General features: G+C 44.5%; 10 protein-coding genes and 1 non-coding gene across 16 annotated transcripts; 6 read left to right on the plus strand and 5 right to left on the minus strand.

The window, feature by feature from the left end:
- Nucleotides 1–87,692: 87,692 nt before the first annotated feature.
- fbrsl1 (fibrosin-like 1) lies at nucleotides 87,693–345,436 on the plus strand. The gene is made up of 20 exons (XM_070903764.1): nucleotides 87,693–88,013; nucleotides 159,389–159,613; nucleotides 197,563–197,664; nucleotides 202,206–202,241; nucleotides 246,841–246,870; nucleotides 259,223–259,252; nucleotides 311,116–311,164; nucleotides 328,994–329,411; nucleotides 330,210–330,469; nucleotides 332,248–332,498; nucleotides 335,992–336,042; nucleotides 336,230–336,325; nucleotides 337,693–337,764; nucleotides 337,931–337,960; nucleotides 338,271–338,342; nucleotides 339,153–339,285; nucleotides 340,031–340,114; nucleotides 341,351–341,434; nucleotides 342,250–342,520; nucleotides 343,929–345,436. Exons 1-20 carry the CDS (start codon nucleotides 87,708–87,710, stop codon nucleotides 345,229–345,231), a joined length of 3,903 nt encoding a protein of 1,300 aa, XP_070759865.1. The 5' UTR covers nucleotides 87,693–87,707; the 3' UTR covers nucleotides 345,232–345,436.
- A 14,365-nt stretch (nucleotides 345,437–359,801) lies between these two features.
- Nucleotides 359,802–367,376, plus strand: chfr (checkpoint with forkhead and ring finger domains, E3 ubiquitin protein ligase). Its single transcript, XM_070904598.1, has 17 exons — nucleotides 359,802–359,907; nucleotides 360,637–360,736; nucleotides 360,987–361,096; nucleotides 361,190–361,249; nucleotides 361,359–361,550; nucleotides 362,316–362,393; nucleotides 362,862–363,036; nucleotides 363,186–363,340; nucleotides 363,504–363,666; nucleotides 364,358–364,557; nucleotides 364,666–364,782; nucleotides 365,109–365,192; nucleotides 365,662–365,732; nucleotides 365,882–365,969; nucleotides 366,113–366,220; nucleotides 366,345–366,417; nucleotides 367,121–367,376. The coding sequence occupies exons 1-17, from the start codon at nucleotides 359,802–359,804 to the stop codon at nucleotides 367,161–367,163; spliced, it is 1,923 nt and encodes a 640-aa protein (XP_070760699.1). The 3' UTR covers nucleotides 367,164–367,376.
- A 26,333-nt stretch (nucleotides 367,377–393,709) lies between these two features.
- Nucleotides 393,710–410,265, plus strand: golga3 (golgin A3). Its single transcript, XM_070904064.1, has 24 exons — nucleotides 393,710–393,750; nucleotides 395,037–395,340; nucleotides 396,875–397,156; nucleotides 398,095–398,207; nucleotides 398,623–399,341; nucleotides 399,575–399,683; nucleotides 400,412–400,718; nucleotides 400,884–401,086; nucleotides 401,176–401,313; nucleotides 401,551–401,712; nucleotides 401,819–402,187; nucleotides 402,709–402,786; nucleotides 403,888–404,151; nucleotides 404,313–404,407; nucleotides 404,735–404,951; nucleotides 405,340–405,483; nucleotides 405,629–405,826; nucleotides 405,962–406,078; nucleotides 406,380–406,519; nucleotides 406,643–406,775; nucleotides 407,049–407,171; nucleotides 407,290–407,454; nucleotides 408,037–408,203; nucleotides 408,338–410,265. The coding sequence occupies exons 2-24, from the start codon at nucleotides 395,169–395,171 to the stop codon at nucleotides 408,528–408,530; spliced, it is 4,608 nt and encodes a 1,535-aa protein (XP_070760165.1). The 5' UTR covers nucleotides 393,710–393,750; nucleotides 395,037–395,168; the 3' UTR covers nucleotides 408,531–410,265.
- A 2,680-nt stretch (nucleotides 410,266–412,945) lies between these two features.
- Nucleotides 412,946–422,757, plus strand: ankle2 (ankyrin repeat and LEM domain containing 2). The gene is made up of 12 exons (XM_070904635.1): nucleotides 412,946–413,447; nucleotides 414,843–415,037; nucleotides 415,573–415,757; nucleotides 416,279–416,467; nucleotides 416,582–416,704; nucleotides 417,120–417,183; nucleotides 417,869–418,044; nucleotides 418,154–418,260; nucleotides 419,220–419,410; nucleotides 419,583–420,450; nucleotides 420,755–420,886; nucleotides 421,744–422,757. Exons 1-12 carry the CDS (start codon nucleotides 412,946–412,948, stop codon nucleotides 421,952–421,954), a joined length of 2,943 nt encoding a protein of 980 aa, XP_070760736.1. The 3' UTR covers nucleotides 421,955–422,757.
- A 1,076-nt stretch (nucleotides 422,758–423,833) lies between these two features.
- pgam5 (PGAM family member 5, serine/threonine protein phosphatase, mitochondrial) lies at nucleotides 423,834–427,717 on the minus strand. Of its 2 annotated transcripts, none has more exons than XM_070904509.1 (6): nucleotides 427,411–427,717; nucleotides 426,730–426,902; nucleotides 426,416–426,541; nucleotides 425,836–425,924; nucleotides 424,822–424,952; nucleotides 423,834–424,389 (listed from the first exon to the last, which is right to left on the minus strand). In XM_070904509.1, exons 1-6 carry the CDS (start codon nucleotides 427,632–427,634, stop codon nucleotides 424,239–424,241), a joined length of 894 nt encoding a protein of 297 aa, XP_070760610.1. In that variant the 5' UTR covers nucleotides 427,635–427,717; the 3' UTR covers nucleotides 423,834–424,238. The 2 variants fall into 2 exon arrangements, with proteins under 2 accessions (XP_070760610.1, XP_070760609.1); XM_070904508.1 differs by having other exon boundaries at nucleotides 424,822–424,955.
- A 1,286-nt stretch (nucleotides 427,718–429,003) lies between these two features.
- zdhhc8b (zinc finger DHHC-type palmitoyltransferase 8b) lies at nucleotides 429,004–482,196 on the plus strand. Of its 2 annotated transcripts, none has more exons than XM_070904585.1 (11): nucleotides 429,004–429,107; nucleotides 472,818–472,939; nucleotides 475,489–475,646; nucleotides 476,278–476,450; nucleotides 476,659–476,761; nucleotides 477,130–477,221; nucleotides 478,251–478,383; nucleotides 478,942–479,047; nucleotides 480,110–480,216; nucleotides 480,415–481,481; nucleotides 482,064–482,196. In XM_070904585.1, the coding sequence occupies exons 1-11, from the start codon at nucleotides 429,004–429,006 to the stop codon at nucleotides 482,194–482,196; spliced, it is 2,298 nt and encodes a 765-aa protein (XP_070760686.1). The 2 variants fall into 2 exon arrangements, with proteins under 2 accessions (XP_070760686.1, XP_070760687.1); XM_070904586.1 differs by lacking the exon at nucleotides 482,064–482,196 and having other exon boundaries at nucleotides 480,415–480,833; nucleotides 480,888–481,711.
- A 3,125-nt stretch (nucleotides 482,197–485,321) lies between these two features.
- On the minus strand, nucleotides 485,322–490,067 carry ranbp1 (RAN binding protein 1). The gene is made up of 6 exons (XM_070904315.1): nucleotides 489,975–490,067; nucleotides 488,311–488,444; nucleotides 487,974–488,131; nucleotides 487,466–487,594; nucleotides 487,152–487,220; nucleotides 485,322–486,570 (listed from the first exon to the last, which is right to left on the minus strand). The coding sequence occupies exons 1-6, from the start codon at nucleotides 489,987–489,989 to the stop codon at nucleotides 486,422–486,424; spliced, it is 654 nt and encodes a 217-aa protein (XP_070760416.1). The 5' UTR covers nucleotides 489,990–490,067; the 3' UTR covers nucleotides 485,322–486,421.
- Nucleotides 486,767–486,895, minus strand: LOC139284789 (small nucleolar RNA SNORA77). The gene has a single exon (XR_011597343.1). It is a non-coding gene; the product is annotated as a small nucleolar RNA SNORA77 (small nucleolar RNA).
- Nucleotides 490,068–490,648: 581 nt separating the features above from the next.
- On the plus strand, nucleotides 490,649–495,302 carry trmt2a (tRNA methyltransferase 2 homolog A). The gene is made up of 12 exons (XM_070904276.1): nucleotides 490,649–490,694; nucleotides 491,197–491,864; nucleotides 492,009–492,117; nucleotides 492,297–492,478; nucleotides 492,747–492,861; nucleotides 492,977–493,092; nucleotides 493,196–493,307; nucleotides 493,498–493,620; nucleotides 493,971–494,046; nucleotides 494,219–494,335; nucleotides 494,424–494,520; nucleotides 494,660–495,302. The coding sequence occupies exons 2-12, from the start codon at nucleotides 491,242–491,244 to the stop codon at nucleotides 494,835–494,837; spliced, it is 1,848 nt and encodes a 615-aa protein (XP_070760377.1). The 5' UTR covers nucleotides 490,649–490,694; nucleotides 491,197–491,241; the 3' UTR covers nucleotides 494,838–495,302.
- Nucleotides 495,298–505,557, minus strand: dgcr8 (DGCR8 microprocessor complex subunit). Its single transcript, XM_070904274.1, has 13 exons — nucleotides 504,816–505,557; nucleotides 503,516–503,678; nucleotides 502,292–502,434; nucleotides 501,619–501,958; nucleotides 501,328–501,525; nucleotides 500,886–500,987; nucleotides 500,443–500,541; nucleotides 499,993–500,075; nucleotides 499,680–499,780; nucleotides 498,984–499,090; nucleotides 498,698–498,825; nucleotides 498,114–498,227; nucleotides 495,298–497,255 (listed from the first exon to the last, which is right to left on the minus strand). The coding sequence occupies exons 1-13, from the start codon at nucleotides 505,491–505,493 to the stop codon at nucleotides 497,172–497,174; spliced, it is 2,340 nt and encodes a 779-aa protein (XP_070760375.1). The 5' UTR covers nucleotides 505,494–505,557; the 3' UTR covers nucleotides 495,298–497,171.
- A 951-nt stretch (nucleotides 505,558–506,508) lies between these two features.
- tango2 (transport and golgi organization 2 homolog (Drosophila)) lies at nucleotides 506,509–524,341 on the minus strand. Of its 4 annotated transcripts, none has more exons than XM_070903994.1 (10): nucleotides 524,276–524,341; nucleotides 523,507–523,579; nucleotides 523,066–523,182; nucleotides 518,455–518,543; nucleotides 516,559–516,678; nucleotides 516,113–516,230; nucleotides 510,286–510,353; nucleotides 509,928–510,078; nucleotides 508,692–508,796; nucleotides 506,509–508,185 (listed from the first exon to the last, which is right to left on the minus strand). In XM_070903994.1, exons 3-10 carry the CDS (start codon nucleotides 523,119–523,121, stop codon nucleotides 508,065–508,067), a joined length of 828 nt encoding a protein of 275 aa, XP_070760095.1. In that variant the 5' UTR covers nucleotides 523,122–523,182; nucleotides 523,507–523,579; nucleotides 524,276–524,341; the 3' UTR covers nucleotides 506,509–508,064. The 4 variants fall into 4 exon arrangements, with proteins under 4 accessions (XP_070760095.1, XP_070760094.1, XP_070760093.1 ...); XM_070903993.1 differs by having other exon boundaries at nucleotides 524,161–524,284; XM_070903992.1 differs by lacking the exon at nucleotides 524,276–524,341 and adding an exon at nucleotides 524,207–524,271.
- Between the last annotated feature and the right edge of the window lie 52,375 nt (nucleotides 524,342–576,716).

Raw genomic sequence — 576,716 nt, forward strand, 5'->3', positions numbered from 1 at the left:
TTTTTAATGTGACTGGAAGTTAACTTGCATGTGGAAAAAAAACAAAACAAAACAGCGTATTGTGTGCCCAAGTGTGTCAGACGCATTGTGTGGAGTGGTTTAAAATAAGTGCAGCGATTTCGGCGATCATCCGAGCGTATTATTACACACGACTCTAAGCTATTGGTAAAATCCTGACACAGAATAATTATATTCATCATGGCCAGTGCCTCCCCGGCTGCTGGTTGCACAAGTTGTCACATCCATGCCACAGTAGTACTTTCGGTCTGTCAAAGGTATCATTAACAAGGATAACTACATTTTTTCTCAAACTAACGCATGGAAATGAACAGACTATCAAAAGCAAATAGTTTTTACATACTGTACTATATTTACTATTACCCATCATGTGGACTAATAGCCTGCCCGTGTGTTGTGTACTAATATAAGCAGACTGTGTGCAGCTTGTTTCGCATTGAAAAAGAGTCGTCTTTCAATGTGTCTTTTTTTTGTTGTTGTTTGAATTGAGACTTGGCACTTCATTTGGATACAAAAGGAATGAACCGTCAGTTTCGTTTCAACTGAAGAGGCATTGTTTCTCCCCTGAGTGTCCTTTGGTTGCTGCTCTCCTCCATTTTGTTAACATCATGACGTGAACACTTAAGATCCAATGTGAGAAAAGGTGTCTGATTTACTATTCATATAGCCGGACCATCGTGGGGTTCACCGTATATAAATGTTACTTCAGGTGGTATAAACAGATGTAATAGAGTGCTGACCTTAAAGTACCAGTCTGCTTAGCCAAGTAAAACACATGACCCACCCCCCCCGCCTCTCTCGTTGTCATAGTGTAAAATGAATAGTCACTCTCTCTTCTCTTGCAAAGTGACCTCAGAAGGTCATAAAAATTTAATATAGATCAGGAGGTTTTTTTGGTGCCATGGTTTACGTGGTGGTGAGCAACAGCATGTGTCGTAATTCTCCCGCTAACGGGATCAGGAGCTAGGACAGGTGGCCAGGGAGTTGCAGGAGTTTTGGGATAAAATGAGGAAGGTGTTAATGCCGTCTGACATATTTTAAATGTCTTTAAAGTAATAAATGTTTTAATCATCAGCGGCAACTGTGTATTATTGACATTACACAGTTGTTGAAGGAGGCAACTAACGATTATTTTCATCAAATGAAAAATAGGGAAATATCATAATTTCCCAAAGCCCAAAGTAACGCCCTCCCGTTTTGTCTGACCAACAGCCCAAAACCCCAAATAAATAAATAAATCTATTATTTATAGTTACTAATTATGTTTCTGTCAATCAACTAATCAATTAATTGACTAATTGTTTCAGCGCTACAATAGGTTTTTACTTTGTTAAATTTCTACCAATTAATTTATAAAGGGAATAATACAACAGCGTTTCTTTTCTGTGGCAGCAGCAATAATCTGTTGCCACTCTTCATCCACATGGCAGCATCCATCACTATCCCTTTCCACAACTCTGTCATAGGCAGGGCAGACAGCCAGTCCACGCGGACCACCACGCTGCTGAATAAACCCCTGCTCATTGATGTGGTGGGGAAATTGTGTTTTTCTAGGCCTTTCGGGAGGCTGGCTATGGAAGCCGCTACTGGATTAGAGGTGGCAGAGGACTGTGTGAGTGAGAAATGGAATCCGATTTCCTGCACTGTTCAGGGCTGACTATCAGGAATATTTCAAGCTAAGAGAAACAATCTATCTCTCCGGTGTGTCTGAGGGAAGGAGCGCCGCGCTTGATTCTTTTTTTCGAGATGAAAACGAGGTGTTCTCTCATGATTTCCTGCCTATCAATGGTATAATTCAAGGTTCAAGCTCTGCTGGCTGAGGGTTAAGGAATCAATTTGTGTAAGGGTTAAGATACTATTTGATTTGGAATCTCAAGGGCATGCTACAGGGCTTTTTCCATCTCCTCTGCACATTACCCAGAGTGCATCAGCGTGTCATTATGTCTCACAAGGATGGGAAAGGGGGAAAAAACCCCGAAAGAGACAAAGAAAGAGGTGGAAACAGAGATGGGAGAGGGATTGCAGGGTCTACAATGGGCTTTGGTAATGGCGGCGGGCTTGCAATTGTAAATCCATTCGCGTTGGAATTCAATCACCACAAAACTCTGAGCTCGTAGAGGAGGATAGAGTGGAGAGAGAATACTTTTCCATCTCCATCTCACTACTACTAGACCATTAAAAGAAAGCGGCTGGTTTTTCTCCCGCCTCCCGCCGCCTCAGCCTCAGGTGTCCAGACGTGAGGGGCTGTCGAGGTCAGAGACGGGAAGATGGGTGGGAGGTGCGTGGGTGATGGAGTGGGTGACCCAGGGCAGGGGTGAAGGCACGGGTTGAGGGGTGGGCGGTTACAGAAAAATCCTGTTACACCTGACTGCTTCCCCCTCCCCCCATCTTGACCTCACCCAACTCCCTGCGTCCTTCATGGCCTCACGCATGGCTGAGCAGTGCACCATGGGAGGCCAGTTTTGTGGCAGGCTCAGGCGTCCTGGTTTCCAAGGACAGATATCACCTCTGTTTCCCAGGTGTCAGCAAAGGAAGAGGGGGTGGGGTGGAGGCACACACAATGAGACGTGCATACAGCCGACATGTGCACATTTATACATACAGGTATATATAGACATCAAGTGTCTGAAAAAGATCTATAATTGTAATTATTGCATTAATAGAATGTACTAATTAATACAGTTTAATTCAAAATGCAGCTTTAGTACATTATCCTTGAGTCATACGATTTGCTAAAAGTGATTGATCGTCGGTGGCATGGCACATATGCACTTAATGATAACTGTGGCAGATTTACCACATAAAAACTATGATAGTTGTTGAAACAATGGGTCTTTGATTTCCCAAAAGCAGTTTCTCATTTCCAGCGGGCAAGTTTACCTAGTCACTTGAATGAAATTTGCTTGCTGCCCCCCCCCCCCCCCCCCCCCCAAGATGAAAAAATAATCCATCTTGTTTGCAGTTGGAGGTTGTCATACTGCAAGTAGCCACTGGGACAAATTGAGAGCAAGGCTGAGTGGTATATACTTCTCTTAATACATCCATGGGAGAAATCCAAAGCTTGATAGACCTGCAGTGCCTAGTTACGGTTGCTAAGCTGTGATTTGACAATCGCTGTTCAGCGGCAGGGTCTAGTGAACTGTCAGTTGGACATCAATTTTCAACAAATTACCTCATGTCTGTTTTGTCATCCTGTCGAGTACCAGAACATTCTTTCGCATGGTGAAAAGTAAGATTACCGAGCTTTGTTTCTACCCTTACCTGTTTACTTTATGCTCCAGGTAGCATTAAACCCAGATAAACACATACTGAATACACACACTCTCACACACAACAGGAAAAGCAGCCCACACACAGCCATCAGTGCTTGTTAAATGGAGAGTTTAGCAGTTGACTGTTAAACACAAACCCAGACACAGATAGTGCATATTGTTTTACTTGGTGCTTGTTTTTATAGCATTTGGGTGAATGAAGTGAGATAGTTACCGGCTTAGCTTTCAGTCTCAGGGTTTGTACGTCTTATCACATCTCAGTCTGTGTGCAATTGGAAGAATGTCTCTCAGTTGCATCAGTACTCTTTGTAGTAAATGTGTGGCTCCCAACACTTGTGGAGACGATGGGAGAAGAAGAATTCAGCACAGCTGATGATAACCACAATGAAAATAATAGTTTTCTCAAAACACAGTTATAATAGAAGGTGCTTTGTAGCCGAGTGGAAAAAGAAATCGAACGTAAAACCAAAGTAAGAGATATAAAAACCAAGGCCAGAAACATAAAAACAAAGCATCAAAGCGAGGTTCGAAAAAGATGAAAGGAAGTCTGCTAAAGGATGTGTATGTCTATAGCTGCAGGGATGTGGCAGAAAATATATCCACCAAACTCGGTTTACTCACATTTCTTATTAAGAATTTACCACCCTTTTCTGTAGGCAGTCATTAATCTTAATTGCTTGAGTGCATGGTTGTTCAACAAAGCTGACTTGGGTTCATATTGCTGGTTGTTTGCCTCACGATGTTAGTTTATACCTCTTTGAAATTTCCACTTCATCCCTGGACGTAAAAAAGGGTTAGGGTTAGACACCAAATCATTGAGCATCAAATCAAATGCATTAACATAACTTTAATTACATTACACACAAAAAAGTTAGGATCTTACGCCCTCGACATGAGAGGCAAGTTATTACATTATGCAGTTACACTGAGTTTCTACACGGTTATAATGGCAAGTTATTTGATATTTATCAAAAACTGTCCTTGAATGTCTGTGATTTGATGCACGGCCTTCAGGGCCTTTCAGTATGCATGGAGCTAAAAACTGGCATTTAATTTTTTGCTTTGCCTTGATTTGCAAAGCCGCTGGCCCCAAACACCGAAATCCATCCTGCTTCATTCTCAAAGAGAGTCTGCCATTTCTGTTGCAGCTAAGCATTTTCTTTCACACCTGAAGAGCCAATGACGGCAGGGTTTTTCAATTTGCTGATGCCGCCGTACTTGTATTGCACTTCTCTGCTGTCAAAATAGTCTATTGATGAATTTTCATGCTTACTAAATGGAATATCAACTGGAGGTGTGCTCAAACTTCAAATCATCTGTCTGTATTTTGAATTTTTTATCTCTATATATATATATATGTATTTTGTTATTCCCAAGGCATGGGGCCAATACCAAGTGTGGTACTTGAGATAATATTATGCCTCCTAATGTCACCACAAATCAATGATATGAAGGACTAGCATTTGCCATAGCATTAAGTCTCTCCAGAGATTAGCAGCATCTTCCTGTCCTCTTGTTCATGGACACTCATCTTCAGTCTCAGCTACTGTTATTATCCTGTCACTGCTTATCTCACTTACATCCCCGCAGTTCCTCAGATAGCACAAAGTGCCTCAGACCCTTTATTAGTTCAGTTAAAATCAAAACGTAGTACATTTCCGCAAAGGTATATTTTTTTCTTTGTGACCCATGCATCAGTGTGTTTTGCTCCAGCTGACACATCAGGATGCAAATTCAAATAAGTTCAAGTTGGAAACGGCACCAAAGCCTTAGTAGCAGCACAGATATGACCAAGATGTAAGGAAAAAATACAACTATCATATGGCACAAAAAACGAAAATAGAAAATCCAGCAGTAAAAAAAATGCATCCGTCAGTGTTCACAAGTAATTGCTTAATAGCCCACTAACGTAAATTGGTGTTGACAAGAGGCAGTTAGCCTACTTGTGGTTTTATGCTACATCATAAACGTCTATATTCTTTGTGCTTCACACATTCTATACCTGGTAATAACGATGTATGCAGAATGTGGCTAAGATAAAAGCATATTCAGCATCTGCCATACATACGCTATACTCGGGCTTAGCCCGGTTAGCCCGGTGAGTCAAGCTCATGTAGTGTCGCTGCTGCCGAATGGCTAACACAAATCAGAGACCAGAGCTGGAGGATCCTCCCATGACATTTAGATCCACTTCATGGGAGCGTTACGGTTTCCCTCTTAGTTACAGCAAAAATTAGTGTCTGTGTTTTCCGACATTCTTCAACCTTAGTCTGGTAATGTCTGTGGACACACTTGCATAACATTCACGACGGTATCACTTGAATGTGTCGATTAGCGGAAACAAAACCGGACTGGAAGGTGAGCCAGTGTCAGTCAGTTTCATCAGGATGGTGGGCAGTTATTTCAGCGCTTAGCACACCCACCGAGTGCACCTGTTTGGCATGACAGCTAACCATTAGCATACTGACAGCGACAACGACGCATTGATTGATTGACACACATACAGACATATCAGTGTTGAATTCAGATGTGCGGTGCTTTGTTTATGTTTTCATATTGGGTTAGGTAATAACAAGTGGGACAGAACATGATAAACGTCTATATAAGAGCTGAAAACAAGTCAAATATTATAATTGCTATTTTAATTGTGGTGAAAACCAGGACGATTTGGTAGTGAATGTTGAAAACCGGGACATTTTTAGTGTTTTACAGATATTTGTCTGGACTCGTGACAATCCCAGACATCTGGTCGCCGTAGTTTAAAAAATCCCAGCCACTTGGAGGGGACTATCACTATCTTCTAAAAGCCCCAAATCTCTCTCCAGAAACTCCTCATCTGCATCATCCACAAGGTGGAGTGGGTCCCTTGTTTCAAGTTCCTCCACTTAAGACTTGCCATGGTCTCTTAAATCCTTTACTTGCTGAGGAGACTGAAGAGAGAACCACGCTCCTTGAGAACTTTTACCAGTGTCCCATCAAATCTACACTGACATGCTGCATAACAGTATGGCACTTAAGACGCACCACTGCAGATAGAAAAGCACGCTTGAGTGTTATCAGAACCGCCCAACAAATCACTGGATCACACCAATTCCAAGGATCTAACCCTCCACAGCAAACGCGTGTCTTTACGTTCTCCTGCAGTGTGGAAGGCAGTGCAGACTCTGATACGGCTTTTCCCTGGCGCCTGTCGCCTTCCTTAACACTTCCACCATCATAACTGTCACCCTCCCTGCACCATACACACTCACTGCATCACCACAGGATGTGTTTGCTGTTAAATGGCTGATTTCACTGTGAGCAAAAAAACTGAATGTGCACAACCTCTGTGACCTCATACCTCATGTTGTAGTATTATTGTACGTTTGTATTCTATTTTACGAAATTGTATTTTTGTAATTATTTATACATTCGCTCGTCTGTTACCCTTGTTTCTTTTTCTGTTTTCTTCACTCATACGACTGACACAGATGGCTGCAAACTTAATCTCTCCAATGAATGCTGATAAAAATGTGTGTGTCAGTTGCATCACCTCTCTCCTTACCTGACTCCTTAGTGCTCCTTCAGTGCTCCCTCCTACCCTCCATCTGACATCTCTGGCAAGACCCTGACAGCTTTTTCTTTCTCTCTCTCTCCTGGGCCACTGGAAATATGCTCAGAGTGCAGCCTCAGGGGTTGAGACAGCTCACCTGGGAAGACTTTGTGTGTGTGTGTGTGCACGCCACAGAAGGAGCCACAGGCTTTCTCTGGTCAGATGTCACCATAGTCAACACACACCTTCTCTCTGGAGACAGCAAGATAAAAAGAGACAGGAAGAGAAAGAGAGAGAGAGAGAGATAGAGAGATAGAAAGGAAAGTGTGATCTGATTTGCCTCGCTCAGATCAGAGGGTCTGTGATCGTCCTCCCACACACACACACAAAAACACCCACACACACACACACACACACACACAAACGGCAAATAGACGCAGACACATAGTTACTCAAACACACCAACAGATACATGAAGCCCGCACAACCAACACCCACACATACAGAAATCACACACAATGATGTATATGACACCTAAACCAGGGTTACGTTTCTCTGCTAACTCAGTTGTTACATTACTGTTGCAATTTTAATTATCATATGTTGATTAAGTTATTAATCTGACTGACTGGGTGAAACATTCTGGTCCGTCATCCATTACTCCCCTGACATGAGTTGGGTCAAGCCATTTTGGCTTCCTGGGATGTCTTTATTGACTAAAGACACATGTTTGCCACACAGACAGAACTTGAATTTGATGTTGAAATTTTGTAGACATTCATGATACATCTCAAGGGTTTTGGGATTTGGTTAGTTCCTTTAGCGCCCCCATGATGTTGACATTTGAGTGAAATGATTAAATCAATTGCCCTATTATATATATAAAAAATGAACACAAGCAGCCACAGTATGAAATGTCAGTATGTAAGTATGATATGTACAGTATGAATAGCATGTTAGCATTATCATTGTGAGCATGTTAGCATTTCGCTCAAGTACAGCCTCACAGAGCCACTCATTTGATCTATAACATTTCTTTTTGGTTTTTGGTAAAAAAAAACAAACCCCAATATCAATTTGGCTTAAAATCATTATTTATATTTAAATTTGAGGCAAAATGTCCTAGTGGTCTGTCAAAAATCCGTCCTCACCGGTATAGCTAAACCAGACACCAAATACACACACATTCTGTTTTGTTTTTTTTCCCCCAACAGCCCCCCTCCCCTCTCTCCCCTCTCCCCAAACCCATCAGCTCAGTGTAAGCCCTTCTCCAGCATGGAGCCTAAGAGTTCAGTGATGCCAAGCTGAGTCCCTTAATAACCCCACAGCTCTCTTGCCTGTTCCCAGTGCCAACCCTGCTGCGAATGACAACTAATATGATGGTGGGCCCCGCCGAGAAATGTGGTCCACTTCCTGTAAGACTGAAAAAGGTGGGACTGGTCAGATGTTGGCTATCAGTCCTACCTGTGGTGAGGAAAGTCACATGGAAAAAGAGACCGTGGAGTGTATTATCTCTGTGGATGATAACAGGGGAGATATGTATAATTTTTCTAGCCCAATGGCACAAAATGACCGTAATATTAAGAGTACACCATTCAAGTACAGAGTACAGAGGACAGAGCTTTGAGTGAGCAACCAGAATCATAGAAAGCTAAAAGCAGAACACTAACATTTTCCTTTTTTTTTTTTTTTGCATTGTGAAACATCTCTGCTATAATGAACAAGCTCATTCATTCATATTTTAAGAGTGTGAGCTTACTGTTTTTGTCAGCTGCACAGTGCACAGCATATGATCTGACATCTGAATATTTCTGCAATAAGAAACTATAACCCGCATCACCGCTTTCCTTTGATTTCTTGGATAGAAGGTAGTGTTCTATAAAAAGACTAAAACTCGAAATCCATGCTAGCGATCCTGATAGGCTGCGGAAGGAATATGCACTTTACTATTTTGTTGAGCCCTTGGAGTAGTGTAGCGGAGAATATACCGTATAGTGTCCTGTGGGTGGTACTAAATACAATGGGTCCTATAAACTTCCAACTTGTCCCCTTGGGAGCATGCATTTTCTCATCAGGTTTCATCAAAATCTGCCTTCTTGATTATGTATTTTGCTTGTGTACAGAGGAAAGGTCAGGGGGTCACCAAAAACATCTCTCTGTTCTAACCGGGCTGTTAGCTTTGGAGCTACCTCGGCCCAAATGATATGACAATGGTGCTACTGAAGGCTGTGGCTCAATGCAGGGTTGGGTGTTTGATCCCTGTCGACACGTTGAAGTGTCATTGAGCAAGACCCTGAACCCTGTACTGCTGACTGTCATCTGAGTGAGTGGGAGTGAAGGGGTGAATGAGAGGAAAATTGTGCATTGGATGAAAGCACACCCCATATACAGTCTATATAAATGCAGTCTATTAGACAAAGGGTCAAAAGGTCTCCAAGATAATCAGTAAATCCTCCTCAAGGAGCCATGGCTGTTCATTTCACAACCAGTAGAATTTTAAACCTTATCAATAAATTAAATCAAAAAATAATCAAATGCAAGATTAAAGACTTTCCACTGCTGGAAAAACATCCAAAAACACCGCAGCATTGATCACTAAGCACCGAAACAGAAATAGGCATGAACTCCAGGTTCATCAATTGAGAAATCATATTAAATAGTCAGCATTGTGAACCTGATATGATGGCAGTTTCTCATTCACCACAGTTTTCTTTTCTACATTATATCCAATGTTGGACTGTCGTGTGGGAGGATTTTACTCATCAGCTTCAAGGTCAGCTTCAGTCTGTAAAACCTGGAATGTAACCTGCTTCAACTTGCCTTTAGAGCAGGGGTCCCCGATACGTCGATCGCGATCTACCGGTCGATCGCAAAGGTAGTGTGGGTAGATCGCATGGCATTAAAAAAAATAGACGTCAGCCTATCATCCATCCTCACTATGAAATTTGTCACTTGATTGACATACAGGGCAGCCAGTCTGACATCTGATCTTTTCTGACACATGGGTCACCACGCATGCGCGTACAAGCGCGCCAAGTGCGGCAAAACTCTAGCAAGCTACCGAGTTTATTAAGTCCAAATACCGTTCCACCTTGACTGATGATCATTTGGAAGTGTGCTACTGTCCGGACTATGCATCCCTGGCTGATTCCATTCAGTGCAAGTCATTGTCAGTAAGGTAATGACAAAAAATGTGTTATATTGTGCAATATGGGCTCATGCAGTTATGCAAGGTATTGGCTGTTGTTGCTAAATCTTGGCTATGGGCAGCTACAATAAACCTTAGGCTCTATACAGTAGGAGTGAGGCCGTGCTGCTGTCCTTCATGTCCTCCTCCCCCTCATCTTCCAGTAAAGCCAATAGGGCTGCATGGTGATGGATAAGGGGGCCGATGAATTCACCTCTCCTCCTCCTCTGAGTCTGATCTGACCCGAGGCTCAGCGCGAACTACCGCATCTCCGCAGCCCAGAGCGCTACAGCCCTCCACGCAGGAGCACGTAGCCCTGTGGCCCAGTACACATGCTCCTGCTGAAGCATCCGGAAACATGGTTGTTTAAATGGAGCTGGTGTGTTTTTTTTGTTTTTTTTTCACAAAACCTTCACTTAACCTGCAGGCAGTCGCTCTGAGATTAAAACTCTGTATTTCCACCCATGCAAAACTTGAGAACCGTGCGCAGTATTTTTCACTGTTTTAAGACCGTGGCAAATGAGCAATGACAGTTGTTTGATTCCCATCACTGAGATAAATGGAAGAGCACTATGCCCCTTGCACCAGCTAGTATCAAAACCGTGAGGTGCTTCAGAAAACACAACTTCAGTTACATTGCGAGCTGCTGTGAGTTCAAAAAAGTTCAATGATTCAAAATATCAAAGTAAATTACAAGAGAATTTGGTCGGCGTTTTGTTTTCTTAAATCAAGTGTCTGCAAAAAGAGGTTTGAGTATACATATAAATCTAAGTAAACAATAAGAACTAATATCTTCTAAAATACTGAGTGCATGCTGTATTTCACATACGTCAGTGATACACCAGTAGGTTTTAGTCCTGAATACTTTGGTATCTTTTCCACCTTTTGTGACTCTGTTTCTATGTGACAGCACATCCGCCCCCGGCCTCCCCTAAGCAGACAGTAACCTGCTCCTTTCTTTGGGGGGGCCACAGCAGTCTCACCGGTTTTATAGGTGTCTTTTAATTAGCCACTAATGAAGACAGAGCGGAAATGGTTCCACTGATCAATTGCGCACATAATTAGATCAGGGATTTTATAGTGAGGAGCAGAAGGGAGGCGGAGAGGAGAGAGAGGACGACCACATGCAAACAGACGTGTACCTATTAGCCATCATGTGCTGCATTTAAGTGCCTCTCTTCCAACTCCGACCGGCAGGTTCAACAATCAGAAATACCACTCGTGTTTTATTGGGAAAGAAATCAGAACTAAATAGATTGTTTTTTGGTGCTGGCCTGGCCTCCATGCTCTTAATACCACCTAAACGTAATGTCTCAGCAAGTCAGCTATCATAGGAAATCCAGATTTTCCCAGTCATACCTTGTTAGGTCATTCATGTGGAACCCAAGTTTTAATGCAATATTTCAGACAGCGCCTGAAGACATGCTCAGCAGTCTGCCCATTGTTGCATGATGATGGGAGAGCTCACACAGCTCACACAGCAGCAGAGAACAGAGAAGTGGCTCACGACTGATACACAGGATGGATAGATGCTGCCCCCTGCTGCCCCTGGCTGATTTCTTTTCTTTTTTTGCCTCCTTCATGTAATAACGTTTGACATCACTTGCCTTTAAAAAACAGTTTATATCAGTGACATTTTCGAGGGCAGAGGGGACACGACTCGCACGCAGTATCAAATATAATTGGCTCAGTTTGATTCATTATGACACTGGTTGTCATCTTCACATGGCCTACCCAACGTTCTCTTTTAGCATTACTTTCACATGAGCGTACTGATGAGGTGAAAATTGGTGTCACCTTAGTTTAGCAAGGTGTGGCAAGGTGTTACTATACCTCAGTTTAAGTGAGTCAGATCTTCTACAGTAGTTATTCTGTTCTCGATCAAGGAAAACACCTGCAGTGGGATCACACCAGCCAGGAGGCAAATTCTAGACTTTCAGCTTTAATTTGATCGTATTGGGTGTAGAATTGTAGCCCTATAAAAAGGCATTTTTGTGCAATTTCAAATGCTACAGTACAGGACCAAATTGATTTAAAGAAATTGTTTAATTGTCCAAATGCTTGCTGACTATGCTGTATTCCCATATCTAAGCAATATCTGAAAATAATCCCAATTGGGGGTTTTTCTTTGTTGGAAGCAGAATTACTGTATCTGTTGGCCTAATAAGGAATAAGCAATAAGCAATACTGCTAGCCGTAGCGATAGCAGGTGCCAGAACAGATCTGCCACCACAGCTCCCAGCATGGAGTGCAGTCTGAGTGCCTTTATACATTTCATAGCACCAGACTGGAACAACATGCTTAACTCACTCCAGATCCATTGCTTCTTCTCATGGCCCCAATACTTTTTTGTTTCTTCAAAGGACTATTGACATGATTTGAATTGGTCTGGCAGTGTTCATTTGTTTTAGGCTACTTAATGTTAGTTTTGCGCAGTATCTAACAGAGTGGGACCGCAGAAGAGTCCTGTCATGTGATGTAGATCGTTTGGTGTTGGTGTGGTATTATCCTTGTTGTTATTTATTTATTTATTTCAGCTTCATTGTCTGTCAACTTAAACGAGGATCCTCTCAAAACAGCTCCTAACATTGAGTGCAGTCAGTGTTGTGTAATCAAACTGCCACTTGGGGTCAGCGTTTCATTAAAAACGGTTGGACTTGTTAAGAGGTCAACAACAAGTGCAATTTAACGTTCTCGGTCAGGTATATTCAGTGTGTATTATTGTAATGGATTCATAATAAAGGGAAGCCGGCCAGCCGAGGTGTTTAGAAAGGCACTGAACCTCTGTTGACTTTAGAGGCTGATTACATATTTGTATCCTAGATTTGTTGAGTCATTCTTCAAGCAAAAACTCCCCTCCATTCGCTGTTTCTAGCTTCTCCAATGTGAGGGTGTGCTTATTTTCTCTGTTTTATGGGATTTTAGATGGTTGGTTGGACAAAACTAGACATTTGAAGGCGTCATCTTAGACTTCAGGAAATTGCTATTGGCATTGTCACTTTACAGACCAAACAATTATCAAAAAAGTAATTGTTAGATTAATTGATAATGAAAATAATGGCTCTAGATTTTCTATGAATTAAGGAAGGTGTGACTTTGGACATACGTGGATAAAGGGTAGCTTCTGCACACTTGATCCGTTCTTTACTTGCATATGAAAAGATCTAAGGATAATATATTACCAATATTGAGTGAACACACAGTAAAATGTTCAGATTCCATTCGTATGACAACCCATTCAGTGCGCACATGGCTGGCCCTTGACCAGCCTTAACTCTGCCGTGCTCATTGCGCTTCGCAAAGCCACATACATTGAGTTGAGCGAAATCACCAGATGTCACGAGTCTTCAGAACAGACCAAACAAACAATATGTTGGCGAGTAAATGATGTCTTCCTTTTCCGTTTGTTCATCTGCGTGAGAGTGTTGCAGGTGACAGACAGCAAGGTTGTGAGTGAAATGTTTTCATTCCCAGCCTCATTAAATTGCCCTGGAAGGATCTGTTGCGCCTTTTTATAACACACCTCCACCCTCCACCGTACACCGCAGCAGCAGAAATGTTTTATTCAGTGTCATGTACAGCGGTGGCAAGATCTGCCTGCATGTCTGATGTTGAATTTGAATACATTTGACACTGCAATCAGAGTGACTTAGGTTTAAATGAGATTACGTTTTGTGACGCCGTGAGTTCCTCTCTGTATTCCATTTACTGTAATAGCAGTTCGTTTAACTCTTCTTTCACAATTGATTTACATGCCAGTGAGGTGCGATGATGTTTCATTTTCCCCTTGGAGAGGGCTAGTCGTATGGCTGGGAACTCATCCTGGTCTGTAGCTGCTGAATTCATCTGCTTTTGCCAATCTTTTGCTGTGCTGTGCATGTGCCAGCACAGGCCTAGATGAACATTTTGGGATGGTGGAAATTCCCTCCTGTGCGTTTTCTGGTCTGGCTGTATACGCGCGCCTGCCAGAAAAAGCCCACTTGCACAGAATCACATTAGTGATCCAAAAACTGGAGGCTCTCAGCAGTGATACGAGGCTGCAGAGGGACCATCTGGCGTTCGGAGGCTTTCCCTTGATATTTTAAATTAGAGGGGTTTAGTTACATTACCATGACACCGCAGTGGACTCTTGCCGCCTGTGACCGCGACGTGTCCTCACATCCACGCTTCATGTTTGGCTCATGTTAGCCCCTGCTAACTCACAGGGACACATAGATAGCATTGGCAACCGCACCAACACAGGGAGAGGCTCACCCACAGCCACAGGATGTTGTCCTTTCCCAGTCAGTGGTGATTTCCTGGAAGCCTAAACGGCTGTGCAGCATCCGTGCAGAGTAACGGGCCTTCATAGGACGCTGGGGAGAGGGAGAGAGGGACATGCTCGACTTGTTCTTCCTGACTACTTTTGCCGCGGTTCAAATGCAATCACGGCCGTGGAGAGATGGCACGGAAACCCAAACAAGCGGCCACTCGTGATTGGCCGGCATGATGAGGTCGGCCGCACAATGCAGTCAGCAGCTGCGGTCCTCGTCGATTTGTGTGCAGTGTGCTGTTTGGGCAGCGTTCAGCAGCAGGGGCGACAGTGGGCGCAGCCAAATCAGTGTCGGGTATGCTGAAAGGAGAGGTGAAGCATGAAACCCAAAACAGCCCCCTGTTTTCAGCAAACACATTTCACATTTGCATTTAAAGTGTTTGGACGAGGCTTTTACTCAAAGAAACTGCCCTAAGTAACTTGATCAACAACATCACAAGCAAACAGTAGCAGGGAGAGCAATAGTCACGGCCACAGTACCCAGACAACAAGCACGTGTCCTGAAATATCCCCAGTGTTCCTCAAATGACTCATTTATACACTTTTGTTAGCATACTACCTTTTCATCGTGCACTCTGCTGTACTCACCAGTATAAACTAACATTCGTATGCCGCAGTGTCAAGTCTCACACCGGAAACCACATTCATCACAGAATCAGGAAGTGGAAAGCAGCTCCCAGCATCCTTCTCTGTCTCGGAGAGGAAGTGGGTCAGACATACACAACAGTATGACCAGAGACTGTCTGTGGCTGCTGCATAGGGACCAGACACGCTGCTCAAACTGTATCTCACTAAGCTGGATAATCGTGTGTTTGGATTTAAACTAGTTTGGATGAAAATAGGTTTTCTAGTCTGAAGTCAGATAGATTATCTGCCTGATCGTGATAAGAAACTGTATTTTTGTTTTTCGCTAATTTAACGAGATACTCCTCAAGGCTATCACTCTAAATCTCCATCAACACGTCATTTTGTCTTTTAGTGGCTCCTAATAGTCTTTTTCTTCTCCAAAAGGCTAATGCAGGAAGAATATTTCAGTTTTTACACCCAACGATGATGATATTAAACTTAATGATAATTAATCGTAATAAATCTATGTAAGGCCTGCCTGATGAAGTTCCCCCGATGATCATTGTCATCCTACCTCCTTATTTGAGCCACATTAAATGGCAAATATAAATAAAGAAATAAATGTAGTTTCAGGCAGAGAACGGTGAGGCGGTTTGCAAGCAGTGACCTTGTGTGATTCAAAAAGAAAAATGGCTCAAAGCCCTCCTGACATTTTGCTTGGTTTTCGCCGTGCACAGGCCATTGTGTTTAAATACATGCGTCCCCCAGTCTGCGTGGGCTATGGCTGAGTCCTTGTGCTTCCCCAAATGAAAATACAGCGTGTGACTTAAAGAACAGGCAAGAGTCGTCCTCATGACTAGACTGCATTTTCAGTCAATACAAAATAGCGAGATTCTCCAAGCTCACTGGCACACAGTCAAACGTTAACTGAGACAGAAATGTGGTTTAATTGGAACCCATGAGATTATTTGTGCCTCCTTTTTGCCTTTTGGAGATGCGTTAGAATAAAAACCTGAAAATCACCACCTTCCGCTGCAGGATTCGCAAACATGCAACACTTCTGTTTCATTGTTTTCTGTTGTATATTTTCACTCGCGTTACATTCATTTAATTCTGTCCCTCCCATAGTGACCGTTCGTTGCTCTTTATTCCTCTCCACGTCTCTGTCGTGGAGCGTAGAGTGAAGTGAACAGCAGCAATTTGAGTTTAAAGGGGCCACAGCAAAGCAGAGCATATAGAGTCATCACGGTAGCAATGAATCTCTGTGCTCCGCTGGCCCTCCCAGACGGGGAGCGGCAGAGTGGAAGGGACAGCTTTTTTTCTCAGCGGCTGGAATTCACCACTGTGCAGTGAGATGCATGGCCTCCCACAATCCACTACAGCTCCATTACTTAGCCAAGAGTTCGCCGGGACACGACGTCTCCGCACAGCATGTAGACACTCTCATTCCAACCCTATAAACCCATGGAGAGGAGTCATCAGCGCACAGAGAGATTTACAATGGTCCGGCCCAGGGCCCCAGACAGTTATAGATCCCTTTACCTTTCAAGAGCAATTTCACCGCAAATAGGATTAAAACTAATGGCGTTTGACACCACCAGGTCCAGCACATTGAATCCATTGGGTTTTATCGCGCTGACATTTCAAAAGGTTGGCCTGTGTGTGCGGCAGGGGGGGCTAAGAGATGCAGAGCTGGGTGACATATAGAGGACCCTCGGGACCCAGGCTTTTATAGCCAGCTCTGGAGATGCCCCCCCCCCCCCCCCCGCCTGTGCCCACGACCCAACCAGCTCCATTACAGCAACTTTTATAGACAGTAAAACCCAAAGACTACAAATCATAACACTCCAGTGCACGTTTCCCACTAGTTTGCGGATGGGAGACGTTGTTGTTTGGTCTTTGTTCCACGGGTCGGGGCCCTTTGGGGTGACCATGCGCTGAATATGTAAGCAGTCCTGTCAGTGGAGTAACACTCATTATCTCAGTTGTGGGCAAAGTAATATTCTTCCTGTGTGATCTGTTTACTTCATGACGGTAAATTAAACCAGGGAATGATTTTCTTCCTCTTTGCCGTTTAATTTCAATTTGTATAAACAAGACTCTTCAAGGTCAGTAAATGAAACCGCCGTGTGTGGAATCTGAATGGAGTTTGTTGCCTCGGGGATCTCGCGCTATTAAAATGTGCTCGTTCAGTAGCATAGTACAGCACTTGACCTGAATAACAATTTTAGCATTGCCTCACTTCATTGCTATGAGTGTATTTTTCTGAACTTGTCTCTTTGTACTGTCTAGTTTGTTTGGTGTTGTTTTTTAACCACAGAACAAGAAGAACAAAACCATCCATACTGATGTTGCATCAGCTATTTAAATACAGTTTATCTTTGCAAATGGCCGCTGTCCTCCCCACTTTTATCCTCTCCTTGTTTATTGAAATAGGGTTCCCCCAAAATGTTCATTCTGTAAGATTTTACATAATAAATCTTTCAAATCTTGAGTGTACGTAGTCACAGATCCCAAACAAGAGGCTGTAAAGGAATGACGAGCACTAGTCACACTCTATAGCAAATTCAGCTGAACAGGGTTTTGTAGTATACAAATGATTTCCTTAATTTGTGGCTGTGTCTGGTGTAAAACATAAATTGCGTGGCAGTCGTCTTTATTAGGGTGTCCAGGCTGAAAAAGAGGCAGAAATCACCAGCTGAGATTGAAAACCTAATTAAATTTACATACAGCTTCAAGGCCTTCCCCTCACTCTGCTTTCGGTGCTCCCATTCAAGCCTGTAAACACCACTTTTCAGAAATCATTACTTTGGCACACTAAACACTTTCCACCCGAGAACAAAGCGAGTCGGAAAAAAACGGGAATACATTAGCAACCGAAATGAGATCATAAGCAGCATTTGCGAGGTGGCTGTGAAATCACAAAGCAAGGATGAAATATCTCTGCCTGTGGAGTGTGCAGAGCTGGCAGAGCTGGCAGTTAGCCGCTGTGAATGATTGAACTAATATTTGGAGTTATTAGTTCTGCTACATTTTCCTTGAGAATGAGCGGTGTAGCAGGTCCAGGATGACATAGTCTATGCTGCTGCTGGGGTCTCTCAACCAGCGAGTGCTTCAGAAAATATAAAAGTGATGAAAATCACTTCAAAACCACTCTTGTGTATTCAAGAGACAATTTTGCTTTTACATTTCAGACCGGGCTCAGTGCAGGGCTGTGGACCCAATGAATATGAAATGTTAGTGGGCTAAGTATTGCTGCAGGTTCAGTGCCCCCAGTATGTCTGCAAATGCAAAAACCCCAAATGCATATCATCATTACAAGCATCCTAATTCCCTTTAACTCACATATCTGGTTTAGTGACAGATGGAAAATTCATTATAAAAGGTTGATACAACCAAATAATTAAAAAACACAAACAAATATATGTTTTTACTTCACTGTACGGGCCCTGCAGATCATTTTGGTTTTATTTGTTTTGGTTTTGAGATATTCTTTGTAGAAATTTCTGCCTCCACCTCAATACTTTGATTATAAATAATATACACCTCGTGGCTGCTGGAGTTGCACGAGTATATTTTTGGATTTCTTTTGCAGATATTTCATTGTCTAAGATCTCACCGCTATAATTTTCGTAATTTCTTCTTGTATTTGTATTCACTCACTGTCTCTTGCCCCCCGCCCCTGGGCCAGGGATCAAAACAGTGTTATTTTATCTCTCAATGAATGTGAATGGAATTCGGTGGTGCTCACAGCATTAAAAAAAAAATCTACAAAAACATCTTCCAAAATCAGCATCACAGTTACTCTGGAAAATCCACACACCTCACTGTCAACAGTTTCCATAGGGACTACTTCTTAGGTAGGAAGTGGTTTCTGTTGACAGTGCGGTCTGTGGATTGTCCAGCGTTACCAGAACCCGGTTTCTGCAAACACATGTTGCTTTTATTTTTTTATAATTCTCATTTTCAGTGCTCTGAGCGCCACAGACCGAACTCCATTCGCCTCCACTGTATTGAGGGGGCTGCTAAAGCATCAGCGATGGATATCGCAAAACCATCTACTATCTGCATGAATCACTACCGTCGGGATTGAGTGTTTTGAATGTGCCCTGAAAGAAAAATCAAGCCACACACACACAAGCCGAGTATAGAAAGTCTATTTGAAATGACATCAAGCCACGAGAGGCTCAACAAGTGTTTCTCAGCATTGGTTGCCACCCAACAATACATCAGTTTACTCTCAATCAGCTGCGGTTTTCACCTCGCTAATGCAAGCGTCTGAATAATGATGTGTAATTGATCCATCGCTCATGTTTTCCTTGAGATATGGCGGTGAAATTGTGAATTACCACAGGAACCAAGTGATTAGTAGGTAGGAGAGGAACGGGCCTCAGGCTGCTATTGCGGAGTGCCTCCTGCAGACTGGCACTGAGGTAGCAGTCGAGGCTTTTAAGCCATTTCGCTATTAGTCGGTAAGTGCCATTAAGAAGCTCTTCTGAGATTTGCTCCCGATTCGGCTGCAAACAAACACAAACGCGCTCGCTTTGCTGGAAACATGTGAGAGCATGTTGCCGTCTCATCACCAGACAAGGCCCGATGGCTCCCTCATGGCTGCACACTGCGGGCTCTTCAGAGATGTGTTGACTTGAAAGAGGACTCCTAATCCCCAAGTAATGACGAGCACTAAACGCAGCCCTCTGCGTCATTATGCTGCAGCTCTGCAAATACCACGCAGCTGTCTAATGGCATCTTGGCAATGGCGACACTTCAGCCAGAGTGAGGATGTACGGGTGCCGGGCAAGCACCGTTTACTACGCTCTCGTATGGAAAAGCTATGGCTGCCACTCTTCCCCCTGTGCACGGGCTCTTTTCCGGTTTCATCTTGCATAGAGGAGCGCTGCTGGTAATTCATGCAGCACGTCTGGGAGAACAAATGTTCTCATTCACTTGCGCCCACAGGGAGCTTTGTTTCAACACTGGTGGTTTCAGATCAGAGGAGGGTGCAGTTGGTGAGACGGACACCAGGTGGCAGTCAAAGTCTTTTCTCTCTCCAGCCCCCCCACCTACATCCCAAACGATGATGTAATCCTTTTCAGACCATTATATCACATGGCACAAACAGGCTCTTTGCTCCTCTCCATGTGGATACTCTTTGATTTCCAGTGATTGCTGATACCATTGTTGCGCTTTATCTCCTGCTCCTACGTGGTTATCTCGCATTCATGAGGAGCCTCACAGTGTCTCTTTAATGAAATCAAAGTCAGAGCCGATTCTGCAGCGCGGCGCCGAGGCAAGCTTTCCCATCTGGCCACATATCCACCGACGCTGCTCTCTCATGGATTTTAAATATGGCTGTGACCTTAACAGTAATAAAAAGCAATTCTCACAGCACTAATCCTCTCCTCCGGTCTCACTAGCTCTTAACCTTTTCTGCCACCGAATAAGTGAACTGAGCTGTGAAGATGTGAATATGCAGCCCCCCCCCCCCCACCACCACCACCCACCACCCCCTGTAAAAATCAGCGCCTAATAATATTGGCTCAGCGGCAGACAGATTACGGCAGGAGGAGAGCATCTGCTGGAGGGAGAAACAATATGACGGCTTCCTCCCCGGGGAGCAGTGGCTGTAAAAGACAATCAGGAAGAGACAGAGGGATGGAAACAACCAGGCTTTCTTGAAGAAACATGTAAGCATCATAACCACAAGTCCCACGGGAGAGTGTCGAGAGTGACGGGAGGGATAATTTTTTTCTCCCCCCCCGCGATTGTCAGCCTGTGTGCTCATTTAATATGTATGCCACTCATTTACCTCACAACACCAATGGAACAATATTGTTTCAGTTCCTGCTAATTTGACATGAAAGAGACAAGAAGTGTAAACAACAGGGAAAAAAAAAAAAAAGGAAAAATAGCAATGTCGCTCCAAGAGTGGATCTAAGCACTTAACTTTTGGATTTTGATTAAAAATCGACCAATCTAACCTGCACTAACGGGACCAAACTCAAGGCAGGAGCATGCCTGAATACTGCTCAATGAGAACATGTTTTCATTTTAATGTTGCTCGTCTGAAAAAAAAAAACTGCAGTAGACAAAAAGGGGGGAGAAATAAGCTATGTTTAGCTGCTTCACTAGAGGTCAAAGGCCAGAAGTGAAGAGAGGTTGCTATTTCTGCTTGGCCTGATGTGGTGGGACGATGGTGTGAGGCTCTAAAACAGGGCAAAATGCCAGCTGGTAATGGAGCATGTGATGTCAGAGCCACAGCTAATGCACTTCACACGCTTTTTTTACTACTATTGTGTGTGTGTGTGTGTGCGCAGAGATAATCTGTTAGAGGAAGTGTCTGTGTGCGTTCCGAGTCGCTCAGAGAGAGCGAAAATACGGGGGAAAATGAGCTGAAAAGCCAAGATGTTCAAGATTGTTTGTGTAACAAAATGACTAAATTGAGCAGACTGAACACTGCAGGTACCGTTTGATCCGCGGCTGTAGAACAGTACATGCTCGACTCGCACCCTGTGTTATTTTGGAGTTTCACATCCTCCTGAAGCCAGGGAAATCCTCTCTCCTTTGTTTCATACTGCAGAAAGACAGATGAAAGCTGTCTGAAGACTGACTGACACCCACTTCCACTTTTTATTTGACCAAATATGAGGATGTTACACCCTGAGATTGACACCATTCTCACTTCTCTTGCCTGCTTCCTGCTTGTTCGAGATTTGACATGAAAACGGTCCAATGCTGTAGCTGACTCACTGTGTGTTGTATGTTTTTTTTTAGGGTTGTCTTTTTTTCTAGCCTCTAACCAAAAAAAAAAAAAAAAAGTGTAAGGGATGGATTAAACAGTGTTTATCAGCTCTGATGTAAGCACAATGGCTTGTTGAGTTAACCAGCCTGCCACGTATAGTGGTAACCCAGCGTTATGCCCGGGCCACGCTGCCTACCTGACTAACATCATTGATGGCCATTATCAAAGGAAAAGTCAATGTAGAAAGGCCGGGCAGACAGCAGCAGTGTGAGGACGCCGCAGTGTGACCCGGCGTTACTTCCAAGGCCGAGAAGCACACCATTAACTGACTACATTAGCTTTTAGGGGTTACAGGTTACGTTCAAAAAAAAAAAGAAGAAAAAGGCCACATTCACAACTAGCGCATCCACTGTGTAGTATTTCCCTGGATGCTCTCAGAGTTTAGGGGCTCTGTCCTGCATTTTGTCGGATTTGGCAAGTTTACGCTCTAGTGACCCCAGCCAGACTCGTTATCCAAGGTGGTGTTACGTTCGCCAAACACGGCTAGTTGTCACACTAAAAGCCCCTTCTCTTGTAAAAGTGTTTGATTTGACATTTTTCCCTCATCATACTAGATGCAATGCCGCTCCTTATTTCCACGTCTTCCAGGTGCATCGTCGACTGGTGAGGCAATATTATGTATGTAGCCATCACGTGCATATTCAAGAAGGGTCAAAGAGACAGGGTTTCTCAACCAACTTAGCTTAATTCGTTAGCTGGCTACTGCTGCTAAAATCGCCCAGCAACAATTGTCATTTCAGACGGTTGCCAGCTAGAAATGGCTAACATTGTTTCAGAAAGTACAAAACACTTCAAGCAGTAAATCCTCCCATCGTTATCGCTGTAAACTGTATGTGCCGCCCAAGTACAGGAAGCAACAGCAACAATTTTCACATTTTATTTGGGCTTACATTTTCAAGGAAGTTAAATCCTAGAAGTAAATGTGAGGGGAAAATGAAGTCTTTGTCTTTGTGTATAATTCTGCAAATTATGAAGCATTTCAAATTCTTGGTATTTCAGAGCCATGAAGAATTCAAGTCCTCACATTTTAAGCTGGCCAATATTTTTAACTCTAATTTGCAGAATCTTAATACGTTTAAATCACAATGTGCTTGAAGTGTAAAAAAAAAAACCCTCCCTCGTTATATCTGTGTCTGTGTATCAATGGCTTTCTCTCTCAGTGGGACTCACCACCCACAAAGGTTAATGAGCTTAAACACAGCTCAGAGTGAGCTCATTAAACAGACCACAGAGACTGGAGAGGGGAGAGGAGAGGGAGGACGGCTGAGGAGGGAATAAGAATAAGTGTGAAGGTGGATTGTTGCTGCCGCTGCGGGCAACTGGGAAGATGTCACTGTGTTGGTGGAATCTACAATCCTTTTAAAAAGGCCATCATTTTCTGTTATAAAGACTAAATTAACTGGCATCTCTCTTTGTGAAAGACATCATTTGAGGAGGAATCATCCATAAGTAGGCAGGTTGGACCATCACATGCAGAGAGTGACTCAGAAGAGCTGGATGCCAGCCTACATTTCTCCTCCAAATCTTCTGGCGCCCCTGTCACTGGAGCAGGAGTGGATGCAGGAAGTGGAGGAGGAAGAAGTAGAGACTCTGTCCCCCTGCGTTAACGCTTACTTTCAAAACCACGAACGTGAAGATGTTAATTGGTTGGACAGAAACAAGGCCAGTTGGTTTGATTCTTAAAATATTCATTAAAAAATATCGACATTTCTCATGCATTTTACAGGGTTTTGATACAGTCAAAGCACAAGAAAGGAAGGGTAGTGTAAACCCATTGGCATGCATTAGCTGAGGTGGACTATCACGTGCTCATGAATCAGGCCTCGTCATTTGTTTTGTCATTAAATGGCACCGTCACAACTTCTGAAAATGCAGAGTGTCCATTCTGCCTGTTGTGTGTCTGTGTGGACTGCCAGAGGTTGTATCAAAGACGGTCTTGCTGCAAGACAACACCGAATTCACATATAACCCTTTTGTATTAAAAACACAAATGGTCTGTCTCATTTTAATGGTCAATATTCAGACCTCAAGGACTTTGAATTTGAGACTTTGACTTGGACATGCCACAAAAGACCTCAAAACGGCTCTAATGGATGCTGTGCTTTTGAATACTGTATGTGCGTGAGAGAGAGAGATCCATTAGCACTATGAATGTGGAACTTGTGGTCGAGGCATATACTGTATTATTAACAGACATGGGTTTCAAGCAATTAGCAGTGAAAGAGTCCGCAACCTATTTTAAACACACGCATACTATAAATCTACGTTGAACCACCTGCAGTGGCGCAAACCACCATCATGAAATACTTATATATATATATATAATACTACCCAATGCACACCTTTTCTATTCCTTACCTCTGTCTCCCAGGCGTTTCTGTGGAAGCCTGCATGGATCGGCGCCAACGATTAGCCGAAAAAGGAGCATGTGTCATCAAGCTGATTCTCCCTGGCTCAAACGAAGGTCCCCAAAATGCCAATTAGCCCAGTGACCCCTTCTGTGAGCTATTAATAAGGAACACGCGCTAATCCTCCTCTATGACCGACCTACATGTGCAGCAGCTTTGACCGTTCGTGTCCGGCAAGTGCACAGGGATAAATACGTTTTGTGGAGACAAACGCGTTGAGCTACCAATCTGATATTCTGTCGACAAGACGGGCTCGCTCATCAGGGGTGTTCTTTTCCACGTCATGCTGAGCTGCAAATGAGATATTCTCTCTGCCTGATACTTTGACAGGATGAAGTTAATTAATAGGATCATTGCTGCTCTAATTTGAATTCATTGATAGCGTGATTCAAGCTGAAAAAGTAGTCTAAAATGCTGGGGAAAGAGAAGACTTTTGTTCATAGACACAACGATTTAAGATGAAATTTGAATTATATTTTGGGGGAGTTTTATGGGATAGTTTTTTTAGTGTCCCATAATGGACTAAATGTTGGATGGAACGCGTATTCATATCTTTTTATTAAATGAGCATTTGCACGTTAGAGCACTGGCGTTACGGAACTGATCCAAACGATATCATATCATCAATAAATAGACCTTCGACAGAACTTTTCACCCTGACCAGAACAAAAATGTGTGGGAAAACAATAACCAACACAAAAAACAAAACAAATGCGCACGCCATGACAGGCAGTGACCTTCCAAGTGGGTGAAATGGCGGTGCAGCAGGTGAAGAATGTCGGAGGCCCGGCGGGTGGCTGTCCGCCAGGGGTCAAAGGGTCGTAGTGTTTACTAGCCGCGGACATGACCTGTGATGTGATGGCAGCTGAGGGGCCTCGCTGACACAACAATAACAGAAGAAAACACTAATGGCATGTGTCAAGCACTTTCCACTCCGTCTGGATGTTCACTGTGGTGAGGAGCTTCCTCACTGTGGGCTTTCAAACAACAAAACAAACGAAACCCGCTCCTTTATTGGCCTCTCAGAGACGAAAACAACACGGAGTACAAAAACAAATGTCTCATCATCCTCATTTTCTTCTGATTTAATAGGAAAACACCTGTTTGTTTTTTTAAGCAGCTGATTAGCTTTTTAAAGTCTAGACTTTTGCCATCCGATTGGACACATAGTGGAGTATAAAACTGTTCCTATAGGGCCAATGTTGGCCATTTTATTGGATATTTAAGATGATACATGCAGCGTGATGCAGTTTGATTTTCTATTTGTTGGGTAACTGATTACAGTACTGCAAGGAATGATTATGAAAAGCCTAAGAAAAATGTTTTTTTTTTACATAAAATGTCAAAAGAAAACTATTGGGTATTGGCACACATTATCAGCTATCACTAGCTTTAGTACCAAACAGACACTGTATCTCTCCTCAGAAGCAATACAGGTCGAACTGTAAAGTCCATAAACACACATGGCACCAGACAACGGGACCTCACACTGCCTAAGGCACAGAACATTTTCCACGGACAGCAGCCTACACTGTTAACAAGAGTTAGTTATCGTAGATCAAACACTTGGTGCAGCCCACAGCACAATGTTCTGGAGACAAACCATCCTGTTAAACTCTTGCTGCTCCTCCATCTTTTATGATCCTCCTGTCTTCTTGTGCAACAGTTCACACAGGTACAACATCGAAATGGCAGCAGAGATGACAGGCAAAAAAAATGGCCAGGTGGAAAACCTTTAACCTGTGAAGTTGAGTGAAACTCTTGCAGGAAGAAAAAAAAACAACCCCTACACATGTATTAGTGATCACTCCAACATGAGCACAAAGAGCTTTTCATGACTTCATATTCCAGGCATGCTCCAGTGGGTGGAAAACAAGCAGGAATCCAACCAGGGTGCAATCAATACCGGAGCTTTAATATGTTAGGGTTTTTGTAGGGTAGTAATCTCTTTATGGATTCATCAGCTGTTGCGGCAAAGACGGATCTCCTGTTGGTCTGCTGTCCACGCTCTGACACACACACACACCGAGTGTGGACGAAGACAAAAAGAAGGAGGAGGAGGAGGAGGAGGAAGAAGAACACGAGGGTGGTTCTATGATTGAACTAAAAGCTGCAGTGCTCCCCAGCTGTAACACAAACATCAGCACTTATTCTGGATTTCAACTCCTAGGTGGTCCGAGGAGAGCCATATATCAAAGTCTCCTCCGGCAGACTTACGATTTCGACAGCGGAGGTATTTCACTCTCAGGCCGAGGCTGGATGTTGACTTTGCAATAGAGGGAGCTGTTAACAACCATCGACACAAGGACCACAGACTCAAGGAATCGCTCCCTGGAAAGCCGCACTTAGCTCCACTCGCCCATTTTTCAAGAGCAGGCTGAATTCTGTCATCTATAAATTTCCCCATAAAGGAGCTGTGTGTGTGTGTGTGTGTGTGTGTGTGTGTGTGTGTGTGTGTGTGCGCGTGCGCTTTGGCATTTGAAACTACAACGCAAAGCATTGCCTTTAACATTCAAGGATAATATATTCATAGGCCTGTTTTACTCTCATGCATAACACAATACAGATCCTTAGGGCTTCCATTAATTAAGACCTGCTGAGCACACATTTACACATACATGATGGCAGGTTCTGTAAACTGCCAGGAGACTACCAGCCATTCATGTACAGTCCAAAGACACTGTATGCTCCTGTTACTGTTAGCGCTGTTAAAGCTACGGGGGGGGAAGGAGAGTTCAAAGTTCTCCGGTCTCTGTGGGGATGAAAGAGGCTGTCATGAAAGGACCTCATCCATAATGAATGCAGGGAGGAGGTGAATCACCGATGCAAGAAAGGTTCCATCTGCAAGCACAAATTTCAACCTTTTTTCTATCGTCATTTTCCACAATCCCGACTGAGCCTGGCCAAAATCTTGTCGACTGCGTTGCTGTAGTCCCGCAGTGCCGGGGTGTGTGCGGCTTTTCATTACAGTTGAATTAGGACGGTATTGGCTGTGCATTAATGCTTGTGTGTGTCAGTGAGCAGCGTGCACGATACCAGTACCGAAAAACAGAAGCCGTCATTCATTTCTATTATTGACACCTGTGCTTTTCCTACAGTGACATGTCAAAATGTCTTCTGTGAAAAGAGGGTTGCATGTCAGGGTTTCCTGCGGTGTATAGCGGAGGCAGGCCGCCCTGCCTGGAATAAAGACTGCCTACGCTAACATGAAAAAAAATGCTACAGTTTTATGAATAAAACGCCATCTTTTAGGGGACAAAAAGGAGCAGAGGCGCTACTTCGCACTGCACACATAATGACAAGACGAGATGTAGAAGGATCTGGCCGACAGTCAAAAATAAACAGAATGTGTAACATGGTGGCTTTTTGTCATTCAGACATAGGAGTCTTTTACATTAATGTTCCTTTATTCAGACAAGCCGGGGCTTTTATAGAAAGAGCCACACTGCTTGTGGTGAGAGAGAGTGAGAAAGAATGTTATAAATGTTGGAATAGCACGGAAGAACATTGTCTTCTGTTCTCTCACAGGCTGCATCGCCGACGGATTTTAAAATGTATTTTGCCGCATTAATGGCCGTCGGGTGAATCCCCTGATACATTCTTCAACCAGTCTCATAATTTAATGTTACTAGTCAGCAAATTCGGCCGCCTGTTTCGCCAACATCCGGCAGCGCGCAAGCGTTGAAGGACAGGGACGTTAAGTTGGGACAGCTGTTTAATTGCTGTTGTAACATGCTGTTTGTAAAGCGTTTGGCCAGGTATTCATTTATTCATCCACGCGCTTATATAGGGAGAATGTTATGGTCAGATTATTACTGTGGTTGCTAAGGGTTTCTTTTACCTCTTCTGCCCCAGTAGCAACATGAAGCGGCGGGGGGGGGGGTTTATAGGCTGATCTGATATGGGAAGATTCACCTCAACAACTTAAAATGGTCTCTTTCATAGCAATAAACTGGTTTTCATTTTCTTTGTGTACATTCATTACAGTGATCATAGATGCTGTCTTGATGTTTAAGCATTCAGTTCAGGTTCGTGCCGCGTTGGAAGTGATACAGACATGTTACTACGTCCAACCTAGTCCTGACCATCCACATGATATTGGATTGCCAAAAAGTGGGAGAGTGTGCTCCTCCAAAGCTTCCTGTGGAATCCACCATGTACGGTTTGACATCGTATCATGTAAATGCACATGATTGCACCCAATTGCACAACTGATTGCACAATTGCACACGGCCAAGACTTCCCACCAGACATAACCAACATCAAAATAACAGTTAATAGATGCTTTTCTCTGTTGCCCACATTCTAATTTTAAGTTGCTTAAAGAATGCTAAAAAAAATCTTCCCTGCTGTGCCCTTTAGAAAAATGAAGAGGAAGTGCAAGACCCACTAGTAGTGTTTATAAGGAATAACATGTTACAGTTGATATGTTAAACATTTATTAAAAGTGAGCGAGGGTGAGGGGTTTGGTCTGCCTGCAGTTTACAGCCCGTTTTCTAATCCAGTGTTTCCACTTACGACTTCAAGGCCTCTGCCAGCCGCGCTCTCCAAGCAGAGGAGTGGAGGTGCATTCGCTACCCTCATTATTTAGCCGCAATTCCCCCAAAAGGTTATTATTAGCCGCAAGAAGGGTGATTATGAAAATATGTTATTGTAGGGCAGGAAAGCCCTTAGGTCCTGTCAGTCAGTAGCAGGCTTGATGCTGCGCTGGCTGGAGCGCTACTCTGGGCCCACAGCTGTGTCTTGTCTGTTGGCAGGTGTGTGTGTGTGTGTGTGTGTGTGTGTGTGTGTGTGTGTGTGTATTCTTAGTACGCGTCAGTGTGTCAACAGTTTCTCTTGATCGTGCTTTTCTTCAGTATTTTATGCATAGCACCCATGCGAAAGAGTGTTGTGTGCATGGCTACACAGCTACATATTGCTCGTGCATGGTGAATACTGCATTGTGGGAATGTGTCTGAGCCCCGGGTTGGAGTATATTTCAGAGAGAGGACCCAGCTGATTGGCTGCTCTACGCGCTGACATCATCGCAGGCTCCGAGGAGCAACAAGCTCGCCAGGATTCGTCTGTGACTCACGCTCCGTCTACAATCTGTAATGTGCCAGTTTACAGCACACAGTCAACAAACACTGGGCTTATATTATATGGCACAATGAAGGAACACATGGAGGAGGCTACAAAGGGCCTGTGTGCCCATCTGCACATTGGACTTTTAGTTATTCAAACATTTCTCTTGTACAGAGCTGCTTAAGAGGCAAAACATATTTCATTGGTTGAGTTGAGCTTCTGTGGGAGGAGACAAAAAAAAAAGATTTTTCAGAGGGATAGGGATTAAAGGATGAGTCTGGCATTATTGTATATATTTCTTATTGACAACAAATCCCATGAAAAGACTAAAGCCACAATGCTTAGATCATCTCTCAATACCAGCAGACTTTCCTGCTCGGTCTGTGGCACTCAGTTCTAACTGAAGACATAAATCTTTGAAAACAGGTTACAGATCTACAGTTTCCGTAGTTTTTAGCAGAGATGTTCCAACGTTTTTTTTTCTCCCTAATCACGATCCGAGTCCTTTTAATATTTGGCGTGTGCTTATATGGGTCCGATTCGATACACATTTTTACCTAAATGTTGATTAAATGTCTGACACATTGAAACAATGCTATCAAAATTTGACCCACCTTATTTTTCACAAGCTACTTGATCCACTTACCGAGGGTCCTGATTCGAAACGTTTACAAGCTTAAATTATTGATATGATGACGGATGAACGTAACTGGGAGAATGTGCCCCCCCCCCCCCCCCCCACCCCGAAGCTGGCGTGACGTGATCAGCTAGAGAAGACGCATCGCTCTGTTGGAGCTTTTGGGACTACAGAAACATGATTCTTTTACCTCACAAACAATCTTTGGCAGAGTGCAGACACCGGCTTGCAGGGAGCACACAAATCCCCGACCACAGCCAAGTTTTTACTTTGGCCTGCCATCAAGTCACTCACAGATTTCACGTTAATTAGTGGCGGCGCTGTCTGTTTTTTTAACTGACGAAAGCGTTGGACAGCTCCGGCTAAAAATGAGACGCTGCTGGCTAAATAGTTTTTGGACCACAGGAGAGATGAAGTAAATCAGGCTTCGGTCCTACTAGTTAGAAGGACCAATCCATTGCCAGGTTTATTCTTCAAATGGTAAAATAGGGAACAAATCAGAAAATAGATTAAATATTAACAAAACTGTCAGCGTTTTGTTCCATCTTAATTTCAATAATCACGTAGTTTGACAAACACACCATTTTGCTGTAAAGTAAATAATGATATCACAGAAAAGCACCCATATAATGGACTTTTTTGTAGCGCTCTCAAGTTAATAGACTTCCACTGTACTAAAGATTGTAGACAAAGCATGCAACATGTATTCATTACCCAATCTTGAATGACTTGGCTACTATGTAGATGCTTGGGTTGTCTGAAATTCTTCTGCACTGTGATTCTCTTTCTTTGGCGATTATAGTTCAACTCAACCAACGATGATTCTTTCTGCCTCAAAAAATAGCTTTGTCTCCGAGAAATCTTTGCTCGAGTGAGAACTCGGCTCTGAAAAACATTTTGAGATGGGGAATTATTATTTTTAACTTTCCATGCTGTTCAGTTTAGCTCCGAATATGTGTTTCCGTTTGTACTCCCCACTGTATGTACTGCACCATCTGTTTGCGTTATATCAGACATCCTGCCGTCTCTCTTGTAAACCTGGGAAGATGGTTGCGTCTGGAAGAAACCAATTTATGTGCAATAATTGCATGATGTGCCTTTCCATCTTCCTTTTTACTCCTGTCATGAAAAACAGACTTACAGCTAAACACCCACGCTCCTTATCGGGAAGTGACGGACTGTTAATTGAGGTATATCTTCATCGCCCCGAAATACAGACATTTGGGTAATTCAGCACTAACATACCCAAGGCCATATCAATTCCACGAAGAAAGTGGTTTTGATGGTGTTTCGGCAAACTAAGATGCAAATGGAAAGACCCAAGATGACACAAAAATCCTCAGATGCTCAAAAATGATTTGTACAGAAGTGTTTTAACTGAATGTCAAGCCTCATAGCTTCTTCTAATTTGCCACATAAGTAATCTGCCGATGTGCCTTCAGTGAGATGATTGAGCGGCTGTAATGATTTGTTAGCATTCCACAGTTAGAAATCAAAGGCTGCAAAGGCTTGTTAAGTAACAGCAGTGAAAACACAGTCAGTGACGCACAATTGGTACTTCAGAGCAATCATTTCATTTTCCTCTCATTTATTGTTGTTTATGTTCATTATTCCTGGTATACATCACAACATGTCAAGCCTGTCTTTCAAGGTCCTGGTGTCAGATGTATGAGTAAATGGTGTTGTCTCACTAAGACAGATTCCTGTACAGTTTATTCTTCTGGCAGACAGATTTCTTATCGCAGACTTGGATGATTACACTCTTATGAACTCCCAACTCTTCTCAGCGAGTGCTCGTTGTTTGTTCACGTCCGGCTGGAATCTTTTCAGTCGTTTCCCTCGCAGCAACACACAACAGAAAAAGGGCTCTTTTGCCACTTATGAAAGGCACGGAGTGGTTACAGATTTGTGTTCTGCGCGGTCAGCTGCATGCGGCCGTCTGGAGGCTGTTGTTGTCGCTGCTGCCGCTGTGGCTGCTGCTTGATAATGAGCCTCTGGCACTGAGCTGCTGTCAGTCTGGCAGACAGACAGGCCTTCACCCTGGTCACTGCCGCCTCATGCCATCTGGGTCCCTGCACTGAGAGGAGAGGACAGGGACATGCCAATGGGAGGACACGGGATAAGGTCATACACACACTGGCCCACTGACTGGCTTACTGTTTGACTGACTGACTGATTGACTTGGTTTCTCGGTTTTCTGCCTCAAGACTGGATTGCACAGGTTTAGTCAGGTCAGGAGTGTTTTGAAAAATGCCAAAATGCATCAGTGAGTGTAAAATCAGACATGTGGCGTCTGAGGGGGTTGCTCCTGACACACAGATCAACAAGACTTAAGAGTCCACAGCCACGTTAGCCGCGGCTCTGCGAGGCTGTACTAAATGCTAACGTGCTGATGTTTGACAGGTAAAATGTTTAACGTGAACGCCGTCTTAGTTTAGTTTCTCAGCATGCTAGCATTTGCTAATTAGCACGAAACCCAACGTATGTAAGACAGTGGCGCTGGACAAAAATGTTAAGGCATCACCAAAGTTATTACAATTGATCCTGTGGGGGACCATGAATGCATGCACCACATATCATGGCAAAACATCCAACAGTTGATGATCGACTGTCCGGCAGACAGACAGACAGACAGACAGACATGAACACATGTTGATCCACAGACCATCCATCCCTTTGTCTTCTGTTGAAACTAAGCCCGGTGGGAGAGCCTGGGTGTTTCTTTCTCAGGACGCGCCTGGTTAACCAATACATTTGGAAAAAATCAAAGATTCCCCACAACCTCTTCATCAAACTTCATCAAAGTAACTTTGTCAAGGTTTGGTCAGTGGGCAGTGCAACGTCTACTGTGTGCTGTAGGAACTTCAGACATGAACTCGCAGAATCAGAGCAGGGACCAATACAGTAAGCCATGTCCCAATGACTAATAAGGCTTTAAACAACTCCATCTGTGATAATCTACTAAATTTCCACTAATGCGAACCATATGGAGCCGTAAATCCAGGCTAAGACACTTATTTTGGACCACGTATTTGCTGACATCACACCCCGGCACCCACACCCCTCCGATCATTACGCAGCCGGTCATGTTAACAGGCCCGTCCATATAGAAATACTGCACCGGCACCAACGAGCTGACCTCAGATCCGTCATTAAACGCCCCCCACCAAAGCCGAAGCCCCCCCACCTCTGCTTAATTATGTATGTGGGCTGAGCAATCAGTCTCCTGTCCCCTGTACGCTACTGTACACTCTATCGTGCTGCTTCCTTGAGCTCGCAAGCTGATTATGGAGCTTTGGCAGTCCAAGCACTTTGAATTATTTAAATCTCTGTTAAGCCTGCCGTACATATATCAATGGAAGAAATGGATTAGGGGTTGACATGTTTTTTCCTCTGGCTTTGCCCCCCACTTGCCTTTTCCTCAGAACCTGACAAACACTCGAATCATAACACAGTGCCTTTCAAGGAAATGGCAATTTTTCTAATTCCCTATTGAAGCGTGTCTCGCAGTGGCTGTTGCTTTTAGCCGTATTGGGGTTGAGATTACGCTGTTGGATTAAGGATTGTTTTTTTTTTGTGTCTCAGAGTGTAGAAAGGTCCGGTGAGAGACGTGGAGAGGGCTTTTGTGCAGCCAGAAGGGCCCACCCTGGAGAAGGGATGGTCCAAGGGAGGCTCTCACGTGGGTGGGCTGTGGAGAGGTGATGGATCCCCCTTTTTCACACAACCCCCCCCCCCGGAGGAAAGAACACAATCAATATCCTGCTGTCTGCCTCCAGTGCCAATAAATGAAAACGGTGGCGTAAAGAGATGAATAAATAAAGGGAGGCACTCTTTTTTTACATTAGGGGCGGGATTGCCCACAAAGCCGAGCAGATACTGCATTAGAAAGACTATAATGGTCTCTCCGTCTCTCAGCGGGGCGCTTGCCGCAAATTTATGTTTGCAGCTAACAGATTTGTTCACAGGGCAGAAAACAAGCAGTATTTATTCAGTGAACTGCAAGCCGGCTCAGATTTGTATAAATGTTTCAATTAAGCCTCGTGAAAATCGATGCCCTTCCTCGCCATTCCTTTTTCGGTCTGCAGGCTCGCCGCAGTTGACAGCTGCAGCTCAGGTGTCAAGAATCGGGTGTTAAATTTGTAAATAGGTGTTTTTCCCGGCCGACTGACGTGAAATTACAGCTGGGGGTAATAGAACAGAGGAGTCTGTCTGTCAGGTGGGGAAGAGAGGCCAGAGGAGAGCGACGTGCCCGTCAGGGTGGATGAGTGACAGGGGATGAGAGAAGCTCTTCAATCCACTCGCAGGCTGCCACGGAAATGAATTCACATCTCCTTCAATTGCACCATTAGTGGGAGAGCGCAGAGAGCAGAGGGAAGGCTTTCTGTGCTTTTCATGCAGTCAAGGGAAACCAGAAGTGGGGCTTGCTGTGTTTTACTTCCTTAAGTGCTTCATAATGAAGATAATACTGTATGTCTACTCTGTTTGTATGACTAGGCTAATCCTATAAGAGAGATGTCCCTCGTGGCGAAGAAAGTCTGGCAATCACTGAATCCACGCGCTTACACTCAGATCTGATTGCCAACAAAGAGACTGTACAGTGTTCTCAGTATTGGCACTCTAGTTTTCACCGCTTATGTGACTGTATATCTTGTCGCCGTCAAATGCTAATGAAGGAAGAGGCGGAGCGCACAGACAGCAGCTGATGGGATTTTCCCGACGTCTCGACGTGCAGATGTTTTTTCGCCCAAGAAATACAAGATGTGTTATTGCCAGCGGTCCACACCCCGACGCCCGCCCACTAACATTCAGAAGCAAACACAGTGCGAACACGCAGAAGTTATTTGGTTTCCGTCGCCTCCATTATAAGTCCCAACTCCAGCACACGAGATGAAGTCATTTCTCTGCCGTCGCTGGCAGACTGCCCAAAGCCACTGACGGCTTTCTGTCCTTTTCTGCCACAGAGCGCTGACAAGTGACAGGTGATCTATGGCTGCTTGAAGGCCGGGATCTAAATCTGAAACGAGCTTAGCCGCGGCTCGCGAAATGAGAATTGATAATCGAATGATGCTGAATGAGGGGGCCTGTCAGTTCATTGTAAGGGAGCTGACGGATTTAGTTAAGGGAGAAGGAAGGCATGGCGGATGAATTTTGGCAGGATAAAGAATTGCTCAGCGCAGAGAGAGAGAGAGAGAAGCTGATCCCCTACAGCTATTTCTGATTTTCTTTGAGTGTTTGCATGTTGGTAGTGTTCTTCTCTAAAGCATTCCTCACTGTCTTCATTGCACTAGTATTGATCTCAGTTTACTGTATTCTGTATAATGAATTGATTCATAACTACAGTTTAATACCAGGGAGATGTGAAAGTGGCTTTTTATATGAAGAAGAAAACATATTCTCCTTTTGTTGGCAAACTCTTGATCTTTGAAAACAAAAACTACGGGTCTAACAGGTTTTTACAGTTTTCTTCAACGAGTAAAAACTACACAATATGTGAAAGACAGATGAACAGACAAATACATGTACTAAATTACTGTTTTAATGCACTTTTATTTACCATCCACCACCCAAAAACACCTCCCCTTCAGAAGTCAATTTGGCTTCACAACCTGTTTTGAGACTATAAATAAATCACAAATCGGTGCCAAAGTGAACACTGCATTCGAATCACCGTCGTTTCATTTGTCATACTGGTGGATGGTTTGTCTTTGGGCGTCTTCCCCTTCTTTTAATTTACTGCTCGTTTGCGATGCTCATGAACATGATTGACGACACCCACTAACCGTCTCACGTTGCATGACGACACTCATGACTCATGACACACTGTGGATATTATGAATTCCAAGTTGATGTGACATGACAGCTCTAAGCCCCACATATATATATATATATTTTTTTTTTCACTTTCCTTGGACCTCGTCTCACGAAGCCCTTTTTAGCGTCACACTAGCTGCGCTGTAGAAAGTTTTGCAGCGGCCAGGGAATTAATTGGAAGCTGTGTGCTCAGCTTTGTGGAATCACATTCGTAAAAAAAAAACTCCGGCTGAGAATGGAAACTCTCTTGAAGTATCACTTGTGATAGTTGTGGGAGGTTTTCTACCAAGTCTGTCAGAGTTCTGACCCCTCGATATCAGTTTACTGGTTCCCAAACTTTTTTTTTTTGGCAGGGAACCGCTGATTGAGGTCAGAAAATTCCCCATGAAAACTGTGTTTACGCTGTGCTTGAAAGTTTACGCTGGTTTACAGGATAATAATGCAATGCTTAGGTTCTCAGCAGAGCAGATATCATGGTCCTTCTTTTAGCTGTTTTAAGGGCTTCTCATGTAGAGGCACGCAAGTGGAGTTTGTGCAGGCCAAAACGCTGCTGGAAGCAGTTATCCATTTCACAATATCAGCCAGATATGATTACATTTAATTTGTTTAGTTTGGGCTTTTAGAGGGTTTATGCATTTTTAAAAGAACCCGGTTCAGTTTGTGCTTCGCTTAAATCAAGGTTTGACTTGAAATTTGATCTGCCATTTGAATTTTTACTTTTTGTGTAAGGAAATGTAAACTACATCATAAAGATACTGCGGCTGTTATACGTTGATGCTTGTTCATTTTCCAAAAGAGGTGAGAACCATTTTTGGCCTTGTGTAAGTTTTAAGCCTCTGGTTGGGCGTTTTCCACGGCAGTGATTGACATCTGAGAGGATACTGTACTGTCAGGATACGCGCTGTCAACTTCCATTATATTTATTTAAATTTTATATATTAGTAGTGTGTGTAGCTAAAATGATGTTTGACTTCAGAATCAGAATCAGAAACTGTTTATTGCCAAGTAACATACATTACAAGGAATTTGCTGTGGTCTGAAGGTGCTATTGTTTTGATAACAAATAAGTAGAATATAAAAGCTAAAATAACAATAAGAATAAAAATAAAAATAAGATAAGATAAATAACAACAGTGCAGTGACCAGAATAAAGTAAAGTAAAGTGTCCAGATAAAGTGTCCAGTAGGGGGTGGGTGCGTTAATGTAACGCAGTGGGGACAGGGGTGATGTACGTTAATATAACGTATAGCTTGTATAGCTTGTGGTAGTGTTCGGGGGGGTGTCAGTGAGAGTTTGACAGGTTGACTGCAGAGGGGAAGAAACTGTTTTTGTGGCGGGAGGTTTTGGTCCTGATGGACCGCAGCCTCCTGCCAGAGGGGAGGGGGTCGAACAGATGGTGTCCGGGGTGGGAGGGGTCGGCAGCGATCTTCCCTGCTCTCCTCAGGGTCCTGGAGGAGTACAGGTCCTGAAGAGATGGGAGGTTGCAGCCGATCACCCTCTCTGCAGAGCGGATGATACGCTGCAGTCTGCGTCTGTCCTTGGTGGAGGCAGCAGCGTACCAGACGGTGATGGAGGAGGTGAGGATGGACTCTATGATGGCAGTGTAGAAGTGAACCAGCATTTTTTGTGGCAGGTTAAACTTCCTCAGCTGCCTCAGGAAGTACATCCTCTGTTGGGCTTTCTTGATGAGGGAGCTGATGTTCAGCTCCCACCGGACGTCCTGGCTGATGATGGAGCCCAGGAAACGGAAGGACTCCACAGTGTCCACTGGAGAGTCACACAGGGTGATGGGGGCGGGTGGGGCTGCGCTCTTCCTAAAGTCAACAACCATCTCCACTGTCTTTGAAGCGTTAAGCTCCAGGTTGTTGCTGTTGCACCAGGTCACCAGGTGGTCAATCTCCCACCTGTAGGCAGACTCATCCTCTCCAAAGATGAGTCCGATGAGGGTGGTGTCGTCCGCGAACTTCAGGAGCTTGACGGACTTGAAATGACTTTAAGATGTGTTTAATATTGCTCAGCTAAAACTACAAAAAAACTCACAGGCCACAGAAAAGCATTGGCAGTGCAGCCGTACAGCTCGCAGCGCTCTTTCAAACAGAGCTGTAGGGCCAAAAAAAACGTCTGAAGTATTATCACTCGTTTTATTGCCGCTTGAAGTGTTACGAGTATGCAGGGTCCTTTCTAAACAAGTATTACAGCTATTTGAATCTTAAGAATGGCACAGCTCCCTAGTGCGATTGTAGCAATTCAAACCCGTGGATTAAAAGCTAAAAAAAAAAAGAAGAAGCAGTAATTGTGCAAAACCTTTTCCTGGAGAGATGAATGTAAAATGATAAACAAAGTCTTTATTAATGTCTGTAAAGCGAGGCCATAGATTTATATTATAGATATAATCTTCATATGAAGTGTTACTCGAGACGGTTATAATGTTCAATACAGTGATGTTCAGCGCCATTATCTTCCTCATCGTTCCCCTTTCCCTGAAGTACCTGCCCTTATCAGTCGGCTGGATATGGTCCTGCAGTGTCGTTAACAGCACCCCTGTGAGCGCCCGATCAATCCACCGGGGCTGGAGGCTCTCCCTGCTAATGGCTAATGAAAGGTGTAATTACAGCAGGTCAGCGGAGGCATTCAGACACAGAGGAGAGAGACAGTGACGAGTTCATTTGGATCATTAGAGCCGAAATGTGTCTGCCTCGTTAGACTGGAAGTCACCCGCATTATCCCGGTGATCTCCCTTTGTTTCTATTAGACGGAGTGGGTGGCGTCTGATGGTGCAGTAGATTGTAGAATTATGAGCGAAGAAAGGTGAGTTGATTTAATTAAAGGGAGCGCAGAGTGGAACAGAATAGAAAAGAGGAGAATTGGAATAGATTGAGGAGTCACGATGATGAGCTTTTCTTTTTTTTCTTTTTTGCAAGATTCTAGTGCATTTGTCTCGTGACACACGGCACATGAAATTCAAGCTTTCACATCACTTTTCTTCAACGAGGGTTGCACTTTCCAGCAATTTTTAAACGCCGCTAATAGCAGGAACACCACGCCTCCGAGGACCCCTGCAAATAGACCTGCAGAAGTATTTTTAGATGGCTATTAATACCTCCAGCTAATTCATTTCAGCTCTCCAGGCACCTAGCATGGCCTCTCAATTATGGATGAGGGGAAAGTCATTGGATTCTCGGCGCTGAGAGGAAGCTGACGGAAGTGACAGGACACTCTCTGCAGACCCATGACAAACAGGCAGACAGCTGAAGGACAGGCAAGAGGATGAGGGGAGGGAGATCTGTGGCGCAGTTAAGAAGTCTGAACTATGTTTATGTAATAATTATTACTGAATAAGTAAGTAACTTTCTCACTTAAGCGTGTTGCTTTTTTAAATGAGTTACTATGTACAGTTGATATAAGGACAGCAAGAGAGACAGTGTGAGACTCACAGTGGACAGTAGGCGTCAACTGAGCCCATTGGTACTTTTCGGGAGAGTTCACTGCTCCAGAAAATAAACAATGCTGTGACAACTGCACACCCGTAGAGTATAATTAAGATAATACAAAAAAAACGATATTAGATTCATTAGATATCACACACTTTTCTTTGATTACACAGAAGAATAGAGAATTAATGATATGGATGAAACGTAGGCTGAGAAAAGTGCCCCCCCCCCCACCCTTTCATCGGGGCTTAACTGTGCCACTGACAAAAAATTTTTTTTTATCAGTATTTTATTCAAAGTCAACTGAAAACCTAGTTAGTTATAGTTTCACAGGCCAACAGAACAGACCGCGTGTCTGGAGGTCCCTGTTCAGTAAAATATCAACGTGCTTACACTATAACTGATTCAAATGACTGTTTACTATCTGCTAGCAAAAGCCGTTGGTCAGCTCCCGCCTGCTATCTAGATGTAGCGTACCGGAAAAATAACACACAATCCTCCCTAAGTATGAAAAGTATCTCTGGCAGCTCGTGCATATTTATTTCTTTTTTTTTACAAGGTAGCAGCCAAGCGTTCATTTTGTGTCTGCAGACATGACTGTAGTCAGGTTGAAACCGCAGATAAAAGCGTACCGGGGGACTCAAGATCATTTGCCTTGAGTACCGTGACTCGCTGCTGGGTGTCATTATATATATATATGCATATCACAATATCATATATACACAACGTCTTTTCCTGATATCATGTAACAACAAAGCGTGTAGCTGGTCGCGTTCTGTCTGCTTTTGATGAATATTTAAGCCTCCAGACTTTACGCAGCAGTTTTATGTTTCTGTAACTTCAAACCAAATCGGGGGGGGGGGGGGGGTTATATTTACTCTATATTCACTTTCATCTCGTCTACTTTATGACGAACACAAAGGCAAAAGAAAAGAGCATGGAAAGCTAACTACAGAATCTCTCCTGGGAAAGAGTCGGCCGCAGATGAACCACGTTCCATTTTTCAGAAAGACTAAATCTCTCTGAACAGTTTCTCAGCTGGGCTCCTCCTGGTTCGCCACCAACATATTCATTACTCTTGTGAGCGACAAGGAGAGCATGCGGGTAAATTGGGTTTAGCTCCTGACCTTTTGGGGTTTGATTAATGGGCCCGCTGTTCTGCAGCTCCATAGCAGTGGTCCGGGGAGCTGTGTTGAAGAGGTGAAGTGACAGGCCAAGAAACCCAGCACAAACCCATACATCCTCCAGTTATTCATCTCGAACTGAAAGGGCCGGACCTAGTCAAGGGCTACCGACCCGATCTGAAGGATTGCCTCTGCCTTTAGAATTCATCAAGCTGGCCAACAAGGCTTCGGTTGTATTTTTATACACCTGTCTCAGCTTGTAATCTATGACAACATGTTTCAGAATGATTATTTCCCTTCCTGATTCAGTTTTTTTTTTTTAGTGGCACAGCAGCAGACCTCAATGGCAGTCCAAGCGTTTTGATGGACATGCAGATTACACATCGTATGCTTGATTGTTGTTTATGGCGGTGTTCCGTTTTTTTTCTTTCTAGGTGTTCGGGGACACGCACACATCACTTTGACTAGCGCAAAAATGTGATTAGCAATGGTGCAATTTCCAAATCGAATTCACCTGACAGCATAAAACAGAAAAAGGCAGCGGGCCTCCTTTAAATAACCCTGCCTGGCTTCAAAATTGTATCTGCCACACATGAGGAATCAAGAGACCAGGAGCCAGATAATCAGGTTTGCTTCCTCTGCCCTCCTATTATGACAAATTAAAGAGGTCTGGAAGCTATTTTTTTTCTCCCAGCAGCGGGTTCTTAGCTTGTTATTAGCTAACAGACTGACAAATTGATTAGTATTGATCGCAGCCAAAGCCTTGCAGCCGCCCGCCTTGTCTGTGGTATTCTACAAGGACCTGCAGGAAAGGTCATAACATATTCAGAGCAGGCTAACGGATTTCATGTGGCTTTGGGGCCAAGGGGGAGAATCTGAGTAAAGATGTCATGGACTATTGGGTAAAGCAGTAAGTGAGAAAAAGAAGCAGTTTAAGCACTACGATAAATGTACCTGAAATTCTATTGATGCATAGATTCCATCAACTTATTGTGTGTACCAACGATTTTGTGTTTAGGTGGTGTTAGCTGTTTTTTCCCTCGGCAATAAGATCGAACAAATAAGAAATAATCTTGATGTTGCGTCCATTTCCTTTTTCCTATGAACAACTCCACTGCTTAGAGAATGCATCATTATGGCAGTATATTTTGTGTCATACATCGAGATGAAACTATCCACCGGACTGTAGCTGCAGAGAGGATGTAGAGAGGACGGACGAGATTATTTGTTAACTGTTGGATTGGATTACATGAAACACACCAAGCGAGGCACAAGAACAAGAATACGTAATGAGGAGCAACCACCTAGTCGGGTATACACGTCTGATTTGCACCCCAGCAAATGTGTGTTAGAGCCTTGTAACCGCACGTTAACATCATGTCTGTGCCTCAAGAGTCAGTGAGTTAACAAAAAACACAACTGCTTTTTGTCTTTAGAGGAAAGACTCGGGTTAGACATGACAAAGTCTTTTCTTCTCTGTCTGTCTTTAACTAAAAGCATTAATACGATCAGTGGTGTCTTGGTAGGTGGGTATGTGTGGGTGTGTGTATGTATATATATGTATATATATATATATACATGTGTATATATGTATATATACACACATACACATGTATATATATATACGTGTATATATATGTACATGTATATATATACGTGTATATATATGTACATGTATATATATACATGTGTATATATATGTACATGTGTATATATGTATATATACACGCATACACATGTGTATATATATATATATATACGTGTATATATGTACACGTATATATATACATATATACACACGTGTATATATGTATATATATACACACATATATATGTATATGTATATGTATATATACATATATATAGAGAGAGAGAGAGAGTATAGCAAGCTATGGCTACAGTAGCTAAAGCTAGACAGACAGAGGCCTGGTTCTTTGGTCCAGCTGTGGTCACTCTGTCTCTGTTTGACTGGTAGAAAGAGCCTTTGAGGCTAATCGAAATCAAATTCCTAACGAAGACAGGAGCGCTGCGCTGTGCCCTCCGAAAACAACAGTAGTCATGGTAAAGACGGTAATAGGAACTGTCTGCGGTGTTGTTACTGTCAGTATGTTTCACCTTGGCATACAGTAAAACCAGTATACAGGCACGCCCTTTAATGCTTTAGTGTCTTCCCTTCATATTTGTAGTTGTGTGTGCCTGATTGGCTAGCCACTAGTGTTTTAACTACACTGATTCATTTCATCCCACTCCATGAAGCTTGGGAAGGGACCTTTGTCGTGAAAGACATGACTGCCTGCGGCCTCCCTCTGTGATATGTGCTTTGATACTTATGTACGGCTGTCGTTAGGTAGGTAAACAGTCTGCCTGCCCAGGTTTCAAACAGCAGTAGATATCACACATATATATCACAACTCCATATGGCTGTTTGTAGAGGGTATCGGCATGCATTGAAGCATGAAGGCATAGGAAGTGTTGCTAGTGCTGTTATTCTGTCGAGTGCCTCTTCAGATTGAATTATTAGACAGTAGATGCACAACAGAAATAGCAGCGCTGGCTTGTTGCAGGTGCAGCTTTCATCGAGCTGATGATGAGGTTCGCTGGGCAGGTTAAAAAAAAATGAGGGAGGCATTTTGGACCAGGTTTTTTTTTCCCTTCTTTTTCTCCCAGGTTGTCATGGTAACAGCAGCAGCAGGGCATTTTAGGACGCCGTCTCTGGCCAGAAAAGCATCTCCGGGACTCGGTGTAATACAAGAGCCCAGAATGGGAATATTGAGACGCATAAACACACAGAAGGAAGCAGGGGGCCACAGAGTGGAGTGGAGGCTAAACTACGTATGAATGGCCATTTTCTGCCATCATTACCATTTACGACCCACAATGCGAGTTTTATGAGTGGGCAATCATAGCGTTTGCTGCACTGTTTGTGTATCGTGTTTTGTGTATGTGTGCAAGACAGAGTCACAGAAAGAGAGGCACAATAATAACAAGAAAAAAATGATTAAATTCAAGATTAGAATTGATACCCAATGCTATATTTGCAGTCATGGAAACCTCAAAAATCTTTTTTTTCCCAATAATAACCAAAAATGCTCTCCTGTTCTTTGGAATAATTCTTATTTATTTATTCTATTAAGTTTCAACTTATTTTGAGAATACACAGCCGGCCAAATACTCAGGCCAGATGGCAATTCTGGGTGAAGTGAGACAGAAAGAGAGAAAAGAGAAAAGAGGATTTTGATTCTCAGCTTATTCCTCAGATGAAGTTTCTGGACTAAAAAGTAGCAGCTGCATGTAGGAACCATTTTTTATTTCTTCTCATATAAGTCAAAACATTATTAGAAAGTTCTAATGTTTCCCTCTGGATCAATATGAGGGCTAATTAGTGTTGAACACACATTTTTGCATTTCAATGCACATTAATCAACATTTCTGTAAATGTGCCAGCTGATTCATCTTCAACTTGCAGTCCTTTCGGCAAGACGTGACGAAACCAGTGAGCGTATGGTTCAAATGTACAGACAGAGGACAACAGGACGCCATAAAGACAGAAACGGCAGCTCAGTTTTCTCAAGACAAGCAATGCAGAGCAACAGGCAACAACAAAACACAGCCATGGTGCTGTAAAAAAGCCTGTCCCTGGTGTTCCAAGTGTTGGGAGTGCAGTTTTGGTGTCAAGGATTTGGTTATTTGTTCTGTGTCACCTGCTGCATTAACCAGGTCAAAAGTGTTTTGGCGTAAAGTGCAAATGTCTGCTTGCATTGTGTTATCACGAGGAGATCCTATTTAAAAGCCTTACAGGCCTCTCTTCATGGCGATGTGTTGGTCAGCTTGACTTTGATTTCATTTCCCACCGTATTGCGCTCCAACTGCAGTATAACACACAGCTGGTTGTGCTGCCAGTGATCGTCAGCCCAACATAAAACTTGTGGACATGGCCATATCCTCACGAGGTGTCAGGAACTGGCCCCTTCTGGTTGTCTCGGCGTTTTGCAGCCAAATTCCATTTGGCCCCAAGTCAAATCTTACCAAGCTTTTTTATTGAAATCAACAACTGTTCTGCTTGGAGCAGAGCAGAAAAGTAGAAAGAGGAAAAGTGATTTGATAGGTCATCATTGTAGCCCGGCCTCCCACACCGATAATGTATTCCTCCTCGTTTGCAGCTGCACTTCTGATCTCTGAATAGCCCAAAACCACACCGCCACCCTTTGTTTGCTCCTGCTACGCACCGCTGATAATGGAAATACAGTGGATCCCAATGTCAGACAATGACCACCAACGGAGGAAGACATCCCAACAGATTTATTTCTAACAGCTCTCACGTAGTATAGACATCTAACAGTCTTTGCTTTTCAGTGCTTAAGAATCATTATCAAGCTTTCAGTAACCACTCTAAAGTTCATGATCATTGATCATCGGCATTAATCATGTTGGAACTCGGTAATTCCCCCTGTAGACTTTAATGCAGCAGGATAAAGAGATAAGTCATTCTACAAATTGTTGTTAAACCCTTAGAGGAGATTATCCTCGTAAATCTGTCACCCATAATGCCATCAGTATTCTAGGCTTGTTCTCAAACCGCATCACAATAGCAAACACAAGTAATCCTAAATCAGAGAGGAAGGACTCTGTTAATCCTTATAATCACGATATTTACTGAGAAATTATAGCATGCTGAAATGGAAGATCTAAAGGATTCTATATCTATAGCATTCTTGTCCGTTGTTGGTGCTGCACAAACGGCACAAGGATGAAACACTGTCAGCAGCCTCTGTGATTTTACTGGGACGTGGGGACAGTTTCCGATTCGCAGCTGAAAGCCTGACTTTCAAATAAAACCCATTTGACTGTAATACCTCAAACAATGAGCTTTTTTTTACAAGCTCACTGAGTCAGTCACTAATTCAGTGCCGGTGGAACAACTCCAGAAAGTGTCATCTGATAACTCCATCAATTCAAACCGTCCAGTGTAGAAAGAGAGCTGTCCGTCTCCGTGCACATTGACTTTACTGTCCACAGCCGTTGAAGCAGAACATCGTAAATTTTGTCTAACGGTAGATTTCCCACTTTTTAAGCTCGCCACATTTGATCCAACAGGCTAAAAGGAGAGAAAAAAAAAACAAACAAACAATAAAAAGTGAGCATGAAACGCTGAGGCAGAGGCAAACGGTTTACAGCGACCCACAGAGGGGCCCCACTCTCAGTGGTGTGGAGCTCGGAAATAGGAGGACGTTCACAATATCAACAGGGGTCACCAGCATGACCGCAGAGAGGAGGAAACCTCTGCAGGGCAGACACGGAGGCTCGCGCACATTTTAACAGCTGCAGCTAGTGTGTGTGTTTGTTTGCGTACTTTAGATCTCAGCATTATACTGGGGTATACGTGTTTACTTCATTATCACCAGAGCCTGCCATCACTATAGAATGTAGAAGATTGATGATTGGAAATGTACACAGCTGGGCCTTTTTCACAGCACACATATTGACTTGTCACAGCGGTAAAAGCACAGGTATAACAATGGCCTAGTTCTATTTCAGTGTCCCAGAGACAGAATTTTGGAAAAAGTATGAAATGATATGGTAATATTATCACAATATGATTCCACTTAACATCAGTTCACAGAGGACAAAGGACGACTGAGCGGTCAGATTTGTACTCGACCAATCAGTGAGCCTTCCAGACGGTAACGCGGTGTGCGGCTCCTAAAGACGTCCAAATCTTAAGACTCAGTGTTCCAGATATAAAATGAAGGATGATTCTGCAACTTTTTCCTAATTAACTAACTAACTAATTACGATGGTATGGTTTTGGATGAAGTGGACACTATATCAACAACATCTGGCGTGTTTTTTTTTTTGTTTGTTTTTTTCCCCCCCAGTTCATGTTGTTAAACGAGTGAGTGAAGAAGAAAACAGTCAAAACAACTTTTGAACATTCTACTTTTTTTTTCTCAAGCTAATTAATCCATGGCGTGGAGGCAAAGAAAAAAAATACTCACACTTGCCAGTTTGGCCGTTTCACATGCAGCTACTCACAAAGCCCATGTGTGTAAAGAAGGATGGCAGAAAGCTAGTAGAGAAAAAAAAACATTCTGTGAAAGTTATGCTTTAAATGATGGGATGAAATACTCCAGGACATCTGCTCATTTTTGACTGCGTGTTGTTATATAAACTCACCTTGTTACCGCTGGCATGTGCTTATAGTTAACTTGCCTGTTTGTTTAGGTCTGAAAGGACAGCGTGGCCTCGCATGATGCTGTGAGCCAAACACTGATGCCTTGCCCCCCCCCCCCCCGAGGTTACAGAGTTGTCACTCAAGTGGACTGATGTAGGGACATTGAGCAACACAATACACTCGGACTGAAAGAGGACGAATAGAAACACAAACATGCTGCTACACTGATGATATGTTTTACGTATTAGACATTTGATACGGGCTGAGCAGAGTCATCCGCCGTCTTCTTTATGGATATGATGTAGTGTGTTTGGTTCCATCTCTGTATCAATACTGTACTGGTTGTCTGTGGCAAAACCCTTCATCTAAATTGATTTTTTTTTAGCGACTATCTGTTGACTATTAGTCTTGGCGATGGCGTTTTTTTTATTGTCATGTCGTCATCTGATTGCTGAGCAAATTGTTGGACAGAACAAACAGGCAATTTTGCTATTTTTTTTTTTATAGATGGGGCAATAAATGCGTCGTTCGCTCCAAATGAAGCGGTTTCAAAATCTCTAATATGCTCAACAGCAAACTTCATGGCAATTTTTAAGACAATATTTTGGTGGGTGGCGCTAGAGGAAAACACTTGAACCCTCAGGGAAGCAGTCATGTTCAGATGTTTTTTTTTTTTTCTTCTTAATTTATACCTTAGATTGTGATATTCAGATTCATCCCCTGGGGATGATAAATATCCACAGTGGATTACATGGCTGACGCCGGTGCTAGACGAGAGGTCAGATGGTCATCGGAAACCATTAGGAATACCACATATATTATGGCAATCTGGCAAACATGTGGCCAGATATCTTGTCTTGGACGCAATTATTGGACGAACATATGGTCTGAACAACCCGATGGACTGACTGTAATTCATTGGCATCCTCAAGCCACGTTCAGAAGGACACCGGCGCTGTATGAAACCATGTAGGCCCCTGCGTTAACACAGCGGGGGGTGCCAGTGCCGATGACTCCAGCAAAACTTCCTGGATCGTATTCCATCATCTCACCTGGACCCGAAAGGTCACGCCCCCACCTGAATGAATGCTGTCTGAGGCTCCACTGGCAGGCTAAACAGTAACATATCTATTTCAAACCTTCAAAGACGACTTGAACTCACACGTGCTGCACCGTAGGCATAGTTGATGTGTCCTTTCGAAAGATGGACGGGCAGACAGTATTCGCACACATAAACATACATAGGCAATCAGAGTGTGTGATGAGCAGGTAGACGTGCCAGCCATCCAGCCAGAGACGAGCAGCCTCACTGTGGATAAATAAGTCACCGTCCCCGGAGACTTTGCAAGGTCACCCGGCTTTAAACTGAGACGAGCTGCTGCTGCTGCTGCTGCTGCTGCTTGGGCCATATCTGGACCAAACACTGCCTACAATACAAGCTGCCAACCAGGCACTGTGTGTGTGTGTGTGTGTGTGTGTGTGTGTGTGTGTGTGTGTTCTTTTTCCACAGCTAAATAAACAAATCTGTAGAGTCAGTTCCCAGACTCATTACCTCCAATCCTATTGGTCTCCGTGGGCCAGCAGCTATTATCTCAGTGGCTCGTTGGTAACATATTTTTTTTATAGCACATGCTGCATGTGCCCAGTTTGAGCAAATAGGGCCACAGAAAGCAGTCGAGGGCATAATCACAAATGATTAATAAACACTGAACCAGCATTTTGCAAGTCATGTTTGGATTCCCGCAAATACCGAGTCAGCGTTGTCCGTGTTTACTGTCGGTTGTGTGCAAGTGAAAGATCGACCGGCCTCCTTACAGCCGCCTCCAGTGGTCTTTTCTTTCATCCACCGTTCTCATAAAAAAAAAAAGTACTACTTATTGACTGAAAAGGAATAGTCAGTGGCATAATGAGGCGTAGCTGATGTGTAATCTCTTTTCACTTCTGCTTCCCCCCCCCCCCACAAACCTCATATACTAACCTCATCTCCAACGCCTGAAAAACTCTGCATCATTTTGGCTCAGTTAACCTTTATTGTTCACTCCGATCAAATTAGCCTTGTAGGCTTCTTTTTTTTTTCTTTTTTTCTTTTTTCTTTCCTTTTTTCTCCCATAATTAGCCCTCATTTCCACACAGGCCAGCGGCTGATCTCGCACCAAACGAAGGCTCGAACAGACACTCGGGGAAGGAAAGTATCAAGGAGAGAGGCGTCACGGCCTCTGGCAATTAGCGAGGACCCTTCTGCTGCTCTGGACGGGAATGTTATGGCAGCCGCCGCCACTTGCCACCACACACAGAGCTATTCACCAGTGAGACACGTCCCTGTGGGCATGTACACCACCAAGACGATCATCTCGGGGCTAATTGTCCTTATTCATCATCAACACAACGGTTGTGGGTCTTCCTCGGGGGATTAGCGGTTGCAACTGAAGTAATACAAAAACATCAGCATCAATTAGTCCCACTCTCCCCTCTCAGATCTGCAGCCTCATCTCTGGCAGTGAAATGGAGCAGGTGATCCAATTTGTGTGTATCTGAGTGTGTGTGTGTGTGTGTGTTAGCGCACATGCTTAAATGTCCACCTGCCTTGCAACAAGGCTCTCTCTCTCTCTCTCTCTCTCTCTCTCTCTCTCTCTCGGCAAGGCCATACTAAGGGGCGCACAGACACCCACATACTATGTCTGGTTTAATCCAAAATGGCACATCGACCCAAATGGCCGTGTTTTTGTTTCCCCGCGGCCCTCTTTGATGTTAATGTCCCTGTGAATTATTTATCTGTGTGTTCTCGTTGCCTTCCCCTCGTGCTCTCCGAAGGAATAAATCAAAAGAGCAAGGCACACACAGAGAGCAGACAGGAGGATTTATCACAGGGAGTATTGTTTACCGCGCTGACCTCCAGGCCCTGCTATATACACATATCTGTGCTTTGCAATCAAACACACAACCGCTTTCTTGGTGATTTCTGTTGTTTTTACCTCTGGCTCTTATCGCCGCGTACATGATCATTCTGAGGACACGGTGTATCTATTGAGTGTGATTATGGATTATGTGGAGAAGATCTACTTTCTTCCGCCTCTCCTATCAATGTAATTTGCTTTACAAATGATATATCGTTGCCACTCAGGGGCTGAGGTGACCATTGGAAACAGTTTTGTCCTTTTACGCGACACCAGCTGACAAAAGACAGACAAAATACCTGAGCGTACAAGCATACTCGCATTCTCCCCATTCAACCTCTTCCGTCAACGAGAGCAACATCATACAAAAGCTGTTTGGGAGGGAAAAAAATGAGAAAGAGCTTTTATCTGCCTTGTACCTGTTGTACACAAATGTAGAAAAGAAGTGAAAATACAAAATACTCTTTTCATGCCCCCTCTGGGCTTAGTGGTTAACAAAGGTATTATATATATATATATATATGTAAGCAGAGAATGTGCCTGCAAGCATGCCATTCACCATCATCTCTAATGGCGATGAAGATGATGACACTGAGTAAAACAATGCATTTTTCCAATCAACAGTTTTATGTCGTCCGAGCATTTAATGTGGCTTGTTCCTACAATAAAACAGTTTGCTTTCGATGTCTGTACATTAATCCATCCTGACACAACGTGCTGTTTTCTTTTTTTTTTTTTGTAAAATACAAGCTTGTTGCTCTTTCTCATTACATTCATAGTGATCACTGACAGCTCACTTGCATCAGCCAAACCCCCCCCCCACACACACACACACATGTTTCGCAGGTTGTATCTTCAAGCTCTGGCACTAGTGATACATTTGGGGAATGACAAAGTGCTGTTACAAAGTTCACTGTCGTGCCCAACCCTCGTCCCTCCTAACCTCGTCCCCTTTCGAAGCCTTAAAAGGAAAACTTCAGTATTTTTGAAAGTGGCTTCTCAGGCCTTCTCATTTCTAGCCAGCAACAGTCAGTTTGCCATCTGACATGACAACTGCGGTTGAAAATTTGATCTATTATATATCATATTTTACGAGTTGGTTGACACTGTCTCCGGCTGACATTTTTAATGTGTCCAACTGACTCGTTTTGAAATAATCTTGTAAAAAGCATCTTAAATTGGCTTTGGGAGTAACACTTGGTTACTACTTTAGGTAGTTGGACATGCTAACCATCGCTGCTTGCATTACTGCAGGTAAATTCACCATTTAATCAACATGTGGAAAAATCCAAAGCTCGATAGGCCTGCCGTGACTAATCCATCATAGGCCTACACATCGTTTCACCAGAGTCACGTTTCTCAAATCTCTACGAGGGGTGTCAGAGCAGCTGCAATTACGAGAAGGTTGCCAGATTGAAAACAAATCATATGTCATATGATCTCTCTGCTTACAAGCAGTAAGCAGAGAGATCCAAAAATATATAGTGATGCTGGTTTCACGCACACTGTCTCTCATCACAGAGCAGCGGTTCAAAATAGTGGAAACTCCACAAAAGTGAGCGTCGAAAGCCAGAAATGTCAGCACCAAAGCTGATATTGATCAGCTGCTCCCTCCCGGATATTTTGCAATCAGTCGGTGTTACAGGGAAAGGGGAAACAGCCATCCTGCCGCGGGCACTGCACGTTATTAAATGACATATCTAGAACAGGACTCTGTGGGGCGGTGAAACTTCCAGGTCCGTGGGTTCTGACGTTACAGATGTGCCAGGCAGGCTTTGCCAGCCGGAGTGGAGGAGAATAGCTGCTCATCATCTCACGTCCTGGCCTCCTTTCCACTGCTCGAGCTCAGACCAGCCAATCCCCACAGTCTAATTGGCCTACTTTAACACTTACCTTCCAGTGGTAGCCACTGTGATGCTGTGTGTACAGTTCAGCTCCTGAGGGGCATTTCTCAATGATGGTAGGTCCCAAAATGACTAGACTAGACATCCACATCCAAACAGTCTGCCCAACTTCTTTCCCTATTGTAGCTCTTCTCTATTATTTATGAATGTATTTGGTATATTGGGTTATATGTCTACCCTCACTGCTGCTTGTTTCTATCGTAAATCATTTCCAGTCTCCAAAAGGTTTTCTGCAGGTTTTTGCATTCCGCCAAAAATCTCATAAGAGGTGAACTCTGTATTTATGAATGAACTTCAGCTGTAGGAGAAACACCGGAAAAAGATGATGCTTCCCTGAGGCGACATGCAGCGTAGCCGTGTGTGTGTGTGTGTGTGTGTGTGTGTGTATCTGCCATACTGCCAGCTGCTGCTGAAGATCAGCTAGATCGCAGTAATTGGTCTGGTCCTTTTTGATATGTGCTCCTTGTATTTTTAGTCGTGTATCAACCTTGTCTCTTTCTTCTTACTGTCCTCAGAGGTGAGCGAATCATCCACTGCTTTGGAGTTGCAGCGAATGGTTTGACATTTACAGACATGCATTGATCACTTTGGTGATCCCGTGACCTTTCACCTAGCGCCGTCGTCAGGTCAACATTTTCATTTGTCCAATACTTTGGCTTACGACCATCAGTCTCGGCCGTACTTAGTGCTAATCAGCAAATGTTAGCGTGCTAACATGCTGAACTAAGATGGTGAACATTATTCATATGAAGAATGCTGGCATGCTGACATTAGCATTTAGCGCAAGGCACCGCTGTGCTAAGGTGGATTTCACCTTAGGGTGGGCTTAGCCTCTCAAACAAGACCACAAGGTTCACTGGGGGACTCTAACAGTGGGAGAGGCAAGCTGTAAGGGGGTCTTGTGGGTTCTCCCACAAATTATGAATCGCAGTAAATATAAACATATGTTAGCTAACCAACGTTAACTTGCGTGCGAACGAGACCTGTCAACATCCCTTTCCCTACTGGAGGCTGATGGGAAAGGGGACAGGCTCCCACCAAACAAGAGGGCTTTGTTCCATTTACTAGGTACCCGGGCAGAATCGAACCAGGGGTGTCACAGTTAGGCCTCTGTGGTGTGCAACTTAACCATTGGGCTATCGGGACGCCCCACTCAAGCCATACTTACGACATATTGACAAGGAGAAAAAAATGCCACCAGCCTTCAAGAGTGAAAAAGATGTGATCCTTATGTAAGACTGCATTCCTCCTACAATTAATATCCACAAGCAAATCCAGCCAATAAATGACGCGAGCGAGCAACATCGGGCACACGGCTAAAATGGCAGTTCTTGAAAGTAGATGTGGTTCATTAGAACATATGGAGAAAGACTTTTCTTTTTCAAACACTTGTTAGGCCTTGGCTCACCCTGGGACACCTTTTGTCCCCATAGAAAGGCACACTAGAGTTAGGTCAAAGACCAGGCCTGGTGCCCGGGGCCAAATTGAATTACTATGATTGCCTAGTCTTTTATAATTAATTTGCAAAGGGCTTAAGGGCCTTAATAGCTGTAAGGAGTACAGGCTTGAAGGACAAACACTAATTAAAAGTTGCCAAGGATCAGGAGTATGCCACAGTGCAGGATGATTTTCCGTTAGAAAGAGCTGATTATAATTCTGCAGTGGGCCTCCGCCGGCTCTGCTGTCACGAGAGAGTTCACACTTCTCTGCGTAGAAAACAGGGTATGTGTTATGAGTCAGGCTTAAAATGCGTATTAATTGTAAGCAAGTCATGATGCCACTGTGCTGCAGATTTTGACCCACAATGCTGGTGTGGAAGGACCTCCAGTTTGGGGCTCGTGTGTGTGTGTGTGATTACCTCATTTGGCAGGATGCTGAGAACAACGTGGCATTTAGCGACACACCAGCTTGCGTTTTACACGAGGCATTTAGCAAACGCTCTCGTGCTGCTGCAACGAAACCCAGCAGTGGAATTAGCATAAACTCCTGGATCACATTGACGCCACGCTAAAAGGCAGGAGCGTTTAAACCAGGAAGGCTCCCGCGAGATCAAACTGTCGCGTCCCCAATGACCAAGCGCGACGGAGAAGAGGAGGGAGAGGTGAAGTTTGGCGTTTGTTTACGTCAAAGTGAATGAGAGGAGACGCAGGTTGCTGCAAGTACATTTCAAAAAGCCAGGAGGATGTAAAGGTTTGGGGCGAGCTGTTGGTCCAGTGAAATGCTCCCATATTTATTCTTCATGTGACTCAGAGTCTCACAGCTCACAGTTATAAAATATAACTTAGCTTACATCTTCACCGCAGGAACAGATTGCCAAGCTAATGAAAAACTCCCACGGCAGTCTAGATTAACTTCTTCCAGGGTTTCGTGGAAGTCAAGTCCTCAATTGCTTTTCTGCCGCTGGCACTCTATCTTTCTTTTCTTCCTCTCTCGATTTCCTCCCCTCGTTCTTTCCTCTGCTTTCACCTGTAGAGTAGCGGCTGCTGTCTCCAAGGGGGAAAAAAAAAAAGAAGCTTATTGAGTCAATTGAAGCAAAGAGGAAATTAACAACTACTGGCTGGCTGGTTTTATTGTTTTGTTTGGAGACAAATGTGGCTATATCCTTGCTGGCGAAGGGGAGGGAGTGCTTTCCCTGGGCTCCCTGTGAATTGCTTTGTGTTTTTATGTGTCCGTTGCTTCCCTTGTTCAGCTTTTTTTCCCCCCTCTATCTCTATTTGCTGAGGTTGCTTTTAGCAACAAACCAGAGATCAGCCCTTCTCCCTCAGACCTTAAAAAAGGTACAATTTGGGATTAATTTGACCCCCACGTGGAACCTGGATGAGATTCAAACGCTTTAGGGGTTGAGACAGAGGTGGGAGACACGTTTTAACAACCACTTTAACCCATCATAACACTGTTCTTGTGTTTGTAAACATCACTCATCATTGCATGCTTGAATTAACATTGTTGTTGTTGTAGCAGAAAGGAACTGGAGTTACAAGTTGTACAAGGTCAATTACCGCAAAGCACACAGAGGGTTTCTTTCAGTGTAGAGGCGTCCCCATTCATTGCATTTGCCTTTGTCCCCTTAACTTACTCTTCCTCATACAGTTTCAATGCTACATCGTGTGTTGTTTATTCTTGCCTGAACAGCTTTGGCTGGTAGAAGCTCACATGCAACTGTGTGTAAGGTCATGGGATACTTGAGTTGGGATTTTGGCCGTTAAACACAATCTTGTCATCTTTGACTTTCCTTAAATTTTTGCAGAATAACAGATTGTTTTTGTTCCCTTAATGTGTGCACACAGATAACCCTGTGATTATGTCATCAAAGTGATCTTATCTAAAAATGTAGACTTTCACGATGGTTATAATTGTGTCCGAGAGGTGCTGATTCAACTATATGGTCCATTTGGAGGCTTTCGTTTTGTGGTGCTTTTGGATTGTATTGCGTTATACTGAGAGGTGTTTCTTTCTCATGCAATCCTGCCCAAAGAAAGTCATTTTGAACAAGATGTCAGCAACTCTGCTCGGACAGGATGAGACTAGTTGCAGTGATGGTGGGAAATCAGGCCTTGAATATAATTCAGTTTGGGCTTTTTATCACGTGTTGCAGCTTCCGCTGTGCTGATATGAAATCAAATTGTGGTGCTTCAGTGCGTTTCTCACAATAGACTCATGCCCCACAGTACAATCTGCAACACTGAGACATTTACCATTTACCAGCCTGCTGTTGACATATTAATCAACATGTTTTTCATCAATATCCCTCATTTGAAGTCCCCTGTCATCACTGTCATCTTAACAAGAAGAGGTGTCAGCCACAGGAAGGCTTATTCACAGCCTAATTGACTGAAGCCAGTTGAGATCATTCGAGGCTAACCGCACTTTCTCACAATGAGGTTTTGATGAGCTCAAATCAATGGTGGGCAGGGGGAGAGCGTTGCATGTAGTGCTCATTAATTCAATCTTCATACATCCCAGATGCTTGAGTCAGAATGAGAGGAACAGGAAGGCTATTGATCTTTCTCTGGCGTTGGGCCAGACAGCGCCGCGAGCCTGCATTTTCAGTATTAAAAAAAAACAAAAAACACAAACACATAATGACCCTCTCTCCAAATGTTCCATCGAAGCGGCATAATGCATTTTCGTTATCTGCAGGCTCGGTTGGTTCTAACCACTGGCTACAAGCTAGAAAGTCCACCTCGTACACTGAAATGATTTGCATTACTCAGGGGGAGAAGAAGCATTCGCATTACTGTACAATGGGTTTAGAAATTTGGAAAGGCCATAATTTCGATCTTGTTTGTGCTCTCAAAATAGCATGCAGATGACTTCGCAAGCACGGAGCCAAACTAGGAAGGCATGAATACATCTCCCTGTTGACAGTGCATAGAAGATTTGGTTTTGAAAAAGTCTACATGTTCGCTTTGGCAGAAATTCATGACTTGAAGTTCATTATTTTTTGCTTTAAAATATAGGGCTTCCAGTCGGCTCGACTCATCAGTATTGTCTCACCCATCTGCAACAATAGAGTGTCTTTTCTTCCTGTCCAAAGTGAGCGCATCTTTCTGTTTTACAGCAATCTGGCTACTTGAGGCTTTCTATTCTGGCTCTTCACACATCTGCACAAGGCTACGCCAGCGAGTGGAGCTGTTTAATTTACAGAGGGCCTTAAGATAATATTTACATAAGCAGTGTTGAAAAGAAACGTTGCAAGCCCTCAGGTTATTAATGGTAATTATGCTTCATAAACCCATGCCCTTCCTTTGCCAAACACACTTACGGGCCCTGCGGCTCTTATTTAAGTTTGCGAGCTTGATCACGGGGAAGGGAACCATGTAGATATACAGATTAAGAGTCAGCAACATCCACCCACTTACCGGCTTAAAAGAGGACAGTGTTACTGGGTGTATTCAGGCACATCAAAGCCTGCTTGTGCTATGAATGGAGTGATACATTGTCTGAGCGATGGGATGTGACAGCGCAGACACAGACTGTGGCTGACATGCCTTCCATCCTGGATTACCAGTGAGTCAGGCCGCGCGGAGTTTGCGTCTTGCTGCGCCTTGCTGCGCCTCTGGAAGCGAGCCAAGCTAAAATAACTTGCCCATCCCTGCAACAGACTTCAGCGTATGTTTATTTGCACTGGGAGTCATGACTGGGAGAAGGCTCCTTTCCCCTTTTACAGTTCAGGTTCAGGTTTTTGTACCTAAAAAGGATTTCTTGGAAAGCGTGCAAGTGAGAGCCAGGGCTCCTTTTAAAAAGACGGATAATATCCATCCTCTTGGATTGAACTCCGGGGGGGGGGGGTAAGGGACCTTTATTGTGATGTACATTAAACCTTATTTCTTCTGGAAAGAAAAAAGCCAGTCACCTAGTAAAGGTGCACGTCATGTGAGCAGGACGTCCTTTATGCATATTAGTTTGAATGCTAATACGCAGACGTTCCTAAGGTAATCTTTACCTGGTTCACTTAGTTTAGTGTGCTAGCCTGATAGAAGTAGGAAATGCCATTAGTATACCAAAGTAAAAGATTTGATCTCATGGTGGCTGTACCATATTTCCTGCCTTTCTTCCCAATAGATAGATATTTCATTCAAAACTAAAGATGTCAACCTTCTCGGTAACGCTAGAGGAAATGTCAAGGATCACCAAAGTCACGAGGATCCATCCTGCAGGGACCATAAATGTCTAATGCCATCCCTGGAGCTCTGCCGCTAACGTGGCTAAACATACTAATAGAAAATGTATTTAAAGACTGCAGCATTCATTTTTGTAAACACACCAGATTTGAAAAGAAAGATAATGCAATTAAATGAATAAAGAAAACTATACAGTTAAGAATGAATGTGTAGGTGTATCTGCGTGTGTGTGTGTGTGTGTGTGTCTGCTTACATGCAGCTGGTATTGATCGACACCCTGTTAAAGAACGGCACATGTGGAGGTAGCCTTTCCCTTGATAGCGAGCCATGAGTCGCTAGCAGCACTGCTACTGTAGATCTTTCTATGCTGTGAGTGTAAAGCCTTGAATTGAGAGCTGATGAATAGGCAGGGAAGGCTCTTATCAGGGGCAGCTGCGAGAGTCATTTATCAGCGGAGAATAATGGAAGCGAAAGGAGATGAGTGGAGCAGTCGGCCTATTGCTCTACAGCATAATAGGCCTACATATTCTCAGTGTCCTGGAATAACTCTGTATCTCCATCTTTGTCACTGCTGGCATTGTGCAATACTTGCAGAGAGATATACTTTACACGTTGCGGTTGCTGACGGAGCGGTGAACATGTTGTAAATTCTTGAAAAGTCACAGACACTATCAGAATCACAGTCAGGTCATCTTAGTCGTGAATTACAGTATATGTAACGATGTAAGCAAAATACAGCCATGCCTTGTCTACGCAGGTCGCTGCCGCAGACATTTCAGGCATTAATGGTGTTTAAAGCCACTTGAAGCTAATATAAGCATCCACTGGCTTTCATCAAGCAGTTTCTAGTTGTTAAACTGTTTCATTATATATGTATGTGTATGTATAGATGCAGGTAAGAAGGATTATCTTCCTATATAAGCCATTCAATTTAAGGCAATGAGATGGTGGCTATACAATGTTGTTTTTGTGTACTTAAACTAAGCATGACAGCCATCTTAATCATAATGTGTTGCTTTTATGTAGCCGAGAATGTGATAAAAGCATGCAGAAATACACACACACACTTTTCAAACCAAAGCTACGCCCTCGCATACAGTACAGGGCTGCACAACACCACAGATATGTCCTCCTATGAACTCTACCCTGAACTGTATTATTCCTGCAGAGCAAAAGAACACTAGATCCCAAAGCTTCTTATCAGCGGACTTGCTGCCAGTCATGAGTTATTGCCTAAGTCGAGAACGGACACTATTGCTGCAAAAATAATGGACACAGTCCAGTTCATATTTGATGGATTACGGCTTCAGACTTATAATGACGTCTGTCTGTGTGAGAGTTCAATCGTTGGCTCGTAATTTGAAGTGTATCGCTTACAACTCGCGATGCACTGAACCCAACGGGAGAAAGAGACGCCAGAGGCTTATGTCTTTGTTTAGTCTTACTTTGATTAGTTCATCAGATGCTGTGTAGCTGCGCTACGCAATTTTCCACATAGGAGGCTCCAAAAGACAGCAAAAATAACGCTTGAATTCTGACTGCATCTGTGCAAAGAAATCCTTTAAGGGCATCAACCAGGCTGCTTTGTGATGCGTCACGGTTACTAAAGAGATCACAGAGCGTTTCCAGAAAGTAAAATGGAAATGTCCTCACTTGAGGTTGTTTGAACTTGAAACCATGCATTCCTACTTCATTTGTAAAGAGGCCCGTTAAACCTGCAGTTTCAGTTTTTGCCCTGGTGCAGCTTAACACTAAAGAACATTTTGTTGTGTACGTGGACCTGCAAGTGGGACTATTAGACTTGTATTTTCCCCTAGTTTGCTTCAAAACTCCATACTGCCATATGATTTAGTGGAGCGAGCCCACCAAGGCAGTCTATCCAAACACCATTAATCAAGTTCCTATGCACTAGCAAGTGCTCACTTAGGTCTTTTTCTGTAGGAGGCAAAGAGGGCTGGGGAGCTGGTCCTTTTGTAAGGAGAACACACGACTGTCAACTGCGGTCTGCAAATGAACACAACCACTTGAACATCATCCAGTACTCACCAAGGCAGACACACACACACACCAAACACCAAAACCTACACATACGCTCACGCAATGCATTGACATAATGGCTGCTGGCTGGTGGTGCTGCTGCTGCTGCTGCTGTCGGGGGGCCTGCTGCTGCTTCATTGTTGCAGCCTCAGCAGCTTGTGCACGGGGGGCCCCTCTTGCAGGAACAGCCCGTCAGAAGGGGGCAGCTTTCAGAGAGGCGGCGGCGACAGGCAGAGATCTCGGTCGCCCCCTCACAGCCGGAGCAGCCAATGTCTCCACTCTGCTGGAGCAGGAGTCATTTGCAGTGAGCTGTTTGCATAGCAGGGAGACAAGGAGCAGCCCTGTCCCCGCTGAAACTGTGTCCTCTTATAGATATATCTGGAGGCCTGCGCTCCACTATGTCACTGAACGAGAGCGATGCTTTGCAGGGAATGTATGAATGTATGAAAGACGTATCTAGAGCTGCAACAGTTAGTCGGTGAATCGCTTAGTCGAAAATTCCAACATTTGCTGGCTCCAGCTTCTTTAATCTAAGGATCTGCTGCTTTTTTTTGGACAAAAGAAGCAATTTGAAGATGTCAGTTTGGGCTCTGGGGAACTTGTGATGAGAATGTTTCTTATTTTTTTGAGTATCAACTGGTTGATCAATCAGTCAGTCAATTATGCAAGCAGCTCTGTCGACACAGGATCACAGGCAGAAAGCTGTCTCAGCCGGTGACTTGTTGGCGACTCAATATTCAACATGCATCATTTATTATTATATTTTAATCTCTTATCCTGATTTACTGAGCCTGTAATACAGATGTAAACCGGCTCCTGCTGTTTGTCATTCTTCAGCTGTCTGCAGATGTCAGACATGATGTACACAGATATACACAGGGGTGATACTATACATTTTTTTTTAATACGATACGAGTTTCAAATGCTACGATATTCAGCAAAGAGGCATCAACAACTTGAATTTCAGTCATTTCAACACAGGATTACCAATTTCAGAAACGCTCCGCTACTTGGACAAACAGTGGGATTGATTGCTGTCTTACCTTGAACCGGTGGGTTGATTTGATTTTCATCTCGCTGTGTTCCCTGGTGCCCATGATGTGGTAGCTTGGTGCAGTGGCCCGCGCGCGTGGGGGGGGGGGGGGGGGGGGGGGGTTGTGTGAACCCGGCAGCTTCCCTGAGAGGTTGCTGCGTGTTATTAATGGGGCTAACATAGTTGTTGATAGTCAGTAGATACCTGTGAACAGAAAGCCGGGCTCTTGTTAAACCACAACGTGTCCCATTTTCTATAAATGCATAAGACGTGAGGTGTGAGTGTGGAGGCTTTGGAGTTGTAATGTAACGTAAGTGATCATTACTTTTCTGATGAGTTATCCGTCATGTAGTTCTTTTTTCAATGAGTAAACACTCTGACCAGTATTCACCAACTGAGTTAGAAAGTTAGGAGGGCGTTAGAAACCAGAATTAGCCAGCTTCAGCTAAAAACATGAAAGCCAATTTTGGGCCTGTGTTTTTGTGAAGAAGTGCCCCTTTTTTTTTTTTTTCTTACAAGAATACACAGTTTGTTATCTCGGGATGACAAGATAATTAATATCTGATCACAAGGGAAGAGCTTGTTATCTTGAGATAACAAGATAATGTGTTGAATCGGTGTCATCCTTTAAATCACAAAACATGTCTTTAAAAAAAAAGAAGCCTTTTATTAATTCTAGTATTTATCTTCATTGTCGGGGACTTTATTCCGTTTTCTGTATTGTTTGAAACGTTTTAATCCTGGTTCAACAATGTAAGGCACTTTGTAACTTTGTTTTGAAAAGTGCTGTATCAATATAAGTTTATTATTGTTATACAACAGGGCTGTGACGGCTCTTGGCTTCAGCAGCTTTGAAAGGTTTCTTGTCAAACAATGAATCAAAGCAGAAGTAATAAAGGCAGTGAAGACAGTTGGACCTGAAAAAGTCATCACTTGTGTGTAACTTGTTCGATTGTGTTTATTTGTTAGTCCCCATTTATTCACGACACTCTCTGAAAGAACTGACAGATGGCTGTTTAAAAGCCAAAACACAACTGCAGGAGTGTCTGTGAATAATGCCTGCAGCACTCAGGTTAAGTATTCTTCTGTAGCTTGTTGTCTCTCGGAGGAGATCGGCACAGAATATTTAGTGTTATGCTTTCTACAGTCCTGCGTTTCAGTCAGTCTTCCTGTTTAGTTATTTATCTGAGAAAGAAAAATGCTCCGACATCTGTACAGACATTCAATACAACCATGTGGGGAGCGGAGGGGGGGGGGGGGGGGGCGGGGGGTTGTTGTCTGGATGTTGTTGAGGAAAGAGCTATCGTTGGAACCGGACTGGAGGAATCGAACCGACAACCTTCCGATTGGGAATCTGCTTGGGAAATAAATTGGCGAGATCTGTGTTGAAGTGACTCAACTGAATTAGGCTCACTGAACCATGAATTAGTAGCAGCTCATGAACACTACACAAGACAAACAAGTGGCTGCATCCATTTACAACACAGCTCAATAGGCGGTAACAGTTCCAGAGGCTGGGTAGTGTCCAGTGTTGGAAAGGCTTTTCTACATTCATCACACTGGAAGCTTCAGTTGCAGCTGCAGTTACTGTTTCTCATTAAAACCACCTGCTAACAACATTGGCTTCTAAACGTCACATTCAAAACCCACTTTTTCATAACGATGAGAAAAATACCTTTCTACCTTTCAAGGCGCTTCGTAATAAAGCGCTTTACAAATAACATTACAAGAGACGATCAATAAAACGGGAGAATAGAAGTAAAGGCAGAGAGGCAAACCGAGAAGATGTAATAAAAAGGAAAAGCGGTACAGAGAAGGTATTCGAAAGCGTCACAGTGCATTAAGGTGATAAAAAAAAATGATTGCAATGTAGCTACATTGTGTGTCAGACCATGAAGCAGCATGTTAAGCTTAAAAAAAAAAAAAAAAAAATAGATCAGAAGCGGTTTTAAAATTAGCCGTGAGGCCAGGAAAGGGAAGCTGAAACCTTTCTGCTATTTTTCATGCGTTTGATCCAGTTAGATATTCACTGAGCGTGTCTCACAACATGTAGCTGCGGGGAACTTCACCAGTAAGGAACAACGCTGCCATGGACAGTTCAATATTCACGTAGTCAATTTCACTTTTCAAATAGGATGTCAAACATCAAGTCCTGACCTCTGACTTCTGTTTCGGCTCTCCTTCTCATTTGAGCTTCGCAGGAAAGCGCGACGTGCTCGCGCGCCAATCGAGTCCGTGTGTAGTCAGGACGTTGAGTGTAATCGCCATAAAAATAGCGGCATATTTTCGAAACATATTTTTTCGGGATCGCCGTCAAATTTTGTGACGACATTCACGTGAGCTGGCAATTTTCGGTGACCCCCATGACCCTCCCCCCAGCGCCACCAGCAGGCCCAGCATTTGAAATGTATTTGCGACAAAGCTGTGGGAAACTGAAGTTTATGTTTATAAAAGTGAGGCAACTCCGAGAACAGATAAAATTCACAGAGCTGAGACTTATTCCCGTTATGTTGTGCCGGCTCATTCATAAGCCAATCAAGTTTTCTTTTGGATCTTGCTGTTACCGCAAGAGACAAATAAAGATCAGCGCAGTGAGAGAAGAAGAGAAGATCTTAAATTAGGATCGGGCCGAGACAAGAGGAAGGCGTATTTCTCAACGTCCAAAATCTCATCTTGTTGCTGAAGCTCAGTTATGTCTGGGAGAAACAGACCAGACAAAAGAAGAGGTGTTACTTTGACTTTTCCTTTTCTTCTGTGGTATTTCATGCTAACTGTCTATCTGCTGGGAGTGGTTGTCATGGTTTTGCTTACTCACGTTTATTCTGAATTGCTTTTGCGGCGTAGACGTTTTCACCTGCAGTTGTTTGGATTTTTGTGTTCTTGGCTCGCTGCGAGACTCGTTTTATCCACATGTCTCACAATCACTCCAGAATCAGAGAAATACAGTGCCTCAAAACATTTGGTTATATGACAGTTTGCAGCAGTTGCTTTACTGCTTCATGAATTATAACTAAATAGCAGAATCTTATTTAAACTCAACCAGTTAGCTGCCGGACTGCAGTTGCACCTTAAGATTGAAATCACGGTCACCTTGCCTGCACCCCTCCAGCCGTCCATGTGAAGAGGTTTCTAGATGTTATAACCGATACCCCCACCCAACGGGGATATTACATTGGGTAGACGGCTGTTCTACGACCTAATCTTTTAGATCTACACGCAAGACTGTCTCAGCCTGCTTAGGGAGCCTGGTTACGTGCCCGGAATACCACGTCTCTAGGGCCTATATAGTCGACTATGTGCCGACGATCGGATATTAGCAGGAATGTCTGTGTGTGTGGTAGGTGTTTGGATTGGAGATTGGTTGTACCCCAGTAAGACCCTGAAAGATCAATACTGGGGGAGGTCCACAGTGAAGGGTGGCGGACACTCGCCTGGTTTTACACTGGGCCCGCCTCGAAGGCCCAAACCCTAATTTATAATTTAGAGATAAATTTAGGAAATCCCTCCCTGTGTCCCAACTATTCAGAAAACTCAACACCAAACATAACATCAGACAACCGAGCTGAACCTATTCAACATGTCCTTCCATGTCGTACATTGCAATATATAAACACAGCGGCTTTCATCAAAATTCACCAGTCAAGGTCAAATGATTATCTACTGTCAGCATATCTCAAGGAGAGCAGTCTTCTTTACCTGAGGGGGGGGGTTACTTCGATGATCTCAGAGATGGGCGACACAGGAATTTGGTTGGAGTGTACAAAATACAATCCCAGTTTTATTGGAGTTTTATCAAAAAGAGTAAATGGAACACAAAATATTCAAAAAGAAGAAAATACAACAACCAAGTAACAAAGTCTCACAAACAGCCAAGAGCCCCGAGGGACCAAAAAGGCCGTCTCAAAGAGAAGCCAAGCAGAGTTCCTCCGTCCTGAGCCTTTGTTCTGCTCTTCCTTTTATACCCTTTGCCCCCCCTGGTCTTGGGGGTCGGAGATCCATAAAAAGTCTTCCTCTGCACAAACACCTTAGCTATTGGGTGAAAACACACAAGATCACAAAAATACATTTTCCATACGTTAACAAAGCGCGCTTCAACTTCAGCTGCAAGCAACCGTGCGTTTGTGGTTTGTCACTGCAAGCGTAGGGTGTCCGGCAGATGCAGAAACCGCAGGCGTGTGGCTGTACCTTCAATTGCCGTTTTAGCAGTTTCATAAAGGCGTGAAGTCTAGCCCCGTATTGCCGGGGGGGGGGGAGGGGCAGGTCATCTAAAGTACATCTTACTGTTTCTTAGAAGAGAGAGACTGTTAAGCTTAGTTTGAACTGTTGAACTTAATTTGAACTGTTACTTTGAAGAGTGAGTGGGGTGGGGGGGGGGTATGACTCGGACACAACACAGGTGGATTGCTCAACACGCCACCAGTTTTAAAAAGCCACAGAGAGGAAGTGGACTTGAGACAGAGGCAGGATGAAACTCACCACAGTGTCAGAGGAAGAGGGGGGGGGGGGGCCGGGGCCGGGGCGGGCTGGCGTCCTGATGATTGCCTGGAATAATAGATGTGCTAAAACTCGTGCTCTTGAAGCCCTCCCGATTCATCATCTCAATCATCATCATCATTGCTATCATCACCACTCTGCCTCTGACTGAGCTGAGGAAGATTCCTCCCGTCTCCCCGTCTCCCCCAAGCTCTCAGAGTGCCAGGGCTTCAGCTGACTGTCGGGCAGAAGACGACACGTGTCTCCATTGAGCTGGTGGTCGGTGCCCAGCTGAACTGAGGGCCGCGGTGCTACAGATGTTTGCTGTATTAGAGGCTCTCGCTCCTTCCAGCATCCGCCGTTGACTGGAACGCTAAAAGCCACTGGCCCTCCTGTACGACCTCGCATGACCCGAGGTTATGCAAGGTCGTCGTCAAATAACCGCCACGTTCAATATTTCATCACATCGGCAGCGGTTGAGTGTGTTTTAACTCTTTGTGTGCCGACTCTTAAAAGGCTACGTTTTAAATACAGCTTTGGCGGCTCTGTTTCTGATGAATCCAGTGGAGTCGTTGGCGAAATAAGAAATTGGAGGAAAGAAGAGTCGGAACAACAGGAAGATCGGCAGAGAGAAGAAAGAACTACTGACCTCCTCAGTTTCTTCTCCCTCTGTCTCAAAGTCACCTCTCTGCAGTCTCGGCTTGTCTCTGCGAGGGGGCTGCGAATATACAGCAGTGTATGAATAAAAGAGTGGAAGATAAGGACGAAGTCTTTCTCAGACACTCTGAGGGCTTATCTCGAAACTCCAAAACTCTAGCCCACTCGCGCTCAATTTCTCTGCCATTAAAACACCTCATTCGCTTTAGGACTAATATTCTTTGACAGTTCATACATTTTGGGCTGGAGTGATGGCTTCATTGTCCATAAAACCTAATATAGTATTCAAGAAGGATTCACAAGTCACGGTTTAATGTGAAACTTTTTTCTTTTTCTTTTTTTTTTTTTTATCTGCTGGCTCCTTGGAAGGACTTTAAATGTGTTTGTTGAAATTTAAAAAGACAGGTTGAGGAAAGGATAAGAGACGAATAATCTGCATAATATTCTCGTGTTTTGTGTGTGTGTGTGTGTGTGTGTGTGGCCGTGTCTTTCTCTCACAATATTACAGGAGTACAATAGATATGCGTGTGAACACCTACATTCTCCATCCTGTGAGCCATTTACAGGAGACACACTCCCACTCAGACACACACACACACACACACACACACACAAAGAAATGCAGTCATGCATGTGTACACACACTTAGACATTTAGTGGACGTATGAGCAAAAATCTATGTATCACAGGCATATACAGTGGCATACTTAGAGCACCTGTGCACGGACAAATAGCTTTTCCATTATGGTAAATACTCCACATTCCTACCTGTTCCAACAGAAAACACACACAATGCGTCACGCGTCACATGTGCACTCAGCCTTTTGATAAAGATGTATTCCATTTACCACCAGCCAATTAATAATTCATCGGGATATTAAACAGATATATTGCTTTCCCCTGTTTAACCCCTCCAGCCCCCTCCCCAGTCGGAGAAACCCTGTGTGTGTGTTTTGCTGAGGTCATAATTTTCTCTGATTAGCAGAGCTAGCAGCAGGAGCACCTCACCAGGATTTGCACGCAATAATTCCTCTCATTTCTCATTCACGTTGGGAGAGACGGGGTGACAGGACCAGGTGTCGTTGTGGTTTTTAATGGAGATCACTTGACCATGCCTCGCCGTGAGCGCACTTCTCATAACACCAATCACACCGTCCAAAGACTCGAGTGATGAAGTGCTGGTGAGTTGTCGGCATTTTCCCGACTGAAGGTTCATTGATTGAGAGGGAGAGAAGCGGCATGCATTCGCACTGCACGTTTAAGCACAGTTAAGAGCCGGTTGGTCAGCCGGCCGGGCTGCATTTTAATGGATCTCGGGCTGAGGTTTTATACAGCTCATACACAATGGGCCCAGTGTGGCTGTAATACGCCCACAGTGTGCTATTTTTCAGCACCAGCGGTGCTCAGCACTGTGTACATTGGGACACTGTATTGCAAGATTAGGTACCCTCAGATATGAGGGTATTTTGGTCTGCAGTCATGCCTGCTGCATTTGTACATATTATGCTGTGCTCCCATTGTGGCCACACTGGGATGTTACTCAATCGCAGCAGCAGCAGGCTGCAGGATGTGAAGTAGTTGGACTACGTACAATAAAAACTCCTCTGGGGTCATTTCACTGAGCATTTTTATTAAATGTTAAAATGTTTTAGATGCCGGAGCCACTATTAAATGTATTTCACACTGCAAATGAAGTGGAAGTCAAGCAAGGGAGTGGGAATACGGCAGAGTAATGGTCCATCCTGTTTCGCCGGAGGAATTGAGCTTTTGCTTATTCACTACCGTGTTCACTGGAAGAAGGTGAACCCGAACATGAGACGAAGGCCAGGCAAACTTAAACTCGGCGTCACATGTTTTGGGGACATTCATGGTTCCCAGAGGATGAAGCTTAGTGACTTTGAGGATCCCCTGACTTTTCCTCTAGCGTGGTTGTGGTTCTGAGTAGCCAATCGATCTCCATAAAATGTGATACAGACATCAGTGTTCTCCCCAAGACAAACTGTAATCACATTGTTGACGCTAACACCAAGACGGAGAGCGTCACGGCTGCTAAACATCAGCATGTTAGCATTGCCGTTATGAGCATGTCTGCACCACTCTTAACCCTAACTACAGCCTCACAGAGTCGCCAGCACGGCCGTAGACTCGTGGTCTCGTTAACGTCTTGATGTCTTCAGCAGCACAGTCCCAATAAAACTGCAGTAGGGAACACTTTTGGTCACAACGGGTTGAATTTGTTCTGCCACTAAAAACAAAGCCCCACAGTGTGAACGCGGCATTAGGCAGCGATGGAACAGGACTGCTTTTTGAGCGCAGCTGTAGCCACTTTTGCCAACTTGGAGCAGTTGGATGCTTGATTTAATGACTTTGCTTGACTGAAAATCCAGTAACTCTTTTATGAGAAGCCACAGTATATTATCAATGTGTTGATTGCAAAAGTGTGTACTGACAAATCTCTGCAGCAATCCACTTCACATTTTGTGTGCTGTAGAGCTGCCCAGATGTCTCTACATTGAGCATATCTCATCATTAGGCTGCACATTATGTCAATATGCAGAGAGGGGCTGGTGATAAAAATAAAAATGAATGATGAGTGGAGGGAAGCGATGTTTACTTTATCTCTTCAGCTTCTTTTTAAGCGCAAAATACACAATTTCTTACTTCCTGTTTGACTCGTATGTGTACTCTTTCCATTCTGTATAAGGTTTTATTCTAATGAGGTAGTTACACAGCAACAGCACCTGTAATCTCTTGCTTTCATCGTTGCTACTGTTGCTGACAGCTGAGCTTTTTTTTTTTCAGCTGAAACAAAGCATCTGGTCTCACAGCAATCCACCACACTTACCAGTACAGTATTTACCAGTGTAAAAGGCTGGACAGCGGGCCGGGGCGCCCTGAGAATGGCTCGGGGTGTCATACTCGTTTCTGGCACCCGGGGACCGCGGGGCAGCTGCCAAGGGCTCTGCGTTGGCCTCATTGTAAATATTAAGAGTTCATTCCCTTGGTAAAAGGCAGCTGTAAACCATCTGCACTGCTGTTAATCACAGAGAAATCGCCCCGCCAAGAATCTCCACTTGCCTTATTCAAATTGCAGCACACAAGCTGCACATATTCACAGGTTGCGAGCGCATATGGACACACGCGCAAAGTTTAGATTCACTGCCTTAATGTCTTTGGCAGGCAACAGTAGGCACTTCTCCAACTCTGTGGGGTGTATTTATGGAGATACACACACACACACACACACACACACACACACACAGCACAGAAGTCAGGAGTGGTGTATTTATGATGTGTGATTTAATTAGCTGGCTCTGAAAGCAAGTAGATAATACATGGGGTTGGACTTTGGAGAGAGAGAGTGAGAGAGGCAGAGGGAAGGCAGAGAGACAGAGAGATACTCAGGGGGTGTGGAAGTCCATTGTGTCAGCATTTTATCACAGCTGAGTAGCTGGAGGTTCAAAGGTCAATCCCATTCTGCTTTCAGCCACAGTCACCTTGCCATACTGACAGAGCTATCTAAAGCTACATTGACTGAATCAGACATCAGCCAACACTGCAGAAGCTCTTAAATGGCTAATGGAGCCGCCAGAGCAGCTGGAAATACAAACCAATGGATTTATTGAACATTCAGCATACAGCCCTGCCAGCAAGACAAACTTTACACTGTGGGTTTTCATTTAACTACCTACAATTTAAATACATTTACATATGTCCCGCTGGTGGAAAGCAAGACTTTGACTCGATTTTAACCTTCCAAATAAACAACAACAACAGCATATCAACACATTTCAATAAAAAAAACAAAACATTACACAACGTAAAATGTGTTTGTCATGGCTATCTCAGCGGGTTGGTTGGTTAATGTGTAATATTATTATTACATTATTTTTTAAATAGTACTGATACGTGTGCCCATCTGTACAGATGCAATACTGACAGTTATCGGATCAAGCCAAAAACATTTTGAACAGCATTTACAATGGACTATTTCTCCTACTAATTATAAAAGAAGGCAAGACGGCCTCAGATATCCTCCATGCGAGATATCTGTACCCCCCCCCACCCCCCACCTGTCACTGCCCTGGACCTTCCACTCTGCGAGCACATGACACGCAGCAACATTTCACTCCATATCGCACGGGGAAAAATATCGCCGCGCTTATTCCATAATGGCCCTGCGTGCCTGACGCGTGAATGGCCTTTTCCCTCGGTCGAGGTGCCCGTGCTGTCGTTTACAGTACAGGACGTACTCTGTCCTCCAGTCCCACAGCCCTGCATGAGGAGAAAGCCCAGGAGTTGTCATGGCAGCTGAACTGAGGCAGGAATGCACATTACCATACCAGAGAGAGAGAGAGAGAGAGAGAGGGGGAGGGAAATGTAGTCAAATGATATCATTTCGGTGCAACCAGAGCTGCTTTGAGTTTTTATTGGCCTGAGATTAAATCCCATTAAGGAGCAAATTCAGACTTTTAAGTTAAACGAGAGAGGCAGAGAGAAAATTGACTTGGTGAGAAACACTAGAATTGATAGTTGAATTAATTTGTTCATTTTATTGTAGATTTTTTTGTTTTGTTTAATAGGCAGTTGTTTATGATACCACTTCATCTGATAATGTGAGGCTTTGGCAGCATATGTTTCTGTTCAAATATGCAGCGATTGATGCATACTGAAACAGAATTGAAATGAACCGAATAGAGCGGAAAAAGAGAGCGAAGGAGCGAGGCAGAGAGACGTGTGAGTACACTGAGGAGTCCGTTACGCTGAGGGCTTGTGCAGTGGAGGGCCTGGGCTGTGAATGCAGCGGAATGACAGGCAGGGATTAGTGGGGAGGTGGTGCCATTGAAAAGCAAGCTGATCCAGGGAGCCGAGCTGACACTTGAACACAGCCCGCTGACAAGACCAGCCAGCCCTGCTGCAGTCCTGCAGAGGCTTCTCCCCTCCCTTCAGGGACCAGGGGGTTGGGGGGGTGGGTTGCATTGGTTCATTAGTCGTTCATTGTAGAGACATGATGACGCAATGACACGGGATTAACGGCCTGTGTACGATTTATCAGTTAAAGGTTATGATTCAGAATCCAAATTAGAAAAATGTAAATTTGGGTGCGTTACTCTGTGATCTCAGTGGGGCCATTTTTCATTTTCAACAGGGGGGGACTAATGACATGAGAAGGATGGGCAGCATGGGCATGGGAATCCAAAATAGTCCTCTATCTTCTAACCCAGAAATGTGTCCAAAATAGCAGTTTTGCAATTTCCAAGCATCTTTAAATAGTAAGAATTATAGGCAACAATCTCTAACTTTGCAATTATTCATAATATATTAGAATGGAATTATACAATATACAGGGCATATGAAACTAAATTAGATATGTAATAAAGAGGACTAGGACGGTCATATGAGGTAAAGTACATACATTACAGCTTCTGCATCTAACAAAGATAAAGACAGATAACATCTTGATGTGGTTAATGCATTTCCTGCTGAAACAGGATGTTGCGGTGCCGCTTGCATAGAAGTCAGCTATGATGTATTTTGTTTAGTTTTGGTTTTGTCCAGCAACACAATGAAGTTACAGCCACAAATTTCATTAAATTAGTTGACGTGACAGTCCCCATACGCACCGCAAACTGCAGAGAGGAACCGAATGTTGTACGCAGAAGAGGTGTCTCAAAACTGCGCCATCATCAATCCAAGAACTGAAAGAACTCCGTGTGAGGAGGCAAACCCACTCACCAAACCAAGATGTTGACAAAAAAGCACAGCCTCCGGTGCCTCAGGCGAACGCATCTCCATATCCGTACTTTTCCCATTCGCTGTATATGAACAACACCCTCTTTCCTCAAGTGGCACTCGACGTTGGCGTTGCAGATCAGGGGCTGTCGAGTCATTCAACGTGAGTGTACTTTGTAGGGAGTCTGGAATGAAGGAGGGTAGTTATCTTTTTTTAACTGGCCAGTTTAATATTGTGTATTGTATTATCTATAACCCAACATAATAAGATGTTGTTATAGAGTTAATGGTACATTAACAGTAAAGAAGCAATGCTGTCTTCAGCCCTGCAAGAACTCGTCTCCTGAGACACACACACACACACACATAGACTATTAATTGGACACATTTTGCTGCCATTATGCTATGCTAACTCCTCAGAAAATATATTTTGAGGTTAATATTACACACACATCAGCGAAATTCTTCACTCTACTAATCTCTGCTCTCTTACCCAGTCCACCTCCTTTCAAAGGGGAGCTGCAGTAGGCGGCATGATATGTTGGTAAATGGCGGGTAAGCAAGCTGTTTCAGATCTGTGAGGTCAAGGGCTGGCTGTGCTGATGCCTGTCACACTCAAAGACAGAACAGCTGGATTACTTCGGAGTGCTCGCGCGCAGGCCTAATTGCTTAACTATGTGATCTCGGGGGCCCCGGCTGGCTCATGATGCCGGCAGTATTTTAATCAGATATGCGCCTCTTGAATGCGCGACTCCCCACAAGGCCCACAGAAGCCTCGGCTTTCCGGGAGTCCCTTTTGATTAATAATCCTGACAAGTCAGCCCATTATTAGGAATTAAACCGGCACAACTGTATGTGTCATATTATCTCCACAAGCAGAGGGGACGTGAGACAAAGCCAGTGGCTTTTTTTTTGCGCAGGAGGCTGATTAGGAAGCACAAACACCTCCTCGCCTCCTGCTGCGCTACTCTGGGGATTGGTTTGACACTTTGATCCAAGAGCTTTCTCACACACATACACACACGGGCGTATAAACATGTCACCATGGACGCCTTTGTGAGGGCTGAGGTTTCATGGGGAATCAAAGGGGTGCCTGATTTAAAACACAAATACCAAACCAGAGATGCGGCACTCTCTGTAAGCACCATGTGCACAAAACTTTGCTATATGTATATTTCTGTGTGGATCTGAGTGTATGTACATTATCTACGTGTGTGCTGAAGCTGAAGGCTGCATGCATGCCTGTGTTCTATGCATTTAAAATGCTTGCATCTATCTTAAGCGCACACACACACACACATCGCACTAACCACAGCTGCATAAAACAAGTGCAACATATGGGAAGAAAAGAGCACCTCCAGTGATCCATCTATTCCCATTGGTTTGGTGAGAGGGGGGATTTATTGACTGGCAGAGTAAATTCAAGGCTTACTCACTGTCAACACAACCCAAGAGGCAGTCTGCTGGAAAATCTAGTGCTGTGGTGCCAGGTCGCTTCACATAATTCCCCTGTAGGGCTGCTGTCTGTGATGAGCCGTGCTCAGTGCGGTTGTGCGGCTGCTGAAAGGCCTGTCATTACAGCTGCACCCCCGTGGCGAGGCGGCCAGATCCAATCCAAATGAGATCCCCTCTGACAACGAGCTGCCCCACCTAAACCCTCTCATCAGGCTGGAGGATTTGGTTCACATCTCTGGCTGGATTTGGTTAATGTCTGTAGTGTGTAAGTGGGCATCAAACTAGCTATCAAAACTCCGCTATGTATATCAGCCTGTGCCAATACTGTGCAGGAAGCTGTGCTCTTGACCTTTTATCTGACATCAGCCGAGCTTAGCATAGCTTCTCACAAAAACACGTGCGCATTCCTAGACGTTTTCTGTGCGGATAGAAATGTATGTATTTATTTAACACAGAGGGCAACCATCTGTCACATATAATTCCCCTCTATTACCATTTGTCATGCATACATTTTCATACCATGCAGGCATATTTTCCCATTTTCCCCATTTTCCTTGATGGGATGTTCTGCCATCGTACCATCATGTCTTGCCCGTTTGTGACTGATGGTCAACAGGTTTGTTGTAGCCATGTGACTGCTGTGGGATGAAAATATGCCTGTTTAATGACTGGAGCTGCGTCCCATCTGTTAGCAAAGCGGAGACTCAAACATGGTGTGTTTGCGTGCAGCATTACATAACCCTGTTGCTCATGCGGCATTTCACAGGCCACGGCTCGCTATTCATCACACTGTGCTGCATTTTTGTGTTCCTCTCTCGTCCTATTCTCCCAAATTTTTCAGAGTGAAGTACCCAAGGCTGGAATCCATAGATGAAAAAGCTGATGGATGATGGCACTCCTGATATGTATATATATGTGTGTGTGTGTGTGTGTGTGTGTGTGTGTGTGGAACTCACACCTACTGTAGGATGAGGCCTTCAGGACAGCTGACTCAGACTACTGAGGAGATTTGATTCACGCGGATAAACCTGGTCTCCTCTCTTGTCTCTCTCTCTCTCTCTCTTCCTCTGTCTCTTTCCCCTCACCCACTCTCGCTCTCTTTGAAATCAATCAGGGATGGTCCCTCCACCCCCTACTGATGGATCTATTATTAATGAGGGCCCTTAGCACTAAACTAAATTTAGTGCATAAACTCCACTTGGAGTGCTAGGGAGGGGGATCAATAGGATGGCAGGGGCCACAGCAAGAGTCTCATTTAGCTCTTTGGAAATGCAGGTCGTGGAAAGGCCGACCCTGAGTGCAAATGTGCCTCCTGACTAAAAGAGAGCGCTCGAGAGCGCGAGCAACGTAGAGAGCAAGAGGTTCTGACAATACAAGGCAAATTTCAGCGGGTCATTACTCTCCAATTGTTACCTCGTAGCTAATCTATATATGAGATAGGGCATCATTGATGGGGTGACGTTTCATGTAATTAGGTTTATACAAGCTCCCGGTTATTGCCTATTCAGCATGCCACTTGTGCCGCATGAATCACATCTGATTCGTCAGTCCCCGTGACATTGATACCACTTGTCTCCTGTCAGGGACGTCAGGGCTATGATTACTCCCTTTCAATATCCCTGCGCAGTTCAATATTTAATCATAGAGCCATTTGTATGGAAACAATCAATTACTCATGACATGCGAGTCATGCCTTTACGTCCTCTAGGAACAAGCCAATACGCTACTCTTAAAATAGATGCCTGGCAAAGGAAACAAATGGGATGCAAAGGATGAAACAATAAATTGCTTCATTACAGGAGCAAGGAGCCAGCCCCCAGTGTCTTTGTGATTTACAAACAAAGCAAATGAATATATGGGACAAGTCTTGAGTATCTAAACCTGCATAAATATCAGTGCATGGAAACAAATGACTTTAATTGCACGCTGTTTGTCAGGCACATTCATCCAGAGGTCATACAGCGTCCCATGATTAAAATAGGTCTCAGTTGGAATGGACCCCCCCCCCTCCAGCTGTGGCAGTACAGTTGCAGAGCCTCGCTCAATGTAGGTTAAACAAAGCTGCACAAAAACAGCCCTCACCTAACAACACAAGGGGATCTGAGGTGACAGCTCCCAGGTGTGTAAGTCAGTGAGTGTATAAGGCCAGGGTATTGCAGATAAAGATGTATGCACGTAATATAGCTGCTGCCTGCTCAGCATGTCTAAAATCCCTGGGTAAATAGTGGGTAAATATAGGGTTTGAAAGATGCTTTTTTTTTAAAGAAAATGCTTACACACAATCCTATATAGCCACAGAGCACGCACGTGTCTCTCGAACATGCAGGTATCTGAAATCCACAATCAGACCTCTGGAAATCAAGAGCGCTCATCAAGATTTATGGCACCGGAAGAACAACAAAATGAAAGGAGCAAAATCAATAGAAGAACGAAACAACCACATACAAACAGTCCGACAGACGAATCAACGAGATGTCTATTAGCTAGTCAGGGAGCGGACCCTATAAAAATGTGTTTTTTTGAGGATTTAAATATGCTGCCAGCAGACTGAATACTAGACAGAAGACTGTTCCAAAGCCGAGGTACAAGTACAGCAACAGCTTGATTTTAACCAGGACTCTGGCCTGGCGCTACTTTGGTCTGTCGGGACAGTAGGGAGTTGAAAGCTCACTGGTGTGATCCAGCACCTGGCCGTGTAAAGCCTTGTATGTAGTTAGTAAGAGGTTAAAATGGACTCTGAGAGAAACTGGCAACCGGTCCAGAGAAGCTAAAATCGGGGTGTTATGGGGAAAATTTCTGCACAGTTTGAAGCTGAGCTGCGGCTCCAGCATACGGTGAGGTGTTACATTAGACCAGGCACAATGGTAGTAGTATTTTGGTCGGTATTGCTGAGGGGCAACATTGCTCTGGAGTTTTATAGTAAAACAAAACAGAAATTCACTCAATGTTTGGAAAAAGAAAACAATGCAATGGCTAAGCGTGTGTCGTTACATTCATTTGGGTTAGTTTTGCTTAGGCTTACAAACGCACTGCTGAGCTGCAGTCGACATGTCCCACTTGACGACAAGATCAAGACGAGCATTGTACACTGAATTCCGCACCAGGTATCTGACTTCCACCACTGCGCCACCTGCCTATCCAATGAAAATATGAGCACCCGACCAAAACAAACACAGAGGTGGGAAAAATGCCTGTTTTCTTTTTCTGCGGGCACTCTACTCCAGTTGGCTCCTGCCAATCAAATGTCTCTTCTGTTGATCTCAAAATACAAGACGACAAAGAAGGCCTTGATTGGCAAGAGACTGAGGCCCTTGACCTGAGAATGAAAATCAAAAAGCCACGTAGCGCCTCCTCAACACAGAGCAATGCAAGCTAGTGCACGTCACAACAGGCTCGACCCGATGGGAAAGCGAGTGGGAAGGAGCCGAGCGGGTCCGGCGACATGCCTCCACTTCCTCAGATTCAGACAAGACTCCGCGTGAAGTGACTGAAAGCCAATCTCGCCTCCCGCCCACAGGGCTGGCAGCAATCACGGCGGCAAATGCATCGTTCACCTTAAGCCAGGACCAAAGCGCGGAACGCTGCGAGTCAATCCCGGGAGAGGGAAGCCGGGAACAAATTGCAGGCAGACACAGGGGGACGGCTGATGGAGGTAGAGGAGGACAAGATTCATTTACCCGACAGGGTATAAAACAGACACAACGCAGAGACTGATAGTGACTGAAATATCAAAGCCAGTAGTCTGCTGGGTAGGCTGGGAAGTGGCTGCCGCTGCTGTTTGATCCATCACACAGCCGCTTGTTTTTTTTTTTAACTAAAAGCTTTGGAGAAGCCTCTGGCTGCCAGGGAGAAGTGAAGCAAGGTGGAGAACACACCAGCCTCTCTCTCTCTCTCTCTCTCTCTCTGTCAGATTTCTCTCTGCCTCTCATCTTGTACAAATTGTGAGAACTCCTTCAGGCACAGCGGGAGGAGAAAAGTATGCATTGCTGGGACAGCGTGCGTGAAAAGCATTTGCTCTCTCCACGAACGCGTGTCTACCTGTTTTCGCTCGGATAAAAGTTTGATCTTCGTCTCGCTCGCTGCGTCGCAGACACACGGGGGGGCGGGGGGCTTCTTTTGAGGGGGAGAAAACGCAGAAGAAAGTGGAGAAAACGACTTCTTCTTCTCCGTGGCGGCTCTCTTGAGCTTGGAGGTTGAACTGCGTCTCAGGAGAGAGGAGATCAGCGAGCAGAACCGCCCAGCGCTGTCGGCCTGGTGGCCACCTGGAAAGCCCCCACCAGGTGCGGGGCGCCGCCAGAAACAGAGCCGCGTCCTCAATCCGTTGGACTCCGCTTGTTGACCTCCCCTTTGAGGATTTCTTTGTTTGACGGAACGCGCCACCAGAGAAACGGCGGGTCTTTTCTGTATCTGAAAAGAGAGAAATGAGCCATCCCTCCATGAAACACACTCACTGAAGGCTGACCCGTTATTGATTTTTCTGTCTCAGTCATCTTTAATCACGAAAAACATGTTCGCTAAAGGAAAGAGGCTCTCAACTTTAAGCCTCAAGGAAACTAAAACATGGATGTGGCAACAGGCTGCAATTCCTTACATTTTGTAGATTTTACTGCTGATGCTTTAAATCAGTCCGGTTTAATGAAACCCAGTAGCTCCCTGCAGCTCCGTGGGAAGTCTGCTGGATATCGAGACTGAAATATCAAAAAGCTTCGAGTAAATTTCAGTCCGTAAGTAAACACCGAACACGAGCCCGCTCGCGTAAACACACACCATAACCATAATCGCTTGAGTCGATGAGGTTTTTTTTGCTCGGGTTTTTGGACACATGAGCACTCCCTGGGGAGCCTTAGCTTAGGGAAGCTCATCGGGGCTGCGGCAGAGAGTAACTCTGCTTCTACCGTCTTTCTCTTCCTCCCTTCATCACTTCCTCCCACCGGAGACCGCCGAGAGATTAACTACAGATCAGCTGGGGAGACGGCACCGCAGAGACAGTGGCTCACATAAACAGCAGCAGGGAGAGGCACACTGCTACTCGGATTTAGGGGAACACACACACACACCTAGTTTGATTTTGGCTAACACAAGTTGGACGCCTGGTTCGGTTCAGGGAACGCCGTTTTCAGCATTAGTGTATTAGTATCAGATGTGCCCGCTGCAGTTGACACACTGCTGTGCCACAGTAGCATGGAGGTAGACCACACAGGAACAAAAGGGGATTCTTTCTTCTTGCAGACTTCCTTGAGAGATTCAGGTTCATGAAGACACCGTCATGGCTGTCAGCGGGATATTGTGCGATTATATTGCGCTCCTTGAATATTTGTTTTGTTTCCGTGTAGAGAAGTGCCACAACCGCCTTTTGCTGAAAGGCTCACAGAAGTCGAGGTTCCGATTCCCCCCCGTAAGATCTATCATTCATTCACTCACTCGCCCTCTTCGACCGGAGGTACATTGCCACTTCAGCAGGTTGCCCACCGCTCAGCCGATACATATTTCACTAGCTGTCCGCACCGATCTGGAGCTCAGGCTCCTCAAAATTCGTGTGGAAAATGGATTTAGCGCGGCGCGTAGGAAAAGTTAAACAAGCCCGAAAAAAATGGATGAAAGGTTCCGACCGTACCCTTCCCCGTATTTGCTATCATTACGGAGTGACTTTACTCTGCTCCAGGGCTTTAAATTCACCTCTATTCAAAAATGAGATTCAATCGTTTGAAAAGAAGTGGCATTTACTCTTAGGAGAGCAAAATCAGCTTAGCTTCTGCGGACCGGATCCCCCTGTATTTTAGAGGGATTAAGCGGTGACCTTAAAGTAATGATTTTTAATGGATGGATGCATAGTATTGCAGAAGAAAATCCTTCAGTGTTATACAATCAGGCAAGAGGATAAACACTTTTTTCCACGTTGACTATAATGCGTCAGTGTCAATATACGAAAGAAAGCTTCTTAGCATAAACCCGCTGTTAGAAACTCCCTCCGTCTGCAACGATGAAAATCTCCTGTCACACGTAATCAGAGATATTACATTTCAGGCCTACATAATTAATCAGCAAGTCGGTGAATAACTTATGATCCGAGTCATGAATTATATTTAACCAAGTCATTACTGGGGGTGAACTCAAGAAGCGACTGCTTTCCTCACATGAAAGTAATAGGCCCGGGTTCGCCTCAGCATGTTCTCATTTATAAACCCAATTATCCATATATTCGCTCACAGTGTCTCACAGTTTATGCAAATCTTCTTTTTAATCATCCCCTCTGCTTCATTGTAAACATCTTGTCTGAGTACACAACGCCGTAAAGGCTGCGGCAGCGGAGTGACGCGTGCAGCTGCAGCGCCGCAGTGTCTCGCAGTGTCTGTTTGCCTTGTACATGACGTCCCGTTGTTCCAGTTGCTTGCCCGAGACCCGTGAGCGCGTAGACACGGAGGAACTGCATAGGTGTGTGAAATGCACAAGCTTGTGCAAATGTTGATTTTACAAGCTTATGAAATGCATTCATAGTGATGCAAATGTTTATTTAAGTAACACTTAAGCGTGGCAAATGAATGTGTAATCAAGCTCCTAGTGTTATTAATGCAATATGTCTGTAACAAGCATGCCAGGGGCACCAGTTCTTCCCAGTCACAACTGACTACAAAGTGAACCTGCAAGGTCACACGAGAAACACAAGTATAAAACACCGCCAGTACCTTGTAGAACTACAGAGACACATTGTCACTGTTGGGGTAACTTGTTCGAGAGGTGGCTAAAAATAAACATCTGCTAAGAGGGAAGGTTCACCCACGAGGACACAAACCAGAATCAGAAGCCTGCCTGTAAGAAGGAGCAGCATCTAAAGCATCATGTTCCCTCATTTGCCTGGAGTAGATGCATGCATGAAAAGCTCCAAGTCTCTTAACATGCAAATCCAGTCCGTGTCTATGAGTGTGTTTTATCTCGGGGGCTGCTGTTTGCTAATCAAGAGCCTTGTGAAAGCCAGGGAAGCGTTATAAGAAGCCAAGTATAATACGCCCGCTCACAGCCTGCCTCTCTCTCTTTCTCCCCCACCCCCCTCCATGTGAACACGCACTCATTTTACAGCCTTTTAACTTTCAATCTGCCCGTCGTTGATTTTCCCTTCTTCCCACTCGTTTGTTATTCTGCAAGCCTCTCGGCCGCTGTTTGAATGTATGCGCCGTATTAACACTTGAGATAATGCATATCAGCACTGCTCAAAGGGACAGAACACTGGGGGTTTTTTTTGGCGGGGGTTGTGTTTTTTGTAAAGGCGCAGAGCAGAGCAATCGCATATTGTTGTGCACTCTGTACATCATTATTCTTTGATGCCAGTCGCTGATGCTGTGCGTTCCGTGACTGAGATTTATGCCTTAACTAAAAATCCATCCACCACTTTACAAGGTCCTCGTCAGCGACGTGGAGAAAAGATAACAGGGAAAAATCAATGAGCTGTACTGTTGACGTGCCATTGGTTAAATGTGTCTAACTCATACTCGTAAAGTAATACTCATACTCACCCGGAGTTTTATAGTACATTTGACCTCATATACAACGTGAAGGGGCAGTTAATGTACAGTCGAATTCCTTATTTACTCTGAGAGCAGGTTTATGATAAAAAAAAGTAGTACTTAATGGTCAAACCTGTATAAATGTGAAGCAGCGCTGGTGATAAACAAAATGAGAGATGAACTCTCGTGGTTTCTCATGATGTCCTTTTAGTAAGTGGCTGCAGTTCTCCATCCACACGAACTCCATGAGGATGGACACGGGCTCATCCGGGGAGCTCCCTCCCTCCCTCCCTCATCACTGCCGCCTGAAGTCAGCCTGTTTGCGCTGCCTCCTATGTTTACCCTCTCTGTTAACATTGTGCTCATTATACTGCGTAGCTGCAGATATGCGTGGAAAACAAGCTGAGAGATGTCTCTCTCTCTCTCTCGGTGTCACTCGCTCACTTATCCATGCATCCTAACAAGCAGGGGTCCCGGGTGGGGGAAGCCCTCCCCCCGTGACAGTTTGTCACATTGTGTCAGCGCGTCGAGTGCCACTGAGAAAACATCACCTCCGCTAATGTGGCATTGTGTGACACGGCCTTCGAGGTTGAAAAATCTTGCCACTGAACAGTTACAGTGCGCGTTAACACATGGCTGCGTGTTGGAGAAACCCCGAGCGAGGACTGAAAGGAGGGAGAATGGGCTTTGTGTGTGTGTGGGAGGTTTGGGGAGGTGGTTGTTTGGGGACTTGGCACAAGTGATCGCCGCAGCTTCTGGGGGTTTGGTGGCTCGGGTGCTAATTGCAGCGTGACCGGCGGGAATGCTTTTCTGTCTCTCACAAAGCACCAGAGAAAAGAGTCGCTGCATATGTAAAAAGAAACCACTCGCACCCTGTCGCTCTTCGCCTGTCCTCGAGTTACTCACCAAGTTATATGCATGCAAACTGGAGTCAGACATTAAAAGAAAAAGCTGCGTCAGTTACACAGACGATCCTTAACTTTTGTTTTTGTGAGACTTTGATACTAATCCCTGAGCGAGTTATTTAACCTTTTTTTTTTTTTTTTTGCCTTCCCTCCTCCACTGAGCCACAGGTCAAACCGCGGTCTAATCACTGGCGCGCCCTGTCATGCAAATCATGCAAAATACATTACAAAGTACTTTAAAAATTAATATTTTACATAATCCACTCCATTTTGCTTAAAGGAATGCATTGACCTTTTAGCAAATAAGCCCTTTAATTAACTGAACTTTGTTTGATGAAAAGACTTTGAGTTTCTCGTCTGTGTGCTCAGTCGTTTCAGGAGGGAGCAAAACTACAAAACTGCGTAGTCGAAAAAACAGTTTCAGATTTGAGGCCATGCCCTTATTCGCTTTCGAGGGCGAGAGTTCGATGAGAAGACGGATACCCTCATGTCTCACATCTGTCCGTTAAATCTGAAGCTGGAGCCAGGAGGCGCTTACTTTCATATTTAACAGACACATATGAGTGGGATGTCAATCTCTTCATCTAACTCTCGCCTAGAAATCAAAGGAATACGATTTCCCGAAACGTTGAACTCGTCCTTTCGCGCACAGGTGAAGCTGCTGCCACCCCTCTCAAAGGGAGCCTTCACTAAATCCAATGTATGAGAGGATAATACCGGTGAACTGTAGGTGCTAGTGTGCAGTGAGCACAGTCATCACAGTTACAAACTCAAATGACGTCTTCACTGTATCCTTCCACTGGCCGACGGAAATCGAAGCGTGGTTCCTGGGAAGTATCGACCGCCCTCGGGGGTCTTTTATGAAAAGCTCTGCTGTCACAACATCTGCTGATGCGATTTGGAGAGGCAGCGAGCATTGTTACTTTAGCATCAGAGAGGGCACCAGACATCAAGGATCAATAAAAAACCATTATGGCATTTCGCTCAGCCGAAACAAGAAAAGTGGGAATTCTTGACTGAAGGATCCTCAGAGTGTGTGTGGGGGGGGGGGGGGGGGGGAGAAAAAGGGACGGAGGAAAAGAGAACGCATCACCCAGTGGCTTACAATGATTCAAAGAAACATCGTTTTTTTTTTTTTTTTTATGATGACATTTAACGTGACATTTATCCACATCAATCTCTTAACTCAATTTATTTCACTAAAATAGCAGGTCACATTGCTAATTTCGCCCTGAATGATGCCCGTAATAAAAACCCCACTGCCTGTTCAAGGGCTGCCAATAAATTCAGCTCTCTCACCCACACAGCTCTGGGGCCAATCTTTCTGTTTGATTAAACTTTGCTCCCCAGTGGTATGAAATATCCAAAGGCACTTAGATTTACAGCCTACTCCGTTAAATTATTGACACCTCACCGCCTTTGCTATCACTTTCTTGACTAATCCCCTGTTGTTACCTCACTCATTTAAGTTGGGGACTTCCAATTGACTTCCAGTGATAAACTACTGTGGAGTGATTCATTACTACTAGATGGCAGCGGCTATGCACATGTTTACATTACGCCTGCAATGTCTGATAGGCTCATGCGAGGCCTGCCGGTCTATAAATGATTGTCTGTGTTCGACATGAAATGAACAGCTGTCGTCTTTTGAAGCGAAGATATGGAGCGCTGGCTCTGCGATAGATCTAAATAACGCGAGCTGCACGGATAGCATGCAGGGAGAGAAAACAAGAGAGGCGGGAGAGTGGGAGCGAAGGAAGGGGCAAGAGATGAAAGTAGTGTGTAAGGAGGCTCTCAGGCGGGGAGGACGCGTGAGCGCTATCTGTGGAGTGAGCAGGTTAAATTTTTCATGCGGCGGTTTGCAGGGCCCGGCCCAGGCAATCCTATAGCCGGCCGTGGCTTCCCGAGAGAGAGCTTGTTGCTTCGAGGCCCCCCAGGCGGGTTTCTTGTTGAGTCTGCCTGCAAATTGCCACCAAACCAGTGAATTACTCCATGATATGTCGCAGAGGCAGCCGAAAGCCCTATAGGCATAAAGCCACGGACTTATGTTTTCCCTCACAGTAATTCCTCAGTGACAGCTAGGGCAGCAAATTGAGACGTCTCAGTCAGAATCCAACAACTCCATATTCAAAACAGCTGGCTGCCATTGCTGCTCAGGGTTTCTGATGGATTAAAGACATGAGCGTTCTGCTGCCGGTTTAACAAACAATGGCAAATCATTTCGCGGGAAAACATTGGGATCATTTGTCAGGGGAAACTGCAAATTTGAGACTGTCCTCCCAAGAAGAAGGCGAAGGGGCTCATTGGCATGCTAGCCATCGCAGTCTAGGGTGTCAGCATGCTAACACATGCTAATTAGCACAAAACATCAAGTACAGCTGCGGCATTAGTTTTGCAGGTGTTTGGTCATGAAATGTTGGACAAATTCAAATTTGGACCTGATGGTGGTGCTAGATGAAAAGTCACAGGGAGCACCAAAGTGATTAGAAGTCATCCTGAGGGAAACATGAATGTCTGTACCGACTTTCATGGCAAGCCATCCGACAGTTGTTGAGTAACACGTGCTAACCTCATGGCGGCGCCAGAGAAAAGGTCAGGGATCATCGAAGCCATTATGATTCATCATCTGTGAACCACGAATGTCCGCACAACATTTTGTGTCAATCAATTGAGGCCTGCTGGTGGCACTACCAAAGCCATGAATTTCTGTACTAAATTCAGTGCAAACCCATCAAATCGCTGCTAAGCTATTTCTGTTTGGACCAAAGTGTCGGACTGTCCGACTGACACACACTGACATCGCCATCCCTAGAGCCATAAGCCGTTGGTTTAAGCGAGCTGGTAGGAATTTCCGAATTTCACAGGTGAATATAAATCCGAGTTAAGACCAAGTTGAACCTCGAATCTCCTTCCAACAGAAAACCAAACATACTCTTGCAGCAGTAAAAGTTAACACTTAATGATGTCCGGGGCAGTTTGAGTCAGGAGTGATGGAGGACGGGATGTTCTCATTACGCTGCGGTCTCCTCCTACTACGTCTACATTGGACGAATCCTCAACATTCAATGTCTGAGTGGTGGATGGGCTTATAGCACGTCTGACTTAGACGCAAGAGACTGCACTTTGTGTCCTCTAGCAAACCCACGGCCCTTTTTATCGACCGTAACCATGATCTTTCCGTGCCCTTAACCAAAGTGTTTTAGCCATGTAACCATATTCTTAACCTTACCTGAACCACAGCATGCACAGATATTGTAGAAAGAATTTGAAAAACGTTGGCAAATACTGACGTTCTCGTCTGGCAAAGGGTTGCAAGCCCACCCAGTTGAAGCATTACCATACCTTAAGACAGCTGAGAGATGGCTTCCGCGATTGATGAATGTGGTCCTAATATACTGACTGTGCACAAATTGTGTCGTGAGACCCAGCAGAATGTGTTTCCTTTACAGCAGTGTCGGGATTTGTGTCTTACAGCTGTCAATGTTCTAGTGTGAAATCTAGGATTATTGATTTCTGTGGGGCTGTATTCTTTACAAAGGATACGGTGTGCACTTGAGGAGGGATTTCTTTTTTTATTATTGCTAGCTTCAGATCCCTCACCTCGCAATCCCATGTCTACGCCACACGGTACACTCTCAGAACCATCTCAACGGAAAACAACCCTTTTAAGCAGGAAGCACCTTGACCCCCCCCCCGGCGACATCAAATGACTCCTTATCGTCGTGGCAGAAGCAAAGAAAAACAATTCTGCTGCTTAAGCATCATAAAAGCGTGACAGGCTCCCTCCCTTTAGCTTCCAGCGCAGCCAGAGCTAAGCGTTTCAAAGAGACTAGTGTTTGAATGACTGCGATGTGGGAGCTCAGAGTCTGTAGCTATGGATTAAGCTCACAGCAAATAGTAGCATGGAAGAAACAGAGGTAATCTCTTCCCTCTCCTCCACGGCCCTCTCACCATACCTGTCCCCCCCCCCCTTTTTTTTTTTTTAATCTCCTTACTGAATTAGTTCTTGCAAAGCTGCTCAAACAGAGAGGGGTTTATTCACAGTGGTTACAGAGGTTAAAGTAACGCGAAAACGATACCGTCTCCAGCTTCCGAAAGGTCCATTTGCTCAAAGATTGATGTGCTACTCACCTGGTTATTGTTCTCCAAAGCCACATGCAGGTAGAATACACCCCGCCGGCCGGCCGGCCGTCCTCAAATTTGCTGCTTGGATGAAAAGCACATGAGGGCATTCCTACTTACGGAGCTCCAACTGCAGCCGGTTGCAAGTGTAACATTTGGATAACCTGATGCAGCAGTGTGCATCGTGAAAACTTCCATCTTACTCACTCACCCAGTGCAGTCCCCGGTTTAATCGCCTACAGCGCTCAGGATAATTTACCCCGCGGCGCGCGCTGCATTTGCATGAAAGCAGTTCCGTTTTTTTTGCATTTTGACGCGTTTGCCTTCCGGTTTCGCAGAAGATTCTAGCCCATAAAAGAAATTTCCCAACACCTGAACCGCCGCGCTAATTGCCTAAATATTTCACTCTCGCCGCTTCTTGTGCTGTGAAGATCAATATTGAGCCTGAGGATTCTCCTATGCAATATTTCACACTGGCTGAATATTGTAATTTCTCCTCAGCTCGCTCGCGCGCCTTCACCTTCGTATGAGATCATTACCAGTAAGCCTCAGATATTAACTGTTCATCATCAGTGTTTCTCCCCCCCCAACCCCCACCCCCCCAACCCCTCAGACTCTCACTAATGAGAACTGCAAACAGTCACGACGTAGTTCACAGGCGTCTTTTCTTACTGCAAAGCCAACAGTATGAGCGCGTGGTCGCATCAAACGGTCGCTTTTATTTGTATTGTCGCAACACGCTTTCGAGTGTGCAGGTTGTCTTGACACAGGTGGCCCTGCCGTTCTGCCACAGTGTGTGTGTTCTGCCCTTTAAGTTACACGCGGCTTGACAGGGACGTGTTTATTGTCTGATAAAGTTAAAAAAAATAATAATCTTAGTGGGAATTAAACCGGGCATAAAAGATGGCAGGTTCAAAGCTCGGAGGGAGGGGGCAGGTTTCCAGTTAAGCAAAGCATCATGCAAACACCAACAAGGCATTTACGAAGGAGGCACTGCCGCATCGGACTTCTGCAACTTGCAATTTTTTTTTTACCTGCAATCTATATAGTAGCCAGTACTATTATCAGTTTGAATATTAATTGCTTATATTATCGTGTGGGATTGATGTTACAATGAATATACTGTAATAAAGTGTTATGAGATAAAGAGCAGCAGGGTTAGTGGCTTTTTTTATCATTTACAGTTGATATAATTGCAAAAAAATGCTTACTGTAGTGTACATTATGAATTGAATCTCATGTAGTGGACCCCACACCTTTGCATATGAAGGCCTGAACAAGCGAAGTGTAGGTGGAGCCATGATACAGTCGTGGGCAGTGAAACCTATTACTGGAAATAACTGTCACACAATACAGTGATTACATAACAGCATTGCCCTTCATTTCGGGCCCATAGAAAGGAGATAAATTAGGCTGTGCTTTACTTTTGCAGAGGGCTCCCCCCTGGAACTCCCAGAGGGGACCCCTGGAAGTCCCCACGCTTGGGGGATTGGGGAAACGCACACCAACCTCGCTTCCGGGGTTGAAAAAAGATGGGGCACGCAGGGTGAGCGTGGCAACACACACACACACACACACACACACTTCAAATGTTTACTGCACACTCGACATTCATCTGACAATGCAATGTAACTTTGCACTCAACTCAAGAGAGCAACATGGTCGGAATGGAGAAGTTGTCAAAACCTGATAGATGAGTTGGTGTGTGTGTGTGTGTGTGTGTGTGTGTGTGTGTGTGTGTGCACACAGCCTTGCACTTTCTACCAGTGTCAGTGGGACAGGCATGATGTGGCATCAGCTCTGGCAGACAGACAGACTAAAATAGTGCCTTGTGTGACAAAGTGTGGCCAACAGTGAGTGAGAGAGAGAGAGAGATTATTTTTTTTCTTTTCTTTTAACACGTCCTATGGTGAGTTGTAAGCCAGAGGTGGCGGAAATACGTCAGTTATGTGGGTTCTCTGAAGCTTGACTGTGTCTCTTAATTTCGGATGAAGGGAATGAGAGGGGTGGGGAGGGTGGGGGGGAGAGAAAGAGAGAGAGAGAGTGAGAGAGAGAGAGGAGATTTTAATCACTCCTGTCGCTTTAAGGACACTTATCAAAGCCTTCTTATGCGAATAGAAAATACCAGGAGCCACCGAGCAACTGAGCAGCCCAGGGACCGGACTGGAGTGGATTTATAGGAAACTCAACCTGATCTGAACTGGAATAGACCGCTTCGTCGCCTCATGGAGTTTGCTTGCACGCTGGATGGTTGTCTTATATCGGACGGCTCGGATCATTTAGGGAAATATTGCGCATAAGTAGCCCTCAGACTTGGGATCCTTCATCCCCCCCACCCGAAGCGCAGAGAGGAATACGGTTTAAAAGTCAACGCGGAGCCCTCCGGGGTTATTCGCTCATCCGACAGCCCCGATCCAGACGTCTGCTCGTTCGCCAGGCGTTGCGTTTCGGACGGATAGTATCCCGAGCTCGTCCCCGTCTGACAGCCTCGGATCATGGATCGGGCCGGTGGAAAAAAACAACAACGGGCAGCGACATGATTTCCCTGCGCCGTCTGCGGCATGCGGCGAGGCTCGGCGTTAGCGTCGCTTCTCGTTCTTCCCCGACGCAACAAAAGTTGCAAAGCGAGTGTAATGCGCGGATTTGAACTGTTTCGCCGTTTTGCACCTGCCTGGACGGATACCGCGTCGACACGGCGCAGATTCGTGACAAAATAACGCGTGGATCCGCGTCGCTCCGCTGCCTCTCCGTCGCCCGAGTGGGATACTTGAACATTTGCGTATCGTAATGGAGATCGGGGAGGTTTATACTCAAGGTCATTGAGTGTTATAAGGCTATATTTGCGTTGTTATTTACACACACACACACACACACACACACACAGACACGGCGCTATCTTCACGTTATAGCGCAGCCCTACGCTTCTCGGTCCAGTGTGTGTGTGTGTGTTATTTGTTATTGCGCGGTGCAGCCAGCACCGACTGTGGAGTTCTATTTCCATCTCTTTTTGACACTGCGAGCTTCCCCCGGCGACATGGACGGGAAACTGAAGCAGGCTCGGAGGTGCCGGTCCAAGCGCGAGAGGGTGCGGAGGTTGCGGGAGGCAGGAAGCAGAGACGCCCGCAGCCCCGACCCCAACTCCTCCTGCTCCGACAGGGAGGGACACAGTCCGGGGAGGGACGCCGCCTCCCTGCCCGGTAAAAAGGCGCCGCACCCCGCCTCCGCCGCCGCCAGAGCTCCGCGTCCCCCCCGGCGGAAGAGACGGGAGTCCAGCTCGCAGGAGGAGGATATCATTGATGGATTTGCTATCGCCAGCTTCATCAGCCTGGACCGTCTGGAGGTAAGGAGGGACTGGATCATTACCTGTTTGTTTGTTTGTGTGTGCTGCATTCTTCATCAATGGAGTGGTCCTCAAAGTGGGGGTCCTTGAGCCCCCCCCCCTCCTCTTGCTCTCTCACCAGCAACGTGAGGACTACTCTAATTTGTCTCTACATTGGTGGAGAGGATGCCAATTAGAGACTAGATCAGAGGTTCAGAGCCCCCCCCCTCCCTTTCCCAAGGTGTCCCTGATCAACCCTGGGTTTGAGTGTCATCACACAGGTGGCAGAGTCCAATAGTAAATCATAGGTGGCACAAATGTCTCCCTTGTGTTGTACCTGGTTCACGGAGCGAAACATGTGCGCGTTTGACAACAACAACTACAGCCCACAACTCAGTTTGCAGAATGTTACAAGTTCAAGGCTTTGTGAATGAGATGTTAATCACTGGCAGCATATGGTTTGGGGGGGGGGGAACAGGTGCTGCTGTGTCAGTAATGGCTCTGGCTTGGATTGTTTTATATTGGGAGTTGTCAGGGCACTCTCGACATTTTGCTCTTTGATAAACCGCCCATCGCTCGGTTAATCTGTCACAAGCCATGTGCTGACAACTCTCTCTCTCTCTCTCTCTCTCTGTCATTACCGTGAGCTGCGTCTGATGGCAGAGGAATGATTTCAGGAAGAAAGGAGGTTCTCCTGTGACATCCGCTTATCCCTTTTTTTTTTTTTTTTTTATCTCATTACGTTCCAAATGACAAGTAAAACATTGCTCCCTGTGGGACGTCAGGCTGACTGACAAGGTGGGCAGGCCTGCTTTATGTTTTTGGTTTCCATGGCTCTTTCTGGGAACGGTAGCACTACAGTAGTTGGAATATACATCAATAGCTTTAATATACAAAGCTAACATATTACATGCCCACCGAGGTCTGTATATTTTAAGATGATGACCTCATTTGAAAGCCCGTGGATCATACCACGGCCACCTCATTTCAATGACAACCTCCCATGTAGGCTTAGCCATGGTATTAATCAGCCATGATTGACTCTTGCCTCCCACATACTGCTTAGTCAGGTTGAATTGCAGATTTGCAGCAAAATAACTGCACGAGAAAGAAACCAGTTCCTCGCGCACGGAATGGAAGAGTCACTCGCTTGGAGCTTATCGTCAAATTCAGCAACACCTCCCAGCGATTAACGAGTTGAACCTGTCCGGGTCATCAGTGGTTATTATTGCTATTCCTGTTAGCTGGGCCCGTCGTGGTGCTGAGAGTGGGTGTGAAAGCAGATAGCGGAGGAATAAGAGGAGAGGTGTAAGTGCGCACGAACCTTAACCACGAAGAACTGTTGTTATCCGGTAATTAACATAAGAAGGATAACAGGCGCCACGCACAACTGGAAAATACTATGAAGCTCTACTATGGATTCAAAATATTACGCCTCATAAAATCCTATAAGGATGCCATACAGCAGCATCATAAAGTAGGATAAACTCCCCACTTTAGTGCCACAGTGAGGCCTCAGCAGTGCTGCCCTGAGATAAACTCGTTACATGTTAATAAATGTGCATGAAACGTGTGCGTCTGCGCCTCGATGTTGTACCTGTGAGGGTTTCCGCCCCCCCTTTGTGCTGCCACTTCTGACAGCTGCTGACCGCGAAAGACGTCGAGGATGTCACACCAGCGTCTTCTGCCAGCATGCCGGTGTCTCGGCCGCTGTCAGCCCACAGTCCACAGGTTTCACATCTGTCCCTGCTGCCGTCCTGTTTGTTTGCGTTTCTGAAAAGCTTCCCCATTTGGGTGCTTTACCGCAATAAACATGCTGCCTCTTTTTTCGTTTGAGAGGGAAATTAAGTTGAATAATTATCCTTTTTTTTTTTGTGTTTGTTTTACACATTCCCGAGCAGTAATAGTTTTCTTACTCAAGTGCTAAATCCATGTTGAATGAACACACAGGAGCTTATGTTTCAAGGCTAAGCAAATGAGGCATGATAGGGCTCTATGTGAAATGATACTCACATGCCAGCTACTTGTTGGTAATTGGTCTGATTTGCATGCAAATGGACTGCGCTTATTAAATGATGTTGGTGGATCTGGTACAATTACATGAGGGGATGTGCACAGTTTTTTTTTTTTTTGTTTGTTTTTTTGTGCTTTGCCCCTTGATTTTCCCTGATTATGGAGAATGAAATGAGCATGTTCACTTTATATGTAGCTCATGAACTGTTCACTGTAAGTGACAACAGTCATCGCATTTGCTTTCAGTCAATAAGTTGCATCACTGCGAATGAAAGGCAGCCTTTGAAATGTGTCCCCGCTGGAAACGTCTCATGACTCATGCTTTCACCTACTCACTGTATGCCTGAGTGGAGCTCATGACCTACACTACCTGTGCTAATTGCTCATCAATTATGAGGAGGACACAGCAGCGTTTGGCCAGGGAATAGCTCTGACCTATTGCGTCATGCTCCGATAAGCTCACACACCCTCGGCGGGTGGTGGTGGTGGTGGTGACCTCTTCGAAGTGACTGATGGCCAGCACAGTTGTGTTTATATCAGGGCCTATAACAGCCGGGCTACTACCTCATTAGCATTCTGCCAACATCAATATCCCATCCTCCCTGGGTTCAATGAGCCCACACGGCCAACATACCAATATTTACTCTATCTCGTTCCTTTTAATCTCTATCTAAGCCCTTTGCTGCTCTCCAAAGCACTTCAGGAAAAACATGTTTCATAAAATCCCTGTCACCTTTGGGTTACCGTCAACGTCATTTGATTGTCCTATTTTGGTCTGTAACTTGTGCATAGCTGCTACTCTCTGTTGGTAAGAGCCCGAGGTTGTGGGTTTCTCCCAGAGCACTTTGACTCCAAACACAATCGGTCGGTCGGTGCTGTTGATATTCCAGCTCGGCGCTGATAGGATCAAGCTCCCTTGATGAAGGCTTAGGCCGCACGGTGGTCTCGCTCGCCCCCGTAACCTGTTTCATTGCAGCCGACAGCAATTTGTAGCTGTGGCTGCGTTTGATTACAGTGTGTTTATTCGCTTTGAATCCCCCCCCCCCCCGTTTCTCACAGGAAAGCGGCTTACTTACCTGTGCAAATTGACTGTACAAACACAGCCGTCCTGCGTTGTCACGGGCACCTTATTGTGATTAGAGAAATGCTCGGGGTGATTCAGTCCGGATTCAAAGCTATTGTGGGCTTTTGCAAGTAGAAAAAGGAAAACCTGGTATGTCCAATTTGGGTGGTTTTCTCTCTTGGGATGAAAATTCAGATCATGAGTTACTACTCCTCTTATTCCTTTAGAAACACCACTTAAAAAAAAAAAAAGTAGGAATAAATATTAGAATGATTAATACTCAAGAATTAGTCAAATGCCGCAACGTAAACCTCATGGAAACAGGTTTTCACCTGACAGCAGCACTGTAAAACAATTACCCGCTGTGGCTTAAACCCTCCAGAAGTCTCCCTGTGGGTATCGAACAAGTGAGCAGATAATAAAAATGACACAGTTATCCATCTGTCACAGTATTAATAAGATGTTTGATTTGCTCCATTTGCTCTGTGAGTGACGTCGGAGTGGCAAATCCCCTCTCCGCTAATCCACAATCCTTCTGTTCATCTGCTTTAACATGAATTTACAGATTTGTTTGGGTTTTTCGTTCCGCAGCATGAGTTTCTAAATTCACTCTAATGGGGATTTAGGTTTAGTTGATTTAGTGATATTACAACAGTGTCAAGGGCAGGAAGCTGAAAGGGCCGGTCATTCGGTTGCGCATTTATAGAAGCTCTTGATGAGATCTGTCTCTTTATTTATCCGGGGGAAGTTTTGCTCTTTTCTCCTTGTATTTTTTTTTTTTTATACACACTTTCACTAATCATCCTCTGCTGCTGCCCACTGAGCAGCTGTACCAAAGCAATACAGGGAAATGAAGTCCCTTGCCCCAGGGGAGCTTGACAGTAGTTGTTAGGGAAGCTGTGAGTCGCTGCTTCACTTTCTTCACCCATATTTTCCCAGCTGGTGCATGGATCTAAGCCAGCAACATTCCAGTTGCAAGTACGCATCTTTCTTCGTCAAGTGCTCCTGATGAAGACCTCAAACCGAGCACCCGCTGGAAGGAATTCTATTTTTTCGTTTCCCACTGAACTGAACTTGCACCTCCGCAGCTCGGATCCCATTGCATTCATTACTGGGCATCCCATTGTTAGCGCTCAGATAGCACCATGTGTCGCTTATTAGCAGTCATTAGTATTGCTGACACTCAGGAGCGCTCCTCTGTCAAGTGACAACGCTTCGAGTGAGAACATAGCTTTCCAAAGACAATTAATAAGCACCCTGGTAGCACCTATGCAGAGATGTATTGACACCGTCTGGGTTTGAGCTGAAGTCGACGCTTTCTTGAGATTAACAAGTCAGGCAAGATCTTAAATAGCTTGTAAGTCCCATTTTCCCTCGTGGGCAACTGTGCACTTCTACTTTGCAAATGATTGCCGTTGAGGCAACAGAGTGCAAACTGACACCGACGCTGCTGTAGTACAGTAAGATGCCTGGCTTCCGTGGTGAGGCAGCAGATTTGTTGCAGGGGTTGCAGCGATCTTGCTTCGTGTTTTCCCCTTTCCCCCGACGGTGATAGCGCTGTGCATCATATGCCAGCACTGACAAACAACTCCAGCTTTAATTAACAAGGCAGCCCCCCCGAGGCTCCGCCGCTCATTGGCTGACGCATCCCACGGAGAGAGCTTTCTTGAAGCCAGTGGGACGTCCACGGGCCCCGGCTCTCTCTAACTGTCACACACTGTAGGCGAGAGCGTGGCTGATAAATGCATGGTCACATTCACTAGCCTTCTCTCTCTCTCTCTCTCTCTCTCTCTCATACACACAAACCCAGGATTGAACCTCCGGTGTGCATCTGTCCAAGCCATCAACCAGTGACCTAAATATATCCACCCAAGGAAGGTTGTGATGTGTTGCGGAAGCGTGTCCATGTGGATCCGGAAGCGTGGCAATCACTTTCTCAGCCTCCTCTGTTACTACAAACCCGCACTTGTGTTCAGGTGTGGAGGATTTACGTGACACGCGACAAAAGGCAGCGGGAGAAAAGGCTTCAGTTTGCAGATTTCCAACAAGTCAAACAACAAGAAGGAGCCGGAGGCCAGCTTAGACAGACGGATGTAACACATACTTACAGAATATGTAGGAAGTTGAGGGCTGCAACAAACGATTGTAGTCATTAATGATAAATCAGCTGATTATTTTCTTGATTAATTGATTGATTTTTTGCTACTATTATAGATTATAAACAAGCAAATGCTCATTTTTGAGAAGCTGGTGAAGCAGTGATTTTTTTAAAAGATTACTCAATGAGTTCATTGTCAGAATTGTTGCTGATTAATTTGACGTCGAACGACTGATTGATGAAACAACTAATCATTTCAGCTCTAAGGATGAAAGTTGCTAGTGGCAATACGATACCTAGTTTTGATACTGATGACAAAACAAGCAGCAGTGCAAGAACTTTAAGTTATTAACATTCCGGACAGACACCACAAGTGGACGTAAATGCAAGGAGCTTCATTTTTAAGATTTTGACCTCGTCTATTAGATCAATTTGTCGGGATTAAGCTAAATAACCGAGGCTTCGACACGGATCGACAATCGGTGTCAGTAGCGTAGCAACGCGCCCGTAAAAAGGCAGTGACGGAGACTGCAAGCTAGCAAACACTGATGTTGACCGTGTAGGATTTTAAATATTCAAAGCATTTGCTTTGCCAATGTTTTCTGTGGAAGGGAATGTGTTCAGTGTGTTTGTCGGGCTTTCAGGACTTTGCGTTTTTTGCGAGAAACACTGAATTTCAACTTAAGTTTGTTCAAAAGAAAACTCCACAGTACTTTTAAATGTCCTTCTGCTAAGACGATACCAGTGAAATCACTGCATAGTGCCTAAGAGATGGAGCCTTAGAGTGATGACAGATCTCTGCCAGTACCAAAAAACATATTGAAGTTCTATACCCAGCCTTAGTAGACACCAGGCAGAAAAGAGATGCATCTTTATTTTCATAATTTCTGGGGCTTTCAGCGAGCAGCACAGGTATATATATATTTTTTTTTGAAAGGCAGCGGGATAAATCCACGCTGGCCCTGAAGGGTCCTTTTTGAAGCGCTGTCAGTCGTCTATTTTGAGGCATCACTCCACAGTCTGAATGCACCAGCGGTAGGAAACCTCACAATGAGAGCCTCTTTGTTTCCAGGCACCATGACTCGCGAGGAATCGCTGAGGAAATGTGCAGACAAGAACGACACGTAGCCGACACGTATTAAGTGGCACATGAAAGCACGTGGGCAGCTTGTTGCAGGCATATATATCCATTTCCTGCTTGTCGTCCCGAGCCGTCTTCCATCTTCCTGTCTCAGTGTTTTCACTGCGGTGAATGACAGGATGTAATTATGCTGTGATTAAGATGCTGTCTCCGAGCCTGCAATGGATTAGGAGCTGCACTGTTAGAAGGTTCCCCGGTAATTATCCACTGCTGATTTGCCCCCCCCCCCCTCCTTTTTTTTTTTTTTTTTGCCTTTCATAACCCCTCTCCGGTTCCTCAACTGCTTGATTAATGCATGTTATTAAACAATGTTAACAAAAGAGGTTTCGTTTGAGCAGTTTGAGTAAAAGAATTTATTTGGAGATAACCTCATGGTAATCATATTTGTCATTCAGCTGAGGTATTTTCCAGCCCTGTGATTTTGGTTAATATATAATGGTGTACTTGGCGGCAGAGGCTCTGTCTGAATGACTAGCAGACGAGGGCTGTGAAGGATTTACAATAAAAATAATGAAACCTAAATAGAGAGGGCACTCTTTAAGTGGATCATTAAGTAATGGCTGTTTTCCTTTTCAGCCGTGTCCTTCGCCGACGGAGAGCAAAGAGAGCGCTCTGAAAGCCTGGCTCGCTTCAGCCTTCACATCACTTGAATCCCCTTTTCAACATTTTGTTTGCATGAGAGGGCAGGTCATTTTTTTCCAGCCTCGCAGACTCGTTCAGCACAAAGGTCTGTTGACGGGTCTTACTTGTGGTCGTAGTCATGTGCGCGTGGGGGAAAGTAATAACCACGATTTTTGTTTTTGTAGTGCTCTCCTGGACACCAAGGTGAATGCTTTACAATAAAGTGGCTTGCTTGGCCATGCTGCTCATATATATCTATATATATAAAAAAATCTTTTGCACATGCTTGCAGTTTTAGTGTGTCACTCGCAATCAATTTATAGACATACATGGTTTGAGCCAGAGGTTGTTTTTTTTATCATCAAAATGGCAATGGCGTGCAATGGCGTCTCATTTTTAGAATTCGTCAGCTGTGTGACCATTTGTTTTGTGAGTTAGCCAAACTACAAAATGAGCTGTTGGCAACATGCATCGCGAGCCAGTTCCTGTACGCCCCCCCCCCCCCAGGAGCCTTTTTAGGACGTGAAATGCCAATCCGTTCTTTTTTCCTTTTGATATTTAAAACGTTAGTGAGGATTGCGTGTTCTGGCTGTTCTCGAAGACCAACAGAGTGACGATAAACAAACTTATGTAAGCTGCCTGCGCACGTTGTTTTCCAGCTGCTAGCTAGATTAGCTTAGCAGCCAAAGGGGAGACTGAGAGCTGTCAACGGGATCAGTTCAGATGGTGTCTGATATCTTTTGTACGACTGCATAGCATTATCTGAATATAATGCCACATTTTAATGCAACGATGAAGACAATGAATGTTTAATTGAAGCGTCCCAGCAAGTACAGCAGTTGTTATCACTAAGTGTGAACTACACTAAATTGGTTTTCTGGATACAGATGAACTTTAACGTTGACTGCTGATGAGATATATGTCAGTGGCACAGTTAAGCCCTGATGAAAGGGGGCACTTTCTCACACATGATTTTATAATGTCTCATTTATTTGTATGTATTCTGGGGGGGGAAAAAAGGTACATGTCTAATATACAATGTCCAATATGGATTATTGTATCATTTTAATATTATTTTTTTGTAGCACTCACTGGGTGTACAGTTTAGGTGTAAAGCTTGGATGAAGCAGTGACTCCCTAGAAAAGTACTGATGGGCCCATTTGACCCCCTCCCAACAATCCTGACTCAAACACTGGACATATCTGTTATGCTTACAGTCATTTAATGAAGTCAAAATTCAACACGTTTCCGGGCCTTTGTGTATTGTACGCCAGGTAGAACAAACTACGACACTTTCAGAACTGATTGAACATCTGAAAAAAGCAAATTAGGACGCCACAGGACTTTGAGGTCCTCTACAACTGAGACTAGACTGCAATATTTACCTGTATTCAAGAGTTTAGATGATACCATTTAAGACTGTTGCAGGCCCTGGGATGACTCTGCAACGTGGTAAGGCTGGCACAAATCTGAAGTCATCAAAACACTATGCAGATTACAAATCAGCCTCCAGTCCATGCGGTCCTGTTTTCAAGGAGGGCCTCTTTTTTTTCAAAGGCATGACTCATGCAGTCGTGACATTGCGCGGAGTCTTGCTGCATGTTTTCTTAATAGATCGCGCATGGTGTGAAAGCAATTAGCGTTAACAGTTGTTGACATGCTCTTCTGCTACCGACACTCGCTACCAACACCAGCTCTGAGGGGAATAGTCTTTATAGGCCAAGTGATGCTGACAATAATTGCTCAGCACTCAGCTCCCCGTCTGAAATAAGATACAGTGATAGTGTTAGTCTGCATTTTATTACATCTCATTGTTTGTCGCTCTGTTGATTGTATTCACAGCGTTTAGCCTTCTTCTATGCTGTCTGTGTGTGTTTATGTGTGGGTGCAGGCGAAGCCAAAGAAGAGCTGTTTCAGTTTTTTTTTTTGTGTGATAGCTTTGGCAGCCATATAACAAGCTGTGGCCAAGATAATAGCGCTTAGATAAGAGGGTGGTTATGCAATGTGGAATTTCTCTCTTTCCCCCCGTCGCCACTTCTGTTCCATTCACTGTCTGGATGACATTTGCCTGACAACTCGGGGCTGAGCTGCCACACTCAGTTTTCCTGTTGAAATGAGGCACCTTGTCGGCCATCCACACTGCGCTCGCGGAATCTGAATGGCTTTGTTTGGCAGGTGGAGTGCACGAGGAGGAGCTTGTCACCGCTGACGTACTTTAGGTGAAAGGACGTGCTCTTGCCACTGTTATCAGGCTGATGATTGCCCTTTTGCTCAAATGACTATATCAGCTGGTCATTGTTATCCACTATATGATGGCTGTGGTGCAGTTTGCCCGATCCAGTGTGAGATTCACGGAGTTCACGTTTTAACGAGGATCGACATACTTACACGAAACGTATCCTTGTTCTTTTTTCACGGCAGAAAGAGGCATTTGGGCTGAACATGAATATTAAAGGACAGTTTTCCAAGTGTGTGCATTGAACACATACATTGGAAGAGTTGTGGGTCAGTATAATCTTGCCTTTCAATATGTCCTGGTAAACACATTTAGAAGGTAAAAGTTGATTCATTTTTCCTACAGAGGATGCCAAATTAACAACTGTGTTAGGAAATATCTCATTCTTGGATAAAAAAGTGTAATCAGAGAAGTTAGCTACGACTCCCAAAGTGCGACACCGCTCTGAATCGCGTCTCTGACTGGCTTCTTCTCCATAGCAACGATGGCCCTGACTCATGGGTATCGTAGTATTCATAAAACTGGTGGCCGTAACACAAACCTGTGTGATTATCTGGGAGAGCGCCGCGTTTCTATGCCAATATTAAGATTAAGAATGGGGAAACGTGGGGCATCTCCTGCTTTGCAACTCGATAAATCTACGTGCGATACACCCTATACACAATAGTGCAGTGTTGCATTAAGATGAAGTATAAAAAAAAGACCCCTCCAAGCCTAAACCCTTCTGAATTCTTTATTATGTATTTACTTGGAATGGAAAATGTTGAGTTTTAGCTTGATGTGAATACAGTACGCGCAGTGAGAATTTGCCGAGGAGGCAGAATTTACACATCAGTCTACGTATGCTTCTGTATATCGCCGTTTTTTAACAGGTTCGACTTGTTGCCAACTCAAGACCCTCCGAGTGTCTGTGCAAGTCAATGTTGTGGCTGTGTGCTCAGCCGACTGAGGAGGCAGAATGTGTGTGAAATATAATGGGATGTATAATAAGGCATATGTAACATAGCCACTGCAGTAAAGCCTGCAAGGGCAAGACAAGCTCCGTCGCCCACGGTGAGATCCGGCTGACGGATCTGCCAAAGAAAGGTATCGTGAGAGTTTGTCTCCTCCACTCTCTCTTCCCGTCCATCTCCTCCACTGCTTTTTCTCTTTCCTTATATACTGTACAGACAGCACGCACATCCCCTGAAGACCCCCCCCCCCTTTTCTCTTTTTGGTCCGCAGGTTGTTTACCCATAGATCAAAGGCAGTAAACTGCATCTGCTCCCGTCTTGCAAAAAGGCCACACAGCTCATTTCAGAGAGTCCACTTTGTCAGTGCATCTGAAACGAGCACAGGCACCTTAGAGCCAGCGGGGCTTTACCCAAGGCGTGGAATGAGATCAAAATTACACACTCTCGGAGCCGGAGCACAAGGCCAGTTGTTGAGTCAATAAAGAAAACAGGCGGCGTATGAGAGAGAGCGAGAGAACATAAACAGAACGCTGCCAAGCTACTGTTTGCATTCCACATCTCTTGGCCTCGTAGCATAGCAGCTACTTTAGCTGGGTGTAGTTCAAATACCACGCTATTCATAGCCTCGCTGATAGTATGTTTTGTATGCGTGGCGTGCAAGTTCAACAATAAATAAATAAGTGGTTACAAGCCAGTCACTGTCGCGATGTAGTGTGTTTAATTACATGTTGTGTTGTCTATGAAACTACGATGGGAAACCGTTACAGAAATTGATTCCAGAGAGAGCATTTTGTGCAAGTTATGCAAGAATGTGTTTGGTAATAACAGCAGTAGAAGTATCCTGGACGTGTCTTAGAGTCTGATCTGTTTCTCACCGTTCACTTTTGGATAAACATGTAACACCGCTTGCCTTTGGAATTCCAATATATTCAATATTGACACAGAATATTGGTGATCAGCAGATATACAAAATGTTTTATGTCACGTTAGCTTGGTAGTCTATGTTGTTTTCACTTGGAAGAGCATAGAGAGTGTACGCCGCAAATGTATTCACGTAAGCAATGGCAAAGAATCCTTTTTAAAAGTGACGCAGATGAAGTGAATGAAAGTGAATCAGATTTCTATTGATGGAGGCACTTGAATGATGTCTTTTCTGGGTTTGTGTCTGCAGTAAATGAAAGCACCTTTCTCCGGCATGTTGAAGTTATTTCCTGGGTTTGTTTGAAAAGAAAAGACCGCACTTGATTTCCATAGCTTATTTCTCATTATTCAACTGAAAGGATACATCGGCATGGTGGTCGCATGCCAGGACTGACCCTTAGACTCGAGCCTGTGTTTCCTCCAGGCATGAAAAAAAATCATCTTAGGTCTCTGATAGATTTTTGTGGCCATTGTGTGTTACTCATCAGCCCACAGCACTCGAACAGCACCATATCATCTGCAAACAAAATGTCAGACTTCATCATTATTGAAAACCGCAAGGATACCACACAAAACTTGAACTGTGCTAATTTTTTCTTCTGTTTCTAATACAATTGTTTTGTTTAATATCTTGTGTAGCCTGACACGTCGAGCCATTTATTATTGCTATTATTATTATTAATCGTTCAGCCTCAAGTGTTCTTGCATTTAGAATAACGTTGACTTGAACACTACTTCCTGTACGTACGTAAGCGCCACACAGAGCTACTCTATGTACTAGAGAGAGATGAGATGACTTTGTTGTAATTTGAGTTCTATAAAAAAAAAAATCAGGTCATTTCCCTTTAAAAAAGGCTAATATGAAATTACATCTTTCAATTTTACAGCTTTTGGCTTGCTTCGGAGGCATGCTGGCTATTGTGACACTATGTGATACTAAGTGACATTATGTCAAATCCCAGTTAAGGAGCTACGCCCCCTCCTCACTGCACAAGGGTCGGCTGTGGTCGCAGACTACAGAGGAACATATGCGGTGACCTTTGGTGTTTTACAGCCACACTTCGCTTTCGCTATATGTGGCGAATGGACACCTGATGCCATTCCTTAAACCAAACCATGAAGTATTGTCTGCAACAAGTCACCTGTTGTTTTACAGCGAATGTTAGCTTCTATACGTGTCGGACATATCCAACACAGTTTACAGTGTGTACTCATCTCTACATTGTGATTGGTCATCGTCTTGTCAATGTTGCAGACACTAGCCGTATGGAAAATGTAATGGAAAATGCATGAAGACACATTTTTGCAAATATTAGACATTTGAACTCAACTTTAAGTACGACACCGCTCAACAAGACTGAACCACACGTCACTCTAATGATCACATTTACAAGTTCCACTTCTCAGAGGTTGCAGCGTGTCAGGCAGGTTGCGCCGCGTTGCATATCTTTAGCCCCCCAACACAGAGTCAGATGAGATCCCCAACACTTTGTTATCAGCCGTTAATGGGACACTTTGTGGGAATGAATACCTTCCCTCTCTTCCAGTCGGCCTTCCCCAAGGCTCGCTATCAGTTCTCCAAATGTGCCACTGGTGTGAAGCGAGTATGGGGGGTAGTATTCCAGCTTCCTTCTTAATTGCTTCCTGGCAGCAGAGGTAAGCTTGTTCTCAGTACATAAATCCTCCTATTTTCATTTATCTGCTCCAGGTGTTGATGAAACAATTCCCCCACTGGATAATCATATTTCCCCTTCCCGCCTGCCAAGACGCTGAGAGGGAGATGGAGGCAACCCCCCCCTCCCCCCCCCCCCCTCCCTCCCTCCCTACCCATCACACACACACCGCTAGCTCTCTGTGTGTGAATTGCTCTCCTTGGCGTTTCAATTTGCACAATAATACAAGAGGTGGGAAACGGTTACACACACACACACACACACTGACAGGCTACACCAAAGGGGTGGTGGGCGTCAGTGTGTGGAAGTGAGGGGCGGTGCCACCCAGAGCAGAGCAACCAGTTCGTGCCTTTAATCAAGCCTGTCAATCAATCAATAAGCGAGCGAGTCAGTCAGTCCATCAGTCACGCGGTCAGACACCATTCAGCCAGTCTGCCAGCTAGTTAGTAAATCAGTCCGTTGATGAGAAAGTTATGAAATCGTCGAGTCATTGAGCAACATCATCATATGTTCTCTGAAGAGGAAAATGACAAAGTGTTGCATTTGAAAGTGCTGCTCAGAATGAAAGTCTCCATGACAAAATCTGTTCAAATGACACTGAAGAAGTGCATCATTAGTATCTTGAACACGGCACTCTTGACTTGTGCGTTGCCGTTGCCTCTCCCCCGTCATTTTCGCCTCTCGTGTTGACTGATGTGGCATAAAGCTGCGTTTTATGACATGGCAGAACGAGCCTGTATTTCTAGTAGCTGCCAGTCATTTGGTAGCCCGTGGCGTTGCCTTTAGCTGCAGGCAGGATTGTTAAAACCAAGGGCAGGCTCGGTTGTGCCTGTGCTGTCGTTGAACAGAGATATACCGCGGTGGGTGCATGTGAAGGTACAGCGTGCTCTCCTGCACTATTTATTTATGATAAAAGAAACGTGTCGGTGTGCCGTCATGTGTTGTTATGATTTAAGGGGCGGCAAGAACACGCTGATCTGCTGACCTTTCAGGGAGAAGGGTTGCCATTTTCCTCTGCCTCAGGTTGTCGACAGGAAAAGCAAAGTGCGGGCCGACGCCTCCAAAAGCCGGAAAGGATTCAGGGTCTTGCTCGAGAGCACTCCAGCAGCGCACTGTCCACTTGACATCTTGACATGCCCGGAACTGTCATTAACCACGTCCAGTTTCACTTGTTGGCCTCGCAACCAGATCCATGACGGCAATCTCCAGCAGACAAAAGGGGCAAAGTGAGCTAATGTGTGTTTTTGGGGCCCTTCGGCAAAATAGCAGGCATTGTTTGTAGTAGAAGGCACAATGGTGTTTCTGTTCAAAAGCAGCACAAGTGAAAGCTTGTCAGAGCTGAGGAAAGTGAGGGTGAAAAGACAGAGGGGGAGAGAAAAGCACGTGCTCACAAAAGCAACCTGTTAAAGAGCGCTGGCTCTGGTTATTTAACCTGCAAGGCACTGCTGTCGAGTGAAGAGTGCGGAGTTTGGGCCGTTTTTTCGTCACAATTATTTCCAGTGCGTTTCTTGTTCCCTCTCTTTGTGTCTTTGTTCCAGTTTTGTGTTCTTTTTCCTCTTGTTTGTCGTCTTTTCTTGCTCTTTGAATCTGTCTCCTGTGTTCTTAGCTGCTACGCTGCTCAACACACCAGCTGGCTGTGGGAAGCCCTTAATCTAATTGGATCCTTATGTGGCATTTGAACAGTTTCCACACAACTATGCATTAACAGTGTTTCCCACAGGATTTTGTGAGACTGTGGTGGGTGGACCTCAGACCCTCTGGGGGGGGGGGGGGGTCATCCTCCAAATGTACAAAAATGTTGTACATTTTAAAGTTGAATGCATCAATCACTTGCACTGAGAGCAGACTGAAGAGGCGAGATCTGCGAAGACACTTCTGCTCTGGTAAACAATTTTGTGCTCTAGTAAACAATTTAATCATAAACACATTGGATGTATTGATATGAATGCCCAGAAGAAATGAAGCAAAAGCGGTTACCTGTGTTGAACTGGCTTAACTTGGCTAACGGTAGATCAACGTTAATTATCAACGATAATGTCTGCAGTAACGTTATCTGTTTGCTGCCATACATTGATGATGGTAAAAGTGGAAGCTTGAAGTGTTTTTTTTGAAGTGTGTGAAGTGTTGTTTGAAGTTGGTGTATGAATAGTGGTCAGTCCGAGAAATGCAGTAAAATGTTTAATGTTGAGTTTAATGAGTTGAATGCGATTCCTCTTGCACTGCAGTGCAAACTTCAACCCAGCTCTGTTACTCTTCAGCCCCCGTCAGGTATCAACACATCAACCTGGTCATGTCCAAACATGATACAGCTTGTTCGCTGCCCAATCACATTACTTTCCAAATTGTTGGGAAAGAGCACCGACCACCGCTACTGCTGTCCTGCTTCTGCCATCTGTTTGGTCCAGCCTCAGGCAACAGCCATGGCGACCGTGTTTCTAGTACTGGAGGCTATAATTTGTCTGTTTTAATGCAGTAGTATCTGCAGTACACAGCAGTTCATAGACAGAGTTGAAGGTGTAGTGGAAAAGGTGAAATCTCACCTGAAAAACAGTTCAAATTCAAATTGCCCTCGTCTCAGTTGAAGCTGAAGCGTGACCTCAGAATCAGAATCAGAATCAGAAACTGTTTATTGCCAAGTAACATACATTACAAGGAATTTGCCGTGGTCTGAAGGTGCTATTGTTTTGACAACAAATATGTAGAATATAAAAGGTAAAATAAGAATAAAAATAAAAATAAAGATAAGATAAATAACAAACAGTGCAGTGACCAAAATAAAGTAAAGTGTCCAGATAATATGTTGATGGGAATATTGGTTGGAGTCAGGTTGTTGCCCATATGCATCTCTGTTGTCGGGTATGACCAGTATGACCAAAAGATCTAAAAACATTATCATATGTAGCATAATCTCACACAAATGTCAGCAGGCATTGCTGGATGTCAGTGAGTGAAACAAGACAAACAACGTAGACATTTCTGCAAAACACATCTGCCGTTTGGCTGTTTATTTGGAGCCTCTTTCACCGTACACACTGTACATACTTGGCTTAATCCTTCGTGAAGGCTATACCTGGTAATTAGTAAGAGAGGTAACACTAGCTGGATGACTGATGAGAAGTCCTATTCCCCTTTTCGAAAAGAACAATTTCATCACAACATGAAAACATTGGGCAAAAAGTAACAAGTAGCAGCTTAATGCTTAATCCACCCTAAGACTTGATGATTCTTGTATTCCGCAATACTCAGCTATGAGTGTGCACGTACACCCCAGACTTAGACCTTTTGTGTCTTGCTCTTCGGGTATAAAGTCTCCCAGACTTCACCGTTAAATGACTTCTGCTGTTATAGTTACCGGTTTTGGCCCTCCCGTAAGCATGCAAAGCTGCCTCATTCAAGCCCCAGTTCCAGTTGGTATGAGAAATACAAACAGTTTACTGATTCATCGGGCAGGAATTTAGCATGGCATCACAGTATCTTTTTTTTTTTCTTTTCTGGAAGCTACGTAAAACAAGGAAATACTGATTGCAGCAGTTTGGCAGTTGTAGTAGTCCATATAGTGATTTCAGTTTAGCTTTAGTGGATTAATTGTTAGAATAACCAAAAAACCAAGGCTCTCCTGCGGTGGGAATTCTGCCTGGTTTCTTTACTGCTTGTGTTTGTGGTGGGTCTGAGAGGCAGCCTGTCAAAGTTAATCAGCCTACAACGACCGGCTAAAAGCAGACATCCTGACTGCAGTGTGGTTCACACACGCAGAGAGAGAGAGACACACACACACACACACACACACACACACACAAAGGCAGGCAGATAAACATGCAGCTTCTCACGTACATGTTGATGCTCATGTACTGCATGCACAAAGGAGAAAAAAAAAAAAAAGGAGTTGTGAACAGATTTGTCTTCCGCCGGCAAGTCATTAATGGAGGCTTGGTTAATGGTGTCTCTGACTGAACCTGCAGAGATACAATGCCGCACCACAGTCCTTGAGCTAGAGCTTCAATGGGATTGGATGCCTAAAGACATTTATTCAAACAAGATGAACTGTTGATCCCTCCTCGCTCCCCCCCCCCCCCCCCCCCCCCCCCCCCCCCCCAGTTCCTCTCTGTAGTGCAGTGTTGCTAGCAGAGGAGGGAAAAAAAGAGAAGGAAAAATCTTTTCCTGTTTGGCTCTTATTACTTACAGCACCCACCAGGATGCACTATATTTGATTCTTCTTCTCTGAAACGATAATAAAGCTTTGCCGTAAGTCTGGATCGTGAAAGGAGGGGACATGCCAATGGATAAATCGCTTCTTACAAATTCATCTTCTTCAGCAAAGTCAAGCAATGGGGATTGTGGGAAACGTGGTCTGTTCCTAACAGTACCACTGCTTATTCTACTGTAACGCTCTTTTTAACTATGCCAGTGGCATTACTCTAGGGATGGCAATGAAATATCTCAATAGCTACTGAATGGATTGCCATGACATTTTGGACAGACATGCATGGCTCCCGGAGGACGACGCTCAATGATTTTTAGTCTATCAGTGGCATGTCTTCACAACTATTGGGTGGTTTGTCATGAAATTTGGTACGGATACCTATGGAGCCCCGAGGATGAATCCTAATGACTTAGCTGTACGTTGTGTTATGCGCTAATTGGCATTAGCAATCTTTGCATGTGAACACGCTAAACCAAGATGGTGAACACGGTAAACATCATGTCAGCTAAACATTAGCATGTTAGCGTTGTCATTATGAGCATGTTGCCACGGTAGCATTAGCATTTAGCTCAAAGTACTGCTGTGCCTAAGTGCAGCCTCGCAGAGCTGCTAGCATGGCTGAAGACTCTTAGTCTTGTTCGCACAAAAGGGTAAAAAAGTGCAAGGAAGTCTGGTGGAGCTTTGACCATCACTAGAAGCATGTGCCACACAGTGTCGTCATTAATCACACATTCACCTAGAATTGGCAAAGCGGCACACTGAACACTGTGTGCTCAACTGTCCTTGTGAAATGGCTGAGGAGTGCAAACAATAAATAGCTCTAACCTGAGGCCCAGTGTGTTTGTGTATGTGCATGTAAGGGACCCTCTCCATCAGGTCACCCTTAGATCCATCCCCCACCCCCTGTATGAAACGTCCGCTCGCGTCGCCATTAATCAGTCTGTAATTGGTATGCAGGCCAGGCGGGGGAACACTGGGCCATAACAGTGGATTATGAAAAAAATACCAGCAGAGGAGATATGGTGAGCCAATGTAATATGCTGATGAAGATGGAAAAAATAATGAGAAGCATAGTAACAATAGCTGGGCGTCACTCTGTGGGCAACCAATCTGCCAAGGCTGAATAATTATAGAGTGTTTTGTTCATTATTTGTTATCTGGATTTGAATGTCCAACAAAATATAAACATGAGCTCCATCCTGTGGAGAAGGTGACTTGGATGTTGGACTTTTCTACCAGCACGGCTGCAGCATCACAGCTACAGCTAAAAGAACCATGAACTGTGTAATGGTAGAAATCTCAGTTATATGTTATTGCTAAAAATAGTAATGGGCAGTCTCTAATATCTAAGCTAATTTCACCAAAATCTAATCCGTTAGTGTGACAGGTGACACAGCCTAATTCCAGTTTTCTTGGTGTTTACATGTATATTGTGCAGACATTGGTTTTTAATGAGTCTGCTTGCAGCTGGTTCAAATTGTTTCTATCTGGTAGAATTCAAACTATTGTTGCCAATGGTTTTCAAATCAAGTCACTAGATGGTTGATAAATGTGTCCCAGAAGATAAATTTTAGGCCCCCTTGCTGTTCACTTCATGCTGACGATACCATCTTGAATGCCATCGGCTCCGCTGCAAAACCGCGCCTTCTCCGGGTTACAGTCAGCTTTTGATGACCTTTAGACCTTTTGTTCATTTAAAGCCTGTTCCTAACTCCAAAAAGACAAAATGTATCCACTTCAGCTTTGAGCTCATGTAGAACAAGTTGCTCTAAAGTGAAACATTTGAATTGGGTTGAAATTATAAGATCCATCTACTATCTACACTGGGTTATGGGAATATCCCGTATGCCCACGCTGCAGTCACTACCCTTGAAACACTGGACGTTATTTCAGTGCCACTGGATTCATTACTCATTTGGTTTCATTAATTGCTATCTAAGATACTTAACATCATTAGCTGAGTTGAAAGTGAACAACCAGTACACCAAATCACAGAATGGGATGGCTTTAAGAGGTCTACCTACTGGTATTTGACATGTGTGTGTGTTCTCAGGTCTGTCTTGTATGATAGATCCTGATCTCAAATTAAACGTCCTTCATTTCGATTCATCTTCTGGGGACGATGAACATCGACGTGCATTTTAATGAATGTCTGGCCATTAGTTTTTCAGATATCTGGCTATGGACCAAAGGGTTGGTCATGGGGAAAATTTCTGCTGATGATGTTGCCAGATTAATGATCCGGGGGGGGGGGGGGTTATACAATGAATTAGTTATCACCCTCTGGGTACCACAGACATCCACACCAAACTACACGGCAATCTGGCCGGTAGATGTAAAAATATCTCACTCTTTGCTGAAGTGTTGGTCTGATGGACGATGCCATCCTTAAGCCCCAATGCTAGCATGGTATAAGGACGCCTCGTCAGTATCCTTTACTTGTGATTGATTTGGTCTCATGTGTTTGATTGCATCCTTACTGTGTAATTGGTTGCCATTTTTTGTCAAATGTGACTGGAATTCCCTTTGATTCCCAATATATGATATCATAATACACTCAGGGAGGTCAGCTGTTCCCATTTCCTGAGTGTTTGAAACATCTGATTGCTGTTCCAAATAGGCAAGAACCATTTTCTGTAGAAAACACTGTATGCTTATTATTTGTTATCTTTAACTGTGACAGTTTACACACCACAAATTACACTGGGGAACAATTTGAAAAAAAAATTCTGTTGAGTTAGATTTTTATGCTGATTAAAACTAAAATTGGCATGCTGATTCCAAAATTACAGTCAGTTTTTTTCTAGCACGTCAAGTTTTTTCTCCACAGCTTACCCTCCAGATAAGCAGAACTCCACTGATTAGCTGTAGTAAGACTTGCCAGCTGATTACGATTGGACTCATCTACAGCTACGTGGCAACTTGTTTGTGCAGTCACAATTGAGACAGTGCGGTGAGAGGTGTGTGCAGCTCCCAGTAGGTCAGTACTATCACACACATATCTGATAAGTACAGTATTTTTCATATTTTTTAAGAAAACGGGGATCCTATAGTTCAAAAACTTGACGTGATAGAGAAAAACTGAGATCAGTTTTGGATTCTGCACCCAAAAATTAGTTAAAAACAGCTGTCAGACCTAACTCAACAAAAATTGTGTTCCCCAGTGTTATCAGTTGTCAGGTATCCAAAGCTTCAATCCAGCAAGATTGCTCCATGTGCCAACGAGTGAAATTTCATTTCAGTTGAGCCCCAAGAATCATAACAATAACAATTTGTGTGGCGCCTTTAAAACTGTCAACATAGTGTTTTGCATAGAATGAAATGATAGAAATAAAAGTCCATTAGATTGGATGAAACTTTAATGATCCTTGTGGGGAAATTGGGTCATCACAGCAGCAGAGAACAGGAAAAATATGGAGCACTAAAGATATGTACTGAGTAGTAATTGAGCAAATCATCCATGTTGAGATTAACACCACATAAAAAAGGCAACATCGTCAATGGAATAATTGCACACGCGTTTTTTTTTTTTTATAAAAGCCTGCCTGCGTGTGAAGAATTTCAAAGATGCGTCTTAAGTGTGCTGAGACCAGTCCCCTTGTTGTTATTAAAGGGCTCCTGTGGACTGGTAGCTGTTGGATGGGATGTGGTAAAAGGGTCATATTGCTTTATGCTGTTTCTGTGATCGCCTCCTCAGATATGTGGGAGATGAAGAGCAGCGCTGATAGCACAGAACAGCCCTGTGTAAATCTTTATCATCCCTGAAGGGCAATCTGCTTTACAGCAAAACAGTCATTAACACACGGCAGAGATGTAACAGGTACAATGCACCTCAAGGCGTAAACCCAGGAGCCGGTGTGTGTTACAGCCAGAATCTGTTGGTAAGAGCTGTTGATGTAGACGTTCTTATTTATAAAAAGACAGTGATTTTCTTAAAATACAGAGTTCCTGGTAGACCGTTATTGTGCCAGGGGATTGGTTTGATGATGAGCTGTCTCGATAGTATCGTATATATATTCTGTTGGCCTGTTCCAACTATTTACTGAAGCTTTAAGATGTTTACACAAGTTACACCAGACTCCATGGTTTTTGTGGCTTCACCTTTCTACTAGTTGTAGATGACGTAGACGTCTTTGGCATCTATGTATTGTTGTGGGTTAAATAAAAGATTTGGCAGCACAGCGTGACTAGTAATTACTGGCTATCACTGAGTGGAGTTTGATCGTGTGTTATGGTGTTAATTAGACAGAAAGCAGCTAATTTTAAGTTTGTTCAGTCTGCTCTCACTGAATCATCAGACGCTGAGCATTTTACCCTCAAGTTGTAGCTGTTTGCGGCAGTGGTGGTTCTGGGTAATTTAAGGCTTCGGCTCCGTGTTCAGTCGCGGCTTTGGTGCTCTTTTTCCCCGGGATGTCTTGTGATGACGGCATGATGTCACCGTTTCACCTCTTTCGCGCTCGCGAGTGAGGCCGCACTGCTTTGTTATTGTTGCCGGCGTTGCTTTTGTTTCCCACGGTCCGGAGCGCTGTCGCTAGCGAGCAGTGCTATTTTGGAGAAAGAGCTCATCTGGCTGGCGATCGGATTCCAGACCCATGCTAGTAATGTGGGTTTGTGGTTTTAGTGGTTGAAGTGGTGACTGGCTTGTGTTGAGTTCAAAACGATCTGGGTCAATAATAGTGCCTGCACAGCAATCGTTTTTACTCGGCGTGCTTTGATGCACCGATGCGTCTTAAATCACTCAGGCTGTAAAAGCCATTAAAACGTAACAGGAATCATTTTGGAATCATTCCAAAATATGGTCGAGCACCGTTTCAAAATCACACCTATCTGGTTCCTGCGCTGTAGCCTGAAGCCAGGTGTCAACATGAGAAATGTCTTTTTGTAGAATGAGTTTGTAATTTGACCACATTAAAAACCAACAACACATTTTAGTGTGTTTTCAACCCGGAACACGGTGACTGGGGTACTGGGGTTTGGCCTTTTGGCCTTACTTCACAGGATTTGACTAAGTGCTGTCTCTTTAGCGTTGTTCAAGCTTAGTAAAGTGCGCGAATGCTTTGCTGGCTCAGTATATCTGAAACACTAATAAAGAAGTAATACAGATAACGACAAAACTGAAATGTGCCGGTAGGTTACGACGACCCAGCACACATTTTATACCGTACTTTCTAAGATTCTTCATATTTTTCATCCGTGCTTTTACTTGACAAGTAGCAGATGATATCCTAATCGATCCCGGCTGTGCATCTCTGACCCACTTTTTCCACTCCTTATTTTGCAGGTTATGTACCAATGTAAAGATTAAAAGGCTGAGTAGCAGAATCTGGAGTTTGACTCTCAGCTTCCATCAATATCAACTTCTTTTCATGTCAGCAGTCAAGGAATGTGAACTTTTTTGTAAGGCAGCACTAAGACCCTGCATACTCTTTTGCAACGGACAGAAATGTGTCTGCAGCACTCAGAAAAACTGTCAGGTATCAGAACTTGCCTGGTCGGATTCTCAGTCATTCTTTAATCAAACATTTACTCATTTAACTCGTATTTTGCATTTTGTACTTTTGTATTTAATTTAAACAAAGCTGCTTGTGTTCAGACGTCCTTTAACACCTGAGAACCTTCGCTTCTGTCGGTTAAGTGAAAAGGCAGTTTATATAAAAACCTGTTTATATTAGCAAGGTTTCATACTATCATTTTGATATCGTCCTGAAACTCAGCCTGGTTTTTGAAACTAATATTTCGGGAATAAAGCTGCTTAAAATAGATAAAGCAAGCTGCAAAGATTTAGTGGATTTAACATCCAGGATGATATCCCTCTGCGGATGGATCAGCGTCTCCACTGAGTACTGTGAAACCCTTTTTTGGTGGACACCAGAGGTGAACTCCACCGAGAATCCGACATGATCAAACATTTTCATTTATGAGCCTTTCATTGTCAATTGGGTGTCTTGGTGTTTGTCCGCTAGTTCATTACACAAACCCAGCCCTCTGGGAAATCATCAGAAATCCCTAGAGAGAGCAGGAAGGAAACGTTATCCGAGTCCCACCCAAAGTCATCCTCACTCTGGTTTGTACGACATAAATATTTTCCTATAAATCCCCTATCTGCTGAAGGGGAGCCAGAGACTCTGGTTGAAATCTTAATAAGATGTTTCATTCCTCATCTCTGTCCTTCTCTCTCTCTCTCTCTCTCTCTCTCTCTCTCTCTCTTTCCTCTTTGCCACTTTCTCCCTCTTCCTCCTCTTTCATGCACTCTCCCCCCCCCCCCCCCCCCCACAAACACACACACACTCTCCCATCTTGCATTCTTCCCCCCGAGCGTCCTTGTCAGTGTCAGAGTCAGCTGATGCTATGGAGAAAAGAGGCGAGGTCAATAGTTTGTCTCCCTGCCTTATAAATAATGTGACTCAGAGGCTGACAGAATGAGTTTGGATGGCGGCAGCAGGGATAAAATGGCTGGAATATTTTTCTTCTTCACCACTCCCCACTCCCCCCCCTCACTCCCCAGCTTGACTTGTTTAATCTAGGTGACAAATGCTTGTCTGACCTTGCTGCTGTGTTTCTTTTCTGTTTGTTGTTGTTCAGGAGGAGAGTTTTTCTCCCCTTTTTTTTTCCCCCTGCGTCACTGCTGCCGTTTTTTAGCTGAGCAAGGAAGTGTTTTCTTGTCAAAGAGCCATGTAATCGCATTACCCTCCACATGTGTTTTGGTTTAGAAAGTCGAAGTGTGTGTGTGTGTGTGTGTGTGTGTGCATGTGCTGTGTGGGCTGCAGCCGGAATTTCAATGCATTGGGATTACACAGACGCAGCCATGCACTTTACTTTTGTTTGTTTTTTTACGTGCGTTTGAAGCAGTTAGGGCGTGTGTGCTCATGCTTACGTGTTGCCTCTTTGTGCATACATGCATGAACATGTCTGCAAATGTTTGTGTTTACTGATGCCACGGGGTGCACACGCTCCATTGGGATTTAAGCGTTACAGTCCACCGCTAGCTTGCTACAGCCGCGGCCCAGGAGAGTTCTGCTGTGCTGTAACGGAGCAGCTCGTGGCGGAGGGTGGGGGTGGGGGCCGTGGGTGGAGATTTCCTGTGTTGCCCATGCTGCTCGGGGTGAACGCTGGTGTCAGGCGTTGGGTTACAGCTCAGTGCGGCTGTGTTGTGAACGCAGCTCTGTACGTTTGACGGCAGTGATTCTGCCTTTCGCATTCATCTCAAGAAGTTACACTTAAACACGTCATCAGTGCACCTGTGCGTCATCAATCAACTAATTTTTGTTATCAGTTAATCTGCTGATTTTTTTCTTGATTCACTGAAAAAAAACAATCAGATAGAAACCCAATTTAACTGATATATATCACATCGATAAATTGAGCTCATATACTTCATATTTTTAATCAGGGCCTTCAGTATTTGAATCAGGTAGCTTGTATGATACGGTGTGCCAGATTTAATAAACACTTAGGTGTATGCAAATATGGGACCGGACTTGTTATCAGCAGTTACCCAATATTAAAGGACTCAGACTGGGACTGGGGCCCAAAATTCCCATTATAATTTCCCAGTGCCCATCTTCACATTCCTTGTTTCATCCAGCCAACGATATCCACTTTATAATTACATAAAACAGAGAAAAGCTCTAAATGCAAATCGAAAGCACAGACACATACGTGGTGTACCAATACAAAAATGCGTTCATGCTCAAAGACCTATGAATACATGAACACGAGGATCCTTTAATGCACGCGAATGAATGGATAAACGTGCAAATGCATTTACACGTGCGCGCACACACACACACACACACACACACACACACACACACACACACACACACTATTCAAATTCAATCATTGTCACCAGTGTGAAAAAGACGTCAGTGGCGGTCTCGTTCAACAGCAGCTCTGCGAGGCATATCATCATGTTCAGCCTCTGAACACCATCTCAGGGAAAGCTGCTTTGCTTTTCCGAGGGAAGAGCTCCCTCCCAGAGCCCGAGTTTGGTGTCTGATTGAACGTTTTTTTTTTTTCCTCTCTCCCCTCTCTCTAACATTTTAGCAGCGGGGTTTGAAATGCCACTCCAGCGCCAAATTGACTCTTCAGGGTTCCTCCGCTTTTACTATCTGTCATTCAGCATTAGGCTGAAGGGAGAAAGTCGGGAGCCGGGCTCGCCGCCTGGACCCTGGAAAGTAGAAATAGCTTTAGTGGAGCAAATCTTATGTGTCATTTTCATCTATTCACATGTTACTTAATGAAAATCTTTATTTTTTAAAAGAACATAGTAATGTGGTGCTGGTGGGCACTGCGCCCGATAGTGTCCAGCAGTGGGAGTAGACTGTGGCGCTCACAGTGCCGGTGGCCTCTCCTGCCTGTTGACCTTACAGGAGCGACCTCAGCTAATCCCAGTCATTGCTCCAGTATGGATTCCCATCATGGTTATGGGAATATATATTTTGTGCTTGTAACTGCTGGCTCCTGCTCGGCTAGCACAGTATGTATCACGTTGCACGGTTCACACAGTGCCTCATTTGATTACAGGCGCCGGAAAAAGGGGGTCAGAAGCAGATCTGATGACCGTGCTGTTCAGGAGGGTCTACGGCGGTTTCCAGGACATCCGACAGAGTCTCTTGTTTATGGCTCCCAGCGTAATGAATGGTCCAAAGTGTGATTTAAATGGGCTAGCCCTGATCCATCTAATTGCTCCCCACTCAGTGTAATTACAACTTTATGTGCACTTTGCTTGGGACGTCATACTGGCAGCCGCCACCGGGGCTGCTGTTTTGGCATTTTCCAGTTCATGTTTGATTTCTCCCTGCTGGGATAGCAGTCGGACAAACATATTTCCTTATGCGGTAATTAGACTGTTTTCTGTAAAGGGATACAGATCTGCTTAGTTTGCTTGATTGTCTGCCGCCTGTTCATACCGTTTGTAAATGTGCTTGGTGTGCTGTTCTCTTTATATTGTTCCATTTCCCACCTATGGTGAAAACAATGGGAGCGTGCACATTTATTTTCATATTCTACTCTCTCTTTTTTTCTGCGAGGCTCGCTCGCACAAATGGTCCAAGTCAGATTCGCCAAACTCCCTTAATTGCACAAACGTGTTGCAAATTGCTCGCACGTTGGATCATTAGCATACACCCCCCCCCAATCATTACATAAGGCTAATGATTGTTAATGAATGGTTCAATCAGAAAAAAAAAAAAGAGGAGACCCGGAACAATCAACGTTAATACAGCTGCTAATGACGTGTCATCAGAGCACCGCTGTTCTGTGACAGAAGTAAAGAGGGGAGTAGCTCAACACGAATCTAGATGCAAAAAAAAAAACGCCCTGCCAAAGCAAAGGCAGTCCATTACTTAGATGGGAGGGACGTGAGTCACTGAGATGACCGAGAGAAAATTATACCGCGGGTGACGTTACAGTGTCGGGTACAAGGGAGGATTGTCACCTGCAAACTGACTTCCATAAAGACACCAAGACATGCATTCTTGCATGAGGCCCCAATGTTTTCCATGCAGTTGGTTGAGAGCATTTTATTGTCTAGGCCTTATATTTGACTATTTTACAATTATTTAAAAAAAAAAAAAAAGCAGCAAAATCTCACATTTGAAAAGCTGGAAACTTGTTTGGTTTTTTTGCTATTGCTATTTGATAGTGGGAGTGATTAGTAACTATAAAGGTTAACTGGTGATGAAAATAGTCGTCAGTTAATTATCTGCCGTTCAAATCATTTCAGTGCCACTATTTCCTTCTGTCAAGTGATCTGTGCTGGGAGTTGTATGTGCCTGCTCCCGCCTGTATATTTATAAGCACATGTGCTTTGTGTGTAGCAGCTCGGTGACACTGTGACTGTGTTGTGCGCGTATGTATGTTTATCCGGCTACGGATGAATGCTCCAGCAGGCAGGCTGCGTGCTTGTATTGTCAGCAGCGTCCCCGGAGACTTGCTCCAGGAAAGGCGGGGTGTTAGTAATAGACTGATTTACCTACATACTGCTGCCTAACTTCCCTTGCTGCTCCAGGGAGCTACTACTGCTGCTTGGCTGACTGACTCTGCAGCTGCGCGTGCACACACACACATACACACACACACACACACACACACACACACACACACTCACGCACATGCACACGCACTCCTCAACAAAGCAGGTGTCAAATACAAGTGGCACCTTTGCCAGTCTGTGTCACCCTCTGGAAACAGTAGGCAGGCATTTAGCGTATTCAGAGCAGTGGAGGTGGTGTCAGTTTGCCAAGGAGTTGTAAAAAAAAAAAAAATGCCATGATTAGGATTAATTATTTTACAGCACCACCTGTTAATAGAGTAGTTACAGCGCCTCAGCCAAATGCCAGCTTGTTGGCTTTTGCCTTGCAATAAAGACACAGTATATGCGCTCAAATTGGGCTTTTGAGTCGCTCGCTCTTCCGCCATCCCGCTCTCTGGCGGAGTTGCTTCGCTACATTTGAAGTTCCTGCACTTGGGGTGCTGTTTGTTCTCAGATTAATCTAAGCCCGGTGGCTTTTGAGAAGCCGTCAGATCGTTAGCGACGACTGTGTCGTGTATTCACAGCAGGGTGGATGAAACACGTGTCTCAATTTGTCATCGGGAGCCCGCAGCAGCTCAGTCAAAGCAGCCTTTCAAAGGCTCCGAATCAATCAGTTCGTCTTATCTGATGCCCCTTCACTCAGAAAGTAAGGAAGGACTTGACTGATTTTAAAGCTAGATTAAACTGATCTGTCACCACTAAAACCTTCTGCTTAATACGCGGCGCCCTGTGCATGCAGAAACAGAGAACCGCTCTTACCCTAATATGCGTTTGTTACGCAGTAGATTGGCTGATAGAAACATTAACCCACATTCCGCTCAGTTCTCAGTCTAATTATAAAACGGCACTGAAACAAGTGCGTTAGTCGCCTCCAGCCGTTTGTTTGATCCAATTATGAACTGGCCATTGTATGATGATCCTCAAATAAAATCTACGGATAAATAAGTAATATAATAACGTAGAAAACAGGCTGCAGACCGAAGAGTTTCACATTTTAAAGATTGGTGTCTTACATTGGAACGCTCTGTTCGGAACATGTTAAGAGATGAAACCAGCTCTCTGTCAATAGGTCAACAAGTAAAACCTGCCCAGTCAGAATGGATTAACACTCAGTGAACAGTGCGGTAGGTGCGGCCTGAGGTATTTATCCTGCATTTTCTAGGCTTATCTTCTGAGTGACAGATTAGCTCTGTAACTTCACGACTGGCAGAATCGCAGCTTTCTCAAATGTCAATGACACTTTCCTTGCAGCTGAAAAGGTTGACTGTTTTTGCCCAAGCACGCAGAGCAACAAAGCTCCGGTACGAGTAGCCTACTTGCCAGCTGCCCTGTAGCAGATAATGTGGGTGCACCTAGCGGGCGCTGGGGATCGGAGCTCCGTTCAGCCAACGCAGGCCTCATTTTCTACAGCTTGAATGGAAATTAAAGTCAGCTTCTAGAAAGAGTGTCAGAACTTGGCTGTGTCGGGAGATCATTACAAGCGTTTCTTTTGTTTTTTTTGTTTTGGACTCCGTCACTGGAGCTGAGGTCTCAACGGCTCGTCAAGTCTGAGCGGTTGCATTGAGGAGCTCGGCGGTTCACATAGCGTTATGTCAGTGTGTTTGCCATATTGGAATATAGAGGCTCCTTAAATGGGGAAAAAAAGATGCAATGCGACGTGGAAAAACTCTGTCTCTTGGACTAAATGGCCACTAGAGATTTATGTATTTGATTTACTGTAGGTATTGTGCTTAGTCTATGGCGTGTATGTGGTATCAGTTTTCTTAAGATTTACATGTCTGTTTTTTTTTTGCCTGTTGCCATATTTTAACTCCGCGTCGTGCATTCATTACGCTTGACGCGTGAGGCGATGCAATTCACTCCTGACACGTCTGTTCTATATTCTTAATCCATTTCCTCCACTCGGCTATTTTTCCACACTCGACAGCTCCGCGCTGGACGCCGCCGTCGGAAGACACAAGGAGCTGATTAGCGGCGAGGAGGCAGATTTGCGCTGAAGGCTAAGGGGTGACTCAGAGGCTACGAGCAGAGTCAAACAGAGAGTAGGTGAGAGCTGCATGTAGGAGGAGATGAGTAAATAGAGACCACTAAAGGCCAGGAGAAGAGGACAAAGCCATGATGAGGACAGGATTTTCTTCTTTTTTTTTTGGAATCCGAAAAACACATTCGGCTCTGTAAAGAAAAAGCTGCAACAACAACAACAACAGAAATATAGTGTTTTTACTGCATCAAATTTAATGGCTTGTTTCCCAGTTTTTTTTATTATCTTTCAACACTGCTGCAATTTGTAATGTAATGGATGACAACAAAAAAAAACCCAGCAACCCTGCAATAAGCAGTAAATCAGTGTTGATGATGGTAATGCAGGAATACATTATGTAGATGCATTGCATTATACTTTAAAATACAGTATACCACCCAGCCCGAGGAGCAGGGGAGTCAGCAGCCAAGTCCTGATCTGTGTGTGCAGTGTTAGGGAGCCCTGCTGCTCGGCTGCCTGCCCCGCAGCCCAACATCTGCTGAGCGCAGGAAGCATTTGAAGGATAATTAAAAGGCCTGGCTTCCAACTCATTTCCCGCCTCCCATGGCTAAGCAGCAACATGCTGCTCAACAACAAGAACTGCAATTATTTTGGGAATTAAGACGAGTACGCAGGAATACGAATATCAAGTGGGTGCAACAAGCGGATGCCTTCTTTTTCCAGTAATAACACACGTTTGAGTTTTTCCTTTTCATGCTGGTGGGTCTGATTAGTCACTCGCCTATAGAGGTCAAAGGGAAGGCCGTGTTATTTTATATGACAGCGGGCAACACTGCCCTCTTGTTCGGCTCACTCCAAACACGCAGTTTGACTCGGGCTTGATTTGTGAACCGTGGGGCTTGGTGTTCTGTGAGGCCAGCTGAAGCTCCCGAAAGGCAGTAAAGATGTGCATTCTTTATCCCTCAATAGGTCTTTTCAAAGAGATACTCAGCTAAGCTCTCCATTGCTTTAAGGGGGGTTGTTAGCACGTGCTTTGAGACAGGAGTGAAATATCACGTCACCTGTAATGATCTCTTGAGTTGCCTGGATGACAATAATGAGTGGGTGTGAGTGTGAAGTGTGGGCTCACACTGAGATGTTAATATAGTCTGCTCCGCCGAAGGCTCGCGGCTACGCTTTGTCTTCCAAGCAAACAGTGATAGCAAGAGGAGGCATGAAAATCTGATTTCATTTTTAGAGGGAGGTTATAAAGAGGGATACATATCACTTCCTGCAACACATTTATTGGCTGCTGGCCCTTTTCTGCAGTCGCTCCTTTACGAACACTTTGTCAGTTTGACATGTTTCTTAGTTATTTATTTTTTTATTTTTTTATCTACGTTAGTCACCAGAGACTATTAGCTGTTCTCTCTTAAAACGTAGCATTATCCAGTTGTGCTGTAATCCTCAGTCCAGCTCTGTGAGTGAAGTCCAGCCCAGCCTGCAGCCCTACTGCCTGCCTGCCTGCCTGCCTGCCTGCCTTTGTGGGACACTAGTCATGTGAATAGGGCCCAGAATGGAGAGCCAGCTGTCCTTTTCCTGCCAAGTCATGTGCAAGTCACAAAGCAGCAGCGCCACTTGAAAGAGAAAGCAATAATCAATTTTGCAGAGTTAGCCTCTGAAAGGCTTGTTTTGTTCCCGGGGCCTGACGATTTAGGGCCGAGAGGCCAGCAGTGGCGTTTGTCGTTTTAATGGAATACACTGCGCTCTATTGTCCGGAGCCCCACGCTGCCTAGCATAAAAGTCCATTTTTGAATTTCTGTATAATCACGGCGCATTGGAGAACTCTGCATTTGCAGCCACATTATGTCAATGAAGTGGTGTGTTTACCACCCACTCTTCCAGGTTAAGACACTGGAGAAGAAACTTGCCTGGAACTGAGTGCACTTTGACACTCTCACGGAGCATAGATGTTCAGTGGGGCAGCAGACAGGAACCAAAGCTCTTTTGTTAAGCTGGTATCTGTAAGTATTTATGGCTGCCACAATTGGCTTTTGTTGGCAAACATAGGGGGGGGGTCGCAGTGATTTGCACACTGGCTTTAAAGTCTTTTGTCGGAGCCGGGAGGAGAGCATCACTCAAGCGCTGCTGCTACTGGCTGCAGTGAGTAAGACGGGGTGGAACACAGCTTTTCTATTTCCCTGGGACATTGTTTATAGGCTGAGGATGGAGTCTGGGAGCTCAGAGGGGGCCTGCCTTGCGCTGTACGAGGCTGGTACATACCAAACACAGAGGCATTTGTTTACCTAACCTCCTCCATATCTGTCTGGTAGTCTGTCTTTAGGTAAAAGGCTCCGACGAGAGGTTCCCACTCAGGCGCTCGCTGATATCTTTTCCAGAGTGGGACCACTTAGCTACAGTTTCTGTGTCGCGACACAACAGACAGTACTACAAAACCACATAAAGGCATACACACTGCGCGGCTAAATGACTTGAAGAAAAACATCAAATTGCCATTTTTCTGACCAGTTCTGAGTAGTTTCTATGAGGGCCTGTATTCGCTGTCTACACAGTATTACACAAGGTAAAGATGTGAACGCACTGAGTAGCTTTTTGCAAGATATTACATTAGCGGCCTACTTGACATTACTCAAAAATAATAAGTCTGAAAATATTGCGATATCGGACTGATGACAACTCTGTGCTGAAGCCACAGCCACTTAATCGAAACGTTAGCTTCAGTCTGAAAGCAATGACACGGCGTACCTAAATGTTTGAGGTTGTGACAAATCTGTCCTGCAGCTGCACTGTATGGATTTTGCGTCCGACCGCTACCAAGCAACCTGCCATTTGGCTGTCTGACGTTGAAGTGAGGCGACCACCTGGTTTGATGATGTAGAAAAGGACTCAGCACTTTGTCGCTCGCTCACAGAAACAAAACCTGTTTTGCCAACTGTAATCAATCAACGTGAATGAATTTACCGACGCCGTTTGCAGTTATGGCCGGTGAAATCAACAGCTTAAACTGTCGCTGATCGCTAACACTGTTGTTTGCTGACACTGTTAACTATAGAATACTGAGTTATAATTAAACTCTGTGAAAGCTGTGATATTGTGGAGCTGCAGAAACTACACTGCTAATTATTTTCATTCTTGATTAATCAAGGTGACACCTTTTTTTTGATTACTTCTTCTACGTTTAAACTAACAGTGCAGAAGTCAGAAATATTCAATTTACAACCATCTGAAACAGATGGAAGCATAAATGCTCACAGAAAATGTTCAGCATTTCTGTTTGATAACCGATTGATCATTCATTGTCTGTTGATTGACTAATTTAATGACGACTCGCCGTTTGAGTACTATTTTGTGGACAACTTGAAAGCTTTTTTTTCTTTTAATGACCTTACCATGTCTGTGCTACATGTTGGCCACCCCCCTCCCCCCCACCTTCCCTCTCTGTGTCCGCACGTGGCTGTGAAGTGTTCGTTGACCCGTGACCAACTGCTTCCATTTAATTACTGTGATCGGGCATGCTGGGTGTCTTTGGCTTGATGACACGGCGTTCCCCAGGGAGCATGAGCAGGATCACGTAGGTCTCAGTGAAGGTTGTCCCCCACCCCCCGCTCTTCCACTCCTACAGACATATGGCCTGCCCCCGGGGCCAGCCAGGTCCTGCAAAAAAAAACAAAAAACTACACACACACACACCCACAATGCCAGCCTCCTTTTGCTATGTCATGTACGCCCTTCCCCTCGTTTCACTCCTTCACTCTCTTTTGCCTCAATAACACTTGCAACGGGTTCAATTAGCGCGCGGCTCGACCTCCTCGCCCCTGCCTGCAGTCCCCCAGGAGATAGCTGGGATTGTGCTCGGCTGCCTCAGCCCTGAAGATTTCCTCTTAGTGGGATGGAATGAGAATACACTCAGCAGCCCACAATGGCTCCATTCCAGGATGTGCCATGTACAATAAAGCTCTGCTCTGCTCCGCTCAGTATGATGGGCTCTGAGGAAGCCTCTCCGGAATGTAGTAATTGAGAGAGGGGGTGTAGTGGAAAATGTTGTGATTGCGAAGCATGTTTTTTTTTTTTTTTTTTCCTCCTGTAGTGCATGCTCCTTTTGAAAAATGAATCTGTTGGCCAAGAACAAATGTCGCCTCGCAGACCTTCACTTGTTTCCAGCTTATCTGTGAGAGTGAGGTATGTTCAAAAGCAATTTAATGAAAGCTTGTGACTCTCCACCCCCACCCCCCCTCTCCTCCCTTACCTTCTCTTCCTCTCTGCCGTCCGTTATTGGCAGGCTTTCTTCTTTCATTGAGCAGACTGTTCTGCGGAGTCTCATTTGACATGTAGGCGGACATGTTTCCATTGAATCACACAGCGCAGTTCACTTCCACTGAATTTTTTATTTCCAGTTACTTAAACGTATTTAGTCTTCAGTCACAGCAGAGGCTCCCTACCCTTTCAAACCTGCTGAAGCACTGCGCTGCCTGTGGATTGTCAAAAGCAAGTCTCTAAATCTGCAAATATATATATATATATATATGCCCCATTCCTTTTGACTCTTCTTGCCGACTGCTGATTTAGTGAAATGCATATTTAATGTCGCGTGTTGAATGGGTTAGCCGTCCCTCATCAGGTTCAGAGACTCAGCTGGTCCCAGTGATTCGGCTAATCCCCTACCTGCTGAGTTGACCTTTTTGTAAACCAAAGGCAGCTTTACTCAGGCTGGATCTAAATAATATTTTTTTTACCCTGCCCTTTTCATTTCCACAAACGCCCTTGTTGGGAATATCTCCGTGTGCTTAAAAACACAATGCAGCAAGTTTGCCTTTATAGGATAAGGGCCCAAGGCTGTTATCATATCTATATTTGGGGAAACAGTTTAACATTGCTTGCTTATGCTCGTCGCCTAAGTTTTTGCTTCCTTAAAGGGGCGCCCCCTTTTTGGGTTAATCCAGCAGTGGACAATTTGGTCATTTCGGTGCACCCACACCCTCCTCTGGAAACACACACTTAATAGCTTCAGGCGGTGAACCTGTACGGTCTGACACACAATCCATTACAATAGACTTGCAGAAGGCACTTATAATGTTAAATGTTTGTAGAGACAACCTACACTCTCAAAAATAACCAGTGCTCACTTTTCTGGCACAGTATAAACAAAGCTTTACAAAGGAAGTGTTTGTTGCAGAGCTGTTTTGGATTGGCTGGGGGTTTTTTTTATATCGTGTACATCCTTGCATGTCATATCCTCATCCCCGTTAAAATTGACACTCTTAATTAGTTGCACAAAGCTGCTGTTAGCTCGAGCTTCTGCTCTCTGCATATGTGTGTGTTTTGTTTGATTTCAAGTCGCAGTGAGCGCCGGTTTTGACATCCCTCGACATCCTCAAAAATCCCCTGGCCCGCCGCGTCGAAGAAAGCGAATCTCAGTCAGTCCCATTCGCTGCTCTTTTCATTCAGTCTTGGGTTATACGTGAGACTCCATATGCCTTGAGCACAAAGAATAGCAGTGGTTTGCAAATCTCCGCGTTCGACGCACTCACGGAGCGACCAGGTTCTTTCAATTATGAACGATGGGGTCATCTTGGCGGCGCAGACCGATTTGGTTTGCCTGCAGTTTCTGGAAAGTCTCAGTTATTTGCGGCCTCAGCAGAGATACGATTTCTGTCTCTTTTTGAAATAGTTAACTCAGATGAACTGTTCGAGCACAAAACAGCAGAACAAAGCAGCGGGCTCACCGGGCTGCGGGCAAAATTACAGTCTTCCTCCAGAGCTAAGCGTGTAGGTAAGCATTAAGAGGAATTGTGGGACTCTGCCTGCTTACTGGATGAGTCAGCGTCGAGTGGCCTGGCAACAGGAAATGCTAGTATTCCGTCAGACAGAGCAGCAGAAAGTGTTGCACCAGAACGTTTCCATGTTCCCTCTTTCATCCATCTTTGTCTGTCACACTCAAATATGTGTTGTATCAGTGTAGCGAGACAGAATCCGTCATATGCCATCGATCTGTTGAATGGGACCCGGCGCGCCTCAGCCTGAGCAGTGTAATCATTTGCTGTGACTGACGCTGTCGTGCTGATGGGTTAAACTAAAGAGCTTGAGGATTTAGGCTGCAGCAGTCATATTATGTAATATGAAGGACCTGGCTACCTCAGACGTTTAGCAGATGCCTTCATCCGGCGGGAATTAGAGCAGGTGCAGTCGTGCAGGCTCAGTCTCAGAGTCAAAGCTGTGTGTCACCAACATTATATATTACAGTCTAATATGCAGCTGACATTACGTCATAACAACATTCTCCGATTCAAATTAAGCGCGTGAACATTAAACCATTACGTCAACCCTCGCACATACAATTACCTAACCTGCTATCATTCATATACATTAGCGCCCAAACGATATGTTGATTGGTTGATTAGTTGAACAATAATGGGCAAGTGTTTTTTGATAATCCATCGATCGTGAATAGTGAAGAAATGCAGCGCACAGCTTCTCTCAGCGGGAGGATTTGCTTGTTTTCTTTGTTATGAATCAACTGTAAAATGAATATTTTTTTTGGCTTTTGGACTGTTGGTCGGACAAAATAAGACATTTAAAGAGGTTGCGTGAGCGTTCTTTTACAAATGTCAAATTTCACTGATTAAGTGATAAATCGGAAAAATAATCGGCAGATCAATTGATACTAAAATTCTACTTCTTGAGGGGCAGAAGCTTTTCTTTTACGTGAACACAGCACTAAACAGTCACAAGAAGAAGAAGCTACTAAAGTGTCTGCCTTTTGTGCTGAGTCAACGGGTGTAGGTGTAGTGGTGTTTGTCTTTTTCTGTTTGGAAACTTATCTTATATGAGTCACTCTGACAAAACAAAACAAAACAGCATAACACTTTTTGACAAAGAAGGACAGGGCAAACCAGGGCGGCAGAGAGAAGAGTGCTCAGGGGCTCTTGAGAGGCTAAAATGCTGTCTACACTGAACATGTCGCATGAGGAACTTTGTGTATTGATAAACCATTGGCTAGACGAAGGAGAACTCAGCCAAACGCCAAGTGTCATCGGGGTTTTCACCACCCTCTACAAATACAACACTTGCCCCCATGAATCGGTGCTGCCAGGAAAACAATGGGAAAACGTGTTGAATTGTTTGGGTTGAGCTGGTTTAAAATGGGGCGTCTGCAATGTGGAGTCACAGAGCTGAAGTGTTGCAACGAGGTTTTATCAGACAGACGTCTGAAAAGCGGCGCTGAAATCTGACCGGTGTAAACACTCTGTTGACACAATGAAACAGCATTTTGCCTTTCCAGCAAGGAGGGGGGGTTGTTTACCGGTTGTTTGGACTTTTAACGCCACGTAAATATCTATACAAATCTCAATCTTCCTGGAATCGGGTCCGGTAAACGTGACAGAGAAAAAGAAGACAGCTGTTGGGTGGAAAGTGTGAAGTCATTTATCATGGTTGTGGGTGGCGGAGGGGAAGGGGGGGGGGGGGGTTGGGGGTGAGGAGTCGTCCCCGGGGACTCCTCCTGTGGCGGCTCTGATCTTGTCTCGGAGCGGGCTGGGCTGGGATAATAAAACCTTTACAGCCATTAACTGAGTGAGTCACAGTCGGCTAGTCCTAATGCCTGGCTCGTCTGGAGCTCTGCAAATACAAAGAGACGGTTACACTGCAGCAAATAGGCCTACTCCAGCTCAGCTCCTACAGCTGTCACTCACAGAAATGACTGTGACCTCTCGACCCACCTATGCTGAATTGTTGTATTTGCCAGATTGCTGGCTTTGCCTTTTTTTCCCTTTTTTTTTTGAAAGCTGTTCAGGGCCGTAGGGCTTTGCAGCGCCACCAGTTGAGTTAAATGCTCGGCTGTTACAGGCTTCACATACTGGAAAGAAATGGGCATTTTCAGATAACATCAAGTCAGGAAGGAAAAACTGCTGAAGTTGAAGAAGCGAGTGTGTAATCCATATGATGCGCGTTTTATATATGCCTCGAGGTAATGACGTTTCGTTTTGGTTCAAGGGTTTGACATACTTCCAAGTGAAGGGAGATGTTCCGGTGGAGCGTGACATAGGGAGGAAATATTTGAATTTTGAAAGTTTCGCAAAACTTTGGCACATGTCTAAACTAAGGGGGTACTATCAAAATCAACAGTGCAGCAAGAGCACAATAGATTGCTCTGGGATTGAGTACACAAAAAAAAAATGCACTGTTGCCTCTCGTATCACTCTGAAAGTTCTCAACTGCGACCAGTGTAGCGGCAAATGTACTGGGGTGTAACTGGTCATTAAAGCTGGGCACAATAGCTGTCCAACCCTGTCTCCTAGAACTTTCATTTATATATAGCTAAATTAGCCACATCAGGCCCTCCATAGTTTCATTGATTACATCAATTGTGCAGTAGTACAGCCAAGTGAACAACTTATGGTAAATGTGCTGTATTTTAATGGTTAACAGTGACAGCAGTAGATAGTTATTATACAACATGGAGTCTGTGTAAATAATAGTTGCGATACAACTTAACTCTCCATATCTGTTATGGGTTTTTAGGTGTGGCCAGGATTTAGGATTTTACATAAAGCAACGAGGAAGCGCTAAGCGTATTCATTACGACAAATGCTTCTTTCTCTTGGTGTCACAGAACGTGACTGATACATTTGCAGAAACAACGCTGTGTTTTTACAGTTTCTCGATGCTGCGTGTGATGTTTTTTGACAGTGAAACTAATGAGGTATGACTCTGCCCTCTCTGGCGTGTTGCCTTAAGAAATGCGTGTACAGTGTGTTTTGATAAGATCTTATCTGCCTCAATTTCTTCTCACCCCCATTTCGGGCTGATAATCATCAGCCAGATCGTGCCAGAGAGGCTTTATGTTATGGAGGGTTTCAGTCAGGGGAGACACTTTACTCCTGGCGTTAGCCGTGGACTGTAGGAATTCTGGAAGCCGTGTTGATATTCAGAGGGAAATGATGACTTACCTCAGTATCTAAATACACAACAAAATAGGTCCACCTGCTATCACATCCACAGTCTTTGTTTATGTGCACACAAGAACTGGGCTTCTTGTTCACGTGCCATGGAAGGTATCAGGTTACTGCGAAAAGCCCACAACAACCCCAAAACTAACCGAAGCACTTGAGTCTTTCTGTAATCTGCAGAGAGAGAACAGCCACGGGTCCAGGTCTGCTTAGCATGCCGTTTGAGACGGCTTCCTCCCTGTGCTCTATATTTAACGCCACCACATTAAATTTTAACCGTGAGCCTTGATTGCTTACATTGGGAAAGGCTCTCATCTCCTTTGGCAAAGATGCCCAGGATATCGCGTCCCCTGGTGTGAATAAGATATGATATTGCATTGGATTGTTGAAACTGAGACAAAATGGGGAAAGCGGATTGTGGGCAGCAGTAGGATTGTTCAGGCTTAAGAGTTCAATTCACGAGATGACAAGAGAAATGATTCAGTGGCAAGCTGACGCCTTAATAGACTGAGCATTTAGTGTGTTTCAGCGTTGAATATGAGTGTGAGCTTTGGATGTGTCATCTCCTCTGTTTCCCATCTTTCATCTCAAAGCACCCTTTCAATTATTCCCCTGAATAAAACGCTGCATAAACGGGAAACCGCTCCTCGTGTGAGTTCAGCCGATGTGATTTCTTTCCTCTGCAGAGAGTATTAACCTTGTGCAGATGTAATCACTTGTAATTGCTGTTTGATGAATAACCACACGAACCACACTAGCACCAGAGAGGTTTTAAGCTGCAAACTGCAACCTGGCAAGCATCCGGTCGTTCTCACACTATACAAACAAGCTGCATGCGGCTTCTCCGCTCTTTTGTTTCCTTCATTGAAATGCAACTCTGAGTTGAACATATTTGTTTTTTTTTTTTTGAGGTTTGCTGCAGAGCCCTTTTTTTCTTTTGAGGTCATTTAGTATAGTTGTGACTGTCCCACACTGTGGCCTCACTCACAGCCCAGCTCTGACCATGCCATGTGGCCCATCCAGCAACATTCAAATTCAAAGTTGCCTATAGAATTAACGCCGGCCACGAGACTGCTAATGTTACCTGAATGTTTCGTACGTCCCTCTTCATAAACAAAAAGCGAGGAGAACTACAAGGTTTGAATGTCACCGCTTTCTTTTTGTTGTGTTTGTGTTCACACTAAGCACTGTTGATGAATTTTCCCCTGCCCCGTTTGGCTGAACCTGAAGTGGATTTGGGCTGCCACCAAGACTGCTTAACACTGGGAGCAACCCAGCAACAGCCATTTCTCCCCGCCCCCCCGCCCTCTCGCTGTCTCGGTTTCTGTCTGTTTGTCCTTCTCTCCCAGCGGCTGACAGAAAGCCACAGGAAGCCGCTGTCAGCTGCCTCGGGAGGCAGTGTGAGCGATGCAGGAAGTGACCATCAATCCCTCCTCATTTCCTCCGCTCTGGTCCCTGGCTGCTGGTTTTGGACGGAGCTCTCCCCGAGCTGCACGCCATCAATATGCACTAATGATAGGAATTAGCAAAGAACCACTGGACGCTGACATTAGGCAGATCAACAAGATGCTTGTTCCTCTATTTAATGGTACATGGCAAGCTGCTAGGGCATAGGAGCTGCGCCCTGCACAGATTAGGACCAGATTGAATTAGCTGTGGCCGGACAAGTATGAGAGGAGCCTTTGGTGGTTTGCATGGTACGGGGAATACATGTGGTAAGGCTTAGAGATTTGAATGGCAGAGGAAATGGAACAGAGTTTACAGCGGGTTGAAAAACCCCAAGTGATCTGCAAAACACATTTTTCCATGATCACCTCTTTGTCCTGTCCATAACAAAGGCAGGAAACATCAGAAGATGTCTGGTATGTTACAGCAGCAGAGAGTAGCCCACCTCCAAACAACTTTCAGCTAAAGTACAGCCACAGCAGGTTTAAGCATCTAGCTGGTCCAGAGAAACGTACAAAAACAAAACAAAAAAAAGATCCATAGTGTCCAGCCAGTACGGGACTAGAATATTTTCCTTGTCTGTAGGGGCTGGGTATTGTACGGTACGGCGTGTAAATACAGTTGTAGGCCGCAAAGCCAAAACAACGTGTTGCGCTCAAACGCTCTGTAGAGCTGAGGGGAACCGCAGAGTCGGGTTATAATTCTCCGTGAAGCCCTTTCACATTACACATAGTCATTTGATCCTTTGTTTGTAACGCCTCCCTCTGAGTGTCAGACACTCAGGAAGAGACTGGAAATCTGGACCTACTTCTCCTGTTCATATACTACCTCACTATTTATTCTTTAAATGTTTCAGTGCAATTCATACATATATATATATATATATATATATATATATATATATATACACATACACATACATTGTTATTGTAGATAACTTATAACTTATTTTTCACTTAAATACTGTAAATGTGTATATTTTTATTTCTATTTCTTATTTTTATATTTTGTACATACTTTTAGCTCTAAATTATGCTACTTTCTACTCTTGAATGGGAGCACCGGTACTGTACAACCCCCCCCCCCCCCCCCCCGGGGATCAATAAAGTATTTCTGATTCTGATTCTGAAGATATTGTGATTTTAGCAGCTTTAAACCAGGAAATATCTACGCGACAGTTTTTGTACTCCAAAAAGTATTGATGTTTGATTCCCAGCTGAAGTGTCGCAGGTGGTTAGACGTGATAGAATAGTGGTATAGATAGAGAAATAAGAGTCAGACGGAGGCGATGTAAAATGACAGATTACTTTAAATTCCATTTAGCATATTTAGCTCAAGTCCATAGTCAATACTGAAAAGTGCTTTCTGGATAAAGAGACGTTTCTGCTCCTGGTGCTCATGTCAGCTGTCTGTCATTTAGCAGTGTTGACCCCGCGCTGACCTGTAGCTGCAGAGGATGTTGTAGCCCGAGGCAAAAGACAACTACTGTGAGCAAATTCTCTGGTATTTCTTTTTATTATGTTTGCTGGGGAATTTCAGTGCGAGGGAAAGGCAGATGCCCTCAAGGCAAACAGTAGAGCAGGCAGAATGTAAGAGGGAGAAAACATATACCCACTGGTGAGACGCGGCCAGTTTTCAGCCTTGCAGTTTTACATCATCGTAGTGTATATCGCATTTTCTGCTCATCTCTGTCTCTGTCTGTACATTTCTTTCTAAATACCCCCCCTCCCCCCCCCCCACTAGGTTCTCATACTGGGAAGTTACCAACTCGCTGGCCTCTCCCTCCTGTGATAAATATTGCAGGCTTTTGCCAGTCGAGGCCAGACATTGTCAGGATATTGCTCTGCTTTTAGCACCAGAAGGACTTCCGCTTCCCGGCTCTTTCAACCAGGCGGTGCGAGAGACAAGAGCGTAATTGCCAGGGTGAAATGTGCTGCGCGCCAATTAATGGCATCCTCCTTTTGAAAGAGGAGTGTTGCAGGGGCGGGTGGGGATGACTTTCGGCTGCCATTGTTGTCCCCTGATCGAGGCCTCTTTTGAGAGAGGGAGGCAGAGCTCGTCGAAACATCTTACAGCTGATGCTCCACACTGCGCCGAGAACACCAAGAGCTCCAGGCGCCGGGAGAGACGCACACTCAGTAGTGGTACTCTTAAAAGATACCGCTGGCACATCATTTCTGCTTTCTTCGTTATTAAAATTGGACAAGATATCATTACCCTCAGATGCTCCAATTCAAATCTTTTGACATCCTTTTCTTGTTACGTAACGTGCGATTTAAGAGGGAGCGTCCTTTTGAACCTCCTTTGTCAGTCTCTACCCTCCTGTATCCTGTGCAGCCGTTACATCACACACAGCTTGTTGGGTTGAGTTTACATCTCAGACCTTCAAAGGTGATGCAGCCAAACTTCCTGGCTTTCTCTTGTTCTCGAGAAAGCCTGTCAGTTCTCGGGGCTGCAGGAGCCTCATGAAAGCCTCATGACCCACATCAAACAGCTAGCTGGCCACAGAGAACACATAGGATGCTTTTTATGAATTTGCCGGTTGCCACATGAATGGACAGATTGCATTGTTTGCCATAATCACACCTACAGGCAAGTGATTTCATATTAAAAATCCCCAAACAGCAGGAGGAATATGTGGGGCAAACATGATTTGTTTTCTGTGATATCTAAGAGATGATTGATCTGTGATTCTCTCTCCGCTGTGCTAGGCTCTGTTGTGTTTTATGTAATTCAGACCGGCTTTGATAATTCAGTGAAATACATCAAACATATCTCAAACAGAGGATGCTGTCTGTCATCCCCTGTTAAGCCCATCTTCTGTGAGTCAGTGGGTTATGAATCCAGCAGCAGCTTACTGTGTATCAACAGCACTGAATGCAAACCCCCCCCCCCCCCCCCCCCAAAAGAAACCTAATTTTCTCACCACAAGGGAAACAGCATTGCTTTCTATTGTAGCACCAGGCCTTTCAGTTTGAAACCAAACATTCCTGTTGATGAATGTGGCTGCTGAGAGCGTGGAGCTTTTTTTTTTTCTTTCTTTTTTTTTGTCATAGAAGATCAAGCTTGCCGTGCTTTTCAGTGTGTGGGAAGAAGAGAGGGAGAGGAATGTATGAACCCCACAACTACCTCTAGCCTGCCACGGCCTTTCATTACCCAGCCCTGTGGAGCGAAAGGGGAATTGAAAGGCCTGTTCAGGAAACTCAGCCGACAGAAGGCAGACTACATGTCAAGTGAGCCGCAGCTGTTTTGTAGGGCAGTCGATCTGTTCTTCACGGCTTCATGAATCACTCTGCCTTCCAGCTATGATTTTTAGAGCGGAGTTGTATTTACAATTGAATGGTAATTGTAAATTGTTTAGAGATTAGAGCATGTTGCTCTGAATTACACTAATCCAGTTTGCTGTATAGCGCTCCTCTCCGTCACAGTCTTTAAAAATCACCGTGGACCTAAAGGAGAATAAGGAAGCCGTCAGTATCAAGTTGCTCAGTTTTGATGTCTTACAGTAACGGTGAGTTGTGTCGCAGCAAACGGTGAATGTTCAGAGAGTAGTTTAGCATTTTAGGAAATACACTCATCCACTTCCTCGCCAAGAGTGAGATGAGTGGATCGACGCCACTCTCATATCTGTCTGTTCGGCGTGAAGCTGGAGCCAGGAGGCTGTTAGCGTAGCTTAGCATAAAGACTGGAAACGGGGGAGGGGGTGGATGTTAAGTTAGTGAGCTTTCAAGGTGCTTTGCAGGTGGGTTTTATTTAGCATTGGACAGAGGCAAGCTTGCTGTTTCTTCCTGTTTCCAATCGTTATGCCATGCTAGGCTAACCGTCTCCTGGCCCCAGCTACATATTCAACAGACAGATGTGGAAGTGGTATGACCATCAGCAAGGAAGCAAATAGGAATATTTCCCAAAATGGCTGCTTGACTGGTTCAGTATTTTTGTACATTCTACTAGGTGAGTAAAGTTTGTCTCATTTGCGATCATTTCGCGTGAGATTTTCATGCACACAAGATCAGGCGTATGTCAACCTTATATATTTTTTCATAAGCACTTTTTCACAAAGAGGTCAAAGCCAGCTGGAGCTGGCCCGCGTGGTGCCATTCAACAGTGTGGGATTGTTATGGGAGAGGCAGAGCAGCAGCAGCAGCAGCAGCAGCCTGGCCACGGAGAGGTGTAGTGTCACAGCTGACAGGGATCTAGCTAACTTTAGAAATGCTGTCGCGTGCCTCCGCTGAAGGCAGGCACGGAGAGCCGGAAACACCAGGCTGCCGGAGACGGGGGCATGTTCACCAGCCGAGCTGCAGCAAATCTTCAAAGGGAGGATTTTGTGTGAAGACGTCCGCTACATATGTAGGATGTGGGATGATTTGTTTGACTCTTGCCTTTGCCTTGAGTTTGACTGCGTGGATTCTCGATGTGACACCAGCAACGCCTGCAGTTTGCATCCGTGTTGTGTGCTCGTTACGTTGCTTTTCAAAAGACAGTTTAGTGAGAAATAGTTTTTTGGCTGTATGCCCGCAGGTTTTCAGCAGGGGGTCAGCGTTCCAGGAATATGAGGTGACCATGTCGATATGATGCTCTGAGCCTCAGTAACGTCAAAAGGATTTATTCATTGTGCAAAATGGGAAAAAAGCGAATCGCTCTTCTTAATATTATTTTTCTTGCTTCTTTGTGGCTTAATCACGCAGCCAGGACAATGGAGTCAGTGGGTTGGCCCGTCTTTGTTTACATTTGAACACATCTGCACCGCGTGACAAGTCACGTGGAATGAACTATTAGTAGTTCTGTTTGCACACTGTAATCACGGATGCACAGGCATGACCGATTACTTTCGATACTGAAGGAAAGTACGATGAGGATTGCCCAGCAAGATCTGAAGTTATAAGGAGCGCCTTTTTTCTATGATTTCCAAGTGGATTTATTGATATATATCTACCGAGAGGGAGCGTGATTTTGGAAGCAAATTTGCGTTAATGGGCATCTCTGAAGCCATGTAGAAGACACCAGTAACACAGCTATTTGAGAGATGCCACTCAGTTCCCCGCCATGATTGCCTAATGACAGTTCCCATATAGAAATACGAAAAAGCACCAATTAATCACATTAAGCTACCGTCTGTTTTTTTTTTTGCCAAGACAGGGAGCTGTTATGCCAACTCTGTGCTGGCAGCACCGTAATTCAATTATGTTAAAGCCAAAATGCCGCGCTTTTAAACTTGTGTCAAATAAAGAATCTCAATGTTCTTGTGTGATCCGAACAAAGTCGCCGCGACGCTGATTAGAGGACACTCAGAAAGAGAGCTGCGTGCTTTGTTGATTCCTTTTGTTGTCATTAAAAGCTGCGTTATTGCCTTGCTGCAGGAGGATTTTCATTTCTCTCCTTCTTTTATGGACTAAAATGCCTGTGGCCTATTTTCTGCTAATGTACTCTCGGGTACTGGAGGCCTATTGTGTTTCCTGGAGACAATCTTTTTAGTTACACAGCGTTTTGCTCCGATTATACTGCTTCCACTCTGTCTGTGTGATCTGCTGTCATGGCAATCCACTCTGCTTGATATCAACACAAAGAAAAGACCCACAATGCACCTCAACCTGGAAAGAGAAAAACTCTTAAGGCCTGTCTGCTGTGCCAGGCTTTTCACACCCTGCCAACGTCTGAACCCATCAGTTAACATATTGGCTCCACTTCCCCTATTATGTGCCTGATGTAAACTGCCAGCCGTGTGCTGTTAGCTGTTGAAACATGTAAGAGGCTGGCTGATGGAGGAGATGAGCATCCTAAACAGACTGCATTATTAGGTACACAGCTGGAAGCTCGCAAGCCTCTCATTTGTAGTGCCGCGATGGGAGCATAAACAACGGCGTAATCTCCCCAACTTCAATGATGTAATCAGCGGTAAAAAAAACCAACTGATGATGGCGTGTCCCGAATGAGCCGACCGCAGCCCTGATGCGGCGCGGTTTGTCTCGGCGATGGCACCGCCTGTTGTCGAGCTCACCGTCGGTGTTCGGCGTCGTGTGCTCCCCCCCCCCCCAGCTGTCATTGTGAAGGAAAACATGCTCGCGTTCTGCAACCTTGTGGGGCCACTCTGGCAGAAGATAAATGCTTATATCTGGATTTGTATAGGTTTTGTGTTCAGATGAGGTTTATCGATCTCCACTCGGAAAACCGGTGGATAATGTGTCCATTGGTATGTACAATTTGTAAAGGCCAATGTGTGCTATGTCCTTGATTGTAGGCTACACTTTGTCTGCTTTCACCACTTCCTTGCTGTGTGTGTTGGTAGTCAAATTAACACAGTTAATGAGCAATCATTTTACTGTACTACCCCGTGAAATGAAGCCCTGAGCCTCCGCTGTCTGCGTGTTGTTTGGAGAAGCTTTTGTTGGCTGCCTGTCAGTATTTAGACTACCTGTGATTGGCTGTTTAGGGGCCCACTGAGCTGTGTGGACAAACAGCCGAGTCTCCGATTAATAAGGGGTGAACGGCAGTCTGCAGGCCTATTACTAAGCTCATTAACCTGCCAGCTGCACACACACACACACACACACACACACACACAGGCAGATATACACTGTGCTATAACACTGATAATGTCTTGAAAAGACTGCGATCCCGCATTCAAGCCCCTCAGTACATATGAAATATATAGTTATATATATGACATATGTTGCCGGCAGTCTGTCACGCTACAGATGCCACAGCCTAAATGATTGAGACTTTTTACTGCCCCCATCAGTGCAAAGGCCTATTTCTCATGTAAAATATGAGACGTTTTCTGTGTCAGCCTTCAACAAGATCCTTTTATCCCTTCCTATTTATTGAATATGCCTATTGAAAAAAAAAAGGCTTCCAGCTGTCTATAAAAAGCATCTCATTTCCTATTTTCAGGTCATGTTTTTTCACATCACACTTCAACAGGAATTAAAGGTATCTGTCATCATTTCTGTCTACTAGCTTCTACGTTTTCTGCTCTGACCAGCGGGCATGTGTTTGCTCTTTAGTCCTTGGAAAAAAATCTGCTGGAGCACCAGGACGTGATGTGTTTAAGATTTGTGATTTGCTTGTATTGCTCTCGTTCTTGCCTATATTGAGCAGAGGAGGAGCTTGGTAGACAGAGAGCAGTTGGAAAAAAAAACATATGAAAGTAGCCTGTTACACTGACAAGTGACCTCAGAGATAACCCGTGGGATCAGGTGTTAATGGCGCATTGACCTGCTCCGTAAAATAATGCCAGATGTTGCCACCTAGCACCAAAGCTATCACTAATATGACGAGGAAAGAGAATATTAATAAGGCATAATAAGGTGCTAAGCCTCATGTTAATTGAAGTTTTTATGTCAGTGTAACATGAAAAGAATCTGTTGTCCCAAACAATGGAAGTAGTAAAGGTCGTGGTGGTTCAGAGTTTCAAAAAGGATCAAAAATGATCAAATTAAAAAGCACAAAAACAAACTGTGTAACTGACATCAAACAGCTCAACGGAGCACATGTTTTCTAAAACCAAGTGACAGCACTGAGGATTCAGAAGAACGACTGTTCACTTCATCATATTTTGAAGCACTCTGCTTTACCAAGCCCATGCTGCCTTTTGACGGGCAGAGTACATTAGCGACGCTCGAGTTGTCGAGATGAGGGCTTGCACTTCTTGGTTTGTTTTTTTTTATTCGCCGCAAATCTCGCATACCTCTCATGGCGTATCATTCAGTGGATCTGCAGATATCGCATTACTGCCGCGTGGTTGTGTGAATCCCCTCATTTCATGGCCTTACATGCTCAAACATCACGTAGTCTTCCGAGTATTTGTGCTATTGCTGTTGTTTTTAAATAAGATCCCATTACAGGAAGGGACGATATTTTCATTGTAGGACCAGCTTTAGGGTGTTTCTGGTACTCGGAAATGACATTTCAGTGAAATACGAAAATGATTTGGTGTCACAGAAATGTTTGAATCGCTGTAGAAACTGCAAAGGCATTTATGTGTTAAATATTTATACTGATTGTGTAGAATAACAACGCAATATTTTATTGGATTTTGGAGAACAGAATGTAACACATACAACACACATGAAGGTAAGGATAGGTATGAGCAGATCACTGACCCTAAGGGATGAAAAAAAAAAAAAAGACATTATACAGAGAAATCTTAGAGCTTGGATACAGCACACGGAACAGGGAGTACACAACTAATGCAAAGCAGGAAAACACCCAAGAGAGAGCATTAGACACCCATGGAGAGGGGGGGTGGCTGGGATGCCAGGCCACAGTGCAATGGCCCCTGCGTCCTAGGATGGCTGCGCAATTCTCCATACCACTGGTTTATCAATAGGAGGTCTGGGCTTAGTCCGTCGAAATAAAATGCATATGCTTGCTAACAGGAGAAGCTTGTTCAAAAGTTGTTTTTTTTCTCGACGCTTTCAGCAGAGATTGAGCAGAAACAAGCCCAGGATTCATTTGTATTTGCTTGTAGTGGGAACTTTTCACGGTAACAATAGACTGCTGTGTCAAGGCTGAGACAATGCAGAGAGCTAAATACTTCCTCTTATCTCAGGCGCTTTGATGAGCGCTGCGCGCTGAACTCACAAATACACACACTCTCTGTTTTGACTGTTGTGGGGATGAGTAGATAATATGGCAATTTTCATTTCGGCTCAGACTATTTCTTTATTGCGTGCATGCAGTGAACATTTTCCTCCAAGGCGCCTTTGCGATATCAGAATTATACTCAACTCGGTGAGCTAATGGACATTTGAACCAACACTGCACCAAAGCGTTCTCCATTATCTTGCCCTTTTAGCGACTTCTCACTCTGCATTTTCTGTTCTAATAATTTGAGTCATGCTGCCACACATTTAAGTGACATTACGTTGACATTATTAAACTACTATTTCGACTGTGTCTGGACGGCACTTCATCCAGCACATGCTGTACATTACACGCGAAGCACACTGCCGCATGAAACAGCACGATTACCCAGCTTTCTCTCTGTTAAGTTTCCATGACAGTGGAATGCGCGGGCCCGGGAAGGTCGCACAAGAGATAAGTGCTACTTACCATATTCAGCGTCGTTTGAACTAGGTAATTATATTCAGTCGGAGACATTTCTCCTCCCTTTTCCCCCACAGTTCCTCTCTCTCTCTCTCTCTCTCTCTCTCTCTCTCTCTCTGTTTCTTCACGGCTAGTTTAAGCGCTGGTGTTGAGCTTTAACAAGGCCGCTTTTGTCCCAGATAAAGCTTCTAGACAGCACTCATCAGTGCGGTGTAAGATCCCTGCCTGCCGGAGCACAGAGCGCTGCCCCGGGGGCATCTTATCACTCCGCTGGCAATCACAAATACCCACTGAGATAGATCGGCTTCTCAGTTCTCTCTGCAGGGAGCCCTTCAGCTGAGAAAGATGGCTTCTCTCTCTCTCTCTCTCTCTGCAAACACTTCTGACTGGCAGCTTGGCAGACCGACAAACATGAAAATACAGAGAGAAAGCAAGAGCTATTGACAGACAGATGCCTGCAACCCACACAGAGAAGTGTTGGGCTCTTTCTACACATGCACTAACTGACAGATTGCCAGGCAAGATGGAAATGGAGGCAGACAGAAAGCTGACATATGCATGTAACACACAGGAAGATACGTTTATGCAATTGTGCGCAGACACACACACACACACACACACACATAGCATACCACCCTCCCACACAACAGCACTGTGCGCCCGCATTCCTGCCATATTTTTCTTGGAGCCGAAGAATGGCGAGCTCCACACGTGGATTTTTATACATGGTGTTATTGAATTTAGCGCCGATTCCAAATGGCATCCTCACCTCTTCAGACTGCCAGTCATTTTAACTCACCCGTTGTGCTACCCTGGCCAAATGGCAACAAAAAAAAGGAAAAAAAAAATAAAGATGTTTCAGACAAGTAGCGCATTCATGTGGAGTGATGGAGGGGGGATAAGGGTGGAGCCAGAAAAACTACTGTCAGTTACGGTTGGTTGCAGCAATACGACGAGGAGCGCACTCACGAAGGTCGTTTATTTTTTACTGCAATCATACATTTGAAACAATGTTTTTGACAGCAGTTTTAGTCATTGACAGTATTAGACCGTCCTGACTTGTGGAGATTGAGACATTATTGAAGGTATAGAACTGTTTGGCTTGTCTCAAAGGTCATCCTACATACCTAATAGAGACATCGCCGTCTATTTCATTTGTTGTGAAATAACACGGCGCTGGTGTCATGTAATTACATACACTCCCTCTGTACTGTATGATGAATGTATACCATTTAGTGCTTGGGGGGGGGGGGGGGGGGGCAGATGGTCTGTTATTATGCTGTCAATGATTCAGGCAGAACAGACAAGCCATTTGTCTCCATATTGTAATGAGTCAACGTTTCAAAGCAGCAATTATCTTTTAGACCGCTTGACAAATGACAAGAATAGTGGCATACCAGTGGACGCACATTCACTCACACACACACACACACACACACACACACACACACACACAGCTGGTTTGCTCCAACACAAACATGCGCACACGCATCTCATGACGGAGTCCAGGTCGCATTGACCTTTAACCCCTGCTGTCAGATCATCATTGATTCTCCTCCTGGATCACGCCTCATTACGTTTGGAGCAGCTAGCAAAAGCCCGTGCCTGCTCCCACGAGCCCCCAACTCCCTCTCCCACCCGCCCTTGATATCTGCTATATCTTCAGTCCTGATTGTGCTGCGACTCCGATGGATTACATTTGCACCTGAAATAAACGTGCACCTCCGGTATATTTACAGAAATCAGATTCGACCCTGTGGAGCTTGCAGCCTTCTTGGAATAGTCAAGGAAATCATTCAGAGCTGCCTGATTTCAGGGCACCTTTGCTTAAGTTGGTCCTAAAAACCCTCATTTCTTAAAAAGAAAAAGAAAAAAAAGTGACAGTTCAGTGAGAATATTTTAACTAGTTGCCAATAAAAATTTACTTGTTACTAGAATTTCCAAAAGTTGACAAGCAAAAGGAATCAATTGGAGACACAAATCTTGAATTTTCAAGACAGAGATATTCGCTCTGTGTTTACACTCTCGTTATTTACGTGGCCGAGGGTGTCTCTGACCTTTTTGTGAAGGCAATTCAGCCCTCACAACTTCAGTGAGTCTCGCTTGCATCCACAACTGGGTTTTATGTGCTTTTTTTTTTTTTTTTTACGGTTTTTGCTCGGCCCAAGTACGATCCAGTCATGCAGGATGCCTCTTAAAGTCAGGTTTAACAAGGCTCGCAGAGACGCCCAGCTCCAAGGGTTGCAGTCTGTCCACACGTCAACACGAGGAGGAAATGATAAAAAGCTATTGTGTGTGTGTGTGTGTGTGTGTGTGTGTGTGTGGAACCTCCCCCAGAAAAAAGGAGCTAACATTTAAAGGGAGTAAGTCTGGAGGATGGAGGGGAGTTTGCTTAAAGGACAGTCGGAAAGCCGCAGTGTTTTGACTTGAGGTAAATGTCACAGTAATGTCAACTGCTTCCGATCCATAAAAAGAGGAGAGGAAGGTTAAGTTGTTTTTGTTTGGGGGTTTGCTTGGCATGAACTGTCGGAATGAGTGCGATTATTATTATTATTATTATTCTTTGCAAGCCAAGAAAAATACGTTTTTTGAGACGGGGGAGATCTGTATGAGCTGTGAATTATCAGCAGGATGTAGTTGTGATGAGGAGAGAATTTGTGTTTCTCCTATTAACTTTTCGGAAGGTCAGCCATTCGCGCGTCTTGAGTCAGCAGTGTGCGATCAATACGACATGTTTGCTCTTTTCACCGTTGAGATCCTGGATCAGACGTCTCCTGTACACATAAAGCCCCACGTAAAGATACACCCGCCACTCGTCAGAACAGCGCAGGCTCAAATAGCACCTTAATATAGTCAGTGTTTGTGCTTTTAGCTGCTGGCAGTACTAGGCTAGGGTTTAAACAGGGCCACAGATGATGGGCGTGCGTTGTAGAGTTTACACCGACATGATGAATTAATAATTTGTACATCTGCTTTACAGTTGTGGAAATGTTTGTTAAAGTAACCTGTTGTGTTATTCAAATGTACTTGCCACGAGGTAAAAGAGCATCAGCGTGAGTCTTTATTTTTTTTGTCAGCCGTATTTGCCTGAATGAAAAACAATCTTTTTTTTTTCTAGATATTACGTTACCTATTCACATGTTACATTACATTAAGAGAGCGTTGCGTCATAGGTTGCTTGTAGCCTTAATGTCGCTAGGCTAGTGAGTTTATAGTGTGTCTTTTAGAGTTCATCAGTGTTGCAGGAAGTCCAGTTTAACCTACAGACGTTTCGGATGGCTCACGTGACGTGTTTTACTGCTGCAGTGGAAATAAATAGCTGATGAGGGGAAAAACCAGACAAAAGCTGCTGACGTCGTAAGCGCAGAAAGAGACTGGGGAGCAAATCAGTCAACAATTAGGTTACCTTCCGTGAGTTTGACCAAAAAAAAAAGTGTGGGATTTACACTCCGCTTTAAAGGAAACTTTTAGGAGAGAAGCGGCTACAGGGATTCGAGAGATCCTTGGACTACCAGCATCTCAGGGAAAGTTTCCCCACAGGACCGATGACGCGCTTCTCCTCTTCAAGAAGTCCTATATTTGGAAATGAGTCATATTAACCTGTAAACTTAGGTGGCCAGTCGGGTTTTATCGTATGACGGCAGTTCAGATAATCTCTCAGTATAATATACTGTTCCATTTCTTGGCACTTGCAGCTCCTTGTGTGGCAAAAACCCACCCATTGTGTATTCCAAGCAGTCTCAAGCAAACACGCCAGTGATGTGACCCAGGTCTGCAAATCGAGCAGCGACATATGGAAAAATGACTACTCTGGCTCCAGTGTACCTAATGGTGCTTGGGAGCTTTGGCCTAATCTAGATCCAGCTGTGCAGCATTGATTTGTGGGCTGAATCTCCAGCAATAGGTCTGGCAGGGGTCAGCTATTCGGGTATTTGTGATACGAGTGGCGGATCGCTGTGAATGGATGACTTCCTTGGCTGTGAGAGGGACTCCGGGGATGGGAGGCGGGGTTACATCACTCCAGCAGAATGTAATGGGGATAAAATGAGGTGCTAGTCGGCTGAAAAATGGGGACAGGATTGGCAGCCCCGGTTTTATAAGGCAGTTTGAATATTAAGTCGCCGGACATGAGGGGAATAGACCTCTTAAAAGTCTTTGCCCTGATGTCATTAACCAGGCCGAGGGAGGCCGGGAGAGACTGGATGGATGAGGCTAAGAGGAAATTCCCCAGTGAAGACATACAGCATGTTTCACTTCATTTCATGGTATTTGAACTTAAGTATGTGTCTGTGTGTGATATTACTTTTTTTTTCTTTTTTTTATAGAGGCTGTAAAAAGTTTTGTTGTGTAAAGAGACATAAATCCGGGTCAGCTGAGGCCTGGGCTTGTATTGGCAGGCCCCCCCGGCACATGCTGCGGCTGCCAGCTTTCCCTGTGAAAACGTAAACAGACAGTCACAACTAGCACACAGCGCGCTGATCCACTGCTCTGTGCATAATGCCCCGTGGAAAAACTGAAGCGAGACCTGGCAGCGCGAGCGATTTGGAGGCTAAGGACGCATTTTCCTCCCATATAAAGCGTGGGCGGCGCTTTCATGCAAAGCATCAAAACTTCTGGCAGCCAGCGCTGATGGAGGGAAATGTGTCACTGGATGGGTATCGCACCCCAGTGGCGAAGGAGTTTTTTTTGGGTGGGGGCCATCTCGCGCCGGAAGCTGCCGGGTCTGAGAGCAGAGCTGGACCGCAGAATGCACGCGGATTTTATCTTTGATCTCCTGATTTTTTTGTGAATCTCAGGCATTTCAAACCAAAGTCTTCCTTTGTAACACGGTGCTGTAAACACAATGCAATTATTCTCACCTCTCTCCGCTACGTCTTTCTTTGCCCGGCACCAGGTTCCTGTGGTTGCGCACGCTCCGTTCTCTTCTGTCTACTTATCCCACACTCAGAGCCGTCCAAATGAGAATTCATTTCTTTCAGTTAATTGACTCACAGCGCCTTTCCCTCAGCTCCCTCCGAGTCGTGAGGCAGAGTCAGCTGTCAATTCCAGATTACAGCGTGCTGTTTGTTGGAGAGAGGAGCCCATTGTGTTTATCTGCAGTGACAGCTGGCTGGAGGCAGCGTGGGGGAATAGATCTGTCACTGTGCCTAGTTTGTCTGTGATCTGGCATCTGCCCAGACACTCCACCTTTGGCTGGGCCGACTCGAGTGCACCTCCGCTCTGTCTTCACTCACTGTTTCTTCCCTTCCTCTCCCCTCATCCTCCTCTTTGCTCTCCCCTCTCGGCGCTCTGCAGGATCTCTTGGAGGAACTTTGTTTCGCAGCAGTAGACGGGTGCCATTAGGACCCGCGTTGACTGAGGGCAGCTAGTGTTGGTGGATATTAGCTGGCTTTGCATTCACACATGTTGTTAATTTCACATGTGCTTATTAAGGGTCAGGCGGCGTGGTTCACTCTGACCTGGGCTATGCAGCAGGTGGGCCAGATCTGCCTTCCTGCTTGTGTTTGCCAATTACCGCTGCGTGCCTCCAGCATACAGATTCTCCGGTGTCCCGCTGTGCAGGAGTGCCTTTTCACTGCGATTATTTCATCATGCTAGCAGTTGAGCTGCAGTAGAGAAAGGCAGCGAGATGAATCACAGTCAGCCCTCTGCTCTGATTCCACTCTTAATTTTCACAGAGGGGAGCTCCAGTAATGAATCGCTGCCCCTGCAACAACCCTGCTCCTCTGTCACGCAGGTCTTCATGCCCGATGAGTTGGCAGCTGTTTCGTTTCTGCCGTTTGTGGGGCTTGAGTCAGCGCCCCGTTTCAAAGTGCCACAGGGCAGGAAAGCTAGATCATCTACCGGGGCTGAGCAAGGGTCAACACGGAGGAAATTCCTCTGTTTGTAAACTCAAAGGTTTGTTTGTTTTTAGCTGATTTACTAAGCGCTAGCCGTCTGTTCACACTCTCTTGCGGAGGCGTTTTGGTGTGTGTCTCTTTGCTACTTGTGCGGCGCTGTGTTGACATTTGACCAGAGTGCTCCTGTAATCTGTTTTTCTCCTCTCGCTGCCTGTGAGCAGGAGCTGTATAAACATGTCCTTCCTCCACGGGAGGCGAATGGATCACTCCTCATTACAGGGAAGGCAGGGAGACGAGAGGCGCGCGGCCGCTGCTGCCGTTTGATCCTACTGAGTGGAAGCAGGCCTGACGCAAGGCACACGTGCACGCCACGCATATACGTGCACTTTTCACGCAAACAAAAAAAAAAGGCGCGCACAGCAGCACACCTGGCAGGTGGTGCGGCAACTACAGTGATAACAACCCGAATCCCCAGAGAGGAAACTTGAGCAGCCGGGTTGTATTTCTTCGCCCGTGCGCCACAAACCGCGCCTGCACACCCAGATTCCATTCACCTGTTTCCACCTCGGGTAAATGAAGTTTCCACCGCAGCCTTGCCTCCACTGTCTTGGCCTGCAGACGTCTCTGTCCCGTCTCACCGCACCTGAGAGCACAGCGGGCCGCAGCGCCTGAGTGGGCGGCGTGACAACCCGCCCCCGACACCTTGGCCTCGCGCCGCTGCTCCTGACACCGCGGCAGCTGATGAGGCATCATTCAGACCCACTGGACTCCTCGGACTGGGCCGCCGACACTGTACTTTTACATGCCCCAGTGGATGACTGACAGCCCGGTTCCTACAGGGAGGCAGCTTGTGGAGGAGCAGGGTTTAGACTCAAGTACGGGGTTTCTCCTGATAGCAGGGGGTTGAAGGTGCCTCCTCAACCAATCATCAGCCCATTCAGACAAGCTTACTCTAGTTGGGCATTTTCCTGTGATTCCTGGTTTGCCACAGGCTTCTTGTTCCTCATTACTTCCTCCAACCTATAGCCTCCTCCTACCTCGTTTGTCATTAATCAGTCCACGTACAGTGTTATCGTAATGTCGGGTCTCCGTATCTCGATGACACGTGTCTGCTGGGCTCCGGCGTGAGGTTTTGCATTTGGATAGCGCTTCCTCTTGTTTGGTTTCATGCAAGGAGCACCCTGGAGAGCAGAATATTCTACCAATAAGGAGCGTTTATACATATATTTTGCACATAAAGGGTTCAACTTAAAAACTGTTTTAGTCAGTGTCCGAAAAAAAACAAACCCCTCCAGCCTAAAAATACATTAAAAGAACAAGTCACCATTTCTTATTTGTAACCGCTAGATATCTCTGTAATTTGGAACTTTATACTTTAAAAGTATTCACTTTCCACTTTGCAGTGAAGGAAGAGCCTTTCACATAGATTAAGATAAAACTTTAATGATCCCTATTGGGAAAATGGGTCATTGGAGCAGCAAAATCATTCAAATGACTTGGATCGAGGAAGAAAGGATATAAATGAAAGTCTCACAAATGAGTTGGATTAAACGTAACAGAACTGTGATTTACCACGCGAGGACATGTTGGACGTAGAAGAACGAGGATTAAATGTATGAACGACAACATTGATGCTCTGCTTGTGAAATAGCAGCGGAGCACCCAGGAACTCCGTTAGTCTCCGTTAGATATACACAGATGTGGAATTTGTTTCGCTCACAGATCTGGGGGGGGGGGGGGCGTATGTATAGATACACTGTGTATGGAGTCACACTGTAAAAAGCTATTTAAAAATGCATCAGCTCATCCACGTAGAGGATCTGCAGATTTGCACGTGTGGATTACTAGCTGTTAAAGTAATACTGTCCAGCGGGGGGGGTGGGGGGGACTGACAATGTGCACCATGTGATACTGTCTACTTGATGTAAATTGTAAATGTTTATCTAGGGAATTATAACACACACACACACCTTTTTTTTCATACCAATGCCCTGCCTGGCTTTCACTCTCACAGCATCAGTTTGGAGTGCCACAGGTGAAAACAAAGTGAAAATTGAATGGGGGGGGGGAATCAATAATGCATGAGCCTTGTTGGAAATCTTATTATAATAACACCATCAGCGGTACAAACATTCTGCAGTGTCACTGTTTATTTGTTATTTCTGTGGCTTCAAAAGGACAATTGTGGGTCTGCAGCAGGATCAGTACCACTGCTGTCTTTCTTGCCTCTTTTTTGACTTGACACACCATATTTGAAGCCTACAATCCATCTTCCAGCAGGAAACACACAGTTTGGTTGTATGTGAATATGAAAGATGGAGGTTAACCAGATTAAACCAGTGTTATACCAATATTCCTTTAGAGGGGAAAAAAAACCAACCCATCCTTATAAAATTTGCAGCAGTTGTCTTTCAAGCTGTGTGGGGGAGAAGGAAAAAAAAAAGAAGAATGAATATTTTTCATAGCCGCATTACATAATAAGTGTTTCAAGCTCAGGCTTCTGTAAATGGTCATGAGAAGCGCGTAAGAGGTGTGAGGGTGCATGAGACGCGCTAGTTGCCGGCACTGTAGTGACGCTCGCTCACTCTCTCTTTCTGTCATCTCCAGTAATTATTTACATCCCACGGGAGGGAGTTGTCAGGCAGCTGCATTGCCAGCCTTGACTGCAGGGAGATCGCTCCGTGTTCTCTTTTCTCCTGACACCATTTTCATATCTGTCTCTCTCTACCTTCCTCCCGGCGAAGTGGCTTGATGCCAAGGCCTTAGGTAACACCTAATAGACCCCTCTCTGTCTCTCCCTCTCAGCACTACTCTGTACCTGTTAAACACAGGATTAAAGTGCACTCGGCAGGGTGCAATTATACAGCAAGCACTGTTACATCCAGAGTTAAACACAGGCCCCTCTCCCTCTCTCTCTCTCTCTTTCTCTGCTCACTTGTCTGCTGTAGCCCGCTGCAGCCTGAAGGTAATTGTATTGCTGTCAGCCCTTGGTTGATGAGTTGCCAGCGTAATTGCTTTACGGTTTGACCTCTGGTTTTTCAAACAAGCACCCTGGTTCAAGGATCTGCACTGGGCAGATGAGGGATGAGAGGGCGGCTGGTGTATGCATGTGTTGCTGCTTGTCTGTAAGTGTGTGTGTGTGTGTGTGTGTGTGGTTGGTGGAGGCAGGATAAATATGTTAGTCCTCTAATGCTTCAATGTTGCCCCCATGTCCTCTGTTATCCTTCACCGTATCTTGAAAGTGCAGTTCTCTGCCACAGATTGAGATCAGCATCAGAGTCAGTTGAATTGTTAGGTATATTAAACGCACAGGGTTTCTGCCTTTGTGTGACGCTGGTACAGAGGCACCGTGATAGCACTACATACTAATGGTTCAAGGACAACGGGACGTGACATGCCGCACAGCCACCGTGCCAGACGCTGCGCACATTACACTATATTTATCTCCTGACATGTTATTCTTAACTTAGTGTTTTCATTTTTCCCCAGCTGCTCTTCTGCCAAAATAAACAGGATGAGAAATTACCAGCTTGTAATTTGTCAACCATGAACTCTTGAACATCTAAAGTAAATGACAAAGCAATTTATCATTTTGGAATTGCTTTCTGAACTAAAAAAAAAAAGAAAAGAAAAGGAAAAAAAGAGCTTGCATAGAGTTTTTTTTTTCAACCATCCCTCCAACATAGGGATGAAAGCCCAATCATTTTTTATTTTTTTTTGCAAATTACAAATCGCAAGAGCCAAGGTTTTATTTGTACTGTAACACGCATTATTAATAGTCTTAACAAGCTGTAGGGTGTGACAGAATTATTCGAGCAACCGTTGATATCGCTGGCTGTGACGTCAATTGTTCCCAGCTAATCAAAATGAATATGCCCTCTACCCGCCGGCGTGAGTTCTGTTTGCAATCGTCCAGACTTTTCGTTGAGGAAAGGTGTGTCAAAAAAAAGTCTCTCTCCTCTCAAACAGTCATTCGATTATCGCATGATGTCATTCTTAGACAGGCAGTTAGCAGCTAGCTCGTTAGTGGTCATTAGCGTGCAAATCACCAACAGCTGGTGGATAGTCATTTCCCAGTTAAACTTTGAGGCGCGTCACAGTGGATAATCTTTGAGGTTTACCACGTTAACGCAGCAATGGTGATTTTCTGGCCACTTGGGGGGTGGGGGGGCGAGCTGTAAACACAACACTGACATGTCGTCGGCGAGCAGTCTTTTTCCATTGGCACGTCCGGCAGACACGGAGCAGCGTTAGCATTCGTTTGGGGTCGTGTGTGCGTCCACCCGGTGAATGTAAGTCCAACATTCACTCTCCTTTTAGGTCTGTACTGGTTCCCTGGCTCTTTTAGCTGCTAAATGCGCTACCGTGCTGTTTGTCTGAGTTTTATATATATAAATATATATATATATAAAAATATTGATTGGTGCAGCTTTAAAAGCCCTGAATGTCAGACTGTGTGCAGTCTGCGAAGCTAACATTAGCTCAGGCAGCTGTGGAGCTGTTAGCAGTGTCATTAGGGGGTGGGAAATCATTTGGTTGCGTTGTCAGGCGAGGCCTGCAGTTTGTCTGCGTTATCATAAGTGAACAACAGCTATGTAGCGGCCACTTTTAATGTCGTGATTATACTGGAAAGCTATTGAGTAATAGCAAAGTATACCACTAAAGTTAAATAACCCCGGGAAGACGTGACGAAATCATTTTATCTGATCATTTTCATGTAGAAGCAAGATAATTGCCTGCTTGTTCTTGTTCAACGCTATGCAGGCCACAAGTACAGGCCCGGAGTTTAATTCACACACAATATATGTATTTTAAATTGCAATCACAGGATTGGTCAAATCAGCCCTACTTCATGCCTCCAACTGCTCTTTGATAAAAGACCAACAGCATGCTCAGGAGCATGGCCATTGTCTGCAATTACATCACACACACACACACACACACACACACACACTGAGGTGGCAAGGTTGACCACCTGAGGCAGTCAAGAGGTGGAGGTGGAGATGTGAGAGAAATGTCAGGCTGACAGCTGAAGAAGGGAGAGATAGAAGTGTGTGAGAGTGTTAAGTGGACGGGCATGTGGCTGTGTGTGTGCTTCATTGTATGTGTGTATTGGAGCTCTCTTTCACATTGTATATTGCGTGGGAAAGAATGAGGCCGCTACACTGTCTGTTTGTGGGGGGGGGTATAAGTGGAAGTGAACCACACACACATTTCAAGGAAAAATATGACTTTCAAGCGAAACGGAAAAGCAAGAAAGTAAACTGCTGAGATAATAGAGAAATCACCGTCGTGATATGTGTGTGTGTGTGTGTGTGTGTGTGTGTTTGTGTGTGTGTGTGTGAGTAAGCAAAAAAACAGAAGACAGTGGCATGACGTCAAATAACTGCAAAGCGATAATAAACATGGGGCCATGTGTGTGTGCGTATGCAAACAGCGCGTCAGGCTCACTCATTTAGCAAACAGTGTGAAGGCATCAGTTCAGGGCTGACTCAGTGGTGCGGGAGCCCCCCCCCCGGGGTGGCTTTTAGCACCAACGGGAGCGCTTGTTTTTGTTGCCTCCGACGCGATGCCTCATTCTCCGCGTGGCAGCTCGTTTCCCCCCCTGTCAAACAAAATCGCCGTGATTTCTCTGTAGGTGATAGTCTGAATATTCATAACATTTAACATCCATTCAGATGACAGCTTGTTCCTCCTTTTTCAACAAGAGTTTCTGAGGGATTGATAAATACCTCAGCAGGGGGTGATAAATCACTCAACAGCTCAACGTTTCTCGTAGCTCAGAGTTAAAGGGGCAATAACACAGGTTTCACTGCGTTGTCCATGTCTGTCTTCTACTGACCGGGGGAGATAGTTCCGATTTATCACTGTGTGCGGCAGACAAGCTGGTCTCTTCTTTAAATGACACAGTGGAAACTGTTGTAAATGCAATAGTTTCTTTGGGAGTACAGTAATACATCTATTTCCTCATGGGTTTGTGCTGTATAGGTGATTTCCAGGGAAGGACTTTGAGGTACCAGTATTTATCAGAAGCACACACTGCAGCATCAACCTGTGCTCCCTTCTCTGCTGTCACTCCTGTCAGCGGTGCCCAGTAAAGCACGGATAGCGTAACAGTTAATCCGCAAAGAGCCTTTTCAATCGATCATCGTCCTGATAAAATATCAACTCAGCTTGACACGACAGCAAATTAATACGTGTTAACACATCAAATCTACTTTCTAGTCCTAGTCACAGCCGGCTGCTGTGCCACGCAAGAAGGAAAAACAAACGACATTAACATAGCATTACCTTATGGCGAACTTGTTAACAGTTGCTTATTTACGGAGCAACATAAGCATTCATTTAGAGCCGTAAGTCCAATTATCACTCTTTTCTAGCTCTGTTGTTGGCCTCTACCAACTCCTGCGGGGAATATCTGGCTCTTTAGCTGCTAAATGCTCCGCCATGTTCACCAACTGCAGGTAGTGTACAGTGGGTGAACAGCTGCCTGCTGCAGCAACGCTATGAGAGCGGTGAGAGTGAATGAGAACAGTGAAGTTGCGGGCTGGACAGCCCCCTCAATGAGCTAAAACTCGCTATAAAGCCGCAGCTGCAGATTCAGCTGGTAATTTTCTTAGATTCAAAACTACGACTGACCCCTTTCACACCGTCACATTGTTTTCACGTTGTTTTTTTATAAAGATATGGATTCCAGCCACTATGGCAGGTTGTGCCTGTCGTATGTCAACAATACAAGGCCATTAAAGGGATGTCTCAGCCTCTGCTGCTTTGATTTGAATTTTCTTTTTTTTCTTTTGAGTAGCCCCACTTTATGGAGGTGCAAAAACTAAATTGCTGAAAATGATCCTTTAACACATTCACATGTTCAGATATAGCGGGACGTATACGCAGACTGAGGTCTCATGATTTCCATTACAGGAACTTAAGTGCCCGTACCTGAGACCTTCCACCAAACACAAGAGTTTGCGATTCTTAGACACAAAGTCCGTCTTTGCTTTTGAAATATATGCTAAGACAGGATGGAAAAACCTCGTAACTCGAATTTAAGCAAACTTCATGCTTTTGCTCCTTCAGTCTTGTGTCTCGCGTGTCCTATGTGCATAGGTTGAGGGAGATTCACCGTCATCAGGCCTAGAAGAGAAGCGCATGTGTGGTTGTTATGTTGAAAAAAGGGTATTCGTTTTTGGAGATAGGTGTTACTCTGACTGCAGGGATATCCGAGGTTTCTCCTCCCCTGTCAGTCGTCTCCGGCTGGGATTCCTCTGCTCTGTCAGCCTCCCGCTGTGCGAACCAAGTCGACTCCTCACACCGGTGCCGCTCGCAGCAGGGCGCGCTCAGAAATTCGGCTGACGTCAAAATACCTCTGCCATCTCCTGAGTTAGTCAGCGGTGCGAAGGAGACTTGTTTTTGTAATTTGTGTTTTAATTTGCCTTTGTAGTGAAAAGATGGAGAATGGCTGTCAACGTGTGGCTCAGTAAAAAACATGTTAGTATTCAAGCGCTTGTCGTTTATTGCTCTCGAAGATGCTTGCCATTAACGTCCCTGGTGTGTTTTTAGCAGTTTTACTCATGAAAAACATATTCAACAGTTGGTACAGAAATATGTTGAGCTGATTTGTTGACAGTGCGAGACCAACATTACACATTTCTCAGAGTTTTGTTTGTTATTCTGCTCCACCGATGGGAATAGCTGTTGCCGAGGCAACACTTCCTCTCTCTGGAGGGTGTGAGGAAAGGAGAATTCCGAGGAATGACACCCGGCTGTATTTTGGGCTGCAGTGTGTGGGCTGAGCAGCAGAGAGCAGGGAGCTTCCTGTGACAATGGGTGGGAGGTTCACAGGACATATTGGCCTCTGTAGCCTCTTTCCTGTTTCACAATCTACTTAATAGTCTCTAGAAGAGTCTGTGGGAGGCTGTGATCTCTATCTGGCAGCACATGATCTCTACTTTAAACCTCAGAAATCTGATGTTTGTGCATGTTGCTTTGTTGATGATGTTTGGCAGGCATGGCCAGCAAATGTGTCTGCCTTTTGCATTAGACTCAGCAGTCGCAAAGGGTTAATTCAGTCAGACAGCTCACAAACTGAAGAAAAAATAAATAAATAAAAATAATGTCAGTGCCGAAGTTCGCCTGACACATTGAGAACCCACAGGTGCATGCTGGGATGGCAGTCGGGTGAGAGATGTAGCAGCTGCAGCAGCAAAGTGATCAGCAGTGGAGAGTGAGCAAGCGAGTTTGACAGCTGAAATAAACTGCTCAATTGGTGGTGGCCAACTCAGCCGACACGTCAGCCGATGCAGAGCGGGACACCACTTGAGTCTAGTCTGATGTTATGTTAACACCACAGACCGGTCCCCACGAGTACATTTATTTCCTGCAGAAGTCAAGCAATTAACAAATGTTTCCTCAGAAGAAACTGCAAAGGATCAACAAGTGATTTTATTTTGACTCACCGCTCTAAGTGCCCACCCAAAAACCACTGACAACTGAGTATATTATTCACTAGGATGTGAAATCTCAGATATAAGTTGTTAATATAAGATGCCATGACAAAACATCTCTTCCAAAGATTGAATGCCAACCAATATCAACACAACAATATCACACTAAATGTGTGAGTAGTCACAGTGAGTCGATTCAGTGTTTTATGACTGTGATGTAGTCTTGAAGTGAATATAAGAAAAGTCATGTTTGACTCATAAACTCATATAAGTACAGTGAAAGAAAGATGCATAGGTGCAATATATACTGTGAGCCCGTGGTGATAGTTATAAATAGCACACATATTATCCCTTCAACAAAGACGTCACGTGCTGGATGAACGCAGACTGTCTGTGGGAATGTGAAGGAATCCTGATCTGACTCCACCTGTCTTCCTTTATCTGGCCTCTCGGATCTTTTCTTCCTGTAATGTGGAGTGTGTGTGTGTGTGTGTATCTCTTGTTTCCCCGGGTGTTTGTCAGAGCTGTTAAACAGATTTAAAGCTGGTGTTTACTGTTGTGCTGCACCGCCCTGTTATCGCTGCATTCCCCCCATTCTTCTCCCGTCAGCACCCGCTGGCCAGATGGTGTCACTCCAGAAGCTAATTCAGCCCTCACACATGTGTGCGACACAAACACTCACAAACACACTCATAGCAACATGCATAGTTGAGGATTTACTGAGCTTCACACACGCACACTTGCACATTATACTCTGACTGCAGTATACTTTGCTATACTTGAAATATATATAGTATATAAATATACCACATATACGAGGCACGTAGACAATAGCATACAAAGCTCTTGTTATACTTATATGTAGATACACACACACACACGTCCACAAGATTCATGAACACGCATATATAGTACATGTTTATATACACACATACAAACAAGCAGCAGGTCACACCGCCATAAGAACACTTAAAGGGTCATAAAAGCTGCAGTTTCATTCCACTAGCTTAGAAAAATACAATCAAATGGGTGCAGATCGAGAACAAATTGAGAGTGCTGTTTTATGTCTTGAATTGTGTCAGGTGGAGCAAGTGTTCAGATTATTATTATTACTACTAATATGAGACTAATTATTACGACAGACGAAAGTCCACAGAAAATACCCTGTTGAAGTGTTGATCCTTCACCCACATGGTTCAAATTCAGCATTATGTGCACTGCAAAACAGAGAGAGCAAGCGCAGCAACGAAGTGAACAACAGAGTGTGAGGCAGAGAGAGAAGGAAGTGACACAGGGAGGGAGGGAGGGAGGGAGGGAGGAGGCCTGCTCACAGGTTGGCTCCTGTTAGCTGGACGAGTGCAGCAGCCAGCTGACCTGCCAGGGATTAACACCTCACGTCTCCTGTTCATTCCCCTGCATTCCCATAACACATACCCCCCCCACCCCCCCCCCCACAAAAAAAAAGTATCACAGAGGATTAGGCCCTTTAACCGTGAAGTCAAATGAACAGGAAAAATACACCACATTGATATTAACAAAAGGTGAAAAGGATGCGGTTCATTTAATCCGTGTGCTGGCAAATTATGCAACATTGATCACTGTAGAAATGTGTGCTTTCTCTTGTTCACAGCCTGATAAGCCTCTTGGCACACAATGCGCTCTCTCCTTTCTCTCTCCGAGGCAATAACCCTCTGATTATATGCTTTGAGAGAAACAGGGAGGCCGGGTAAATGAGTGTATGCTCTAAGTTAATCAAAGGTGTGTTTGATGTGGCTGACAGCAGCATTAGATGGAAGGTGTATGCCCTGCTGTCTCTGCGGAGCTTCACATGCTATAAAAGCCAGCGAGCGCTGCATGATTAAATCAATCCAGTTTAAATCATGACAAGTCAGAGTGATTTATCTGACAGGCCCGAGAGCTGCGGTAATGCGTACAGAATCAGCCCAACAGCTGAACAATAAATCTACGCAGCCACACCTCAGCCAGCTTAAAAGCACCTTAACACCACTGAAGTGGCGCGACAAATGAGTCTGCTCTGCTGCTTTTATATCACACGAAAAAAGATGAAAGAGGTGAACTTACTATTTGAATAATAGCCTTTTCACATCAGGCTTACAAGAAAATGCCTCTCATTTCATGAACAGATGCTATTAACTCAAAAATACAGTTCAGCTCAGCGTTCAGATGGTAAAGGCTTGCTGGAAATTAGCTTTTGGCCATAAACTTGAGTTCTAATCAACATGTTGTGTGCATTTAATTCCACATAAAGCAAAAAATATTGTGCATTGTATGTATCCATGTTTGCTAGCTTGCAGTCTTCTTCTTCACTGCCTTTGTTGGCACATTGCTGTTTGTGGGCGCGCTTCCACCACCAACTGTCAGCCGATCAGCGGAATAGCATGAAACCAACGGCAGGATGTGAATCGCTTTGCATGTGTGCCTGTTCATGCTTGTTCATGATACCAACAAAACGGGGACCCCCCCCCCCCTGTTGTAAAACCATTGCTCCACAGGGTACCTTTAACGTGATGATGCTCTGAATCCATCTTACAGTGAGACGGACATTCACACAGAATAACACATAGAAGATCAGCTCAGTTTAGAGCAGACGTTGGGACCCATGACCGTCTTAACATGCCGTTTCTAACCTCGGGAACTAAATCAGGAACTAAAATTCATGTTTACATTTCCACCACATTGTCTAATCTTAATCTAATTCTCACGTTTTTTTTTTTGATTTTTATTAAAACTTTGACATATTTCGGACTCATTCCGAGTCCGGTTGTATCCTACAATTGTAAGACACCAGATTCAGTCCCATTTTTCATCCATATCCAGGCTTTGCTCCTGCAGCACTTGATGCACCTCCCGCAAAACTCACCATGCACAATGTGACTGTTTGGAGATATTTAATTGGCAGTCTTGCTACAGCTTTGCTGAACAGCAGACAGTGGTGAATTTTCAAGGCCCTGTAATCTCTTTGTGGCCGTGTTTAATGTCGAGGGAGGTGTACCCTGCAGAGCTCTTTGTGTCTAAATAATTACTGGCCTCAGAAAGAAGAGAGTGCAGTGGAGAACGCGTGATGATGTGCATTAGACACCACCACCATCTCTCTTTATCTCCCACTCTTTTTACACACCCTGTCTATTTTTCTGCACTCCAGGCTCCTTTTGTAAGACTGGTTTATGCATGCCTCATGGAGACCCCCTTACCCTTTGCAAGCAACTTCAGGGTTGCTGACATTCCTCTGTGCAGAATGCATAAACCTTCCTTTGGGAGCAGAATGTGCTTCCACGGTGGATCTCAAGGCCTGAGCATAACCACGTAAAGCCATGCACTTTATTGTCGCAGGCATGGAAACCTGTGTCGGATTTTATGCACTCATGCCCACACACACACACACACACACACACACACACACACACACTCACACTCACACACTCCAGTCCCCATGCAGCCTGGAACAGCAACAAAGCTCTCCCGTACTGTTGCCAGGGTAACGTGGTCAGGTCAAACCAGTAGAGCGGTCTCTCCTGTTCCAGGCTGAGCCCCCCCACACACACACACACACTCCCTCCACTCACTTGCACTATCTCGGATTCTGCTCCTCTGCCCATCCTCCTCATCCTCTCCTCTGCTTTCCCTGTCATCACTTCCCCCCTGCGGCTCATCGCATCTTAAGCCACTTCCTCTCCACTTTGTGGTCACCGTCACGTTTCTGCCCCAGGCTGAACCATCACTCTGCCCACTAGAAAAGAACTGCAGTTCTCTTAATTTTGGACTGAAAGATGAAAAGAGACACCTGCAAATAGTAAAGAGTGGTTGAAAGTTGTTGGGTTTTTTTGACCATGCTGGTTGCATTGGCATTGAGGGTTAAGAGATAGCGTCATGCATGTCTCATTTAAAAGACCTGATCTTTCACTAAATGTAGACTGAATACACACATGCCATTTTTACTGGCAGCAAAGCATTTACTTTGCAATTATTTGCATCAGCATTCTACTCTTTTCATTTGTAAATGGATGTTTAATAATACAGAATGTGATAAGGCTGCTCCATTATGTGCCGAAATAATTTAGTAACCGTTTTATAAAAGAAAAAGCCCACTTCAGGCCTTTGGCATATGGAAATTATATCACAACTAAGCCACTGCTGGCAGACACACAGTGATGGATTACTCTTCTTCTCCTGCAGCTATTATAGATCTACTGTCGGGAGTCGTGGACTGTGAATAAATGGGAATGACACAGATAGACAACTGAAATCTGTTTATTACTGATAGAACAGGCGCAGACACGAGACGAGCAATGAGAGCAGGTGCAAATGTGCTAAACAAAGTCTAATTGCTCTGTGGCGCTTGAGCTTAGATATTACAATTAACAGCACCAAAATCCTGGCGCGTACAAAACATGTTGGGAAGCATGACACAGATTTTGCACCGAGACCCACATCTGTTTCCTCACCTCAGTAGGCCGTGTTGAATTTTGTCTCTTAAAGTAGTAAGAACTCTGCATGCCACCAGTCTTTTGTCCTGAGACTGTTTAATATTTGGGGGTGGTAACGTGAATGAAAGGTCACATTATTCAAATGGATTTGAACTTGTTGCACTTGTGAGATACTGGGTTGCCTCAGAGATGCCCTTTCGGGGGGGGGGGGGGGGGACATTTTTTTCAACCATGTTGCTGCTTCTTTATTAGACACATATTTCACAAGGAAAAGAAGTGGAAAAAGATATAACAAGCAACACAGGTTTCAAGCCAATTTGGACCAATAAGACAGTATAAAAGTACCCTTTTACAGAATGTTCCTCTGACTGTCTACAAGGAAGGACTACAACGGATCATTTGTGACTTAACCCAATTTGGGATTAGAGGTTTGGCACCATAATTTACTCCGACCCCAACAGGTAGATAGATCTGTCGCGTCTGCGTATCAAGAAGCTTCGATCGCTAGTACCCAGATATTAATTGGCTATATGCACAGAAAAGGGACCAAAAAGATCCCAGTCAGCGTTAGTTGGTAAAAAAAGATATATCAACTGTGCTACGTTTTGTTTGAAAGGTTAAAGTTAAATGTTGCTCACTGAATTGTCATAAGCAATAAATGTATGACAATGGCAGGTGAAGATTTTGTTTTCAGACAACAATAGAAAACAAAATGACAACACATGTTATCTTTATTTTAGATAATGCTAATCTCCTATGATTGCTGTGTGCAAAGGCCTGATCTCGCACACAATCTTCCAAACAAAGTCCTCTTTTCAGATATTAGATGCAATGATAGATGAACGTGTCAAACTGTCAGGTAATCAGTGTAGTCCTCCACGGCGACAATGAACTCTGCATTTCTGCCAGTTGATGCATGTTTCTATCAGTTACCAAGGAGATGGCACATTTCAAATTGCAATCCATCTCCCTGACTTAATGTTTTACTGATGGACATTCACACTGCAGCCTCAGCCCTGCCTAAAAGGGGGGGGAAAAACCCCTGGTCTAGTTCTCAGCATGCTGATACCTGGTCTGGTCCCTCATGAGAAACGAACGCGTTTCCTTGTGAGGTGAGAAGAGCTGCTTTGAGCTGATGTGTGATGACATTAAATCCTCCTGTCGAAAGATGTCGGCCGTCACCTAAATTAGCTGACAGTATCATGGAGCTCTTTCTCTGAACAAAGGATAGACTGTTAAATTCATTATTGTCACTATGGGCAACATTGTCACTATTCTGAGCTTCATACAACGGCCATACGTGGTCTGGAATGCTGTTATTTAAGGATTTTTTTGTTGTCTTAAATTCACTGTTTGCTCTGGTTTTAAACAAGGCCACTTAAATGCAACAGATCTATATTCTGATGGAGTCTTTGGCACAGCATGGAAGTAGCTGTCACAATGAATAAAATCAATCTTCACGCAGCCAGTGAGGTTTTTACCCTGTCTTAAAAAGCGTTCAGGTAATTTTTTCCTCTGAGCTGCAGAGAAGAAAATCTCATAACTAGAAACACTTCATGTGTTTCCAGACTGCTTCTCCAAGGAGGCCTGGGAACTGTACCAGCAAGTAAGAAAAGAAGCAGTTCAGCTAGAAACATGTTCGGGTTAGCCCAAAGTAATTTATGCAAAGACTCATTTTGCCTGGACTTTGCATTTTGTCATATAAACCCTCCATGGCCAGTGTTTGCACTGCCTGACACATGAACACCTTTTGTCGTGGAAGGTGTCATTCATTAGCAGTTATGGGGCTAATGCTCGAGCCATCTGCTAACCTCCCACCCTTGGAGCCAATAATTTGATTATTCATATGGAGCGCAGAGCTGGCTTCAGTCGGTGCCGGGCGCTGCTGGCTGTGAACAGATGTTGCAACGTGAACTAGCTGCCCTTGGCCTTGAACTCCACGCGGCTTCAAGCAGCGGCGTGTCGTCCTCCGCCATTCAGGCACGCAGCGATCTCCACCGACAGGCTTTACCAAGCAGCGGCAAGTCACCGGCTCCACTTGGGCCGAATGAGATCTGGAAATAAGAGGCAGCTGAAGCGGGGATACGTTCAATCACTAGGCACAGGTGCAAGCAGGAAAGCAGGCTGGCAGATGTGGGTTCCACGGGCTGGCAGATGTGCGCGTGCCTCAATTAATGAGACTGTTCAGCATATCATGTTAGCCATGTCCTTTACTTTGCCCACGCTGTCAGTGCATCTAGAGCACTTAGACCTCAGCGCCGTGAGTAATGCCGTGTTCATGTCGCGTCACATAAGATGAGAAGACGGATAGAAGGCAGCAATGGGAAAGATTCCCATGTTCACATTCACATCAGTGGAGAACTCAGTCACATTATAAACAATGACGCGGTGAAGAAGTGTTCTGGCAATTCAGACACACACATTGTGTTTGTCGTGTCATTGGTTGTGCATTGAAACGGATTGCCTTGCTGTCTTCAGAATCAGAATCAGAAATACTTTATTGATCCCCGGGGGGGAAATTATACAGTACCGGTGCTCCCATTCAAGAGTAGAAAGTAGCATACATTTAGACATAAGAGTATGTACAAAAATAAGACAAAAAAATATACACATTTACAATATTTAAGTGAAAAAAGTGAAAAATAAAAAGTATATACAATAACAATGTATATGTATGTGTATATATATATATATGTATGTATTGCACTGTCTTCAGCAAGTCTGCTGTTGATCATGCGTAGTGGGCCTAAAACTCCTACAGCTGATTGTTTGCTAACAAAACACAGTCACAGAGTTTGTGGTGAGCGTTTGATAAAATGCTACGTATGGTCAGAATAGCGCTATAACATTAAGTGGACTGCATTTATATTGGGCTTTTCTACCTTTAACGGACAAAGTGCTTTACAATGTTCCTCCCATTCACCCATCCATTAGCACTGAATCACATTAAAACTACGCACTCACGCCCATGCCGTTAGACATCAGGGTTTGTTTGCTTTTTCAGGGACTTTCATGTTATTCAGTGCCAAGGCGAACGTGTTACTGCTTTCAGGAAAAGATCTCTTTGGATCATTATTCCAACTGGGATTTAGACGTGAGCTAAATTATTGTAACTCCAATATGACAGGAACACTGCATAAGGCCACATGGTGTGTCATAGCACCGGGAATTATGGGCACTTGAGTATACTAACATGCTCTCCGGTACTTAACGTCATGAAATATTAATTTTTTTGTGCACTACACTGACAGGAAATGCCAGACTGGAACACCAGCTCAGTGCATCACAGCAGCTGAAATGAAGCAAACACCAGTCAGTAGTGTTAGTAGCCCATATACGACATGATGCCAACACGTTTGTCTGTCTGTGAAATACTGGTCTGGAGGTGATGCTGGGGGAGGGGGCGAAGGAAAAGCACCGAGGAAAAGATCCCAGGCAGTTACCAACTGTATTGGAATCCCAATAAACAAAAACACCAATTCCATACAGGCCGTAACCGAAGCATGAAAGGAATGATTAGTTAAAGGGGGGAAATTGCTTGGTCATAGTATAAGTGTAGAGCGACTGTATTTTCTCCAGTGTGTGTGTGTGTGTGTGTTAAAGCAGCACTTCATATCATAAGCTCATTATATCTGAGCCATAAAGTGATTACGGGCTCCAGTAAGGCATTGTTCTGCTGTTGACAGGATTAAAAATGACTTTAGAGAGAGAGAGAGAGAGTGAGCGTCGCCGCTCTCTGCTCGAGTGTTTGCTTGCTTTGTGTAAGCCAGCAGTGAAAGGGGCTGCGCGCTTGACTGTTTGCCAGCTGCGGCACACCCTCCCTCCATTCTTTTACACATTTGTCGCTCTTGTCTATCCGTCTAGATATCCGCCTGCTTTGTTCTTGTTCGAAGGCGGCGTGAAGTGTCGTTTGTCGTAGACCTGTCATCACCTGGTGTACAGTTGTCTCAAGGACTTTAAGGAAATCCTTGAGACACTTAAGGCAGTGAATCTCTCTAGTCAGTGTGGCATTGAGTAGTATCTGTGGCGCTGGCTGTGAGTCCTATGGAAAGTAAAAAAAAAAAAAAAAAATGGAGAAGTAATGGCTGCTTCCAACAGGTCATATGGCATCCTCTAACACTGCCTTGGTGATTTTTAATCATTCAATTTCTGTTATTACTGACTTTTAATTAACTCACCCAGGGCTACAGTAGCAGTGTTTCATTTATGTACCCATCGACCACTCCACTGCACACACAGTCTCCTTTTTTTAGTGTCGAGATTTCTCATGGGCTTTCTTCTTCTCCCCTGCAGAAGAAGAGCGGCGTCGTGAAGACACAGGAGAAGAAGGAGCGGTGGAAGGAGAAAAAGGTGGCGAAGCGGCAGAGGAAGGAGGATGAGGAGGTGGAGGAGGAAGAGGAGAATGTCCAGCCGGTGGTGGACCCCCTGGAGAACGGCTTCCTTCATCACGCCCAGCGGGAGCAGGAGAGGATGAACGAGAGGCTGCTGAAGAAGACTTACTCCAAGAAGAACAAAATGGTCAGTGTGGTTACGTACATGTTGAATGGACTGTTGGTTTTGTGGGTATTTTTTTTCTGGTAAATGAAAGAGGTGTCTGGTGCGCTGGCTTTTGCCAATCAGCCGCTTCGGTAACATCGGATCCCACTTCTTCGCCGTGATTGGCCAGTGCTATTATTCCCACAACTCTTCTTTAACAGTCTCTTCTCCAAATACATAGTTTCCATTTACCCGACAGCTGGCCCACATTCCCTTTACAGCAGAAAACGACCCATGGGGAATTTCCAGAGAACAGTTGTGAACGGTGTGATCAGAGCCTGATACCCATGTCAGATGTGACTGAACTTATTCTTGTGTCAGCCCGAGGTTCACTTCAGTCCCCTCTATCAGTGCGCCATCAAACCACATCGCTGGAGAAAATAATTTTCTTTCAAAACTCTGCTCACTACTTCTGTGAGCAGAGAGTTTTAGCCCATTTCAAGCTGTCTTAAATTGATTCTCTTATTGCAGCAGTCATTTTGGAAAGGTTTTTTTCGTTTGTTCAAGTCCAGGCCATTTCCACAAAAGCACCGTAGGCATCACATTGTTGATGGTGGCACTAACTTCCTCTCTTCTCTCTTTCTGCTGCCTAAAGTGACTTCATGTTGTGACTTTTCAATGGCTTCAGCTTACTGTAGTTCAGTTGGTGCCAGTAGTTGTAGCTCTTCTCTTTTTCATTTTGGGTTCTGCATTAGCAGTGATATGTAATATGCCCCTGTGTGAACTTTTCCTCACTATGTGTTTTAAAGTGAAAGCTGAAAGGCAATCACGTTTTGACACTAGGTGGATGGCTGGTGCTTCTCTGTTTGCAGATCAGTTCTTGTTTGCTTGGTGGTGATGGCACCTTGTTTACGTTTTTTAAGCAAGTTTGAATGGAATATCGGCAAAAGTATCGGCACAACAGTGACACTGCGGTACAACAGACCAGCTAATGATGAGGTGAGGCCACACAACTGTAGCCTATGACAGTCGCAGTAGGCTGATACATAAGACTGTACTGCAGGGAATCAGTCAAATAGCATTTGGGCCTCGGTGAAGGGCGGCGTATGTGACTTGTATATACCGAAGTGTTTGTGTTTCATAAACAAATTGTTGGTATGCTGCCTTCAGGTGGGTTTACCCTGCCATCCCATTCTTGTTTTCCTTCATGACTGCAGAAGTGGCTTTCTGTTTGTTTATGCAGACAGAGGACTGCCAATATCCCCGGCTTCAAGCACACTGCTGAGCCCACAGACTCCGAGTCTGTCCCAGAGAGATAGCCCATCTATGTGTTAACAGTTTGTTTAAATGGGCGGATGTTTTTATGCTCCTGTCCGAGGCCAAGATCCACCATAGTGCTGTTGAGGATAAGAGGGGAAATGTAGTCAGGAAGCCAAACTAAATAATGAGGCTATGTAGCCGGGGGCCTCCTCCACAGACAAAAATATCTCTATTAGATAAAGATTTCCTGGGGAAGTTAACATGGCTGAAAATGAGTTTGGCTGTGATATTTAGTTTGCCAAGAGACACTTGGAAATTATGTATTTAGCTGATGCTCTTATCCAGAGTGTAAGTGCAATAGGCTGCGAATCACTGAACCAGATCTACATTCCAGGCCAGATAATAACTCCATAATATCAGCATAATATCAGCTGCTGCTGTCATTGGAAAACCTTGTAGCTCATGCTGTGCTGAATTTCATGTGTTACAGTAGCTTCGTCTGAAGATTTGCTGGTCATGCCTCCCAAGGAGGCTCAGATAGTAGAGAGATGACGGAAGTAGCTCAAAACCCACAGGAAAGCTAACGCATGTCTCTACTCTTCAGCAACAACATATTTCTTTGTGCCTGGACTTTGTAACAGCAAAGTAAAGTCCTGGTCTGGTGTCTTAAGATAAACTTTCCCAAGTGATATTACTGCATATTGAATACATAGCTACATCTTACATCTATTTATTTTTGTGCCTCATTAGTGCAATTTGAAATAATGTCTTGGAGGTACATCAACAAATGCACCTACTTTCAGATTGTGTATCTTATGGCCGAACCACAAATCTGAGTGTATTTTGAGGAAAGCGTGACAAAATGTTTATTTTAGCATTTTATTTCCGGTCCCTTCCTTTTTTTTCTTGTATCAATTTCTTCCTTTTAATCTCAGTGTCTGGCTGAAGCCGTCTACACCGTCTGAGAACAAGCAGCTAAAATATCTTTTAACCTGCCTGGCTTTTAGCTCTTTGCATGCTGAGAACTGAAGCCTGCCTTGAACACACGACTAAAGCTCCCAATTCCCAGCCTACATTGTTATCGTTTCGCGAACTTACAATTACGCTGCGTCCACATGTGGTTGAAACAACAACACTTTCCCAATTCCAGCCGTGATCACGGTGCTCATGAGACTCACGGCCTGATCGTGTTGCGATTCATTATAGATAACACTATGAAATATTAAACGATTGATCCACACCTTTTAAATAAGCATTTCCTCTCTGCTTTAGTTGGTGTCTGTTTCTTAAGACCATGCCAGTCTGCACCCTCTCCTTTTGTATCCCACACCCACCTGCTTCCGTAATATGATTTCCAAATTGTTGCCAAATAGGAATTTTGTGTGCATGTGTGGCAAGCAGAGGCACATTAGAGCGTGACCAAACCGACACCTGCTGAGGGTCTTGCACAGCTTGAGGGGCCAACCTGCCCAATGAAAAACTTGTGGGAGCGCGTGAACAATTATATTATTTTCGCTCTCATTTATCTTTACAAATCCCGACACATTTCCCGGGGTTGTTGTGTTACGGGATGAAGGTGTTTGATAGATTCACTGTTAGCGAAGCCAAGTGTCTCTAGGTCGAGCGCTCGCTCACTCGCTGCTGTTTACAAGCATCTATTTTGGTGTGTTTATGGGCCTCTGTGGCTCTGTCCTGTACATAGCGAGGAATTGTTTTCTAAGAGCGGCTCACAACGATCACAGCAGCAGTAAAAGTTTAACTTCAAAGCTTCAGTTTATTTGACTCTGGAGTGACTCTGGAAGAGCTCGGAGTATAATAGCTAAGAGACAGATGGAGATATCTATTCTTACTTTACCCTCAACCCCTGTGATGTTTTTCATGCACTCTAAGTGTCTCTGATAGATGGAATCCCATGCATATAAAACACATCCGCTTCCAGATGGACAGGGCTTCGATGAGGAGCCCTTTGTGGATTTTATCTGCCACTGAAAACGTCCTTGGCAACAGCGCCAACAGATATCAAAGTCACGTGGTTGCTCAGTATTCACAGTCCTCTTTGCTGGCAAGTTAACTTAACTATACCATTTGCTCCTGCTTACATCCACCAGGGCACACTGTAGATCCTTTTATCCAACAAACACGAAGCAGATGGATGTGCAGGCATTAAAAAAACAACAACTTTTGTAGTAACTGTGGGAAAAGGGCAGCACAGAGCGGCCATCTGGGCTTTAAAACAGGTGTTTACACATTATGACAGATCATATTGATGGAATGCTGATAGGCATGTACACTTTTAGGATGCTCTCCACCACAACGATCAGCTCAGGTGCTCTCGGAGCATTTCCTACTTTGTCCTTCAGGCTGCCCTCCTCTCCTCTCCCGGTGTCCAGCTTAGTTTCCCCCGTCCACATCACTGTCTCTCCAGTCAGAGGAGGTGTCCCTAGTGCATTTCGCACACTGTGATCCGCAGGCAAGGCGATGTGTCGGTCTCCTCGAGGCACCCCGGGGTGCCAGAAGCTCGCCGGAGGCTGGGGGGCAGGAGCTGCGGCGTCAGAGCAGAGTTTGTCACAGTTGCGGTTACGCTGACATAGCTTTTGCTTCAGAGAGTTTCATTCTCTCAAATTCTCATTTTTGTTTGATTATATTGACACTAATCTGATTCCATAGCATTGTGTGTGTGTGTGTGTGTGTGTGTGTGTGTGTGTGTGTGTGTGTGTGTGTGTGTGTGAGACACTGTGTTGTGCACACCAAGGACTCCTCTCCTCTCAGCCACACTCTTGTCAAGAGCCATTCCTCCAGCAGTCACACATGCTGTTACTGATACTGTTTGAATTGGATCCAACAGTTATTTGCATGTGCCAAAAATGAAACAAAACAAAACAAAACACAGTTTCCTTTGATTTTGATTCTTGGCAAGGTGGATCAAGAAACTCACCCCTGAAATTCAAACTCACGAAATTCTTTCAGATGGGTTAATAACCCCTTAAAGGATCAGTCATTATCAGTTGTCAGCTCACCTCCCTGTCTGCTGAAACTCCACTGAAGTTCATAGCAGCAGCAAATTCACAGTAAGCTAGCTGCTTTAAAACCAACACAAGACACACGCATCAGACCAAGAAAATGTGGTAAAAATCACACTTTTGTCATGAACATTGTAGGTAATTACTATATATTATTTTTTTTATTGAGGCTATACACCAGTCTGACCTGCAGTGTTGTTTTTATCTGCCAGTCCCTGCTGTAAGATACCCTGCAAGCACCAACATGGCTTTGACCTTCAATATGCTTCAAATGGGGGCCATGAATAACACATAATGCTGACTCGCTCAAGCAACACACTGATAGCTACACGTACACATCACCATTCCTGTCCATTAGTGCTTTGCTTTCCCCTATGCTGCACACTCCCCACTAACAATGTCATATAGGAAAATACCTTTGGACACTTCGCTCTATTATTCCTACACCCCATGACAACCCCCCTCACTATCTGGCCAGCCTGTGGACGTGAATCGAGCATCCTGTGTGCCCCTGTGATACTGTAGCTGCGTCAGGATTACTTCCCCTTCTTCATATCGAGGTGTGTTTATAAGCAGTAAACCAGCCGGAGTCAGATCAGATTAGCTAGGGCATTAACAGTGCACTGGAGCATAGTTCAGGGGCAGCCTGAGAGCCGCGATAGACGCAAGAGCACTGCTGCCCATCGGCAGCGGGGCAGTGGTAACAGGCGGGTGATCGGGATGACTGATATCGGCGGGCTGGTTGTTATCTGGGGAGCAGCGACCCTGAGCGGTAGCAGCCGGGCTCAGGAGACGCCCGGCAGACGATGTCTCTCCCGGCTAACCCTGCCTCCAGCCCATTTAAACTGGGAAATCAAGGTGAATCCTCCCCACCTGTGTCGTTCTGGGCAAGTTGCCAAGCAGCAATGTAGCACTGTTGACTTATTTTAAGTAAAAAATAAATTGTCCAATTTCTTGTTGTTTTGACCTTTAAAACAGCAGGTGTCAGATTTTGCTGGATATATTGAAACAACTTCGCCACAAAGCCATCGCGTATTTTAGGCTGTAAGGCACAAGATTTTTCATTTACTCTCACTGAAATTTGCTTTGCACATCATAAAGAAATATTCCTTCCGCTGACACCTTTTTTGCTCACTTCACAATCACCTGCTTGTAGTGTTGTGGTTGATCGAGGAACTGGAACGCTTTCTACTGTTGCACTCGCAATGAGATCAGCCCTAAAACGCGGAATCCTTGATGTAATTACGGGGTCGGAAAGCTTGTAAGTGGAAACGTGACAGAAGAGGCCTTTACTCCTGTTACTCCGGTTAACGTTGCAATTTAACAAAGAGCATTATTAGATGAGTGGATAATGAGGTACGCTGCAGAGGTGTCTGCAGGCACATCACATGCCAGAGTGTGTGTGCATGTGCGCGCAGACTAGAAAGGCAGAGATGAGTGGAGGAGCGTGACTCGTAATAGACCTTGACAGATCAATTAGTTAGCTGCTTGTAACGTGAACATGTATGCATGATCACACGGAAGGATAATTATCTTAACCACATCAAAGACAAGTTAGCAGACGAACACACCGGCGCCTGTGCAAGGGCAATATTAAGAGTTTCATTCCAAAAATGAGGTATCTGATTATCTGAAAAGTAATCCACACGCGCACACTGATAAACTGGTTGCTGACATTAGGAATTCACCGGAGATCTCAGTTGCCTTGCCCACCAATTCCAAGTATTAGAGGGAATGTCGTCATCTTGAGAATAGTAAATGTTTTATTTCAAAGTGTGCGTGCTTGAGTTGGAAGTTTGACAGAGGTGACATTGTGCAGCGTATTATTACTAAGCACCGTAAAGCCACAGAAAAGCAACATGGACTGCATAAGGTAGGGTATTATTAAGTATTATGTTCCCTACAAAACTACTAACAACTGTACCAGGAATTTGAACCGGTAACCTTATCCAGACCCTATTTGCAAAACTGTTGTTTTTCTTATGTGGTTCCCAACCATGCCAGTGTGAATCATGACTCAAGTGGAAGGCCGCTTTTTAAATGAAAGACGTCTTATTTTGGATTGAGTTCCTTTTAAATATATAGTAAAACCACAAATTGGGAATGTTTAAAGTTTAAATTAGTAATGTATGACTTCATTAACTTCAACAGCTGACCAAGGAATTACAAGAACCGTTGATAAGTCTCAGTCAGCACAGCGTATACCATAGTATATGACGTCAATGAGAAACTCACATTTCCCCAGTAGAGAATAGTAAAGCCAGCAGAGGTGATATATCGCCAAAGGAAATGTTGCAATAACAACACAGCTCTATTCATTTGTGGCTGACAAACAACAAGAAATGAGATGTGTTGTAAAGCCGCTCGCTCAAGTTGTTGAACACTTAAAAGTTCAAACCGCTGTTTGTGTAATCTAGTTGTAGTTTAGAATTTCTGTTGGAAAAAAATTTCTTGAGAACTAGAAATCAAAGTGAAGTAATCTTAGAGTCACTGGTATTGATCACAGTCAGTTAGACTCTAAAACTGGCGCATGTCAGATCTTTGGTAAAAAGGCCAGTAGCCTTGTATTCTACCTTCCCTGAGATGACTTTCCTATATGAAATAAGTGTCTGGGAGCACGTACCTTTCCCTGTGTGTGTTTTCAACTTTCCTAAATGTCGTCTATTTTTGCTCAGCAGACAGCCTGACCACAGTGGATTTAGTGTGACGAGCCAAACTCGTCCCCATGGGTTTCCACTGGGGCTGGCGGTGTTGACTTTGCCCGGGATGCCAGGGAAGGGCTGGGAAAGGATGAGGGAACAGTCCCACCGGTGTTGAAATTGAGGTGGGGGGAGGGCGTAGAAGGATTTCATGTCCGCCGCTCCAGTCCCAGGGGAGCTCGCTCCCAGTCTGAACTGGCCCCAGATGGTGGGATTTGGAGAGTCTGTAAACTGAGAGGTGGTAGATATTCCTGTTAAGTCATGACTCGTCCGTCAAAATGGATACAGGCTCCTTAGATGGACAGATTGATAGACCAAAAGTTCCCTTTTATCAATCCAAGGCCAAGGTTGGAAATGTGGCTGTGAGAAATGTGACCCGCAGGAGCAGCGTCGACACACCAGAATTCAATGGGAACGCCAGTAAAATGACTTTGTCGGTTAAAGTGCAACCTCCAGGAATATTTAGCCCTCTCAGGATTTCTCCTCACCTCCCCAATCCCCAAGGCTGCAGCCGCAGCCTCCCACCCCCTTTGACAAGGGGAGAGAGAGAGAGATAGGTAGGTAGAAAGACAGAGAGAGACCGAAATAGAAGTGGAAATAAAGGGAAGAGAATGACAAAGAGCGGCCGAGCCCAGACAACCCCTGCGCCCGCTGTGCTTAGCCAGGTGAATATTGCATGGGACAGTGCACAGTGATTAATGTCAGGCCATGTACGGTGCTTGGCCGGGTTGCTGTACTGCACGTCCATATACACACACACATACACACACACACCCCATCACTTTTAACAAGCCACAGTCATTGAGATACAGCAGGGCTACTTCAGAGCAACCACTCTGGGGACAATTAGGTCTGGGAACATTAAATTAGCAGGGATCTAAAGTCATGCTCTGCTGGAGCTGGGGCTATTGCATGCTGGGATTGGACTAGGTAACAGAGGCAGGGAAAAACTCCTCCTGGATATACTGTGTGCTATCTGATATTGCTGTTCGAGGTAAGCGCGTTATTTTTAATTTAGCAGTTACATTGGGGTGCAGAATGTTTTTTCAGTGTGCTCATTAGGTTTTAGACTCAGGAGGCAAGTGTTAGCCATAATAAATATGTCAGGACATTATTTCTCTGTGCTTTGCTAGCTGGCTAGTTGTGATTACTTTCTTTTTTTTTTTATGTAATTTATTAAAGTGGGACCTCCCAGGCTACATCATATTCCGGTTTTGCATCTACCGGAGAATCTGTAGCTATAGCAACAGATGTATTGCCCCTGGTAGATGTTTAACTAGAGCAGACAGCGGGGAGAGACACTTTATTAAACCTCCTGCTTTATGATTTACAGTATCATTGTGGTTTATATTACAGTAATGTTTAGGGAGCAGTTCAGAAATGTGTGCTCCAGGAAATCTCCGGTGTCTGCAGTCATGTTCTTCCTGCAAAAGCTTTCTGCAAAGCACAGGTCACGAGCTGCAAGTCATGGCTTTTATCAAACAGGCCAATCACAGAGCTCTAAACAAGGAAAAGAAGATCACAAACGTGTGTGTGTGTGTGTGTGTGTGCTTTTAAGAAAAAAGTCCTTTCTAAATCTTCTTCTTGCTTGAGGTGCCATAGGAAGCACACTGTCACTTTGAACCTGAACAAACAGACACTGAACACCACAGTTCGGGGAGACAGAGAACAAAGTGTTGGAAATCAGGTCGCTCAGCCCAGATTCTCAGATTGTGGTGCCTTTCATGTCATTTCAGACCAATACAAAGAAGTCAGTGAATATTGACTATAAATACCAATGAGATATCAGATTGCTGGTGTCACCCATCCATGATATGACGAAGGTTTATTCCTGATAAAAAAACAAACAAACTGTCTTTATGTCTCAGTACACCATTTTTGAGATTGTTTTCCCTTGGAACAATTTTTTTTTGATGAACGCACTCGTTTCCTTGTTTACTCAGCCATGGCAGCACTTCCTGTGTACCAGAGAAATCTTCCCTGGAAACGCCAAAGGGGCAACAGGTGTGTTGAATCACTGTTGCAATGGGACATTTACTGAAATGGAAATAAATCAGAAACAATCCTTCCCAGTATTTCACCCAAGCATTAAATAGAAATAGTGAGTCACACATCCTATCCGAGTTTAATGCGTTATTAATGTTTCTGCTGATCAAAAATGTCAGGGAACATAAAAATCTGGATTCCTGTACCGTTTCGGCTTTACAATGACCACTTAAAGTAAACTGAATATCAGAGCAGAATTATAGCCTCCGTACAAAATAATGGTATCAGCTGTCAAAATCACGTATTACTTAAACCCTAGAAGCAGGACTGTAACTCGGCACCGCCAGGGGTCAGGTTTCCTGGCTGCTTCTGAGTCCAGAGGCTGGCAGCCGTCTGGCGCACGGTGCTGTGTTACATGGGAGGCTTTAAGGACGAAGGGATCTGGTGTTTGCTAGGTAGAATGAAAGTGGGTGGCAGTCCTGAGCCTTTGCTGAAAAGAGAAGTCTCCTGTAGTTGTGAGAGGTCCCTTGTTTGGAGGCCCGTGTGTTTTGACAGGACTGAGAGGGGGGTAAGACAACAGAGAGGCCAGGCCTGTCTCCTGATGCGTTCCTTCAGCAGGCTGCTGCACTCCACTTGCATTGTTGTGCGCCGTCATTTACAAACGCCTCATTCTCTCCTTGTCACAGTTGTATCAATTTGTTTTAGTTAGTGCTTCAATTAGCACCTATTTAATTACATTCCATTTAATTGTTGCCTGGCTTGAAGAATGTGTTTTTCGCGTGTGTGTGTGTGTTCCAGTGTGCAGTGCGTCTCACATGCTTCGTTGTGTCTGTGTGTTCTCGTGTGTGTGCGCGGTGCATACACGTGTGTATTTAAGCATGTGGGTTTATTTGTGTGTGCGTGGCTGTGATGAAGCGCTTGCCTACTTGGCGGCATCTGAACGTTCAAGTGTCTAAGTGTCATCTTTGGCACTTTAGCCCATTAGGGTCACTACATTAATGGGATCTGCCGAGGCCCCTGCCCCTGTTTTCATAGCCCTGTGCCTGGAGGGGGGGGGGGGGTTGGCGACTAGCAAAGCTGGACATTAACTCAAATGGATTAAATGGGATTAGTGGTGTCACTGAGACAGATGTGATCTTTGCAGCCATGGCTTTCGTTTTCTTCCTCACTGTGTTCACTTTTGCCGTGATACAACACTGACCCCTGCTGCATTAGAGAGTCATTGCACCCACATGCATGAGGAGGTGGTGGATGATGCTGTGTTAACCCTTTGCCAGATTGCATCGCATCGTCCATTGGGGGTCACTGTTCCCATTTGAAAAAGATGGTGGGAGGCCTCTCCTCTCCTCTTCTGCCATTTTGACTGCCTAATGTAAAGTATGTTAGGGTTTGCAATATTGAGCCCAGGCGGCGGGTGTTTTGCAGGTTCCATCAACATGTTTCCTGCAGCGCCTTGTAATGGATGCTTAATGTGGCTTCAAAATATTGCCATGAAAACAACATCGTCAGAGATAATGAAATGTCGCTGGAACGCCGAGGCTCATGTGTGGGTTGTACATGCCAGCGCCGTCGCTCATATTAGCTCATTAAAACAGCAAGTAGCGCTGCTACACAAGGTCAAATGTATCCATATCAGTCAGAAATCTCTTTGCGTCAAGCACGTCCTATAATTAGCATATCACCAATGTAGGGAGAGTCGCATACGCAGGGTGTATTTAAAATGTTCAGACTCAGAATGAGGCTCTGTGCATTTTAATGGGTTGTGATTTAGGGGATATTGTTCAGACTTATATGCCTTGGAGCGGGCAGCATGTGTTTGGTTCCTTTTTCCTTTTATAAAGGCCATTCACACAGTAGCAATTGAACCAAGGGCTATAATTGTGTTTTCATGTACTATAGATCCTGTCATTAGGCCCCTGGGTCTGCAGGCAGTTATATGATGACAGCTGACAAGGGGGCGCGGCTCCTTTGAGGAAGAAAGGGGGGGGGGGGGTAGTAGCTACACGCACAAAAGCCACAATTACTTCCTGGACGGTCCCCAGAGCTCAGTGGTTGGAGTGTGTATGTAAAATGATGTGGGAGAGGCCATTTGCAAAACAAAGAGGGGGGTGGTGGAGCGGGGTTAGAATGATTGCCTTTGCACAATAGAACATGTACACCCTGAGGCGGTGGGGGGGGGGGGTGGAGGGGTGGGCGGTGAAGTGGCAGACTGGGGGTTGACACGCCCCCTAGCAGTCCCCGAGGAGCTGGATGCAGATGGGGGTGTGGTTCTTGTGGTTGACCCCATGGAGAGAAGAGGGTCAGGGTTCGTCTCCTGGGCCCTGCGGGGAGGAGATGGCCCCAGGGGTGGAGCTCTTTGTACATATGTGTGTGAAGCAGTCAGTATGTTCATCATGACGTCACAGGTTCACATAGCAGGGGAGCACAATTATTATTATACAACTTATAATTACAAAATTCAGATTGTGTAAGAAAGCTAAGTACTTGTGTTGCCTTATGCAATCTGTATAGTAACACAGTTTGTTATTATTGTATGTGTGTAGGTGTGCAGGAGCAGGTGTCAATTATTCAAAAGCTAGATTATTCATTTTGAAATGAAACTTTCAGGACCAAATGACTCAGAATAAGACCCGAATGATTTTCACTTTATTAGATAGAACACAGCGGGAAACATCGGGGGGTAATTGGAAGGCGTGACATGTGATTGAAGTCAAAGGCCAGACTCGAGCTGTGACACTGAGCCGTAGACATAACAACATCATCAATTAGCAGTGCGTCGTTGCAATACTGATTGGATGATATCTGAGCGGCACAGCGAGCTGTGAGCACGTACTGCAGGGTCACAAGGCTGAATTAGCCCGGTCGCTCTCAGTTTAATTAATGAGCCAGTAATGGTAGTATAATTGCTCTTCAAAGCGGAGTCCCCTCTGACACTGGGTTGTAGAGCAGCACTGCACACACCAGTCTCGCCTCGAATGCCCAGGTCGGCTACCACAGGGCTCGTCGTCGCCAGCACCACCCAAACTGCCAACCCCCGACCTCCGCCACCGCCGCAGTCACAGAGGGATACACACGACTCACGCTGGAGCGCATGAAATATTCAGCAGCAATTTCCCCCCACGTTTGAAATAATACCTTGAAATGTTAATGCGCTCCCACTGCTTGTTTTAAGTGGAAGGCATCCCAAGGTGCCTGTGTTTGGACTGCACCAGTGCAGGGAGCTCTGTGCTTAAACTGCTGTCGGCGTGAAAGTAATACGCTACACTGGAGAATTACCACAGCCAGGCACTTGGGTCAAGAGGAGACTGCTATTCTTAGTACTAGTCCCCCCCCCCCCCCCCCAACACTCTTTCTTTCACAAATGCAGATACACGCTATGCATGCACACACATACACACTGTATATAATCTATCTCACATACATACACAAATAAACGCAGACACCGCATACACATCACCCCTGACATTGACTGTGAATCATTAGATTCACAGTGGTTGGCATGTTGACAGTTTCACCAGCGTCCTTGGTTCTAAATGTGTCCATTGTCTGAGGATTACACTAGCCCAGGGTTTACACAGTGACAGGCCATGATCTGATATCCGCTGCCATTAGCCTGGCCTCACCCACTAGGTGCCTCTTCAACCTGATCCTGCCAGAGACATTGCGATGTTATCAGGCCCGGCGATGCCCTCCATCACCCGATACACCTCGTGGATTAGCAAGGGACTTGCCACCGGCTGTTCTGTGGTGAGGAAGCATTGCAGTGTGTCTGCAGAAGCTGACACGGCTCAGTGAAAATATTAATGCTGTGAGCTAAAAAAAAAAAGTTCAGGTAGTGAGATTTGCGTATCAGGCAAATCAAGATTTTTTTAAGTTTTTTTTATTTGTCAGCTAGAAGCACACACAAACATACAGACGCACACCCTTGTTCAGATTTTCTTTACGCTCACAGTCAGATTCAGTGAGCCTTGCAGAGGAAAACACACTTGGCTGCACAGTTCCTCCATGTGCCTGTGCCCTTCAGACCTGACAGCAAGGCATTAAATATTAGTGGCGTTTTACGGCGGGTTTGTAACATGGTTATTCCAGTCAGTGGGCTTGCCTTCCCAGTGTCTGTGCCGACTGCGGGGCTTTGGTTTGACAGCACTGGGGCAAAAAGCTATCTTGAGGGAGGCCAACCTGCCTGCGAGCCTTGGGCAGTGAATACACACACACTCTCACACACACAATGTGGAAATGTTAGCATGAGCGGGCACATAAAATTTCATATATACTGTACATACAGCCACTGTATATTTTAACTCAAATGCTGCGAACATGCAGAAGCACATTTCCACCACACAGGATGTACAGGAGGTGAGCACAACAACAAGAACGTCGGATGCAGTCTAATACAACAGCTTTGCAACAAATACTAAATTTCAGGCAGCAGAGCCAAGTCAATCTAAGATAGGAGAAACATCACCAAGCAGAGATTGCGAAACAGTTGCGAGATGAATTCCAAACGTATAAAATGTATTCTCCAAAGGAACATACTTATGCACTTGCCTATACAAATTTCCATTGTTAATACTTATGATGTGATCATTTTTCTCTCTGCAATGCTTTTGTAAATTCTGCAATATGTTGTCTGACTTCCTGTTCATGTGGAGCCTTTACTTGTACTCACCGTGCACTAAGAACAGCTTATTTCATAGAGCAGTTTCATCAGTCAGATGAGTGACAGTTTGCAGTCTTTAGTAGTAAAGTTATTCCGTGGCCATTTAATTACCAGCCTGGAGACGAGGGAAGCGTCCAGGCCTGGCAGTTCCTGGCATGTTTGTCCAGAGGGCTTTGAAAGCCAAGTGCTGCCACCTTTAGTCTATATCGCAAGTTTTTCAATTAACACCACTATGGAGCAAGAGGAGGCACCATGGGCAGGGGCAGCTGGGGCATTAGTTAGCTATTCAGCGAGGATAGCTTGGACGTCTTGCTACATGACAACCTCGCTGACATGCCTGGCCTTTGGGTGGCGCAGAGGGGTTTGTCGCAGCAAATGACAGTGACCTCCCCAGTGCCCCGCTCCCCCCGCCACCTCCTGGTAGAATTGATTAGGCATAATTGGAGGGAGTCAGAAGCTGAGGCAAATGGTGCTAAATAAATTTGGGTAGTGTTAATTGCAGATTCCACTGTGTCTGTGTGTGGCAGTGTGAGGGGTAGAGAAACACTTAGCCACCGGCTGACAATGGAGGATTAATTGGACTCCTCCAATGAACATAATTAGACTGATTGTTGGGAGAGATAAAGCAAAGGTTTTATGAGTGCAGCAGCACTGTCAGTGCTAAGAATATCATCCCTCTCCCGCCTCCTCCTTTCCAATTCCCCTCTGTGGTGTAGTCAAGTTAATGCTCCTTATTCCTCTTTTAGCTGTAAGGGAGTTGAAATCCCTGCTCACAGGGTAGGAGTGGATCACAGGTTCATGGTTACTGAGCCTTACAGTGATAACATCTCTACAGGGGAACAGTCCAATCTTCTGTTCCAGCTGCAGTGCAGCCCTTGTATCCATGCTCTTTGATTACATCAGATGTTGAGCTTTTATTGGTCATAAATACAAAGAGCAAGATAGTCCGCCGCCTGATGGGGGAGCTACCATACATCTAGATGATGAGAGGAATTCTTGTCAGCCGTCCAGACCATACGAATCCAATTGTTGCTGGGGTTCATTCCTGCTCCAAGTGGAAATGATTTGGGAGCCCCAGAGCATTACTCAGGCTTGGCCAGGACCATTGGCAGCAACAACAGCAGTGACTTGTGGGACTCCAGTATCACTCAGGGCCCCATCACCACCCCAGAAACTCACTGAGCTGGAGCTGGGCTACACAGAGCTCTGACAGAGCCCTCTTGGATGGTGCCCAGGTCTCAAACAGAGAGGAGGCCTCCATAGACTGCTTCAAAGGGGAGGGCGGAGAGAGAAGAACAATACACTTGACAAGATTCATCAGCCGAGGTTAACCACAAACAGCTGCATGCTAGCTGCTACTATAAATTTGACATGAGAAGATAAGATGAAGAACAGCAAATGGAGGAATCAAAGAACTTGTCAGAGGCTTTCAGAGTCTATGACTCGCACTCTGCGAGATCAGATTGACAAGCCAGGAGTTGGATTTCCTGGAAAAATAATAGGTGATGAAAGATGGTCTTAAAACTGAAAGACAGTCATAAATTCTTTTGAAGGTTTGATTAATTGGCCAGCATTCAAAACGTACGTTCCCTGTTTGAAATGAAGTATGTAAAGTAAAGACCCAAGTCAACAAAAAATATGAGGTATGATTATTTTCACATCATGTTTCTCAAAAGGGTGAAGTTGCCTTAGGTTCTTTGACTTTGTATTTTACATGTATTGATCTCAGCCACTGCCATACTTAATGCATTGAATTAGATTGCGTATTTTGTATTCCATTCCTGCCTTTTCCGCTGAACTATCTGTCTATCACAGTTCCACATTCAGTAAATCACCATTGATTAACCCATATTTATTTCTGTCTAATACATTACAGCACTGCTTGAGGTTGATGTCAAATCTGATAAATAGATAAATATTTTTATGGCAATATCCATAATGTGTCTTCTGTTCCATTAAATAATGCCTTCCCTTTTATGACCAAGGGCTATGGCAGCACAGTGAAAACCGACCTTACTTGTTAAAAAAAAATCCTCTGAAATCTTCAAAGAACTGGAAACATCTGCACAAATGTTGTTTCCATGGACACCTGTCATGTTTCTGCCTAGCTCTGAATGGGAAAACAATGTCGGGTTTCTGACCTGAACCAAAGACTAAAAAAGTCAGCAAGCTTTCCTGACTGACAAGCAGGCAGCCTGGGGGGTTGGCTGAGCTGAGCAGGGCTGCTGAGGGCTGAGGGTTGAAGACCTTGACTCCTGCACCCGTGGTGTGATGGAGAGACTTGGCCTTCCAGCAAAAAAGAGACGAAGGCCTCTGCTAAAAGCTGAGGTACCTCAGGGAGACATTTTGATGCATGATGGGCGGAATAAAATAAAGTAAAATGGGATCAACCTTAGCAGCAGCAGTTATTGGTGAATGGGAGGTGGTTGCTGTAGCCCTCTGGCAACGCGCTCAACCTAAGGCAAGCTTTGCCTTCTATCTTCTATGTTTTAGTCTATGGAACTCCCACTGGTGCCCTGAGAGAAAACGGCCTGTTTTAAGATGTTCTGAAGAAATACTAGCACATCGACATATCCGTTTTAACTCAGCTGGGCATAAAATGGGGAAGTGGCTCCCCTTTGAGGAGAACTCACTGACCTTGGCAGGAAGTCTGAAAGAATACAGCCTGATTCTTGGCTTTAGTATTTTCCTTTTGTGGCTTATTTTTAACATGCATGTTGGGTTTTTTTGGTCATTGGCTTTCACTTCATATCTCATAACTGTCTGTTCAAAGACAGTTGTAGAAATAAGGTCAGTTGATCAGCATGTGTATGCCATTAACTCCTACACTTGCCTGCTGTATTTTAATCCATTCTGCTGTTGCTACTTATGAACTCCAGGCTCTGCAATGAATGGTGTTTGGAGAGCACAGTGACAAACTGTTTTCCTCATAGACACTTCATGAACTTAGAGGGACCTACAGCGGTGCATCAGTTACCACTCAGTGCAACTGGGCCCTGTATCCTCAATGATAGATGCCTGCTCCCTTAGTGGCTCTTTCTACCACAGCAGACTACAGAGAGGCACGTAAAAAAAGGGAGAGGTGAACGCCAACTTCACTGGAGAAGGCCATCTCATCGTTTCGTCTCTCAAGTTGTTTTACCTTGGCCACCGGGTGGCTCCCACCTGGCCCCAGTGGGGTTGTGACTGCTGAGGGTTGGCCGAGAAGTCATGGCCACAGATTAACTCTGCTATTTATGGCCCAAGCACGTCTAACTGCAGCCCTAGAGATGGGAAATATTGCTCACTTAGCAGGATTACTGGGTGCCGTAATGCCCCAAAGGCCTGCTTTATGGCAGGCCATAAATGTTCCCAGGGAGAGGCAGCGAGAGTCGGATTGATTAGCGCTCCGGAGGAAAGTCGATCCGTTACCCACGCCCCACTGGGGAACGCTGTGATGGATGCTTCCGGGAGGTGGAGAGAGGCACTGAAAGGGAGGGGAGGGCACTTTGCTCTGCACCACGCCAGTCCTAGACATCCCCATAGTGACACAAGATGGAGGGCCCCCATCGCTTGCAGGGCCGCAGGAGGTTGTCAGGCAGTCACAGAGCTATAGCCCTGCTACGCATCGGCCCTTCACCATCCCACTGGCAGACAAATGGAGAGGCGACCTTGCCACATGCTGTCATTTACCAAAGTCCCCCTTGACACCTTGCGTCCCCCAGACATCAGTCATTTCAAAAAATAGACCCCACCTACACCCCACACCCCCTTCGGGGCAATCATTTGCTGTATTACAAGGTCTGATATACAAGTTACAGCAGGCCCTTTTTACCTTCATTCATGCCACTATCTCTCTGTAAAGAAAAGCATCATTATTGAGCTTGGTTAGGAAGCAGAAAAAGTTCTAGCATCTACTTAAAGTCAAAATGATGGGTATTGAAATTGTGTTCATCTGAAGGCTTTAACTATACTGCAAGTGCATAATACTTTTAAGGATGGATGGTAAATCTCTGATCCTGACAGCGCTGGTGGAGAATATGTCTGTGTAGATTAATCTAAGTCTCATTTCAGACCAGGCACAAAAGAAGGATAAAATTGACCTGTTATGTTACATTTCCCTATTCGTCTATGTGGCATCTTTAGTTCTGGAAGCCATGCTACTGGTCGTTCCTTCTCCATGTTTATATAACATCCCTTTTAAACCAGATGTCTTTGCTTTCTAATTGGTGTAGATTATGATCCCTGATGCTGTGGTCTTTTTTTTTTTTTTTGGGTTTGTCATTTTTTCTTTTTTTTGTTGTCGTGACCTCTTCAATGCTGTGCTATGTATGTGTAGAGGTTGTTAAACCTCTCCAATATACTTTGCAGGCCTGTAGCTAATGCATTTCACAGCTTAGACGATGCTCCACAAAACAGGGAATATGTTTGTAGCTCAGTCCATATTGCTCTTTGTTGTTTAAACTATAAAGCCTTAGTTGTATGTTGCTCATAAAAGGTGAATTTCTGTTCTCACATATTTGCTCATTTGTAAAGAAAAAAAATCCAGATTAATATTTGGCACCATCTATAAATTAAATTTAGTGTTTAGCATCTAACAGCTCAGTTAACACAGCATCCGTAAGAACTTAGTGCCAGAGGCAATAAATACTACAAAAATAACAGCATGAAAGCTAAGTGGTGGGACATAATGTACCAGCTCGCTCTCCCCAGGTAGTACAGATTCTTTTCAACATGGTGCTATTCTCGCTACACCTCTCACCTCATCCTTCTGGCTTCCTGCTGTTCTTCAGTCTCCCTAACATGCCTACACAGTTGGACTGTAGCTGCCCTTATACAGGCCTTTAACTGGCTTAGATATTTTCCAGATGCCTGACTTGGGATATTGGATGCATATGTGTGTGTGTGTGTGTTTTTGATGTATGTGATTTGCAAGTGGTGTATATGCATGACCAAATGTGTAGATTTGCACATGTATGTATTATATGTACTCACAAGTACATGCATAAGGATGCATTATGTGTAAGGATGCTTGTGTTCAAAAGTAGAAATTAGTGTGCCACAGCATCAGCAGCCATTTCTCGTTGTGTTAAGAGTGATGGTGCATGGCACGATGAAAGGGGTCATCAAAATAAACTGCTGATGGAGCTGTGCTGGATTTATGTGTCCTTATCTTCTGTGTGGACTGAGGCAAAAGTGTGTTACGTTATTTAGGAGTCTGGAAGCTCTGGGGAGCTTGCCTTTCCTTCTGATGCTACGTCCCCACGACTTAAATCTGCTGTTGGATTACCACCAGGACCACATCAGCAGGTGTTTTCGCTTTGTTTCACACTGTGCCTGTATGCCAGCTTTTTTCCATGTAAAAATAGTTGAGTCATCTCCTGCCCTGCGCTGGCCAGAAACTAAAATTCACTCACATTTATTACCTGCGCAAGTTAAATTGTGTTTGTTTTTTTAGTGCTATTAAGTTTATCATGTGGGGTCTGTCTTTGTCTCCGTAACTGACATTCAAGCATTTGTTTTTGCCACCGTGCTGGGTAGGAGTCTCTTTTCTTGTTTAACAAGTTAAATCACAAGAGAGATGGAAAAAATGCCTGTCACCAAGATAAAGCTGATTACAATGCGTATCAGATACATGCAGATAATTATGGTCATAACACAAATGGAACAGCAGTCAAGATAACACGAAAGCCTCTCCACCATCAAAAAGCATGCGATGAAGAGATAATGTATGATAGAACAAATACCCAGGAACTGTTTTTTGGTAAAACAAAGCAAGCATGTGATGAATTTACAAAGCATAGCACATACCAGAAATAGCTGGTCAACAAGCACGGAAATCCCCTGAGTGGCTGCTGCCATATCTGAAAGGATCTGGACTACTTGTAGAACCACAACCCTTTATGTAGGGTTCTATGTTTAGATGGTCTCAGGGAAACTAGTGCATTCTTTATTTATGCATTGTGAAAGGTTTACTCTACCTTGTTGTTTATTTTTCTGTTAACTGTTAACTTATCAGTGGTAGTAAAGAAAGCACTCGGCTGGCAGCTGTAAGCCTACAGAAGCCTCTATAAGCTCGGAAAAGCCTCTTTCTCCTAAGCTTACAGGTATGATGTATCCTTCCTCGCACTCTGGAACGCTGTTATGCTGCTGTTAGTGTTATCTTATGGAGTTGACATAGGCTGGCCCCGCGCTGTCACTCATCACGTGCCACACCAGAAAGTCAACCCAGGCCGGATGAGCATGAATTCACAAGAGAGACAAGATGAAAAATTGGTCACAGATATGAACAGACTGTAAAATTAAGAACTCGAAGCAGCATGATGACATTATATGGATGTTTGTCCTGCACCAACTTTGGAGACACTGTAGTTATCCATCACAGCTACTGTCATTATTCTGTGAACCAAAGAGATGCAGCTAAAATTATTTTCAGACATCAGATATGATACCTCTGGAAATTATTTTGGTGCTTGTTTGCGTTGGCATTGAACTTGGCCACCTCCTGCATGATGCCACCTGCATTATCTCACGTAGGGAAACCAGTATAGCCCAGATCAGATAAGGTCAAAGTCCATCAGACGACCAAGCCATGCGGGATCATACCAGACCAGACAAGATCAAACTAGACTTCAACAGACCAGACTTTATTTTTTGAGCCCATTGTTTTTATGGCGTCAGTTGGTCACGCTGGTCACACCAGTTGATGCCTGTCAGATAGATCAACATAGAGGTAAACATGAGACAGTAATCTTATACAGGACTATGATAAAAACATTCTGTCAGTTCAATAATGGGAAAATCATTATCTAATATAACGCATACATTTAACAAACAAACCTTACTGATTCGAAAAACTTTGACTTGACTAGGTAATGAATTATTTGTATAGTTTAGGCTTTGCTATCAAGGCTATATGTTTGAAATTTGTATGCCAGATGACCTTGCCACACCATAACCTTGACCAAACTGATGCCACTAATCATGCGTCACAACAAGAGCTAACTCAAATGATTAACTCTGGGTTTTCCTTGAGCACTACGTTGAGGCTAGCCAATATCTTTGAGAATGCCATTAGCCAATATGCTGCGTATGGTTGTAATATTTTTGGAGAAACAGGCGTAAGCAGAAGCAAATATTATAGTTGCCTGTTGACGTGGTGGAGCAGTGGAAAGCTGCCCCCCTCTGATGTTGCTAGGCACCTGGCTTTACAGAACGTGAATTCACTCTTTTATAGTCAGCGTTCAAACTGCATACAAACATTTTTTGCTTGTGAATGCAGTGGTTTATACCTCGTAATTATTCATTTCAGATTTGCGTTGCATTCTGCCTGCTGGCACCCGTTGCAACTATTCTCCTCAGTGGGCATCAGATGCGTGAGTGCCTCACTTGTGGCTCTTTTTTCTGCTCCTCTTGTCTTTTTATGTCTATTTTTGCCAGAACAGCTTGTAGTTCCAAAGTGTGGAATTAACTTAGGAAATTTATTTAATACTACTGGCATGAAATTAATATTTAATCATACATTTCATACATTAAATCACAGTGCACATGTACTTAATGTACATAAAGCCAAACTAGTCTTTCTTTTATTTTTTTGTAAAAATTCAAATCATCTGACAAGACCAAAACCAACAATATAGTTTAAAGTATGATATATATATACATATATATATATATATAGTGGACACTGACTCCTCTCTTGTGGTCTAAACCAGAGAAGGAGATCTCGACATTTCGCGTCTCACTGCAGTGTTAATGCTGCTAAGCAGGCCTTGATGTGCCATCGATCTGACCCAGACGACCAGGCGTTCACAGCCCTGTAAAAACACACTGGGGATGGAGATGTAGAGCAATGCGCCATGTTGTGTTTGCTTTGTTAGCTCCCTAAGGCCTGGCCTCCCAGCTCCATTTATCAGGAGTGTTTGCACAAGGGGTAATTTGTAATATTCGCTCAGGGCTTTGGAGATAGAGCAGTGGGACAAAGGGTAGGAAGGAGATCAGCAGTTTGTTTTCTTTGGTCCAAACTGTAGTGGAAGTTTTATGTTGGAGCATTATTCCATTTGGTTTGTTTAGGTTCACCCTGTCCAGTTACAAAAAGGCAAGAGCTTATGAATAAAGGTCACATGGGCTCACAAAAAGCTGGTTCATTGGATAGAGATTCATAATGTACCTTTACTGGTTTTAAAAGTAGTTCAAGGATTACTCTACTGAAAGCCTATCTTTTGGCTATCAAATAATAATAATAATAATTGCACCATTCTTCTTTAACATTGTTAAATACAATACTTTCATATAATGCCAACTCCTCATAGCGCCAACGTTCTGCCAGAAGTTGCATATCTAACAATTTATTAGCAAGGCAACAATTGTTTGGGTCAGATGGGTTGGTTATTGGTTTCCATAAAGAAGAAATACATGAAACGACAAAGTCTACACCACTGAAAACTTTTACGTTTAGATCAGGATATATACAGCTGTCCACTCTGCCAGTTAGAAATGTTTGAGATGCTGTATAACAATGGATGGACCTTATTAAGACTGGCCTTGTTTTTCCATTTAGCACTTTACAGTGTGGGATCTGGCCAGATGGTCAGAGTGAAGCCAGACATTTGTCCTTTGAAGAGAGAACATTGCTGTTAAGGGGTTAAGGCAAGGCTAATGCGGACATTGAACTTGGCCTGCAAGATACTGCACAAAGTCACTTCTCTTTGGAATTCAATTTCTTCCAATTGTTTTACATAAATAAATGGTAAATAATCTCACTTATATAGCGCTTTTCAACCTTCACGGTTCCCGAAGCGCTCTACAGCTAAGTCTCATTCACCCATTCACTCGCATATTCACACACCGATGGCAATCGAGCTGCTCCCCCGGGGGAGGGATCAAACCCCCAACCCGCTCTAACCAGCTTTACCTCCCATGCGACAGTGCTAACCACTGCGCCACCATGCCGCCCATAGCATCAGCATTATAAACAGCCTTGCTCCATTGCTTCATTTTGAATTTTTGCTGCCATTCAGTATTTCTTAATGTGACTAAATGGAAAACTTGCCTTGAAAAGATGGATTCCAGTACTTGGTATAGTTGTGGGATTTTTCTAATCAAAATAATGTGTTGTTCATTAGATAATGTCATATTTTGTTTTGGAAATACCCCATCTGCATTCAATAGAAAGCCTCTGTTGTTAAAAGCTGCAGGACCTCAGGTAAACATACACTTACAGTAATCATACCGATGTATCTACAGTGAAAACTCTGGCGTTGTTTTTGCTCAACAGAACACAACTGCAGGCATTTATGTGCCCATATGGTGTCTTGTGCATTTTGATTTCCATGAGATGTCACAATCAAAGTATTTTTGCTCAACAGTGAAATGCAAGGCAGACACGGTCTCTGGCCTTGCAGCTGCTGCAATATAAAGAAATGGAGAAAGAATGAAAGAGAGTGGAGGATAAAAAGCCTTTCCATCCTTGGAAGGTCAAGTAGACAGGCAATTTTACTATATCTCCTATGTTTGTGACAATGGTTCTAGCAGAAATTTACTGAACAGCAGTGTGATAGAAAACACAGAGATGTAACGGTGGAGGGTTTTTATGGGAGTCGTTTTCCTCACACCACTGCTGGCCTATAGATTTATGTGATTTGGCCCCACTGTCTCCCTCCCTTTGATGAAATTCAATAGATAGGTACATATGGTAAAGTGGTTTTAAGCTTTAAGATGATTGTCTCCAAAAGTGGGAGAGTATCTAGAAACAACCAAACAGTTATGACAGTGCATGTGTCTGTGTCATACCTGGGGCAAAGTGTCAATAAAAACAAAAAGTATTCACTTCATGAGTGTCCTGATGCACCTTCAATATATTTAACCCATAAAACAAAACTCATATCCATAGTCATCTGTTAGGTGTGACTAATAAGGTATTAGGCCTGTGACTTGGCCGTGTTGCAGTGTTAAGCAACAATCCAGGTTTGGGGGTGTCTGACTCAGGTTTTGCTTGATTGTTGACAGAGCACAGCACAGGTAAATGTCAAGCAGAATCAGACTTCCCCGACTATTGCTCCATCTGTTCCTTCCACCACTGCTTCGGTATTGATTTAAGGCCAAGTGTGGTCTCTGTAGATAGAGGCCTGGCCAGATGGCAGGTGAGGTTAGCCGTGATTTGAATAAAAGATAAACCTAGTTCTACAGCTCCAGACAGGCCCTGTGGCAGATCAATCACACTCCTGCATCTAAGACTCAGTTGTTCAAACATATTGCAGTAGCCAAATGTATGTGACTGCTGATATATTATAATAGACAATGTATCTACAGGCATTTGTTTTGGTCCAAAAACATTTACATTTACATTCCAGGATCTCCTTTGTTATACCTCTGCTACTGATCTTCTTCCTGTCTTGTGTAAGTAAAACCAGACAAAGGGGCCGACCGTAATGCCAAAACCTTCAATGGAATATTAATTTAATTTAACAGGTGTATACGGCTGTGTCATCAGCGTAGAAGTGAAAATGAGCTGAGAGAAGTTACGGTGTAGCTTTTACTATTACGCATTTATTTGCACAGAAAAGCCAAATCGAAACAAAGCCACTTCACAAAACAGCTTGTGCAGGAGGGGACAGACATCCAGATGAGTCCTCCCCAAAGCACACTCAATTCATAACCAGAAAAGTGACAGTAAATACTGTATGTGTAGTGGTAGAATTATGTTAACGGCTAAGGGTTTCAAGTTCAGATTCTTTTAAGAATTTGTGGACAGTTTAGCTCTGAAGGACTCCTAGAACTGGGTTTTGCTTTTAGATAATTGCTTAGTTGCTGTTTAATGCTACAGTTGGTGCACTGATCTGCAATATTTGCACTCTCGTCTTTTATTCGCCTGGTTATTTTATCCTGCTTCCTGCTACCCCCCTACTTTTGTGTTTTGACTGTTTGAGAGCTCCAGGACCTTTGTGACCCGCTTCAAGAGTGCTGGTCATGCTGGTTGTTTGGGTTGTGGTTGTACCATCTTGTGAACAGATCCTCCTCCACCGTCTTCCGGGCCTCCCTCTAGCTCCTGGCCCGGGCTGAGCTTTTGAAGGCTAGCTGTTGAGATTCAGCAGACAGACACCTCCTCCGGGGAGCTGACATCATTAGAGCGGAGAGCAGATCCCGGCTCCTCTTAGGCTTCAGCGAGGGAAAGAGAGAGTTAAAGAAAGAGAGAGGAAGAGTGGAGGGCGGGTTTAAGCAATGCAAGGTCAAGATCGTGGCACAATTACCCTGGCAGTGCCGTGCCCTGGGAAGCCAAAGCCCCTGACTTCTCACCCTGCCAAGGTCGCCCGGGCCGCTCCTCCAGACAATTAGCCTCCCAGTATCCTCCTGTCTTATCCACATTCACCGCTCACACCCCTTGCTCCTCCTACTCTGCTAGGTAGTTCATATGCTGTGGGCCTGTGGCACTCATTTCCATGCTATAGACATTGTGTTGTCGAGAACTGTAACTCTGCGTGTGTGTTTGTGGCCATTCTTTACTCTTACAATATAGTGTGTTACTGCCATCAAGTGGTGCTGCAAAAGTGGCTCATATGCATACTCTGACCGACACACACACCCACACCAGGCCAAACAAAGCCCTTATACATGAGGAGACAAAAGTGACACGTTGTGCTTTCTTGTGTGCTGGAAGTGGCAGAGTGTCAGTCCGCATACTGTAACGTATGAGTGTGCGCTGCTGGAAGGGCAGCGCGGCGAGCACAAGCGGAGAAAAACAAAACATTGAGACAGCGAGTCGCGAATGTGGGTCATCTTTGGTCTTCTTCGTGCACTTAATATGAAACGGGATCGTCCACGGCAGCATTTTAAGGTAGCCTGTGCTGTGCTAAAGAAGAAGAAGTGGGGGGCAGTTAACATAACTGGTTGTCTCAAGATTTTGGTATCCAAACTGAGGCAACCAGATATCAAAATATCTTTCCATGTTGTGGCTGTTGTCGAACAACACTAAATCTGCAGGACAACTGAGAGCTGAAAAATAAATCATCCAGGGCCATCCAAATGGAACTGCTAGACACAAAACAGATGTATTGTGTAAAAACAGAAAACATACCGGACATTTTTTCCACTCCAGCTGTCGCCAAATATTCTCTTTGGAACAATGTTTTGTTTGTATCCAGAGGAAATAACAAAACCCAAACAAATAATTACATTTTGGAGAACCTATGCAATTACTTGATTAGAAATGTTTGCTTATATTCCAGGAATAGCATCAAGTTATTTAACACATAATTTAATTCTAATAGGACAACATCATTCAGGTGTGACAGCACTTTGTATGACTAACCCAAAGTGGCATCGCTCAATCCCACAACAAGAATTGGCCTACTCATCTGAGATTAAGCCACCATTTAATTAAGCCATGTTAACTTCCTGCGCTTTTAAATGGCACAGATTTACAGTTTGTTTATCCTCTGGACTATTCCATGTGTTCCCAGTCATGGGGGGGGGATATAGGAGGCAGCTTCATCCAAGGGGCCTTGCCAATTAGAATGCACAGTGAATCTGCCTGTAAGCTTATTAAATCACTATTATCCCTATTAACACAATGGACATGATCCTCTTCTACCAGCTGCATCCTCATTTTATGTAGCGTACATTGCGACAAGCAGCGCCTGTCAGATCATCTAATGTGAATATGCTCACACACACACACACACACACACACACACACACACACACACACAAGGCACACGCATAATTGTGCAAGGCTGAAATCCCAGCACATGACAGTATTTTGAGGGATCATATAGATGCAAATGCAGCCATGTAATTGCACAAGCAGTAGATCTGCGCTCTCTAGGCTGGATGCTGTCATGTCAGCGGCTGATTCCATCTGCTTTTCATCGTTTCTTTTTTTTTCTCCCCCCTTTCCAAGACCTGATTTCCATACTAACCCAAAGCTTTAGAATCCTCTCATCCTTCCTTCTCCGCCTCCTCCTCCTCGATATCCTCCACCAGCCTATGTCTTCTGGTCCAAGCGGCAGCGATGGAAATGACAGCAAAGATGCAGGCGTCACAGCCAGACACGCAAATGACAGAGAGGAGGCCCCCTGCATAGTCTCTCTTCTCTCCTCCCATCCCCTCTCCTCTACTGAGGGTTCCAACTCTCCTTGCATCACTTCTTCCATATCTGACATGTACAAACTCCTTTTAAGTGTGCACATTTTAGTTTGGTTAGGGAGAATCCTTCCACCCCTCTCTCTTCCATTGGTCCTCCTTCCTTGCTTCTCCTACATTTTCCCCCTCTGTATTCTAACTCCCTCTCCTGACCTCCCATAATTCTCAGCAGCCTTCATATTTTTGCATGTCAGGTGCACGGGCTGCATGCTTTCTGCATCTGGGCTTATAGGGATTTAAAACATTCCTTATGCAGGCCTGCATATGGAGATAGATAAAAGCCAGTGTGACGGCAGTGTGATGCGCTACCAATCTACCAATTTGCTGCAAGTCAAAAGAGCAACGATCCTTTGCTTTGGGAAAAAGGACTTGGCTAGAAGGGATGGTGAGGAGGAGAACTGTGCCAAGACTTCTTTTTGTGTTCATTACTATGATTGGGGTGATGTTACGTTGCGCTTGCATGTTAAAACCACCGGATTTTCCTTTTGAGTTTGGTAGTCACATCCAGGGAGTGCAACTTATTTTGCAATTTCATCTCATAATATTGCACTTTAATGCATATTGTGTCAATAATATAAAATTGCACATTAAGGAAGGGTTATCTTAGCAACAAACTTAGCAGTATACCCTCAGAAAAATATATTTATCTTTACATGTGATTATTCGCTCACTTGTGGACTACTGTTTTTACTATGTCCATTGTGTGAATATGCTAAAAAAATAAACTACATTAATCATAAAAATGCTACATAATTGTGAAAATGAAAGAAACAAAATCATCAAGTTTTCCTAAAGGTTCAACAGCCTGCAGGCAGTAAGACTGTGTGACTATAAGAGGTGTTTGTAGCGGGTATTAGCTGGTATGCAGTGAGGACACTCAGTGCTATTTAGCACCAGGTGGAATCATTTTGCCCACAAAACTATGCTGCAAAACTAAGTTGACAACAACACCCACTTCAATAGATGTTTTCCACAGCAGATATGTTGACTTTTCACAGCAGGAAGAGCACAGGTGGAACTAATAACATTAATGATGGCTCTCCTCCATTAAGTGCCCCCAGTAAGCCGTTCTTGTAAACCAGCATGCTCAATCCCAGGGCTCAGGAACTGAAACACATACATGGAATGCAGCCATTATTAATGTTATCAATCACGCCTGTGCTTGTTCTTTTACAACATACCAAAACGGCAGGCGTGGCAAAAAGGCCTGCTGTCTGAGATGGGAAGGAGCTCGTCGTAAGTTGGGTGGCTGAACAAACGTAGCTTCGAACCACATAGGAGGGGGGAGACGATAAGTCCTTGTTAAACTAGAAACATCCCCGAGATCCTTTGTCAAGGTCAGATTTCTGACATAAGCAGGAAGCCAAAGACGGCAAGAGACGTTAGCACGTTAGCATGGGATATTTATTAACATGCAGGTTAACGTGCTAACATTTGTGGCAGTTAACATGCAAAGATTGTCAGCATTTGAGCATATACAAACGCACACACAGATATATTATGGATTCGAGTATTTTAGCACATACAGCCTGCATATACATTGTTATATTCCAGCACATACACACAGAGATAAATGCATATGCCAGTCCACATACACACACTTCAACTCCCCTACCGCTCCCTCCCCTCCTTCATCCAACACATAACACTTCCTCCAAAATTCACTGGCAGTGTGTGCTGTGGAGGCATGAGATAACGTCCCAGAAGTTTTTCAAGGGCAGGACGGGTGCTCAGACATCAGAGGGAAGCCGCGTCGAGCCGAAGCTGATTCATTACATGTGTTGCATCTGCCTCCTATTAAAAAGCCCAGAGCACTCTGGCTGTCTCTGCCGGTCTCTCTTTCTCACTCTCTGACTGCAAACTACCTCCTGACTCCTCGCCTAGACCTCATCTCTCTCTCTAAAAAAAAAAAGTTCTCTCTTTCTGTCTCTTTCTTCCAAACTCTCCCTCTCCTCTGATGACATGCCTCAGCTCCTCACTAAGTCGTACAGATTAGCTGTAGCATACAGTACAAAGTTCAATCAATATGAGTTTTGAGAACCATACAAATTTAGGATCAAAGCTGTCCATACATGCAAGCCATGCATGCGTACACCTATGTGGAATATTTCTCAAATTTGACCATTCCAGGCCAGGAAAGTCTCAAATTTAACATGGAGTGTGTAAGTGTAACCTAGAAAGTCATTCAACCAGCATGGAAAACAGCGTTGAGACCATGGTACCATTAGACTGTGGAAGTGGTCATTTTTCACTTTATTGTTTCATAGTGAGCTAATAGTTCACTTAGCACATTGTGTGCCCAATGATCTCTTCTGCAGTTGGCTTTGGTCGGTAGTTTTCTTTTGAGCGTTCCTGGCTTTTGTTGCTCATGTCAACTAGAGCCCAATGGATAGATATATTGGCATGACCAAGAGTATTGGTCAGTTTTATCTTTTATCACAGATATTTTGCTGTTGGCATGTATGTCAGCTCTCGAGCAAAAGGAATTCCATTTAACACAGAGATAACATATCTACCAGAGAGCACTGACTCACTTTTTTTTGTAAAATATCCCGCCCAGTTTCACAATTCTTTAATCACCAAAATAAAGGGATCCATATCACGAATGCATTTATGTTCAAACAAACAAATATCTGAATATCTGAAAACGTCTGGCTCGAACACCACAATACACAATACATTAAACAGAAACTTGGAATAGGTTGGGTCTCTATTGTGATGCTAGTGCTAACTGCTAGTACCACTATAATGATTGAAACCTGTGGTATCAGATCGCCTAAGAAACGGGTGTTTCGGAGAATCAGTGACTTACTTTGTCATTCAAAAACGTTTACACTTGTCAAATTGATTAAGGAAATCAATTTGAAAGGCTTCTTTACATAATTTTTTATTTTTTTGTCCTTGTTCTGCAAAAAGAGACATACAGCACTTTAAAATCACATAAAAGCTCACTCCAACTAACTAAGGAAAAAGTGACTTTCCTTAGAATCCTTAGAAATATGTTTCAGTTGCTGTTGGTCATTGGTCAGTTGCACATTGGCAAGGCAATAGCATATTGTTTAGGAAACACAGCACGATTTCACTCAGACATTCCATTAAACAGCCATTTCCTTACCTGATTGAAGAACACTGTCTGAAGTTGGACCGATTGGAAGTTTCAGACTGTTCTTCATCTAGCATTTTTTTTTTAATCACTTGCTCATTTCCTTTACCCCACAATCTCATCTTCAGTGTTTTAATTATGTCGTGGTGAATGATAGCTAGTTTTAAGGTGTGTGTGTTTGGCGGACTTGTTAAAAGGGGCCTTTTTGCGGAGCGTGCGGCGGCTTCAGCTGATAATTATTTCAGATTACATTAGAGGAAATTAAACATTTCTTAAAGTACGTGTGAGGGTGACAAAGTTATCAAGTGCAGTCGCAGGAGAGAGTGTGAATGTTGCACTTCCAAAAATTACATTTTTGCGACTGCTAATAAGATCATTTTCAAGTGTTAAAAAATAATTAATGATGTTACAGCAGGTGAGTAAAACTGGAGTCTTTAGTGCGTGGATCAGTGGTATACAGAGGTCAATGACAAAAGGAATGGGTAGATACATGAAATGTATCATTTAAGTTTTTCAAATTGGGGCTGATACTAGTGTTTTGTTGGTAGAGCCCTATAAATAGTATGAAATAGCAGTCGCAACCATTCCGTAACGGTCCTAAAACGTTACGTGACCTACATCTGGATTTGCTTATTATTTACAGAGAGCAGTATTTTCTCCTGATATTTAGCCAACTTTTGAGTTCAAGTCGTGAAAATGTGTGTGCGCAGTCAGACATTCTGTCATTTCGAAATCTGTACGGACCACTGATTTGTCCCACCAACAGACTCTTATCAGCTGATAAGAGTGTTTACGCCAGCGTTATCTCTGTCCATTTAAGGGTTAGGGAGTTGAGAGTCATAACTGACAAATCCTTTCCACATGGAACTGTTGCGGAGTCTGTGATTGATGCAGCCTAGCTACAGTTGTTATGGTCACACTGTTGAGCAGTGCGTAACACTTTTGACACTTGCATGTAGGAGGCAAAATTTATCTCACACCTCTCAGACGTATGACAGATACAATCAATAATTTGGCTGCAATGTTGCTACTGTTATGAAAAGTAGCAATAATAATAATGAAAAAGGTGTAGTTCAGTTTCAATGCTTTAGTTCCGTCCTGTGCTTTGTTCTTTTTTGAAAGACTCCAAGTTCATTTATTTGGTGGAAGTATTTTACGATGAGCTATCATTGTAATTACTTCCAACCTGATTAAGTATGAGCACATATATAATCATTACAATTAGAATGGCGGTGATGATGGGGAGTGCCTCACAGCAGTCACTCACTTGGACCTAATAACTAATAACATCAAATTATTTTGACAGTTTCTCCGCAGCATTTATCATTAGTGTTGTAGTTAACATCAGAGGCACTCCTGTCTTTGAGAGGCGTGGATATGGAATGCCGATGCTGCCATGAAGTTGGGTGTAAACAACATTAATTATGAAAGAACGTGGGTTTTGGTCTATGCAAAAGCTGTCATGCATAATCAAGTCAGTTTGAAATTAACATGTATACAATGCATTCAAATGAATGAATTGCATTTTTTTAATTTTTCAATTTTGTTTTGTTTTTTTTTGTCAAGGTGAAAACAAATTTTTAGGGGTTTTGTCTTTTCTTCCACGCCTCCCCCATTATCTTGAAAATACTCTTGGTGACTGAAAGGTCTGCTGAGATAATTACAGCACTGAGAGGTACAGCAGCGCACACTTGAACATGAATGAATAAATCATTCTCTCTCTTTCTCTCCAAAAGGTTTTGCTGACCACTAAGTGCAAATGTGGCATTTCCCGTGGCATGTACCACAACCTGAAGTTGTTTTACTGCGACTTTGAATGCGCCCTCTTTTTTAAAAGCCAAAGTGAACTTTGACTTGCAAATAATCGTGTCGAGCTAAAAAAAAAAACAAAAAAAGAAAAAAGTACAACCTCCAAAGTGAGCACCGTTTGAATTTTTCTTGTTAGCATGCATAAATCTTTTGCAAAATGCACTCACTGCTTTCAACGCTAATAGTGTACACAGAAATCAAAGCTGTGCGTTTCTTGCAGAGCAACAAGAGAGGAGGAAGATCTGCATAATGTTGGCTCCAGCAATGAAGAGCAAAACGCAGATCCACAGCATCGCTCCCTTGCTTTGCTTCCAATAACATCATTAGCATTTTGACATCATCGGCCTAATTGTTGTTGGTAGCTCTGAGAAATGCTTGCCTTGGTGTGGGAGTCGGGAGGGAGAGGAGGGGGCTGGGGTGTTTCCGCTGTAAGGCCTTGTGCTTATCAGTGCAGGGCAGATACTGTTCCTATGGTCCTGGCTGACAGGTGAGTTGTGTATGTCTGTCTGTTGGTTGCGGTTGTCAGTGAACCCCCGGGACAGGTGCTGAGGGATGGGTTCGTATTTGGGAGCAGGTGCACCCCCCCCCCGCTCCCTTCCCTCCTCCTCTTTTGCCTTGTTCCCTCACTCCCCCAGGAGGCATATGGTGAGAGTGATTGGAGAGACCTGGGGCCCGCAGGGAGTGCTCCTCTCCCCAGTTCATCTGTTCCAGACGGGGCCCTGCGGGACACTCAGGCTCTCCTGAGGTCCCTGTTGGCTGGGAATCAGGCCGAGTAAGCGGCTTCACTTTCAGGTTGACTGCTTTGTTACGGTGTTGGGCGGTCGTGGTGGCCACCCCAGTTAGCTTTACACTGTGCCGCATTGTACGCTGCAATTTTGTGCGCAGGACACATGCCGAATGGCTAATAGGTCACGCCCTCTTATTTGTTTGCTCCGTCCCTCATTTGTACGCAAGTGTTGCTTTTAATCTGCCGACTCGCGTCGTGTCCTGGTGTCATTGCTCGGAATAGAAACGCCATCTTGCTGCGATTTCACAGGCTCATATTTGTGAACCAGCTTACAAATGTGATGTAGTTCTGAGTGCACTAGGAGAGAGAGTTATGGGGGCATTTTAGGCCTTGTATAATATGTGTACCTCTTTTATGTGGTCATTTATTATAAGGCGAGCTCTATGAATAATGTATGATTAAAAGGCGTAATGGATACACTGGGACTCGTCAAAATAAAAGCAAAAATCCATTTGCTCTCCCTGTAGTAAATCCACTAGCTTGTCCTTGGGCTAATTTCCAACTTGGGACTTGGTGGGGGAGTGAGTGCATGTCTTGATAGTGATTTCAAGGGAGGGAGGTGTTGGTTGTGCTGTAAAGTGAGAGAGAGGGAGGAGGAGGAAAAGTGAAATGAGACATGGTTAAGGAACAAAGCCAGGAACACCTCTTTCTCTTGATGCCTCCCTCCTTCATCTCACTCTATCCCAGACTCCCTCTTTCTCTCCTTCCTTTTCTGCCGTCTCTGTCTCTCACCATCTCCGAGCTCCTTCCCCCTGCCTCCAAGCAGCTGCCACTTCTGAGCCTGAAGAAAATGAAGGCAGATGAATCAATTTGGCCTGTGGCCCTAAAGTGCACTTGTCTGCACCCCAGCCTGGGCGGGGGGGATAATGAGCCGATAGATTGAGCCGGTGCCGGAGCCCGGCACTGAGCACCGAGATGCCTTTGCCCGCCGCACCACCGGGCCCCCCTCACACACACACACACATGCACACACTGCTGATGCCTCCCTGAGCTGCGGTAGCAGCCTGTCGCTGGGTTAATGGGGGTGAGGGTCCTTTGCGCAGGACACTTTTCAGAGCAAATTAGAGGAAGGATCTGTATCCGTCCTCTTCAGCCCTCCCTTCGCTGTATTGCCCCTCGTCTCCTCCCCACCCTGTGCATGGGAAGCCCGGAAAGCAGATTGGAGAGTGGTAGTGCAGAGCAGAAGAGCATCAAGGCAGATAGAAAGGAAGGGGCGGGCGGGGGCAAGGTCCAAGATCCTAGGGTAATGAGGATTGACACTGGGACAAGGCTGAGGCACAGCTTCCCTGAGTGCTGTTGACAGGTGACGGCAGGCTAGGGAGAGACGAGGCAAAGTGAGAGGAGCCGGAGCAAGGAGAGGAAACGCAAGGTCAGGACTAACAGCTTCTCTTATTCAAGGAGGGAAAAGGTGGGAGACCACGCAGCCATCCGATGACCCCCCAAAACCCCCTGCAAGGTGAAGGAGGGGGGATCAAAGGAGCAGGACAACAAAGCATCGCCCGCCAGCCCCTAGCCTGCTCCCTGCCGACAGGCAACAGATTGAAGGGAAAAGGAAAGTTAGCCAAGCCAAGCATGAACTGATGTGAACCACCACTGTTTCCATCACTGCCTTGACTAGCCCTTTCGAAGCAGGTGGGCTTTGTGACTTCACCCAGGGTTAGACTAGTATAAATGAGCAGACCCAAGTCGGCACTACTCAACTTAGGGGGAAATTAAGATGCTGGAGGGCCCTTTGAAGATAATTAAAGAGCACAGAGCGGCAGCCTCCAGAGAGGGACTGCAGACATGTTCAATACCGAGACTAATGGAGCTAATTTCCAGTACATTATTCATGTAAAACACAGGCCCTTCCTTAGCTATGTTTTTTCTATGTCTCTTCTATCGGTTGTCTGAAGTCAAACTGTCCCCCACACGCGTACAGATCGACCACATTCACTTGATGCGTCACCTGATTAACCATGCCCCAATACCGCATGGGTCAAACTGTCAATGTAAACAAACTTAATCCACAAAGAGAAAAAAATCTAAAAATATAACTCCTTAACAGCCAGGTGGCCAAGAACTGCTCCCTCAGGGCTGCCCAGAATGCATTAAAAAGGCATTACCTCAAGCACAGGAGAAAGGCATTATGACCTTGAACTGTATCACCGCTCGCAACCGATCTCAGCAGAGACCATTACCTCCACCCTCAAGCTCACTAACTTGTCCTTTAACATTAATGAGTACACAAAAAAGAAAAAAAAACAACACATGAAAGCTGTACAGTTGGGAGCTTAGGGCCAATTAAACACCTCCCCAGACAGGAAATTAGTCCCTGCCTTAATCACAGGCAGTCTGGGTTGCCAATCTTTTGTCAGAGTTGGTGAATTTGTGCCGAGATCAATTGCTCTCCTGTCCCGTCGAACAGCGGCTCGGGGAACGGTCCTCGCACGCTGCATCATTAACCTAGGCGGCTAATTAGACGTTGTGCTCTGATCAATAGCCAAGTTGATTGCTGACTGGGTATTGTAGCCGCAGGCCCCAGAGGAGACAGAAACACTTTGGGCGCCTTCAGGAATTTGTCAGCAACACTGATGCTGGGTAAACAAAGTAATCAACAGCTGCACTTGACGGCAATGTGACGCCGACTGTACCTTGACGCTCTGTCTCTGCCTCCGCGCCTGGCTGCCAAGGAGGATTGCTCTCTTTGTGCTCTCCTTGAGCGAAGGAAATCAAAAAGGCCACCATCTATTTTGAGATTCGAGGAGTGATTAGGCTGACAGCTAGTGGAGACAGAGAGAGAGAGCGAGCGAGAGAGGCAGAGGGAGAGGGAGAGGCGGGCAGAGGTGGAAGTCAAACCTGATTAGGCCCACCTGCCGGTTTCTCTTCCTTCCATCTCTGCACCCTGATTGCTTGGCGGCAGCTCCCTCCTCGCCTCTGCCACACTCTACACCCTAACCCCACCCGCGTCCTGTCACTGTTGACCTCAGCGCACTGCTAATGCCCCTTGGCCAATCAGCATGCTTGCCCTGGCGGCGGCAGGGTAATTAAAAGGGAATTGTGTCTACTTGGCATGTGAGCTGGTGGGCACGAGGGTAGACAAACACTCTCCCTGCCGCCTTGCCTCCCCCCCCCACCACCCCTCTCTCTCCCAGCCAGGTGGCAGCGTACAGGACCTGTCAGATTAGCTGATGACCCTTTTAATTCTAGCCCAGCCGGGGGCCATAATTGATATTTACCGGGAAAGGTTAATTGTAGCAGTGATCTGCTTAAATTACAGTGGAGATCAGGAGAACGGGGCCAGCCACCGCCGCGCGCCACCGGGGGAGCTGCTACATGCAAACTGCTAGTCAAATGGATTACACCCTGCGGCCATAGCCACTGTACTCCAAGGTGGGGAAGCAGCGCGGGGCATTATGATTGGCTGGTACTGCACCAGCACAGAGTCTTCCTTGCTGAGCTGCCAACCTCCCATCTGGCTGGGAATTTGGGTGCATGCCAACTGTCTTGATGGCCTGCAATAAAACAAGCCATCCATGTTTGCATTAGGGTTACCAATGATGTGGGTGGCTGAATAGAGATACGGCACTTGTACATTTAAGCTACTGATAGCTCATATTTTGTGCCCGTATTTCGACAGTGTTCAGCAGTGGATCCAAACTTTTTACTGATTCTACCTGTTCAGCAGCATTATATTTTTTACACATAATACAACCTTCTAGCTGTTGTTGCCATACGTGATACTTGAGTGTGTGTTCAGGTCATATTAGGGCTCTAACATTATCCTGTGTGCAAAACATGGTCAGAAACGAAATCCCATCTTACCTGAGTTGGGCAATACTAACCGGTGGAGTCACAGTAGAAAAATAAAATTATTAAACGTCCAGCGATGTCCTGAATCCGCACGGTAGTACACAGGTTTACTAAATAGTTGCTGCTGGCTGGTATGACTAGCACCAGTGGGTCGAGGTTTCGGGTTCCAGGTGTTTTTGCTACAGCCAGTTCTGCTTTGCATTTAGCCAAAGCGCAAACGGACACTGAGCTGTGAGACACCACACCGACTTTGCGTCTCCCTCAGGTTAAGAACGGAAGGACCACGGCCCACTGAAAGGCAGTTGAAGCCATTGTAGTTATGCTGTATTGTTATGCATATCATGCCTAACTTGGGGAGTTGGTTATAGATCCCAGTGAGTGGCAGGAAATAAGATGGCATCTGAAACCTTTTAATTTGTGTCTCCTGGTTCAGACATTGTTGTCCTACTATTGTTTTGTGGTTTGATTTATTGCAGTGAACTTTTTATATAAAATGGATAGTCCTGGTCCTCAGCGGCTGTGTCCTCTAATTTCCCCAATTAACACAGACTTGTTGATGTGTCAGAGATCATTTAAAGATCAATGTACAAACCAAAAAGCGTCACCTCGACAGCTGCTCTCGTTTGAACAAGAATCCAAAGAGAACGTCCTGCCTTTAAAACACTATGTTGGTGGATGGATTAACATTTAATTATTCAATTATAATAATAGCATAGAATGATTCAATTATAGATAATTAGTATTCTGCGCTTTTCTACTGATTAATGATTCATCAGTAGAAAAACAAGTGTATTGGTGTTTTTGCATTAGTACGTAGCCACATTTCTGCTGTCCTTCTCTCATGTACCATTGTGTTCGCCCCCGGGGGTACTGCGTAGCCATAGATTTCGTTTGTTTCAGTAAGGTATGAGATCAACTTATGTAATACACCACTATTGACGTGATTCTCAGTTTTATTAAAGTTTGGTTTGTTAAAGTTGCAACTTGTTGCATGGATTGCCCCAGTGGCTGAATGGTTAAAGCGTGCTATGTGCTGTACCTGCAACATCCTTTGTTGCATGTCACAACCCCCCCCCACCCACAGTTCCTGTCACTCTCAACAGAATAAAGGCAAACCCCCCCCCAAAAAAAAAACATCTTAGTAAAAGAAGAAAAGCATGCTGATTTATAAGCCGCTGTATATTGTGTGAAAAACATTCTCAGATGACATGGATAAAAGAAATGTACTTAGTTTGTTGCATTACATAAAGTAACAGCACCTGAAAGCAACATTTTTTTAATCATTTCCTCCTTTTATCCACATTACCATGCAATGATAGCGTAACAACCATGTTCACTGCTATTGTGAAACACATTTAACTTTAAGTAAGATGGTTTTCAAGAGTGAAAGAAAATGAAAGATGAATACACAAAATCTAAAATCACAAAAAGACTACGGTGTGCTTTGGAAAAGGTACACAGTAATGCAAAGTCCATGTCATTTGTATTAAACAGGCAAAACGACACTCGCATGGCTTTTGATACATAATTTTAATCTTTCTCCTTGCCATTTTCTAAAAGTAATAAGCCACTCTGCAGTGATTTACAGTTATATTAGAGCAGCTTTTAGGATTATACTTTATGCCTCTCAAATGTCTGAAAAGTAACCATAAATCACTGCCTCTCAGGGTGTAGTGCCTAGCTGTGAACATAGTGGTTTGGTTCATGAAGTCATTGCATGATTTGACGATGTCCTCTTTTCCTGTGTTCCCTGAAGATCAAACCTTTGGCACTACGTCCGGTCAAAGTCAGCGAGGACGAGACGGTGCAGGAGCTCAGCCGACCGCACAGGAGCAACTCCAAGGAGCAGCTCAGTGAGGTGAGTCCTTGAAAGAGACCTTTCGCCTTTTCACAGACCTCCTACCGAGAGCCAGGCTATCCACTTTCACAGGCCAAGGCAGGGGGACCCCTGAGGTGGGATATACAGAGTGGGCGGACGACGGCAACATTGAGGCTGAGATCAGAGGGCAACTGGTGCAGTAGCTCTTGCTGTTTCCAGCTATCACCTCATAAATCCCCTGTGCGTTGGGGGAAAAAAGGCCGGGCAGCACATAGACAGGAAATGATTAGGCCGGTCACACAGCATCACCTAGTTGGCCTGGCATTATTTAAAGCATGGCGCGGTTAAATGTAGACATGACCTAACGCGGTTCAGCCAGGTGTGGGCTGACCTCACCGACCCCAGAATGGAACGAGTTAAAGGAACTGTTCCAATTATCGCTGCACCAACATCCATATGCCAGCCCATTTAGAGGATGAGTAGGTGGCAAAGGAAAATGGAGGCCAGGCATTGGTTCAGCATAAGGGATGAAATAATGCAATTTAGATACAGGGGAAGTAATGAGAATTTATGCAAAATCCCAAGCGGCTCATTTTAAATGAATGTAGAAATATGCTTCCTAACTAATGCCTGTCAAGCAGGCCTCCCAAACCTAACTAAATTCAATCAGACTGCTCATTTAGCTGACGAAAGCAGCAGGAGGAGGAGAGAGAGGGGGCGGGGGGGGGGGGGGGGGGGGGGAGAAGAGGAAGGAAAATATGCAGCTTCCTTTCCCAGCAGCGGTAAAATGATGGAAAGAATAAGATTTTAATGAACTTATTAAATACATTGTTTCAAGCTATTCAGCATTCCAATTGAAAATCCAGCCTGATGAAAAAAAAAAATCACCCAGCCTAATTTTTTTCCCATCTTCATCCTCTTTTCTCTAAGACTTGCTGCTCTGTTTCTCTCGTGCACTGTCCCCCCCCCCCCCCCTTCCCCTCGTACTATTTCTCTTGAATTTGTGTAAAAGGCTGTCTTTTAATGAAAAAGTCAGGAGGAAGAGGCGGGCTTGTCAGATAAAAGACCGAAGCCGCTTGACAGCTCTGACAGGGATATACGACAAGCACCAAGAAGGAGGGGGGGGGGGGGGGGGCACAGATGAGGGGGGTGGTAGAGTGAGGGTGGAAGTGGTGGTGGTTGCGGCGGTGGTGGGGTGGGGTGGGGTGGGGGTGGCTCTGTTGAAAATTGCACGCTGTAATCGCCGACGGTGTTAGATGTGGCATGTCTCTCTAATCTGCTGCCAAATAAGTGGTGCACAGACACTCATCGTTGTTGCCACGGCATCCATATCTATCCATCTCCCTCCCTCTGCTTGTCTTTACCTTTCTCTCTCTGTCCGTGTGTCCGTCTGTCTGTCCTTCTCTCTGCTGTATTTAAGGCCTGGACGTGACACACACACACACACACACACACACAGCGAGATTCCTCACCAAACAGCGTGTCACCCGTCTCTCCCCTATATCTCTTTATTTTTTTCAGCCCCATGAAATCTCCGCCACCGCACTGAGAGCACTGCTAATTTTCCTAAAACACGCTCCACCACATCAAAGTGGCTTCCCAGCTTTAAGAGCTCTTAACTAATGATGCCGCGTCTGCAACGAGTGAAATGGATTTCTCTTGTCTTACCGCCAAAGGAAATAGAGACAAATGCGACATGCGGACGCACCCGCCTGCCCGCCTGTAAAAACAGTCATGCATCAATTTGGGAGCAGGGGGTAAAAAAAAAAAAAAAAAAAAATGCAGGGGATGCTGTTTGTTCATTGCCATGGTTGGGTCTTTATCTGTTTATTTTGACTAGGTAATTGTGCCTGCGGTACAGCGGGGCCCCGGCACTAAGCCACACACGGGGATTAGGGAAATATGAGGTGGTGGAGGGGGTGGGTTCCACTGCATCTGTGTCCTGCGGAGGAGAGGGCGGCAGTTGTGGTGCTGTCAGGGTCTCTAACACCCTCCTGCATCCACCCGCATGCACCCAAACCCGCCCAGCTACCTGATCGTCCTGCCGCAGAGGGCACACATGTTCTCATCCCTCTCCTCATCATGCTCCAACAAGCTCTGATTGGCCCGCCCCTTGGCCTCCCTGCAACGACAAAAACCAATAGTCTGGGTTGGGAGAAGATGGACTGGACCCTCCCCTCTTGTCGCCATGTTTTTCTTTTTTCTTTCTTTCTTTTTTGTAAGGAGAGTGGAGGAGGGGGCATGGAAATGGGGAGAGGATTAGGGGGCGGATTTAGCAACATTTCTCTTCTCTGGGGCTGTTTAGTTAACCCTTAAATGCCGCCAGCATCCGCCCCATCCCTCTCGCCACCAACCGCCATAACCAACACACACACACACACACACACACACACACACACACACACACACTCGTCCTCCTCCCTCCCCCACACTCCCTCTCTGGGGCGGGTTCTTAAATCCTTTTGAAGTCCTAAGCGCTGCAGAAATCCATTGAGAGCCATGTATAATGGCTTTTAAGAGAGAGTGTTTAGCTGGATGCCGACCCTATGGCTTATGAACCGCTGGCGTTTTAATGGATCCCCCCTTTCCCTCCCCTCTTTTCATCTCTTCACCGGCACTAAATCCAATGGATTGTCCCTCATTATCATTTAAATAAGCCTCTCTTTCTGCTCAGAATGCTCCAAGTTGAATGAACTCTACATAGTAAGGCTAATTCCAAATGGCCTTGGCCTCCCACCACCTATGCACATAGGCACTCGCACACACAAACACATGCATATACACACATTTTTAAGTGCACTCACAACATGAACACACACAGACAACAGACCACATTCTCATTGGAACACACTTTTGGCCCCTTTGTATCCACAGATTTTGCCTTCTGTGCAGTTCTTCCTCCCCTCTCTCTCTCGCCCTCTCTCTCTGGTCGCGGTAGTGAAGGGAGCAGAGAGGTTGAGCAGAGCGGGAATAGCCTTTTGATTCCCGCAGAGCCTGCTTTCCGGTTCGCGGTGGGACTCCTCCCTAATCGTCACCACAGGAGCCGTCCTGCGAATCAGAGGGGCACACAGGCGTTGATGAGGGCTGAGGCCTAGAGCAGGTGTGGGAGGATGGATGAGGGGTGGAGGGAGGGTGCAAAACAAGGGAGGCAGTGGCGGTGAAGGTGTGGGGGAGGTCGTTTGGATTGAAGGTGGACCTATGGATGAAATTGGTCTAGCAGAAAAGTCCCCTCCAGAGACTGGGGGGGGAGTGCGGTTGAGAGGGGGGGATTGCCAATCTAGACAGAGGAATAAAAGAAGTGAAAAGTGGAAGTGGAGGGAGGGATTTGGAGATTGGTATTCGTGCTGGGCGCAGACAGACAGAGCCCTTTTCTGTCTCCATCCTGCTCTTGTTCAGCGTTCAGTGGACTCCATTAGAAAACACAGGATGAGTTTGATGGGCCAAAACACCTCCCCAAATGCATGAAGAGATATTTATCCTGAGTACAAAAGGGGCCGATATAACATAATGAAGAACGTTTGGTTTGGTTCCAAACTGTGACACCATTTAAAAAAAAAATAATAATAAAATCCCACAAAATAATGAAAACAGTATGTAACGAAGGACAGTGTATAGAGGAAGTCTTCTACAGTAAATGTTTAATGATGAACATGACATAATGTCTTTTTGTCTATAAAGGATAGAAAGCATTTTGGAAACGATATCTTTTTATATGCACTATACTTGCAGATTATATATATACGTTGAAATATCTGCCCAGTTATCCAAACACTCCTGTTGATGCTACTCTTACTCAGTGCAAAGCCAATACTTGGACAATTAAGGTGGAATGAGGAGAGAAGGCAGCACCTTCGGCGGGCAGGCCACCTGAGCTGTTACTCATTCTCAAAACAACAGCTTCTATATCAAGGTGTGCTTTTATCATTTCATCTACTGATGCAAGTGATGGATTCACTCCCATGTGTCTGTCAACGTCAGATGGCACTCCTGAAGGCACAGAAGCAGGTGAATTCCAACAAATAAATGGTGACATTTAATCTTGATCTGCACTGCAACACATTACTTCTCTTTATAAAACCATCAGAAGCATAAATCATTTTTGTCGACAAAAAGTCAGCAGGCAAAGATTAGAACGTCATTAACCATGAAGGATCCTAGGTATCCCAGAGTCTTTTTTTTTAAGTAAAGCATGTACAATTCACACTGCGCTTAAAATACATTTACACAGCCGTAGAGTCACTATTGTGCACCATTTAAATTCAGATTTTACCAAATAATGAAGGTTTTCCACAGTGTCTTTCTACGACAACTGACAACAATTAAGTCTCTCAGCAGGACGCGACTGTTTTTAGAGCCGGTGTCGCTCGGCTACACCCCCCCCCCCCACCCCCACCCCACCCCATGGTGAAGGCCAGAATGTGTGGGAGCAGGAGTGATGTGTGCGGGCGTGGGGTACATGGCGGGGCGGGTAAAAGGTTAACGTGAATATTGATATTAAAGCGGCGCTGCTTCATCATGTCTGTGTCAGCGAGTGAAACGCTCCTTAAAGGTCATCCCTGTTCTCCTCTCTCTCCCTACAGAGTTCCACTCACTCGCTGTCAGGCCGTGGCTACTCGGTAAGTGGCATTTTCATGCTTCATAGCTTTACGGCAGAATTACAATCTCCAACGACCCGCTTTATGGCCCCGGCGCTCGACATTTTAATTATGTTAAATAGAGTAATGGAGAAATCATGATATTAGGAGCATTAATTCTGGCTGACTGACTGATTAAATTGCGGGAAGGTGTCCTGCGCTACCTTGGCAAAAAGAGCCTCGTTTTATTGGCATCGATCAGCGCCGTTCGCCGGTGCTGCAATTTGGCTGTCAGAGTTTTATGTCTTCCTCCGGTGACGGTCACTGTCAGCGGAGGATCCTTTTGCTCGCATATATGACAATATGCCCTAAAAGCCTTTTTAAAGGCCCCCGTATCTATGCAATAAATACAATTTCTCACCACCGCAGAAATGCATGTACATTTACACCTTCAGGCAGGTCTAGAGCAGTTAAACATGTCTTGTGATTTGTTGGAAACAACTGACTGTACATTAATAGGAGTCGGTGACGTGTTTTTTTTGTTGTCATACAATATGTGAGTGTTATTCAAGGTAAATGTGTCTGAGGAATATTTAGTGATGCCATGGAAAACGTCAGCCCAGTCCTTTTAAACGTACACTAGCTCACAAATCACAAATTGTCAGAGCGGGACTATTTTTATCCCTTGAAAGCATCTGTTGCCTTGCCCTAGTGCGTTTTCGAGCCGTGAATTTGTGCTCTTCCCCTCCCATTGTTTCGGTGATGTGTCTAGTCTCCGGGTAATAGAGGCAGCGGTCGTCCTTTATGTCCTTTGCTTAAACGGGAACTCATAAGAGGAACATTCTTTAAAGTGTGCTACTTTTAGCTGATGAGTGGCATATGGCAGTTCTTATTGCAGCTTGGAAGCAATCATCCCGACAAACAAAACAACTATAAATGGTTTGTCGTCGTTAATCTGCCTCAAAGGACTGCCGTTAAAGCGCTGAACAAAGCTTAACTTCAAAAGACCTTGATCTCTGTGCGATCTTCTTCTTTTTTTTTTTTTTTAAATTTCGTTTTAATAGAACATGTCACATTCCTATTCCCCAGTGGCCGTACACTCACAGATGGATGAAAACAAACAAGACCTTCCAAAAAAGCTTGTGGAGCCCTTTGGCTCGAGCTGTCAGTTTGAGTCGGCAGGGAACGAGGCCTTCTCTTTATCTGAAAGGAGGAAGGGGGGATTCAGAGAGAGAGAGGGCAGAAATGGAGGTGGAGAGGGCTTGGAGGTGGTAGTGGTGGTGTAGGGGGCGGAGGCATTGTGCATGCAAAGGAAAGTCCAGTAACGAGGGCAGGAAGTTTTGCGTTGTCTGGCTCCCCTATCTGGCTATCCAGTGGTGCTATCTGCAGCGTTTGTAGCCTCTGGGCACCTCCTGGGTGCTAAGCTCTGACTCTCAATCTGCTCTGCTGCCGGGCCCGCTTGATTTCTGGGGTCTCCTTATCTGTAAATGCTTCAGGCTTTACAGTGTGATGGTTTCGCAGGGGGGGAGGCAGGGAGTGCGGGGTCGGGGGGCTCCAGGGAACTGCCAGGCAGAGGCTGAGTGGGTATGGGAGGAGGAGTAGGAAGGCCAGGGGCAGGATAGAGCACTACGGCTGGAGGAAGAGGAAGAGAGAGGCCATCCACGTGGCTGGAGGGCTGTTTGTGAGGTGAGGAGGGGGGTGTGGGAGGGTCACCGAGGCGAGCGCACAGGCGTAGGCAGCGCCACTGGCCATCAATAGCGCGGACAGGGCTATCTGCTGGTCGGCCCCTGGCACTGATCGCCATCTACTGTTGTGCCTCTCCACAGACACTCAAAAAATCAGGCTGGTGGATGGGGGCTGGTTATCTGTCACGGGGCACTAAGAGTTTCTGACAGTTTGTTTTCCACTGGGAGATAAAGCCTCTTCTTGTTTATGCTTCCATATGTCTCCCTTCTTATGTTGCCTGCCAGGCTTGAATGGCCTCATGTGAATGGTTTACACAAGAATGTAAAGGAAGTTTCTGGGCTTCAGTGCCAAACTCATGAAAAAGGGAAACTGGAGTGTTTTGGACACAGCAAATACCTGTGTTAAAATGATTTGACACCTGGTTTAATTCATCTAACTGTGTGTGTTTTTTTTGTAAATCCAAAATGCTGCACATACAGGTATATTTTCTTCACTTCATTCTTTGTTAAAAGACAGAAACAGGAAAAGCGGCTAACCAATATCATCACTATCATTCAATTCAATTTTATTTATACAGCGCCAAATCACATGGTAGTTCCTTTAAGTTATATCTAGTGGAGTGCAAACACTAGGTTGTAGGTGATATGAGTTTCTTTAGGGTGGTGCAAGTATTTGTTAAAATTAAGCGGCTATTGATTGATAATTTCAATACTTTCACGTTTGGGGATTTTAGTGGCAAATGATTGCTGAAAAATACATGGATGTTCTCTCCCAATTTGCCCGACTGGTCAAGACTAAAAGTCTTAACATTCTCTATATACAGCGCTTAAAGTAGCAAGCTGGTTTCAGGCACATAGCAGAAGAAATAACCTGTAGAATTAGTTGAGTTAGTAGTCATCCATCACACAACAGGTCTTATGTTGATCAATTCCACAATGACCCGCGTCATACCAGACGGTGGTAAGCAGTGACTTTCTGATGTCGCTGATGCTAATTCGGTTGACTTAATTATCATTTTAAAGCCATTACAACACACGTTGCTAGGAACTTGCCTTGGTGAGCTTATGCTGCAGGACTGACAACATTCAACACAGCATACTAATAAAACCCTTTTGTAAATAAAACACAACAACAACAACAAATGTAAAAGACAAGCTAAAAACAAAAGAAACCTCATAGATTGTATTTCCATGCCAATATCCATCCTGTCTCAACAAATGGATTTCACTTGGTAGGGTAACAGCAAACTACCTTAAGTTACTTATTCATATAAACATGATGTGTTTATCCATGTGATGACATTGCCAGACAGGAAATCACCACCACCAACTGCCCCCCCGCCCTCCTTCTTTCCCCATTCAGGGGTTAGGGCTAATCTCTGGACCGTTGAGTCCAGCAGCGATATGTAGCAGCAGGACTGAGACTCGCTATCTCGCTTTCTGCGGAAGACTGGAAATGGAATTGTTTATCAGGCCGACTCTCTCCTGTCTGCTTTGTGCAGGCTTCATTATAGCCTGGGCTATGTTTGGGAGACAATATCTGTACCTTGTTTCCTGCGCTGCTACCTGCTTGTTGTTCCTCTGGAGATGTGCCTGGGCTCTGGCGATTTATCATCCTCTCTGAGGGCCTCCTTGATAAAGAACCCAACATCCCCCTCTGTGGCTGGGAGATATGGGCTGCAAGAGACGGGGGAAAATGTCAAAGAATCTCACTGCAACTATCTGCCCGTCCTGTCACTGCCCCTGGGCTGGATATACTGTATAGAGGAGGAGACGTTTTAGCTAAGCGAAAAAGACAACACACCTCCCTTCCCTTTCAGATGAAGTGATTGAGCTTCAGTCTCCCACCCCCCATCTTTTAAAACCACCTCAAGGCCAAGCTACGGCTCATGTTTTCACGCACGATAAAAGCATAGAGCTTTGTCTGTGACAGTATAATCTGACTAGTCTGCTTTGGGAGGGTTTATCTCTGCGATGTCAGCGAGTAAAACCTTAGCCGGAGTGTTTGGGTTGAGCGAGAGTGCTCGGAGCTCTCAGACACACCCATTCTTCATCTCTCTGCTTGGGTTGTCATAATCATATTTAACGCTAAATGAGTCTACACTCTAAACAGAACAGTCTCAGAGTCATTTGTGCATTCTTAAACAGCCTTGTTTTAATTGATTTGGCATTCACGACCTCCACATTGTGGCAAATACACTCCCCTGTCGGAGTGACGAGGCTTTTTTACAAGATCTTTATCGAATACAAGGATTATGTCACTTAATTATAATAGAAGCCATTAAAGGCTTCACGCTTTATTTAACAAAACGGCACAGATTCACCGGATTAAATGCTAAACACAGCGATTGAAAGGAAATGGAGTGTAAATTATATCTCATAGCAGCAACATTTTTTTTGGTCACTACACCAATGTCGGCACACAGAGCTCGCACAAAAAGCCACGGCTTCTTCTCCTGCAGTATACTGTGAGAGATTTCTTAACAGCCTCTTTGTGAGTACCTCTGTATATCACTGTCTGTCTCGCTCCGTCTCTTGTGCCCTGCTTACTTTTCAGTGGGGTGTGCAGGTGTCTCCGTACCACCGGCTCTGCACATGGTGAAAATTAGTGAAGGAAACCAAGAGCCCAGCAGGAGTGGGCTGGGGCCCTGACATTGTCCTGGCCTTGGGGTGGGGCGCTGCCTGTCAGGGGCCTCTCTATGAGGGCTGTCCGCCTTGAAAAACCTATTTGTTTATCCCCGTGTGCGGTCCGGCTTCAGATCCTGGGCCCTGCTGCTCTCTGCGCACCAGGGACCTGGGCTGTTGCCGCTAGCAACAGATAAAAATTGCTGTTAACCACAGCAGGGCCCACAACACATCAATCAACGGTTCTGCAGATAAAGGCTGCGGGCTTCTGGGGCCCCAGCTGAATGGCACGGTTGAAAATCCTTTTCCAGTGGCTGAGCACACACAGCTCTGGTGGTGGAGGCCCGCTATCATTCAGAGTTGAGGAGGGAAACTTCATTTTCAGCCGTGCAGCTCAGGTTTTGTTCTAATGGAGATGCATTAGAACGGCACCAGCACAAAGGGGACTCTGGGAGAGGTCATTTGAATAAAAAGGCGACACTGTGAATTAGTGTTGACCGGGCCTCAGAAAAACCAGCCCCAGCATAGTTCAGTTGTTCTAAATGAACTCTTAATTGCTTTTGCCACTTGGCTTTGCTCTTAGGGCTGCTTAAAAGCTGGGACGTTCAGCTTCACTGCGTTTCGCACACCCCGTTCGTTAGGACTGAATTAAGATCAACGATTGGAAATGGCTAGAAGCTATACTCCAAAGGCCCAAACTGGCATTAGCACAAACCATTTTTTTCTTCAATGGTTCATTTTAACCTCTTTTCAATGTAGTTCCACCACCCTTAAAGCAAATGTATGGTGATGACTTTGGGGCCTTGTAATGAAAAAGAACAATACTGCAATACTACAGTTAATGTATTCCCAGACGAGACTCTATGCTATCACCCATGTTGGAGTTAGTCCAAATGAAACACATGCTCTCATGGGTAAAAGCATTAGTTTTATCCCCCTAAGCCCAGCCTTGATTATCATCACTCTTAGTTTGTCCTGGATGCACTGTCCCCTAACTCACATTTGCCCCACTTTAAACAAATAGCCCTATAATGTAACACTCAAACAATGCTCTGAGGATTTGTTTACTGCAGGCTTTCTCCCCATTAAGTTTCACGGACACTGTAGACAAATAAAGTGGTAATTCCACTTTATCATATGTTACATATACCACAATCAAGCAGCAATTACATGCTCCTTCCATTTGTAAGAGCTCCCAATGCCGACGTGGATGTTTTAATGAGGGCTGTAATGAACGCTCAGGGTGTTTGGCAAGTCTCCGAGATGTTGCCGGAGCTTTTATGGCTCCCCATTATAACGTACAATTTGCATCAGCAAATTACAATGCTCCATATCATTATCCCGCACCAAGGCCCGATCATAAATTAGAGCTCCAATTACAAACATCTATCTGGGAACGGGGAGTGAATATGATGGCAGCCCACCAGAAGCAGGCAGGAGGGAGAGAGAGCCTCCTGTGGATTGTGGGATGGGACTTCCATAGAGGTGTGATATTCTCATAAACCGCCCTTATGGGGAATTCATGCTTCCAAAAGAAATAGAGCGTTTTGGGGGCAAAGAACGTCTGCTAGTTCTGTTTTGGCAGTTCCATATGTCATATTTCACGGCGCGCTGCACATTGAACTTTTTGGTATTTTAATCGCTTTCCTTCTGCTAAACACAACACCCACTGATTTCGGCAGCTGACTGTTTCACAGTTCTCATTCAAAGCTATGTAAGCCTGTCCATTCAGCTGTGCAGTGGAAGGGCCTCGTCTATTGTGTCTCAATTCAGACCCAGCTATGTCTCTGTCTCTTCCAATCTCCCTCTGCGTGACTCTCTCTCCCTCTCTCATTCAACTTGATTATACACTGGAGGGAACATAATAAATCATAGAGATTTATCATGCTGCAGCTTATTAATTCAGCTCCACAAGTGTAATATTAGTCTGTGTCATTTAAAGAAGCAGGCATTGCAGCATTGCCAATGTCCCCCAAGGAATCCAGAGGAAGCCATTTTAGCTTGGGCAGAACCTAATGAAAAAAAAAAAAAGAAAAAAGAGCATATTTTTGGGAGACGTTTCATTTCCCAACACGCCTTGGTTGTTCTTCACTCTTTCTTCTTCGTAACACACCTTCCTTCCTCCGACTGATATGGAGATTCAGGGCCCGCCTCTCTCCTGAGCGCTAACAGCCGTTGGAGGGGAAACAAACAGCGGCGTACCTGTGATGGCTGTGTTGCCTGTAATCCGCGACCTGTGACCAAATCTCGCATGGAGAGGTAGAACAAAAGGCGTACGTCAACAGATCGCTTCAGGCACCAAGCTGAAACCACCTCTACTGATGAGACAAAAGGCCTGTGGGTCTCCCGCAAACCCACAAGAGCTCCCCGACTCCGCACAAACAAAGCCTGAAATTAAGAGGAGCCAGAGGCAGGCCCATTTCTACAGCAAAGCTAAAATGTTCCTTTTTCATGGCCCCGGTGGATTTCCAGTATGGGACTGTAATAGGGCAGAGAAACGAAACGACGCGTTTGCCATTTTCAATCACAGATTTTGAGAAAGCAGCTTTCTCATCCTTTTTTCTTTTTTTCTTTTCCGCTTCTCAACATTCACACCTCCCACCGCACTTTCTGGGCTAATTTTAAAGGTACTAAAACCCCCTCTTGTAGCCTTTAGAGGGTGTCGGATGATGTTTAATTCATATTTTGTTTTGCATTTTAACCTTGCATATCTGTAGGATCAAACGCATCCATCTGTGCTTTTTGGCTGCAAAGCCAGACCATAGAGGATGACTGCGAGCCCTTGTTTGAGTTTGAGAGGTCATGAGATGAAGCGACTTTATTCCATATTCACAAACACCCCCTGGCAATTATTCCTGCTATCTTTTAATGTTTCTATGAATCTATTAGGGTTAAAGCCCCCCACCTGCCTCTCTAACTCTACCCGCGTGAGTACCTTCTCCAAACCTTTACAAAAAAGTTATACTAAGTAGGTCATGTTCTGCCACTCGTCTTCTAATCACTCAACGAAGAGAACACGATTTCCCTCCATCGGAGCCCCTGAGCCTTGCTCCTGGGATTTCAGTGAGCAACATGCACTCATTTGATTTTCTGGCATGTGTTTTTTTTTTTTCCCTTTCTCTCTCTACACCCCTCTTTTTACTTTCCTTACCTTGTATCTGACAGTACATAAGCAACGCCTACCCTGCCTCCAACACCACACACATATGCCCCCCCCACCCCACCCCATGCTCTTCTCTTGCTGTCTCTCCATCGCTCTCAGTGGAGAAGGTGTCTGACAGTAACAGCAGGTAAGGTATAAGATTACAGGAGAAGCAGGGGCAATTATACCACCAGCTGATGCCGGTGTGTTTATGAGGAGAGTAACTGTTAATGACAGTGTTGTGGTTTCTCCAGAGGCCGGAGCACAGCTTAGGGAAACCTGCTGTTTTTGTCAGCCTAGCTTCCTGCTATGTTGTTGTAGATTACTTTTTTTTTCTGTTGGCCTATCTGATTCTTGTTCTTTCTCTTTCTCTCCCTCCCATGCCTCGCTCACACTGAGAGCTTTCAGTTTGGGCTGCCGGGCCTCTGTGCTGCTCTGCCTATGCTATGTGGTTTTGTCTTTCAGGCAAACAGGCACCAAGCGGGTACAGGTTTCCTGTAATGTGCAAAACTAGCATTTGGGTGCAAAGAAAATATGGCGTCTTGAGGTCATAACAGCTTGGCTTGTTGGTAAACACCTGTGTACACGCACTGATACACACACGCAACTGCAACTGCAGGTCTCTCACCAGGGTTTTTCCTGCCTTGCCACTTCCCCCCTACGTGCCTTCACACACGGCAGGCAGATCGCAGAGATTGGAGAGGAGTTTGTGTTTAGATAAAGAAGCTTAATCATAATTGCATGGGGTTTCCAGTGTCTAGCAGTGGTGCTCTCACAGTGGCACAGTGGTTTCAGCAGTCCTGGGAGATACAGTGGATCACAACATATGTTTTTTATATATATAATATTTTTATGGCAAATTCCATTGACTGCAAAGTGAAAGCAAAACTGAAATGTAAAGAAATGAGTTTGCATATCAAATGCATTTAAGTAAAAAACAAACTGTACATTACAACATAAAGATACCATCTTTGTGTTAATCTAGTGTACCTTTAAATGGGTTGTGCAGCCCTACCTCACATTTGCTATTTGCTATATGTTTGACCATATGCAAAACCTTATGCACTTCTGTCTGTGCCAGATGGTGCGAAGACACTATTTGTCTTTTGTTTCCTCTGAGGCTGCACCTGTTTGGGGTTGAAATCTGCCTGTTTGACTATCTCTTCCCATTGCAATAGTCTTACAGAAGCTGCGGATCAAAGTGTTAATGAGGAACATACACATACATATATTTATTATATATTATATATTATATATTCATGTGATTCACTCCTTTCAGTCCCGTCAGTTTACAGTACAAAACATCCCCTGGACCCCCTACACGTCCAGCTGGAGGTATGTTGTAGATGTCTTGGCTTAGGTGTGAGCCTCTCACTGGCTGTTGGTTGTTTTATGTTTTTGGCCGTTTTCGAAATGAAGGTTATTTTGCTGTTTTACTCAGTAAAAGTCGCTTTAGATAGAAGAGTCAGCTAAATGCCAGGAAACGTAAACGAATGCCAGACTCACCCACCAGTCTTCTGCCCACGACCATCCACACTCCAGACCCCATCCACTGTGCCCTCAGCGTGTGGTTGGCCTTGGCCCCGATCACACCGGGGCACATGGGAGATTAACTGGGCCGGCTTACTCGCTCAGCAGGTTCCCCGACTCCCCTCCACTCATCCCGGCCCAATCTGCCAGCTAGCCTCCTGCTCCACCGAGCCATGGCAGCAGGGCACCACAAGCCCGGCCCGCCTTCATTACGCCTGCCAGATGGGCTGAGAATTAGATTCGAACTCCCACCATGGAGGGAGGGAGTGGAGAGAGATTGAGGAGGGAGGAAGGGAGAGAGGTGGCGGTGGAAAAGGGAGGAGGGAAGAAATTTGTGGGGGGAAGAAAGTAATGGTTTTTGTTTTCATTTATGTTGCAAGTTATTACATTTTAATGTAACACCCCTGGGACCTGGCAGCATTAAATGCCTGTTCCTGAATAATCGACACTAACTGCAAGCAAATGCTACGGAGAAATGAAATTAGCGAGCGCAGCAATTTGGCACAGTGATTATCGGCTCCTTGGAGGCACTTCCTGATGATTTAAGAATGCTAACATTTAAGCAAGTCAGATCTCATTACTCTTCAAGGTTAAATCGAGCTGTGTCGGAGGGGAGGCAGATGCTTGATTGGAAATAGTGCTTTCCTTGTCTCTCCGTGTCTCTCTTCATCTCTCTTTGTTTAAGCCGATGTTTCTCACTTTTGTGGCAGCTTCACTGCAAGAAGAGACTCGGGGGCCGGGATCTGTCAGACCCCGATGACACCTTTGGCCAGCTCTTAATTAGATCAGCAGTACTCGGTTTCCGAGGTATAATTTGGCCTTTGCCAAAGGATCGTCGCTTGTGCCACGAGCACTGCCATGCTAGCGGCCTCAGCCTCGTTCTGAATCTCTGTGTAGCACACATTCCCTTTCACACACTTGCATGGCTGGGCCCTTGGGTGAACAAAAGAAAATAGGGACCTTTTTGAATCCACACCAAAGGGAAAGTTTTTATTACTTTTCAGCCTGAGCCACAAATGTTCTTTTATACTGTATTTTTCTCCGCTCTTCTCACTCGTTCTATGCAGGCAGAAACGATTTTCAAAGCAATTTCTGCCCTGGCATCTTCTGGTCCAGTGTTTACCTCAGCCAGCCATACACATCTGTTCTCCACACAAACTTGATCCAATTAGGTGACACCAGACAATGGCTTACTGCTGCATAAGCCCAGCACATCGCCAGGGGTCCCGAACAATACGGAAGTGTTTTTTCTTCCATTACAGGGCGTCAGATCCTTTTAAAGGTGTTTATCCACCGCCGATGTGTCAGCCCCTGTTTCCGAAAGGGGGCTCAGCTGGGGAAGTGATAGGCGATGAGGATAATGATGCGAGTGGGAGCGGTGTGGCGGATGCAGATGCACTTTACCGTGCTGCGTGTGATAAATCCTTCCCTCCGCTGCACTGCACCCCGCAAAGTTGAGGGACAGATGGGTTGGACTTTTATCTCCGATTTTCGAATGCAGGAAAAATCAAAACATTTTTCACCACGGTGATGAGATTTATTTAAAACAAGGCAGGAGCAACAAAGCTACTTTGGGGAATACGTCTATTAGTTTTTCCAAGCTGTTGTTTTCTCATGCAGGGGGGAAAATCATTGCAAGTCAAATGTAATCATCCCGCCGTTGGGTTATGCTCCGTCTCGAATAATAATAATATTAGGTTGGTCCCTGGCATTGCCTACATCAGGCTTGTAATTTGAATTTCTGAGACACAAGTAAGAAGGCTGATGTTAATCACAACCAATCACTGATGTTATCGTTGTTGTTTTTTTCCTTGTTTATAACATCTTTATCTTTTGGCACATCTTGAAATTTGGCAGCTTGAATTCATTATCTGTAGTGTTTCATGTCGTCAACAAACATGGTGTCTGTAATGTGGGATTCTGCTTCCTCCTACTTACATGCTGTGTGCACCGTACCGCATCTGATGTCTCTACATCACATTTCCTCTTTGTTGTGGCCAAAAGGATTTCGGGATTGTAACAGGGTTACCCCGCGAATGACGAAAAAGCCTCTAAATTGTAACCAGGCATTTCCACATGAAACATTCATGCTTAAGTATGATTAGCAGAGATTAAGGTGGGTTTGTTTTGCCTCTTAGAAGGCCCCGTGACAATTTGGAAATGGATTGAGAGCAGCTTTTGCGAGCACAGCCGCCTTAATCCAGTGCCACGAGTTCTCACCCACCTTTGCCGAATTATTTACATTAAAGTTCTCCTGTCAGCTCGGGAGCCAAGGGCCTTGAGGTGCTGTGTTAAACTGCCGAAACCTCAAAGCATCGGAAGCATGGAAAATATTATGTTAAGTATTTCCAAGACTTCTAATGGAACATGTGTTGCAGTTTTGTTAGTGCCACTTGAGGAGCTATTCTGTAGGTATTAGTAGACAAGAAATAATGTGTTGCGTTAAGTTCAGAGAAACTGTGACTGTTGTAATGGGAGCAGTAGCTTGTACATTTCCTATTTCCAAGACTGGCAGAATAGACGGAGTGCTCAGATCAAATAGTGGTCCATTCTCCCAGTCAGTGATGTGAATCCATCTCCCCATCCAAGGCATTCTGCTATCATGTATCCCATTTCCATATCGTCTCCCTATCATGTATATGAGATGGAGCCCTCCCATGTGCTGGATGATGTGATCCCCAGATAGATTCATTCATACGTAATGATAAAAGATGGGTTTGGACAGGGCTACTTATTTGACAATCATTGAAGTGCCACTGTGATGGATGGTAAGGAGGACCTCCACCCCTCTCCCCTCCCACCCCATAACCATGGCTCCCTCTTCTGATCCCCCTCTTATTCATTTTCCCCGGCCCAGCTCAAGGTCTCGCCTCACTTTAAAAGAGAAATATCAAATTGAATTAAAATTGCTCGGTCACCCAAAACAGAGGCCCGCGCGCCTTAAAAATCACACATCTGTTCCCACAATTCATTGTTGCAAAGTCAATCCCTCTCTCTCTCTCTCTCTCTCTCTCTCTCTCTCTCTCTCTCTGTCTCTCTCTGGGCGCGTGGTAATGTGAATTATTCATGCCAGCGGGGCCACGGCGTGCTTCATCATGTTAAAGTGCCCATGACATTACTGATGGAGCCACCGACGCCCCCGCACTGCTAGCTATGCTAATGCATTTGGAAGGAGGAAAGAAAAGAGTTGGCAGCACCTCTAGGGATCAGGAGGACAAGAACAGATCACCTATTAGAAATTACTACTTGCAAGTCTAAGTCCTAGTCCAATCACAAATGACCACTTACCTTTTTAAAGAAAATATCCTTTGAATGGGCAGCCCAAACATTATTGCTGTTCCAGGGCTCCGAATGACTCGGTCAACCTTCACAGTCAAAGTAATCGGGGTAGGTGGCACCCCCCTGTGACTTAGGCGCAAACCATGACCCCAGTTTGAGTCTGGATGCGTCTAATACTGCCGTAAAATGATTCTAATCATTCTAATTCATTTTCAATCTGATGACAAAATAGCAACAAATATTTGGTTCGGCCATTTGAATGCTAGTTCCAAAACCGTTGCTTTTATTTTTTGTACAAACCACCGACCTTGCTAACACATGTTGTTCCTTCTTTTGGTTACATGTAATGTCAATGGTCTCGAAAGTGACTGATGAGAAAGACTTTGTCAAAGATCTTTTACATTTGTACAAAAACAAACAAACAAACCGAGAGCAGTCGAACAAGTGAATGCGTTTCACTCATTACTTTCCCCGACCACATTTTACCAGCTCACGCTGAGATTCAAAGTTTTTGATTACAACCCCACTTCTCAGCTGGATTACCTTTCTGCTCACTGAGAGAGAGCGTCGCAGTAGCGCCCAGGGGATTACTTTGTGTTAGTGTGCATCTGTGCTGGGAGCCCGTGCTGTATTTATCGGGAGCCTGAAACTCAATAAGCCAGCTCAATTGTAAGTGCAAAGAATTAACTTTGATGGTGATATTGAATGTAGAGCATCAGTTTAGCTTGTGGAAGAATACGCTCGCATTGAATGGCGCCGCAGTGCACATACTGTGGACCCACAGGGAGAGGCCATCATTCAGCTGCGTTTTTTTGTCCTTCAGGTGTTTGTATTCATGGCTAAGAATGGTCTGATTGATAGGGATTTCTAAGCCAGCAGACTATCGCATCTCACATTTCTTCTCCATATCTGCCCACCAGATCCATTCAAATGGAGACCTCTCCCCAAATGTTATTCCTTGATGTTGTAAATCGATCTTGCAATGAGCCAGTGCAGTCTGCCGGAGGTTTTGTGCAAAGAAAAAACGAGCACAGAAAAAGGAGGAAGCCGAGAGAGGTGGTTGCACATTGTATGAAATATTTCCACTGTCAGTTTGTGTTAAACCGGCCTCCGATATGCTCTTTGTGAAGCTTTTCTCACCTTTTCAGAAACCGCCCGCGCGTCTGTAAAGGTGCTGGGCGAGATGAGCACAACTGATACTGTGGTTCCCACACGCTCTGCCTTCTGAAATTTCACAACCAATAGCGGTTACTGACAGAGGAGGCCTGATAAAATCTCACCTGATTAGAAAAAAGAGAGTAAGAGAGGCAGTGAGAAAAAAAGTCAAAACTAGAAGAGATAGCGGGCCTCATCAGATCTCTGAGGTTGTGTCTAGGTTTCAGTTGACACATCTCTTGGCTGGCCCCCGAGTGCACCACGCTCTCCACAAATGAGTGGGTTGAGTCAAGGCTGACGCAGTACAAACCACACTGGCATTGCTTTATCTTCTGATTGCAAATTTGAGACGGAGATTCTTCAAGTATGATTGCAACTTTTTCCCTTTTCAGATTAATTCAGAGAAAACAAGGTCAACACGTTTTGAATCTTATCTAACTATAACCATTTTAGGCCTTTTTGAGGCAGCACACATTTCCATGGTTAGTAATTGAGACTATCACATATGCCACCTTGACAGTTGTGTCCTCCATTTGTCTGCATGGTGGTGGATCATTGCCACTGGGAACCACTAAGGTCCGCCACGTGGGACTTTGGTGAGGAGGGGGTATCTCCAGGGGCCGAAAGATGAGCCTGGCCCCACGTAGGCAGGAGATCTGGCCCCAAAATAGCCAAGTTGCCCGGCTCTTGGGAGCTGCTATGCTGAAACTCAAGAGATGCTATCGCAGCCAGCCAGCCGTACTTGTTGTTGAGAGGAGGAAGAAGGAAGGAAGGCAGAAGATGGCATCATCCTGTTTGTTCTTTTTCTGACTTAGTCTGCCATGATTATTCCCTTTATCTCTGATCATCTCTGATTTAATGTGCTCCATTTCGTTGCTGTCATTCAAGCTGAGGTGATATGATGGAGTGTCTGAGTTATTAACTAACAAACACAGTGATTTGACTTGCTCAACAACATATGTGAGATGTGACCCAGATGCTTTGAATGAAAATTGTTCCCAAACACAGCACTCAACTTGGAAACGTATTTGCATTTCACAATCACTATAATTGGAACCTTTTTTTTTTTTTTTTAGTTTAAGGCTTTCAAATTTCAGTAAATTGACACATGTCACGAAGGGCCCGCCCAACTCCCCTTTCCTCCTCCCATTAGAGATGCTTGTTAGCGGAGCTGCCATAGGCCCTCATTGCTGTGACGGCTCAGTCACAATCTATTACACTGACTAGGAGCCTACGCATCTCATAACTGGCACCAAATATTGGTTTTGCTGATAAATTCTGAAAAAATGCCACATTAATGATGAGGAAAATAAACAAGAGGCTTGTCGGCAGGATGTGGGTGGCTGTCCCATGGGAGAGGAATCTTAGGGATATAGAAATAGTTACAGCATCACCCAACAGGGGTTCCGCCACCTCCCCCTCACAGTCTTTCCTATACTCCCAGTGCCTTGCAGCTATCGAGGCACTTGTATGGCTGTAGTAAGACAGCAAAGTTTTCATTTACGATCTGCGCGGCTCCCACTCCGAAAGCAAGCCTTCAGGGTAATGTTAGGTCTTTTCATAAGTTACAAAGATGTAATTAGACAAATTAGCTCAGCAGACACTCGGGGTTGCGTTTTTTAATGGCTGCGTGTTGCCTAGGTTGGTAATTAGCAGGCAGCCGCTGCTCCAAAATCACACATTGCACCCGAGGCCTTGCATCCGTAACCTGACAACCAGTAGCAACGTGGTAATGAAGGCTTATGTATCCCACTGGCTTGGTTTGTCTCACTTGCCAGCCAGGTTTGATGTCGAAATTCACGCTGAGCCACTGTGCAAATCTCTTGTTTATGCCCATGTATCATTTTCTTCCAGGTTGAGCATGCCATCCTTTCGGCACGGTGATGTATTCAAATCAAACGGATGTGTTTTTGCCTCTGAGGCGCAGACTTTCATTTGAGCCAATCACCTTTATGGCTCAATTCATCAGGGCCTTGGTCTGCGTGTCCAGGTCTCTTGTTGTGAGTAGCACCCGGGGAGCCAATGAGCCATTTCCACACACCCAGCTCCTCTCCCACTTTTAATGACTTGCCGATGGTGATTTTCACCAAGCGGCTGTCTTTTATTGGCTCGGAATAAATTCCCCTTCTCTCCGACACTAGATATTCTCTTTAAATTGGATCGAGGGGGCTGAATGCCAAATCGGAAATGACCTAGCGAAATGCAGATTAACTTGTGAAAGAATTTGTCTATTTACTGTATGTGTCCATATTAAATTTGTGACACAGCGTTTATCACAAATATGACTCAGCTGCAAGCTGCAAGTTACTGTACAATGATGTTCAGTCTTCATATGCAGCAAGAAAAGGATTTTCTTTCAGTTTTCCATTTATTTGTACACAACCTCAAGCACTAAGGCATATTTATACATGTGTATTTTGTAACATTTGTCATTAAAATTAAAAGTAAAATAAAAATAACACGATTAGCTGCTGTACGTGCAGAGCAGCCGTTAGCCCTAACCTCTCACAGTCCCGGTGGCTTTGTACCACATACTGTCTTCCTGTCCTAATTGTGGGGGCAAGTTGGCACAATGTTCTGCCTTCGCCGACGTGGGAAGGAGATGATGGGGAACAACGTGCTGTGAGTGGATAGCAGCACACATCCACAGGAGCTTTGTGGACAAGGGAGATAAGGCTGGAGCCCACAGCATGACAGGGAGACCGGGACTGGGGAATGGAGGACAAGAGACTGCAGCCTTAAGGCCAAAAGACTCAGCAGAGAATAATGAGGGCCAGCTCTCACTGAGGATTCTGCCCAAACTGCCAGAGAGAGGGGGGGGAAAGGAGAGGAGGAGAGGTGGAATAACAACCTTGGAGGGCAAATTAGCTGCCTCGCCACAGTAGCTGACGTAGTAGAATGTGGAAACAAAAGGCACAAATGACAGGGAACGAATTTGAAGGTGGCTTTGATTCCAGGTGCAGGAATCTGACCCCTGTTGGGACAGGCACCAGGACACAAACACCAGATTGGAATGCATGAGCATTGCACTCCGCATTGTTGGTGTTGATGTGGTATGCCGTTTTGTATTTGTGTCAAAACGATAGCATGGTATCGCTGCTTTGTTATAATGTGGCACTCGACAGTACACGAGAAGGTAATTGAGACAGTAGCATGAAATGTACAAAAATGTGTAAAAGAAAAGAAAAACAAATGCAGTGCAATGTCGTGATATCCAGCCATGATACTCAATATCAAATGACAATGTGAAAATGTTTTGGTTTGCTCCCTACATTGCATCGTTTTTGAAAACAACAACAGACAGGCAAAGTTAGCAACTAGCCGGAGCATTTGGCAGCTAAACAGCCAGATATTTCTCTCAGAAGTCGGTAGAGACCAAAAACCGAGCTAAAAGAGAGGGACTATTGGACTTGTATTCACAGGTAAACAACACTGAATGAAATCTGTTGCTTCCAGGAGATGCACTTTGAATAAGGAGCAGTCTCATTTTGATGCAAAGATTTGTACATTAGCAGGAATGGAGCACAACACGGAAGTGAAAAGGGGTGCTCTGTTGATTTAGATGTGAAAGAGCAATACAAATCATTGTGATAAATAATTGTGATCTCGATATTCATCATATAATCATATATAGTATAGTGTATATATATATATATATATATAATCATGATTATCATTTTGGCCCTATTCGTGCAGCCATAATTAAAGGTTTAAAAAGTTGCTGAAAATGCAGTTGAAGAAGAGAAGGCCATAAAATGTCCAATGTGCTTGCATGTTGCCTTTGACTCTTGCAAATACATTCCATAGCTTCTATCTGTCTACGCTAGCAGCATATCTCTCGGGATGGCAATGTCAGTCTATTGGTCCGCCTGTCTGACGGTTGTAGCGATGCCTGACATGGCACGGTCGGGTGGTCGGTTAGGCAACCACTTGCACACCCCTGGTCCATGCTGAAATATCTCAACAACTTTCGGATGGATTGCCATTTCTGTTTGTCCACTTACTTTGGTTTATGACCGGACACCTGCGAAACTGACAACATCAAGCTCATCGAATTAGCACCATCGATAGCATTAGCATTTAGGTGAAAGCATGGCGTGCTTAAGTGCATGTCTGTGGACCCTTAGTCTGGTTAAAAACAGCGTCTGGTTTCCTCAGATAAAACCTTCAGATTCTAGTTTTTTGCTCAGGCAGGGGCTCCCACCGTAGGGGCTACCACTTTTAAGGGCTACCACCGTAGCTCAAAGCACTGCTGGGCCCATGTGCAGTCTCGCAGAGCTGCAGCTATTTTCCAAATTGAAACTATACTCTTATACTGCTTTTCCTTTGTAGGCCTGTTTGTGGGGTTTAGTGTTACATTTCATTTAAACAGACACTTCAGTAAAATGGCTTTGATTTTACATACAGCGCATTGTGCAGTGTCTTACAAACCTATAAGTAGGCATTTACAGAACGAGTTTATACCACGATACAACAGTACAAGTACTAATCACTCACAGGATCAGCTGAAATTAATCAGCCGCCATCTTAAAAGGAAATGGCTGTCATCTCAGAGGGGCCATATGAAGATCCTCTGAGGGCACAATCTCAGTTGAAAAATACTTTTAATTTTGAGCATTACACTTTCTCAGGCGTGGATCGTGGCCCATCCATTATGCGTGATGCCTTTAGATTCCTCTAATGGAATTTTGCAGTTCTCTCTGTCTCCTCTCTCTCTCTCTCATGTCACACACACACACACACACACACACACACACACACACTGAGCTTCTCTGTGCTGGGCCTGCCTATGGCACAAGACGTGTTGGATCATTTGATTGCAGCTAATAAGCGGACATAGCCCAGGGAAAGGCATAAATGAGTTGTGGCCTCCCTGGGCTCCTCCCGCTGCCTGTCTGAAGTGTGAGACGACTTAAGGCTCTCAGCCAGTCAGCAAGGGTCCAGATAAGCATGTTCTTCAAGAGGAGGATGCTGGAATAAGGACATCTTATAGTTCAACTCCAATAATTGTCTCTTTCCAAGTATTATTAAGTATTTTCTGCAGTTTTACTGTAAGACTTTTTTCCCCCCAAAAAAAGATCAAATGGTTTTCTAATTAATTAACCTGCTTTAAAGCTCTTTGCTTGACAGGCCAATTTTCAGTTTCAAGTGTCATTCAGTAGTGTGACTGACTTGATATGGTAAATATGTTTTGCAGGTATGTGCACACAGCATAACATGCGGCCACACGCTGCTGCACACATGCATGCAAACACAGGCACGAGCTGCTAACCACACACCACTGTCCACACCCTCGCACACAGTCACACATGTGCATATATACTAATATAACATGGTCCAACCCACGCCTTCCTTCACACACACACACACACACACACACACACACACACACACACCTATGTATTCTCAGTAAAATGAAAACACTTCCTTGTTGACACGTTGTAGTGCTTTGCGTTCTGATTAGCAAGAGAAGGGAAGTGGTAATGAACTGTGAACACGCTGCTTCCTTCCATTTGGGGACCAGGCATCAGCTCACTCCTCCGCTCCCCTCGCCCAACGGCGTATTACTATTCCGTCCATACACAGCTCCCAATTAACTCTGGCATCTCTCTCTCTCATCCCCCTTTTGTTGATATTCCACGTAAGAATGACTATTTGCTCCATTTTCTCAGCACATCGGCGATGATCATACGCCTGGTTATGGATGAGCTGTGACATTATGACGCCCTCTGCTGTGTGCTGATTTTGCTGTTGTTTTATGTTTGTCTGTAATTTTTACTTTTTATGACTAGTCGTCGTAAGGCTGATATATAGACAGACAGTATATTAGGCTGTTAGGCAGACTGTATTTTTTTCCCCCACATTTATCTCCTCCAAGTAAGGTAATAATTATTTTTTCACAGCATTGTTTGCACCCAAACATCTCTCAGCCCAAAGTTTTTTCTGCTCTTTGTTTTACGGAACATCTTGTTGTTTCAGCTCTGAAAAACAAAAAGTGTGAAATCGCATTTCCCTTCTATCTCGCCAGTAGAATCTGCAATAACAGCCCCGCCCTCGCCTGCCTCGTGGACGCTGGGAGATGCGGTGTGCGACGTGTGTGTGTGTGTGTGTGTGAAAGAGAGTGTGTATCAATCTTTTGTCATTTTTAATACTGCAGTCTTATCGGGAGAAATGACAAGCTCAAATGAGCCGGCGCGGCAATTACCACAGTGCCGAATAAATGTGGGTCTGTGTGTGTGTGTGTGTGAGCATACGTGGGTGGGTGGCTGTGTTGGTTGGTTGGGTGGGGGCTGAAGGGGGCTCTTGGTAGTGGGACCATTTACAGCTTGCTGATGAGAAACCCTGCTGTTCTCCTCATCACCCTTTCCCCCTCGCCTGTCTCCTTCAACACGCCCAAAACACACACACACACACACACACACACACACACACACACCAGGACACCTGTAATTAGGCAGTTAAGTGTCACACAAATACTCACATAATGGCTACGACAATGTACAGTATATGTCTCCAATGGCTCTGGGAGCCTTTGCGACAAATTTAGAACTGCTTTACTCAAGAGAAAGTTATACTTGAAAGTTGTACAGTCGGATGAACTGCGTTTCCATTTACGTTCATCATCATAGTTAAATAGTCGATAAATAAAGTAGCTGGATTGCGAAGTGCACATATTTTTGTGACCAACACACACCAACTGCTCTGTCATCCTGTGCTCGCACCAACACACACACACACACACTCATATTGATCCATCGTCCTCTAAAATGGGACACATCAGCACAGCGAGAAAAGCCTGCGGAAGCCACAAGATGCAGAGGGATGCGGAGGTGTCAAACATGGAAGTGTCAAACAGTGCCCACTCACCACCCCAAACCTTTCCTCATCCTCAGTGTGTGTGTGCGTAGAGAGCTGTGGAGTGTGTACACTGTGTGTGTGTGTGTGTGTGTGTCCGTGGGCGGCTGTCACCTCTAAACAGCAAAGTTTCCAAATGACAGGGCCAGGCGATGACAGTTCAGCTACTGCCACCGGGCAGGTTAGAGAAGGGAGCCTCCCTCCATCTGACAACCCCCCCACCCCCACCCCCACCCTACTTCTCTCTCTCTCTTTCTCTCTCTCTCCCTCCCACTCAGCCCACTCCGTGTTGTGACTGCTTGTGACAGGACTCGCTGGTTTCTTGCTGTTTATTCCATGTGGTTTTCGTGCTACAACATGTCTGCGTTGTGCGTTTTCTCCCAGCATGTTCATACGTCCAACACTGAGCTGTTAGTCTGTGTGTGTGTGTGTGTTTACAGGTATGTTATTGCATGTACATACAAATGTTTCTGTCAAACATATGAATTTACAAAGCACCGGGGTGTTTTGGCAGGCACAAAATATCAACAACAACGGGAATGAGATGAAAAAACAATGGGAGTGAATGAGTTCGTTCAGTGCTTGGTGTGTGCACGTGTGTGTAATCCTCCGAACAGCTGGAGTTTTAGAGCGATGTACACGGTAATTGAAACATAACCACTATGGTAGTGCCGAGAATCAGAAAAGTCTCACCCTGGGCCAAAATATATGCGGAAGCAAAACATTGTTAACACGCCTGTTTGTCTTTCACAAAACAAAGCCAGAGGTTTGTTCCAAAGTCCTGTGTATGTGATTGTTGGGTAATTGATATTGATCATCAACTTGCAGATGTGCCACTAATATGTTGTATAATGTTGGCAGCTCACACTAGCTCACATTATAACGCATCACCTTTTATGGAGGTTTCCTTGCATCCAGTTGGTGTAATCGTGGATCTTTGACCTTTGACCTTTGTTCATTTCTCAGTAATACTGACGAAAAAAGAAATGTTTTAGTCAGAGATGTCCCGAGCTGATCTTGTTTCGCCTTATTTTTATCTCGGCAATATATATCTTGTAAATTCTTTTTTTTTTTCTCATTTAACCTGACATTAATTCAAGCGTTCAGAGTTGTCCACAATGGGGAAACTCCCTGAATCAATAAAGCACTACTACCTGCTCCGTTACCACAATATAAACTGTGCGAATTACCAATTCTTCAGCCTTGAACTTTCACATACAAGTTTGGGATTGTGTTTTGAAATTGCGCCTTGTGGTGGTTTAATTCAGAGACGTGACTTATTGAACTAGTCCCGGGATGTGTCATTTCGCGTTGGAGGAGCAATCCCTCTCCTGTGGATGGGGTTCAGTTTAATTTAACAGCGTGCAACAGCTCATCGATAGTTTGTCCCACAGCACAAAGAGATGAAATTGGCAATGACAGCATATAGAAGCTATTGTAGGTCATATCTTTATAAACAGACCTCACAGAGGAAGAGATGAAGATGGATTTCAACTGGAACACACTCGAGGGAAATACGCTTGTGTTGTGTACAGGCGGCATGTTGAGTGAATTTCAAAGTGCCTGATGACCTCTAAGTTAATCCTTACCAAGGGTGTCCTGGTAGCTCAGGAGACTGATGGACACGGTGTGGATTCGTGACTCCAAACACCACACATTTGAATCCACCTGATTACCTTTTTCACGTGTCACCACTTCTCTCTTGGTCATTTTTCCTCGTGTGTGTGTGTCTAAATTGTGTAGCTGTCTAATAAAGTAGAAACACATTATGAGGAAGTCTGTTTATGGCCTCTTAGCCTTGCATATATGGATGGCTGGATGCAGGCTAGCACGTGGATTTATCTCTTTATCTTATGATCAAACAACAGCAGTTTTATTACCCATGACAATCACAGGCTCTAGCATGCATGTATGATGGGCCATGAATAGCCATATTACCATACATTTACATTTCTGTGTCCAACATATGGCTTTAAATGCTTGTCAGACATAATGTAATTACCTTTTTTTTTATTTGTATATCTTGAGAGAATTCTCCAGAGAGCCCTGCAGAAAGAACCATCACGGGGTTTTTTTTCACAGCCACTGACATCATTGTAATTGTACAGCTTGACGAAGCGGCAGCTCACAAGTCATTATTCATGCAAGTTACTAGATTCAATCACAGAAAGAGGTCATGTAAATGCATTGGATGTACTGTGCCCAAATGTGGCCATAACAGAACATTCATCTGTAGTTAATCGTACTTTTAGTGTCATGATCGTATATTCAGATGGACATTCAGTCAGTGTCAGTTTAGCAAAAGTTACGGGTTGATTTCATCGCGTCAAGAGCTGTCGCATGTGACATAGGTCGAGTAAATGATCTGTTTGAATAAAGATTTAAAGAGAGAAATCATCAAACCACTGAGCTTGCAGTTAAGAGACTACAGCAGCTACAGCAGCAGCAGTGTAGGAATGGCCGCAGGAAAATGTCGTAGTTAAAAGCCAATCTTAGTCGCTGGTGTTTTTCCCATTCGCTCCATGTTGTGTCTGTTTCAGGCCAGTTCGCGGAGTTACAGGTCACGTTGCCCTCCCTCTGACTCCATCCGCTTACTCACACACCGCCAGACACCCATATGCACACATAGGCGTTCTCAGACAAACACAACAGCCCCGCTTCACAGCGGCCAGACAGATGGAAACCATTATTTGAATCTTAACTCGAAAGGAAATCATTTCATATCACAAAAAGCAAATTACCAGTCGTCCAAATATTTAGGGAATGAGATGAATTGAGACCTCCTCCTCCAGTTGGCTTCCAGCACGGAAACTCTAATTTGGGATTTAAACAAAGCTGGAAAAGGAAAATAAACGTGGGGTGGGGGGCAGCAGCCAGGCCCTGCTGTTGACCTCAGTGACACGACAGGCAAGATGGCAGGGGCGATTATGGAAGCGTGTTCTTTGATTTTAGAGTAGGGCTCGCTCTCTGCACAGGATGCCGTGTGTCAAACATGGACCTGGGGCCCCAAAGAAGAGTAAATGTCTCCTTTATGGCACCTTGCAGTGTAAGTGCCAATGCAGTGTTTGCCAGATGGCCTGTGATGGATAGGGAATCAATCCAATACACCTAACACTGGACAGTCCGTCATATTTACCTTCTGTAGCTTTAAGGTGGTTGACGTGCTCAAGAACTAGACTATGTGATATTAAGACTAGTGGGGACATATTCCAACAAGAGTTAGTAGTCACTAGCTTTGAAAACTAAACTATTTAAGAAAAGAATGCGTGCTGGAAAGGAGACCTCATTTCAAACCTCACATTTAATCTTGAAACTTTGACAACTCTGCTAATGTTTGCAATGTTTTTATTTTGTCAAGTTACGAAGACTCGCCAGTGATTTGGACCTCTGGGTAGCCAACCTGTCTTTGACTAATAATGGATTAAAGATATGTATAAAAGTCTCACTCTCAAAACTCTTAGAGCCAAGGAGCCATTAGAGCTACAATTAGTACCCGAGTAGTTGTAGCTGTGGGACCAGTCCCTTTTTCTACCTTTGCAACAGAGGAGCATTTATTTTGCACCTAGTTGTTCCTCCCTCCCCTCCCCTCCATCTCCCACCTTTTGACCCAACTCATCTTTGATTATCCCGGAGAAAAATGGCTTCTTTGACTCCCAGGGAGCGCAAAAACAAGAAACGTCCTTGAGCTATTTGTCTTGCTGCTTTCATCTCGCAACACATCTGCACCAAGCACTGTCAGCCAAAAGCATTCATTCCACCCTTCCCTCCTTCCCTTTACTCCATATCTCCTCCCACTGCAGTGCATCAAAACAGCTGGGTGTATGTTTGTGGTCCATTCATAACTGTGCCAGGGTAATTAAGAGCTTTCTGTGAAATGATAGCTTTGTCAGACTCCTCAGATGTTACCTAACAAGGCAGCCTACAAAGGTGTTAGTGTAGCGCATTCATCATTGTCATCTGGGGCTAATTACCAGCCTATAAATCACTAGTCTGACCTGGACCAGCCACGTCTGAAAGGTACTAGGCTCTGTTAAGGTGGATCAAAACCGCAATCCTTCCTGGATAGTTTGCTCTGTTTAATGTTTTCTTTTTTATCTATGAACAATACACATTTGCTGTGTTGTCATGAATTATTTTGATCTATTCCACAATTTTGTTAATGATTAGCAATGAGCTAATAGCCCATGCATTGCGGGATCCCTGCTTTTTTCATTTTATTCGACCGCAAACTCATTTAAAGCTGAGAGAAGCAGAATGAGATAACATTCTCTGCTGCAGACGGGGCTTAAAGTGTCCTCGCCCTGACTTTTACAATGATAGGAAGGTTAAGTTAGCACTGTGTTAGATTTATGCCGCCTTTCAAGCATCCTTCATTTCCACTTACTTACCAGATCAAGCAATCCCCGGCCAGTCTATAAAATCCCACAGCTTACTTTTCTTTAATTAAATGCCACTCGTAATGCTCCCGGTGCACCCCGTATATCTGCGGCCATAGCTGATGCTTTAAAAAGCAAAGAGCCACCTTTAATGCGGTGCGCCGTCTGCAGCTCGGCTGCACCAGGGGAACAGAGCAACCAGGCATCCATCTTAACAAGGTCACACCGTTTGATTTTTAATATAACGGTCAGTGCTCGGGCCCTGCGTCCCTCCTTTGAAATATTAGCGCTCATTAACGATGTGGAAGCTGCCCCGCCCCTCCCCTCCTCGCAAAAAAAACCATCAGCAATCATTCTGTACATGAGAGTGTGCAGAGTCAGATCTGTGCTTAGACCTGCTCCCACTCACTGCCAGGGGCTGGCCAAAAGCCTGCTTTATAGGCCAGCTTTATGGCATTCATTATGCACACTTAACAGCCACTGTAATTCTCTCAGATGGGTTGGGGAAGTGAGGCGATTAGCTGTTGGGTCTGAACGTGGGTTGCCTGAGACTTTGACCTTTTGTTTTGGACATAAAAGATGATGTCTCTGCCTCATGCAGTGAGATTTCCTATCTGCAGTCTGGTCTGTACATGTTTTTCTCCTTCGTTTGTGCTTTAAGAATGATGTGTAATCAGGAGGAAGTAGGCAGAGATAAGGTCTGGTCTTATTGAAGATGGATGTTGTGAATTGGACCCAGAAAGATCCTGTTGTCCTCGCGCATATACATTTTGAACTCTGACCGTTTTCCTAAGGGCTTGTAAAAGTGTTATTGCATTCTTCTTTTCTCTATTTTCTATTCCATGGGGCTTCCAGCACAAAAGCTGAGTTAAAATGACTGGAAGTTGTTTTCACTTCAGATTGCTGCGTTTCAGAGCTGTAAAAATGAGGCATAGAGAGTCAGGGTCAAAAACATCTCACTCCTACGCAAACAGCTTATTAGACGCAAGCTTTTGTAGAAGGGTTGAACTTTTCTGCGCTTCTTGTTTTCTGCTTCCCACTCATTTAATGTTGTGCAGCAAAAAAAAAGGAGGACAGACATTAACAGCCGTGCTCTTTGATAATCTACTACAGATTGCCTTTGTTGTCCTAATTCAGAACTTCAGATCATGTCTTCAGAGAAAGCACTGAATCATGGCCAACAACACAGATCAGTCTGCTGGATGACGTGTTTTTCTTGCTCGATCACTGCTGGTTTACTGCCCTGCTGCTGGGCTGAATCTTCCACGTGAAGCCCAGCTTACGCAAGCAGTACACCCATAACAAATTACACCAGCACCCCTTCTCAACATGACTTATCCTCCTGTGTAGATGGAGATGCGAGACATTCCATAAGTTATTGTGCCGCGTGCCCTTGGAGCTGGCGGCCTGTTTACGCAACCCATATTCCTCTCTGCCTCCTCCTTGGCTCTATTCCCTAAGAGAGATTTCCAGGTCACAATCCCACCAAACCATAAGAACACATTTCTCCGAGGCCCCCTGTTTGGATGCACAAAGTAACGGCCACTGTCATGGGAAATTTAGGTTGTAAATCTGCGAACGGTGACCTCATAAAGTGCGCTTGACCTCCAGGATGAGGAGGCATAGTGGGCCACGCATCATTAAGCTCACAGACACCATCAGGATTAGGTTTCAACGCTCAAACTGTGTGTAGTCAGAAGCAGTGGCACCTTCGTCACCAAATCGATGACCTGCACCACTGACGGGAGAGATGTGAATTTAATCGTTGAGCACGGTTGTTTTAGAGTCCTGAAAGGGGAAAAAAAAATCTACTACTGGCTCACAGCTGAGATATACAGAGCAAATTAGTAGAGTATGAAAAGTGAGGGTGTGAAGTAGCGGTAAATAACTTCTCAACAATTTGTTTGACATTTCCCCAGTAATAGCAAAACAGAGTATACCAAGTTCTCATAGACACTCATCGCACACTGTTGATGTGAAGACTGACTATCCACTTTGTGACCAGATGGAGTGTAGTAAATGTAAAGACATACACAGCCTGTTACAACATGTTTGCACAAAGCCAGAATATGATTTACTTCTTTGTTAAATCATGACACATGCAAAATAAGTGACAAAAAAAACCCAAAACATTTGTTCCTTTTAGGCTGCGTTTCTCTTAAATGCACAAATTGCAAACAAAACCAAAGAGACAATCAAAGTTTTGTTTTCTCTGAAGTCGCGGCGGTTAAAGTTTGACAAGAAGGGTTAAAGCTGGCCTGAGTCCGCCTTGGCGGTTCTTTTTAAGAGCCCCACTCAACGTCTCTTTTGTGGCTCCAGATGTTTTGTGAAGCTATTTATTTAGCTTGTGAACAGGCCGACAAAAAGCAGCAGGCATAGTGATGGAGAGGCAGAACCACAGTGACATTGTTGCAGGGCCTTACAAAAGATAGCTGTATGCTTAATGTGATTTAGAGCCGGGGTTGGAGCGGGGGACTTTATCGCCTTTGAGAGGGAGGTTACCAAATTGAAATGCAAATCTTAACATTTTGGAATTCATTAGGGTTGACACGGCCCCTTGGAACAACAACAACAACAAAAAATGAAGGCGCATTGTTGAAGGGGGCTGGGGGAGTTCTCATTTCTTGCAAATTCTCTCTCTGAAAGGGAATGGAAAGAAATGAGTCCGACCTTCTGACTTTGTTATTTTACTCCAATGTCGTCCTCCCTTAATTTTTCCTGCGGATGTTGACGTGAAGACAGCTCTCATCCGCAGACCTGCTAGCTGCAAAGTTCCCATATGGAGCAGGTGGATTGTCCCCCGCTGCACTAATGCTGCAGCATATGAGAGCATCTGCCAAGTAGTCAAGTAACACGCTAAACTCCTCTAGGTATGAGAAACAGACGTTGGAATTATGATGACAATATGATCTGTCATAATTATCTAATATAAATGTTGTCTGCCTGCAGACTTTGCTCCTAACTAGAGCTCCGAGTTGCAGTAAAAACTAGGAGGAACTTTAGCTTTTGAGGAATTAAAAAGTTAAGGACTTTGGCGGGGAATCGGATTTCTTTCGAGATGAATGCTGTGACAAAAAGCTTTTTAATGCTTTCTCATTCTTTGACAGTTTCTATCATTCAGTTATTCTGACATTCTCACAAACAACTCTGTGCGCAAGCGTCCAACACACACACACACACACACACACACACACACATCTTTCACTGACGTATGGCAAGTCCTGATCTGTATCTGCCGCACACACTTCCCCAGAGAATTGATTAAAATCAGAGAGAGACAGGCCTTGAACATAGCTGCTTTTGTCTGAACAAACAAAGGCTGCCGGTAATTGGATTCACATTGAGAGAGGTATTTAAAACAGTCTGATAACTAACACAAGCTGTCGGCTTTTGCGGGGGCATTTTTTGACCCACTCACCTTTTATTGGTCTAGCCCTGCTCCAGCAGAGCTCAGTTATGTCGAAGCAGCTCCCATTTAACCTCAGGGAACATTATTACGAGAAATCTGTCTGTCAGAATGGGTTCAGAGGTCTTTCACCTCCCTTTCCGCTACGGGTTCCTCCTTTTGGGGCACTTAAACGCACCATTAACTCACTCCAGTTTGACAACCACAAGTTGAGGATTCGCAGTACACTTTGGATAAAAGTCCACTTTCGATGTATTGATGTTTGGTTAAACGCAACTTAAAGATAAAAAAAAAAAAAAAAAAATGCCCTGCAGGAGACTGCCTTGACCTGTGGGAGTGTAATCCAAGCAGGCCAAATACCACGAGTTACAGATAATTAAACCAGTGAAGGGCTGATTAGAGGCAGCGAGACAAGAAATCAATGAAACATGGCCAGACAAAGTGTGTCTGATTGTTTACATACCTGGGACTGGGAGGGAGAGAGGGGAAGAGAGAGAGAGAGAAATGACTGCCATTTTATGTCTGGTTTGAGGTGAACAAGATAGAGATCAACTCCAAATGGCTGCAGTCAGAGGGCTTGGGGCTCAGGGGACACCACTGCCTCGCAATCCATCGCTCACCCAGACATAGACACTCCATTACTCTGGCTCTGAACCTGGATTAAATCCCATCCCAACCCTGATTGTCTTTCCACCTCTACTCCATCCTGTTGACATTGGCCTCCCCGGGCCGAGGAGGCCGCCCTACCCGATGGGTCTTGCTGAGTCACAGCCCGGCCCGCTGGGTCCTGGAGGATTAGCCCGAGTGAGCCACAAGTCAGCTAAGGGGTAGATGATTGCACCAAATCCTGAGAGATCTCCAGCCGCTCTGAAGTGTATTTGCACAGTTGTCTCAGTGCAGTGATAAAAAATTGCGAAGGCTCATAATCAGCTCAGGTATGTTGGGTAACGTTTTGCTTATATGAGCGTCTTATCTGGGTTCAGCTACACATTATACCCTTGTGTGTTTACATTTTCATGTTGGAGTGTGTGTTCTAGCAGTATTTACCTTTTGTGTTGGTTGTTCAAGGGCAAAGAGAGTTCACCCTTGTCTCTGTTGTACCTTGTACTGTTTCACCTGAGCGATGGCCAGCATTTGAGCTGCATGTAGAAGTGTGCCAAGTTGATATCCAGTATCCGAAGCTCTTAACTGAAGGGATGTTTTTGATTGCGGCATGACAAGGAAGCCACCTAATTATTGTCGTTTGGTCTGCGTAGAAAGGGGAACCGGCAGGGACGGGATGTCCACTTACATAAGAACCGCCTCTGTGATGAGTTCTGTCTCAGTGAGGTTACAGCTGCATTAAGCAGCGTTGCACTTTGAGATCACTTCTGCCCCAACAGGCAGTGAGAGGTTTGGTCATCTCACATTGGAGGACTTGGTGCCGGTTACGGTTGTTGACTAACGCCGATGTAGAACCATGTTCCAGATGGCTGTGCCAGGGAACATCTGGGAATTTCACTTAGGCATTTACGCAATTTGTTATGGGAAGAACATTGAAAATATTAACTCGCCAGATGGAAGGGAATCTTCGTAGGGAAGATTATAATCATTGATGGGCAGATGTAAAGTAACAAAAACAGGAAATGACTTTCATTAAGGTCAACATTGACCATGCCAAATCAATGATGGCGCAGGATTCCTTCTGAGTTCTGCTCAGTAGACGTGTTCATCGCTGCCACTGGTGGACAAAAGCTATATAAACAAGGCTATCCTAATCAATAGTACTGCTGTAATGTGGCGTCTCTCACAAGCACGCTGGTTTCCGATTTCCGATCACGAGTTAAAACAACCGGATCATGTTTATATTTGTCAAAGTTCCAATTGATTAATTAAACTGTAATCGTGACAGCTCGGACTCTCCTGAGGATGAATTCGGAGATGAGAGATTGGATCTGAAATTCCCTCGGGGGGGGTTATAATCAGGCTTTAAATCATGTAATGTGTTCGTGGCTTATCCTCTCAGTACCATGACGCTTTATCGCAAAAAAAGATCGCCAAAGGTATGAAAAAGAAAAAAGCCAGCAACAACTTGTGTCCAGCTCGCCAACAGCTATTTAGGAGTCTGTCTCATGTTTCAAATTACTGCTTTCTTTGGATGGAGAAATACACCGAGTACACTGTATTTATTCAGTGCCGACTGATAAATTGGATTCAACTGTTGCTTCACTCTCTGATTTTCAGATTTCAATTTCTCCTCTACATTGAGATTGAATTGTAACAGAGTATCTAAAGAAATTCCCTTAAGTGAGCTCAAATGTGGGCCTCATTTTGATATAATGCATGTACTGCAGTGTAATGATAGCAAGCATATAATCCAGCGTTCATACACCAGCTATGTACTCACCACACCCTATACTAGACAGAAACACAACATGATAAATATTTATGCTTCTAATTATTCTATGTGCATTATTAATTGCACCAAAATATCCCTCCAAGAGGATCTCATTAGGGTAGGAAATTAGTCAAAGCAAATAACGCTCATAGTTGAAAAAGCATTTTTAAACATCATCCACGTTTCCTCTCTCATTTTGCCAGTGCTGAAGTTCATAAACTGCACTGTGAATGCGTTCATTAGAATTAGTATTTCCTCAAACTGAGTTGACTGGAGAAATTGTGTGTGATTAAATATTAGCTTGAATATAATTAGCATTTATTAGCAAACCCTGCTATGGCAGATAATGAAAATCTTAATGAAATGCTTTGTTGAATTTTGTGTCGGGGGGGGGGGGGGGGGGTTTGATTTTTTTTTTCTGTTTTTTTCTCTTACATTTGCAGTCTTCATGCCGTAGCCCAAAATACAATATATGTACTTTTTTTTTTTTTTTTGACTTATAATGGAGACAGCTGCTGTAATTGTAACATTCTGCCATCGAGCCCCTTCTCTGAGACAGTGTTGGAGTCTGCCTGCTCTGTGCAACAGCCTACAGTGAGTTTAATAGGCTCCTCAGTCTGGTAGAGCTATTACCAAATCCAACACAGACCATTAGGCCGCATGGGCTTAATTGCACATTAATTGGATAATTAGTCCTGCACTTTGTTTTTCTCCCATTTTCTCAAATCTTCTCCCTCGTTTTGGCAAGCGGTCATTCGCTAGATTTCCCTTTTGGTCATTATGTTTTTCAGCGCAGCGAGGACATACTGTAGGTGGTGCAGTCATCCTGTGGCTGGTGGTTTGCAGCGGGGAGGGGTTGCTCCACGTGGGTGGGAGGCCAAGGCTGAGAGGATTGATGGAGCCCTAGGTTGTCCTCCTCCTGTGCTGTCATGTTGACCCACAATACACGCTGTGTTTGTGTCTCCGCCAGCACAGAAACCAGGAAGAGGCATGCATAGTTAAATAGGCAACAACTCTCTAGTGCGCAAGGTGCATTATTTATGAACTTTTTAAAGAGATTTTATTCATCCCTTCCTCGTATTTCTCCCCACCATTATTGCCTGTGCTTTAGGCGTGTGCCTCAGCACTCTCAGATTGCTACCATTAAACCCAGGGAGCCATCTGATGGAGTTATCAAAGTAAATGTTTGGCACATTTGATAGCATTTGAAATATCCTCCTGTAATAAAGCTCTCCGGGGAGAAAGAGGGACAGGCTTTTCATGCAAATAGCCGGTTTTCTGATATCACACAGTGTCGAAATATCCACATTTATCTCAGTGCTGTCAACTAACACACAGAGCACCTACTGATATGGAGGTTGATGTTTGGCTAGATGGGAGACGGTAGAAAAAGTGTTCGCCATATGACATCGGGCCAGGCAGCACTTAATGAAATCATTATCTTAAATTTACAAGCAATGAATCTGCCAGGCTGCAGTGTGAGTTCAGTGCGGTTTTATTGTGCATGTGGTATACACATGGAAGCCAGACAATTAGAGAGAGGGGAAGATGTGAAGAAACATAAAATGATGAATTAGCTTTAGGGAATGTAAAGAGTATGGATGCTTTTGTGTTATTTTCAGACGGCTGGTGTGTTGTATAAGCGCAGACTTCAGGGAACAGGAGGGAAATCAGTGCAGAGAGAAATTTAGTGGTCGGCTGAACCGTTCTGCCTTAATGAGCAAAGCATTGTCGTCCTCTACCAGACCCTGATAGGTCCCCCACTGATTAGATAAGTTAAAGCTCAGTCCTTTATTATTCCCAGAAGAAGCAGCGCTTGCTCTCATGCTTTTGTCTCTGCGCTAATAATAGCCTCAAAGTATGATCATTCCAAAGGGTTAAAATGCTCCTTATAAACATCGGTCTGTTTTCGTTTTGTTTATTATTCATCTCGTCCAATTACCATTCTAAAGGGGGAGTGTTTCTCGCCAGGCGCTGAGGGAATAGGAGATTAAAAGGCAATGAGGAAACATCTGTGTCTCTGCTTTGCCACAAATCTGCATCTCATTCCTACCACTGGCATCCAAACAGACAGCGCCTACAATGCAGGGAAAGAAGTAAAACACCAAGGCGCATCGGGCTAGCGAATAGAGGGAAGGGTTACCATAGAAACACATACCTCACATGGGTTTATGGGCTGCATCCTATCACATGCTATCAATTACCATAAATCTTCTGGCAGCGAGGGCGGTGGTTAAGGTGCGCCTCAGCAGTGAATGACAATGTGTTGATCTCCACATATCTGGAGAGATGCATCCAGGCTCTTTAAATCAAGAGGAAAATGGCATCAGATTTAGCTTGTGACAATAGAAAGACGGAGAGTGCCTCTAATGCGTTTCCTTTCACGAGCCTGTGTGCAAACACATTGAAAATCAGAAGGAGGATGCTGGCCGCCTTTTTCCTGTACATTCATGTCGTCGTGGAAGATGATGAATGATTGCAAAATCAAAACTTAGCGGAAAGCATAATGCGCCGCGGAGCTATACGTTTATGCCTGATAATCTTTGACTGGGTGTCATCATGCTTGTTCCATTCACTCGTCGTACAGCTGTCTGCACATAAAAAAAAATAAATAAAAAAAAGCCAGCAGTGAGAATTGTGTCAGAGCACAGCGGTACATCAGTGCAATTTCCACAAATGGCATCTTTTCCCAGGCTTCCATCCTCTCGACCTCTGGTGCCAGAGCGACGACGCTGAGAGCATTATCAGATGTGTTTGAGCAGCTCCCATCAGCACGACCCCGGTGGGCGGTGCAGATATCGAGTGACCTTTTCTGCATGGCTCCCTGATATTAACGCAATCTCCCCGCCTTATTACCGTTGGAACGTTTCACAGAGTATTAGACTTAATAAATGACTTTTTCCTCGGCTTCCATCTCTCTCTCCCCCGTCTCCCTCCGCCATCTTTCTCCCCCGATTCCTCTCCTGCCCTGCTCCCCTCGTCTTCCCTGCTCCTGTGCCGATAACCCGACCTCCCCAGGGGCCCGGCCTCCATAATCGCGTCAGTTCACGGCCCTCTTATTCCAGCAGAATTGCTTAATTGGTATGTGTTCTACATAACTGTTGGAGTATTAGACTCACAAATGAAGGTTAGAACCTCAGTGCTTGTAATCGACTGAAAGAAATTGATTTGTGCTCAGCTGCCCTTCTGGGACGAGACTTTATGGTTCTCTGAAGAAATGAAGCTTTTATAATTGTGTGTTCTCCACCCCCACCCCCCCCCCCACCCCTCTCTCTCCTCTCTTGGCCTCTCTCTCTTTTTCTCATTTCCTCCCTGCTAACTGCTTTGTTGACATTCATCAAAAGGCAAGACGCTGGCAATTTAAAGGTGATGTGTCTGGTCTTCCGTGTTGCAGTGCACCGGGCACACACTACATCAGTGTCCCGGCTGTAACGCAGATGTAGAGTGCTGAACAGTGACTATGTGTGTCTTTTTTCCTAAATCTAATCACAGCTTAGGTGCTCTGTCAATGGAAATCTGATTGCATTATGTGTGATCGTGTAGAAGGCGTGTGCGGCGTCGCATTAACCAAACCTGACCAACGAGCGCAAATTGTCTTATGATTGATCTTCTCGGATTGTGTGGCGCTTAAAGACTTCGCATCAACGGCTGAATGTGTGTGATTAACAAGGGCCTTGTCACAGCTTTGTGGTGGAGCAACTAAAATGGTCAGCGGGGGGGAAACGAAGGAATGCAGCTCTATCCTGGTTTTAAGGAAGACAGGGGGACACACGCAGTAAACATTGTACTCATTTCCGTCATACAGTTACATCAAAAGAAAAGGCCTGCATTGTTTTTCTTTGTTTGTCGATCAGGCAACACCTAGTGTTTTTATTGCATTTTATAAGCTTGTGTTACCGCTCTATAACTGCATATAATACGTCACCAGCATAATAGTTCACTTGGCTGAGAGTGACAGGAAGTACACTGAATTAAAGGGTTAGGCAATAACACGGATTTAACGTGACAAAATCATTCCCTTACATCAGCCCCGGATGAAATCAAACGGACTTAACGCAGTTTATCCTGCAGGACTGTGTTGCTGCCACTGTCGGGCGAGTGTCTTAGGCATGATAACTCCCTCTGACTTCGGTGACCGTAGATTATTCATGCCTGCTTTCCAGGTGGGCAGCCTCAGATGTGCTCGTTGCAGAGGTTTGCTCAACGCAAAATCACATTTCACGCTTGCGCTAATGTCACCCAGTGAGCGAAGAGGAGTGAGAGCTGGCAGGTGGTGTTTACAAATGAGAACACCCCGAACCGCAAGCCGCCCTGACACCAGATGCTGATTTGATTATGGGGCGACGTGTAAGAGAGCGTATGAATGTATGGAGCAGGGGAGGTGCTACACTCCAAGTCGATTAAGTGAAACAGAGAGAGAGTGTCGCATGTATTTATTTATATTTTTGTCCAAATGTGCCACCTTTGAGACTGACGAGGCTTTTCACTGCTTGGGAGTGGTTTCAGGGGTGTGTTTGCTCACTGTGGAGTTATATTTGCAAGTTGAGACCATGTTTGTTGTCGATTCTTCTTGGGGCACATCCCTCCATGTGTTTTAGGTGCGATTGCACATTCGCTTCGAGTGCTATCTGTTTGTGTTGAGATAAGTTTAGCAGAAAATTAGCACATTCACTCCTTCAGTACTTTGATGTGTCTTTCTGCCGCTCAGTGAATTATAACTTACACTTTCTTGAATCCTGACACCATGTTACTATTACGGCATATTAGTGTTTAGAGCTGTAGTTCTTTGAAATCATTCTTAACTTTTAGAGAACACTATTATCACTATTATCACGAAAGCGATAATAGTGTTGCTTGTGTCGAAAACAGATTCGTTGTATGTGAAGCACCTGATGGAAACGCCTTGTAACGTACTGTCTCACAGACTCACTCATTCATGCTTAGCAGGCTAGCAGATTCTCCAGGAGTGGGAGTTGTTCAGTCTTTGTCAGACGATTTCTACACCCGCTAACCTGCAAACATGCATTTGCCGCTTAAATGAAATGTCACTTAAACTACGAGGATTCATTTCTTAGCATGGCAACCCTACATCTCCGATCATATATCTGAAGGTGCAGCAGAAAAGTGGGTTGTAAACCTGGATGACCCCTCTCACAACCAAGTCATCTCTATACGTGAACCTCCCTCATTCTTCAATCCGTGGTAATTACCGGCAGATTCGGATTGAGCTTTGACAGCCTGTAGCAGCAGTGCCATGCTAACCCAACATCCTAATCAACTCTGTGTGATTTAACGGTGCATCCTAAGCATTAGTATTCCAGAGCTGGATTCCTCTTGGATCCAGGCTGGGATTATCCAAGCTCTTAACATCTTAGCTAAGCTGGTTAACACCTGTTTTTATTGACATCCGAACACCATCCCAGGCGCCTCGTCTTCCGCGGTTTTAAAAGATATCCTCTTGCTCTCTCCAGTAGGCTAGTCACTCCTCTTCATCTAGGCTGCAGCCCACGTAAACGACTGTTTTTCCCACCACAAGTATTGATAGAGGGTCAGCAGCTTCACAGCTCCTTCATTCTCACTAATTCTTGTTGCAAACCCATTTGTAATATGGCTTCGTTAGTGGTAAGTCGAGATACTTTGACGCAGATATAAATCACTTGTTTACAGCTAGACCTACTGAACTGAGCGATGTAATTTCTTTTTGCCAGTTCCGAGTCTCGACATGAGCTGCAATTTCAAGAATGCTTTACATTCTTGCTCACATGTTTCAGAGTAATTTGCCAGGGAAAAAAGAACACAGACTGTCTTTATCTGTTTATTAGGCCTAATATTTCCATTGGGGCCCACATTTACCCCAGTGTAACTGATGTAATATTCTATAAAAACCATTTAGGTTAGCAGTGGCTGTGTAGATTCAGAGAAATCCTCTGACTTCATTGTGTGTCTGTTTCAAAAAAGTCTCACCAGGTTCAGTGGGGGGAAACTTTTGAAGAATGTCCCAGGATTTGTCTAAATCATGAGGTATGGATCCTCTTAAGCGTCGCTGGCATTAGAGCTGAGCCCTATCAATGATTCCATTAACCTAAATTCCAAACCAGGCTTCACAACATGACCATATTAACCCCTCGGATTTCACCAAGCTCTTGATCCCTCGGTATTTAGATAGATGGGAATGAATGGTCACACATTTGTCTGGCTACCGGCTATGTTTCCTGCCCCAGACAGGGAATTATCTGTAATATGACCCGATGTTTATCTTTGGCCTTTATGTGTCCACATGTTTTCTGGTTATTCTTTCCTGCCCTATAACTACAACACAAGCTGATTAGGAAATGGCAGCAGTGATGTGAGATGATAAGGTATTTAGAGTGGACAAGGACAGAATCCCAATCCGCTGATTTTTACCTTTCCTCAATGAACAATAATCATTCCAGGCTAACAGCGCTGGGGCCAGCCGAGAAGAGAAAGAAACGAGTGTCTGCCTTCATTAGGACAAAGGGAGGGTGAGCGGGAGAGCGTCTGACAAGCCAGTAACGCCTCATTGTCCCTGATCTCAAGTTTCATAAATTTCCACGGCTCTCGTTAAAGGACGTGTCGCTGCTGTCACCAGGCGCTAACTCGTTATCTCCTCAACGCCGTAAAACGCTGTAATTAACATTCAACAACTGTAACCGATCCAGCATTCTTCCTCTCTAGCCGCTAATTGCCACACTATTGTGCTTGCTCATAAGTGGGCCTTTTGTGCGTGTATTTGTGGGTACACATTTCTGTGGTTCATTTTGATGGTAAATAGAGGTGCGAAAGCAGTTCCTCCGAGCTCACAGGTTAAGAGCGTTCTCTCAGTTTCCTTTGCGGGAGTCGCTGAGTTTTTGCATCAGTCAAAGACTCACCGAAACAGTATTTTTCAGAATATCTTTGCAGGCATTTTAAGTGGACATTTTAAATGCCGTCTATCCGAGGGCTGGTAAATTAAAGCTTTGTCGGCGGATGCTTTTAGTAGACTCCTCATGGGTAACGCAACCTGTGTTTTTACCGTTGAAGAGCGTATTGGAGGCCCATTTGTCGAAATCACAATTACTGTAATTACAAATTTCAAGGCAATGCCTGCCTGCGGTAGTGAGGACACAGAGTGTGGTATTATTTAGGGAGCTGCACCATTCTCCTTTCAGCCATGCATGTGCGCCCCTCCCTCTTAAATCATATCCTCCAACACAACCTCCAGTTGGGAATGTGTAGCTGTTATGCTGCCATCAACATACAATGACACACGGAGAGCGCTCGCTACTCTGAGGGATATTTTCTTTCAGAGTTTCCTGTAGATGCCCAGCGGTGTCAACTCCATTTTAGTAGGAAATGTTTTTGTTTTCCCCTTAGCTGCTCCTGCATGACCTCACCGGAGCAGTAACCATCACAACAAGGCCTTATGAATAATTAGTCTGGGTCAACTGATACTCTCTGGCTCCACACACCACTGTCATCCACTCGGCCAGCGCCAGCCAAAAGCCAATGAACTGTGTGCAATTCTGCTCAATTTAATCAGTTTAAGTTGATGCAGCTCTCGTTATTCGAAGGTAAACGGCTAGGTGTAAGTTGATACGAGGGCTGCCCTTGAGGCCAAGTGCGGAACAGGAGAAGGGCCGTTAAATTAGCAGTATCACAGGGACCCCGTTCGGAGACTCCTACGGTGGTCTGTCACAGATATGCAATCACCTGGTGCTTTATCTGCGCGCCGCTGGCCCGGCATTTCATTCTCTAGGGATTAGAGGGAATGCCAGGGTAGGGTTTCCGAGAGCCAAGACGGCCCCGGGAGGACAAACAAAACCAAACGGTTGCATAGTGTTTCTTGTCCTGGTTTCGTGTTCGGGTCAGAGGAGTTGTGGTGCAGGTGTCTGGGGATTCAGGTGTGTGTCTCCGGCGTGGGCTGGGAGCTTTATTGTCCGACACATGATGAACATGTCTATTGTCTCTCAGATTTTTTTTCCTGAAGGAGCTTTTTTTTTTTTTTTTTTTTTTAATGTGTCTTTGTAAGATGTTGTGCCACCACAAGCGCCTACGACAGCATCAATGCTCCTTGACAAATGATTCAGTTTGGTTGAGACTTGGTTCATTTTCATAATATTTATACTCAAACCGTTTAGCGACCCCTCGTGCCCTCTATGGGAGCGTCTGCATTCATTATGTTTCACCGCTCATTTATCAGGTTTCTCTGCTGTGTGTGTCAGAAGCTAGAAAACTAAACTCGAGTGTTTATTTGACAGGACTAAGCTTCAGTTTGTGTTGGGTTGTGGCTTAACCCCCTATATATAGATAACCTGCTCTTTTAGCAACTCACAGCCCCCTTTGTGGTTTTACATGTATGCACAATAAGAACATAGGCTGTGGTTTTTCTCACATTCTCCCAACAGCTCACCACCAACGAAACTGCTGTAGCTGCAGAGTTTGAACTCTCACTGCCTCTCCTCCTTCCTGTTATAGTTCTGTAGAAATTAACACTGTCTCAAAAAATCTGAATTATTCACCAGAGAGTTGATATCAAGAACGTGGAACAACTTTTAAAAAATATGTCTCGCACATGTTGGTTTTGTTGGCACTCCTTTTGCAGACTCTGGAACACTGAATATATTTTTGACCAAATAATAAATTATAATTATTAAGCTCCACGCCTCTGTTCATTAGAAGCCTTCTTTTTAGGTTGTTATAAGTGTAATATCCTTAGGCCCAATATATTATCTATGTCAGCTGATGTGTGGTGAAGACACAAAGACGGCCCTTCAACTAAAGTGCTAAAATGTGTGCTTAATTCATTTTCATGCTCACATTGCCTCTAATTCGACCTGCAACATCAACAAGACTATCTGCAGTCTCCACACTTTCTTGATTGGACAAAGATCTGGAAAGAATTTGACTCTGACTGTGATGAATTTTATAGATGGGAAAGATGCTGGCAGGCTAGCAAAAAAGCTCCTTTTTACGAGCACCACGAACAAAGGAGAATTTATTCTCCTCAGGGGTTTGCAGAAGAGAAGATGGGAAGCATAAATGAAGGAGAGTGTCATCATATGGCTTTTTTAGAATGAGATTGTTAAAGATAGATCTAATTTTAATTTGAGCTAATGCGAGGAACACTATCCGCCATTGACCAAGGGTGTCTTATGACTGACTTGACGTGCTTCGCTCAACAGTCTTGTGCTTTTACTCTGCAGTTTCAGTTCAGTGACCAGGCCAAGTGCAGAGACAGGGTAATTTTAAAAGCTCCTGCACTCGCTGTTTAGTTCATGAACTTCAGCACCCCACCTCCTTCCTTTCCTTCAGCTCCTGGAAGCACAACTATATTAGTATCTCCCAGAGAGTGTCAAGCAAGTCTGCTGCTTCTGTTTACAGGCTATTCAATCACTCTAAGTACTAGTGGCACGCTGATTTTCTTGGAAACACATTTGCCACAATCCCCCCTGGCTCCTTACATGCAAGGTATTTATCATATAAAAATTTGGAACTATCTGACTCGCCTATTTTACTAGGCTTGTCCTAGAGCTGGGGCTGGTAAAACATTGTAATATATGTTCTGCTGTCAAAATTGAACATAAAAATATCCCAGAATACCGTGAGATTTACGCTCTGTCATAGGGAAGTGGTTACTTTTATAACACCATCGCACTGGAGATAACATCTCCCAGCTTCCAAGTCGTCTCACGGTAAAAATGGGTCATTTGATTTTATTTGGTTTTTTTGTTTTTTTTTAGTTCTCAGTGACACACACAGAAAACAGTTGTATACTGTATACTGCAACAATCGAGGTGAAAAAAGTGTTTGCAGAGTCCATTTATTTTTAGCCTGTTTAGCATATGTAGCTGCTGGACTGCAGTGTGTCACCTCATATCACACCTTTTGTGTGTGTGTGTAGAATATCTGTGAGTGTGTGTGTGTGTGTGTGTGTGTGTGTGTGTAGTGACCTCAAACCTGGCAACAGCCCCTGCTAACAGCTGGTTTTCTGCCAGTTTTTCTGCAAGGCTATGAGAAAATTAGCTGAGCTGTGCGGTGGCTTGTAGCACCCTAACATAGCGTTAAGCTCGGTGACCAGGCGCACTCAAGATTGATGACTGCTGTCTCTCCCGCTGCACTTTGCATCTTTAGCACGAGGTCCTTGTCGTCAAGGTCATGTGTCACGGGTCACATTCAGAAACTGACATACATGTAGCCTTTTGTTCGATCCCATAGGTTAAACAGAGGCTAAGTAATAGTGCTATGTAGGTTATGGTAAGGGGATGTAGTGCAACCACATAGAGCTGTAACTTTACCTCTACAGTGTCTGTCACCGCTGTGTCATAACAGCTAGAACAGTGTAAGCGATCTCTGAACTGTAATAAAAGGTCGACCTGTGAGACGTAAATAAACAGCATGCAGGGGGTGCCGAGTGTCAGCATGCCTTTAATCGTGTCTGCTCCATCTTCATCTCTTTCAGGCTTTGCTCTTTTCTCTTTGTCAGCCTCCCTCTGACCCGTCTGTTTACCCGGCATCCCCCTCGTTCGTCCATCATCCATGTTTAAACTGCAGACAGGATTAACTTGGCCAAAGACTCAATGCACATGCACGGTCACCCCATGCTCTGTTTGCTGTTTCCAGGCCGCAGATCGACAAGCAGCTCTGTTAGGCTTCCCTCACTTGCTTGTTCTCTGTCTCTCTGGGCTCCCCCAGGCCTCCTCCTCCTCCTCCCTCGTCCTCATTTCGCCTGAATTAATTGAGTTCTCATTTTTGTGAGAAAGCTCACGAGAGAGCTGTGTGAGGAGAGAGAGAGAGAGAGAGAGAGAGAGAGAGAGAGAATGGGAGAGACAGAGAGAGAGAGATCAGTGGCAGAAGCCTAGGGGGCATAGCTCTCCCAGAGGTAGGCAGCCACCAGTTTCCTGGGGGACGGTGAGGCCCCTCTGCAATGACTTATATCTTTATCCTCTCAACAGTCACCCCTCAGCATTTCAGATAAGACCCATAGGTTGGTGGTCAGGGTCAAGCAGATGTGCTTCTTCACCCCCCCCCCCCCCCCCCCCCCCAGCCCAAGGGAGGCTGTCACCTAATTTAAGCTCTTTGTGTCTGTAAAGCTAAGAAGTGGAAACACTGACGATGTATTCGTATAATAATAATCGAAGTATTGGTAAAATAAAGAGAAGTAAGACACAGACATATAAACGCACGGACAGTTTCTTTCACTATGATGCTGGCCAGCGAGCTCAGCAACAACCAAACTCAGACAACACAAAAAACAACCAAGCAGATTCCGCTTAAGTGAAAGTAAAACTGTGGAAAGCACCATGCTCTCAGCACGGCTCTCAGTGGTCATGACATGTGACGCTCTAAATATGTTTATCGTATATTGTTACCAGGTAAACGACCAACAGGCAGGACATGATATTGCATTTAGCCTCAGTTTAACTCGTTACAAATGCTACATGTGGAAATGGTAGGCATGGTGTGCACCCGCGGACTCCACCTCGGCCTGAACCCTTTCAATTATGAACCATTACAACTTCTCCCCTTGCAATATTAATGCACGGGCAGATCACTCCTTCAGATGTCTTAGGTTGCTGTAAGTTGAGATAAACACTTGCCGAGTTGTAACAGCCAATCGCCCGCCTCTATTCCTCAATGTCACTGCCTTAGCGCTCAATAATTTAAAGCTTGGCGGTAATGAGCTCCCCGTAGGCCCTGTCCCCAAGGAGCCTCCCCACTGTGCCTCCACTGTAATGTAGTTATATCTCATGTCAGCTTTCAAATCAATTACATTTCTATCTGATGGCTATGTAATTGCGCCTGATTGAGTTTTTGGCACGCCAGCCAAGTGTGTGGTTCCCAAACTCAAGCCAGTCAAAACAGGAAGCTTCATCAAATGAAACCGTATTTCTATCCTGATTGAGGCTGCTTGCATGATAAGCACAACTATAATTATGATAATAATAACAAAAGCAATCTGTGTTTTCTCAGCTTTGTTGTTTGTTTGGGGGTTTTTTTCCCCCCTTTCTCTCCAGATGAAATTTTGCCCCAAGGACTACGAATAACATTTGCTTTACTCAAGACGCAAAGGCTGATTTGATTGTTTGTAGCACGTGCAATTTAGGAGATGCATACCATAATGCTTTTTGTATACATTTAAGTGTCTCAGTTTGTTTTAGTGCAGGACTACACTTTGTGACTAGAGCCATAAAGATCTTTACATAGATACTTAGATTTTGTCAGATGTCGGACATAAAGTGTCCCACCGCTACCAGAAGTCATACTGTCTTTTGGCAAAATGCCTAGAAATAAACAAGCTAACCTCTTACCTGCAGCAACTAGCTGACAGCTAAGGTCAGAGCAATAGTGTTGTATGTGTCCGATCTTTCACAGCAGAATTGTATTTACACAGGATTGGATGGATGGATGGATGGATATATGAATGGATGTACAGATGGTTGGATGGAAGGATGAATGTACACATGGATGGATGGACGGATGGATAGATGGATCAACAGAATGCATGCCTGGATGGACAGAGGGAATACTCTAATGGAGAGGTATTGAGATAGATGAGGGGGAGGATGCTGTGGTTAGGTGCATCAGCAACTAAATAGAGATGAATTGTGGCTGCTGTCAGCAGCTCTAAGTATAACAGACATAGTAAAGCAGCCTGGCTCATCCATAATCAGCAGACAGAAGAGAACTTCTCTGGAAATAAAGCACTGAGAGCATCTACCAATCTGTCTTTCCATCCTCACTTCATCATCCCTTTTCTTTTTATATCCCCTTACTCTTGGTGTTCCTGCCCTTTAAATCTTTTCACTTGTGTTATTCTCTCCTCATTTCTCTTCTTAAGGTCCTCTGTCCTTCTCTCTCTCTCTCTCTCTCCCCCCCCCCCCAACACTGTCTTTTGTGTTAACAGCCTTCCTTTTTCTTTTTTTTTTTTTGCAGTGGGAGAGCCACTGGGTGCACATCTACAATCTTGCCTTTCATTTCATGGCTTCTGGAAATGGATGTTTTACTGCCTTCATTAAGGCATGCAGCAGTCAGCACCGTGTTTTCCCTCTGAAGTTTAGCTCCATGAACCTCGCCATTAGAAGACATTATGGCCCCAGATTTCAGGGCACAGTGGAACACTGTATAATTTGATTAGTGTTATTAATCAAGTGGAATAGCGCTCCTTTCACCCCCATCTCCCTCCCCTCCTCCTTTTTGCCATTTCACTCCTGCTTTCAAACCCTTCAGACATTCCCTTCCCTCTTCCTCCTCCCCTCATCCCTGCACCTCTCCATCGCCTGCAACACACATGCAGTGAAAGTGACACAAGGCCGTACGCCTTCCCTTTTAAAAACAATGATTTACCACTTGTTTTTTTTTCGCCCCCTCCACAACCCCCACACCCCGCTACAACCCAGCCCCCCCCCCTTTAGCCCAGGACATAAATCAATTGAGATGAAAGTTCCATAATTGTGCTTGCTGGGAGGGATTTGAGCAAAATTGCGCTATGAATTTTTTAAAGGGAATTTTTACTAGCTGTTCAGCGAGACTTGGGAGGCGAAGGAAGGTGAGGCCATGAGGATTTATGGGCCTGGATTCTTCATTACTGAAGTAATTTTCCTGCAAATGATAGCGCAGCACCCTGGAGGGGGGAGCGCTGCCCGTCTGGGAGAGTACAAACCTGCTTAATCTCTCGTGGAGAGAGAGCAGCTCAGAGCACTAATATCATCTGTAAGCGACTGAGGCTCCATTTGTTCACATCTAAACCACAGCTAGTGTATTTGTGATTCATGGTAATTGATTGCTCACATTCGTTCCAAGAGTAGCCATACAAGTTGATTTCATTATGAAGGACAGTTATGTTAGAACTGCCAGGAAACGTGCTCCGGGTCGTTTTCATGATACACTGTTTTCACAAGATCTGTACATTTAAAGTTTTCAGTATCATTTGTCAAATTGCAAAGGTTGATAGGTACACCAGCAGCACATGTGCTCTGCAGTAGCTGAGGGATTAATTGGGCCAGACATTCACACACTAGACTTTCTCCTTTTTCTGTCTATTTGTAGTGCGCGTGTCCATCCTCGTGCTGATTTAGATCTGCTTTGCCAAGCTGTCATATTGTTTCTTCAGCGAGGGTCTCCACCTTTCTCTCTACCTTTTGGTCTTTCCTCCTTCCTCATTTTAACCTTCCTCAGTCCAATATGGCTGACGTTCTGTCTCCATCTCTTTAGGTGCAGCCAGCAGCAGTGGCCCTCCTCAAGGTTAGTGCGTCCACGATGCCAGGTCTCATTCTTTATCCTGCCTGCCGTCCACTCAATTTTACAGCTCAGTAGCTTGAGAAGCAGAGGGGGTAAATCTGCTGCAAGAGGGAGGAAGAGAGAGAGGGGAGGTGGAAGGGAGAAACAAAATTATTGTGCACCCTGTCGCCAATTGAAGTGGATCTCATTCCAGGCACACTAATAACTCAAGACAATTAGTCACTTCTCACTAGGCCAGACCTGAGACTCACTTGAGGGCCAAAAAGAGGCAGGGAGTTGCAGACCCACTAGCATGGCTAAGCACTGCAGTTACAGGAGTGAATCAGTGGAGAGAGAGAGAGAGAGAGAGAGGATGAAATGGCTCTGAGTTCTGCTGGAACGGGTCCTTGGGGCCTTTTGTATAACACTGAGATAGAAATAGGAGTATGGACTAATGCACTGATATAAAGATCTGTACAAAATTCTGCACCTTTTTATGAAATCTTTTATGTTCATGTGTTAGATCAATGTTGCCAGATTCTAATGCTAAAAATCACATTTTCACCAACTATGAAAAAAATGTCTATATTCATCTTGATCTACTGGTAAATAATGTGTCATGCGTGGCCTTATTTCAAACATTCATCAAGATAAACAAAGACGGCAATGTGAGTGGTTTGTTAAGTTCCACCTATTAGGCGGTCTAAGGTAGTTTGCAGCCAAAGACGAGCCCCGAAGCTCCGGCCACCACATGCTCCCGAACAAAAGTGAAGCATGACTAAGGTGGGTGGTGCGTGGAAGATCAGCGAGTGGAAAGAGAGAAAAGTTTGTCCTGGGCCCTCAGCAGAGACGCAGCGTGACCAATTGAGGTGAAGGGGATGAATGAGGCCATTCACTGGGCCTAATGAAAGAGTTCCTGCTGGGCCCTGAATGAGGGTGGGCCCATCTGCACCACATAGGCGTGCACAAACCAGTGACCTCGAAAATTACCCAGGAAGCACTTTGGGACAGTCACCCCAGCAACAGGCTGGGGTGCGCATAGTAACCAGGCGCTTCAATCAGTGCCTGGCAGCTTCTTAAACAGAGCAAAGTTTTTCTCTGTATTGAAAGAACTCCGTGTGAAATCAACTTCGAGGGACATCCCCCCGTTTAAAGGGGAGGGGGGGGGGCGGGGGGCTGCCAATGATTGTCCATGTGAAAACGTCCAGGAGCTCTCACCATCTCTGAGAGGTGTGGGATGCTGCCCCCAGGACTTTTCCTCTCAAGACACAAAGACCTGTTTGTCTTAGCTACATATGTATATGTGCTGCCGGAGTGTATAGGCAGCGCTGTATGTAGGTTAATTAGGTTCAGGGGATAGTGGCAGGTTTAGGAGGCTGTGAAATAGATCCAATTACAAAGATCCCAGATAAGGAGCGAGATTCTTTCAACACCCCTGAGGACTGGACATTAAGTTTACAAGCATTTTCAAGGATCTGGTTCATTGGATTTTATCTGTGTTATTTGGTTTAATATATTCAGTCTTGATGAGCCAGAGGCATGCAGGTCATTGAAGTTCCATACCCGTCTCCGTTTCCTCACGGAACTTTTGACAGCGTGAAATGACAATCCGCCCCTGCACGCATCTCCCACGTCAAAAAGTAATGAGATTGTGCTGCTGGAAATATCACTACAAAGCATCAGGCCTGCACTCGGGTCTGACTGCACCTTCAAACAGCGCTGCCTGCCAGCTCGCCTGCCTCGCCTGCCTGCTGAAAAAGAAACGAACAAAAACAATCAGAATCAGAGACAGAGAAACGGCAAGGGAAGCTCCCCACGCTGAGACAAACGAACACGCCAGGGTCTTTCATCCTGAGAGTGATTAGCCATCCGAAACGTTTTAAAACCCCGCTTTGAGTGTGTTCCTCAAACGAAAGAGTTCCATTGAGGAGTGGTAGTGAGATGTTTCTCGCTGGGAAGCGCCAGTGATCTAGTCTCTAATTGTGGCGTCCCTGACAAGGCTGGTGTGGCTGGGAGCTTTTTAAGCGGGGCTTTTTGCTACACTCTTGTTCCCTTCCTGTCAGATCCACCACCAAAGGCACCAGGGAACAAAAAGGCCCCTCAGATTCTGTTCTTACATCCATCTGCCTATTGCTTTGTGCATAAATACAGGCTTAATTTAACACTCTAATAGGCCCTGATGCTGGCCTAGTGTGACCAAGACTACAATAGGTGCTGTAAATGCAGTGTTTGGTTACAGATACGTGATGTTATCTAATGTCGTTTTCTGTCTGTGTAATTGCTGTCTTCATCGCTCTCATGTTCTTTTCATATTTCATTGATCGAAGTCTCCCAGCTTCAGAGAAGATGCAAAGATTCTGACACATTGGCAATAGTGTTACCCTTCTTCTGCAGTATAGCAGGAACAAAGTCATGTTCAAGGTCTTTGAGCAGCATTCAGTACAGCTGGTAGGAGCTTTCAGAATTTTGGCACGGAAAACTTTTCGGATCCTCTACTGTTCAGAAGCCAGGTTGTCGAAGGTTTGAGGAATCGAAGAGAGGCAGTTTGAAGAATCAAAGAATCAGCGGTGGGAGAAGGAAGGGGAGGAGTTGGAGGGGTAGAGAGTAGAGGGAAGGGAAGGAGTGAAACCCGAGCTCATAAAAATCAGTATTATAACAACATTAATTGATGCTGCTGAGTGCCATATGTGACGCCATATGGAAAAGCTGCCCCAGAGGCCTGCTATAATAGACAGCCCGCAGCGGTGCACACAACTTGGCACATTTACAAACAAGGGACGTCCCATTAATATCAGCCACGCAGACCGAGCAGGAGACAGTGGGAGAGGGAGTGAGAGGGTGTCGGAGGGAAGGAGGGGGGGTGAGAAAATTACCTCATGTTTTGTTTGTTTGCCATCTTTAGTCCTCTTTTTTCTTTCTTTCTTTCTTTTTTTTGCTATTTATCCGCTTGCCTCATACTATAATTTCGACCAAATTAAGAGATTTACTCGAGATGCATATCGGTATGCATTTACAACCTCTACTCCCACGGTTCCTTAATTACAGTAATAAATGGCCCCTCCTTTCTGGGTTGATCAGACCGCCCTCTGTCCGCCCAACTGTCACTCCCACCACAGATGCCCAGTGGTCCTTTCATCGCACACACTGACACACACTTCAGCAGGTGAGGTGATTCATGGCACCTTGACAAAGGCGGCGTGAACGAGCTCTGTTTAACCTCTTCTATGCCTAATCACAGGGCAGCTGTTATTTACTGCTGCTGTCCACAGTTTGCACTGCTTGGTTGCCCGCTGTCCCTCCCCTACACTGCATCATGTCTTATGACATAGGCCGTCGATGTGGGCAAGAAATGATTCACTGGAAACGTCTTCATGGGTGGTATATATTATATTAATTGTATGTTCATTTATAATTGGATTAATGAAGTGAATCATTTATAGCTTGTAAGTAGTTTTAAGATCACAGCTCTTAAAATCAAAATGGGCACAATGGTTAAGTAAGAATTCGGTATTTTATGATCCCCAAGTTATGCAGCTAATGATTACTTTTTTATATTTTCCACAAAATAAATTGTCCAAAAATGTCCATCACGATCTCTTAAACCTAAAATGACGTCTTTATGTTTTGTTTTTCCGCCCCGCCAACAGTCCAAAACCAAAAGAGATTCGACGTCCCCGCCTGGCCTGGATGTACACGTGTCCGTTTTGTGCGAGGCTCTTCTGACTCTTCTGACGTGCCCAGAGCGGGGGGGGGGGCGGGGGGCGGGCGAGAGATCCTCATGAAACGGAGTTGTCAGACATTCTGTTGAGTTTCATAGAATGTGAGGCGAAACAAGAATAGCGTACAGCTGTTTCCTCCCTGACACAGAGGGAGGCAGATGAAGAGCAAAAGAGAGAAAAGAGCGAAAGAGGGAGGGAGGACGAGAGAGAGAGAGAGAGAGAGAGAGAGCTCCGCTCTGTGATGTGCACTGATGTAGCTGCAGCTCTAGGTCAAACGCTGCCAGTGTTTTGTGTTCATCTTCGTCTCGTCTCCCCAGTGCTCCTCTAAATTATTCACAGCCTGAAGATGTGGCTGCCTCCTCCCTTCCTCTCTCCTCCTTCACTCCACACTGCTCTCTGTCTCTCTTCCTCTGTTTCCCATCCCTTCCTTTTCCTTTTTTTTTTTCTCATGTGACGGCTTGTTTCAGAGGCAATGAACAGAAGTTTCTCCTTGCAAGCTGGTTAATCCCCCCCCCACACACACACACACACCACCCCCATCCCATCCCCCATCCACTCATCTACCATCTACCACCCACCTTTCATCGCTGACTCCATCTCTCACACTCCTTCTTTCATCCCCGCTCGTCCCTCGCTTGCTTCTCCTGGCTGCCAGACGAGAGCCGTCCGCTTCTTTTTTAAGGGAGAGGCTGCCAGCTGTTAGCATCAACTCCTCGGTAGCTCCTGCTCTCCCCCCTGCGCCTCTCTACCTCCCTCGCTCTCTCTCATTTCATAAGATCCACGACGTAGCGGTTGGGCTGAGTGTTTTTTCCCCTCTGTTTCTTTTTTTTTCTCCTCTCTCAACTCTTTAATGATTTCCACTGACTTTGTGCTCATTTTATCTAGCCGAGTTGAGAGATAAACCCTGAGTGCGCACCAAATCCTCAGGCCAGTCGAAGGCACTGATTAAAGATGTGCCTGTCAGTCATTTCACCTTTAACAGACTGCCAGTCCTGTGCTGCTAGAAACCAAGGACTTTATCAGCCATCAGAGATTTGGTCATACTGTTTTTACTGAGGTATCTATCCCTTTATTGTTTGTGGGAGCATCAGACTATTGCAGGCAATGTTGCAAATCAGCGAGCGGGCAGAGGAAGTGCTTTTATTTTATCAGAAATGGGCATTCCTGGCTGTTTTGTTTTTTTATCCGTAAGTTGTTTCACAATTATACATTGATAGAGTGATATAAAATGACATTTACAGTAATGGAGTCCACCCCCGAGGTGCGGCGTAGCCAAACACACATGCAGTACCTCTGTGTCTGAATGTGAGGACTTGTAAGCCACCTGCACCTCCCTTGTAACAGATTATTATAGTCATGTTAATAGGAAGATGCGAGTAATAAATCCTGTTTGGACAGCAGGGGTGGGAGGATGAGGTGTGCCCCTCATGGACACCTGAGGAGAGAGCAGTTGAATCCAGTTCCAGCCATTTCCACAGGACACTCATTTGTAATTCTGTACCCTGCCTACAATAACGTTTGATCATTTCCAAGGGGGAGAGGAGCTGAAGCTTTCTACACCCCCCCCCAAACCCCCTACCCGCCCTCTCGCAATTGCTGTCACCCAGTATGAATGCCCCCTCTGGCCCGATGACAAGTCTAGCGTGAAACGCTTGGCTGCCCCCTGAAATTAGCAGTAGAGCCCCCCGGCGGCACATGCTTCTCATGACCAGCACACAGTGGGCCACAGCCAGATTCTTTTCATTATGGCTGTGGCCTGCCAGCCCCCTTACTCTACCTCCTTCTGCCTCTCCCTCCACCCCACCCTCCTCCTCCTCCTCCTTCCCCCTGTGCATCGGCCAGAGCTCAGTAAACAGCATCTGTAGTGCTCATCACATTACTGTTTTAGGGAAGAGAGGGAAGGAGGGAGCCAAGCTCTCTGTGGGTGTCGCTGTTATTTCTGTGTATCGGAGCGTGTTCATGTGTGCATACAGTATGAGATTTGGTGTGAATTCGTATAGTATGTATATACTGAACATGTTTCTGTGTGTTGGCTTGACAGGAGGAGAGAGAGAGAGAGAGCGAGAGAGCTAGTAGTAGCAGTACGGAGAGAGAGTGAGAGAGAGAGAGAGAGTGAGAGAGGAGGAGAGTAGCAGTACAGAGCGATGCCTGGAGGCTCAATCTGTTCCTCACTGAGCTACATCAGTGTTAGAGACGGCGGCTTGGGCCGCGGGGAAGCCTCCACTCGCTCCATCAAACTGTCAGGCAGCCAGCGGAGCTGCACAGGGAGACTCTCAGCTGCCCCCGGGGCCAGTTCAAGTCAACATCCCATTTCCTTGCCTCCTCGCCTAATTTCTCCTACGCCCGACTTAAATTTCCAATGCCCAGTGTCTGCCGCTGCAGCTCAGCAGCACCGGGCCCGGGGCCATGTCAAAACACTGGGAGGTGCTGAGGGTTGTACATGCTCGTGTGTGTGTGTGTGTGTGTGTGTGTGCATTCACCTCTGAAGGCGAGATAGCGAGCTAGTTACAGTCACCCGGTCAGCAGTGACAAGAAGAAGCCGAGGGGAGCCCTATGAAAGACGAGGTGCGAAAAAAAAACATAAATCAGTGTGTGTGCGTGAGTGTGTGTGTGGGGGGGGGGGGGGGTTCTCTCATTCTCTCATTCTCTCTTACCTATGTTCCCATTTTTCTTCCACGACTATATTCATAACACAGTTGTGTACTCCCTGTCCCTTCAGGTTTCTGGCAGTTTTCTTCCCTCTCTCTGAGCTGAATAAATGCTCCCCGTCCTCTCGTACATCTGCCATTACTGTCTGCTTTTCCTCGGCAGACTACTCCAAGGATCACACCAGCAGCCCAGCCGGCTCTGTCACTCCCCCAGCGAGTGCTGAAAGCAAAGGTTGAGGGATTTCTCGTTGGAAAGGACAAGGCAGTCCTCTAATTCAGTGAAGAAGGGGGACAGCTCTTCAAGTTTACCCCCACCACTATCACCATCAATCTGTCCGTGCATCCCCTCCCCTTCTTCCTCCTCGACCTCACCACATACTTTGCATGGAAGTGAAACGGAGCGCTGCCAGGTCTCTGTGCTGTTTACATGGACTCTGGGTAATGTTAAAGTCTGCTTAGTTTGGCCCCAGGTCAGGACTATATCTTTCCTCACCACGGCTTGATTTACATGGCCCCCGCTGACTTTCTTTAAGTGTGTCAGGGCTGAACCAGAGGCCTTTGTGTGTGTCTGGCTAATGCAAAGAGCATTTCTCTGGGCTTGTCTTCTTCAGTCCTCCTTCACTCTCATTCTCTCTCTCTCTCTCTCTCTCTCTCCTCTTTCAATGGGCCTCTGTGAAAGGAGCTTTTGCTGAAGCCGTCTCTCTGTTTGCACAGCCAACTCCAAGGTCCCAAGCTCAAATATGGTTTTACGTGAGAGCCTGTCTAGGCGTCTTCTGCTGGTCGATATCATTTCTACCCGGCAGAGCTTTTTCTCTCAATCTCATTCCCTCTGGAGCCTACATCTTCACCGGGATCAATACTTTCCTAATCCAGAGCTCCTAGGCTGACCCAGGGTAATCAGCTGACTTCCCATGCTGCCTGCTGGGGAGGTCAAGGGTCAAATGGCTGTATAGATTTGATCCTGCGATCAAATCACTTTGCTAGGTGGTGCTTTCAGACGCAGCTAGTGGGGTCAAGAGCAATCACTTGTTTTTCCTCTCGCTCCGTGGTTGAGAGAGTTAAATGCAGTGGTGCTACGTGAGCCATGTAAACCCTAATATTGATACAGCACCAAGTTCCCAAAGCTGGTTTTAGTTTTTGCCCTGTTTAGGTGCACAGTAGCCATGAAATTGTTATCTGAAGCATCCAAAGATGTTTATGTCTTTATACGACTATTTTCTACTTTAACATCATTTCAGCTTTGTAGTGACTCGCAGCTTTCTGAGTTTGCTTCGGCGAGGATGAGAACATAAGAGCATGCATCAAAACAAACGTCCTGCTGATGAATCATGAAAGCTTGAGTTTGAAGTAAGGCTTCACCACAAGGCCAAAGAGACCTTCAGATATCCCGCTGACGTTTCCGGCCTGGCAGGAGGTCCCCCAGCAGACCGGAGGCTCTGCTTCCACGCCCCATCAGAGTGGCCACGGCGCCGACGTCCCCCACACCTCATCCCAGCATCTGCAGGAGGGAAATTGCGGGTGGAAATTGGTGTTGTTCCACCAGTATCCAACACTGCTTTGGTCCTCGACTATCTAAATGGACCATTACCCCCTCTGTGTGCTCTCACTCTAGGAGATGTGGGTTTGTCAGCGCTCTCTCCCTTACAATCAGGGGGTATCTCAGTACATGTCCCTGGAGGGATGTCTTCTAAATTGAAGCCATTTCTCTCGTCAGTATGAAGACGTCTACGTTTTTTGCATTGATGTCTTGTCACCTTATTCACTTGGACGGGGGGAACAAGTGTCAGGTTTTTCTTTTTCTTCTCGCTTATCCAGTTTTTGATTTAACACATTCAATCACTGGTACAAAGCAATGTAAATATTTTCAGGGATCAAGATGTAGTAGCCTCATCCCAAACGGATCAAGTCAGTGTCAAAGTCGGTGCAGCATTGTTTTAGAGTGCCATGAATGGAAAACAGCTGGAGACTTGTGAACAGTGTGAAATCAACTGGCAACACTTGTCATAATGACTTTGATAAAACAGAAGATTTTGTCACAAATTGTTGTTATACGTTTTATTTATTACTTGATGTATTTTGAATAGGAACCGACAGTGACACTTAAATGCCAGCAGCACAGGCAGCTCTTGTTTTGCCTATTTTTTTTTCTTGATTTCTTGCAGCAAGTACAGGGTTGCGATCAGTATTCAGGCAGACAGTCGTTGACGCTGTGCCAGCATTTGCGTAGCCGGGCAAGTTCCCCCTCTGTTCCTCTCTCTATCTCTGAGGCAGAATTCATGGCAGACTGTCCTCCGAGTGTGACAAGTGGAACTGTGTGATTAATTTGGCCAGTCATTTTAATGTGCTCCGGGATGCGCGACGCTTATTGTCTTCCCCTTGCACGTCTATCGGAATCTGCCAGAGAAAATGTCCAGGAGAGTCGAGACATCCATCCCTCCCTCCCTCCCTCCCTCTGTTTTTTCCCTCTTGCTCCTCTCTCCTCATCCCTGCCTCATTTCAGGGCTGAGCTACAGGGTCGTCATGGGGGCCAGCCCAGGTCGAGGCCTGGCTCCAGCCAGGGCCGCTGGCGGAATAAATCTCCTGTCTCTGAAGTGTTGAAAGCTGTGTAAATGTCAAACGCATCCGTCTGATGTGCTGGCGGAGGGGAGGGAGGGTTGGAGAGAAGGTGGGATGCTGGGAGGGAGGGTTGTGGATGAGCCATCCGCTGAAGCTGGTCCCCCGTTACCCTTCGTAGCTGGCGGTTGCCAGGTGCAGATGTTGCTGCTTGCTCCCTGCCTCTGAAGAGCCAGCCAGGTTTTTTTTTTTCTGTTTTTTTTCTGGGTTTTTTTTTTGTTTTTTTTTGGTTTGTTTGGTTTGTGAACATCTATGAGAGACACAAACCACTAGGGGCTTGGCTCCTGTCAGGCAGCTTAGTGAGCTGCATATCTCTCCGATTTTAACAATGTCCCCTCTGACCACCAGACGTGCTGTTTAGGGAGGTTTCTGTTTGGGGTTTGTGGATTTGCATTTTCATCATTTGGTTTTCTTGTATTGCCTTGCTGGAAATGTTTTACCCAGTGTAGATATTCAAAGAACCATAGGGTGCTAAATGACGTGATCCTCTTCTCACACCCACGCATTCACAAATGTGAGCTTCAATCTTGTACTTTTATAGGTTCATTGTATTCTTTTCTTTGACTCGACCATTTGCAATAGCCCAACAGGGCAATCACGTACAGTACTTAAAAAAACTGCTCTAACACTACCTCCATCCATCCATCCCTTCATTTCTATAGCATCCCCCCTGCCTGTTCTTACTGTTGTTTTGTTCCCCCTTTCCACCTGCCTCTCTCTCCCCTGCTGTGTTGTGTCTCTCTCTGCCTCTGTCTGAGCCGTAGCTAGTATTCCTCTTTACGCTCTGCTGCAGTGCATGCTTCTTGTAAAAGGATAAGCACCACGCTGTGCTCTTTTGATATTATTTTTCCTCCTCGCCAGCTCCAGCCTTGTGAGGCCTCATCTCTAGTGTCATGGCTACCGCTGCAACAACAAGGCCAAGCATGCACCCAGGGAATAGACAGAGCCAGTTGCTCATCTCCGTCACCTAGGGTTTAAACTCGTCCCCGGTAATAGAGGAACTCGCAACCGCTGTGAGATGGAAGTCATCTGTTCAGCTGCATGCTAAGAATACATTTACACCGGTTTCCTGGGGGTAGGGGTAGTTGGAGATTGGATCAATTTTGCTTCTTTTTTTTTGTCATTCGTAGATGGATCAAGATGGAGAGAAACATTGTTTTGAATGTGTCTCCGTTCAGATAAAATGCCAGAGTGGTGAGGGAACAAATGGGTGGTGATTACAGGTTGTGGTGTGCCCCCAACAGAAATGGCTGACAATTAATTTGTCCCCAATCCGTAGTCTGAATGTGGAATTGACTGACAGGAAGCCTAAGCCACTTTCTCTTTTTAATGCCCTGCACTATGTAATGAAGGTCTCTTGACAAGCAAAAGCCCAGAAATGAGGGTTTGCAAACGTTCCCCAAGTGAAAAGAGGGTGACACTAAAGACTTTTATTTTCTCATTTTATTATTAGTGGTCATTACCTATTTCAGTTTAGGTTTCCCTTCATTTCAGAGCAAGTAATCAAAATTGTTTCATTAATGTTGAACAAAGAAAACACATTAAAATGTTCTTCTATGGCATTTGCAATATTTATCTAATATAAGCAGCCACACTGTCCACCACACTTACACAAGCACACTACTTGAATGATAATAATTGTCAGGCCATGTTCTCAGGGACATATTCTTACAGCGTTGTGATGCATTCTTCCTTTGCTTTCACACGCATTTGCTTGATGGCCAGTGACAGGCTCTGGAATGACGAACAACAATCACTTCAACGAGTAGAAAGCCCCACACTGAACCTATCCTTTGACTGTATTTAACCTCCAACAACAACAGGAGCTCAGGCATTTCTTGGAGTTCTAATTCTGCAGATAGAGATGCAAACACAACAATGAATAAGGGGTTGAGCCACAATGTTTTTCACTTAAAGCTTCTTCCAGCAAGGACTCCTGCTGTATCCCTTGTCTTTGCAGAGTAGAATGAATCACGGGGCACGGAAGCCCCCCCCCCCCACACACACACAGACACACACACACACACACACTCTCCTCTCCTGAGAGATCTTGGCCACTGAGCCCTCGCACTGATTACTCTCGTTACTTAATTATACATTTGGACCCACCACACTCGCAACAAAGGGCCGCTGTGCCTCCATTGACCCAGCTCCCTCCTCATTGTGCCCGGCTCTGAAAGGGAGTCAAACAAAATAAAGAGGGTCCACTTAAATATGTTGCCACAGGGACTTAATTGACAGATTGATGGCAGTTTTTCACTGGGGGCCCTCTCCTTCTCTATGTGGCTCTTCGCTTGAATTGCTCCTCATGCGTCCCGCTGTGAGGTCCAGTGGGACTGGCCTGCAGCTCGACCACTCCTGTTTCCACAACTTCACTCTCTATTGTCTTGGGGGAGAGAGTTCCCCGCCAAGAGCATTTAGCAACAAATGAATGTGAGAAACCAAAGCAAGGATCTTGTGGGTTGGATTTAAGCTGAGGAATGTGGTTATGTTTACCATAAAAATGATTTAAATTATCAAACTGTCAGGATGGGGTGTGAATTATATGTACTGAATAAACCATTTGGGGGGAAAAAATCAAGCCAGGGTTATTGGCTTTACTTTAACTTCACATATTCTTTACTAAAGGTGAATACAATTTCCAGTATTACTCTGAGTCGAATCTTTTTTCTCTTTTTTTTTTTATTATTCACTTAAAAGAGTTTTCTGCCTGTGAACGCATCAGGCCGCGGACCTCTTCTCAAGATATTTGAGCCTGATCACTTCCCATTTTAAAGGGGAAATTACTTGAAATGAAATGTGAAGTGTAAAAGAAAAACCCATTTCACGTCTTGACTGAACGGAAGGTGATTTGGCCTTTGGCCGTGCTAGACAAGGCATGTTTCAACCTCTCTTGTTATTTATTTCCTTTATCCCCGTAGAAGCCTGACATACAAATTAAAGAGTGGTTTGTCACAAGGCGAATTTGAAATACCACACTTAATAGGCACTGTGTTTGAGTATTCAGAGAGCCTAAGCTCTCTGTGTCCTTGAGATACTATCGTCCAATTTTAAAGCGCTCTTAAAAGGCTAAATGACAAGCTGCAGCTGAATGCAAAGTCATTGAACAGGCTCTTTATAATAGAACCCAGTGTATAGTATTATTCATTTTTTCATCTTTTGTAAATTTACAGAATTGAATTTGCAACAGAAACACCAGCATTTCGTCTTTTGAAACAACTCTTTCAAACTACCACGCTCTCCTTTCCCTATTCATCCTCTGCCGTTTGCACTGAAAACAGTCAGCGAATGAGAGGTTGCACACAAAAATAACATCTGCACTGATTATGGGCTACTGGGGGGGAGCCAAATGAATAATTCCTTATATTTTCTGTGTCTGTCTCTTTTCTGTTACAGTGTGACAGCGAGAGTGACATTGACGACAAGGTAAGACTGCTTTTCCTGTGTTTATTCACCCACCACATGAAGTGGCTGAGAGTTGTGAATAACAAATTTCTCTCTCTCAGCTAAAGGAGGCAGACAGTCGTGGCGTTGTTAGCAAAAACAGACGAGGGGTAAAAGACACTCTGCCGGCCCAACCACTGTTGAAAGGAAGTGTTTTCAGTGTTAGTTTTGTGTTTTGCAGTATAAAAAGATATGGCATCTATTATTTTTGGAGCATATTATGCCTGAATATGTCTTAGATACGCCTTCTAGCCTAGATCATAGCGGATGCTACACACAATAAGCTTTGTAAGTGTGTGCATTTCATCTTATCACATATATCACCTCTATCTGCTTGCTTTTCTAATGCACTGGATGGCAATATCATAGATCCGCTGTGTGCCTGTTATGTAATCATTTCAGCTTGACATTTGAGAGTTTTACAGTGTTGCTCGGGTGAAGCAATGGAGAAGCGAGAGAGTCTTTGAGGTTTAAAAACATGGAAAACGAAAGCTGGAGCTAGCCTCGTCAGCAGCTTGGTATGCTTAAAGAATTGCGTACTAGTTGAGCGGTGATGTCATCCAGTTTTACCCATTCGACAGATGTAGTCTATCAGTTTCACTTCTGTGTATTTGTTTATCCCAGACTTGGAAGTGGTTGTCTGATGGCAGCCACCTGGTTACAAGATGAATCGCCTTCGGGGGAACCTCACACATTCTAATTCCTTCACAGTTTAGCAATTACTCCCTGGTAAATGAATGAGATAGCACGCCTAATCTCCTGTAAGCTTAGCTCCCAGTTCTGTGGAAATGTCTGCAGCTCTCCCTATAAATAATACATTGATAGCAGGCCCAATTTGCATTAACTGTAGCCTGGCAAGTCAATAGGCTTTTATCTCTTCATTGAAGCGAGAAGGAACCGAGGGCGCTAGCTAGTTGACACGACAGAGAGACGTAGCAGGCCTGTCAGTCTCCATACGGCTCCCTGGCATCACTGTGGGGGGTAGAGAGGGAAGTAAAGTAGGAGGGAAGCTCTCAGAGTGTTTCCTTTTCAGGGTTTTGTTTTCCTTCCTGCTCTATCAGTTACTTGAGACTTGTAACAGTTCTATATAGTGTCACACATTTTGACATTTAATATATAAAAGTTTGATTCGACGATACTAAACAACACCACACAAAGAAAGAGGAGAGAAAAAAAACAAGCAATGCCTCGGCGGTTTTGTCGAAACTCAGCGGCGGCGTTGGTTCGGTGTCAGCCTCCGTCTGTTCAGTAAAACAGCTCCATATTTGGCATTTGGCACCAGTTATGTCAGCCAGTTTAGGTGGACTGGGATACAGTTCAAGGCATGGTGGACTATTAGACATGGCTGCCAAGTTTTCAGCTGTCTGATTGTTGAATTTTGCACCAATTATTACACAGTCCGCTGTCAAGTGCCAGACTGCATCTTGGCCTGCTCAGGCTTTTCCGTTCTCATACACCTGTCATCAGTGTGTCATGAAGTGGTGCTTTAGCTCGTGAAACACAATTTTTTAAATGTATTACTGGTTCAATACTGAATGCAATCTATGACAAATACTACTATAATTTTACTAATGTCCCTTTTATTACAAGTTACTATGCACTCACACTGAGAAACATACACAGTGGACCGATTGTGAAAAACACTATTTGTTATTCTACGATACCTACACCATTAACGTGACTCCTATAGGCTAAATAAAAAATCGTTAGCAAGAAAGTTGTAACCAAGGCTGCAGTAATCAGTTATGATGTGTAAAACGATGTATTTTCGCTCCGAGATCCTTTACATGCTTTTTTCTGTGTCTCTTCCAGCTTTGGTTTCAGTTCTTGGTTTTCATTCTCACTTCTGAAGTTCTAACTCTTGGTCTTTTTTTTGGCCTGGTGCTTAAAGGAGAGGTAGAAGTAAGAAGAAGTAACGAAATACAGGTCTGTAACGGATCTCAAACAGGACTTGCTTTCATAATATGTGTAACATTGCTAACAAAGAGAAGAAATATATATATATATATATATATTCCTAAATATATTGCTGCTAGCTAACATTAGCATGTGATGGACCGGCCATGTTGGAACACAAGAATCTTACATACACACACGGACAATGAGTGTACAATCAGAGCAGACTTCAACCCATCCTCTAACTCCTAACGACCTTCCGTTCTGAAAGGCAAGAGCAAAGCAGGAAATATTTCAAACTTTCCATTGCACAGAGCAATAAGGACCTGCGCCACGGCCAACACAGTCACACACAGTGTGAACGCCCTATTTGAAAGCCTATTATCGAAGTAAGAATAAAAACCCAAAGGTAAGCATCGATATTTTCCATTTTTCTAAAGATGGTAACGTTCTATTCCCAGCAGAGGAGGTACTGAACAAAGAAAAGCTTTCATTTGTGGCCAACAGGAAATGTAAACAACAGAATAATTCCATAACAAGTTTCACTGTTGTGGACACTTTGGAAATGCTCTGTTGATGTAAATGCATTTGCCAGGAGTGCAAGAGGAAAAGAACATCTGGATAAAGGCTAACGCAGGGCTGACCTTTTCATTTCCTCAGAAACACATATTATCATAATCAAGTTGATGAGAGTTGCGAATCATCCGTAGCAAATTGCTGAGGAAAGATGAAGACCGGGGGTGTGGGGGGGGGGGGGAACTCTGACAGGCCATCGCCAAAAGCAGGGGAAAAAAACGATGGTGCAAAATTGGGTACCATGAGGAGAAAGACAAACACTGTCATTTGTAATTGCCCGCACTCAGGATAACTCGACAGCGATAATTTTCTGCAACGTTTTGCTGAAACAGGTGCCAGCTCCTCCCGTATCTTTCCAACGAAAACAAAGACTCCTTTCACATCAGATTACCAGCCACCTGAACACCCGCATTGTCAGGATTTCACAGATTAACTTAATTAGAATATTGCTTCCAGGTGTGCCCCCGGGGTGCAATCAGTTGCGCCGTATTTGACTAAAACTGACGAGTTGCTGCCACAGCAGAGCCAGTCGAGATTGCTGCACCTCTGTGACGCTCTCGCCTGCATCAAAGCAGCGCTCGAGCCGGCGTGCGGTGACGTGCTCCCAGAACTTGCATTCTTCGGAGATTGCCAGGTCACCTCCAGTTCAGTGTGAGGCTGCTGTGAGGGGGGGGATCTTTATGTGTGATTGGCCCTGCCTTGAGGAAACAAGCAATCAGAATGCGGGTATTGTCGTTCTCATCGCTGCCATTTCTTCTTGGGAGGCCTGACGTCTGATGTCCGAGATTTGACAATGACGAGTATTCAGTGTTCGTTTTAAGCAGAATAACAGCCTTGACCTTGAATTGCCTGGCTTATGTGTGCGCCCTGGAGGAAAACCCACATGATTAAGGATTCCTTATGGAGAATTATGCTTTCGCCGTTTCTTTACTGTTACTAAAGCAACACTCGCCATCGCTAGATGCTCATGAAGGAACTAACCACATGTTGGGCAAATCGCTTGGCAATACAGGGACTGTGTGTGTTTGAGGTCATGCTATGGAACTGGGTTCTTCGTTCATTCTGTATTTTTGATCCAAATACTTTGAGCCACTTAATGTCTCAGTGTGACTGATTAAAGTGTACTTACATGCCCCGGAACACGTGTTAGCTGTTTAATGCTTCGCAAAAAACGTGTCGAATGAGCGGTTGTGCTTGTGTTACTGTGATAACAAGGACAGTATTCAACATCACTGTGAATGAGATGCGTTATTTAAGCAATTTGGTGCCGTGCGTCATGTTTAACTCGCTTTGTTTGTTTTTAAAATCCGTTTCATAACAGCAGGTATTATTCAAAGTGTCCTTTCAGCTTTTCAGCTAAATGCTGAAAATCCGCTCTCGCCCCTCCCCTCCCCTCCCCTCCCCTGCACCTGTAATCTATCAGCCAGCCAATCCTGTCAACCTCTGACATGTCTGAGATACTCCAAGTCAAGACGGTCATTTTCTGTCACTGGAGAGGCAGAGAAAGAAATAGAGTGGGATTTATCCCTTCTCAGTTTGTTCATGCACTCTGCTGAAGTGTCATCCTATCTCCGTTAGGCCCCACTTTGCCATCCTCGCCGGCTCCTCCAATTTCCTATGTATTCTTTCCCCTGTGCAAATAATACAGTGGCTGTCTGTCTGTGTGCAAATCGTTAGCATGAGCCGCTTACATTCTGTGCGGCCCTTAACACAGTGGCCCCCGTGTCAGGTGCGTTACCGCCGCCGCCGCCGCCGCATCACCATAGCCACAGTGGAGGACACCCAGGTCGGCTAATTCTATTTGGTCCTATTTGCCGAGCAGTCACTCAGCAGAAAGTGTGTCTGTCTCCGGGGGAGTCTCCGAGGACCATTACCACATCCTGTCTATGAGCTCTTTTATGGCTCCGGTGTACTCATCTGCCAGGGCAGCGCGCAGGCTCTGATTGACACATTAATTCCTCCTCTACCCCCTTATCTTCCTGCTGTGCGCAGAATGAATGCCATATCACCGCGTCGAAGCGTCTCTACCGGCTTATCAGTAATGGCTCGTCAGCTAATGGTATCCTCCCAGCTGATGTATTGGGGGGGTACGCCCTGTGAAGCTAGCAGTGCAACGAAAAACAAGCGTGCTGTGGGGATTTCAAACATATCCGTTAACACTCACCTCACCTCTCCGCTTCTTTCACTGGTATTTCCTCCTTTTTGCTTGTTCTCTATCAGTTTCTAGCTCTTCCCCTCTGCTGCCATCTTTTGAAGAGGAAAAAGGCAATGGTAATATATATTCATATAGGTATGTTCCCCCCTCCCAAGCCCCCCGCTGCTTTGCAAGATCCAGATTGGTCTCCAAGAGTCATCATATTCAATAACAAACAGGCCACCCACCATGCCGCTGACAACCTTAACGTTTTTGTTTTTTTTATGGAGGGGAAAAATGGACCGGCTTAATGTTTCGACACAAGTGATCATCCGTCCTCATCTCTTTAATGAAATTAGATCAAGTGCACCTGGGAAAGAGCTGAGAAAGCAGAATGCCTCGCCACCTCCTTTAATCTAAAACCAATTTGCCAGTAATATTCCTTCCCCCCCCAGCTTGGGATTCGCCGGCCCTGATTCAAAATGGAGGAGGAACGAGATGAGACCAGAGCTGACTGGTTGCGTTCAGCTCCCCACAGGCACTGTGAAATTAGAACTGACACCGGCAACACAGGCCTTAATATGGAGATGTCATTTTTCTCCTCTCGCTTTTGTCTTTCGCTCTCCCTCCCTCATTCGCTCCCTTTTTTTTTTCTCTTACTCAGTTCCTTCCTCTGTTCACTACGGTTCTCACTTCCTGGCGAAGCCTGAAAGTGAAACAAAACAGAAAAGGGGGTGGGGGGGGGGGGGGGGGCATAAGAAGAAACATCATACAACTATTCCAACCTAATTTCTGTAATGTTTGGATGGAAGGCCTCCAGCAAGTGTAAGGGTTAAGGTTAGGATGAGAGTTATGCCGTCATCAACTTTCTAGGAGAAAATAATGCTTCTAGCTTTGTAGAACGGCCAGAAATAAACATCTCATGATGTTCCTCACATCTCGCTATTACCATGAACCTGGAAACATTTATCTCTTTAATTTCTATTGAGCTGTTTGCAACATGCTTTTCTCCACATCATGTATGCTCTGCAGGCTAATGTTTTTGTTTTTTTGTTGTTTTTTTTTTTTCTTTTCTTTTTCGTGGTTGTCAAGCGATACATCTGTTGTGCATTTAGTGCACAAGTATGTGGTGATCAAGGAGCACATTTGGATTTGTCTCTGAAGTGAAGAAGGGCGCCCTTAGTCTTAGCCGTATGTGATGTGTGTGTGTGTGTGTGTGTGTGTGTTTGGAAGTGAGTGTAAGGGCACCCTCAGCGGTGAAAACCAGCCCCAGTGCATGTTGGGAAGAAGAGGAGTGATGACAGAGAGAAACTTGGAGCTTCTGCGGGGCCAGCCAGCAGACACGGCCAACTGACATCAGCAAAGACGGCTTGTCACTAGCAATGCATGTCATACAGCAGCGCAGGGACAGTCAACATGGCTGTGGCGTCATTGATGTGGCACCCAATAGCCCGGTCCAAATTCTTCCTTAAAGGTTAGCGCTGATGTTGGCATTGCAGATGAAAATAGAAGGGTTGTGGCAAGCAAAACCACGCCAACCACTCCGAACAGGGGAGGTGTGAAAACACAGCAAGGCATCAAGACTGTAATCTTCCTTCACTCGCTGCCTCTTCTCAGTGAGGCTGTTTGTGTTGGCAGAGAGCGTTAATAGAACAAATCCCTTTTGTTCTGTTAAAATCATAACACACACCCTACCCCTCTGTCTGTGACACGCCGGTGCTCTGCTAACTCTTCGAGAAAATCCTGTCACCACTCAGCCATGTTCAACAGCCTTGTGATCATTGTTATTGAGGGGAGTTATTGTTGCCTCGATGAACATCAGGTTTTGGTATGTGTTTTTCCTCCACCTCAGCCTGATCCATTTTTAGAGGTGGTTTTCCTCAAACACTGTGTTCCCACCTGAGAGCCCCGGCTCTGTAATACGAGAGTTTTCAGCAGCGGCCAGGTGAAACGCTCGATTGCACAATTTTCTGCTCGAGATCTCGTCAGTTCAATGATACAGTGATAGAGAAAGCCTGGCACGCCGTATCAGACAAGACAAGTGGTGAAGTATTACACCAGCTGTGGTGCCACATTACATCTGACTGGTACTGTGTGTGTATCTGTGGAACATTGTTAGCACAGTGGAAAAGAATTGCACATCGCATTATTTTCAGACAACAAATTTGTTTGATGGCCCAGCTGTTAACAAATGATTTTCAGCTGCTTTCTATAAAACTGCCATTTGCCAATATTTCCTCTTTTTTTTCTTTTTTTAAATAAAATGACTGCGTTATGCTAAGATGGCCGCAGCCCTTATTGGTTGCACAACTTCATCTACCTTTGAAAATAATTTGATTGCAAAACATAATATGAACATAAATTAATGTAATTAACCTGAAGTCACTTTGTGTGTAATATGTTTTGAATGATGCACTCTTATGGCAGGTAATGCACGTCCACTTAAAGCCCAGGGAGTAATCTCGATGCAGTTGCTGGGCACAAACTTAAACAGGCAATAGACTGACTAACCTTGCGTTCAGTGTGTCCACTTTGCTCCGAAGCAGCGTGGCACAGAATTCATTGTTTTTCAAGCCTGGCCTGTGTTTGAATAACAATCCAAGCACTATATACATTTTTCCACATGAGTAATAAAAGCAAAATTGACTCCATATTGGGTGCAGATGTTCGGTGGAAAGAGAAAAAAGGCACAAATGTTTTTGTGTACGTGGATGTAAGATTTGAGTGTTTCTGATCGTGCATAAACATAACGTCTAAGTGGGTTTTTATTCAATAAACATGGTTGGACTGTAATTGCTTACACATTTGTTCTGGCTGGAAATGCAAGACAGACTTTGTGTGCGTTTAGAGCTGGCGCACCAAGACTCATGTCTGTCCCAGCCTTGGCTTGTCTGCACGAGACTTTCTAATGCAAGAGGACTTGCTTTTCCTCCACAACAAATGGCATATGCAATCAGGGATGAATATAGAATTCCCTGTTGTTATTAGGAATCAGTGCCATCGGGGATAATGTTTCCCTAAAGAAGCACTGCTTCCTCTTAGGCCAGGAATACATCAGTTAATGGAGCTTAGGTCTACTGTGGCTGTGAAAAGAATGTTTAGAGAGCCTCAATTCCCTTCTCAGACAAAGAGGCCAGCTAGCAAAGTAGTGCGTTGGTCATATTTTTTTTGTTGAAAATCAACACACATTAATCACAAAGTCATTGTTATTTCTTGAGGTATTTTGTCTCCTTTTACCAAATATTTCCTGCCGAAGCCAAGATTCACGACCTTGTGTCTTTGTGGGGAGGATCGTCTGCAGCCCTCATAATGGTGATGATGGACAGTAAAGGAAGTGAGCGCTGAGCCTGAGCCTCTCTCCCACCCACTGAGAGAAACATATTCCGTCTTTCTTTTGCTAACCACTTGAGCATCTCCAAGTCAATCTAAACACTCAGATGCCTGTGGACGGGCTGGCGACTGCCAGACCTCAAGCCCTGCAGGCCCTCGCGTCACTCAGGCTCTGGAGGGAACTTTCCGTGGGCGAATGTGTGTGTGATGTGGAAAGCCGAGAACCCCGGAGAGCCCGCTGAGATCAGGCCCAAACACACACAGGGGCCAGCTGCCTTCAATTAAGCCAGAAACCCCAGCCACTGCAGTCCCTTATGCACAAAACCAGCCTGCTTTGATCTGCGCCAGTCAGGGGAGAAGGTACAGGGCTTGAAAGATTACAGGGGGGGAAAAAAATTGTATCAAAGGGTGCTCCATAAAAGTTAACGGGGGGGATTTTTAGGCTCAGGGGGCAGCGGGAAGCAGGTATTAACGATGGCTGTCACTCATGTTCATTTGCCAGTTATTTTCCCTTTGCCATTTCAGTGAGCTTTAATTAGTGGACACACCTGGTCTCTCTCTCCGAAGTTAACTGCAGAACTCTCCCTGCCCCTTTGGTTTTTATGTGCACTGAAGATCAATTCTGAGTCACGCAGGGCGCAACTGAAGCCGATATGCTTGTCACTTTGGGCAAAGAGCTTCAGCAGCTCCTGGATATGTATGAGCTTTAGAGCCACAGACAGAGACCAGCATTAAAACTGTCCCCCTGCCAAGCACCACAGACGCAGGCGGCATGGGCATCCATTAAATTAATTTGACTTCATTAGTGCAGACCTGCTAGGCCTGGGGTGCCCATAGAGATGCCAGGGGGTGGGAGGTAGGGGGTTGGTGGTTGAGTGGCATCAGCCGCTGTGCTCTGAGGAGAGCGAACACATGGCACTGACAGGCGGAATATGGCCCCAGTTCTTACACCGGGACGGCTGCCAAACAAAGGCAACATGCGTCACCGGCTTTAGGGGAGCTCAATCAACACCCGGTCGGAGCATTAACGCCATGCGCGCTGCGCCACATCAGCGAGGGGGCTGCGGGTCGCCGGGCAGCCTGCAAGTCATGCGTGTGCACACAGTGTATGTGGCAGCGTGATATGATACAGAGACACTGCCAACGGGTTGACCTACTGCCATCACCTTTGTGTCTGCTGCCAGAAACGCTCATGTTATTAGGTTACAATGCTCACATTTATCTCCGGCGAGTGACTTTTAGCAATGATATATGACACAGCAATTTTGAAGCAAGTCATATTTGCTGGCATGAGAAGCGATTGTTCCACACTTGACTTATTTACAGTCCGACAGTGTGTATTATGTTGGTGCTCCGCTGGTGGAAGTGAAATCAATTAAATCACAGGCAGGACTGAAAGCCTGCAGACAGGGAAGCAGCTCGTTGTTTTGATCTGGTTCCAATGAGCACATTTGTAGACAAAAAGTCGTGCCATTTCATCGTGCACTGTAGGTGACTTCTTTGTATGATTGAGAGTGAAATATATTTCTTGTTGAGCTAGTGGAGCACATATTGAAAATAGATATCTGCTTTTGAGTTGAAAGTTGATCTTGATCTGTGTTGTTGTTTCTGGATCTTAAAATCTTCTCAGCCCAGTTGCATCCAGCCACCGAAATGAATACCCCCTCCAGCAGGGGAGGTTCCGATTGAGCGGCTTGGCGGCTTTCTGGCTATCCTTTCCTTTTTAGCCGTTCACTTTCTGCTAACGTGAACTCCGCCACTTTGTTTAGCGAGGTCGCACGCTTTGCTTAACAGCGTTTCTTACCTGCGACCTCCCTGTCCCAAGCCCCCCTCTGTAACCTCGAGGCCACCGCTGCCAGCGTCTGGAGCTCGCGCGGCTCTGCTGGGAATGGTGCACCTGATAAATACAGAAGTGTGGAAATAAATAAATAATGGGAGGCATTAAGTCCGGATTGGACTGGAAGGTAGCCTGAGGGTGGTAAGTGTTATGTCTGACAGCAGCGAACACTTTGATCAGAGGGCCCCTTCTGAAGATCGCTTCCACATCTGCACAGGGGGAACGAGCTGTAAACTGCCAAGAAGCATTTTAATGACAGTTGGATTATAAAATGAAAGAGGGCTCCAGATGGCAGGCAGTGCAGCGGCTGCGGTTCAGGGGGAGGCTGTTTAAACTGCTTTTTTATTGATAAAATATGGGGTGAAAAATTGCGCAGAGCTTATTAGCCGTCCCGCTGTGATGTTGCTCAGCTGGCCAAGCTGTTCACCGTGGCCCCCGTCCAAACATGCCTCCATAAATTTTTAGCAGTACCTTTAAATCTGTAAGATCCCTGCTTGTTAAGTTCACCCTGGCTCCCCAAAATCCCCCACACCGTATTTGTCCTTTGAAAGACTTGCTTGTGTTCTTCTTTTCTTTTTTTTTTCTGACCAGCTGGATGATGAAAGCGATGTTAGTAGCTCAACATAGACCGAGGAGGTTGGAGGGGGGGTTCCCACATAGCATGCTCATTATCGTCCGCCAAGAACCAGAGTTTAGCCCTTAAACAACTTAATTCCTGCATGATTTCATTAGCTTTACTCTCCTAGTGATCAAAATGCGGGCCGGCCTTATGAATTCAATACACTGCGGTTGTGCTTTCCACCTAGATCCACAGGGTACTGTTCAAGGCAGTAATAGTCATCTGGGCATTGACATTTAGTAACTGGCTGCGATAGCGGCCAGAAGGGAGAAACAGTTGGACTTGGGTGTGTGAACCGACTACTAAGTTAAAGCCTAAACTGCATGAATAGTAATATGCATCAGAATACGCTGTAATAGAAGAAGTGGAAAGACAAGGGTTTGAGGCTTTATAAATGCACATGTTGAATGTGAGTCATGCATAATAATCACATCTTCATGGGATTTGTAGGGATATTGCTCGAATCAGATTGTTAGCTTTTGAATAAGTGTCCACCAGTTAATGTGACCTCACACTGGACTGCTCTCATGCACATCTTTGGTATGGGGCTTCAAATTGAATTTGCTTGAAACGTGAATAGGCCTGATTCAAAAACTGGGGGGAAATAATCACGGCCGCAATAATCAGGGATCAGTGAAAGCCGTCATGACATCAAAACCCTTACATGTCACATGTTCGCGTTCCTCTGCTTTCAGCCGGGGTGTGTTGTTAGCCATGCTCTCACTGCTAATTTGAAATCCATTTAAGCTGATAGGGTGGTTGACTAAAACGCGAAGAAAAATGGCAGCCCCAATTTATGTTCCATAACTACCACTTCAAGGCCAACCCGCCACGCCCCCATTCCACCCCAGCACATCAAAGACAATTACTGTCGACATCACATCAACTTACAACTGTTTGTTTGCTTGTATGTCTCGTTACGTGACTTAAAACTGCCGTCTCCCACCCAGGGAAAAGTCCCCTCCCATCTGCCCACCCTTATTGGGACACACACACACACACACACACACACACACACACACACACCCTTCCAACACAGACAAGAGAAGGGACAGGCAGCCGACAGCCTAATGGACTAATTTGTAATTGCGAATGAGAAAAAGCTGAGTTGTTGGACGTGTTATAATTTGACAGAGAGTGGCAGCTCTGAGCTGGACAATGACGCCTCAACCACAATTCACCCCCCCCCCCCACACACACACACACACACACACACATCTCTCCTCCTTCCTCTCCTTCAAATGCTTTCTTTCTTCCCCTCCGTGGAGAATAGTCAGAAAGGAAGGTTATGGGAGAGATGCTTTCGGCACATTCTGCTGCTCAAAGCTCCTGGCTCTGTCATATTCCTTTTCTTTCTACCCAGCCCCCCCTCACATCCCCACCTCCCCTCAGTCTCTACCTTCACGTGGATCCCATAGGATAGAATAAGGAGAGTATCTCAGAGCATTCAGATGCGTTTGAAGTGCAGGACAGATGGGAGGCTCGAGGGACTGTAAAAAATGAATCGAGGCTAGTAATAGGAGAGATGTTTTGAATCCTCTCCCCCATAAGTTATTTATCAGGGGCCCTTAGTGGTGGAGGAAGACTTCAGAGTGCTCCCTTAATGTAGCATCTGATGACTAGCAGGGGGGCTGTTCCAGGAAGTACTGCTGTAAAACAGGAGGGGAACATTAGCAGGGAAGTCTCTCAGGGCCCGGACAAAGGAGAGGAACAACACGCAGGGCGGTTCTTTCCCAGCATGCAACACGGGACAGAGAAGAGAGGTGTACATGAAAATGTCCCGGAGCCCCCCACCAGCCAGTGATATCACACGAGGCACAGAGCAAGACGCTCTGTATTACGATTCCCACCACGTTAGGCACGTTTGAGTAGACAAGGTACTTCAAACAGTTGTGAAAATGAATAACACAAAGCAGAACCAAATGAGCAGACGGCAGTGACTGCTGGTTACTAGCAGTCATTCACATTATGATATTCATTATGACTCTTTCCACAACGTTTTTTTTTTTAATGATCTGCTTTATTATAAAATGTGTGTTGGACAGAGCAACAACCTGAGCAGTAAGCCAGTTAACTCAGCGGATATTCGACAGAGAGAGAGAGCACTCAGTTGGGCCAAAAGTCATTTCTCTCTCTAGACGCACAGACATCACCCTTGACCTTCTGGAGGATGAACTTAAAAACAATGATGAAAGCTGCTGATAGAAATTTGTTTTCGCTGATTTGACTGTTTTCATTAAATCTTTCAAAGAACAGCAACTGCTAAGAATACAAACACTGAAGTGATTTGTTTCCAATTCTCCAATGTCACCCAGTATTGTTTTTTTCCCACCATACTGCATCACAAGGATAATATCAGAAATGAGTGTCAGTAACTAGCTGATTTTAATGACCGGTAAGAAATACACGGGCCTCACCACCTTGAAACAGCGTACATGCGCAATCACAAACCCCAGTAATGGGCCGAGCCGACCGGGGGAAGTCTCTGATCACAGGAGACTAATGGCCTCTGAACTGATCACTGAGGCTAATAAAGACCAGCTAACGACGTAGCCGCTTCGTTTGTGCTAATTGCTCTCCCTGGACCTCCGCCGTGGCCCGTGTCTCCCGAGCATCTGTCACCAGGCATATTCCCCGACACAGCTCAGACCCTGGCCTCGGCCTCAAAGCCGGGCACACCGCCAGAAACAATTGTCCTCTGGTGTCCTTTTACTACTGAAAAAAAACATTGTCTCGGTATATTGTTTGTTTTGGCAGATTTACATCTGGGTAGATGATGTAGATAATGTGCAGATGAAGAGCTCATACCCAGATAGTCTAAACTTAATTAGACAACAGTGTTACACGGTCCATACCTAATCATTATTAAAGTCTATATTGACTTCATTGGTAACCTCTGGAGACCATGCATTGTTTTATGATTTCACCCGCAGGCATGTGCGCTCATCTTAAGCACATCAGTGCTCTGTGTTCTGCCAAATCAATATGAATGTCAATAAAAAAAACATGCAAGAATTACTTGGTCAGTGAATGCAGTGAGAATATGGAGTCACAAGGAAGAATACCACTAGTAACATTTAAATTTGATCAAATGTGTGATTCTTCTTCTGAAGTAGCTGAAAGTGAGAATTTGTAAAAGCTGTATCCAGAATCCAGAAACTTGTGAGAGCAGCAAATACCAACCTATGGCAGGGAAATATATCAGTAGAGCTAGAATTATTGGAATGTCATACATACACTGTACTAGTTTGAATCCTGCACCAGTACTGATAGTGTGTAAGGACTAAGACTTTGTGGTGCAGTCTTAGTCTTACTGAAATGGAACACTAAAGTCCATCTGAATTCACCTGATTTGAAAAATCACATCATCAAGTCTTTACGTGTTTAATCATTGCCGTTCGTCTGACAACGTCTACAACATGATGAAATGATGTACTTTTGGCAAATAGGTTTCTGTGCTGTTATGTCAGCGAGGCTGATTTAAAGTGAGACAAAGAGAGCGAGAGAGACAGTGGTTGGCGAGAGGCTGCTCTGTGCACCCGGGCGCTGCAATTTGCACAGGTATCAGGACTGTGGAGCACGTGTGAATGATTGACATCTTGTGGTCCAGTTTCATCTGAAAAGGTCCCATTGTTCAGTTTCTGTTCGTTAAGCGAGTAAAACAGTTTGAAAAACCAGCCACGCGAATCACACAAACAGCTGCTAGTACTTTCTGAAATTCTTTGGATAAACCAAGTCTATCGGAAGTATTTTTTTCTCTGAATGGCCATTAATCATCAACATACAGTTTGCTGTGTACAATAAAGGTATGGCCCCATTCATACAGTAGACAGGCCATGGGTTATACATCTTTTGAAGCAAGAAAAGCAAGCTTTGAATTTGATTTACACTTATGGAACAACTAGGCATCTAGCAAGAAAATATGCTGAATGAAGGTCAGGGATTTTAAGAAAAACAAATGTTCCCTTTTTAGAAAATGTAATAGGCCCAGTGGGGCCCAAAGTAGCAACTTTGCGACTGCGTTACTTAAAATCATGGTCAATGCTGAAAATATGGTTAAGAGTCATTGTAACAAATTGAAGTCAAGCTGAACACGGTCACTGTTCTGAGCAAAGTACAAACCATTACACGGACATCCTTCATATCTGCAGTGTCTGACACTAAAACACGGTATCGGTTTGTGTATGTAGATATTTTCCACCCCACACCTTTGTAAATGACATTAGTTCACAATTGCTTCTAGGCAGCTGCAACCTTCATATGCAGTCCCGGCAATATTGAGATCAGCTGCATTTTATACGGAGGCAAGGTAGTGCACCTATATTTTTTCATCGTGCAGAACTTGTGATGCAGATGCAGCAGTGGCCATTTTGAAGCACTGGTGCATGGTGCCGCATTACAATGGGCCACAATTTGCATATCATTTCATGTTGGGGATATTAGATTAATGGCTTTTGACTGGTGTGATGAATACTAATTTAGCCTTAAATCATGTCACCGTTTAGACATCACCAGCCTGCCCAACAGGCAGCAGAGAAGCTAAGCAGCCAGACATTTTATAAGGTCAGCTAACTTCCCTAGCCAAGCTCTTCCTGTTCCTCATTCGTTCTAGCCAGTTATGGCACTTGTTGTAAATGTTTGCTATTCCAGGGACTGTTGGCTTCACTGTTAAGGATATATGAGCCCACCACAGGGGTTAATGCCGTCTCCATTTACCCTAGCAGACAGTAAAATCTGCTAATAGAGTCAGGCCCGCAGTGATGGCAAAGCTGGGTCTGATGAAAATCATAAATGTTGTGCTGCCCCAACCCCTCCCCCCAGTGGCCCCAGTTTGACTCCCACCTTGTTGGTCCCTGGTGTACGCAGCTTTTGTGGCGGCAAGGCGTAATGATGTTAATGTTGTGCGAAAAGGCTACAGAGATAGGTAGGAGAGCAGAGCATCATGTAGTGTTTTAATGTCATCAGAGACTGTTTTGACTCACCCCCCCCACCCCCCCCCCCCAAAAAAAAAAAGGTTGTGCAGTAAAACAACATGACCTGGTGGTCACTCTGCATTTACCCTGACTTTAGCATTTCTCTTATTTTTTAGGTTTCAATTAGACTGGAAACCAAAGTGAACTGAAAATGGTAGCTAGTCTGTTGCCATCAAGGTTCATTTGATATGGGTGTATGAAGGTCAGGATATCGATATTTTTGTAAAGTGTAATATTTTGCCATCCCTTGGAGACTAAATCAAAAAACAAGAATAATACATTAAAATCAATGCCAGAATCCATTTAAAATGTTAAATGTTTTCCATAGACAGTGTAGAATTTTCAAATACATAAGGACAGTTTATTATCTGTCATCAGGTGGATGATGTGGCAATTCGGTATTCAATAAAAGGTGAATGGTATCCAAATCAGCAAATCAATACAACAGCATAACCTTGTTTTCCAGAAACACGTCCAGTAGAGTTGTCTTTTTGGTGTCATTTCCAACATTGATACTCAACTATTTCTGGACATTTCAAAGATTAAGAAACAGAGAATTAACCAATTCTCCACACTGAAATGTTGTCAGGGACGCGGCTCGGTTCAAGGCCAGCAGCTCATCAGTATAACATCATTAGAGAATGCAGAAGTCTACCCCCATAATTATGGGAAAATATTTAGAATCAAGGATTGTTTTACTGGTTGTCCCTAATGAGCACTTAGACCGATGTATGTTCACGTTGGTTTGTCAATAAAAAAGCCATTATGAGCTAGTATAAGACGCTGCTGTTGAGCTATAACCATACTATATTGGTTCACGTTGTATGGCTCTCAGTGGTGCTATAAAGCTCGACTGTGGATTCAAATATATAGTGATAATTTCATTATTTTATCCCATTGCATTAGCCATCATATCCATGAATTTCTTAATGTTATGCTAAACCCCCTTCTTTTATCGGTATGTGGAGATTTTTTCACATACAAGAGTGTGTGTGTGTGTGTGTGTGTGTGTCACTTTATACATTCTCCTGAGACTAGATGGCTAGCCAGGAGTATGGAGGGAGGAGGTGGGAGGGTGTCCAGAGGGAGCTGTTTGATTGATGTGTTTTGGGGGTAGAGGAAGGTGTGTGTGTGTGTGTCGGGGGGGGGTCGTTTTGAGGATGAGGAGGGGATGGGAGCTTGATGGGACTCCGCGGCAGGAGGGAGGCAGGGCTCTTAAGTGGGGGAGGAGGGGATGGGAGCTTTAACAAGCCCTAGATTGTTAGTGACAGGCAGATACTTCAACACTTAAAGTAGAAGGTTTGATTTAATCACAGAGCTGTCATTTGTTATTTGTCTGGCTTGCTCCACCAGGGCCACGGCTGATCAACTGCCTGGTCCCAAGAGAGCCCTTTTTCCCCCTGTAATGTCTAAATCCCCTGCACAAATTACAGGCCTGCACCACCTCCCATCCCCACCCCTCCACTCCCCTCCCCACTTCATTCCTGCCATGTTAAGAGACGAAGGCCAGAATGGGGGGTTCGCAAAGAGAGGGAGGCGGATTGGCAGGACGTGAGCAGGGGAGGGAGACAGGTACTGGTAAAGAGAGAGGGAGATGGAATGGCCTGAGGGCCACTAAAGATCATTAATAGGACTGTCAGGGAGGTTGCCAGTTGGTTAGTGTCTTATAAATAAGAAATGAGCTCCTCCCTCCTCGCCCATTCTAGTTCATTAATAATGCCTGCTGTGGCTATTTTGTTGCATCGTACTTTGAAGGGAGGAGAGGCAGAGAGATGGAGCACGATGGAGAGGAATTCAGGGATACAGGGCCTCTCTTCTCTGCTCTCTTTGGTAATCCAATAGGACGGCCTTCCAAAATAGCATTGAGTCCCCAATACCACAGAACAGAGACAATTAATTCCACAACCGGTGAGAACGATCTAACGGGGGGGAGGAATTTGGGAGGGAGGAGGGGAAGGGAGGGGATGAGCTAGACGTATCCAAAGGCTCCATCTATTCAATATCCCTGTGACTATTAAAGCATGTTCTTTGCAGCCAACGTTCTTTCTTAATTTTTGGTGGGGAAATATACATTTCACCAGTTTCCAGCTCACCGTTCTCTCGGGATCTGGCATGAGAGGAAAAGAAATCACCAGATGCACGGGGATGAGAGAGGGGATTGGTTGTTAAAGAGAGAGAGAGGAAGCAGGTTCAGAAGGGTCACCCTCCAGGTAAAAGCATTGCCTTTTAATTAGGGTGAAAGGATATGATTCTTTTATGAAGGCCAGGGGTCTGGGCACTGTTGAGGCTGATAGTAGTCAATGCCGCTCATTAGCCCTCCCTCCCGATCTCCGCTCTCGACATGACTCCGTCTGAGAAGGCATAGATAAAAGGCTCAGCCAGGCCACAAATGACTTTTGGGTTTCTGCTCCATATACTCACTACTAGTCTCTTTTCTTTCACTCCTCTCACTCTCTATCTCCCTGTGTGTATATCTTTCTTTTCTTGGTCACCAAAGCCCCTCTGCTTGTCATGGATTGCGCTCCATCTCTCCAAGGTGAGCTACCTTGGGGGAAGTTGGGTCCACCGCACAAGTTATGTTTCATTCATTGGTTGTTTAATTATGAGGAGAGCTACAGTGTTTCTCCATTGGCTCTTTCATTTCGACTTATATAAGTGAGAAAACTACTGTTTTCAAAGTATCCTGAAAAGTACACTGGTTCTCCCCAAGATGGCACTATAATAGGTCAAAACAAGGTGACGTATGTGTTACAGACTGCTCTTGAACGTCATTTGCATGAGAAGATTTTCTTTCATCTCGTCTTTCTTGCCTCTTCTCTTGTGCCTTGGGTTTTTTGGTGGGTCCTGGGTGCTTCGTTTTTGACACCCTACCTCTTCTCCCTCAATGCAAAGAGTTGCTCTAAGCGCTCCTAGTTGTTTCTAGACATCAAACACAGCCACGAGAGTGAGATGGGAAAGAGAGAGAAAGCATGACAGGGAGAACAGCAGGAGGAGAAAAGCAGCCAGAGAGCCATGATGTATGATTTTATTCATCCCTCCTTCCTGTTCCTGATTAGGGGCCTTTAAACTGTGATCGATCGGCCCTCAGACCAGCCTCAAATCAAAGGCAGATACTGTATGTGCTGAGTGAGAGGGAAACACATGGAGGCATTAGAGGCCTGTGGCTCTGAGGTGCACAGCAAGAGGTTGATTCACTTTGTGCAGGCCAGCTAAGGAAAAGGACGCCGCGGAGGGGGACGCGGGGTGATGAAAGACCATGGCATACGCTTAGATGCTGACGGGTAGAAATGCATGTCTGTACTCCCTGTCCTCCCTCAGCTCCTCCTGTCCGGTGTGTGTGTGTGTTGGCAGAGTGGTCATGGGCAGGTGGGATTTCCGGCCTTGACCCGAACAACAAGAAGGAGGCTCTGCACGACCACCAAACCCAGATGCTTAAACTCCCCATCCTTCAGTTCCCCACATTTTCCTTCACCTCATCCAGTCCCGCTGCATCTTCTCCAACACCTCCCCTCCTCACAGTCTCCATCCACTTGAGATGAGCCCCAGTCTTTAAGAGATGAACACACTGCAAACAATTTATGATGCCTTTCTAAGGAAGTCAGATCTTTCCTCAGTACCTTGGGGACCGTTTTGCTTTTCTCCCCCTCTCTCTTTTGCGGCGCTGCCAAAAGAACATTCTGATATGTAATCTCTGGCTGGAGGAATGGCAGACAGACAGACACATGTGCACAGTGCACATTTGTTTTCCTGCTCTTGACCTATGATCGACTGTAGAGCTGCGGAGAGAGAGCGAGAGAAAGGCTGCCTTACAACAGATGGTTCTCCTTAAGGAGCTGAGATGAAACTCTTTGTGTTACAAGTGCTCTTTGGTCTTTTTTGAGACTCCAATCGGTTCAGGCTCCCCGGATGGGCTTCGTTCCAATGTGCTGAGGCCAAATGAGTGCATAGGCATGCACACACACACACATACACACACACACACACACACACACACGTGGGTATCTTATAAATGGTCTCACCTGTCTTCTCGCTCTGAGTTATTGAACAAACAAAGTTCCAGTCAAGGCTAATCAATTGTACTCGGTTGTTGAATCAGACTGTAATTATTGGTCTTGTCATTTGACATTTTAGATGGCTATATTGGAACGATGAATGTTCCTTTTGCTCAATATAATTCAATATAACAGAGATTAGAGGGATACAAAAGTCCAAAATGCATAAGATCATTTGTGTTGCTCCAAATAATGACAAATGTTTTATTCTAATTATGTGTAATAGGACACATATGATCATAATTTCATCATATGCACTCAGGTTATGCAGGGCAATGTAAGTAACCCTCTTTGCCCATTGAAAGTAGTATATGTTCAATGATTTAGAGCTGGACTACTGAGAAATCCATTGTTTTCACGGTGGCTCTAATGAATGATCACTGCACATGTCTCTCCCAGCAGCTTGTTAAGACTGATATCTGGAGCCTCCAACAGATTGATGTTGAATCTGAATAGGAAATGGAGTGCGTCTAGCAGCCGAGGCCTGTCTCAGAAGAGGGGGGGGGGGGAGAGAGAGGAGCGATTGCATCCCCAGCAGAGTGATGGCATCACTTCTAAAAAGCGCACACGCTCGTGACAAGTAAACTGAAATCATCATTGATGTTATTTATTTTCAAATGTTCCTCGCTTGACAGGCGACATCTTGTTCGGCACGCATCCCATGGGAGGCCGCGGTGCTCAGCGCTTCTCGGCTCCATCACGCGCAGACAGCCGTTCGGTGCTGACACCAAAGCAGTGCGACTCGCTAGAGACTTGCTCTGGAATTTGTCACAATCCTGCACCACACGCCGGAAAACACAAATGCACTCAGCTCCTTGTTTACACACATCCAGATCTGTCGCAACGCTTGTCTCCCACCTCAGCATCTGCCACCACACCAGAAAACAGGAGATTGTTTGCCCAAAAAAAAAAAAAAAAAGAAAAGAAAGAAAGTCCATTAAAGATCAGATTTTTTTTTTTTTTGTGCTAGATAAATGTCAACAAAAGTTTAATCTGTGGAAAGGGAGTGTGCTGCAAATGCCAAACCACCGAACTCCTGTCTCTGTCTGATGTAGACATGACACGCGGAATTCAGGAGTATATTAACGTGTCCAACAAAACCAAAAAATCTTAAAATCTTAATTTTTCCAAAAGCCAAATCAAATCTTTGTGAATTGTTCCTATTGTGCGGTATTTGGCTAAATGAAAGATTTATCCAAATATTGACCAATGATAATCACTACATATTACGTTAAGCTCCATTTTGTTACCCTATTTTTCCAGAGGTAGTGCACAGTTTTCTTTGCCAGTTTTCCACTGTAGTCCATCACAGACATCATAGTAGCAGTTCAACTACACAATCCCATGCTACTAACAACAAAAGCCTGCCAGCCCTGCCTATCTCAGCACAGTCAGGCCCAGTGTGTGTGTGTGTGTGTGTGTGTGTGCTCGCACATTTGTGTGTCTTTGGTAGCCTGGCCCATCCATTCATGTGTACATGGCCTCATTATCAGTCAGTAGCTGTCTGAGCTCAGGGGAGGCAGTGCAGATGAAGAAGCGAGCATGGCGGTGGGCAGGTAAACCAGCCATGAGCCAACACCAGAGCCCAGATCCCCCCCGGCACAGCTCTGCTAAAGGAGTCCATTTGTCAAATGTGCCTCCACCGAGGCCCGCCAGGGAGTACATTATTGGCCGGGGCCCCTGCAGGGATTGGTCCTCTGACTCCCAGCCACACTCACTCACCAGGCTGGCCGCCCAAGGTGCTTCCTACAGTCAGCAATGACCAGCCCCCAGCCTGCACTCATTCGATTGGCTCATTAATAAAACAGCCCCCACCCGAGAACAGGGGACATGCTCCAATGCTCTGGACATTGCTCTCTCCAGCTAATGGGCCAGCGGGGAGAGGCCTTTGTCTGCACCCGACTCCCTCACATCCTTCAACATGTCAGACAAGACAATGCAAGGAAGGATGGAGGGCTTTGACTGTGTAAAGCCCAGATCATGTTGTATGTGAGCCCAGGCTGGAGCTCAGTATTCACCGTAGACCTCAATGTGTCTTCAGTCTGGGCAAGTGCCTAAGCTTTGCTCCATCAATCCCACTTAGCCTCACTTGGCCGAACATCCTCAATTGTGTCTCCTCTCGAAATTATTATGGACTGGCTTGCATGTGTCACCACCATAAAACTATCGACGCATTTTGCAGCGATTCCCACCGCCAACCACCAACTGTTGTACCCCCTCCTACTTTGTTTGACCTAGACGGTGAAGTTTTTCTCTTTCTCTCCACTCTTCCTGTTTTGCGTGTTGAGCTCAGATAGGAGCTGCTGTGATTCACAGCTGGGCTCCTGGGGGAGAAACGAGAGTTTTGTTTGTGTTGTTGTAGGACGTAAATCTAACAAGAGAGGTGGAGATCGAGCACTGAGGCTTATGGATCCCTCAGGGGGTCTTACCGAGCCCCTCGCTAAATAAATCTGAATCGAAAATACATATGAAGCTGTAAACCGTTTGCATAAAGGAGCACTTGTTCTCCTCGAGGAGAGTATCAGATTTACTGGCTCCACAGTCTGTCTACTGGATTCCACCCTCAGCACATTAACACAGGGAAGACATGCGAGAGAGAGAGAGAGAGAGACACACAGTTAGTGTACATAAAGTTCATTGACTGAAATGTTTTCGTCATGTATCAAGTCAGAGCCCAGGAGCTTAGCTTTGACATCCATCTTTGAACCTCTGCATGAGCTGGTGGTCTTTATTTTCTGGAACTCAATAGCTAGCTTTCCCTTACAGCTCTAAATTGAAATCTCCAGGGGACCTAAACCTGGGGCTGTTTAGAGAGCAATTTAGTTACCGCTATTACCATAGATATTTACTTCCTGTTTGGCGGAGAGAGAGAGAGACAGCAAGTGGAAAGTGCAAAATTGGTGCCATGATATCGCCAGACACAAGTCATGGGGAGACGTGGCTCTCCTCAATTATTAGCTTAAGGAAACAGTCTGGAGATTTATGAAAATCCCCAGGTGACTTAGAACAGCTCTAGTCACTTCCATATGTGACCCCGAGGGTGAGTGGTTGACAGGGCCCTTCCAGGCCGATTAGGCTCCCAGGTCCTAGCTGAGAGGCCTGCCTTGTTGGCAGCTGGGGGCCAGGGGAGCATAGCCTCTTGAGCTCAATTGGTAAAGATCACAGATGTAGAGGCCCAATGAGGGCAGCCAGTTGCTGGGTCGCCGCAGTCAGTGAGGCCCTCCTCCTTGACACTGGGTTTACTGTTACCCTCGGTCCCTTGAAGAGGAAATAACAGAGGCGCCAATTAAAGCTTTAAGACATTAAATAAAAACCCTCTGTTGTTGCCTTTAAAACATCCCAGTTAATGCTTGTTTGCCTTTACGATGGAACCCCAGTCAGCTGCCATTGCTCTGCTTTCTATTAAAGCAGCGAGTGGTTTTGTGTTGAGTTTTTTTTTTCTCTCCCCCTTCTACAATCTTTCCCCTGCTTTCCAGCTCGTGGCTTGATTGCTATATAAACAACCTTTTTTATTGCTGAAATACATACTGTTAGAGGGGAGGAAGTCCATATTTTGTAGACTTTTGAGGTAGTAAACAGCTTACTTCTGTGAACATCTGCAGGCTATAAAAAAAGTACACTGTACTGTTGAAGTGATTTTGCCAATCAGAATACATTTGCGAATAGAGGTCTCATGATGAGCCATGAGACATCCTGATGTTTGACGGTTTTGTTTAATGAATCAAGCCATTTCAGGAATCCCAGGAATTTAAAAGCTTTTTCTCAAATTAAACGGGCTTTCAGGCAGAGTATAGTAAAGAGCTTTAAGTTGGGGGGGGGGAGTAGATCCCAGCTGGCACTTAAATACTCCAACACCAAGTCCAGCTGAAGATTTTGTACTTTTAATGCAGTTACAGTGGTTGGATTTCTTTATTTAATTTGTTAAAAGTGATTTTAATGATCTATTTTTTATTGGACCAAAGATTTTTTTTTTTTTCTTGAGCTGCTCAGTAAGATGCTTTTGTATTTTTCTCCCCTTCTGTGTACGTCACTTCACTCTAATGCAGAGCAGCATGCAGGCACTTAGTTTGGGGATTTCTGTGTTATTGAATTTAGATAACCTGTTAAGTGGAAAGTCTTACTGGACAGAGCAGTGTTATCGTGTTCCGCCTATGTGCGAGGGAAAGGAAATAATAAGCTCAAATAAATTGCACTCATTTCGTGTTTGAACACCAAACACGGTGGAATTCTTTGAGATTGAAAATGCTGGGCTTTAATGCGTCCAGCCACTTTTCAGTGCATGAAACGAAGCTCGGGCAAGCAGGAAGTTATGATCGACACCCCCGCAGCGTGTCTACAAAGGCGCAATGGAACAAAGGAACAAAAGACCAATATGAAACTGATGTCAAAGGCTCTCGGCTTCTGTCTCTGGAGCTGTATTCGTGTAATTAGCGAGGAAGGCCCTTGCCCTTGCACCAGTCTTCTATCAACCCCCCCCCCCCCATCCCCGCTGGGGTCTGGCATGAGGAGGGCCAGGGCAGCTCACTTGGGGGGAATGGAAGACGTGGTCGTGCGGGGTATGTCCCGGGGGAGGACAGGGTTAGAAGCCATGGCAGGCCTGTGTCCAGATGAACGAGGGAGCTGTGATGCAAAGAGGCTTTTCTGGCATCATGACTGAGCTCCCCGAGCTAAAGTGCCTAATCCATATTACATGCACAAAGGCCCTGCAGATTAGCAGACATCTTCATCAAAATGAATTAAAACTTATCAATTTGGGGGAGTCTAGAGAGAAAATGGGCTTTTACCCAGAACTGCTGAGAAGACGTTTCCGTCTAAGGTTCTTTATAGGTTAAGATATTCAGGTTGAGAACCTTAACCTCTGATGTGGAAGCCATTAGTTTGGAGGGCAAGGGTCTTCTGGCTAAGAATATGGGATTTAGGGTACCGACACACACAATTATGGGCTAAAATGGAAACCATCTGACCGGTGTTAATGTTTTATTTGTGGTGGCTCTTCTGAGGTTTGATAACCAGGCTAGCAGCAGAGTGTGTTTCTCGACTCGTTACTTCCCGAAGTCCTCACATACAAACTCAACACTGAGTAATAACATGGCCACAGTTGGACTGTACCTTATGTAATAAGGAGATGTGATTGAATAAAGACGATTTTTCTGTCGATGTGCTGTAAACGGTTGAAATCTAATTTCAGTAATTGCATTGGTCTCTTCATCATTAATTTGTCATTAGCCTCCTCATGCTTCCAGTATAAAGGTGGTATTCTCCAGCGAAATGCCAAACAAGAGCACAACAAGGTTAGTGTATGAAGAGTGGCATGATGAAAAGAGGGATTCACAAGCTTGATTTGTTGGTTGATTGGAGTGAAAAACATTCATGTGTGTGTCGCGTCAGACACTTGTTGTTTGTGAAATGGCCGCAGTAGTCCAGCCCAGCCTCTTCGAAGTTTTGCCGTTGGTTCCGTCGTCGGCTCCTGGTTTGACGGTGTTGGGATCCTTAGTTCACCTGACTGCAATAAGCTGCCATGCGGTTTATTTACCTTTTAGTTTTCCACGTAGACTGGAGTTTTGAGCAGCTATGAAGTCTGCCTCCAGTTCAGTAAAAAGATCAGTGTAAACAGCTGGCCTCTTATTCCATAATCAAATTAGACATCTACCGTTGGAAATTTTATTTTGGATGATAATGTGATATTGCTAACTGAATTGAAACTCATTCACTTGCTGTTGATTTGTATTTTGCAAGGGGGACTTTTTTTGATAATTTTCCTATTTGATGGAGGCTCGTTTCCTGCCCTAACTTAAGTTAATATTAGATTACTCAGCGTCTCTTTGCGTTGTCTATGCCACATTCAGAAACCAGACAGCTTCACGGATTCCATCATGAGGAAGTCATTGAAACAGTATTATTGGGCAACAGTCCATACACACTATAATAAGTTGGAAACAACATTTTGTAATCAGTTTATAAGACTTGTTAACTTTATCAACCGTCCTTGTCTTTGAGCTCCTGTATTAGAAACACTCCTCTGGAAAATGGGCCAAGGTCACAGCTATCCAGAGAAAGCTGCAGCATGTCTTTTTTTTTTTGAGGAAGGAATAGGCTATACACACAGAAAGAAGAGCATGATGTTCTTGTTCCACATCCCCTATGAGACAAAACTGTGAATCAATAAAACTGCACAGGGCATAGTTAATCTACCCTCCACCATCTTAGCCTCTATTTTGAACATGAGGGAAGCCGGCAGCCATTTTGTTTTCCTGTTTTCCTGAATGGCTCCTGTGAAAAGCAGCCGCCTGTGCATGGAGTTAATTAAGCCATAGTTTTAGAGCCATAATTGATTAAATCATAGAGTCAAAATAGAAATTGCGGGGCCCCAGCAGCTGTGTCTTACTGAATTAAAACCAGTGGCATCCTCTGCTGGTGAAAGGATATGTTAATAAGGCCTTGAATGCAATCAGATTTTGTTGTTTTTGTCTTTTTTTTAAGCCTGTGTGCTTCTTTTTTCCCTAACACTTTTCCTCAAGGGGTCTTATTATACACTTCTGTAACACTAGAGAGTTAGTGTGCAGCGCAGTGGGAAGCCAAAAGACCCTCCCCCAGCTCCCTTAAATCTGTCAAAGCATCTGCCTCATCCACCCTGGCAAATCCTTTGACGTGTGAGGCTAAAGAGCAGGCCTTGTATCATTCATGAATGCTGGTGGATTTCCATATCTGACACTACGCTGACTTACTGCTGGGAGCACTTGTGCCCACATTCAATCCTCCACCGAGAAATGCGGCGGCATATGGTGACCGTGGAGACGTCGCATGTGCACAACTGTGCTCCAACATGCGCAATCATGCACAACCATAGCCAATCATACGCACACACATCCTCATTTTCACATGAGGACATTCACAAAGTTGCACGCACGCGGTCAAAACCGAAATTGGAATTTGCAGGAAACGTATACAGGAATTTATACAATATGCACTGTATATATCGTCTGGGGTTTCCTTCAGCACTCTTGCTCCCACTCTCGCTGCTCTTTTCCCTGGCTGACCCCATCTCTGCAGTGCCATAGTACAGGGAGGTAATGATGAGAAATGGAGTTATAATGCCAGTTGTTAAACCTCGGGCCGCACAACAAATGTGCTACAGAGACCCTGCATTTGTCTCTGAATGGATTAGGTCTTTGCTGTGGTAACCCTATATTTAATCTCACTCCAGTCTCTGCCGGCAACTCTGTGTTTCTCAGCGTTCTGTCATTTTCTCCTCTTTATGTCTTTAACCATCGTTGCACCTGAACTACTGCAGAGTCTGTGTTTGCTCTCAATTATCTGTTGTCTTCTAATGCGAGAGGGATGGAGAGTAAAATACTTATCTTTGAGAGTGCGTGTTATCTGTGCGACTTGGCCGTGAATGTCAGACGTGCATTAAAAAACAGCTTGTCTGGCTGTGCGGGTTGTTCCTAGCCAGCACCTGGACGCCATTACTCACCTTGCGCTGCCTTATCTCCTTTTAAGAGTGCTCTGTTGGCTCAGACATTATCCATTTTCCCCAACTGCTCCTTGTCTACTTATTAGTAATTGGTTGCGCGTTGCCATGTGGTCAAGAGCTTGGTAATATTCCGTAATGGGAGGTCAGACAATGTAGTCAAACCTTTTTCTTTCTTTTCTTTTTCCAGCGTTGCCTTCAAAGTTTTAATATTTTATTTAACAGCAACAGCCTTTGACCACCTGATCAGGCGGTAATGGTGGTTCCCCCCCATAGTGCCCCAGATGATATGGTTATTATTCTCAGAGAGCAAGAGAAGTCATAGCATGTTAATAAACTGGTACCAGACTGTATTAAATTATCAATGTGCATGAAAAATTCATCTCCAAACGTCTTTCACACTTTCTGAGTCGGAGCAGAATTCACTTTTATCTCGTTAAAGGAATGGAAATCGTATTACAAGGGAAAATAACACTACTTGTTTTTAATTTTCCGTTTCACATCCCAAGCTGCGGGTTAGACCTGAGATAGCTCTGATTATTGCGAAGACTTTCAGTGCTCACGCATAATTTGGTGGGGTTTGGTTGTGCTGCATGTCGGCTCTATAACTCTGGAGCAAGTGACACGGCTGTCCTCTCAGAATGCAACGCTGCAGTGGAGCATATCAGAGGTTGTTATTGCAGGCTCCCTGCTAAGTGCCCATAAATTACTTGCTAATCTCACTTCTCCAATTTCCATCTTTTTTTCTTAGTGTAAATTATACCCTGGTGGAGACAAATCAGCAACAAGACCACACAAGGCTGTGCCTCCTGTTTTCATGTTTTCTAGACAAGAGCAGCAAAGTGTAGTTTTTGCTTCTGTCAATCTTCCAAACAGCTCAGGAGGATGGAAAATGAAAGCTGTGGGTCCATAAACAGTCGTGCATCAAATCCAGGATCTAGTTTGCACATTTTCTCCTGCCAACACTGTGAAGAAGATAAAGAATGTCAAGGTGACATGTGCATGCTTTTGGAAGGAGAATAAAGACTGCAATGTCCTTGCTGATTCTATCAGTGGGAGCCATTCTTTACCTTGTTCATTGAAAGAGGAGGGAGTGGGGGGAGGAAGGCCATGAGAGGGTGGGGGTGTAGGAGAATAAAAGCCAGAGAGCATAACATCCCTCCTAGAAACGCAAGTCCAACGCAACACTGTTATCAGCTCCCAACTGCTTTTCCTTGCTGATCGATCGGTGGTGTTGGGCAATGCAAATGGCTGCAGCTAGCCCTGGGTATTCTACCATCAATGGAGAGTAATTATCTTCGGCAACAACCAATATTGGATTGTTAAGCCTCAGGATAAGGTAGCCGGCGGAGCCTTCAAACAGTCACTCACCTCTGTGGGCTTGAAGGCTGATGGATGGATCAGCTGGGACTAGCTGCTAGAGGGGCTCCCGAGGCAAACTAGCAGAGTTACCAGCTCTCATCTCCCTCTGCCCTAGCAGCGCAGCCCTTTGAATCCCAGAGAAAATTCATTTTTAATGTGCCTGGCGGAGGGCGCTTTTTGTTCTACATCGCCGCGATCAATCAGGACGACTTTTCATGTCGAACAGGAACCTCCAGAAACATTTGCCACGAGGGCTTGATGAGCACAACTTTCAAGGCGGTTAGAAACGAGCTGCCTGACGAGTCCTTTTCATGCAGTAGATTCAGAAATATGATTTTGCAGATAAGTGAAAATACATTGCCAGTACCGGGATTCATTTCTACATGTAATCCTATGGTGTATTTTGCTTCTGTATCTTATTCAGTCGCTTGTACATCTCTAGAGCTCCTCTATTACTGTAAAGTCCTTTACTTTTAGTTGGGTCTCCTGAGAGTCCTTCAAAGAGTCTGACTTCCTCTGGCCTCTGTTCTCAGTAGCACTACTTGTATTCTGGAGTACGCCGGTGCTCCAAATGGATGACCTAGAAATGTTGTCCATATTGAAAGATGGGAGTCATTGAATAAGGTGCTCATTCTCACATCGTTGGTCTATGCTACTCGAGCCCCCGTAATGAATAAATCATGGATTCTGCAAGGCACTCTCCAGAAAGAAATTACAATGTACAGCTGCAGAAATAAAATGGAATAAAACATGACTGTGTTCCATTTTGGTGGTGACAGCCTATGTTGTGCCTCTCCACCATCATTACTAGTAATAGCGAGGATTCAAAGTAGACATTGCTGGGATTCAAACTTACAGTGTAGTTTTCTAACTCAAGTTAGAGTAACAGTGTGCTGCTGTTTAACAGAACAATAAAAACTAGAAATTATTCGAGAACTCGAATTTGCTGAGCCTATCGGTGTCGTATCTCGTGAGGCATTTGTCAATTCAGCGAATGTCCCATACTTCATCCCTTCATGCATCCCTTCAAAACATAAACATAGATACTGTAAATAAGAGGTCAATCATTTTAACTACATTAAAAGCCTTCAGGCTTTGGTGTGTTTCACTTTACAGGTGTGTATTTGCTCTTTGTCTCAATTTTTCAAAAACAGGGTGATGAAGTGTTAGCAGCAAAATACCACCCTCCAAGAAATATTTGGCTAATAGCTTCGTATTAAATTTGCTCATTGTGGTCGATATGAACACTTCCTGTTAACATCCGATCTGGAATCAACATATTTCTGCCTACACTCCTGGCGTCTCTCTTTACAGCTTTTACTGTACACGCACCTATTTTAGGAAGCTGTTAAGGAGGGGGGGGTATTGTATGCCAGATGCTATTTCCACAAGGCAGATATTTGGACCAGGCCTCTAGATCTACTCAGTCAGCGCTGGCTTACCTGAGATTAACTGTGCTTCTGGCTGAGGCTGGCAGCATTAGTGGCCGACCGCTGAATGGACGTGAAGCCGAAAAGCTGGCTGTTAAAGTGCTGAAGGACAGAAAATGCACCCAACCTTTCTCCCAGAGGTGATGTAGTGGTTAGACCCCTGCCTTGGGAACTATATGTGGCCTTGCTAGCTTAAAACTGAATCCTACTAGAGCTTCTCTCATGTGTCCATTTAAACTGTCTCAAGAGCACTCTTCGCTTCTTGTGATTTTTCTCCATCAAGGGTGTCTTCCACCAGTGAATCATTCATCATCATGTATTGGTGACTGCTTTGTAGTTAACAGGAAATAACCTGAAAATAAGAAACGTTTGGGACCATTAAAAGGCATATAATCTCTTTTGATTGCTAAAAAAAAATTGTTGGATTTTTCCTGTAAAGGAAAAGACTGCATGCTGTCTTTAGGAAATAACAACAGTGCAATAAAAACCAATGGTTGCTCCAGTTTTTCTTTACCAAATGGAAGAGAGATGGGGGGAAAGCAGATAAAATACGACCCTTAGGGGTGATGATGCCTCTGTGGCTTTAACATCTATTGTTTCCCTTCCCAGTGTCTATGAGGCCAGTTTCCCAGGATGCCCTGCTGGTCCAACATCTGCTTTTCTGTTCCATACGTCGTCCTGGAATGTTTCCCAGGTTTAGCATCATTTACTGTATGCTCTCCCTTTTTTGGTGGCTGGGTCTTTTCAGCTGCTTTTTTGTACGCTGTTATTTTCTAGGATAAACAAAATCGCAGCCAATCATTCGATTGACCGAAGTCCAATTTAGTGGCGTGTAACTTTTCCCTGTCGAATTCCAAATCCTGCTGTGCTTTTTGACTCTGACCTGTGTGTACGCAGGGGTTGGTGGATTGATATGTTTGCGTGTGTGTAATGCCCTATGTTTTTAAGGGAAGTCTTTAGGCTTGGGGATGACCCTTAATCACAGTCAGCTGGGACATAATTACAAGTCTGGCATTCCTGACACTAACCCGCAGAGTAGGCCACAACTCTTATTATTGTTGCATGCGAGCCCAACCTACAGGCAAAGTGTATGGATGCCCAGTTCGGGGTGGGCATCACAGTGCATCATTTATCCATCCGCAATAGTATTCATCATTCTTTATGAAAAGGATTTGTTTCACATAACAGAGCTGCCATTCTCTCAGGGGTATCTGTGGAGTATAACACAGCATGGCAGAAAGTAAACACCAATCTTCTACTTGTCTCCAGAAAACTCCACAGGGAGGTGGAGTTGCAAAGGAGCCCCTTACTCTGCCTTGGCATTTTTGCAGCATAAGCCTCTTTCAACCTGACTTCAATCATGGCTAAGTTAAGCAGGTCATGAGAGTGAACAGGATAACCACAGGGCTAACTTTATGGGAGACGTCAAAGCTCTATCCTCCTCCTCTTTAGCCTCTGAGAGTTCTCCTCTAAAGTACATTTTAAGAATAACATCTTCACTGTGGAAAAGGAGCAGATGGGTAGCCTTGCTCGGTCAGGACTGATGCCAATCCATACTCCCCAGGCTACTGAGAGTTTTAGGGAATCCTTGCAGACTGGAGGGGTCAATAGGGGGGAATTTTAGATTCCCCCCCCCCACACACTTTAAGTCTCTGTATGCATGGTCGAAGCGTGTAAATGACTATATCCAGTTGGTGATCATCTCCTTGAATTATCGTTCTAAAAATGAATGTTTCAAACATTTTTCTTTTATTTTTGAAAGATCCTCCCCTGATACGCTGAGTTTGATTTGAATTTACTACCAATGAGATTATGGATTTGGCCCATGAGTAGGATCAGTCAAAACTATTGCACAATACATTTTTTTCTGAGAGGTTTGATGACATCGCCTCGATCAGGCAATGGAAAAAAACATGGCCAGCTCCATTATTGAACATCCAGTAGTATACCACATGCATACATGCAGCAGGCATACATGCAGTGTGCAATGTGTTTACATGCTGAAGTAATTTATAGTCTATATAAAATGAGAATATATATATATATATATATATATATATATATATATATAAAGAGTATAACAAATCCGGTTCAACACGGGGGGGAAAAAATAAAAAACAATTAAAGACAACAAAAGGGTCGAAATAGATGAAGAAAATCCTGGGAATCGTGTTAACAAATCAGATCAAGCCCTCGTACATTGATTGCTCTGGTCTCGTCCTGTCCTCGTTTTCAACAGCTGCTGCCACACACACACACACACACACGCACCCTGGCTGACGCGCAGAGCAGCCCAGCCTCTCTCTCTGTTGCGCACGGAGAGCAGGTCGGAGCGGAGCGGAGCGGAGCGCACTGCGTTTTTCGGGGACTTCTCGTCGTACTAAACGCGCCGGGATCTTGTGGATAACCGTCGAACGGTACCTGTAACGCACGACCAGGCACCCCGCCACGGCCCTTGGATATGTACTCCGTCGCGTTTTCTGCCTGAGATCGACAAATACTTTGGGGGAATCTATTGTGGACGATCTGTCATCGGCGCTCTCGCCGTCCAGACTTGGAATCCAATGAGCGGCGCTCCGGCTCGACAAAGATCCGCCGTGTTCTCTCGAGGAGCAAGAATAATTGCCTGCAGAACTTTAGCGAAGTAAAAGAAACTGAATTTTGATCCCGTTTCCTGAAGGACTCGCCGCTTTTTCCTTTCGAGAGACGGAGGAAGAATCCCTTCAGTGAAGATTTATTGTTCCGGCAGGTTATTCTGTGTTGAGAGTTTTCTCATCGTCTACCCGTTGAACAATATATATATATATTTTTATTTTTTTTTTCCCCCCCAAATTGGATTTAACCGCAATAAGGCTCGCTTAAACATCCTCATGAACGCGTGTTCTTATTTGCTCCAGTCTGGGTGATTTGGATATCCTCCGCCACCGACCTCGGCGCATTTGGACTCGGTAAGATTTCATGAAATTCCACCGATGCTTTTGTTGCTGTCGTTTAGCTTTTTCAGGGGAAAGATTCACCAACGACGATTTGGAAGAAATAAAAAGAAAATAATAATAATAATAATAATAATAATAATAATATGCACAGCATCCGTCGAAATGAACCGCTGTTATGTTTGAATGAGCTGTTCATTGTTAGGATTTTTCCCCCCCTCCTGCAGCCCGTCTCCGCCGGTGGCAGGCGCGTTTTCCCCTCCACCGAGGCGTGTTGTGGGGCGAAGATGTAGTGGAGCTTTGGATAACATCCGAACTTACTTTACCCGTTTTTTATTTTATTTTTGTTATTTCAAAATAGCCTTTTTTTCTTTTCTTTTCTTTTTTTTTCGGTCACGTTTGCAGGGGTCGCTGTAATTCTGTGTGGACTTCTTCCACACTGAAGCAGATTAAGTTAAAGAATAGATATAGATATTTTCTGAAAATATGACCAACCTTTTGTTCTGTACTGTGGGGGTTTAATGATGTTACATGAGAAGAAATGGCTGGTGCATTTTTATTTACAATTGTTTTATTTACCACAGCATCACTGGCTGTGTACGGTCCTTTTTTTTTTTTTTTTTTTAGACTCAAATCCTTTGCTGTTGTGTAGGTCGGCGTCTTGTTATTGCGGGCTGTTATCACGCACTCTTAGATCCACCACGCAGGACATTAACACAATACGAGTCTGTCCCGTGTCTGACTTATACAACCACGGGAGGAGCTGTTTAATTAGGTTTTCGCCCCCCCCCCTCATCGCGCCCAAGAATCTCAGCCATCAAGGTCAGGCTGGATCACATGTCGCCTCTTAATATTAGTTCACAACACTCCGGCCCCTCTATGACACGAGTCTGTCCTGCTCCCGCAGAAATCAAAGTGTGTTATTGTTTATGAGTCCGTGCCTTTAAGAAGAATTCACTATAACATTCCCATAATAATCCTGTGGGGGCTTAGACCCGCTTCCCAATTGTGAGCTTCTAGTGATTTGCCCTACTTTAGGCTCTCCCAGGGTATTACTATAATATTTCCACAGGGACCCGCTAGTGTGCTGTTCGATAGTGACACTGTCCTCCGTCGATCCGGGCTGTATTTTAGTCTCTTTCAGTATCACTTGAATATTCCCACAGTGGTAAATAGCATGCCTGTGACTACTATAAATATATGACACTGTGGCATTTCCTGTCTCTTCTGATATCACTCCTCTGTGGCATTTGCATTGAGTTGTGTGAAAACTCATCTGTTTTACACTTTTTAAAGCGCCCTTGCCGGTTGAAGGTGCTGGTTCTGTTTGAAAATCCGTCCGCATTGGAATAGCAAACTGTTATTACACCGTATGTTTTGGTATATATGATAGAATATTGCGTATTTGTCATAGTCTCTTGCTCCATTGACAAAATTGTGTTTTTTTGGGGGGGGGTAACGACTTATAACGTCAATCATTTGTTGAATATGTTATATTTAGGTTATGAATTGTTAGGTTGAAATGTGAATCGCCACTGAGACAGACGGAGGTCGCTTTTCTCCAACAGTGGCTTATATTTGTGTTGGAAATGTGACAGAATCATTTTTTGAATTATTCCTAGTTTCTATTTGCTAAATGTCCCCAACCTTTTCCCCTGATAAGACACACGGAGACATGTGCCTTTGTACCCATTGTTGTGCCTGCCAATCACTGTCTTCTGCTGTGATGCAGGTGTTGGAGATGTAATTTTGCTCTCATCAGGGCTGGTGCGAAAACCACCAGTGCAACTGATGCGGCCAATGATGAAGTCTCAATAAAATATTCCCAGTCCATTATCTCTACTTATTGCCAGTTAGTTCTGCATGTCTTTGGGCTGTAGAGTATATGACATTGTAATACCAATCACTTTCCAACCTGATACTTCCGCCACCTACATATTAAAATATGTATCTTTCTCCGCTCCCCCAGCACCTATCTGTAATCTACTGCAGATGGGGCTCTGGAATTAGCTTGCAAAAACCTCTCTTATTCCTATCTTCAAAGGCCCATTTATCTCTAGCGGAAAGCTGATAAGAGACAGGCCTGCTTGGCAAATGTGATAAGAGGGTGAAAAATCCTCCAGCTATTTGTAATGTAGGAGTTCAGGCAGATCACAGCTGGGGAAGACATGACAAACCCAGCATCATGAGACTAATGCCTTGTGCCCCCTGAAGCCTGGATACGAGATAGAAGAAGAAATGGAGATTTATTCTGGATCTGTGCATGAACTCAGAAGTGAAAAATGAGCTAAAGAGACGTTCAAGAAAATAGCCCAAGCGTTTGGACGCAAAACACCATGTTCTCAGTCGTGACGACAGCGCCTAAAACCTCAGAGCGCTATCAGTCTGTATTTTAAAAGTAATGCTTCAGCCTGCTGAACTGTTTCGAACGGAGCGTTGTCTTGCTTTGAATATGCAGCAATTGTTGAAATAACAGGAGAGAAGAAAAGTCTGTTAAATGTGTTGTTGATGTATTTAGGGTTAAAGCTGTGCTTAGGGAGGAACGTGTTCTGAAAGTATTGTAAATCCCAACTGGAACCTGTCTAAAATGTGGAGCTAATCCAAATTGGCTTATACTCTGAGACTTAAGCTGCCCTCTGTGAGAAACTCCAAGAAATATGGAAGTGAGTTGTGCTGTGCAAAACAACGTACCTCTCACTCTGCAGGCTAGTTAAGGCCAGCAGTAGTAGAACAGGACTCAGACAGTGTTTTCCCATCTTGGCCTGGTGTTCCCTCCTGATTTACTGGACAGAGGGCAGGTTCATAGCTGGTCCTTGACTCTAGCGGCTCCAATGCATTAAAACTGATGAATGTTTCCCCGGTGCTGAATGTGATTTCTGTAGATCCACTGACGCAGCGTAACCCATGGTGCATGTTACATCTAGCATTAATCTGTTGGTGCAAATTCAGCGTTCACATTAAAACTAAAAGGATACTTGAACCGTATTTGTTATAATATATGTGGCCTTTCACAAAATTCACTGTCAGACAAGCAAGTAGTTCTTATGGGCCACAGGAGAGGTGGATTGTTCTGAGGACATGTCATTACTGTGTAACAGATGACACATAGCATGTGATGTTATTCATACTTCAAGGACACTCCCTGAGCTCCACCACTTGTGGGTCCACAGTGGGAGATGGAGAATTTATGCTTGTCCCTGTGGCACTTGGATCTACATCTTAATCCTGACAAGGGACTTGCCATAAAACACTCGCTCTACACCAAAAGCAGAGGGAGTCTTAACAGGGGAGGAAGCTGCTGTGGAGCGAGGCATTTGGCAGGCATGTCTTTTAATGCACACTGCAGAGATGTCTCTGTTTTTAACATTTAAGTTATAAATAACGCAAAGGGCCGCACAAGGCCGGTGGCTGTAAAGGGACAGGGAGGTGTTGTCAAAACAAAATAAAAAAAATTCTCTCCCCTTTTTATTGCATGGCAGTTCCTTGAGAGCCGGCTGTGTTATTAACTGCGCCGTACAGCGGGGGATTTATGTGCAGGTCCAAATGGAAGTGACCAGTGACCTTTCCCGTGGCGTTAGCCAGCTCTCAAACTGCCAGACAATGGACTGCTTCGACAATGAGCCGCGGCTCTTTGTCCCTCATCTCTTCCTATGTGATGTTATTTCCTAAATGTGGGCATCTGCTCACTGAGAGACCTGGGGCATGTGTCTCTGCTCGTGCTTTTTCTCCTCTCTTTTTTAATTTTTTTTTCTCTCTCTCTCAGCTCGAAATGTCAACTGTGCGCTGCACAAAGCAGCCATCCAAGGTCTTTTGAATACCCCCAGGTACTACTGAAGTCACAGGTCAGCCAGTCACTCAGTCAGTGGGTAATGTGTGTTTCATGCTCTTGGCTGAATGTGGTGAGCTCTTTGCAGCGGCTGCTGAGCAACACAGTGCCTGAGAGGCTGGGTGGAAGTGGAGCGGGTCACAACACTAGGCCACGGCGCTGTTACAGGCATTCTCCTGTGATGTTGTTATTGTTGTTTCCTCTGTCCCCGCTGACAAAGAAGTCCCCCTTCACTTCAAACAGCTGCTAAATCCCATACATATTTCAAAAGAGCTCTCCCTTTAATCCCCCCAGTCCTTCTGCAATTAGCCATTGACAGCAGTGCCTAGTGCAGTTCATGATCTAATAAAAGAAGGGGAGACAAACTAGAGGTCCTTTGATTCTCAGCTACTGAGCATCTCCCGCTATCAGCCTGCTCATTGGGACCCATCTCAAGGAGAGGAGGAGACACTCGAGTGAATTCCCCCTCTTTTGAAGCTGCCGACCTAGGTCAACCTGTAATTCTGGCAGCTGGCCAGTTCCTCGCCTTCCCTCTGTCTCCCCTCTACATTTCCAAACAGTGCTTCCCCGAGAGCAGGTCGTGTCTTTTGTTACCTTTATGAGGCGTAATTAAATGTGCACGGCGTGGCACAGTGTTTGAGCAGGAACCCCAGGCGTGCCATTAGCCAGATGTGGCTGCTCAATCCTTAATGATAGAGGAACAGAGGCGGAGGAGACGAGCCCAGGAGTCCTTCATCACGCCATCCCGAGGTGTCGTGTGGGCCTAATTGCCCCATCGTTTTGTGCACCATACGAGCCCCCATGACACCTAGCTTCATGCATTCATTATGTAGTCTCCCAGTGCTACTTCAGGCTGTGGCGTTCATGTATAACCGGAGGTGGGTGGTACACTGCAGCTAGGCTTTTAGCCAGCAAGTATGATTCATGAGGGGAGTTCTTAGCACCTTTGTTTTGAACATCGCACGCAAGAAGTGGGGTGATGTACTTTTGTACAGTGCATTAACAGTTTACAGTGTCTGACTGGAGAGGGTTTCATCATTATGTACTGTCACCATGTGAGACCGTGAGAGGGATGAAAGGCAAATCTTTATATGCAGCTGCTGTTAAACATCACCAAAGTTGCATGTCAGTATTTGCATTGAGTTTTGGTTAGATCAAGTGTTTTGCACATTCAGTAGAGGCTGTTGAGTTCTGTCAGTCCGTGTTCTAATAGTTGAGAATTGATGTACAAGTCCTTGGAAGAGGGGCCAACCAGGAGAAAGAAGAAGCCACTTTTCTAGAAAACAGCCTGCCTGTCTGTCTCTGCCTGGGGGCTTTGGAAGTGCTAAGGGATCAGACTGACAAACGCTGAATGATCGGCTCACATTCACACGGCGTTTCCTTCCAGCCTTGACTGGGATCTTACTATTGAGAGTTCTCATATTTCCTCCTAAGCCCTTTCACTCGCAGTGTATTAAAGTCCCCCCCCCCCCCCCCCCATCCCACTCCACTCCTCTCCCCATCTTTTAATCCAGCCCGCGTGTTTTTCCCCCTTAGTAAGCAGATTTGAGTCGGGAGCTTTAATTAGATGCGTCTTCTCCAGGATTCGGATGTGTCGGGTGGTCCGTGCACAGCCTGGGGAGCGTTGGGTGGAAATGGGCCTACATGCCAAACATACGGCACCCTCGCTGGAAAGCAGGCCCCTTCGTTAGTGAGGAACTGACGAGCTGCCGCTCACATTTGGGTAATTAACACCGCCACAGATTGTGGAACAGCTGTGCAATTTAGCACTGTGGCAACACCAGCGAGTCAAGAGAGACTCTGCAAACAGAGGACGGCTATGAAGTAGATTCATAGAGCACCTCACTCAGGCCTCATCCAAGCTCTCTCCAGTGGCCAAACATAATGCATATCCTCAGCTACTTGGCAGAATGGCATGTCAAATTATTAAAATCACATTGTTTAAGATAATTTTAGATGATGAATACAACAGAAAACTATCATTACAGTTTGGATGCTTACAGGCCGTGTGTGCCATAGAAGACACTTTTTTTTTTTTTTTTTGGGTCAGTCTGCCGTCAGTATGTTTCAACACCTTTCTTAAAGTCATGGCCGCGCAGATCCAGCATGGCTGCATCTAAGTTCTGTTTCCACGGACAATTTACTGCAAGGTTTTGGGGCTAGTCGTCAGCCTTGTCTACAGTTGCGGAGAATAGATGGACCATGTGTAAAAAGCCTCTGCACTTTCTCTCCATGTAATTAAAGTTGCTTTTCATCTTTCTTTTCTTGGCTGCCCCCACAGAACCAAATTATATGTGAGAAGTAATTAAAGCATCCTGGTCTCCTTTTTGTTTCTTTTTGATTATAGTTAATGCGTACCATTCCGTCCTCGACTTTTATTCGCCTTGTTTTTTTATCCCCGCTGATCCGCAACATCTGGTTTTGGGTTTAACCATCGAGGAGTGGTGAGAGTGTGGGGGGAAAAATGCTGGTACACATGCAGTTTAAGCAGAGTATTTCTCTTTTGGCTTCTACCTGATTATTACTGAAAAAAACACAAACATCCTGGGATATTTGGCTTTCTGTCAGGTTGTGAACGTTTTACAATGACGAAGATAGTCATTTGCAGAGTAATGACGGCAACTTGCCCGTGTATGATTAAGTTCACATTTGTGTTACGTTGGATAAAGTCAGATTTCCCAACAGTAGGGGGGGGGGGGTTTTATGGCAAGAGCAAAGTAGCAATATGGAGCTGTGTAGCTAAGTGTGAGTCTTGTAGGGTTGAGCCCTGTTGCCTCTCCTCTCTCTGGCCTTTCAAGTGTCAGTGACAGTGACATGCCCAGGGCTGTCAGCAGGCTGTGTCCTGGCTCCGTGCTCCGTCAGAGAGTGAATGGAGAGAGCCCAGGGAACTTGTTAAATTTCTGCTAAGCTAGGCTATGCTGACTTTGACAAGAGACATTTCCTTCCAATCTCCTCAGGTCCTCTGCCGCCATCATCAACCACAACTCGGTGAGTGAACAGGGCAACGGAGACGATGCGACGATAATAATGTGAAAAATGTCTATCTGCAGTAATGCCAGGTGAAGGCAAACGGACAGGCAGGCAGCCAGCCTGCGCAATGTATTCTGGGAGGCTGGGCCGAGCCCCAGCGGGGCTGTCATTTATTTATCTATCTGTAGTGTCTTGAGAGGTGAGGAGAGGAGCGATGGCAGAGGCTTCGCTCTACCAGAGGGGGCTGGCCGGCTCTTGAGGGATAGGAAATATAATTGGGCTGCTCTCACTCTTGGCTATGGCACCAATCAGACATTTCTCCCTCCCTCCCTCCCTCTCTCACCCACCCCTGTTGCTTGCAGACATAGCTGAGGAGATGAGGCAGTGCTGGCCTTTCAGGCCCTGAGCAGGGACGACCCCAAACAAGACTTGTCACTTGTGCTTACAGTGGCATTTATTTGATCGGAGGAGGTTTTTCTTCCTTCCCTCCCCCCAGCCCTTTCCTGTGCATTCTGACACTGCCTCTCTCTTTGGCCTGAGCTGTAATGCTGGAAACCTGAATGTAGCTTGGCTGGGGCTACCCGTGACTACTGCTGTGCGAGGCAAATGACTTTGCTGTGAGGGACAGGCCACCTGTTAGTGACAGGGTGGGGGCTGAGCTGACAGAACAAGTGTAACTGTCAGAAGAAGCAGGTTGAAGTCGCTCCCAGCAGGAGGGGGAGGGAGAGGGGAGAAGTGTTTCCACTGGCCCATCAACACCACATAGGCCCACACATGCCCCCTGCATTCTCCTACTGTGACCCAGAACTGTGGAAGCATTGTTACGCTAGCACAAACTAATAAAGTCGAATTTGCCTGGACAGCCAGTGGGAGAACTGAAAGATTCCCAGCTTGCCTAGTTTTTGTGAACGCGCAAGTGTGCATCTGTGTGCGCGTGTGCACGTGTTTCTGTGATGTGGAGCAGGGGGTGTCACGGTGGTCGATAGTGTAGGTAGAGCGCTGAAGCCTGTTAGCACATCTGTTTCAGCTCCTCTAATTGCGTATGGAGGTATTGATCTACGGTGGGTGCAAGGGCACTGTACCAGAAGTTCTTGCCTCCCCACACTGGCATCCCGCCAGGGTCCTGTCAACCTTGGATGTGGGTGATGGACTGGGTGGGGATCTTAGCGTTCAGAGAGCCGTTACAGGAGTGCAGCAAAGCATACTAGGTCTCCAATTACACGTTGGTGGGTGGCACGGGGTCGGATGCCACACAGGTTCACAAGGCCAGCTGGACAGCCCCTGGTGCGATGCACCCGAGCACGTTTAAAAAACATTAACAGCAGAAACAGTAAAAGGGGGCTGGTAAAATATGCTAGTCTCCACCAGCCGATGGTCCTCCAGCAGTGGCTGTGGATCCTTCACTGACTGCACAGTGTGTTACGGAGTAATAAGAACAGCATGAATAAGGCATGACTTGAGCTAACACCCCTCACCCTTCATCATCTTACCGTGCCCAGCCTCACAGCTTTTAACACTTGACACTCAACTAAGTCCTTAATTGTACTGAAGGAAAACATGTAAGGGAAAGCTGCTCTGAGGGTTTCTCCTGTGGAGCCCACATGATGGTTCACCTGGGTTCTCCTGGCTATAATGTTCACCTTTTTCATTTGGGACTCTGTTTACATTGGCCTCTACTATCCAACCACACACATCTTTACCACTGACAGACATGAAATGCAAACACCCTTTTTTCCTTCTCTGCTGGATGAATAGCATACAGTATAAAGGCCCTGGAGCCTGGACCAACTAATCCAAGGATTCTCTCAAATGTTAGAAAAGGCTGCTTGAGCAAACAAGCTGCTGCCTTGACTTCATTTGTTTGCATATCTCTTATTCAAATACAGACAGGAGCCACCTGAGTGAGGCTGAGTGTTTCTGGACGTGCAGATGTTGAAATGAAGGTAAAGGGAGCAGAGGTTGCCGTAGAATAACTATAGAAAAACCAAGCCCAAATGTTTGAAATGACACAGCTAATCAAACCACTTATCAGCATGGCGCAGTGAGTGAGTGGCTGGAGCGGGCCCCCTTTTCAAAATGCAGACAACTCAACCTTTAAGAGGCAGCAAGAGTGTAATTGTCAGGTTTGTTTTATTGACAGGAAACTGGTTTGTTGAGGCGATCCAGTGCTACGGTAATGAGCTGTTTAACCTTGCTCCACTGCAAAAAAAAAATCAATCCAATGCATTATGTACACACACTCCAATAACGTCACCAGAGCCAACGTACTGGAAGTGAAAAACAGTGGCCTCTGCATGTGACTTGGCGTCCTTTTTCTCTCATTTAGTCTGCTCATACGCAGAGACTCCCAAGGAAAACAAAGCTTTTAACCAGCGCTAAGATATTCACTGTTGCCATCATGTACAAGCCCAGAAAGGGGTATTAGTGCTCCAGGGAATATTCTTTGCCTGTTGTTTTTTCTTTCCACTTGAATAATTTAAGCAGCTGCATGTAAGACAAAGTTGCATTCACTTGCTTCATTATATTTTAATCCAGAGCAAATGATGCTCCGCATACACTTGGCATGGCCAACAACATTTAATAGACCTCTCCGCAGTGATTGCTCGTAAATCTAGCAATGCAAACACATCAGATATACCCTCCTCACCCTGCCCTCCTCTGCTGTCCAGGGATTTGTCTTCAGATGGATGCCAGATCAAATTCCTCCACAGGTGTTATGTTATTATCAGAGATAACAGCCGGCGGGTTTACACAGAGTTCACCAGGAGCCATAAAAGAAGCTAAACTCACAGAACAGACCATTACAGCACATCAGGATGTTATTATTGTGCAGTTACTGGAAATGTAGGTTCAATAATGATCTGATGAACTAGCCTTAAGTTTAATAAAACTGACTTCTCGTAAAGTATCAATAGGCTGTCATCAGTCCGTACATGACACTATTGGCCACAGTTAACATAAGTCTATGCAATTCATAATTATTTCCCGTACAGCTGCAGTAGTGACTGATGGCTGTAATTGAAAGCCACTAGTAACATGGCCATTGTCAAGGTCAGGTCACAGTGTGGTGTGCTAGAATGATGTTACACAGTAAGTGTGAAGTCTAAAGCCATAAGCTCTCTCACAAGGTCTCTGCAGTTGTCGCGTTGGCGTTAAACTAGCTTGTGCTGGACTCCCAGGAGGCACACGGTTAGCTCATCACCCCCCTCCCATACAGAGCAAAGCTCTTGGCAGGTCCCGCTGATATGTCATCAGGGTTATATATACTCCCACCCACCCCGCATTAAGTCACACATCTGGACTGTCAGTGACAGAAGAGCTCAGGCCATTTCACGTAGCGCAGAGTCAAAACCCTGTCGTGTATTCGGAGAAATTAAAGTGTCAATGAAGAGACAACATCAAAGTCTAAAGAATGCCTTGCGGTGGCGAAGTAGTGGGCGGACTGTGGCCTGCTGGGGTCCGCGTTCTATATTAAATTCCTCCTGTAACCTCAGAACCCAACATGCTCAATCTGCTAACGGAACAGACCTCAGCAGCTGCTTGTATACAGCAAATAAAAAAACTAAAAAAAACTCCTCTTTTCTTCCAATAGCAATCTCACCTCTCTGTGTTTGGTAATGAAATGAAAGTCTGTCCATTGTAAACAGTACCTTATGCTGGAAACAGTGGCCACCACGGCCAGTCTCCCCCTTTTATAAGGGCAGCTGAGCGGTGAAGGCATTTCTAAAGGTGACTGCCTGGGCGTTGGGTGTCCTGTCCAACCCTGCAGTGAGGCCTCAGGGAGAAGCTTGGGTTACAGCCGGTAGAAACCTGAGGCCCGATGTCTGCATCAAAAGTAAATTCCACTTAACATGCCACATCCTTTTCCAACATGACCTGGGGGGCTTTGGAGGTCTGAGACTGCTTTATATAGTGCATACCATGTTTGTTTGTGCTAGCAGGGTGGATAGTGTGCCTTGAAGTGGCAAGGGGATGATGGTGTGAGACCGATGGGACATTTGGCAACGGATGCCAATCTTCCCTGCCCCATTTCCAGTTTTCCACTTCCCCACCTGCCACCCGATGTCCTCCCCAACTCCCCCTTAAATTCCAATGCAAGGCAAGTGGCTGTATCGATCCTGAGAGCCTGATCGACTTTCATGGTTGCATCAGACGCGGAGATAGACGTGCCGAGGTGAATCCCTGAATTCCCTTCGCCTCATTTCAGCTGCTGCTGTAGTTTAGAAGAGATGCGGTTACTAAACCAGCATCAACAACTTCACACTCCCCATCCGCACTGACAAACTGTGCACTCAGCAGAGAGCCAAGCTGAAAGGTCAGGGATCACGGGCATCTAGTGCGTGCATGGTGTAGGGTTAAGGAGGCGGAGAGATACAGAATAACTGGTGTGGAGGCTGGTGTGTGGAGCCCCTATAGTTTCCCTAACCCCCCCCCCTCCTCTTGTCAGCCTTTAACTCCCGCTGGTATTAGAACAATATTTATTTGTGTTAGAGGGGAGGTGATTCACATTACTCAAAATCACTGGCATAGTACGGGTGAGATCTGTCTCTTGCTGTGCATTTTTTCCTCTCATTAAAGGTGTCCGTGCCCAGAGGAGCAAACCAATGCCTACCACACATTTCCATGTAGTGCCAGCTCTGCCTTTTCTTCTCTTTGTGCGCTGTCTTTCGCTGCAGAAAGAAATTCGCTGTGTGTGGGTTGAGGCAAGGGAAAGGGTCACAGCTCTTTTTATCGCTGCATTATTTAAGATCCTGTCGAGTTTGTTTTTTTTTTCTTCCCCCCCAGCCCCCACCCCTCTTAGCAAATTCATCCAAGTCAAAAAGCGCAGTACAATCTGAAGAGAGAGGAAGAAAGGAAGAATGTAAGTTGTGTAGCCTGAGGTGGGCTATGACTCACCTAGACATTGTTCAGATGGAGTGAAAAGAAAACAAGTTCAATAGGAGTTTCTATTGAGCTGTGCTTAAAGCCACCTTTCTCTTAACAAGCTGCAGTGAGAGGTGGTTTGCCTACCAAGCTTGCCTGCAGCTCTCTGCAGGGCGATTATGTCACGGCGGGCCAGTCAGAATGATGTGTATCTCTCTGTTAGAAGGCAGCTCTACTGCAGCAAAGGCTCTGACTAGGAATATTATTATTATCTCCTCCAGGATCCTCTCCACAGCAACAACGGTGCCGCATTGTGAGAGCTCTGGAGAAAGCTGTTTTTGAAATAATCCGCCTGTCTGTTATCCTGCCTCTCAGACAATAACATCCATTTTTTTTTTACTTTCCACCACCCACACTGACAATGGGGTAAAGGCTTTATGACAAAGGGATGATGCGGATGTGGGGACAGTGCGTTTCCGTGACCCGTCCTATCATACCTCCTCGCAGCGGTCCCCGAGGGAGGCAGGCTTTGGTTGTGGCTGTTGACCAGCCAATCAAGGAGAAGTGAGCCGTGTCTTAAAGGGCTATCTGCCATCTCAGCTGCCGAGAAGCCTGGAGAGCCACGAGAAGCCACCGGTGCTCTGATCTATATCAGGGCCAGAGAGAAATGACAAACAGCCCCCTGATTCCACCGGGAGATTACTTGCGGTTCTTATCGGTGCTGGCGCACATTTTGACATTAAAAAGGAAAGGAGGCCACGCCCTTTCCATAGTCAGCTGTGCTGTGCCGAACAGAGCTACTGCAATCTCCTGCTTTTGTTTTTTCCGTCTCCCATTGCCTTTATCTCTCGGCCTTTCTCTCTCTTTCCCCATTTCCATGGACTCAAGCAGGACTTAATCAAAGTACAATGGCTGTGCCACACTGACCCTTATCTCACCCTTAAAGAGATACTACTAACTCCCTCTCCTGGTGCCCCCACCCCCCATTCCCCTAAGCCTGACAAGGGAGGAGAGCCACACATGCTTTTAAACCACTGAGCTCAGATCTGGTATTGCATTAATTGAGTTAAATGGATTGCGATGGTCGAGATGATTTGTCTGTCGGCTTTTATTGCTGCAATTTAGGCTGTGCCTCATTGCATTATGCCACTTAATGAGAGCCCTTCGCAGCCGTTTTGTCTCTGCTGGTATTAACATGCACAGGTTCACTTCACAGGAGAAAGTGGGAATGTGCTAGCCCTAATTTCCTGCAAAATTTAGTTGATAATCAACTGAAAGCACTTCCTCTGACTGTGTCATCTACGCTTTATAAATTGGATTTCTTCACCTTTTTTTTTTTTCCGTACCTGTTTCTCGTGTCCTTTTTGTTACTCTGTAATCTGTGGGGTTGAAATTGTGATTTGTGACCCCCCCCCCCCCCTCCTACCAGCCCACCTCTATCCTTCATTCCGGGCCCTTGCAGGGAGTTTGAGCAGGTCTGGATCCTCTCCGGTGAAATATGCCTTGTCCTTTTTCCTTCATTTCTCCTTATCTGGTTAGTGCTGGCTGTGGGCCTGCTGAGGCGTTGATTTGTGACCCTCTCTGTCTGTGGCGGCGAGAGGCTTTAATGCAATGCATGCCTCTGCCCTTCTCCCTACTGATGAAACAGGCCCCTGCATTCCCCTGATAGACTGCTAATTTGTATACTAAACTGACAGGCAGCCGTGATAAGGGCTAGCAACTGCTGCGCAGCCAAAGGGAGGGAGGGAAGGGAAGGGAAGGGAAGGGAGGAGTGGTGGTGTGGGGTGCGGTAAGCGAGACGAAGGGTAATATTTTACACAAAGCTCAAGCCCCCCTGCTCCTCTCTCGGCATTCATTTCCCTGCGTCTGTTGCTAGGGGGAGAGGGAGCAGGAGTTGTCAGCCCTGGCGTACACACACACACACACACACACACACACACACGCACATACACATGCATGCGTTGGTGGCTATGAAAATGGCACTCGGGGCTAAGTATAAAGAGGTTTGTGTGTGTTTTGTGTGTGTGTGCAAGGGGAGACCACTCCATTCTACACAGTCACTATGGAATTCATTATCATCTTAATGATGCTCCAGTTGAGGCGAGTATCTGTTGGTTGACAGTTGCGTGGGAGGTTTCTTCTCTCTCTCTCCTCCGTTCATGCTGTACATCCCATCACACTCGCTGGGGGTTTGCAAGTCTTGCTGGCCCACACCTGTTCTGACAAGCAGGCGGTGGCGGCGACGGTGGGGGCGGGAATTGGAGGTAAGGTAGATGGTGCCTGTTCCCTGCCCTGGGAATGTGTAGCACTGCTGCGGCTTATAATAAACGACCGCTCGGGAGGTCATTAAGTTTCTGGAACGGTGCGAGGACAAATGCAGGGGAGATAATTAATTTGGTGTCTCCCGTTGCAGCCTGGGAGCTGTAGGCCCGCTGTGCATGGCTAATGCGGCATTTATTGTTAAAGTAGCTTTAGCCGACGTCTGGGTTGAAAGGGTGACAGTAGTCGAGGGCCCTGAGTGGGTGCTGATGGAAGTGTTTATCAAAGCACTGAGCTACTCCCACGTGAACAGAGAAAATGGGTTTGACTGACAGGTGTTTTCACTATATTAGTACTGATAAGCTTCTTCTACGTCAGTGTTCAAGACCATTGTGTGACCTGTGTTTTTATACACGGCAAACAAACATATTGAATCAATTCCAATCAGGACATCACATTAGAACCATTCAAGGGTTTCCTTAAGACAACCATTGTAGCACTGGTCAGTTCAACAATAATTACGCACTAAAGCGAACGGCGTCCTCCTCGCCACATTGGAGCTGGATGAGAGTAGCTCTGTGTCCATGGACAGACCGGTTCGGCCAGGGTAGTTGAGAGCCTGATCATCCATGCCAGGATATGTGCCCTCTTGCCAGTTTCCTGTCTTTTCTTTCTTACACTCTCGTTTTTTTTTTACTCTTATACAGGACCGTCAAGTGTCTTCGCCTACGCCAAGACATTTGGACCCCCCCCATCAAGCATGCACAACAATGTGTTGTGTTTATCTCCTATGCTCTATTAGCCATGATTACACAGTAGGACAACATGCTTGTAGCTTTAGCTAAACTGCTGGCTGTTAAGTTGCTTGTCATCTGCCTGTATGTGCCGTTTTTGATTGAACCGATCGTCTTTTGTACTGCCCATTAAAGTGGTTTTGATATTGAGCTGCCAATCCTTTTACAAGAGTTTCCTTGCCAAGTGAGGGAAATGTCATTTTGAAAACGTGTTGGCTCGTATTTGGTTTGTGGTATATGAGTGCTGAGATTTTGCCGCCTTATCACTTGTCCTACAACAGTCTGTCAAGAACATAGCATGTGCAAAATGACTCAGAACTAAATTGTAATTATAGTCTTTGCAGGCATGAGCCCACAACAAAGCCCACTGACAGGTTTCTTTGTTTTCACCGTACAGCTGTTGTGATAGCGCTGCCAGCCTGTGTAAAAATTATATCTCTACCAGGGAGGGAAGGGCTTTAGCTGCTTTGCTGGGATGGGGGGGGGGGTGACTGTATTGGGAATTTTGTTTTATTTATTTACCCTTACCTCTGGCCGCAAGATTTCTTCCTGTTTGGAGATAATTTGCTCAGCTCCATGGAATGCGGGGCATGCAGTAGGAGCTCTCAGATCAAAGGTAGATGGACGGCCTGGGGATCGTTTGATATAAAGCAGGGGGGTTTGGTGGGTGGGGGGTTGTTGGGAGAGAAATTGGTCTCTCAGCAGTCTTTACTAAATGAGGTTAATTGAATCTGGGTAATTGCTGACCTTCCTGTCTCGGTGAAATCACAGCCTTAACTGATCAATGCCTTTCATAAATTTATGCCTGAAGGTCATTCAGTTGATTATACCGCCCTCCCTTGCTGCCTGCATCGCCTCGCTCAGTTGGCCCATTGTGCTTAAATCAAGCGGGGGGGGGGAAGCGGTTTTACACTTTCAAAAAAAAAAAAGTGCAATTAAGCTTGTCTCAGATTTTCTAAATTAATTAGCTTGCTGTGTTGTTAAGTAAAAGCAATGAGGACATGGAAAATTTACAGAGACTTTTCCCCCCTTGCTTCTTTGCCGTGACAGCAAATGCATTTCGCCTCGCAGTAAATGTCTCACTTATTGCCAGAGAGGGTTTCTGCCTCTCTGCTCTCCCTCTGCGGCTCTGCTATTATCTGGAGATTTATGCAGCCAATAAGTCATTGGTGTTCAGGGAAGTTGGGGACTTTTTAAAACAAACAGCAGTGTAATTTGTAATTTGGCATTCCCTAAATCTGGGAATTATGGTTCTGCATGTGGCTCTTTAGGGAGTTAGCACTCTGATGGTGGGTTTACTGGCCCAGCTCCCTCCCTGGCCTCCTCCTTTTTCTTTCTCCCCCTCATTCCTTTTACGCCTGCCGAGGAAACGGAAGGATTTCACAGCTGCTGAGAGCTGGGCCCCGGCTGGGCCCTATGACCTCCTTCTTGCTTTTTTCCCCCTCCCTTAGTCTCACTCCCTTTTTTCTCCCTCTCTCCAGCAGTCTCTTTCCTCAGGGAGCTCTTGTGTGGCTCAGAGGAAGCTGAATCATAAAGCATGGCTAATGAATAGAATAGGGAAGGAAAGCTGAGGCCTGCTGACGGCCCTCCAGAGAGGAGGCCAGGCCCCTGAAGCCCCAGGCTCAGATAGCAGACGGCCCCCTCAAAGGTCAGGCTTCCTGCGGCCCGCTCCAAGGGCTTTTGGCTCTCAGGCAATATGGCTTGCATTTACCCCATTATTTTTTTTAAATGGTTAAATTTCCCTGTTTCCTTTGGAAAACCTGGCCTTTGCTCCTCTTTTTTTTTTTTTTTCTTTGTCTGTCTCTTTTTCTCTATATATATTTTCCCTCTGTCTCGTCTTTCCCTGTCTGTTTTTAATGGCAGCCAGGGTTGCCTCAACAAAGAGAGTGTGAAGAATTTGTTATACATGACCTCTGCACACCACAACCGCAGGCAGCTCAGACTGCCAGCAGCATAGCCCCGTGAAAAAATGTCAACTTGACCAGCGAAGCCCAGAAAGTTCTACAAAAACAACAGCTAGCCAAATCAGGGCTCTGCTTTGACATGCCTTTTTAAGAAGTGCTTTTGTAAGCCGGCCTTGTAATTGTAGATTGTACAGCTGACTCATGCAGACTTGGCAGGTGCAAAACACAGCATTAAAACCTAAATATTGGTTGTTGATGTTACTTGGAATACGCTTGGAATATAAAACAGCTCACTGCACACTCAAAATGGCCAGAATAGGAATAAGGAGAACTAGGTCGTCTTGGCACATGGTAAACACAGCATTTTCTGTTCTCTTTCTCAGGAACGTTATGTCTGCCTCGCTCTCTGGATAACCACTCTGGTCATAACAATTGTTTTAACTGTTATAGTGAGTTATGGCATGACCTACCCTGTCTTTTTTGCTTTTGTGACCCCGTGCCACACTGAGCAAGTCCCTGAGCCAGCTCCCGTGTCCATTTGACAAGCTTCATTTCATTCTGAGCCCATATTTTTCTTCCAGGGCCTCCGGGGCCGCGATTCAAGGCTGAGGTTGTGCTGCTGCAGTGCTGAGGCTTGGTACTGGAGCGTTTAATGTCGTCCAAAGCTAACAAAGAGCCTGTGTTGCAGCCTGGCGCCCTGGTTCTGGGAGACTGAAAGAGGGCAATGCACAACACTCTGTCTTTTCCTTTATAGTCTTGTGCAGCGTCTACTGTAAGAGGAAACAGGAAACATCTCCTTTCAGCTGAGTGTTCACCCTCCAAGACAAAACTAAAGAGGTGTAATTGACCTCTTCTTACATTTGCAGCAGGTTATTGAACTACCTTAAACACACACACACACACACACACACAGGTTGACCAGCCTTTCTATGAATAGTTTATAGTAGTTCATTTAACTCCTTGCTAACATGGTTGCAGCATATCATCAGAAGCTGACTTGTTATTTCTCACCATTGTTGATTTACCTTGCAGCGTAGTTGCTGTAGAATTTGACTTGACCTATCGCTCCATTATTATCAGCAGATCATTTGGGGTTTGTTTTCATGTTTTTAGTAGACACGAGTGTTTACGTCTGCTTTGTTGTCTGTGGTTATGGTTTCTACCTGTGTCTTGTATGGCTGCCGTACGAATAAAGCAGATTGTGTGAGAGAATCCGTGCTTTCCCTCGCCACTATTGTGGTTAGCGCTGAGACGAGACATCAAGCACAGACAGGCAAACACTGTGGAGAACAGTAACACAGTGGCAGCGAAGGAGAAATTGGGAGGTCTTGGAAAGAAGAGGACGTCCTCAAAACACTTGTGAAGAACTAACACGGATGCCAAGGACAGCCATCTGTGTTTACAAAATCATTTGCTTTCTCTTTTTGTCTCTGTCTCTCTTGCACTCACTCTGATTCACTGTTCATTCTTTACATATGCTCCCTTTGTGCCGCATAAAATACAAGCATGGCAGTTAAGGACACTTGGGCCCTTTGGTACGAACATATGTTCAGCTCTTGCAGCTTTTTACCAGTGTGCAGAACTCAGACGAGAGGATCTAAAGCAAAGGGAAATCGTGACTTTAAACAAAACCCCTATATGGGCTGATATTACAGGCTGAGGAGGACTTCCATTGTTAATATTATCTTCCAAGCATGCAGACGTTTCGCTTTGGTATTTTGCACAATACCAGGTTTTGTGTGGATTTACTGCTTTTCAGTCGTAGTGTTTAAAATGCTCCCATCTGGCCTGTGAACATGTGTTTTTGTGAAAATGTATGATGTGTTTTGATTTGGGTGGTGCTTGCCAGAATCTACATATCCATCTAAAGCGGAGAGGAAAATACCTTGCAGTGTTTAGTCTAGGAGTCTCCACTATCACCTCCATAGTGACATGCCTTTCTCCCTCAAGTGACTCAGCCTCCATTTGACTAGTCCACCAGGTTTCCACTGCTTAGCGTCAGACTCCTCAGCCAAATCAGTAACAACAGTTTTTGACCCAATAAGCGCTCATGCTGTTGACGGACCATCTGTTTACTTCCAGTATGGGCTGATATCGCCTTTGATATTGAATTAGTGAAATAAGGATATTGCTTTTAGAGCAGAACCACATTCTGTGCACGAGATATGGTATTCCATTCAAAGTACTGCAGAACAAAATGTGATTTCTGAGCGGCGGCGTGTATGCAGGAGCCTTTGTGCTCTAATGCTGCATAGCCACCTTACTGACTTCCTCCGTCTTTGACAGCATTTCTTTTGAGGGTTTTCAAGTGGCACAACAGTGCCACCTAATGTTACCTCAACGGGAGAAAGCCAGACAGGGACCATCAGGTACAGAGGGAGCTCTTCACGTTGGCTGTCTTTTGATTGACTGTATGAGGCTGTGTGAGGCAGCTGGACTTGTGGCCACATTTGTGTCTGAATAAGCCTTTTACCGCGCAGACAAAATGTGTGCCTGTGCTTGCATTAGTTTTGATTATATTAGTCCCGATTTTTTTTAAACAGCGTTGACCAAAGTTTGCCACTGATTCAGCTCATCGGACAAATCCACTAAAGGTCTGCCTTCTTGTTTTTCCAGGTGTCTGATGTAGGATCGGAGAAGCTCTTTTCCCCTACCACACCCAAAGGTAAGACCCCGCTCTGTTTTCTGTCCTCCTCTGCCTCATTCATACTCTTGACAACAACTGGGTTTCGTGATTTAGTCCAAATCTCCTCCACTCTAATCCTGCCGCTTCCATTCAGATTTAAATGTCAGCAGACATTAACAAGGTCTGGTGACTACATATGCATACATTTTTGCCTGGGTGCGGAGTGGCGTTTCTTGGACGACCCCGCCAAAGGCTTAGTCCTCCTACATATTGGTTCATTAGAGGGGATTTAGAGCCTCTCTGCCACATGCTCCCACAAATGGGAACTTCCCTCAGGCAATACAAGCTCTCTGACAGCAGGCCTGGACTATAATGGATGCCAAAGGAAAGAGAGAGAGAAAGAGCTTTGTCAGCCCCCCAGACAACACAAACTGTGTGTGTGTGTGTGTGTGTGTGTGTGTGTGTGTGTGCGCGTTCACATATGCACATACCGTATGTGGATTATAAGGCCTTTGCTTTTGTATGTTCATGCACGATTTCACGTGATTGTGTGCTTTCGTGTGTCCGAGTCCAACCACATACGTGTGTTGGTGTATACCATATGGGCATAGAATATGGGCTGCACCTGTACATTCACCAAATGCAGTGATGCCTGCCACGTCAGAGCAGAGAGAAAAGTGTCAAGTTGTTGATGCGGGGAGGCGGGGAAGGGGAGGCGCGATCAGCCTACTAGTGACAGATAGCAGCATGCAGACCACGTCCCCCGAGGGCAGGAACCAGGAAGCAGGGCCATTAACACAAGCAGAGGGAGAAGGAGGTGGAAGTGCAGAATAGTGTAAACTATGGCCATATGAGGAGGGTTTGCAGGACAGGCTGGATGAGTGGATCAGCTTGCCTCAACTGGACTGTAAAAAATGTCATCATAATAGACACCATGTTAGTGTAAACTGGGATGTCACATAGATTGTAAAAATATAGCACTTAGGGTCAAACTAACTATACATAGATTATATATTAGCACGGCAGGGGTAGAGATCATTGTCCTTTTCATTTGTTCCACTTTTACCCGCAAAGGAATGGCGCAGAGATTTATAGCATTGGGTGTAAATCTACCTCCCGCCTTTTGATCATCACAAATTAGAGGCGTTTGTTAACTTCTGTTTTATTCACCTCCGCATCAGAACGCCCACTGCGAACGCTAGATTCCCTCTCCACAACATATGAATGTGTTGCTTGGTTTAGCACAGTAGCTTTGACTGCTGAGTGGAAAAGCATGGCTGACGAGGAGGAGAGAAACCAGGCCTGCCGGCTGTGTGATGTAGATGACCTGTGACCAGCGTCTGCCTCGTGAAACCAGCGTTCACAGTGACAATGACTTCCAGACTTGCATGGTTTAGAAAACAACTAGACCGCGTCCGAGTCCATCTATTCTCAACCAGGCCGCTGGACCACTGCTGTTGTCAGCTGTCAGGGTGTTGACTTATTTTCCCAGCATGCCTGTACAGAGCATGGCTGCACATAAACACACTCTGCTGTGGGGAACTGCTAGTGTAGGCACATGCACAGACATAGCTGTTGTCTTTTACACACATCCACAAACTCAAACACCCCTTCCATGTCAGCTGGCAAACAAAGGCCTCTGTGGATCTTGCTAATGTGGGCACACAGGGCTGAGGATTAAGACCGTGGAATTACATCCAGATAATCCAATCAGGGTCTCTTCTGATTGTCACACAGATCAACCAGATCCTGTTTGGAAGAAACAGTAATGTAGAAGAAGGCCACCAGATTAGAATTAGGGGTTAGAAAGGGTGAGGCAGCAAAGAAATCTGCAGTTTGATGAAGTGATTTGGTGACAATGAGGGAGAAGTTATCACGCTACGATTGCAGAGCTGCCACCAGCCAGCTCTCTTTTCCCATTCTAATGTTGTTGTTTGTGCTGTAATGGATTCTAGGACAGTGTTTGTTTTTGGCCTAGACTGGTTTTTCTGTGTGTGTATAATGTGTGTGTGTGTGTGTAATACAGTGCAGCCCACAGGCTGTTTTCCTCTGGTTTAGAATGCGGCGTATGTGTCCCATTACCGGTCTCGCACACAGTCCTGTGGGACCAATGAAAAGCCTGCTTTCCTCTGATCACCAGGCCTGTCGAGCTGTTGGCTGGGAGACACCCAGACAGATGCACGCACACACACACACACACACACACACACACACACATTATGGCATACATAAATATATAACGCTGCAACGATGTTTGGCTTGTACATTTCTCTAGGTAATGAGTGTTCTTCCTTGCTTTTCGACATTTTGCTCCTCTCTGAACTTTATTTTGGTGAGCAGTTACGGGTACAAACAGTTGAGGTTGAGTCCAAATTGCACACAGGCCCACAGTCTGTCATGTTAATGAAACGGTTCAGGATTAATAGAGGAGAGGAAAGAGCAACATTGTAATCAGCAAAGGCAGATCGTGTAATTATGCACACATGAACATGGTTTCGGGCACAACCCAGACACCCTTACCTTCTTTCTCTCATATTTACTTTTTGTCATCTCTACATGCAAGATAACAGTACTGATAATAGCTCAAGCCAATAGTGTCTGTAATACCACAGCACACACTGCGCAGTTCTCTTTGGATGTTGTTACCCAAGAGCTAGCACAAGTTCTGCTGAACGTCTGTCTGTGTTGGTGGTTATGAGGTAGGAAGGTGCAGCAAAGGGCAAGCATTATCTAACAGTTATTGGTTTTTGTTTATTTCCTGTCTTAAACCTCCTGCAAATTATTGATTTCCTGGAGGATGGCGTGTTTAAGTAAAAGCGCTATGAAGACTTGTGCTCCACTCAGGGCTACTCTTATTGAATTGCAGGTCAGAGTTGACTGTTGTCACTTGCTTGAAGGCGAATGAGAAGCTAAATGTAGCTGCTGAGCAAGTACGGGGCACCTCCACAGAGCACAGATAAACACTTCACTGGTAGGCCTTCTCATAACGTTTCACAATGCTGCGCCTATGGAAGTGGTGGGGAGTTATCACCTAGCTGTCACTGGCTAGAAATATCTGAAAAGAACACTTAGGAATCTGCAGTGACTGTGTTAAATTTGTGTAAACGTCTTTTACTGCCCCCATGTGCTCTCTGAGGTCCTGTTGTCCTAGCAAGGTGCTACCTGGCGTAAGGGTAAACCCGTGTGGTGTGCGGTCCACCGGACAAACCTGGGGCATCTTGGGATAGCAGGAGAAAGATTGGTAGAAAACCCATTTCTGAAGTGGATTTGTGCCCTTGTAATCCTGATTAATTTTGACCCGTTGTGCTCATTTTAAACAGAGCATTACAGTAAGCGTGAACACAGCAAGCTCCGGGGCGAAACCAGGAGCTTAGCGGCTTTTGGAGGCTTAGCTGCAGATGGCATTTTAAGCCGGACTTAATAAATTGTTTCCATTAAACTTACCGGCCCACACATACTGGATTAGACCAGTGGAACAAAGGAAGGAGAGAGCGTGCAGACGAAGAAGAGGGGGGGGGGGGGGGGGGGAGCATACACACACAACTCCCATCATGCACATCTGACTCTGTTAACATCTCTCTGAGGCCACATGAAAGGTGAAGACAGGGTTACTGTGGTGTTCAGGGAGATGGAAGCTTTTTGGACGTGAATGCAAAATCCACTCACTTTAGATCTCTTGCTCGTCAGGGATGTCGGACCAATTTGCTTAATTGACACAGAAGTAAACAAACAAAAAAGATGCATAAACCATTTAGCTTGGCAGTGGATTTAGGGCTTATCCTCTAACTGTTTATATATAAACACATTACCAATGCTGTAGCTTAAGGATTTAGGATCTGCCCATACCCTTGTTTTTTTTATATAGAGCCCTTTTACTCATATATCAATCTGCTATTGTGGGAAATCAATTCCTTATGGTAGAACCCCACCTCTTCCCTCTTCTACCCTTAGCCCGCCTCCGCCGTACCTCCTTCCCCCATCGGCTCATGGCTTGCTCCCTAAGCTCTCATTATGTGCTACACAATCCAGGGTCCCCGTGTCGAATCGCTAATCAACCACCCTGTCTGCAGGCCCGCTCTCTCAATAGGTGCTGAGTGGCCTTTGTTCCGCCACTGCTGTTTGCTGCATGTCAATAAAAGAGCTATGGCCTCCTCCTCCTCCTCCTCCTCCTCCTCCTCCTCTTCCGTTACATGGGCCAGCCATAGCTACAGGCCCGCTCCTGCAGTGCAGGCTTCATGAAAATGAAACACAGTCTCACCTTCTGGATTCTGAATGCTTAGAGAAGGGAGGAAGGATGGTGATTGGAGAGGGAGCGGCAAGGTCAGGGGCGGGGGGGATTGAGGGCAGCTCAGGCATAGCAAAGTAGATGAGAGAGCATGTTTGTATTCGGCTGGGCAGCTCTCCTCTGGCCAGGTCAGTGTAATGTATCACTAACCTCGGCGGCCGGCCCGACTGTTTGCAGCCTCTCACCCATTAAATAATGAATGGAGGTTGACCCTCTGACCAACAAATCAGCTTTCCGCCGCCGTTGAATCAGGATAAAGTGGAGGTAGATGGAGAGTGTGACTGGCTGGCTGGCTGGCTGGCTAGATGACTGGAGGGCTGACATGTTGTTGGAAAAACACAAGGGCTGCAGAGGCTTCACGCAGCCAGATTAGCAAGCGCAGGAATTGGAAGCAGCCATCACTGCTGTGGAATCTAAGCCTGGTGAAGCTCACCTCCAGTGCCCACTGTGATTTGTTTGACAGAGTCCAGGCAGCTTGCAGGACATGCTTTCCTTATCAAGAGGACCAATGTTCCTGTATTGACATAGCACTTATGGTCGAGCCCTGGTGTTTTGGGGTTTGGGCGCTCGTATGTGACAGTCGCACTATGTGCAAAAGGGAGCTGGAGGTTGGTAGTTTTGGATGCATAAAAGAAACCCACCCCTCTTGCTTCTAACACCACCTCACTTGTTACAGAGCTTGAACAGCAGCTTGTGTGTTCCCCTGATTTAATTTAAATATTAAAAAGGTACACACTCCTCGCAGAACACAGAAGGCAGACTGGTTAGCTAACACTCTCGGTTCAGGGAGAGAAAATACTTTGGTGAGAGAAATTGGAGAAAACCAAGGAATAGGGCTTGTTTCTTTATTAATCTTTGGGTTATTACTGTTCACAGACATAGGACAGCTTATGAGCTGGATGATTTGTTTTAGGAGAAAGGGGCTGATATTAATGCTCCCTTTATTGATAGTGCTAATGCTGTTTGTGCAGCCATCCCTGTCGGAGAGATGAAAATAAATAGGGGGAGCTCGGCGGAGATAAGACACGTGTTTAATTATTAATTGAGCCATTACTGACAGAGATTGCCTTTTTTGATTTAAAGCAGGAAGGTCTGCTTCAGGGACAGAAAAAGCAATTACAGAATTCCCAGCTTGCACCGCTGCTGCCCATCGTTTCACCATGCGCTGCGAGAGAGGATTGAAAGGAGACAAAACACTCCCGCACACGCATACACTCACACACATGCTGCTACATAGCGGCGTTCCATAAATTATTTTAATTCTTCTTCAATATTTATAGCGTTTTAAATTACGATTACATCATCATGTATTATTTATGTTAGAGCGGCAGCCAGTCAAAGGGACCAAGCCACATTACCCACAATCCCTCTACGGCCTGGCACCTAGAAAAGCTAACTAAAGGGAATTGTTTGGTTTTGTGTGATTCAGGAAGTGATGTCAAAATGTACCGGCCCTTACAAGCCGCCTGTTTTCAAAGACGCTCCTGATTTTCTATGCACAGCAATTAGCTGGCTTGTAAAATCATTGCTGATATGTCATGCTATCCCCGTGTGCACTCTGTGGCCCCTTTAGAGCACTATTATGTCCATTAGAAAAGTGTCTGCTCTGTGCAAGGAGCCCGGTGGGCATGAAATATTAACTGAGCCCCTGGTGAGAGTATTGGGTCACTGCTGGTTGTGCTTCAATGTTGAAACAGAAACTCTGCCCGATAGTCAATACATTTTCTGTTAGCCATTACATGTCAGCACGTTTGACACCTGTCAGTCAGTCCTATCAGTCCCTGTCATCTGTGTCAGCGAGCCCGCGGGTGGTGATCAGCTATTGTGACAGAAAATGGGAGTCACATTGAAGGCTGCATGATTAGGATCCATTGTGTGGCTCTGTGTTCATTGACTGAATATAGATTCAGCTTTAGCTGTGGAGAGGGAGCAATTACAAAATCACTAAAGGCCACGAGGGAGGATAAGTTGTCAGGGGCATTACCAGCATTTTGGCTGCTGCACTTTCACGATACATCTTCAGTTTATAATGTCAGGGGTGTCATCTCTGAGCTGTACTTCCCATCCCACTGTTAAGAGCAGGTTGGCATATGCAGAGGGCTTCATGGTGTATAAGATAAAGTCAAAGTGAATATATTGAATCACTTCAACACTGGGCAGCCTTAAAGTCACCTCCTATACACAACAGAGGCCAGTGCTCCCCTGAGGCTTTTCAATGATGTCTCTTCGGTTCAGGTTAAATGATAAAATGCCAGTTTACTGCCATCCTGGCCTTTCCACGCACACGATTCCCATCCCCCTGCTACACCTCAGCTGCCGCACAATCAGCAGCGTTGCACACCATGCTAGAAAGAAATGTGAACGGTAGGCCTCCGTGTGAACATGTGAATTCTTACTGTGGCTCTGACCCATAGGTGACACCTCAGCTGACATTTTTATTTGTGCAGTCATCAAATGCAAGCACACAGCAGGGAGACGGACTGTCAGTGCTGAAACCAGGTAACAGGATTACTGTCATCGAGAGAAAAGGTTAAGATATCATTTGATGTGATGAGTTTTTTGGCTAAGCTCAGTGGGAAAAGCTTCGCAGAGGTAATTCAATAAATGACTATTACAAGCAAAGAAATCCCATTGACTACAAACCTGCATGCTGAACCCAGCCCCTCTCAGCAGCAGTCTTACTGTGGTTCACTTCACTAACTGCTTCATTATAATACAAGGTAGCCATGTGCAGGAAGCTGATGCTTCACCAGTGAGTGAGGAAATCAGAGGCTCCCTGACAAGGGAGAAGCCTTTTGGTAGATAAACTGCAGCCCCTGCAGTAAGCTGACCAACTTGTAAAACACAGGGTGACGGCCGTCAGGGAACAGGGAAGGGCCATTGGCTTAAATGGATGCTGGCTCCTTGTTTTTCTTTTTTCTTTTTTTTTTAGAGGGGATAAAGGGAAGAATTCAGAAAGGATAACTCTAGAGAGCAGTCGCTCTCATCACATCTTCTGTCTAATCTTAATCCTCCTCCTCCTTCTCCAATGGAGACGCAGCCAGCTGCAGCGTGGAAGGCATTTTCATTGTTTACTTGGGAGAATACATGACCAGCGTCTTATCACTACTGTCAGGCCTGAAATGTAAAGCGTGTCGCCTGTGATCACTTGCAGGTTTTGTTTTTTTTGTTTTTTTTTAATCCTTTATTCCAAGCTCCAGTCATTCTGCCAGAGAGAGTGGGCTTCCCCCCCCCCGCCCTGCATTTGTTTGAAGATCCCAGTTCCCGCTATGTGCGTTTTAAGCTCATCTGTGTTCAGCGGTTCAGAGCCAATGTTGTTTGCAGATGAGGCTGTAACGCTCATTGACAAAGCCAGATGGTAGGCGATTGTGGCCAAACACGATGCTTGGATAATGTACAATCGCTGGCAAGGGGACAGTCGTCAGCCTAGATGGATATTACAAACATGCTTGTAATGGATTGGACATTTTGGGAAGCAGTTCACACAGGCTTATATAAATGGGAAAACCATTGCCAGGAACAGGACGGATGTGAAATGCTTCAGATTCCATGACGGACAAGGACATTCAGCATTAGAAGAATGTGCCAGAGAGGATCCTGGGGAGAAAGGACAGGAACCCAGGAAACAAGATCCCAGATCAAACCGAGATGTCAGCCTGCCATATGAAGTATTTGCAAAGTATTTCCAGATGGGTGGTCCTCCTCTACTGTTTGTTCAGTATTTCTGAGCTCCATACCTTTCCAGTGGTAGCACATTAGGATCCGTGTTTCTGTCAGTGACTTATCAGAGCCACTCTGTCTAGAAGCAATACCACAGGTTTGGACTAGTACAGTATGTTTGACAGAGGGCTGGGTTTGGAGATGTTTGCGATAGAGCCCAGCTATTAGCGTTGAACTCAAAGCAAAGCAGTAACCCGACACGCACTGCTGAGAAAGGGCTTGTGTTCGGTGTATTTCACTGGGCATGGGTGCCATTAATCGTCCCAGTGTTTGTTAACAGACAGGCGGTAATTCGCTGAGACACAGGGGCCTGCATTTTGGCCATTTCAGGGAAGGTTTAAAAAAAAAAAAAAAAGAACATGCACAGTGTGGTCTCCTCCGATATTCAAGCGGTCATCTGTTTGGCTGTTGTTTTTGGCTACCGGTGAATTCCCTGTGCTGGGCCCTGGTGGTGGGGCTCCTAATGGCCTCTGACTGACTGTAATACCCCTTTCAGCAGAGCATGAGCTCCAAACTCCCTGGCTGTTGGGTTAGTGCTGCTGTGTTGCGGGGTGAGCAGCAGGACTGGGATTTCACCACCGTTTGCTTTGGGAAGGAGCGAGAGAAATTGCTCCAATGCCACACGACCCGTGGAGAAGTGTGAGCAGAGCACTATCAGAAGTATCGACTGGGGTTGGACTGATAAATCGGCCTTTCTGATGTTTGACTTTTGTTTAGGATTATGTTTTTATATCAGTGCATTATTATTGCTACTAGAAATGGGGTCCGTTTAAGTGTTCCGAAATATGTCGTAGTGAATACTTTATTGACACAACAACCAAGTCATCTTCAGGCTCAGTCCAAAACTATCAACACTGATAGCAGCCTTCGAAAGACCACATCTGCTGAAGCCTAACAGTAACAAATGACATCAAAATTGAGGCTCCCTGTGTTTTTGGAAAAGATCTATATTTGGCTATCGCTGTCACTAATGATACAGATATTGACTCATCAATTGTTAAGTGTGGAGCAAGTGCTGAAGTGGCCCGAGCTCTTTATCAGCCGCGACACACTGTATTAGTGTGCTGGGTTGGCGTAGCACTGACCTAATCCTGGTAGCAGGTGCTACTGGAGCCGAGGTGGAGTGGACATGTTTTTCAGGGAGGATGAGCCATCTGGGTCTTGATACTTTATGGTGCTTAAAACACACTCTCAAGTGTGACACTCCCAGCACTTACCTTTTAGCTGCACACAATAATCTAAGCGCTGGCTGCTAAAGGAAGAGAGGAGGCTTTGAGGAGAATTTACAGGGTTTGATGTGGTGTGGAGCCTCCGCTTCGACACGGATTCATGAAACAGTCAGACACAGTTGGCGGTCTGATTTTGATTCCTCTTAACTCTTTCAGTGTTGTTTTGTCATCTGCAGTCTGAAATATGTCGAGCAGAAAGAAAAGTGTGTTTGTTTTGTTTTGTTTTCTGTTTTTTTTTTGCCTCCGTGCCAACCTGCCTTGCTTGACACTTTTCTGGGCCCTTGTGTTGTTTTGGGTTTTTTTTTTTTTTCCTGGTGTAGTCTGTTTCATCTCACCAGCGATTTGGCTCGTTTCGGAGTCCAATTTCGCTCCTGTTTCACCGTGCACCCCCCCCCCCCCCCCTCTCCTCACAGACATACACACATTCACACATTTCCCCAAACTGACACGCCGCCTTCACACTCCAAACAAATCAATTCTTCTTGCCGCACTTGGAACGTCACAGTGAAATATGGCAGCTCATAGCAGCCCTGAAAACTCGCAGGCTGTTGTCAATGTACCTTGTCCACTGCAGCTCAAAGAGGCCAGACCCAGATTCTCCTACCTCTGTGTGTGTGTGTGTGTGTGTGTGTGTGCGTGTGTGTGTGTGTGTGTGTGTGTGTGTGGCTAGGGCTTAGAGGAGATGGAGGTAGACGGCGGTGGGTTTAGTTTAGCAGCCAGGTCAGAATCCGGGCCTTGTCCCCATTAGTTTACCTGACCCAGCTCCCTGCCCTCTGCCCTCTCTCAGCTCTCCTCTGCCTTATTAACTGACCTCTCTCCCCCTCTTCCCCCCCCACTGTGTCATCACTGTATCCCTCTTTCTCTGTCATGCTCTCTCTCTCTCTCTCTCTAATCAAGAATGATGAATGGGGTGCAAGGAAGGACAAGCAAATGTTTGCGAACCATATACACTCTCCAGTTGTCACTCCTTTCCTGCGTTGGGGGAGAACATGGTGGTCGGGAGAGGGAGGGGAGTGATTTTGAGGAGGCTTTCGTGTGTGTTTGTCTAACTAAGCTCTGTATGAAAGCTATTTCAAACATCTCCACCTCAGTCCTCTAAGTGTGTCGTCAGCCTTGATGCCCCCCCAAAAGAAAACTCCGAGTAGTGCAAGAGTTTTATTAAAGTCTGACTGCTGCAGAAAAGATGCTTGTAGCTCATAAGAACGCTGCTTTTTTGGCGTGTAGCCATCAGCAGGGGAAAATGCCAGCTCTAGTCTAGTCTTCAGCAGCTGCTGGGTCTCCATCTGTAAGCCTAATTACCCAGCACCACCCCAGGAGCAGCTCAGCAGCAGGATCTTCCTATAGAAGAGGCATTGATTACATCAGTGTGTCTATACCGGACAGTGTGTTTCCCTGGGGGCCTGTAGATATGTGAAACTTAAGCGCGAGCACTTTAATGCCCACTGGGGTGCTATCTTTAGACCGATAGTCCACTAAGATCCTACCCTAGTGCATCCACCCTCCCTGTGAGGGACATTTCACATGTACTCTAGATCATTCAGAGACACTGCAATTTGTAGCAGAGTATATGAAATGATAAATAATAAACTAAAAATAGATTTTTACTGGCCAAACAAATGTCTTTGATAAGCGTGCATGTACAGTGAATATCGCTAAAATGATTCGTTGATAAATAAACTGATTGAACGGATAAAAACATAATAAGCCATTCATAATTGAAGTCATTTATCAAGCAGCAATGCAAACATTCACTGGTTGTAGCCTCTCAAATGTGAGGATTTGCTGTTTTATATAATTGTAAATCATATATCTTTAATGAGTTTCGAGAAAAGACCTCTTGGGCTCTGTTAAATTATTTTTCACTTTTTTATAAATATATGATGTAAAAATATAGAATCAACAAACGAATCAATAATAATAATGATAATTGTTACTGATAGTGAATATTTTCTATTTTCTTTATTGACTGAGTGGTCTACATGAAACTGAATAGGTATATTTGGGAGTGCATGTGAAATGTATTGTTGGCTGAAGTTTGGTAAAGGTAGTTAAACTTGGTCTTTGCTGCGGTTGGCAATCATAGATTGTTTTTAGTTTATTTATTTCATAAAATGTTGTTTTCTCATTTATTTGCTCGGCCCTATGCACTGACATTCCTGTGGCATGCCGTAATGTACAATGGGACCTTTTGAGTGACCCCGAGCTTTGATCAGCATAGTGAAGATCAGCAGCCCTGGCCTGTAATAACAGGATGCTTCAACATGAAGAAGAAACGCGGTGGTTGATTGACGAACCAGCTTCCCGGCGGTTGTTGATCAAGAGATATTTGTTTTTAGCCGTTGCCACGTATAGAATGGAGAAGCTGGCTGCCTCAGCGTTCTTGGCTGTCAGGGGGGTATTATTTGACATTATGAAAATGGCTGCTGTATTTGCGTGAAGCAGGTGAGAAGCTCAGGCGACGTCTAAACACACAGCTTGTGATATACATACCGACAAACCCCTGTGCAAAACACTTAGGGAAATATGATATGTCTGCAAAGATGTTTGTGTCCCCCCCCCCCTCCTTTCATGGCACTAAATAACAACGGCTGCATTTGTCAAAACAGTGAATGAGGTATGGCAAACGGTTAGGAGCTGTCAGCTTCCAATTGTTGCTTTTGCTTTTTGAGTGGGGAATGAAAATGGAGACGGAGGAGGAGGAAAAGAAAAAACATGCAGGCTCTTTCAGCCCACTGTCATGCCACTTAGGATTTGTTGAAGGATTTCACCCAGCCATTTCCCTTCCATTGAGAAGTAATCAGTACGGCACTGAAAGATAATATTATATCCACTTAGAGGCATGTGGGCTTCATGCATGTTCATACATGAAATGAGGCTGGAAAGCAGTTGCCTCTGTTTACATTGCTGAGCACTCACTCCCTCCATTTCTGCATGGACTTGACGCTTCCTGGCAAAAGCTCCCTGTCTTTGTGTCTCTTACATCTCATTCTTTCTCTCCTCTCTCTTCCTTGCCTACCTCCGTCCCTTCCATTATCCGTGGATTGTGAGCCAGTTGGTGGGCTAATAGAGGATGCTTTCCTGTGGGGCACCAAAGTGATGCTGTTCAGACGTTACGCGAGCTTAAGTAAAGCTGACACGCTGCTCAAGAACTACAGCCCACACTGAGCTCCACAGCAGCCCGTGGAGAGACTCTGGAAAGGTCTTAAAGGTATGGGAGACGCAGGGAGGCTGCCACTGTCCTCCCACCGCTGTGCTGTGATGTGGGAAGCAGGAGTTAAGTCCTTTATTAGAAGTGGCAGGCGTTGTCTCCAGTCACCTCGATAATTGCAGCACCACGTCCACTGCCGTAATCAATGGAGACAGCTGCTGCTGCGGCGTTCAAGTCCATCAGGCAGGCGTGTCATGCTAATTAATGAAATGATAAGGCTAGTGCTTGCAGCATTGCACAAATAACTCCTGAAGGCTCCCCTTCTTTTCAACACAAAATTCATCCTTAAAGTTCAGATTGCCCCTCCCTATCCCTGCCTTTTGGCTGTCTGTCTGCAGCTGCCTCAGGGTAAGAATGGTCACCAGGGTCTGTGATGGGTCAGGGACAGTGAAAGGGGTCAAATTCCAGGCTGGCAGGGTGGGCCGTGTCACAGCAGCCATTAGACTTGAGCTTTCCTGTTGAAAGTTCCAAGATGTCCACCCTTTTATTTCGGAGCGCCCAGTGGCACTGACCTTAGATGACCCGGCTGTGTTCATAAGAAGCTGAGACCGGTGGCAGCCCCAGAGCACATGAGCTCTGCTAGAAACAGCTCTGCAGGGGGGATGGGCCCTGATGGAGACTCAGGGAACAACAGGGAAGTGTGAGTGTGGAGGCGACTTGCTTCTCTGCAGCACATCATAGCCAGGGGTTAATCCTGGTTTAACATTGCTTTTGGAGCGCCACTGTATATGACATGACAAGGATTTGGACAGTCGTAATTTAGACCTCTGTCTCCCCTCCCCCCCCCCCCCCCCCCCCCCCTTTCCTTTCCGAATTTGAAGAAGTGCTCCACGTCATTTGCCTCCCATCCACAACATTGGCATATGTGCCATGAGAGGTGAATGGCATATGCGTCCTGCACCATATGGCTGTTGTTTGAATTAGGATCTGATATGCGCAGAAAAAACGGATTCATCCCGCAGCTTGAGCTGCCAGCTCTCTGAAATGAACATTAGGTTCTCAATTTATGCCTGGGCTTTGACTGTAAACGTGTTACAGCTTAACACCCATCCCCATTCTGCTGCCATCCACTCCTTTTGTCAGCTGCAGCGAAGAGACAGAGAAATAATTGAAACGTGCCAGCTGTCCCCACTCTTTTGCTATCTTGGCCAGCTTTCTCTTCGTCCACTCCCCCATTAACATCTCTGAGTGATTTGCAAAAACGTCGCCTTGGCTCCCCTCGTTACCAGCTTGGAGATGCTCGAGGCAGATTAAATAGTGTGAGGGAAAGCAAGCCATTGCAAATTTCTCCTATGATTTTATTATTAGCACAATGATTCAACACCGCTCAGCCCTTCTGTTCCTCTCATACAAAATCATTTTGTTGAAATCACCCCACCTTTTTTTTATGACTGAATACCTCACGGCAATGAAGTGTTGATTGGCACGACTGCGGTTTCCTGCCTTCTGCCAGTATCTGTTATAGCCATCTTCCACAGTCACTCACTCGTGAGCTAAGCCTTGGCTCTGTGCAGATTGCTTGTCTAGAGAGGTACAAAAACCAAATCATTGTGAGCTCAACCGTCAAGAGCAGTAGAATATTCTGTCAGCCAGAGCCAGCGGGAGATGGATCAAGGCAGCGCGCATTCTCACATACCTTCTGCATCCTCCAACGTCTTTCGGCAGATATGCCGCTTTATTTAAATATCTGTCTGTTCATGTCCTTATTTTATCAGTGCCCTGACTGTTTATGCTTTGGCAAAGCCATGAAGGGAGGGAACCGCAGTGTTTGCCTTGTAAATGAGAACACCCAGTGGCCTTAAGCTTCTCTTAGCCCCCGACCCCCCTTGTCACAGGGAGAATTTGCATTCCCTCGTATCAAATCTGAAAAGGTTTTTTGCATACAGGTTCTATTTCCCTGGCTGTTGTATATACTAGCTTCGCGTCCGCAGTGAGCAGGTAATTTATGTAACACACTTATTTGCATTCACAGCATTAGTGTGCTGAGGGTTTTAGTTGGAGGCCGAATGAGAATATTCTCCAGGGCTCTCGTCTCATTCATGAGGTTGTTGGGTCCATTTGCAGGTAGCCAGGTGTGTGTTTGAAATTAAGTGGTTAAAAAAAGCTTCAACGTGAAGGCGTTTTAAAGGCTACAGTTTTGCAACTCAAAATATTTGAGAGCATAAGTGTGCAGTGCTGTCCTTCAGGGCTTCTGCATTGTGCTCTTGACATGGCATGTGGCAACAGACCATGCTTTAGAGGGACATCCCGGTCACAGCGAGGAGCCACGTTATCCTTTATCGACGTCTCGATGCCATCCTAGTCCAGCTCAGGGCCAAGCCATTCACGACTGGTCCAAGTCATTCCAAGCTGGGCCATCTGGCTGCGTAAAGGCCACATAGGACCAGATCGGCGCCAGCTCTCCAGATGTTCCACAGGGACAAACAGGGTCACAAGTGAAGGATATCGGAGGCAGGAACAGCTGTGTAGCGACACTGTGTTCCCCCCAGACTCCCCGCTGGACACATCAGTCATGACCAGCGAAATCCCAGCGGCCTGTTGTCCGTCTGCTACCTCAGTCCCTGTGTTCCTCCTCTCTCCACCCCTCCAACCACCAACCCCATATCACTGCAAACACAGGCTCGTGCGCACAGGGCAAGGCCCAAGTCCCCTGAGTAAGCAGGGCCACAGGAACAACTATAAAAAGATCAATACTGGGATGAGATGTCATCTGGTGAGCAGACCTGCCAACACCCCCCTAGGGAATGTCCTTGTCCCCCCGGTGCACTAACCCAGCTAACGGGAGAGGTGCCTGACTCACTCACACCATCTGCTCAGGTTTGTGGGGCAGGGCTTCAGGACAGCACATTTTTTGTACCGACACTCTGTATGGCATTTGTTTCACACGCCTGCCCGTGGCTTGCCCACTGTTTTCCTCAGTATGTGATTGCAGGGAAAGTGTGTTCCATGTCCCGAGGAAAAGAAGAACAAAACAATGCAGAATCTGGCAGTTTGTTGAAATGCTTGAAACTCCAGTTGACAGTTGTGCGGCTTTGCGGCGAGGGGACAGTGTTTGTTGAAAAAACAGCAATGATTTCGCTACATATAGCCCCCAGGTGACATGTGTCAGAGAGGCATTCCCGTCATCTCGTTAACACTGCGCGTTAGTTCACACTCAAAATGGCTGAAACACTTGGAAAGAAACCCAGTGAAAAAGGGTTAGGGTTAGTACACAGTAACGGTGTTTTCTGACATCAGTTGTTCGCTGCTCTTGACAACCTGTTTGCTGCTGTAGAAGCTAGAACTTGCAGTTTAAAGGGCTACGTCACACAATAACTTTGTTTATACTTCTATAACAGGAACACATGCTAGCATGCATATTGCCATCAGTTCTGAAGCCAAGAAGTATTTGAATGTATTGCTTTCTCCAACAAATTTGGTTAGATTTTTCTATCTTTGTGCTGCCCGTCTCTAAGATGAGGACGCTGGGGCTGTAGTGTGTGTGTGTGTGTGTGTGTGTGTGTGTGTGTGTGTGTGTGTGTAATATGCCCACACACTAAAAACTTTTTTTGTGTCCACCTTCTGTTGTATGCCTCCCCTGCATGTGTGTGTCTGAGCGTGAGGGTCTTAGCTTGCAGAGTGATTTTAATGAGGGATGGGTCGGTCTGAGCTGATACCTCCCTGCCTCCATTAGAGCCCATTAGAATCATCATTAAGATAACCCGGCGCTCGCTGTGGCCCTGGCTTCCCAGCATTAGCATTAGAAACCCCACTCTATCTCCTAGTGGTCGTAGTGAGACTTCCTTCAGTATCACTCGCCTCGCATTGTGTCTGGGAGAACAGGTTGCCACGGCAACATCACCCAACGGCGACATTTCGACTGTGGATATTTGCTTCTTTGCCTGTTTGCCTGTCTGCGCCTTCAGTCTTCCTCTCTTTCTCTTTCGCTCGCAGGAACGAGAGCCTGACAGTTTAATCCAAATCCCAGACCCCTATAAATCGGGAGGTCTATATACGCCCGGACCCCGGAATTCATTAGAAAATCGTGACACCTTAGCCAGCCCCAGTTCTCCCATAAAACGCAGGGAGCGAGGGAGGGGGAGTTCAACAAATAAAAAAATAAAAGCTCTGCCCTGCCTTTTTATTGGTCTTTTTATGGGTGTTAGGATCCTTGAAAGATTAAGCAGGCTGTTAATAGGGACTGGATATTCCATTAGTGGGCTGCATGTCGAGTTCTCACTGGCTTGACAGCAGCTCCCGGCTCTTCTCATTTTTTGTTACCGTCGAGAGTGCCCGTGGAGCTTTTTTAATTGAGGCGCTAGTAAGCCTTCTGACTGAAGTACTGCTGCATCTTAGCTGTAGATTAGAGCCGCTTAGAGAGCCTCATCTCCACCAGGCTGTCTTCTCTCTCCCTGTCTCTATCTCCCTCTGTCCGTGCGTGAACGCCTTCTTTCTCTGATGTTTCTATGCACGTGACGCTTCTGTGCTTAAAACCTATTCCACCGCTGGCGGCTCTAATGAGTTCAGAAGCCATAGTACAGTTTTAGCTGTTGTGGTTGTAACACTACCATCTCCTCGAACGCCATTCCTTTGTGGCCCATTTTGTTTTTCTTTTTAACTCGGAGAGAAGTTGGAGATCGCCAAATGTCATGTTCTTTTTCATTAAGTGCTTTGAGATTCTTTGCATGTGAAAGGTGTGGAGATGCTGCATTTTCACTTTCACTTTCATTCTCCAGCCTCAACAGCATATAATTACAGTCATTAAATTGCAACAGCCTAAGTATGAAAAGTCGTTGTTCAGTGGAATGCTGATTATAAAAGCGTCTTGTCTGTTGAAAAGACCTCTGATGAATGGTAGAGACAAAGTGGTGGAGTTCAGAGTGCTTTGCTGTGGTTTCCGAAATCCCCTGAAAGATCAGGAAGGGAGGATAGAAAGGCGCAGTGGCAGAGAGGCCAAGATAAGGGGCCACGATCTCCCTTCACAGCACAATTGAAACATAATTATTTCATGCCAGATTGTGTGCTCAGCAAAGCCCTGAATAGGGGCCGACATTTAACTTTAATTAGCTGTGATTTATTCATACTGACTGGATTGCGGGATGAAATTGGATCATCTGATTATATTCAAGCATGAAAATGACCTGATTAAACACTTAATGGAACCTAGGGAGAGGGAAACGAGAGGAACCTTGGGCAGAAGACATTGGGACAGCATTATAAAGGAGGAAAGGCAGCCGTGTTTTACTTATCTTTGATCATTCTTACTCCTCTGGATACACACAGTAGCAAACAGCTATCCCTGTATGGCTATTATCTGATTTAGACAGCAGGTGTTTTTGAATCAGACCAGGAAATGGCTCGACATATGAGATGGCCAATACATGATTTACACCATTACACGAACTACAAATGCTCCTCTCACATTTTGCTGGTTCTTGTCTTCTCAGGTGTGCCGACGAATGAGAGTCCCGAGTCCAAGACTTGTAGCTCAGCCAAAGTATCAGGGCTCCAGCGCAGCCAGGAGCAGAGCAACAGCGAGGTGCCCTTCACGCCTCCTGTGCCCAGCCCCACCCCGGCATCGGCGCCTACGGGCTCCCCTGCCCCCGCTGCAGCGGCGGCCCCCCTTGAGCCCCCTAGGACGTGCCTCCCCACCCCGCCTCCTCTCAGCGTCAAGAAGGAGCAGCAACCTCCGCCCCCTGTCCCCACCCCTCCCCTGTTGAGGGCACCACCCCACCCCCAGCCCCACCCTCCTCAACCACACTCGCACCAGGAGCCCCGTGTTCTTCCGCCCCCACAGCACCACGCGCGGCCAGTAATCAACCACCTGGTGCATCACCCGCTGTACAACAGCCTCCACGACATCAGGTAGGTTGTTACCTGGGCACGTTCGGTTCCAGGTGCATGGAAATACAAGACAGGAGCATTTGTGCTTAATTAAAAATGCCCGCAGAAGAATTAGCGGCGTAAACCAGCCAACAAATAAAACACGCACTCGTGCCTTATGTGCACTCATGTCTGAGTACTGAGGTATGTCTGTGTAAGACCATTAGAAACGGTGTATCCAGGAAGCTGTGTTCACTTTCACTGTTTCACCTTTTGTACCTAATCAGGGCGTTGTTACACTACAGCCACTTTTCTTTCTGCCAGTCTAGTGGAGACAGCAATCAAATAAACTGCAGCAATTTCCAAATGAATATAACGTATTGCAATGCGACAAGATACTGCACAATTCTTCATTCCGCACAATATTGACTGTTTCCATGCGGATATTGATCTTCCGCCGCACAAACTTGCAATAACCAGCTGTCAGATTTACTGGTTTTCATTGTGCAACACTTGGGTACATGTAGCACATTCGACTATTTCCCGTTTCACCTCATCTTCTCAGAGTCTGCCCTCACCTTTCTTTCATTTCAGTGTAAGACGTTTTATTGGAAAATCATTCTCATGTTGTCAAAACAAAGCGCCATGTTATCAGTACAGCAGTTATCAGTAAATATCCCATGTTAAACAGGCTGCACACGGTAGTAGTATCACACTGTTGCATTCTGACTCAACACTGTATACATGAATAAAAGTACGTTTTTATTTGCATTATTAAATTATCATTCTTTTAACAGAGAATTGTATTTTTTTTCCCTTTGTCTCCCATTAAATCATCAGCCACAGCAGCAGCCCAGTGGGTCTTCCCAAACAGCACTTGCCCCCATCCCCTCACCACCACCTCAGTGGGCTCCCATCCTCGGCCCCCGCCTTGCCTCTGTCCATAGCTAATCTCTCTACCTCGCACTATTCCTCCCTACGGAGCCCGGCCCATCGCCATCCGGCCATGTTTGCAACCCCAGCCACACTGCCGCCACCACCGACCTTACCAACCAACAGTTTAGTGGTGCCTGGGCACCCCGCCGGCACCCCCTACCCAGGTAAAGCCGCGCACCTCACGTGCTCGATGGTAGCTTCAGCGCAGCTTGTCCTTTAATTAGTTAGTACATTCGTTTTTTGATTGAATTCATTAGTAGTGAGTTAACACATATAATCATAACACATTCAGCTGCGTCTTAGAATATTGATGTGTAATGGTATACATATACACTCTGAACACGGGCTCTCTAACATTTTGGTTTGTGACGTGGCTATTTTATATTGCCCGCACAGCTTGGCTGTATTTATGTTAGAAAAATAATTACATATTTATCTAATGTTAATATCACAAAAGATGTGTTATATGGTGTTGAAACTAGTCAAGTGTTCATATATGATTTGCTGATCTGGTAAGTGCTCACTTATTACTTTTTTACTTATTCATACTTACTGATAGTAAGTACAGTACATTTTATATCTCTAATGATGCATGTGGTAATCATTGCTAAATCTAAGTGGGTTTATTTCCTCCTTTACTGGTGTCACACATGGAACAGAAAAAGCCGTCACACTGACGCACTTTATTGTTAAAGGAAAACACAGTTTGGTAAACAAGGGCTTTGTCTAGTCATGAAAAGAATGCTTCCAATATTCTTTCCAGTGCCCAGTTTTTTAAACTGCACTCAAGTGCCTATGCTGAGTGAATACTAAATGATCATTTTGCATCAATCTCAAAAGTATTGTATGTAGCACATGAGATACTAAAGCTAGTAACAAGACAGTAAGCCAGTTAAAGAGCTTTTTTTCTAAAAAAAAAAAAAAAAAAAAGTCTGCGTATGCCTTTATTGTTCTGGCTGTAACTATCAAGAATGCAGTCCAGTAAGTGCAGCAGCTACAGATACCTCAAATAAACTCATCAATAATTTGAAAAAATGTTCCACCCTTGTGCAGCACAGAATGGAAATAAATCCGTATATGTATATGTATAAAGCAACAGTATGCTGCCTTTAATGTTAGCTCTTATTTTCACTGGTGGAGAACATCATGCATCAATTTCTGAGATGGACTGTATTTATAGTAGCTCAGAAATGTTCAAAGGGCGATGAGGTCACTGTACGAGGGCTGTGGCTGCGTCACTGGAAAATGTCAGGAAACGACTGGACGGCCATCACAGCTGGAGACATCTTCAGCGTACAGAACGGCAGCACTTAAAACAGCCAAGTGTTGAGAAAACGGTGCACTCCGTCAGCAAAGTGATGCAGCCTCAACAGAATAATGTTTTCTCTTGCCGACAATATGTGATTTGTAACAATTTGATAACATGTTCAACGATTTCATCAAGACAAGCAATTTCATGCTGCAATAGAAGGAAACAAATGTCTCCAGCGATGATGAGTGTCTCCAAAATATGTAATAAATATGCCAGTTGTGCATTGACTTTTTAATAGAGGGCGAGAGTGTGTGTGTGTGTTTTCTGCTGGGATGACTCTTGGTTCTCTCTTGTCTTTAGATACGAGTCTGTTGATATCATTCAACCAACCAATCATGTATTGCCAGCCTCATTCGGGGATTCTGATTGGCACATTGTCACAGGCAACTCTCTTACCACCACCAATGAGTCCCCACGTAGAAAACCCTCACAGCATGAGCTGGAGAAACAGAGAATGCCAGGTGACTATTTCTTTCTTCTCCCCTACCCTTGTTGTGAAGACTGACTGGGCGTCCGTGCCTTTTTTTCTTGTGTCCCCCCCTTCCCTCTCCCCCCATCCCCTTTTTTTTTTTTTTTTGTTTGGTTTTTTTTTTTTTTTTTTTTGGTTTTCCTCGCTCTCCTTTCTTGCAGAGCATGACCTCCTGAGGCAGGAGCTGAACAACCGCTTCCTGGTTCAGAGTTCAGAGCGGGGCCGGGGGCCGTCCGCCTCACCGCTGGCCCCCGTGTCACACCTGAGGGCTGAGTTTCACCAACACCAGCACATGCACCAGCACCAACACACCCACCAGCACACCTTCACGCCCTTCCCCGCCAGTCTGCCCCCGGCCGCCATCCTCACCCCGCCCACCGCACCCCCCATGGTGCGTACCCAAGCCAGAAATGTGAGGATAAGTAAAAGAAAGCTCCCGTAACTTCCCACCCACCCACCTGTCACCCCTCCCAATCTCCTCTTCAATCAATTCCTCCCTTTTTTTTCTTTATCCCAAAATTCACCAAATACGTCCCATAGCTGTAGGGACCCCTCCCTTCAAAAAGAGATGACACTGATTCAGTTTGAATTTTGCTCTTTGATTTCTGCATACTGTCCTGCTGCTGAAGTCTGAGAGCTGGTGAGAAGCTGGGAGCATCACATCTGTTCCACTGTAATAAGGACAAATGCTGATTTGCAGATATGGTCCACTGGCTGCCACCTCCCTTTACACACACACACACACACTAGCATGTCTAGTTCGACCAGATACATGCTGATTGCTGCTCAGGTTGGTCAAACCGGAGCAAGCACATACATACAGTCATGCTCTGCAACTTCTTCATCCATAGTGGAATTATTTCTAAAACTGTACATCCACGATACGCATCACAGTCACAGGATTTTCTGACTCACGGCATATCAGCCGAACAGGCCAGCGTTACCAAATTTCATTCAAACTTTTCACCTTCTTCTTGACTTAGACGTAGATTTTGCTGTCCAGTGTTTGCCGAGGATCAAAAAAGTGGGGATTGCCTGAGGGCAGGCGTTGTCAATTGTTTGCATATGGATGTGTTTTAAATGTTTTCATTTGTCTGTTCGCAAAGAGCAACAAAGGCGCTGTCAAACAGTTCTGTGTGTGTGTGTGTGTGTGTGTGCCTGTGTGTGAGTTTGTGAATGCATTCCTGCAGACTTGTATATTATTTGTGTTCCAAAGCTGTGTGTGTGTGTGTGTGTGTGTGTGCGCACATCTCAACACCAGCCATACTTCCCAATGACAAATTCAAAGCCTTGCAGTCGGTCAAATGACTTCATTGCAGATTAAGGGGGGATGACATCACTGCAAAACTGTTTTGATTATGTTTGTAATTGCTTCCGTGCTTTGACTGCCATCAAGTCTGGCGGGGGGGGGGGGGGTCAAACAATGGCAGCTCTCAGATTAGCACAGCGGAAAAAAGGTTATGACTATTCATCCATCATTTCAAACGCACAGCAATCTGTGACAGTCGATTCAGACATTTGTAGCTTTTTGGCATTAGTCTAATAGATCTGATCCATCATGTCATGACCTCTGATTAAGAGCCTGTGGTCCCATTAAGGCCCCCGCGCCAAGATTATCCCCGTCCTGTACATTAGAAATCAAAGCTGTGGTATTTATGGCACAGTCTCAGATAAGAATGAGAGGCCGCTTAGATGGTTCTTCAGCCAGCGCACATGCCGTTATCTGGTCTGCTGTTCATTCCTGACATGGTAGGAATTATATGCAGTACACAGTCCTCCCTTTGAAGATGAAAGAGGCGATTTTCCTCATCTCACTAATGCTGGCATTATGTAGCCCATGATGTACACACACCCCCCCTCCTCCCTCCTCCCTCCTCCATCTCTGGTTGCGTTGTTACGATGGGATTTAAGACTGCGATTAATGTCTTTTTTTTCCCCTTTTAATTGAAACTGTGTTGTTACTTAACTCGTGCCTTTTCCCCTCCCTTCCTCCCCCCAGTAACAATGCTGTTTTTCTTCTCTGTGGCGCTTGCTTAGAGGGGCAGGAGTAATGATGATGTTGTGGTTGTTTTTACTGTATTGTCATGAAAAGGCAAACCAAGTATGGCCTCGCTGTGCATCTCTCTCTCTCTCTCTCTCTCTGTCTTTCATTTCCTCTTGCTCTCTAGACGCCCCATGTCATTTCAACTATGTAACAGTCCTTGGCTAATGGCTGTAATTAATGAAATTATGAAGCCTCTATTTTTGTTTATTGTTCAACGCCCTCAAGCAGCTGGCTTGCCAAATGGCAGCACTGAGTATCTTTCCTACCCCGCCCCCTTGCCCATGCCATGTCTTTGGACAAGGAATATCCTTAATTGTTATAAGATGACATGTTAAGCGTTAATTAGCCAAAGCTGTTTACTATAAAACTGTGACAGCCACCATAAATTACAAGGGCAAGTTTTTTTGTTTTTTTTTTTACAAGGCCATAAAGCGGCCAAAATCCCTCTCCCAGTGTCAGACATTAAACAGCCTTCAGAAATGCAGAGGAGCTGTTTAATGAGCTCGGAAGCTGGCTCGGCGTTTCCTCTCACTAGGCTGTCTGTCTTTGATTTGGGCCCATTATCGCCCACAAACAAGGCCGCCAACACCGTCGCTGCCGCTGCGGCCATTTTGTGTGCAGATGTGAATGGCCCTGCTTCACCAGAGCGACCCGAGCCCTGCGTCTCCTCCAGCAGCTTAGCCAGCCCTACACCAGCCTCCACCCCCCGACCCCCAACCGCCCGTGTCGCTGCACACGCGCACACAGAAACACTGATTCATACCCACTCATTTTCCTGTTTTATGTAAACCCAAACGTCTGCGCCTGCCAAGAGAGCTTTGTGAAAACACTCGCAAAAAGTACCTGCAAATGGTTTGTGTATTTGCGGAATAGGAATAAGTTACTGTCACTTGTAATTAGCCTGTTTCAAAATAGAGAGCCAGTATTGGCTTGCGAACAGACATACAAAGTCCCCATTCATACATGGGGCAACATTCTCCGCTCTCTCCCTCCCTCCGCTCCTTCTCAGCTTACTGACTAGATTCCCATGTGTTCAGGACATGATGAGAAACATTTACGGCGACGCAGTTTTTATACAGCAAATTCCAACTGAGATTATTCTGGTAGACATAAGCTCTGTCACAGAAAAGGTTTCCTCACATAAATTTCAGCGTGTCAAGGTTATATTAGTTTCATGCTGAGATGTCCTGAGTTAGCTCCTAACCATTGCAAATGTCATCTACTCGATTCAGTTTCAATCATAAAAGACACACAAGAGGCTCCATATATTATTTCCATGATTTTTACGCACAGAGAATTGGCCTGTTTTTTAACTAAATCTCTTTTGAAGAACACCCAAAACGAGCTATACGTCTCCATGTACTCCCCTATACCATCCGGGCTTGTTGTAAAAAAAAAAAAAAAAAAAAAAAGCCATAGCTGTCGAAAGCAATTAGATTCACATTTCTGCAAATTTTCCAGTGAATAGAAACAACTGGTCTGGTTTTAAAATGGTCTGATTCCCAAGCTGGGCCTCCACGCCCAACGTCTGTATGCTCAATTGGAAAATCATGCAGGCTGTCTTCATCTTGGCAGTCTGCTAAAGCGGTCGTATTGTTAGTAATTTAACTGCCTATCTGACCATGCAGTTTAAGTAAACCCATGACCGCTGCAAGCCAGCTGCTTTACTCCAGGGCTTGTTATTCTGGATCAAAACCCTGCTTATTACCAGTTACAGATGTTGATCATGTGTTTTGTTTTTGTGATGTAAAAATAATGAGACGTTATTATTAAAGGAGGCTTTTGCATGAAGGATTTTCTGCAAAGTAGATCATTTTGTGGACTTTTGTTTCCTAATCCTTGTCCCTCTTATCTCTTCCAGTTCGACAAATACACCCCCAAACTGGACAATCCATTCATCAGACATTCAAACGTGAGTTTCTTCTTGTCATTCTAATTTGTATTTATTTGCATTTGGCAAATCAAATATTTGACATATTTGAATGTTGCCGTGAGAGCATTTATTGTGACTGTGGTTTGGTGGGTGCATATGCTTGAGTACTGTATGTTTCTCTGTATGATTGTGTTTTGTGTCTCCGATCCTCCTCTTTTCTCCCCAGTTCTTCCCCTCCTATCCTCCCACCATGCCAGGCATGCCCCCGCTGCTCCCACACTCAGGACCCTTCAGCTCGCTGCAAGGAGCCTTTCAGCCCAAGGTCAGCCCCACACCCCTACCCTCAACCCACAATCTGCAAACAGGCAGAGGATTTAAGGAGCTCAAAAGAAATCACGCAAGCTTGGACACAATTGAAACAAAAGCTCACTAATAGCACACAAAAGGCATACAAATTTTTCTAAAATAAGCGTTTTTTGTTCTTCATAAAATGACAGTCAAACTATTTAAATGCCTTACTGTGAAAATAAAGAGTAAGACTTTGCATGGGTCATAAAAGAAATATCTTATAGAAGAAACACTTGCAGTACTACAGTACTGTAGATCTTTTACCACACAGGATTCCCTTCTGCTGTCAGTCTTGGGTGAGAAAAGCAGCAGAGCGCTGTACACTGAAGATGTACTAAACTTCACCCCATCCCATTAGAATCCATGAATCCATCTATAATACTCTGTCACCCTTGACTGGACCTGAACCAGGGTCAGAGCTGCGTGCTGACCTGAGCAGGGCCAGGCCAGGCCAAAGATAGGAAATGTGTCTGTCTGCTTAGGAGAGCAAACGATGCAGGGGCGGTGGGGATGCAAGGGATGGGAAGGGGTAGGAGGGTGGGAGCCTGTCTGGCAGATGCCCAGCGGCTGTGACCCGGTGTAAGCCACCAATCAAAGCTGGCCTAAATCCTCTGGCCCTATTCCCAGGGGGCTCTGTCATGGAGGGGCCCTTTTGTCGCAGGGCCCTCCAGATGGTTCAAGGAGCGGTCTTATGTGTCCAAAGCCCCTGCTAAGTATTCTTGGCGAGGAGCTTCGGGGAGAGGAGGGAGGCGTGTTTGTTTGTGGGGGCTGGTGACCCAGGTCACCCTGCAGGATCTTCCTATCCCTGATGTAGGGATGGATTAATAAGGCTGATCTAGGCACTTGTGCTCCAAAGACTTAAAGAGGAGATCGGAGAGATGCGTTACTCTGGCACGGCTCAGCGCCTGCAGCATCGCTGCGGTTTTCTCTTCTGACGTCAGCCGCACAGCAGCAGTCGTTGAGGATTAGTGAGTTATAGTGAGTTAGAGTGATGCTGGCATCACTAGCTCGAGGATCTTCTAGTGGTTTTAAAACAGAGTTTCTCTCATGTTTCAATGCCACGGACATTAACGTTCAGTTACGCTACTGGATAACTGTATTGTATGTGAGGAGAGTGAGGTAGTGGGAGTGAAACCCAATTACACAAAGCTATTACGCTGAGAATACACTTCTGTACTCCTTAGATCGAATTTTGAATATCATTATGTGTGGTCAAAATACCTCCTAAGGTTTTGTGTATGCCGTAGTACACAGAATGTATGTCTTACATCTGTAAATGTACTGTAGATCTGGGTGATCACCATCTTTCTCTTTCCCTTTGTCTCTCTGTCTCTCTGTCAGGCATCTAATCCCATAGACGTAGCTGCACGTCCTGGAGCAGTACCTCACACACTCCTACAGAAGGATCCACGGGTAAGCATCAGGCCCATAGCATCCTTCTGGTGAAAGCCACACATGTCCCAGTGTGAAATGAGCCGCCCCCCCCCCCAACACTGGCCAATCAAAGCGCTACAGAACTGCACATTTTGGCTCCTTATCTTTGTTGGTGATGATAATGATTGTCTGTTTGTCCATACAGATAACAGATCCATTCAGGACATCTGTCAGGGTAAGTGGTTGCCTTGTCCATCTTTTGTTAAATGTTTCATCTCTCTGGCCAGGCCACAAAGTCTAAAACTGCAAATTCTTCAACAATTCCTGATCAAGGAAATGCAGGGTTTTTGGCTGCATTTAAGGATAGCTTTGAGGTCTCTATTGGGCTAAAGTCAGGGTTAGATCTTCTTAATCCGTTGCCTGGTTGAAAATTCTGACGAGTTCCCACTTTGTAGTTTGGCCAGAAATTCTCAATGCCAGAAGCCATTTTTAGCTCCCTATATCAAAGCCAGTAGGCTAACCTCAGTTTCTCTCTAAATTTTTAGAAACCTGGCAAGTGGTGCGCAGTGCATGTCCAGATCGCATGGCAGATCTACCACCACCAGCAGAAAATGAAGGTGCGTGAGATGGATAACGATGTCTTGCAGGAATCTTGCTGTCATGTAAAACCAGATACGGTATATTGGTCATGGAACGATGACCCATATACACAGTAGGGCTGATGATGTCGGATAGTTGGATCTGTACCTGTAAAATAATCTATAATCGTGTTATTGGATTCAGAAAGACCATGAGGGTGGGAAAAGAACAAAGAAACAGAAGGCTGTAGAAGATAATAACAATACAAAATCCAACACAAATGGTGTCTCCCCGTCTTAAGTGTTGTCTGAGACTTAAACACATTCTCAAAAATACAATAAGAAGGTTGCACTTTCTAAGCCTAAGTAAAAGGCTCTGTGCATGGCTCACTCCACCTGAGGGAGCACTAGATCATGAACCTTCACATTTACAGCACTCAGTGACAAAATGAGTAGTTATAATGATAAAAATGCAACATGTGAACGCAGACAGAAAACTGCTAGTCTGGAAATACTCCTCACTGACAGAGGTTGGTGTGGCCTCGCCATGGAGATCCTCTGCTAATGCCACTGGCCCGGTGGTGTCAGTCCTTCTTGGGCCCTGAACCCCCGTTACCACGGATTTAGTGTCCCTAATCAGCTTACATGTATTTGTTATGAACACAGTTGGCCAGAATTGGAGACATGGAGCCATTGTTGATGTATCTGTCTTCCTCTGATCTCTCACCCAGTGTAGCCGAGGATAAATCCCTCTCACTCTGTTGTTGGAAATGTTTGGTACTGTTGTCCATCGACCTAATTTTCTTTGTCTGTCTCCCTCTCCTTTTTCTCTGCCTCTCTCGACTACAGCAAATGCAGCTGGATCCTCACAAGCTAGACATGAATGGGAAGCTGGACCTGTTCAGCCGGCCCCCGGCTCCCGGAGTCTTCCCAGGGTTCCCCTACCCTCATGACCTGGCGCGACCCCTCTTCTCTTCCACAGGTCAGTAAGGGTCTCCCAGTGGCCAAGACAGGGCGACGAGCTGCACCTTCCAAGACAAATCATTCAAAACGCTCAAATGATCCCATTCTCAAATCCTTCCAGTGCCGTTTTTGTCTTTATGCAAATGAGCAGTTATAGCCGCATGTCGAAATTGCTCCTCCACCACTGCAATGAAATGGCATGTTTTTTTCCCCCCTCTCCTCTCATGTAATGTTCACTTAATTATAGTGCTTTTATAGCAAATGTTTTGCCAGTAAAGGGAGTCAGATATGGCTATGAATATGGATGACTCTCGGTTAGGTAATTGACTGATTTGCCCTGCGTTGGAGGGCAACAGAGAGGCGAACGGCCTTTGACTGGTAATTATGCAGTGGTGTGTCAGAGGCACTCCTGTAATTGGTTCTTTCATTAACAATTCATGGAATATGGGTTGACGGTAACAGTGTTTTGTGAAAGAGGCCGGCTTGTTGCACAGTCAGGAACTGACCTCAATAGGCAACTATAGACTCGCATGCAAAAATGCAAAAGACAAAATATCAATTGCTAATTTGCTCGGTGGCCTTACTCAGCCATCCCTAAACTCCTCTGGCTGGCATGTAGATGATTCATGCTGTTGCACGTTTACAGTTTTAGTCCTGGCTAATCACACAATTGTTTTTGATTGAGAATAATTTGGCTAGTTAGATCATTTATAGCTGTCTGTACTGGATAATAACAGCGCTGTCATATCCTCTCCCTCTGATAGGCTCCGGCCACCCAGCTCCCTCTCCGTATGGCCCCGCCCCCCACCCCAGCGGCTTCCTGCCTCCTAGCCATTTGGCAGGTAAGTGTAAGTAACCCCATGTTCAATTTTTTTTATACATTGGTCTCCCCCGATCCTCTCCGTCTCTCTCTCTCACTCACTCTCTCTTTTTGCACTCGTGTTTTAACACATTACGAGCCACCAGGGCGTCATTGGAAACCTGGATAGTTGATCTCAGGTTCATTTGAAGGTTAATGTGGAGTCCAGTAGGCCAGTAGTAGTCAGTCGGCTGCAGGACTTCTCAAGCAAACTCGAAGTTCATGGTAGCGGGGAGCGTAGCCATCATCTAATGTATAAACACAGCCTTAAATGACTCTGTCTGGGGTTATTAAAAAGACGTAGCCAGCCTAGTCTTCCTCAGTTGTTTGGACAGCATATATGAAACTATTTTCTGTGTGCTTGCAAAGCTGATTTTGTAATTCATAGGTGCAATGGAGGGTAGTTAATGTTGCTGGATTTATTTGTGCATTTAATGACTTTTTTTATGCCATCGTTTATTTTCCACCATTCTGTCTGAGACACTGTTTGAGTTCAGAGTGGCAAGTTGATTTCATGGAATAAGCCCTTGAGTCAATCCATTTTGTGCTTATGAACACATGGTGCACTGAGGAGGAAGATTTAGCGAACAAAATTTTCCTGTCCGGGGAATTCATGTGCGAGGCAGAGGAGATTTCTCAATTGTTTGTCTTTTCTGATATATTAACAAGCCCCAGAGCTGAAAATCCTTAAGCCCTAATCTGTTGATAAGTTCTGCATGTCCTGATGGAGTTTTGCTAAATTAAAATGGGACTGCAAATTATCATTTGATGAATGCTGTTCACTGACTTCTCAGGGTAAATATTTGTGTTGTTCCAATAAATTTGGAGGCTCTAGCCTGCGTCAGTGGAGCCCGTCAGACACTGATTCTCCAGTTAAAGCATTGTGGTCTGTCTAGCCTAATTTTTTACAGCTTCTAATTCCCCTGCCCTACCACAGTCTATTTTCAGCTCAGCTCCAACAACTCAAAACTAATTTCCCCATCAAGCAGTGTTGTTCCACTAGCCCCAGCAGGGTCAGAGACACTCCACTCCAGTTAGTGGCAGTGAATCCAGCATCCAGGCGACCTGGCTACTGCAGGATTACCAGAGAGCTAGGGTGGCAGCGCTAAAAAAAAAAAAACCACAGCTCGCTTGTAAGAGAAAAGCCGAGTGGAACGGGTTGGTGTTGGGGTGAGCACCGCTAGCCAGCCCCCCCTTTTGCTAATCCCTGTTTGGCATTTTACAGATCCTTTCAGTCGCTCCAGTTCCTTTGGCGGCCTCGGCAACCTTTCAAGCAGTGCCTTCGGAGGATTAGGCAACCCCTCGCTTGGTAAGCGCTGGCCCCCCTCTCCTCCTCCACCGCTCCCCCCTTCAATCTGGCCCCTGTGGCCAGTAACAGAACAGAGCAGGGCAGCGTTAGACCACAGGGAGAGCCAGGAGGGGAGGAAAAAAAATCAAGACACTTAGCTCTAGTTTCTGTGTCAAAACAGCCCTAGCCCAGGGAGGCTCAACTAGGCAGTACAACTCACAACATCAAACCTCCTCCCTGCCTCCACTTTATCCACCAACCATGTCCCCAACAGCCTGGCTTTAATCTGGCTGCACTGCTGCCAACAGGCACTCTCAGGTCTGCTGTTTGGTGGCAGTTCATCTATTAATTATTTGACAAGCCCCCTCTGCACCACCATGGGGGGATTTCTCTTTTCCCGCTGCATCCTTCTCTCTATGCCTTTTCTCTCTTTCTCTTCATCCCTCCTACTTCTGTGTGCCAAATCGGTCACCCTGTTGTGAAAATGGATGTGATTGGAATAGACATGCTGTGGAATGCTAAGGTCTCCCTTGGCTTTTCACAGCCCTCAACTCCAGAGGGCAAGTGAGTCTCCCCGTTCATCCAGTGCAAGAAAGGGAGGGGGAGAAGCCTCTGAAACCTTTAGTCCAAAAGCAAATGAGTAGCTTTTTTTTTTTTCTGGTGGGGGGAGCCATTAACCTCTAACTCTTTCAAACAGCTTCAGTGAGAGAACCTCCAGAGACAAAGACAAAAGCAGCTTTTGTTGTTGAGTCTTTCTCATCTTATGTGTCCTCAAGAAGGTTTTGTGCCCAATTAACTTACAGTGGGTCCCACGCCCGTCTCCCTCTTCCCTCCAGGGTCCAACAGTATGTTTGGCACCAAGGAGGGGCCAGGAGGACTGCCCACGTTTGGCAGCCCCCACCACGACACCTGGAACAGACTTCGACGCACCCCGCCGTCCTTCCCCACGCCGCCACAGTGGCCCAAAACCGCAGACACTGAGAGGAGCGGCTCAGCCAACAGCCATGAGAGAGAGCGAGAGAGGGAGCGGGAGAGAGAGCGAGAGAGGGAGAGGGAAAGAGAGAAAAGAGACCCGTCCATCGGGAAAGAGGAGAAGGATAAAGACAGGTGAGTTTGAGGCAGATGCAAATTCACTTTTGCATGTTGTTGTGCTTTTTGGCTATTATATGTAAGATATTAAATTTAACTCGGTGAAAAAGAATATTTCTGTAATGATGCAATTACTATAACTTTTTGCCATTTCAACATTTGACACTTGACTCCGCTGTGTCAAAGCACTTTTTTGAATACTGTCCACATAAGTACACAAATACATGACCATAACTCTAAAGACATGGCCACAATAATGATCCCCTTTCCAGCTAGCTTTAGTATGTATGCAAGATGATCAAAAATGTCTTGCAGAAAGTGCTTTTTTGGTTATACAGTAGTTAATAGTTTGTTTCCTGATGGACAGATGGCTTTACTGGTTGCTAAAGTCATCACTAAATACCGTTGGCTAGTTAGCTCAGTTAGCCGTGCAGCTAGCAGTCCTCTAAGCAAGCTGGCTCTGCCCGGACCGGGAGCTCCGAGCCCGGGCCTGAAAACCTCCTCCTCCTCCCGGGCGGTCCAAAGCTCCTGTGTTCTAGCGGCGCAAACACCAACGCTCCCCCGGTGATCAGAGCTCCCAGTGTGGGCAGAGTCAGCTACGCTAATAGGACCGCTTGCAGCCGCAGGACATCAGAAAATACGATCCAGTTTCACCGAAATCAATGAATAACGTTAGAAAAGTTGTGTGTTTTTGTACTGTGATCAATTAGGCCCCCCCCCCAGAAACACCAACCTAAGTCTCATTTGTGGTCTGATAAATTCAGTGCCCCATCATCAGTGCCTGTCATATGCGAGATCAGGGCTCAGAAGCACTGGGTGCTGCCACTCCATAGACTTCCGGAAGTTGGCCAATCAGAATAAAGTATGCTTTTAGGGAGGGGGGCCTTAAAGAGACAGGTGTTAAAACGGCTTTTTCCAGTCAGTTTTCCGGCCAGTATAAGATAAATATGGATTTTTGTGTGTATCATGCAAAGCTACTACGTGGAGTCCCAGAATAAAAACATAGACGTGGAAATGAGCATAATACGGGACCGGTAAAACAAAATGAAAACACTTGAATCACCAAATTCAGCTCTGGAATTTGAGATGCGCTGTTAAAGACAAAAGAGAAAATATCTCCAGTCCATTAGTAGTATCCTTGGAAACTGAAATAAATTGAATTTATGGGTCCACCAACGAAACAGACACAAATCAAACAGGCAACTAGCAGCTCTGAGAGAAGCTGTCCGTCAAAAATTCATTGGATGAAAACATACAGGTTATCAAATTTAAAGACAGTAAACATTACCAGACGAAGACACGAGCATGGTGAATTTTTTTGAAAGAGAATTATAATTTAGATTTTATTGAGGAAATGTAATTTAAAGGTAAATTATACCTAAAAACAACCCATCTACATGATCCTTGTTTTATTATGCCATTACAGGGATTCTGTGGATCGCAACCGCCACTCTAACCGTTCATCTCCGGCCTCAGCACCAGTCAGCTACCAGATCAGCAACCTGATTCGCTCAAACAGCCAGAACTCCAGCGATTCGGGTCGACATCACAGTGGCAGTGTGGACCGGGTCCGCGAGGCGGAGAAGGAGCTACTGGAGCGCCACAGAGAGTCCTCCACGCTCGCTGACGTGAAGGTGAAGGAGAGCCGCTCACCTGGCAAGGAGATGCTAGAGAGGAGATCCTCAGAAGACTCCATCAAACCCGCTCAGCGCTCTCCCTCTCCATACTCCAAGGCAGTGATCAATGAGCAGGGCATGAAGATGGCAGGTGGGCCCCCGCCTACGCTCAAGGACAGTGAGAGGAAAGAGCCCCCATCTGCAGAACTCCTCCACAAGGTGAAAAATGACATGAAGATTAAGGAGGAGAGAAAGGAGGAGCAGGAGGTCATGGTGGTGAGTTCCGAGCCTGCCCCCCAACCGCCATCCCAAGCTCTTCCCGCTCCCCTCGGCCAACCTGGAAACCCGCACCACCACCACCCACCTTTGTCCCAGCAGCAGCCTCTCCCCTCACCACGTGGCAATGACATCCCTGCACATGGCCTGCATGGTGTCCCCATGGCACACTCTCTGCCTCTTTCCATGAGTGCCATGCCCCAAATGGGCAGTCTCAATGTACTAGACCGGGCTCGCATGGCTCCCTTCATGGGGGTGAGCCCTCTGGCAGGAAGAGAGCGCCTGCCCCACCCCGCCTTCCCTTGGGACCCGCTTAGAGAGGCCTACCGCAGCCTGGACCTGCAGCGGCGCATGGACTTCCAGCTCAGGGCTGAGCAAGGACATCGCTTCCCCAGTGTGTACGAACAGGAGCGAGCCTACCGCGAAAGGGAGGCTCATGACTATTCTCACCACGAGCACCTGCTGGAGGTGCGCAGGGAGCACGAGAGGATGAGACAGCAGGCAGAGGAGCGAGAGCGCCTCCACCTGAGGGAGGAGCTGGACAGAGCACGCCTCCATCAGCTGCACCAGTCCCCCATGGAGGGCCATCTACCCCACATGCCCCCCTTTATGCCCCACCTAGGTGGCATGCCCTACCCTAGACTCAGCCCCTCCACAGGACACAACGGCCCTCTGAACAGAACACCCCCTACTGCCGCACTCAGTGCGCCCCCGCCCCTCGTGCCAGCCGGCAGTGCCAGGCCAGCCTCACCCAGGAGGACTACCCCCCTGACCACCACCCAGGACCCACGGGACTACTCCCCATCTCGCAACCCCAAAGAGGTAGAGGCTCGGTAGCTTCTTAGAAAAGTGTACAAAGTCTTACTAGACGCACTCACAAGCCCCCCTCCTAATCTGAAATCTTCTTGTGAACAAAATGCACTGCTCTTCATCAGAGAAGAGCAAAACTCCCTAAGGGAAAGGGTATGATTGTACAAAGTAAAGGTGTGTAAGGCTGATTAAGCACATGCCATGACTTTATTTTTAGTGGACTGGAGGTTGAATATTGTCGGTAAAGAGAACACAAATATGTGTATGTTTATATCCGACTTAAATATTTGATAATTATTAATATATTAATCCAAAACCTTTTTTCAGCTTTGTGCGAAAAGAGAGCTCCTGAAATGAGTTTGTACATTTCCTATCCTTGTTCCATGTATAGATATCATTTCTATGAATTTTATGTATTTTGTGCATTAGTCACGCCTTTTACAATATTTATCCCAGTTGATTGTGAGACATATCCATTATGACCCACTGTAAAGACTGGATTTTGGTTTCAACCTTCAGTAATTTAACCTCATGGTACCAGGATATCCTCAATGATGACAATGTACAATGTTACATTACGGATTTGTTTTGTTCATTTGTTTTGCCTTTGAGATATGCAGATAAATATATATTATGAGGTCTTTGTTCAGTCTCTGTAAAGAAAACTGATGTAAATAACTTGTTGATATTCCTTCGCTGCAAAATTACCGTGTAAATTTATTAGTCTTTTTAACCATTTCTAGAAAAATAAAATTAAATGAAACATGGGGAAATCGCTTCCCTGTTGAATATCATGGCAACAGACAAGCCTGGCCAATGGATGGGAAGTATGACGGGAGGGTGTTGTAGGGGGGCCTCGAAGGATCATCTGCAATCTATGCAAAGCAGCACACAGCACCCTAATGAAGAGATCACATGGAGGGAGCGGACGATACTGGTGTTACTGAGAGAAACTTGGATTAACACATGTTTATATTATCAATGAAACAATGATGGAATTATTAAAAGACTTCCAAGTCACAAACTGGACCAGCCCCGGACAGAAAAGAAGGACACTTTTTAGTGGGCGGCAAAAGGACTTTCTCTGTCAACCTTGTGGTGTTGTGCAGTTGTTTTTCTTAGACTCTTGTATACAAAACAAGTAGAGTTTTAGGCGTGCAAAAAAATGAAAATGAACATTCATGGTTTAAAATGTACGGAATAAAGTTTGGACCTAATGTCATACATTTGTTGCTTGTCTTTTCATCCCCCGGTGCTCAATGCCCACTGCAAGTACTGAATTTGTCTGTAAGCCAAACCCACTGAGTGGAATGTTGATGTGAGGTTGATGGGTTTGCCAATAATGCTTGTGCCTCGGTTTTCAGCATTTAGAGCATTTGCTCATCTGATATCAAGCTATTACTTTGAAATGATAAAGGCAACAGACCTGGCTGGCCGAGTAGCCTAAGCCATCAGATCATTTGACCATAATCTGTCATACATGGGCTGCAGAGCTCTTCAGAGGGGATCGATGAGATTGGGCCAAGGCAATACAGGGAGGGACTAATAGGACATTGATTTTGTATGAAAGCAGGTTTTGAGTGTTTGTGTTGCAGGTAACCGGTATTGACTGGCAGCCCAGCGGCATATTGACCCGCGGTCTGGACTCATTAAGAGGAGCAATGCCTGGGAGGCAGGCTATCAGATAGTGGAGGAGAGGCTCCTCTCTCTCCTCATACGCCTCCTCTCCTCATGCACACCACTCATCTGCTTTTCTAATGAGGCCGGAAGGCGCTCTGGAGTGGGCCGCGGAGGGAGCCCTGAGGCGCCCTGTCCTGTTATTGACAAGACCTCGGCTGCGCTTGCCGCCTGTCCAGAGACGGCCAATTCATCCTGATAATGCCCCGACTACTCATCTCGCTGCTGTGTGCCGTGAGACCCACCAATCTCGTCCCATGGTATCAGCCCATAATGACAGCGTGGATCAAACCGCGGCCAGGTCATTAGGGGATGTTATTGAAAATCAATGCCGCTCCTGTGTCTCACACACTCCAGCAGGGTTTTTTAAAAGGGCTCCTTGAAAAGACTGTTTGCCAGAATGGGGCTGGCGTATTGGGAAGACTTAAATCACTATCACTTTCAATTTAGGCTCCCGGTAATTGAGCCACATATTCCTCCGACGGGTAGCATCTGTCAGTGGCCAGCTTCATTTTAGCGCTGTGTGCTTTTAGTCCTAATCATCTAGTCAACAACAGGTACTTAACCCCTGTACTTGTTACTGCATAGTGATTTTTCCTGTAACTATTATTTACCAAGCAAGCTTTGGTAGAAGAAAAACACACACCTTATATTTCCCCGCCCCCCCCCCCCCCCGACTCAATCACTCTGTCCTGTGCTCTATCCATTTTACGGCTGAGTGTGGAACGGCCCTCCGGAGATGAAAAGCTCCATCAATTTCACTCATCGTCTGGCAAGGTCAATTTATTTCAGCACACAGTCCATCATCAGATAGGAATCAATTGACACATTGCCTAGCATATCCAACCCAAGGTGGGTTATTACAGCTTCTGCAATTGTCAGCTCTTTTCCAGAGCTATTCTTCACATGTCCAGGCTTCTTTGTTTTGTTTTGTTTTTTTCTTTGCTGGGATTGTTTGGGATTTGCTATATTTACTTGTTCATAATTTGGAACGCATTTCCTGTTTGATGGGACATTGTTACAATGACAGGGCTTCATGTAACAGCTTGTCACAAAAAAAAGCGACTGTGATACAAGATTGTGTGGGGTTTTTTTTTTTTTTTTTCCTTTTTACACATTTCTCCACTATAATCCCAATTAATAGGATACGGTGGTATCTGAGGTAAGACATTGTTTTATTGTTCCGCTAATCCTCTTCATTTATCTGTGAGAAACCTCAATGCTGAGGGTTTGGGATTGAATTTTCATGGTCTCAAATACCTCCAAAAAGTGCTTGGCACAGAGCTCACCCCAGATTCAGCGAACAGTGGGACAGGCCTAAGGGGCTTTTATAGAGCACAATGGCAGCTAATAACACAGTGCCAAGCTAATAAGATGGGCAACAAATGAATGGTTCAGTCCAAGCTCCTTTTCTCTCTTGCTCACTCTTCCCCCGCTGATAAAACATGTATGAAAGCGTTTTTGAGCCGCTATGTAGTGGCTCCCTAGACTTTTCCCCCAGCGAGAGCTAATGCATTAGTTCCCATTTGAAGGCTGTTTTGAAATGGAGATTGGTAATGAGACGGGAGGCCCCCGCCATGATCCCATTTGGATTGCCGGGGCCTCAGCCGGGCCTGGTGATTTGGGAGACCGTGGCTCTGCTCGGAGTTCAAGCCCATCTCTCCGCGGGGGTTAGCAAACCCTGACGAGAGCCATTCTAAACCACTAAACTATATCTGAACTGTGAACTGAGGGAGGGAGCACCAAGTCAAGGGCTTTGGCTGTGGATCCCTGTCACAGAGCCCTTTGTAGACGGCGTGTTGTTTTGACCACCTAAAAAGGCCAGTAGCATACATCCTTCCATGTTGCCATCTTTTTTTAGCCCTCAATGTCAACAGAGCGGCAGCTGACAGAAACCAGGCCAGTCAGCGGTTAAGGAGCTGACTTGGAAACAGCCGAATGGTGTGAATTCCGGACCCTGGTGACAAAGTGCTGTCTAATGTCTTTGCACCTCTGGACCTATGACAAATATTCCGGCTGTCTCACACCGCCACCGCTATGGCTGCGCAAGGAGGCCGGCCAGTGCAGCCCAGGAGAAAGAATACACTGTAAATCACTCACAGAGGAACCTCAGAGAGCCCGACGTGAGCAAGGGAGGAGCAGAAGAGAATTAAGGGAGATGGAAAAGGAGGAGGTCCAGAAAAGCCACCAGCCAAAATAAGTTTTCCACTTTGATTCAATTTTGAGGATTTTTCCAGCATTAAGTGGAACCTCACAATCTCCCACACTGCCCATATTATGTACACAAGCCATAAAAAATGAATAACATTTATGCAGCTGGGTGCATCTGGCAGTGATAATCCTCTCATTCAGGGACCCACAGGATGGCACCGTGCCGCCACACCACCCTCTCTGTTCTACGTACGGGCACTAGACAAGAGAAGACTTAGGGGAGGGGAGGGTGTCGTCAAGGGAGGCCCTCAAATGCATCGAATGAGTTGAGAAAACGAAAAGATCTCAAGGCAAATGGAGGCCATACATGGTTCGTCCAATTTGGCACAGCCAACGCACATGATTAGCCGTAGAGACGTTAATCAAAAGTGGCTCAGTATTTGAAGGGGCGGTGAGAGGCACTGCCAGCTGGTGACAACATGGCTTGTGTGCACGGGCCAAGAGTGAAGTTTATTTGAATATGGATCTTGCCGTGACCGTATTTCTCCAGAGCTCAGTTAGCAGAGCGTTCCTTGGCTCATCACCGGGATCGCCTCAGAGCCGCTTGGCATCCGGGAAGGCGGAAGTTTTTCCAAGCCGCAGAATGAAAATTACGATTGAGTCCATCCCCTCTGGTGGTGTGGGCATATTCATAAGCATTTATTCAGTTTGACGCTGGCAGAGACGCAACACCTAGTTCTTGGCGTCCATGTGTGAGGATTTCCTTTCCAATATGAAATTATAAAAATTGACAAAAAAAGGTTGTTTTTACAGCCTATGAATTAATAACACGTTTAAAAATAAAACATCCTATCTTTCCACGTATAACTCCACTGAAAACACAGAGCTTAAATATTAAACTGTCAGTGCTCCCTTACAGCCAGAGCTCAAGTTGGAATGTGACCACCAGTAACAGCACAGCATCTGTTTTGAGTAATGGGGGGGGGGGGGGGGTTTGTTTGGTTTGATTCGATAAATTACCGATTCATAGCGCTGTGTTTTTTAGCTGGTTTGGTTAAAGACAGTTAACAGATACAGCTACTTTTAGTGTTAGGACTCAGTGTTATTGAATTCAAAATGTTCTCGACATGCCTCTATAGCTTCAGGAGCCTGATCTAACCACATGTACTTGGTTGTATGTGTTTGGTATCAAAGATACTAAAGCTTCCCTTTTAAAATTGTGAACGTAGGAAAAAAGAAAAAATCAATAGCAATTGTGTTTGGGTTGGGCCACATTTCAGTTTAAGAGCATTAAGAGGACCCTGTGTGCAGGATTCCATGTATTATTTATGATAATCAAAAGACGTTAACATCTCGAGTGCGCATTACCTGCAGTCAGATCATATTTCGCCACAACAAGCATAATCGAAAACAGGAGCAGCTCTTGAAACCGCAGTTCAATCCCCGGACCAGCAGGAAGAATCTGGACGGGGAAGCTGAACAAATGATACGAGCGAAACTCCACAGTTACAGCTAACTCACGTGCTTTCTAATTTAAAAGTAAGTTGTAACACGTTTTTAAAGATATCATTTTGACGTTGCCCTCGAGAGTTCTCTGAATACTAGCTATACTGCGTATGAATGATTATGACAAGTTCATCTATTTCATTCGAACTCAATTTTGTTTCAGAAAACAAATTGTTCTGAGATCATGATACCAAAACGATTTGTTTCCGAAGACCTTTAGATGAAAAGCTTACGCTGTCCCGATGTTGATAGAAGATGGAAATGCTGGTCACATATGGCCAGCCAAGTTATGTCAACATCCAGGGTTAGTCAGTGGCAAACATAATGTCTCACCGACAGCAATGCCGTATGTTGATTCATGCAACGTTTATCTGGAACATAATATGTCTGTCGGTCAGTCAGTCAGTCAGTGTGGCATCATCATCACAGGGAGACACTATTACAGGCAGTTCGCTGTTCCTGTGCTTCTGAATGATATATGAAACAATCAAAATAATGTTCCAATACAACACATCTGCAGTTACTATTTCATGAAATTACATTTTTTTCCACTTCCAGTACTGCGTGAGGTTGTTTTCTTCATGCACACTGGATCCACTGCTTTTCGGCGCAGTCAAGGCCCACGCTGCCGTGCGCAGAATGGCCGCTGGTTAACCCTCGCTCGCCAAAATACCAAAGGTGGCGATAATAAGGTGGAAAAGGGCAGGGGGGGGAGGGATCATATTCTTCATTAGACTGGCTTCGACGGGGCTTCTCAGCATTCCAGGCCTGGCTTTGCCTGCCTCCTTTGCGTCTTTGGAAATTTGTCTGGCAGCAAACACGCTTTGAAAGGCCCTTATCTCCTATCTGGGCAGGAGTTCCATGCACCAAGATAACAAACCTATCTTATCTCGCTGTGTTCGTTAATGTCGCAGCTTAAGGGCCTTGTTCTTCCACTTGCAGTGGGGCTTGCAGAGCGGATTGTTTGCAGATTAGTTAACACAGGCCTCTGGAGGTCTTGGAGTGCGTTCAAAATGCTTGTCTTGTCCCGCAGACGTTCTTGTGCGCGCAGGCACGTTGGCTGCCTCCCGCTTCCCCCGTGTCAAATGGCAGGAGTACCACACAATGGTTGGTAGGCATCATTACACGCAGTGAGATCTACAGTAATACTTATCACATCAGACAAGCCAGTCGTGCAAGCCAAAAAAAGAAAAAGAAAAGAAAAGTGCATGATCGCCACCCGAGGCTGTTGTTCAATGTTTTGGGGATGGCTTGTTATCATTCTGTCGCTGATTAGCTCAGAGCCAGTGAGTAATATGAGAGCAATCAGTGATACATTCTGAAGCGACATCTATCTGCGCTTTATCAACCTAAGCAAAGCGTTCAGCCCGCGATAATTCATGTGTTTTGTCCAGCCTGTGTGGCCAGATTCATGATCATCCCTTTGTGACACAAGAGACCAGGCAAAGCTCCATTGACTTCAGCCATCTGGCTATCTCGCACAACCCTTGGCTACACAGTGGCTCACTCAGCGATTGATTGGGGTGTTGAAGGCCAGCTATTTAACACATCAGAACAACAAGTACTGCTATCAAGCTGGCCCTTCTCATGCCTCGTTTCTGCGCCGCCCAAGAATGTCTCTTATCTCTTCCCTTCTGCTTGTTGGTTTAAGCCAGGCAGCATATGCCCACATTCCCCGTGTAATACACCGTTGTGCTTTTGGTGCAACCCTGACAGACACGCAGGTTGCAACAGAGAGCCGATGGGGGGGATTTAGCCCTTGTGTTGGTTGGTAAGAAGTGGGCCTTTAAGAAAATATAAATCGGCTTCCATATTGCAGCCCCTGGGAGGAATGTAACACCAGGGGGGGGGGGGAAAGGCATTTTCTCCCCAACACGCTCTCCTGTTGTTGCACCAAAAGACTGACAGATGAAAATAAGGCCCTGTGTTCCATATCATTAAATCCCGCTCTCTCACCTGATTACATTCTTATTAGTGCCTCCATTCTTCTCCCATTATTGTTACTTCCAGTGAAACAGGCCTGATAATGTGCACTCACTCACCAGATGCACAACCTGCTCATTCCCATCTCCGAGTCTTTGTTGACGTCGAATGGTTTTTAAATGAAAAGTGTGAGTGCGGTGTAATTATAATTCTGGGGGTATTATGAAATCAAATATCACAATGAATGTAATTTTATTTGCTTGTAATCTCTCTCACCCAGGCTAATAGGCGTTTTCAAAGGGCACGCTCGGGGGGGGGGGGGGGGGTGGGTTTAAATGGGCGGACCATCTCTAAATAGAATGGCTTCTCTGCTCTCCTGCTCTCCGGCTCTGTTCTTTTGTCTTTGATATGCAGGCAAAGAGCTTGACAGTCGGGGAGACGTGGGAGATTTGTCGGCCTGTGATCTCCATGCGTCTCTGACAAATGAGCGCCTTTGGCAGGGCTGCTGGAGGTACGGCTTCTCTGCCCTGCTGGAATCCTGATGAGACCCCTCCGGAGCTGCTGGTAATGAAGTCGGGGCACAGGACCAAACTGCTGCCAGGAATGACCTTTAATCTACACACATGCAAGCAGGTCGTCTGGCATGCGATGACTCAGAATGTGCACGCGCACTTTTGTGCTGTTACATCCAGCACGTGTTTCAGTGAGATGTTGCAAAAATAGGCCAAAACGCACAGTTGAAATCCTGACAGCAATGTCATTCGTCACATTCTTAAAAGAAAAAGAAAAGGAATAATACTAATTCAATAATGTATTCCTGCTTGTTATGGCAGTGGCAAATAGTTTACATTGTATATTTCCCAACAATCAGTGATGGCTGATGTTTTATCAGTATTCATATTTGATTAGTGGGGTAATTTAGGATGCAATCAACATCCAGTCAATCTTCATTACATTGGACTCAATTGCTCCACCAAGCACACAATTGCCTGACATTGATTTTGCTGATTCTTTCAGTCCGTGTAATTCCTCATACAGTGTATGGTAAAGACCTCTCCTTCTTGTGTGTCTGTGCAAAGTAAGATGTTAACAAATTATGGCCTAAAGATCTGAGCACCCCCCCCTCCCAGGATAAATGTTCTCATTTCAGCCCCACAATGAGCAGGAAGTAGCTGATATTGATCCTGGACGTTCACATTCCACACTCAGGAAATCTGAAAAACCAAAATGCTCACTCAATGCAATCCAACATGGTTGGTTTGATTTCCTTAAGGGCGCTGAGTAATGATTCATAGGAAGAACAAGCACTACCCCTTGTGGCCCAGTTGGCCCAGTGCAGCACGGGTAAATGGCACCTCCAGCTGCTTCTGGGCCCCTCCTGATAAGTTAACCTTGTGATAACATGCTAATGCCTGATTAATGTTGCCGTAATTAGACACAGCTTTTCACACTCAGTTAAGAGGACATCCTCCAGCAATTAGCCCGAGCCGCAGAGAGATAATTTCAGAGAGCACAGCAGAATCACGTTCCTCAGCTCGCCTCCATTCCCACTTGGCAACATTAAGGTTTATTTTCTCATTATTTCATTTAATTACTCGTTTGATGTTTTATACAGCTGCCACAAGTAATCTTTGATCCAATTAGGAAATGCTGATTGACAGCGGGGGTGTGGGATTCAATAAGCTGCATTCAATTTGCCGTTGTGACCTTATCAGAGGATCTGCAGAGGATTCGCTGTTCAACATTGAATGCCAACTAGAAATATAATAGTTTCCCTTAAGAATATATTCTGCATGGATGGCACCCCTTTGTGTGTAGGCATGAGTGTGTGTGTGTGTGTGTGTGTGTGTGTGTGTGTGTGTGTGCGTGTACATGCATGTGTGCCTGTAGGTATGAGTCTGTAAGGAGGCAGCATGTGTTTGTGTTTTCCTCACCAGACATCTAACAATGAGGAATGAACGCATTAGTGAGGAGAGGCCCCTGTACTCACCAGCCTCCACACTGCCCATTAATAATGCACTGCCGGGGAATAGATGGGGGTTTGCAGAGATTAGTCCTGCATTAAGGACTCGCTCGCTATTTCTATTAGAGAGACATGTTGGTCTTTCTTAAACAAGAAAGATCAGCCCACTTGTAATTGGACTACAAAAATCCTACATCAAAATTGTCAGCGGTCCCACAAAGCAAGCTGTGTAATAAATTTTCAACGTGAACAGTGACAGAAGCCGGTGGGATTCACTTTATACGTGGACATATTGAACGCAGTTAATATGAAATGGAAAGAGGTTTTGTATCGTTGCAACAACTCAAATCACGCTTGACGACCTGCAATGGCTGATTCTTCTGGCCGCTTGGGGGCAGAAGAAAGACGTTGTGAGCACAACATTGATAGATATGTCAAACTTGCTATCTAACAGTTGCTTATTTACACATCCAGCAAAAAAAAAAAAAAAAAAACATTATCATTCGTTTGAAGTCGTGTTTCGGACCACGTGGCAAATGTGAGTCCATGTGAGCTCTGTTTTTGGTCTCCACCAACTCCAGAGGGAAATATCTGGATCTTTTTAGCGCCACTGTGTTCACCAGCTAGTCGCTGACTGCGTCTGTCTGCTGTTTGGTGCTGAGCAGGTAGAGTACAGTGGGGGGGGTTTGATAGCTTTTTCACTGTAAACAGCTGCCTGATGCAGCCAAAAACAGCACTAAACCCTAACAGCTAAACAATGAGCTGAAACTCGCTATAAAGCTCTGCAAAGCTGAGGGGAGCTTCAGATTGCAGGTGACGATTCTCTGTATGTTCATCACTGGTGACGAGTCGTGTTGTTTTCCATTGTTATAAACGTTACATGCAATATTGATTACAGCCACTTTAAATGAGTGTATGTCTATAAATAAAAGAGGGTTTATAAAGATGATTAAAGAAACAAAATTAGCAATTTAAAAAACGCTGCTGGCATAAGACCAACGATGCAAAATGAGGATGTACAAACACATGAAGCGTAGCAGAATTAGCTGATTGGCATCAGCTGTTTCATTCATGCATCTCAATCACTGGCTCATTCATCAGCTGTGTGACTATCAGCTGGCCAGTACCATCCAATCATATTCCTGCAGCTGTGCAGTGCAGCCACCACAACCTGACACTTCTCGGATGCCGCTCGCTACTGCAGCTCCCTCCACAAACGCAGCCTCCTCCTTACGTGTTATACGTTGGGTATTGTTGATTTAACTCTTTTTTAATGTTTATGTATGTGTTTATTAAGGGGGGGGATCAGTTCTGCCAGCAGAGTCCTCTTTGCTGTTCTGCTTCTTTAAGAGCCTTTTCTGCAAATTCTAACCATTTGGTAAAAATGGGCAATTCCTTGAGGGAGGTGTCTCTGACTGCAGTGGTGGAAGAGGTACCAATACAACCATGGAAAATTGTCCATTACAAGAAAAGGTCCTACATTCAAAATCTTACTTAAGTAAAAGTACATGTAAACAAGTATTATCAGCCAATATACTTGAAGTATCAAAATTCACACAGGAAATGCCCCCCATGAGTCATATATTATTACATATGACATTATCAAGGTGTTACTAATGACGCAAAAATGTGAAAGTAGTATTTTGTTGTTGTAGGAGCTGGTCAAGGTGGGGCTAGTTTTAAGGTTCAGTTAAGTAGTATAGTCCAGTGGTTCCAAACCAAGAAGCTGGGCCCCTCCTCACAAGGGTCACAAGGTAAATCTGAGGGGTCATGAGATAATTAATGGGGTTGGAAATAAGAAAAAAAGTTCTGCTACATGAATTTGTATTTATTTAGTGAGCTTTTCTGTAAGCTGTAGTTTGACCTTTTCAAATACTTTTTAAATGAAACTATTCGAGAAGTTTAGAAGGTCACCTCTCTTTGGTGGAACTGCTAACATCTCTGAAATGTGAAAAAAGGGGCCCCATCTAGTTACTGGTTTAATCTCTCACAATGCACTGTATCATATAAGTAATATCTATTGTATGTAAAATCTTACTAGTAACTATATATGAGTAAAAAGGAGTAAAAAGTACAACATTTCCCTCTGAAGTGTAGTGGAATATAAGAGGTATAAAGTAGCATAAAATGGAAATAGAGTAAAACCTGCAGTTTACTTGGCTATTACCGCCTCGCACTTCGAGTGGGTTGTAAGTGATGATTGAGAGGGATTTTTGTTTCAGTCAAGACATTGTTGTTTTTTTTTAGGAAAATCCTGCTCATTTCCTTTTAAGTACAGTACTTGAGTGCATAATAGTAGTCCAACAAATGTCACCCTTTAGTCTTCTTTAATGAGTCATAGGAATTATTAATTCATACATGTAATTTCTGCCAAATCAGTATTTGTGAATGTGTTCAATTTTCTCCTGAGCTGGTTGACGGTTTGTTGTACTTTTGAGTCGGCTAAAATGAGATGTTACTGCAATTATAATAAACAAAGTGTAGAGTTGGCACTATAAGTCCTTGGGTATTGACACTGTTTACCTAAACTGTGTCTTCCAAGTCATTCGTTAGGAAGATCTACACACTGAAAAGGACCATGTGTGTGTTTCTGAATGTTTCAGCTGATCTACATATTTATTGCATCACACATTTTTCAAAGCTTTCTATTGTACTCTGATTGTGATTTTTTTTAAATAATTATATTTCCCCTACCCTCCGGGGAGGAAGTGCTCTATATTGATTCACTATGCTTTTAAAAATCACTTGAGCCTTGTTTGTGTTGCTAAGTATGAGGCCAAAACTGAACTATGACTTTTGTCTGCTGTTAGATCCCGATTGTGTGCGTGATGTAAGTGGTCTGCGCACACCGGTAATCTAATGCGGACACATTTTCTGGATATGAACAGATAATGAGCTCCAAACGGATACAAATGACATCCAAATTGGAGCACTCGGGGACGTTGATGACTGCTGTACTGTAGAACAGCCTCATCCTGCAGCCTGCCTCACTGTGCCGAGGCCCAAAACTTTAGCAGCTTCAGCTGCTGCCAGCGTTTTTTTTTTTTTTCCTTTTGGTGCAATTATGTGAAGTCAAATGTTTTTGACTATGATATGATTGACACGATCAATTGTAATGTCACTAGCTATGATATATAATGAATGATTACGACATATTCATGGTCATTTTGTTTTGACATACATAATTAGGCAGGAAGGTGCAGTGATTGTTTTGATGCACATTATTTGTTTGGTCATTTATTCACTTGATGCCCGGGTGAGATGGAGCCAATAAGGCTGAGGTGCGAGGCTGATTTGTTTATTGGATCATCCCTGCCTTTGATTATAACCTGTCATGTCGTTCCTACATACAGAAGACGAAGGACGTTTACGGAGGCCTGTTTTAAGAGGGGGAAAGAAGCTGAGGCTGCCTCCAAAACATCAGCAACAGAGGGGGAACCGGAGGGGAGCCCCGCTGCATCAGAGAAGAAAGACGTTACGAATATAGAAATGCAAATTATACAGTGATATTCACCAGGACCTAAAATCAATGAATCAAGGCTAAACTTAAGATAATATTGTGATTTTAATTACAAATGCAACGAAGTCATCTTTTATATTCTAGAAGAAGGAGGAAGAACACCAGCCGACACTTAACAGCCTCAAGGGGGTCATATAGTTAAAAAGTGAAATAGCTGGACTTTCTTTTAAACAGCTTCCATTATGGTATATTTCTCTTCTCGAGGTGAGAGGCCGGGTGTGACTGTCACCTTCCTCACTCTGGAGTTCTTCCTGTGTAACTACCACAAGCACCTCAGTTTTGTTTTTTTTTGGGGGGGGGGGGGGTGGGGCTAAAGACTAAATGTGAAAACTGATTATTAACATGGCAAACATTAGGGAAACGAGTGAAACGTACACAATCACACACCCCTCAACCTGCTGGTTTTGATTAGTTCATTATTTTGTAATTGTATAATATTTTGAAATGTAATGTTTTGGTTCTTATGTCAGAGAAGGCAGAGAAGCTGCCCTGCAGTACCCGGGGGGGCGGGGGGTCTGCAGGAAACCCTCGAGGTTGCAGAGCTCATCGAGGCAGATGGCACCTGAAGTCTGGCTGCACCTTGCAGAGGTAATCACCCCCATGATGTGTGAGGGGAGGCGTCCCCCAAGGGAGAGCTGCAGGACCTTGTGGAGGCCCTTGTGCCTGGTTGGATGTCTGGTGCCCTGGTGGCAAACATGAGGACCACAGGAGCCCCCACCCATCACCACCTCCCCTCACCCCTTTTCCAGCAGTATCTTCTCTGAAACAACAGTAGAAATGTGTGCAAACCAAGGACATGTTTCAGGGCACATTTCTGTCTCCCTACCTGTGTCTGTTTTCGCATGCGGACGTCATCCCGCGCACACGCACACCAACACGTACGTTTAACCACACTCCCAAGCGGCCCCTCCTCTGTCAGCTGATGACGGTATATAATGTCAACCCCTGAGCTTGGCAGGAAGTGCATCTTGTGCCTAGCTGGATCATGAGGAGAAGAAGCAGTTTTATACAGAGCTGCCGGGACAACAAACTGCGCTTTTGACGCTAAGGTAGGCTGTTTGAGACGCGAGAGAAGTGCGACGTTAAGGACGTTTCCGGTTGTTGCCCTCTGCTCCTCCTGGACACACAGTCTGCCTGGCTGGCTGCTAATGTTAGCAGCCGCGTTAGCTTGCTGTTGTTATTAAACGAAGTTGTGTGTGTGTTCACGTTAGGCGTGATGATACCCCGCAGCATGAACATTGTGAAACACTTTGTCAAGATGATAGTTCACTATTGGAAATAACTTTACGTCGTCCCAGCTTGTCAACACAACACGGCTAACAACGCTAGATAGCTGGTGAGCTCAAAAGCCAAGCTAGGTCTCGTTAGCAGGTTTTGCTTCACTGGGTTCCTGACAAAACTTGACGAGAAACTCTTTTCAGTTTTTTGCCAAGGTGCACATCGATACTAACGTTGCTCCATAATCTTTTATGACTCGATAAAGTTGACTTATGAGTTCGGCAACACGTAAACCAACTGGGAGTTTAAATTCAAACTAGTACCTGGCTCCTCAAAATGTTTTGTGATGTGTTGTGGCTTAACAGAACTGTGGGACTTGAAAACTAAACCGTTGCTCAAGTCGAAGTCTTGTTGAAATAAGTGCAATCTGGTTAAGTGTCTTTTTAAATGTCAGATTTTCAACCTAGTTTGGCATCTGACATTAGAACCCATCTGGTTGCATATAAATAAAATGTCTCAGCAGGTTTTGTTTTGGGTAATTTAACCCTCTCTTTGCTACCATCTGCCTGACGCCTGTTTATAAAACGATGCAACTTGTTTTCTAACAATTCCTTTATAGAAAAAAAAAAAAAGTGGGAGATGGACAGTTACAGAAGAGGACGGCCATGGGGGAAGCTAGTCAAAGTGGACTCCAGTGAAACTGTCCTGCTCTTCAACAGAGAATGCACGGTTGGCAGAAAAAAAGGTTAGTTTCTGTATGTTGTGGAATGAACAATGTAAGGCGTCTTATTTGATTTGTTGTTGTTGTTGTTTTTGTTTTTTCTGTCCTGCTTTAAACCGCTCTAAAAGTGGTGATGCCTGTTAACAAAAGACAGTCTTGCCTGCAGTGCATTGCTGTAAGTGTCTGGAACCTTTAAAACCTCCCCCTTGAAAACACAAAGCCGTCTTTAGTGCACCAAACTTAGACAACCCCTTGTGATGATAACAAAAGGCGTCCATTGAGAACATGTGGACAGAATATTAAGTAGATTTTTTTTTTGTATGGGTTTTGCTTAAGAAAAGGTTAGGCCTATATATATATCCCCCTGTGTCTGCTTTGTTGTCGAGAGCTTTTGGGGGTCTACTTTTTTGCATTGCAAAGCGGCTAGCCTTAATTGGTTAGCTTATGTCTGGGCAATAAAAGTGTTATTTATAAATCAAGATATTTATTTGAAGAGATTGGCTGATGATGTAGAACTGTTTTGGATTGGTCAGAAGGGGGGGAAAAAAAGAAATACACATGAAAACATGTTATACTCTTAACTGCGGCAGATATGTTTATTGCCCATTATAGTGCCCCCCCCCCCCAAAAAAAAAAGGGCACTAAAAAGCTGAACAATTAATTGCATCAGCTCTGTTTTAGAGAGCCAAAGTAATCTGTATTAAGTCTATTCTGTGTTTTCATGGTGGTGTTTTTATTCATTTTTGTTGCCAGGATGTTATCTGTCCTTTCCAGCCAACAAACTGGTCTCAGGGGAGCACTGCAAGATTGTGCAAGATGAAAGCTCGGGGCTGGCGTGGCTCGAAGACATGAGGTACCGCGTGCTTAATATCTCTTCCCTGATGGATGTAGCTGAATAATATAAGTTCTGTGGGGAACTGTTGAGAGACTAAATTAAACAAGCCGTATGATTAAAAAGTGTGTTTGAAAGAGAGACTGTATTTTTTAGAGCTGTTCGAGTGTGTACCTCTGATACTTTGATACTTGTCCTTTCCATAAAACAAACACACGAAACCTTTTTCATACAGTGACACGTCCAATGGCATGTTTGTTTTTGTCTGTAGTACTAATGGCACGGTGATCAACATGTCCAAACTGGTCAAGAAGCAAACTCACATGCTGCAGAACGGCGATATCATCTACTTTGTATACAGGAAAAGTGAGCCAGAACAGAGTGAGTTGTTCATTTTGTCTAGCTATGAGAATAATGTCTATATGAATTCATAAGAAGGAAAGGCAGACAGCGTGTTCTCTTGTCACCTTGTAGACATCGCCTACGTTTACCACTCAATCAGTACGGAGCAAGCCCCTTCACAGCATGGTTATGGTAAGTAGGCTGTTCGCTCCCCACATCTCCTTTTGTTGAATGCAACCACTTTTATTCCACAGCTATATGGTGCCTCACTAGTAACCCCCACCCTGTATCTGAACTTCAGACGTGGAGAGGTCGGCCCACAGTCCTGCTCCACCTTCAGATATGTCCCTCTCCGTGGAGCCTGTAATGCTCTCAAAGGCCCCTCGTGACCCAACTCAGGAGGAACCTCAGCCCTCCACCTCCTCTTCCCACTTCTGTATTGGAAGCCCTTCTGCTTCTGGTCCCATGGCAACCACAGCCTGTCCTGACTCTGGTAGGTTCTCTGCTAACACAATGCTGAAGACGATCCATTGTGGTGAGAGGAAGGACCTTTTAGTTTTATTAGTTCATGTAGAGGGCTTGTTAATGATGATCTACAGCATGTTTTCAGTTCCTTTTTGGTAGAAGGACTGTTCTGTGGTTATGTTCTGGGCTATGTTTTGGCTAGGAGCAGTGACTTCCCAGAGTGGTTGATTGGTAACCTCCATGGTGATGACAAGGCTCCAGGAAGTGACTTCTTCCGAGAAAGAGTCCGGCATGTAAACCCCTTGTAAAATCAGGAAACGAATCATGGCAACTGACCTGATGTTGTTAGTCAGCTGATTGCAGCTGGCGTTGACAGCGCTGTCTTCTCTCTCCTGCTTTGTGCACTGACTTTTTCCCTAATCCCCACCTTCCTGTGATTAACCGAGCCATTTCCCTCCACTTTTACCGACACACCAACCTCACAAGTTTTCTTCTGTAGAATTTTTCACACCACAAGCAGCTCCTTTTTTGGCGGAGCCAGTTGCAACTTTTGCATCCCCTTCCAGCCATGTGTGTGTGGCTGCTGTAAATAGTCATGACGTAAACCATGTCACAACACTGTTAATATGTTACGACAACGTTTTATCACATTGAGATAACTACCAGTACTATCACCTAGTCTACACCTTTTTCAACGTAGTTCTTGCGTAATCTATGTACATCCAAACATGCAGTTTGACGTGTAAACAAAATTATTGGACTTTTGTTATTGTTTGTTCTTGCATCTCATTAGGCCAAGCTAAAGACGCTGCACAGGAGAAAGACATGGACCACATGGAGCGAGAAAGCAAGAGGAGGAAAACTGATGGTGGTATTTTTATTTTTATTTTTTCTCTTTTTGTTAACTCTGACATTAGATTTTGGGTCCTGTTTTCGCGGCGGCGCAAAGACCAGCGTAAGAAATGCTCTGACCGGTGTATTTGGTCTAATTTAAGCAGCACTAAGCAAGCAGTCGGTATTTTGGTGGATATCGACATCCAGACAACAACATGATTTTTCTGTGATCTTGATTGTTGAACTGATGTCGTCATGCTTCACCGTGAGTTGGCACAGTAGCTTCGGCCAATCACATCAACGCTCTCGCATCGCTGAGAGTGTGTTTGTATTCATCACTACAACCTCTGATCTGTATTTACCTTCAGCAAGCCCCTCTGCACAAACAACAAACAGCAGTGCGCGCTCGGAAATGCACTTGCATAAATAAAATAGGTCCTTTTTTTTTTTTTTTGTCTTACTGACTCAGTGTGGCATGTAATATACAGTTATTGTGTTTTTACAGATAAAGATTATGATTTTGGCGTGCCACACACCTCCAGTACAGAAGTGGTCGGTTCAACTAAGGGACGTCTTGGGAGTCTTTTGTCTAAACCACCGGTGGAAGGGACTAAGACGGACAAGATGGAGGAGACCCTGACATGCGTTATCTGCCAGGACCTACTGCATGACTGCGTCAGGTAAGATCTCAGGCACCATGGCACCCGCACAGATATCCGAGGTTTGGGGCTTGAGCCCCACTTTGTGCTCTTGTGAGGCACTTTGCACGACCACCAAAAGCCAATAATGTGTGTGAGTTTTAATTCGACGTCTCTTGTTTTCGCTTTAGCTTGCAGCCCTGCATGCACGTCTTCTGCGCTGCCTGCTACTCGGGCTGGATGGAGCGCTCTTCCCTTTGCCCCACCTGCCGCTGCCCCGTGGAGCGGATTCACAAGAACCACATCCTCAACAACCTGGTGGAGGCCTACCTCATCCAGCACCCAGGTTTGCACCGATCGGGATCATTTTAATAGCATATTTTAATCATGACAACTTGCATAACAAATAAATGGTCTCACTTAAATAGCAACTTGTTTAATTTCCATAATGTTATACATTCCAACAAATCTCATTAGAGACCGACTGTGTACACGTTTGTGTCCCACAGAAAAGTGTCGCAGTGAGGAGGACCTGAAGAGCATGGACAGCCGTAACAAGATAACTCAGGACATGTTGCAGCCAAAAGTCGAGCGCTCTTTCTCTGATGAGGAGGGAAGTTCGGATTACCTCTTTGAGCTCTCTGACAATGACAGCGACTCCTCAGACATTAGGTAAAAGGTCTGGTTTGTATTTTGTAGGGAACCAGTGTTCATTTTGGCACCTGATCCTGAATTTAGTTTTGGTCTTTTGACCAACAAATGTACATTTCAGTCAAACTGTAGACATTTGTGTTCGTTTTAGTCTGGTTTTGTTTGCCTTTTGTAGTATTCAGTTGCCATGGTTACAGGTGTGTTCTCGTCTGTCGCGTCATTGGTGGAAAAGTTGGGGAAGGACTTGTGTCCATGTGACTCTGCCATTATAACCAAACCGAACCGCTCTCTCCGTCTCTGTCGTTCTGCTCGTTCACTTGATCACTAAAATACTTTTCACTGTCTGGGTTTAGCTTGAGAGGAGGATAACGCAGTGATGTTTATTTCATGAGCATCTTGAAGAGGATTTAATGGAACAATAGCTGCCTGAAAGTAACATTGCATCGACATCCACAGGACTAAAGTTACATTAGCTCACCCTTTGTATAAATGTTTGTGTGCGGCCTGCATGTTTTCGTGTTTGTCTGTTTCTTCTGGTCACATCAGGCGACATTACTGACAGACAGATTGTTTGTGAATGCAAGATGCTTCTTATTAACGGCAGTGCATATATTTTTGGGAGTAGGTCGTAATGGTACCAATGTTGGAAGCCTGTTCAGGGAAGAAAAATCCTCACATGGAGAATTTCTTTGCTCGTGTTTTCTGTCCCCAGTCAGCCTCTGGTGATGTGCAGACAGTGTCCTGGCTACAGGATGGAGGTCAGTCAGGTGCTGTTTGCTACAACTTCAAGCTACTGGCTCCCTGGACTACCAGCGCCAACTACTGTACCTCCTCCACCCAAACCAGCAACTGAGGAGGGGTCTGCAAAGCCCACGGGGGAGCAGCCCTCAACATCCTCTGATATCCCCTCAGGTGATTTAGAGTGTAGATTGGATAGCTAACACAACTGTGAAGATCCTCCCGCCTTCCATTCAGATCTCCGCGTTTTCTCCATGTTTTCTTTTCCCGTTCTGTCTGCAGCCCCTCAGGAGTACCGCTGCCCCCCTCAGGGCTGCCATCTCATCTGCACCTGCTGCCTCCAGCCAATGCCAGACAGACGGGCCGAGCTAAACAGCCAGCAGGCTATTGCTCAACAATGTGAGTGCTCCCTCAGCTCGTTAGTCCCTCTGCAGAAATGTAATGTAATGTGGCTGATGGTATACTGTCAGTCAGAAAACTGCATGTAACTGCAGTGAATTAGAAAGATTAATATAGGAAACTAATATACGTAGATAATATAAGCCAGAGTGCTGGTGCACCTTTTTAATAGGCTGTTCAGTGTAAAGACATATTTAATATACATACTTAAAGGTATGCAATGCATGTTAAAATTAGCTGATATTCAAAGCACAGGTATGGACAGATTGTTGCAAAAAAAACCTCCATTATCCACCTCGAATGCATGATGTGCTGTCTGTTGACAGGTGTGCTGTGCCAGCGACCCTTCTGTCATATGTACTGGGGTTGCCAGAGGACTGGCTGTCAAGGCTGTCTGGCTCGATTCAGTGGTATGTACCCGTTTCAGCAAAACAGCCCCAGGGGGGGGGGTCTCCACCGTTAGGCTTATTGCTGGGTAGTGGGCTTCGACCTGTATTGGGTGATAGACCTTTTAATGTAAGGGGCTGATTCATTAATAGTGTCTGTAATTTGAATGATTCAAAAAAAAAAGCAGCAGAATATATTTTGGCGCTTTCCTTTTTCACAACAAGCACAGCATAGAATATAGTTTCATTCACATGTAATCACTAAATGTACACCATATTTGAGTAATAATAATAATGTGATAACAAGACACAGTATGAGAGTCCAAGCTCCATACACACTTCAGCAGTGTGGTAGAGTGACTGTGTGTGGGAGAAACCTGTGAGCTCTCCTTGCCCTGCCAATTTATATGTTGTAGTTTGCTAAATGTTTCGTAGTTCAAATCCACCATTTTTTTTATTTTATTTTTTTTTTAAATGTATTTATTTTTTTCAGACCTTAATCTGACAGACAAGTGTCTGGATGGCGTGCTGAACAACAACAACTATGAATCCGAGATCCTCCAGGTAAGAAGGACTATCCCCGTATGTCAACTGCTGAAACTAGAGCTTACAACCCATGCTGAGAATGTAAGATGCTTGGAATGCATGTCTGCACCCACTGTAACATGCGATGTTAAGATGCGTTTGTTTGTGCATTTCCATCCTTCCACCAGAACTACCTGTCCTCCAGGGGGAAGTCATGGAGAGATCTGCTCCAGGAGTCTTTGCAGGGCTTACAGCAGGGAAACTACTATCTGACCGGTGAGCCTTCAGTTTCAAAGCCCAAAGCACTTTCATTACACAGTAGTGGACTTTGATACAGATGCATTTCACTGCGACAGTTTGGCCACACTGTCATATATTAAAAAGAAACATGGGTAATATCCTGTCCTCGTGTCTGTCAGATTGTCGTATCTCTCCAAGTGCCATCCTGTGCTTCTGCTGTGGCCTGCGAGCATTCAAAGAGCTGGCCTACAAGTACAGACAGAACATCCCTCCATCTGAACTGTCAGGTAAGACGGACCGAAATCCTTTTTGTAGAGCCAATTTCAATGACATTTCAACTTTTTAGACTTTGACTTTGAGACTTTCACTTCATACCCATCTGACAACTTAAGTCTGATGTTCTTTCCTCAGCTGCTGTCACATCTCGTCCCGACTGCTACTGGGGACGCAACTGTCGTACGCAGGTGAAGGCGCATCATGCAATGTAAGTCTTTCTACACACAAAGCGCCGCATAAACTCATTCAGTCTCAGAAATCCTATGTGCCCTCTAGTGGGCATATTGTGGAATTGCAGTTAAGAGCAACCCACCAGTGTACCAGTGACACAAAAAAGTGAAATGCTTAAATGCTGCAGTGTATTGCTTCTCTTCTGTATCAAGTAAGCTTGTCTTGCTTCTCTACTATACTATTGGTTTATAAGTAGCCATAGTTTTATCATTTAAAAAAAATATCACACAAACCCATCTTGGGTGATTGTCTACTAATCACCCAACTAACACTTGATCATCATATATATGAAATTATAAATGTTAATGTGACATACATGACATTTAATAATGTTTTCAGGAATTATAGTTTTTTATGATATATCAGATGGACTTCTGAGCATTTATAGACCCTTATTTTGAAAAGCCACAGTTTTTTGTTTTTTTTGCATGTTGATCATTCATCCATAAATGGATGGTTGCTGAGTCATAAATCTGGCTACACTTTGGACAGTCATGACCGAGATGTGAGACACCGGGTGCCAGCCCCATGCACGTTGTTCACTTATTTTGCCACTAGAGGGAGTCCTTGTATAAACTTGGTGCTATAGTTCCTAATGTCTGCTGTTTGGAGACCTGTGTGAGACGCTTCATGTCATCTCATGCAGCTCTTCATGTATGTTTTGTTTATTTTCATTTCAGGAAATTCAACCACATCTGTGAGCAGACACGTTTCAAGAGCTGAAGGAGCTGAGTGGTTTGTTTCTTCATGTGTCAAATGTAGATAACTGAGCATCTCGTAGACACCCCCTTGTTAAGTTTTTTTTTTGTGTGTGTGTGTGTGTCCATTACAGCAAACTGCTTTCCAGATGTTATGCAATAACCTAATGCAGAAATTACAATCAATATCCATTTACAATAGTGACCAGTGTCTTACCTGACACAGGGCTGTGTGAAATAATGCTATGCACAATAACATTAAAGTTCAATGTTTACGAAAGGTTTAAACTGGTTCTTAGAGTCGAGACCTGTGAGGGCATTTAACACCAGCCACCATTTAAATTTAGGTCAATTTTTGTCTGTGGCTCATGCATTCGTCTAGTCGACCAGGTAACCAACCACCAACTGTTAGAGTAATTTATTTGTTAAAAATGCTTCCTGATGTGTCCTCCAGCCTATGTGACAGATTAAGAGCGACTGAGGCAATCTGTATGGATTAAGGCCATTTATGTACGCTTACACATGTTGGCGAGCGTGTTTTTATATGATGTCCTCCTCCAGCCTTGGTAATCGAGGCTTGAAACCCCCGATGTATATTTACTTTCTTTGATTGTGATGTATATTTACCCGTCTCATTACAGTCTTAAGATTCCAGGGCTTCCTGCGACATAATGCCAATGAAAACATCTGTATCGCACTAGTAGGTGATGCAGAGTATGACTGCAATAGTGATACTCTGTAGCACCATTTTGGGCCAAGACACAAGCTGTTTCCAAGATCCAGCCTTTAAACTATATTATAGAATATAGAACTCCCTCACCTCTGAGGGACTTTTACTTGTTTTGCCAGGGCATTACCGTGTTCCCAGGCAAGGGCAAAAAAGCCACATCAAAGCCCTGCATATGTACTAGGGTAGATTCATAATCCCATGTGATATTTGTATGGGATTGGGAAGGGGATCAATGTGTTGTAACGCTGTCAGAGGGCACGAGGGCCTCTGTTGTATGCTTTGCTCTGGATAATCATCTCCAAGGTGATTTTAAGGAAGTGTAGAAGGGACGCTTTCTCAGAGCCGTGTAGTAAGGGCTAAGCTGTGATGAAATGCACAGTTATTCCATGTAGACTCTTGAGAGGGGGAAAAAAAAGAATAGGCCGCACTCCAGGCAACCAGTGCTGGTTAAATATGCTGAAGGTGATGCTGCTTTTAGTGGCATTGGCCCATAGAGTGGAGTTTTCATACGCAGAGTTGTGCAGGATGCACTTGCAGAATCGTTAAGAGAATCTTGCCAATACAACACGACACTATGTTGTGTTGTGTTGTGTTCCCATTATATATGGTATCTTTTACAGAGGATTATTCAGATAGTAGACTTCTCTGTCAATGTTTTGTTAGATTTTTCTCTGGTTCCTCAGGTACACAAAGCTGCTGTTTTGTTGTTGTTTTAATTGCAGGTTAACCACCCTGTTTTGGTGGTTTAGAAAAGGTTCTGTGTCAACATGTTAACGCTGTCATGTTGAATCTGATGACCTCCGCATTTATGACTATCATCACCCAAGTGTCAGTAAGTCCCCATCATGCAAACATGCACAGCTACTATTGACAAGTTGACAAATCAGCCTGCGCCTTTTGGACTTATTTAGCCCAGTCAGATAAAAACATCCAGACCTTAGTTTCTAGAGGCCTTATATATTGAAATACGAGGATGATGTAATAGTCTTGATGTTTCCCTTCTTTTTTTTTTTTTTGTATGGTCACTTATTAGTGTGTAGAAACTGCTGGTGGATAAGGAGTAGAAAATGTTAAAAGCCCTTCACTTGCATCCAATTCATTTTGTATGATTTCACACACAAATGCTTCTTATTTTTCAAGTTTGATTTTAGTGTTTCCAGTTGATTTAGAAGAATATGTACTAAATATGTCTACAAACGTGTTTTTTATATTGTACAACTACGAGGATATTTGCACATAACTTGTCTCACACAAATGGAAAGGCTTTTTTTATTTTTTTTATTTTTTTTATTTTTATTTTTTTAAAGATCTACAAGGTTATGATATGAACCGAACATCCGAAGAGCTGTCTTTATCCAGCGTATGAGACGTCAATACTCATAATATCAGATTTTTTTTTAATCATATGAAGAGTTTCGTTCCAAAATGAGATGTACATCATTCAGAATACCCTTGTTGGTTGTGCTGAATTTCCGAAATGATTGCATTGCAGTGCATTTTTGCTATATAGCAAAGGTAACATTAGCCATAGTGAATATGGATGCAGTATGTGCTGTTTTGGAATGTGGCTCTTCATATTTTCATTGTAAACGTTGGTGGGAAAATGGGGTTGTGAATGGGCACTTTCCTGGCCTCTGCCTGAGCTCCTGAGTTAATTTGTGGCGCTAGCAAGGTGGTTTAGGTGTTTTTATTTTATGTTTTTAAATTGTATTTTTTTTTTTTTTTTTTTACCCCTTCAGTCATGGCGGGTCCACACTGGCATTCCTTAGCGGCTCAGGCCCTCAGCACAAACCCGGTCGATCCCCCATCAGAGTGGCTGAGTTTTAATTATTCCCTACCGGAGATCTGGGCACCCTAAGCCAACAACAGTCCCCAGCCGCTCCAATCAGGAATTGGTATTAAAGAGGCTTTGGAGGAGTGCTTTGCATTCTCCCTGGGGTGTGGTGCAAAGGGGGGGGGGGGGGCGGTATGTTGTATACTAAGTAGTATACTAAATATTTACTCACTTTGTGTGCAAAAGTCTGGAGCAGGCTGCTCACCAGTATGGAAGAGGCAAGTTTCATTCTACCTCATCACAGCTCCCAGGAATATGGGAGACTGAGCAGGCATCAGAGTCACATCAGTTCAAAGCTGGGCACGCATCCCTCAATACGAGGGGTGGCAGTCCTCACTGATGCCTGTAAAGTTTGTATGCAATGCACTATTTGAACAGATAGTCTAGACTATAATCGACTTCTAGTTAAATCTGTAGAGTAGAGATTTTTGCGAGGTTGACAAATCTGTTTGATAAATGCCTCTTCGCCCTGTATATTGTATTAGCAATGCTGAAATTGTCTTTGTAATGCACATGGATCTGATTTGCCTGTTAATCTTAACAAATTAAAAGACTGATATAGCTGTCTGCGGGAAACTGACTTGCTTTTGCCAATATCATAAAAGTCCCCCTCCACTTGTTTGAGCTTCACTGTGCGGAACAGTGTCTATGTTCGACGCTAAAACGCCGTTTTCACTTCCATCTGCTGAGGGTGGGAGGCTTCTGTGTTCACCTTAAATCTCAGTTTTAAGACGCGTAGGCACGAGCAGGAGTTTGTGACATCACAGTTGGTTGAGAAGCCGATTGTGTGATGTGGAACCCTGAAACCTCCAGCACACAAACTGAGAAATCCGCCAGTTAAATCTAAACATTTGCATATTCTCACTTTCTGAGTTTTTCAATGAGGGAGAAGGAGTAGATGTAATTTTAGTTAAATGAACTTATTTTGTGGAAAAAAACAAATTATTAGACAAATTATGCATGCACGGTCGGCACATGCGCATATTTTTTTTTAGCAAAGGGTAGCACATCACTGTCTGTAGCGTCGCCTATTGTAAGTAATGTTCAAGTAAACAGATTACAGCCTTATTTTGTTTTCCCCCGCAAATGTCTGTCCTTTGTCTACAGGGAAAACTGGAAATACAAATGCAAAGTGAGTGCGGGCTGTGCACATCCACAACATCTGAACAGGTGCCGGCTCAAAAAAAAAAAAACCTCACAAGTTGGACGAAAGATCAGACTTCTGATTCTAGTCTGCCGGAGGTTCTTACCGATCGCGTAACGGCTTGCATCAGAACAAGGACACAACCTGTGAATGACATAGCCTTTATTAAAACTTTACATCAATTCATAACTCATTTTAAATACTATTGTGATTGCTAGTTCTCTCTTTTATACTACATAATAGTGTATAATTAGTACTCTATATATGCCTTTATTTTGATTTCCCTTTTATAATCCAGTATGAGCCTTAGGAGTACATACTGTACGCATACACTGTTGCAACATTAATATTAATGTACGGTCTACGCTCTGCAGAACACTTTCGGGTAATAAGTAATCGTATAAGCATTCATGAGCCTGTGCTAAAAAAAAAAAAAGAACCCCATTAAGGAAAAAGCAGAAAGCAGGCACAAGGCAGCACAAAATCCACAATGAATGAGCTATTGAAAGCAAAGTGCAATGGTTGGAGTATTATAACTCACAGAATAGCATCAAACTGGTGAATAAATCTGGTTAAAAAAGTGCTCCTAAGAGTTGGGGTTAAGGAGTACTCGCTCAGAAAATACTTTTTTTTTTTTGTTCATGTTTGCAATCAGTCATCTTTTTCTTTTTTTTCTTTTTTTTAAACATAATACCACAACAGTCAGTGCCTTGGCATAGTAAGCAGCATATTATTCCATCTTTGTCCAAACACAACTTTATAAAAATAGAAAACAACTAGAGTGAGAAGAATATATTTGCCAGCAGGACGCTACAGTATATGTAGTAATCAATTTTGTAAAAGTTGATTTCGGAAATGAAAGAAGTAGGTTATATGTTTCACAAAGTGGCAGAAATGCATAACTGGCCCACCAGAGTCCCTGCTCGTTTCGCCGACTTAAAGCCCGTCCGGTCACATCTGGTTGGTCACACTGCACAGCACTGTGGACTGACTGAGAGACGGCTGGCTGCCGCCGACTGTGTTTGACTCGGTCATGGTGGTGAGCGCGCTGGAAGGGAGTGGACCAACCCCTCCTGACACCTGGCTCCCCCATGGCCTCCACTCTGGTCTGGCCCTCTGGCTCCAGGGGCTGAGGCTGGTGCTTCCAGCAGCAGGCCTCTTCCCCTCACATGTCCCCCTAACCAATCCATTCAGCGCGGCGGAGGCAGAGGTCTGGTCCAGGTGCTCAGCCGAGACCAGAGGCTGCCGGTCCTCCTCCTCAGAGATGGCAAACACCGGCACGCTGATGTGATCGCCCTCGCCTGGGAACTCGCGCCTCTTTCCCGCCTGGCCACTCTCCATCTGAGACGGGGTGGAGGAAGAAGAGCCAGGGCTGGGTTCTGAGGGGGAGCCCTGGGCGTGAGGAACCCCGGAGGCCTTCGCCGGGTCTGCCGTCCCGGAAAGCAGGCCAAAGCAAGGCCCCGTGAAGCGCGAGCGTCGCAGGTTGCTGGTGGAGTTGAGACGCCGCTGCCTCTGGGCGGGCTGCGTGAGGGGGTAGGAGGCAGTGCTGATGGATGAGTCAGAGATGGTGCTGTCGTCTGCCTTGGCCTCCAGGTGAACATCAGAGAAGACCTTCCTGCTGTCAGCTACCAAACTGGATGGAGCCTGGAATGATACGAGTGTTTGTAGACCCTCTAGACATTTAGACTTGGAGAAGGAAAAGCACAGGCGTAATTAATAACTCTAAAGAAGGCTCCATTCCATTCAAGTGTCCCAGTAAGCCACGCCAGTATGCACAATCAGGTTGTTGTATCAGGACTCGCACCTAAATAGAATGCAGCCATTTTTAATGTTAAAAATGAAACCTGCGCTTTTCATGCCACGACTAAGTACGACATGTCTGCAGTGAAAAGGGGCCTGCTTTTCAAACTATCCCCAACACAACAAGGAAATACTTTGACCGTAACGAGAAGAGACGTTTAAATGATACCGAATATATAGGAAGATGCTTTTGATTGAGGAAACAGAGCTTGTTCATGTCTGAGATTTCTGCATCCACATACGGTTTACTCTAGATACTGTTGACAGCTTGTTTTGTTGATTATGTCAAATCAACACTATCTGCATGGTTAAGTCAGTGAGATTTGTCCTGACCCTTTAAGTCAAGTAAGAATTACTTATCAGGACAATTCTAGAGACAGGGTCATTTATATTGGAAACAAATGACATTAACCCGACTGACAGTCTAGCACAGACCATTCCTCATCAAGCTCACATGCCATAAATGTGTCCTGGGTGTGAAAACATCAAAAAAAAAAAAGAAAAGAAAAAAGGTTCTAGTACTGACGCTGTCCACCAGCTTGGTGAAGGGACTGGTGGAGTTCCAGCTGCACCACTTCTTATGCAGCTGCGGCAGTGGAGGGAGGAAGTCTTGGAACGTGCGTACGCTCCACGCTCTCGGCCTGGCACAGCCGTCCTTGGCGGACCTGGCGCCGGTGGGTGAGGTGGTGGAGTCCGGTGAGGGCCAGTCACCTGCAGGGCTGGGACCGGTGTCGCTGTGCCGCAGAAACCTCTCCCGCTGCTAAGAGACGCAGAATGCATAAATGTGCAGTGGGCACCAACAGAGAGCCATCTTGGGGGTCTTTAGCTGTCTCAGGAGATTATATTAAGAGCTGCCTGTCCTGATGTACAGTGCTTAACAAATGTATTAGACCCCCACCCAGTGTAAGGTGTTTGCCACCGCTGCCCTAAATGAACAGTATTGCTGATGTCTCTGTAATGGTTAATCCACCAGTACGTGCAAGCCAAGCTCTTTAATCAAAATGATATCTTTAATGCTAAAATATGATTATTGTTGTTATCCACGAATTCTCAAATTTACTGTTTTACAAAAAAAAGTTTAAAAAAAAAATAGTAAATCACATTATTATTTTTTGATTGAGATGCCAAATGACAGTTATTTACTTGCATTCCTGAACAGAAACATTTGTTTTGTGGTTGCAAAGAATGCAAGCTGTCATCAGGGCCAAAGGAGGTCGTACAGAATATTAAGATTTGTGGTTAATATATGTGAATAAGGACTATTTAGTTGTTCCAGTTTGTTATTTGCCTAATAAATAACAATACAATTTTTAGTTTGACACAAGTTTTTGACAGATTTCTAAAATATTTGCGTTTTCTCGTTTTTATGACAGGTGGTCTAATACATTTGTTAAGCGCTGTATATGATCCCCAACTGCTCAGTGTCCAGGAGTAAAGACTGTGGTTGCGGATGTAAAAATGTCTTCATGTATGAATACCAAGCAAGGAAGTGCTGAAATACATGTGTAGCGAACAAACCTTCCCTGACAGAACAAAGGTTAAAAGACAAGAGTGGCCCAGAGAGGATAAACAAACTAATTGGGAACGAAGACGACCACACAACATAAATAGCTCACATATCAGGGGAGGCATTATGCTCAAGCACTCAACTGCAGCTCCAATGGTCAATGACCTGCGCTGAGCAGCGGGCTTGTTATTGAATCACGCACGCATCTTTGGTATTGAGCATCGACGGGAAGACTGGACAGCAAATTCACTGCTTTATCTAATGTTTTCTTCTTTCTTCTTTATTGCCCAACAGTTAAACTGCTGTCAGCCACAACCAGCACTCGCATGTAGTTGTATCACTGCGTGCGACAACGCAGCACATAAGGGTGGGGATATACTGGGGACTGACTGGCTGCGAGTCTGCTGGTCGCACCTGCTACATTTCCTCCCCACACCTGAATTTGTTCTCCCTGCAGGATTGCGTTGTGTACTACATTACTGGATTAACAAGACGGAACTGTGCTGATTAGCTTGGCTTGCTCAGTCCACACAGGCAGCCAGCTAAAGCGTGTGTGGCTCACGTACCAATTTCAATCATTATTTATTAAGTATATTAAAGCTGTCAAGAGAACAGCAGGGGCTTTGGAGTGATTTCAGTCCCACATTTGTGGCATTGTGTGTGCACAAGTCTTACCATCTGAACTGTACGTTACAGGCAGAAAACAACTGAGTATTTGAGAGGACGCTTTACTGTATTGGGACTCGTATAGGTCATATTTGCTTGAGCTACCAGGAGAGGCTAATTGTGATTGACGGGTTAGATGTGTAAAGGCCTCCTTATCCTTCCTGATCGGTCAGCTGCTGTTGATCAGGGGAGGGGGGGGCGGGTTTTAGGGGTTGCAACCATCAGACAGAGAACGAGTCCAGATAATCCTTTACACAGAGTCACTAGCAGCTAGCTTTGTCTAGACAAGAATTAGCTAGGGGTTTAAATAAAATGTTCTTTTGGTCACTAAAGCTCCACGAACACAATGGCAACTTTTAGACTTGACACACAAGGTGAGAAATCAGCCACTGAACGCGTTTGCTTACAAACCGTGGTTCGAAAGGTGGGGTCCAAAACCCTTGAGGGGAGCCTGGAGAAGCTCGCCATACCCCCCCCCCAAAAAAACCAAAACATTCAACAGTTGAATTCAGCCGGAGAGTGAGGAATGTACAACACCACTTTGATCCAGCCTTGATCTCATCACCTTGCCTTCAGCAAGAGCGGTTTTAAGGTCTTCTCGTTGCTTTACTGTAACTACATTGAAGCTCATATTAGAGCGGGTCCCTTGCAAACAAAACGTGATCAGACGGGGGTTCATGGCTTAATGTGCGTCTACATATTTGAGGGAGTGGCATGAAAATACCTCATTAACCTGGAAGTTCACCTGGCAAAGACACTGAGAAGATGAATTTGGCATTTTTCAGTGACCTTTGCCACTGATAGCCCAAGCGACATTTCTCAAACATTATTTACATGGACGTCTGCATCGAGGACACACACACACACACACACACACAGGCAGACCACACACTGTGTGCCAAAGCGTGCATGACACACAAACACACACACAATTGGAGCTGGGAATCTGGCTCTGTAGATAATACTCCATTAGCCTAGGCTGCAGAAAAGCTTGCCAGTCCTTCAAAAAGCTGCCAGAGCTGTTTTATGCCAACTCTTATTCCAAGAGAATACAAAAGAGAGCAGAGGGAAAAAAAAAAAAATGCTTGGTCCAACCGTTGGTTCTTCCTCAACGCTCCTCCCATCTTTTAATTATCCTCATTTCCCATTTATGTCCTCATAGTTTTCATAGTTTTGGAGTGTACCATGCGTACGCCAATAAAATGGTGTCAGTCTTATTAGGAACACTGGGTCAATTCAAAGCAATGAATGCCCTGTCACCTCTGATGCTCATTGGTTCAGGGATCATTTCCCCAAAGTGAGGAGATCACCCACCGAGAGTTTGGCCTTGATATGAAATACACAGTTTCACTGTCTCAGATAGAACTTTTTCTCCACCTTCTTGGAGGAGTGAGGAGACGAGGCTACACTCGTGCTCTCTGTAGCTTCAGGCACAGTGGTGCTTTGAGCTAAATGCTAATGCCAACACACAATGACAACCCCCCCCCCCCTCCCCCGGGGATCAATAAAGTATTTCTGATTCTGAACATTAGCACTAAACACAGATGAGGCTGTTGGGAATGTGAATTAGTTTTGCAGGTATTTGGTCATAAACCGAAGTCAAATGGAAATGTTGACCTGATGACAGCGCAATATGGAGAGTGAACAGATCACAGTCCGCATTTCGTCTCGAGGGCACAAGAAAGAATGTCTGTACCAAATTTCATGGCAATCTCATGGTGGCGCGAGAACTTTAGGGGTTCCTGAATGTCCTCACAAGGTGACAGCACAGATGAGCGCACTGGCATGAAACTGGGTCTTACTGTGTGAGGTGAGAAGGGTGGCCTGCTTGGGCTAGGGGCTGAAGATACAATGAAAACCTCATCCGCACCGAGGTCGAGTTCAGTCAAACCGCTGCAGGAGAAGTCCACCTCTGCATTCTGGGAAATGTCACCGCCAGCACTGACTGCACAGAAACACAGAGAAATAGGATTGGACACGAAACCTGAAAATATTGATGACAAGGCCTTTTCTAATAGTTCTTGAGCTTGTATATCTGAGTTGGAGCTCAGAGCAGAAGACGTTTGGGCTGGAACTATGTGTAAATGCAAACACTGTGCATTATACGAGTTTTTCATTTCCAAATGCTCCACGCTGCCTTCTTCTTTAAGCGAGGCCTGAAAAGCAGCCGAGCTTGTAATGTTGTACTGCAATTTAAATGGTTCAATGAAACAACATGCAGAGTAGGCTAATCTCAACTCCTTCACTGTTTATAAGCTGTGTGTTTGGGTGTAAACTCCTTACACCGTGACTGGAGCACACAGAGAGGGGGACTGTACTCCCCTGTTGTTCAAACTACTCCCAGGCTGCTTTGTGGGTTAAATGCCACAACCCACAAATCTCTCAGCCTGGGTTCAGTCCCACTAAGAGAGCGAGAGAGAAGCCTCTGGATTGTTCCAGCATCAAGCCCGTGTGCTGCTTCAAAAACGAACGCAATTTTCCTTTCCGCTGAAAACCGTACAGACCCACCCAGAGTGCACAGAGGGTCCCTCGGTTTGTTTGACTTTAAAGTAATACCTTGGGACATTTGTAACATAATAGTGACTCAGCCTATAATCAGTTCATGAAAGCTTGTAACACTCAGGTAATGCTTTCCTAGGAAAACCTCCCGGAAGGCAAGAAAGATTTCCTGTCTTCCATTTCTAGAATCAAGCAGTGGCAATTTGCTTGGAATAAACAGAAGAAGAAGAACAGGGTGGTTAGCATGAGCAGAGGTACTCATCGGCTGAAAATCCAACCCCCACACTGTTTGATTGACAAGTCATCTCCTGGAAAACATCACGGCAATGGAGGCGCATTCCTAAAAAGCCCAGCCTTAAATGGCTGCAATAAAGCTATCAGATTGTTGCTTTGACAGGAAATGAATTAATGGCAGATTTATATTCCTGAAGGTATTATTATCATTCCTCAAATGATTCTAGTCAAAAGTCTAAACACGTCGTGTCAATGTAAATCAAAATGAACGACATCCACAGTAATGTGCAATTGTAGGCTTTGGGCTTGCTGCAATACTGGATGTCTTGTTTGCGAGAGGAACTGAGACCAACCAGAATATAGCTTAAACATGTTCAGCATGAAGTATAGCACCTTTAATGAGTTTATTTTTTATTTATTTTTTTTTTAAAAAGAGGCCAACATCTGACATCCAATATATCGGTCTATCCATTGTGTGCGTGCATTCAGGTGTGTGTCCTCCCAACCTGTGTGTGGCGGGCTGTCGTTGTTGTTGTCCCGCTCTGTGGTCGCCTGCGGGCTGGTCTGACTCTCAGCCATCAGCTGCAGCTCGCTGACCTCAGCCGCTGTGTTCTGGACTCCCTCTGGCACCTGCAAGCAAAAGCACATTCAGTTTGTATCCACGGTGTTTCACCGCGATACCAGCAGTGCAAACATGTTCAGTGCAGGTGTTCAAGCCCCAAATCCATGGCAATGTCTTGCTATGCACAGAGCCACAGCACAGCAACAGTCAACACAAATCCATGTATACTAGAAACATAGAAAAAACAGTAACAGTGATATCTTATTTGAAGCATTTCCTTGTTTCAAAACTATTATGGTTAAATCTAATTTTATTTCGTTATCAGTGCAAATTCTGTATAATTCAAGACTACACACTAAATATCTCTTTTTTAGATAGTATTATAAAATTGCAAAAGTACTGAAAATAACTCCTCATGTAATGGTGTAAGGTATAATTGCTTAACTGAATCAGTCAGGATAATTTCACCTTTTTTCAGCCTGGAATTTGTTTTGCAAATGTCTTGTTTTGTCTGACCAACAGCCCAGAGATATTCCGTTTACTATCATGTCTGACAAAGGAAAGCATCGAATTGAGAAGCCGGAACAAGATGGCGCTTCAACGAGAGCTATGAGGCTGGAATATTACTGATATGCAGCCTTTAGGGTGAGTTCCTCCTCATTCTGTGAGCGTCATAGAAAAAGCAAGTACCAGTTTCAGCAGTTTACAACTCATTATTGCAATGCAAATCCATATAACTATACATACCCCCCCCCCCCCATATTTGTCCCCCCATCAACCAGCTGATCAACCTTTGTTTCAAAACTGCGTGACCCAATGTGAACCGGAGGCGGCACGGCTCCCGCGGGGAGTGGAGGGGCAGTCCTACAGCAGTCAACAGTGTTGCCTTCAGTGGCAACGAACATTAAAAGAAATATCCAGTGATCCCGGGTAAAGCTCTCTTTTCAGAGGAATGTCTTACTGTCAAATAAGAAGGCAGGTAGGGGAGGAGGGAGAGTGACACGTGGAGAGGACAAAGGGAGAAGAATTGGAGAGAAAGAGTACACAGGAGTGTCTGTACCTCGGAGTTGCTGGACGCACAGGAGCTGGCTCTTTTTGGACACAGTTTGGGTCTGGAAAACATACAGTACCACAGCAATTCAGTTTATAATTATAGACATATCAAAAAACCAGCTTTTATGAATGACCCCTATTTTTTTTTTTCCACTCTTGGGAGAGTTTTCCCAAGAATAAAAATCCCTCTGCTGTTCACAATTTGACCAGAAATGTAAAAGTGGACACTATCCCAAACAACTGTATCGAAATGGCTGCGTTTTGACATAGTAACCACCTCACTCAATATATAATAGCTCCAACATACCCGTGGCTATTTCCCCCCTCAATAGTTGCTCTATTGTGGTGTTGGATGATGGAGCAGGATCCACCACGATCGTGCATTCACACATGCCACAGCTCCAGCAGTTCACATTGTGGTTGTTACTGAGATGTTATTGCTATGCATTGCTCTTTTCCTGCAGGGACGCACCACTTTGTCACTGCCGGTAGCCTTAAAAACGGGATTATTTTACAACTGAGAGAATGACTAATACCACTCACCGATATTTACCACGCTTTTCTGTCCAGTTCTTAAGTCCATATGAACCAATGGAGCATGCAGGATTGCTTGAGCAAGTACCCTCTTATTAAAAATGACCCTTACAGCTGAATGAGTTCATTACCAGCCACCGGTCAACCGAGGGCAACCCCTGCTGTGACTCTCTTTCTGACCAGAGGGGGACCTTGGGAGTTAATATCGCCGCTGCTTTAAACTTGCAAGATCTCGCCTAGCTCGCCAGGCTAGCTGTTTCCCAGTGATTTCTGTGAACTCGTTTAAATTAATAGGGAACAACTGGATGAGAAAAATAAAACAGCTACCGTGGCTGCTCACGAGCTCGACATTTCATGAGAATGCGTTTCCTGGCTTCTGAATGACTCGTGTTGTTGTTCTTGCTAATTACACTTTCCTTTTATTGAACACGTGTTTCCAGTTTCCCTGTCATTAATGGTGAGAACCCGTGGAGTTATTGTGCCTAATGGATGAGTTGGAGACATACTGAGCTGCATTTGAAATTAACACAAATCATATTAAACAGGGGTGTTTCTCAATACTGAGGCTGACGCAAATCTAAACCTTCCTGGAGTTTTAATCCATCTGGAGCAGTCAGGTAAAACAGTCGCCTTGTCAGAACAGATAGTATTACAAACCTCATTCATTGTCCTCTGGGACGGACAAGAGGGAACAGCACGTCGATTACACCTTTTGATTGTCTGACAATGCTGTTGCTACCAAACTCACATCCAGTTTGAATTCTCCCCGTTGTCCCTTTTCCCCTACATTTCTCCGCCCATTCACTTTCATGTAGCCTCCGTGTTTTTGTGTACTTGGAATTGATGCCAGGTGCTGTACCTTGAATGCCCCGCTGTCTATGGTGAGAATGCTCCACATCAAGGAAGCCGCACATTTGCAGCCAAACCCAACTAATCGCCAAGGGTCACCACATCAGGGACCGAGGCTTCCAGCTGAGTCAACATAACAAAGTGGTGACTGTGTAATGTGCGAGTGTGTGTGCGTCTGTGTATGTGTGCGCACTTACTGTCAGAACAGCCCATTTTCATTCACGGGAGAAATCAAAGATAAGACGTGCGAATTTTCTCAGGAGGATAGTTGCTGAGGACTAAATGGGGTTTATGTTTCAAAAACAGTGCAGAGAGAGAGAATGTACATTTTACTTACTTACTAAGAGAGTTTGAGCTTGAGCTATATGGTAACGTCAGCATGACAACATGCTCATAATGACAATGCTAACATGCTGATGATTAGCAGGATGTCATTCTACGTTTACCGTGTTGGCCATCTTAGTTTAGCATGCTAACATTTGCTAATAAGCACCAAAGGCAAAGTGCAGCTGAGGCTGATTTGAATGTTAATAGTTTTGCAGGTTTTTGGGCACTGGACAAACCCAACACTTCGACCTGATGACGGGCATAGATGAAAGCGGACAGGACATCCTCTGGGTGACATGAATGTCTCTACAGAATGTTGTGCCAATCCATCAGGTAGATTCAGACGCACTTCCCGGAGAACAGAATAATTTGACCTGCTGGTGGCGCTACATGAAAGATCAGGGGATAACCAGCATCCCTCTGGGGTCTTTGAATATCTGTAACATATTTCATGGTAATCCATCTAAGAGTTGTCAGGACACACAAAATCAACATGTCAACCTGCTGGGGGCACTAGATGAAACGTTAGGGGATCACTAAGTCACTAGAATGAATCCTCTGGGGACCATGAATGATGTAAAAAGTCGAAAATCCCAAAGCATTCATTAATTTCATAATGTCTTGAAAATTATAAAAACGGATTGATTGTCAACTCATCATTTCAGCAGCAGATAGCAACGGTAATTTATCCAGAAGCTTCACAGTGTTGCTGCAATTGTGCCTATTTATTTTTGTATTTTCTTTGCCTGTCTAAATAAAGTTGTTCGACTTCTGTTACCTGAAAATGATGCAGAGGGTACTTGTAAGTATCATAGCGAAGAAGGCAGCTCCACTCACGGCAGCCAGCAAAGAGTCTACTTTGCCGGATGTGGGAGCGGAGGCACGGCGGTCCCCCCTCGGCTCGGTCAGGTTGTGGTAGTGGAAGAGAAGAGCGAAGCCGCGGCCCCAGTGTGTGGTGGTGATGAGCTCCATGATGACCTCCACCATCTCCTGGCTGGAGCCGAAAACCAGCTGGCTGCTGGGAGGCCGGTTGGACCCACAGAACCTGGAGGAGAAGGTGATGAGGTCTGAGATGTAGAGGACATCGTGGGGGCAGGCGTCAAGCACTGAGTGCTGGGTTTCGGGGCTCACAGCTGGAGCGTCAGTGGAGCGTGGCGAGGCAAGGGTGGTCTCCTCCACAACTGTGCGTGGGTTAGAACTGGGGTTGAGGTCTCCCCTGAGGTGAGACGAGGAGGCGGAGTTGACAGCCTTGTCTCCTGGAGGCACAGCCCCAGGTAGGAGGAGAAGAGAGGGAGGAGGTGGCGAAGATAGGCCAGAGGAGTCATCTGCAGATCTCTTGGCAGAATTTGAGACTTTGGCAATCTCCATCTTTGTGGACTGTTCCTGGACAACTACTTGCTTGACCTCACCATCTTGGGAGGACTGCTGAGTCTTTGCGACGTCCCCTACACTCTGAAGTACAGGATCTTTAGCTGCTGACGAAGTTTCATCTGCCGCTAAGCTGCCAGGTGTCACAGTGACCTCTTCGTCAGCCACCTCCTCTTCAAAATAAGAGATACCGGAGTACTGAGCAGCGGAATCGTGGCTTTCAAACACGTCAAAGTCAAATATCTCCAGAATAAGCTGATAATCAACAGGCACAAAGAACTGCCAAACGCAGTGAGTCCCGGAGGAGTAGTTGTAGGGGAAGCCAGGGGACAGAATGAGGCCTTGGACGTCCACCACATCCACCTTGGCACCACAGTCAAAGTACACCTGAAATAAGAATCACATTAAGTTAGGCATGTCATTATTTGAAGCCTGCTTTTAAGGCACTATAACCAAAGAAGCTCACATTTATGACACCCCTTCTCAGAGTCACAATGAACTTGACTCATACCGCTCTACAGGCAGAGTAGCTTGGCATTATGTTTAAAGGTGTTGACTAGTATTATATTACACATTGCCTAAATTCTGAGATGAGTCATGAATTCAGATAATGGCCACTTGGTGATTAAGTTCTCTATGTCAAAGGCACCAACAACCAAGGTACCTATCAACAAATAATACACTTGACTTGAGGTCTGATTACTCACTGACATAAACCAGCTTGAAACTGAACTATTCAACCCTGCTGTTCTGCCTTTATATCAAAGCCTGTGTTTTGCCTGTATTGCCTGCTTGGGTAACCCTGGGGAGGGTATTTCTTCAAACATGCTGGCCGTAATTCTTCCCAGGTGTGTGGGGATGTAAGGGGGACCTGGGGCCTAAGCAGAGGCAGATGTGTGGCTGGGCCAGGGAGCTGAGGACCAGACCTTTGTAGGGGGCCTGTGTGTTTATGAGCTTTCCTGTTGGCTTCAGTTCTGGACTGTGGGAATGACCCAGACTGGCAGACCCCCATGCCAGACAGGTAACAAACCAACACCCGCGGGCAACACTTGTGCTCTGGACTGGGCTAAAAGTATAAGAGATCACTTTGAGAATGCAGTTTAGATGGGAGGGGGGCAAAGAGGGCAACGGGGACACAAGACACAAGGACAGACAATTGAGCCAGACAGGCACTTTGATAGCACCATGTGAATGCATCCTTCAGTCAGTATATTTTAAGGAGCAAAATCGACATCTCATTTTCATGCCTGGAAGGGAGGACCGCTCGCTCGGCCCTCGGGGTCATCAGGGTCAAACCAAAAGCCCTCTCCATAGTTGATACAGCTGACAGCCTTACAGCCAGGCTACAGCATGTTACTGACACATGGGAGGTCAGAGAGGGCAAGGAGGGCAGCATAAGCTACGTAATGAAAAAAAAGTGTGTGCGTGTATGTGTGTTCTGTTGGCTGTTAGATGTTAAGACTTTTTGCACAGTGATTTTATTAGAGTTTCATTCAAGAAAAGATCATCAAAATGATGACAGACTCTAGAAGCAGATCTGTGACCTCAGCACTCCATATGTTACCCCATGATTCAGTCATATGGAGCCTTCCTCTTCCCTCCCCCCCCCCCCCCCCCCCCCACAGTTATCCAGCAGCGGGTTATTGTCATGATTTCACAGGTGTCTGCTTTCTGCCCGGAATGATAAAACACTTGCCCGGGACAAAACCAGCCATTTACATGCGATATTTCCACAAGCACTCCACTCTACTCTTCATCTGTGAAGAGCGGAGAGCAGAGCGGGCATGCCATTGCCTGGCACATTGTTGTGGAGACACTGCATTAAAATGCTGGTTACGGTTACTGCGAGAATACCTTGGAAGGTACAACAAAATGCTTGAACATTTTAATCTCTCCCAAAAGGTTTGCGTACGCAACGCTACTGCATGTGACCAAATCAGAGAATAACATATAGAGTGCTGAGGTCACAGATGGGGCTACGTTTCAGTGAACAATAACATTTAATAACATTTATTTCGCAAGTTACCACAATTCTTCAAAATCTTGAGCCTTAAAAGTCCTTTACGGTAGTTGTGTTTTGCTGTTTTTCTCCCCGACTGACATTTGGAGGCAATTACATTAGTGCATGACACGCTACACTTGCTCTGCCTACACACTTTCTAGAAATGAATGTGCTACAGCAAAGAATTACACGGATGACATTTGAACGGGCCAAATGCCACTCCTGCTGAGGTTAGAGAAAGTAAGCCGATTTAGGGTACGCAGTGTTTGCAGCAAGGTTGCGCAACGAGGGGAACCACTTCACAATATGGGGGCATAACAAGGGGGAAGAGAAGGACAGCTTGTCCCCTTTTGGGCAAAATGATCTGTGGTGAGAGAACATGTGTTTGTTCATTTATCTTTGCCATATTGCTGCTTTCCTGGCCTTTCCTGAACCTCCCTTAAAGACCTGTTTCACTCTACTCTTCATCCTAAAATAAATCAATCAATTAAACTTTAAAAAGGTTAAAAAATTAAAATTAAAAAAAAAAATAGAATGGGCAAATTATGCCCATCTATAAATGACACAGTCTCTTGTATGATGTGAAATCCTGCATCTAATGAAAGAGAAACTGTGTCATGGACAGAGACTGTGCCATCTCTCCCACCAGGACGGGGCGGCCGGGAGGTCCCCCAGCACCCTGGGATGTGCATGCTAGACTACACATGAAAGGGCCCCAAAGTGCCACAGTGTCGAATGGAAATGGGACATTCTTATAATGCCAAACATCTCAGTTCTGTTACATCACAGGCCGCTCCACTGGCAGGCCGCTAATTATTCAAGGATGCCTTTTCTCATGGAGAAACAATAGGCCGCAGTGCCGTTTTGGTGAGCCACTCCACAAACGGGGCGGGCTGATAATATTTTAATGAAGTGATGCTAATAAGAACGAGGCAAGCTGAAAGTTTACATAAGAGCCGGCTGGTCATTGCGCCCCAGTTGTGCCACCGACGGGGGCTTCCCTGGACAGAAGTAGATCAACTAAGCACATAATTGTCTGAAATGACTTGTTCAGTGAAACATCAGACCAGCTGCTGTCATTACTGAGAGGCCCCTCGCAAACAGTATTGTTCTATCATTTCCACTGTGCGTCAGAACATCAAAAAGTGTTTCAATCACATTCCACGATGGGGTTCACGAGTCCAAAATCCACTAACTGATGTGGAGTTGATATATACACCATTATATTACAACATTATCATCATTCAAATATAATTTACTGTTAAAAAATATCATTTAAAATGAATAAAAACAATTTCATCCACCATCTTTTTTTTCTATGAGAGGCTGCATTCTACATAAATGAGGGGATGTGGTCAGAGAAACAGATGAGAAATAAACTAAAAGTAAAATAGTTCCCTTCTCTTTGCAGTATAAATGTGAACAAGGCAAAAAAAAAACTAAAAAACACTCTACTTGTCAGTACACCTTTATTTTACAAAACAGAAGTCTGCAGTCTGACCTAACTGTTGGCTTTAACGTGGATTTTTTTTTTCTTTTTTTTTTTTTAAACCACCCAGGCTGACGACACCGCTGTGAAAACTCTGCAACACGAGCTGACTTCTGCTGAAGTCCTGTTAACACACACACACACACACACACTCTGCCTCTCATGCACAAACAGCCCCGGACTGGCTCATAAACAGGCAGGCGGGCCCCTCAAAAGGGGGCAGGAATCCTCACCAGCCCTGTTTACTGGAGGAGAAAAGTGACACTGCTTCACAGGCTAGCGCTCCAGCAGTCCACTCAGGATGCTTTACATTCTCACTCAATTTCTCAGGTCTGGACCAAATATCAGCACAGCGCAGCTCTGTGGACCAACAGTCTGCAGCCCGCACTCTATTCATTTTAAAATGATCCTTCATTTAATCAAGCAGTTTGACAGGGTTTGAGATCTGACTGACACAGACCTGGGGGGGGGGGGGGATATAGCTACAGCTACATATTCACTCTGTCAGTCAGCTCCATATTAGAACAGACATAAAAAGTGATTACTCAAATGGAAAATGTAAGAATGTACGCTGTAAAATCACTGATGGGGATGAGACCGATCTTACCACAAATCAAATAAAAGCTGGAGCTATTTTAGTTTAACAAGATTATGTGCCACTAACTCAATTAGAGTAAAAAGCATGTTTTCTCAAAGTGCAACAAATGAACAGGAATTTCCCGGAATTGCACTGGTGCGGAAAGATACAGACTTCTCGTACAGCAATGCAGCACACGCCGACGCAGGAGGACAGTGCTTGCGGGGTGCCCTCTTGGTTTCCCCTATCGTGCCAATCATAAACAGTTAGAATTTTTAAAAAAGGTTTTAGACGACCGAGTCAGCAACGTGCATCGTGCCCCATTCTGTGTTTTAATGTTTCGTACAGCTCCCTCCAAATACACGGATAGAAAAGAAGCTCCTTGGGGGTCATTCTCCACAGCTGTGAAAAGCACTGATACTCGAGCCCGGGATTTATCACATATCTCCCCTGTGATGTCAATGCCTCTCCTGTTGGGGCTCACGTCAGTGGCTCTAGTTCAAGCCAGGGTGAGTTTACAAACAACTGGCGTGGCGGCCTGATTAAGCCCAGGCATTTCTAGGGTCGCCCTCGTTGGCCACGGGTGCGCTGGCTCAGCACATTTTCACCACCGTGTGCATCATGAGTGACTTATGAAAGGCCCCTTTGAGCCCGTGCATGTTTGATCAACATTTTATTTACAGAGCCACCATGGGACATTCGCTGTAGCCTGCATGGAAGCAGCTGAACGGTGGAAGTTGCCCTCGAACTCGCGCCGATATGTGACTGGGTGAGCGAGAGGACAGGCAGATTCGGGCTCTCTCCTCCATGTTTGTGGTGTAAAACCGATTAACATATTTCCTCTAAAAAGAGCTGCTTCTGCTGCTGCTATGGTGGCTGTTAAACCTGTGGAGCCCTGTGGTGAATCATGACCTTATCTCCACGGTGGTTTCAACCAGTTTGGAGAAATCATTTCCAGATTTTGGAATGTGATCCAGTGAATGCATCCATGATAATTAGTCTTTCGGCAGCACCTCGGTGAGAAGCCCAATCACGCAGGCTGGGCTGCGCTGCGCTGACACAGTTAAACTGCAATCAATCAGAGTCTAAATGGATACAACAACATTTCCAAGTGTAACCGCAGCATCAGCAATATGCCAGACGAGCTCATTTATTGAATATCTTCTCTAGCAACAATGATAACCCCTAAACTACAGCCGTTCAAGCCCTCTGCCTAGTACATCCTGAACTGCTCTCTGCTCCAAAATGTCCTCTATTCTTCAGAGAGGATACTATAAACAAAATTAGGTTTGATTTATATAAAACTGATATATGTCAGTTTAGTTTATCTTACTGTCTGTTGAGCCTATTCACCTCAGCTGTTTCGATGCGTTGACTAAGCCCAGTATGTGACTGTCATGTAGCATTTCAAACTTTCAAATAATGAATTTCAAAAAATGAAGGTTGCTTAACAAGACTGTTCTGAAGCTATCTCAAGAATCCACAAGGACATTGAAGGTTTCCAACCTGTTTCTCCAGGTTGTGACTCAATTGCTTATCCAGGAAGGTGGACGTGACGTGTTTCCTTGCTCTTTTTGTTTAAACACCAGAAAAATACGAATGTGTCGTTTCATTTGACAATAGAAAGCGACAGAAAGTTATATAAATATGGGCAAGCATAACTGATAGACAAATTCTTTCATTTTGAACAACATTGTACATGTTTGGGCTACAAAACAGAGTCGCTCATTTTAAACAGGCAAAGAAACTTTTCTTATTGTGCAGAATATGGAATATGGGATTTTTTAACCAGATAGTTTGAAGAGTCTGTAAGGACTCTGGAAATACCTTCAGAATTTTTCATATTTGTTTTTTTTTTTCATCGCGAAAATCAGGCAGCTCTGTGACTGGAAGGTAATGGTAATACATGAGAGGCAGAAACCAGGGCTGGCACTGACTATGACCTTGAAAAAAAGGATCTGCCTCTGCTGCCGTTTAGATCCTACCTGACGAATTGGGACTATTTTGGGTCAACAAGCAATTCATTGATTTTGTAGCCCTAACACAGCGATAGGTGTTCTCAAGCTGACAGCTTCCAAGCAGTTCCAGGCGTCACAGTCTCCCAATTAAACTTGCAGTTTGACGCTACCATAGACAATGTCGAAGATGACATTTGTTTTCTATTGAGCGACCTACTACATCTGCAACACCAACACTCCCTCTCTCTCTCTGTCTGTCTAGCTCTCTGGTCATTATCACTCTCTGTGCCCGGCCATGGCCCTTTCATCCCATCTCACTGCAGTTCGCTCACACACGGTGATGTGTTTATCTGTTGACAAGACTGTGTGTATCTGTTGTCAGATAATTCATGGGAAGATTAAGTGAATTCACAGTTCACTGGGGTCCTACAACTCAATTCAATTAGAGATGAATGTCCCCTCTCTCCTCCCCCAAATGAAACCTTCCGAAAGACAGAGCAGAGCAACAAAACAAAGATCAAATTCACTCTCCCTCAACCACAGCGCTGAATTGTGGACCGACAGACTTGGATGCCTCCCATTTTTTTCTGAGGGGGATAGAATAAATTCCAAGCTTGTTTATGCTGTTCCAAAAATCAACTTAATACAAAAGGGGAGCGGAGGACAAAGACATCATTTACCGTGCCCCCTCAGGCAGATAATTGCAAAGATAGTGAGCACCCTATGCACACAGGAACTAAAGCTGGAGACGCTGACAATTCAATATACCGAGGGCTTTTGTTGCCCAGTTCCAAGAATTGTGCCGCTGAGCCGCCATTGTCCATCAGCGGAAGAGGACGACTCTTGACAGGTGGAAGCTTCTCCTAGCTGACAATGTGGTCTTGATGTCCTAGAGGAGATCTGTGTCGGGGGGTAAATCCTTCTATCTTGTGACACCGGCCACTGTCCCACACGGGGACGTCATTCTGCAATCCCACATGAATCCAACATGGGCTCAGAGGGCTGAGAGGGTGATGCAGTTTAGTTTGGATGCTTCACTTCAGCGACTCTACTACAACACTTAGGCAGGAAAGTACATCAAATATGACAAACATTCCAAAGGAATAACATGCAGCAGCTATTTGTCTTTTAGGTTGCCTCCCTCAACAATATATGAGAGGCAAACAAGGTCGATTAGAAAGAGCCTTCCCCAACAGAGACAGCTAGGGATGGTGGTGATCCAATCACATATTATATATATATATATACACAGTTATGTCTGTTCAGAGAAATGAGGCATCACCGTTGCCTTTCTTCAGGGGCAAGTGAGAGGCCCTAACCCTGCCGCAGTCTGTGTAAACATGACTGTTCCAGACGGCTGACAGACAGTGAACATCAACATGTCATCTGTCATCCTCAGTCATCCTTATGCTGCAGGTATCCATATAAACCCAATCACACCAGTCAACTCAGGGCAACCCACACACACACACACACACACACACATACGGATGAGCCTCACAGACCTGGCAGGGGCTCTGACTCTGCCACAGGAGAAGCTACAACATTGTCCATCACGAATCCCAGCCCGAGTGAAGGACAAGTCATGGCCCGGGAAGGAGCCCCTGACTCTTTAGCGTCCCTGTTGCATCAGAGACAGAGCGTTCGATCCTGGCGTTCTCAGAGGAGTCCGCCCCAAGGGGTGTTGTGTCAAGTACAACATGAGGTTCACATGCTCTCAATGTGGTCAGTAACACCAAAAACAACGCCTGTGCCGTCAAACCAACCCCCCCCCCCCCTTTTTTTTTTTTTTTTTTGTTGTTGAAAGCCCTGGAGGATGCGATGTGCCACGAAGTTTGGACATTTTAAAGCCAGAAACTTTCACGAGTGTGTCGTGGATGGCAAAGGTGGACGGGAGTCAGTCAGCATGATGTAAGGTGATTGTAAAAGTCTGTTTGTGGCTAAACGTTACACCTTTCTCCTCCTAGATTTCACTGTTTTTCACTGTCAAATGACCCCGTGGAATATTTTTTATGAAATAATAAAAAAATATTAAAAAAAAAAAAAAAATGACACTGAGCTTGAACTCCCCACCTTCGAAATGCAAACCGCACCTTTTTTTTAAAAAGAAAAAAAAAAAGAAAAATAGATCTTTTAATTAATTTAACGTTAAAGTCGTTTTAAGCTACAAGAGGCGGATGTGTCGGCTAGACGTTATGGACGCACACACACACACACGGTTTCACAACACAAGCTGACTACAAGGTCGTTTTGACGGCACCTTCACGCAGTGTATTTTGTTTTGTGCACAACTTTCGTAATTTCAGAGGCAGCGTTAAGACGGCGCGTCGCGGAGGTAATGTTACGTCCCACTCTGCCATCAAACGGGACGTACGCAAAACTCAACTGTGAAAATGTCCAATTTAAAAGCCAATCCCAAACTTCCAAACTTTTCTGCAGTCTAATACACGAGCTTGGACGTTTTTCGAAGCGGAGTGGTCTTCCGATACAGTCGGCATAAATGTTATCTAACAAAAAGCATTTACAGTATTAAAATGTCAACCAAAACATGGTTCATACGTAGCTTACCGCCTCTTGCCGTCGCCTACAACGGTCTACTGTATTTTGGTAGTACAAAGTTGACAGAACAGACGAACTAGAATTCAATTTAAAATGTTGTTGACGCAAGTGGTCCTTTGTGAATCAGATGTATGCCGAAATGAATGGGGGCACCTAACTTGTCTTTAAATAACTTGCGTCAAGTCCATATCGGTGAGCACGTTTGCCGCGAAGCAAACAATTGTTAAATATCATAATTTACGAACGGAGTTCGTGGCTTGATTCTCTCCATACAAGTGAGCACGGCACTCAATAGGGCTTGAGGTAAAGCTTGTGAATAATTGTCAGGTTATTGTCAACAAATATCAACTTACTTTCTGCGCAACGCATCCCATCACGAAGAGTAGATATGTTGTCATAAAAACATGTGCCCCAAGCGACGTAACACAACTCATTTTCCTCTAATTGTTCCTTTTTTTAATGCGACGCACAGTGAACCGTATCCCGCTCCTCTGCTTCCCTCTCATTCACCTGGAGTATCGGGAGCGCGCTTCCATCGTTCATGGGCGAACTCGAACACAGTACCAGACCCCTGGCGAAGAACTCTCCTGTTCTTGACTTTATAACAGCACTAACATTCATTATATTACATTTATTTTGAAAATCCCACTTGAAATAATATTGTTGTAAAATCGCATGACTGTAACTCCAGCCAGTCCAATTTATGATGGCAACAAACTTCTATCATTAGGTCTAGCTGTTGTATTTATACAGCCTGATATTTCTTCATTCTTCCAATCTAGCAAATACAGGACATAAATATTAGTTCTTTTTTGGCCACAGCTTTAAATCTTGCTTGTGTTTTTCATCTTGTGTCAAGGAGAGTGGTCATGTCTATGACAGCTATCTGTGTCTGTGTGCTTCCTACTGAAACATCCCTATTAGGTAGATTAGTTATTTTTTTAAATAACCAAATGTAAATGTACATGTTTGTGGTTGATTCCAAAATCATATAGCAACTTTAGAGTTGGAGCTACGTCATTTTGGTGAGTTATAATAATAATAATAATAATAAAAACTCTGAACTTTTGAATAAGTTAAAAGTTATTCAAGTTATTACTGAATTGAGTTATTCAATAATTACAACAAACACTTACATTTCATTTAGTAAATGCACTAAGATTAGAAGAATTGTCAGCACAGATAACATGACCAAGACAGATACTTTTATGGTGAGGGCCTATCCAGACAACTGGATGAAAAAGCAGTCAGTGTTTTCAGTTTTCAGACCAAAGAATCCAAATCTATTGTGTTAGTTCAATAGTGTACCCAATACCTTCTTTTAGACGCTGAATTTCAAAACATTATATAACCTACGTAAACGCAGTTAGGTCAGATCTGCTCGTACAAAATTCTTTAGCCATGTCTTTAAGGCAGCATCAAATGTCGGGGTCTGATTTTCCCACCCCTACACAAAATACCCCTGTCAGTGAATATAAACAAGGTAACCAAGTGTGGCACATGCACACAATTTAATTTTACTCCAAAGTGCCACTCCTTTCAGACCACCCACACTCAGGATCTCAGACAAGCATCCAAGCTTATTATCTCATGCACTGCTAAAATGTGACTTGACCTTTTGACAGGCATGTGTGGGCAAAACTAGTAGAATGTTAAATACTTAATTCAGTGAATGCAGAGTAGTGCAGGGGAGGAGATCTAAACACGCCATTTCTGTGGAAGGAAAGCCATTGGCAACACAGACTGGAGAAATTCACTCCTAAGACGGTTGAACAACTTTCATAGTATACTGATGATTTACATTTTGGGTTGCAGGAAAAACCCAACAATTGTGTTAACTATGTGTTGTTTTCAGACCATTTCTTCTGTGCCTTGTGTCTATTACGGTGTCGTTCTTGACGCTACCACTAGATGGCACCAAAATAAGATAAGTGGATTTAAATGTCTTTTTCTAAAATGTTAAACCTTTCCTTAGGCCTTATACTTTCATTTGCATTAAAAGGTGCATAAGTGGGTCACTCACTAATTTGACTATGTCGTCTGACTGGAGACTTGGATGTAATATGGCATATCGCTGTTTCTTGTCCCCAAGTGCGGGTGAACGTTGAGGGACTCAACACTCATTAGGATGTAGTGTTTGGACACGCAAGGGTCCTGTAGTGGATACCGGTGGCACCGCCTGTGGCTGGGGTTTGTGATCTGCGGCCACTCCTCAATTTCCTATTAATGCACGGGCATGTGTGTACCCCATTGACACATGTTTTTGAGTTCAGTTCAGAGTAGCAGCATGCTTTTTCGACAGATTAATATAAAGACTGCACTGCGAATGAACATCCAACAGTCTAATATTAGTACATACACAATGTGATGGGGAAAAAAATAATTGAAATATAACAAATAAGTTGTGTAATATATCATCTTGACTCAAATCATCTATGTGGAATGCAGTATAATCTCATTACACTGATATTATCTAATAATGCGCGTATTAATGCAATCCATGCATTATGTGCAACGTATGGCGGCAGGCTTAAAAAACTGGCGCAGGCAGCTTGTAATGCCACAGCCGGTTAACCGCAGGCTGCCACAGCTGGAAAGTAGGGCGCAGCTCTTTGACCACGACAGTGAAGCGCCGTACCACCTCCGACAGATATACCAGTAGTATTGTCCGTTCCATATTGTAGTTTGTGCAATAAACGTGTCATTGCCACATGCATTTACAATACAATTATCTCATATAATTAACATAAAACGGTGTTGTATTTAATATGCAAACGTCGTGAGAATAGACAGCAGCCACCCAGTTGTCCGACGAGCTTCATTTTCTCTTCCAGATGCGTTTGCGCCCTCTGTTTCTAGTCGGACAGATAAGGGACGGAAACCAAACAGCCACGTAGTAAAAGGCGAAGCTCGCTAAAAGGTGAGCACGTATTGTCTTCTGCAGCATTTACCGAAATTGTCATTTTATAATTTACACGCGGGGTTTGTAACGCACTTACGCGACGGAAGGCAATTCGTTGATTTATTTGAAATATTGGAGAAATCGCTCCTCTCCCCTGGCGCTGGCGATTCTAGCTAGCGAGTTAGCTCATGTAGCTTGACAGGTCCCGTCGTAAACACAGCTAGCTAGCTGTCTGTCTCGCTAGCATCGCAAACTACTTTTATCCACCTAACTACCTTTAGGTCTATCCTCTTTGTCATTAGCTGGTAGGGTTTTACTAAATCCAATCATCAGACGAGGGCAACAAAACAGCCTTTACATTTAACCTGTATCAATGACTGTCTCGTCTTTATGTCTTTTGAACTCGCGACGCCAGAAAGACGGTGTGAAACCGTGCTGAACAGAGGTTAGCATAGTAACCAAGCTAATGTCAGACAGCTAGCTAACGTAGCAACACCGCCTTGGAGTCAAAGGTTATCATTAATAGCAAAAGTGACAGCATACGATCATTTTATCACTGTAAACAGGAGTGTAAGCAAGGGTTTTGAATAATAACGCTGTCATTGCACTCTAAGCTGACAGCTACATACTGGTCTTAATGAAGAGACAACCGAATACCGGACTCTTCTTTAAATTCATAAACGCTAATCGGGCCTCGCCTGTCGACAAATGTACAGAATTTGTAAGCATGGCTCGTATTTTTCTGAATTGTTTGTTGAAATTCGGCAAACGCACATGAGAAGCAAACAGCTGCTCCTCTCTGAATAAAATGGATGTTCTCCACAATCTTAACTAAGTTTGTGGAGGACGGTTGTATGACAGTTGAAAGGCTTGAACGTGAATGTCTGTTTGCTGGTTCATACGGCGTGTGTGTCTGACTTAACACATTTTCTCACCGAACCTCAGCCTATACAAATGGTGACGTGAAACTGTCACTGTTGGTCTGTCATATTTGTTAACGGGGTTCATCTTATCTGTTTTATTGAGTAAAAGTGAAGGAATCCAATGCTAGTTAATCTGTATTTAACGCGACGCAATCTACTTAGCTGCCAAGCCAGTTAGCTGCCAAGCCCTTGGCGCTAGCTTATGTTTAAATGAAAGCACACTGAGTTGTTACGTAACATCTTTACTGTCTAAAACAGATCACTCATGACTAGCAGCCACTTCTTGTGTGATGTGCATTGATCTTTCCCACGTGTCACATTCTCCAAACAAGAGCTGCAAATTACAAGCCAGAAGTTAAACTTCATGTTTTCTCTCTTTAGTGCTGCATGTGTTCCCGAGGTGTTCCCCGACACTGACATGCTCCCAGCTGGCCTGCCCCCCTAAGAAGATGGTTTTGTGAGAAGTTCTTTCCAAAGGGACACCAGCAGTAATTGTGACTGTTCAGTTTCTTAATGGAAATGGATACTAACCAATCAGAAGCATCTCAAATGGAGGCGAATGCCTATCAAGAAGACCATGTTATAAAATCCAAAGAGGCTGTAGCCCTTACTGTGGAAGGTGAAACACAATTGAAACAACAAGGGCCGGAGAACACGCAAAACACAAAAGGGGGTATTCATAATGGTGAGTACTGATGCTGTCTCGGAAGGTTATGATTAGGTTTCATTGTTTATAGGGGTATGTGCTGAATTTATGTCTTAATGTGACTAAACAAGTGAATATCTTTAAAAGGCAAAGGCCATCTGAATATGCAATTATTCATATGCCAAAATTGAGTTATATGTAGCCCAATATCAGTAATGTCACAATACATAAAACCTGTAGGCCTGTAGAGACGTGGTCCTATTTGAAAGTCGGCCTAAAATAGATTTTATTCAATGTTTCATTAATAGCAAGCATGCCCTTTTGAAAGTATCGCTTCATTATTCACTTTTAATTGAACACTAAAGCAGTGTTTGTTCTCTCTGTGTGAATGCGTGATGACAGATGCTGACTGTGGTGCGTTAGGGAAGTGACCGCGGTGACCTCGACGTAAAGAGACCTGACATGCATAGCCTAGAAATCATTCTGTGTTGAGCCAATTTGTAATATATTCCTACAAGTATGACTATCCTTGTGCTGGATTAGCTTGTTTCCAACTCTCTTCTCTCATCCGCAAGGTTCTTTCCCCTTTAGGCACATTACTGGTATCTCTTTTATCTAACACTTGTATCCTGCCATGCATGACCTGTTTTGGTGGCTACTACATGGCCTGAGGCCTTCTACTGCTCCATGTTACACGGCTCTTTGAACTAATGTGTTAAATAGCTGAACTGAATTCTAATTAGTCATCATCAGGGGGCCACTATGCTTATAGTCTACAGTACTTAAGCTTTAGGAGAACAAAAAATAGGGCAATATGAAGAGTACTGAAAATATATATTTCAGCCTTAAATACTTGTGAAAAGTTGAGGCACAAAGGTCAAAATCAATGCAGCAGAGACAGAGATATCCTCAAGCCCGGAACCAATTGTAGGCAGTTCATTTCAATAGTAGTATTTTTGGTAAATATTGTACAATGTTAGTTTGTATTTACAGTCACCATATCTCTCTATAACATTAAATATTCATGACTAAATTTAAAGTTAAAGTTTTGGGAAAACATCCTTAGGTATTATTTATTAAGATTTTAACACAAAGCCTGGCAATATAAGCAAACAATCACACAACTTCTGATCAATTCTGATTGGTGCACAGACATATGTGGCATCACCTTTTTCCAGCTAATCCCTGCCCCCTGACAGAAAGTCTCATATAAATGAACCAAAACTGTTCCAACTTGGGCAGATTCAGTGTTTTTGTTTGCCCTAATCACCCATAGTTTGAATCTGATGGAGAAAATAGGTTTTCAGGGCCTTTTTAAATGCATTTGGCTTGCAAGATGAGCCCTAATTGTGCTCCTTGATACGAGAGTAGGTTTAGCTGAAGGGATGCTTCACTAGCCACGTGCTGCAAGAATGTTTCCAGCTACCTTTTTCACTTAAGCTATTGTAGCTTTGCAAAGTTGCCCAGCCAGCCTGCCAAGTGGAATAACTTTCACTTTGCAGTCTAGTTCACAAGAACTTATCATGACTAATTGTCACATTCCTCAGGGCTTCTCTCCCCCCTTCCCTTTCAGGTCCTGTCAGTTCAGATGTGATGCCAAATGGAGACGGACTGGCAGAGGGCTTCGGTGCTGCGGGGAACACCCATATAAATGGCTCCCTGCCTCCGACAGCCCCTCCCCAGAGCACCAGCTCCCCTGTCAACTCCCAGACCCAAGAGCCCTCCCCAGGTGTGGCTGCTTATCCACCCATGATGCTAGAGAAGTCTGAGGGGGCTAGTGCTGGGGTCACGGTTCACACGGGTGATTCATTACAGTCACTCAGACTCAGTATGCCTATGCAGGAGACTGAATTGTGTAAGCATAAACTTATGTGGAGTGAATGCCCCCCCCCCCGTATTTTAACCTCATTTTGCTGTGGGATGTTTTTGGCTCATGTACACATCCTTTTTTTGTAACTTTCTTGTCTGTGTATATCTGAACAGAAGGATTCAGTGGGTTTTTTTTTAAATGTTTGATTCTGACCCCTTTCCCCTTTCTGCAACTCGCATAGGCAATCAATGCTTGATTAGTATTTGGTGTGGGTGCTTCATTTGGAACAGTGCTTGGACTAATGGCTGCGCTTTGGAACTAATCCCTCTAGTATGTTATCTTTTGGGTGGTGCTTTAAAGTCAGGCACAGTTGCCTTGTTCACAATTATAAAATGTAATATTTTTAGGCTTGGCACAAACTGTGGTGATTTTGTTTGGCTTCACATTGTAACTCCCACACAAGAATCTCTTTTGATGCCACATGAACATGACTGATCCAATGTACATCTGCTTGATGCGTTTAGAGAAGCCTTCATATCACTCATTGCAATAGCGTAAAGGAACCAAGCAATTGGAGACAGCGACAGAGTGGGGTCCACCCTTTAAAGTTATGGGTGTAGCGTGTACTGTAACACCCATGCTGCCGCCTGCTCTAAAAATCTGCTGTACCTGTCTGGTAAAATGGAGAATGTTGCAGTGCAGTTTGTGATTTACTGGTCACTGTGGCTTGTTTCCTGTCCAGGCATTAACGCAAGATACTCCAATTTGAATAATTTGTTTGCTATTGCTGTTTGAGAACAGGATTCTGGGCAGCTTTACTCTTGTCCATGTACGACCAACATAATACAAGCATTTACATTGAATCAATGATGCAACATAGAGCTCATTGCAAGGATGCAAGGATGCTTTTACAGTCTTGTGTAAATAAAGTGCTGTGGTGTAGTTCACGTTCCTGTTTTTGGCCTGACATGCTTTCCCTTTAGCCAACCAGAAACCCTCATTTGAGATGGAGAATGAGGAGAAGATTCGCCTGGAGGCTCGCCGACGTCTGGAGGAGCAACTCAAACAGTACAGAGTGCAGAGACATAAGGAGAGGGTGAGTGAAGCTGTCAGGTTAAGGATGGCGCTAATTCTTTTTAACTCTTCTTCTAGTTGCCTCTGAGGTCCTCGTGTTTCCTCAACCAGCTTCAGCATTATTTGAACGTGCGATTTCTCCATTGGACAACTCTCTATTTTGATGCTTTGTGCTTCGCGTTTGTGGAAAGGCTTACACTTACACTGCGGCTGCTAAACATGCAATATTCTTGGAAAATGTAAACCTGAAGATAAACAGTTTAAGGAGTATAGAGGCCACACATTTTCAATTAGGAGAAATGTTCAGCATTGGCGCAGGTTTGGCTCCAGAGTGCCGTACATTTGTGTATCCGCTATTCCTAATTTAATACGCAACCTTGTGTCAGATTTTGTCAGGATGGCAGTACGATGGTTAATTTCTTTCAATCTGTTTGTAGTCTCACCGCACCACCCCCAAGTACAGGCCATTCAGCACCCTGGATCCAGAGCTCATGCTGCATCCTGAGGCTCTTCCCAGAGCCAACACTGTTGCCATGACCAAGGAGTATTCTTTCCTGAGGACCAGTGTCCCCCGTGGTCCCAAACTGGGTAGCTTGGGAATTCCCCCTCCCAAGGAGAGAAAGTCCAGATCACCCCGCCCGAGCAAGATCCACTCCTTGGCAGACTACAAGTCTCCTGAGAATGATGGTGGAGGAGGAGGAGGTGGAGTAAGAGCAGCAGACAACACCATGAGCTCCCTCCAGTCCACCATCAGCTCTGTGTCCACTTTGTCTGAGGTCAGTGTGATGTCGGAGGGCAGCACCTGTGAGACAGATGCACAGCCTGGTGCTTCGCACCAAGTCGGGGACAATGTCTCAGAAATCAACGGCAGTGAATCAGGAACAAGGCCAGGGAACGACGGCAATGACAGCGACAGCTCGTCTTACAGCAGCGTGTCTACCAGGGGGACATACGGTATGCTCTCAGCTGCAGTGGAGAGGCAGCAGGGGCCCTACATGGTGGAAGGGAGGGAGATTGCCCCAGAGGCCATGGGTCAGTTCCCCTCGCTGCAGGAGGTGCTGCAGGCAGCCAGTGAAGAGCAGCACCTGCTGGAGCTGGAGCAGGAGAGAGAAGGGACAGCGGAGCCTCGCAGCCGCAGGGACAGTTTCTCCAGCAGGTATTTGTCAACATCAGATAGGGAAGGAATAAAATAACGACTACAATCGACAAATCTTGGCCCTAATGTTAAATTAAGCAAATTGTACACTGACATAGTGCTTGACATAGTGAGAACTGCAATTTGTGTGGAATTTTTGTTTGTTACTGTAGATAACTTAAAACTAATTATGTAAATTGTTAATCAAGTCAATCAACTAATTTCAGCACTAATGTTATTTGCATTTTTTCCAGTGTTTCTTTGGAGAGTTCAGTGATGGGCCATGATGAAATGTTGCAGGTGATGAAAGAGAAAATGAGACTGGAGGGTCAACTGGAATCTTTGTCATCTGAGGCAAATCAGGTAACACAACATAAGCTGTACAGGAATGTTTGTAAAGACGTCCCTCGATCATTGGATTGTATTATATTGATAGGTGGTCCTGTTATTTATTACACCTGTTGTACATTAGACCTTCTTCTGACTCATTATCTTAAAATTCATTAATTATAATAATTAATTACTGTGGTGTGTATCTGTCTCTTACATGATTTAATATATATATCTGGTGGATGGGACCCATAGTTGGCTGGTGAATTGTGCTATATTAGCCATTATTGAGCTTGTACGTCATGCTTTGAACATCCAAATAGTCTTCTGTGTAAATGCTTACCCTGGATTATGGCACAACGATTGCCAACATCAAATGCTATTTATTAAATGCTAACCCAAGGACATGTTTTAGAAAAAGACATGAACTGACTAGAGATAATATTTTTCTATATTTGCAAATGTTCTTTTGTTCGCCGAATGAATAAGTGAAGGTTTACCATATTAGAGCCAGTGTATTGTTTGTACCTAGTATGTGTTTTTTTCCATTGTCTTTAGTAAGCTAACAGGGCCTGTTCAACGTTCAGTGTAAATGTCAGTACTGACACTGCTAATAAATGCCAGGTCATGTATCACAGCATCCAAAAAAAATGTAGCTTAATGCCCGTTAACTTACCTGGGCAGGCTGCCCAGATTACACTGTTCTGGAAACACCAAGAATAACTGGGCACAAGTGCTGACCACACTGTCCTGTCCTCCAGGCTCTCAAGGAGAAGACAGAGCTTCAGGCCCAGCTCGCTACAGTGAATGCTCAGCTGCAGGCGAAGAAGGAGGAGGCTCAGTTCAGCCAAGAGAAGCAGAGCGCCCTCACCACTGAGGTTGGCACGCTGCGGCAGAACTGCAGCCAGCTAGAGAAGGCCATGGTGGAGCTCCAAGGCAGTCTGGAGAGCAAGAATGCTGGTCTAGCTTCTCTAAGCAATGACCTGAAGGTGGCTGAAGACCAGTACAACAGGCTCATGGGGAAGGTGGAGGAGATGCAAAACACTGTAGCCTTGAGAGACAATACAGGTGAGTGATGGAGACCCAGAGAGTTGAGTGTAATAATAAACAGTCATCTGTAATTGGTCTTTGAGTTAATGAATCATCCAGTATGGTGTTGGAGAACACCATGACGACTGGTTCGTGAATCCACTCATTATTAAACGAGATGTTTTCGCTCTCACACTTTTGCAGTTCAGGAGTTGCGTCAGCAGATGGGTGGTCTTCAGAGCCAGCTTCACCAGGTCCAGCTGGAGCGCAGCACCCTGCAGAGCCGAATGAAAACCTCCCAGGCTGAAATTGACTCACTCCAGCAGGTCAGACAGTGGTACCAGCAGCAGCTAGCACTGGCCCAGGAGGCAAGAGTACGACTGCAAAGTGAAATGGCCAACATGCAGGTAAGGTTGATGCTAATACGGTTGATTCTTCATCAAGGCTTGACGTATATCCGACAAGAGTTGACACTTGTTTTTTTTTTCTCTCCCAGGCTGGACAGATGACTCAGATTGGTGTTGTGGAACATCTGAAGCTGGAGAATGTGACTCTGTCTCACCAGCTCACTGAGACCCAACATCGCTCCATCAAAGAAAAAGAGCGTATTGCTGTTCAGCTGCAGAGCATTGAGGTATACTCTCCAACATCCCTTTCTAAATATACCATCATCAGATACTCTAGTCAAGCCTATAGATCTCTTAGTAAACTACCTGAAGGTCATAATTCAGTCAACGACCATAGATAAAAGCAAAAATACATTTCCAGGTCTAGAATTTTGTCTTAGGTATCGTTTTTTTCAATTGCTGGATAATATTGTTTGAAATCAATCTATCGTATTGGGTTAAACCTTTTACTGTCTGTGACTTAGACCGACATGCTGACCCAGGAAGCTGCTTACAAGCAGATCCAGGATGCAAAGACCATGGTGGAAGATGATCTGCAGCACAAACTGGAGGAGTTTGAGGACGAGCGAGAACGCTTAATAAAACTGGCCAACACAGCCAGCACCCTGGAAAGGGAACTAGAGCAGGTAGTCACACCAAATGTAACAGTAATTTGTTTTTCCACCTTGTATGGGCAGTAAAATTCTTATTCTATTCTTCTCTAAACTGCCTTTCACACTCTGTCCCTCTTAGATGAAGTTGACCCTTTCTCAGAAGGACATGCAGCTGCAGTCACTCCAGAAAGAGCATCTGGAGCTGATGCGCCAGCTGACCACCACTCAGGAGAACTTGCACACCAAAGAGCAGTCCATCAACCAGCTAGAGGCCCGCTACCTGGAGCTGGAGGCCCAGCTGGCCGAGCTGCAGACAGAGAGCAGCGGCAAGGACGACAACATCCAGTACCTCCAGAACGAGAAGATTGTCCTGGAGGTAGCGCTGCAGGCAGCCCGGGCAGACAAGAGCCAACTTGACGAGGGCGCTGAACGGCTCGGAGAGGATGTTCTGGTGGCTTCAGATGTCTTAGATCAGCTCAGACAGGATGTCCAGGTCAAAGCCAATCAGGTATGAGACAGGTGGGAGGTGAAACAAAAGATAATGGCATGGAAAAATTGCTGCAAGTGTGATTAAACAATTACCAGTAACTTAACAACAAATATTGACATTCTCTTTTGGGCATCATTATATTGCGATCTACTTCTGTAGTGAGTTAGATATGTTATGGTTAAATGCTTTCTCAGCCACGGTGAGCAGCTCTAAAGCATTGTAGGAATTGCTGAGCTGCTAGTAATAACATTATAAAGAGTCGGTCTAGACCTTCTCTATTTGTAAAGTGTCATGAGATGACTTTTGTTGTGATTTGGCGCTATATAAATAAAATTGAATTGAATTGAAATTGAGTAGTGACTTGGTTAGACATGACCTCGCACTGCCTTTGATGAAAGTGTGTGTTTCCCATTCAGCTTAAGCAGTGATCCGTTTGTACAGAAATTCAGCAATTTAAACATCTTTCTTTTTCTTTTCTTTCGGGGTTACCACTCCCCCACCATGTAGTGAATAATGAAGGGCATTTGCTTTTGTTACAGATTGAAACTCTTAAACAGGAAAATAGTTCCCTGAAGAAGCAAGCTCAGAAACTGAAGGAGCAGTTCCAGCAACAAAAGGTAAGCCATCTCTCAGAATCAGAATCAGAAATACTTTATTGATCCTGGGGTGGGAAATTACGTGAGATCGTGTACAGCTCTCTCTTACTGGGTAAAGTTAGGAGAAGCCAGGGAGAAGTGTAGACTTTGTGTACATTTATAAAACACTTGTCAGGTCTCCCAGCTGGCTCAGGCTGAGGCTGTCATGGGAGGATGTATTGTAGAGCCAGATGGCTGTCGACTCAGAAGAGTGCTGGTTGACACGCCTCAGTGGATCGAGCAGTGGTGGATGCTGCTCATTTTGCATTGACAGGCTGTCATAAAGAGGGTGGAGTTTCTTGACAGAATGACAGAAATGTGAATGGTATTCAATTTCTTTCAAGACTTGAGGTTTTGTAGCCCCTTCAGACTCATCCTTGGTCCATCAAATTGTATTGGGACCGCTTTCAGCAATCTATGAAAAGCGAACTAGTGTACCTCTGTTTCTAAAGATGAAGAATGTGGCTGCATTATCAACAAACTAACATGTCTCTTCACTGCACCAAAGTAACTGGTAAATGGGAAGTTACAGGATAGTGGGAAACAAGTAAGATGAGGTATTTACTCTACATTTGAAGATGCTATGGTCATAGAAAAGTGAGAAAACTGAATCTGCTCAGTTTATGCTCTAATGCAGCTTCTTAAAGGCACAAAGAACACTATTATTATTACTATCGGACTCCTTTTGTTCCTACATAATACAGCTGCACGTGGCACTACATTAAAATGTGTAATGCAATTTTAAAAGGTCAGCATTAACAAATACACACTGCATCGCAGCTTTCCTTTGGTGGTTTCCTGTGATATTTTGTCAAATGCAATATTCCTGTCAGGAACAAACACAAGGCTGTTTGGGCTATAGACCTTCATGTGAAATGGATCTCACTCAAGCCAAGAGATGGTGCAGTGTGGGATTCAAATCCTGTTGCAGCCCTCTCTCCTTCGCTGTAGTCTCCAGGATGTCATGAAACATCTTTTGCCTACTGTCTCAGTCAAGACAAATATGAGCAAGACGACTTACACTCCTTAGACAGGAGAGAATACTCACTTCATTAGTGAGACACACTGTTATTGACTTTACAGGTGATGGTGGAAGCCTACCGTCGGGACGCCAGCTCCAAAGACCAGCTGATCAGTGAGCTCAAGTCCACCAAGAAGCGCCTGTTGGGCGAGGTGAGGGACCTGAAGCAGGAGCTGCTGGCCGTTCAGGGGGAGAAGCAGACGGCAGAGCTGGAGCAGGCCCGGCTGCAGAAGGAGGTGGTGAGAGTCCAGGAGCAGATGAGCAACATGGAGGCCCATCTGCAAGCCATCCAGACAGAAAGGGACCAGCTAGAAACCCAGATTCATGTAATTATAAATATTTTCATTTATTAAAAATGTACTTCACAAAGTGCTTTAACTATAAAAATGAATGATGTTTTGGATGTAGTATAACTGTTTGTCGTCAGTGATTTATGGGTGAAACCTGTTATAATGTCCAAGTATTTGTTTTTTTTCTCCCACTTCAGTCTCTACAGTTTGACCAGAGCCAGCTAGCAGCAGTGACAGAAGAGAACGAAGGGCTGAGAAAACAGGTGGAGCAAATGGAGGGAGAAGCCAAAAAGTGAGTCATGTGCTGCATAGAGATTTGTGGAGCTTGATTCCCACAGTAATGACTTGGACCATGCTGCACATCTCTGTTGTCTATTTATAAATACAAATAGAGGGCATTGCTTATACAATTCCTGATCTCCACAGACATATGAGTCAGTCCGTGAGGTTTGAAAAGTACATCCATCCACATCATTACACTCCATATTTCCGTGTGTTCTAAATCTGTAAATTAAATGGGCTTTTGCACACCTGCATCTTGTGTTCATATAGACAGTATATGGTCTGCTGTCAGAACAGCCTGATTTCTCCATGGACATTTCTTATGTGCATCAAATAGGGCCATCTCAGAGCAGAAGGTGCGCGTGAAGCGTCTGGGGACAGATTTGACCAGCGCTCAGAAGGAGATGAAGGCCAAACACAAGGCCTACGAGAACGCCGTGGGCATCCTGAGCAGGAGGCTCCAAGAGACCCTGACTGACAAGGAGACGGCCGAGGCAGAGCTGGTCAAACTCAAGGCCCAGATGTCGGATGGGGGAAACAGCCAGGCCTTACAGGTACTGTATAAACCTGCCAGACCATTTTTATAGTTCCTTGGAAAATTCACAGCAACAGATAGTTTGACTCAGAGTTTCAGGCAGTTATCACAAGGAAAAAGCATGCATGCAGTTACCTTGTTGTTACTTTAAGTGCTTCCCCATAGTCTGAATGAGAAATACTGTCATAGTTTAAAAAGCTATGTTTTTATTGCTTTTTTTCCACAGAAACAAGAACACCATTTTAAAAACATTGATTAATACGATAGCCTTCAGTCTGCCCTTGTCCTCAACTCATATTTCTTTATGTAACTATATTTGTCATTTCATTGTGATTAATCCCTGATGGCTGCACCTGCTGAGTAACTGAAACATATTGAAATACACTGTGGTTTTATTTGTCATCCAGGAGAAGGTTAAAGCTCTGCAGGCCGAGCTGCAGGCTGTGACCAACAGCAAGGCTATGCTAGAAAAGGAGCTGCAGGAAGTGATCACCCTCACCTCCACAGAGCTGGAGGAGTACCAGGAGAAGGTCCTGGAGCTCGAGGATGAGGTGAACAATGATCATTTTGTCTTCAGGTTTTTGAACAGGACTGCTCTTTATGTCTAATGGGAAATGATTGTTTCCTGTATTGTTTCCTGTAATCACTCAGGGCATGTATATTATATTGTTTTAATGGCATTCATTGATTTCACAGCTTCAAGAGTCGCGATGCTTCAAGAAGCGGATTCGAAAGTTAGAAGATGCCAACAAGAAGCTAGCACTTGAGCTGGAACATGAAAAAGGGAAATTGGCTGGACTGGCACAGTCCCACAGTACACTGCGGGAGCATTCCAACATACTGGAGTCTGCCTTAGCTAAGAGAGAGGCAGATCTTGTTCAGCTCAACTTACAGGTGAAAAATCTGTTTGCATGTTGATATATTTTCTGATTACCCCTGTCTTACGTGTATGCCAAAATGATAAAATGTGGTTGAGAAAGTATGCATTCTTTTAACAGAGCAGTGTTTTCCCATTCATCCTTTTTTCAGGTTCAAGCTGTTCTGAAGCGTAAGGAGGAGGAGGACCAACAAATGAAGCAGGTGGTACAAACTCTACAGCTTGCCTTGGAAAAAGAGAAAACCAAAGTCAATGACCTGAAAGAACAGGTAAGAGCTCGATGTAGTGCATCAGGATGCAGTATATTCTCCTGCTTTTGAAGTTAAAATGCCAACTGTACATCATTTTCATTTTCCCTCTCAAATGATTCCGAAGAGTCTGTAATTTAAATGTATTTGAATATTTATTTTGAGATATTTTGCTTTGCACAATCAGAAGCCTCTTGAAAATCTAAAGGTTAGAAAGCTGGATTGTTACATGCATCTATAGTAAGTCCAGTAGCTTTTGTCTTTTTGTCTCCATGGAGCATTTGGGCTCTTTCCGATTGTAATGATGTGATGTGTCCTTTAGGTGGCAGCAGCAAAGGCTGAAGCAGCCCACAATAGACGGCACTACAGGGCAGCCATGCTGGAGCTGTCGGAGATCAAGAAGGACCTGCAGTCCAAAGAGGACCTGGTCAGAGCTCTGCAGAGTGAATCCCACAAACTACAGTATGTGGCATTTTCCTGATTAAAGAATACAGTGATTTTTGGCAAATAACTCATTTTGTGTTGCAAGACCTGTAGTAGTACATCTTGCCACTCATTTATCATTGAAAATGTCATACTCTGCAGGGCTCAGGATGAGCAACACGCTCAGGAGGTTTCCAGGTTCCAGGAGGAGCTGGCTGAGGCCCATTCACAGCTCCAGATCCTCCAGAAACAACTGGACGAGGAGCTTGCCAAGCAGCCCCTCACTAACCAAGAGGTAAGGCTTCTGAACGAGGCTCAGACTGAAATACCACCCACCTCTGATATGATAGACACGATACACTTTGTTTCATTATAAGTAATATTGATTAGGTTGAAATGATTATAATACAACATTTGACCATGTACTGTTTCATCATTGGCCTGGGTTTTCATGAAGAGTTTTAGGGTTCAAGTTCTCTAAAACCCGTTTCAGCCTTAATTTCACCCATCGCTTGTTATTGGAGATAAACACAGTGACACTGACGTCTAACATTGACTGCTCGTTCAGGTTGAGGACCTGAAGTGGGAAGTGGTGCAGAGGCAGAGGGAGATTGATGCTCAGAAGCAGCAGCTGGAGATGATGGAGCAGTGTCACCACAGGGAGCTGGACAACCTGCAGAGAGCTCTGCAAGTAAGTATTCACTTGTTCGTGAGCACTCTAGTTATTTCTGTACAGTATTCATGTCGTTACTGCCGCCTTCCCCTTTTCAAAAGGGTTTCTAACTAACAAAGATCGCTCTCTGTCTCAGAACATCAAGGTGGAGCTGGAGTCTGTGCAGGAAGAGCTGAGTGGCACCAGGAAGGACAAGTTTATGCTGCAGGCCAAAGTGGGTGAGCTGAGGAACAGCATGAAGACGGTCTTGCTGCAGAACCAGCAACTCAAACAGGACCTCAAACAGAGCCGTCTAAGGAAGGTAAGGCACTTTATTTTTCTCTGTGGAAATGTTGTTGTGTCCTTTGGTAGTTTTACTGTTTTTTTCACAAGCCTTCCAGCCACAGCACTTTTTTTTTTTTTTGATTTTGGAGAAACCACTAAATATTTGTTGTAATTTAAATGGTATTTGCATTTGCTCATCTGTCCTCATTTACACCAGTATACCCAATGAGCCAGTATTAGCCTGTAACCTTGGCCTGGTCAGGCTCTAGTGTTAAGTTGCTCTTTAATTGTCTTGGAATTAAGGCTTTCTGATACTTACAATATTTAACATTAGCAAAAAATATTATCTATCATCTGACAAAATAAAAATAAAAAAACTTTTGTAATTGAAAAAGAGTATATCCGTATTTTTAGCATTTCACATGGACAGCAGTGAGTACTGGCTGTGTTTTTTTTATGGGTGTTACCCATTTATTTCTATGAGTCATGCTTACAATGCCCCCACCCTCTCTTTAGAAAGATTTAAAGGCCAATGTTGTGAGTACAATGTCAAGTAAGAAGTGCCTGCTGAAGATAAGTGACTGAATACATCCCTGTAATGATGGTTTTGTTGGAGCAGCAGCGCATGGAGCTGAAGAGTGAGGGGAACCCATCCAACCCAGTGACGCCAGTTAAGATTCCAGACTGCCCAGTGCCTGCCTCCCTACTGGATGAGCTGCTGAAACCGTCAACTTCTGTCAACAAGGAGCCCCTCAACAACCTGCACAACTGTCTACGGCAGCTAAAGTGAGCTTCTTGTTCTAACCAAATTACTTGGTTAACATTATCGACATACCTACATGAAGCTTTTTTTGTCGTGTCATGCTGAGCAGCTATCCAAATGCCAGAATACATGTTGTGTTGTTTAATTTCTTTCTCAGGGAGGAGATGGACAGCCTCCAAAAGCAGATGGAGGAACACACAGTAATAGTACATGAGTCAATGAGCTCATGGACAAACACAGAGGAGGAACTGGCTCAACTGGGGCTTGAAAACAACATGTCTAAATCATCGACGTCGCTAAACAACATGGTGGTGGAAAATAACAATGAAGCAGAACAGCAGCAATCATAACAGAAGAACTTTTCTCAGGCCAACAGAGGGAGAGTGGAGTTTTATCCACAAAGGCACTTTTTCCCTTTCTCTTTTCTTAACAATTGCTGCCAACATTTGGCATTCTCCCATCAGCACAGAAGTGCTTTCGCAGAGTAATACTTTATATACCATAGCTTTATTCTTTCCTCTTTATTTGACAGTTGTTTATATTTTTGTTATGCTATTGTCACATTTATTTATTTAGAGTTAAGGAAATAAGGAAAGCAACTTATCTGACAGCCTCTCCAAAAGGATCCCCCCATCTTTTGTTATCATAGACACAAATACAGTCTTGTTGTTAGACTGATCTGTTGTGGGCCAGTTTCCCCCTATTAAGTCAGCAGTTTTCCTCACTGAAAGGTATTTAGTCATCCTCCTCCTCGTAATATGAAATGAGTGGCATTGATGCCGCTTAAGGATGGCTGACATTATTTCAAAAAGTGTTTTTGGTGACAGAAACAAACCACGAGTCTGCACAGACTGGCTATGAACTGTTCTTCCATTTCTTTGTGCCTGTGTGCGAGTGAAGTTGCTCATCTATGATTTAACTGACGTGGTTACACATCCAGATGGTTTCTAAGCAGTTGATGATGAAGACACGTCTTCATGAAGTTAAAGGTCACGCACAATTGTGGTTAGTTTATTTTGTATCGCCTCTTGTTAAAATGCAGTGTTTCTTACATTTGTTGTAACCATATCACCTTGGGTTCTTAAACTCTAAAAACATGGATCTCAGTTATGTATGGAGGTGTTCTGTCTAGCATGGACTGCAGTAATTTGTACGCAAAAAAAGCCTTAAGCAATCTTTAATATGCTGTAAAGGACTAAGTTGGTTTGAATGAGCATATTTCTGCTTGGGGTGTGTGCAAGATGTAACGTGTTATATTGTATACGTGTGCAAATCCTTACTGAAGAATGGTTTATTGTAAAATAAGTGGGGTCACATCAACTGACATCGCACATTAGATTAGATCAAAACTTAACTGACTGAGAGAGAAAGTTGTAAGATGAAGCCGAAATATTACTACTTCTAACAGCAGGTGCAATCAGATGTGTTCATTTTCTGTTACATTTGGTACATACTGTATTTACAAAAAAATGACTACCCCTGAATCAGATGTTATACTTGTTTTATGGTTGTTTCATGGGTAAGGGGATAAGTTAATTGTGTCCAGAGGTTAATATATAAATACACTTCCTTTTTTTTGTATGATTGTAAAGTCATCATAATTGTTTAATAGTGTAACAAAGATGAAATGCAAGATATGAAATGCAAACCGTAAATCAAAGCCAATAGTAATTCTGGTACAGCTGCACTAAAATTTCAGTGTAGAGGGGGTCATTGGATGGTACAGTAGCTTTCTGCATATAACTGTGCTGTGGCTGCTGTTTTGGAAACACCATTGTATGCTTATGAATTTCCAAAGGGACAATAAATATTTTGAGGAGAATGCTTATTGAGGCAAATAACAAAAAAATATATTGATATACTGTGTTCTGAAAAAAAAATTTTGGACTGTATCTTCCAAACTACCTTTCACTGTAACGTTAGGTAGTATTAACATTTGCAAGGGCACCTGTGCTCTATGCCTTGCTGTATCTGCTTTTTTGTTTTTCTTTTAAAGATTGGAATTGAGTCATTCCTATGTTTTAACATATGTGTTGGGAGATGTGATTGTATTTATCATAAAATTGCACTATTCATCTGTCATTACACTTTGTGCTCATTCAGTGTATGTTGTCTACAAATACTTTATAAATATGTCTAAAGTTCTGTGTTATTTCCCCACGTTTAAGCCGTAATTTTGTTCAGGCACTGCGCTGGAGAGAACCGGGTCCTCGCTGTCTGCATTTTGAAACCGTCGCGGTGAGAAGACACCTAGCAACAGTAGCCGGGGAGAGAGGAGGAGGTGGGCATGCTACTATTAAAATGATCGTATTTAGAACAAACAATGTACTGCAGTTAACTGAGGTACACGTTTACGGTTGTGTGTACGATACGAATACAAGAACTGTGTTCTTACCGTACGTATTAATGTATGCTATTGCTAACCGGTGGCATGAGTGATTAGCTTCTTGACTTAGTGGCTAATGACTGTTAGCATGCTTGTCAAACTCTTCTTCCTAAAGGGGATCGTGTAGCTAACGTTACACGAAATGTCTTTGCTTCCGCCTTTAATTGATAATGATCTATATAGCAATAGATAGCTTACCTCATGTTTAATTCAGGTTCTTGTATAAATATCTTGAGAATCGTCTTGCTGTTGGTTTGCCTCATACATGCCTGAGCAAGTTGGCCTGCATACATGGGATTGTGCCAACACGAATATTATTTGGCACGGTGTTTATACCAACGTTAACGTTATATTTCATTTGTTTTAAATAGGTAAATGTGTTGTTAACCAGAAAAAACCCTAGACATGAGTTTGCTAGATGATCGTTTCCTTGGATTAGTCACGTCTGCTATGGGAGAGCATGATGCTACATTCAATCCTTAGGGCAAGTACGTAAATATAAGACAAGTACTCAAAATACATTTTTGAGCAGCTTTCTGTTGTGTTTTTTTATCATGGACCAGCGACAAGCCCTGATGGCAGAAGGGAATTCAGAGAACGTACAACTCCGGTTTGTGAGAATTAAAATCATTGTCACGTCAAGGCATACCAATTTAACGATGTGAAAGAACGCGAACCCCGTTTGATGAACTGCTTTTGTTACGATATCTATTTTAAAGTAGTTTGATGTTGGTCGTAACTTCATTCAAATACAATCAGGTACATCATATGCATTTTGAGGGATGTTTTAACGTTGTTACAATGTTTTAATTACAGAAAATAAATGGCCATGGTACAACAATTGGCGTAGTGTAGATGGAGTAAAGCGGTGACATTCTAAAGTATAATGTCACATGCCGGTGTGAGGTATCTTGCAGATTATTAGGTTTATCGTTGCTTAGTATTTTAAAGAGTAATGTGATCATTCACTTTATGTTCGGCGCCTGTCACCTTCAAGTCGCCCACGTTTGAGTTTTCCCACAGGTCTGGAATGCAGCGTGCTCCCTCCCTTGAAACTGAGCATGCGCAGAACATGTTGTAAACAATGAGACTATTCCAGACCGTCTTCAGCTTTGTGTCTATCCAACAGTTATTCTGTGTAAAACTAACACAGCTTCGCGTATATTAATTAAAATGTTCCGTGGTAAGTATAGGAGTACATTTGTTACCAGATGTCATCACGTACACTTTGTTTTTTTTTGTCGGCATCATCACCACGAAGACGTATCAAATTTGTTACGTTACAGCCCGAAAACCCACCTCGAATGACATACTTGGGCGTGACAGCATGCGATTGAACCGACTAATATTGTTATAATTTATCCAGTTTTCAGTATATTTGTAATCGTTAATATTCCAGCCCAAATGTTGTGCTTCACTAGTCAGTCTAGGTTTTCATCCGAGCAGTTTCCCTCATGCTAGCTTTGTCAGACACACTCCCCGGCTGCTAAAACTGACATGTTGGTTAGCAAGCTAGTTAGCAGATGCTAGTCCCACACCATAGTGTGGTTGGTTGTGATAGGATATAATATGTTGGGTTAATAATACGTGCATACGGAACTTCAGTAGCACTGCTTTATTGCATTACAATGGCTTATATTTGTGTATTTGTAAGACTTTGTAGCTGTTGAGCACACACGAGCTGTGTTATAGATGTGTGCAACCTACCTGGTAATACTTGGCATAAAATCAGTCTGAATTATATTTTGCAATGCGTGGCAGCTTGTTGGAGTATAACAAGATGGATGAGATTTAATATTAATGTGCTCATAGAGTATTGGCAGGCTGTTGGATTGCCCATTATGGGGAATATAGTGGAAGCTAAAACCCTAAAAAACTCACATTTAATTGAGAGTTTTACCAACGTCTTGGTTCATGTGCTAATATTAGTTTTATGAGTAATGACCAAGCTATAGTGTACATACGCTAAATAATACCAAACTATATAAAGTTATGTGTTTATACAGTCAAGTAGTATAAATAAACATTTTTTTGTATGTTAATGTAAGTTTGTCATTTGTAAGTGATAGTAGTGGTGCTGTATGGAAGGGGAAATAAACAACAGCAATTTAGCTATGTAAATCACAGGTCAAATTCAAATTATACTTAGTATAATACATAAAGTAATGTGTTGAAGTATTAATTGAGACAACAAAATTGTATATTCTGAATCTTGATATTTAGTAAAAACAAAAAACAACATTAAAAAACATTAAAATGTGACTAATGTTAAGTTAGTCTCTAAGTAAGTTTCCCTACATGGTGTTTATTTAGTTTATTAACAACTGCTGGTCATACTAGCTGAAGTATATTGTGTGGTGTGTTGCAGGGAGCTGAAGCATGGAGGCGGTTCTAAACAGGCTGAGGGGGCTAAATGCTGATGAACTGCGCGAGGAGTTTGCCCGAGCAGGCCTTAAGTGCGGCCCTATCACAGCTACCACACGAGCCACCTTTGAGAGGAAGTTAGCCCGAGTCCTGGCCGGGCCGGAGAGCAGTGGCACTGAATTGGACAGCAGCTCTTCAACAGGCGTCTCGGGCACTGCGGCCTGCGTTGCCGATTATGCCAAACCTGTGTCAAGTGCCACCTCAGTAGTTGCACCCACCACTGCTGCAACGAGTGGCAACCCCACTGAGACTGCCAGCGAAGAGTTAGACTTTGGTTATGGTGTGGGTCTCAACCCTCCAGAGGAAGAGGAGATCTCAGTAAAGACGACCTCAAACAGCTCTGCTGAAGGCAGTAACTCTCAGTCCAAAACGGAAGCCCCTTCAAAGCCGGCACAAGTGTCTCCAACCTCTTATTATGGAGTATGTCCACTGCGGGAGGATGTTTTGGCTAGAAATGGTAAGAGAGACTCAGCTTGTTATTCTTATGTGGTGTCGTACAGATATTACTTATTTGGAGTTTGCAAAAGTCCTATCACAGTTCAGTATTACTTGCGAGGTGGTTTTGAATTCGGGAATAGCAGGGACGAGTTCAGCGGAGTGTAAAAAAATACCATATATGTAGTTGTAAATCAAGCATGATTTCACACAATCTGAATTTGATCAATGTGAGAGGAAAGTAGGCAATATATTGATCATCAGTATAATAAATCCATTAGCTCTGTGAAAGCAGTTTAAAAATGGAAAAGCGTATAGGGTACCACTGTTCAGTTCGTCACTTAATATCACTAACTCTAACTCTGCTTTGCACTCCGAACACACACAATCGCAGCAATAACTATTTTTTAAGTTACACTTCATTTAGTGGTGTGCCACAATAGTATTGTGGTGACACTGAGGAGTTAATGTCTTAAGACACAAACAGCTGTAATTGTTCTCCCACAATCAATATAAAATGAAACCTGTTCTTCTTCACATGGCAAATCGGTTGATTTGAATAGTGATAGTTTTCTCTACACTTTTGATTGTTAAACAGAGGAGGATATTATTTCATTGAGTTTTCCCCCTCTATTTTTTCACATGTTTAGTCATAGTGAAGAATGCTTTTTGGGGTGTCACAAAGTCCTCAGTTTGATTCCAGCTGTTGTTTCCTGTCACCTCTCAACTGCCTGCTATCACATTAAGGGGAAAATGCCCCCAAAATACATCAGCAATAAATAACCACAGGATGGAAACATACATGATACACATATCAATTCAATTTAAATAAAAACAATAATAATAAAAAAAAGATCAAGTTTGTCCAAATGTATCAATACTTGACTCCTGTGAGCGCTATTTTCTTTGATAGGTCCAATGGCTTTATACTGAGTTGAGGCTAAAGTCTACCTTAAAAGTTTATCATGTTGCTTGTTTGTTTATTCGTGACATGCACTGTGTTGTCCAGTTTCTGTATTTGTTTAGGAGTGCTTGCTGCTGATGTTGTCTGACATCCACATTTGTTTGTTAAGTGGATGAAAACATTTTGTTGTTATTTCTTTGGTGGTGAGCAGCAGCAGCAGGGCAGCCTGGAATGGTGTATTGATCTAAATTAATTTTGAGCTCCCACAAAAATCAGTACTTGTAGTGTTTATCTGGCAGGGCAGGCTTTTATTGCAACTGCAGAAGCAGTGGCACTTTGAGATTCTACCTCAACAAAATACGAGTTTACAGGCTGACTGGACAGAAAGGAAAAGAATGTTAATATGGCTTTCTAACAGGTGGAAAACCGTAATAATGAAACAAGAAAAATCAGGTAGTCATCATGTAGAAAATGGGGGTGAACGCTGATTTTGAGTGGGGTTTTTTTCTGTAGAGAGAGCACATGTGTACACGGATAAGAAAGATGCCCTACAAGCTGTAAAGATGATGAAGGGAGCCCGCTTCAAAGCCTTTCCCCACCGCGAGGATGCTGAGAGGTTTGCAAAGGGGATCTGTGACTATTTCCCCTCTCCCAGCAAATCTACACCCTGTGTATCACCGGTCAAACCAGGCCTGGTCATTGGCAAAGGTAAGTACATACACACGCTGTGCGAGACTTCTCTGTAAAAAGGGCCCTAATCAATATCCTCACACATACAATTTTATTAGAAGTTTAATCAAGGTTTCATCAAGGTATGGCACACTTATCTTTAGGATCATGTAGAAGGCCAGCGGTCTCAGAAACAAGCACAACAGAGAGCAGCAGGGTTAAAACTGAAGTGAATTGTTTACTGTATTGTTTCCCAGTATTATATTAAAGGGATAATGCTAAGGCTATAATATTGCAAGTGTTGCCCAATAGAGTTATCCAAACGGTCACATTTTGCATCCCTGCCATTAGCAGGACCGCTTTTTAAAAAGAAATTGTAATATGTTAATTGTCTCTCATTTTCTTCTTTTTGCTGCCTTTTAAGTGCCCTCCATGAGCTAATCATCTGAGTTCTGTCAGGTCAATAGTATGTGAGGTGTTGTGTGACACAAAACAGATGCACACAGCGCACAAGCCTCGGACAATCTTTGACCGCAGCACCTGTCCGTCACTCTCTTCTCCCTCTCCACACCAGACAACATGGAGGTTGATACCATCAACCGGGAGAGGGCCAACAGTTTCAAGAGCCCACGCACCCAGGACCTGACCGCCAAACTGAGGAAAGCTGTGGAGAAGGGCGACAAGGAAGCCTTCAGCGATCTGGTGTTGAGCAACCCACGCTATCTCATTGGCTCAGGGGATAATCCCACTATTGTGCAGGTGAGGACCTAAAGTGAATTCCTTGGTGTACTCTCAGATTGTCTGTTTAGTGCAACTTTGTCAAACAGTTTCCTAACCATAGGAGAAATACAACCTGTAATCAAATTAAGAGGCAGCAGTAGTAGCACTGTTGTGGTTTCTCAAACTCTGTGGAAGCGCTTTGCTATTAATAGAGATTACTTGGAACGTTGTCATTTGTATACACGCAAATGTCTTTTCCACATCAGCGCCATAGCCTGTCAGCTAATGCCCTGCTGTATATGTGTGTGTAATGACTCTTGCATATCGGTTTGAAAATACATACTATATTATAAATACAAAAAAACAAAAACTGTTGTATCTCATACCCTAGTCATTAAATAAATGGAATTAATGTTGCGTGATAAATCCCTAACTTCAGCAGGTCAAGTTAAGGTCAGATGCTGCTTTTGGACAAAATGAAGCATTCTTCCCTGTTGACAGGAGATTAAAGCGGATTACGTCCTGATCCATACAGTTGTTCCACTGTTTTGTCTGGTTAGGAGGGCTGCCGGTACAACGTAATGCACGTGGCAGCCAAGGAGAACCAGGCGGCAATCGCCCAGCTGCTGCTGGACACCTTGGAAAACCCAGAGTTTATGCGCCTCATGTACCCAGACGACCAGGAAGTTATGCTGCAGAAACGTATCCGCTTCATTGTAGATCTTTACCTCAACACTCCAGATAAGGCTGTGAGTTCTTTTACCATACCAGCTAAAGATTGGAGTCGATTCTTTCAAATAGTAGTTAATTTATAGTAGGCTGTGTTTATATTGTGTCTTGCTCTGTTTGTCTGTGTGCTCCAGGGCTTTGAAACACCACTCCACTTTGCCTGTAAGTTTGGGTGCCCAGACGTGGTCAATGTCCTGTGCTCGCATCCTGACATTGATAAGAACCGTAAGAACAAAGATGGCCAGAAGCCTTGTGATGTAAGGAGTTTTATTTTGAACTCGTATTTAACTCTGTAACACGCACACTTGAGTAAAGAAAACCTTCAGCTTAGCCTGGATTGTCGTCGCTGGGCGTTATTACACAGAACGTATTCATGAATGTGTACACATACATATGGGAGCTGTCTAGCAGCTACTCAGCCTCGCACAGTACTGCTGAACACTGACATCCTGCCGGTAGTTGCTGAGGGAGGTGCAGTTATGCTTACGCAGGTTTCGAAGCTGTGACCTTTTAGCTTGCTTTTTAAATCTTTTGGCAACAATCACTCACTGCACATTGAAGGCTAAACATAGACGAGCATGAGCAAATTCTTTTCCCCAGCTAATGTAGCAACAGTTGTATGTTGTCAGCTGTACATAGCCCTGATTGTTCTTTCCTTTCCCCTTTTCACAGCTTATTTGTAGCAGAAGAAATAATACCCAAGAAGTGACGCAGAAGATAAGTAACTATTTGGAGGGTAAAGACACACATTTCTTTAAAGATTACATAATATTGTAACACAACCCGTTTTTGTCTCTGTTCTCTTTTCCTGAAGGACACGGGCAGGTGTTGTTTGGTGTACTTTTACACAGAGAAAGGCCTGGTTAAATAGAAGCAGCATGTTGCATCATGTAGTTTGAATTTGGCTGAGCGCCTCAACGTTGATTTTTCTTCTTTTTTTTTTTTTATCTGCCCTTGTTTGTTATGGTGTTAGCCATGTTGGCTGATAGTAGGAATTAGGCTGAAAACATCATTAGCAGGTTGAGGTGCTCTGGACTGCTGTAATTGGGTTAGAGTGACTGGCTGTGGGTATTATTGAATAAACTACTAACAGGTTTGGCAAATCCCTTTAGCTCTAGTTGTGTGTTTTTGTTCAATCCCCTGAGAGTCAATCTGCAGTGTAAAAAAAAAAGAAGAAGTTACATAAATCTGACACTTGCAGTGTAAGACTGGTTCTGGACTGAATTAGGCGTGTGGCATGAACACTGTATAACTTTACTGACTGTCCTGCGCACAGACAGACAGTACGCTGCCAGCTTAAGGTTTGATTCCCACTGGTGCCGCCCTCATTGAAAATGTATGTGAATGCGGCCATTCTTCTGTACAGTGCTGTGAATGAATGTCCATGTTATCCAAACTTTGAATTGTCCGCCGTTTCACAGACCGCTGCTATATCCCTTTGCTGAGGGCAACCGACAACACCTCTCAGCCTATCATTGGTGCTCTGTGGTCACCTGAGCCCTCAGAAAGTCTCTCGCAGACCCAGTGGCACACAAGAAGCCCGATGGATCCTGTGATGATCGTCACAGCCTTTGCTGGCCCGCTGAGCCCTTCTAAAGCAAGTTCCTTCACCTGATCACCTGTCTGTGTTTCCTCAAGTCCATCATTGCATTGCATTGCATCATTAAAAACATTTGGTGACCAGAACATATCGTCTTCCCCTGTAGGCAGATGATTTCCGTCGGTCCTGGAAGACGCCGCCCAGAGACCGGGCGGAGCTTTTCCACCACATTTTTAAGTCTGATCCTGACCGTGGGGCAGAGAGAGTGGGAAGGTACGTCCAAAAACCGTACTCCGCTTATACTGTCCTGTAAATGTACATATATATATATTTTGTAAATGCATATTGCGATACAACTGAAGGGTAGTACTGCTGGGCTTATTGCTGCCGACTGTGGTGCATGATGATGATACACTGGAGGAAACAGTTTTTGCACTTGCAGGATAAACATGTCTTATGGGATTATAGACATGTCAGGCCGTGTACGACGCACCCTGGGTTCAAAGCTGGTTCATCCTTTTGTTGAATGTCATCTCCACTCTCACGCACATTTTGAGCCTGCCTTCATCGATATGAATGGGGTGGACAAAATAATAGAAACACCGGTTAGTATAAAGGTAATAGAATTGACCGGCAACACAGACCGCATCCTCCAAAATGACCAGTTGAATCAACACCTCTCTAAAACATCCAAAAACTGAATATTATAACCTTCATGAAGGTAAGATTTATCGTAGGGCTGTTGTATTGGACTGCATTGGTTTTAGTTAGGTTTACCTAATAAGACAAGACAGGCAACTGAGTGTTCCGGCCAGTCTCCACTTTATGCAGTCTGCACAAGAAGAACGGCAACCAAATTAATCTCAGAGAATAAATAGAATACTTTCCATTAAAAATGTATGAAGACCTTGGCTGGAAAGTATCAAACTAAAACTGGAAATGTCTCAAAAGCAACTGAATTAGTTGTTTGGATGTGTGCATAGTATCACTGTTGAATAATGTGTGTAGCGTAGGCAAATATTTGATATGAGGCAACTCTTAAACCTCTATTAAAATGTGATAAATGGTCCACTGGTGCTGTGCCATCAGGTTATTCTCAGATATAAATCAGTCTGTAAAATTACAGGGGAATTGTGTAGTCTTTAGTCAGACAACTATGGGAACACCAGTTTCTTGAGTAATAATACAGAGATGTGTAGTAATCTAAATGCTAAGTCACCCTTTATTCACAGAGACCTGGCTCATGAGATGGGCCACCCATGGGCTGAGTACTGGGACTTTCTGGACAGTTTTTTGGATCTGTCATCAACTGAGGGGCTCTGCAAGTTGGAAGACTACCTTAGCAAGAGGGATTTCAGCCCACGGACTCATGAAGAGGCTGGGGAGAATGAGACCAGCAACCGGTTCAAAACCCCATCTCCAGGTACCTTCACCTGTTCTATGTCAGGGAAGCCGCCAGCCCTGGAAAAAAAGCATCAATTGCTGCAATAAGAAATGGACTGCACACATTCCAGATCACTTTAATAACGACTAGTTATAATGCAATTCATATATAATATAAATAATATTATGTAATTCATCATCCCTGGTTGCAGGCAAGCCCAAAAAGTTCTGCAACTCCATCTCTGTTGGTGCCTTCCTGGACGAGGGTGACGACATCAGCCTTGAGGAGATGAAGAACCGGCAGAACGCAGCACTCACCAGCATCACTTCCTCTGCTGCATCCAAGGACGGCCTGAAAGGAGCTGTGGGCGGCCGCGAGTTCCACATTCTGCCCATCGCACTGCACCACCGCGGGGCCGACCTGATCGAGACAGCGGCCGAGCAGGACTTGCTGTGCTGCTGCGACGACGGCCTGCTGTCGCCCGGCGTAGTGTGCAAAAACGGGGTGTGCTCCTCCTCCAGAGACAGGACTCACAACGGAGACAAGGTGACCCCTCGCACCTCCCCGTCCTCCTCCTGCCTGCTGTCGCCCATCTCCAACCTTATGGTGGAGTTTGAGCGCATGTCGCTGCAAGAGACGCTGGACGGCTCCACCAGCTGCAGGGAGAGGAGGAGCAGTGGCGGGAGCCGGCACAGGGAGGTCCGGGACTCCTACAGCTCCTCCTCGGGCACAGACCTGAGCTCCGGGCTGAATCGCCTGTCTCTTGGTCACAGCAGTCAGGACGGTGAGACCGTGGAGGGGCCAGGCTGGAGAACGGAGGGAGGGACGGAGGAGAGGCGCAGCAGCGGCAGCTCAGAGGAGTACTTTGAAGCAGAAGAGAATCTGGAGGTGCTGGGCAGGACTAGGGGGTCAGTATCAGGGGGGCGCAACTTCTGTGCTAGGTCCAAGTCATGGGACCACGGGGGGAGGGACCTGAGCAGCTCAGGATCCTCAGGGTCCTCCTATAAGTCTTTAGATAACTCCAATGAGTTCCTACCCAGGACCCCACCGCACATTAGAAGAGGACTTTTCATTGATGGGTGAGTCACACAGGTTCCTCTGCAGAGGGCATAATGTAATCTTAGATGTTGAAGGATCCCCGGAAATGTTTTACATGAAGATGTGTCACAATCGTTAGACGTGATATTCTAATTTAGAAATAAGTAGCGAGTCCTGCCTAACATCGTCTCTAAATCTAGTCCAGACAAGTATACACCAGCTGACAAACACTCCCATTTGACTGCTATTAGGGGAAATGGTTTGACATTCACCAGCGTATGAGTTACGATGCTAATAACACGTTATGATGATAATGGAGTGTGTCCATCTTGTGTGTTTTTACAGGGATTCCCCAACCAAGTTGGACAGAGAGGTCTTGTCAGCAATACAAGGCATAGACGTCGACGCCCAGAAGTATCCCAGCATTCATAAGTGGAAGAGCACAATGAAGTCGTACTCTGCATCAGACATGCAGAGGTTAGTGGGCTTGGCTGACATTTTATTGTAATGCATATTATTCTCTACTGTTGGTCTTCTGATTTTACTGTGTGTCCATGATGCTGTCCTGGCCTCAGTGGCTCCGATTATCGGATTAAAGGCTGAATTCTGTAACACACATTTATTGTGTGGGGTTTCAGAGTTCATTTTGTCAGAGAAATGCATGGCCTCACCATGATATCACTGACCACATGTACATGTGTACAGTATTCAGACTGAGGGAATGTTTTTACAGTCTGTCTCCACTGAGGTTGTTCATGCAGTCTTCCCACATCACACAGAAGTGATTTCTCTGGCCAGCCATCTGAAGTAGTAACAGGTGGATGATACTGCCCTATATTTGATTTGTATGTAAAAAAAAATATTTATACAAAAAAGAGGAGTACGCATGGCGTGCGCAGCAGAAATTCAACAGGGATGTCTGGTGCAGAGAGGGCTTTTCAGCTTTTGCAGCTAAACACCTTTTGCGATTACAGTCACAAGACATTTTAGGAATTAGTAGTGAGGTGAAATGCCAGGGGGTGGAGCGTTTTGTTCCAGGGAATAAATATGAACAGGAAAACAATCGTGAAAGGCTTTGCACTCTTCAGGCTTTTCAGGAAGCAGTGTTAGGTGCAAAATCAACAGTACCATCTCATAGAGAAAAATGCCCTCACACTGAAAATGGAAAAGGCTCTTTAGAATCTGTTCATTTCATGTGCAAAAGGTGACAAAATATGACCAAAACAAGTGCTGTGGGGCAGTAAAATCCGTACTCATTTTATCTTTGAGCATTAGTAGCAAAGGAACAATATCGTAAATGTAACCACTGACTGGTGTTGATGTGTGTCGTCTAGCTGGCCCAGCCCTGCGGTGGTAAAACCACGACTCAGGATGCAGCATCAGACTCCCTGCTCCCCGGCCAGCGGCCTGATGTCTCCCGCCGGTCGCTTCAGTCCCGCCCGGCACGCCGCCTCACCAGACTTCAGCCCCAGCCGTTACAGCCCTGCCAATGCTAGCTACATCCAGCGCATCCGCCTCAAGCACTTGAACAAGACGCCAATCTAACTGCCCGGTCCTCCCCAGCCTCCCACCACTACGGCCATACCCTCTCCTAGCCCTAATCCCACCCCACCCCTTCCCACAACAAACCCAGCTGCACCAAGGTGGCTACACCACAGCTCAGAAACCACATACCTAACAGAAATATGCACAAGTGTCTGGAAGATTTGTATTAATGATGTATGGTACTACTCCTATGTAATACAGGAATTCTCATCACGTTGGGTTGTGATGTACACAAGACTTTAAAAAGGAAAAAAAAAGAAACCTTGATCATTTATGTACTGTATGGGTGTGGACCATGTTGAATTGACGGTAATGTTATTTGTGGCAAGTGTGAAGCACCTGTATCATAGCCTGAGTCAACTTTTTTGAATATCGTGAATACAAGCCGCACTCCCCAAAGTTAGTTCGTCACTAAAACCTTAGTGTGGAGTCCTCAACAGGATTCTGTCACTGAAGATGTTCTTAAAAAAAAGTAAAATGTCAATATTTTAAAAGTTATTTTTTTGTATGTTGGTCAGTAGCACAAAAATTAAATGTTTTTATTAATGGTGTTAAAACCGACTGCCATTTCCTATGTTTTCCTCAGTTCAGGAATTGCCTTAATTTTCTGAAGTGATGAACCAGTTCTCTTGTCAGTTTGGACACACTCTCTCTAGCTCATACATGAAATATCTGGAAACGGAGACCTCACTGGCTGTGTCGATCACAGATGATTATGGCAAACATGGAATAAACTGATAAGATTGAGATCTTCCATGTTTTTTTTTTTTATTTTGTTCTTCAATAAATGCATACATTCTCCATCTTTTCTCGGTGGTTCCTGGACATGTCTTGACTTTTCCTTTCTGCCACTATCGGCGGCCTTAGACTGTGCAATTTCTATTGTTTTTTTTCAATATTTTTTCTCTGAAATATCGTTCATTCACAAGCACCTCCCACAGTGTGAGTGTGAATTACAAAACGCACATCAGTAAAGCGTGATTTCAAATTTGTCTCGTCCGAAAGCCCAGTCTGAGACCACCTTAAAGCTGTATTAAGCGATCTCTAACCACTAGGGGGCAGAAAGACTCCCAAACAAACTCAACAGCAACACAACCCTGATATATTCATTAGCTTATTAAGGCCGTCTTGCTAACAGAAAACTGCCTTACGCTTACAGAGAAGCCAACTGATCGGCTGGGAGCCGCAAAGCTGGGTATTATAAGTAGTTTGAGTCAGCGTTGATTTAAAAACTAGCGCTTTATAGAGCTTTAACGCTCAAGGTTATATGCCATGAATCTCTTCGGTGGTTACAGTAAACTCATGTACACGTGGCAGGTTCTTGCAGTTCTCCAAACCATGTTAAATGTAATGGTGACTTGTGAATGTGCAAGAATCTGCTGTATCCAAATTATTTGTAACTTAGGGATAAATTCAGTGCCGTATGAGGGCTTATCAGCTATGTCTAGCACAGAAAAAGCCAATCATTTTGAATATTCAGATTGCCACTCCACTGAGGTTGAGAGAAACAAGTGTTCTGAATGTACCTTTTTTTTTTTTTTTGGTGAACTGAACCTTTATCCGAGAGCACAACCTACTTCACTGAGAAGATTGTATCGTCATCCTTGTGCTCTCAGGTGACAACAGATCTAATTCTGGTCTCTGAATGTTTATGAATGTGGAACTTTGCAAAAATGCACCTAAAAAACTTACAACATGCTTCTTGTGCTTTTAGCATTCTGTGCTTTATTAAAAATTAACTTTCATGGTGAATTCTCTTTCTGTATGTTTAGACCTCATTTGCTTTCAACTAATCAATAAAACATCACCCCTACTTTACTGCCAATGTGTCCGTGTGTTTTTTTTGTTTTTTTTTCCAGGAAAGAAATGTGACAGAAACTGAGGCAGGCATTATTTTCTTTTATTTACTACAGCTGCACAAACAAAAACACATAATCCTCATCTCAGCATACTGTAAATGACACATGTAATGCAGAGAGCATGGTTTGCATTTACAACAGCTATACAAATGCAACTTCTTTTGGTTTAAAAATTAGTCACTTGTGTAAAAATCCTCAGTTACATTCAAGGAGGAGCTGTAATGCAGCTGTTAATCACTTCTGCTGGCGTTCTATGGCACGGAAGTAATCACAACCACAGAGTCCCTCATTACATGATGGTAATTCAGTTACAAAATAACAACATCAACAGTAATTTTCAAGACACTTAAGGAGAAAACTGAGCTTTGACCCTGCAACCAACTGACTGGACACCGGCCCCAGAAACCTGCGGCGTCTTGGGGGCATCAGGTCCGTGTTAGTTTGTCTGGCGGCATGAATCCTGAGTCTCCCAGAGTTCTGAGGGCCACCCTGCCGCTAGGGCGGATGGTGAGCCACGTGATGCTGCCGTTGTTCAAGCCCATACGTAACCAGCCCTCTGGAGGAAACTGCAGAGCCCTGGGAGAGATAAAAGAAAGATATGAGCAGCTGGAGCTACTGCATCTTTACAGGGCACTTATTTAACAAACAATTTGATTTGTGTGATATTGTCCAGTAAGTAGCCATTTGGAGGATATTAAACCTTTGTCATATCTAACTCAATGTGCTAAATGTCCCTCTTAACCAGACGCACAGGACATGCAGTCACCAAGAAATGCACAAGGCTGTATGTAGCTGCTAGAATATTTACATTAAACAGGAATCTAATTTTAACGACTCCGTTAAGAGCACACCGACACAAGTGAAGCACAGATCAAATCAAAAAAATCTTACTAAAAAAAAACAAAAAAACAGTTGCAGCATAGTTTAAACACAACGGTTAGCAAAGCAAGAGGGCCACGCTCTGCCCTCAGCTGAGCTGCGACCACCGGGTCTGCCGGCGACACAAACCTGCAGATAAAATAACGGATGACATTGGCATGACACACGATGATCTCGTAGCTGTCCTCCTTCTGCGTGGTGTCAGCCCGGTGGATGTAGCGGCGGAAGGCTGCCTCAATGCGAGCTCCATCTTCGTGGTACTGCTGGAGGACGGTAGAGAGGTTGAAAGCCACCTTTGTCACATGTGAGGGTTCTGTCTGAACCCCCTCAGTCAGAACAGAGTCAATACATGATGCTGCTGTGCATTGTGGGGAATGTATGAAGAGTTTCATTCCAAAATGAGGCCAACTATATGGAAAACATTACTTCTACTAAAGCATTGAATCACTGAGGGCAGAATCATAAATGCTTCCGCGCTGAAATATTAGTGGTTACATTTACAGTCAGGGGAATAATCCAATTATGTTCAACATTTAAAATGTGGAATTACTGAATAAGATGTTTCCACGGGTTGTTTACAAGGTTGTTCCATTAATAATCCTGTTTTCATGCAATGCGGCATAGTCCAAACATGTCTCTCTGTCATGGTGCTACCATGTTCTAAGCTCTTCTTTTAGAAGGACGTTTTCCAAGATAAAAACTCAACAGCAATGTGTCTTTGTAGAAGCTGTGTCCTGGTCACTCAGGATCTCACTCATAATCCACAGACCTCACCGTCGACAGGGTTGTGTCCAAGTTTTGCAATTAGGTTAACTAAACCCTTCAAGTTCTCAATAATAACATTTAGCAACTGATTATGTAATGATGGTAAAATGTCTATTTAAATGAGTAAACTAAAATAAAAAGATTTAGACGCCTTTAAGCGTTGGCATTTTGGAAATCAACTCTTCCTATGGCCCATTCCTGTGGCACTGCACTGATGTATTGGCTGACTTTTTGCAGCTGTAAGCCTAAACAAGCACTTGACAGGACACCTGCACAGACATGTGGGCAGCAGAAAGTTACCAAAACAAGGATATGCCTAGGAGAGAAAATCTGGCCTACAGCCCGCTCTAGAGGTAGCAGGGGTGTAGCTTCTCTCACCACAGCATCAGGCTTCCAGTGAGTGACAGGTGGGACCGGCTCGATGGGTGCACCCTCCCTCAGCAAGTCACAGCTCACCAGCTCCACTCCTGGGCCCGTATGACATTCAGGGCAGGGGAAACATGTTAATATGCATGTGTAGTGTTCAGCATTTCTGCACCAGCTGTAATTTGTAATGTACAGAATCCAGGCTGCTAACCAGGAAAAGGTAACAGGATATAACAAAAGATAAAAGTTTGTTTTTTTTGAAATATCCACATTAACTCAAAGGAAATCAGAACTAATAAATTACTATTAAATGAGGTATATGGGGAAATAAAAGTGCATTAATGTGAGAAGCCAAAAATTCTCTTTAGCTGTAGACTGCTTGTAACAACCACAAATTGAACAATATGCCTGGTGACTGTGGATATATAGCTGACATCTAGTTAACATTACACCGATACCATAAACCTTAATTTTGGGTGGTTTTCTTTTACTGTTATTGTCCATATAAAATTCATTTTACATGTATTCTATGACATCCTATTAACTGAAACAGAACTGAAACAGTTCTACAAGGCAGCGTGGCTTCCACTACCTGAGAGGTGTTTGCTAATGATGTTTGCAGTCTCTGTGGCCCTGGCCATGCTGGAGTGGATCAGGACATCATACTTCAGTCCCAACGCTGCCAACCGCTTGCCCGTCAACTCAGCCTGCTCCCGACCTGGAAGTGGAGACACAGCGGTCATTAGGGCAAAATGGCTGGTCTGTCAGAAATGGTCGTGGAAAATCTGGGTACATTGAAGCTTGTTCCAAGCATTCAATGTGTACTTGTGGCTCTCTGTTGACTGAAGTTACTCTGCAGACTGCTGTCTGGTCAACTTTCCAGGTGACATGAAGGGAAATAAGGACCTAGTGGAGTGAGGATCCTCTCCTTGTCGCTGTTCCCGCTCAGGTTGTACTGGGAGTGTCTGATGAGGAGAATGTTTCGTGTAGCTTTTGGTTTGCCGTTGTCCTGCTCAGAAGTGGGGTCTTCAGTGGCACTCTCTTTCTTCTTCCCATTGGACAGTGCAGATGGGTCTCTCCTGCACAGAGTTAAGACGAGGTGATCTTGAGATTAGAAGTGGCTTTGTCTCACATTGTTAACTTGAGGGATGGAAAACTGAGTTAAAGCAAGAATGATTTTAGATGATACTTTCCCAGTATGATACTTTGAAACACTTACAAACATCTTGTTTGGAAGTCTCTCGGGCCAAATTCAGTTATAAAAATGTGCCATCTATAGCTGACTGTCTTGTCAGCAACACTGTAGCTCGAAGAATAAGAATCATGACATCTCACAAATCCTTATGCTCCAGCCGATTTCGGTGGGCATCCAAAAACACCAATTCAGTTTAGCAAGATGTCAAAATATAGTCCACGCTAAATTTCACCGTGGTGGATTATTATTAAATCGATGCATATTTGACAGAGATTTGGTGTGGCGTTCAGTCCATACAAAATTGGGAAGAGCAAAATGGAGGCAATGTTACGGTAACAACTATGTTCAAAAAAATCAAGCAGTCAACAGATAGCGCCTGTAGAGGAACTTACTTATCCCAGTTGAAGTCCCAAGCGTGTCCAGTCGGGGCTGGTGTGTGGCTGGCAGGTGTCCATGCCGGCTGCGCAGCTTGAAGGACGGTGAATCTCGACCACCGGCTGGCGGTTTCTCCGCGCTGCTCACCAAAATATCCGCGGGAGTCGGCAGCCGCGAACAGTAGGACGGCAGAGCCTCCAGCGAACCCACAAAGAAGTTTTAAAGTTTTCCTGTACGACATCCTGCGAGCCGCCGAAGAGGCAAACTATTGTTAGCTAATTAGCTAAGCTTAACTGGTTTACCGTTAACAAGGTGTCACGCTGTCTCTCCTCACAAATGTATGGCTTTCTTTTGCTAAATGGCGTTTGGCTGTTAACTCCAACTCCAGCAAGGGAAACAAAACACGCTTTTTTTGTGAAATAAATGTTTACCGTGCGGCGGCTCTCAGCAGGGAACTAAAAATACAGTCTGCACAAGAAATAGCAAGCTAATCTAGGCAGTCGCTAGTCGCCACAAATATTACGGTGGCCCGCCCGAGCCAAAACAGTTGGCTTCGCATTTCGCATAAATCCCGACATATGCCACTTGAGGGCGCTCCAATCCCTAAATCTACAGCTGATCATTTTCCGCTCTCTGTTGTGCTGTGAACCCCATTCAACGTGCAACATTTCAGTGGGGCCAAATGTATGAATTTCCGAGATATTGGTTTACGATTTTAAGCCGCACAAATCAACACATAATTTCAGTAAAATGTCAACTCTCACACGAGCTTCATGCTTCCCCTGCTTCTATTCCATAGTCTATTATGATGATAGAGGACGGTGGGTGGAAAGGGGTGAAGTCATTTTAGCAGCTCAAGTTTCATTTAAATAGATGCCTTTTGGTATACAATAACTATACCGAATTATAAGAGTGGAAGTCGACTCTTCGTAGAAACAAGTATGCCTGGTTTGTCCAAGCGCGTAGGCTTGTGGGCAAGCAAAGCAACATTAAGGCGCAGGATTCTAAATGAAGTTTGGTGCTGCTCTCTCAAGCCAAGATAACACTGCATATCTGGGGCAGAGCTACCAAAACATGAAACAGCTAGTCATCTTAAAACTTTGCGAGACTTTTTTTTATATTAAATTAATTGAATATATATGTGTGTATATATATATATAGCGAGATTGTTGGTGCAGGTAAGCATTTGCGAGGAAAAGTCGATTTTTAGATTCGCGGAATCTCCTAGGTGAAAGAGAGAGAGAGAGAGAGAGAGAGAGAGAGAGAGAGAGAAGAAATGCGGGGCAATCAACACGATAGCTCCGATCATTTTCTCGTGAAGACGCTTGCAGGGTTTTGCACAGAGGCTCCACCTTTCCAACCGGTTCAGTGACCTCACCAGTGGGCTGGATTGTGAGGGTGGGATTTCCAGGCTTTCAGCGAGCTCTGTGTGTCCCTGCCTCTCTATCCGAGGATCTATGCGGCTCCAACGATAGCAAAGACGGACTTGGTTGTACCTTTTCCCAGCCACAGAGAGGGGCCTATACACTTCACACTGGATCTTCTTTTTTTTTTTTTTCTACATGCGACTCCAATCGGAATAAATAATTGAGGAATGTGGAAATTACAGAATGCCCAACAGCGCTGGAAAGAGATTTAAACCCACCAAATACATCCCAGTGTCCACCGCTGCCACTCTCCTTGTGGGATCGACCACTTTGTTTTTCGTTTTCACGTAAGTTTGCATCGCCTCTTGTGCTCATTCGTTGCACACCGGGGGTTTCCACACACACACACACACACACACACACACACACACACACACACACAGTGTGAGCCCAGATTACACAGACTGGAGTGGATTTGCAGCTCGAAGTTTGCATGGGTGGATTCACTCACTTGGGTAGAATACGCGGTTTTAATAGGACATCCATCCCAACTGGGGGGGGGGCTCGAAGCGGATCTGAAACGGGTGTGCAGAAGTGCAGCCTCATGTGCCGCCTCCCTGTGCAGCCCCAGACCAGCCCGCTCAGCCGTTAATACCTGCAAGGCAAACTTCCAATAAGCCGTGCAAGTTTAACAACGCGACGCCCGTGCAGGGGACCGCAGTTTAGGCCGCAGAGGCTCACTTTCCATTGAAGAAATGCCGCAGGCAGCTGTCGATACAGTGTTAAAAGGGGTTGCATTGGCCCAGCAGGCGGTGGCGTGTGATTCGTGCACACTCAGCTGGGACAGTCACAGTGTCACAACCTATCAGGAGGCATTATAATCCCTCTAGGCTTGGCTTTTCTACAGTGGAGTCGTGCAGGACCCCCACCTAGGTTGCATTGCATCTACCACACGCCTCACCTAATGTGTGTACAGGCATGTAGGTTTTCCTAATGAGGATCATGGGCAACCTCTGACCGAGGGCTCTCAAAAGCAGACGCTCATCTTCATCTCAAGGGAATTTCTCTGCTCTGACAAGCAGGCGACAGTGGTTCCTCCTCACCAGCCGCAATCAGGACGATTACATTGTCACATCCCCTCATCAGCCAGCGCCACGGTCACGCCGAGGACCCCCAACAGTAGGAAGGGCTTTCGTCCCAGAGCCCCCTCCATCTGATGAATGAGGAAGTCAGTGCTATGAATTTCCCTAGCTGACGCTGTAGGAAGGGAGATAACAGCAGAGAGAGAGAGAGAGCGATGCCTCTGGTCCGGTATCATCACACATTCTCCTCCAGTGCTAACACCCAGGTTGAAGGGATTATCTGTGAAATCAAGGCTGTGCTCAATCTCACATCCACAGGGAACACTGGTGGGGGGGGGTTGAAAACCATTTTGGGAACCTCTGACCTGGACCTTTGGACTGTGGGGGTATAGATCATCATCCAACCTTTATCCTGCGCAGAGTCATTTTGTCTGCCAGGGTATAAAACAGCTGAATGTGTTTTAAAGTTGCTGTATTTGCATAATACACTCATTTCTGTCATTTGTTTTTTACCGAATAGGTCTCCAGTCAATAGCTGCCGTGGATGTAAGGGGGTGTGTGTTTGTACCATTAAATAATTGATTGCTTGTTGACACTGATCTGCGTTGGATGCAAAACAGTACGCGTTGTTCACTTGTACGGACGACACACGCACGCACGCAGGAAGACGCTTTAGCTGCACCTTAAGTGGTTTGCAGTCTCAGTCTCAGGTCCATGACTGAGACTGAAGGAAACATATGGTGTTTGTGGGTTGTGTGGGCAGGTCGGATTGTAGCTTTAAAAATCCCAGCGCTCCTTGGTTTGCTGTCTAGGGCTTTGCGTAAACAAATGGCCTGATTTACAAGTCTCGGTGTAGAATGAGTGTGTCGTTTTAATAAGAATTTCAGCCATATTGTTCACAAATAGCAGAAAAAAAAACCCAAACATAATAGATCTTCTGCTGGGGTCCATGTCAATCTGCAAATTAAGGTTCATCCCCCCCCCAGCAGATGGTTCAAGGGTGAGGATTAAGACTTTACTCTGTTGCTCCTTCATTTCCCAGTAAAAGGTCCCGAGGATTGAGTCGCGTATAATGGAACCCCCCTGGGGGAGCAGTGCGCGTCCAAACTAGGCCACGTCTCCTCATTCTCAAACACACACACACACACACACACACACACACACACACAGAGTCCATTATGTTGAACCCGGTCTAGCCTTGTCTTGAGCTGGAGCGCAAAGCTGCACTTTTACAGTACGAGCCGTGGAACAGTGGTATGCCATTATCTAAAATGGCTTAACCAGAATAATGTAGTTCTTCCGGTTAAACCTGAAGAACTATGCTAGTCCCTCGTACACAGCAAATTGCCAGGGACACACGTCTTTTTTTTATTCCTAGGCCGCGGCGTGTTAAAGGTCTCACTGCTGCCAGCAGGCCACTTGGTGTCATATTGGCAATGGAGGATGAGACCTGTGGCCAGTACTGGCTCTCTCTCTCACACACACACACACACACACACACACACACTCACATACTGTCCAATGGCGTGTTACTGTGTTTGGCTTACTGACGCCTGACAGTTTGTGTTTCCCACAGAGACTGAATTAGAACACATTAGTACAGAATTATTTTTATCTCCACAGCATGACCACAACTCGTCACAAAAAAAATATACGCATGATAAATGAAGCTCGTTGCCATCAGAATATTGTCCCGGCCTCATCTGTGCCCATAATGTGATTCTATTAAACAGCAGCTCAGAGGTCTTGCTGTGGCTAAACGTGTCCCAGCTCTGTATGGCTGCACTGAAGAAGCTTTCTTTTACCTTTTTTTTTACTAATTCCTCAGAATGGCTTCATCACTGCCCTTGACCGTATGCCAAATGAGAAACCAGCTCGGGGAAACGGAACCAGCCGCCAGGCCGGCCATTATCATTTGTTGCTAAGCCTGATGGTCCATCCTTTAGAGTACGCATGGATGGCGTGGAAACGTATCAATTGATCATCTGGACAAGACCCGTGTTCAGCAGTTTTCTGCTGTGTGAGGGTGAATTATAGGGGAGAGCTAGTCAGTGGCGGCGGTCAGAGCGGAGCATATCACCAGGCCGAGAGCAGGGCCGACAGGGAATCTAATCTCTCAGCTTCCACATCTGTTTCCTCCCTTTCATTGTATGTCCATTGAATCAGACTTCATTCAGACCTCACTGAATGCATTGTTTTTGCATTCGTGCTCCACTCGGGGGGGGGGGCAGTCAACCATGATGCACTGTTAAACAATATTTCACCTCTTCAGGTTCTTTATTTTAGTCCATATGTGGCACCCCAAAATTGTTGTGATGTAGAACAGTTATATAGAACACAGTACAACAGTGGAGTGTCTCTCACAACTACCAAGACTGGTAGCGTAGTAGAAGTGTAGCATTGTCTGTCAATCTAATAAATACAGATACAGAGACACTGATACAAAGAAAAGGCATCTAGGATAAAACTGAGCCTACGTTTATTAACATTTTTTTTGGGTTGTCCCCGTCTTCTTAATTGGAGGTGTGAAAGCATAATTGAACGTTTGCTCATTGATCCTAATCCGCGTCCTGCGTGTGATTATGTGTGCTGAGCTGCTGTCATCTTTTTGTCAAGGGGTTCGGCAAACAAAGCTTGCAGCCATTAATGCCTCCCTGCCTGGTATTAGTGTCCATTAGAGCCTGTGCGTCTTCCTCCTGTGTGGCGTTGGTGGCTTCGAGGCGGCCCATGTTTGACTGTAGTTAAATGAATTGTTGGTTTGACTCGTCCTGTTTATGCTGGGTGTGGGAGCCGGGCCATGTTGGCTGCCCGTTTTTTCTTTTTTTTTTCTTTTGGAAATATCGCTCACATGACATTGGGGCTGATTTGGGTTTAGTTTGTTTATTTAAATGTGCGATTGAGGATGTGTTGCCAAGTTTGAGATGTCGCAAGGGCAGAGCGTTTCTCATAAGGAGGGAGGAAATTGCCAATTGACGTGTTATTAATATGCCCTAGTAGCTCTTTCGGCGTCTCTGCTCACTAACAAGCGTCTATCAAACCTGAGAAACCAGAGAATCTCAGCCTCCCTGATGTCATCCTCATGTGCAAGTACACTGAGAAATAAGCCGGACTTTGTAACACGCTCGCGCAACTTTAACCTCCAAGTAAGCCCTGTAAAAAACGATATCCCATGATTCCCACGAGAGTAGCAAATTTCAGCTCTTAAGGAAAGCTCGTCTTCGACACGCCCGACTCATCTTGCCATCAGAAACCTTCGCCATTCTGTCCTCACACGCTGTCACAGCAGTAGGTTTCAGCCCCTCGGCCGAGGTGGGTGAAGAGCTGTCCTGTCCTCATGTCACACACAGAGGACAAAACTTTGATTATCCTGACCAAAGTAGCAGATAGAGACGTGCAAGCTCACCAGGACCAATATATTCCCTCAGCGTATTCATAAAATCCACGTGGCGCAGTCTCCTGGTTTGTCGAGATAACTCTTGTATTTATTTTTTTTCACTGGGGATGAAACCAGTTGCAGGTTTTGCCGTGTGGCTAGCCTTGTCAGATTAGATAACGATGTCATTTCCTCTGTAGGTCCTCATCCGTCAGGACCTTGGAGTGAGAGCCTGGAGATTGACAATTTTTTAGTGCAGGGTTGTGTCCCTCCTGCTCTCAGAAGGTATTTAAGGTGACAGGCAATAATGAACGGGGAAGGGGGGGGGTTATATTTCACTTTGAGCCAAAGCAGAAGATAAAGCCACAATTATGAATTTACCTTAGGTTTTCGGCTGGACCATAGCAAAAGTCTGTCCGGGACTGAGTTACTGAGTGATGAAGCCCCCCCCCCCATTGGTCGTCGCTCTTTCAAAATGAATAGGCATGAGCGTTAGTTGCATACCATAACTCCAGATTCTATGAGTATAGGCGCAGCGCTCGTGCAGCACTGAAGACTTTCAGTCTACGCCCACTTACTAAATGGGCCCCACCTCGGTCTCACCTTGTGTATAAGTTTAGCTGAGACAATTGTCTCCCAAAAACAGCTTTTTCTTCAGCTTGTTAGATGGACCAGTGGGGCCCACAGTTTAGGGGGCTGCGCCTACACTCTTTGAATGTGGAGTTACGGTACGTAACTGGCGTTTTGTATCGGCTCCGCCCTCTAAGGCTATCACATGGTGGTTTAATTAATTACCAGTCCATACCTCGCCAATGCGTCACAGCCATAGACTGTGCTAACTTCATATGGCTCTACAGCTACATGTTGTGGCAGCTTTTTCTAAAGCATCACAATTAAGTCAGAGTGACTGACTTAATTCACTGTGAAGTATTTATACTTACAAATAGTCTGTCCCTGTGTTATGTCCCACCCCCCCCCCCAAATGCCCTGATTTCATCAATCAGTCCTTTGAAAGTTTCTTTGATACCATCATGTAGCTCCAATCTGAGATACTTTCCATTTAAATCCATTGGCACTGTGTTGTTTCCATTTATTATGTAGAACGTTACTACTCAGAAAGTATATTTATTATGCGTATACCAATGGTAGAGACTGGTCCCCAGTGGTGTTCAGGGGCCTCCGGGGTGCTTGAGAGAATTCCAGGGAGTCACTAAATGAGGAAAAAGATTTATTTGATCTCATCCCAGTTAGTGTACTGTATGTATAAGGATTTATATTCCTATCCAATTTGCTGCCTAATCAACATCAAACATCTCCCTATGTATTTGTCCCTCAAACTAATCAGATTGGGGTCCATGGCCTGATGTGTGTGTCTGTTTGTACGTCCTGCTCCATGGTAGCAGCATGGCTCTAGGGATGGCAATGTTGGTCTGTTGGTTGGTCAGTCCACCACTTTGGTCCAAACTGAACCATTTGTCAAATGTTCGAGCATCCCTGTGTGCTAACATTCAAAATAAGACGAGTCACGTAGCTATCTTCTGTGGCAGAAATCTGGATTCAGAAAGTCATTCACCTTCAAAACAAAACGCTGTTTTGGAATTATTATCTAGTGAATGTCAGTAGGAGTGAGTTTGAGTTTGTTGTTACCCATGTGGTGACTTTGATTTATCGTGTCGTTGTGTCAAAATGCAAATCGAGATAATCGGGGATGGACTTGGAAAATGTCTAATATCACAAATCAGCCTAACCCACGTCTCGTTTCAAGCCGTGAAGACAGCGGGAGGTGTAGCGACGCATCGCTCACACAGTGTATTTTTAGCTGCTGACTGTTTGAAACTCACGTTTGATCACGTCGCTGTCAGACAAATGTCTTGATCCGATAATGATCTAACAGAGTGTGACTGTGACTTCTGAATGGGACTGTCTTGGCTTGGAGCAAACCATTACCAAACAACTATCCGACACACACACACACACACACAAATCAGCCCTGTCCGCCATGGCAGGGAAGTGCCATATATCTGTCGAGCCAAGGTATGTCCAGCTGTTGTGTCTCCTCAGAGTAAAGCTGTAGAGCAGTGGTTCTCACTGGGGGGTCAGGAGTCCAACAAAGGTCCTTTTTAAAACAGAAAAATTAAGTAGTTAATCTCACCTGTCTATTATTGTATAGCTCGTAAATAGAATGACTTTGTGTAGACCATCGCCTCTCCTGCTCGCAGCCCTGGTCAGACCCGATCTGCTGTACAGCTGGTGGCCAGTGCACAAAGGCAAACTTATACCGAAGAGCAAAGTAATCCTGAGCTGCCTCCTGCGTCTTCCCACCGTTTAGGGTTCCAGTAGGCCTGAGCAGCAGGCTGCAGGCAGAGCAGTCTGCCTCCATTCGGTATTAATGAGTGAAAGAGGCCCAGAGAATAAAAGGCCAGGTCTTCTAATCTCATTCTATCCCAGCCTTCCTGTCACTGCTTGACAACTAGGTTAAGATAATGCTGACAGATCCTCTTCCCTGGCTCTCTACCATGCATCCTTGAGCAGGGCCACTGCCTATTGTACATGCCAAACAACAAACACAAACTGCTGCCAGTTTAAAAGTACATCAAATTTCAGGTCGAGGCAAGATTTCCTGATTTGGCTCCTCTGTGATTTTCGACTAAATCAACAAGACGAACACAGTTATTACATCATAGGTAGTTTGCTGCTTTTATACGAGTGATCCTCTATTTGACGGGTAACAAGCTTGTCGAACTACTCTACTCTGAATCAATAGAGTTCATTTTGTGTCCCACCGCAGCTCGTGACTGTGTTCCTTTCTCTATGTCTATTTAAAGTCCTTTTGGTTTCTCTGAAGCAGTGACTTTCTGGACCTCTGGTGCTTGCCAAAAAGAAGTAAATTGTGCCTTGTGATGCCATAGTTGAGCTAAATGGATCCATGTGGATTCACTGCACAGCAGTGTGTGGGCGAAAAGTGCGGGAAAGTGCAGCGAGGTGCTCTCAGAGTTTGCTGTTCCCCACCACCCTCCCACCAGCCGAAAAAAAAAGCCAAGGCCGCCTGGAAAGTCTCCTCTTGGGGAACATGTGAGATTAATTTAGACCTCCAGCCTCTCCCTCCATTGGTGTCTCCACCCTGTTTCCCCCTCGTGTTGTTTTGCCAGAGGGAGACCATGACTGGTAATAAGTAGAAACAGAGCTGTGTGTCTTAGCACCCTGGGCTGGAGTCGAGGCTCCCAGTGTTTACGAGAGTGAAGCATGTGTCCATCTCTGGGACACAGAGGAGGCTGATAGACTCTGTGATTATAAGGGCAGGTTTTCTTTGCCACTTTTTGAAGTAAGAGGTTCTTAGAAGTCTGTGGAGACAGCAAACAAAGCCACAGGCCATTCATCTTTGTGGCAGAGTTCAATCATTGCGCTACAGCGGACCAATCCAGATATCAACATTTTGACTCAAAGCCCCTCTTTTCATGTGATTATAGCGTCTCCAAATGAATGCTAATGTCGCTCTGTGTCTGCTGGATGTGCACATAAGCAAACATTTGCGAACAAGTTTGCCGTACTTGCAAGGTGTTCACAATTTTGGCAGGTTTTAAAGCTGCTATGATGAATATTGCTGGTTTAACAATGGATCAAATAACAAACGTGTATGTGGAAGGAGTCGCTTGTAGTGACGAAGCCACGCAGAATTACCAGCTAACGTTGGATTTCTCCCAAAACTATTGTTTTGTTTTTTTACGGCCCACCGTAGTGTGCCATAATGTCGATTTACATTATTTACAGCCAGTTCAAATTTAACTTAATGCAGGTTTAAGTACAACTTCATTTGACTTAATTTAACTTAAAATATTATGCAACACTATCATATATTCTAAAACACGACACTCCAAGCTAATATTGTCCTGATATATCTGTCTGATGTGCTTGTGTGAGGTGTCATCCTATTAATACAAGTGGTCGCTCTCGTCTTTGAAGCCATGGATCCAGGGGTGGGGTGTGGGGGGTGTGGGGGGTGGGGGGGGGCCCTAGCCAGACTTGCCTCTGTTAGACTTGCCCAGTCCCTTTGTAGTCCACTGTAGAGTCGACCTTATCCCGTCATGTCTGTCACATGCTATTATTTCACACCTCTCTAGACAGTTTATGAATAGGCATCGGCTTTATATTAATATCCATTAGAGCTTGACCTACCAAATGTCATGTACTTACAGATGTCCTTCTTTGTTCACAAACCCATATACAAATACACGAAGGCCTTAGCACCAGCCCCTATAGCAATACAGTTAGGTACTTGCTGTGATATCCAGGGAATTGTGTTTTTTTTATAACTTTATCTTCTCAGAAATGGTTTTCTCTTGAAAGGACAGACAAAGCCCGCTTTATACGTTAGTGGTTCATTGTGTTGTGCATTAGCTGCTGTTTGCTTTCCACCCAAGCCTCACCTTTTTAGCTTTCACCCACTCTCCATCATCCACTCTCATATCTGAAATTGCAATGGATCTCCTCTGGCACCAAAACACATGTGAAAAGGCAAATACAGCTCCATGATTTGTTGTTGTTTTTTTGGGGTTTTTTTTGGACTAAACAAGTTTGTTTGTCTATTGAGCCCCTGCCAGTATGCTAAGCTACAGCTAGAATGCAGAGACCGAAAGTAAACCATGAACCAGTTTATAGGTGGGCCACTGCGCTCCAACCAATTGCCGTGTTATCCTTTTGTCAAATGCCTATTTAAAAGAACGGCATCATGCTTGGCGGTGAGGGTATTTTAAAATGAGGTTTAATCCACAGTGGACACATGCATTCAGCCCTGAGGCCTCCACCATTTCCCTGTGGATTCCACCTAATGTAGAGTGCCTGAGTGTCATGTGGAGAGAAGTCTCTGCCACACTTTGGATCGCGAAGCTAGTTTTGGAAGGTCAGAGCGTGGATTTGTGTTCGAGACTGCAGGCCATCCCATTTTAGTACTTGAAGTGCTAAACTTTCATCTTAGTCCCACATGTAGCGATCGCTGCTCTTTCAGTGCAGCTGTGCTATATTTTTTTTATTACACATTACATTTTGACAGACAATATAAAAGTGTGTGAGTGAATTAATACTCATGGTTGGGGAAGGAAGTTGTCGACCACGTCTGTGACAGAGGCAATACTCTGAACCTTCTGCCGGAGAGCAGCCGGCCAGCACTGAGCTGTAGATTTCCTCCGCTACACTGTTTTCTTTGGCCCAGCGGTGTGTGCGAAATCCTGCAGACAAGCCTGACATTTTTTGTGAGCGTTATCCATGTCCAGCTGATGAAGTCATAGCGACTCTATCTTTGACTGGAAAAACAAAGAACAGGAAGTTTGACTTTGGATCTATAAGCAAATTCTCGGTCATACTTCCTGGGAGACGTGATCGTCGGTGATACACGTGCGGAAACTGCGGCGACGCGTAATTCAAACAATAACGAAGCGGTTCCCTGGCTCTCTTAATGTTATGGACATAGCACTTTTTCACAATTGAATGTGATATGGGTCGGTCAAGTGCTTCAATTTGGTGGTCTGGATGCGTTTCCGCCGGGCCGCGTGCAGTGTGGTTCTGCAGCTCGTCAATTTGCTTTGGCCTCATGCTGCCTTGTCTCATCTAGGGTGTTTGCTGTTTCCTGTTTGTTTTGCCTCTTGTTTCGGGGGAATTGACCGGTCGCTAAATCCCTCCCCCTAACAACGATTGCCCGTTCAATAGCTTAGCAACCGAACCTAGGCACAGCAGGTCCGTTAAGCTTTAAGCCTCTGCATTTAAAGAGTGGGTGGGTTAGGGTCTTATGGGCTACTCCTATAAAGATACTCTATATGCTTTCTTTTAATATCTATGTATGTTGGATGTTCGATGTATTAATTACTATTTCTGTTTTTTTGGAAGTGAGCTTTGCGATGTTACGATAGATAATAAAAAATGGCTGCCAGACCCTACAAAATCCTTGGGATTAAGATACGAGAACATTTCTGATTCTTCATTTCTGTCCGTCTTCCGCGTGGATCGTAAAACTGGTGCGAGTGCTGGTGTTTTGCTTTAACCCCAGTCTTTTTATATTTAAAAGCCCTTTACAGGACTCTCAAAGAGTCAGCAGGACACATTGTTTGAGAGGCAAGTCTGCCACCATTATCATTGCAAACTGCATATGCGCCGAGGTCGGAAAGCTGGACAGGCGTAGCAACTGTTACCAAGGGAGGCGGGGCTTAGTGAATGGTCTATTGGGCGGTCTGGAGGTTTTTTGTAAGGCAGTTTACCATGTGGCTGTGCAACCTTAAGTGCTTCAGGCCCCCCATAAGTCCCAGGGAAGGGGCTTCATCCTGCCTTATCTCTTCAGGGTGAGGAGGTTTTCTGTTGCCTCTTGTCTCGGGGGAATTGACTGAAGTGGTCCATCTTGAGAGGTGGGCTGGAACCTAGAGCCTGACCTTTTGGGTAAAACGCCGGCTCAGACCTCACACACACTGACTGTCCCGCGCAAGCAGAATTGTGTGCTGGCTGAAGAGCTAAATATCAACAGACCTGAAGCCAAATGACTGACGAACTGAAACCCTTGCCGACAGCACTATGGTTTCACTGCCACGCCGCGGAGCCACTTTACTCCAAATTTGAGTCTTCGTTGGAGTCTTAATCCGACCTGCACCCGGCGGGGATCTAATTCAGTAGATCTTAGTTCAGCAGCCTAAAACCATTTGATCAGATCTGACACGAACAGCGGACTTTGTTGTTCCCAGAGTCTGTTGCACAGCACCCCTGCCGCCCTGTCACCATGTGCACTCTCAGCAGTGTGAATAATTGCTAAAGTCCTGATTAAACTGCTGTGGAACTATTAGCCACCCGGCCAAATCCAGCTGATCCCTCAAATTGTTTTAATAGTATTCACTGTTGACATCAAGGCCACCGTGCTTACAAAGGCGGGGGAAGCGTTCACCAAGTCCAGACTGACGCCTACTGCCCCCGAGCTTTAATTCCAACGATATGTTTTGTCAAAGTCACATAGAATAATGGCTCCAAACACTTGACCTTCAGTATCTGGTTGATGCCAGGGTTTGACATAAATTGCACTGCTCAGGATGCCGTCCTTTCCGGCTGTGTGTGCGTTGTGCGACGTACGTCTGTGAATAAGCAGCAAAAGCCAAGTGGACCATGTTGAAGTTCCAGTCGAGTACTTACTCAGCTCAGTATCTCAAGACCTCTCCTCTCTTTCTCTCTCTCTGACAAAAACTCTACTCTACTTTACCCATCATGCAGTAGTTATAATGTACCTCTTTGCATTATTCCCATGAGCAGACTGGCTTTCAGCATCACTGAATGTCGGGCAGGATCACCTTTTGAATATAAATTTGTTTGTAGTATCGATCTGTATACAAGGCCATACCCAGCTCTGTTCTGGCTGCCCTCCTTAATTCATTTTACATTCTGATCCTCCTCCTTGTGATGATGATGATGATGGCTAGTGTCAGTTCGCATTTTTCTCCCACATACATTAATCTGCCGTGGGTTTTAAAGGAGGCTGCACTTAGGTTGGCTCCACGGTGACAAGTGCCGCGCAAACAAACTGTGATGAGTATACTCACGTCTGTCAATCCCAGAGCTTGATGCCATGATTGAGTCTCTGCATTCAGCGTGTGACAGGGGAAAATGTCTGAGGAGATGCATATGTTTTCATCTTCTCACTGTGGCAGGTTAAAGCACCCCCCCGCGCGCGCACACGCACCCCCGCCTTGTACAATATATCTCGCTCCATGTTAATGAAATCAGAGCTTATCTGTGACGGGCCCCGGCATCCCTCGTTCCTAAGCATATCTCTGCCTGCACTAATGCGCTGGGTGCTGCAAATTGAGAAGTTTCCCCTGAGAATGTGTGCAGAGTGTTATTAGCAAGTCTTCCCTGGAGACCCACATTTTACTTTCAGAACAAAGTTTTCTTTCCTGATTTGAGGAGAATTTCTGGTTGTCAGATGTAGATCTTGTTTTTTTTAATGACTCCAGCGTTGCAGTATTAGTATTACACATTCATTGACTTATTTCCTTCATATAGTAAAAAGTAGAATCTATTTTTCCAATGTGATAACTGTAATGTTTACAATGTGTGCGATAAACAAGATATATGAAGTGCATTAGTCACGGTGTGCAGGTCAAATCAACAGTGTGTTTGGTTGGGCTTAGTGTTTTGGGGGATGTTTTAGGAGTCTGAGTGCAGGAACGGGAGAGATGACCCACCAGCGAGCCGCAACCACCATCAACAATGTTGTGACTGATTTGATTGACAGCCCAAATGAAGGAGGAGGAGGAGGAGGAGCAGGAATCGCAAAAGAAACTGCTGAGCAGTCAGAAACTACACCTGGCTCTGGGAAGCACCAACAACATAAGCAATCGCACAGGACGGCGCAAAAGTAGCAACGGTGCAGCTGTCTCAAGCCCTGAGCTCAGTAAAGAGCCAAAGGAGCCCAAGCGCAGGTGTAGCTCAAATGTCAAGTTTCCTGCCTGAACCCTTGAAAAACGTCCGCTCAGCTCTGGCAGTGATGGCCAAGGAGTTGGTGTTGTTGTGTCTGGAGTGGCTGACAAAAGGGTCTCTCCCCCAGCAGGGGGAATGTGACTACAGCTGCCCGCGGAGGCTGCTTTCATGTGGCATGGGTTGAGGTGTGGAGGCAGCTGGAACAGGAGAGCGCTGGTACAGATATGCAGAGCTGAGGCGAAAGAGGAGGACAAAACCGAACAAACGTGCCTCCTGCTTCTACTGTGGATTCCCCCCCAAAATGATGCACTTAGACCACCACTAACATAAACCAGAGCATCCGTCTCGCGATTTCAGGAGCCCGTCATGATGCTCGTCATGTTGACTTTAACAAACGTTAAAGTTGCGTGAAATTTTTAGCAATGCATGATTCGTTATGGTAACAAGCAGGAAGAGACTTTTCACACTTTAAGATGCCTTTGAAAATGTACAAAAATGGGACGACTGTGTACATTAGATTTATTTTGAAATAAATGTTCTATTTAAGCTCTCTAAATAGCAACCAAGTCTGGTAGAAACAGGCCACTTGTCTATCATATCAGAAGTGCGATAACTTCCCTGCCGATACGTTCAATCTTGGTTGGATTTTGGATTTAGCTTAATTCATATTAATTACGGGTAACAATTTTCGTGCATTCAGTGCTCTAACATAATTCGATTCTTGGCAGGGAGGAAAAAGCTTCTGAAATGGCATTTCCGCCACACAACGCCCGTGCTCCGTTCAATCAAAGGACAAGAACAGCAACGTATTTACATATTTGTCCTGCACCTTAGCAGAACAGCACATTAGAGTCAATTCAGATGGCTGGCTTCCCAGAGACTGCTAGTGTAGCGTTGATGAACAATGCAGTGTATGAAATCATATATGCTGTATCGCATCAGTCATATCAGATGTGGCTTTCAGTGGCTGGACAATATCCAGTTTTCAACCGGGGTACTGATATCAGCACTGTATGTACACAGACATCAGACTACCATGTGAATCAGGCGACTTGAGGCCAAATGGCAGCAGAGAAAGCAGGTCAGTGCTGCTAAATAGACCCTCCGGGTCCCTCTCCAGGTCACGATCTCCCAGCTTGGCTGACCTCGCACCTCGTATACACGTACATTTACAAAGACAAAAAAAAAAAACCACATGGTGCTGTGTAAACGACATAGATTGCTTTAGACATTAAAAGCCTACTCGACTTTTCTGTTTCACATAGCCTTTGAACTTCTAAGTGCTTTTTTAGAACGACTATGATTAGCAAGGACATTAAGCATGGCTGCAAGGAAAATATATGGCGCTATATACTGTGACCCTCCGCACTCCTATGCGTTTCATTAGTATAATCACTGTATAATCACTTCTCCATGGCTCGCGGGGTCCGAATTTGATGTAACTCTAGCCCGTGGGGGTTTAGCAGGAGCAGTGCGACGCGTGACACTGTCTGCCTCTGAAGCCGACTTGTGTTTTTTGAAACAAGAGTGTTTGCAGACATGTGGCTCGACGAGGAGGGAGGCTGCCGGTGCTGCCAGCACATTTTTCAAACCCCGTCGGGGTGATGCCTCGTGGTGCGCTTAATGAAGCACAGGCAGAGCGAGCAGGGGTATTGATCTTCCCTCTCATGGGTTATGCATGAGGCAGGGGCTCATTATTTTCTGATATAATCGGACTATATAATCGAGGAAGTTCATGAAGGCAGAGCGGCACGGCTGAATATTATGTTACTATGGCTTCGTGTCAGTAGCATGCGCGCTTACGGTAACGTCGATCATCGGCATGAACTGATGTTCTCCGGTAAGATCTTGACTTTAAAAGATCTCATGAGGTTATCGGTGAAACAGCAGGGGACGCGCTGCAGTGATGAACAAATGGAAAATATTAAAGCCGCACCAATCAGTGTTTTTGTCTTACTTACAAAAGCCTGACATTCTTTAAGTGGCCGGAGAAGCACATAAAAGATACTAAGAAGTTCTGCGTATAGTCGACCCTGTGATTGGCTTGCCGTCTGCCGCGTTCCCTATAGCCCAGAGGAACCGCTTCACCCCTCTGTGTCAAGAAACGCCTCACCTACGAGGCTTTCTGCCCCCATGCTCGTCCATCTGTCGCCAGTTTTTGGTCACTTTTAGGCGGCCATCATCTGTCAGACACTGTGACAGAGAATGACATGTGTCCTCAGCCGCTTCAGCGCCTCCAAGGGAAGTGCAAAAGTAAAGGTTTAGTATGGAATTGCGACACAGACGTCTGTTTTTTTTTAGTTGGAGGCTGTAACATCAGTTTATAAGCAAACTGGCGTCGAGGTCTAACCATATGCATGATTTCTTCTCACACTCTTACAGAGCAACAGGGCTGCTGTTGTCCTCATCTGCCCCGCATACAGACCCTTAATGCACGATAAGTGTGTTTACTGCTCAATCGTCAGCAGTGTGTGTTACTGCTTTACATTCAGTGTGTGTGTGTGTGTGTGAGCCCAGAGAGCTAGCGACAAGGGCTGCCATTCAAGCACTTCACTGTGCTCATTTACAATCTGCTCTCCACATTGCCAGGCTAAGTGGTGACTGAGTGAGGCCTATTTTTAACTCCCCCTTGTAACTGGAGCATAGCGCTCTCTCATTGAAATGGGCAACGGGGCTAAAAGGCAGGTAGCTGTCAATCAGCAGCTATGGACGCGTAGTTGTAGTTCATTTCCCATCTCTTTCCCAGCTTTTTCCTCTGCTCTTTTTTTTTTTTTTATTATTTCAAACAACGGCGTGGCAGTTCTGGGATCTGCACTTAACTGTAAATGTTGCTGCTGGGAGCATTTAGGAGTTTTAACTTGACTGTGAGAATCTCAGTAGCTTTTTGGGCTCACTGAGCTGGCAGCCTGCCAGCCCTTATCTTCAAACCATATCCAGAGGACATTTTTTTTTATCACCCTTCCATGTGTACCTACCAAGAGCCCGACACGACCTGGCCAGTTTACTGAGCAAACAGCTCTTGATAAACTTCTTATCTTCCTCCACTTGAACATTTCAGCCAAATGCATCATCGCGTATGGGAAAGTGCAAACACGAATAAATCTTTGGGTCCCTCGGCAATCAGACGTTCACTTCTCGGTGATACCACGAGCTGCTGCATTTCACATTCACCCGAGTTCTTCCTTGCACAAGGCCCGAGCACCTGGCGATCATCGGTCGACTCGTAATGCCTGGCTGTGGCTGTGACCTGTCTCCACTGGGTATGAATGGAACAGATGGGCCTGGGGCTTAAGTGGGGAAGTGACTCTGCTGATGACACCTGTGCATCACGAGTGCGCTACGTGCTCCTGGAGCTGCGCGTGCCCAGATACAAACGCTGATCTCGTAATGTAGGCTGAGGTCGGATCAGTCTCAGCCAGATGGGCATAATTAGTTGATGTGACTGTATCAAATTGCAAGTGTTTTGCTCCAAACAGAAGTCACAAACATTAGGTGATATGCGTCATCTCTGCATATATTTATCCGGCTGGCTTTCCGTTTTCAGCAATGGCAGAATATTAACACAGCACAATTGGATTTCTGCTTTTGTATGCCAGCGCGAGCCTGGCACGATTCGATTTAAACACTGGTGATGTTGGTTAAAGGATGAGGCTGCCGTTATTCTACATCTTTCTTATTATATGGGTCGAGTGCCAATTAACTCAAACAAATCACATAGTTCAAATTTGTTCAAACTTTTAGGCGAATAAAGGTGGCAGGTGTGCATTTTGAAGTGGGTGCTCAGCGTCAAAAATCCAGTTTCACTTCTAACAATGAATGCTGGGGTTGTCAGAGTCCACTTTGAGCGCTGGGAACATTTCTAAAAAACCCTTTTTAAACTTGACTCACTATTACCACCAGTATGTTATAACACTCCTCTCTGCTGAGTCACGGTGGACTGTACTGGAAATACCAGTGTATCATCGATTCTGGGATGCTGAGGCGGTAGCTCGTCAAACAAAGACATTTTCTATGTGGAGAAGCAGTGACACAGCGCAGTTTGAATATTGCAGACTTCCTTTGTCAGTCCATAATGAAGATCAGTCCTCCGTTCTCCTCTTACACCTGCTGCGTTTCAGAGGAAATGGAGTGTCTTAGTGCCACTCTGTTGCTGCCAGTCTCATTGGTGCCAGGGCTTAATGAGGCTTGCATTATGCCACAGCCGGCCGAGGCCCGGTCCCAACACCGGATACTGACTCGGGGGGGTGGGGGGGGGGGTGAGAATCAGGGCTCTGCCAGAGGCTTGTCTCCTCCCTAGAGACCACCGTCCAGGCTGTTGCACACCCACTCACACCTGTCCCTGTGCAAGCGGTAAGCGTATTTGAACTGTACTATTGGTTATGATTTCGGTATTTCGGGGCGTGAAACAATATAGATACAGTCGTATCACCCCCACATATCCATCACATGGAAACATTATCCTAACAAAATATCATGTCTCTTTACTGAAAAGTCAGAGTAAGTGGTTTGACAAAACAATCTTAACTCAAGGTCCGCTTACTAGCTTTGTCCGGAGCACCTACGTGGTTGAAAGCTCCGGACAAAGCTTAAGTGGACCTTAAGTGGAGTTAAGACATTCCAAGGTCAAGAATGAGCGTTCACACTGATGCGTTGAGTGTTTTTTGTGTAATCATCTAGTAAAGATTCTAATCGATAAGTTTAAAAAGATAAAAAATCGAAATATTGGTATTCATCATTCAGTAGCAGAGCTAAATTGTTGTTGCAAAACCAGCAAGTGTAGCTAGCAAGTCAGCGAAACACAGATAAAACGTGGCTGCGTGACCTCCCTGAAAAAAGTATTAAAGTGTCACTGTTAAAATGAAGTAATTACAGTAATTACTTCATTGAAATATGATGATGCGGTGCATCATGAGAGAGTATCAGCCAAGCTGTTGGGGGGCTTACGTCCAAGCCTGGGAGGGAGAACCACGCGGGATAACACACTGCTGACGCTCACACACCCGCCCCCGAGTCATGCCTACACATTTACACAGACGCGGTGTTGGGAGTGTCAGTTGCTGGTTATCATGTATAAACTGAGTGTCCTGGGGGGAAAAACAGTGGCAGCTGGAGAAACTGGACTCTGCAGGGTTGAGCAGTGAAACGAAGCAGGCCGTTGTAACATTTTGTCCCCCACGTCACTGCACGAATACAGCAATGTTGCTCCAAAGCCAACGCTTCATTACTGCTGGGCACGACACAGCAGTTCAAATCTTTGGTGTCACACAGAGGAAATTAGGTTTGCTGGTGGGGGGGGGGGGGGGGGGGGGGGCTTAACAAAATGCATAACAGCTCACACCAAATAAACAAACACCAAGACATTGACACCACAGTTACGGCTGATGTTTCCCTGCGTAGAGAAATAAAACCTTCCAGCGGGCGTTTAGCTGGAATGATAACCTTTTGTTGCTGCTACTTAATAGATTTTATTTCCAAAGCTCCACACCAACCCCATTTAAAATGATGGTATTGGATTGGTTTCAAATCATTTATTGGGTGTGTGTGTGTGTGTGTGTGTGTGTGTGTGTGTGTGTATGAGCCGGCACTTCAGAGAAGCGCAGGGTATCTGCCACGTGGTTGAACAGCACCTCCCCATATTTGCAAGCCTTGGACACCAGCTTAATGGCTTTCCTCCATTCTTCTGTTAAGTCAACCTTCTCAGCTTGAATTTGATGCAGACATTATGAGGGTGTTGGCAGGCTGGAAACGCCCCCCCCCCCTCCCCTTGGCGTGGGGTGTGGGTATTTTAATGCCCCCACAGGGCAGAGGTGAACTTTGAGGTAGATAGAGGAGCAGAGTCAGCGTTGAGAAGAAAACGCCACGTACCGTTGGCTTTGTGCTAAACTCCAAATATAGCCGTTTGAACAGAAAGATGCACTGACATTTCTCCCGCTGTGAGACCTAACAGCTTGAATAGTCAGAACAAACACACACAGGAGTTTACAAAACAAGCTGTTCGCACACAATGCAGGGGCAAGCCGAGGGCAAGGTGCTTAGCTAAGGATTTAGCTTGTTGTGGTTTTTTTGACTATGCAGCTGTGAGTGTGTGTGTGGATGTGTGTGTGTGTGTGTGTGAACTGTGACCTGTCACAGCTATAAAAAGGTGTGAAGTCATGGCAAGGTGACAGCGAATGCGAGGCCTAGTTTTCCCTGACTAATCCCTGCAGGATGGGACGCCCGGCTCCACATAATCACAGCGCGCTGATTACGCTCCTATTACTGCCCATTGTATCAGCACATTCTGCTGCTTTATATAATATTATCTGCTAGTTAATGGAACGCTTTTACGCGAAGCACATTTCTGGAGCCTCCCATACCAAATATGTAGGCACTCTCCCCGTGCTGTAATGTACTGCTTTTATCCAAAGTGCCTTTGTTAGAAGGCGTACATATTTAGAATGGGTGGCTTCAGGAATAATGGAAAGCATCGCAAGATAAACCCAGTTAAAAGTTAGTCTGCAGCGTTCCAACTGGATAGATTTCACTGTTTACAGTTTTACATTGTTGCCGGGTAATTGGCATCTTTAATTTAGCACTTACCTGGCTGTAAAGGTTATAACAAAGAGTGTGCACAATGTGCTCGCTGTGCTGTAGATTTATCCACAGCATCCGCTACAGTGTCGGCAAATCCAGCACAGGTGAGTGTGTGTGGATACATATACATACACCCGCAGAAGAGATGGCACATGGGTTTAGAACACACACATTTCTCCATGTGTAAGTAATAGTAATAGCTACATAAAACCCCCAAAAGTGCTACACTTGTAAGTTACGTTGCAGCAGTGACCTCTTGTTCATGTAGCTGATTGGCAGATGCGTCCTACCAACATTTTAATGGTGCAACCCTATTTAGAAAATCACCAGTTTGAAACTATAAGCACTTTTAGGAACTGTTCGCAGGAGCAGCCCGATCCCAAACCCTTAACCCTGGAAGTGTTACAGGACGCGGTGGCACATATGCTGTGGTGTGCCGTCTGCATCTAATTAATTTCAGGATTATTGAGCTGCTCTGTGAGTCACACAGCTAACGCCAATCAATGTTTCTACTGTAGCTGCTGCTGGAGGTTGAATGTGATATCATACAGGGCCCAATACAATATGGCAGGGAGCTAGCCTTCAACTGGCTCTGACGCAGCGTGCAATGAAACGCATTCAACAGCGTGTTGTAGCAGTGTCGTCTGAAAGGGCTTCAGGGGACGCAGGCATCTGAATGTGTGTCGATTACATATTGTTAAATGGCACTTTAGCAGTCTGACTGAAATAGAACAAGTTCCTCTTACATTTGGCAGCTATAAATATTTTACAGCCTTCAATGGAAAGCTCTTTTTGTCTTCTGCACAATTGCAACAAGACCAGGCTTCTCTTGTTAGGCGGGGGGGTGATGGCCGTGATGGCCGTGATGAAGGGACTGCTGTGAATGTTGGCAAGTGTGTATTTCAAAGAGAGCCCTTTATAGTCACAGGTTGACGGGTCACTTTAATGTTAGATTGGCAGTAGGAGAGACAGAGGGTGGTGGTGGTGGGGGGGAATCCAGAGCCCGTCATGTCGCCTCCTCCACCACCTCTGCGAAGTCATTTGCTTTGCTTGGCTGGGCGTCACTGTTGGGGTCGAAGACGGCGTCCGATGGAAGACGTTTTGACCATCGACCTACCTTTTCAACAGTCAAGTGTTTGTCCCCGGTGTATTAATTAATCAGAAATGCTGCTGCTGGTTTTGTGGAAAATGTGTCAGATCATTGCCGTACTCGTCAAGTCACAAAGTCACGACGCTCTCTGACCAAAGAGCTATTTCACTGTAGAGGAGTGAGACATTTTGAAGTGAAGTCCTACTTGTTTCAACGGCGGACACCCGCCTGGGTGTGTAGGTAGGTGGAAAGGGAGGAGAGGAAGATAAGACAAGAGGCGCTGTGTTTTCTCTCCTAGAAGCTGCCAGTAATCAGAGCGACCGATGCGCTGTAGCTCTTCATTACCTGCAGCACCATGTTAATACCTTGTATCGATTCTCTTGGTTGTAACACTGCATTCATAATAAAGCGAGAGAGGCAAAGGAAAATCTCCCTCTCCTCTCCTGGCTGTTATTATCGTGGCAATCAATTTTCTGTCATCATTGGGACGTTTGAGGGAATGCTCGTTCTACTAAATGTCTTAGGTGCAGCTCTGGATGCAGCTTCTTTTTTTTTTCCCCGAGGACACCTCACAGTAATGGGCAGGACAATGTGGCTCATTTGACTGCCGACACTCTAAAGCCATCTACAGAAAGGTCAAGCATGTTCAATAACGATCGGCACATCCCTGGTGAGGTCAAGAGCACGGAGGGAGGAGGTCGAGCCGACCTTGTCACGACAGGGGGGCAGTGACCTTGATGGCCGCTGATGTACGGGTTATAAAAGCTTCTCCTGGCATCTGGGAGGGGTGGGGGGGATGTGGTGTGTGTGTGTGTGTGTGTGTGTGTGTGTGCTTGACTTCACTGTTATAGTGTGTTTCCACTCCAGGAGCCTAGACGTGCTTTGTTAGGGAGTAAATATAGCAAAATAGTTTTTTTCTGGAGCGGTGTGGGTGTGGGTGTGTGTTGATGCAGCTGTATGTGGGATTACACAGGAAACCAAAAGGCACAGGTGACTCCAGTGTTGCCAGGTGAGCAACTATTATAACTATTACTATTGCATTTGTGTGATACTTTAGCCCTAACGACTAAACGTACAATGATTTTATTTGCATATCATAGTGAAATCACACGGAGCTGATCTGGAACCAGCCAGATTATTCATTATACTTTTTAACAACATCAGTAACGTGTTACGGAAAACAGACCCTGGATATGATCCGATCGCATCTCTGCTGACAACATGAGAGGCAGCCGCTGCCGCTCATTGAAATGAATGAGGGGGCTGCGTTTTTGTTTTTTTCACGCAGGGCTATGGCCGAAGACCAGACACCAGAACCAGACTCCTCTGGTGCAAATGGGAGGTTTTTGAAGAAGCTCCCAAGTTTGGCTTTCATTTGTTGCCTGTGCTCAAAGAGCAATCACTCCACTTTAAGACAAAGCTGAACCCTTAACCTTGAGCCTTGAAATCACTCTGGTAGTAATTGTCAGTTAAACATCTGCAAAGACTAACAGACGGCTGTGTGTAAAGTGGTAGTATTGGTGGCGAGACCTCCCACCCATGCCGTCCCAGAAGCCTCTTTCTCCTACCTGCTGCTGGGTCGTCATATTTTCCACCGTGGGTTGAAGCACCAGACCATCCGGGCTCAATAGAGGCTCCATTCATTCATTGAGCCGAAGGAGGGAGGTGGAGGCTGCACCCAGTGAGGGCCACTGTTCTCCTCTCCTCGTGAATAGGTGTGGATGTAAAACGGTTCTGACTCATGAACTGTTCGTTTTATTCGTGGCTCAGGAGAGGCCGGCGCTGGTCATAATCCAGACTCCAGGGAGGTTATGTGGAATGAAAAAGAGAGGCCGCATTGTTGCGTGGCGAGACAGGCTTTGCACTGTCTGTGGTCATTTTTAATGAGATCCTGCGTTCACATACGCTTGTTTACTGTAAACCCTTCCTGCTAGTTAGTCTGAAATGCACTGATGAGCAAGGTGTTGCTCTACTGAGGACGTCAAAGAAACAAAAAAAAAAGAAAAGAGAATCTTACACTGCTGGTCCGTTATGCACCAGCATGGGAACCAGAAATTGCTTTCTCTGATCAGGTTCCTGGTGTTACAAATTGCCTTCATGCATATGTAGTTCTGGCCCTGCACCCTTTGCCCGCCTCTCACTTCATGATTAATGGTTCAGGGATGAGATGAGTGCCTGTGGCTGACAGCGGAACAATTAATACCCCACTCTGCTGCTTTTCTCTGCACACAGCCCCCCACCGCCAACCCACCCCACCCCACCCGTCAGCGACTGTCTGCTGAACATAACGATAGAGGGCCAGTAAACAAGAGAAATAATCCTCTAATTAAATCTTTTTTGGCTGGAAAGCGGGAACGTAAAGTTATTTCAACAGTATTTATTCAATAGTCCTGCCAGGTAGCGGAAACAGATCAAGAGCATTTCTGTTTCAGAAGCCTACAATCACATGACATTTCTCTTCCCCTCACAGAGAGTGACTTGTGAAGAGCCAGTAACATCCTCCAACACACACACACACACACACACACACACACACACACCACTAGCTCTCCTAACCAGCCATAAGAGACACTGTGAAGTCTCTATTCCAGCTGGCTGTCTACCGCTGTCACAGATTGAATGAGAACTCATTGAAAAGCTGCGTTACTTTGGCAGATGCAGTTTTTTTTGTTATTTATTTTTTGCAATGCTACAAAAAAAAAAATCATTTTTCACACCCCCATCTGTGTTTCACATCTTTGCAACTCTTGCTATAAACCATTGACATCTGACACGAAGCCAAAAGCTTCCTCAGGGAAGCAATATTTCACTTCAAGGAATCCCTTTGCTGATTCAATCTCCTTAAATCTGATGGAAAATGAATTGAAGTCTTGCATGTTCTGCCAGAAGGGAGGTGGCTCGAGTCAGATAAAGCGTTTAAGGCAGGGAGCTGACACTCTTACCGAGAGGAAACTCGAGTGAGCGTTCAGCACGAATGCAAGACTTTTAACAACTAGAAATATCAGAGGAGGGTGGAGAGGAGGGATGTGATTTCAAGTGATAGACGGTGTCATAAAGTGTTCGCTGAGTCATAGACTTTCTATGAAGTGGGGGGGGGGGGGGGCAAAGCACGGTGGAGTCATGGCCGGGTTACTGCAGGGCAGAGAGAGCTAGTAAAGTCCTGGAAGTGCAGAGTTTATCCTTTTATACACTGAAGAAAAATCGAAAAGAAAAATTCTCATTCCTTTTGCCCGACCTTACGCCTGCCAAGACCAGGGGAGTAAGTGACGGTTTTGGCCTACAGAATGAATTTGGAATTAAGGAGGATCAGAACATGCCCTCTGCATCCTGATGCATTAAACTGGGTCATGTGAAACAGAGAGGAGAGCCTCACACACTCAATAATGGTCGACTCCTACAAAAATACTTCCTGGCTATAAAAAAGCGCCACTCTTGCGCGTCTCTCCAGGTAATCGCTTCACATCAGAGATTCAGCCTGCTGATGGAGCGTCATAGGACACGCTGGTGGTGTCAGGCCTGGTGTAGCAGTCACAATGCGTGCGCTGTTCCGTCTGAGGCCCCCCCGCGGGCAGTGGATCTGGCTCATCATTCAACTGATAATGTTGCAAAAGGGCAGTGCAGTCAATTTTCCCGTTGATACAAACCAGCGCGGAGCAGAAGTGTCGTCCGTGCAGGCTGGTCAGCCGAGTGTCAGATGTTAGGAACTGTCTGCGCAATGTTATCGTGAGTTAATGGGTAGCACAGATTCAGAAATACGGCCGATGCGTTCCAGACTAGCTCCAGCTCATTCAGTCTTTTATTGCCTTTCACAGAATGTTGACTCTGCAAACTAACGCGCTTGGATTTAATTGTCATTTGACGGTCGGCTTAATTGTATAAATCATCTGTAGATGCACGCATGTGTCATGAGTCCACAATTTCACAGTTATGAATCCCATAATAATTTTTTTTCATAGCGCTTCTGTTGGGTGGAACCAGTCATAGCTTCTGAATACTGGTGAGATGATGAAATATAGTCCAGTGGCGCAGCAAAGTCCATCCTCACGTTCTTGCAGAAGAGGTGATGCTATATCACTGTCAAGATTGTTTGCTATTCGTTAACAGCGCAAATTTGCGGCTGTGAAAGTTCACCAAGGTTGAACTTTGGGTTCAGAGAGTTTGCTTTTTCCTACAGCGATGCCACTGAAATTCACTGATTTCATTGCAAAAGTCCAACATTTTACGTGCTGTTGTGACCAGACCTTAAGATTGTGTTTTCTTCCTCTGAAACGGAGGCCCATTATCTTAAATCTTGCAAGTCAGAAGCACTAAATGTGAGCCACGTGTATCCGTCTGTGTGAGGTAGGCCAGTGGGCCACTCAGTCTCCCCGCTGATACTCACGTCCACTCTCTCATTATCCCACCTTGAGCATCACGCCACCGAGGTCACTGCTCTGTCTGTCTCTCGGAGGACGTTCGCGGTGTCAGCACCAGGAGGAAGAGTGCGGTGAGTGTTTCTCTGCCAAGTCATGAAGGGTGTAGCGCCGCACTCTTCTTCCTCGCTGTCTTTTGGATCTCAGAGTGAGTCTTCATCCCCAGGGAGGTTGGGATGGGTTTGGCTTTAATAGAGCCCAACTTTTCCCCTCCCAGATGGTTCTTTTAACTGTTGGACACGCAGTTTAAAGGATAGTTTTATTAACTGCACTTCTGAGAACCGTGAGTGCAAATAGCCTCAGCATGTTACGCTAGCAGCAAGGCCGTGGTGATGGCAATGCCAGTCAGCTAGCGTTGGCATTTAGGTCAAAGCCAAGTAGTTTGGCTTCAAAGTCCCACGTCAGTCAAACCCGAGTCCTCACTGCGTACTGTTCTGTCTTTCCACGGTGAACTCATCGGGTCAGGCCACAGAAAGAAAACGGGGGCTTTTAAGAAAGCCAGGAACACTGTCCCTCACACTCAGATACCCCCGGCCTTTTCCTTCTTTTTTTTTGTATGTCGCTGAGCCCGACGCAGCCCATGCATGTCACATTGTGTCCGCAACAAAAGCCAAGACCGCACAGGCCGAATGAAATTCATATTTAGAAAGGTCGTGATTGTGCTCGTGTGAATAGCTGGCTCCACAGACTAGCCCCAGGGGCCTGTCAACCTTATTCCCCCTTTAACAACATAACATATTTGGACGGCTACAATAGAATTTATGTCTGCTTGCTCCCCGGCTCCTCCACCCACTTACAGCGATAGGAGTGGAAGGATTACTCCTTCTGTACTTTTCAAGGCTGAATCCAGACCCCACTGGTTCTTAGAAGAAATTGTTTTCATTACAGCTTTTCAAACGCTGCCCTGAGCCATTCTGTCAGCGTGATAGGGGGAACTTGGTGGTATTGAAAACGAGACAAATTGGTTTCTGGCCCGGGGGGGGGGTTTATAATTAGCAGAGCTCAAACTCGGCTGCTTTCATGAGAGCTTTGCTTTGCCGCACTGTGCTTTCTTTCGCCACGACGACCCTGTACTCAAAGGGTGCGACCAATCCGTCTTGTGGCTGCTGTCAAGGCCAGACTCGCACCATATTGTCCCGTCACTCGGTGTCCGCCAGGTGTTGCGCGGCCTGACGGGCCTCCTCCATTTCTCAAGTGGCCTTGAGGTCAAAGAAAACAGAGAGTCTGAAGGGAATCGCGTAACCCCCTTCTCTCCTTCCACTTCTGCCTCCTCCTCTGATTCCAACCCTTCTCTGTCATCCAATGGCGCCTCAGCACTCTGGGTGAACTTCCCTAAGACGTCTCCTCAGACTGGGATCGAGGAAATCTCCGCTCTTTGCTGCCCCAATTGTTAATGACTCAGCTTTGTGCAATAAGAGTAGAGGTGCAGATGAATGATAGAGTTGATAAAAACTCTGACTATATCCTCTCTTTTCATTAACTGCCTTTTAAACCTTTTTCTATTCCTGACACACACACACACACACACACACACACACTGGGACACTCTGCCTCCAAGCTGCTTATTAACAAGGTCCATCTTTGAATAAGGGTTAAAATTGGCTCCTAGATGCTCTCTCCTTATCACTACGGCGACTCTAAATTTATGCCATGCTATAACTGTTCTCCGTTTTACAACTAAGCACAATATGTACTTTTCCTACCTTGCAGAGTAGTCTTTATTTCACGAGGCCCACAACAGAAATATACCTGCAGTTACGACATTCCCTGTGATTTTTTTTTTTTTACTAATTCAGTTCTCTATGTCTTTCAAACAATCAAATATGTTAAACCATGTTAGCAGCCTAAGTACGCATCCGGCAGACACAGAGCAAACGTCAGCATTTCTCTGGTGTCATGTTTCTTGGTCGCCTGAAGAATGTGATATTGAACCAACGCAGAAAAGTTGCAGGACTGAAAATCGAAAAAACGAAAAGTTGACAGGCGTCAAAATGCTCATTAGAGGAACTGTGGAGTTGGGTGATAATTGGTTACAACTACGAGTGACCCCTTTGACATTACATGTTTTATTGTGCCACTTTCAGGCCTTGACGCATTTATGGGCATACCGGTTGATATTGCTAACCATCTCTAGGTTTTACTGACTTGACGCACAGAAAAACGTTATATTAAATTGAATGCAAAGAGCCAGTTCACCATTGTATTTGAAAATAGCATGCTCAGTCCAACGCTGGCACTCTCTCAGGAGGAAGGGTGGTGAAAGCTTTGGTTTCTTAAGTGGTTTTCCTCATGCAGATTTCCACAGCTCATTCAAGACTCAATGCTTTTGTTTCTCTGCCCATAATCCAGGAAAGGCAGAAAGAGGGAAGAAAAATAGGGGGGGGGGGGGGGGGGGGGTCGGCACAGTCGAGAGTGGGAGAGGAGAAAGAGGGTTGGGATTCCAATGGGTGGATTGGAGAGGATTTAGTCCTTTAAATAGAAGCACCTGTTCATCTGGGATTAGTAGAAGCAGAGCTCTATTTTGGTTCAGTGGGGATGTTTGCCCATCACGCCCTGGGTCCTAACGGGTGCCTGGGTGTGCAGCAGATTCCTGGCGCTCTCACTTTGGGGTTGTGGTTTGTGAGAACTATCTGGGTTGACACCAGGATATTGCTGGTGCAGATGCCTGGACCGGCTGGGGGAAGCGCTTTCCTTCCTCAGCAAATGCCATTAAGTTGCCCCCCCCCCCCCCCCCCCCCCCCCCCCCCCCCCCCCCCCGAGTAAAACGCTTGCTGGTCATTGGCTAACAGCAGAAGTGCTGGTCAGCTCCCAGATGCAAATGTTAACATAACTGTGTTAATTAGAAGCGCAACAGTGCCCGGAAAAGCATGCATAATCTGGACGAAGGCAGGTTAAACTAAGGGATGTGGCTGGCTGTGCCTCAGGCAAGGTGTTGCTTAGCGCATCACAAATTACAAACCAGGTGACAATGAGGTCAAATGCTGTGTAAAAATTGGCATGAGCACAATTGTGCTTAGAGTCACAATGGTGCTGTTCATATGTATAAACAGATTAGACCACAGTTGCAGCTGGTACCTGGCACAAACGTGCATTTCAAATGTCTCCTGTGATCACGTTTAGCTTTTCTGCTCTGCGGTTGATTTCATCTGCCGGGAAGCAAGAGGCCATCGCCCTGGCTAGAAGCTTAAAGCAACAGTTTGAGATTTTGGGAAATAAGCTTATTCGCTTTCTTGCTGAGAGTTGAGATGAGAAGATTGATAACACTCTCATGTCTTAGCTTAGATTAGCACAAAGACTGGGCAGGGGGCTCTGTCTCCCGAGGTAACCAAGTCCACCTACCAGCACCTCTGAAGCTCATTCATTCAAATGTTACATCTTGTTTCATCAGTACAAAAACTGAAGACTAAAAATGCCATTTCACAGGGAGTCATGTGCTCCACTATTTCTTGGCTGGGACCCGTTGCCAGGTTACCAGCGCAAACTTTAGGAAGTTACTTCAGTTACATATTTACCGTACAGATCTTATCATCTAACTCTCAGCAAGAAAGTGAACAAGCGCATTTCCAATATCTCAAACTATCCATTTAAGCCAATGAAAGGAAGTCAGTGTTTCATTTTTTTTTCTTCTAGTGTTTGGCTTGGTGGTGATTTTGAGCTTCCATCTTTCAGCCATGGTAGCTTCCTTGCCTCAGCCCATCAAGGCCTCCCTCCCTTTTGGCCAAATATGGATTTTCTGTTTTCAGTATTATTTGGAAAAGATGACGGCAAGTGGAAAACACCCAAAATGCAGGCTTCAAAAACTTCCTTCCGAGACCCGATAAAAGGATGCACATGTGCACTCAGCCATACAGCTCGGCAGTTCTTCTATGCGGCCAGGGATGTGTTGGGATTCACAACACGTACAGTAAATACAGCAGGTGGACACATACTATGTATTCACACCTGCGTTTAGAGTTGGCCACTGAATTCAATGCTGTGGAACAACGCTTATTTGTGTTGACATCTATCTCATTATTCCCCCATTAGTGTCTGGTTTTAACCTGAATATGCAGGTTTTCACCAACACAATGCTCAGAAAGCAAAAAAGAAAAAAGGTTAAGAGCATTTGCAAGTCAAATTCTTCTACAACCTATCAAAATGGATTTTTTCACTGTTTCTTTAAATATCCAGCTCTAATTGTTTTCAGAGTATTGGCTAGCCCCACCCAGCCTACTCGAGGGGATTTTTTTTTGGCTGGCTTCAAACAGCCTAAATCACAGATGACTCTACTCCACCTATAATTGGGTCAGCATGTGTATTTATAGACAGAATCTGTCTTTCCAAACACATTAAACACAAAACAGAGCTAGTTGCACTAAATGGCCTGAATTGGGCTCTAAGTAAACACCAGCTATTATCAGTTTCTCTCATTAGCGTCCTGTGAAACGACCACTTAGAGCATCACCCAGAATAAATATGCTCAGCTCAGCTGCCGGAGCTTTAATGAAATGTAATGAAATTGCGAGAAAGGAACAAAAGCGGAGGCAGACAGTGTTGGTTTCTGTGTTACTCTGCATAGCGGTGGACTCGCATATAAATCTTCATCCTTCTCCTCTTCTCCGGGGGCTGCACTCTCAGAGTAACAGGAGTTGATACGGTGAAAGAGCAAAATACATTTATCTTAATAAAAGCTCATCAGTCTTCATTCCAGCATGTCGCCGAGCTCGCTACTCCCCATCACTGCGTTGGGCCTTTCCAACGCAAAAGATATGCCCAGGAATTACTTGACAGTTCAGTAATGAAATCCCACACCCTTAATGTGAATATGTTGTTATTGTAAAAGCCTGGCAGAGCAGCCGGGGAGCCCTCCTTATTGAATCAGCGGTGACCTGACATCAGCGTTTATCTCTGCATATGGCTCCAGCTAGACTCCCGCTGTTCTGACTCCCCAGCTCTTGCCTGCCGCGTCTGCAGCGAAAAAGAAAGACCTCAACAGCCCCCTAAGCGGATCAGACCTTACATATTGCTCCACAATTTCATTAAGGGTCACAATTCGCAGGGCTGTCAGCGCCATAATAAACTCCCCAGTGCAGCCGGAGCAGATGGTGGGACCCGAGCGTCACGGGAGAGGCATCCAGAGGAATCCCCTTAATAAGGGAAGTAGGCCAGCAGCAGGCGCTTTAGAAGATAACTCCTGCCTTTTCATATGATATTCACGAGATCCTTTGGTGGGACGAGGAGAGCCAGATGAAAGATTTGCCTTTTCAGGGAGTCAGAGGGCAACGCTTACCAATTTTTTTTCTTGGTCAAATTGCTGTAAAGTTTTCTATCAGCAATAACTGAGCTTTCATCCAAGCATTTGTTAAATATAACAATTTTTTTTTTTTTTTTGGACATGCTGAAATGTTGAAATAAAAATAATAATCAGTCCTAAAAAATCATTCCTGCTATGATTGTCAGTAGTTGGTTCATTAGAATATTTCCAGCTGACTGTTTGCTAGGCCTCCATTAGTTACTGATGCTTTGCCCATCATCCATTCTAGCATGGCACATTATGCAGTTTACCCTGATATCAGCGACAGATTGACCCCTGAAAATCTTTTTTTATCAGCTGAAGCTAACTAGCTAATTAAGCACATTTTTATCTCCCTGAGCTGACTGAAAAAGTTCAGGGTTTTTGTAGCTGACGCATTTTTAAAACGAAAGCACTGTAAAAAGGGTAAATAAGCGCAGAAGGTAATGCTTGGTTAGAACGTGGTTAAGCCATTTAGCCGGACGTGCTAACACTTGGATAAGCACACTGTTTCTTTTGTTCCGATGGCTTCTGCTGTTGTGTTTTAGGGTTTTTTTAAAGACAAAAACCCCCCAAAAAAGACGCTTTTTGTGTATTCCCTGAAGTATTTCTCCTATAGAGCCTCGTGTGCATGTGGCGAAATCCAAAGCTCATCAGTTATGGTTGCTGCTGTAAGCTATGATTAGACAGTCCTTGCAAATGGTCAGTTACATTTCTTTGCGCCTAGAATCATCTGTCTGTTGTAGATCTGGCACGCTGACATTTCGGTTCTTCAACCTCTTGAACGCCATCCCCCCCCAAAACCTGCAAACCTCTCACACATGGAGTAATCGGTTGTGATACAATTCCTGCTTTCCCCCATATGTTGCATGCGACGTACGTTGCCACAGCGCACATTTTTAGCCCCAGCTCTGCTAAATGCTATCCATCCCTCTTGTGTTTCACTCAGCAGGTTCAGAAATGCCCCCTTGGAAAGAATGGGTGCTCAATTGAGTCCGAGGAGCTGTTTTTGGATGCTGTAACTGTCCTTTTTTAACGCCAGCGACCTATATTTACATCTGTCCACTGGCAACAAGTTTGCCAGCTAAGCAAAGGCTGGCCGGGCCGTGGCGTGCGAATTGGCATTTGATGTGAAAGAACGTATTTGATGCTCTGCGTAAAACGCCAACACTGCTGGAATATCCATTATGCAACCGTTCGGTGTTAGCGTGAATGTGCCCAGTCATGTATGTGCCGTCGCGCCGTTCTGTGCTGCGCTCTATCTGTTACACTGGAGCTACAGACCTTGCATTGAAGACAGGTCAACCCAGTTTACTGACCCTCACTCTCGTCTGTCCCCGTCTTTGTTCCCAGGTTCCCAGAGAACACTGGTGGGATTCTGCCCAGTGCTGCCAGCCTCTGTTGCTGAAGGGAATCATTGTCTTGTCTTGTTGCAGCTCGGTCAATCAATGGGACTCTTTGTTCCCTATGCAGCATGTAGGAGGTGGAGGCCCGGCCCCTACTGACGTGTCGTGATCGCGGCCTGCTGAGCGTAGACTCGGCATATCATATCAGTGTGTCTTCTGTGCTTTTGGAAAGGTTGCAAAAGGACCAGTGGATAGTCACATTTTGAAACCCAAACCCCCGCAGCTATCCACGCAGGGAATGAACAAGGAGCTGTGACATCCCGGAGCTGCCATACTGCATCTCCTCAGAGGTTTCTCCTCTCGTGCTCTCTCTCTCTCTCTCTCTCTCTCTGAGCGCCTGTGAATGAGTGTGCCTGCTTCCCTATGTACAAGCATGCTCATCCTAATGTGTGAGCAAGTATGTTCATGTGTACTCTTACATTTGAAAAAGGGGTGTGTTTATGCATTTAAGTGTGTGTGTGTGTGTGTGTGTGTGTGTGTGTGTGTGTGCGCTCAGCCTCCCAGCAGTCCCTCAACAGATCTAGATCACCTCCCTTGCTGGATAAAAAAAAAGAAAAAATCCCTGTTTGACAATATACAATTAAGATTCCTGCAGATGTGAAGGGGCCACTGATGAGTTCCTTCAGTGGGAGAGAGGAGAGAGGGTGGGAGGCGTGGGGACAGAGATGAAGGAGGGGAAAGAGTGGGTTGGAGGAAAAAGAAGGCGGGGGGGGGGGGGGGGGGGCTCTTCAGGGAGGTTTAGTGAAAGCACCTGCGTCAGCTCCAGGGGCTCATGATGGATGAAGAGGAACAATTGAGCAAGGGAAGAAGGAGGGAGGGCGACGGAGCAGGTTTGAGCTTGAAGTGAAGGACAATTTGGCCTCCTGCAAATTCTTCACTTCAGCCTGTTCAGCACACACACACACACACACACACACACACACACACACATAATTCATGCTAAATCCACGCAATTCAGGAAGGAGATTCTTTTGAAAGGTTCCAAGATGGAAAAGTTTCTCAGATCCTATATGCTCTATAATTCTCCTCTTTCAACCTCCGAAGCTCTGTTTATGACTCCATTTCCATTTCCGGTGGAGTGAATTTAAAGTTGCTGCTTGTATTCTGACGTGGACGTCAATAAATCATTACCACATTCGTTTTAACACGTAGTGTACTTACTGCCATTTGACATCGGTGCATACCAAGAGCTCGACATAATATATTGATGTTCACAAAGGCCACAGCTAGCACCATCACAATGTAATGCACACATGCACTCCTAAGCTAACCGTAGCTGTTTTCCACCTACAATGGTAGGCATGAGATCAAGACCCACAGGGAAGCTCATCTGGACATCAGTGGTGGGAGAGCAGGTCTGGTCCCAGGCCTAGCCTGTCATAATACATCCAGGCATGTGGGCTGCTGTGGAGGCTAGGCTATTATGGAGCCCACCACCACGCCACAGAAACCTCTCTTCAGAGTCTGAGGCCATGCGCTTCACATGGAACACATACTGTAAATGAAAAAAGAGTGTCTACTATACGCTTTGAAAATCCTGTGAGGCGGCAGTGTTTCGTCCAGTTTCCCGAACAAAGGCTTCTTGTGCTTTATAGAAACTCTCTAAATAATGTCGGCCTCTTATTTTATTCAAACCAAAGCTGCATATTTTAAGCACTCACCTCGCACACTGACATATTTTCAGAGCATTTTAAGCCCCAAGAAAGAAAACAAAACAAAACACAGAAAGCGATCCCTTTGTGTTTCAATTTAAACATCACGTGTGTAATATTCAGCAAATTGCTTGTCGGTATTGCGCGGCGACACTGCCCCTGCCTCCCTCACAGCGCACCGTGGTATTTTTGTGCTAAATATATATTCATTCTGACTGTGGATTCAGTCTCTTTCCGCAGCTGTCGGCGGCTGTATTGAGTTGGAAAGTACAGCGTTATAAGCAGCATATGGACAATCGCTTAGGGTTAAGAATTTCATATTCCAACTCCAAGCTCTCAATATCCCCAAAATATTGTCTTTAGGGAAAGTCCAACAATGACTCTTTCCCATGACGTCAAATCTGCCAGAGGTGAGCGGAAGGCCAAATCGCTGCAAATGAAATAGCCCAAGGTGTTAAGCCTGGAGACTGGGTTTGACATGTTGGAGCTGAAAGAAGGGAATTTCAGTTGTAGTGTAGTTGTGTGTGTGTGTGTGTGTGTGTGTGTGTGTGTGTGTGAGATGAATGTCCTGAGTTCACTATTAACTCGCTGTTTCTGGGTGTATTCATCTTACTGTTGCAGGTGAATTGAAAGACCAAGTTAATGATGTTATCTCAGTTTACTACAAGGCTGGACTTGACTAATGTATGGCCGCTCCAACTGCTGGTGAAGTTAAAAAAAAAAGTTTTTCCCCAGCATTCATTCATAATGCAAGGTACAAGGTTAGCCTAGTGACAAAAGAGTTGGAGCACAAGCTGTTTGCTAAATCACACATTCTCCTTGAGATGTGATATTTCAAGAAAAAAAACAAAACAGGAGGGAGGGTGTGTTCTGGCCACAAAGCTGTGGTATTTGTTGAGCACTTTGAGTAATGATGCTAAAAGTGTCCGGGCTGGCTGGCCAGAGTCACTTTGTCTGTCGTGACTCGGGGTTTGGTCAGTGTGTCTGTCTGGCCTGGCAACAGTGAGGTCCTGCTGTGGGACTGTAGCTGTTTCTGAGGTTATGACTCCCTCAAAACTAGTTAACCAGTTAACATAAACCAGTGCTCGGAGGCACAGAGTGTATAATTACAATTACATTACAGTGCATTATTCTTTTACACATGACGTAAACATGGCAAACCTTCGGTAGCTATTGCTGCATAACTGACAGTACTGAGTCACTTTGCTGTCTCTTCTCTACCAGTGCTACCGTTGCACTGAATGTTGCTGTTGACATTGAGGCCACAGCGGCTGCTGCTCAGCAGAAATACTTTTTAAATAAAACCGCTCTAGTTCAAAACTACGGGGTCGGCTGGTTTGTCTTTCACGCAACGATCACGCTCTTGCATCCAACGGTACATTTAAAGGTCTTACCAAAATTGACATTTATACTTTTACAGCAACAGTTTTTTGACACTTGGTGCCATTAACTGTTAAGTGTGTAAGGGGCTTTTATATATTAAGACATCAGCAGAATAGCTAAGTTAAATGCTAATGGTTAAAGGTTGAATGTGCTATGTTCTAAGTGAATGGAACGATTCGTACAATATTAAAAGAAAAAGGTCAGATTTCAAGTAATGTATTTTCCTGTTAGTAGTAAAACGGCTTCGTTTACAAGAAGCCCGCTGATGTCCTTTAAACACAAACTGGGTTTCATCAGTAATGGCCAATTTAATAATGCACATGAACAAACTATTATTCCAAGCTTTTGTAGCAGCCGTCTCGTAGAAAGCATAGAAATGTTTCTGCCAGCGATGCCTGAAAGCTTTGGACCTTGAACGTGGCTGCAAGGGAGCCGTCTTATATTTAACATTAGCAGAAAAGCATGCAACATTAGGCTTTGTTTCTCTTCGGACTCTCCCACATTTAATCACATTTTGACAATTTCTGGCCTCGCAAAGTTGTGCAGGCCTCTCCGGGAGGATTCCCAAAGCCTTCCCCGTCTTCTTGGTGTCCGACTTGAAGCTTTGGCTGTGAGCGACAGAGGAATATGTGTGGACATCTCCCCTTGTTTTATTATACCAGTCAAGTCTTGTGCCATCCATCTCTGCCAGCCCCTGTACCAGCCAGGGCCTGTGTGTGTGTGTGTGTGTGTGTGTGTGTGTGTGTGTGTGTGTGTGTGTGTGTGTACATTAAACTGATTGATGAACAGTTCATTAGGCTGATGGGCTCTGCAGGGACAGACAAGCATCCGGCAACTAGAAGTGGATTTAAAATACAACCAGAATTTGCTGCGGCTTGCCACCGGCTGCGTCAGCGGGTTTAGCGTGACTCTGCAGCCATTGTGACAGGTTTGCTGCTGTGAGGACAATTTTTCTGAATGTGAAAATACATTAGCATTGCTACTGGTCACAAAAACACAGCTGAGGTTTGTTTATATGGTGACTGCCATTGTGCTACACATTGTATGGGCTGGTCGTGTGATTAAGTGGATTAGCAGGAAGGACATGCTTGAGTTGTGGAAACGATGCAGTTTGCCCATCCCATTTAATCAGTGCTTTTTTTTTTTGGCAAGGTGGGTTGGAGTTATACTGTAAATATCCCCAGGACCAGAAGGCAGGCAAGCAGCTGATGCACCAGTGACTGCCAACACTGCCCGCAGACAAGCAACATGCCTAAGGTATCAGGCCTGGCCTTGAAAAATCCACATTAGTCAAACCCCAAACACAAGGCAGGCCTCCTACCCACCATTGCTGCTGCCTCTGTTTGGGTGTGGGTTTTTTTTTAATGTGTACTGTATCCCTGATTAGGATCTCCACATTGTGTCTGCTGCACGCTGAGAGCAGTGCTCTGTTTCTCCGGAGAGCCGACTTGTGCGTGCGTGTGCGCGCACATTGTCCAATCCCAGCTCGACCTCGGCTTCCTGCAGGAAGTGAGAAGAGAATTGGACTGACCTCACTGGTGTGGATGGAGGCAGCTTGCAGATGGCGCTTGCAGATATAAAAAAAAAAAGAAAATGGTAACAGCCGTAATTGTGTGGAAGTTGCGGGGTGATTGTGCATTAAGGTCAACGGCTTGTCTCTCCTCTTAAAACTGTGTCAGGGCTTTGTTTTTGTCTAACTGTTACATTCTGCCTCTGTGCGTTTGTGCTCGTGTGCCTCCGTCTGCTGTTAAATTATAAACGTCTTTTTGGAGTTGAATGCAACCCGTGCGTGGTGTCTGTTACATTTTGCTGCACAACACTGACGTCCAGCACCTAATTACCTGACAACAGGCCGCTGAAGCAGACTGAGCGACTCCGTCTGTCGCCTCTCCGAGTCATAACTCTTGGCGCTCTTGACAGTGGCCACACATGCGGGCCGCAATGCTCGCGGGCTTTGGAGTAAGAGTGGCTGGGAATGTGACACGGGGCAAGCCAAGCTTCTGCAGGCATTGCTTTCCCTCCACACACACGTCAGCCTGGCAACTGAGTGAGCAGCCCCGACGGTCGTCTGAAGCGAGGGGCGTCCATGTTTGCTGAATCCAGCCGCTCGTCCCCTCACAAAAGCCAATATCCAGATTGGGTTTCATACAGATGCATTATTCAATCTGGCAGAGTTTAACACGCGTGCACACACACACACACAGGCAACAGTTGCACTGGCAGAGCTGACTGTTTGTGTCCTTATTACTGTGGTCTAAATACACCCAGATATTTACTGTACTTGTCTAGTTAAGCCTCAGTGCCTCATTTATTCCAACTGCCCCATAGCGCTTCCATTTTCCCACGGGGAGCCTGACAGACAGGCAGCACATGTGTCATCACCCCGTGGGGAGATTACACTACACACCAGCCCACACAACACATTGTGTTTGTGAATGCATGCACACGGGTGCGTTTGTTGTGGCCCTTTATTGGACACATGTCAACGCAAACTGTTTCTCATCAGGAAAAGTGCTTGACATTTGTTTTATTGGATTGTGAGAGCAGGCGTTGTTGATTTGTTGGAGCTTTACTCTGTGTGTGGGTGTGTGTGTGTGTGTGTGTGTTAGATTTGTGCTTTTGTAGATTTTCCTTTATGGGGGAGATAAACTGGGCGATTAACAAAGCATATGTGTGAGTGTATTTCTCTTAATACTACACAGACAGTGAGTAGGACGATAAAGGAAAAGGTGGCGCTAACCCCCTCCCCTCGACACACACACACACACAGTCATTCCTCTCCCATATGGAAATATTTGTTTTATCACCAAGCGAGATCCCTGTTTGAAAAATGTGACATCTGCTCCCACAAAATGCTTCAGCACGTTAAGAGGAAACTCTGCAGGGAATATGAATGAAATGTTGTTATCCTGAGTCAGATGACAGATCAGTTGCAGTCTGTGTTACAAAAAAAAAACAATCTTCAATCAATCTTCAAAATCTCCCTCGGTTTCAGTTGGGTGACGCACTTTTCAAATTTAACTTGAGATTTTCGATGAATTTCTGGAGCTCAAAGGTATATCATGTATCAGCTGTAAATATAGCTTTGGAATGAAACTGTTCATTTCAGCATGTGCCTCATAGGTATGCAGCCAGGCGGCGTTTGTAATGGTATCAGCGCTCGCTGGGCTTATTTATAGTGTGATTTAATTTAGTGTGGTAAGCTGGTTAAACTGCATTTATGGCTGAGGGAAATGGAAATGTTTTTTTTTTTTTCTTTTCATGGGACAGCTTTCCTTTCCTCCTTCCTACAGACACTAAAAACTGAGTTATGAATATGTAAAATACAAAAGAGAAGCATCTGGGGGCAACGCATTTGATTTCATTTCAATTGGACCTCTCATGCAATCATGAAAATGCAAATGGCTTTGAGCTCGGAGCTCAAGTGCAGATGGAACACAGCGTACCCTGCAGCTGCGCACAGGTCCCCCCCCCTCCTCCGCTCTGTTGTCTTGGAGAGAAGTCATCGATGAACTTGATTTCACGTTTCTCAATCTCATGTGAGAGTCCAGTATGCGAGAATGGACTTCAACGTGAAGCGGTTCAACTTTTGAAATGGAAAATGTTTGGACAGTCGTACGTACTGGATTTGTCAAATGATTATTTCAAGCTTCAAGGAGAGTATTTTTTTATTTATTTTTTATTGCTTTTTCAATACATAAAGATCTGGATTGCTATGTCTCCCAAAAAGCTGTCTCTTCCTGTGGCATAGTCAGTAGTTCATTCTCCCATCTTCGTCGTTGACATGTAAACAATGTCCTTTTTCCCCCCATTTCTCTTGACACGATTCCTTATCCTATGAGTCAGCTGTTCCATATCATATATTTCCTTCACAATGTTCATTAAATACATCCTCTGAATGTGAATATATATAGCTTGTTGTGGGTAGCAAAGAGAGAAAATACCCAATGCTAATAAATAACTTATTGTCTTGAGGAAATGGATTTCATGATACCCAGTCAGCCTGACCGGCTCCGCTGTCTGCATTGACAACAGGCTTGCTGCTGCTGTGTGTGTGTGTGTCGGTGTGTGTAGAATACTAAATGCCACGAGTGTGAATGCAGAGCCTCTGGGATGTGTTTGCGTTCGAGATTGGCAGGTCCCGGCGGGGAGTTAGCAGTGAGGGACGATTGCACGTTCGTGAATCCTACAAGGAGTAAAAGACGTTTGACAGAATTTGGAAGAGCGGGTATGACTCCGGGAAAACAAGCTCAGCAGTGTTTCAGCTGGCGCGGGGCTTCTGCGGGTGAAACGATGTGATGCGATGGCCCGGTGAGACAAATGTGAAAAGACTTCCTAATGTGGTGCGCGGATCACGGCTGAAACCTTAATAATCAAGCCCTTCCCGCTCACCTGCTAATAGAATACAAATTTGAAATCATGATGAAAAGTCACTTCCTGGAAGATGAAACGACGCCAGCCTTCAGCAACAGATTCTGGATCACTGGGTCTCAGCAGGCAGTCTGCAAGAGGACAGGCCTCCCATGTGCGTCCCACTGGGTTCAGCATTAATGAACTAATCAGTGGGATGGTGTTCTCACCATGGGCTGAACACATTACTCTAAGTGTTCCCAGTGGCCCGGCAGCATCGTTTAGTGTTACAAGTGTCATTCATGCTCACAAGCATCACAGTCTTGATGAGGCTTCATTTCTGCTCCTGCATGTAGGTGATCTATTGCTCCTGCAGAATGACTGTTTGAGCGTCAAGAAAAGCAGAGATATCGAATATTTCTGCTAGCAGGGGACTCTTTGTGAAAATGAAAAGGTCTAAAAAGAGCACGTCTTATAGCAAACCTTTTAATTTGCTAATAATAATTAACTGCAAAACTATTCCCAGATATATATATATATATTTTTTTAAATCTAACTCTGGTATTAACAGGGAACTGGGATTTGTTTCCTTTCATTTTGAGTCTAATTTTAGTTTAATAATCTACTTCCTCCCCTATTCTCCTTCAAAAGCAAGTTAGCGCCACCGTATTTGCTATTAAACTGTAGCTTTAACACCAGGCTGAAACGCAGAGTTAGCACTATTTGTGGCAAGTGGCTGAAAGTGTCATTGACCATTCTGAGTTCGACAATTATTTTATGGAAGTGGAACTTAAATAGCTGGAGTGCCCCTTTGATTGTCATACGTTCTAGATTGGATATAAAAGAAAAGAAAGTTTAACAAGCGAGAAAACAATGATTGGATTTGAGCCCATAATAACAGATTTGAGTTCAGCTGACTCACAGCAAACCTGCATTCAGCACCTGAATGAATCAGACACGTACTGGGCATTTTAGCCCCCCCCCACCCCCTTTCATTCACAAAGTCACGACTGGCATCTGGTGAAAATGTCCGCCTTCATGTTGGACTAAGAAAGTTATGATACCCGTCCCTGTTGGTGCCAAAAGCTCTCTGGATTGACTCCGCTTTCTCTTTGATGGTTATTCAGACTCTGCCCCCCCCCCACCCCCTCTCCCAGAGCTACTAAAAGAACAGATAAGAGCAACTTCAAAGGCAGGGCTGCTTTTTCTGCTCCGGTTCTAAAGCAGGCAAATGAAGGACAGGCAGATTTGAGTAGCCAAATAGCTTTGGGGTGTAGGGAGCATGTCGACGGCTTTCCTTGGTAGATGCGATTGATTATCGCAGCCATACTTAAGGCTGCATCTGCGCCAACGGACTGATCCTACCACCTTGAAAAGCTTTGAGCTCTTCATCAAGCTCCTAATTACTTCACAGAGACCGCAGAGCACTCCATAGGTTTTCCACAGCAGCGGGATTAGAGGGTTCATTTCAGAGAGTTCCACCCAGATTTTTATTAGTCGACTGACTGAAACCTGTGGGTTTCTTTAAGGGTGGCTGGCAATCAGCTGAGGTTTTAAGTCAGGATTTGTGTTCAAGCTTTTTTTCTTTTTTTGGAAAGACAGCTGGGTTATCATCACCAGAAAGCAGGGGTGTTTTCTCTAATCTTAATACCCAGCCAGAGACGCCCCTACTGCTGCAGTGACTGAGAAGGCTATCAGATACCCTAGGCTAAGATATTCTCTCTCTTTCAGCCCCTAAGCTGACGCTGGACGAAGCTAACCGTGTGTGTGTGTGTGTGTGATGTGATTTCACTGTGTCTCAGATGCAGCATCACAAATGAGATGAGGCCCGCGGGAGTACAAAGATACAGGAGGGGGAAACTAGTGCCGCTGCACAACTTAGAGAGAGTTTACATGAAGCTGAGTCGAGCTGAAGGGATCTACCATGAATATTTTAAAACACAGATTTTTACTGCTCACGTCTGGACATAAATTAAAGCTGCGTCCATGTAATATTTACTTATTTATTTTGTGTTATTATTATTTTCTAGCCACGTGAACAAACTATACTCTCTATCGCCTCCTAAGCAGTCGTTTATGACTTACTTTGCTGCTGTTGCTTTAATTGAGCACATTTGACTGTAGTGTGCATTGCAATCACCTTGTATCACATATTGAATCAATAATCATATCATGCCAACCTAATGGATAAATATGCCCACCAAAACTCATGAGCCATATTTAAATGAGGAGAAAAGAGAGTCAAAGCTCACGTCCCCTTTAACGATGCTGATGTTTGAAGACAAAGTGAAAACCGCTGTGTGGAAGGTGTGTGCCCTTTGGTGGCAGTCTGGCTCATATTGATCTGACTAAGGTTGGGTTGGGGGGTGGGGGTGGGGGGGGCAGTGCATTTCCCTGCCAGCCTGAGGAGCAAGCTGTGGATTATTCCACTTTAATCCCTTGTTTTTACCTCGCTCTTTTCCTCATTTCATCCAGGAGGTGAAATGTGATTTTCAGCATGAATGTTATCTTTACACCTCTGTCCTGACAGGGTGCTGGGCATGTTCGGGGGCTGCTGAGCTGGAGGGTTTTTTTAAATGCTGATTGGCTAGAGGGTGCAGGCTTTGTTACCGCTCCAGCTCCCGTTTGCAGGCATTTTAATTACCACAGAGAGGCCAGGCCTTTCTTCCGCTTTGGCCAGCCCCGGGACTTTAAGCTAACCCGACCAAACCCATTACATTACTGCACTTTTGGCAGCAAAAAGTTCCCTTCAGCTCTATAAAGTTGGCCCAAACTTTTTGACAAGCAGGAGGCTTCGCTGCCCCAGTTGAAGTATCATGGTTACACAAGCAGTAAAAGTGGCTTGTAAACAGCGATGATAAGCGCTCTGTGGTTGTTTGTTACTCCTACACAATTAACCAGTGTCTGTGGCCTTAATCAGGCTTTTTTCTCAGTCACATTTTCCTCCCACGCTGTCTGCTCCCAGGCTCCCAAAATGGTTGCTGTCAGCTGCACTCCATTTTTTTCCCCCTCCTCTCTCTGGCTCGACTGTATCACACTGTGGGCAAAAATACATGATCCTTAGACAGGCGAGTAAATTGGGATTTTGTAAGACGGCGGAGCTGCATGCTATTGCTTTTCTTTGATCAATTTTTTTCAAGCGTTTGTACCTCATCTGCTCGCTGTCAAAGCTGCGATGACGCAGCGCGGTAATACTCACTACAGTCCTCTGTGTAAATGACAATTCCACTGAAATGTCCTTTGAGGTTGTTATCTTGCAAAAGTAAACATGTTGCCATAAAATAAGCCGCTGGAACTGAATTCCGAGAATAAGCGGCGCCGAAAGTTAAGTGACCAAACTTTTAGTTTTGTGAGACGGAAACGTTTCTTCATTTTTATCTGATATGTTTGACTGATACAAGTGTACACTAAACACAAACTACAAGTGAGGCTGATGGGAATGTCAACAGCAGGTGTTTGGTCATGAGCCAAAGTGTTGGACAAATCAAAGTTTCGTCCTGGTGCTGACGCTAGATGAATTTCATGCCAATCCGTCCAATAGTTGTCGAGACATTTGACTCAAAGCCACAAATGTCAACAACATGGTGGTGGTAGTAGTATGTAGGATATCATCTGGGAACCTTGAATGTCAAATTTGGGCCAATCCATCTATGCAGATGTTTCACTAGCTTGAAACCTGGTGCTAGAGGAAAAGCCAGGGGACCAAAATCAGTAAGATTCATACTAACATCCAACATTTCATGGCAATCCATGCAACAGTTGTTAAGATATTTTGGACCGCCATTGCAATCCTTAGAGAGAGATAGAGACAGATAATTATCCTTTGACAGCATGCCTTCATAATGAGAATTACATCACAACACTTTCCTGGTGATTGTCCAATTATAAGAAAGTGTATCTCTGCCTCTAATGAGTTTATAATGTGCTTGTAATACATCATTGAGGTATTGATTAAAATGTGAGCCACACTTTCATGTGACACGATGGAAGCCGGCCCCACTATTGCCCTGATCTGTTGCAGTGATATCTCGGAAGGATGAATCAAGCCCACACTAGCCCCTCACAAAGCTGTGGACCGGTGCAGACTGGTTATGAGAGGCCACCTAATCCCCGTTTGCGCCTCTCTATTGTCTGCTAGTGGCTCTCCCCTGAATAATTCAACAAAGCAAAAGAGGGGAGATATGGATTGAAGGTGATCTCGGGGCACGGTACCAGGAAATTGAATTTCTATTCGGCGTCAGAATAAGCCGGAGAGGCATGCTTGAATCTGTTGCGTGTGCGAGTGGGCGTGGGCGTCATTATGTCAGGAAAGAGCTGCCAGAATCGACGCACAAGTGAACGTGAGGGGCTCTCTTTGTAACACCTTCCTCCCTCTCCTGCGAGACACACTATTAATTCACAAATTCTGTCCGAGTCTCTGACCACATCTTCATTCTGGCTGTGTTTTTCGTCTCTAGAGACCGCACAAACAGTTGGCTTGGATGATAGCGCCCTAGGAGGCACACGGTGTCTTGACATTTGAGCCCAGGTGATTGAGCAGGGGCTGTGGGTGTGACTCGGGTGTCTCCACAGTTATAATATTTCGCAGCGCTGACGGAGTTGTGACCTGCAGGCAGCGGAGAAGGTCAGCCTAGGCGCAAAATGTTGGGGGAATTTAAAGGAGGGTCCCCACTGATGACCTGACAGGTTTCCATTGAGGTGGTCAGCCTGATGCGACGGCAAGTGCCCCACAGCTAGGTTGGATTGTTAGCCTCGTCCACCGAGCTTGGCTCACTGTTCGCCCTGCTCTAACTCTCTCTCTCTCTCTCCGTATTCATGTTGCCGATTGTGGCTATTGCTCCAGTTTTGAACCGAGACTCATAAGAGGCATTTGAATACCTCGTGGTCGGGGAGTCGCGTGGTTACGACAAAGACTTGAACAACAGAAACGCACCTTTGATCAAAATGTGATGTTTAAATGTGTGTGAATGAATGGAAAAAAAAAAAAATCCTAATCTCTGTCCCATTCGTTTGTGTCTCTAGGTGCCCCTGGTTGACAAAGGTAATCTCTCCCGCTGTGCCTCTCTACAATGGCCTGGTCTTCCTTTTCGTCTTGGCCAACTTCAGCATGGCAACCTTCATGGACCCTGGAGTTTACCCCAGAGGTTAGTTCGCATGTCTGTCAGTGTGCAAATGGTGTAAATGCTGTTTCTCCCTTTTGCAGAATTCGGGGGACAACCGGCGTTACTTGCAATATTTACCTGACGTCTAAAAATATTAGTCTGTCATAATGTATGTGCACACAAGTATGAGTAATGCTCCCTCCCTGTTGAGTCCTCGTGTAGAGGGTACACCTTTAATAGCAGCACATTTATCAGAGCACCGCCCTCCCCAATGTCCCACTACCCCATTATCTGCCTTACAGCCTGTGAAAGTCCACATGCCCCACATGCAGGACACCGGCGGAGGCTGTACAAGCCTTACATATTGCGAGGGTGTATTGAGTATTTCTCAGCTTGCTCGGCCTTGCAAACAAGCTGCGCTGACTTGCGTTCCTGACGTAGGCTGGTGTAGCCCTCAGCGCATTGAACTCATCCCAGGGGATGTTTGTAATGCGCTTGTAAATGATAAGCACCTGTCTTTAGGAAGAGCTTTCTCTGCTCATAAAGGGGTGATAATCATTAGGTTGTATACAGCGCAGGTTATCTGTCTCCCCAAAGGTGACAGTGGCCTTCTGCTGCCGCCGCCCCCACTGAGGGTTGAGCAGTTTTCTAAGCTCTTGATGTCACATCTCACAGGCAGCAGACCTAGAGCTGACATAACCATTAAATGACATCTGCTTAGAAAATCACCCCGTCATCCAGACTGTAAAAGTGAGAATGAAAGGTTGGTGTGTGCTAAGGATTTTTTCTATTCAGGTCATTGACGTACGGCACAGCGATTTATTGTCATTTTCTTTTTTTTTGAGGAAACTGCAAAACGAGGTGGTAGACAGATGACATGGATGACTGTGGCTAATGAGGCCACACAGTTACAGGGAAAGAAAAAAATCCAGGAAGTTCTGCAATTTAGTGCAATTTTTGCACAAATCTACTGCAATTCACTGAACTCAGCAGGTGACATTTTCAGATAGAAAAGTTTCCCGGCTGGCTAAAAGGTGTTCTGACGTCGCGCAGGATCTGAGCGAGCACTTGATTTTTATTTGGTCAACGTGCAGCACTGACACTGTAACCCACTGTGGCACGGTGAAGCAGTGATTTCTTCTTTTATGGTCGCTCAATTTGATTTGACCTGTAAACTGGAACATGAGTGGCAAAAATCATTTGTATTCGATCCCAGAGGACGTCGAAAGAAAGTGTTAGCGCTAATCAATGTTTTTAAAGGCCGTCGGTGGCGGTGACACACCCACAGAGAATGAGTTTGCGAAGCGTTTTTAACGTCCTTTCAGCCGATTGTTTCGGTTGTGCAGCCCGCAACTTGGTTGTTTCGGGTCAGTCTAAGCGCTCCCATTAGCGTGGTTCAATGGGCAGCTGTTTTTAGAGAAAAAGCTCTGATAAACCCACTGTACGCTTTCTGTCAAGCACCAAACACAGTTTACCCTTTCATGAGGGACGATACACTTGTTATCAATGGCAAACACTTCGTCCCTCCCGCTTGTAGATATGTCCCCAGAATGCGTCTCTCCTGTCAATAAAATACTCAATAATCCAAAGAAAACGGAGCGTCAATATCCCACCTGACCTTCATGCGAGCTTTAATTTCTATTTGAAGATTACATCAACTTAACACCAATGGCGATAACAGTATTAAGCCTAAAATGTATTAATACCTCACTCTTCAGTGATAAGGCTGAACATGAGGCGAGAATCATCATAGTTCATTTGCTTCACTCACTTCAGGCACAGACTTCATAATAATTGAACTGGGCTGCATGTTGCTTCCGCAGTGCAAACGTACATTGCGTGAAATAGGCCGCTGCTTTCGTCTGCTGAGCACTTCCTGCATCGAGAACTCGCAGAAAAAGAAGCTGTCAGAGGAGACGCAGGCGTAACCGTTGTTTGTGTCTGTTGGTTTGGCAGGCGGTGTACCTTTTTAAAATCTATTTGAAGAGACCTGACAGCCATAATAACAGAGCAAGGGCTGCTCACGGAGCTGTTTATTTCTGCGCTCTACCTTTTTGTTTCTCTCTGCTGTTTCTCTTTTCGCTCCCTGCTTGCTTTCTATGTGTGTTCAGCTACCTGGATCTCCCTGCAGTTATTATTGTACTGTGAAATTATTTTCTCAGGTTGGAGCTCCAGTGTGCATCGTGTGAATGCGCCCTTTGATCAGCTGAAAGACATTTCATTTTGCACCGCAGCTCCAAAGCAAAAAGCTCTCGGTGGCAAAGGAAAGTGGCAGCCAGCACAAAGCTTCTCATAAACGGTTTGACTGGCTGCAGAGTCGCACCGGGGACAGCGGGAAAGGCCGCTTGTACCCTCATGCTGTAGTGTAGAGGTGGTGGGTTGGGTTGGTTCAGGTCAGACAGAGCAAGGCACTGCCAGGGTTAGAGGTTTAATTCGCATTAAAACAAAAAAGGTGCTCCCCTGTTGTCCCTGTCAAATGGAATCAGAAATCAGAAACCATCTTTGTGTTTGTGACTGTATTTCTCCCACTCCACCATATGCAATCTGTGCCCTGTTAATGTGTGTGTGTGTGTGTGTGTTTCCCCCCGCAGCGGACGAGGACGAGGACAAGGACGACGATTTCCGAGCGCCGCTCTACAAGAACGTGGAGATCAAGGGCATTCAGGTCCGGATGAAGTGGTGCGCCACCTGTCACTTCTACAGGCCGCCTCGCTGCTCGCACTGCAGCGTCTGTGACAACTGTGTGGAGGTGTGTGTGTGTGTGTGTGTGTGTGTGTGTGTGTGTGTGTGTGTGTGTTCAGTATACATGCAGGCACTGAAATCTAAATATGCATCAAGGTTAGACTGATATGTTAAGTCAATATTAGCTTTTAATCAACACTGATGCTGCGCTGTCAGATGTGATATATGGTGCCGCTTGTTTGCATATAGTACATATTTTGTAGCTTGAATCGGTTCAGAGGCTCCTCTGTCTGCCAATAATTAAAATCTGAGACACTGAATACATATATATAAATAATTTCTACATTTTTGGCCCAAAAAAAAAAAAAAGAGGTTAAATCATTAAAGGCTGTAATTACCGGCTTGATATCAGCTTTTGGCAGCTTCAAGCGTAAAAATGATCAGTATTAGCTTTCATATGCTCATTTTGGTCTTACAAATGTATACGCACACAGCAGGGCAGTAATACACATGTACACACAGGACGCAGAAGACGCAGTTGTATTCCTGCATCCTGTTCTCTTCCTTCTACATGTTATTTGACAAAAGGCAGAATCAGATTTAAAGCCCAGGCCAGTTGTAAGTCACACGATTTAACACCTTATAAACAACTTGGATAGAGTTCAGACGCGTAACTCCCTCCCTCCCTCCCTCCTAAGGACTTCGACCACCACTGTCCCTGGGTGAACAACTGCATTGGACGGAGGAACTATCGCTACTTCTTCCTGTTCCTGCTGTCGTTGAGCATCCACATGGTGGGAGTTTTCTCCTTCGGCCTCATCTTTGTCCTCCACCACCGAGAGAGACTGGGAGCACTGCACTCCACTGTCACGTATCCTTTCACTGCTGGAAATCTGCTAGAAATTTTTATTTTTCATTTTTATGGATACTTTGGTTGATTGTCTGTTTAAACTTGAGTGGACAAAAATTGGTGCTAGTAGCTTCGGCAGTCCGAAGGAGTCGATGGAGATGTTCTTATCACGCATCCGGCCGTGTCCCTGTGACCTTATATTGTTGTTGAGCTTGACCTTTGTGTCCAGTCTGGTGGTGATGTGCATAGCAGGGCTCTTCTTTATTCCAGTCATGGGACTCACAGGTTTCCACATGGTGCTCGTTGCTCGAGGTCGAACAACCAACGAACAGGTGAGGAGGCACCAGCGCAGATCCATGGGGGATGTCTTTTGAAATACACCTCTGGTCACCAGAAGTGTGCACTGGCTCTCCAGCTGTGCACATACAGTAGAATAATACAGTCCAATTAGTCTGTGTGGACGGTAATACATTTACCGCAATAAAGACAAACAGTAAACACACAGGCAGTAAAAGGACAGCAGCACAAATATTCTCACACACACTAATTATGTGATGCTTCAATAACATGAATCACCTTCTTTATATTCAAGCACTGGACCTCGTGTGTGTGTGTGTGTGTGTGTGTGTGTGTGTGTGTGTGCACTGTGGCCTTGTGCTTCCTTTGCTTCCTACTCTAAACAAGGCGTTGTGTTTCTCAGGTGACGGGCAAGTTTCGTGGAGGAGTAAATCCCTTCACCAAGGGTTGCTGTGGCAACGTGGAGTATGTCTTATGTAGTCCCCTGGCACCTAGGTAAGATGTTTGTGTGTGTGTGTGTGTGTGTGTGTGTGTGTGTGTGTGTATGTACAGTAGATGCTTTTCGGGGTTTTCTTCAGTCAGTACACATTTAACTGTTCATGCAGATATGTATTACATCCATACCATTGCACCAGTGCAGCACCATCTAACGGCAATGATAACACATAGGGCAGCATTGTGTGTGTGTGTGTGTGTGTGTGTGTGTGTGTGTGTGTGTGTGTGTGAGCGAGCGTATGCACGTGCTCTGAGGTGGTTGTGGCGGTGTGTACCCAGTTCTGCCTGAAAGCGGCCAGCGACCCTGGGGGAAGGCAGATGGCTGAGAGAATTGAATCACTCTGTAGAACAACAGTTAATGGGAATCAGAGCGCAGAGCAAGTCAACGTGCTTTTTACACACACACACACACACACACACACACACACACGCAGCCATCGCTAAAACTCAGAACGTTTTACAACCTATGGGGAAATAGGTTTTCCATGAAAACCAACAGAGAGAGAGAGAGAGACAACAGCAGGTGGGGGTGAAATGCTGTGTTACAAGCATCTGCTGTTAAGTTGTTGCATCGTCCCTGATGGAGGGTTTTTGATTTACTGAACCACAAGCCTGTTGGACCTGACTGATACGGAACAGAGTTACAGAGTCTTTTTAAATCCGACTGCAAATCAGTAACATTTATTTAGCAACGCACATTTCTGTTAAATGTTACGACTGCTCGTAAAATGCACCACGTTACTCCCCAAGTTTCCTCGCTAACCACTGAATGCAGTTTTTTCTGTCCTGGAAGCTGCGTTTGAAATGTCTGTTTTAAACTGTGTAACTAGCCAAATGGGATTATGCAAACACAAAGTGCTTAACTAATTTCAACATTGTACTGTATATCTCTTGAAGGGGACCATGGAGGAAAATGACATGAGTAATGTTGTACTGCAATAGGCAAATGGACACTGTGTCACTGAACACTTCAAATGTAATGGAAACACTGACTGCCAGACCATGCTAAAAAAAAATTTTTTTATGCAGGTACATGTTGGACCCCAGGAAAAAGCCCCACGTCAAAATTCAGCCCCCATTTATCCGACCTGACCTGTCAGAAAGGCAAATCACCATCAAGGTCAGCGACAATGGCGTCCACAGCACCATCATCAGCTCCAAGGTGAGTTGCGCACGTTATTGCAGACCTTTGTTTCCAACGTCCAACTGACCCACATTTTGACCCATAGTTTTGTGTCACAAATGTATGACATGGTGTGCCCCCACATCTGTTCCTAGTTTTCCATTTGAACACAGGCTCACACTCAAGGCAGCGCATAAAAGGACACAGTAGCTCACTAAAGTCTGATATATTAGAGGATTTCTCCATCGCTAAAACGGGACATTGTTGACACTTGACGTCATTTGAGTGAGTCCGACAATGTTACAGAAGTGCAATGCTAAATCGATTGAGTACTCTTTTAATGAATGCTCTGTTGAGAAAAAAAGGCTATTAATCCAACTCTGAGATATTTGTCTTTCGCCATTTCCACTCCATTAGTTGCTAAGAAGAATTCATTTCACCTCAAGTAGAGCAGCTGCTTAGTGCAGCTCTGCTACCCTGCAGCCGTCTGTGAGAGTTGTGTTGGTGCATCCCCGCTAACACATGCTCTTCTCGATTTCATCTGCTGTTCCCCCACCTGTTCTGGATGCTTTAAACACCCTGCTCTCCTCCCCGTAGTCCAAAAGCAGCCTGGACGGCCTGGAGGACAAAGACACCCAGCCGCCGCTTCCGCCCAAAGCTGACAGGTACAACCAGCTGAAAAGCCAGCTGACGTCCAGTGAAGGTAAGAAAATAGAGGAACACAGCCTCCCAACAACTGTTCCCCTTCTCTCTCTCTCTCTCTCTCTCTCTCTCTCTTGCTCCTGTCAGTCATCATCAATCCCATTTCTCTTTCCTGTCAGGGCTGCACCAAACAGCATGTTCCCCAAACTCCCTCTGTATATCACTAGTGTCCCAGTGTGTGACTTGGCGCTAGTTTAGCGTGATAAATGTCCATCCCGGTTTTTTTTATGGAGAATAGGCATGATTTGTAGCGAGGAGGCGAGCCCTGTTCACTGAATCAGCACCAGATTTGTGACACAATGGAAAGATTTCAGAGTGAATCATTGCAACATGAATCACCACCTTTTTTCTTTTTTTTTCCCGGTGGTGTGTGTAGCAGGACCCCAAGACAGATCCTATGGTGGTTTTACATCTAAAGGCACTGGTAGGCCAGTGGTAATGTGTTCTTTATGCTGCTTCATTCAATAGTATGACGGGTCAATAATATATAGTGTGAACCTACAACAGCAGATTCCCTCCAGAGGATCTCCAGTGTCATGGTGCATTTTGTCAGGGAGTGAACACTTTCTGCTCTTCCATGGAGCACCACCGCTGCCTGTTGGTATGTCAAAGTACTGCAGTTGGTCGAAATGGATTGCCTACCCTTTTTTAAAAGCAATTTAGAGGGCTCATAATTTGTGGAAGTGAGAGTTCTTTGCATATCCCTCGGCGACACTCTTGGAGCAGAAGAAGCGCCGTTGGGGTTTCACGGTTTGCTCAAGGATTAGGTCGTTCGTCAAGGATGGACAGTTGTCTGTTGCAGGACTCGAATGTGTTACATATCACTCACAGATGGACACATCTGACTACCCACCCACTCCCATTCGTTTTCACTATGTAGGAATGGTGATGGTGTGGGTTTCAAGAACTCAATCCCTACAGCCTCTTCACTCTGATAATAGAATTCAGCCCTGAGGTCTTGTCTTTTCTCTCAGACATGACTTTCAATCAGAGCTGGTATAATAGCGTAATTTCTATTATCTCTACGTTGTTAACTCTGGTCTTCTTTCTATGTGTGTTGTAGAGAGTTCCCTTTCTGGTAAGACCCACCCTTCCACTCCAGCCATGTACAAATTCAGGCCGTCCTTTGGCACCATGCCTAAAGTCCACTACCACACTGCTGGAGAGAAGGTAAGACGTGATTTGTTCGGCACTCATGCATGAGGTACATTATTAATGTGGCAGCATGATACTTTGATTAGTAGCTCCACCCTAATAGCCAAGGGTTTATTGCCTGGTGCAAAAGCTTCAGTAGCAGTTGTTAAGGACAAGGACTTCATTCACATTTTCACTAAGATTTGACATATTATTCTGTTGTTTGCTCCCCAGATTGTCATGCCAGATGACCGGAACACCTCGGCCATCTTGGAGGAAGGTGTCCGCGGTCATGACTACCGATCTGAGCCAAACCTTGACCTGCCTGAATACACCAACGCTCCCCTTCACCGCACCTTCCAGTCCTCTCCCCTCCAGCTGGACTCTGACCCTATCAACTCCCGCTCTCTCAGCTTGAAGCAGAGTCACCGCCGGCCGGAGAAGGGCCAGCTCCCAGCCCTGCAGCCGAAGACAGTCACGTCCACCCCCTACAAGAGTGTCTTCTCGCCCAACACGCTCTCCAACCGTAATGGCAGCCTGTCTTATGACAGCCTGCTCAACCCCAGCATCTCCCCAGCCACTGCCAGTGAGTGCATGGCCCATCGTGGTATGCCCTCCATGGGGTTCCATTCGCCCTACCTGCCCACCAAAATGTGCCACATCCGGGAACCTGAAATGCAGAGGCAGCAGGTCACCACCACCTACAGTCCAGTGATGCCACCCAGGGGGGTGGGCAGGCAATCCCCTCACCCAAGGGACAGAGACCCATCCCCGGTGCGCTACGACAACCTCTCCCAGACCATCATGGCCTCCATCCAGGAGCGAAAGGAGATAGAGGAGAGGGAGAAGCGGCAGATACTGCACGGGCGCTCCCAGGCCCATATCTATGCCCAGGACTCTGGTGTGTTTGATGGGGGCTATGGCCTACCCCCCAGTGCCTGCTATCCAGATGGGCCTCGTGGCCCCAGCTCCAGAGGCCCAACACCCCCAGCCTATGGAGGCTCCAGGGACAACCTGATGGGGGTCGGGCTGGTGAGCTATGGGCAACGAACCCCTGTGCTGCGCCATGCTGGCTCCACACTCGGCCGCGCCCCTAGGACTTCATCCACCTCCCTGCACACAGATCACAGTAGCACCAACAGCAGCCACAGCAGGGCCACTGGCCCAGAGGGCTCCTATCGCTCCCCAGCCCACCAGCCCCACTCCCCTGCTATGCCCCGATCCCCCTCCTACTCCCACCAAAAACTCTCCTACATCAGTGCCCACGAGAGGACAGACTCTCCTCGTCTGGGGGGCCCAAGGTATGAATCCTAATGTTACCTCTGTGGCACTGCATGTCTTGTACTGAGCCAGTGGGGACTGGTGGGCATTGAATGTATTCCCACAGGAATCCCTGCTCCTTCTGCTGGACACAGCCAGCAATTCATGGGCACTAGTGTACTAGTCCTATCTGAGGCAACATGTAGCATTTGTGTATGGTGTATGGTATTTGTCGAACTGTTCTGTCCATTTGTTCATATTAAGTACTGTCCTGGTGTGAATTCCTACATGTTCTGTTCTGATTTATATTTGCCTTTCTAGTAAAATATCCATTTTTGTATAATTTCACAAATGTCAGATGAATAAAGTTGTGTGACTCCTCTCATTTCTTTTTCTTTTGCATGCTTTTCATCTACCTGTCTAACATTTCCAAGTCTTTTGCTTCACTAACAAGCACACTTTCAAGTAATCACCCATAGATCTATGCTGTTTTTGTCATTTGTGACGGTCATGCTCCAGACAACTGATCTGCATGCTGCCACAACCCTTATTGTTTGGTCTGCGTTGAATACCTTTGGCTCTTTGTGTTGAATCAATTTCTCTGCTCTTCTCTTCCTACTCAGAGAGGCCATGAAAGTTAATGGGCAGATGGACTGCCACCCCGGTGCCCAGGGTGCCACCCTCAGCCCCAGTCGCCACAGTAACGTCAAAAAGGTGACAGGTGTGGGAGGCACCACGTATGAGATATCAGTGTGAGCAGGGACACCGCATCCACCTCCAATGACCACCCTGCTACAAAGAGATTCTCTCCTCTCTGTTATTTCTGTGCCAGTCAGGGGCACACAGCACTCCCTGTTTTGGAGTTATTGTCCAATCAGAGGATCTGTCTGCCCCTGTGTGGGTCTGTCTAGCCAAATGCCTGTGTGTGTTTGTACCCGAGGGGTTGGTTGTCAGCTGATACCGCTCCAGGCTTTATGTGTGAGGAGTGTCTTGTCGTAAACATTTTGTGGCTCATCACGTTGGTCGTACGAGTGGACCGTCCAACAGATTGTCGATGTTATTGCTGTCGTTTCTCCGCCGTGGTCATGAAGCGCGCTTTGTTCCAAATGTCACACACAAACTTTGCTCCAGCAAGCGCCGAAAGCTGAACAAAAACACTCCAGATGATTTAAACACCGACGTCCTCACCGCGGCCCTCCGTGAGAAGACTAATGTCCTTTTCGAGTCAATTGACCTCAAGAAGTCAAGGTGCTTCATATTAACTTGTACTGTTCATGTCATCTCCGGCGTATTTGGTGACGTAGTTACAGCTTTGAGGGGTGATGGAGGACAGATCATTTAGATCAGCACCGACTGCAACCGCAGGCAACACAAAGTAAGTGCGATGAGAAGCTGGGAAAGGGGAAATTCATCGCGCCGTGTCTGGTGGTTGCATTCCAAATTCATCGAGAAAGGCTTGCTTTTAATTACGAGTAAAACACACTCAAATTCCTTCTCTGTCAAAAAGACATTTCTCAGGAATGAATGCAACCAGCAGAGATGCTCGTTGATATGAATTCATACATTATGAATCTCTCTGGCAGATTTTTAGAGCAGATTTTTTTTTTTTGCTTAGCCCCCTTTATTCCCCTCACGAAGGTGCAGTACGTCATCATAGGCCTCTGTGCGTTTCAGTGACGTTCAGTTAGGCGTGGAGTGCTGGGCAGATACGTAAGCGTTCTGAGAGATCAGAATACCTCACCCCAACGGTTCACGTCGAGTTAAGAAGAGTCCAGCCTTGCACAACCAAAACAACTTTTCTGTTTATGTTTTATCTAAAAAAGAAAAAGAAAAAAAAAGAAAGAAAAAAAGAAGAAAAATGGTTTAGTATGTGAGTTGTGTTTGTGTAATTATCATAAGAATGGAAAAGTATAGAGAAACAAGCCATTGTCCCATGTACTAAAATGAAGATAACTGGTCATCCATTCATTCTTTTGTAGTGTTTTTTTTTTTTTTTTTAATCAGTTTGTTTCCTTTTATATACCCAACCTTTCAAAAGCTATGTTTGATACATCTTTTTTATACAGAGAAGTAATCTTGGAATGGATGTTTTTATTTTGAGTTGTTTTGTTGATAAATGATAAATTCAGTAAATAAATAAGATCAGGATAAAGGGTAAAATCCATAAAGTAAATATAGCTTGTTCTACCTTGCAGTGTAAAAAAAAAAGAAATGTAATTACAAGATATGCGATTTGAGGAAGTGAAACATTAAAAGTCACAATCTTTGACGAGTGAACAGTCGCATGATCCACATTGAATTGCCAGTATGTGCTGCGAGCAAGTCGGGGATTGGGCTCTTAATTGAAGCTGCCTTGAGATTTCAATGCCGGAAGTGGCTCCACACCCCCTTCATTTCTCAAAGACATCGCTGCTATGTCACAGTGGCTTCACCAAGACTGAAAATGTCAAATCAAGTCAATTTGCAGCAGCTGTCTGGTACAGCTCCAGTATTACCCGTCACTCAGAGTTAAAAGGCTTATTTTGTTTGCTGTTAATTGAAGTCTCATAACATGTATTACTTTTGACCATAAAAACGAACTTATAACATCTAAGCGGAAGGTTTTTCATTTTTATTTTCCACCAACTGAATATTAAAAAAAAAAACACAAAAACACCCGAATTTACATGGATGTGAAGTGGTAGATTTGGTCCAGCGACATTTGCATTAAGAATAAACCATTGTTGCCTTTTGAGAGGAAGAGATGTTTCATACATACATACGAAAATGTGGCTGGGCGAAACACTATTGTACACATTTGTGTTTTGTATTGAGCAGCAAATGGCAGGAGTGACACTTGAGAGCAGACTGGGTAATATTCACAGAACGTTCTGGAAGAAAGGCCTTTGTGCAAGGTTATAAATGATCATGTTTAATCATGAAATGACACTACTTTTGCAGGATTTTTATTTTCTCCCCATTTCTGATGCGTTCACAGATTCCTTTCTCCAGAGATCAGAGTGTAGGCTGGTAGCTGTGGTAGAGCCTTGCTTTCTGACGAGGTTTGATGTCATCAAAATGTAGTTGCAACCTAGTATGGTCTCCCTTTTAAGGTCTCACCCAGCTGCCTTAGCATGAACACAGTAGTATTTCTGAATTGTTACAAAAGTTGTTTGTGTTTTAAGGCTGCGGTATACAGGGCTACCTTTTCTTTGGCAAATCTGATGGTTAAAGTGTGTCAGTGGAACAGCTAATTGGAACACACTGAAATATACCTGAATAAGACCGTTAGCTGCTGACTTGCCTGAAAATACCCCAGTCTATCATGACTTTCAGACCCCCCGTTTGACCACATATCAAAACACTATCGATGTCATTCCTCTCTAAGATGACTGCCATTAGTCCAATCTGTTTCTTCTTGGGATGGACATCACTGCAGGTCAGGGACCATTCCTGACAGTCAGCAATGAATCTGTTCCGTCAGCCACGAGCTGATTTTTTTTGTTTTCTGAAACTCAAATAGAGAGTTCAATATGTATTAAAATATAGAATATACTATAAATGTACATGCGTTCCTATTTTTGTGAAGAGGAAATATTTCCCAATGACCTGAGCAGAGTAAATAAAGTTTCCAACTCTTTGAGTGAATGAGATTGATTCTTGTTAATAAAAAAGGTCAAATGTGGAACACCTGCGCAACATCAATAAAGTTAATTCTTTCAGACACGGATGTTATTTAACAGTTGCATCACTTTAAGTCAATAGTGGTAGTGCATATAACCAATCACGTGATCTTGTTTCATCTGCTCCTATGACCCTCAACACAATCTTGTTTTAACACACGGAGCAGTATTATTTATTTAAAATATCCCAGGAAACAAGTCATTATGAATGCAAACATGTGGTCTTTGACAGCTTTTATTCGAAGGTGGAGGAAACATTTCAAATCATTTGAGTGCAAATGAAAAGCAACATTTCATCCATATACATGTATTTACAGATGCACTGGCACTTAGATGCGCTTTAGAGGCAAGGTTAAGAACTCAATTAGTGGAAAGAAAAGGAGAGGGTGGTGAGCACACAGATCAGATAGGGCACACTCTGTTACATATACTCTACATGCTTTAAGTCTGGGAATGTTATGATCTAAAGAATACAAACTCAATTTCCTGGCGAGGAACTTCAGTCAGAGCGTAGCTGCACCAAACTCTGATGAACCGTTAACTTTGGACTTGAATTTTTTTTTTTTGTAGATATTTAAAACAAAAAAAAGGAAAGAAATGAAATGCTTAGCTAAGTGCATCTGATCTCCTATCAGTCAGTTATCAGTGGACACTGCAATCTGCAGCACACATCTGATGCCCCTCAACTGTCTGGAGTGGAGTCCTCTTCTCGTCAGCTCCCAGCAGAACTGACGAAAGATGGAACCGACAAAGAACTAGTTCTACAAGGCATCCACTGAGAAGTCTTCACCTCACTGGCTGTTTCTAACAGTGAAAGCATGGACAGTGGACAGGGTAAGAAGGCCCACTGAGATGCATCATGAGTTTATATTTATAATGCACCTCCATAATGCCTGGTCCCTGACCCTGTACTGCTAACAAGCAGGCTACATTATCCTCTCCCCCTACAAACAAACTCTGCTTCAGAATAACAAAACAAAAAATACCCCAATGTGGGAATTATCACTATCACAAGCCTCTTTTCACAGTTTGTCAAAAGTAACATTGAACTGTAGATGACAAGGATGGAAAGCGTGGCATTCCATGGTGCAGAGGGAAAGGGTGGGGTGGGGGTGGGGAGAAGGGCTTCTTTTTTTCATGAATTCACTATCTTGGATTTTTCTTCCCCAGTGGCATCAAGGACTTGTGATCTTGAGGCAAAACAGATAAAAAAAAAAACTAATAATATGCAAGTGTCCAAATTCAGTTCATTTAGAGTCTATTGTAGAAAAAGAGGAAAAACTGATAAATTGAAGATCAGCAAAGCAAGTTCTTGGTTTTCAATTCTTCTCCTCAGCCTTCACCTCCTTTTTCTCATCTTCTTTCTTCTCAGTCTTTTTGTCCTCTTCCTTCTTTCCTTCTGAGGCCTTGTCTTTTACAGAGAGTTCCTCCAGCTTCTCTGCCACTTTGTTTGCACTATCAGTGTTGTCTGTGGCAAAACAGTGAAATGAACACAACTCGGTTACAAGTCTTCAGCTTATCTAACAAACATTTTTCTTCCTGCTATTTTCACTTTGCATCTCAACTGTCTTAAGAATATCCCTCCTCTTCATACGACCGCCATTTCTTTTATAGCTGGACCACGTGACCCTTATGCTTGTGGTCACGTTAGAAAACATCTGAATTGTAATGTGGCAGAACATACTGACACCAGCCTTTTATAAAGCCAGCTAAGTGTTACATTCCGCAGGTTCATGTAGCAGACAGAAAAAGTTCCAGGCTGGAGAGAGCAGCAAAGAACAGAGTGAGTCTGCATATTCATAAAACTTGTCATGTTAGATGTAAGGTCACCCCTAGTTTGAATTTAAAAAACAGGTCTCACACATCACTCGAACCTGAGTAGAACTGTGTGTTGGGGGCTCTGAAAATAATGAATATTGGCACCTTACCATGCAACATACATTAGAACTCCTAGTAAACCAATTCACGTGTTGAATGACTTACTAACCTGTATCTCAAACTTTTTTTATATTTAATTGGGGAAAAGTCTAAAGTTGAAGTTTCACGTACCTGTTCCCTCTAGATTTTTTCTGACCTCCTCCTTGCACTCGTCAAACTTAACCTTGAACTTCTGAGCATCTGTAAACAGAACAGAGAGTAAACACACACACACACACACACCACCCCGCTGTTGTATGATGGCCAATGAAGCTGCTTAATCATTCTGACAAATGGAAAAAGAAAAAAAAAACAGTACAGCTGCTAGGTGTTGTTACCCAAAGTTTAGATGCATTAGGGCTTCTTACAGCTGTTTGTCACTTCAACATCCACCATCAAGGGGCACCTTTTCAAGTGTAATATTGGAGAGATGTATAAGTACTTACTTTCTGCGTTTAAAAAGCGTATTGCCAGGAGTTCAGGTTTGGGGCATTCATCAGCATAATCTGCTAGTGTGTTCCACACCCATGCCCTGTCACTGCCAGCATTGGGCTTCAGCTCCATCATAGGTGTAACTGGAGGGGGAACAAGGTTGGCACATGAAGACATGATACATGACAAAAGCAAGCTTCCTTTGTTTCCCTACAGTTCAATGTTTACCACCAATGCCACTGACTTGAGATTTAAATATAATGGGGGGGATACCACTGGGTATCTGTAGTGCAAGTACCTATAGCTATGTTTCAGCAGTCAAGTTCAGTTCATTATACATTAGATACCTTTGTGTATACACTACATTTTGCCACACATACTGAAGTCTGACATACATTTGTTTTGGAAAAGACTATTCTAATTTGTGTTATTATAGTCAGTTGCTAATATTTGTTTCTCCTCTCTTTAATCATGATATAAAATAGCAATTATATAGCAATTATATTTGTCAACTTGACTCACTGTGATGATTGGCACAAATCTTCAGGGTTCGGTCTCTCCTCATCAGGAGGCGGATTGTGCCCCTCTCTTTGTGTTTCAGCAGCTTGACATCACCAGTTCCTCTCTCCTTCCACTCTGGTGGGTCATTCTCAGAGGCAAAACGATATAGTTTGGCCCGCCTGGGAAAACAATGTTATACTTCATTAACAGGATGCCACACCAGGTGAAGACACCAATGTACTGGCTTACCCAACAGCCCCAGGCTGGCCAGCCATATGTAAATTAGATCACAACATGTATGTGACTAGCAACATGCAAGTGAACACACACACAAAAGAAGACTATTAAAGCAACTTACATCTTAAAGAGTTCCTCCTCATCCTCTTCTAATGTTTTCACATCCTGCTCAGGGAGGGACACGATGGGCTCGAATTGGGGGTCATGATTCGAATCCTCTGCATTATCTGCAGTGGTGTCGTGGTCTTCCTGGTCCTAAAATGAGAAACAGCGGATGAATTAACTCAAAGCAAAAATGTCCACTTATTTGTGTTAGACATTCAGAGTAAGTAGAAGTAATTAGGCCTGTGGTATAGGTCCATGCGATTCTTTAAAACTCACTGGAACAAAGTGACTTCTGACAACAGACCAACAGGCCATGAATGCTTCAATGGAGGGATTTAAGAGCTCACTGGGTAAGTATAGCTTTTGTAGGGAGAACTGGCAAAGCCTTTAGTAAATCACACGTGCTGAGCCAAGCATCTTTAATTCTATTTGGGGTTGCATGCTCTCACGGTGTTGTGTGTACGATTAAATGTACATTATTTACATTAAGATGGCACAAAAATACTGAGGACAAAGACGGCTATCCACAAAAAGTTCATGACCCGTAATACAGTGTGAAGAGAGTCCTTTTCGGACAACTTACTGATGTGCGAGTACACGCGGGAGACTTTCCTTTTTTCGAGGTAGCAAGCTCACTTAGCAGCATAGAAAGTTAGCTGTATCCAAACGCAACGATGAAGTCTTTGCGACTTAGCTAGCTAGCAAGCTATACCACTGCTACTTACGTTAAAAAAAAAAAAAAAACACACAATAACGGTCAAATTATTTTAACAAGGCCGCTAGTTTGAATGATTGGGTGGATATATTAAATGTTTAGTTTTGTTGCAGTTGCAATTTTCTTCATTATATTAGTGTTAACGAACTGTTGTTCAACTTTGTTTTTCTAAGACAACTCATTGTCAAGTTGCCTAGCTAGCTTTAGTTAACGGGGCCTTTCACTAACAGGCTAGTCGAGAGCTAACGTTAACCGTTTGGCTTTTCGCAACAGGGTGTGTGTCGCTACCTGATCCCATCTTTAATTTGACAGGGATTTAGGTGACGTGATTATGGGGCTAATTGACACTCCACTCTGTGCAACCGTGTTAGTATTAATTGCTCGACGATACGCAGTCACTGGCTCCGGCGCCCTGCTATTAAAGCTAACATTAGCCTACTAATGTTAGCAACTGTTGTGCTTGGCAGACAAAGGCAAGGGACCCAGCTAACCCCATTGTATTTGGCCAGCCGGTTACATGCACATTGGAAAATATCTTGTTCAAATGACTGACTGACTGCAATAGTTTTACTTTAGCTAGCACTGTGCCCATTTCCTTTCTAATCAGCTAATGGTCAGAGTATGGGGCTAATGTTAACATGCTGACTGGCTGCACACTTCAGAGTACTTTTCAGGTCGTCAGCGTTAACTCTGAATAAACGCGTCCGAGTATAAAATAAAGCACTGGACACAACGGACATTTACAGTTGTCTGTCAGAAAGTTCCCAGGCTTTCATTACATCCTACAGCCTTGAAAACACGCCAATTAGCTTTTCTAGCATCACGAAAGACAACATCATTGTCGGCACTTCTGGCTCACAGCTTCCTTTACAAACTCACCACACATAAAACACCATTGTTTGTCACAAAATTCCGATTTAAAAGCAAACACAATGCGTTAGATGACCTAAAACGCGTGACCTCACCTTCGGGTCTGCCATATTAATGTAGATGTTTGTAGATTATTGGAAGTAGTTTGATAGATTCAAATCCCAGACTGGCCGCCGTTTCCCTTCAGCTACCCTCACTTCCTGCTACAGCTTTCGCGCGCCGAATTTCCTACGTACAGCCCCCGCGCCCACATGGTGACAGCTCACGCACCGCCTCTCCCGTCTCCGGGGCTGCCTGTGTCAATCACACTTGACAAAAACGCTGTTTCTATCACACACTTTCTCAATCAACTGATCACTAATAGAAAAGTGTGACAGCTCTGCTGCAAAAAAAATATATAGGCTTTAATATGTTGAAATGCAGATACGAAACTTTATGAATACATAATAAGATTAAAATGAGCCGTGGCCACCTACAGATCATTCATCCCACTCTCTCTGCATTATGCATGTATTAGTGGATGTATCGGAGCATGACTAAGCGCAAATTCATTATGTAAAATGAGCGTCTGAGCACAGTATATACTTAAGTAACAAAGGCCTTCCACTATAGATTTCATCTTGCGGCCTGGCTCGGTACCGCAAGATCAGACAATGCAGGTGTGGCCCAGTGGCCTTTTCAACACACGGAAAATGGAACCGAAGTGACGACTACCGCTTTAAAAACAAAAGTTCAGAGTTCACCGCGGCACGTGGTTAAATCAACATGGCTGCGCACAGTACTTTTCACCGAGAAGTGGAATAGAAAGTAAGAAGGTAAGAAGGTACACGGCAGACATTATCTGGACTTCCGCCGAACGTGGCCACGGCTGAGGGTTAGCACGACAGGACGAATGTAAGCGGTCAGGTATTGAAATGTAGTCGACGAATCGTTTCCTCTAAACAAGAAACACGCAACTTTAGCGAGTATTACCTCAGCCGTCACCCAGCGTTAGATGCAGCCGTGCGCACAACAAGTGACAAAACTGCTGAAAACCCCCAAGTCCTTAAAAGCAATTCATGCGTTAAATGTAGCTATTTAAACATTTACGTTCCGGCAGCTGTTTCATTTTCACCAGTACTTGTGGATTATGAAATTAATTGTAACGATTATTAAAAAGGTGCAATGTGTCCTAAGCCGAACTTGATATCTGAGCACACTCTGTCCAGCCAGAGTTTAAAAAACAAACAAACAAAAAAAAAGACAAATAAAAACTGGTGTCTGGTAATATTGACGAGACTTTTTTTTTTTTTTTACATGTGTCTTTTTTGAATATAGAATCAGCCTGATTTGCATTGTTGATTTGACCACCCAAGCAGAGTGATGGCAGATGTTGGTGACAGCCCAGCGGCTGATGCTCCATCCTCACAGGAGGAGAAGCCTGACGACGCCCCCCAGGTCTCCAGCAATGATGACGTACAGTCTGATGTCAAGGCCGAGGGGGAGAACGAGGCAGCCTCGGACCCCAGCGTGTACCGCTACATCAAAGAGGACCTCTTCACGTCTGAAATCTACAAAGTGGAGATCAGGAACCTACCCAAGTTCATCGGCTTCAACGACCTGAAGAAGTTCCTGGCCAAACACAACCTCAACCCGCACAAAATCAAGCTCTTCGGCAAGCAGACGTTCGCTTTCGTCACCTTTAAGAATGAGGAGGAGCGCGACAAGGCCATGAAGATGGTTCATGGCGTGCAGTGGAAGGGCCAGGTGCTGAGCGTCAGGCTGGCCAAACCCAAAGCAGACCCCATCCTGAGGAAGAGGAAGCAGCAGGAGGAGCAGGGGGAGGGCGCAGGAGGGCAGCCCCCGTCCAAGCGAACTGAGGAGGAAGAGGAGCCGCTGAGTGTCCAGATCGCCAACGTGGTGACTCCTCTGTGGAATGTGCCTTATGAGGAGCAGCTGAGGAGGAAGGAGCAGGAGGTGGTGGGGGTTCTGCAGAGGTTGGCCAAGTGAGTGGTGTAATTTACATGGAGTCTGATGCAGACTGTCCGTACACGTGGTGCCCATACCAGACCAAATGCCTGTGCGTCTGTGTCTGTATGGGCATTTTGTGCGAGAAAATGCACACCAAACCCCACCGTTTCTGTTTTCAGAGAGATTGGTGGCACCAACAAAGCCATGTTGCCGTGGCTGTTTGCACAGAAAGGGAAATACAACAAAATGTGCTGTCCTCTGGAGACGATCCGACCGTCTCCTACACAGGTATATTTACAACTCATTTCACATTCCACTGAGATCATATAAGTATTGTCACATTTATAAGAGGCACAACAACCTAGTTTTATTATTTTAAGTTTGGACAAAACATTGTTTTACTTTTCATAACTTATGATCTCTCGCAGTGTCTTAATATTTGTGTTTGCCTTCCTCTACCGCGGCAGACCGAGTACAGAAACAAGTGCGAGTTCCTCATCTCGGTGGGCGCGGATGGCGAGGATAAGACCGTGGGCTTCCGCCTGGGGAAATATAAAGGCGGCTCGTGTGCGGTGGTGGGGCCGGCTGAGACGCGTCACGTCTCCGCCGAGGCCAAGAGAGTGGTCGGCGAGTTTCAGAAGTTCATCAGGTATTTATTACGTGGTCGTGGTGGTCCACAATAAGGCGCGGACATGGAGAGCAGTGCTGCTATCACAGAGTAGCGTTTTTAGGGTTTCATAGACATGAGATTGGGCAGCCTCAGCATAGGTTTCCACTAACCATTGTTTTAGCTAGATTTGCATCCGAGCCTAGTCTGAACCCAGAAAACTAAAATGATTTGTTTTAAAAATGTCTGCACACACACACACACAGACTTCCTCTGTTGCCTTTTAATCTCGCTATTATTTTGCACACAGGACAACACCATACTGCGTGTACAGTCCTGAAACATACGAAGGACACTGGAAGCAGCTGACTGTACGGACTACGAGGACTAAACAAGCCATGGCTATAGTGTTCTTCAACCCGCAGGTGAGGAAATGTTCTGTTTACAGACTGTGTGTGTGATCCTGTTTCTGAAAATAGAATCGCACATTGTTCGATTTCTCCTTTTTTGATCCTTCGTACTTGTTTAACGACTCCCTAGAAACTTGAAGAGGAGGAAGTCGGTGCATTGAAGAGCTCCATGAGGAAGTACTTTTCCGAAGGAGAGGGGAAAGACAGCGGAGTAACCTCTCTTTACTTTGTCAGAGAGGGTCAAAGGTAAGAAAAGAGTCACGACGTTGACTGACAATCATCAGGGGGCAAAAAATGCAGGACAAACATCTCTAAATATTGCACTAAATTTGTGTTTTTGGCTACCAAGGACTTCTCCTAACGTGGAGGACTTGCCCTGTGAGCTGGTGGCTGGAGAGGGCTGCATCCATGAGGAACTCCTGGGCCTAAAGTTCAGAATATCTCCTCATTCCTTCTTCCAGGTAAGAAAGATTCACCTCAAACATTTCCACAACCGTATATATATTCGTACACTTTTTTTTATTTATTCAGTCACTCACTGTTCGCACTAACACCTCCTGAAATTTTTTCGGAGTTGTGGTGTGCTGGTCCCGGCTGTGGTTTCCGTCTTTGTGACACGGGACTGTTAAGTGTGCCTGTGTTACCTGGCAGGTGAATACAGGAGCTGCAGAGGTGCTGTACTCTGCTGTGGGGGAGTGGGCCAAGCTGGATCAGGACAGCACAGTACTGGATGTGTGTTGTGGGACGGGAACCATCGGCATCTCTCTGGCTAAGGTGACATTAGTTGTTAGGAGTTGGTAATAGATGCTGTGTCAGTCTGCATAATTCAGGTTTTTCATCCTTCCCATGCGTACGTCTGTTTTTTTTAGTTTGCTTTAAGACTTCCCTGAGTTTACTTTTGAAATGCAGCAAAGTATAATACTTGCATTACTTTCAAGTCATAACTTCCGATCCCTATTTTTAAATAGCCGTGTCGGGGCTTGCACAGTTGTTGGCGGCGGGATATAAAATGTCTGCAACCAAAAGCCCTTTTGACATGTTACATTCTGTCTTGGATGAAACTGGAGGTTCGGGCAGGTTTTGATGGGTTTTTTTTTTTTTTTTTGGTTGACTTTTGTCTCTAGAGGGTAAAGAAGGTGATTGGGATCGAGCTGTGTCAGGAAGCAGTGGAGGATGCCAAAGTTAATGCCAAGCTCAATGGTAAGAGACCAGGTGACAACATCAAACTACCAGGGTCGGTGATTTGTGTATGAAATGTTGGTACTGGTGGGTGGGTTCCGTCCTGGTTTCACCCTCTAGTTTAGTTAATGACTAGCACAGTGTGGTCAACTGAAAGTCTACGTTCTGTTTTTCACTTGTTTGCAATTTGAAGGTCTAAGTAACGTCGAGTTTCACTGTGGAAAAGCTGAGGACGTGTTCCCCAACATTCTCAACGCTCTCGTGTCGCCCAACATCACAGCCATTGTGGATCCTCCGAGGGCAGGCCTGCGTGAGTTAACAGCCGAAACATGAAAATGACTTGCACTCGTGTCAACACCTGTCACATATTAAGGCGTTCTTGTCGCCATTTAACGCAGATTCCAAGGTCATACTCGCCATCAGGAGGGCGGAGCACCTGAAGAGGCTGGTTTATGTGGCATGCAATGCTAAGGCAGCCATGAACAACTTCATAGAGTGAGTCATAATGTGCTTTCATTTAGTTGTTTTTTTTTTTTTAAAGCAGCAGTCAGGATTACAATGATGCCAATATCATTTTGATGGCAGCCGATTGCACAAGATGGTAAATTTGACGCTGGAAGTTTCTGTCTTGTAGTCTGTGCAGAGCGCCATCCAACAGAGTTCACGGAGCCCCGTTCCGTCCGGTGCGAGCCATGGCTGTGGATCTGTTCCCCCAGACCATGCACGTTGAGATGCTTCTGCTGCTGGAGAGAGTGGACTACGACTCCCAGGAGCAGCAGACCAGCAGCGCCCAGGAAGAGACGGGGTCTTAGCCGAAGAAACACAGCCTGTATGGCTTGATAGGCAGCATGGGCTTTCCATACTCGAAATGTATGCACCCACTAGGTGCTCAATGATTACATTCTTTCTGTCATTTGGCCTTTTTATAGTCTTAAGTTTAAAGGGTTAGTTCACCCAAATAACAATGTACCACACTCACTAGCGTCTCATCCAGTTAAGTCCTTATTTCGTAATACAATATTCATTTGTGCTTCAAGTAAACTGTTATGCCTTTTTTAGTTTGAGAACTTTTGTCAACTGTGTTCGTGTTAAAAGTAGTTACTTTATGAACTATGTCTCAAGACCATAAAGCTACCTAGAGTCAAACTTGGACCAATGGGGGACAATGCTGCACAAGTGGGTACTATGGAGCAAATAGCTTTACCCGTTAAAAGTACTTCCTCCTTGTTTCTAAGTGTTTCATCATTCTGCGACTGAATAAAACAAAAGCGCTTCTAGTCATTAGTCAAGACATTTTATTTTGCATAACAAATATCACTGAAGTCATGGAGCTCAGGTTGCAATACATACTTCATTTTCTAGGCAGCAACATCTCAAACAACTCATTGGTACAACTCAACAGCAACATGTATAAGCAGTATTTTTTTTTTCTTCTCTCTTCTCACACTGACAGTTGGCAAGATAAATGCACAGAGGGGAAAGCACATTCTTAAAGCGATCTAAAATATCACAACAGCCTTGTGTTTAAACTGATGTGTCCTTGTATTTTTTTTTTTTTTTGTAGAAAAACCACGGGCCAAATACTTGACAAATAATGCACAGCAGTTTCTATTTTATTCCAGCAAGTAATGCGTCTGTTTTCCTGTGTCGGATGTTCCTACTGTACAGTTTGCAGCAACATTATTCTATAAAATGCATAAGACTGTATGTAAGCTTTGGTATACACACTTTCATCAGCTTGTTGGACTAAATGACTTGATCGCATTCTGTTCATGTCAGTGTACAAACTACATTTTGCAAGGCTGCCTTTTTGAAAAGAAAAAAAAAAAAAAAAAAGTATTCTAGTTGTGGTCAGAAAAATATGATCAACTGTCACAATGATGGCAAACTTGCACAAACAAAATACACAATCCGTTAAGACGAGTCTTGAAAGTCTGCACATGCAGCGTCTGACATTTTACGTTTTATTGGCTAAAGAATAAATGCTTTAATCAAGTAAAGGGGGCTTGGTCTTTCCACTTCCTGCTGAAGGGTGTTTTAGGTCCAATGTACTGTGTATACTCTGAGCCCTTCCTGAAATGGATCAACTAAGGCAACATGTAGCCAATGTGATTTCTTAAGGGCACCAAAAATGAAAAGCTACTGAAATGTACCAAGTGGTTAGTTAGTGTGCATGGCATTAGTAAACAAATAAATCAAAGAGCAAAAATGAAATGATCCTTTACCATAAACTTTACAGTACTCTGTGGCCCTGTGCTTGGGTTTACTGCAGTGTTGGCATGGGGACAGGACATCAGTTTCTTGTATTACCAAAGCAAAAGAGGAAGAAAAAAACAAAAAAAAAGTCCCTCCAAATACTAAAGTCACCCCAAATATCTCAAAAGCAGTTGTTCCTGTACCAACAGCATGATCAATCAACAGAAATGCCTGACAGGACACAAGTGCATAACAATAGTTCTGAATAGTGATCACTTCACAACGCATGTTTTTAAATCGTGCAAACCAAGACAGCAACTGTCCATTCTGAGGAAAAAACAAAACGGCATTTTTTTTGTATTCGTCACCCATAACATCCAGAACACCAACCATTTAAAATACCCAATAAACAAGTAACGTTGTTTCCCAATTAAATGAATGGTATAAATACACGAGTATTAGTAGTCCCTTTCAAATACTTTAAGCACAAACAAAACTAAATAGGTGCTGGTACTCTAAAGTTTGTGACTGTTGAAAAACGACACTTCAAAACAAAACCAAGGTGTGTAGTGGCTTTTGCGGTCAAAGAAGCATGCATTTTTATTTTGTTGTGGTTCATTTGCTATCAAGGTCATGTTAACTTCTCTGCAGCCTGGGTGATTTATTATTTTTTTTCTAGTGCCATACTGAGGACGCATCTAGAGAGGTAGACGATATTTGCTCTACTGTCTGTTGGTGCATTTAGTCCTACCCTTACATCTACCAGCTGAACCAATAAAACGTGGGCGAAGGAAGCAAGCAGTTCTACCGGCCTGGTCAATGTGCAACTATATTGCCATTAGATCTCAGTGATGCATAATTAAGTGATGGATGGTGGTGTGTGTGTGTGTGTGAGAGATGTCTGACAGTGACTGGGTTTCAGTGCCGTGGTTCATCAGTGATTCCGAGACTTAAACGTCAACAGTGCAGAGGGGTTCGCTCCCTGGCTGGGCAGACTCCATTATGGTCATCTTGGGTTTCTTCCGAGTTTCCTCCTGGTACAGAAAAACAACCATAATATGAGTACACTCGGAAAAATGGTTCAACGTGTTGGAAATAAGAAAGCTGAATCCATTATCGATTCTAAAATACACAAATCATGGCAGTGGTAATTCATTTGTCAAGACAGGTGTAAAAACGCACCCGTCATCTAAGCCTCAAGCATCAAGTGTAGCGATAGAGAACATCATCCCACCCCCACTAATTGAGACCCTGCAGATTTCCTGTTAACCCAAATTAAACTGCGGGCTTCATTTGGATCAAAACAACCAGCCCATCTTTCCTTCAATGAGCTCTCTGGTGACAACATTTCTCATGTAGAAAAAACTAAACAAAAAACCTTTTGGTTGTTGGCAAGGGAAGAAAGGATGAACAAATATTCGAAAAAAAAAAAAAAAAAACAGTCTTAAACTTCTTATGGGATGTCCTACATATAGTAAAGGCTCATACAGTAAGCATTTTTCATAGAGGACATTTTGACATGTCACAGTAGGAAAAGCACAGGTGAAAGTAACAAACAAATGAATGATGAATGCTGAATTCCATTTAGCTGCTAGAGTTTCGGGGTCTTGGTATTGTGCATGCTGGCCCACCGTCACAGCCTACTGGAACACTTGGCCAGAACAGAGGCATCTTTAATGTTATTAGCAACACCTGTGATATTCGTACTACAGGAAGTCCAAATGTCTGCTCTGGACTATTTCTGCACTTTTATTCGCGTTTGAAACCGAATACAAATGGCAATCTATGTACCTAGTTACACATCAGACAGTTGGGATGGGGGCTGTGAAAGACAGGATGAATGTTAAACACTTTTAGAATTAAAATGACAAAAAAAAGGGAACAATGCTCACCCTCTGCGTGGCTAGTTTCCTCATTTCATCTTGCAGTTTGTTCAAGATATGAAGGTTTGGCTTGTTCTTTTTGGCATACTGCTGCAGCTCGATCACACTCTTGTCAGAGTTCTCCTGCAAGAGACCAGTTTCAAAAGTCATGGAGATGCGTTTGCGTAACGAAGAACTAGCTTCATTACTAGCATATTGCCCTGCACATTTCCCTGGTTGTTCTCCGATGAGGTGGTAAAGTTAACGAGGCAGCGTGTGAGCAACATGCCAGCAGACTGTTACAACTGAGATGGCCCGATCATTGCTGACTCAAAGCTGCTAAATACTACAGTGAGACGGTTTTATTCTCAAAGACATTTTAATTGCCTTTTGGGGTTTGACTGTTGACCTTAACGAGTGTGTTGGCAAGCAGCACAATATGGGCTGGAAACCAAAGTTCACACAAATCCTCAACAGGAATGATCCTCTTCAGATACTTGAAATCAGATATGAACTGTTTACTGTCAATAAAGCTCAACACAAAACAGAAAGATGCATAAAATCAAACATTTCCTCCACGACCACAGGAGCTAAGTGCTAAAGAGGGTACTTGCCTTCTTGACCATCTTATTGCTCTCTCTGCCGTACATGCGCAGCAGTGAGCCCCAGTTCTTGACGTGGGGATGAAGCATCTGCAAGATCTTCTGAGATGCTAGTTGTTTGCCAACCCTCTTATTCTTGCCTGGTGGCAAATGTACAAAACACGTCAGTAAATGCTACATGTGCGTTACTAGTCTGTAAAAAGACTTCGTTAGCTCCACAAGGTCAAACAAAACGGACATGGAGATGAAAACAAACACACATCGACTGGTTCAGTCTGACCATGTGCGGTCTACTTACACCAGCCACGCACAGTGTGCTTCCCACATGTCATCACGTATTCACTCTTCTGGTTTTTCCCTGGGATCACCTCAAATTTAATGCTGGTGTCTCCCATTCCATGGTTTCTACGGGAAAGACGAAACAGTACATTTCAAAATAAATCTGCGACCTGGCCCTTTGTTGTTCTTAGCAACAGTGAGAGAACAAGCCGAACAGTGGAAGATGGCAGAGCTTTAAACATGATTGGAAAAGCCTACAAGGACAGGTTCCACCCTGCTGGGTCCAGCAAACCGTAATATGTGGCAAAAACAATAATGACACTTGTGTTTAATGGAATCAACGGTGTTCCACAGTAATGCACTGCGTCAGACTAAACTCTTGTTTAAAACAACAAAACCAAAACTTAAAAACTAATATCACTACAAATGACTTGGAACAAGTGATGTGGTCTTATCAATATGATCACATAATCACTATGTGATTCTACTAAAAGACAAAAGGACACAATTGAAGTGTAGCTCAACCCTACCATTACTATGGTACACATGTACGTCATGTAATAAAATGAAAGTCTGTGTGTTTTATGCTATTCTGCCATATAGATTGACTTATTATTATTATTATTATTATTATAAATGTTAAAAAAAACACTCAAAAGTAATCATAAAAATGTTATGTATTGATGGCATTATTATTATGGATCGGACCTCTTACCTTTTAAGGCACTCATGAAGAATCTGATATGGCGAAAGTAGTCCTGCTTTGTTGGTCAGCTCATACACCCTTGAGTCTTCTATACTGATATGATTAAAATACTGTGGAGCAGAGTACACGGGATGTTAACCATTGTTGCGTTACCTCCGAAGATGCATTCACTTTCAAGGGAGACATATTCTATTGGCTACACATTCCTGTTTACAAAACTCCTGTCACGTGCCTTTAACTCTGTCCCACTTCACTGAAAAAAAGGATTCCAGATAAGAACATAAATAAATGTCAAAAACAGGAAAAAAAGAAAGGGAGGTACCTCCAGTTCATCGCCCTCAACAGGCTTCTCCTCCGAGGTCTGCTTCACAAAGTCAGGGATGAGGATTTCCAGTGTGGCTCGAGCTGAAATTTACACCACGTTACAAGTGAGAGGAGCGTCTGCCTACAACAAACTAGACAACACTAAGAATTTGGTATTTGTCAGCTGATTTATTTGGCTGATGAAAACCACTTATTCCATTTCAGTCAGTGTCATCTACCTCCAGTAGGAGGCCTTAAATACAGAAGTTGTTTCTTTATGAGAAGCCCCTAAAGTGATTTAATTGCTGTACACTCAAGACAAACTAACAACAAAATATTTACAATTATTTCAATCCTGTTGTCTTTACCCACCGACAGAAGTGCTCTGAGCTAATACGCTGTATGTGGAGATGTGGCGTACACCAACCAACCAATCACATTGCTAAGTGCTGTAAATAAAAGAAATTACCAGCTTTATTCTTGGCAAGTTTTTTACTGCTTGCGGTTCCTGTGCCGTAAGTTACTCCATCTATAATGACTGACGCTCCAAAGGGTTCACTTGGGTTCTCTGTGGGGAAAACAAATTCGGTTTCATTTGATATGAATATCTTGTAACAATAACACACTTAAAACTTGAATGTATTGGTAGGTGTAGGTAACAAACAGTTTTGTGTACGCATGGGCACACATGCACATTTCTGTGACTACAGAGGGGGGTAATGTAAATGTGCACTGGGTTGTAGATGACAACAGAATTAACGGAGGAGATTTACATGAAACAATATATACCAGAGACACCATGTTAACGCACTTCTTCATTTAAAACAACAAAGCATTCCTGATGAAGCAAGAATGAACATAGAACTTGAAATGCCTCAATTATCTCAAGAGACTTACAAAAGAAGAACTTACCACATTCAAAAAAGTTGTAAACAGGTCGAACCTTTAGGACACGTTGCATATATTCATGCAAGATGCAAACTTCAGACTTTCCGTTAGGGTTGATGACAAATTCTGTTAAAACAGAAACATTGAAATGCATCAACAAAAAAGGGACAACTTAAACAATTATAGTATAGGTAAGTCATACTCTGAAAAAACACATTGACATAAAAGGCTTTTAAAGTTCACTACATTTGAACTCCATCCTTTTTGCAAAAAGATATAAAGCTGACAATGAGCAACTTTTCATCACGATGAAAATATGTCACGATAAAAATTTTTTTTTAAAGCTATCATGCTACACAGACAATATCTGCGCAGGATAAATGTATGTTATGTTTTTTATGGTTTCATTGGCTACTGATAATGAAAAATAACACCTGCCATTTGAGTATGAATCTATATAACTTACCTTTCTTGGTGGGTGCATCTTGGACCGACAGTGTGATGAGTTTCTGGTTGGCAGGCAGGATGGGTCTCTCCGACTCTGCCTGCTTCCTCTTCATGTCTCTGTTGAACTGCCGTCGCTCAGCCCAGGTGCGAAACTTCTTTACAGTGACTTGCTCAAAGTCAAAGCATTTTTCCAGGTACAGGCGAAACTCTTCAAGTTCTGCGAGGGGTTTGTAGAAAAGTTAGATCACTTAATGAAAGATGGCTTGGTAAGGAGTTCTTACAGCTGCAATGTGCCATGTAAGGCCCTTACCTATGGACTCGTCCTTGCACACCTCCACCTTGGCCTTGACTTGTCCTAAGGCTCCTTGGGCAGTTTCACAGGGCTGGGACACCTTCCCCTGTGTGCCATTATCAGTGGCAGCATCTCCATCTGGGCCACCGTCAGTCAGACTGGAGGGAGGGACGTCGTCCTGCCCCTCAGCTGTAGCGTCTGACTTGCCTGCTGTCTCTTCACCGTTGGCCTCCTGACCGGGCTTGACTGGAGACGGCTCTGCATTAAGTGTCGCCTCCCCATTCAGCTCCCTTTCCTCGTGTTCCTTCATTTTCTTGTAGTGTAGGCAAGGGATGCTGCTGGTCGGAGGGTCATGTTTCTGAATCAAAAAAGAAGACCAAGAGTTGTAAAAACACTTGCAAATGTCAGTTTGACAAGCACAAACAGTAAATTATCACCCAACCTGAAGCAACTGTGATATCAAAGTAATATCACCACTCAAGGGTAGAACTGGAAACTACTGTAGCCCACCTAAACTGGTTAAACTGGTGGCAGGAGCAAAATATGTACCGAACAATTCTGCTTAGAGAACTGACACAGACACCCAACCAATAATAAGAACAAAGCACCTGCAAAAAAACAAACAAAAAAACTTGATACACTGTTAACATCAGTGTGGTAAGTTAGCCATGATACTTGTGTTTCATCTTACCCTAATACTGCCGGTCCCAAGGAAGTAGGGTCTGGACCAGGTGACCACCCTGGTCTCTCTGTGCAGGTAGACTGGAATGCCTGAGTTATGGAATGTCATGATCCATCCATCAGGGAGAGGCTCGGTGGGCGGACGCCCCCGACCTGGCACAGGAAAAAATGAATACGTAAATGCAGGCCCCAAGTACGACACTATTACTTTATGTGGTGAACTTTTCTAATAATTATTAGAAGACTATTACGTGTTACCACAAAAGTGATTTTGCGTGACAAGCGGTAGAGAGATATTCACATTGGGCTGCGATTAACCTCAGGCTTGGAATAAATGTTAAAAAACAGCTTTAATATAAAGTTGGGTTTAGGTAAGGCAGGGTTAGGACCAAACCAGCAAGTAAAACGTTACTGAACATCGTCTGTCCCCTAATAGTTAAGTACCAACATTAGACTACCCAAAAAGAGCTCTGATGAAACATTTATTTAGGTGTTAATTACACGTGCACGTCCAGCAGTTTACAGTGTGAGGACTTTTAATTCACCACTACTTTTGTTCTTCCAGCTAGTTGGGCTAAGAAAGTATCACAGAATGTTGTAGTTCAGGTCACACACCTTCAACAATGATTTCAACGCTGATCTGCAGAGTTATGAACAATAAACTTGTTTGAATACGGTGAAGAAAGAAAATGCAATTTGAATAGTTGTTTCTAAAACAAAGCTTTTTTTTTGTTGAGAATTTGTAACATTATACAGACTGGTCATACTTTTCAGACTCAACAATTAGGATTTCAAACCTGATTAGTTTTGTGAGTCCTTCCATGTAGTTTCTTTTTTTACATTTCACCATCTGACCAACACTAGTGTGTTCAGTCAAAGCGTGTGCTTTTCGATTGTGTTACTATTTCACAGCACTACAACACAGAAAGGATGGCTTCTTGGTTGTACGTTATAGTTTTGTAGATCTTACCACTTCTGCTAACCAATTCCCCCACGGAAACACTGTATTGTAACCTACATCAGCAATGCACACTAATTGTGTTACATAATACTAAAAACACAATACTATCCTATATTTAGTATTAAAATACACTCATGCAAGAGATGTAACACGTATGCAGCAGATACTGTTCAGAATATCCTTATGGTATTGTGCCCCACAGCCTTGAAACCACATTCAATTGCAAGTTCCTTGATAGCACCCAACCCTAAAACAGACAGATCCACCACTCACTCTTCAGGACAGTCTTAATTTTGGTCATCATGGGCTGAACACCTCCTTCATCATCTGAATGATGATCACTGTCCCCGCCACATTTGTCCTCTGCCGGACGCATCTTTTTTGGGACTGGCATGCCCTCCTCCAGCAGAGCATCAACATCATTGTCAAACTCCTCCTGGAAGAGTCAATGGTTAAGGCCGAGAAAGAAGGATGGGTCACCAGTTTCAGGGAGTTTTGAATGCTTCGGCTGAGAAGAAACTAACTGATGCGATGCCATAAAGTGAACAATTGGTGGAGGGGAAAAAAATAAAAAATAAAAACCAGACATCTACCACATTATAGGAAGAATGGTCCACTTTGGGGCAGAAAAGTAAAATACAGATCATATTGGACCTATATTAACTCCTAATACAAATTATTATTATTATTTTTTTTTTTTTAGCAGATTTGATCTTTCCTTTTTTTTTTATTACTGTTGATTACTTTTGTGTCAAAAGGAAACCCAACATTTAATGGGAGAAATTAAAAATGGCACTAACCTCTTCCAGCATCTCACTTCTCATTTTCAGTAATAAAAAAAATAAACAAAGAAATAAACAAACATTTATTTAAATGTGTGCGACTTAATGGAACATTTGGTCCTGGCTTAACCATTCACGCCTACTGATGCAGAAAAGGGCTCACGTGACGCGATGCCAAATCAAGAAACAATTACAATAGTAACTTTTCTGGCCCTTTGAATCAATTCTAGCTGTACTTACACTACATGTTGCCAATTATTTTCTTCCAATTAATTCAGTTACCCTGTACTATTTTCCCTGTAGCCAATAGCATAACTATAAACGTACATTCCAGCATGTATTTTCTGCAACTGTCAAGGAAAAACCTGCCAACTGTCCTACTACTAGCATCAAATATCATTAGGCTTCCGACTAAAAAGAAAAAATGCAGGGGCTACATCGGGTTGGAGGGCTTAATCCAGGTATTAGTGAGAGAACATGATCCAGCTATCATGAGAATGTTATTACAGCAGCAATCATATGCTCCTCAATATAAAACATGGCAAGTTTAACAGCAAAACTACACTGTTCATGTTACTTGGTATTCTACTGAGAATTAGCACTTGCCTATATTTGACTAGCAGGATGATGTTGACATGTTGAATGACGTAGTGCTAATAATGCCCTCTTTCGTATGCACTGTGCTGTAAGGGCTGTATTGGGCGTACATGATCTCTGTTTGACAGTGAAGGACAAATTGGGTGTGCAGCTGATAATGACATGGGATACTGCAGACAGAAGAACAGACATACCTCATAGGAGTAAGTCACGGTCTCGTCATCTGCTTGCTCCTGCTGAACTATGACCTCAGACTTAAAGCCGCCATGCTCCCCGTCGTCATGATCCAGGAAGTTTTCGTAGAAGTCATCCAGCTCATCCAGCACAGCGAACTCTACCTTGTTTTCCAGATCTACCTCAGCCTCCTCTGACCTTCTGCCTGCTATGTTTCCTGCTCCAGAGCTACCCTCAGCTACCTCCTGCTCACTAGTCGAGTCATGCAACTCACCATTCAGGCTGTCATCACTTCCTCCCTCCTGCCCTTCACCTGTGTACAAAACCTTCCTGTCTTTGCTACTGCTGCTTTCAGTGAAGCTTACACTGATCTTAACATCTCTGAGCAGCTTGAGGTCTGGTAGGAACTTGGTGACCGGGGGAGCGTGGCGGGCTGTTCTGGGGCACGGTGGGTTGGGATTGGCCTCATCTGAGAGGTGGCTACAGAAAGTTACTGAGCCCATGCTGAGAGGTTGCTGTGGCTGGGCTTCCCCGTCCCCTGGGGTGTGTGTGTATCCATCACCACCAGAGCTAACGTCCATTACCTCTGCGTCACTGGACGTTTGCAGGGGAGGTGGTGGAGGTGCTCTGCCCTCATCTTGGCCAAAATCATCAGGTGGCTCCAAGGGGAGAGGGGGTAGAACATCATCTATCTCCATTTCCTCTGTATTACGAACTACAACTTATACAGATTGATAATGTACTCTAAAATCTGACCTGTTGACTTTCTTCTTATCTAAAACCAGAATGCATGCAGAAGCACATCCCTGTATAGACCACGTACCAGAGGTGAAAATGCTAAGCTGACTACATTGTTCTTTTCATTAATGTAGACAGCTTTCAGAATCACTGTCTCAATTATTGGAAATCACAATGCATTCAGCTTAATATGGGATCTAGGCACTGATCATCCTCCACTGGTATCTTCTGGGAGCTGAAAAAAGGAGCAGTGATAGGTGTCAGTTAGTGCAACTTTATGACAAATAGCGGAATATGACAGGACATTCAACGCAACCATGCTGCTCAGTTACTACTACCAATATGTAGCTGCGAAAAATTGACTTTAAATGGACGTTAACTTACACATGGGTCCTTAAGCTTGAGAATATGATTAACGTTTTTTTCAAGCTCAAATAACAAGCAAATTCATAAGATAAAATGGGCAAGAACCTCGTTTTAGCGCATCTGTTCAGTCTACAGCGGCACAGCGGGCCCATGGTAACGTTGCCATCAATGCTAACATGCTAGCAAGCAGCCATCAGGCTGTAGAGATCTCCGCGTGTGAAGAAATGTTCAGCTGGTCTGAAAACAGTTTATTACAGAAATACTCACCGATAAATATGACACGGCTGTCTCCTATTCGGCACCTAACTACCTTTCTAAATTATTTTAATTCCCGACGCGCCGCCATACTGCCTCAATTGCAGCCCCGCCATCTTGAAGAAAACCACAGCGGCAAACCAACTCAGGCCCCGCCTCCCAGTACCGGCTTTTTGGATGATTGATCGATCAACGGGCCAATCACAACGTCCTTCTCCAACGTCTAACTGGTACGATTCAACCAATGAACACAACATTTTGGCCGAGGAGCAACATGTTAACGTGTAAGCGCCAGAACAGCCAAGAAATGAAGACCGGAGACATGTCATGTATAAATGCACTTCACAAACGAAATTGTTATCATTATTTATTTTATTCTCTGGTTTTCAATGTTTTAACTCAAATATGTGTCAGGGAAACACATTCAGTTAACACAAACGCACAACCTGCACAGGTTCTGCACCACACACTAATATCTCAATATCTCAACTTGCCGGTTGAGGTCAGTATTCACCAACAGTAGCAGATCAGTGACGATGCCAGCAGCTTAAACCCAGTGTTGCTCAGTTAGTCACATCTTACCTAACATCAAGCTCAAATTCAATGCAAGAGCAGCAATTTCTCATCTTTTTTATTTTTTTTATAATTTTAAATGAATGCAGTGATATTGGCCATGTCTGCAATTTTGTATATATATGTATATATATTTTTTTTAAAGTACCATGGGTCATTATCACAGCAGACATTTTGACTTTTCAAAGTAGGAAAATCACAGGTATTACTAACAACATATCAGCCATCTTTAATTTAAAAAAAAAAATGTATTTGCACCTGTATACTTCCTACTGTGACATGACAAAATGGCACCTGTGAAAAAGGCCTATTAACTTTTTGTAGCGAATAAAGTCTGCTGTACACTGTACGCTGTACACATTCAATATTTGCACATAGCCTTCTCCAAATTGAGTTTCTAAACCATTCAATAGCTTTCTTCAGGCTAGAAAGTGTGAATATCTTTCCTGTTGAATTAAGAGTCCCAATGCCTGTGCGAGTAGTATGAGCAAAAGTAAAATCCATCTGGTAAAAGGAAGAACCACCTGTCTTTTTGATATAGAGTGAAAGCAGAAATCACCTGACAGGATAATGAACACCTGTGCTTACTAAAACAAATTGGTTTCCTCACAGTGTGTTTGTGCATTAAAGTCAACAATCATAATATGGTAAGCCAAATGTGAGTGTTTGGATAAACTGTTTTTTTCCCCCCAAGCAGCTGTAAAATGCATTATTCTACCATGGAAGTGGCCAGAGATCCAGTGCCTGAAACTATTTGCATTCAACATTGAGATATCTGTCGTAACCAACACTGAGAATACTGTTGTGCAGTATTGTTGGGGCATAACTAAGTAATCAGGAATTGCTGTGATTTTAAATCAGATTACACATTCTCTGGAAAATTACTGGTGACCCGATGAATTCTCATAGTGTAAAACAGAAAATAATTTCAAACTGCAGTCTGGAAATTGTGCATTAAGTGTACATCCACTCCACATCATGGATTTCAAAAGGTAAGAATCTGACAGCAACAAGAATAAATGAGAGTACTTTCCTCTACAAAATTATAAATGTTCTTTGGCAATCTTTTAAATTAGCACACATTTTCAAAAGATGCATGTTTAACTTAAATCAACAATAAGAAACGCATATCACTGATTTTAATGAGGCAGCTAGTGTTGACCAGCTGAAGAAAAAGTGCAGACGAGTCTTCATGCTCACATAGCTGCTATGGTGAAGTGCAGCAGGAGGAGGAGGAGGAGGAGGAGGAGGAGGAGGAGGAGGAGGGGGGCGGGGAGGGGTGATGCGAGGAAAGGTGATGCAGAAAAGGCACAGAGTGGGTCTCCTCCATCACGTCTTCACACCTGCAGTTTGAACTGGAAAGAACTGGAGCTCCATTTGCTTGTGTCACAGTTGGGCATGGTGCGCTCTGTGAAGGTCACATTACCTTCTGCGTCTATCAGGATAATTGTATTGGTCCTAAGTGAGCAGGGACACAAGGGGATACAAGCAAACAAACACAAAAAACATAAAATAAATGACTGAAAATGCTTGAAAAAAACCAAAACACAAATCAAAGAAAACATGCTTGTGGAAGGAGTAACTCTGAGGACAACTGTGATAATCTAAAAGTCACATTTTCACATTTGAGGTATTAAGCGAACACCCGTATCAAGAATGAGCTGGCAGTGGCAGTGACGTTGCCTTTGGCAGGCTTTGATGGCTCTGGCAAAGACTGACCCTCTGACCTTTTGGCTACAGGACAGTCTCTGTATCCACTAATCCACCGTGGCATCACAGTGCAGACGATCCCCTTTCATTTCCTCGCTGTGGAGGATTGATTACACTGGGGATTTTTGTGTACCAACAGTTCTCTGTTGTCTATGATCCTGTAGGCGAGCACAGCCCCGTCAGTCACCTCAGGTGGAAACAAATGGGTGGGGGGGGTATAGGAGAGAGATTTGGCGTGGGTGGAAGACACTGACCTTGTGCCATAATGAGGGGAGCGAACACACACCGCGGACAGAGCCTGGAGCATGGGTTTGCTGTAATATTCGCCCTGGCTCTCCTGAGCTGGATCAGGTGTGTTCCTGTTAAACAAACACACAATACACGTCTTTGAGAAGCTTTAGAGTCACGAGTTGAAGTATATCATTCGCTATCATATTGCCCATGCAGTATATTTAAGCCAATCAACTCACAGCTCACTGAAATCTGTTTCTGAAAATATCTCAGACCACCATGCAGTTGAGTCTTGATGTAGTTTCTACATAAACAAAAGCCAGTTTACAAGTTTCTCCATAAGGTTTCAGAGTTGGCAAGACGTAGTTGGCTGGGTGCTCCCAATTAATGTTGACGCCAAGTCTGCTGTGTGCTTATCTCTTTCGACAAAAGTGCAGTTTGATATTTGAAACTCTGTTGCAGCTCTGTGCTTTCAGCTGCTCAAGAGGGAATTCATTGCTACAACCTGGGTCTAAGTTTTATCAGTTATGAAGAAAACATTTTACTTAACATTCTCTTGTTGAGAGACATGAAACAGAGTGCAAGGGGAAACCAACATCGCAAATCACCACAGATCAGACAGATTTGGAAGAAATCGTATTGAAATAATGCGCATTGCATTGGTTCGACATTTTGGGAAATACACTTATTCACTGTCTTGCTGAGAGTCATGTGTGTACAGTAAATATGAAGCTACAGACAGCAGCCGGTTAGCTTTGCGTAGGGTTGGGGGGGGGGTTATGTTGCATGACAACCTCACCGTGACGACAAGATAAACCCACAACTTGTCGTTTTTTTCTCACTTCAGCTTTTGTACGGCAGCTTCATATTTACCATAGAGGCATGGCAGCGCTATCGACCCTCTCGTCATTTTAAAATTGTTCGTTATATCCTTCTGGCAAAACTAAATGTTATGCGAAAGTCACAGTGTTATCAAGAGGAGCAGACACGGAGTGCAGCTCAGACTGAGCTCACAGTACCTGACACAGTATCTGTAATGTCGGGCATGTTCCAGGGACTCTGGTCCAGCTCTGTGTGCCTGAATCAATCAGCGTTTAGCCCCACATGTGGCACCCGACCTGGTAATATTCTGCAATGTTAACCCTAACCCTAACCCATAGAATTGCTTCACATCCAACATAAAGCCAATATAAATGTTGTTTTTTTTATTCATTTGAAGATTATTGATAAACTAAAATGTGTATGTGTTCACCACTCACAGTTCCTCATTATTGAGGACGTTGAGCAGCTCTTGCACCAGTCCATCGCAGGACAGGGACTGGTCGTCGACAACGCTGGTGAAGTGACGCTTGCCTTGCAGCAGTTTCTTCCACGGTGTGTCCAGCAACGAATTACTCAAGCCGTAGATTCCTGCTGGGGGGGAACGTGAAAAATATAGACAAATATATGCACCAGTAAGCTCTGTTAGTGGCCGTGTGGCACATCCTCCAACACATAGAGAATCTGAGAGCAACATCTACATGGAAATGTCAGGCTAACATCAATGGGCCATAGGCCGAGAGGAGAGGTAAATGTGAAATGAACGGTTTCTACAGCAACCATATCAAAAACACAGACCTGGTTTTAGATGGATGGGTTCAGGGCTGCCTCTGTTTCCATAGTAACACACAGTGTCTTGTTTGGCTCTACATGGGACACAGTAAGATGGAAAATTACAGATTGCATTTAGCGACGATTACATTAGTTTATGTCTAATTGTGAAGGCCGTGTCAAGAGTCATAATGATTCTGCGCTCTTGAAATAAGCGCAAATGCAGCAACGTTCAAAGGAGCACTCCTGAGGGAGTCACGTAAAATGAGTGCTCGGGGTGAAAGAGAATATCAACAGTGCACCATACAGTACTCTTTAATGATTGATTTTCTTTGCAGTCCCGGAAAATAGGAATTAAGAAGCCTGTTTCATTTGTAAAGGCAATTCAAATGGGAAAACACCCAACACCATAGTTAATTGCAGCATTTAAATCTATCCTAAAGGAACAACTGGGTGAAATTAAAGCTTCAAAATACAAATTAGTGCTGCAAACACCTTTGACTACCACAAAACCATTTAGTCACGGGGTTAAGTCTCTTTGCAAAGTCCTCAGTTAGAGGGTATTTATTCAGTCTGAAAAATCTCTCTGACATCAAGGGCATCTGTGACAGCTCTGGTACAGGAGAGTGAATAATAAATTATGACCAAATCCTTTGAACCAGCAGGGGAATGAATTTATTTGATGTCAATTTTATGACAGCCATACCAGTGGCATCAGTCAATCTGAAATGTGGTGCAACACTGCTTCAACATCTCACTTGGAAAGTTTCCCAGTCGAAAGCTGGCAAGACAGGAACAGAATTATGCTGCTGGGCTTGTAGCGCTGCCACAAACTTTATTGGATAGTTTGAAAAGCCAAAATACAAATGGGCCTTTGGCCTGTACCATATATCATCATAAACAGAAAATGGTTTGCCATAAAACCCATTAACAATGATTTAATATCCGATGTTTAGAGCTGAGTTGAGTTGATACACAGAAAATCAACTTTTAATAATCCCTACAACATTTGATTCAGTTTTTTTTTTTTTAAGCAAAAATGCCAAAGATGAGATTGTTCCAGCTTTTCAAGTGTGGAGATTTGCAGCTTTTCTCTCTGTAAAATTGAATTATCGTTGTCAGACAAAAGAAGCAATTTGAATTAGGAATTATGAAGGGGAATTTATCTGTTAATTGAAAAAAAATACTCGGTAGATCAATCGATAATGAAAATATACTTAGCTTAGCATATTCTGTTTATTGCTTATCAAAGTTCGACCTCACTGAGGCTTCATGCAGTGAAATGCTTGTCCTTGTTTTCCTATATAATCCATATAATGGAAGCAGTGGGTGGATCATTATCTATTAGGTCAACCCAACTACATGGACAGAATGATGTAAGAGAGCTGACAATAAATGTGATTGCATTTAGCATATTAACATGTAGGTGGTGACGGGGACTAATTCAAATCCTCTCATCTGATTAGTCCGTTTATTACCTCGCGCATCATAATTATAATCATAATATAACAATCGTCCCGTGCTTTCCTCTGGAACATTCCCATTTCTTTTCAACCCCAGCACACTACCAAAGACTTTCATTCCCTACAAATGATAAGAGATGAACTTGCTTGTCTAGAACTGTCCCTGTGCAGAGGTCATCCTTTACTGTTTGCGCAAGAACTCCTCTGTCTTGTGTAAATTTCCTGGAGCAGAGTGCTTTCTAAAAGGCAAGCGCAATAAGTGTCCAAGCAGCTGCGAGAGAATCCTCAAAGCTGTAGCTTAACATTACACCATCTCTCCGACAACAACACATCAAAAGACCTTCATACGGTTTCCGACTTGTACCCAAACCCAGTTGAGCAGTCTGAATAAACAACTACTTTTTCGGTGCTCCTACGGTTTCTATGAACGCAGCAGCACTGGCTTATGTTGACTCGGTGATAGCAGTCAGCCCTCGCACACACATGTGCACAGTAGCTGCTCAGTGGGGAGCAGATGGCCCTGCAACCTGAAGGGAAACTGAAGAATCTGTAAAGCTTTTACCTGTTGTCAGTTCTGCTGTTGGCAAACACAATGTCTGAAATCCTATTTTGATCTCGCTATTGTGACCTGAACTCAACAATACCAGAAAGGCCCGGTGTCAATGTATACACTTCGCCTGCGATATGCATCAAATGGGCCGCGGCGGTAGCAGGTGGAGGATTTGCAGAGAGACAGCTCAATTTCAGCCATTTGAAACCGGCTAGAATATTGCAAGTCCCATCAGGTGTGTGGTGGGTTGATTTGAACAGCAGGAGGTCAAGGCCACTGGGCAGGGAAGAGAACGAGGAGGGAAGAGTGGAAAACAGGCTTTTTCAGATCTCAGTCAGAGAGGTAATCAGTATGCTGGCTGGGAGGCGTTCTAATGAAGAGTCCTCTATGCCGAGGCTGCGGAGCAGTTTCCCCGTCGCCAGCTGTGGTGTAGTTGCCTGGAGATGGCTGGATGAGCTTTCAACGTGATCAGTTCAGAATGTAGATAGGCATGGTTGGCGGGGGCTCCTGGGTAACGACAGCATGTACTCTTGTAACCAATCGCACACATCTGTGCGTGTCCACCCACACATGCAGACATTAAAAGGCATGGAATAATTTGTTGGATATTGCTGGTGTTTAATCATTTTAATCATTAATCACTAGCCTCAGGGCTCTAAGGGTGGCAATGTTGGTCTGTCAGTCGGTCCACCACCTTGCACCAAGTGAATCAAAAACGGATAGATTGCCCTAAAATTTGGTACCGACTTTCAAAACTAATGACATTCCCGTCAGCCTCAGCTCAGCTAACCCCTTTTTACTGTGAGCGTCTACTGCTAATTCTATTCAGTACAAAACCCTGTTCTATTATCCTCAAAGAGAATGTGATTTGGAAAAAGCACAAACTCATAGTTGTTCCTGTTTAAAATTTCGAGAGTTCATCCACCCCTGATACTCTGGAATGTGGATATCTGCTCCACGGCTGTTTTTCTTTCTCAGCTCGAACAAGTTTCTGCCAAGAATTACAACACGTGGTTCGAGGCCATCAGATTGAACCATTTTTCCAAAAGTTGTTTTTATAAAGCAGCCACACTCTTGCTCGACTGAAAGTGCATTAAGCCGGGCATTTCTTTGCAGGCAAACATCAGAGGAGATATTCATTAAAATGGATAATCTCCGGGCACTGACTTTAAAGCGAGAGTGACACAAAGTGGGATCAAAAGCCAAAGCTATAGAAAGTCCGATGAAATGTTGGATATGGAGCCTTGAGAGCATCAAGCAGAGAATATCTGAGATCAAAATTTAAATGTATTATTAAATATATATGACATTAGCTCCACCGAGGGAAGTCCCAGCGCGACGTTCTGGGAAATGCACGGCTGCCACTGACCAAATCATTCGCGTGTACAGCTCAACCCAACATGGTTATGGATTATTAATCAAGGCAGTATTGGTTTAACAAGCATCACAATTAAAAAGGAGCAATACATAAGTCATGTCCAGGCTGAGATATCTGAATGCCTCTGAGTTGTGTACAACGGGAACACCCTTTCTCTCACATGCATGTCAATGAGGGTGATCACACACACTCTCCAAAGAAAAAAATCAGACGTACTTTCACAGCACGAGGCTCTGTCGAGTGATTTCAGCCCCACATGACGGCCTAGTCGAAGTGGGAGACATAAGGTAATGCCTCACAACATAAACTGTGCTTGTGTCTCACGAGCGTGGGGTGGCACCTTATTCCCATAAGAAAGAGGAATGCCACTGGGGCAGTGCAGGTGCAACTACAGCTCCCAGTCTTAACAAGGGCGTTTGCACATCAACCTATCAAAGAAACAACAGCCAAGCCTTCTAGCTGCTGTTTAGTCCTGAAGTGAAAAGAGAAAAATAAAAAAGGGTTTTCAAAGGCCGAAATAACTCCAATATTCCTGGACTGCTGCTGCGAATAGCTGATATTAAAACACCTGAAATTGATCCTTTGAAACTTGCACGTTTCTTTCATTCTTTCATTCAATTGCCCGTGCATTAAGCTCCTCCCCCCAAAAACAGTGGCTGTCCAATCATAGCTTAGCGACCATAACTAGGCACAGCGGGTCTGTCAGGTTTCGGATTTCGTCCCACACGTTGAATGCCAGGCATTTAAAGAGTTTGGAGGGTGGCGTCTTCTTTGGCCTTTCAAATACCAAAAACACAAGTGCAAAATTTGGGAGGAATGGATCCGTTCACAACAGCATATCCACTGTGTAGCATTTCCCCGCCGTATGGAAGCTGTTCCTGGGTGCTCCTAGATAGGAGTGGAGCAGCTGTGTCCTGCTGTTTAATGGATTTGCTTTGGTTTGCATTCCGGCAACCCTAGACAAACTCGTTTTGCCAGATAGCATAACGTTGGCCAAAACATGGGTTAGTCCTCAACCTGAAAGCATTCACTCTTGCTGTGTTAAATCTCGGTCTTGCTTGTCCAAGTCAACTAAGCAGCCGAACACGTCAGAATGAAATAACAGTGTGACGTCACATTGTTCCTCATCATACTTGCTCTACACTGCAGTAAGAACAATGCAGTTTCTTTCATTTCCTTCCTTCAGATTGGAACATTAACAGGTGAGGACTGCTGACTTTTTGCCGGGGACACGGAGCTTTAGCATCAAGTCTTTTAGAAGTACATCATGCGCGTAGCCAACAAGTCCACATTCAAGACCTTTTAAGAGGGTTCTCGTTTTACAAGAAGTCAGCTGGAAACATTACAAAGTCAGCTGGAGACAAAGTTTAGCTCAACTAGTTAGATAGCTTCAGCTGATAAAACCAGTGAGAGTGGAATCAAGGATCCATTGTTTCAATCAACTGCATTATATCCATCATATTGGAGACAGGCAGCAATGATTAGCTGGCATCATAGTTGTTGTGTTTTTAATGATATTATAAGCCTAATACAGCAGAAAAGCAAAGTATCTCTCTAACCTAAAAGCGATGCTTAAGAATGTGGAGGAAGGGATGAACAAGCATAAGAAAATCCGTTTTGAGAGGAGATCCCGCTTGAGGCCATGTTACCAGGATACATGGATCATGACACCAAACTCCACTGTGGAAATCCTGATTTTTTTTTTTCCCCCCGGCAGGGATACGGTTTGGTAGGGGTGTGCATTGGAGCTGAACCTCCAACCTCTTGCTGGCAGAAACTGAGACCTGTTTCCATGCCAATTGTCTACAGGGGCCTCCACAATGACAGCTATCTTGGTGTGCACTGATCCCACTTTGATTTTTTTTGCCCTTTTACCAGATCACCAAATTCATGCAAGTCAGGCTGGTGAAGCAGGCAAGGGAAAAAAAAGATAAAGAAAAGAAAAACAAAAACCCTCATTATTTTTAATGCCGTCTAGATTTTCTTTGTCTGAAAGCCTGAAATACGAACAGGTGTTCCGTTAAAAATTTAATGCTGGCTCTTTCACAGCTCAGCATCTGAGATTTCTTTTCAGCTCTGCCTGCTTAGCACTCCAGAGATGAAGACGCCGCCTTTGCGGTTTCATTCCAAGTTGAAGCCAGATCTCAGAGGAACAGAGTTACAGCCCATTCTCAACAAGTTCAGAAAAAAATATTTCGTGCGCAAGAATCTGCCAATGTCAACTCATGACACCCACACAGTGCAATAAAGAACTTGTCTTAACATCCGACAGCCTTAGGTGGCCACGTTACATATTTTTCCTCACTCTCTGGAATAGATTTCAACTTGTGAAATGTACCACATTGAGAGTATGGCTGCTTACTGGAAGACAAGTGTGTCTTTTTACAACTAAACCTCAGTGGAGAGATTCTCGCGAAGTTAACACATCTTCACCCGTCGACCTCACCGAGATGGTCCACTCACTTGAACTCCGCTGTGATGAGGTTGAAGCCGTTGTACAGGTGGCTCTCTGTCGACACCTTCTTCAGGTAGGAGTAGCTGTCCTGATCCTTGTCCATCAGGTAGTTAGACACTAGAAATCCTGCACAACGGCAAAGGTAAAAAGAAATGGTTCCTAAATGATGCACTCAATAGAGCCAGCCTGGTTGTTAATAATAAACACATGCATATAATATATAAATATTGAAAAAGATAGATGTCATGAGACCCTTCAAAATGTGGCACAAAAAGCTGTGTTGTGCTTTAAATGGTGGATGACAACTAAATATAGAGCGACACCTTCTTAAAGAAATTGCATGACAGTTAAATCATCAAATAAATCTGGAGTGAAGTAAGCAACATAAACGATACAGTACGACGTAACACTAGACATTCTCTCAGTGGTTTTCATGGCTGTTCAAGGCTTTCACCTCTTCCTTGTGCATCCGGTTTGGGCCGTCCTTCCATGTAGTTGGTGATTGCAGCCAGCTTGCCCCGCTTGCTGATCCCCAGCCATGATCCTCCTTCCTTGCCATATTCCAGGTCCAGGCCTGGTTCACACAAAAGCACAGGAAAGTTTATTATATTCGGGAGGTCAAATATATTGCACGTTAGCCATTCAGTAAGCCATAACATCGATCGAAAATAACTCTTGGAATAACAACTCACAATCACAACACGTCAAATGAAAAAGATCTTCATTGTGTGGGATCAATAACAGTGTTTCCTCCACACTACAAAATACACTACCCCGCATCTATTCAGTAATTCAGTCATTCCAATGTTGTCAATGTTCTAATGTAAGACGTACATTGACTAACAATGACTTACTGGTGTAATTTACTGTGATATTTCCTGGAAAGGATAATTTAATTTGGTAATAATTGTATGTAATTGCTAGCATTTTTTAGTCAAAACACAGCAGGTCAGCTGAACATGTGAAAAAGTGAAATTTGCATGCATATGAGTCAACGTATGAAACATAAAGTATCCAATATTAAACAAATAACGGGAACGATTATTTGGGTTTAGATTGAACTTTTCTTTCAAGGAAATTCTCCCATAATTAGTATTAAATTCCATATTTATTTGCAGGCAACGTCCTTGGAAATTGTTAGTAAATTATGTAAAAAAGAAATCTCATAGGTTGTCTCTTTCTCCATTTACAACATTAGTCTTTCAACAATGGGGGCCGTGTCTGAAAGTCTGGCAAAGGCAGTGAGAAAACATACGGAACTTACTTGACAAGCCTGCATTAAGATACATCTGATGAAATACAGAGCTAAACAGATGATGTAATCTCTAGTACATCCTTTGATGTGTGTTTTGATTGGACTACGCTCATGTGCAGCTTCGTCAGTAATGAAATAAGCTCAACCCATCAATGCTTTCCTTCCACATTCCCCCTCTTCACATGACACGGAAAAGGCGGGGCACTGAAAGTCTACTGCGCTTCCGGGTGATCAATAAAGACGGGTCCACTTACACTGACAGTGACCAAGAGAGCCAAACGGTCTTGCTCCTCTGGGGGCGGATGGAGAGCTAGCCTGATCCCACTGGGAGCTATAGCTTACTTCCTTTCTCGTCATGCTATGTCTCCTTCAGGGCCCTGCCTCCGCAACCCCCCCACCCCCAGCCCCCGCAGATAAGACAGAGCCATTTATTCCTGTCACTTCGCATAAAAGCAGCCATCAATTAAGGGCCCACTACTGGAGTCCTGACCCCTCTATTACGGAGGGGAGAAGGAGACTGATGAACAACGAGGCCATCTCTGCGTTTCCTCCTTCAGCTGGGAAAAAAAAAAAAGGATGATTGATTCCCCCTGCTTGGCTATAATGTGTATTGGACATCAGTCAATTAAATATAGTTTACTGCGGGTGGGGATGTCCTGTGACGGAGTGGAGGAGAATTGGATTCTGGGGTGAAGGAGACTGATTTTTTTTCCTTGACTATAGAAAGCCATTTAGCCTGGAATAAAACCGAAGTCAAACAGGGCTAAAGAGCCAACATCGGCTGCATTTTCACACAGTCACAAGTGTTTTAAAGTTGAACACGTGTTCCATTTGCACAGATTCAACACAAATTCTTCTACATTGTCTTGTTTCCAACTTTTTAACCACTTTGGCCAGGTCTCCCTTGCAAAAGAGCCTTCCGACCTTATTTGCGACATGCAATAGATACAAAGCCAACTGGTCTAACTTGCTTCATGTTTACTATCTATGTTTAAGTAAACAGTAAGTAAATAGCGCTGAGTGAATAAACGTTGCTATTTATTTTGCAGGGAAACTTGAGCAGTGAGCTGGACTCAAAAAAAGGTACAGACTTACCACTGAGGATCTCACTGTTGGTCCCCCAGAAGTCTGCGGCTTTGGAGGGCCTGTTGTAGAACTCATCTCTGTTTGCAGCCAAAATTAGCCTGAGGAGGGGGAGGGAGAGGGGTTTAGAAGTTGTTTTTTTGTTCATTCAGTGAGTCTTGCTCATTCGCTCTTGACATATGAGTTATTACAGACGGCCCTCGCCGGTCTCAACAGCAGACCCATCATCAACGGGTTCATTCATCACCATGAACACATGATACCTCATCCCACAAGTTAATAAGCTGGTAGACACACAGACACAGAGAGTCTCCTGGACATAGTGTTACACGTTCGCAGAGTCTCCCCCCTGGCTTCATAAAGGCCTCAGATGTGTCCAGGATGTTACAAACTGATTGAGCAGGATGCAGAAGATACAAAAGGTCGAGGTTACGAGGACGAGGACTTCCTTTGATGATGTGAGGATCAAAAAGGAATGCGACTTCAAAAAGGACAAGCCAATATAAAAGTTATAGGCAGCCGGCCTTAAGAGTGAGGAAGTGAAGCAGAACTTCGCCAGGTTCTGTTGGTGCAATTGCCGTTTTTTTAATTTGCATGTTTTTGCACGGTTTACCATGCAAAAACATGCATCATTTAAATGACTATGACTATGCCTTTCAATAGTCTTTCAGATGTATGATTGCCTTTTCCTTGTTTTCAGACAGCCATTTGTTACATTCGTTTCAGAGCATTATAAAAATTAGAGACAGGGGTGGGTGATGTGGACAAAACCAGTATCATGATACTGTAACTATCACACCGTTATATCTAGAAGAGTGATGTTACGATATTAACTAAAGTATTCCCATTATACTTAACGTTAACTCAAGTTTGAATCAAATGTTCTTTAACAAAATCGTATAAATTCCCACGTTTGAGCTCTTTTTTTTTTAAAAGCAATTTCAAATAAGACACATTTACCTAAATCGGTGACAGATCTGGATAAACCATCGCATCTTCAACTCATTTTGCAACCTCACCTGGACATGTTACTTTTATCTGATTCTGAAGCTGCTTTTATTGCCACAACGCAAACGTTTACGGCCTACAAACACGAGTGAACAGCCTGAACAAGTGTGTGATCTGATTGAACAAATGTGTCTGTGGTCTGACGCAGGCGGCCTGTCAGTTAAGCACTGCGCTACACTTTGACCAGCATTAATATTCAGGCAGTCAGTGAGTAATGATGCCATCACCTTCATGGCCATTAACAACTGCAAGCTGCATTGTGACCTGTATCTAATGCAAACGCCAGCCATTAGTTTCTACATTACTAGCAGGTCACTACTGTCAATTGGAAATGTAACATCACTTAGTGGCTATATATGCTCACTCAGCTTCTGGTATCCACTACTCACATAGCCACACACACACACACACACCTTCCTCCAGCTCATCTCACCCATCCAGCAGTTATGAAACACAGGAAACAATTATTCCCTTGCTCAGAGGAAAGGATGACCTCTCACTATTGCAACCTATGAGTTTTGTAAACATGAATTAGCATTTTATTAGCATTAGAATCATATTGTGGACTTCCATATTTTACGGCGTGTAAACACGCTAAACGGCAACATATATGCACTGCTGTCAATAAAACTAAAACTACATTTATAGAATTTGAGTTAAAGATTATTGAGATATGGATTTAAACACTGCACACAGGCACTTATACACCCCTTGGGGAAAGTATACAGACCAGGAAAGAGCCAATGAAATGTATTGACCTCTATAATAGCTGTATGTTGCTTCGGAGCTTGGCAATGGCCCCCCTATTAATCTTTCAGGAAGGGAATGTGGATCCTGTTAAGAGCAAACAGATAAACCAAACTGACCCAATAAGGGTCGACCTCTGTGCATCAAAGGCTAATGATAACCTGTTCCCATGGCACCGTGTGACCCACCACTGATCCAGAAAAACAAAGCTAACGCTAATGATGCTACACAAGAGAGAGCATCTGCTATCGGATCCTGAGGGGAGAATCACACAGCGAGCAGCTCTGATCACAGTAAGTCAGCCAGCTGCATCATGTGGGAGGGATGGTGAGAAGCAGAGCGGTATCAAAGCGCTTCATGAATACTGAACTCTGATTTCTTTTCTATTCAACAAACACGGTGGCTTGTAGACTTGGCAGCAGCCCCTTCAGGTCTACTGTGGAATTATGTATTCAAGGATATTCCCAAGTCCCACAGGATCGTTCCTTATTATTTTCGTGAGGGCTTGTTTATCTTGCATCAGCGTCATGTTAAAATTTCCACTTCCACCAACCATTTGAAGACTATGAAACTATGAAAGATATTTATTGTCAACAGGAGGAAACTCAATGTGACTTTTACTCTGAAACAACCATTAGCAGATGCTGAGATATTACACTGCATGAGTGAAAACTTTAACCTGCTGGCACCTGCTATGGGAAAAGTCAGGGGGTCACCAAAGTTATCAAGAGTTATCCTTTGGGCACCCTGTATATCTGTGCCCAATTTCATGGCAATCCATCCAGGAGAAAAAAAAACAGAAAATCCAACCTTATTGTGGCGCTAGAAGAAAAGTCAGGGGATCACCAGAGTCACTAGGATTCATCCTCTGGGGACATGAATGTCAGTACAAAATTTGATGGCAATCCATCCAATAGCTGTTGAGATATTTCATTCTGGACCAAAGTGAACCAACTGACACACTGACACTGTCGTTCTTAGCGTGTTTAACAATATCCAAATCTAATTGGCAGGCTGCCATGACATATAACGAATATACTCCTGCTCCCAAGGGGATCAACCTTTTAGGCTTTGGGAACTCCCAAAACATCGACGTGCTCACAGCACATATCATAATTTAATTGCCAGATTGCCATGAATGACATCATACTCCTAAAGGGAATAAACTATTTTATCCCCACCAATGCAAAAGCCCTACGAGAAATTGTCGGTAAGTGGTTTGTTTAGTCAATCGCTTTCATCTTTTTGGGTGCAATGAACATAGCAGCCTCTAGGGAGTGCTACTGGAGCTGTTGATACTTAAATGGCAGCCTAAAGGAAGTGCTATATTTACAGGCCAAAAATCATATTACAGTTGTGGTTGGTTGATTGCAGAACTGCTTTCTTTCTGAGCAGCTGACAAAGTTGAAATAAAAAGGAACAGCGCAGGCTGGAAATCTCAGCATGTGGGTAATCATTGAGTCATTTGTGCTGAACAAGAATCCATTTAACCCCCGCAGGTATATTCCTGTCATTTTGTGCTGTGGGGGGTGTAATAATTGTACTTAATGAAACTTTAATCTTGCCTTCAACCCAATTTAGTCTAAGTATGCCTTTTGATTTACACATCACTGCAGCAAAAGACAACTACTTCTGCAACTAGCAGTCTATATATAGCACTGATGTAACCACGTTAGGACACAGTACGTTTCACCTTTCCCCAGGTTCAGGTATGAGTCAGTCCTCATGACACACCTCTGCTGTGATCTCCTTAGGCCGGGTCAGACTCCCAGAGGGAAGGACAGAGATGGACTATGGCCAGGTAGAGAGCTCACTCTCACGCTCAGGGGGATTATAACAAGCTGGACTCGACATTACCCCCGTAGCTCACGCTGACTGCTCATGGTGCACTGGCCTGTGCAGCCCACTGACAGAAGTTCGCATTTACTGCTGGGTAGGGCACATGGAGGTTGCACAAAGATTCATTCAGCACTTTAAAAAGGTAGATTTGAGCAACAGATGTGATGTATTTTTTTCATAGTAAGTATGTAAGTAAGTCCATTATGTGCCCAATACAGATTGCTAGTCATCTCATAAAAAACGTGACACCTCCAAAATCAGATGTCCCTTAGTTCCACGTTTATAAAATAGATAAAACAACAAAAAATCTCTTCCCTTAAGTCCTTTGTTACTATACTGCTGTTAGTGTGTGTTTGCACCTCTGCTCAAAGCTCCAAGTGGCACACTAGACAACCGTGGAACAACATGAAATAGGGAACATAGCAGCATTGTCAAGAGTATGACAGCAGTGATGTCAAGACGTGACGCGACTTGATTTATCCACCTGAAAGCTTGTTCCGCTTGTATTTATTTTTATTTTGAGAAAAAAAAACGTATCTATATATTCTACTTCACTGAAGCTATATGATGCAAGCTGAGTAAAATATTCAAACCCAGCACTGGTGTTTTTATAGCTGCATCAACAAGAAATATTGTGCATAGCTGTTATGCACACTTCCCTAAAATAAAGCCTGACATGTTGGGAAACTTAAAAAAAAAAAAAAAATAGCCTCACAACAGTGTTCATCAAGATGGACCAAACTTCAGGATTTTAAAGGTAAACATAAACACACTTCACAAAACTTGCTGCTTGACACAAGATTTAAGAATATACTAAATCTCTACTTGCTCCAAGTGTGCGGTTTGTTTAAAGATATTTTAGATTAAGATTTCTGGTTTGAATTTTGTAGCACCAAGTGCAATTAAGAAGCATTCTCTGCACATAAGGCATTTCATGATCTTTTGGGAGCATCTGTGTTGTTCTCATATACTTTCATTGCATTGAGTAACAGTAAGTATCAAAGTTTGTTGGAAGGGTTCATTGCTCACCTGTAGGCATTTTTGGATGCAGGCCGGGGGTCAAACTTGAAGAAAATTATACACATGGATGTATTGGGGGATCGTTGACAAAGTTTCACTCAATCCACCTTCGGATCTTTGTCATATCTGACAAAAAAAACAAACAAACAAGAAAACAGAAAAAAGGACCAAGTAAGCACCTGGGTTTAGTGTTGGTGTATGAGGACATGGAATGTGTGGGAACGTGATGACTGTAGAAATTAAGACATGTGTTGTGAAACAAAACGATGACCTAGGGAGACTGGGGAATGTTTGTTCAAATTGAGCAATATTACACAGACTGAGATAACCGCAGCTTTTCTTCAGTGCCCGTGTCCACAGAGCACATCTCTGGAGGGAATGTGCCATATCTTTAGGATGCACAAAAGGAATACATATTCTTCACTAAACAGTGATTATTTCAATACTTACATGGTAAATTTGGCTGTAGGACAAACAAATGGACCATCCAGGGTGCATACTGTGTGTGTGTACTCCCGTGAACCTGACCCATGTTCAAAACAGCAAGTGTTAGGCTTTGCATCGCAGAGGTTCATTTTCTTTATCATTATTTTAACTGTGTTGAGTACAAAAGGTAGCGATGAATCAACAGAAGTTCAGAAACTCCTCTATCATTCACAATGTCATTCTTTGATGTGATAGGTTAGGGCACTATAATCATCTGATACTAGCAAGCTAGCAGGCCATGACTACTTATTAGACTGTTACCATTGACTGCCTTTGTTAACAGTCTAATAACACTTGAGTTAAACTTGTGAATAGCACTGTGGCAAGTTATTAATAGTTGCCAGTAGTCCTTCTTCAAGACGAGCTGGCCTAATAGCCACTGTCTGTTGTGTTAGCTAGATATATGGCTGGTAACAAACAACTCTTGCCTTGCAGACCAATTACAGAACTTGGTTAAGTAACAATATAACATGTGGCTAGTTCTAGCGCTACCAGTAAATTAGTTTCAGTATAACGTGTTAACCTAAGCAATAGCAAGCTAATGTTAGCATTATTACAGTCAATAACATAACGATGACAGAGAGACAAACCAAGCAAACTTTAGCTAACGCTACCAACCTAAACTTAGTTATGCGCCACACATTAAACTGCAAATAATACTTGCTCTGCCAACTGTTAGCCCGCTGTCTTCTACACAGTTTACTGCTGTGTAGTGTCGGCTGTTTGTACTCACTGTCCCTTTACACTCGCTGTTGACAACTAATAGGAAGTGTTCACGTTGAGTGACCTCGATTTATGTCTGCAGACGTCTCGTCAGCCTCTACAGCGGGTGTGAGTTTGCTCTCCGCGCCCTGCCCTGTTTCCCGCCCACCCGGGCGCTGTAAACACTTAAAACGAGTTCACTTCCACCAAGGCTCTGAGGTTCGCTGTGATTGGTCAGTTAACAAGCAACGTCACACACACCGGGTTCACGGCAAACCGTAACAATTACCTTTCCGGTTAGTTACAGTTCCATTCAAAATAAAAGCATTGATGTTTGAAAAGTACGTTTTGGTTAAATTATCTAAAATATGGATTTAGGCTTGGCTTGTTGTTGACACCCGAACAAAACTGAAACACACAGCTTTTGCTCTAAACTTTATTAGGTGCAAGGATCAACATTTTAACACAATATGCGTCCAAATCAGCACAGCTCATTCGGGGCTTGTAGGACCAGCTAAGAAACATAGATAGATTAATAAATAAATAAATAAATGATTATTCCAATGCTTAACACATAGCGTACTAGTCTGATGGTTGTGCACTCTTAAAATGTAAAATCAAACCAACTTACTGATTTCTTATGCACGGATCTACACTATATTGTACTGAATGTTTTTTCTCCGGCGTTTGTATCGCTTTGAAAACCTCTACTTTGAAAAAGTATTCACTAGCCGTTTTCTTAGTATTTGTGCTGACTTGACAAAGATACAGTACCAGTAAATTATTATAACAATAGGGGAAATCTGGGGAAATAGAAGACAGAAGATATGACAAAATAAAATAGAGCTGATACACATGAGTGACTTACTGGACAGTTTGTGTTTTGTGGCATTTAATGAGCGAGTCAGCGGAATAATCCTTTTCACACACAACATTGAGTACTGACCAAATGGGAACAATTTAGAGAATAACACGAGCAAACGGCCAAATTATCAATCCTCCGGATAAACAATCACAACAATCGATCGCAAACGTCCCCCAATGCTGAGCAAGTGGTGATGGGGCGGAGACACTTGCTGTGACCGACAGCATCCAGCACTGTTGTGGATGAGAGGGATAAAGACTGCTCTGCCCTTCATACAACGCGTCGCACTCGCTAATTAGTGGCTAATAATCACCGGTAGTCGCTTTGAGTGCGAAAAATAACTTTTGAATCAGTTAGCGTTAGCCTGCTCCTTCGGCTCCTCGCCTGACAACAACAGCCTGACAGCAACCTGACAACTACGATCTGAGGTTTGTTAGGTCGTTAACGGTAGTACCCCCCCCCCCCCCCCCCCCGCGGCGGACAAGTTGAACGCAGAATAACGTTATTCAGCTGAGGCTCGGACTACCGCACGCCACTCCGGAGAGTCTCTTCGCTTTCGAGAGAACGAGGATGAACAAGGAGAAACTGAGGTAACGTCAACGCAGCTCAACGCTTCCCTCGCAACGCCAAGTTTTAGCCTGTGCCATTACAACTCAGCGGGAGGGTGTGACAACAATGGAATATCAATCATGTAATAACAGCGTAAAGTGACACTGGGGGGGGGGAAGCCGAAAATAAACGTCGGCGTCCTTACAGACGAGTGAGCAGGTGCTCGCGTGAGGCATATTGATTAGGATACACACCCGGTGTGATTTATCAGGCTTTTGTTAAATAGTCGGTGTGTTTTTTTAATGTGGTACGACAGATTTGATGCTGCTGAATAGTTTATTGTATCAAACACAACGTCATGTACTCTGTGTATCCGTGTGTTGTTGTCGCTAATGGATGCAGTCAAAGGCGGCGAGCGCGAGCCGCAACGAGCTGTCAATCATCTCATCCTTACTAGTCCATTGTTTTGCCCCTCCTGTTTGTGAGTGAGTTGCCATGGAGAGTCTTCCGGTTTTGCTCCTCTAATTACCTTATTTGGAGAAGGGGCGGCTGTCAGCGGCCGGAGCGATGGTGTGTTTGGGTTGATGGTGCTGCGTTCACGTCCCATGTGAGCAGCCGCCGGAATGACTGAGCGCCTCAGAAACAACGACCTGGCCTCAGGCCATTACAGACGCCCCGAATGAAGTTCTCAGTAGACCTTTATTGGGCCTGGTCAGCTTTTTCACACCAGGCTAGCTCTAATGGCCTCAGGATGTGGTTGGATTCAATTAAAGCAATTAACTGCGAGCGTGTGCAATCCATTAGCCTTTCCCTTCTTCTTGAGTTTGAAAGTCCTCCACCTTTGAAATACTGGACTCACATCCTGCTGTAAGAAGCTTCTGGTTACAGTCGGGTTTAATTTAGCACTGTTGTGGTGTGTGTAGTGTGCTCAGAGTGGCACATAGTGGGTAATAGCCTTGCTATAATAAACAACTTCAATGTCATTATGGAAATAATTTAATGACAATTCTATAGTAGTACTTCATATTGTCTTAATCTTGCCTGTAGGGCCATGCCAAAGTGGAAAATGGACATGTAATGCAAAGTGTTGAATTATACATATATATATATATATTAATTAAACATACAAGATGTGTTTGTCAGTGGCATAGCATAACTGTGTGTACGTATGTGTGTGTGTGTGTGTGTGTGTGTGTGTTTGCGAAGTAGGGAACAAAAAGCTAAGCAAAGCCAGAAAAAGGGTTGCAGGTGCAGGAAAAGAGACGGATCCACGCTGATCACTGGGGACTACATGGAAGTGAGCTCTCAGGCCAGGTGTTCCAGATTTCTCCGGCCAACTCACTCAAGGACCTTCACAATATGTGTATGCTCTGTGTAGACTGGGAAATCATTGCTGCAAAACGTATTTCTGATCGGTTCTGTTTCCAAGATTTTTTGCACTGATCACACGTGGACCTGGGAATTTAGGACATTCAGGCGCAGCGATGAAACCACATTCCTTCATTTTTTTTCATTAATTGCCCTGGATGTTTTTTTTCAACAATGTCAAATTCTGCTTGTAAATGCAGTGCATGCTACACTGCTCAGAGCGTCAGCATGGACCGGTGTATTGCTTGAATATATATAGCCTTGGTTATTACAGATTGAACCTGCAGCCGTCAATACATTCGAACCGTTTGTGGGATCTCGCCCTCCTGAAAGACTTCATTCTTTGCATAGGGTCGGCCTATAGGCAGTCATGTTTGCAAAGGGCTCCTCAGATGCTCCTCTGTCAGCACATTCTCACTCTCACAAAATACATTTTGGGCTTATTGCAATCAGGAAGTAGCTCATTTGGAGCACAAAATATTTGCAACTCAAACACAGAGCAGTCTCTGGACAGGAGGAGAATCTCCACACCACCTGTGACTGTGCTGATAACTGAAACATGCTCCGTAACCAGGGGTAAACAAGAAGACTTCCCATGAATGCTAATGTTAGAAAATCCAATTTTATCGGTTCCCTGCTTAAGTTATCACACATTTCCCTGTATGCTGACAAAATATAATAACTTTATCTTGTCCTCTATTATATATTCTGTTTTTCCTGAGGCACATAAAGCACAGTTGTTAAAATTCACCGCCATAATCACCCGTTAACAAGCAAATTAATGACCAACAAAACATAGCTGCATATTGTGGCAAGTGCACAACTAAATGTTTTTTTTTTATTCTGGAGAATTACAAAATCTGCAGATTGCAGATCTGACCCCAGCTGTGGCCTGTCTCTTTGAAATACACTTTGTTTTGGAACTAATTCTTGTATCACCACGTGAAGATCTTAAAGGTTAAAATGTCATTTTTCTAATGGACTTGACAAGGCCTGAGGTCAGCTTTAATCTCAGGAGCGGTTCATGCTCTAATGCACTAATTTATTAGCAAGTACAATGCCTGAAGGAGATGTAGTATTCCTAACTGTCAGCCCTGCAGCATGTTGGCAATTTGGATATAAATGTAGAAGCTGGTTACTGTCAGCTCCTGTCTTTGTCTCAAGTCTGCAGGAACTGACTTGCCATGGCACTGTCTAATATGATCCCCTGGTCTGAAAATCAGGCTTTCCCTCCATCTATCCATCCATTTTCTATATTCCCTATATTGTTCAGGATTGTGGGGGGTGGAGCCTATCCCTGCATGCACTGGGCTGAGAGGGGTACACCTTGGACAGGTGGGTCACAAGTGGATCACAGATGAATAATCATGTCTTAGTGCTCCTGCAGCAATGAAACTACCAGTCACAGAGCAACATTATGGTTGAAATGCTACTAAACCACCTGTTTCACCATACTTCTTTCAGCAACGTATCAGCCAGAAATAAATTTCATGTGCTTTTATGTAGTCATTACAAAACATTTGAATACAATTTAACATGGGATAATGAGGAACGGATCACTCTGCCAGTGGGACAGATGGAGGAGATGTCTGCTGCCTCGGGTGTTTAGTTCCGTGTGATGGTCTCATGCTCTCATACTGACTGGCCCTGTGCTCTTACACCTGAGTGAAATGTTTCCCTGGCTCTGTCAGAGGGACACGTGAACCACATTGGCAACAAAAAAACATAGCAAGAAGGTTGTTTTGTGCGGTGAGGGGTATAAAGGTCTTGGATTTTCCACAGTTTCATGCGTTTCCGAAGGCTGATATCAATATTTCTGTGTCAAAACAGCCAGCAGCCAATATTTTGTATTGTTATTTAAATCAGAAGTCCTCATGGCACTTGAAGAAGGAGAGTAGTAAACTGTAGAAAATTGTTGCATTAATTGGTTTTGCAACACACTGCAATAACAGTTGCAATGCATTGCAATAGACCATGTGTATTTTAAGGCAAAAACACAGATTGAGTATACCCAAGACAGTGAGTATTCCAAACAGAGATTTAGTCTCTTCAGCATGGATCAAGGGAGTGGGACCTATTGCGCGTAAAATCAAGCTTTTATTAAATCAACTGAAACGTTTAAACAAGCAAAAGAAAGAAATAAAATGTTTGAATTCTATACTTTAGATTGTTTTTATTATATTGTCTGAACAACAATGGTGGCTGATGCTTGGGAGGGATAGGTCCAGGTGCAGATTTACCATTTACCGGGGATGTAAAGACATATAAGACAGTGAACTATCCTCCTCACTCCTTTGGCTGTTTTATTTTTTATTTTTTCACCCAAGCTGCTAAACCTGTAAACTTGGTTTTGACCATGTGCCCTTTTTTTTGTCAGCAGTTTCAGCTCTAACAATAGAGAAGAAATTACCTATTAAAATGACCCTTTGCATTCACGTATATTACCTCTCTACATTGAGAGAAAATGTTATGTTAATCATATTAGCCTCATACCTACCTCATTATAGTTTCATGGTCAGTGTAGCATTTCATTACTGAGTGTGCATAGGAATTATAGAGCAACAGCAGTGTAGCATATAAATGGTATTATGTGTTTGTCAGTTCAATTAGAGCAGAAATGATATGCTTCACACTCTTGAGTGCTTAATGCATAAAGTGGTAGTCGTGTTCAAAATGTATGCAGTATTTCTGGACTGAGTGATGAAGGGTGGTAATTATCAGCAAAACTATCATAATGCACGTTATTTCAAGACACTCACAGGCTTACTCCTGTGTATTTGCTGCATATGGAGACTGATATGATTGAGATTCAGAGCTCCTCTGTTGTGTTGGATCGTGCATGAGCTGTGTTTTGTGGCTGTTGTGAGCTGACTGAAGCGGTCTGTGATAGCGAGTGGTCAGGGGAGAGCCAGTCCGGACCCAGAGTGAATGGTCCTTTGTGGGACAGGCACCTGCAGAGCTCTGCCTCCTGCTCCTGAAGTGATTAACATGCACCTCCAACCTCCCTGGCCTTCTCACTCCCCAGTCCCTCGGCCACCCATCCTGGCACTGCTCTGTTGTCTTGGCACCCGTTCTACATCGCCCATCCTGCGAAGCCTATAAATCATGTCTTTGTCTGGGCTGGACAAACACAGCGTGAGTGCAGAACTGTTAGAATTGTATCGATTGCTTCTGTCAGGGGGTTAAATTTAGAAGTTTTGAAAAAGGTAGAGAATGTGGGTTTGTTTTAGCAGGGGATCGTGAGATGACGGGTGCAAAATATGTTTTCGCTTTTTTCAGTTTTTGTCAGTTTAAAAAAGTATTTGCTTTTTCTGGGGAGCCGGTGGGAAGTATGATAGCAAAGAAGCCCACTTTTCGGGTTAATTGAACTCCCTTTCGTGCAGAATGATAAAGGTAACAGTACGCTAGTAAAAAATGGTATTGGTAAAATATATATATGATCAAATCAGTAAGAAAGACACACATAAGGCGAGATGTTTGAGTGGACAAGTATTAAATTATCTTCAGACTTTTAGATGTAGCATTAGCATTTAACATTAGCAAGGTATAAGAAAATAGAATAGGGTCCAACTTAATGCTAGCACTGAATATTAGTCAGCTCATATGCTGTTGAGGATTAGCTTGTTGTACATGGTGATATTGCTTGTTGTTTACGTTTTAAAGGTTACTCAAACACTGACATTGACAACAGGAGAGGTTTATGTTTTCAGTTTTATTGAGAAGGATATGTTAGCATTTGCTTCATATGAATGTTAACTTTGCTACCACCAGGTTGTATTTATTTAGGTAATGTAGCACAGTATTTCTGTCATACCTAACACACTAAAAGATGGAATATTTAGCTAGTTTTGTAGCTGACAAAAAACATTATGTTAACACTACTTCAGTCATATACTGAGAGACCAATCGCTAACGCTAGTGACACACCTCACTTCTGGGGACCTATTCTCTTCCCACTGGCTCACAGACCTGGGGTCCCCAGACATGAGGTCTGCAGTTGGACCGTCTTGACTGGCGTTGGTTCAGGTGAGGCTGGTTCATACTGCAGTATAATCAGGATGCCTGTTTCTAGTTTTCTAGAAGTAGCCATACGTTTTTGGGCCACAGGTTTCATTTTTTTCTCAGTCTGATGCTGTGCCGTGTCCTGTACTGCCAGACATACAATGACGCTTGTGTCAAAATTGGTTTTAAATCAGATTTTCGTGACATCATCTCTCGACCAAATTGTTGGGACCTCGGGTGGCGATGTTATTAGAATATCAGCTGGCCTGTGCTTTGTAACATGCTGACTCGCTGATAATCCACTCCCCTTTCTTTTGCCCTCCCTGTGTCGCGGGCTGTGCATTAAAATAGAGCACTGATTGAATTCCTCTCCTGAGTATTCCTGAAACCTGCCCCCCCCCCCCCCCCCACACTCTCTCCCCCTCCCTCAGTGGATTGATGTAGCTGTATACCTTTATTTTCCCTCCGCAAAGCACACACGCAGACAGTCCTGTGGTGAATATTTTGAGTGTATGGTAATGTGGTGTTCATCTGATGGCTTCGATTTGAGACAGTGGCCAAGCACAACCGTGGACGTCTGCTCATCTGCCCCCCCCTCCCCCCCCCCGGGTCCTTGGGTCTTGAGGATTAACCCCGCCCTCTACACACTGGCCTGCCTTGATTATGTCCAGGGATAAGAGCTGCTTAATTGTAATCACTGGAGCTGTCCTGAGCAGCGTAAACACACACAGGAGCACGGATCAGCCCAGGTCACACACTGGATGATGGACACACAGTAGAGAAATGAAAAGCAACGTTTCCCCACATGCTGTCTCTGCGAAGGAGGTTATGTTGTCAGTTACATTTGTCTGTTTGTTGTCAGTTAGCAGGAAACTACTTGACATATCTAAATGAAATTCAACAAGCACTTCACACTTTTAATAATAGATGCTGAGCTATGAGGTGCAAAAGAAAAAGAGCAACATGGCTTGGCCTTTGTGATATTTTTTAAAATGTATTTAGCAATTATAAACAAAGTAAGAGACACAACTCCAAGTGTTACTGCAAATGATTGCATTTTACCAACGTGATGTGACAACAACATGACAAATTGAATTAACATTAAGTCAATAGTGATGAATATGAAATTTTTGTTAAATTCATAATTATTTATTATGTCTCAACTTTTTATTGAAAAGCTAACAAGCTCAAAACTTTAGATTTATTAGAATCTACTGTGCTGCTGCCGCCGTTGTGGCATCTGCTACACCAGTGCCACAGTTTGGTCAAGTCATATCTCAGTGACTGATTTTAAAGTTGCAAATCAATCACAATACTGATTTACCTGCAGCCTTTTTTCGCAGATAAAGTGTAGCTTTGTTCCTGTTTGACGTTTGCACTAGAGCTTCAAAGTGTGAAATGAAGTTGGCACATCATTAGATGCTTCCAGGGGGGATAAGGCACCTGAACAGTAGCTGTAAATTGTTTGCCTTAGAAGGTAATTGCCTCACAAAGAAATGTTGAGGGAACTTGATGAGATACTACAACACAACACTGTTTCACTGCACTGGGAGAATTTCGGTAAACTGGGGTCAGCACGCCAAGGTCTTTGCCCCCCCCCCCCCCCGATCTGGCAAACAGTGCACTGAAGTCTTATGCGTTTCCTTTGCGTGGTGAGCCCAAATGGCGAGGATTCCCCCTATTCCTTTCCATTTACGGCTGATTCATAAAGGTTTTTGAATCACTCTTAGCCGAGTGCAGTCTTGATGGGTATTGGACTTTGCCAGTCTTCTTCTTGGCATTTTCATGGATATAATCTCTACACTCATCATAGAGTGGAGTGAACCCATTTTGGTGACCTCAGGATTGCATCTGTTTTTTTGCTGGCTTCATTGGACCCAGACCCAGCAAAAAGTGAATCACGGGTAGGTGGTCTGTAGTGAGATGCAGTGTGGGAAAAGCCTGTCCTCTTGAACTTTCTACTGAGTGCAGACCCAGGCCTCTGGAGAGTACAGCTTGATGTCTGTTCCACAGAAAAAGGACATCTTTCTGCCAAAAAAAAACCCTCCAATGAAGATTTTCAGGGGAACAAGTAAATTGAGAAAACTCTCATGTTAAAGGCAGTCTAGCGGAACTGGTTGGCCATCTGGCATTTTAGTCGTGTCAGAGCTGAGGTCAAATCTCAGGCGACCTGTCCTTGGTGCACTACACCATAAGAGCCAATTACTGCCCTCTTACAGTCGAATCCCCCTCCCATGCACTCATTTCTCATTTTCCTCTAGTGTTTGGATGTTAATACTAGGAGGTGGTTGCAAGTTCACTTGCTGTCATATGATATGTATCAATTGTGTGTTTGTCATTATCACCCACTCTGTGCAACAGTTACAAGTTAAAGTTCAACAACGCTTTCTTGCCCAGAGTTAGATGAGAAGATTGATACCACTCTCATGTCTGTATATATGATGCTACAGCCAGGAGACAGGTAGCTTATTAATATGTGATTTGCATAAAGTGTAAAAACAACAAGTTGTGGTTTTATGGGGGATTATGTGCTGTACTATTTCTTTGCGGAGTCAACTAGTTTTTACACTTTTTGACACTTCCAAGAATTACACATATGATATAGACTGTAGTTTCTTAATTAGTGAGCTTTACAGGTACAGTTAGGCAGATTTACCTCTTTTCCCCTTGCTTTCAGTCTTTATGCTACGCTAAGCTAACCATCTCCTTGCTCCAGCTTCATATACCTGTATAATGGAAACGTGTGAGAGTGGTATCGATATTCTCATCCAACTAAATAGCTAACAAACTAACCTAATCGAATATAATATGATCTAATCTATGAAAGCGAATGCATATTAAGTCATTTAATAAGCAAAACCCAAGAGTGTAATTTGCCATAATCAGTCATTTCACTCTAATCTAATTTAGATGCAAAATGGAAGGTGACCTAACTTTTTCCTCTAGTTACATTTTATTGAGCTCTTAAGATGAACATTACAAATGTTGTTGTCCCACAGCCCACTGACAGCATGGGATTCCTGACACTGCACTGTACAAGAATGGACACACATAGAAGCAGCCAGCAACAGTTTTAGTTGAGAGAGAGAGAGAGAATATCCCTAAGGGTGCAAATGTATGCAGATATGTGTGAACCTCATTAGAGATTTAGATAGTTAAGTTTCCTTCCTCTGACTGCATTGATGTTTGCTCTCCTGCTGCGCCGAGCTAAACTATTTAGTTTTCCTGAGCATTCACAGGAGGTGTAATTGAGGTTTGGAAGGTAAGAGAGAACACATTAATCAAATTGGGGGATTTAACTGAAAAATCAAATACTCAGAGCAATTACAGCTTTAAGAGAATAATGAGATCACTGTTTCAGAATGTCTTTTTGAAATGACTAGTGAGTGATGCCTTACTTTTAATGAGCTACAAACACAGCAATTACATAAAGACCCTTGTTTTCTCAGTAATAACCTAAATGTTCATCAAAAAGATTATTTTGAATTCAAGTCTTCTTCATGATGGTAATTTCTCTACCTACACATTGTGAAAGCAATCATTTTACACTCCTTTTCTGAGGATTGGTGCATTGAGGGAAATGCAGAAGTACCTAACTTAAAGGACTATTTTGACATTTTAGGAAATTTGCTAGCCGTCTGGCTGAGAGTTTCTTTCTTCTTATACCACTCTCATATCTCTCCATTAAATGTGAACAACAGCCCGCGGCCCGTTAGCTTAGCTTAGCATAAAGACAGGGGTAAACATCTATCCTGGCTCTGTCAAAAGGTAAAAATATGCCGATCAGCACATCTGAAGCTCACTAAAAACATGTTACATCTTGCAAGTGTAAAAATGACAATTTGTTGTTAAAATGAGAAGTTGTTGACAAGGGTTATGTGCTTGACGCGGCTGGGGGTAGTGGCTGGTTGCCTGGGAACCTCACAGTGACAACAAGACCCCAGGAAGTCTCTGTACCCTTTTAACCTTGGGATAGAGCCAGGGTAGCTGTCTGCTTCCAGTCTTTATGCTTAGCTAAGCTAACCATCTCTTGGCTGTAACAAAATATTTAACTGACAGATATGAGAGTGGTATCCATCTTCTCTCAACTAATTCTCAGTGAGAAAGCAGATAGCTTGTGTGTTTTTCCCAAAATGTCAAATAATTTCTTCAAGTTGAAGTAAACAATGAAGGCTGAGGGAAATAGCCAGGCTAGAACAAAAAAATATAATCAGAGTACCTGAGGGTGGTATTTCCCTTTACTTTTCACAATTGCGTATAACATCTAAAAACACTTAATTTTATCCCTCCTTAACATTAATTGAGAAATTGGTGATGAGTAGTATTTTAATTCTTGCACATAAGTAGAAAAAGAATACACATTGTGTGTGTCCGTTCGCATGTTTGTCGCTCTGGCCGAGCAGCAACATGACAGCTAATTTATGCGGAGGTCATGCGAGATGGCCTCATGAAGAGGCTGTCAAATAAAGACAGGAAAATGTTTTTCTCCCCTACTTAAGAGCTGGCAGCAAATATAAAGGGACACTGTCAGAACATGAATGTGGCGGAGGAGATGCCAGCGTATTCATCAATGCCGGGCTTTATGTGTGGGAGGGTTTTTGATGTGCAGGGATCGCGTTGCAGCGGTCTTCTGTGGACGGTGAAAGCCAGTAGCTTTGCCCAGCTGGGACTGAACGATGGTGGATGCAAGCTGTCTTTCCTGCCTCCTAAAGCAGAAAATTATTCAAGGACTAGAGGAGAAATGACTCGAGTGTGGAAAGTAACGGTAAACCATCCCATTACTAAGAGATTTTGGATTTTGGAAGTGACTCGTTTTGAGTTTGTGACAGCTTAATTGGGACCCTCTCTTAAGTGCTTTTTTAGGTGCTGGCTCATTAATAAAGCATGTTTTCCCTCCTCCTATCGCTCCCGCAATTTGAAGTGTAGATTTCTCAGATGCAGAGCTCTGTTTACCATGGAGGAGCACTGCAAATGAGGGTCTCTGTGCCATCCAGTGTTGTGGTTGTGATGAAATCAATTCTGGCTGCTGCAGGGCTTTGCAGCATAGAGGGCAGTGCTGCAGTGTGCACGAGGCTCCTTCAGCCATGGAACCAGATAGATCGCACTAACATGCTACACACACACAAAATAGTAACATTTCCCAAGCAGGCACGTCATTCGACACTATAGGACAAATTAAGAATCCACAAACAGTAATTAGCCTAAATTCAATGGCTGATAATAATAAACAAGAAAGGCTTGGCTAAGCTTTTTTGTGCCCTACTTTGACAAGCGTGTTGAAAAACCACTTCAAATGTCCTCTGCTATTGCCATGGTGTCTGCACTAACTTGTCATCATCATATTTGCGGGAAACATTGTAATCCTCTTATTCTGCCGGTATCCCCACTGCAAACTACAATTCAGACGGGACCTGGCCGAGCTCCTGCTGCGCGAGCCTCCATTTGTGTCGAGGTGTTAGGCTTGCATTACCTCTACCTCCGCTCTTCAGCAAGTTCACTGAAGCCATCCCGCGGCAGCACTACCACAGAGCATCGTGGGAGCCCACAGGCACCACCATGGCATGAAATGATGTTGATCGATCTGCGCAAGCCAAATGTGCATCTCCTCCATGCCTGTGTGGAAATCAGAGCTCCAGCGGTTTAACTGTTCCCGCAGACAGCCTCTTCTTTCCATTTCAGCTGAGCCCTTTGATAGTGCTGAAGGCCCGCGGGTGGGTGCTGTTGGATGGACTCTGCAGCTCCAAGCCAGCCGCACAGACCCGGCAGGAGGCCTCAGCTACTGGAGGTGACGGGAGTGAGGGAGGGAGGGAGCAGGAATGGAGGGGAATCGAGAGAACACTTGGCATTACTGAAGCTCGGATTGATTTAATCATTCAGAGCAGTGTGTGTGTGTGTGTGTGTGTGTGTGTGTGTTGGAGGGGTGCAGAGGTTGGAGAGCTGGCTCTAGGAAGAAAAAGGTTCACTAATAATGATGAGAGAGGCAGTCAGCAGTCTCAGCCGCCGTGGTAATCGAACCGCTAACCTTGGCAGAGTTAGTGCTCTGATATCTCTGCTCCAATGCAAACGCAGTGGCTGTAAGCTTTAACTATGAATGAACGCCAGTGTACATTGATGTGATATCTTGATAAGCAGGCAACTCTTTTTTTTTCGAGATTGAAGCAAGGAAATACCTTTTACTAGTCTCACCTGTCATGAATTATTAAAGTCCAGCGAGGAGGAGGAACGGTTTAGGGTTCAATTCTCATTTACTCTCTCATGTACAGTCATGGCAAAAGAAAAGCATTTATTTCTACCTTTCATCATTCTAATATTGCCTTACTATATTAGTTTGACTGTACTGTTGGCTTGTTTACAACCTGTTCGATTACTTGACTGCTCATGACTCTTGTTGGACTTGCACTTGCCGTGTTCCCAGATCTCTGCAATTACTTACGAAAATGAGACCCTTGTTGAAATAAACCGAAATTATTAAGTTAAGTTATAAAGTTATGTATGTAAGCTTAAAGCTGCATCAGCTAATTTCTTTTGGCCACTTCACCTGGCCAATGTGGTAGCAAACAATTACCTATTTAAGCATCCTGCAGACACAGAGCAACATTAGCATTCATTTGGAGTTGTGTCTCTGGCGAACTGATGGCGAACTGATGTAAAACCAAAACCATTAGCTGAAAGACGGTGAAACACTCGATAGAGGGCTGCGGGGTTCTCTGTGGGTTTGTCTCTGCAAGCGGCCACTTTGACATTCCACAGTCATTTGATCCATTATTAATGGAAAATATTGATTAGTGTAGCTTTAAAAAGATGGTAAATTTAAGGTGGTTTACCTTCCACCACTTCATGGCTTTTAGAACCGTGAGGTATTATGGATGAAAGCAACCCCTCAAAGAGATTAAAATGTCGAACTAAAACAAACATTTCAGTAAATGGTGCTGCATTGCCAGAACCCTGCGCTCAATTTCTTTTCGGCTGCATGAAAAAAAAAAAATCCAAGCTTAATAATAAGATTGATTCCACAGCACTGACTTACTCATCCTCTACACGCTGACACCAATACAGTATGTCACTCTGCCACAAACACCCGCACCCCCCCCCCCCCCCCCCCCCCCCCCCCCTTTTTCATCACTGAATCACTTCAAACAGATGCTGGCACCATGACTGACAGTACAGTGAGTAAAGGAAGGAGTGGAGGCAGGCTCTGCAGCAATGAGAGGGAGGGAAGGGTGGGGGGGAGGTTGTAGGGGCTGATGGGATTGAATGGTAACTGATCCCTTGGTGTTGCTGGCATGGCATGGCAGAGGACGGAGCCATCTCCCACAGGGACCCAGTTAGCCCAAAACATTTGTCATGGTGAATGATGTAATGGGCTTCGTTAAAGGATTGTGTGTGTGTTTATTTATTTGTGTGCACTGACATACTGTAAGACACATGCCCAGGCTCCCCTCCTCACACAGTGAGATCACATCAGTGTGTGCTGGCTCTGGCTTCATGAATTGAAATTTCTAGCCGTATTCGTACTCTCTTTCTCCATCCCTTCATGTCGCTTATCACATGAGCCCGATTTTTTTATTTCCACATCTGGTTTTAACAATCTCCGAGAAGCACAACTCTGTTCAGGCCTGCCACTTAACGTAAATCGTCACGGATTTGATGATGAGAGTCGCGTGTAACGTTTACGCCTTTACAACCTGTAAAGATTACACTACAGCGAGGAAAATCCCCTTCCTCATATTCACTGGCTTTAATGAGATCTCTCTCACTCTGTGTTTGTGTGTTTTGAGATTGACTAAAGTAAGAACGATCTGTGATGGAGCCACAAAATGTGTGTGATGAGAGGCATCTGAAACTCAAGCAAGCGGATACACATACAGTCATACTTTTAGGCTTCAAATAAAACATGACCTACAGTAGAGTTACTCTCACTTGTCAATATTCTTACTTTTTCAATGGCTCAAACGGCTATGTGTAATGTGAAAGGGGTGACAAACCCCACAGAGAATAATCACCTAATTGCGGTCCACCTCATCTTTATAAAGTGTTTTTATCTACTGTTTTAGTTTTTCGGCCAACTACTTACATTCATCAGTTCGCCAGAAATACGGCTCCAAATGAATGCTAATGTTGCTCCGAGTCTGCTGGATGTATAAATACACAACTTTTATCCAACACATTAGCCATAAAAACTTTGTAAGGTGATAATATGCCAATGTTGTGTTCAGCTTATTAGCTCATTAGCTCTTTCAGCTCATTGTTTTGGTTTTCTGAAACTGAAACTTTACCATTTCGGGTTCGTTCTCACTCGCTCTCAGTTGGAAGCTCTGATAAACCCACTGTGGGCTACCTGCCCAGCACCAAATGGTAGACAGACAAAGTTAGCGACTAGCGGGAGAAAACATTTAGCAGCTACAGAGGCTGATATTTCCCTCAGGAGTTGAGCTTTGAGACCAAAACAGACGTAAAAAGAGTGAATGTTGGACTTACACTGGACTCGCCCGGTGGCCGGAAACAAAACCCCAAATAAATGCTAATGTTGCTCAATGTCTGCTGGATGCGTGAACAGGCAAATATTTGCTAACACATAAGCCATATAACTTATATTTCTACTGGCGATAATATGTCAGTGTTGTGTTTACTGCTTATTACGCTGGAAATCTGCAGCTGGCTTTGTATTGTGAGGCTGACAGGTGATTTGAGGCTACGATGAGGCTACTCTGCCCACTTTTTCATTCCTTTCAGTCACATTACTAAAACAAAATCAAAGGACCTTTTCATAAATTGTGAAAGCTGCCTTATTTTCCACTAATAGGATTTAAAACTCCTTTTGGCTTCATAAGAAGCATTCTCCTTCATGAATGAGACGACATTTGCTTCTCAAATAAGCTGTCACAAAATTAATTACCACTCGTTGGGACTTGCAAAGTTCTCCAATAAGAGTTGATGATTAATATCAAAAGAAGTGTTATTTCTTTGGAGTGAGTGAAAACGACTTGCGCGGTCTATCCATCAAACTAATGTGCGCTTTCGAATATTCTCAGATGTCTTTGTTTTTTGAAGTGTAACCCATTATTTTCAGCATGTTTTAGATATGCATGACACAAGTCAAGCTCTCTTTAATGAAATAATTCAAAAGAAATGACAAAATAATGAATTAGGCTTTTTCTAACTTTTGTCTGGTCTTCATTTTTTTTTCTACTTAATGGAGACTAATCTTAACTGGGATCTTCATTCCTGACCTTTACAAAAGTTGCAGAGATTAAAATCAAGACAGGAAATCGTGATTTTCATGCAAATGCGCTCCTTTTTGACCTTGGGGAATACATTAATTTAAGGTCCACAGCCCCAATGTGATAATCCTACCCCTTATGCTGTGATCTTACCCACTTCTATCACAAACATACTCTTCACCCAATCACTATTAAACCCCCAGATGTTCCTCTGCCAGCACTGTTTAATATGCAGAAAGAATTGGAAAATAATTAAACTCTACGACAAGTGATATGACCCCAATTACCTCATTCTAGCTGTGGTAGCAGCGTGGACATGAGTACCGCACTGCACTGCAAGGTTTGGGCACTGCAAATGTCAGGATCTTTGTAGAATCACAGCATGTTTTCCCTAATCAGGATTATGCACTCGGGAACACAAGATGTAAACAGCTCATCGGAAGAAAAGAGAATACATTTGCTCTTTTTGTTTGTCCGTCTTTTATTGCCCTGCGGAGATTATAGGTGGAGTACAAGATGGTGTAGATTAAGTTAATTCTCTGAAATTACAGTGCAGTCAACTGTTTAAACAAGTTTCTAAATACAGAGTAATCCGTTAGACTGTGTCTGTGTAAAATGTTTCAGGCAAGAATGGTCACAGCTTGAAATGGCCTCAAATAATCTCCTGTCTCAATATAATGCTGTGTGTAAATGTTGTGTTTCCTGTCGCTTTCTGTCTATACTACACTGCCCACAAATAAGCGACACTGGTTGCACCAGGGGGATTTACAATGTATATTACAGCACAGCAAATCAATCGGTTGACCGCAGGCAACACAGATATCTGAATGCAGTTTGACACCAATTCCAAATGCCATGCCGTCTTCTTGCCTGTCTCTCCCCTTTTGTAACTGCTCCCGCTGGGTCTGCAATCTGCATTCAGCTGTTCGGGACAGCATATGAATATTCTGAGCAGTTCTTTTGCATACACGGCAAAGCAAAGCAAAGCAAAGCAAAGCCCCCCCCAAAAGCATTCTTGTTAATCGTGGCATTTGCTAAAAGATGCCGAGAGGCAGCCAGTTGTCAGAGAGCTCACTGTGCAAGGAGATGGCCCACATTGCACACCCGTGTTGCGCCTCCTACCGAGGAACCCATCTCTCAGCGCGGGTGATTGACAGGGCTTCAGCACTGTCACAGCCAGGCCTTTACCATGTTCCGTATTTGAGATGAAAAATCGTCCCCGTCCTCCTCCCCCTCATCTCCTCCTCCTTCTTGTTCCATCCTAATCTGCTCTTATGGGTCTCAGCCCGTGGCGTCTTAAACCCCTCCGTCTCCAACAGCTGCTGAGGACAGGGAGGTATAGAGAGATTAAATGAGTCTTTGCAGCCCCCTGAAGGAATCCCACATGCCTCTCTGCCTCTAGCCCCAGCTAGTGTCTTTGATCCACTGTGTTTTCCAACCCAGTCGAGTCCCACTGGGTGCAAGAGGGTTCCTTCACATCCCACAATGTACATACAGACCCCTTTAGACTTCACGGTGACGGTGGAGCTCATCAGTGTTGTTTAGTTCAAGCCCATGGTGCTGGAGGAAACCAGTGCAGAGCTTTTTGCTGGTGCTCCAGATGTCACTGAAGTATACTGGTGGTTATGGACCTACCACTAATGGGTGCAGTGCTATTACTGGTTTCATTTTCTGCTTTATGGTCTTTCATACAAAGCCTTCTGTGCCACTTTGGATACCAGTGCAGCACATGGATAAAGCAGTGGAATCAGTGAGAGCCGCTCTAGTCCAAGATGGATCAGACATGATGACCAACCTCTGGGGAATGCCTGCCGCCTCATATTAGCCATTTGCAATTAATAGCCTGCGATGGCCCTGGATGATGCACAGCCAAATGAATGAGCATGAATGTCATTTATTTCCCTTTGGCTTCTTGTAGTACAAAGGAAACCCACACACCAGTTAAACAGGAGAGATACAGTAGCGCTTTCCCTTCCTCTTGCATGCTTTCTGCCTTTCAGTGTTCAGTGAAAACCTAGCTTTCCATATGAGTGTGAAAATAGATAGCGAGCTCTAATAATACCAACAGAAGTCAAGATATGCTAGCATATTATTACACTGTGTGACACATTTGTAGCATCTGTTGGGAACATATGATTATGCTAGCAGGTAAAATACGATACTACAATCACTTCTAAAGTCTGAGGTGATGTTTAAGCCAACGCTATGGAGCAAATTTCTCCAACACAGAAGCAGAGCAAAGCCTCACTAGCTGGCACATGATGGAAATTGAAGCAGTGCATGTGAAATCTCAGGGCTGCTGTAACCCTGGTAACGTTCAGAGGGAATTTGGAGGATGGGTGATAGATTATTCTCAGTGAGCATCCACTAAGCAAATACAGTCTGTTCCTCAAGTGTGTGCAATTTTCACATTTGGTCCCCCGTACAAGCCTCCTGTGGCTTTTAATTTCCATTTTTAATTTCAGTTTACTAATACTGAAGTGAGCCTAGAATACCTGGCAATTCAGTAGTCAATGTGTTGCAAAATGTTGCATGCTAGGTTGCACTATAGTGTACTAATAAACCTGCCAATATGTAATATGTTAGCTTCCTTTCTAATATTGTCATCTCATCTTAGCCTCCCTGACTACATTTGATGTACTGGATTTTAAATCTTTCACTTCTTAATAATGCTTATATATTGTAAGTAATGTTGTTGATATATATATATATATATATATTGCTAGTGTTGGCTTTGATACTGCTCTTATATAGCACATCTTTCCAAGTAGGCTACCCCTGGATGTACCTGTATGTTGGAAAATACTGCTCTGCTACATGCTGCGTGGGTTTTGGGTATCAGTAAGGAAGTTGGCAGTGATACTGCTTTGGTTTCAGATCAGGTTCAGTACATTTATACAGTGCATGCCATTTGCCTTTTTTTATCTTTAGCGATTTGGTGAAACTCAAATGAAATCATCAATCATCAGTCATTAATAAATGTAATGAGGTGCCGGCAACATGTCACCACATCTTGCTGCTTGCTTCACAACATAGCTGCTGTCTGAAATAAACCTTAACTGACTCTGTTTAGGTCATGTATAAACCAAAGTTATGTTAGGAAGTAGTTAGCATACAGTATGTCTGGCACAGAGGAAATTCACTTTGATAAGACGTGTGCAACTAGCTACCTTAGCAGTCATTATTAATACACTTAGATGCAGGACTGAGACAGCATGTCATTTGTCCGTCAGTATGGTGGCTGTTGCAACTGCAGGATCTCGACATAGTTTATACTAAATATTGGCTGCCTGAGACAACTTTAATCCAAGCGCATGAATATCAGTATTGGTAACAGAATTCCAAAGCTTATTTTTATTTATTGGTTGTCACAAGGAATCTGAAACACCAACATTTATTACGCTTGCCAAATAAAATATTGGGCTAAAGAAAATAATTAAGATTTGCTTGAGTAGCCACGTTTACATGTTCTGGACAGTTTGAGAGCTTTTTTACACCACCAAGAAGCATTTTTATAGGACACACAGCAAATCCTGAGGATTTCCCTGTCTAGAGGATTACGTGGAAGAAAGGCTTCCATTCATCCGTCTGCACTGTCCTTGACACTATATCCTGTGAGTTAGCAGGTCACAGGAACCTCTGACCTAGAGGTGCTTTCCATTTTCAGCCTGGTCTCCCTCCTGTCAGTCCTCAGACTCCAGAGCACCGTCATTACATTGAGTGCAAAAATACATTAGCCTTCACTGGGGTAGGGAGTGTAATTCGTAAGGGGTAGCCATTTATTAGAGTTCGCCGTTACGACAGAGACCGTATGGAAGTCAGTGACAATCATGTTTCTTACATTTCTGTGCTTTGTTCCATCACACTGTGAGGAATATAATCACTCATCATTACGTGCACCAGCCATGTTCTGCCAAGACTCACTGTAAGATTGCATTATCCCACCACCGGTGCATGTTTACAACTTGATGTTGTACAGGAGTTTAACTACAGGCTTTTCACACTGCACTTAGCCCCAAGCTAAGGGAGCTGTTAGCTCCAGGCTGAGAAATCTTTCATACTGGCACAATCCTTGAACATTCCAAGTGGGCTAACTCCGACTTTAGCCTAGGGCTTGCTGGCCCTGCTCCAGAGCAGGGTTAGCCACGAGTTTGCAGGGTTATCCCCTGAGATTCGACTGGCAGGTGCCAGTGTGAAACTTAGTTAGCCCAGGGCTTTTCTTAGCCCGGGGCTAAGAATATGCAGTGTGAAAAGCCTACGAGTAGCTTACTCTGCTTACTGCAAATTACTTTAAGGCTTAAGGCTGTCACACCTACAATTAGTTTCCTTTGGTCAGTAGTTTACTTTGATATATTTCTGCAGTGTTTAGGTTCACACAACAGAATTACAAGCAAAGCAGGGCTTGTAAAGAAAGGTCACACGACAAAGCAAAAACAAATTCCCTAAAGTTTGAAGGAACAGTTTTGGGAAATATGCTAATTTGTTCTCTCACTGAGAGTCATTCAACATGCAGCTGGGGCTAGCAGCCGTTTAACTTAGCATAATGGCTCGAAGCAGCTAGCCTGGCTCCGTCCAAAGGTAACAAATCCGCCTTCCGACAACTCTAAAACTTGGGGTAGCTTTGGACAGAGCCTGGCTAGCTGTTTCCTTCTGTTTCCAGTGTTTATGATACGCTAGCGGGCTGATGTCTCTAGTTTCATATTTAACTGACACATAGGAGAGTGGTATCGATCTGAATGTTGAACGTTTCTCTTGGTTCTAAACATCTTCTGGCTTTCAGATATCTATACCTATTCCCATGATATTATGTTATGGTATCATTATATCATTTCGTTTGACATTCTCACTCCTGATGAAAGGCTCCAAAATTCACTTGGAACAGGACTGATATCAGCATTTTCACTTCACTGCATTGATTTGGTGGACTCTGCATTAATATGGCTTGTTTACACAAATAAAAGCAGAACTAAAGGACATCTCCAGAGTTTGCATAAGCTGCTTCAAACAGTGTTTACCTGGCAAAGACGACCTTCTACCTGCCTCAGTAGTATTAATAAGACATGAGGTTGGAGGGATGAAACAGGAAGGCTGACAGTGATGCACACAGGAGAGAGGATTCTGGTGGATTCAATCTCAAGGCACCTGGAGAACACGGCATTATTCAAATGACTTTTACAGCGAGTGATGAGAGTACTTAAAGGGTTTCCAATTCGCACAGACCCTTTCTTTTTGAAATCTGGAGATAATGTTGCTCTTTATGACTGCAGTTATTAGGTCAAAATGAAGATGGCGATTTCAGAGACAAGGTCCATTTCATATTTGTTGCACCCTCCATGATTGTGGGTCTTCTTGAAGCAAAAGGAATGAAAATCGGATTGGCACCAGTCCTGTAGACCATAATGGTTTTATTTTGAGCACATAATTTCTTTTACATTTAAACTGCTGAGAAAATGGTCGGACCAAAGGGAAAGAAATACCCTTCTGGGGGGATGTTCTTTGAGGAGTGAAGAAACACAATTTTACAGTGACGGAGCTCAGTATTTAGATCCACTGCATCAGAATGCAAGCGTGCAATTCTAATTTGGGCTTAATTTGATTTGCATTCGTTTGGAATTCCCACTGCTCCCCAGTGACCATGTTACTGAGCTGCCATATAGGCAGAGGATGCTCCCAGCCTGCTCCTGTAGACCTCATCAGAACCATTATCCTTCCAATAAAATTAATTGAATTATTGGCTGATTTGTTCGTTGATTTATTTTACAAATCTTGGCTAAATAGATTCAATGTCAAGTGCAGTTTCTTTATAGTTTTTCAGTCCTTTCTTGTGTAATGAATGCAGCTATGAATGAGAACATGAATTGCATCCATCTTAGACAATCATGCAACTCATGATTTCAATCCAATGTCAACATTCAGTGTCAATGGAACTCGGGGTGGTGTATGGGCTTGTAGCACATTGTAGCACGACTGTCATGCAGGAAACTGGAGACCTGCATTTAGCATTTTTTATTACCCAAAACCACCATTTTCCTCAACCTGAACCAGGTGTTTTAGTTACCTAATCTAACCATACATTAAAAAGATTTTATTTTACACTAAAACACCACAGTTTCCATGTGCAAATATTGTAGAAAGTGAGAATTTCAAAAGCGGTGGCGTTGTATGTAAAAATAATCGTCCCATATCAGCGTTCTTGCCTTGTGATAGGGTTGGAGCAGTGTGTATGATACGCCATAATCACACTTCTTGGGCGCTTGGTCTTAATTTACTGGTGGTTCCTACACACATCAATTAAATGTTTTGTTTTTTTCCAAAACAAAACTAGACCGAAGGCAGTTTGTTATTACTTCCTGATAAGACTTGTGTTCACTTCTCTTTCCCTCATTGCATGATGGTAAACTACTATCAAGCTCTGCTCTGTTCCGTGGATAGGAAGGGTAACATCAGTCTCGTCACTGAGTGAGGTAGGATCTCTCCTGACCAATGGTAGAGCCGGCGCTCTGATGCACACAAACCAACATGCAAGGAGTGAGGCGGAAGCAGCATATTTAGCCATATTTTAGCAAAAATATGACTGGAATGTATTAAGCATATGGATGGACAGCAGAGATGGTTATTATGTGTGCAATAGTGTCATGAGGAGCTCCTGTTGACGTTTAGAAACAGTTTGGCTCCTTCATGTAATTCCTTTCATGAATTTCTTCTGAAATCCTGTTATTATATGCCTTAAAGTACATTTGGAACTCGGGTTGGTCATGTGCACACATGTGCAGCATCATCCTGTGTTTATATTATATGTGCTAGTGTGTGTGTGTGTGTGTGTGTGTGTGTGTGTGTGTGTGTGTGTGTGTGTGTGTAAGTGAGAGCTGCTGTCCAAGTGTTGGAGATTAATCGGTTTAGTGAAAAGAGAGCTAATTATAGCAGACTGGGACCTGCACTGAATGCCCAGATCACTGTCTCTCTCTCTCTCTCTCTCTCTCTCTCTCTCTCTCTCACTCACTCACTCACTCACTCACTCACTCACACACACACACACACACACACACACACACACACACACGCTGTACATATACATAGCCTGCTCTCATGTATAAGTGGACCTACATTGGACATTAGTGTTGCTGTCATCGAAACCAGTAATGTCTGCCACCTGTGGGGCCCTTCTTTGTCTGCATGGTAGTATGGCAGTATGCACCATATTAAGAGCAGGGTTTATATTATTATTCTTATGATATTATTATTTAAATTAAAAGAGAGGACATTTTTGTAAACATCATGACTGGCAGGGAAAATGAAAACCAAAGCAAACTCCGGCATTCACTCGTGGACTGCTTGGGTAGATACCTCAGTTTGAGTATTGTTTGCTCCATATGCTTGTTTGGTCTGTTATGATGAGAGTCTGGCTTTTATACTCCCCACAGGCCCCGTGGCCATATGTGCACCTCGCCCTAGCCTCTACAGTTGGACTATGTCCTCTTGGATTGGCTAACAGCTACTCAAAAAATATATCGAGCTCCCCCTGAAGTGAAGAAGAAGTGCTACTTGGGTGTTTGGCATTACTTTTACCTGTTCTCTTCGGGGAAGACTCAAGGTATTTTATAAAAAAATCATGAAGTACACTAGAAATCCTTGTAAATCACTCCAAATAAGGGAGAAATGTCTAAAAGATTTAGGTTCTGGTAGAAATGTTCAGTGAGCCAGATTCAGTTTGTGCAAATACTCCTTCCTTTTTTTTCAATATTGAACTACGTCTTTCTGTGTGACCTCTGTAATCCTAAAGCTGTTGACCAATCCCCAGCGTGGCTCAAAGCCTGCTCCTTCGCCCCGGCCCCCGGTGACAAGTCGTTTAACAACGCTGACTCCGACCACGGTCCCCTGTTTGCCCAGCAGCCATCGATGTGGCCTGTCTGGAAATATTGAGGTCAGGCTAAGCCACTCTGCAGCGGTTTCTAGGGCACGACACATATCAGAACTGCGGTAGAGTTGAAATCTAGTTCAAACAGCAGCTGGGGGAGGTAGGGGAGGTGCGTGACGTCAGCTAAGTCCCCCAAATACGAACGCTACCATTTCCCTTCATCCCGCCCACTTCATAACCGGAGTGTAGGCGAAAACGGCTCACCCTGGTGGGGTCATTTTCTCTAACGTGCCTGTCAATCGGACCGGCAGGAGGCTGCGTGAAGTTAATGTGGATAAGTGGTTAAGCTCCACTGTGGGATTGAACCTCTCACAATGCTATTTGACAGCACCTTAAAGTGTGTGGAAATGAAAGCGAGCACCCGGGCTGAACCCTCTTCAGATCCACATATGGACAAGTTGCACCGTGCCTCTGTGCATTAGCCACACTCCTTATTTCCCTGCCCACATTTTGATCTTACACTAAGACTGCGGTTTTTAAATAACACAGAATCTGCTTATTTTTTCATGAGCAGGAGTTCTTACGCTGTCAGCTATTTTTTATGGTAACAAAAAGTGTTATGTAAGGAACTTAACTACAAGGAAAATGGTCTTCTCCCTCACTACTGCTGCCATTTTTATGAGAAAATGAAATGGCTTGACACTCGTATAATGCCTAAATGTTCCCGCCAGCTGGAGGTGAAAATAGAGAACACACCGTGGCGTCCTCTTTCTTTTTTCTGGCAGGCCTTAAAGGACAGCAGCTCACAGGTTATTATCACCCTGTGAAAGGTTACAAATCAATACTTGTCAAGACAGCAAATTACTCTTTTTTTTTTCAAGTATAGCTCTGCTGTAAAATGAGAATCTCTAATCTCTTCCTCCTCCCCTCCTCCTTCAAAGCTTTGGACATAATAATCAGGGTGATTTTTTTCTTTTTGATACAGTGTGTGGATTTTTTTGGATCTGTGATATAACTACAGTCTGGGTACAACATAATCAGGACACTGACAAAGCAGATCTGTCTAGATATGGGGTGTAGTGATTATCGGACAGTATTTGGGAGAGTGTGCCAGCTGTAGTGACATACAGGACTGGATACAATTTAGACAGTGATCATTTACAAAACCTATTGGATAGTTTTTAAATAGGGAAGACAGTCAGAATTATAAATTCAATATGAAATAATTTCATAATTTGTATGTATGTTTTCCCTTTGCATCTTTCCAAGTCATTCTCTGCTATGTGGAGCCCCACTCCCTTCAGGTTGGATTAGCGCCACATTTAAATGATCATTTGTTAATCTGTCAATCAACTAATGGATTCATTGACATATTATGCATTTATTGTTGATTATTAGCTCTAGTTTGGCTGTAGCTTATGCTGTGTTTATGTGACATGGGGATATTCAGTAGATGACACGAGAGCTTAAAGCAGTGACTTGGAAAGATTCATTTTATTTAATGACTCCCCTTTAAGTAGCGCTAATTATCTCAAATGATCATTTTATTTCTGTTTTAATCCAGTAAAATGGATATTAACAGTTCCCGCAGTGGGACATTTAGGTCCCCAGATTAATGGTAGTTCAGAGCAACATCAAAGGTGCATTTAACTAGATACTGTGCTAAAAGATGTAGATATATATATATAAAGCTGTATAAAGACAAACAGAGAATGATGACTTCTCGCTCTGGGGAGTGTTTTAGTGTCTTTTAACTCATTGTTTAGATTTTTCTGGTCCTCAGCTTTGCTGTTTTGCTTGACCCAACTACTCAACTATAGCAGGCAGCTGTTTTCAGTGTAAAGGAGCTCAGATAAATGCTACTTACATTCATCAGGTGGACAAATACACGGCTATTAATGCTAATCTTCTTCTGCGTCTGCTTACTCCATTGTTTCTTGCTGAATTGTTTCGTAATATTTCTTATTGTATTGTATTGCACTGTTTTCTGATTCTATGATACTGCGTATTACTTAATTTCTGTTTTGAATCACTTCATATTCAAACAAGATGGTCAAAATGAAGATGGTCTATAAACTTAAGCTAATCATCTGCTTAATGACATCTTTCCTTTACCCTGTAACTGTAGATCCGTTGAGATTGCCATAACATCGCGCAGGAGCGACAGTTTCACACGTCCTCCATGCCTTTTATGTCTTCCGTGTCTCTCGTCCGTCCTTCCATCTCCTCTGTCCTTTACTTCTACCCCTCTCTTTCACGCAACCTCGATTGTTGCCATAGCTGCACTATCAACTCTGAGGAGCTTCCAGCATATGGGAGGTGATCACGTTTAAAATGACATATCTCGCCAAGATGAAATCTTGCTGCGCAAGGATTTTCTTCTTAACTCTCTCTCTCGTACAGTAGATACTGTTCCCCTGCCTTCACGTTTCCTGTTCCGTGCTATCATTCTCACTGTAGAGTCTCTTCCATTCTTTTATCGCACTCCTATTTGCTCCATCTCTCTATTTTGATGTTCTGGAAGGTGTAACATCCAGGTTCAGCAGGTTACTTCCTCATCGTGGCTAGGTGAAATGTTTTGATGGAAAGATTTGTGTTGCAGTTATGTCCAACACGAGGAAGAAACATTTCAAGCATTTAAAACGTGCTTAAGATATTTTGGACATCATTTATTATACAATATTTTCCAGTTTCTTTTGATAATCTTGAACACTTTCCCCAAGTAGTTTCCTCTCCTATGGAGGTCTGATGATTATAGCGTTGCTGCTCGGCTGAGAGCCCAGGCCAAACTGACAGGTGTAGGAGTGTTAGGAGAGCCTCGGCGGAGTTAATTTGGATTAACTGCCTTGGCGCCGTATAGGAGGCATTTTCACAGTGGGCTTTATCTTCAACCCAGTTCTTCACGCAGGATTCAGCCCTGGAGTAGCTGAGAAAACACCAGACCTGAGGATTGGGACCCGACGGGTACCTCCTTCCTCTGCTGCTTATTGCACTTCTGCCCTAGCCTGACACGAGTCAAGGCTTGATGTTGTGCGGCTGTGACAGTAACACAGTCAGTGAAGGGGAGTAGTCATATCTGTGTGCTCTGTGACTGACAAGCCCTGAATTCATCTTTACATTATCATTTATTTGGCATGCTCATATATTTAAATATATAAACTTGCTTGCCAAGAAATCTACAGCTCCCCACACTCAGATGTATCAGGACGTAATTGAAGGTTTTTAATTTGTGCTTTTGCTTGCGTGGGACCAGGTAAAGCCTCGACAGCTCCTTGGCCCTGAACCTCCATCCATCCATAGCTAATGAGGCAGAGGGAGTGAGGCTTACAGCAGCCACTGACTCACCTTGCCTGTATGCACTCCCATGAAATGCCCACAGTTACTTTCAGCTGCAATCCTGTTGGCCGTGTGCCTGTTTGAATTTGGTGATGCATGGGACTGTTTATGGACTGCTATTTTAGGAGGTGCCTCTCTGAATTCATCAGTACTTGGATCAGTGCGACACTTCAGCTACTAGACTGGTGCGGATACATGCAAAGACAGTAGCGTGCCATCTAAAATTCCACTTTACAGTCCTGCATTGATACATCTTTTTTGGCCTCTTAGGGGCAACAGAAAGTTGAAAACACATGGACTTACTATTTCCTTACAAGGTTGACATGCTGGATGTCATTAGCATTCATTTGGAGTTGTGTTTTTGGCCACCTGATGTGTGAAGTCTACTATTCACTCTCTTTTAGCTCGGTTTTGGTCTCCACCAACTCTTAAGCAGCAGATAAATGCTGCACTATGTTCACCGACTAGTCGCTAACTCTGTCTGTCTGCTGCCTGGTGCTGAGCAGGTAGCCTACAACGTGTTTGTCTTTTATGTAGCTTTTCATTCATTCAGGCAAAATGTGAGGCGAAGTTTAGACAGCGTGATGGCATATATAGTCAATGGAAAGATGACAGTTTTGCCTGGGGCTGCGCAAACTGCGATGGAGATGTGTCCATGCAATTTGGAATAGTTTTGATTTTATTAATCTAGCATTTCTTCATAAATGAACGAGACAACCTGGTTGGAGAGCGACAAAAACACACTGAACCTGCCTGGGTGAGGGACGGATGTATCCACTGTTAACATAAAAATATTGGTTAGTGCAGCTTTATGGTTAAGGGCTTTCCATGGACAAGAGTGACACTGATCAATTCGATTTTACAGTCAGTATCAGATGAAGAGTATTGCTGTTTTTTAAAGGCCAATATCCCTTTCCAATTAGATCCAACATCTATGCCAAAGCTGCCTGTCCCATTAAGCACTTAATTAGAATGGTCACGTGGTTTACCAGCGTTTACATGCGTGACCCCCAAAATGAGTGATTCATATGGCTCTGACTCACCCATCATTGAATCTGAATGAGACCTCAGAACTGCTCTGCCCACCTGCTCCTGATAAACAGCAGGGACCTGCGATCCCGCTTTGCACGCTCAAGACATCTGGCAGCTCAACAGGTTCAAACCCATATCCACTGTATACTATGGCTGTAAAGCGAATAAACGATCCTTCCCTGCTTTGTCGCTCTTTTTCCCCCACGCTGCTCCGTATTTGCTCCGGTATTATGGCAGGGCAAGATGGGCTAACAGGTTGCAAATCCTTCACCCAGCATTAGTGTTGGAAAAACCATTCAAAATGGCTACCATCTGGAGGATCTTAGTCAGAGTTCATCGGTTGCGAATACGTGAAAAACCATGTGTATTGTAAGTGAGGTATATAACAGGTGGCCATTGGATTTTCTGTTATGGAGCTTAACATAGAGAGAGGGAGCGAAAAGAAAGACCAGATATCCAGAGATAAAGGGATCAGAGAAGGTAAGAGATGGGTAAGAGAAAGGAAAAGGTGTGCAATGTTATCCTTACCTAAGTTCTATTAAATGTATTAACGCTGACAGGTTGGCTTACTATTTGAATCTGTAGGAGCAATGAAAGCATGATAAATAGTAAGATATCATTGTTGGCTTGAAGTGATTCAACACTTTCCTGCTCAGAAAGAGTAATGGTCGTTTTCCATAGCTTTTATCTAAAATGATGCAGATCTGTGATGAATTAAGTCAATCTATCTTGCGAGGAAACATGCGCAGGTATCGAAGGGTAATATCTGTAATATATCTGATATTAAAATGTTGTTTTTTGTAGCAGAGTTCTGGGTTAATTAAAAATATTGACGTCTTGGTGTCTGTAATTACACATTTGAGGGGTTGACTAAAATGTTTTAAACTCAAATGCAGAAAGTGCATGATTCACTCAAAGTTATGAAATATGAAAATGTTGAAAGGTATGAAATGGTTTTAGTGGTCAAGAAGTGGTGAAATATTTGCAGGATGACCGTTTCAACCCCTTCAAACCAGATATTTAACTGTTGTTTTAGCCACTGGTTTCCTCTGAGGATTCACTTTCGCTGTTGAACTTGGAACAGGCCTCTGCATATTTCTGGAAGGAAAATACAGTAAATTAGATGTATGTTTTTCTAGAAGTAATGTAGCATAGGCCATTATACTCTGCCGTAGAACGCGGGGTTATGTGTTTCTTTCACTTAAGATACTGGCTGTAACATTCGGTATGTTTACATTTAGATGATATCTCAGTGATTTAAAAAGCAATGTTGATTCAGTTTGTGGTTACAATCTTTCTACATATGGAAAAATGATGGTAATGAAGGCAAAGCAGCATAAACACGTCGTCAACCGCCAGTGATGCGTTTACCCCCTGGGCGGTGTAGGGAAAGCTGTTTTTCAAACTCGATATTGTGGGAATCATGTGGCGTACAGAGAAAGTCCTGCACATGTTCTGCAATTGAAATACAACTGAAACTATTTGACATTTAAACATAATGCCCCCTCAAGCCCCTGACTGTGTATTGTTTTGACCCCAGGTTGTGGCCCGAGTGACAAGCAAGCACCCATCCATCGCCCCTGTCTGGATGTTAAAGTGATGTCAACACATCAGTCCGGAAAATGGCTGTTGCTTCATTCTCACAGTTCTCTCCCTGGATGCCGGTATTTATAGATGACCCACAGCCTGATGAGAGATAATAAAACATGAAACTCAAATGTAACATGATACAGATATATTAAATGCGGGGTAGATTTTACACTTGTTTCGTTTTTCTAATCCCCCCCTCTGCCTCTTGTGGGTCACGTTCCCATCCAAGTTCTTGTCACTCATCTTGATGAGTTGTGTATTGAAACAGTGTGTAGCCAAGAGCTGAGGTAACCTGTATAACTAACAGACACTGCAGCCAGCACCGCAACTGCAATGGAAAAATGATAAATCCTCTCACTGTTGCACTGATGCTCCTTCATTACTATGAACAGTCACCGTAGTCTACTTTTAGTTGATCTCACTTACAATGCGCTGTCCCGCTGCTGTATATACTCGCTAGAGAACCAAATGTCTATTAATCCACCACTGAAAATAGTCCCCAGCTAAGAGTGTCGCTCGCTTAAAACTACAACGCCCGACTGCTTTAATTGCAAATTATTTTATTACAATCTTTTCATGGGACTAAAGCAAAAACACAGAATATCCGCAGCCTTTCATAGTCACAACCAGCCAAGGTGTATAAACATTGTAAAAGTGTTCCACTTATCAGAGAAATCCATGTAAAATGTGAAAAATATTACATAGATGTTAAATGTCACTAACGTGGCAGCTACTCAAAGCTTTAAAGGCCCACGGTGTGTGGTTGTGACTGAACTGTTCATATACAGTGTCACCTTGTTAAAAGCCACTGAATAACTGCAAATTACACATGCTGTGGCGCTTTGTCTCGGCGTTTAGCGACTTTTTGTTTTTGCATCTGTGCTCCCATACAGATATCGCGGATATCGAGTCGCGTGCTCGCATGTACTTGTGTGGGTGTTTTTGGATGAGTGAGCGAGAGAATTGCTGAGCGAGTGTGTGACTGAGCGAGCGAGTGAATGAGCAAACGAGTGAGCAAGCGAGTGCCTGAGCAAGTGACTTAGTCGAGTGTGTGGGTGAGCGACGGAGCAACCTAGACGGCGATTGAATGAGTGTGTGAGTGACTGATTCATTATTATTGATGGAGTGTGTTTTCTCTCAGTGTTAGTGAAAGTGTTGCCGCGATGTGTTTAATGTTGTCTGGCAGCCAAAGGTCTGCGGTCCTGTATAATAGAGCGTGTTGTTGCAGTAACTGGTGTAACAGCCTGAGTAGCACAGCTCTTAGCCTCACTACACGCTGCAGTGATCCCTGTTCGCTCCCTTGAGAGAAACTGGGCTTTTCTCCGGCCTCTGGTAGATCTTTGCCGTGGATGACAGGGCAGGAGGAGCAGCAGGCCGGGGCAGGCCCACGTTCCATTACCTCCTGACTCCTGCAACTCTGATGGGGGGAGTTTATGCAGCCTTCCTGACACTGGCAGGGGGAATTTGCTTCATTTCTGCTCTGTTCGATGTGCAAAGTGGTCTGGTGAAGTGCCCAAGTGTTCAGTATTTGCTATGTAGGATAAGTTCACAATGTTTTGTTTGTCTTAAAACAATAGTTGGGAGCCCATATGAACGCTGAAACAGGTTTTCGCTCAATTCACAGTCTTTGTTTTGTGTAATAATGTATTCCAAAGCGTATCTGAAGCTAATATGAGTTAAATCAAGGGAGTATCTTCTGAAGTTTTTCCTAGTGTAAAATGTCCTTACGTTACTTGATTAAAAACTGAAAAGGACTGATTCAGAACATATAACATATCATATTCCAGCCATCTTGGTCTTCACTAATCCCTCTAAAGTCCACTGGCATTCCCAGTATTAGTGTTTTTTCCATGAAGAAAACATCACCTTTGACATGGTAATGAATGTTTTCAGAGATCTTGTATATTTCTTTCATCCTTTCATCCTCTCAGGCCTTTGCTGGAACACACATCACAGCGTGTTTGGTATGATCAGGGGGGAAGACCTCTGAGTGGCTGGGAGGATTCATACACGGCCTCCCTCCCGAGCTACATGCTTCCTGGATCTCCAGGGGAGAAGCCAGCTGACTTGAAATATGAAGTGCAGCCCCCTCCTACTCTTTTAAGCTCAGTCAGTGTACACACAGACCCATGTGTTTGGGCCCGCTCTATGAAATCTATTACCAGACCAGTTCTGTGTGTTTTCACCTTGTTTTTTTGTATGGTTTGTGTCCTCAGCATGGGGCAGCGAGGACAAAGCAAAGGCAAACACCGCCTTTCCTTGCGCTATATTGAACTTGGCGTGCAAAAGCACGGAATTTGAAACTGGAGATACTAGAGCCGTGCGTGTTGGGGGTTGAGAGCATATTCCACGAGCATAAAAATGGCGCAACAGATGCCTCACATTCCAAGTGAGAATATGTTGTGCTACCCTGAGAAATCCTCCTTATTTTCCACCCTGCTGGATCTAGGTTTGATGCAACGTTAGCAAGATAAGCTGACTAATTAGTGTTAAACACCTGAGCTCCAACAGTATCTCCTCTCTGTTTCTTCCAGCCATGTTGCTGCAGCAGCAGCAGCGGCAGAAGAAGAAATCAGAGCTGCTTCTCTGCCAGTGTGTTGGAATGTTTTCAAACCCATAGAGGGCAGCTGCGCTCTCCACAATCTCTGCTCTCTGACTAATAGAGTAGCAGACGCACACAGAGAGGGAGAGATACAACACGAGTTAACCGAAAAGGTGGTGTGTTTTCCTGTGTGACTGGCCTGACATGCTCACAGTGCTCAGAAAGAGTCCATTTCTTCTGTGTTGTTCATGGCTTCAGCCTATTGGAGTGTGTGTGTGTGTGTGTGTGTGTGTGAAGCAGCATGCAAGTCCCTAATGAAGTCAGGCATCTGCCAGAGACAATACACAGGCTTGTTTTGATGCTTACTTTGTATCTCCCTCTGTCTCCCTCTATCAGAATCTCTCTCACTTAAAAGCCTTTTAAAAACCATCAACACGGCTGAGCTCGCAATGCAGAAGAGTAACCATTGATTACCACTGCCTTAAAGGACTGGGGTTAACGAATCAGAACAGTGAATGGATGGTTCCTGACACTGAGGCATTCGATGCAGGCTGAAAAAAAAAATGGCAGCTCCTAGCCGAGCGTGGCCACAGCTGAGCTGTTGCTCTCTGGCAATACAGTTGGTTGAAGAAAAAGACCCTCGTAGATGTAATGTGTTTTTGTCGAGCAGCGGAGGCAGAGAACGAGGGAGACAGAGCGAGAGCTGGCATGAAATCCGCTCTCAGTAGTCGGGGTCCTTGCAGACACTGGACTGTAATAAACCAAACAATATCACATTAACACCTAAGGTCTGCCATTAATGGGCCCAGCTTTGGCCAGCAGACGATATTGAACGTACACACACACACTCACACATGTGCGTGCCCACTGTCTCTCTGCTGACTGTTTAATTCCGTGGCTGATAATTATAACTGTTATCTGTTGCCTCTGAAAAATTATTGAGCTTGTCAGCACCCATTAATTTACTCTGTATCATAAATTAAGTGGGCACGGGCTGCGTTTTATCCCCTACTTGCTGGAGTAAATGGAGGCAGTTTTTCCAGAGGCTAAGTCTCCTTTACTGTATTGTACGTCACACATGGCAGACTTTTGTTCTGCTTCCCCGTTGTTTAAAAGCCTGGAGAAAATGATTTGGAGATAAATTAGCCACAGTCGAATGTGTGCAGCTCCAAACAGGAATTAGGATGTGCCGTCTAAGCTGAGCATTGGGGCTGTGGGTATACATGCAAATGCAGAAACAATTCACTTCATAACCATACATATATAACCATATATATATATATATGTATATAGCACAAGAAACTCCAGAGTCCTGTAACTGTCTTATGATCTGTGTCCTTGAAAATGTCAGTTTGCGTTAACTATGGTCGCCTCATTTTGCCTCATGTGTCAAGAGCAGAAAAGTTGTAGTATAAGCTGCAGCAAGCATTTGACAGAAACCAATTACATACTGCCGTCGCTATATGTCCCGCCTGTTGCCGGAACATGATTTGTACTCGAGCTAAAATGAATTATGCACCTCAAATCAGCCAGTGAACAGCAGCAGAACCATGTGGCTACCAGTAGGATAGATAAAATGTGATTTACAGGCTTCTATTGTGTATTGTACTCAAGCACAGCATTGTGCATCCACATCCGTCTCTGAGTAGTAGCTGTCAGTCAAAATGCTGGCGCTCACTTCCCGTAAAATGGTGAATGTCTCGGGTAGGGAGGGCACAACAGTAGTGACCTTTTTGAGCCTTGCGGGTCTCATGTCACTGCACTACAGTATATAGAAGCTAGGCTTAGCTTTCTGCAGAAATGCCCTTATCAGTGTATATCTCCGCCAATAAGTAACAAGAAATCACAGCACAGATATGCCAGAGATATATTTGACCTGAAAGTGATAGTCGAAGCTGAAGTTGAGATAATCTAGAAACAGTTTGTCCACCAGAGAGCACTGACAAGTGTGTGTTTTTTAAATGCAGAACATCCTGCTTTGTACATATCGTGGTCTCAGTTCATTTGGTATCAGAAAAATATCAGACGGGATCTAATAGAAATCCCAGCCGTCTGATGGCAACCAAGATTTTTTTATTAATTTGGGTATCCACGTCAGCAATGTCTTTGACACTGCTAGTTAGTGTGTCTAGATTTGGGGAATAATACACCTCAGCACTGCAAGCTGAGATTTGGTGCTCATATCCAGCTACCTTTACTCTACGCATTTGTACCCTTACTCTGTCCACCTTATCCTGTGCAGGGTGTGAGGTGGGGTCCACCCTGCACAGGAGTCTCCGCTTCACCTAACCTGCACGTCTCTGGGCTGTGGATAGAAAGGAGCATTATAGTCGCTGAACATCTCTGTTTCTATTAAATGTGTGGCTGCTTTGGGTTGACAGTGAGTGAACAGTCCTGCCGGATTTGGATGGATAAACAACCACAACTCTCGTTTCCAGAGAGGAGGAGAGCGTTGATGCTGTTTGACAGCAGCGCACACAGCCTGCCACAAAACCCCCTCATCAGGGAGAAACACAAGACGTGGAGGTCCTCTACTGCCTCCTAAATCCCCATCAACGCTTCCTTTACTTCCCTCTCTACATACTTATTTCATATCCTCCTTGTCTTTCTCTCATTCTTCCCACCAATGCGTCCTCTCTCTTCCACTCTTTGTCTCCATCACTGTACCCTCTCTTTCCACCTCCTCTCATTTTGGATTCCCTCGTCTGGCAGCCTGCAGACACCATTTAAATTGGATGTAGGCTTGTGTGGCTGATACAACACCGACCAAAAAAAGTGAAAGACGTGATATTTATTTATCCGCCCGCAGACAGACAAGAGTGTCACATCCTGGCTGCGGTGGTGGGGAGATATATCGGGCTGTTAGTGAGCCATAGTGAACGGAATAAACAGGTCTTTGTGTGTGTGTGTGTGTGTGTGTACGTGCTCTTTTAGCCCGACTTGTGAGGCTCATTATCTGAGCAATATGCAGTGATTTCAGAAAAAGGTTTGACAGCCACTGCGAGACATCGTCTACCATACATTACTTGGGCCGGCGTTGCTACCCGGCAAAGGAAGTCGTCGTTGAAAGACTAAAACTTCACAGCTCACTTTGAGCCGCTTGACCCATTTTCTGTCTACCTCTGCCATCTCTCTGCTCCTGCTCTCTTATTGTCTTTCATCTCGACAGCTCTCGGCCTGTGCTCTGCCGCGAAGACTAATAAAACCAAAAAAAACCCCACCAAAAACATATTATTATATCATTTGATGAGCAGAGCAGCCTTTGTCAGCTTATCCACCTGCTGCAGCACAGCGCTGATATGATTCAGCACAATGCGGCTTGTTTACCTTTTATGTAATAGTTTGGGCTGTTTATGCAGCTTCAACTTTGGAAGCTGCCACTCTGAATACCAATCTCCTCTGTAGCTTTGCAGTGCCGCTGCTTCTGCACGGGCATTTACCGCTCCTGGATGGGTCCCAGACTCAGATATATGGCTGAAGGCTTAAATAGATGTCAGAGAGGTCTGCTTTCTATTGGGAGAATTCAATATGGTGTAACTTTGTTGGGTACGAAAAGGAGAGGTGAGGTGAAGTGGGGCCAAGGATATAAATGGAAATACACTGAATGTGCAAAATATTTGGGAGGTGATATTGAGTTGCAGCCTCTTTTGTGCAATTTGAAAATCTGACTGGTCCGCTTCTCTTTTGTGACGAGTATGGATTTTACAAGGGACGTCAATACGGAATAATGGCTTTTACCTGACTTCACCTCATCTTTGCACTAATATTTTGTACATTTATACTTTTGACTCAGGACTCCTGACTGACTGCTGCGTCTGAGCGTTCAAACTTGAGACAAATTCCAATATCAGCAGGGGTGACATGGCAATTAAATATCGAATCTTGAACGTAGGAAGCCAGACAGACGGGGAGCAAAGGGGAAGGGTGGGTGTGAGGGTGTGTACAAACTCGGTGGACAATACAGTAGATTTTTGTTTGCATTTTTGAGTGCCACAGATATGGGGTTTGGGGCGGGGAAGAGATCCTGAAAGGGTTTTCACTCTGTCATAGTGTGCTGCGCTCCAGTTTTCATAACAGCGTTGAATCATCATTTCCATTTCTCTAATTCTTTCCATCTTTTGTTGCAGGCAGCAGACTTGGCAGCTATTGTTTGACACGTTGCTTGTGCCAGAGAAAGCTGTGTGTGTGTGTGTGTGTGTGGGAGAGTTGCGACTGGCTAATCCATGGGCCATAATAGGAGACTGCTGCTTTAATGCCATATCAAGTGGAAGTGTCCACATGTCTCTCTTTTCCAACCTATCAGAGGTGAGATTGGAGGTTAAACGGAAACCCTGACAGGACTTCTCATTTAGCTGCTGTTGGATTGATCAAAGAAAAAAATAAATAAAAGCTTTATTTTTCAGATGGACAATCGTGCATTTTGTGTTTTTAGCATGTGTTGGGATTTGTGAGGCCCTAGACTCTAGAAAATCATGCATAAAGAACTATGTTAATTTAAGAACAGAAAAATTAAGTGTTTTGAGGATTTCTTTTTTTTTTTTTGCAACAGCAGCAATAAGCTTCTCATTAATTTGTGCGCCCAAGATAAATGAATATTTTATGTGGGAAGATGGAGCCGGAGACAATAGGTCATAAAGTCAAACATAGACGCACCTGTATTAAATCTGTTCTATGGTTTGAAGATTGGATCCGCAGTCTACAGAGAGTCATTTTTACCCCGCAGGGAATCACGCCAGAAACTTTTTCACTTCAAAACCATTGAATACAGCCTTTGAGGCACTTTTACTAGTTTCCATTATGCCTCGGCTGAATTATTTTTTGAGGAAAATCAATTCTATCAAGGTGAGCTTTGGAAGAGGTGCTTTAGTATTAACATTCATACGAATATCAATCAGCCAGCCACTCTGAGAGGGTGAAAAGACGAGGGAACAGAAGTTCTGATGGGTTTTTTTCCCCCTCTCTCCCCAGAGGGGCTTTAATTGTGGTTGTTTCTCCTCACTGAAATCCAGTAAGACTGCTTTCCACCCCCACTCCCCCACCCTCACTATCCCGTGATCCCATTAGCAGTGAACTCGTGGGTCCTCTGATCAACCATGCAAGGTCACTGACAAAAGACACCGGCTGAAGTGTTCGTTTCTTGGCAGCAAAGGTCCAGTAGCCTTTAGATAGTTGGTAGGAAAATGACGCAAACCTAAGTGAAGAGTTCAACATTTTGGGTCTGTTGAAAAGAGCCAGGGTTTGCTCTCTCAGCGAAGCTAACGGATGTCCGGCTCTAGCTTCATATTGACCGTGCAGCTAAAGGAGAGTGGTGTCAATCTCCTCCTCTCACTGTTGGCAAGAACACAAATAAGTGTGTTTCCCAAATTGCTTTAATTCCTTCATATCATCATTACGATGATTCAAGCGGAATTTAAGTAGGCTAGCTAAGTTTAGTTTATGCTAAAAATGAAAGATGATGAGTATCACTTAAATATTAACAATGTTCATTTACATAATTTACAACTTTGGCATGGATTTAGTCATTAGCCTTGTAACACTGTGCATGTGGGAACATGAGCCTTCTGGACAGAATCACATCTGTTAACTCCCTCCCTCCTGTCTGTGTGTGTGTGTGCATGTGCGTGCGTGTGTGTGTGTGTGTGTGTGTGTGTGCGTGCGAGGAGCACCGTCATTGATAAAGAAGCCAGATCTCCCTGCAAATGACTTCCACATTATGTCATCTGTCAGTATCAATTAACCTCCAGCCACCGAGTCTGAGGAGGTCTGAAGCCAAGCTCTGCCGAAGCCAAGAGCTGCAGACAGTGAGGATATTCAGGGGGAAGTGTTGCTGAAAGGCCAGACACAAGTAGACACGCTGCAGGTTTGAATCCTGTGTCTTATGGGAAAATCAATGCAGTGAATGGATTTAATTTGACCTGTAAATTTCACACACTTTAGAAAAGACCACTGATGTAGCCAGGTTTCAGTTGAAAAAAAACAAAACATGAATTCTTCCACTGCGCAGTGTGTTTTTAGCTGTATACAGTCTCCACTACCACTTACTATGTGCGTTCCTATGGTAACAGAGAACGTACTCCCTGGCACTTCAAAATAGTGTTTATCTTTTGGCTCTGTCAGTGATATGCTTTTGCAGTGGAACCCCTGCTGATGGATCTGGATGTGAAATTTCAGCCATTAAACGCTGAAGTGTTTCGTCGCCACGGCTGTGAAACTAATAAAAAGAGAAACTCCTCTCACAGGATGCGCAGGGTGAAGAAATGAACTGAAGTCAATTCATAGGGATGTTGTCATTGGGGTGCGAGTGGAAATTACATTTACAATAAATTGTATCAATCTTGGACGTATAGTTTTTAAGGTTCTCTTTTCACTCAACTGTCCACAATCTGGGACGCACAGATCATTTTGTAGTCTGTTATCAAAAAGTGCCCATATGCAGCCAGTCACGCTGCACAGCCAGGGCCCATATGGTCCGTATAAACCAGAGCATATGGTTTTACACAACCAGTGTTACCATATTATTGTGTCTAAACTGTGTGTTTTGCAGTAGCGGCAGTAAACACATGACAGAGGATGCTGAATCGAATTCACGCCTCGTCTGAGTTTGCGCTGTGCGCCGTTCTGTTTCCTATTTGTCTTAACCTGCCCTCTCACGTCTATGTCAGCTTTGTATGTTAGAACAAAGTCGAGATTTTCTGTCAGACCAGCAGGGGCTGCCTGGGAGTTTCTGCCTGGTCGCTTTCCAGGTGCCCACCAGACTGTGACCGAGGCTCGGGCTTGGGAATGGAGGCTGGCTGTGTGTGTGTGTGTGTGTGTGTGTGTGTGTGTGTGTGTGTGTGTGTGTGTTTGTGTGTGGGGACTGGGTCTGGCTGCTGGAGATGGAAAGGGCAGGCGGGGCAGGCCGGCTCCCCCGACCCCTTAGAGCTCCATCTGGACCGTGGGGGGCTGTCATTTAGGAGTGCAGGGCCTGAGCGGAGGAGCAAATTGCTTTTTAATCGATCATATTCCCAGTAAAAGCCACTCCCAGCAGCCACTTGCCTACTTTCCGTTCTATTTATGGAAGCTCAGTGCCTCTGCTGTGTGTGTGTGTGTGTGTGTGTGTGTGTGTGTGTGTGTGTGTGTGTGTGTGTGTGTGTGAGGCAGGGAGAGACAGTAAGGGTGATTTTTTTTGACCACTTCAAGTCAGTAAAAAACAGAATTGTGTTTGCCTCTCTTCTCTAGCCTTGTGTATGTGTTGTAGGATGTATTTCTGCCCATTAAAATCAGAGTACTACAAGGACCTTGTAATACTCGCGCGGTTACAGATGATATGAAGGCTGATAGCGAGCTGTTTTGATAGCAAGCTGTTCCTTTGTTGATTCCGGGGCAATGAAACATGAGCATCAGACACTAGCAACAAAAAGAAAACCCTCCCTCACCATTAAACACCACGGAGCTACAGTCAAACATGTCATGTGCTTTTATAGAAGCCCAACAATGCTGTAATGTGATCGTTTTCCCAGCTCCAAATTCTTGCATCTATTTTGAGTCTGATGCCCAGTGTTGAGTCTCACACTAACAGGCGCGACTGTGCAGCGTGCGCATGGGTAATAAATTGTGACTCAGCCCAATGCTGCCGCTGATTGTTGGATCCATTTTCTGAGATGCCGTTGTTGTCTCTAACTAATCTGCCCCTCGGGGCTCTTGAAAAGGAAGTTTAAGTCTGTATTTGCTTTCTCTGTAGAACCAATTTTTTTTTGTTCTTTTCATAAAGCATTGAATCACCCCTTTGTACCCCCCCCCCCACACCCAAAAAAAAAGCTTCAGCTGTAATGGTGCCACATAAAAGATCCTGCAGAATGAGCAATACCAGTGAATGAGGCAAGCACTCCTGTCGGCCTCCCAGGAATTGTAAATGTCGTCACATTCTCAACAAGACAGGTTTTTGCTATTCGCTGAAAATCAGTTTTCTTTCTCTGCAGTGCACCAGAAAATGTATGACTATTTAATATGACTTTGTAGAAGTTTGCAGAAGACGGGACCTAAATTAGAGAAGAGCACAGTTATAAAATCTCTGTCATGATTAATTGGAACCTCATCTGTTTTTTGTTTTTTTTGTCACTTTGGCTCTGAGAGCTCAACACACTGCACCTAAAGAAAACTGCAGTTTCCCCTCATAGTTGTGGATGTCTGCAACATCTGGTGTCCCTGGATTCTCCCTGGTTTGTGACCTTTCACATGTTAGAGGTGCTGCTCAGCTCGCACGGTTACAGGAGTGAACTCGGAGTGAGGAGAGGGGGAGAGGAAGGATGGAGAGGTATGTCAGGCGCTCAGCTGGAGGTCCTGTATTCTCTCTGTCAGTGTCTTGTCGCGGTCTCGCCCTCTGACCAAACAGGACGCGAGCCTCAGCACCCCATGCTGCTGTCTGGCTCTGTCTCTCATGTACCGTTCATATCAGTTGTTTACCACCACTCCTCCTGACGGACTGAAACAGCCGGCGTTGGTCTTAGATTGTAAATCTGATAGCCGCCAGTCAATATTGTCACCTTCTATGTACGCTGGAGCTTCTTGTGTAACCACAGCGTATCAATATGTTGATGTTATTGTTAACGCCTGGCCAGGGAAACTGCCGCGAATGCTTTTACTCAGCAGCTTCAGGACGTCATGATCAGGCTTCATTGCGTTAAAGCGATAGCCTCGATTCACTGCAGTTAAAATGGATTCACAGCAAAAACAGCCTGTCAAAGCACACCTGCAGAATAATCCCCTTCTCCACTGGCCTTCTTTATGCTCACTATATTCCAAACAGACAGATTTAAATGCACTGTTCTATCCAAGCTCGCTCATTGGCTAGAGTGAACCCGCCTCCAGCGCAATTGCCGGGTTGAATTCCTATTGTAGTTTGCCAAATTAAGCTGCTGAGCTTGAGAGAGCCGAATTTGGGTGGGGTATCACTTTAAAGCTGGATGTTGCAGCCAAAGGTGCGCATTCTAAAATGATGCTCTATTAGGCCTAATGCAGGTGTATTTGTATGCTTTGTTACTCTAATACTTTAATCCTCCATTTAAAGGAAAGTTTGACTTTTTGGGAAATACGCTTATTGACTTCGTTGTCAGGAGATGGATGAGAAGATTGGTGCCACTCTCATGCCTGTAGGCTTGAATATGAAGCTACAGACAGCATAGCATAGGGCATTAGCATAAAGACTGGAAACAAGGCCAAACAGCTAGTCTCTCGCAACGGTAACAAATCCACATCACCAGCACCTAAAGCTCACTAAGTAACTCACTAAGTGTATCTCGTTGGTTTATCCGTACAACACCAGTGTAAATACGACAGTTTGCCATATTATGGGGGGGTTATATAGCAAGAAAGCAAATGAGCATATCTCCCAAAATGTCAAACCCTCCATTTAATGCTTGTTTTTACTCGAATTACACGGACGTCTAAAATCTCTCTCGCTCTGTTTTTCAGGTGTAGCATCTCAAGTGTGGCCCTGGTGTGATAAATGTCAACCTGTCCTGATATTTGTATGGGTCTTTCTCTTCAACCCAAGGTGAGTTCATCCTCTTTTCAAACAGGTGTGTTGCGGTTCACTGATACCAGTAGATTTATATAACAGGTGCTGCACTCACAGCTATACAGAGGTCATACTTTATTCTCAAATACTAATCTCATCTGCAAATATGCTAAAAAAAAAATTAAAATAAAAAGACCCCAGAAAGCTGTAAAAGACAGCACATCAAGTAAGAGTCAAAATGATGGAGTACAGACATGACATGTGGTTTAATGACGGGCTCATAAACCTTAAGACTGAGGAATAAATGACTTTGGTGTTATGTTTTATTACGGTGAGTCCAACAGTGTGGGTTGATTGTGAGGTTAGGTTAAAAAAATATTGGCACGATGGATCCCAGTCTGCCATTGAGAATGAAGTGAATAAGTCAGTTCTTTGTGCTGCTCAAGTTCCCATTTACACCCGTAAAAAAAACAATTTTAAAGCAACAGACACAATCTCCGCTGTTATGGGATTTCTTACACAGATCCTAAGTAACTGTTGTATGTGCCCAAGACCTTTCTTGGGTTGTTTTGCTTTCACTGTCTTCCAAAGCACTGATGTTCTTGTTTCAAAGAGGTTGCCACCTGACAAACAATTCAAGCCGTGATGTTGGTTTCCCGGGAGCTGTAAACTGAAGTTGAACCTATTTCTGGAAGTCCTGTTTCGCAAAAAAAAAAAAGGGTTCAGCAAATCGGTCAGCCTTTTCTTTAGTCACTTTGACAAGAAGACTCTCTTTAGCCGCTGATTTGCGAGAACGCAGAGTCGCTACAGTATGTTGTTCCTTTTTTGCTACTGAGGTTAATCTTGTTTCTGGCAGCTGAAACCGGGCATTTGAGTAGTTTGGCTGACGACAAAGTATATCCCAACTCCAGGTCATGTTTTGTTTTCTGCCTCGGTCTTGTACTTTTTGTTAAATGGGACTGAGCTACTGCGCCGGCTGCTCTTGGGGGAGCAGTACATCACCAGAGCTGCATCTGTGCAGCCTCAACCAGGAGTTACATCCCGGCCTCGGATGAGATATCAGCTTTAAGACTTGACATGAGGGGAAGATTTAAAGAAAAAAAAAAATCACACATAATGGTGAAGACAGCCCGGCTCTGACATGCGGTTACTGAAAGCACTGGGACGGGAGATTAACCCACCTCCACTGCCTCCCTCGGGCTGTGATTCTCCCCCGGTTGGTGCCTTGTCTACTATCCCCCTGAGAGGCATGGCTGCTGGGACAGAACCACTGAGTGATTCCTCACTATCATCTGCCTGTGAGCATTTTACAGTGTACAGCTAAAAGCACAAATGTTGTTACTTTATTTTTATGATTCCATGTTCCATTTTCTACCTCTCCAAAGCCCTAAAAATCCTTCCTTTATGATTCATCAAGGTGGGAATAAGTGTCCATCTGTGGATACGACTGTTTACAGCAGATTGGCTCTAAGAGAGGTCAAATCACGGACACACACTCAGTTGCTGCTTAAGCATTTCAACCAGGAGTCATTCAGTGGATGATGTTTGAGAACTTTTTGAATCAGAGCCTGTGCAAATTGTTTATCAAAGCAATTTTTATTCCTTTCTGGAGACCTTTTGAGAGTTTTCCTTATATAACGGAGATAATTTGCACAAGCTCTTATCTTATACAGTTTTCTCATGAGTACTGTCGGCTTTAGCAACATCTTCTGTTTTGCTTAAAGATCATGCAGAGCAATCACTTTCTTTTGTCCATATTTATATTTAGCTGCATATTCAGTTCAGGTTAGCTAGGTTACCCCCCCCCCAAGAGCATAGTGACCTTTAACATCTCTCTGTTACTAACGGCCAACAAACAGCTGCTGTTTGCATCCAAGTGTTGTGTGTGTGTGTGTGTGTGTGTGTGTGATCACAGCTGAATGGAATCTTACCCAGGGAGATTTTTCCCTTTAAATACCATGTTCAGTGTGACCTTTCTCAGCAAAACGGCAGCTGCCCTTCAGTTATATATAACGTTCACATCAGCCCCCACTACACCTGCAGAACATTTCAGGATACAACGGGTTCAGCTTGTAACCCTTCCCGGGTAAATGCTAATCAGAGAAGGTTAAGTGCACTGGCAGTGTGCAGTTATCCATCCACGAGCCCCACCTCTCAAATCAAGGTAGTTTTATCCTTGAGTCCTCGGCCCTCCAAAATGGCGTCGGTTTAATTAACTCTCCGGAGCCTCTCTAAGAAAGGCCATTTTGATAGTGTGGGAATGCATATTAATCTACTGGCAAGGGACCAATTATGGTTGACTGTCACTGTGTGTGCATTCGTCCCGTGGACTAATATGACCTCTCCAAACGAAAGCTCAGCGATTAAACTCTCATGTTCTCAGGTTTTGTGCAGTTACTTTTCAGAATAGAGGAAAGCAACTTGTTTGAAGATATTCATGGCCTGTAAATGCATTTATGGTAGTGTGTGATACCGCTCACCATAAATCCAGTGTTGGTGCAGTGGCTCAATTTATATCAATGAAGCTGCAACAATTAGTTGATTCATCGATTCGTCGTTCGGCAGAAAGTGAGTCAGCAACTATTTTGATAATCGGTCAATTGTTGTAGTCATTTTTCCGGCACAAATTCCAAACATTTGCTGGTTAAAGCTTCTCAGATGTGATGATTTGCTGCTTTTCTTTTGTCATATCTGCTTGTAAACTCAATATTTTGGGGTTTTGGACTGTGGACATAAGCTGTTTGAATACATCAGCTTAGGTTTTGGGAAATCGGCAGATTAATCAATAATGAAATTTATGAAATGCATTTCACAGTACAAAAATAGGTCAAACAACGTGAAATAGTGTTCTCGGCGAACAGGCTAGCTAGCCGTGGTGCTAAAATAATCCTGCATAGTGCGCTGGGTGTGAGTCAGCAGTGGCCGGCCAACTGTACGATTGACCACTACATACTGTATAATTGCATTCCTCTCCATGTGCATGTGTTCATGTTACTGTATTAGTTGTACGGTTTTGACCGTGTAGCTTCAGTCCAGTTCATGAGAGATATGTCAATGAATAGTAGTGACAGAAGCAGGCCTCCGGTCCATCATTCCTTCACCAGAGTCAAAGGGCTTATCTGGTCAGTCTGGCTGTGTTCAGTTACATCTGGCTATATGCCGGCAGAAAACAACAGTGACACTAACAGTGGCTAGCCAGTAATTAGCTAGACTAGTTAGACTTTCAGTTCCCACCGGGGTCACTCGCTGCTTATGCTATTTTGGATGAAAGTGCTCACCAAATGGCATACATTATAAGTTGGCTCAGCTCTGTCCCGCTCTTCAGCCGAATGGAAATGAAAATTGTTCCCGAAAGTTTTGAAGTTACTTTTTCCTGACAGTGGTGTTGAATGTGCAGAGAGGGACTTTTAATAAGGCAGCCACAGCCAGTAGTCACACAGACTGTCTCTGAGGGCCAACAGGCCCATAGCCATGACCTCCCAGCTTCCTCACTAATGCACTACTTTATTCTCTCGCTCTCTCTCTCTCTCTCACTGAAACCTTCGAGAAGCCAGTGTTTTGTTTTCATTTGAAGGAGGAGGGACCGCTGGCCCGCAGCCCAGTGATTCGCAATGACCTGTTTTCAAAATAATTAAGATAGAAGAGAATTTATTAAAGTTAATCATACTTTTTTTATGATGCAGATACACGCTCATTCAATTACATTTTGGTTCCCTCCCTGCCTCTTCCGCACTACATTTTTTCTTTACATGATTAATAAGAACAATTCCACAAGAGAATTGTTACCTCAAGTGACATTTAGGCCATGTCGCCTTGGAAATGATTTCTTGTCATCCAGTCCCCCAGCTTCAGGAAGTGTTCAAATATTGTTTATTACTCATTTTGATTCATCCAATGTCAGAATGAGCCTGAGGCCACTGTTTATCATTTTATGCACTGAGGGCATATTAATGGGCCCGGGAAAACGACTTTAATAAGTTAATGTACACCAAGTGAGAAGAGCTTTTTTTATGACCGGATCTGGCACCATGAATTGGTTGAGGCAGAGGGTGAAATGGGTTTGCAGCCGCGCAGTCAACTCTAGTCCACAGTCGAATTTGCAATCTTCTAAGGAAATTACAGGTTGTAATGATGAAGCCTTCAAGTTCTTCCTGTCTGCATTTACTACAGTAATGAGTCTATCCGTACTCGTAACATGCCATTTCCAACATTTCATCTGTGGCTTAAGTACTTATGGTGAAAAAAGAGGTTTCCAGCCTCCGCAGAAGATTGTATGCTTGACTTTAGAGAAAATGAGAGTGGAGCTGGAGGTGTGGCTGGTGGCTGATATGTGCAGAGGCTCCAGACGTGAATGTGGTTGGGTTCAGTTGTAACTCTGAACCGAGGGTTCTTTGCTGCACAATCACCCTGCCACAATAACTATATTCCTGTTCTGTCACTGGTACCACACTAGTCTTGGGAAATGCTTTGGGACCAACTGCTCCATTTCACTGGAACTGTTTGTACAGCACTGAGGCATATGTTTACAGCTACTCTCAGTAATAATTATATCCTCCGGAGTGGTTGGGAGAGAGTGTGCACTTAGCTCCAGTGGGCCTCGCTTCATGGGGGACGGTTGTGGGGGTTTTATTAATGGTCACAAAATTACGGTGCCACCCCAGGAGACTGCTGTCTTCGGTTTGAGACATTGCCACGCTTTTCTTTTACCGTGTTGCAGTGACGAGCGTCTGCGTTTCCCCTGAGCTTTTCTTCTGCATCATAGGCACGGAGAGTTCGGATTCTTGGTCTGCTGGCACAAAAGGTCACCGTCCACCCTGACTGTGTTTCTAATTTCCTTTCTGATGCTTGTTGCATTTCCACAGTCACTCCTGCCGATTGTAAAACAGAGCAAAGGCAATAGATCATGACTAAAGATGAGGTTGAAGAAGAAAAGGTTGTCGCAGTAATCACAATACAGCTGAAGATTCCAGCAGATCATTGAAAGTAGGGAATCATAATTACAGGTTTCTGAGCAATGCTATTGTGAGACGTGTGACGGTAAAAAAACGAGCCAGAATGACTGAGAACCTACAGGGAGATCAACACGACAAGCTGTTTTTGTGCCTTAAACTGCACGTGTTGGAGAAGAACTGTGGAAAATGTTTATCATCTCAAGAAGGAAACCTGCCTGTTAGCTCAGACTGCATCGTTAGCTATTAGCATATAGTCCGAGTCCTGGATTTCAGTGAGACAGTGGATGGCTTTGCACAGGAGCTGGTCAGGAAGAAACATCTGTTTTAAGGTAAGACAGTTCATGCTGTTACTGCATGCGTTTGTCAGACTCTGTGATGAACGCTTGGATGATCAGCTTGATGTGTGTGGGACTTGGTGACAGCTGACGGAGGTGGCAGACTTGTTGGCTTTGGATGGAAAATGTGTCACGTTGTTGCGCTTGTAATACTTCAGAGAAAGAAAAATCACAGACAGGTGGGTAGAGCCTCTGTAATGATCTAGTGTGGCCGATAAATAATACTTCAGTTCAGTCCTGTATTGACACAGCTATGGGTTTTGGCTGTATACACTGGGGCATTGCATTAATATTCGCCTGGCACATCTAGTGTTGCATATTTTGATGGTAAACAGCAGGAGGTTCTTAAATGCTAAACACTACCAATATCCAGAACAAGGGGGGTTCTGTGCACGTCCCCTGCACTGATGGTTGACGGCCTGGGACTCACAGTTCTCTCAATACCTTCAAGAGCTAACTTTATTGTCCGGGTTAGCATTATCACTGGTGCTAGCTGACATTTCTCACTGGAATTCCACGGTTCACAGATGGTTAGCCAGCTAGAGCTGACAGGTCTATCAACGTGAAGTATGCAATAAAAAAAAAGGAAAGATTTTGGAAATGTGAGGACGAGGGCTGCATACAAACTCTGTTAAGGGATTTCAAATTTGCCCCATTTCTAGAAACAGAAAAATGCCCATGATAATAAACAACGACAAAAACACAAACTTGGTTCCTCCATAACAAAGCCCATAAAAAGAAAAATACATCTGCATGCCCCGCCAATGATATTTTTCCACACACTGCCTTCTTGTAAGCCTCATACACGTTATTTGCAATAATAATTAGCTGCTGCCACACGCTGTGGCAAAGCTTGCTGTTTATTTGCAGTGTTTGCTATATGATCAGAATCAGAATCAGCCGCATAGGCCAAGTATGTGTACCGGTTTTAAGTTTCTGTCAGTGTACTTGAGCACAGTTCCAAAAACAATTTACAGGAAGGTAGAAATAGACATTCTGGTTAAAATGAACACAAAGGAACCATTATGTACATACAGGAAGGTGAAAAAATGTATAAATATATATAAAAAGCAACAATGACCAACAACATACAAATGTCTATATACAAGTCGAGTGTTTCTGCGGATTGTTAACAGCACAGACAGTGTAAAGAAATGCATATTGAATGGATATACATATAAGTGGGTGGTTATGTACACTATATGCGTGTATACATGTTCATATACAGTATAGATACAGCGTCCAGCTTGTCCAGCCGTGCGGGCGCAATCGCTGTGGGTTTTGAGACTGTATTTGGATGCGGGGCGGTGACGCAGCGGAGGGTGGCAGTGGCAGAGAGCCGATGAGCGTGACTAATCCGGGGATCTCCTGCGTGGTGTGTGCGGCTGGCCGTCCTTCACGCCACACGCCTCCCTGACGGGGGCCGCATCACCCGCGGCCTCACGCGTCGATGGGGTGGAGGTATGATTCTGAGGGAGCGTTGCATAGATCTCAGTGCATAGATCACCACATACAGTGTAGTTTAGACTGTCATTAAGGGCCCCAGCAAGTAACCAACAAAGTTTGAGGTTCTTTGAGTTCCCAGTCATTCCACTTTGTATCTTTGTTTCTTCTTATAGTCAGTAGAAAGGTAGTGTAAATACATGAGACAAATTCACCTCTGGGGTGCAGTTCTTTTGACTCGGCCAGGTGCTTCATAAAACATGATTGCCATTGGGGCGATGGGCAGCTGATGAGAGGTCATGTATTCAGCTCTAGTCAAGCCTGGTTGGTCAACATGAGCTGATGAGTCGTGTGAACCTGTTTGTGTGTTATGCCCTCAGGGTGAACCTCCTTACTCATAAGTGTGAAAGAAACTCGTAGTTTTGTAAGAGTATAGAGATGAGCCCAAAGATTCACTTCTAGAACTGATGTTTTAATGTGTCCTCCTTTATAACCATAATACAAAGTCTGTAACCTCTTTTGACTGCACGGCCTTCACTTTATATGAATGCACTGTTATAGTTATAGACCTGCTCATTCTGTTTTAATGCTGCAGATTTAATTTTGCCTGTCACTACAAAATGCCAAATTATATATGAGAACCCTGAACAAAGGCTTGCTTTATTATTTGCCAAAGGAGAGAAATTGGGAATGTATTATTATTATTATTATTATTATTATACTCCATATAATACACCAGTGTGGGACAGCTAATATATTCACTGGTTGTAAGTGAAAGGGGAAAAAACAAAGCCCAGCCTAGCATTCATTTTAAGTCATGTTTGTGGCCATTTTTCAAGTCCAATATTCACTCTCCTTTTTGCTCCGTTTTGATCTCCACCAACTCCTGCGGGAAATATCTGTCTCTTTTGTTTACCAGCTAGTTGCTAACTTTGCTAACTGGTGCTGAGCAGGCAGCGTAGGGTGACTTTTTCAGAGCTGCCTGCTGCGTCTGGAAGCGACGCTGATGAGAGCGGTTGGACTGAACCAAGACAGTATTGTCGCGGGTCCTAAAACCAAGACAATGAGCAGAAAGATATTAAAGCGCACCCGTAAGAGCTGAGGGGAACCCGCAGAGTCAGTCGGTGATTCTCCGTGGGTTTGACACCCCTCATACACACGTAGACATTTCATCCATTATTAATATAAAAACATATAAAAGCTTTGACTGTGAAAGGACACAAACAACATTGTCTCCATCATATCAGAGGCAGATCAAACTGATTTACTTAATGAACGATTTGATGAAATGCCAACATGTTTTATGTTGCAGTCACCCACTTCATTTTGCGCATGAGGAATGTGCTGTAGAAATTCTCATGGTAAATACACAGATGTCTGTAGAAAAAAAAAATGTGAATGAGTTTGCGGCAATTGTTGCTTCCCCTTGGACGGCAAGCCTCTTTCAAAGCTTCCACCAGTAGGCCCAGCTCCATCTGTTTCTCCTTTTCACTCTGTCTTTGTGGACAGACCAACCCAGTGAATCCAGGCCAGAATAAACCTCTTTGTGTTCCAGATACACTCTGCTACCTTCATGCTTCTTTTTATTGTATATTTGAAACCCGAGGATCACTTTCTTCCCCCAGCTGAACACTGTGTGCTTCCATCGCTCACAACAGCCCTGGTTTTTCGTGTGTGTGTGTGTGTAAATAAATGTACTTTTATCATGGTATTTTGGTATAATTAGCCAGTCCAGTATGTATGTGTGTGCGAAGGCGTACGTACAGCATCTATGTGTGTGAATGTGTGTGCAGTGGGCGTTGGGTATCACTGGCTACAAGTTTAGCCTCCTGATCTCAGGCTGCAGAAACACTGTACTGGAATGTTAATTGGTATGACTGGTCTGCCTCACAGATAACACACAAGGCCACTGTCAATAAACCAGAGATCAGGATGTCCCACCATCTCCCCCCACCGGGACAAGGGAGAGGAAGAGGGTGTGTATGTGTGTGTGTGTGTGTGTGTGTGTGAGTGTGTGTGTGTGTGTACGAGGAAGCATGGGGAGTGGTGTTTTGCTGGAATCTCTCCTTTCCCTTTCCTCCTCTCTCCCACACATCTCGTAGCTTCATAATAAATAGAAAAACAGAGATATTACAGAGCGTGAGGTGATTCACGGGGAGACTCAAAGCGCATGTATTATTAAGGCTGGAGCGGCAAGGTTTTGAAGTTATGCTAATGAGGAGCCTTTTTGGGCGGGGGGGGGCAAATCTAACCGTCATTTGAATAATTTCTCTGCCCGTCAATCCTCTTCTCTTTCCATCTTCTATTCGTTCTACAAGAGTCCCACATTCAAGGATGCAGTGTTGGCGTGAAGCGCATGGTGTTTAAGGGAGGTGATGGGAGATTAGACAGCAGCTACTGAAAGCTCGACACAGACCTCCGACCGGAGGCTTCTCCTCCCACATGCAACCTAGGACAAAGAGCTCATTTTATATTTACCTCCTCCTCCTCCCTTACATATATAAACGTTTCTCTATAGAACACATATAACATATAGAGATCTGTATGGATATGCGTATATAGCACACATAACCCCAACAGAGCAGAACCAGCCTCTAATTATAAAAACACAAATGATGAATGTCATAGAATGAGCTTTGGGTATCTTTGTAATTTTAAGTGCATCCGTGTTCATGGCAGTGTTTCCCCTATATGCATTCAACATTGGCTCAGCGCTGCTGCTAAATGATTAGTGCCGCTGCTAAATAAAAATCTTCCCAAATTCAAAACACCCCAGACATCGCCACCGTTAAGCAGTTGGTTCTTGGTCGTTCAAAAGCGCAGCTGGCAACAACGAAGGCTTCGCTGCCGGTCTCGCTACCCACTTCATTCACTTGGTCCATTTGATTTGTCTCCTTGTGGGCATATTGGGGGTGGTCCAGGGGTAGAAAAGACAAGAGCAAATATCGGATGAAATTCACGACTGTAACGTTAGCCCTATGTCTACATGATGTGGGTTTTTACTAGGCTTCGCTTTCTGTTATGATTTGATCTCATGAAACATAATTCGACATCTACAACTGTGTACAAATATGCGTGTAAAGCCCTTTTTTCTATCAGCGGGTGAGCTAAATATCCTCTGGTAGCGCAAAATATAACTCACGCACTGCAGCACTGCAGCTGGAAAAGGGGAAACACTGCATGTGTATTTATATACAGAATATATATATAAATACACACTGCATATGTATTTATATACAGTATATATATAACATACTGTTCAACCCAGTAGACACCAAGCAGAGACTCTGATATTGTGAATTGAAGCTATGTCAACAACTTAAGGGCAATTTCACACACTGAGAATTGCAAAATTGCAAGTATTCAACATATATACCCCAGACCTTTATTCTTGACAGGTCAGGAATGCTGCTGAAACAGCAATTAGATCACGGGGCACCACAATGCTCCAGGATGATACAACTGTATACTTGTGTGGATCAAAACATTTTGCTAGAATCAACTCAAGATAAGAGCGTCAGACAAACTGTTGACTGATATCTTTAATCAATTTGAAAGAATAGACAGTGCAGGGAGGCCAGGATGTGTGAAATACTGTATGCTCTTGTCTCTTTGTTCTAGTTAAAAACCCTGGTGGGCTGAGTGTAGAATGAACTGTAAATGGGATAGAGATTTTTTGCAGATGCCAGAGAGCACGGGAGTTACAATAGTCCAGTCAACGAAACATTGAGATGTTTCTAAGCGCCAGGATTGAGCAGTTTATCTCGGCTGAAGCTGCAGTCAGAGATGACACCCAGACTCTTGCAACGTGGGGTTACAGATGGAGACAGCAGCCAGGTTTCCATCCGAACGAAACGCTCATTTAGCAGAATTTGGCAGAAAATCT

The sequence above is a fragment of the Enoplosus armatus genome, chromosome 4 (assembly GCF_043641665.1).
Source record: "Enoplosus armatus isolate fEnoArm2 chromosome 4, fEnoArm2.hap1, whole genome shotgun sequence".
NCBI lineage: Eukaryota > Metazoa > Chordata > Actinopteri > Centrarchiformes > Enoplosidae > Enoplosus > Enoplosus armatus.

Bases quoted from the DNA above. Each gene is read 5' to 3' on its own strand.
- zdhhc8b (XM_070904585.1), top strand. From the start codon at position 429,004: ATGCCCAACAGCGCTGGAAAGAGATTTAAACCCACCAAATACATCCCA. The intron at 476,451-476,658 runs GTATCCTTTCAC...CTTTGTGTCCAG, and splicing joins GCACTGCACTCCACTGTCAC to TCTGGTGGTGATGTGCATAG. The intron at 477,222-478,250 runs GTAAGATGTTTG...TTTTTTATGCAG, and splicing joins TGTAGTCCCCTGGCACCTAG to GTACATGTTGGACCCCAGGA.
- ranbp1 (XM_070904315.1), bottom strand. The intron at 488,132-488,310 runs GTAAGTTGCTTT...TTGTTTTCCCAG, and splicing joins GAGGAGGAACTCTTTAAGAT to GCGGGCCAAACTATATCGTT. The intron at 486,571-487,151 runs GTACGTGAAACT...GTTTTGCCACAG, and splicing joins AAAAAATCTAGAGGGAACAG to ACAACACTGATAGTGCAAAC.
- fbrsl1 (XM_070903764.1), top strand. From the start codon at position 87,708: ATGGACGGGAAACTGAAGCAGGCTCGGAGGTGCCGGTCCAAGCGCGAG. The intron at 337,765-337,930 runs GTAAGCATCAGG...TTGTCCATACAG, and splicing joins TCCTACAGAAGGATCCACGG to ATAACAGATCCATTCAGGAC. The intron at 341,435-342,249 runs GTAAGCGCTGGC...TCTTCCCTCCAG, and splicing joins ATTAGGCAACCCCTCGCTTG to GGTCCAACAGTATGTTTGGC.
- golga3 (XM_070904064.1), top strand. From the start codon at position 395,169: ATGGAAATGGATACTAACCAATCAGAAGCATCTCAAATGGAGGCGAAT. The intron at 406,520-406,642 runs GTATGTGGCATT...CATACTCTGCAG, and splicing joins AGTGAATCCCACAAACTACA to GGCTCAGGATGAGCAACACG. The intron at 406,776-407,048 runs GTAAGGCTTCTG...CTGCTCGTTCAG, and splicing joins AGCCCCTCACTAACCAAGAG to GTTGAGGACCTGAAGTGGGA.
- tango2 (XM_070903994.1), bottom strand. From the start codon at position 523,121: ATGTGTATAATTTTCTTCAAGTTTGACCCCCGGCCTGCATCCAAAAAT. The intron at 518,544-523,065 runs GTGAGCAATGAA...CCCCCTCCTCAG, and splicing joins GCATCCAAAAATGCCTACAG to GCTAATTTTGGCTGCAAACA. The intron at 510,079-510,285 runs GTCTGTGTTTTT...CCCCCCCAGCAG, and splicing joins ACCCATCCATCTAAAACCAG to GAATCTACGGCTTGAGTAAT.
- ankle2 (XM_070904635.1), top strand. From the start codon at position 412,946: ATGGAGGCGGTTCTAAACAGGCTGAGGGGGCTAAATGCTGATGAACTG. The intron at 415,758-416,278 runs GTGAGGACCTAA...TTGTCTGGTTAG, and splicing joins ATAATCCCACTATTGTGCAG to GAGGGCTGCCGGTACAACGT. The intron at 419,411-419,582 runs GTACCTTCACCT...CCCTGGTTGCAG, and splicing joins GTTCAAAACCCCATCTCCAG to GCAAGCCCAAAAAGTTCTGC.
- pgam5 (XM_070904508.1), bottom strand. From the start codon at position 427,634: ATGTCGTACAGGAAAACTTTAAAACTTCTTTGTGGGTTCGCTGGAGGC. The intron at 424,956-425,835 runs GTGAGAGAAGCT...ACCGTCCTCCAG, and splicing joins ACTGGAAGCCTGATGCTGTG to CAGTACCACGAAGATGGAGC. The intron at 424,390-424,821 runs GTTTGTGTCGCC...TATCTCTCCCAG, and splicing joins ATCCGTTATTTTATCTGCAG to GGCTCTGCAGTTTCCTCCAG.
- dgcr8 (XM_070904274.1), bottom strand. From the start codon at position 505,493: ATGGAGATAGATGATGTTCTACCCCCTCTCCCCTTGGAGCCACCTGAT. The intron at 499,091-499,679 runs GTAAGAGGTCCG...TCTTTCCCGTAG, and splicing joins CTTCATGAGTGCCTTAAAAG to AAACCATGGAATGGGAGACA. The intron at 497,256-498,113 runs GTGAGCATTGTT...TTTCTGTACCAG, and splicing joins GGAAACTAGCCACGCAGAGG to GAGGAAACTCGGAAGAAACC.
- trmt2a (XM_070904276.1), top strand. From the start codon at position 491,242: ATGGCAGATGTTGGTGACAGCCCAGCGGCTGATGCTCCATCCTCACAG. The intron at 492,862-492,976 runs GTGAGGAAATGT...ACGACTCCCTAG, and splicing joins TAGTGTTCTTCAACCCGCAG to AAACTTGAAGAGGAGGAAGT. The intron at 493,621-493,970 runs GTGACATTAGTT...TTTTGTCTCTAG, and splicing joins TCGGCATCTCTCTGGCTAAG to AGGGTAAAGAAGGTGATTGG.
- chfr (XM_070904598.1), top strand. From the start codon at position 359,802: ATGGACAGTTACAGAAGAGGACGGCCATGGGGGAAGCTAGTCAAAGTG. The intron at 362,394-362,861 runs GTATTTTTATTT...GTGTTTTTACAG, and splicing joins GAGGAGGAAAACTGATGGTG to ATAAAGATTATGATTTTGGC. The intron at 364,558-364,665 runs GTGATTTAGAGT...TTCTGTCTGCAG, and splicing joins ATCCTCTGATATCCCCTCAG to CCCCTCAGGAGTACCGCTGC.